Here is a 504,208-nt window from a genome sequence, read left to right on the forward strand (position 1 = left end):
TTGTGAACCTCATGCACTTGGTATTTAGTCAAGTAGAAGAATTTTTTTCTGCAGCCACATATGGAGGATGCCACCTATTCATGTAATCGATGGCACAATGGGAAAACAAACGTGTCAAATGTCGATTAATTTGATATAGATGTAATTAATCTTGCATCTGGTAAGCAAAAGAAAAATATGACAAAGTTGGAGTTCAAAAACTATTGCAACACTTGGAGCATTAACCTCGGGCATTTTTGTAGACGGTGCTTCCTTCTATTTTTTGGGTGGAGGAGATGAAGGTAGAGTTGCCTTATTCTTTTTTATGGAAGAGGATGAAGGTGGTCACCTTTTTTTTCTTTGGAGGGGATGAAGGTAGAGTTCCCTTCAATTTTAGTGTGTGTAGGGGATGGAGGAGTCAAGCTAGAGGAATGTATGGATTCAAGAGAGGGAGGAGCTCTTGTGGATTGATGATTTGAAATTCGTCTTCTTTTTCAGCGGGATAGGGTTCCTCCTTCCCACATGTCTTCATGGTGCTTTTGTTTTGTAGCTGAGAAGAGCCACCAACAATAAGAAGTAGAGCAGGATAGAACTAAATCAGGCTACTAGCATTGAATCAAATGAATCAAAAGGCAAGTGTGAGATTCATTCAAATAGGGACCCAGTACCATTTACTAAGTGTGCTAGTAAGACAACCTTGCAACTATTGTAAAAAATTGCTAGGTAGTGTACCACCTAAACATGTTTACACCCGTCTAGAAAGTCTTTAGAGATATAGGGTTAAATGGCCATCGGGAACCTTCGAAAGTCCTTTGGTAGAACTACATTGGATGCTATGGTGAAGTAATGAACATTGAAGTGACAATAATCTTTGTAGTGAAGGGAGAAATGTTGGGGATCTAGAGGTCATTATCATTAGCTTTTTAGAAAACCATTGGAGATATAGGGTAAATGGCCATCTAGCACCATCCAAATTCCTGTGGATGCTACGTGAAGTCATGGACATTACAGTGGCAAAAATCTTTGTAGTGAGGGAGAAATGTTTGGGATTTGGAGAATTATGAGTTTTCCGAACAATCTTTATAGGATAGAGGGTTAATCGTCGCCATGCAGTATCTTTGAAATTCCTTTGGTGGAACTAATATGTTAGTGATAAGTTTATATTAGATGCCATCTAAAGGATTGAATGTTCTAGGGGAAATGGTCTATGTTATGAAGGGGAATAAATTGAAGAATTGAGCATCTAACTTGATGATACGAGTGGTGGGAAAGAAGCCTTTATGAAAAGCTAACCACAACGGGTGGGGTCTTCATTAAGTTTATTACAATTTTTTAAGGCTTCTCTATTGGACCTAACAAGCCTTTATGATAAGCTAACCAGTTTCATTTTATTTTATTTTGGGCTTTTATGTTGCCCTAAGACTTGGGAATAGGATGATTAATTGATTCCTACCCTTGGTGGTTGTTTGTTGGTGGACTTATTTTGAATATCTTACTCGATGATAGGCCTCTATGATGAGCTAACCACAACGAGTGGGGTCTTTTATAAGGGTCTTGCCCTAATTACATTTTATCATAGTGTTTTTGGGCTTGTTTGTTGGCACTATGCCTTTGGAACATGATCATTAAATTGCTATCCATTGGTGGTTGTTTGTGGTCTCTTATAAACTTTGGAATAAGATCATTAAATTACTACTATGGTGGGCTATTTTAAAGGGCCTTTTGGTGATCTTGTGTCAAAATGCAAAAATGATGCCAATAGTAAATGGATAAACCACTTCTACAAAATAGATATAAAAGTTAGTAAAAAGTACGACTGATCACAAAATGACTAGGGATTATCCATGCTAAAGAATCATCAAATGGATGTGAATTAATTGTATGGCACTAGCCCAACCAGAGGCTATTTGGGACATTAAAGTTTGAGTTTAGATTAAAAGTCCCATCAATAATTAAGCCATATAATTAATTCCATCAATTGGATAAAAAGTAAAAAAAAAGAAAAACATATAAGGAAAAAATATTTGAGACATCTAAGTTGAAAAATGCAACAATTAGGGTTTGTGAAAATTTTGACCAAAATTAAGAATTTTTAATAATATTGAGTTTGACAACATAATATTGAAAAAAGATGTCGAATCTTGAGGCAGTTCAGGTTCCGAGATCGGGGCCCACTTACCTGCCACCATCCAAACAAAGTAGGTGTTAGAACATCATAGTTATGTTTAGGTAGACAGGTAATTCTTGTTGTTCCCAGCTTATTATCGCTTTACCTAGGAATATAGACAACCATATGGATTCTTAGATAATTAAAAAAAGTTTAAGTCACAAGTGAAGTTTAAATCACAAGCGGAGTAAGGAGTGAATGAGTGCATGGGTTGAGAAGGGATTGGAGGAGGTATGGGAGAATTAGTGGCCTTGCTGTGTGAGCCGGCTAAAAAGAGTGTAAAGTGGAGATTTCATAGGGGGTACATAAAGGAATTATTCATAGTTGGGGAAGTATACATGTGTGTGTGTGTAAAGAAATAAGTGTTTGTGTATGTGAGATACATTTACTAATCAAAATTATTGTATGTGTGTGTGTGTGTGCGTGTGTGTGTGTGTGGCCCACCACCCCCAACCCAGAGGGTAAGACCACATGGTGGGGAGTAAGCCCACCATGTGGAACTTACTCCCCACCTACTGATAATAAGTGAGCAAAAGTGGATCTATATGATAATTGTCAAAATGAAAAAATGATGCCAATATCAAATGCGTAAACCATTTCAGCAAAATAGATATAAAAGTTAGAAAAAAATAAGATGGATCACAAAATGACTAGGGATTATCCAATGAATGTGAATTAACTATATGGCACTAGCCTGACCAAGGGCTAGTTGGGACATTAAAGTGTGTGTTTAGATTAAGAATTCCCATGAATAATTGAGCCATACAATTAATTCGATCAATTGGATAAAAAGTAGAAAAAGGGAAACATATAAGGAAAAAATGTTTGGGACATCTAATTTGAAAAATGCAACAACTAGATTTTGTAAAAATTTTGACCAAAAATTAAAAATTTACTAATATTGAGTTTGAAAAACATAATATTGAAAAAAGATGTCGAATCCTCAGGCAGCCCAAGTTTCGAGGTCGGTGTCCACTAACCTACCACCATCCAAACAAACTAGGTGTTAAAACATCATAGTTACATTTGGATAGACAAGTAATGCATGTTTTCCCCAGCTTGTTATCACTTTACCTATGAATATAGACAACCATATGGATTCTTAGATAATAAAAAAAAGTTTAAGTCACAAGTGGAGTAAGGAGTAAATGAGTGCATGGGTTGAGAAGGGATTAGAGGAGGTATGGGACAATTAGTGGCTTTAGTGTATGTAGTGGGTTAATAAGAGAGTGTAAAGGGGAGATTTCATGAGGGGTACATAAAAGAATAATTCATAGGTGGGACGTATAAATGTGTGTGTGTGTGTGTAAAGAAATAAGTTTTTGTGTGTGTGAGATACATTTACTAATCAAAAGTTTTTTTTGTGTGTGTGTGTGTGTATAAAGAAATAAGTGTTTGTGTGTGTGAATACATTTACTAATCAAATTTATTTATTTATGTATTTTTATTTTTATTTTTTATGTATATGTGGCCCACCCCCAACCTAAAGGGTAAGACCACATGGTGGGGAGTAAGCCCACCACGTGGAACTTACTCCCCACCTACTGATAATAATTGAATAAAAGTGGATTTGTATGATAAGTGTCAAAATGAAAAAATAATTCCAATAGTAAATGTGTAAACCATTTATGCAAAATAGATATAAAAGTTAGTAAAAAATAAGGTGGATCACAACATGACAGGATTATCCATGCTAAAGAATTATCCAATGGATGTGAATTAATTGTATGGCACTAGCTTGACCACGTAGTTGGGAAATCAAAGTGTGTGTTTAGATTAAAAAGTCCCATCAATGATTGAGCCATACAATTAATTCCATCAATTGGATAAAAAGATAGAAAAGGGAAACATATAAGGAAAAAATGTTTGAGACATCTAAGTTGAAAAAAGCAACTAGAGTTTGAAAAAATTTTGATCAAAATTAAGAATTTTTAATAATATTGAGTTTAATAAACATAATATTAAAAAAAGATGTTGAACCCTTAAGCAGTCCAGGTTCTGATGTCGGGGTCCACTTACTTGCCACCATCCAAACAAACTAGGGGTTAGAACATCATAGTTGCATTTGGGTAGATAGGTAATGCCTATTTTTCCCGGCTTGCTATTGCTTTACCTAGGAATATAGACAACCATATGGATTCTTAGATAATTAAAAAAACAATTTAGCCACAAGTGAAGTTTAAGTCACAAGTGGAGTAAGGAGAGAATGAGTGCATGGGTTAAGAAGGGATTAGAGGAGGTATGGGATGATTCGTGGGCTTGGTATGTGGGGTGGTTAAAAAGAAAGTGTAAAAGGGAAGATTTCACTGGGGTACATAAAAGAATAATTCATAGTTAGGGAAGTATTCATGTGTGTGTGTGTGTGTGAGAGAGAGAGAGAGAGAGAGAGATACTCACACTAGGTGAGCCAATAGGTCATCACCTAGTGTGACGGCCGATTGTCTATCCAAAAGGCATAGGAGTTTGTGTAAATTCCATTTATAGTCCAAGATAATGTTCTTGATTTTGGGTGAAGCCATTATCACGGCAAAGATCCATGAAGTTTCTAAAGTGTAGGAAAGCATTATATTCATCATAATGTGAATATAGAACCGAAAGGATAAAGGTGATACAAATTTGTAAGATGGGTTGAGAGGTCGATTGCTATGAAAATAATGAGAGAAATAGTGGGAAAGTTTAGAAGTTTTTATTCTAGACAAAGGTTGATGAAAGTTCTCCAAGAAAAGGAAAAGAAATTGAATTTTTGTTATTGAGGAAGATAGTGGAATTGGGAGCTTGTAGATGGGGAGTTGACCTATAATTTCCCATAGATGGGTAGGTGCTATAATTTCCCAACATCAAATCCCTAGCTCCTCTCTTGGCAATGCCTTCAATGGTTTATATTTTCAAGATCCTAAGAGATCATGGAGATGATCATAGGGACCATTGTGAAAACAATCAACTGGTGGACTTCTTGTCTTCAAACCATCACATAATTTGAAGAGAATAAACACCCTAATGGACAACCTTAATAAAAAAAGGCAATACTACAATGATAAATCTTCATCAAGCTACTTATATATGGCTCAAATTCAAAATGAAAAGACCATTTTACATATTTCCATTGGTGTTAATAGAGGATTATCCTTGTCCTTAACATTATTTAGCTTGTTTATTGATGAAGTTGATGAGCAATTAAGGGCAAATAGTGGAGTAGGGGCCTAGATTATATGCTCCATTCTTGGGATGTAAACTGCATAGTCAGGTCCAAAAAAAGTTGTGTCAATTATTGCATTAAATGTAGGGTGATGAATATATCCTATTTCATCATGGGGCCTACAGAAAACGGAGGGAAAAATTTGAACCTCCAAAAAGACTTCTTTTCTCGGTCTATGGGGCCCAGCTCTTACTAGCATTGAGAGTGGACAAGACAGCTACCGCTGGTGTGATATGGGAATCTCCAAGTCTCAAGTTTTGGGGTACATGAAATTAGATCATGCTAACGGTAACTCTAAGAGGTTCCAAAGGCAGGCAACATTCTTCATCATAGCTAACTCAAATGCAAGGCAATGAAAATGCCAGGAGAGTTGCTAGGTAGCATTGATTTTGGGAAGGGATATGATGATACTTTGTTGTGTTATGTAGGATATTAATTTCCATTAAATTTGGGACATGTTAGATATAACTTCATAAAATCCTAAGTCATGAAATTAATACATTACAAGTTCAAGCATAAATAATAGTTGTGAAGTTAATGCATTAAATATTCAAGCCTAAAGAAGCATTAATCAAGACCTAATGCACCGTACCACTTACCCTCATTCCATAGACTTGCCAACGTAAGGCCAAAATTTTCATTCTTAAGAATATGTGGAAAGACCTTACGTTTGGCCCACTTTTGGCAAAAAAATTTCATTCTAAAGAATAGGTGGAGTGAAATTGTGTTTGATAAATACAAATCAATGCTCAAGTTTGGACATAAATAAAGGTATCCTTTTGAAGATATTGGAACACATGAGAGAAATAATATTGAAGATACATGAATTTTTAGACATACTATTAAAGACAAATGAACATATAATGGATGAAATCCTATTGATGATACATGAATTTTCAATAGAACTGTCATTCAAAAGATTCGATGGATTGAATGTAGCTTTAATACATTATCCATTTTACAAGGGTGTTTGAGTTTGAGGCTTGAAACATAAGAATGAATCTGTGTTGAAGCCTAGTGGTTTCTTAAGGATATGTGAAACTTATAGTAAAAGTGCTTATAATGGAAGGGATTATATCAAGATCCTATTAAGGACATGTGAACATATAGTAGAATAATTCTACATAAAATAAATGGATCAAAATTAATGGCTCAAAAGCAAAAAAGGATGATGGTGCAACCTAGGAGCTACTCTACGGCACTATGGCAGCAATCTTAGTAGTTACTATCAAAGGTAGTGTAACTTTTTTATCAAGGAAAGAGACACAAACCACTCCACATGACCTAAATCTATATGACCTAGGTTGCACCGACTTGTTTCTTTCATGGATAAAAAGTGACCCTTAGGTGATGCTATAGCACTCCCTTTTTTGGTCCATTATTATAGCACAATTAGGGCCTTTTGATCTAATACTAGCTACCCATCAAATATTTGTTGTAGATGTTAGGGGTAATTACCAAACTACTAGTGGTAGTTTTGTCACTACCATTAGTAATTTTATAGAGTATTCCTTAATGGTAGTTCTCCTACTACTACATACAATATTACCAATAGTAGTCCCAATCCCAATGATAGTACACATAATATTATTACGACCATCCAACTTTAATCATCATTATATCTATGAATGCATATATATAGGTCTATCTATATCTATACTTATTTATTCCTCATCCAATACGTTTGCATTTCTTTTTGGTGCTTTGCTTACTTTGAAACTAAAGATAATGTGATTTCATTATTGTTTGCATTCTTGTCAAACATGAAGAGCTGAAATGCATAAGAGTTGGGAGGCACATTATAATTTCTGTGCAGATTTGAGCCATTGAATAGCCTATTGATTCTGATTGTTTTCTTTTTTATTAAATCCTTAATTTGGTTATTTCACACCGAACATTGCCATATCAATTCATTTTTTTTTTTGTTCTAGTAATGTCCTATCGCAACATCGTCTAGGGTCGATCATATAAGATAAATGGGTGCTCACATTTAATATATTTTTGAGAGTTAGAGGATAGTGACTGTAGACTACAAAATCATCACTTTGAATAAATTTGGCAAGATTCTTCTGATAGAAGGAATAATTTCTATTGCATTAATGATGAAAGAAAATTATCGAAAGGACAATACAAGGCTCAAAATCACACTGGTGCTACTAGGCTTATTAGTCGTAGGCTAGTAGTAGTACTAGTGTATTTACTAAGTAGTGTGCATGCCTCTCCTCATTAAAAGTCATAGTCTTCAAAAATATATAATACATAAGTCAAAATATTCTAATTAGTTTTATCATCCTAATGCTGAAACTGACTTAAATTCATAGTCTTCAAAAAGGTATAATAAATAAGTCAAAATATTCCAATTAGTTTTATTGTCCTCGTGTTGAAACTGACTTTCTCTTCCTTCGTCTCCTATGAGCTTCAAACCTTTAATCCATTAATCTCTCAAATAGTAAGACTCGTCTTATATTAAGAGGCGATGATATCTAAAGTGATCTACAAATACTAAGAATGGTCTTATATTAAGAGGTGATGATATCTCAAGTGTTATACAAATTGTAAGAATGGTTTTGTATTAAGAGGTGATGATATCTCAAGTGTTCTACAAATAGTAAGAATGGTTCAAGTGTTCTACAAAAGTATTAGGTACCTCTTAGTGGCTGAAGGGAAGGAGTGATGATATCTCAAGTGTTCTACAAATAGTAAGAATGGTCTTGTATTAAGAGGTGATGATATCTCAAGTGTTCTACAAATAGTAATAATGGTTTTGTATTAGGAGGTGATGATATCTCAAGTGTTCTATAAAACTATTAGATACCTCTTAGTGGTTGAAGGGAAGGGGTTGAAAGTATGGGCAAAATCTATAGGAACTACAGGATGGTTGCAAGAACAATTTTGAATGTCATAAATGACACTTGGGTTTTTCAACATACGGGTGAACTATTTTTAAACATTCACTTCTTTCATGGTTGATAACACTTTTAATAAGAAGAACCATTTTGAATGTCATAAGTATTAATGCAATCCCATGCTATGAAGTCTACAGACAGTTTTTTTTCCCAGCATATGGGTGAAGTGATGTTTACGTTACTAAGTTCAACATATCAAGAAACGCATTTGTTTTGATTATTGAAGGAGTTTGATAATAAGACCCATTTCAAATGGAAAATAATTGTTGTATCAGTAATGGAATCCGCCGCTTTGGAGTGGAAATTCGGTTTCTTTCAAACCCACATACTATTGTTGCATAATGTGAGTATGACTCCAATTGGAAGTTAAGGTAGACTATAATTCGCAATGTTGGTATAGTTACACATAGTAACATAAGTTTTATTTTCGAGAATCTTCCCAAATAGTGGTTTCAACAAAGCTATGTTGAGTACCTCGATAAGGAAATTGTCAAAAAGCTAGCTCGCTCGCTTTTCCTTGCTTGCTTTATCGACTGCCTCTACGAGTATGATGCTTGCTAATTTGGTTTCTCATATTGATGGGTATCCTGATGGAGATTATTTTCTATCAAATATCATCATACTTATTTCATCATGCATTGATATTTAAATATTAATGCATAGACTAACTTGCTTATTAGATGAATCAAATTTTCCTTCGACATGTTGCTACTTCAGTTGTCCTTGGTCCATTGGGTTCTTATTGAATGCTATTTTTTTACAATTGTTGTTTCTCTTATTGTTGGCAATCTCTCTGCCTTCTTTTGCTTCTAATCCTTTGTCCTTTGTTTGCATGATCCAAACTTTTGTCAATGTTTCTTGGATCTTTTGATTATTCTTCTCAAGAATCTACTTGCCAATTATGTATGTCTTGCCTTTTTGGTGAAAGGATTTCATACATGAAATAATGATCATTGTGACAACCGGTATGACTATTGAATGTACTATACAGTTTCATGTTGACTTTATGAATATGTATATCTTACCTCCTTATATGAAGATTTTCATATGTGAAATGGTGGTCCTGATTGTTAATTTTACTATTGAGTGTATTATACATTTCATGTTGACTTCCTTATCATTGTTGCACTGCTTCTTGTGGTCTTCCTTCATGTTTTACTTCATGTCATTTTGCTTGACCTCACTGCATGTCCTTTCATTTTGCTAAGTAGATGATCGTGATCTCATATTACATCTAGATTGCATTGGCCTTCTTCATTGTTATATTCTTCCATGCATACTTTTTGTGACATATGTCATGTGTTGGATTTAATTGTTTCTCTACATTATCCTTTCCAATGTCTATCGATTGTCCAATGTTATCATCACCTATGTTGTGATTTTCATTACATTTTGCTCATCCAAATGGTCTTGGATTATCCTTTTGGTTTCCTTTCTCTATCTTTTAATTTCTTTTGTTGATAGAATTGGCCAACTTGGAGGAACTTGATCATAAGCTACAATATGTATTGGCATATCATCATTTGATGATGTCTTCATGTATTGGCTAAACTTTCTTCATGTCTTAGTGTTTGCAATGGTATCTCATTTGACCATGATTCCCAACTTTGTTGGTTATGTGATAGGGGATTACTCAATCTACTAGTGTATTTTGCTAAAGTCCTATCCATGCTATTAATAGTGGGTTTCACTTACGGAATCTTATCCAATTTGGTAGCGGTCCTCACTTTGGAGGCATATTCAATTTGTTAGTGCCATATTCATGGTGACTCATCTCTTGTGGCTTACATGTTTTCATGTTGTTGCAGTTGCTCAAAGTCCTTTTACCCATTTGGTTGATCTATGATGATACTTGTTGATTGAATCGTCTATTCAATAAATTTCAAGATAGTGGTTGCTTCTTTTCTTGAAGTTTTATTTCCAATATGCAAGAGTTTATTGAGAATTTCATCGATCTATGGTAACTCATCTCTTTGGACTTCCACATTTTCATGTTGTTGGAGTTGCCCAAAGAACTTTTACCCATTTGGTCGATATATAGTGATACTTGCGGAATGAGCCTTATCTATTCAATAGATTTCAAGATAGTGGTTGCTTCTTTTCTTGAACTTTTATTTCCAATATACAAGAGGTTATTGAAAATTTTTTGTTGAAGGTCAGGTTGGCTATCAATCTTCTTTCTTCAATTTTGCAATGTTGCTAACTTTTAAATTTTCTGTGTGCATTTGGTACTTGTTGTTTGTAGTAGATAGCTTTTTGGATTGTTGCATGCCATCTTTGTCTTGTAGACTACTTCTCTATATAGCAGACCACTCCCCTTGATTTGTTGAAACTATATTATGGCTTGTGTCTTATATCTTGTCTTCCTTGCAATTTGCCATTGGTAGGCATGTTGTCTTATGTTTGGATATTACCAAGTTCTCATAGATGTAGCTAACACGCTTGTTTCTATGATGTTTTCATGATAAGGTCACTTTGTTCTTGTTGATGTTGCCACTTTGTTGATGCAAATATCTTATTTAGACAATGTTGTCTTGCTGTATACTTGCTCGAAGCACATGTATGTTGTTCACTATTGTTGGTATGGAATGCGATTGGTTGACTTTTGCTAATTCTTTGATTGCCACTTATTGACTTTTGTTAACTATTTGAATTCCACTTATTGGATTTAACTGTTGCAATTCAGCCCCCTTTGATGTTGTTGCTTATTTCTCATTCGCCTTCCGAACAAATTTTTGGAACTTTCCATCCTTATAGCCCTTATTCTGCCTTGGATGCTTTTTCATCCTTGGGCACTCCAAAATCCTCAACAAGGGATTTCTTCTTTCCTTCCTTGGATTTACCCTACCTGAATCACCTTTCACAATATAAAACCCATGACTGATGTCCTCTTCACTTTCTATTCCATACTCCTTAGAGAAGTCTCCTCTTTGATCTCCCAATCACCCAAGATTTGCATACAACATTTTCACTTCTGATTCTCAAGGTCTTTTAAGTTGTATCTAGATTTATTGTTTTCTCTCTTTTTCCCTCGCCTTTCTTCTCATTTTTTCTCTTGTTTTCTTGTGCGATGACATAACAGAATTCCTATTGCCCCCCATTATTTATGTCTTTAAAAAGCCCATCAATTTCATATTGTCCTTCCTTTTTTTCATGAATGTACCATGAAGTAGCAAAACCAAACAGGACTCCTTCAATTTTTTCCTTCAAAGGTGTGTATAAATTTGTCTTATCTTCTCAAGCCACCATCAGAGTTATCAACGATTTTAATATTTGATGAAAAACCATGTAGGTTTCCATAAACCTTTACATTCCAAGGTCTATATGGATTTGGCTAGTATCTTCTTTAACCACGATGGGGTTATAGTTTTTTTTTAAATTATTTTGATCTTTTACTTAATGAATTATCAGGGAATAGAAAAAACCCAAATATGTTTCCTTTAATATTTACCTTCAAAGTGTGTGTGGATTTGGCTTATCATCTTCAGCCACTATGAGGTTATCGATATTTTTAATTTCCATAGGCTCTCCTTTCATAAAAAATTGAACAATTTTAAAGTAGAATTATATAGAAGAAACATATTTCAAACATGACTAGTTATGAAATATAGTATGCATGATTGTATGCATGTGTGTATGTGTAAAGAGCCCTCTCTCTCTCTCTCTCTCTCTCTCTCTCTCTCTCTCTCTCTCTCTCCAACACACACACACACACACACACATTATTAAAACCCTTGATGACCTTGAACTTCCTTATTTTTTCAATACCATTCCCTTTCTCATGTGCACTTACAAAGTACTCAAACATAGCTTTTGTTGGCTCACCAATGCTCATAGTTGCAAACTTCCATCACTTACTGACCTCATCTCATTTTGCCTTTAAGTATTAAAAGCTATGATCTCACTTGAAGGAGAGGAACCTCCATTGCACCTACAAGCAGTTTCCAACATCAACACTAACTTGCGTTTGGGAATTGACTCCGATCTTAACTTCCTCATTAACATCCCCACTGAAATCTAGTCTAGCCTTGTGTCCTCGCTTAATTACATTTGTAAACTAGCCTAAAATGTTGGCTTCAAAGGTTTCTACCTAAAAAATAGTCACTCTTATCTCACTCAAAATGAACGTGTCAAAAAATTCTTCCTCTTTGACACCTTTCTTAGTTACAGTCACTTACTTCTTGATATTTGTGTTATCCATGTTGGATCCCAATGCTTGACTCAAACTAAAGGCATCCCCATGAGGTTTTCTTGGTCCCCTCTCTCATGCTTTTGGGTTCAAGTTCATCAAACAACTTGTCCAAATGGCTAGAAATATCTTCTTCCACTATCGCTCCACACCTTTCAATACATTGATGATATATTTTTCATTAACCAACTTCTCACTTGTAAATTCTTGATTCCTCTCAAACTGTAAACAATAATGATCCCTTTATATCTATCGCCTACAAATTGTTTCTCTCAAATGTGGTCTCACCCCTTCTTTTATCCATTCTAAAGAAAAACTCATGGGCATTTTGATTGCCATGTGGGTAGTAGTGAGAGAAAGTAGATTATCTGGCAAAGAAGGCACCTCTTGGAGGGCAAATCTGAGGCACAATTTCCCAGAGGCTATCCATGACTAGAGAAGGTAGATGTATGCAAGAAATCTAGCAAGGAAACATGATGCTGACTTGGTGATGTCATTAGTAGGTGTACAGCTGTCCATAGTTATCTATATGAAATGGTTAGGAGCATATTAAATCTGGGGATTGGAGGGGACCCAGGCATGTGTGGATTTGCTATTGTTGCAAGAGGGCACATCCTGGGCAAAGGCAAAGAACAATTTAGGGCAACACGTGGTGCGAGAGGCATCAACACACGGTCGATGGGGCTTGAGAGGCATTGACTTGCCACAATATGTGGCATGGAATGCATGTAGACATGGTCAGTGGGTTATGTCACCACATCACCAATTTTTACAAGACTAGATGCCAAGTAGAGATCCCAACCTTTAGACCTAATGGAGCGGGTTGCTAGCCCATCATAGGTGGGTCAAGTTACTCGTCTCTTCAATACAACCAACTTACACTCCTCTTACACTCAACATAACCATATTACAAGAGGGTCCTTAAGTCACTTCACACCTACACTTTCAAGAAACCACCTCATCATCTATATACCCACACTCCGCACTATATCCATATAGTCTATACATTAGCTTGTAGGATGTCATTAAATAGGGTAATAATGTTAAGGTGATGGTATGTCTATACAATATAGCTAGCTAAGAAAAATTGGGTGGTGAAAGCTGAGTGGTGATCATGGGTTTGCATCTAGTTAATGTCTCTTTGTAAGGGATCATATGTGCAAACATAGGAGCCTAATTCCTTGGGCTTCACAACGTGCATCACTTCCTCATCTTGAGGGAAATTTTGGGATTGAATGATGACACGGACTAAGCTTGGAAGTTAAGCAAAATTGGGTGGGATCCTAGGATTTGCAACTCAGAAGGTTATTCAAGCTCTAGGCCATTGGGTTGGAGACCAAGACAAAAATCAAACATGGGTGATAATGGTCATTTTGGCAGTGGATTATGGAGGTGAGTGTATTCGGGGGAAGTGAAGAGGTGAGGTCAATGTGATAGTTAATATTTTATGCTCGTGATGCATCAAAGTGCATTTTATAGAGTCTGTGAGACCGTGTGTGGTGTGAGTGAAGGTGGCAATTTGATGGGCAAAACAATCTGAATTCCTTTTGCTCCTAGTCTTTGAGTGTAGAGTCTCCAGGATCTAGAGTGTTCCTCAGTTGATCAAGCTCTTGTTGGAGGGAGAGGCTGTGTTTCCTCTCTTCATTTAGTTGGTCCTAAGGGAGCAGAGTTGGGTCTCATGGAATTTCCATTATCAAGATGTACCTTCCTTAGCCCTTTGAGCTCATTCCTATGTCGATTGGAGGCTCGAATCATTATTGTTGAGCTACTCCGTGAAGACTTGGACCAAATACTAACTCGATGTGAGCTTAGATTACACCTTGGTGATTTGGGTTGCAAGTCCTCCCCCTACTTTTTGTACATTTTTGCCCACTCCAGTGAGAGTTGCCTTGCCACCTAGGCAAAGAGGTTATGTGCCTGTTGAGCTTGAAGTTGGGCTTGTTGGACTACACCTGAGAGCCTTTCTTGTGCTTCTTTTCACCTTTAGTATATGCTTTGGAAAATGTGAGGAACCCCGAAGGAAGAGGCCATGAGTCTTTCATCCATTGTGTCGCTTGTGCAACTTGTTCCTCTAGCATTTGGTTGTAGCCTTCTATGGAAGTGTAGGCTGGGGTAGAACAAAATTAAAGGGCTTCAATGAAGGGGAAGGTGAGGAGCTTGTAAGGGAGCATGGTTCCCCTTGAGTTTGCAGTGAGACCTAGGGGCTATTATCTAAGGAGTGGCATTCTAAGTGCCGGTCTAAAGAATGTTGGGCCCGAGTTGATATCGATTGTCGTGTTGTCGCTATGTTCATTGTCAACATTGATGGGCTCTTTGTTCTTTTGGGCTTCCTGCTCCCTTTTGGCTCAAGATTCCATCTGTAAATTGATGTTGTAGAAAAGTCATATCCCCTGGGCAGTTGTTTGAACATGTAGTAAAGCACTAGCATATAGATCATAGGGTTGCTAAGTTGGTTGCAGTGGTGCTCTAAGTCCTCGTCCATCTGCATGAAAAGTAGTCCTCCCAACTTGTGATTTGGAATTGGGCCAGGTGGGTGAGCATGTGGGGACAATTATTTGGTGGTGATCAATGTATTTGAACTACATAAGCAACTGCACCACCTTGGTAGGCTTGTCCAGCTAGGGGTCCAAGATGTCTGTGAAGTTATTTATACGACCCAAAGTTTTCTCTTGTCATATCTATAGATGGGGGTGAGCACATCATCCACCTTCTTCTTCATGATAAACTTATTGCCAATCACCGCGCGAAAGGGACTCCTTTGTTATCCTGAAGCACATAGCCCCTAATGTTGGTGCCATATGTTGCAAGAAATGCCCCTAGTTTGTTGCGATAAATGCCATATGTTGCAAAAAATTCCCCCGATAGCTTCATGTCGATGTGGCATGGGAGTTCGTCGGCCACAGGCTTGACACCCATCAAAAGCAGATGGAGCTGGACCTCAGATGAAGAAACCTCAAGGGATCCTTGTGCTCTCTTGCAGGATGGTTAGGTGGATGGGTTTGTGGATGTTTCTATCTCCTCTTGTAGTACTTCATCCTGCATTCTGATGGACACGGAGGGAGTGGCATGAGCTTGAGATTGAGGAGTGGGCATGAGGCCAAGTGCATTTTCTATCTCCTAGAAGTCATCGCCTCTGCTGGGTTCAGTTGGAAGATAGGAGATAATCTAGTGATCAGGGAGTCTATGGATGAGGATGAATCCAAGCTCATAGATAATCATCCTCCTCAAAGAATGTGTGTAGATATTGGAGCTACGGGGCTTTGGATCATCAATAAATTCTAGGTTGTGGTCTTTCATCGCGAACATGCTCCACAATTTCTTTCTTCTGAATCACTCATGCTCAACTCTTCTTGTTGGCTCTATTAGTCCTTCTTCTACATGCCTAACCCACCTCACACAACAATTCTCTTGCACACTCTCCTTTAGAGACAATCTAGATTGAAGCCTCTAGTTCATTGAAGCACTGATGTAGACGAAACAGAATGTGCTCTTTTTAACAGAGATACGGGGGCTTGGTCCCTGGATGTAAATTGTAGCGTGCATTTATGCATTCTTTTGTAAGTGTTTTAGAGGTCAAGAAGGCAGTTGGGAGCTAGAGGGACAGGTGTAAATTTTGACAAAGCTTGTGCTTTTTTGGTATGGCACCTATCGGGGGTAGGCCCTGGCTTTATAGAAATGGCTATCCCCCTAATCGGTAGGGTAGCTCATGCCATTGGGTTGGTGGGATAGGGTTCGATAACACCAAGTGACCCCATACCACGGAGTCGGTAGAAAAGTCATTAGGGGGATAAATTTGTGCGTACACATGGCCAGGGGGATGGATGAGTATGGCACCCGATCAAAGGGATACCATCAGGGGGTATATCGGAGTCAAGGGGATGGCAAGGTTTTCACGAGCCGATGGGATAGGGGGCTATCCCTTTGGGTCAGTCGTTGCATTGGTGATAGAGAAGGCTATCCCTCTGACCTAGCTATTGGACCTATTTTTGGCATTTTTGGGACCCTTTTAGCATGTTCCTAAATAATGCTTGGGTAAAGGACAACCTATAGCAGTGATGCCTATTCGATAGGTCTAGACAAAATGAACTCATGTGAGGTTACCATGCTCTAATGCAATTGGTACTAGCCTTATTCACCTGGTTCTACCCTTGATTTGAGTGGGTGCCTAACAATACCATTGAACTAGCATGCATATGGCAATTGTGAGTGGCATGCCTACTGTATAGACTCACCTTGACCCAGACTTCAATGCTCTTGCACTTTTCTCTTCATGAATCAAGCTAATCTTGGGAGAGATTGGCATCAAGCAAATGCATATTTCATTGACAACCAGGTGAAGCATGCATTGAGCTTGTTAACGACTCAGGATGTCAACATTGGAGGTGAGTTACTATGTGATGGGGGAGTTGGAGCGCTGGTGCCCTCCTCACGATGGTCCTTCTTGGACTCAAAGCACACAAGTTGTGGTGATACCTCCTTTGTAGAAGCAAGTTCTTGTGGTACTGTGGCCTATTGTGTGTTGGTGGAATCAAGGCTAGTAGGAAGTGTTGGCATTGCCCCTGACATGGTAACTTTGGGTCCATGGGGCAGGCCTTGGTGGAGGTTCTTATGTGACTTCCCCTTTTTAAGGGGTCATGTTTCTTTAATATTTGTTATCTTCTTCTTAGCTTCCTTGCATAGAAGTACAATTGAGGTCCTCCATAGGTGAGAATGGCTATGCGTCAGTACTAGTCAGTCTGGAAATTTGTTTGCCACTGCCACCCTCTTCCTAGTATCACCTATTCCTCGATCGAGCTTGCAGGTTAAAATGCTTACACAACATGTTCATTCATTGAGGTGTTGATCATTATGTACCATGGGATGCATAGACATTCCCCATTTAGGGCACATACTTCTTTGGGATTGGTAACAAGAGGTACCTTTGGCATCCGCTCCCATACCTCCTGTGATAAGAAGATACGGCTCACGTCAAGGTCGATGAGTGTATCGCAAGTCTGAATCGTCATGTTCTCCACCTGAAACCTTAAAAGTCACCCTAGCGGGATCTACTATTATATCTTCAAAATCCTCTACCATTTCTAGGGTAGCCTTATCGATGGCCATTTTCTTCCTTTGCCTTAATTTAGCATTATGAACCTTGGCCTCTTCAATGGCCTAGAGTTTCATTCTTTCAACTTTGGCCTTGAGTTCCTTTCTCAATGGATGGCCTGAAGGGCCTACAAGGTGAGATAATCATAGTATCTTTTAGTTTGCTATCGTTGAGGTAGCCATCCATCTCAACTCCATCTAGTGTTAACTATTCTACATGCACCTTGTGGAATAATCTCTAAGCTTCTCAAGCTCTGCTAAGCACTCGGCTAGGGTGTTTTTGGTAAGCCTTTCCCTAACTGCAATGCATAAGCTAGGTACCACATACTCGATCGACATAACTCATCCACACAGAAGGCTAAGCAAAGGGGGTATAATTGGCTACCACTTCATATGATGTGTGATACGTCCATAGCACTGCAATGAGCTTGTGTTCCCAGTTTGTGTGGCTGCCTTCAACTATGTAGGTGATCACTATGCAGCAAGTTTTGTTAGAGCTTTTGGCTAAGCCATTTGCTCATGTGTAATAAGGCATGGATTTCCAATGGATTACTAGAAACTAGTTAGTGGAAAATTTTATAGTTTTGCTAAAGAAGTGGGTTCCACCGATGAGCTCCAAGGGACATCCAACTCTTGTGGTTATATGTTTATACAAAAACTTGTCTATGGACCTTGAATCATCCTTTTTTGTGCCACCCATTTGGTAAAATAGTCAATGACCAGCATTATATATTTGCCTCCTGTTCCCTTAGTTGCTGGGCTTATCGAGCCAATGAAATCTATGCCCCATTTTTTGAATAGTTCGTCATTAAAAATACTAGTGAGGGGCATCATGACTACCTTATGGGGGATTTCAGCTCTATAGCAGGGATCACAATGTTTGACGAACTTGGCCAAATCTCCAAAGAGTGTAGGCCACTAGAGACCTACTTGCATCACTCTTTGTGTTGTAGTTTCTACGAAAAAGTGACCACCAAGTATGCCTAAATGTGCCTCTTCTAGCACATCTATGTACTCATCCTCCCTCACACACCTATGCATAATGCCATCCTTTCCCATGCAGTAAAGTTGGCCTACAATCAATTGGTATGATGCGCATCCTTGATGAGCTTACGGGCCCTTTCTTTGTTGAGGGGCCTCAGTGGTTGGGAACCCATTAGCAAGGAAGTGCCCTATCTCCACTGCCCATTGCAGAATTATATTAATTAGGAACAAAGGGGCATCAAGGAAGTCATCTTCCATTCCAGTTGGGGGTTCACCGTTAGGTATTCTAGAGAGGTGGTCAACCGAGACGTGGGTCTTAACACAGTATTAGATAAAGTGGGACGAAAGTTGCATTTTGGGAATTTCGAAATTGGGTGGATTTCATTAAAATTGGGAAAGGCTTCATTAAATTTGGGAAAATTTCCATTGATTGTGGGAATTTTACCAATATTGAATAAGCTAATATTTGGAATTCCAATGATTATGAAAAACTTCATTGGTTGTGAAACAGTTCATTGCGTATAAAAATCGGAACAAAGCATTTGTGGCAGAGTTTGAAAATCATGTATTTGGTGGTGTTAATAAACACCGTCTAGGGACAACATGTATATTTTACTTGAGGTGTTAATAAACACCAGTTGGTGGTGTTAACAAACACCATGCATAGTGACTTCCACTAGAAACAAAGCAGTTGTTGATGAAGGTCAGCTTCTGAAAATTGTCATATTAATAATATGCAAATACCCATTGACAAGATAACAACAATTGAGAAACATCACATGAGAACACACCTTACAATGGAAGTTTGGGAGATTAAGAGGGAGAAAATCGACACCATTTTCTATGCTCTGATACCAATAAACTCTCCTGTGCTTTGATACATACGCTCTGTGGAATCTTGATCTTCTTGGGTCTATTTATGGATTTTGATGTCCATGACCAGACAATTGCATCAATACACTCCCATACCTGTGGATCCAACCTATTCTCTGCCCAATACTTGTTCCAGCAATCAACATAGGCATCTGCATCACTGAGCCCCTTTCTCTTAACTAATGGTGCCCAATACTGAATTAATAATTTCTTGAAATTAGGAGAAGCAGCATCCATCTCGGCACTTGATATGGCAACCCCAAGCCATATGGGGTATATAGGATCTGATGGCCTCACCAAGACGAAGTCACCTTGCTTAACATCCACCATTGGTCTAAACTCTTCCCTCGGCTTACCTTTTAGAGGCCCACAATAGTGATCATTCCATTCCTCATAGCCTTGGAAATCATTAATGCAAGCATCTATATCATCCTCCTCATCAGGAGATTGTGTTCTTGGCCAAAACTCTCTGTACACTCCTATCTCTGAGATGTTTTCCTGTTCGAGCTCACCGATCATGGTTTTCCAATAGTCTATCACTGGCCTAATGTAGGACTCATAGGATGCATTCTTTCCACTTGCACATTTCTCCCAAAACTTAATGTAATCCTTTATCCCTGATATTACTTGCAAGTGATCTCTCACAAATGCAGCCATTGGCAGTATATCCGGACAACCTGTTGGCAACAATGATCGACCCTCACTATCTTTCTTCCATAGCTCGATTCCCCCTTCAATGGGCATCCAATTCGGTGATTTTGGATGCACCTTGTACTGCATCATTGGTATGTCACCTTGCATGTAAAATCGAAATTGTAATGGCTTTGCATGTCCAACTAGCATTTCTTGCCCATCACATAGGTAGCCATCTACATAATCCTTGAAGTTAGGAACCCGTGTAAGAACAAATGGTGCCGGTGAAGATGATGTACATTTTTTGAATGTATCCATCAGATGCGGGAAAGTGAATGTTTGTCCCACCCGCAAGCTCTCAGAAAACCTGCTGAACATTGCATCAATGTCCTCACGTGTGTGCCCTACCATCAAGAAGCCCAATTGAACTGTCTTGAAAATGCCCCTTGCTACAAGAAGAGAAAGGTATGCAAACAAGTATCTATTTTTGTTCTCAGACCCATAATTATCTAGTTGGAGTAGCAAGTTCTCTGGCAACTTTTGGAATGGTGGCTCAATAGCAACACTCCCCTCTAAAGAGGGTGGGTTTTCTCTTGTATTTGATGGAAAAATATTCACACATGTGTCTGTAGCCCTTGCAATGGAAGTTGGCATGGCCTCCATGATAGACTTCGCCCCACTTTTCGATACAGTTTCTAGATTGCATTTGTGATCGTGACATCTACATTTTCAGACAAGCTAGCTCCACTTGTGGAAACATGTGCACCTTTAGAACTGTAAGGGGAGTCCAAAGTGTTTCTTGAACATAGAGCATTCAAAAGGCGAGCATTGCTTCTAGGAATCCCATTGGTAGCAAGGTCTCCAAGGTCATGCATATCCATCCTCTCGAGGTTGCGCAAACAAATTGAGAGCGATCCAATATTCAGGTTGGGATCAGATGGCCACAAACCATTGAGGGTGAAGTGTCCATAATGACCGTTTCCATGCCCATGGGTAATCATTCCAATGAGTGAAACCTGTAATTGCCATGCAGAATCGGTGTCCTTGGACCTCACCCGAAGTCTTGGAATTGCTGTCTTTTTTTGGTCCATCTTATCATGGATTATGCATACATACTTTTTTGGATCCATCTCGGAGTACCTACGCCATGCATAGTATAAGTTCCTACAACTTTGTTGCTGTATCATATGCATCTTTCTCTCTTCCATCAGCGAATTGCACTCATCTTGACTTTTTGTGGCTGCCAATTGAGCCTTGATCCGGCTGCATAAGCTACATTTAGAGAATTCACTCTTCTTAGCAAGGGCTACATTTTTTAAGTCTGATTTGTGGATGTGGATAGGCTCTGATAACCACGTTGATTAAGTGAAGTGTTGACCTCACGTAGGACGTCTATCTTCTTATACACTTCAGGTATCACTTGCTGTGTCTCTCTAGAACCATCCTGCATGGTTCTACTCGTGAGGCATATGCTCTGTGCTATTATCCACAAAGTGTTGAATGAGAGCCCTTCCCATACCTATGTGCTCCCTGCTCCTCCTCACAATCCCTGAATTGCCATGCACATATCACTGCACACCACTCTCAAATTGCTCCCTGTATCGATAAAATGATGTCCTTGGAATTCCATGCATCTCATACCATGCTCTACAACAGACATCCCGACCGTTTATCCTGAAGTTGTAGCATATCCTCCCTGTGTAGTCATGATGCCAAGCCGTTGACAACACATCGTATATAAAGTTTGTACGAGACTCCAAGGAGCTGCCCCAAAAGTTCTTCCTTAGATTCATTAAGAGATCTCGCTCTGCATGTTGGCAACACCTACTCCCACAACAATCGATGGAAGAAACCTGCTGCACCGAATCTAGTGACATTTTGTACATTGCTGTTGGAGGCTCTCTTTGTTTAGGCACCCTGTTAATGAAAGTGTACCTTCTTTTCTTTGATGTTGGATCGTCCCTTTTCAACATTTGATCATTGACCAACTCATTTATACCAGCAACGTGGTCCATGGGCACATATTGTTGCAATGGGCTTCCATCAAGTAAGGTAATCTGCTTGATGGGCCACTTTACTAGGCTGAGAGAGCCGACATCTTGCATAGAAGACCCTGAGTCACTTCCTCTAATTTGTTCTTTCTTTTCAATACCCACACCAATGCAATCGTTACCCAATAGGTCAAAGTTTATAGAGTCTCCCGGGAAAACATATAAGATCACACCTTCCCCCACGGTCTTTGTTTTGCTCTCATCCCATAAGACAACCTTTTTCTCTTTCCAAGATTCACGAATGAAATTGTTAGTTTCCAATGAAGAAATTGGCATTGCCTCAACATAAGGTCGCTCAGGCTCACTTGGTGCAGCTTCTTCAGTTACCGCATCATCTAAAGAATCACCAACATGTTTTAGAGAGCCCTTAGGCCACTTGACAACGCTCCAAATTGCCTCACCAACAAGCACTGCATCCATAGTGGGAAATGGCAAGAGCATTTCACTATTGATAGACTTCTCCACTATCACCGATACATTTTCTGTCCCAATCTTCATACCACTACAGTAGGCCTCCGGATCTATTGCACACACTCCACCAATTCCAACCACTTCATTCCCCACCATCATCATGACCTTTTCCCCGCTTCTGATAGCCATCCTCTGTCATTACGATTACGGAGAATTAATTATGAACAAATTACAACCAAAGAATTTCATAAGACCATCAAACATGTCCTAGATGTGAAGAATGGCATTGGTGCAAATCTTTATAAAGCATGAATGAGTCTATACAAAATTTTCATGAAAGCATGAATTATTTCCCTAAAAATTTTAGCAATTTGATAAAACTTTTTCTAAAGCATGAATTATTTTCACCATCGTCATGACCTGATTCATGCATCTGATAGTAGCCATCCCCTCTCATTACGATGACAGGAAATTGATTATGAACAAACTACAACCAAAGGATTTCATAAGACCAACAAAGTTGTCCTTGTAGCGGGGGGAGAATGGCACCAGTGCCATTCTCCATGTGAATTTGGCAATGGGAGAATGGCACTGGAGAATACGAAAATGGAGAATGGCACTAGTGCCATTCTCCCAATGGAATGTCCCAATGGAATGTCCTAACATTTTGGCTTTGTAATAGGAAAATGGAGAATGGCACTAGGAATAGGAAAATGGAGAATGGCATTAGTGCCATTCTCCCATTGGAAAATAGAGAATGGCACTAGTGCCATTCTCCTAATGGAATGTCCCAATGGAATGTCCTAATTTTTTGGCTTTGTAATAGGAAAATGGAGACTGGCACTAGTGCCATTCTCCCAATGGAATGTCCTAATTCAAAATTTTGGCTTCACAGAAGGTAGAAGGGCACCAATGCCATTCCACCATTGGAATTATTGGAATGTCAATCCATAGGTTTAGTGCCATTCTCCCAATGGAATGTCCCAATGGAATGTCCTAACATTTTGGCTTTGTAATAGGAAAATGGAGAATGGCACTAGGAAATAGGAAAATGGAGAATGGCACTAGTGCCATTCTCCCATTGGAAAATGGAGAATGGCACTAGTGCCATTCTCCCAATGGAATGTCCCAATGGAATGTCCTAATTTTCTGGCTTTGTAATAGGAAAATGGAGACTGGCACTAGTGCCATTCTCCCATTGGAAAATGGAGAATGGCACTAGTGCCATTCTCCCAATGGAATGTCCTAATTCAAAATTTTGGCTTCACAGAAGGTAGAAGGGCACCAATGCCATTCCACCATTGGAATTATTGGAATGTCAATCTATAGGTTTAGTGCCATTCTCCATTGTAATATGAAAATGGAGAATGGCACTAGGAATATGAAAATAAAGAATGGCACTAGTGCCATTCTCCCAATGGAATGTCCTAATTTTCTGGCTTTGTAATAGGAAAATGGAGAATGGCACTAGTGCCATTCTCCCATTGGAAAATGGAGAATGGCACTAGTGCCATTCTCCCAATGGAATGTCCTAATGACAAATTTTGGCTTCACAAAAGGTAGAAGGGCACCAATGCCATTCCACCATTGGAATGTCAATCTATAGGTTTAGTGCCATTCTCCATTGTAATCGGAAAATGGAGAATGGCACTAGGAATAGGAAAATGGAGAATGGCACTAGTGCCATTCTCCCAATGGAATGTCCCAATGTAATGACCTAATTTTTTGGCTTTGTAATAGGAAAATGGAGAATGGCACTAGTGCCATTCTCCCAATGGGGAAGGGGGGGTGGGGGGGGAGGGGAAGGGGGGGAGGGGAGATTGGGCAATGGGCAATGGGGAACTATAATCTAGTCATTCTTGTCTTGCTGATGGGCACCATCTATCAATGAAACTCGTCCCAATAATTGATTTGCAATTGAATTCACTCTTTGATGAAATATACATCAATTTCATTGATATATTTGATTATATTTAAATATGATAATATATATATTCTGTATGTTTTTTGTGTGTTTACTATATTTGTATTTTATTAATTATGTATTCTCCATTTTTAATGTTGAGTATTCCTAACTTTTAGTTATGAAGTTAATATAGGAGTAGATGAAAAATAATTGATTTGTGTGTGAAATTTATGTTTGATAGGATTTGTGTGTGGAATTCCCGTCTATGAGAGAGAGAGAGAGAGGCAGAGGTTTGTGAATTTGCACAAAGTCTACGACTTCTACATCACTATGAGTATGTCTAGACAACATTGACTATATTTTTATGTGTTGCTCTTGAAACTTGCATTCTAAACTCCAATGAGAACTTATTTCTTGGATCTCGCACCTCCCAATGCAAGAGTACCTCCCCACATCTGCACTAAAGACACAAATGGAGGTTGTGTTCTAGCGTCTCAATCTCGGAACATGAAGTTGCAATATTGTTATGTTTCTTGATTTTGATGGCGATTGGGAGATTCTTTTATCATTAATGAGAATTGTTTTAGCCACAGAGTGCCTGATTGGACCCTCCTAATCTCCATAAGGCATACCAATTTGACTTAGACATGAGAACAAAGTCTACTAGAGGCTAAATCCCATTAAGCCAAGTAGTGGTACGTATGGTAAGATCTCCTCACATTGGTATAGGAAGATGCTTCATCCTAGTACAAATGGAATATCTCTCTTTATTCTACTTCCCATTGCTCATTCGGGGTCTGGTAGAGTAAGTAAGAATGTCATCTGAACTAAAAGCAACCATTTGCTAAGAACCTCTCTCTCTCTCTCTCTCTCTCTCTCTCTCTCTCTCTCTCTCCCCCCCTCTCTGCATGCGTGTGTGAGCATGTGCATGCCCGCGTGTGCGTGTGTGTGTTCCACGCACATGCACATAGGTGTGTGTGTGTGCTTGGGTGTGTATATATGTTTACATGTGTGCATCCATGCATGTCCGTGTCGATGGTGTGTGTGTGTATGTTTCCATTCTCTAAATTAACATAATTCGTAAAGAATTTATATGTAAGGTTTTCGTTCCCTATAATATCTTGCAGAATGGGATGGCATTGACCAAAAATAGATTTTTGGTTGGCACAATCAAATGCTGATACTCTCCATCTTCGTCTACTTTTTTAGTAGATAGGTTACATACAATTTATTAACACTTTCTTTTAACTAAGCATTCATTAAAGCCATAATTAATATTCTTATGCTCTTGAAAAGACTGTAGTTCTTGTAAAGCCTATTACAAGAGGCTTCTAGAGCCTTGTGTGGTTCTTGTAAAGCCTATTACAAGAGGCTTCTAGAGCCTTGTGTGGTTTATTAAACGTTTTTTTAAACTAAATGCAAAAGGTTAATCTAACGAAGGTAAAAAATTAAAAGCCCCTAGTACCTTCATCTCGTTGCCCTAGGTTGATTGCCTTGCATGCTGTGCTGCTTTCGAGCCCATCATTATCTCATTTGTACTTTCGCTTTTCCGAATTCCTAACTTTAGCTTTGTCTTTTGTCTTTTCTGCTGGCCGCCCTCGCTTTTCTTCTTGCTGCTCGCCGCTCGACTCGCCATCTCTTTTCTTTCATCTCTAGCTTCGTCCGCTCGACTCGCCCTCTCTTTTCTTCTTGCCTTCGTCCGCTCGCCTCTAGCTTTAGAAGATACTCTTATCCTAATCTACTAAAACCCACTCTCATCTCTCAAAATCCTATCGCTCATCACTCCCAGCCTATCGTCGTTCTACTCAAACTCCTATCTCTCCTATGCTCGCTGCTCGACTCGCTGCCTATCGTTCACCTACTCACTCTTTAGCAAGCCTCTCTACTCTTTGCCTTTCCAACGATTGAAGGGATTCTCTTCCAACGAAGCACGGCTCGCTGTTATTCACTCTCTTTGCTTTTCGAAGGATTTCACACTTCCAAAAATCTCTGAAGGATTCGCTTTTCCAAAGAATGTAAGCATGAAGGATTCGCTTTTCCAAAGAATGAAGGGATTCGCACTTCCAAAGATCTAAACGTATGGTAAGCTTTCAAAACTTAAGCTTTCTGAGATGATTAACAAAAGCTTTCAAAACTTTAACTTTCGTAAGCTTTCGTACGTACGCTTTGCTCGAATTTAACTATGGAAAGCTTAATAAAATATAGGAATTGGCTATGGCGAATTCAAAGCAAAAAATCCGTGAATACCGAACTGATTGAGCGTCAGTTGTGTTGTTTGCTTCCAGCTCCATCAACTTCGCAGCTCCGGTGGAGTTCAGCCTTCTTGCCTCAAGAATCTCCGTGCGAGCTGTGGTGAGTAAAACTCTCAGACTCTGAGACTCCTCTCCAATCCGCTTTGGAATGAATAGAAAGTGAATGAGGGAAAGGCATCAATTGAAATGAGAGAAAAGGTCTTGATTTGAAACTACTAAATAATTCAAATTTTGAAATATAGGTCTTCCCGCCATTGTGCCCTTTTGAATTTTGGATATATAGAGTGGCACTTATGCCATTCTCTCCAATATTAAATTTAAATTCAAATTCATATTGATAATTTTAATTTCAATTTGTATTTCAAATTGAAATTATTCTTTTGAAATTGTATTTCAAAACCTAAATTCTAGTTTTTAAATTTTGATTTCAAGTTAAACTTCAATCTCAATTTTGATTTTCATGATTGAATGGCAAATTTAGAGATTGAATTTCTAATTTTAAATGGAGAATGGCACCAGTGCCATTCTCCAAGACCTCATAAGAAGTCCATGAGAGTGGCACCAGTGCCATTCTCTCCAATATTAAATTTAAATTCAAATTCAAATTATTCTGTTTGAAATTGTATTTCAAAACCGAAATTTATATTAGGACATTGCAATGGGAGAATGGCACTAGTGCCATTCTCCCAATGGAATGTCCTAAGTTTTTAGCTTTGTAATAGGAAAATGGAGACTGGCAATAGTGCCATTCTCCAATTGGAAAATGGAGAATGGCACCAGTGCCATTCTCCCATTGGAAAATGGAGAATGGCACCAGTGCCATTCTCCCAATGGAATGTCCTAATTCAAAATTTTGGCTTCACAAAGGTAGAAGGCACCAATGCCATTCTCCCATTGGAATTAGTGGAGTATCAATCTATAGGTTTAGTGCCATTCTCCATTGTAATAGGAAAATGGAGAATGGCACTAGGAATAGGAAAATGGAGAATGGCACTAGTTCCCTTTTGAATTTGGATATATAGAGTGGCACATATGCCATTCTCTCCAATATTAAATTTAAATTCAAATTCAAATTATTCTGTTTGAAATTGTATTTCAAAACCGAAATTTATATTAGGACATTGCAATGGGAGAATGGCACTGGAGAATAGGAAAATGGAGAATGGCACTAGTGCCATTCTCCCAATGGAATGTCCTAAGTTTTTAGCTTTGTAATAGGAAATTGGAGAATGGCACTAGTTCCATTCTCCAATTGGAAAATGGAGAATGGCACTAGTGCCATTCTCCCATTGGAAAATGGAGAATGGCACCAGTGCCATTCTCCCAATGGAATGTCCTAATTCAAAATTTTGGCTTCACAAAGGTAGAAGGCACCAATGCCATTCTCCCATTGGAATTAGTGGAGTATCAATCTATAGGTTTAGTGCCATTCTCCATTGTAATAGGAAAATGGAGAATGGCACTAGGAATAGGAAAATGGAGAATGGCACTAGTGCCATTCTCCCAATGGAATGTCCTAATTCCAAATTTTGGATTCACAATGGAATGTCCTAATTCAAAGTTTGTACAAGTGCCACTCTCCCATTGGAAAATGGAGAATGGCACTAGTGCCATTCTCCCAATGGAATGTCCTAATTCAAAATTTTGGATTCACAATGGAATGTCCTAATTCAAAATTGGTACTAGTGCCATTCTCCCATGGAAAATGGAGAATGGCACTAGTGCCATTCTCCTAATGGAAGTTGAGAATGGCAGTGGTGGAAATCTCATACCATGACCTAAAAACATGCACAAGGAATCCTAAACTCACATCTGCATTGGCACTTTTGCCATTATCCTACTGCAGCCAATAAAATTAGTGGAATGTCAATCTATAAGTTCAGTCTGTCTAGACTACAACTAGCGGAGAATGGCAGTGGTGCCAATCTCATGCTTGCAACTACATGATGACACTGAGATCATCAAACTCACATGTGGAATGGAATAGGACACCACTCTCCTATGATCACTGGAATACCCCCCCTAGAATAGTAGGGTAAACATTTGTACAAGTGGAGAATGGCAGTGGTGCCAATCTCTTATTAGACCCTAAGAAATGGCATTGAGAAGCCTAAACTCACATGTGCAGAGATCATATGGAATTGTGCCAATCTCTGTGGGGAATGCCACCAGTGGAGAATGGCAGTGGTGCCAATCTCATACCATGACCTGAAAACATGCACAAGGAATCCTGAACTCACATGTGCATTCTTCTATGGAGTGATGACTGTCTCCGCTGTTTAAAGATCAAATGGAATTGTGTCAATCTCTGAGATCATCATCACTCACATGTGGAATGGAATAGGACACCACTCTCCTATGATCACTGGAATGCCCCTCCTAGAATAGTAGGGTAGACATTTGTACAAGTGGAGAATGGCAGTGGTGCCAATCTCTTGTTAGGCCCTAATAAATGGCATTGAGAAACCTAAACTCACATGTGCATTCTTCTATGTGGTGGTCACTCTCTCCGCTGTGTAGAGATCATATGGAATTGTGTTAATCTCTGTGGAGAATGCCAACAGTGGAGAATGGTACTGGTTCCAATCTCATACCATGACCTACAAACATGCACAAGGAATCCTAAACTCACATGTGCATTCTTCTATGTAGAGATCACTGTCTCCGCTGTGTAGAGATCATATGGAATTGTGTCAATCTCTGAGTTCATCATCACTCACATGTGGATTGGAATCGGACACCACTCTCCTATGATCACTGGAATACCCCTCCTAGTATAGTAGGGTAAACATTTGTACAAGTGAAGAATGGTAGTGGTGCCAATCTCTTATTAGGCCCTAAGAAATGTCATAAAGAAGCCTAAACTCACATGTGCAGAGATCATATGGAATTGTGCCAATCTCTGTGGAGAATGCCACCAGTGGAGAATGGCAGTGGTGCCGATCTCATACCATGACTTGAAAACATGCACAAGGAATCCTAAACTCACATGTGCATTGGCACTTTTGCCATTATCCTACTGCCATTCTCCCCTAGTGGTAATGTTCATCCTTCTATGTAGTGATCACTCTCTCTGCTGTGCAGGGATCATATGGATTTGTGCCAATCTATGTGGAGAATGCCACCAGTGGAGAATGGCAGTGGTGCCAATCTCATACCATGACCTGAAAACATGCACAAGGAATCCTAAACTCACATGTGCATTGGCACTTTTGCCATTATCCTACTGCCATTCTCCGCTAGTGGTAATGTGCATCCTTCAATGTAGTGGAATATCAATCTATATGTTCAGTTTGTCTAGATTACCACTAGCGGAGAATGGCAGTGATGCAAATCTCATGCTTGCAACTACACTATGACACTGAGATCATCAAACTCACATGTGGAATGGAATAGGACACCACTCTCCTATGATCACTGGAATACCCCTCCTAGAATAGTAGGGTAAACATTTGTAAAAGTGGAGAATGGCAGTGGTGCCAGTCTCTTATTAGGACCTAAGAAATGGCATTGAGAAGCCTAAATTCACATGTGCAGAGATCACATAGAATTGTGTCAATCTATGTGGATAATGCCACCAGTGGAGAATGGCAGTGGTGCCAATCTCACATGTGCATTTGCACTTTTGCCATTATCCTACTGCCATTCTCCGCTAGTGGTAATGTGCATTCTTCTATGTGGTTGAATGTCAGTCTATAGGTTAGGTTTGTCTAGACAACCACTAGTGGAAAATGGCAGTGATGCCAAACTCATGGTGGCACCTACATAATGACACTGAGATCATCAGACTCACATGTGGGTTGGAATCGGACACCACTCTCCTATGATGATTGGAATACCCCTCCTAGAATAGTAGTGTAAACATTTGTGTAAGTGGAGAATGGGAGTGGTGCCAATCTCCTATTAGGGCCTAAGGAATGGCATTGAGAAGCCTAAAATCACATGTGCATCCTTCTATGTAGTCATCACTGTCTCCGCTATGTAGAGATCATATGGAATTGTGTCAATCTCTTTGGAGAATGCCACATGTTGAGAATGACAGTGGTGCCAATCTAATACCATGACCTGAAAACATGCACAAGGAATCCTAAACTCACATCTGCATTGGCACTTTTGCCATTATCCTACTGCAGCCAATAAAATTAGTGGAATGTCAATCTATAGGTTCAGTCTGTCTAGACTACTACTAGCGGAGAATGGCAATGGTGCCAATCTCATGCTTGCAACTACATGATGACACTGAGATCATCAAGCTCACATGTGGAATGGAATAGGACACCACTCTCCTATGATCATTGGAATACCCCTCCTAGAATAGTAGGCTAAACATTTGTACAATTGGAGAATGGCAGTGGCGCTAGTCTCTTATTAGGCCCGAAGAAATGGCATTGAGAAGCCTAAACTCACATGTGCAGAGATCATATGGAATTGTGCCAATCTCTGTGGGGAATGCCACCAGTGGAGAATGGCAGTGGTGCCAATCTCATACCATGACCTGCAAACATGCACAAGGAATCCTATACTCACATGTGCATTCTTCTATGGAGTGATCACTGTCTCCGCTGTGTAGAGATCATATGGAATTGTGTCAATCTCTGAGTTCATCAAACTCACATGTGGAATGGAATAGGGCACCACTCTCCTATGATCACTGGAATACCCCTCCTAGAATAGTAGGGTAGACATTTGTACAAGTGAAGAATGGCAGTGGTGCCAATCTCTTACTAGGCCCTAAGAAATGGCATTGAGAAGCCTAAACTCAGATGTGCATTCTTCTATGTAGTGATTTTTGTCTCCGCTGTGTAGAGATCATATGGAATTGTGTCAATCTCTGTGGAGAATGCCACCAGTGGAGAATGGCAGTGTTGCCAATCTCATACCATGACCTGAAAACATGCACAAGGAATCCTAAACTCACATGTGCATTCTTCTGTGTAGTGATCACTGTCTCCGCTGTGTAGAGACCATATGGAATTGTGTCAATCTCTGAGATCATCAGAGTCACATGTGGATTCTTCTACAAGTGGAGTCTGTCTAGACTACTACTAGCGGAGAATGGCAGTGGTGCCAATCTCACATGTGCATTCTTCTATGTATGATCACTGTCTCCGCTGTGTAGAGTTCATATGGAATTTCAATCTATAGGTTTAGTTTGGCTAGATATTCACTAGCGGGAATGGCAATGATGCCAAACTCATGCTGGCCCTAAGAAATGGCATTGAGAAGTCTAATCTCACATGTGCATTCTTCTATGTAGTGATCACTGTCTCCGCTCACATGTGGATCAGAATCAGACACCATGATCATTGGAATACCCCTCCTAGAATAGTAGGGTAAACATCTGTACAAGTGGAGAATGGCAGTGGTGCCAATCTCTTATTAGGCCTTAAGAAATGGCATTGAGAAGCCTGTGTCAATCTCTGTGGAGAATGCCACCAGTGGAGAATGGCAGTGGTGCCAATCTCATACCATGACCTGAAAACATGCACAAGGAATGCTAAACTCACATGTGCATTCTTCTATGTAGTGATCACTGTCTCCGCTGTGGAGAATGGCAGTGGTGCCAATCTCATACCATGACCTGCAAACATGCACGAGGAATCCTATACTCACATGTGCATTCTTCTATGGAGTGATCACTGTCTCCGCTGTGTAGAGATCATATGGAATTGTGTCAATCTCTGAGTTCATCAAACTCACATGTGGAATGGAATAGGACACCACTCTCCTATGATCACTGGAATGCCCCTCCTAGAAAAGTAGGGTAGACATTTGTACAAGTGGAGAATGGCAGTGGTGCCAATCTCTTGTTAGGCCCTAAGAAATGGCATTGAGAAGCCTAAACTCACATGTGCATTCTTCTATGTAGTGATCACTGTCTCCGCTGTGCAGAGATCATATGGAATTGTGTCAATGTCTGTGGAGAATGCCACCAGTGGAGAATGGCTGTGGTCCCAATCTCATACCATGACCTGCAAACATGCACAAGGAATCCTATACTCACATGTGCATTCTTCTATGGAGTGATCACTGTCTCCGCTGTGTAGAGATCATATGGAATTGTGTCAATCTCTGAGTTCATCAAACTCACATGTGGAATGGAATAGGACACCACTCTCCTATGATCACTAGAATACCCCTCCTAGAATAGTAGGGTAGACATTTGTACAAGTGAAGAATGGCAGTGGTGCCAATCTCTTACTAGGCCCTAAGAAATGGCATTGAGAAGCCTAAACTCAGATGTGCATTCTTCTATGTAGTGATTTTTGTCTCCGCTGTGCAGAGATCATATGGAATTGTGTCAATCTCTGTGGAGAATGCCACCAGTGGAGAATGGCAGTGTTGCCAAGCTCATACCATGACTTGAAAACATGCACAAGGAATCCTAAACTCACATGTGCATTCTTCTGTGTAGTGATCACTGTCTTCGCTGTGTAGAGACCATATGGAATTGTGTCAATCTCTGAGATCATCAGAGTCACATGTGGATTCTTCTACAAGTGGAGTCTGTTTAGACTACTACTAGCGGAGAATGGCAGTGGTGCCAATCTCACATGTGCATTCTTCTATGTAGTGATCACTGTCTCCGCTGTGTAGAGTTCATATGGAATTTCAATCTATAGGTTTAGTTTGGCTAGATATTCACTAGCGGAGAATGGCAGTGATGCCAAACTCATGCTGGCCCTAAGACATGGCATTGAGAAGTCTAATCTCACATGTGCATTCTTCTATGTAGTGATCACTGTCTCCGCTCACATGTGGATCGGAATCAGACACCATGATCATGGGAATACCCCTCTTAGAATAGTAGGGTAAACATCTGTACAAGTGGAGAATGGCAGTGGTGCCAATCTCTTATTAGGCCTTAAGAAATGGCATTGAGAAGCCTGTGTCAATCTCTGTGGAGAATGGCAGTGGTGCCAATCTCATACCATGACCTGAAAACATGCACAAGGAATGCTAAACTCACATGTGCATTCTTCTATGTACTGATCACTATCTCCACTGTGGAGAATGCCACCAGTGGAGAATGGCAGTGGTGCCAATCTCATACCATGACTTGCAAACATACACAAGGAATCCTATACTCACATGTGCATTCTTCTATGGAGTGATCACTGTCTCTGCTGTGTAGAGATCATATGGAATTGTGTCAATCTCTGAGTTCATCAAACTCACATGTGGAATGGAATAGGACACCACTCTCCTATGATCACTGGAATGCCCCTCCTAGAATAGTAGGGTAGACATTTGTACAAGTGGAGAATGGCAGTGGTGCCAATCTCTTGTTAGGCCCTAAGAAATGGCATTGAGAAGCCTAAACTCACATGTGCATTCTTCTATGTAGCGATCACTGTCTCCGCTGTGCAGAGATCATATGGAATTGTGTCAATGTCTGTGGAGAATGCCACCAGTGGAGAATGGAAGTGGTGCCAATCTCATACCATGACTTGCAAACATGCACAAGGAATCCTATACTCACATGTGCATTCTTCTATGGAGTGATCACTGTCTCCGCTGTGTAGAGATCATATGGAATTGTGTCAATCTCTGAGTTCATCAAACTCACATGTGGAATGGAATAGGACACCACTCTCCTATGATCACTGGAATACCCCTCCTAGAATAGTAGGGTAGACATTTGTACAAGTGAAGAATGGCAGTGGTGCCAATCTCTTACTAGGCCCTAAGAAATGGCATTGAGAAGCCTAAACTCAGATGTGCATTCTTCTATGTAGTGATTTTTGTCTCCGCTGTGCAGAGATCATATGGAATTGTGTCAATCTCTGTGGAGAATGCCACCAGTGGAGAATGGCAGTGTTGCCAATCTCATACCATGACCTGAAAACATGCACAAGGAATCCTAAACTCACATGTGCATTCTCTGTGTAGTGATCACTGTCTCCGCTGTGTAGACACCATATGGAATTGTGTCAATCTCTGAGATCATCAGAGTCACATGTGGATTCTTCTACAAGTGGAGTCTCTCTAGACTACTACTAGCGGAGAATGGCAGTGGTGCCAATCTCACATGTGCATTCTTCTATGTAGTGATCACTGTCTCCGCTGTGTAGAGTTCATATGGAATTTCAATCTATAGGTTTAGTTTGGCTAGATATTCACTAGCGGAAATGGCAGTGATGCCAAACTCATGCTGGCCCTAAGAAATGGCATTGAGAAGCCTAAACTCACATGTGCATTCTTCTATGTAGTGATCACTGTCTCCGCTCACATGTAGATCGGAATCAGATATCGGAATCAGACACCATGATCATTGGAATACCCCTCCTAGAATAGTAGGGTAAACATCTGTACAAGTGGAGAATGGCAATGGTGCCAATCTCTTATTAGGCCTTAAGAAATTGCATTGAGAAGCCTGTGTCAATCTCTGTGGAGAATGCCACCAGTGGAGAATGGCAGTGGTGCCAATCTCATACCATGACCTAAAAACATGCACAAGGAATGCTAAACTCACATGTGCATTCTTCTATGTAGTGATCACTGTCTCCGCTGTGGAGAATGCCACCAGTGGAGAATGGCAGTGGTGCCAATCTCATACCATGAACTGCAAACATGCAAAAGGAATCCTATACTCACATGTGCATTCTTCTATGGAGTGATCACTGTCTCCGCTGTGTAGAGATCATATGGAATTGTGTCAATCTCTGAGTTCATCAAACTCACATGTGGAATGGAATAGGACACCACTCTCCTATGATCACTGGAATGCCCCTCCTAGAATAGTAGGGTAGACATTTGTACAAGTGGAGAATGGCAGTGGTGCCAATCTCTTGTTAGGCCCTAAGAAATGGCATTGAGAAGCCTAAACTCACATGTGCATTCTTCTATGTAGTGATCACTATCTCCGCTATGCAGAGATCATATGGAATTGTGTCAATGTCTGTGGAGAATGCCACCAGTGGAGAATGGTAGTGGTGCCAATCTCATACCATGACCTGCAAACATGCACAAGGAATCCTATACTCACATGTGCATTCTTCTATGGAGTGATCACTGTCTCCGCTGTGTAGAGATCATATGGAATTGTGTCAATCTCCAAGTTCATCAAACTCACATGTGGAATGGAATAGGACACCACTCTCCTATGATCACTGGAATACCCCTCCTAGAATAGTAGGGTAGACATTTGTACAAGTGAAGAATGGCAGTGGTGCCAATCTCTTACTAGGCCCTAAGAAATGGCATTGAGAAGCCTAAACTCAGATGTGCATTCTTCTATGTAGTGATTTTTGTCTCCGCTGTGCAGAGATCATATGGAATTGTGTCAATCTCTGTGGAGAATGGTAGTGTTGCCAATCTCATACCATGACCTAAAAACATGCACAAGGAATCCTAAACTCACATGTGCATTCTTCTGTGTAGTGATCACTGTCTCCGATGTGTAGAGACCATATGGAATTGTGTCAATCTCTGAGATCATCAGAGTCACATGTGGATTCTTCTACAAGTGGAGTCTGTCTAGACTACTACTAGCGGAGAATGGCAGTGGTGCCAATCTTACATGTGCATTCTTCTATGTAGTGATCATTGTCTCCGCTGTGTAGAGTTCAAATGGAATTTCAATCTATAGGTTTAGTTTGGCTAGATATTCACTAGCGGAGAATGGCAGTGATGCCAAACTGATGCTGGCCCTAAGAAATGGCATTGAGAAGCCTAAACTCACATGTGCATTCTTCTATGTAGTGATCACTGTCTCCGCTCACATGTGGATCGGAATCAGACACCACTCTCTTATGATCATTGGAATACCCCTCCTAGAATAGTAGGGTAAACATCTGTACAAGTGGAGAATGGCAGTGTTGCCAATCTCTTATTAGGCCTTAAGAAATGGCATTGAGAAGCCTGTGTCAATCTCTGTGGAGAATGCCACCAGTGGAGAATGGCGGTGGTGCCAACTCATACCATGACCTGAAAACATGCACAAGGAATGCTAAACTCACATGTGCATTCTTCTATGTAGTGATAACCATCTCCGCTGTGGAGAATGCCACCAGTGGAGAATGGCAGTGGTGCCAATATCATACCATGACCTGCAAACATGCACAAGGAATCCTATACTCACATGTGCATTCTTCTATGGAGTGATCACTGTCTCCGCTGTGTAGAGATCATATGGAATTATGTCAATCTCTGAGTTCATCAAACTCACATGTGGAATGGAATAGGACACCACTCTCCTATGATCACTGGAATGCCCCTCCTAGAATAGTAGGGTAGACATTTGTACAAGTGAAGAATGGCAGTGGTGCCAATCTCTTACTAGGCCCTAAGAAATGGCATTGAGAAGCGTAAACTCAAATGTGCATTCTTCTATGTAGTGATTTTTGTCTCTGCTGTGCAGAGATCATATGGAATTGTGTCAATCTCTGTGGAGAATGCCACCAGTGGAGAATGGCAGTGTTGCCAATCTCATACCATGACCTGAAAACATGCACAAGGAATCCTAAACTCACATGTGTATTCTTCTATGAAGTGATCACTATCTCCGCTGTGTAGAGACCATATGGAATTGTGTCAATCTCTGAGATCATCAGAGTCACATATGGATTCTTCTACAAGTGGAGTCTGTCTAGACTTCTACTAGCGGAGAATGGCAGTGGTGCCAATCTCATGCTGGCCCTAAGAAATGGCATTGAGAAGCCTAAACTCACATGTGCATTCTTCTATGTAGTGATCACTGTCTCCGCTCACATGTGGATCAGAATCAGACACCATGATCATTGGAATACCCCTCCTAGAATAGTAGGGTAAACATCTGTACAAGTGGAGAATGGTAGTGGTGCCAATCTCTTATTAGGCCTTAAGAAATGGCATTGAGAAGCCTGTGTCAATCTCTGTGGAGAATGGTAGTGGTGCCAATCTCATACCATGACCTGAAAACATGCACAAGGAATGCTAAACTCACATGTGCATTCTTCTATGTAGTGATCACTATCTCCGCTGTGGAGAATGCCACCAGTGGAGAATGGCAGTGGTGCCAATATCATACCATGACCTGCAAACATGCACAAGGAATCCTATACTCACATGTGCATTCTTCTATGGAGTGATCACTGTCTCCGCTGTGTAGAGATCATATGGAATTATGTCAATCTCTGAGTTCATCAAACTCACATGTGGAATGGAATAGGACACCACTCTCCTATGATCACTGGAATACCCCTCCTAGAATAGTAGGGTAGACATTTGTACAAGTGAAGAATGGCAGTGGTGCCAATCTCTTACTAGGCCCTAAGAAATGGCATTGAGAAGCCTAAACTCAGATGTGCATTCTTCTATGTAGTGATTTTTGTCTCCGCTGTGCAGAGATCATATGGAATTGTGTCAATCTCTGTGGAGAATGCCACCAGTGGAGAATGGCAGTGTTGCCAATCTCATACCATGACCTGAAAACATGCACAAGGAATCCTAAACTCACATGTGTATTCTTCTATGAAGTGATCACTATCTCCGCTGTGTAGAGACCATATGGAATTGTGTCAATCTCTGAGATCATCAGAGTCACATATCGATTCTTCTACAAGTGGAGTCTGTCTAGACTTCTACTAGCGGAGAATGGCAGTGGTGCCAATCTCACATGTGCATTCTTCTATGTAGTGATCACTGTCTCCGCTGTGTAGAGTTCATATGGAATTTCAATCTATAGGTTTAGTTTGGCTAGATATTCACTAGCGGAGAATGGCAGTGATGCCAAACTCATGCTGGCCCTAAGAATTGGCATTGAGAAGCCTAAACTCACATGTGCATTCTTCTATGTAGTGATCACTGTCTCCGCTCACATGTGGATATCGGAATCAGACACCACTCTCCTATGATCATTGGAATACCCCTCCTAGAATAGTAGGGTAAACATCTGTACAAGTGGAGAATGGCAGTGGTGCCAATCTCTTATTAGGCCTTAAGAAATGGCATTGAGAAGCCTGTGTCAATCTCTATGGAGAATGCCACCAGTGGAGAATGGCAGTGGTGCCAATCTCATACCATGACCTGAAAACATGCACAAGGAATGCTAAACCCACATGTGCATTCTTCTATGTAGTGATCACTGTCTCCGCTGTGTAGAGATCATATGGAATTGTGTCAATCTATGTGGAGATTGATATTGTGTATATTTGCTTGTTGTGTTGGTATAGTTTTTCATAATGCATATATAAGTTGCTTCGCCTTGGTTATTTTGTTAATAGAAGTTGCATTGTGGTTGTAATATTTCCTACTACAGTTATGATTTTCTATTATACATTTCATTGTGTCCTTGGTTCTTTTATTAACAGAACATTGCAAGAATGGCTAGCAAGGGAAAGCGAAAGGTTCGAGAGGTGTCAGTTTATGATGGAGTTAGTTCTGGAAGAGGATGGTTTTTGGATATATACAATTACGAACTCCAAAAACTTCATAAAGTGCATTGTTTTGTGAACATCCAAGGAAAAACTTTTGAAGATGTTGGACAAGTTCAAGAGATGGAGGATACCGAGAAAGACAACGTTCCTTGTCTCCAAATTCATACATTGGGAGGCAATGTGTATCAATTGGATCCTGCTTGTTTTGATCATGCGAGGATGAATGCTACTGGGGAGGACACGATGATATCTAGGGGTTGGATTAATGAGCCAGAAAATTATACCAACCAACATATATTAGAAAGCTTTGATTTGGTAACAAAAGTTATAAAGCAAGATTTAAAAAAGAGTAGAAAAGTTTCGAAAAGAACCAAGAAAAGTGATGTTGTTGGATCAAGCTCTCAAGTGTCTCAGAACACATTGAAAGAGAAGGCTAGAGAGACCGGTGAGGAGGAAACAACAGGTGAGAAGGAAATAAGGTCAGATGGAAAAACAAGCATTGGGGATAAACTGGATGCTAAAGACAAAGAGAAAACTTTAGGAGGAACACAGGGAGGTACGGGAATAGTCACTGATGGAATTGGAAGTGGAGGTGATGCAACGGGGAGTGGTGAGACACATATAACAGGACATGGTGAGAAATCATCTGAAGCAAATATCATCCTGTATAAGAAAATCCAGCCAGATGTTGACTTTAAGGCACTACAAAGAAATTGGAAAGGAAGGACACAAGTATGACAGGCTTGATGGAGTACGTAGAGTACTTCCCATTTGGTTTGGAGTTTGAGGTGTTGATCCCAGTGATGAATTGCTTTAGAGCACCAAGCCAATATGTGTACAGGACATTGACCCTCAACTATGTCAGTGACTTGGTCAAGAGTTTTGCAATGAATGCACGACCTCCTGCAACATGTGCATATCTTATGCCTTACCACATTGGCACAAATACTCCGATGTGCAAGGAAGAGATAAAGGTGGAAAAGTTAAAGGAGTATAATTATTGGATTCTCGTAGGGTAGCATTCAATTTATGCTGCAAGAATATTTATAACTAAAGCACATGGAGAAGCCTTCAATCAACGAAAAGGTTTCTATACACGGAGGAAGGCGAGAATTGTTGTCAATGCACCAGTTGAAGCAAGTTGTAAGATATCATCAATGGCCAACATGGAGGCACAGACCGTTTTGAAAAATCAACCATATATCGATATCTTACAACACCTAAGGGCACAGTGGATTGCATTCAGACGACCAAAGAAACCAACCCAAGGCCTTGTCAAAGGGCATAAAGATCGACAAAGTTGGGATGTGAGTAATAAACTTTGTTTTGTATGCATTTTTTATTTCAAGAATGTTTATGGCTTTGTAAAAGAAATGATAGTAGTGTCAATTCCCTGATGTGAGAATGGCACTAGTGCTATTCTTCTAGTTACCAAGTCATGCTTTTGACATGGTAATGGGAGAATCGCACTAGTGTCATTATTATCTCTATTACATGATTTGGATTAGAAGAATGTCTAAGATGATTTTGATTTTTTTATACAGAATTTTGTAGGAGTTGCAAGCGTATCGATGGGCGCAAACTTTGCTACCAAGGACACACACATGGTCACATACGATGATGACATCTACGAACAATGGATTAGGATTTTGACATTGGTGAAGGAGGGTGATCTTGAGGGTCGAAATCCCACAATAACATATATGAGGTGTCTGCTAGGATTGGAAGACGAAGATGTACGTGCACTTCAAGCAGAGATTGTGTCTAAAGAAATAGTCTTGGTCAAGTCAAGCAAAGAGAAGGACTCCATTGAAATGTCTCAACGGGCAATGGAGATTAAGCATGATAGAGCCCTGAAAGAAGCGCTCATCAAGGAGTTCAACTCACGTCACCCTTCGCCCCAACATCAAACATGGGATGCCCTTGCAACTTACTTCAAAATTTATTCAATTGTTTATTAAAGCTTCAAGGGTTCATGTGAGTCATGGGTCAAAGAGAAGCTGCAAGTTGGCAAGTCCACACTTGATTTCCCAAAAGCCGCGTCAATCTATGTTGATTGGGTGATTAGTTCAATAGAGGGTAACAAGTCTACATCGCAATCTTGTTTTCCTTGGACAATTATTCAAGTGAACATGGAGATGGAGGGGGAGAGCTTTCTAACACGTCACTCCAAGGGACAACTTCCAATCAGCTTGTGTGTGCTTGACACCTCAGAGGGATCTGCCAAAGGCATGTATTGGGATAAGGCTGCCTTCAAGAAGTTGCTCTGTGGCTTGATGGAGACCGTTGCCACTCCATCACAGTATGTATTGCTATCATTTATGACAATGACAGAGATGGTAAATCTCAAGGAAGCAATGATAGAGGCTCGATTTTGGCATAGAAGGTTTGTGGGTGTTATCCATGAATCAGATAGTGCACAAAAGGGTTTGTCTGAGACCTTCTGTTTTTTATCATTTGTCAGCTCACATGATGGGTTTGATGGATTTGAGCACATGTTAGAAATCACAAGGCCATACACAATAATTGAGGACAATATTCTTTATTCTAATGAGGGCGATGAGTATGGAAAAGAGGCGGTTGTGAAGCATGGCATCATCAAGGAGTGCATCAGGTGCTATTGTAGTAGGGAACATGAAGTTGTTGTTGACGTCTTTACTAATGGATGTGTGGCATTACAAGCATTGTCAAGCAAAAGAAAAGTGATCTCGCTGGTGAAGACATCCCAACAGGCGACAGAGGTCAAGGCTATGTGTGTGGCACATGCATCAAATAATCCCCATATTAAGATTTGGTCTAGCATTGAGAGGCCTCTTGAGACACATAGAGCTGATTCACCTATCGATGAAGGAATTAAAGAGGGTGAGCATCACACTGAAGACTTGCGACCTTTAACTGAAGCAAATCTTGAAGCTATCCCAAAGATTACATTGGAAGATTTGGAGCAAGGTCTTTAGCTACTCATTTATGCCTTGTGTATTCAGTTTCCAAATAATATGACTTTTATGGATTTTCTCGATTGCACATACTCTCATCATATTAAAGATATTAAACATTAGGTATGATAAAATTGTGTGGAAATGGTACTAGTGTCATTCTCCCTATGTCAGGTTATACGTAAGAGGTACTATTAACATTTTATGTGACCTCATATGGAGAATGGAACTAGTGCCATTCTCTCTTTGTGGTTATGTAGAAATGGTAATACTGTTATGTTCCTTTCTTGAATCTATGTTAGTTGAAAGCATTACAGAGATTAAAAATTGTATAATATTAACTATGCTACCAAAGTTTTGATTTGGGTGCTTTCTACAAATCTATTGGTCCAAAGTAATACAGTATCTATGCTTTCAGATCATGCATTGTACATTTCTTTTGGGACATGGGGGAGGCACTAGTAGTATTCTCTCCTCCCAATGAGGGTATAGAGAAAGGCACTAGTGGCATTCTCCATAACCTTATATGTAAAATGGCACTAGCACCACCCCAAGAGAAGAATGGCAGTATTGCCATTCTCTCTATGAGTTCAGAGAGAAAGGTTGCACTATTTGCATTCTCAATTGACCTTTACAGAGATTGGCACTTTTGCCATTCCCCAAAAATACAATGGAATCAGTGAACGACAATGGATAATGTTCATACTTTATTGTTATTTATTAGTTTCATATGCTTTTGTGCTTCGACATTGTTGAATACACTCTAAAGAATCAAAATATTTCTATATTCCTCAACTTCCACAGGGACCAATGATGCATGGAAGGATGTGGAGACATCAAATGTAGAGGACAACATACCACCAGTTATGGGGACTATCAATTACGCGATGGATGCAGGAGGTATAGAAGAAAACATAACCCCAAAAATGGAGAAAATTGCAAGGAATATCACGAATCCTATACTCTTAGAAGAGAACATGGATGAACGTACTGTCTCAACATTGGGGACAAAACTAGATAATCTTATTGTTGTTGCAAACATGCATGAAATCATAGCACCTGACAATTTGGATGAGTCAGAAGCCAGCAACTTCAAGGAGAATTTGGATCTATATCCACATACAATTTCTTTGGATATGTTACGATTAACAATCATATTAGACTTGAATGGCCTGTTATTAAGTTGCTACCTATTCAAGTCTCCAATACATCCGTCTATTATGCATGGCAAAAATAGTTATATGGTTATTCGTCCTAGGTGCATAGAATTTCTTAAAATCTTGCTACAAAGATTTAATGTAGGTATCTGGTCAACTGCGATGGAGCATAACGTACTTGATATGGTAGGAAAGCTGCAAAATTATGCAAATGAGAGCCTCCCTTTCTTTGTTATATGGTCTCAGCAAGGATGCTACGCTTACAGTAAGACAAGGATAAATAGGCCTGACAAGGTTGGTGTTGAGGCAATGTTCAAACCCTTAGCAAAAATCTCAAAGGCATTTGGATGTGATGCTAGAAGGACAATTCTTGTTGATGACTCCCCATACAAGGCTTGCATTAGCCCTCCATCAAATTGCATATTTCCTTCAACGTTTGATGTACAAGACAAGGATGATAATATTCTACTGAGAGAGTTGATGCCGTACTTACTACAACTCGATGAGACTAGAGATGTGCGCAGCATGATTGAGACAAATCGGTATGGACAATTACCTGTGATGGAGGGGCATAAGGATTTCAACCTTGTCCAGAAAGTAATTGATGAATGGAGGGAGGAAAATCATGCATGGTCAAGAATGGAATATAAAACAAGAAATCTTCCTCTTGCAGATCAACTAAGAGAGATGGATATAGGTGGTAGGGCAACCCATGGTGGTGATGGCCAGGTGCCTAAACTCAATGCATCCCAAATAAGACTTTTAAGGAACGCTCCGCAACTCTCTAGCATGAATGCTATGCAAGTTTCTCAATTGGCTATAGACCTAGGGTACAAAGGTCGCTATATCAAGAAATACATTGCTAAGGGCTACATAACCCGACTACAAAATGCGTATTTTTCATGAAGGTACATATGTCAAAGTGTTTTTTGATTTTATCTCAATATATATAACTGTTGTTGTAGCTAATTGAATTTTTCTTTTGTGATGTAGATAGATATACGTTCAAATCAAGCTTGAGTAGGTACATACCAGAACGAGATCCATTTGGACCACCAAAGTTACCTGTCCCTATCAACGAAGTGTTCTGGATAAAAAATGTGGCTTTCGAGGTGCATGAGTCAACCATTACAGGAGCTGGCTTGGGCTTGTTTGTGCATGGCTCCATCAAGAGAGGGACTACTATTCTCCATTATGGAGGTGACAAGTACTCCTACAGAGACTGGAAGGAATTATGTAGAGTTCATCCAAGGCTAAAGAAGTACTCGATCCAAGAGGACCCTACTGTCCCTATGAAGGATATGGTGCATATTGTTGGTGATGTTCAATATGGCAATGTGGCAGGATTTATTAACAGCAATAGAAATACCAATGTAAAGCCAAATGTTTGTTATGTATTTTCCCCTGATGTTCCACCTTGGTATGACCCCATGATGAACATAGATATTGCAGAATATGGTCACATTTGTATTGAATCCATATATGATATACATGCAGGAGAGGAGCTATTTGCAGACTATGAGTTTTGAATAACAACATTGTATATCTTTATACAATCATTACTTATGGGAATTACTACTTTCTTGCCAACTATGTAAATTGGTGCGTAATTGTTGTGTGTGAATAATATGCAAACATGTTCATAACTACAGTGTCTCTCGTGCCATTCTTTTCGGTGCCATTCTCTTTGGGGCTAGAAATTGAGAGTTTCTTTGGAATCATGATTTATTTCAGGGATTTCAATGGTGTATCAACAAGTTGTTATGTTTCCATCCTAAAGTGTACTTTTTTACTTTGCAATGAGTAATCAACATGACATGTAAAGTTATCATTTTACAATAATGATAGCCAGTCCAAAAATTGAAAGTGCACAATAAATGATTGTCATTGCCACCTAAATTACATCAAATGCTTGTCATTGCCCATTGATTTTCCGTCAACTACATATCTTGCATTCATTCTCCTCAACTACATATCTTGATTTTCCATCAACTGCATATCTTACTAAGTTAAAGAGCCTGTGCGTTTTCATTGCAATACTCATGGTTATTAATTACACTCTACATTTTGTAAACGGTGTTTTGGAGATTTTCAAATGAGAATGCTCACAACAAAAGCGAGTCTCAATATCAATGGAAATTCCAGAATTATGAAGGGGTTTTTGAACATCACTATGGCTCACGAGATGAATCTAACTCAAATGGGTTTCAAAGTTTATTATTTTTTTGATGATAACGTAGTTGGGGAAACGAGCTTCGTGAGTCTACATGTGGGGCCCTGCTTGTGGGATTTCCTCCTGCACAGGTTTTACCTTCCCCAAGACAGTATTTACACTCTAAAGGCACTCCTCCTGGATATCCTCCACTCCTGACAGCAGCTTCTTATCCCTTCTCAGATCCGTGGGCTCTACAACCTACCCCTGTACTTCGTGGGGTGGAATTCAGTTCCTGCAGAGCTCCTCGTTGGACTGCCGCCCGTGGCACTCCTGTACTTTTATTTAAACTTTTTTTGTAAGATCCATCAAAGTGTAAAACAAATGCATCCTCTAGTACTTTTTCTTCATTCATGTCAGTGTTCTTCTCTACATCTTCAACTAAAATAGGTCCTTCCTTAAAGGTGAGTGTTAGAATTATTGTTATAATTTAGCAGTGACCAATGTAATGTAATAAGTAGGTTAGGGGCACTTTTCCCTCAGAGGTTTTTTTCCCTAACCACAGTTAGTTCACTAACTACGATTAGTGAAGGATAAGGTTTTGTCACTTGGACAAAACCTATCACTCTATTCAGTTGTAATACACTCATCTAATTGCAACTATCGCCCCCTTGCATGGATTTTTAAAACTCTAGCTAGGCTTCGATGCACATTGCCCTCATGGCTTTTAAGTCAAACTCTGCTTGAGCCCTAGCATAGCTTCAATTAATTTTCTATATACAATTGATCCTTGTAGTGTCTTGATGGTCAATGATAACCCCTCAACTATGTTCTTTAGCTTGTTCTTCTTGCTTGCATCTCCTGTCAGAGCATTCTCTTCCATTTGCAAGGTAGCCTGAGCATTGTCCAATTGTGCCATAAAACTATTTACCAATACTCCAGCTCCATCATCACAATGCATGTCTGCTTTGTGTGTTTGAAGTACCTTTGTCCCCTCATTTTGTTCTGACATTGTTGATGAATACCTCTTTTCAAAACCTAGATTAGCAAACTATCCAAATCTGTAAGAGGGAGTGAAGCAAACATTTTTTCTTTGACCTTTGCAAATGAGACCCCATGGGTGTATTACCTACCTCGGCATGCACAATCTTCTCCATTTGAAGAGAGTTTCAAGGTGCCTATTGCCCACCTGTCGCTTTAACATCATCTTCGTTGAGAGCACTCTCAACTGCTATCAGAGCCCGGGTGATCTAACTTAGCATCCATGAATGCCTGGAAGCTCAGCAGCTCTATGGGAGGAAGGAGAAGCTCTGTGGGAAGCTTTATGGGTGATTTTACTTGCATCCGAGTGCACAGAGACCTTGAAGGAACCTTTGGAAAAGTCACTTTGGTTTTGTGAAGTGGTTTTGAGAGCCTGTTAAGTGTTTTCAAAGAAAAAGTCATTTTTTAAAGCTTTTCCATGTTTCGTTCAATGACAAAGACCCTGTATTGACTTGTAGAGGTAACCATTGCTTGCTTTTGGAGTCCATTTCACTTCAGGAGCTTGGAAACACCTTCATTCTTGAATTTGGGATCATTTCGTTGGATTTCTGACTCACTGTGTCAGTTTCAACATTTTTTTGCCCGAGTGTTGGAATTGCTTACATGGAAAGAAGTAGAAGATCCAAGAGCATATGTGTAGTAGAATATGCTATGTAATGTAAAGGATAAAGAGTCCACATATGTCATGGAGCATTGGCCCCCGATTTGGAGTCGCATCACAATTTAAAGAAAAGTCTTATATTTTGTTGATACTTTTTGCAATGACTTTTTAATCCAATAGCTACAAGTCATTTAACTCTACTAGCTTCCAATTGTCATAAATTATGTTCTCATCTTTGTGCGGATTTTTTTGTTCTCCTACTCACATTGTGTATCATACCATATAGATTTTTAGTAGTTTGTTAGGTGGAAGTTGTACATGTAGCTCTAATTAACCATCGGAGTATAACTTTGCAACACTTAAATACATCCACACACATGACAGAAACGTACAACATAGAAGCAATTCATATTGTGTTTTCAATTCAAATGTGAAAACAAAATCTCACCTTACATAGAAATAAATTTCAATAAAATTAGTCTCTCTTTTGATACTATAAAGCATGTACCTACAAAAATGACAAATTATCATTTAAATAGGAGATTAAATAGCAGTATACATACATACATATATACATGCATGCATGCATGCATACATACATGCATACATACATACATGCATGCATGCATACATACATATGTACGTACACACATACATGTATGTGTATGCATGTATGTATGTATGTATGTACGTACGTATGTATGCATGCATGCATGTATGTATGTATGTATGCGCGTATGCATGTATGTATATGTATGCATGCATGTATGTATGTATGTATGTATGTGTACACACATGCACAAACACAAACACACACACACACACACGCGTGCACATTTCTTAAAGATAGCCTACTGATTTTGCTAATGAACAAAATCAAAGACAATTCTATGAAAACAAAGCTCAATACCAAGTTCCTATCTCTCAATATTCAATATTCAAAACATTTGGACAATAATGAATATATTTGGTGGTTTGATACAAGTGCAAGCAATCATAGATCTCATTAAAAAAATGGATTTTAGAACAACACCCTAATAAGATGCTAAAGAAAATGTAATCATGGGTGAGAATACCCCACACAAGATTGAAGGAATCAAAGATATTCCAATCCATAGTGATGAATGTATTGGACAAAGCATCCTATGCTTTGTTGTTGCAACAATGGCTCATAGTCTCTTATCAATTGGCCAAGTATGTTTGAAAGAGACATGGAACAAGTTTGGTTGCATAGTTTGAGAATTGTGCAATCTAAACAAAATTATTGTAAAGGGTGTAAAATTTGGAAACTTTCCCATGTAGAGAGCCTTAACAACTTCTCATCATGATGCTTACTTAAGCACTTCATGAAAATTTTCATAAAGTTCACATAAAAGTTTCAGAAAAAATAGAATCCCAGACTTTTTGTAAACTTTAAGCAAGAGCTACGGAAACACTGGGATCAGTAATCTCCCATTCACTACCCATGCGGAGATGTTGAGTTTGTTGATAAGAATAGTAAGTGGGAGGATTATTGGAAGATGGAAGTACTTGGGAAATCAGAGGGGACAACATTTGTGGTTACTTGGGGCCCAAAATTTGCACGCAAGGTGTGCACTATTTTTCCATGTCAATGGCACTCTCATACCAATTCATGTTCACCTATAAACCTAGAGCTAGCAAGCTAGCTCCATCATGGCATGAGAACCAGTTGGTCCTCCACTTTGTAGCCTCCTACCCTACATCACATGGGACGTACATGAACATTTTGAAAAATGTCTCTCTCTTCCTACTTCTACAACCATGCAAGTAGTAAGAAAAAAATATAAAGTGTGCACTTTACACATCCATGGTAGTGCATAGATATTCCAAAACTACAAATCATGATGACACTATTTTTTCTCCTTCTTCTTTGTTTGTTGAGGACACATACTTTCTTCTTCTTTGTTGATTTGTTGAGGACATACATTGAACTCTTTCTTCTTCTTTGTCATATTATTGAAAGATAATTCCTTTGCCAATCGAGATGCTTTTTTTGAAGATGATCGGTATCTTTATCAATTTCACATTAACAAACATTAAATGCAAAAATAGATCCAAAATTGTTGGTGAGGAATATGTTTTCCAAAGCAATTCTTTCTTTCAAATGTAGTTTCAATTCGATGACAGAGAAAAGGCTTTGCCTCTCATTCTATCCTATTGCCAATTATCATAACTATAGAATTTCTCTACTGATCTAATGATTTCTAGATTCTTAGTAGCACAGAGTTCCAGCGTGAGAGCTCAACTCCAAACTGCTCATGTGCTAAAACCTACTGCTCTCACTAGTCTTTCTTTGCATTCTAAAATCCCCCTTTTATAGTTTTTTGGGCACAACACATTGGTTGACCGATGCACCAAGATTCATGGATATGGTGGTCTCCTTGAAGAATCGATTGCTCTCAAGTAATTAGGACATGACGTTCATAATTAGAAAAAGCAATGGCTCTTCAAGTATATATTAGCCAAGAATTCTATGTTATTGTTCTTGCGTACATGTGATGGCAATTCATGAACCATTTTTGAAAAGCACAACTTTGCGAGCTTCACAAGCCATTGAGTTTTCATGAGATTCATGAGCCATTGAAGTCATGTGAACTTAATTCCACATTTGTCTTCAACTCGTTGTTTTTTTAGTAGCTCCTTTTGCTTCATTGATTGATCTTCACTGGCTAGTTTTCCAAACTCTGCTAATTACAGTTATTTCTTGCACCGGCCTTCTTTGTTGTTGTAACATGACAGATGTGCTACTCCTCACAGGTGACCTACTCTTCGAGTAGAATTGGTGTGTTGCTCCACATCAGAGTCCTCCTATCTTCAAGCACACATAGTAATTTATGTCAGTTGATGTTCAAGAAATCTATGATGTTGTTTACAGTCCACACCATCCCTGAACTCTACCTCTGATTTGCAATTTTCGAGGAACCTCCCACTAATGAACTCTTACATACCATCTCAGCCATTTGAGGACTCCTAGCAAGGTAATGTGGTGGATACTCAATCCACACTACATTCAGGGGTTGCCTCCACTTATCCCATTGGCAAAGAGGCCTTTGCTAGTTCCTCCAGAATAGTTAGACCCAAACCAGCTAGGTTTGGTATAGCCACACTAGTGCCTTTAGCCCATTGGTTCGCCATTTAATATTCATCCTCCTGTACGCACTTTTGTAAGCCCTCTCCCAATGTTTGAGCATTACCTTCCATATCGAACTACTCTGCAAAATCATCTCTTTAGCCCAACCAGCTTTGCCATTCTTCCTTTAGTGTTGGGTCCCAAGGAGCCTCTTCCCACTACCAATAGGAATAGAGCAAATACAACAAGGAGCAAAGAGTTATTCATTGTCTTTATGAATCTTTGTCCTCGCTCAATCGTGAGTGTTTAGAGCAAGAACTCTAGGGGTTTGGCTTTGAGCTTAGCCTTAATTCTATGGAGCTCTATGTGTTAGTGTGTAAGTTATTGAAGCATGACTTTTTAAACTCGTTCCTTCATTAAGAGTTATCCTTGGAATTCTTTGTTAGAAAGATTGGTATGCTTGTTTCCCTCTACATGGCTTGTTCTGTGCATTTTTGAGAAGATCATTTTTGTGGTTGACATGGGTGGTTGATTATGAGCTTGATTGGTTGGCTTTCTAAATATTGAAGGTTACTACAATTCCTTGCTCATCGCCAATTGCCAAAAAAAGTTGTTATGCCAATTGCCAAAAAAGCTATTCTGACAAAAAATCTATTTTGCCAAAATATATACTGCTCCTTGGATGGTCGCGAGCAAGACGAGAAGTTGAGCTACCTCAAAATACAAGAACCAAAAGGAGGAGAAGAGTCAACAAAACAAATCCTACTGAGGATGTGGATGACACAAAAGACATGAAACAAGATCTTTGGAAGGATTCATGGGTGGTGAGCTTGGTGTATCTACATGGTTCCATGGATGATGAATTCATGAAACCACCAAAGCAAGGAGTTGATCTATGGTCAAAGGTTGTTGTACATCTGGCTGGCATGTATCCGCAATTTGATAAAGATTTTGAGGGTTGTATGAAAAAATGGCAAGGAGTGTACAAGGACTATCAAATTGACAAGGCCAATAATTATGTGTCAGAGGGAATGACCACCAAATCACATGTAAATGGTATGATCTAATTGACGAGTACATGCATGGTAGAGCAAATGTTCAGTGCTATGGACATGCATCAACAATAGAAGAATTAGTAGAGGTAGACAAAGAAGGGCCACCAGCACATTCAGAGAGTGCGTCATGGCAGTAAGTGACATGCCATCAAAGGCATGTAATGGAACCTCATTGTCTTCCACATCTTGCCACAAGAAAGATAATGTCATTAACAACACAGTGAAAGAAGTTAGAGTCCGGAAAAGAAATGCTTATTTTTGTGAAAGAATTGGAAATATGACGATAGTCTACAATGTCTAATTTGTTGCAAACTTGGAGCAGCACAATGGCTAGATATATGGATGTTTTGCTAGCCATTGTGAAGAAGGAGCTTATTAGCATTTTTCACTTGTAGTGGACAATGGTTCTTTGGCTTCTGTTAGGACCAATGCTATACTGGTCTTTATTAAAGCCTTATTGGTCTTTATTGGCTTCTGATAAGCATGTGCTTGGTCTATTTGTTCTTCTATTTCATATGTATGTTGTATGTTTCTATTGAAATTAAAAATAAAATTTTATGTATACATATGAAGATTTTGAGCATTTGGTTTGTTATTGATGTCTTAGTGGTCTTAATTAATGCATATGAAAATTGAGGTGGTCGTTCTTTCTTTCATTCAACTTTGTGTGGCCTTTTATGCACTTATGTTCCCAAATGCTATGTCAAACATAGGATGGTTTACATGAGGTAGTGCAGGTGCATGCTCATAACATGAATTCAATAGTGTGAACCTTGCTTGACGTAAACTGCATTGTCCTGGGAGAAGGCACAAGAACAGAGGATGCTGGCATATGCACGTCTAGAAGGTTTTGTTGAGTAGTTCTTGATGAGCTCTTACTCAAGCCACATGTTCAAAGCACGGATGCTTGTGACCAGGCAGACATTTGTTGAGTCCACACATGAGTAGATGAGATACATGTCTCAAGAAAGTTATTAGTTTGGAAAACTATGTATGCATTGCACTCCATAGGTTGGCCTCAAGATTGAATTTGCAAGTAGTTTCTGATCTTTATGGCATTTCCACAGCATCTGCTCAGTCTATCACATTGAGTTTTGTCATGCTTTGAGGGCATTTGGGTTGCATGATGCATATATCAGGTGGCCATCCATGGATAAAATGAAGAAGTTGGGAGATGCATTTGAGGAATTGCATCGTATTCCATTCATTATTGGGGCAGTGGATGGCAATGATATTCCTATGATAACTCCAAGGGTGTTCCATGTTGATTACTTCAGTCAAAAGGTGTTCCATTACACTCTTCTTCAAATGGTCGTGGTAGCAAATTTCATGGTATGATGTTAGGTGGGTAGGGTCCATTAATGATTGGACACTCTTTCAAAGAAGTACATTATAATGAAGATGTGAAGCAAGGAAGCAGGGAATGTATTCTCACTTAATGAGAGGTGGTGCATATCCCCCAAGACTCTAGATGCTATCTCCATACAAAGGAAGCAAGGAAGGCTTGACTAGAGTGCGATATCATTGGAATTACATTCGATCTAGCTCAAGAATGCTCATTGAAAGTGCTTTTAGTATTCTGAAAGCACGCTTGCATATCCTTTTGAAGTGATGCATCATGCATCTGAACAATGTGCCCAATATGGTCGCAACATGCACGGTTTTGCATAACACGTGTGCATTCCATTGTGATGCATTCGAACACGATTGGGTGATCGAGGCACAAGAGGAGCTACAGTCAGTTTTATTGGCAAGTGCACATGATAACACAAATGTTGCAAATACCATGGTGGAGTTGCAAGCTATGTTAGCAAGGAATATTAGTAAAGTTAGTCGAGGGGTGAATGAAACTGGCACAAGTATTGGATCATCCAAAGGGGATAATTTTTCTTGGGTTTTATATGATTAGCTATGTCTTCAAAGGTAGAGTTGCAACATATGCAAAGCAACCTTGGTTGCACCAAATCAAGTTGGATCTTCATCTCCACGGCTACAATTACTAGCTTTTAAATATTGATTTTGAGGATTGCATCCCAATTTGGTAGAAGAAAAAGTGGAAGAGCACGATTTCTTGCCAATTAGGCAAGAGAAGCGTCAAACTCTCCAACACCATTGAAACCACTACATGGTAGCCTACGCTTTGCAAAGTGCCCCCCCCCTTTTGCCCCTTCCTTTACACAAAAACTATTGAAATTGAAGCGTGCTTGATCGAGTCCCATTTGCATCTAAAGGGGCGAAATCAAAGTTGAGACCATCACAGACGTTGCTACTATTGGGCATTGAGAGGACACATTCAACAAGCAAAACCCCTTGGATTGAATGCCAAGAGGTGAAAGGGGTGCCAAATGATAGTAGGTCAAACGAAAGGGGTGCCGATCGCTAGACAACAAGAGCTGCCTCCAGAGGTGCACAATTTCGTTGAAGTGAGGATTGGGCAGTGTTGTCATTGACCATGCAGCAATCATAGTGTGTAGAGGACATATGATATGGTTCCCATCCTCCAGACTCATCACCCGCCCATTATGTCAATGTAATTTTATGGGTGGGGGTTGAGTATGTAAACACCCTTAGAAATTTCTCGGTTTGTGTGGGCATGATGTATTATGATTACAAATGGTGTGGTTTAGATTTGGATTCCCTTGGCCAACTTTAGTGGGTGTAGGTACAGCTGTATCTTGCATTAAATTTTTTTAAGAGAAAAGTTGAGAAGGTTGCTAAATTTAAATGTGATCCAAAGGACATTTTGCTGAAGGGCAAGAGAGAAATGAACCTTAACAAAGAAGTGGAAAAAATTTCTTATAGTGTAAAAAATAATTGAAAATATCTTAATTAAACAAGTATGCATGACTGCACAAAAGCACTGGCTTTGGCTATGAGGCTCTATAAATTAAGGCTCTATCCAAAAGAAATTTAAAAGCAATTGTCACACCCATGTAGTTGAAAAAGCACATTAAGGTTACTTCAAAGTGGGTAGCTTCTCCTTAACCCCGAGAGACTCGCTTACTATCGCTAATAAGCTGTCTAAGTTTCAGAGTCCTTGGTATGTCTTTATTAATTTATTTATTGCTCACTCACTATTCTTCATAGTTCCTTCTTTTGTCATGGAGCACATAACTACTTCCTACCTTGTAATGAAAATTTCCTAAAGGGAAAAAACGAGTAGAAAAAAATATGAATATGAGACACGACACGGGGTCCATCAGCACCCGATCCTTCTTGCAAATGTCAAGGGTAGTGTTTTATTACTGCCTTGGTGACATGCAAAGATTTGCACCTTTTGGGAATTGAAGCCCAATGAATACATGAATAAGACTATGCTCACAAGAGCTCATAACTCATCCTTGGTTGCAACCTCAATAATATTGGGCCATGGACTACAATCATATGAAATGTCATCCTTCGACCTTGTATCCAACTCGGTTATCTCTACTACTGATTCCTAATCTTTACCTCCCATTGAGAACATGCATCAAAAGAGAGAAATGTTGTAAGAAATCAAATTGAAGCAACATCAAGAATATTAGGGCCGAATAGTATTGCAAAGAAGTCTTGTGAATAGATGGGACACTAGCATATTACCTGAATATCAGTAGTCGTATTCGTATTACAATTTAAGAAATCAATATCTTGCATGCACTAGTCATATAAGTTTCTTTGACTTTTTGCAAGCATGAGAAAATACATTAAAAATAGAAGGTAAAAAATCGACTCTTTGGATGAACGTAGAAGAAGAAGCTTTCTCAGTAAAAAGAATGACATAAAATATGCAAAGAATGAGTATAAACAATAGCTAATACCTGGAATGGCAAGAACCATGGGTTGGATGAGATGGCCGCCATGCATTATCGATATGTAAGTTTACAAGATAACTGGCATAATAGATTTTTTGGCAGTATATAGTATTGTGAACTAGCTTTTTTGGTAGGACATCTTTTTTGGCAGTATATAGTTTTGCGAAATAGCTTTTTTGGCAGAATTGGTTTTTTGGGTAGAACAGCTTGCTTGGTACAATAACCCTTTTTCATTTAAAGAACAACTTTTCTTTCCCCCCTCCCCCCCGCCCCCTTATCCAGTAGATAATAGTCTTTTCATCAGCAAGCATAAAGCCCATTAGGTAGGCATAAAGCCTGTTTGGTAGGCATAAAGCCTGTTTGACATGTAAAAATCCCTTTTGACAGGCTAAGCTCTTTTTTACGAAATAGCTTTCTTGGTGGTATATATTTTTGCAAAATAGTATTCATACTAAGGAAAGATCTAGTGCACAAACCAAGTGTCTAAGATGGTCCTTTGAACTAGCCTCAGGCTTGTTCAAGTGCTCCAATAGGCTTGAGGCCTTTTGCCTAGCCCTTGACTGAGCTAGCTCAATGAGAGGTCCCTGAGCTCCAAGCATCCATGCTAAGACCAAATGAACCAGGTCATTGATGCTCAGTCTCGTAGAACTGTAGCTGCATTCTCCTTGCTGTGAGATGAACCATTCTGAATCAAATCCACCAGCGCATGCAAAGCAGAGGCATTTCCAATCGTCACTCTTCCCTCCTGGTGAGTGGCAAGAATAGCAAGAATGGCTAATGCCACGTCAACCATTCCTGTACTTGAATCCACAAGCAGCTTCATGAGAGGCTCAACTACTCTAGCCCTTATAGCTTTTGGCTTGTTTCCTTGGTATATTGACAGGTTCAAGAGGGTAGTAGCAACATCCTTCTCCCCTCAAAAAGTCCCATCCCGAAGTAGATCTACCAAAGTGGGAATGGCTCAAGAAGCTCCAATAATTTCGTCTACCACAGAATGATTTAACAAAGTTGCAGCTGCATTCTCTGTTGCTTCCATGCTTCCATATTTCAAAAGTTCCACAATAGGAGGAATGACACCAACTTGGATGATCGCCCCCTTATTGCAATCATGAATAGATAAGTCACATCGTGTTGTAGAATCTTGAGTTGCGAGGAGACTCACCAAGAGTGGAATTGCACCAGCCTTAGCAATGCGTACACTGTTCTTAGAGCTCCGTTTAGCAAGCAGTCTTAACTTATACGTAATCACAGAGGGCGTTTTGAGATGGTTAGTAGAATTCACTAGCTTTGTTTGGAATTTTATAGTAGACGAAGGAGTAGGTTGCTTTCAAATACATGCCCACAATTTGGAGGTCGATGAGCCGAGGATGGGGGGGCAAATGTACGTTTTCGAGATTTTTTAGAGCCTTGAGAGAACGGGGAGGTGGGATTTAGCACCAAGGATGGAGGTAACAACGATGGAAAGCATGGAAAGATAAGCTCCTTCAAAGACAAACCAAAGCCAAAGTATGAAGGAAGGGACCTAGAGAGTGGTCGTAGATTGCCAACGGAACTACAGATTGGAGAACGATTGGGGAGAAGCAAGTTTCCGACTTACGAAGATTAATGGCCATGGTCAATGGAGCAAGTTTGTCTTACATGTTTTTGGTACCGTGACATTTTTTTAAAAGGTGAGAGGCTTGTAAAAATAGCATGACACATGGTTTCAAACTTGCGTGCCTAAAAAGCCATGTGACAATTTCTAAAAAGGAATTCACCCATCCAAAAGTAGAGCTTAGGAATTTTAAAAATTCTCCCAAAGAATTGAATGATAAAAAAACTCGCTAATAAATAACCGGTCGAAATGAGGTGGTCAAATTCAAAATGAAAAGGCGTGTTGGGAAAAATTGGGGATTTGAATTGGCAACGGCTATCTAAGGAAGATCCATCCGCGCTTAATTTCTCTCTCTAGTTTCTCTCTCTTCGGGAAACGGCTCCTGGAAATGCTGTGTGCTGCAAATGCACTCTATTTCCTGGACATTCTCTTCTGTGCTGCAAAGGCCCCTTAAGCCCCTTAAGCCACTTAAGGCCCTTCCGGAACCCTTCTTCTGCTCTTCTCCCTCCCCCCTACACTGCTTTCTCTCAACACACAACAGCACGCCTCCCATCCCCTCCCCTCCATCTCCATCTCCATCTCCATCTCCATCTCCATCTCCATGGCCTGGTTCTTTGGTTGCTTCGGTGCAGGGAAGAAAGATCGCAAGCCTTCCAATTCTTCTGCTTCTCCTTTCTCCAAGCACAAGGTATCTCGCCTCCGCTCATTTTCATGAAGCTCCTCCTTGCCCCCACCTTTCACAGCCCAGATTTTCTCTGCCTCTTCCTTACTCTTTGCTGCCGCTTTTGCAGAAACCCTCGCACACCGGCCCTGTGCGCATTCCCGGCTCTTCGGCTTCGGCTCCAGTCAGAGCCCCTGCGCGAGAAGGTGCCCTCCTCTTCGTCTCTCCTTTTCTGAATTAGCCAGGCTTGACTAGCATGGTCGCATGCATCGATTTGTGGCGAATGAATTCCACGTTTCTTGGTGGATGGCAGGAGACAATCGTGAAGATTTATTTACAGTAAGGAACGTGCAGTCCGGATCATCTGGCAGCGCTAGTAAAGGTAACCGAGATTCGCCGTTCCTGCCTCCTCCCGTTTGTAGCAGCGCGCCCGTGCGAAGGGCCGAAGGAATTCTACTCCAAGAACCGGAACGCAACTTTCTCGAACGAGGACTCACTGCAGATAGCACACCAGAAAAGCAAAAGCTGCCTGTGGGAAAGACTTCGACGGATCCTTGGTCTCAGCTTGACGAGCTCGAGGAGGAGCTTGAAGATCTCAGGAAACAGATCGACCGAGAGACGGAGGATGCCAAGAAGATCAGAGACGAGGTATGCCAAGTCGTATCGCTGTGATTTATTAGACTTTGTTCTCTTGATTAGAGAGCTTGTATGAACACTGATAGGGATTTGGATTGTCGCAGGTAACGTTCCTGAAATCTTGCGGCACGCTGCTCCAGACTCCTTCAGAAATCAGCAAAAGGAGCTCACATGCAGAACGACGACAGAGCACACCGGAAAAGGCTCACGGCAGCTGGCATTCGTGGCTTGTGCGATCTTCTTCCCCCACTACAAAGGTTCAATCGGAGACAAGCGAGGATCACGACGGCACGCAAGCTGCATCGACACCTGCTAAGGAGTGCCACGGCCTGTTACACGGCGTGCAAACACCAGTTTTGAAGGGCTTACCGAGAAGGTGAGAGTAGAAGCTGTAACCACGACTTTCGCTCCAAGGTTTTGGATTGAGGAGTGTTAGAAACTTGGGCATGACTGATTCTGTTTACCTTGCTTGCTCTCTCAATTCGAAACTTCGTTTTTTGATCGGACAGGACGCAGATCAACCTGGATTCCTCTCTGCAATCTCTGCCTCAAGCCATCAGCAGAGATGAAGACTCCGACATCCCGCAGCAAGGGAAGACGAAGCACATTGAGCATTTGCCCAAACTCAGCGATATGCACGAATCCACAATGTCTGAGGAGCCCCTCCAAAGAATGGGTATGGTTCCATCCAAAGTTCCCGCTGCACCATCAATGTTGAGTCCGAAGGTCAGCTTCTGCGCCAGTCCCGATAGCCAAGAACTTTTTGACATACCACGCCGCTTGTTGGCGTCCCCCAATCTCTCCTTCAGTTCGATGATTATCGACGTGCAAACGCAGCCGCTCGACACTTCTCAGAGCATGAAGAATTATCAACGGCCTTCGACCCCAGAGAACAGCAGTCCATCGTTCAGCTTTAAGAATCCAGATGCCTCACACACCGAAATTGCAAATAACGTTTCGATTAAGAAAAGAAGGCTCGGAAGTGCAGCAAACTCTCCCGAAGGATCACGGAAGACGAAGGTTGATGCGAACGAGGGCGCTTATATTCCGAAGGCAGACTCGTCTTCTTCTAATCTGAAGCGGTTGAAGAGTGGCTCTGCTGCAGATCCAGCCTTCTACGAAGAAGAGGAAGCCCCAGAACCGGAAGGTCTGCAGGGCTCGAGGCGCCTTTCGCCCATATTTGAATCTGGGAGGCTCATTGAAGACTGTCACAGTATGTGCTCCGACGGAAAAGCCAATGCTCAATCGGAATCGATTTCCCATAGCGGATCAACCACACGCACTCCCGGAGTTTCTCCAACGAAATCTGTGTCATTCACATCTACATACTACGGTAATGGTACTACCGAGGAAGCGTCTTCTGGTGAAGGGTTTTCAGAAAGGAGTGAGTGCAACAGCTCCTCGATTGAAGGAGGCGACGGATCCTGCTTTGACACTTCAGCTCCCCAGTCTTACTCTTCAGGGACAATTGAGGAAAGTGCGAGTGACTTGGCTCCTGAGCATTGCTTTTCCCCTCCCATGAGCCCAACTCAACAAGAAAGGCGCGCTATTGTCAAATTTGGAGGCAGTTTTGTGAGCAACACGGGCAGCTCTGCAGCCAGACATCACAATGGATATTGGGCACCTACGACGCACGGTTCTCGATACAATCACGAGGCACAAGAGAAGAGTGATGATGACTACGACTTGTTCTCGGATGCAGTGTCTCATGTGTCCACAGAGTGCAGTGAAAGAGAGCTTGGAAGGCATACACGCAGAGAGTCCATGGATAGCCTTACTGTGCAAATTGCTCTGCTAGCTCGTATGGCAGATCCGGATCCGTTCATCGAAAAGACTCCCCTCAAGCTCTCTGAATCGCTGGCCACTCCCGAAACTGATGGGAGGGGATTACTATTGCCCAAAAATTCAAGGCTAAGAAGCAAGCCGGCATCTTCGGTGCTAACTCCAGTAGAGAATCGGTCCCAATGGAACCAGCTCAAGGGGAGGAACGACAATCCAGCAATGCAGCCTAGCAAAATCGACACAAAATCATCTTCAGTGAGACAAATACTTGCTGATACTGCTATATCGGATCCCAGGAAAGAGAGTTGGGATGGCAAAAAGCGTACAATGAAATTGCAGGCAGATCGAGAAGAGGAGGGAGATGATGTTGCCACAATACAAGCACATTCCATCCGTGTAGACACAAGCTTGTCACACTGGCTTAAGCCCTGGGATGAGCCAAATGGCAGCAGTTGTATTACATCTGGAGCTGGGTCCTTGAATGCAGCTCCTCCTCAGTCACGAAATCATACCCCCCCACCTGCTTTCATAGTTATGCAAGGGCAACGTTCCCCTGCAGGATCATCTACATATGACAGGCCCATTCTGGGAGCTGCTGCTGCTGCTGCCCATGGTGAACATGAACATCCTTCTTCTGCTGCCAGGAAATGGTGGGATGGCAAGGGCATACCCAATTCCACAACTAAATACAAGGAAGTATGTCCTTCCACCACTACTCCTGCTCGTTTGATCCTGTTTGTTTGACTTCAATGTGGTTTTTTGGGATTGATGGCTCTCCTCCGGCTGAATTGTGCAGGATCAAAAAGTCAGTTGGCACACAACACCGTTTGAAGTGAGGCTGGAGAGAGCTCTGGATAAACAAGGAGCCGTCCTGCAAAAGTAGGTGCTAGATTGAGAGGATAAACATAATGGCGGCTAATATAGGTTGTTTGTGAACATTCTAATACTAAACAGCTAAGATGTAAGCTGCCCGTTTCCTACATGGATGATGGAATCTAAACATTAGGTGAATTGCAGGAAGCTTTTTGGAGGCGGCCCTTAAGTTTGGAGATACATCTTGAGGAAGACTTGCTAGTTTGGCAGATGCATATGCATGCGCCTGGATACTGAGATATATGTACTCTTTTTGCACACAGCCTTATTAATTTGCAATAATCATGTTTGGATTGAATTTTCCATTATGGGGTTTTCAATCGGACATAAATAACGTCCTCTTTCTATTTGAAAGGGAACACATTACTTGGTCTCTTGGGGTTTTCAATTGGACATAAATAACGTCCTATTCTATTTGAAAGGGAACACATTGCTGTTTCAAGTCTCTTCCTTGAGGGGGTAAAAATTGTCTAGAAGGCTAAGGGCTTCTCTAAAACCTCCCCCTTTTCACTAAAAGGATAATTGCTAGTTGAATAAACATTACTTCACATAGCATTCAAAGTAGACTTATGTTTGACCTATGTGTTACTTCTACCAAAAGATAATGCATTCTAAACTTGCTAGATTGCCTTTATCCCCCTATATCTCACCTCTAAAGATTCCATAGTTGGAAATAGTGATCCATCCCCCTTCAAAAAACCCCATCAAAAGGCCCATTAAAATAGCCCACCACAAATAGCAATTTAATGATCTTATTCCAAAGGCAGACAACCACCAATGGATAGCAATTTAATGATCATGTTTCAAAGTCACAGTGCCAACAAAAGCTCAAAAAGACTATGGTAAAATGTAATTAGGGCAAGACCCTTACAAAAGACCCCACTCGTTGTGGTTAGCTTATCATAGAGGCCTATATCATCGAGTTAGATATTCAAAAAAAGTCCACCAAAGGTAGCAATTAAATGATTATATTTCAAAGTATTAGAGCCCACAAATAACCTTAAGGGTAGCAAATAGTTAATCATCCTATTCCAAAGCCAACGAAAAAGCCCCTCAAAAAAGCAATGAAACTTAATTAAGTTCCACCAAATGTGGTTAGCTTATCATAAAGGCTTGTTAGGTCCAACAGAGAAGCCTTTAAAAAATGAAATAAACTTAATGAAGACCCCACCCGTTGTGGTTAACTTATCATAAAGGCTTCTTTTCCACCATTCCTATCATCAAGTTAGATGCTCAATTCTTGAATTTATTCCCCTTCATAACGTAGACCAGTTGCCCCTAGAACATTCAATCCTTTAGATAGCATCCAATATAAACTTATCACTAACCTATTAGTTCCACCAAAGGAATTTCAAAGCCTCTCTCCTCTAAAGATTGTTTAGAAAACTCACGACTTCTCCAAATCCCAAACATTTCTCCCTCACTACAAAGATGACATTGTTACTACTATAATGTCCATGATTTCACATAGTATCCTAAGGAATTTGGATGGTGCTAGATGGCCATTTACCCTATATTTGTAAAGGTTTTCTAGAAAGCTAATGACCTCTAGATCCCCAACATTTCTCCCTTCACTACAAAGATTGTCGCCACTTCTATGTTCATTACTTCACCATAGCATTCAATGTAGTTTTACCAAAGGACTTTGGAAGGTTCTAGATGGCCATTTAACCCCATATCTCTAAAGATTTTCTAGAAGGGTGTAAACATGTTAGGTGTTGCACCTAGCAATTTTTACAATAGTTGCAAGCTTGTCTTACTACCACACTTAGTAAGTGGTAGTTAGCCCCTATTTGAATAAATCTCACACTCGGGCATACCACATGGTGGACTAGTGGCAACTATGTAATACAAGGTATTGCCAAATGGTGCACTGGTCCTTTTGTAGCTACTTGTTGATAGTTTTGGATTCTATATATAGCTATAGATGCCTACTATGACATAGTTACATTCATAATCTTGTTTGGGTTGGTAGGCAGATTTTTGTTTGAGAGCTATCTTGCATGATAGTTTTTCATGATATATCTCACAACCATCATCATGACTGTAGAATCGCAACCACCTAGAACAGAAATTTGTGAGCCAAAACAACCTATAACTGATGAGGGTCCTCCAAGTTGTAAAAGACATGAGTCAATATTTTGTATGTTTTTTTCCAACATGATTGTATATATCAAGATTCTATTGCACCAATTCCTTTCTCTAGTTTTTGGTTGTCTGGAAGAGAAAAAAGCATTGCTCACTAGTGGTGATCAAGATCTGTTTGATATTCTCAAACACATGATAGATAATCTCCCTTTAGGTGGAGGAATTCTTTAGACAAGGCAAATGGGAGTGCTACTTCTAGTGAAATGGAGGGACTAGAAGTGGATGCAGCAAGGATGCTTTCTCTTTCCAAGGGAGATATATTTTTGCGAGCTTTGCATGTGAGCTTTTTCATTTTTTTGTGAGCTTTTTTTGAGTTGTGAATGGAAAAGACATGAAAGTGAACACTTAAAACATACACCTTTGTGAGATTAAGGGTTTTCTTGCAATCTTTATTTGAGCCTCAAAGTAAGAATATTGTGTAGTGAACAAAAAAAAATGGAATTGGGGAACCCTAAAGCTCCTTCGATCGAATTCCCTCTGAAAAAACTTTCTACAGCTCATTGAATTTTTGTTATCCATAAGATTGATCCATGTTGTATACAAAATGATCAAGGAATGACTAATTAATATGACGGGAAAGATAATGAATGCACATGAGTAAAATGTTTAATAATACAACCAATAAATCATTGATCACCTTATAACCATTATGAACACCGTTTATGGATCATCTTCATGTCACCATGAGAAAGAATAAACTTGTGTGATGGAGATCCTAGAGCTCAGCTAGGGATTGTGTTGGCATAGACCTTGGCAACAGCTCTTGGGCTTCTTTTTTTTGTCCTTGTTTAGGATAATCTTCCCCTTCACATGAAACTAATAAGGATGCCTTTTAGTATCAGTGATTATTCTCTTGTTGAAATTATTGATTAATAAGATTGGCTGTCCAAGCTCCCCAAGCACGGCCAAGAGCCCTCAAGTTTTTGGGGGGCTTGGACAACTAGTCTTAATTTGGCCATAACTTGTCAAAATGACTCCAAACATGGTCATGTTTGTAGTCAAAATGATCGGTGTGATATGAATAAAACCATTTCTTGTGCTAGAGTGTCAAAATTCTATATAATTAAAAAATTTTGGTTTAACTTTTCTATTGAACACTTACAATTGGTAGTTTTTTACTAGAACTAGGGGGCGTTATTGGCATAAAGGCTAGCTTCTTGTCCATAGAGGCCTCAAAGAGTACCTTTATAATTATCTTGTGAAATGATTTAGAGAGCCCAAAGAGCTAGGTGGGGCTAGGACACCTTGTTGGCATAAAGACTTTCACTGGTGATTAAAGAGACATGAAAGGTCTTCAATATTAGGATCTATTACATTATTGGTGTGTGTTTTTTGGTTGTACAAGTTTGGAATTCTTGCCTTCAAATACACGATGCTTTTTATGCATGACCAAAAAGATGCTTTGAAGGCATGCTTCTAACTAGTCATTGCATTGGTTTAAAAATGAATGATTTGAAGGTTTTTTTAGAATGCAATTTTGAAATGATTACCTTCAAATAAAAAATGCATTCTTCCAATCATTGCATTGCTTTGAAGATGTGCATGCTTTCAATCAGTCAAATGCTTCTAGTCACTACATTAATTCAAATATTAATGCATGTTTAGAATACTCTGAATATGCAACCACACAAAACCCTCACCTTATTTTCTCCTCTAAATCCATGTCCTAGAACCTTGCCAAATCACCTTCTCTCTCAAGTGATCCATGGATCAAGGGTTGTGTTATAAGTGTTGCTCAACATATGTGAGTCTTATATCATGTGAAGTTTCCCAAGAGTTGTGTTATATAATGTTCTAGAAAATGACCAAAAAAATCAAATCCCCCGAGCTCAGCCTAAGAAAATCTCACAAAAAAATAAAAAAGCTGCAAAAAATAAACACCCTCTTTCCAATAGCCTAGAGGTGTTAGCAGACTTTGTGACAAAGATACTTGGTTGCTCCAATTTGGAAAATATAAGTGAGGGGAGCCTTGTGCTTGCAGAGACCTTCATGCTCCTACAAAAAACATCTAAATAAAAGTTTAATAGAGGTGAATTTAGTTGGCCTTTTCTTTTTCTTGATAGTGATGAAATGAGACGTGTCCATTCACTAATTCACTACTTTTGCAGGAGAAACTATGGGGATAAATGAACCTAGCATAAAGAATGAAGCTAGTCAAGATGTAAGGGAAGGTGCTACTACTTCTAGAGGCAAAATTTGCTTGCCTTCATAGTTGTTTCATTTGAAAGCTAGTGTTATTTGCCTAGTCTGGCTATATTTTCCATTGTAATAACCCACTAATAATCATTTACAATGAAGTTTTGTGCTCTTCCATGTTGTCTTCTCTTCTAGCCAATTATCTAAAGTTATCCTATGTGTTGTAATATAGCCCTTTTCTATTACATAGTTTTTGCACTCCTTACCCTCTACATGGTGAGTATGTATCTTGATTGTTCAAAAACTTGTAAAATAATGGCATGTGTCATAACACAAAAATGTTTTGGACTATTCTTGGAAGTTGCCATGGGGAGCTAGATGCATGGTAGTGTTCTTAGATGCATGCAAGGACAAAGTTTTTGGCTTGGACATGCATCATCAAGGTGGAGATATACTTAGTGCCATCAAAGATACAACTATTGGGTGTGATCCACATGGCACATGAGAGGAAGGCACAACTACATATCAACATAAGAATGAACAAGAAGCAAGGTCCCCAAATTCTTTTGCCTGCACATCACCACCTATTTTTGTGGAAAGATTGTTCATATTGTGAATGCAAATGAAGGAATACAAGAGTAGAGTGTGCCACCTCCTACTATTGTGGAAAAGACTGTTCATGTTGTAGCCCCTAAAGTGCTAGCTCTAGATATGAATGATTTTATTTTGCTAAGGTACACACAACTTAGGTGCATGAAGCCCAATGTGTTATTTCAAGAGATCATTAATTAAATCAAGGTTCATGACATTAAAAAGCAATTTGGCTCTAGCCATGGCTTCACTTACATCATCTAGCCTGATGTAGAGTCGTTTATTGAATCTTGATCCAGGGATTTCATTCTATGTTTATGGTCATCTTGTATGAAATATAGCATTGACCACATGATGGAAGATTGCCTTGAAAACCAGTGTCCAAGTATTCGGAGAGATACCCTCTCACGAGATTTGCATAGAAGAATATTTCACATTAGCGCAAGTGCTGGGCTTGGACCTTCTTGTTGATCACAACAAGCCATTATTCATGAAATGTGTGAAAGCCTTGATTGAGAGGCATCCTAAATGGAGAACCTAGTATGAGGTGTTAGTAGTTGATGATACCAAACAAGTATAAGAATATGATGAATTCCTCGTAATCAATGATTTGTCCAATATTTTTTTACCTAACCAATGATGAGTGGGACCCCCTTCTTCCTCACTAACACTCTGTTGTCATGGTTGCTTACATGGAAAGAAGTAGAAGATCCAAGAGCATATGTGTAGTAGAATATGCTATGTAATGTAAAGGATAAAGAGTCCACATATGTAATAGAGCGTTGGTAGGATTTGATGTCACATCACAATTTAAAGAAGAGTCTTATGTTTTATTGATACTTTTTGCAATGACTTTTCAATACATCCCTCTAGTGACTATGCAATCCAATAGCTACAAGTCATTTAACTACTAGAGCTACCAATTGTCATAAATTATGTTCTCATCTCTGTGTGGATTTTTTGTTCTCCTACTCACACCTATTCTCAAAAACACTCTCAAACCTTATAAATCTTGCGTCACCATCATATACCAACTTCATACCCAGGTCCATCCTCAATATTTCAGATTCAATCACTCAAACCCCTTTAAAAAATAATAATGATGCCAATAGACAACACAAAGACTAAATTTCCAAATAGGTTGTTGTTTCAATCACTTATACACAACCACGTAACAAAATACAGTCTTCAAGAGAATATTCAATACCACATGTTGGAAGAACTAGTAAAAAGGCAGGAGAGATACAAAGCTTCCACCAAAACATAGAGCTGAATTTATGACAGCTAGCAGCTAGTAGTTTAATAATTGGTAGCTACCAACTCTTATAAATTCTAATGCTGCTCTGTTTATGTGGTAGAAATTGAAAGCAACCACTACTATTACATTGTTTCCTCACAAAATTAACCCTCTTCTTTAACCTTGTGGTAGCTGTCGAGTTAAATAAAGGGGTAACTACCATTAAAATATAGAACATAAGTTATACCAATTAGTAGCTAGCTGGTAACTAGTGGTAGCTACCAACTATTTATTGAGATTCTTTGATAGGTACTATGATTATGAGGCAGAAAATGATATTGAGGAGTTGGAAGAGTGATCTGTCTACCATCTAGGACTGGTAGAGTGATCTCTCTACCATCTGGGATGTGGTCGTGGTGACATAATATTGGACAATGGTCTATGTTCTTGTCTTAATTCTTATGTTGTTCTAAGCTAGCAAGACTTTCCGTAGTATGACAAAATCATGACTACTGATGCTTTCTCACATCTATGCATAGCACACTAGGATTGATGAGGACAAGGATCTCAATCAGCTCTTTACTTACCCCTCTTGCACATGTTGAGGTACATTTTACATAGATTATGGTTCCTTTCAAAAGCAGTGCTTGAAATCTAGTATCCTTTTGAAGCTAGGGCTTCAATAGATATTTTGCAAAGCATTCAAATGCTTTTTTTTTACTTGGAAGATTTGCACCATTTGCTAGTATCGCACACCCTTAGCAACTAGACCAATTATGTAAACATAAAACAAATGCACCTCATTGGCAACAATATTGCTCTCTCTATTTATGGTTGCCCCCTTCTCTGTCATTGCTTCTTTTACCCTTCTTTGAGAATTCTTTATACAATTTAATTTTCCATGTCACAAAATTTCCATGTTGATGAGATTGTGAGACATGGCTTGGTGTATTGATTTGTTGCATATGAGAGGTTCCATGGGAGCCTTGGCATTATCAATCTAAAGACAAACCCTACCCTTATCAAGTTTTCTCTATTATCAAAAGTCAATTATGTCCCCAAAGCAACCTTCCATACACCTAGAGAGTTTCCTAGGATGCCTTGAATAGAATGATAAAAAATTTATGTATCCATTACAATATTGTTTTTGCAAAACATACACATTGCTCTGTGATTCCATTATCTTGTTGTTCACCCTTTTCATGCCCTAAACCAAAAAAATTATGTGCCATTTTTGTGCTTGTCATTGTGCCATATCAAGCAACAAAGTAAAAAGGCCTTTTAGCTTTGAATTGTGAGGTTGCTATCACACCCAATGTTCATTGAGTTGAATTCTCCGATCTTTCAACCATCTATAATAGAGCATAAAACAATGTTGAACAAAAAGGGTGTCATTCATTTTATCATCAGATATATAAAAGTGGTAGTATTTGTGGACAACACCTGTAATATGCACATAGGCAATATAGACAAAGATTGTAACCAGTTGGAACGCCACTACATGGATTTCATCTCATTTTGTTCCTTGAAATTGTAGTTTTCTACAAAATCAATGCGACAGATACTCCCATGTCTATAGGGAAGCAAAGATGTTTTGTCTACCATCTATAAACAAAATTATGCTTTATAAACTTTCTCAAGTGCTCCTTAAGCGTCATTAAGAGTTCTCTGCATTGCATGTCTTTGAAAGAAAGAACTTTTCTTTTCTTCTTTTCCCAAAAATTGTGGTTCCAACTTGGACATCCTCAAATATCTTTACTGGAATTGTGCATGCACTAAATGATTCCTCCCTTGGGTAGCATTGCATTTTTCTTGATCCACATTAAGAACCCTTTTCATCAAACAATTAAGTGCATGGTAGTTGGCACCATTAGCCTTTGGGCAAAGGGCAAATTCCAAAATCAAAGTTATGCTTGGGAAAGTTTTCACACATGAGGTTCATCTATCAGTTGAACCAAAAATGTCACATCTATGACTGCACTGTGCTTCATGCATGACAAAAAAGACCTGCCATAGCTAATTTACAACATCTTTTTAAAAAAAAATGTGCACATGTACTGATCATTAAGCTTGCACACAAAGTAAGGTTTCAACTTCTCGAAGGACTTTTGGTTACCTCTGTGTGGCTCTGTTTGAAGGCAAGAAAGAACTCCACCTACATTAAACATATTAGTTTATTAGTAATTGGCAATTTTATTGTAAAACATTAACAGGTAGGTAGCTACAAGTCTATAAGTAACAAGAAAAAGTAGACAAAGGATACCACTCTTCTAGTTGTAGGTATAAGCAAAACAATAGATACTATTAATCTCTTTGTAGCTGGCATATGCATAAAGAGAGTTACCACTCTGCTAGTGGCATCCATAGGCACACATGTCTTAGCAAGTAGGTAGCGACAAGTCCGTTAGTGATAAGCAGAATTAGACAAGGGATACCACTCTTCTAGTTGTAGGTATAAGCAAAATAGCATATACTATTTATCTCTTAGTGGCAAGCATATGCAGAGAGGGAGCTATCACTCTGCTAGTGGCATCCATAAGCACATGGGTCTTAATAGGTACGTAGCTACAAGTTTGTTAGTGACAAGAAAGAGTAGACAAGGGGTACCACTCTTTTAGTTGTAGGTATACTATTAATCTCTTAGTGGCAAACATATGCAAAAAGGGAGCTACCACTTTGCTAGTGGCATCCATAAGCACACAAGTATCTACTAATCTATTAGTTAAATATCTGGTAGCTACCAATTAATCAAACTTTAGTTAATTATCTACTGCATTATCTTCTTGTTCATTATCTGGTACATTATGTGCTAGTTAATTTATTGGTAGCCTTACCAATAGTCAATTGATAGCTACTAGTTAATGTATTGTAGGTGCCATTTAATGGACTAGTAGATACAATTACTAGAATTGACTGGTAGTTTGCCTAATAGTTAGCTGGCAGCAAGTGGTAGCTTCTCTCTATGAGTGGCTACTCTTGTCTAGTGGTGGTAGCAAGTGGTACCTTTCTGAATTATGGCTACTCTTGTTCAGTGGTAGCTAGTGGAAGCTACTAGTTAATTAATTGGCCACCTATGTTCTATGGCAGCAATGGTAGGTACCAATTAACTTAGTGGTGGCTACCATTTTCTACAAGAACTAGACCACTTATACTTAACATAGGTGGTAGCTATTAGTCAATTATTTTATAATTACCACTTAATTAGCTTATAGTTCAGGCTACTGGTAGCAATTGGTAGCTAATTGTAGCAAGTCCTAGTGATTCAGCCAATGTTAGCTACCAGCAGGTAGATAGATATTAAAAAACAAAATAGTCACCAAATAAATAAATTTCTCACAAGTGGTAGCTACCACTCCATTGATTGGCAGCTATCACCTGATCACTAGAAAGCCACCACAAAAGTTGAGAAAAATATACCAAAATGCTAGTGGTGTTTGAAGTTAGAATACTAGTAGCTACCATGTATATCTAGCAGCAAGCTTTTGTTGGAGTAGCCACAAGCAAAATCTAAGGAGTACTAGCAATCACCAGTCTCACAATGGCTAGTAACAGCTCATGGTTATTGCTTGCAACCACTAGAAAATAGTTCTTGGAGGCCACTAAAAGCTTCTTAGCAAGATATGATAGAAAAGTAAGGATTGAACTTAGATTTTTGAAGGAAAACAAAGCCATATGAATTGGCAATAGCACCAACCTGAGGCTGCTCAAGAAAATGCACTAGGTGTTTTGTGTAAGGTTTTATCTTAAGATGCTCTACAACTACCTATGAACGTGAAGCCTACACCTATAGCTCGCAAAGTACTAGGTGCCCAAGAACACTTCCAACAATTTCAACCTTTGCCTCCTTGTCCAAACCTTGTGTAAATCACTTGAAATAGTTGATAACATCAATAGAAATCTTTCTTTGCTTTGCAACATTCAAGCTGATGTAGCTTTCTCTTTGCCTCATACTCCTTAAATAAGAACTTGTTTGCAAGACCCACAGTTAAGTGAGCCACCTGATGGACACATAATGCATAGATTTGTCTTGATATGCATTTTTGTAATGAAATCAGTCCCACTGACATAGTCATTTCTCACAAACTTACAAGTAGGTAAACAACAATAGAGGAAATAGTATGATTAGTACAAAAGAGATACTAGCTATTCTAAAGAAGCCAAGGTCGTTTTATCTCACCCTCTTTGGCAACAATGTCCCAACAAGGCTCATCCCAATATAGGTTCATTTTGATAGCAAAAGAAATATGAGCAAGAGAGAAATGAGAAGTATGTAGGATCTCATTCTCTCTACCTATGTAGGATAGATTTGAGAGAGAGAGAGAGAGAGAGAGAGAGAGAGAGAGAGAGAGAGAGAGAGAGAGAGAGAGAGAATTGAGAGGCAAAGCCAAGAGGTATGCAGGTGTTTGAGAGAGAGAATAATGTGTGTGAGAGAAATACCTCTACACTTATAGGTAGAAGCATAGATAGATAGATAGAGAGATAGAGATAGAGATAGAGATAGAGATAGAGATAGAGATAGAGATAGAGATAGAGATAGATAGATAGATAGATAGATAGATAGATAGATAGATAGAGAGAGAGAGAGAGAGAGAGAGAGAGAGAGAGAGAGAGACGCCATAGGCATCTGAGAGCTGGAGTTACAAATCTGAGAGAGAGAATTTAAAATGCGGATGACAACTTGAGATACAATGAAATTCAACCATGGCAAGGGAGAATTCAAAATTTACATGATAGCTCGCTTCAAACCATGGAAAGGTGGCCACTTGTTCAAAGGTATAGATAGTAGATGCCCTTTAAGAACTAGTTTTCTTTCCCTTTACCAATAGTCAAAGGAGGCTACCACTTTGCTATTGGTGTGTGGACATAGCTATCAAGTCCACCTAGACATCTTACACCTAGAAAGCTAATCACCCTTAGTTCCAAAATGATGCTCCCCATGGACATAAACCTCCCTCCCTTCACTAGAAAAATTATTGTCACTCAACTTTTTGTTACTTCACATAGCATCTAATATCAACTTACTAGTGACCTATTAGTTTTTCCAAAGGATAATGCAAGTCTTGGGCCCATGGACAATCCAAAAAAGATTTCTTATTCCTTGATCCCTTTGACACAGGCCACAGCATGATCCGTCATTCTTGAGATTCAATTTTTTACCGAGTATCAACTTATGGACCATCTTTCCAAGAAGAAATATCAAGCTCCAAAAAAGAGAGAGTATTATTTCTTGAACGTTGTGACATGGAACAAATCCACTTGCATCACTCTTGTTTTTTGTTGAGAGAAGTGGTGAAGGTTTTAGAAAAACATGAGGTAGTTGCTTGCTTTAGGCCAACTCCCCTCATAGAGGAAGATCTACCCTAAGAATGCAAGACATTAACAGAGTGACACAGCTCAAATTAAATAGTAAAGAGGGAAATATAGATTTGAAAGAGTACACAAAGGTACAACTAGAGTACATATAATGGTTTAAAGAAAGTACCAAAATTGCCAAATCATGTACCAACATATTCAACAAAAAATCACTTAGGAAAGGTACCAAAGGTACTTAGTAGTCTTTTGAGTCATATGTTCTAAGCTAATAAACTTTGATAGGGGTGCAATATTGAATCCTTTGTAATAAAAGGTCACTTTCTAGTCTATTATTGTGTCAATATTCTTCAACTCTTCATGTGGTTTAAGTTGTGATTGATTTGGTTTGGAAGCTCTTCTTTTTGTTTCATGCAATCTTTATTTTGGGTTGAGAGAGTTGTGTTCTCAATATCTTGGATTGTTTAAACTATTTCATGCATCAAAATTCTATCATTTGGTATCAAAGCAGGTGTTTTGAGGATCTGTAAGGAAGTTATGAGACCTTAGTCATTAAAGGGGTTTGGTCTTGAAGTTTTAAGTATCGTTCTCCAAAATTTTGGGAGCCTTTAGTCTTGGATAACTGGTCAAAGCCACAATAGGAGGAATCAATTAAGGCATTTGTGAAGATAGCATGCAAGAGAAGATTGACACTTGAAAGTCAGTGATGAGCACTCCTTTTTTAAGTTTAATTGTAGGAACTTTGCATCATGATAGCTGTTAATAGGTTTACATTTTATGAACTAAAGTTCATGGGGTGTAGTTTCAGAAACACAAAAGAAAACGAAGAGCAACGATCCTGATAGAGTTGTTGTTGGGAGCAGAAGAGCAAGAAGGATGTTAACATGTTGGGTAGAGCTTTGGGTCCTAAATTTTTTCATTATATCTTTATTTGTCACTAAGATGAATATTTCAAAAGACCTTCTAAGACAAGAGTTGTTTAGCTTCCATATGGGTGAGAATGAAAGTTTAGGAATGTGTCCTAATTTGATGTAAGATTTGTTAAAATAGTTGGCTCCTTTGGGCTCTAAGGTTGAAGAAGGAGATGATAAAGTGAATTTGCTCTCTAGTTTATCCCTTACATACCCCAAATTGGTATATGTACTTTTGCATAATCTTGAAGATTCTTAATTTTCATGATTTGGTTGCATTACTATTGAGTACTAAAAAAATAATGGCAACATTTTCCCCTAGAGGAGAATCGGCATATACAATAAAGGAGAAGAAGGAAAGCATGAAAGGTAGGAGCATTTAAATATATTTGAGCCTATCATTATTGTGGAAAGGAGGGGCACATTGAAACATTTTTCTTTGCAATTGAATACTTCAAAGGAGAAAGCATGTGTTGTTGAAAATTTTGCATCATGGATTAGGTTGTTGGTCTTGTTGAAGTTGATGTGAATGACTATGATTAGATGAGATTGCTAGCCTTGCTAGTCTGACTAGAGCTGATGCGAATGGCTATGATTGGGCTTTTTAGAACCTGAACAAAACTGCACTATCTCTTAGTGGGTGTGTAGTTTGTTTGGCTCAGTTTTTTTTTTGGGAAATTGATGGTAGAATAATTGAATTATCTTGTTCAAGCCTAGTAGTTTTGTTTTCCACCCCTTTCAATTTTAGGGGGAAATGTAGGCAAACAATTCATGGGGATTGTTTGGCACATTTTGATATCAAGGTTCTTTGCCTTGGTTATGTGTGTGATGATGAAACATTGTTGGCAAAGAGAGATTGGATGAGATATGAATCACTATGGGTAGATGGCTATCTAATGCTATGGAGCTACCTCTTGGTGTATGGTTTCAATGTGGAGGAAGATTCTAGCCTTAGGAGCAAAAAAACTCACAAACTCACTAGGAAAAAACTCGCCAAATAGAATCCCCCCCACATTTAGTTCTTGATAATCAAAGGTCGCTTCCTAGTCTTTTATTGTGTCAATTTTCTTCAGCTCTTCACATGGTTTAAGCTATTATCAATTCCGTTCAGAAGCTCCTTTTTGTTTCATTTAATCTAGATTTGGGTTGAGAGAGTTGTGTTATTAATATATTAGGTTGATTATAAATGTATTGCATGTGTTAGAATTCTATTAGTAGGCTCGTCTTCCAACACATGCCTCTAAGGAGGCTTTAGTAATGACAAAGCACTCTTATAAAGTTTTACTCTGATGTTCACTATAGACAAGGTTCCCTTCCATGAACTCCTTTAGGCCTCCTACCAAGTGTCACTTTGCACCTAAGTTTGTTTGAGACATGAAGACTTTGCACCTACAAGAACTTTTGTAGGGACTTTACATTTTTAGTCCTATTGCACCATACACTACTATCTATCATACATGTTCATTCCTATTGTACAATACATTGTTTGTCCAAGGTCTTTGCTAGTGCCTGCTGATAGCTAGGGTATGAGTTTGAGGCTACTCTATAACTAATACAAGGAGGTATACATCATATCCATGTGGTAGCCAGTCTGTTACCCACATGGTAGCCCTAATTCTAGCACTCTATCCTATCTTGTTATTCTCTCGAATGTCCTCATATGGGAGCTCATAAATGGGTAGGTGACCCTCCTATTCCAACACCCCCTCTTAGCTACCCATTATGTGCCCACACCCACATGTTGAAGCAGATGCTCCATCAACACCCTTGGAGAAGTTGTCTAGAACAATTTGAAGGCACCTTTAAATTTGGTTCTTTGATTCTATAGCTCTTGCTCCATCAGGTGTAATTCCATATATACAAGACATCCTAAAACATAGTTCCAATTGTTGGGGTAAAGGCCAATGGCCTAGTATATACCCCTTTGTACCATACATACATAATAAGAGCTTACCTTGATCTGGGTGAGTTAGCACCCACAATTTTCGGTGTTTTTCCTTTCTTTGTTGCTCTCCGATAAGACCTCCTCTCTATCAACTGGTGTCAGAGCTTAGTTGAGCGAAGCCAACAAGGAGACTATAGCATTTCGGTGTTACTGTGCCAAGAGCTCGAACTCGTTGCGTGGAGTCTCCTACTGTCCGTGGGTTGCCCCTGGGAGCCATATTTTGACATATACTAGCTCGTTTTTACTGTTTCAGCCATATATATAAGGTTGCCTCGACTATTCAGGGAAGAAGGAATATTATCCATCTATGGTAAAAAACGACCTGCTGCTCTATAATTCCAGCTACTGGAAGTTGCTTTTTTGGGGCCCGAAAGCAAAAACGTCTTTTGCTTGTGGCAAACTCTAGTTGATCAAAGGCGGCTGGTATGTTTAGATTTTACTTGGGTTTATGCTTTCAAGTTGATGCATATCAAGCCAAAGGTTAGCTAAAAGTGATTGCTTACAATTGATGCATTTTGAGCCTTTGTTTAGTTGAGAAAGTGAGCAGAAGTGAGCAGTGTTTTTCTGAAATTCTTGGGATTATTTTTTGTGAGTGCAACACTCTTTCCACTAGGGAATTTTTTGGACAACAATTTTCAGAATTATTAGGCTATTTCATTGGAGTTTATGCCTCAAATGCTTCAAGAAAAGTTGGTGATTGGCAGTTTGTAGTCTTGTGACAACAGTAAAAAAGTGAGCAGGTGGCTGTTTTCAGAAGTGAATATCAAAAAATCCATGAGGAATTGTCTTCTGAGTTGAATTAAGAAGTTTTAGTTTTTTGAACAATCTACAATCTTGTTTTTGAAAGCGTTTCAATTCGAGATTTAGAGAAAAAGCTATGATCCCAGTATGCCCATGATTTACAGTTTTGACGGTTTATGACAGCAGCTAGAAAAAGTGAGCAGGGGGCTGCTTTCAGCAGTGAATATCAAAAAGTACATAATGAATTTGGACTTGTAGTAAACTAAAAGTTTGTAGATATATTGGTTTTCTACAACTTTGGTGTTTATAGCAAAGGCAACCGAGTTATGGTTGGGAAGATATTGATAGTTAAAAACAGGCCAAAACTGTTGCAGACTATTATTACAGCAGTAAAAGTTTGCAGGTGGTGGCATCCAACAGTAGATATAAGGAAATCTGTAAGGATTTTGGACTCTCTATAAACTGAGAAGTTGTAGAGTTTTCTACAAGCTACATTTCTTCTGTTTACCTTTTTTGCATCGGAGCTACCATGCAAAAGCTATTGGCTAGTTTTTGGGATGCCCTGAGGTCACTTACAGTAGAACATGTATTTGTGATAGTGACAGTGTGGTTGTTGTCATTGCAGTCGATATTTTTTGGGCTTGAGTTTGGTACATTGGTGCAGTGTATCCTGGTTGTTCTGTCATCCATTGTGATGGCTTTGGCATTTGAGAATGCATTGTTTAACATTGAGAAGTTGGATGGCACAAACTTCTCCTATTGGAAGGAGCAAATCTACAATGTTCTGGTGCAGAAGAAGCAACTAAAGCCTATAAAATGCAAAGGCATAAAGCCAAAGGATTGGGAAGATGATGAAGAGTGGAAGGAATTAGATGAGCTTGCATGCTCCACGATCATGCTCACACTTTTCAATGTGAAAGATACTGTAGGTGGTGCCTATGATGTGTGGACAAAGCTGCATGATCTTTATGAGAAGCAGAGTGCCGCTTGTCAAGTGTATTGGCTGAAGAAACTCATAGATCTTCGCATGGAAGAAGGGACTTCAATGTCTAGCCATTTAAATGAGTTTAACACAATTTTTAGTCAACTTTCAGCTCATAAAATTGCCTTTGATGACTCAGTTAAGGCAATGTTCTTATTAGTCACCCTTCCTGAAAGTTGGGACACTTTTAGGACTGCTATAAGCAATTTAGCTCGTGTAGGAGGCCTGACAAGCAGTGATGTTGAGAGTAGCCTTCTCACTGAGGAGGTAAATAGAAAGAACAATGCTAGAACTAAAAGTTCAAGTGCTCTCAATGTGAGAGGGAGGTCATATTCTAGGGGGAAATACCATGACATAAATACAAGCAAGTCTAGAAGGGAAATCCCATGCCAAAAAGGATTTGGAATGCTTCTATTGTGGGAGGAAAGGCCATTTCAAAAAGGATTGCTACAAATGGAAGAACGATAAAGGCAAAGGCAAAGCTAATGTGCAGCCCAAGAAGGAAGAGAAACCTTCTTGTGACTAGTGATGATGCATTGTCACAGAATTGGATACTAGACTCAGGAGCATTTTTCCATGTCACTCCACATAGGGAGTGGTTTACCATTTATGATGCATGAAGGAAAGGAACCGTGAGACTTGGAAATGATTATCCATGTGACATTGTTGGAGTGGGAGATATCCACTTGTCTCTTCCTAATGGTTCTACATTTGTCCTCAAGAATGTTAGGCATGTTTCAAATTTGAAAAAGAGCTTAATAAGTACGGGACAGCTTGATGATGATGACTATCATGTGTTTTTTGGCAACAATACATGGAAAATTAGCAAAGGTTCACTTGTGATTGCTAGAGGTTCCAAGCATGGAATGTTGTACTCAATGCATGTGTCAGGCATAAGAGATAATGTAATCAATGTGACCGAGTAGCCATCCTCTCTTTGTGGCATCATCGGTTGGGACACATAAGCATGACAGGAATGAAGATACTTTTTGGTTTGCAGTATGTTCTCGTGTTCAATTTTCAGATTTTAGCATGTGTGAGCATTGCATGTATGGGAAGTAAACACGGTTTTCACATAAAAAATCTTTGGGCAAGAAGAGGCTTGAACCATTGGAGTTGGTTCACAGTGATGTGTGTGGACCTATGCCTATTGTCTCATTGGGTGGTGCTTCTTACTTTGCTACTTTCATTGATGATGCTACACGAAAAGTAGAAGAGTGATGTCTTTGATGCATTTCAAAAGTTCTTAGCATTTGTTGAAAATTAGTCGGGCAAGAAGCTCAAATGCTTGCGCATTGATAATGGAGGAGAATATACCTCTCATGCATTTAAGAATTTTTGTGAGCTACGTGGCATCAAGAGGGAGTTGACTACTCTTGAGAATCCTTCTCAGAATGGGGTTGCTGAGAAGATGAATAGAACTACTCAAGAAAGGAATATAAGAATGCTTTCTAATGCCGGTCTAGCTCATGGCTTTTGGGCTGAGTCTATCAAGACAGCAGTACATCTTATCAATAGATCGCCTAGCAAGACACTAGATGGGAAAGTGCCAGAAGAGGCTTGGTTAGGCAAGCCACCATCATATGGGCATCTTCGTGTATTTGGCTGTGAAGCTTATGTTCATATCCCTAAGGAAAAATGCAGCAAGCTTGATTCAAAGTCAAGGAAGTGCATTTTTCTTGGATATGGTGATTCAGGCGAGATGGGATACCGATTGTGGGATCCAAGGGCCAAGAAGATAGTATGCAGCCATGATATTATCTTTAATGAGGACAAGATGCACAAGAAGCCAGAAAAGATTGTTGAGATACGCAGAGTGGTGTTTCAAGAGAATGGACAACCACCATATGAGAGGCATACACAACCTGTTCCACGTGATGCAGGGCATGGACAGCCCATAGATCGTGAGGTGGGAGAGCCACATCTAGGTGGACAACCTCAGGTTATGCAAGAAAATCAGTTGGGACAGCAAGATGCTCATGGTGAGCAAGTGTTGAGATGTTCCACTAGAGTCTCACGACCTCCACAAAGATATGCTCCATCGCTAGATTATGTCATGTTGACAGATTGTGGTGAGCCTTCATGCTTTGAGGATGCTATGTCTAGGAATGACAAGCATAAGTGGGAGAAGGCTATGCAGTCAGGGTCTTTGATGAAGAATGCTACTTGGGATTTGGTTTATTTGCCCAAAGGAAAGCATGCATTGCCATGCAAATGGGTTTACAAGCTGAAGATGTCTCCAGTAGATGCATTGCCTAAGTATAAGGCAAGGTTGGTAGCAAGGGTTTTAAGCAGGAGAAGGGTATTGAATTTGATGAGATCTTTTCCCCAGTGGTGAAGATGACTACCCTTCGTATAGTGCTTGCATTGGTTGCCAAAGAGGACATGGAGCTTGTCCAAATGGATGTAAAAACAACTTTTCTACATGGAGATCTTCATGAGAACATCTATATGCAACAGCCAGAGGGGTTTGTTGTGCAGGGCAAAGAACGGATGGTATGCAAGCTTCAGAAAAGTCTTTATGGACTGAAGCAGGCTCCTAGGGAGTGGTACCATAAGTTTGATGATTTATGCGATCCCAAGGGTACACACAGAGTGAGATAGATTATTGCCTCTACACAAAGAAGGCATCAGATGGCAGCCTTCCTATTTTGATTTTATATGTTGATGACATGCTTATTGCTGGGAAATCTACTTTGGATGTGGATGCCTTGAAGAAAAGGTTGCACGAGACCTTTGACATGAAGGATTTGGGTGATGCATCACATATTTGGCATGAGGATTGTTCGGGATAGGAACAAGAAACTCCTTCATTTGTCACAGAAAGAGTACATTAGCAAGGTACTTGAGCGTTTCAATATGGAGAGAGGGAAGTCCATAAGTACTCCGTTGCCTCCATATGTGAAACTCAGCCAAGCAGACAATCCTAAGTCAGATGAGGAGCGGGCTGAAATGGCAAAGATACCTTATGCATCCGCAGTAGGAAGCTTGATGTATGCCATGGTTGCTACACGTCAAGATATTGCTTTTGCAGTGGGAGTTGTTAGCAGGTATATGGCAAATCCTGGCAAGAAGTACTAGGAGACAGTGAAAGATATCATGAGATACTTGAATGGTACAAAGAACATGTGCATTTTCTTTCGGAGGAAGGACACATCTATTGTTGGATATGCAGATGCTGATTTTGCACGGACTGTAGACACCAGGAGGTCTACTACAGGATATGTTTTCTCATTCACTGGAGGTGCAGTTTCATGGGTCTCTCGTTTGTAGCCATGTACGGCTTTGTCTACCACTGAGGCAGAGTATGTTGCAGCCACTGAGGCATGCAAGGAAGCTATATGGTTTACTCGTCTAGTGGAAGACGAGCATTGCAGGAGAGGTTCCAGTTTTGCATTGTGATGGTCAGAGTGTCATCCAGTTGGCACGAAATTATGTCTTCCATGCGAAGACAAAGCATATTGATGTGAAGTATCACTTCATCAGAGAGGTGATTAAGGACAAGCACATCCAGCTTGTTAAGGTTCACACAGATGAGAACCCTGTAGATCTTCTTACAAAGAGTCTTTCCTCATAGCGGTTTGCACATTGCAGAGTATTGATGGGTGTCGGATGACATTAGGATGCCCATCTTCTCCCTTAAAGGCGCATTGGCCTTTAAGGTTGTTGGGGTAAAGGCCAATGGCCTAGTATATACCCCTTTGTACCATACATACATAATAAGAGCTTACCTTGATTTGGGTGAGTTAGCACCCACAATTTTCGATGTTCTCCCTTTCTTTGTTGCTCTCCGATAAGACCTCCTCTCCATCACCAACCATGCAACACCAACTAATACAACAAGAGGTGTACATCCTACCCATGTTGTAACTAGTCTATTGCCCACATGGCACCTCTCATTCTAGTCTACTAACCACATGACACCTCTCATTCAATTGCCGTTCTTGGGATTTTGGGCTGTTCCGGAGGCGTGTGCGGTGTCAGAATCACCAAATTCTACACAGAAAAGTGTTGCTCTTATATGAACATTGAATATAAAGCATGTGAAAGAATATATTTATTCCTTTTCACACTGACATTTCTCACGCAAGTATCCATATTTTCTTGCTTTTGTAGAGAGAGAAAAGAGAAAATAGTGAATTTCTTACAGGGCCCCAAAATGAGCTCCCTTTTTTCCTAATGTCTTTGGAACAATTCAAAGAAATATTTGAATTAGGTTTGTTGATTGCAAAACTTTTGCCCGATCAAAGGTCTAGCTCCATACAAGCAAGCTATCTTGAATAAAAGTTCCATCCATGTAGCACAAACCATCTCTAGTACCTCTAGTACCACCAATCTCGATTACAAAAAAGTCATCTACTTCAATCCATCTAGGTACTAAGAATAGGTCCACCTACTTGTTTACCTCATGAATTGGGAACAATCTAAATATTTTCAGGCACCAATTCTCCTAGGTCTATTTTCCCCATTTGATGAATTAATACCATCCATAAATTGATCCATTAAGCACTTTCTAATCTCTAGCATGCATGCACATGCTTCTTGGTCCTTTGGACCATGAATCTCCACCTGAAATGTCTTGACCATTCCATTAGTTATTGATTCATTTATGCTGGTGAAGCCTCACAATCATTGGTGCTTGTCATTGTTCCAAACTCCTTAGAGTCTAAACCAACAACCTCTATGCAGTCGTGTAAGTAGGAACTGAATGCGTATACAACAAGTAACTCCCTCTTTGTCCATAGAAGGATTTCACCCTCCATTATCCTAGCAATAACTAAGAAATATTGTACAAATAGTCACCCTAAAGCAAACTATCAAAGTATTCAATAAAGTAAGTAGGTATGACATTGCTTATTGTTGAAGTAAGCTAAGCACCTCTTGAAGTACCCTCCATCACATGCACCTGTTCATTTTGAGCTACCCATGGTCACCTCAAAGGGCCCATCTTCACCTTCAACTCTGCTACTACTAGCCACGTCCTCAAACCCTCTGAATGAGCAACATTTTCCATTGTTTGCCTTAAAGTCCAGTGTTTTCATAGCACCCCTCGTGTTATGTTACATAAAGATGGATCACCTAAGATCAATTGAATTCCCAAATTATGAAAACAAATAGTGGTTTAATAAAACTCGCCCCGCCCATTTCAGATCTCAAAATCTGTGTCCATTGAATCCTCTGAGCTGCCCTCATCGATGTCCGTATCCAGTTAGTGAGACGAGTCACACGAGATAACCAAGGAAAAAACACCCCATGATCAATATCTCGGATGAACATTGTCACTTCTAGGTTTGCAAATCTCACCCCAAGGATGTTAGGGGCCACTGTATAGACAAAGCAGTCAACCTAAAGTTATTTGTTCCATCTTATGGGGAGCTAAGAATTAAAGGGTGGGTAAAGCTCCTATAGGGAATTTTTAGGGTGACCTTAGCTTATAGAATCTTCATGTTAAATAGAGATTTAACCTAAATATTTAATGAACTAAAATATCAATTGGGTGATGGGAAAATAATGATGAGGATATGGAGGGTGGGTTCTCCTAATGCCTTTTAGCTTTCTTCTCTATAAGATAGTCCATAAGTAAACCTAGGTAAAAGCATAAACAACTATTGAGGACATAAATTCCACTAGAGAAAATTTGTATATGTAAGAATGATAGAAATGGTTAGGTCCCTCATATAATCACTTTGGAACTTAGGACCATTATTTGATGTGATAGACTTAGGTAGTCCATGTAATCTGAAGATTTCTCTAATGAATAACTCATCAATTTCTATGACAGTGACTTTCTTCGTACATGGGATGAAATGTGCTTGCTTACTCAGTCATTGTTTTTGGGAATTTTGACAAAACATTCATGGTAATACTTAATTTTCTAGCAGGTTAAGCACTATTGGACTAAAGTAGTTACTCAATCCTCGCCAATAGAAATCTCTCTTGATAATATCAATGATTCCTCTAATACCTCTATGTCCTACATAGGGACTAGAATACATCCCCTCAAAGACTAGGGATCTAAAAGTGGATGGCACACAAATGAAACGTCCTCTAAGAAGAAGGTATACATCAAGAATTGCATATCCCTCTAAAGCGTCACCTTGTCCTTGAAGTAGTGCATCATAAGTAGTCCCAAATTCTTTGTCACTAAGAGATTCCTCTCTCACTATTGGGTTATAATTCACTCTAGGTCTATGACTAAGTGCATCAGCAGTTATATTCTCCTTACCAGGCTGGTATTCCAATTTAGGCTATCCAAAGCCTTGGAAATATTTAGCCCATTGATTTGTCAAGATGAAACTATAGGTTGGGAAAATACTTTGATGATCCATTTTAATCTTAAATTCAGATCCATAAAGATAGTGTCACCATACCTTCAAGGCATGGACTATGGCTAATAATTCCTTCTCATATAAACTATACTTAAGTTTAGCCCCCAACTTTCAAAGGCTATGGTATGTCCCTCTTGCATGAGTCCTAGTCTAACAGATGTACCACTAGCGGCGTATATGCAACAAAGAAAGACTTCTCAAAATTTGGCAACACTAACACAAGGTTAGACATTAGAGTGACCTTTAAATTCTCAAAGGCACCCAAATGACTATCACCCCAATGATACATAGATTGCTCCTTAAGAAGGTCTATAAGTGACGATGCAATCTTGGAGAAGTTCAAGATGAACCTTCTATAATAACTACATAAACGAAGAAAAGATCTTAGTTCACGTACGTTCATAAGGACAACACATTCCTTTATAACTTTCATCTTAGCTAGATCAACCTTAATTCCATTTCATCGATGACAAGACTCTTAAAGAACTCACTCTTTTTTATATTCAAGAAGAGATGGTTCTCATGGAACAATTCGATAACTTTTGCAGGGTGTTGCTTGTGTTCTTCTTCAGTTTGGCTATAAACCAAAATATCATCAAAGAACACAATCACAGGGTTAAAAACCAAAATATCATCAAAGAACACAATCACAAACTTGCTTGTGTATGGTTAAAGAACTCTCCTCATTAGTCTACACAAGGTAGTGGGTGCATTAGTCAACCCAAAGGACATAACCACAAAAAATTATGTCTTCTTTGTGTGCTAAAGGCCGTCTTTTGAATGCCTTTCTCCTTCATCCTAGCTTGATGTTATCTTGACTTCAAATCCAATTTGCTAAGTATCTTGGTACCTTTCAACAAGGAGTCTAACAAACCATCTATGTATAGGATACCTATTCATAATGTCAACTTATTAAAGTCTCTATAATCAATACACATCCTAAAGCTTCCATCCTTCTTTTTCACTAAAGGATTGAGCTCCAAAAGGTGAACTACTCAGTCTAATCAGTTCTTGAAGAGACATGGTAGCCAACCAGGAACGGAATGGAAATATGGAAAGCATAATGAAAGGCAATATGGAAAGAAAAGAAAGTACAAGTGCAAGGCAATAACCAAAATACTCACAATGTATTGATAGCTTGATGTTGACTGATATAATAGACAACAGACTAGTACAACACTATATAGTGTGACACTAGACTCTAGAAAGCCATAGTGTATATGGGATAGCTCCCAATATGACACGTGGCATGTCTAGGACTTAGTAGACTATAAAACACACCTAGACCACTTAAAGCACTCATTTTAGACTCACTTTGGCTTCATATTCCAATACCCCTCCATGAAGACAAGGTGAGACCCTACTGGAATGGAACCAAGAACAGAACATGATAATGACGGTCTAAGACGAGGGACTATTGGAATGGAACCAAGAACAGAACATGACAATGACGGTCATCAAACTGTGCACCCTATGCAACTCAGAGGCTAAAGTCTGAGTGTGTTCAAAGGTTGATCTAAGCACTCTCATGGCTTGAGACTCAACATGCTCAGAGGCTCACGTTATAACATGGCTACATGACCAACTCATAGGTCTAGGAATACACCAACATCCTGGAACTCTGCCAAGCCTGATAAACAAATAGACCTATCAAAGCCAATATATGGCTCCCACAATACATTCCCCTCTAAACCTATCAAAGCTAATACATGGCTTCCACAGTACATCCCCCCTTGGCTTCATAACAGGACATGTTAGGAAGCCACACACCAAAATAGAAAAAGCAATACATCTTTTTAAGAGGATATCCAAGGCAGAGGACCTTTAGAATCAATAAAAACCAACCACTCAATACATATCATTTTAGGGAGACTACCCAAGACAGAGGACCCCAAAATAACATCAAGCATGTAGAAATAAAAAAATAGATTTCTTATGATAAGAGATGTCCTTCAAGTAGCCACTGCACATGTGTGCACATCCCTACGAGTTGATGACGTGCTAGGTAGAAATGCCCCAAAATATGTCGGTGAAGTCCATGGAGTAGCTACAGAGCACTCACATGATGACTCTCAAAATGCCGGAAGGAGAGTCACCAATGGTGAAGTAGAAGCCTTAGGTACCACGACCAATCGGAAAGTCAATCAATGCGAAGTACCTCAGGGACCGATCGAATAAGCAATGTTGAAGAAGTCACTTATTGATGTAGAGTGGTCTACATCAAGCTCGATGTAATGCACTAATCAGAGAGATCACTTGTCGGAGTAGTATCGGAGAACTCACATCTAGCTCGAGAAGTCTTCACCAAAGTTTGGAGTAGTCACGTGAAGGAGTCACCGCGATGTAATGTCAAGAGCTAACATCAAGTGAACACCAACTTTAGAGGTGTTAACATAAGGTCAGAGACATATAATCTATCAAGGCAAGCTTCTCTCCTGTACTCTCTGACTTGAAGTCTCCCATCAAGAAGGCATTCCCGTCTAGACCCTCTATTGATTGCCAAGCAGAGCACGGTCCAGTGCATTAGTAGGTGCATATACTGAGATTACCAAGAAGGAAAAACCATTCCACTGACACTTAAGTGCAATCCATCTGTGATGAGTGTCGGTAACAATGCTACTGACCATATGTTCATAATTTGAAAGGATTCCAATGACTATGCCTCCCTTTCCAGCCTCATGATCCGTGAAGAACCACTTTCTTCTTTCGTCTATAGATTTTCATATAAATTCAAGATCCAATTTTGTACACTTAACCTCTTGCAAAGATAAAAAGGTAGGAGACAGGAGATGCTCTTTCAACCACCTAGCGATCAGACCTGACCTCCTCTAGAAGGGTCACTTAGTCCATATACATTGAGTGTGAGGAAAGACATTGATTTATTTAACATGCTTCTTTTGCCTCTTTTTGGCGTTGGGGTTAGGGATCTTAAGAACTACAATAGGATTTTTAGAATGAGATACTATTCTTTTAGAATGAAGCTGAGCCACAGCTTTCCCTTTGGCAACAATATTCTTCTCTATGCTAGGGTAGGGAGGAAGTTCTTTATGAGTTTGCCTCCTCAAAAACCATATCATCACTCTTCAGAATATCATCCTTGAAGTCCTTGGACCAGCCCTCCCCCATGTCGCTCTTTGGTTTTTCTATAACCATATCCTGTGGTGACACAACCTCAGGAGTGTTAAAAGTGTTGTTGATCGGAAGAGCAAGAACATCCTGGTGAACAAATTTGCTAATACCAACATGCGCGTTGTCTTTAATAGCCTCTTTTCAAGCCAACTTCTGAAAGGAATCAGAAGTACCTTGCTCATTGGGGAGGTATCTTTGGTGATTCCATTTCTACCTACCTTCTGCGTAGAACTAGAAGAGCCTTGGTCAGTGGGGAGATGCTCTTTGGTATCCACTTCTCCCGAGTAGCAGACACCGGTGGGTTTGTTGGAGTTTTAGCTTTAGACTTCTTGAGGGGACAATTTTCAACTGTGTGACTTGAAAGACCACACAGAACACATGAATTTGAAAGGTTTTTGTAGATCAAGGGTTGTTCCCTTACAACGTCTCCTCTTCTATTGCGCAGTAATAACGATGTCTCTAGGAGGTCTTTAGCAAGGTCTAGCTGCACACCAAACTTGAGGATTTCCCCTCAGGTTAATAATCAACGCTTAAAACATTTCCCAAAGACTCGCAAAGCGATGCCGCTTGGTTGAAAATAGAAAAGGGTAAGTTAGGGAGTTCGACCCACAAAGGTAACTCGGTGATCGGAGGATTGAAAAAGGGAGACCACCTCTCCAAATAGAGAGGCTGGTTCCTTATGGTCCAAGGACCATGCTTGAATGACCTTAGAATTGGATTTTGGGCTATCAAACAGGAAGATTAAGTATCCCCTACGCAGAAAGCACACATTGACAATGCCAATCCCCTTCTTCACCCAGCTATTATGAAACCAGGTGAGCTATCGGATGACGTGGGCCGTGAAGAAACCCAACAAGTGCATGCGCAAACAAGAATCTTCAGCCTCCTCAAGGTCATCTTTGTCAATGAATGCTGAAACAATTTTACCTGTTTGATCAACTTTCTCCACTCCTAGAGTTGTTTCGCTCGACGCATGAGCCTCTCGTGCGTTTGCAGGTGCATCTCCTCCTCTATTGGAGTCAAAGGAGCCTGATGGTAGAATGTCGGGTGAGAAAGCCGATTTTCCAGCTCTTCAGGGCCAGCATGCTCACTGGAGCTCATCTTTTGCAGTAGCACCTTCTGTCCGGCAGTAGCTGCCAAACGAGGGCGCCTTGGATACAGAAAAAACCTCTCTTTGTTTGTTGTAGATCCCCCACGTAAGAGGCACGGATTCAAGTCCTTGGCCTATCTGGCTCTCTAGAAATGCTTAGACGAGTTAAATATTACGACCACTTCTCTGCAACCCCTCTTCCGCATCTACCTGCGATCGACGAGGGGCCTGCCAAAGCTTGAGGAGCCACGTCCACTGGTTTCTCCTTCACCTCTGTCTTGGGGAACAGACAAGAATCAAGAGAAGTGGGCACCATGAGTGTCGCCTTTTAGCGGAGTGGGAGACAAAATCTGTAGCTGTTAAGAGCGCTGGACGAGCGGAGAAAATTTGGAGACATCAGAAAAATCGACATTGGTTCTCTCCCAACTGAGAGGGACGTAGGGAAGACAGAAGCCATCATTTTGTGGAGTAGCAGTCACATTGAATGCAGGGTTCACATGCAAGAGATCTGGGAGAGCGAGTTGGAGAGGACGGGCTGTCCCGTCAGAGTCTATCTCCATCTCCCTCACCTCCTAGCTGGTATTACTGTTGTTCTCGACTATGCGACGTGTATTGCAATTAAGGCACTCATTGTGATGTATAAAATCATCTCAACAAAGTTCTTTTTTTGGGGGGGTCTGCATATTCGAGGGAAGTATACATTATTGAGTGTTTTGGTAGATCCCATTAGTATAATATAGAAGCAAGGCATTGTCGCATCATGAAAGTGATACGATTGTGAAGGTTGGTAAGATGCATAATTGATTTAGTATAGAGGCTATCTCGAAGATGGGCACTCTGGTCACGAAGCTTTTTTTTTTTGTGTTTGGATTATTAGAGGGAAGTATAAATTATAGAATGGTCTGACCAGTAGGCGTAGTATGTTCCGTGTGTGTTGTTCCTGATCGGTGCCTTCGCCCACATGTGGTCAAGAGTGGATCCATAGATTGTTGTTGGTTCGGTAATCAATTGAATCATATTGTTTTCTTGCATTAAATTTACTAATTTGGTTTTGTTGTGGTTATCTAAGTTATAGTCAATATTGAAGTCGCCTACAGTGTATTTTTCTATGTCTATTGGAATGCTTTTATATAGTTCTTACAGCATATTTATAAGGGTGCTTGTTTTTGCATGCGGCGGTTTGTAAATGTTTATGATAATGATTTTTTGTTTTGTTTGCGTTTGCAGAGTAGTGACAAGGCATTCGCATGCGTCATTGTAAATTTTTTGTGATTGAATGGGTTGGTACTCTTTTGTGAAATATGTGGTTAGACCTTGCCCTTCTGTCGAGTTAGTGTTGTTGAACCTTGGCAATTCAATGTTTTCAGAGTTGTTGTTCTTGGTCTCTTGCAAGCAAAGTATAGAGGCTTTCATAATCACAAATGTGTTTACAATGTTTGATTTGTGTCGATGAAAAGAGCATGTGTTCAAGCTTTGCAATGTCTGTTTGTTGTTTTGCTGAATTGTGTTTATACCCTCTTCAAAAACCCATGGCCTTTATGCTTGTTATTTGGGCTCTTGATACGCGAGAGAGCTGTGTAAATGAGGCCATGTGCTCATACATTTGAAGGATCAAATGCTAGTGCATCCATGGTGAGTCCTTGTGCACGATGGATTGTTCTGGCCGATGGTGGTTGTACTGGGAATTGCTTTCTGGATGTGCTTCTTGCCTATTTGAAACTCTCTTGTTATTTGCATTATTGGTGTCCAGGTTTGTTCACACTCATTCTATTGGTTTCAGGATTTGCGGCATTGTTTGCAATGTTTCAAAGACGTACTCATTGTGCTTATCTTTTTCTATGTTGCTGTAGAGCAGTATCTGCGCTTGTTTGCTTCCCAACACGGATTTTGTTTAGTAGTTGAAGAAAAGGTCCTTGTTCTTGTCGCATTGGTTGTTGCAACTCATAGTATAGGAATTCTGCCTCCCACCATGAACCCAATAGTGCTGTCCCTCTTGAATGCTGCAAGAAAACCCAACTATCTCTTACTGGACTAACCTAGCATAGATCGCCCACACTAGCAAGATGTCAACACCTCCGAAATGCTCATTGTGATTGTGTTTTATTTCACGCATGCGCATATCCGTTGCTATAAATGTGTTCAAGCCCACCAAAGAGATCTCATCTATTACTAGAAGCTCCACATTTTTGTATCGGGCGGTAAGTGCTTGTAACTTTTCTGCTGATAAGCTAGTGTATGCGATCGTTAATAGTGGTAGGTGTAATGCGGCATGTAGCGTGCTTCCGTTAATCCCCCTTGCTGCTTTCCCTGTGTATGCCAAAAGAAGGACACGAGCCATGTCCGCATCCGTCGTGTTGTTGTGAAGATATGTTCGTTGCAACGCTTGCACTACGAGTAGTGCTATAAAAGTTTTCCCTGACCCGACGTTGCCGGAGAGGAACAGCCTGATTTTTTTGTCTAGATACAGCCTTTTTTTCAGCATGATGTTGTCTATGTTTTTCCTTTGGTCGTTGTTCGTGTGTTGCAACATGTCGTAGTATACCTCATTTTGTAGCAGTTGGCTGTTTTGATGTTGCACAGCTGGTAGCTTTGCTTTCATGTTTCTTTCTGTCATCTCTTTCGCAAGGTCAAATTTTTGTTGTTTTGATGTGGAAGTGGAACTGGATGTTGTCGCAATTGTTTTGCTAGTCATTTGTTGGTTGAAGTGGTGGGGTACGAAAGTATTTTGTTGAAGATGGCTTCGTTTGCATCAATTGTTTCCTTGTTTGCAGTGTATCTGTCGTGCCATGTTTTGGTTTGCTCGTTGATTGTGTGCTCTTCGTTTGCGAAGGGTAAGTATAGCAAGCAAAGCTCTCTATAATGTTCTTCTGGTTTTTGTGTTTTTGCTGTAGTTGTTGAATCTTATTACTTTATGCCTTTTCCTTGCATGTACAACTCCTTTCTGTATTGTGAACGCACTTGCGAAGTATGCCAAGCATTTGTCACTGAATCTGTTACTTCTCCTACGGTAGTGTGTTATAATATTGTCAAAGAATATGTCAGTACTTGTCGGCACCAGTTTTAGCAGTTTCGATCTTCGTTTTAGCAACATAGTCCTTTCATTTTGTGTGCTTGTGTTGATGTAGGAAAATTCTATGGTCATGCTACTGAGAGGCAGTGACAAGCATATGTACACTGCATGTTGTCAGCTTATATGTTGTGTGAATACTATTACTGATAGCTGCTTTAACTGCCTCCTTTGTCTCTTTGTCAATTTTGGTTATGGAGGATGTGCAGTACGATGCTGCTTCGTGTGGGTTTTAGCACGAACTAGATATCTGTGTTTGCTTCCTAGAGTTTTGAAATGGTGGGGTTAAAATTGTTTGTGTACAGATCTTTTGGTTGCCTTAAAAAATCGTTGGTTCAGATATGCTTGATCTGAGAGCAAGAATATAATCCTCTTCTTGCATTTTTATACACTCTAAGAACATGTTGTAGGTTAGTCCTAGTGGTTCTTGTTCTAGTAGTATGGATGACAATGCTTTAAAAGCAACTCTATGTTTTGTCTTCTACAATTCTTTTCCAAGTGGTACTAGTATTTTTGTTTTCCTCATTGGAGGACGTGGGAAGCCAAAACGGCATGTCTTGCTCTTCTTTGTGCATGTCTTCCTGTGCTGATGGTGTTGGATATCTTGAAGTGGTATTGTAAGTTGAGAGCTGTTTGTAGTTATGTAATTGTCTATGTAATATTGTACTTCTTCGATGGTTGAGTGCCCATACGTCGGTCCTTCTTCTATCGATAGTAAACCATGATCGTGTTGGCTTCCACGGTTTTGGAATTGAGTAATAACGAAGAAGAAATCATTGATTTTGCCGAGGATGTCCTTGTCTTGTCGCAACAGAGTTTTAAGCGCTTGGAATTTGTGTGCGTAGTACCTTGCTGTTGTGACCGGGTCGAGAGCCTGGGCAAGCCTGCATTGTTCTTTGGCATTGTCCCCTCGTTGTTGACACCGCCTACGGCTTGCAGCTTTTGCAAGCATTGTAGCAATGGCAGCCATTGTTTCTCTACTACCAAGAACGTGACAAAGAAGGTGGGTGCCCCAAGTTATCTCAGCATTGCAAAAGCGTTTTTTTAAAGATTTTGCTTGTAGTCTGCTGATGTGCGCAAGGCGGTGAAGTCGCAATAGCCTATTTTTGAGTGCGGTAGATGTTCCTGTCGAGTAAGGCTGTTCTTGCTTGCAGGCACATTCCTTGGATCTGTCCTTTTCGCATCCTCACCCAGTTCGAGCCAATAACTTGCTTGACAAGCACTTTCATTGTCTTGAAGAACAAATTTTTGATTGAGAGTGCGAAGCGGCGGTCTTTATGCTTTAGCTCCCACTTCACAATGTCTTAGTATGTTCGTGCATGTGTTGTCTCGTACGTCCTTTTTTCCCCGTAAAAGTGTCGGGAAAGAAAGTTCTTTGCAATGCTTGTCATAGAAAAGGCTTGGAGGGCTAAATCCTTCGGACGGTGCCATGGATAATATTTTGTCATTGAAATCAACAACTTTGTTGTGAAGTGTATATCCCATGTACAAGTGTGTCAATTGGATTGTCCTCGTCATTGCTTTCGGTGGCGAAATTGCAATTTATTTGGTTGTTGGGTGTGCTGGTCTCGTTTGCTTCTTGCAACTGTGTGATATGTTGAAGCCATACCTCGTTTAATTGCATGTTGTTCTCCTTGTACAAAGGTGTTTCCAACATTTCTTGTAGTGCCTTTATTGTCGTTATTGGGCGGACCAACCCGGTAATAAAGTTATGTTTGTATTGCATTTTCCTTTTTATCGCCACCATAACTGTTGCGTTGTCATCAATGAAACGCGGCAAGATTTGTTGGACTCTTTCAATGTCTGCGAATACGTTGACAACACTACCGTGGAGTCCTAGTTGGCCTTCGTATGTCAACTCATGGATTTGAGCAAATGGGATTCTGATTGAGATTAGTCTTTGCTCAACTTTGTTTAGGCTTGGAGTGTGGCGTGTTGGAGTTGACAATGGCATACTTGCTTCTAAGCATTTAGGCATGCTGTGTCTTGCCAAGTGTTTGTGACATAATGAGCATAGGGAGATATTCTCAAAAGGAAGATTGTCATCTTGTAGCGGCTTCTCTTTCATTAATTCTTCATGTTGTTTTGTGGCTACTCTTAGTTTGTTCTGGAATGTCAAGCATCCACAACAACCACACTCATAGCATGGAGTGTTGTTTATTTTTTTCTGGTAATTTTGTTTGGGCTCTAAATGAAGGAATTGTTGCGTCTGTGAATTGTTGCCCCATTCTTCTTTTGCCTTTTTTCATTTCTTGTGTAGTTCGGTGATTGGGAATGGAGCTCTGTGTTTGAGCGGGCACTTGGCCTAGCATTGATGTTGCTGTGCATTGGGCTGACCAAATCCTGCACACTTTGTTGCGAATTGCAATGGTGCTAAATTTGTTTCCTTGTTGTTGATTGTTGTAGACGGTTGCTATTACCATAGCTGCCTTGTGTTTGTTTTTGTTCATAATTTGCAACAACTGTTTTTGTTGTCCAGATTTTGTAACTCCTTTTAGTGCTTACTGAGAGAAGTGGTGAAATGGTGTGTGGTTCCACATATTTATTTAGCAAGAGCCCTTTGCATGCCTTTCTTGAAGGAAGGCCAACATGAAAGAGGGGGCCAATATTTCCATCAGTCGATACCCAAACTTGAAAGGAGTCATTAAACCTAATGTGGAAGAAATGTAAAACTTCAGAGAGCAGCTCATTCGAATTCACAATGTCTCGCAAAGGGGTTTGAACATCCAACCTGGCCACTGGCGTAGCTTCGGTAAGCATGAAAGTGGCATGGTAATCATGGGTCTCTATGTGTACGTTGAGATTGGATTTCATATATTGTGTTAGCATTTGCAATAAGACATTGTACTCATATGTCGGGTAGAAGCTAGTTATGCAAGAAATGATATCAGTGTTGTTCGGGTAAGAATTGTTGAAGTTGTTGTCCAACTTAAAATTACACTCGTCAAGTGTTGCCATCGCAAAGTTTTTAATTATTTTTCCACAAATACAAGGTAGCGTTTTTTACAAAAACAAAGAAGAGTGTGAACAACAAAGTATATGCAAAGAAAGAACCAGTTGTATTTACATTGTATTTACATTGCAAGCAAGAGAAGCTTAGCTTTTTGTGTTAGCCTTATTTGAAAGGGGAAATATGTACAAACAGGGAAATGATCTGGCTCATCAAGCGCTTCTCAAAGGAGCATGCAAAGCTTACATGCTCGGTGTGAAAGCAATGACGAAACCGGCACTGTTCACAGTGAACTCTCCAGATGGTTTTTGGTCAAAGAGCAGGTTTCGTGTTGCGACAATGCTATGACTATGGTATTTCGTGAAAGGGCCCTGGGAACCATCGCGATCAATAACACAGCCTTTCAAGCATGGCACTTGCACGATTGGGTGAGGGCTGGCGCATGTGTAGCAAAACCGGCGAGCGCTATCCCTGCTAACTCGAGGGCTACCGCAGCTGTTGCACTGGTATTCGACTAGCGGGTTGTTTAGGCCAACAAAGTGAAGGACTCCTACAACCTGTATGAAAAATGGATTATAGTAGATGCAATCTTGCTCGTACACAACTAAGACTGCCCGTTGCAGACATACGTTTTTCCCATAACCAAGCTAGGAGACTTGACGTACAAAGCTGTCATGCAATGTCTTTCGTAGGTTGCCCTCTGGTACAGCACCTGGAATGGTAAAATCAAATATGCCTACAGCGTGTCGGGCTCGCATGAAAGATATATTTTTAGCTATGTACATCACAATGCCCTCATCAATGAATTCTTCTACCAGGCGGTGTATGTCTTCGTTCAGCCACAAATGTTAACTGTTTCAGGGGAGCGAAGAATATGTTACTTGCTTTTTTGGACTCGCTAAAGTTTAGAGGAGCTTCAAATTTTAATTTGCAAAGAAGCAACCCACCATAGCACGATCTTCAAGGTTTGGACCATCCGCGATAATAATTTGGTCTATTGGTGGGCCATCCAAATCAACTTTGACTATCACAAAAGCAATGGTGTCCATCACAGCCACAAAAGAGGCCCTGGTTGTCCTCAAACGGTTCTCCTTTCAGTATAGTCATTGTAGCATCTACTCTTAGTGAAAGGAATGAAGTCCTTCCTTCGCCGGCCACTCTTTTTGCGATCGTGGGGCCCTTGATTCGGTAAAACTGGTCCACTTGCAAGACGTCTTTCAAGTGTAAGACATGAGTGTGAGGGACGTGGAGAGTGATAGTCTCACAGCAGTCTGAAGTCCACTCACATGAAAACAGGATAAGCGGCATCCTTCGCCTTGAAGGTCCCGTACTTTGCAAGGACTTTACCGTGGAAAGCAAACCTATAGGGAATGTACTCTGACAGTGTGCTTATAGGCTGGACAGGTAGGTGGTTGGTAAGAGTGAGAGGTGCGTCCAGAAAGCCGACCACATTTGATGTGTGCGGTTCAAGAACGTTATCACTCCCAGGCTCAAGCTTCGCCACTTCTTTATTCTTTGGGCCTTTACAAAGAGTTGCAGAGCTTGTTGGAATAAACAGGAAATGGGGATTGTTCAGTGGGATATCAATTATCAGTGGGAACATGTAGATAGCTTGATGTTGACTGATATTTTAGACGATAGACAAGTACAACACTATATAGTGTGCCACTAGAGTCTAGAAGGTCACAATGTCTATGGGATGTCTCCCAACATGACACGTGGCATGTCTAGGACTCACTAGACTATAAAACCACACCTAGACCACCTAGAACACTCATTTTAGACTCACTTTGGCTTCATATTCCAACAGATTGCGATGGCTCTCGAGTTGTGTTGCTTCCAAATCTTGCATGTTGGAGGCTCCGTTGATGTAGCAAGATCTTCATCATCTTCAATGGCATCCTAAACATTCTCCTTCATGAGACGGAGTTGGACCTTTGTTTGCCATGTGGGGAATCCTTCCCCCGTGAATTTTTCCATGAGCAAGGAACTTGTCAATATTGAACCCATTGTGGATGAGCTGGGAATGCGAGCAAAGAGAGCTGCAGTGTGTCCCTTTGACGGGCAGCTGGCGTCGAATGGCGTGTCCCTTTGACGGGCAGCTGGTGTAGAATGGTGTTTGGCAATGTGCAGGCGCAAGAGAATGGCGGGCTGTTCAGGGGGAAGCTAAGAGGATGGCAGGCTGTTCAGGGGCGAAGCTGGAGCATAGGCGACAGCAACGTGGTTGAGAATTGCAGGCTGCTTGCTGCGGGCAGTGGCAAAGGTGTGGTGCCTAGGAGCTGAGCTGAGCGGGTATTTGCAGCAGGGAGTTACAAGCTGAGAACTCTAGCCGAGTTTGCTTGATAAAGCCATTGTTGGTGAGGCTCGGGTGGAGGAGTTGAGCTAAAAATTGGAATACAGAAGGCAGTCCTCCAAGGGCAATGGGGCTTCGATGTCCTCAACCTCTTGGAAGTTAGCCTAGCTTGGATACCATATGAAGATGCAAGACATGGAATGGAAAGGAAAGTAGAAAATCAAGACTAGGAAAACATAATGGAAATGAAAGAATGCTAGAAAAAAATGTACAACCAAAGTAAAGTACTTACATGATCAAGAAAGGCTTGAGGCTTGATTGATTTGACATGAGAAAGTACAATGCCTTTATAGGATAGGCACACACTTTTTTTTTTGTGAAACCAATATATTATGAAACATTCATTTACATCACGGCAGTGCTCAAGAAAAGAGCCAAAGCCCTATCCATCAGAAGCAGTAAAAGAAAAGCTGAATACAAGAAACATCCAAATCTTCCTCATGTACTGCATCATATAAAGACTGCTGCAATGAGGCTCGGAAGAACTCATAAGGATGCTGAAGGGGAGAATTCAGATATGCTTGATTTCGCTGCAGCCAGAGGGTCCATAAGGCCCAGTATCTGATCCATTGGAAGAAAAGAGAATATTGCGTCAAAGAAGCTGATAGTTTGCCATACATTCAGAAAAACCTGTAGAACCTGTGTGCAGGAAATCTGAGAGAGAAGAAATAGGAGATCTTGTCTAGAAGGTCTCTGGAATATGAACAAAACCACAATAGATGCGGAATACTCTCAGGAATATGATGACATCTTGGACAAAGAGGTGAAGCAATCCTTCTTTGAGCCAATTTCACTCCCACCAACAATGCATCTCCATAGAAAGAGTCTCTGCTTCAATGGCATTTTCAACTTCCATATCACTTGCAATTTTTCTTTCCACCAGGCTAATGATTTATTCAAATGCCATAGAGAATTAGCATGATGAGCAATCCAAGGAGGAGGTAATATCAATCGATAAGTCTGTATAGAAGTCAATAAATGCAAAGGCCGAGAGGATATTCTTGGACTTGAAGACTGAAGGTGCCAATCTTGAATCATGTCTCTTACATTCAATGTTGGAATCGGGACCAAAGGGAGTAAGAGATCAGCAATAGCTTTCCAAATAGGTCTGTGATGCATCCCAAGATTGTATTGCCGACATGCTGTTGGAAAAGAGAGAATATGTCCTTGCGTATCCACCACATCATCAATGAAACGGATGCCTAATTTCATAAGATTGTAAGCTCTAATTGGTTGTTGTACAGCAAGGGGAGAGGAAAACACAGCACTCCAATGAATGCTTTCCATTTTGAGTGAGAAAGCTATAGAAGCAGGATGGGGAGACCATTTGACGTGAGAGAGTACTTGCTTCCAATCCTGAATCAAGGAAGTAGAAAATGGACAACCAGGGATTTTACCTTGAAATTTGCCAAGTACTACTTCCGATGGATCAACTAGCCAATGTCCATAAGCATTTGTGCACATCTGACCACACAAAATTGCCAACATGATAGACCAAGGCTGCTCTTGTTGAAAAAATGTCTTGAGCATAGTGATCTTTCTTGCCAACACATGAAATTTAATGTTTATTATATTCAAACCACCATGCATTCTTGGTGAGCAAAGCAATTTCATTTTGAGCAACCTTAAAGCTTTTTTATGAAGCTTAGTTTTCCAAAAAATCTCCATGGCTTGAGACATAAAGGAAGTGAGGTCTCGAGATGACCAATGTAATAGAGGAAGGTAGAACAGGACAAACACTAGAACAATGGATTGGACAATTCGAAGCCATACATGCAGAGGCCAAGTGGAGATCTTCCAATATTCTAATTTGTCGTGAATTTTGTTGGACACCCATGATATTTGATGCTTATTTCTGATTTTCCAGCCAATGGGATAGCCCAAATGTCTTACTATGTTTTCCGGAGAAATAATCTGGCCGGGCCACAGGATAGCATGCGAGTCACAATGCTTGAGAGGCAAGAGTTTTGATTTCTGAAAATTAATTTTAAGACCAGCTGCCAATCCAAAATCTGAAAGGGTATCCATCAAGAGACGAAGCTCCAAAGGACTGTTCTTTGGCATGAAGAATGAATCATCTGCATAAGCCTGTGCAATGAAGGGTCGTGAACTAGAAATCTGAAGCCCCACTAACTGTCCAGTATCAACCAGATGATCCATATAAAGAAGTAAAGGATGTGAAGCAATGGTATAGAGCAAAGCACTGAGAGGGCATCCCTGTCGAACTGATCGTTCCAGAGTCCAAGACTCAGACAAATGATTCCCTATAAAGCATTGTGCAGTGGAATCTGAGTAAAGCCAATATATGACATTAACTAGCTTTGGCCCAAAACCAAGTTTAAACATGATTTGAGAGACATAATCCCACTATACCGTATCAAATGCCTTCGCCACATCCACCTGCATGACCAAAACATCTTGAGCTGAATATTTCGCATATTCCATTGCGATGAGAGTATTAGAGATATTGTCATGAATATGCCGTCTTGGAACAAAACCATATTGCCTGGGATGAAGTCCATCATGAAGGATATCCTTTATCCGATGTACCAACATTTTGGCAATAAGTTTGTATATAACCGGCGTCAAAGTGATGGGCCTCCAGTCATCCATTGTCTCACATAGAGGTTTTTTGGGCACAAGCTTAACCAGACCATGCTTCCAAGCTGAGGGAAGATGTTGATGCTGCCAGGCTACATTAATGAACTTCAAAATTGGACCCTTCAATTCAGCCCAGAAGGCTACAAAAAATTCAACCGTCAAACCATCCCAGCCAGGGGATTTATGTTTACCCAAATGCTTGAGGGCTTCATCCAATTTAATATCTGAGAAAGACATTTCCAGCATTGTAGCTTTTTGCAATGAAACAATAGGAGAAACAAGCTCTGTAAATCTGTTCCAAGCCAATGCAACCTGAGGTGTAGAAGGAGAGGGCTGAGAAAATAATCTCTGTGTCCAAATAGTCCATAGAACCCAAAAACGAGCCCAGTGAAAGAAAAGGAGGAATGGAGACATCTGAGATGAGAAGCATCCAAACATCCAGAAGAGTTTCCCGAATCTGATAGAGGGAAACCAAAGCCGCAGCAAATGAGAGACATGAGTGATCAATATGTGAGAGTGCGGGCAAGACCATAACAAATGGGGAACTGTCTCTCGGTGATGAGAGCAACGGGGGTAGGAAGGGGAAGCAATGCGATGTGCTGCCAATTTCACCCCAATGGAAAAAGCTCCCACTATACATCTCCAAAAGAAAAGCCTCTGTTTCAATGGCAATTTAGCTTTCCAAAATTTTTTGAGTTGTGATTGCCACCAAGATAAAGGCCTATCCAAATTCCAAATAGTGTTGGCATGCTTATCAATCCATGGCGGTGGAAGAAGAAATCTATAAACCATCGAGGAGGCCAGATTATGCATTGAAAGTGAACAGGTAGTAGGAGATAAGGAAGTCAGATTCCAATCCAGTAATCTGTCCTGTACAAACAGTGGAGGAACAGGAACAAATGGCTGCAACTTAGTTGTAAGTATTCTCCAAATGGGCCTATGATGCAGACCCAAGGGGAATGTCCTGCAAGCTTGTGGAAATGAAAGCACATAACCGTGTTGATCCACAACATCTCCGACAAATCTTATGCCCAATTTCATAAGATTATATGCTTTAATAGGAGCCTGTAAGGCAAGAGGCGAGTCAAACACCTTGCTCCAATGGATGCTTTCCAAGCGAAGAGAATTACCATGATGGGAAGAAGCACCTGACCATTTAGCATAAGAGAGAATTCTCTTCCAATCATGAATTTTTAAGCAGTAGAAACAGGACAACCAGGAATTTTCCCCTGAAATGAGGTCATGACTGCTTTCGAGTGATCTGTAATCCAATGCCCATATGCATGGGACGTCATGTTTGCACACATAGCTGCTAGCATAATAGCCCATGGCTGTTTTTGCTGTAAAAAATCAGCAATCATAGTGCTCTTTCTTGCCAACATATGAAACTGAAGATTGAGAATATTCAGTCCCCCATGAGTCTTAGGAGAACAGACAGACTGCATGGGAAGTAGTCGCAAAGCCTTTTTGTGAGATTTGCTTTTCCAAAATATCTCCATAGCCTGGGACATATAGGAAGCCAAATGCTTAAAAGACCAGGGAAGAAGAGGCAGATAAAATTGCACATATGCCATAATGATAGACTGTACTATCCGAAGTCGAACCTGTAGAGGCCAAGTGGACAAATGCCAGTATTCCAGCTTCTTGTTTATCTTTTGAAGCACCCATTTGAGCTGTTGTTGAGGGGTGATATTCCAGCCAATGGGATACCCTAAATGCCTCACAATAGTATGGGAAGAGATAATGTGACCTGGCCAGAGAAGTGCGTGCCAATCAGCTTCTTTCAATGCTAGAAGATTTGATTTCAGAAAGTTAATATGTAGTCCAGCAGCTATGCCAAAATCGTTCAGAGTATGCATCAAATGAGAGAGATCATTTTGAGAATTCCTGGGCATGAAATATGAATCATCAGCATGTGCCTGCGCAAGAAACGGCTGTGCCCCTGGAATTTGCAAGCCATGAAGCTGTTCTGTATCTGCAAGATGATCCATATGCAACAATAACAGATGAGTAGCAATGGCATACAATAGCGAACTAAGAGGGCAACCCTGTCTCACTGAGCGGATCATAGTCCATGTTCTTGACAACCCACCACCAAGCAAACACTGTGCGGTGACATGCGAATAGAGCCAGTAAATAATATGGACCAGCCGAGGGCCAAATCCCAATTTATGCATAGTATGAGAAATAAAATCCCAATGGACAGTATCAAATGCTTTCGCAATGTCCACTTGCAAAATGAGAACATCTTGTTTAGAATATTTGGCATACTCAATTGCAAGCAAAGCATTGGAGATGTTGTCAGTAATCTATCTTCTGGGAACAAACCCATACTGCCTGGGATGAAGTCCTGCTTGCAAGATAAATTGAATCCTGAGAACAATCATTTTGGCAATGAGTTTGTAAATGACTGGCATAAGAGATATGGGCCGCCAATCAGCCATTATCTCACACAACCTTTTTTTGGGGATCAATTTGACAAGACCATGTTTCCAAGAAGGAGGAAGAGATTGTTCTGCCCAAGCATGATTGATCATAAGAAGCAGCGTGTTCTTGAGATCACCCCAAAATGCACGGAAAAATTCAATAGTCAATCCATCCCAACCAGGAGAGCTGCCTTTACGTAAATGACTCAAAGCATCATCCAGTTCATTAAGCATAAAGGGCTGCTCCAATTCATGAGCCTGTTCCGGAGACAATATAGGCTGAACATGCATAAGAAATTGAGACCTAGCTGCATTCACTTGCATTGAATGATCAGGCTGAGGAGAAAAGAGATGCTGGAAATGACTAGAACATTGCAATTCCAATTCTGATTTGGAGGTAGTCCAGGTGCCATCATCTTGCTTGATCCTACAAATATCCTCCTTTCGCCTATCCGCATGCAGGCTTTTGAAGAAGGCTTTGGAGGAGCAGCCCTTATCCAAAAGGGGTTTCATGCGAGCTCGGATTTGCCACTTTTTTAATTTGCGAAGATTGTTTTGATGGATGATATGAACCGCATAAGCACAAGAATCCTGTTCAGAGGAGGTGAGCTGTCTATAAGAGCTGATTACATCCATTTGTTGCTTGTGAGATTGAGCCCATTTCAGCTTAAGCCTGAGGTCTCCCATGTAACTCCGTCCGTAATCTTGAATGACAGCCTGCAAACGATGGGCAAGACTGATCCAAGCGAAATCCATGTCCTCCTGAGCATGTAAGAGGAGGGGGTGGACAGCCACTCTCACCATGTTCTGAAATTGTTGATGAAGCAAATAAGCACTATTAACATGGAGTAGGCGACGAACAAAAAAAGGCATATCATCTGTCAAACGTGCTATAGATAATGTCAAGCATACTGGAAAGTGATCAGATAACAAAAGGGAATGATCAACCCATAGTGCACATGTGAAACTAGCATACTGCTGAGCATGCAACAAATACCATCTGTCAAGTTGAGCCCAGTAATGAGTAAAGGCATTGTGACGGTATGTATAGCCCATATCTCTATCCCTTGTTGAGAGCCATAAATCTTCTGCATGCAAGAAAGAAAGCATATCCTCCCAATGTCGAAGCTTAGTGGGGATCATGTGAGAACGATGAGTGGTGTTGTCTTGAATGGCAGGCGAGTTATTGAAGTCTCCACACAAAAAGGCATTAGACAACCATGGATATTGTTTGAGGGAGGCCCACATTCGAGCTCTTGTCGCAGAAGTTTGAGAGGCATAGACAGATGCTATTTCATAAAGATCAGCATGATAGGTGCATCTGATCACCATCCAGCGACCCTGGGAGTCATTGTAAGCAACCGTGGGCTGCATATCATGTTTCACCAGCATGCATACCCCCGAAAAGTGCATTGTACCAGCATAAAATATGTCATAACCAGCGAAGTGGCCTTGCTGGCCAGCCAAGAAGTGTTGGTTGTGTTCCTGCAAAGAAATTACATCGGGATGCATTCTATGTACATAATGCCAAAAAAGTCTCCACTTATTGACATTACAAAGACCTTGAACATTGTATGTAATACAAGTGATTGAAGTAGACATAGAAGATATGTACAGTCGAACCAAAAAGCATAATAAAGTAGAAGTTGTCAGGCCTCAGCCATGACATCAAGGTCCACCTGGCCTCCTGGATCATTAGCTCTACAATCCTCATCATTGTCACATACAGGGATGCCCTTCTTGAGCACATCAACCCACAGTTGAGAGGTGAGGCTATCAGCAGGGGTAGAGGCCTGACCAGGGGTGGAAGTAGAGGCATCCCAATGCCGAGATTGTAACGGTTGTGGCTTGAGCGCAAATACCTTTTTGGGTTGCTGCCAGGCACCTTGGGGAGAGGCAGGAGATTCTGAAATTTTGCCCTTTCCCTTATCCTTTTGCTTGGCTGAAACCTGAACCACATTTTCTTTGGGAGGGACAGATTTAGATGCCACATCACCCAATTTGCTAGGCATAGCCTTAGGCCCCGGACCATAAGTTGGAGGGGAAGTATTTTCTGAAGCAATAGCTGTAGGTGGGAGCTGATGCAGGACTGCAGGGCATTGTGAGGCTAGGTGGCCAAACTTATGACATGTGAAACAAGCACCTTTAAATACTCCCCATTTCAAATCAAAATATTTTTCGCCCAAGGGAACATCCTCCACCTCTACCGCAATGGAAGGAGGGGTTGGGTGATCTGTATCCCAAAGAACACAAAACTGATTTCGATTACCCGAAGGACAGGATGGGCATACAACTTGCCCCAAGGTAGCTGCCAGACTTGGTAACTCAGCCCTCATATAATCCAGAAAATCCACTACCTCAACCCATATAGGGCAGTGATGATGAATGAGACCGTGATAATCCTGTACACACACACACACACACACACACACACACACACACACACACACACGGGATAGGCACACACACACTCTAAGTGTCAAATGTATATGGGATAAGTCCCATAGTGACACGTGGCATTCTAGGATATAAAGTAGTATAGTACTACTCTAGAACTCAATAGAAACACACTAAAAGTCACTCAAATTGACTCCATTTCCTAACAAATAATATGTGGATGACTTGAGACCTATGACCGGATATCATGCAGCTACCAATTGGCCAAGTAGTGGACCAACAATGTGTGTTCTAGTGTGAGTTCTAGTCCAGTGTGTCGTATGGATGCCATGTGTCATATTGGGAGTTATCCCATATGCATAGGTGTTCATATGTGTATGTGTGCTCTTATATAAGAGCTGTACTTGTCTAGTGTCAAATACATTAAGTATCAAGCTACAAGCTCTTTGGTCTACATGTGAGTACTCTCATTTTTGTTCATTGCTCTAGTCATTTCATTTTCATTTCATTATGTCTCCTTTTGAGTATCACTTCCTCTCTCCCTAGCCTACCCTCTCTCTCTCCCTCTTTCTGCCATGTTCCTTCATGTGGTATCAGAGTCTCCGTTCCTACCTTCCTCTTCTTCTTACTCTATCTAGAGGATGAGAGAAGCCCGCAAATGGAAGATCCCCTCTCCTCTAAGGTAGAGCCTCCCTTCCCTTAGCCTCGCCATGGTTCCTCGCCCCATCAAGTACTCCAGTGTCCTAGTGATTGCTCCCGGTCCTCGTTTGTGAGTTCAGCTCACTCCCGCATCAGTTTGTGGTTCTCCCTCAGCATTGGCGGACATTCCTCGTTAGTTGGTCGCCAAAAACTTGTTTTGGAGCAGTCCAATGGCTGTTTTTTGACCTTTTGAGTTCGATTTTGACGTTTTTTGACATTTTGGCAGTGCCCAAACATAAACGACCCTCTCCCGCACCATTTCGAGAAATTTTTTTCCTATTTTTTGTCCGTATGGACTCTGTAGGCAGATGCGCGACAATGTCAAGAGTCCATACAACTTGTCAGAAGGCGATTCCGAGCAGTTTTAGGCTACTTTTTGACACTTTTTGCTCAGATTTGAACTCCCGTGACATCCACCAGTAATTTGAGCTTCCCGAGCTTACCCACAAGTCATTTCGACTGTACCGACACTCCGGTACATTGACTTGAGGGTTTCGACAGTGGGAAGACTCTTTTCACACCTCATCATCTCTGACATTGCGATATTGCGGTGTTTGATTGTCCCGAACAGTCAAATATCATTTCTCTTATCTTCGTACACTTCGGTGACTGCTTCGATTGGTACGCCATCTCTGCTACTCATTGCCTCTCCAAATGCGCATGAGCCACTGAGTTGAGCTGCCCTCACTTTGCTCCCGATTCACGGGTGCCCTCGATTTGTTGGTGCTCACAAATCTAATTTGACCTGCCCACGATTTGCATCTTCAACTGGGCAGCTTCCTTGAGCACTTTCACTCATTTTTTTGAGCCTCTTCTGCACATTCGGTGTGTCCTATGGATGCCACGTGTCATATTGGGCGCTATCCCATATGCATAGGTGTTCATATGTGTGTGCCCTCTATATAAGAGCTGGACTTGTCTAGTATCAAATTAATCAAGTATCAAGCTACAAGCTCTTTGGTCTACATGTGAGTACTCTCATTTTTGTTCATTGCTCTAGTCATTTCATTTCCATTTCATTATGTCTCCTTTTGAGTATCACTTCCTCTCTCCCTAGCCTACCCTCTCTCTCTCCATCTTTCCACCATGTTCCTCGTAATCTAGTGGCCTGATAGGATGAACATTCAATATTGCCAATCATTCAAGGGAAAAAGAACACGAATATTATTTGAAATGCTAACAAAAGCGGAAGGATCTCACATAATGTCCAAAAACAAAGAGTTTAATCGACATGTTCCTAGCTCATTTTCTGGCTAACATAATAAGCCAGCTCGGGAAAAGTGAGCTTTCTTCTCTGCAAGATAATTTTTATGACACAACGAAGACTTTGGAGATAGTGTAGCAGCATGGGCTGCAATTACAAGTTTTGACGAGGCAGTGTGACCCTCTTACAATCACCCAATTTCAGACATAATTATTGCATTTTCCTTAAGGCCTGAATATGTGGATCATCAAGCAGGGCAGCCAATGATAAGCAAGCAAGCAGCACCAACAAATCACTTGCTGCTAAAGTGGACTCATGTTTATTTTCTATTTTCTAGAAATTTAAATGGAACTATCAGCAATGCCATGGAAGTTTATCTGATGACACAATCTTGACAAAGTATTAACAAAAATACTATAAAAGACATAATATGTACAAGAAAATTATGGAAAGGAGTTATCAAAGAAATTAGAAACACAAAAGATTATTAATCCACATGCAATACCGTCACAAATGCATTACAAGATAACAAAGAGGAAAATCAAATCTATCAAGAGCTCCAAGGTATAGAAAATATAAGCCTGCATCAAGATAAAATAGTACCCAGTTGATGCTTATATTGGCTCCATTCCACCTCTAATACTGGATAAATATGTAATTTTTTGTTACAAAAAGTTCTACTGATCATTTAATGAAAATGTCAGGGTTACCACTTGAAATGCTACACTGTTTATGCCGGACTCTGAGGAATCCAAATGTCCCTGCACCAGGAGAGGATCCTTCAAATACAAATGGTAGATGGCCAGTATCAGCCTTGTATTGTTGCTGGATCTACAAAATGCCAACCGTAAGAGTAGAGCATAAGTTATGTTTTAGAAAATGAGTGGACACCGAATGTTAAAATATTTTTTTAAAACAACAAAACATTCAAAAAGTAAGGTGCACAACTGAATGCCTAGAAGAGGCAATGCCTTTTATGGTCAAAGCTGAGATTTTTGCAAATGAGATTTATGCCAAGATTCCCAAGGGGTTAGAGGTCCTCTATCTCTAGTGTACATAGAGCTTATATTGTGCATCTATCACCCTCCTTGGCACAGTACAAAATCTTGGCCAAGGAAGTACACCTCAGACTCCAACCACTCCTTCCTAACCTCATTCGTGACAATCAGACCAGCTTTGTATAGGGCAGGAGCATCTTTGACCATGTCTTCTCATTTTAGCAAGCAATTGAATGGGCCAAGAAAAGCCACTAGCCTTGGCCATTCTTTTGTTTGACTTTGAGAAGGCATATGATAGAGTGGACTAAATCTCCTTCGAGGGAATCTTACATCGCATCGGTTTCTCCAAACGGTGGATCCTAGGACTCCCTTCACCTTTTCACTCAACTCAGAGCCAAGTTCTCACACAAATGGAAGAGAGGACAAATTTTCCATTTCTAAATCCATCTTATGGGGCTGCCTGCTTGCCCCTACCCACATGCCCCATTTCTCTCTCTCTTTGTGGTGGAGATGGTCGCATAAACTATGGCTATATGCAAGTATGTCATCAAGAAACATGATGACAAACTTCCCAGATACGAACAAAACATATGGTTCATCATCCATTGGAAAGTAGCGGGCATATTCGAGAGTCCAAATGGTAGGACCGAGAACTCATAATGCCTCAACCATATACAAAACCCCATCTTAGGAACATTCTCTTCTACGGATCTCAAGATACCTTGTCATAGATCCAGCTTGGTCAAGCATGTCACACCAACAAACGATCTATGAGGTCATCCATCCGGAATAAATGATATTTTGTTTCTATGGTCACTTTATTCAGGATCATCTTGTCGAGTCGGGTGAAAGGAAAGCTCGCCTCTTACAATGACTAAGTAGTTGTGAGATCTGTTGCATCTCGCATGCTATCAAATGTCCCAAAGCCTTCTCCCATGTAAGTTGAGCTCTTATCTCTCAGCAATCCTCATCATACCACAAGTTATGAGGCATGTTATCAAATGAAGGGCTGGGTGTAGATCCCATCGTGCATGGAATGATTTAGAGGAGTCATGCATGGATCACTGATATCAAAGGGTCAAAGAATGGGCAAAGTCAGGCATCATCTAAATCCAATAGCTCACAGAAGAGATATCTCTCATACACTGCATCGAGGACGTGTCACGTGATCAAAGTGGAATTGGATGTGATTGGTGGCAGGGGAATCAAGACCTAGTCGTGTGTGACAACAGAAAGAAAAAATGATAGGTATGAGTGGTTTGCTTTAAATGGGGGAGGAGAGAGTCACGTGTGATATGAAGGCTAGGGAAACCATCAAGTAATCCGCCGTACTTGTTCCCCTTCCAAGTGGGAAACAAGTAAGGTCTACATCCACACGAGACACCAATTTCAAGGATAATCTTGATACTAAGTGTCAATTCTTGAAACATATCTACACCTTTCTACACTACATTTTTGGATCATTATTGTATCCTATTTTCATTCATTTTGATCACATATTTACTGACCACACGTGCGAGTTTTCTTTGTGTGAGTTCTTGTGATAGGACATCACACATCACGCATGGTTATTCACAGTTCAGAGTGAAGGATTCGGAACACATGAAGGAACCAGGAACAGGGAGAGAGATAGTCAGTCACATGATGGAGACGGGATGAGGCACAATGCACAAGATTGAGATTGAGTGATTCATAAGCAAGTACAAGAGCCTCATTTATAGGTTGGGAAACCTCATCTTCTCACACCCCTAACACTAGGAGGTGGCACTAATTGCTCACTTACTAGACACATTCACACCCACAAAACTGTAGGACACACTCTTTTTTTTTTAAAGTGAAAACTTTGATTGATTATATTACAAGAATAGTCACCTCAAAAAAGAGGCGTTAGAAAATACATCAACTGAAGATCTCAATATAAGCCAAATATACATCCTGATCTATCTAGCGAGTCTGCAAGCAATCAAAGAAAGATTGCTGCAAAGAATGCTTAAAGTAAGCAAACAAATAAAAATTGAGATCACTAAAGACTTCACAATTGCGGTCTGTCCATAAAGTCCAAAGTGCCCAATAGCGAGCCCAAACAAAGAAAAGATGAAACTCCGGTCGGTGTGGATGAAAGCCAAAGAGCCAGAAAAATTTCCCGAAGAGAAGAGTTGGGAATCTCGCTCGTAGCCGCTGTCGAAGAGAATCCAAAAACTACCGAGAAGACCGGCAAATGCCAGAATAAATGAGGCAGAGTCTCCTGAGAGGTTAGACACTGATGACATAAAGCAGGAGTAATGTGCCTATGGGCTAGCAACTGTCCAGATGGAAAAATTCTCAGAAGCACTCGCCATTAAAAACTATGTTACCGAAGTGGAAGCTTGTATGCCCAAAGTTCCCGCAGTCTTTTCCTCCACCACTTAGCTGGCCGATTCAATCGCCAAATAGAATTACCCTTTCCTGAAACCTAGGGTTTAGGCAAAAGGATTTTGTATAATGCAGGCACAGTAATCTGAGATAGCCTCAAAGGATGAGAGGAGGACCCAAGGGAAGTCAGAGTCCAATCCTCTAATCTATCTTGAAGTTCCAAAGGGGGAATTGGAGCCAAAGGTGAAAGCATACAAGTGATTTGCTGCCACAAAGTACGATAATGAGAACCCAAACCATACTGTGTGGCTGCCAGAGAAAAGGGAAGCATAGAGCCATCATCATGAATAACATCACCAACAGTATTGATCCCTTTAAAAGAAATAAAGTAAGAACGGCGAGGCTTCTGTAAAGCAAGCGAAGACTGAAAATTTTTTGACCAGTGAATGCTTTCAGCCCGCAAAGAATTACCCATCAAAGACTGTCGACCATGCCATTCCAAGTGAGACAGAATATGCTTCCAGTCAAGAAGCAATTTGGAGACCATAGGGCAGCCATGCAAAGTGCCATCAATGCACCCAAACAAGAAATCCCACTGAGTGGGTTGTCAATGACCAAAAGTAGGAGTACTGATATGTGTGAGCAGTGATTGAATCATGAGAGCCCAGGGCTGATCACCTTTCAAAAATTGCAGCAACATTTTCCCCCTGTGAGCAAGGATGTGCACCTACATATTAGTGATATTCAAACCGCCATGCATCTTAAAGGAACAAATTCGATGCATCGAAAGAAGTCTGAGACTTTTTCTGCCATGTTTAGAACGCCAAAAGATCTCCATAATGGCAGACATAAAGGAATCAAGTCTGCCGTGGTGAACATGATCAAAGGCATATATGCAACAAGCATGGACTGCACTATTCGGAGGCGAATATGTAAAGGCTAGGTTGCCAATTTCCAATATTCAAGCTTTTGCTGGAGCTTGATTAGAACCCAATCAATATTGGGTTGAATATTCAAGCTTGAATATTGGGTTCTAATCAAGCTCCGGAAAAAGCTTGAATATTGGAAATTGGCAACCTAGCCTTTACATATTCGCCTCCGAATAGTGCAGTCCATGCTTGTTGCATATATTCAACAATCCGGAAAAAGCTTGAATATTGGAAATTGGCAACCTAGCCTTTACATATTCGGAGTTGAATATATGCAACAAGCATGGACTGCACCATTCGGAGGCGAATATGTAAAAACTAGGTTGCCAATTTCCAATATTCAAGCTTTTTCCGGAGCTTGATTAGAACCCAATCAATTTGCTATCACCGAGTAAGTCCCCACCCCAAAGGATAACCAAGGTGTCGAACCGTGGGATGGTCTTCCCTGGCCATAAGAGACTGTGCCAGTCTTGAAGATGCAATGGAAGCAGCTTAGACTTTTGAAAGTTAACATGAAGGCCAGCTGCCAAACCATAAACTGAAAGAGCTTGCATCAAAGCCAAAAGATCAGGTGGAGTATTCCTTGCAGTAAAGAAAGAATCATCAGCATAAGCCTAAGCAACCATGCTGCGATTTTCATCCAGTTCCAAACCATGGAGATAACCTGTAGCCACTAGATGACCAATGTATTGCAGCATAGGATGAGTAGCAATAGCATACAGTAAGGCACTAAGGGGACAGCCCTCATGAACCGAACTACGAAGAGCCCATTCTTCCGAGATGTCTCCAGAAAGAATACAAGCAGCATTGCTATCCCAATAGAGCCAATAAATAAACTGCTGCATTTTTATTCCAAAGCCCAAGGATTGCATTGTTTGCGAGATGAACTCCCATTGAATTGTGTCAAAAGCTTTGGCAATGTCAATTTGTAAGAGTAAAACATCCTGTTGTGTGTACTTGGCATATTCAATCCCAACATAAGCAATGGCAATATTGTCCATGATGTGCCTACGAGGAACGAAGCCATATTGAGAAGGATGCAGCCCATCATGCAGATAGCCTTTGACACGGTCAACAAGCATTTTAGCTATGACCTTGTAAATGACCGGCATAAGCATGATTGGTCTCCAATCAGTGATAAAATAAAAAATCTGCTTCTTAGGAAGGAGCTTTACCAGCCCCTTTTTCCATGATAGGGGCATTTGCTAATTTTTCCAAGCTGAACTAGCCATTTGCAGGAGAGGGGATTTGAGGCTATCCCAAAAAGCAAGAAAGAATTCAACAATGAGGCCATCCCAACCTGGAGATTTCCATCTACCACAGGATTTAACTACATCTAAAAATTCCCGTTCAGTGAAGGGAAGTTCCAACTCCAAGGCCTGAGCTTGAGAAAGAATTGGATGGACATGCTGTAAAAGAAGCTAACGTGCAGACAAAATCTCACGAGAAGAAAAGTCCACATTTCCAAAATGGGAATAGAAGTGTTGCATACAAAAATCAGCAAGTTCAGAGCGAGATGATGACCAAGAACCATGAGGCATCCAGGCCCGACAAATATGTTGGAATATGAAGCCAAAGTGAGTCTAAAATGAGTGTTCTAGGTGGTCTAGGTGTGTTTTATAGTCTAGTGAGTCCTAGACATGCCACGTGTCATATTGGGAGTTATCCCATATACACTATGGCTTTCTAGAGTCTAGTGTCACACTATATAGTGTTGTACTAGTCTATTGTCTATTATATAAGTCAACATCAAGCTATCAATACATTATAAGTCTTTTGGTTATTGCCTTGCACTTGTACTTTCTTTCCTTTCCATATTGCCTTTCATTATGCTTTCCATATTTCCATTCCGTTCCTAGCTAGCTACCATGTCTCTTCAAAATATTTGCAGCCTGTCGTTTGTAATGCAAACTTTTGAAAATTTACTTCAAAGAGCAGCCTTTATCCAAAAAAGCCCTTTGTTGAGATCGGGTTTCCTATTTAGCAAGCTTTCTTCTATCATTTGATTGGAGGTAGAATTTGGCTTGACATAAGTGCACGCTTTCATCAGAAGACAAAGGCCGAAGGTGACTAAGCTTAGTCAGAGTCTGGCAAGTGAGTTTAGCATGTACAACAGTCTCCCGTGTGGCTCGCATAAATGATTTACCATAATCCCAAATCACAGCTTGCATTCGAGCAACAAAAGCCTGTCATGCATAATCCAGATCAAAAAGCATCTGAGAAGAGAGAGGCTGAATCGCATCAGCCATAGCTTTAAAATCAGCATGTTCCAGATAACTGATATTCACCAACAAAAGCCATTTGCAAGGCAATTTGCCATCAGGAAAGTCATGCATGGATAGCCTCAACCAAAGAGGTGCATGATTAGAATACATGAAGGCATGATTAACCCAAAGTTGACAAGTAAAGGCATCACAATGTTGCAGATCAATCTGATACCATCTGTCCAGGCGTGCGTGATAGGAAGATTGAGCATTGTGTTGAAATGTATGGCCTGGGAATGTGGGCTGTAATTCCTTTTAGAGATCCACCAAACGCAGCTGAACCAAAAAGTCAGACCATGCCTGCTGTTCAGAAGCCAACATATGAGTGTGGCCCAAAGTATTATCTCCCGGTTGCAGAGCATTGTTGAATCACCACAGATGAATGCATAATGTCTCCACGGATAATTATGCACGGCATCCCAAATCAACGCTTGACCTTTGGAAGATTGAGGAGCATAAACCGATGCAAATTCAAAAATTTATCCTTGAATCAAGCATTGCATAATAATCCATCTACCATGGCGATCATTGAGAGCCACAACGGGTTGAAGATCATGCCTCACCAAAAAAGATAGACTTTCACACTTGACCAATGTTGAGTAAGTGGCCTCAAATGTGGTCAATTTTGCTTAATGCAGCAAAATTTCCAAAGAATTGTACGATTTAGAGATGAATGTTTACTAAATTCACGAAAGCCCCAATTTTTCACATGCTAGATGCTTCGATTTTGTTTACAGAGAATGAAATTGAGAAAATCCCCAAAAAGTGAGGAGCTAGTGCATCAAATTTGTCCTCACTATCGATTTTGTAGAGGAGAAAGGGAGATTTCAGAAAATAAGAAGCTGAAGGTAATCAGCTGCAGGTCGTTGCAAGTAGAGAATGCTTCAGGAAAGGGTCAACTTGTCAAGAGCAACATTTTCTCAGAAATGACATGCTAGAGGAGACGACTAACTGGGGATGATAGAGTAGCCATGATATCTGAATTTTGTCGCCCGGGTGTTCACAAGATCATCGCCTATTTTCTTCTCATCGCCAGAGGCAGTATGCTTGAATCCGTTGACATTTATTTTGAAGCATCACAACTATCTATGAATTGGCCCCTTGAAACAACGTTCAAATGGTATCAATCGGCTAAACAACATTCATCCCAGGTGCAAGAAAAAACGATGGGAGATCCTCCTCCAAATGACCACATAGATCTGAACGGTGGCAGAATCCTCCAAGTGCAAGTTCAGGAGTGATGGTGTATCATCAATAGCAGGCAACAGCATGTTGCACGACTCTCAACCCCCAAGGCAAGTCTTCATGTGATCTCCAGCAGGTCAGAAACATTTTGCAATTGCTTCATAGTCGATGGCTGTCGATTTTTGATTCAGCTCGTGACTATCAGACCAGATCTATGCGAGATAGAAGCGGCATAGATCTCCAGCAACAATAGCATCTGTCTTCAAGAAGCAGGCAGTTTCACTGTCATGGAGGAAGAGACCAGCAAGAGGAGCAGAATCGTTCTCCTCCAAGAATGTGGATGGGCAACGTGAAGGGGAGCTAGGGAAAGCCTCGGCTCTGATACCACAGGAAGGAACCAGGAACACATGAAGGAACCAGGAACAGGGAGAGAGAGAGGCAATCACATGATGGAAATAGGATGAGGCACAATGCACAAGATTGAGATTGAGTGATTCATAAGCAAGTACAAGAGCCTCATTTATAGGCTGGGCAGCCTGATCTTCTCACACCCCTAACAGTAGGAGGTGGCACTAATTGCTCACCTACTAGACACATTCACACCCACACGACTGTAGGACACCCTAGGACTCTAGGACACACTAACACTTGACTTCATGTTCTAACAGAGAGGTCTTACATGGCTGATCACCATGTATGCTATATTTAGTATAGCTTCAATCACCTTCAATGTGACCACATTATGTACTATGCTAGCACATGACACTGTCAGTGTGTTCGTGACACCTTCAGCGTGTCTAAGTTACCTCCAACGTGACTCTATCACCTTTAGTGTGATTTGTCATCTTCAGGATGGATCCATGATAGTCTCATCCAGTTACAAGATGCTGGAAAGTAGTGCATGAGGTGGACTTCACATCCATGAAGTTAGAAGTCGTTTCACTTTTCCTATAGGACCACCCTCCACCTGATATTAAGTTATTAACATGCCGTACGAGTTTGATGATGCTTCGCACATCCACAAGGGTTTTCCAACACGCGATGGGTCTTTAGTACCCATGGTATATTTTTGACACCTTCAGATTGACTCTGGGGGTGAGCCTTGGTGTGTTGGGCAATGTGCTTAGCTTAATGAGGGCAGATCAAGATCATGTAGTGTTTAACCATGACGCGGATGTGATCTTCAGAACCCTAATATTTGAGTGTTAAGTTTAGCACCTTGATCACTCACATGAACCATTATATAGAGCACGTCTCAAGGTCTAAAGAATGGATTCAGTTTGGGTAAATTCTGAGTTGTCCAGGTCCCGTTATGAGCCTAACAAACCTAGGATGCGCATTTGTTCCAAGCCTATCAATTTAATTAATTGTGTGCATGGGTAGAAGGGTCATGGGGCAAAAAAATTAAAGAGACCAAATCAAAGGATTAAAATACTTCGTTAAAACTATTCTAACCTAGAATAACCATCAAATACTACAATTAGAAAATAAGATATTAGAACTCGTTTTTTCAGTTTTTCATAGCTTTTTCAGCCTGCTTTTTGTGCTTTCTCAGATGTCTATAGCTTTTTGCTTTCACTCAAGGTCTATAAGAGTTTGGGATTAGTTCTAATAAGTAAATATGCACTCTCTTGCAAATTTGCATCCTCTCCTTGCTGCTCTCTTTGCAAATTCGCCCTCTTTTTGATCCAGGCTTTGGCGGCTCCAAAAAATGAATTTCAGCTCCAGTCTTTAGCTGCTCAAAAAAACAATTTTGATACAAGAAGTGTTGCTGCTCCAAACAAATGTCAGCCTGCAGCTCCAAAACGAATCTCAGCCTCCCCTTCTCCCACCCTTACCCTGCCTTGCTTCAGCTTCTTTTTTGCAGCCCCACCTGCAGCAAGGAGTGTCGGATAGAGCTTCACCGTGTTCAAGTTGTCCTCCTCACCTCAATTGGCGAATGGATACACATTCAGTCAATCCTCTCGTCTGCTTTCACCAGCCGCGAAAACAATTATTTTCTCAAAAGATGAGTTGAAGTAGCTAAAAAAGGATGTGGAGATAGAAAGTTCCACCTTGCTCTTCACTCACATCCATGGGTCCCGTCCTTTCAGATCGCAAGCCAGGAACTAGATGCTTGTGACCTTACTAGAAGACCTCGCTCCTCACCTCTGTCAAAAGTACGCTTACTTAGTCGAGGCTTCTTCCGGGTGGTTTTTGATTCTCTTGAGACCACAGCTTCGGTGCTTGAGGCTAATCCCTTGGTGCTAGCCTCCAAAAGGATCTTTCTATCACCTTTCATTCTGGGTTTTGATCCTATTGAGGAGGACAGTTGGGTCACAACTTTTTATCCAACTACCCGGCTTTTCTCAGGTGTACCATCGGCACCTTGCTACTATTGGAGCCTCCTTTGGAGTGGTCACAAAGATCCCGCCCCTTCCAGGCATGCCTTCTTCTTCAACGGAGGCGGCTAAGGCCAATGGGGTGCCTAGAGTTAGGGTCATTGTCTTTCTCTATAATCGAAAGGATGACATTGAAAGCATCGCTTATAATAAGATAATCAGCCAGTTGGGGATTTGTTTCTGCACCATGACATTGAAAGTATCTCTTATAAATAAATAATCAGCTAGCTTGTGGGCAAGTTCATGTGCATATTCAGCGGTATTTGCCTGACATAATGTTTGTATTCCACCTATGCAGGATGCAGATGTCATTCTGGAATATCCATGGCACCTTGAGCACAATTCTAAGGTGGACAATAAAGCTTGCCTACAGGAGACTAGGAATGGAGACGATTAAAGTTGTGTAGTGGAGTGTACTTTTGAGTCACATTCAGGTCTCAAAATCTGTTGAAGACTCAGTTTGTAATATTAGGCATTTGTTTATGTGGAAATTAAAACAAGCCTTTCTGAACCAAAACTTTAATAGTTACAAAGTCATATTAAGGCCACCTCTTGTGCAAGATCGTGTGCTCTTACTAAAAATGTGAATATTGAATATTATTTTTTCACATTAGCTTTCTTTATTTTTAGAAAGTATTGACAAACAAGTAACAGAACCATTTCTTTTTGGGGGAAAGAGTGTAACAAGACCTTGTATATCTGTTCAGTGGTCTGCATGCTGGTCCGTCCTAGAATACACACAGTCCCTCCACAACCACCCCCTGTTATTTTCCCACCGAATAGCATACTCTTATCTCCATCTTGAATATTATAATGTTGTGCTTGTTGCACAAGCTGTATCAGGCGGTCTGTGCCGGCTGATCCCAGTCCACAGTTGGAATAACTATTGTGTGACTGCATAAATCAATCATAAGCAGGAATTCAAAGATCAAATTTATCATTTATATTTTGGATTCTTCCTTTTTTTGTTCATTGTTTTCGACAACTGACTCGGAACATCAAGAGGTATCATAAATAATAGTGTTATGGGTAATGGAACATCTTTGCAACAAAAACTGACATAGAGAATGCCTTTTTTGGAGGTATTTGGAGGAATCGAAGAGTTTTTTGGGTCAGTTACAAGAATCTCCTTGTGCATAAAGGCTGTGAGATTTTTTGGGGATTTAGCATATCTTTTGAAAAGGACTACACAAACCAAATTCTGACACAAGATTAGTGCAAGTATGTTTGCACAGATGAAGACTATGAGTCCGACAGAATTGACACATGCAAAACTGGGAACCCTGACGGAATTCAGAAAGCAACACATAAAACAAGTGGAGGTCAGTTTGGAAGAAGATAAGGCAAGTAGCTTTTGGCAATTGTGTTGGCACATGTTTGTGGTAAGTTCCTACAGAACAAGACAGAGATTTAAAAAATTTGCAAAAGAGGGTACATGGCATTCCGAAGTGAAAATAGTGGGAATGTTCCAGTCTATGTGATGTTATATTTTGCAAGAAACCACAGAAACATTACCAAACAATCATGCTCTGACCCCCATGCCTATAAACCAGGAGAAGAAAATTTTATATCTTGGCAATACGTAGAATCAGTACAGCCTAAAAATTTTAGCCTAGAGACTAAGGACAAGTAGCCAAATGTGGAGCCAAACACTTCCACCGAAGCAAAGCTTTAAGGGTAAAAGTCCATCAAAGTTAAATGCTTTCTAACATGTCTTTCTAAAATTCTCACTTGTAAACACACCTACACATTTTCCCATGGAAACTATTACTAGATTTTCTACTTTTCAGCTGATGCTTATTTAAAATCTATCTTCTAAGGTCCTAAAACACCACTTCACTCTTTGCTACTCAACACCAGCAGTGTCCCACCTTGATTGCCATAAATTGTCTGAAGGGGAGGTCCGCTCACTTTTGGAGGTGTTACCGGAGGCCTAAGGCCACTGATGTGAGAAGTGTGGAGTGGGTGGTACGACACTACAGTGCATAAGGATCGCATGTGGTGAGACAGAAGGTGCGGGGAGTGCTGTGATTCGAAACAGGAAGAACTAGCTCTAAGAGGAGACAAGGAAAGAATGACAGACAATGCAAGACACAGTAGACATAGAGGGCACAGTGCGAACTAGATGCATAACATAGAATGAAAATGGAACCTTGTACACCAATCTGCCTCAGAGATGAAGCAGAGATCACTCGTCCAAGAGAGCAATACAACATAGCAATACAACAGGCAAGCTCATAGCTCTAGCCTCCCCTTCTACCTCTATCAAACCCTGTACAATGCTGAATAAATCCCCATCCTCTTATCTCTTCTCTTCACATTCGTCATTCCCTAACGGGAAAATCTCCCTCCTTCCCCCTATTGGCTGTCCTCTCATCCTTAGCCATCCCGCCGCTCCGTCTCTTCATGTCTTCTGTAACAACAACCAGCTTGCGTTGAGTTAGTGTGTTGTAACTATGTGCGCCACTTGTACGCCACCCTGTCTCTGACAAGGAGCCGGCGCATGAAGCATGTGTGCCACTATCAGTTTGGCAGGAGAAGAATTTGCTTTGCAAGTTTATGGTTAGGAGACTTTATGCCAGGACGGGAACGTTGGAATGAGTTCTTTATTTGATGCATAGTTCCTATTTCCGCTCCTCAAGTAGTTGTTGGATGGACAGCACCAGGTGGATCTTTATGTCCACACACCTCAAGTTGCCTTCCACCACTCTTATGGCTGCCATCGTGAAAGGTTGGGGAGTTTCAGGATTAATCTTCTAAGGATCCCCTCTCCTAAAGATATTGATAGGCAGCCTATCGTGTGAAATGACTTTAGACCTCTCGGTGCTTCCCGTTACATGCAGTGGTTCAAATGAAAGACAGACCTCACTAAACCTTCCAAATGAACACAGAATCAGATGGTTAGTCACCTTAGATGAAGCCTTACCCTTGGAATGGGTCCTTAAAAATGAGACCTCACCATCGCATAAGATGGATGGGGAGTTTTTTTAGGACAAGTATCCCACTTCAAGTCATAGGTCTGCAGCAAGATCCAACCAAGAGGAGATATGCATCTAAGGAAGCCCAGATGGAGAGAGCCAAGCCACTAAGCCCTAGGTAATGAAGAAAGGGGACGGTACTTAGAGGTCTCACAATTCCCTTTCAGACAACCCTGGCCTATTTGCTATCCCATAAACAAGATTAAATAGACTCCTCAGCAAAGAGGCAATGCGAGCAAGTAGAGGGTATTCAAATCATGGACCTCCACCGATTTAGTGCAATCCCTCCATGAATAGAAAGCCAAAAGAAAAGAGTAAACTTTCTATTCCTGACAGACTTCCAAAGCCGTATGCTCTGCAAAATCTGAAACCCCTCCCAGTGAGAGGCTCTGGCTTTCAACCTTACACTAAGATGAAACCTCCTAGTGGAAGAGAGGGAGGCTTTTCTCTTGGCTTCCTACATCAATCTACTCCCATTTCCTGGGATCCCACTGCAAGTAGTTTATGGGGACACTTCAGAAAGCAAGACCATGTCCTCCGGACGAGAGTCGCGGGCTGGAGTCTAAATACCATCTAGAAGCCAATAAACACTGGTTTGTGTTTCCCACCATCCTGACAACATGCTCAAAACATGCATTTGCAAGAATATCCTCATCTATGTATCTAGATACCCTACCCTCAAGTGCACATCAAAGACTAAGGCCCCATCTTATATCTAGATGAATCCACGAACATGCCCAAACTCATCCTCTAAAAACACAACATAGTGCAGTTTCAAGCTCATGACAAACTCTCATTAAGTTGAAAATCATAAACTCCATCATGCATAGTAGGGGCTAGCTGCTATGACATCCAAATTGATGTCATCAATGCCCAACGGTGGGTGTAGACCATAGTATAAACATATGCTCTCACACATACAAATCCACACACCCCCACATACTTTGGCATCCATTTATACAAAGGGTTTTTGTACCAAGTTTTTGTTGGCACTCCGGATGTGAAGGGTAGACTCAGCCACCACATTCTCTTCATTTCAATCTACGATTACTTTTGCGTTGACATTATTTGGTTCAACCATGCTCTCTGAATGCTATTCCCGCTTCTCTATATAGACCTGCACATGCCTTGGTGGACACATGTTGGGATATCATAGCGAGCATTTCAGTCTAGCATATATGGAGATCCTAATGCACAGAGGCACCCCGGTCCACCCATCTCACACCTTGGCTAGCATTTGGATAAACACTAAACACAATTCAATGATCATTTGGTTGAGTATGCAGGGGTCTTGTGGAGCTGCCTCTGCCAAGAGGACTATCTTTCTCATAGAGTGGAGAGGCTATCCCTTCATTTCGTAGTTGGCTACAAGTTTGAGGTGGCAATTTCAGCCTCAATTCTTGACCGGGCTATTTTGATGAGTTGGACTTGACCCTCTTAGATTTTTGTTCATGCTATCCATGGTGTACTTTTGCCTTGAGCACTTGGTCTTGGGGCATTTTTCATACTTAATTGATTATTTTTCATCCAAAATAAAATCGCATGGAGACTCAATTGGTGCTGATATAATACCTGATACATAAGCTCTCCCAATGATCGGAGCTGCTCATCGGAAATAGCAGCAGTCAACAAAAGTGCGAAAGCCTAGCAAAACAGAAACCAATGGTCAGTAATAATGAGTTATGGCACATCCATATCTTTTTTCAGTGATGAAAAAGAAACATGGCCTAGTTATTCAAATTTTAAAAGAAATCTAAAGTACACTATAAAATTTAAAGGGTACGCAAAAGAGGCAGTAAGCAAATTCCATGAGAGAAAACACGAGCATAATTCTACATTCTTCGTAACTAGAAGGGTAAAGAAACATACTACATATTTGAAATTATCAAAGTGTTCCAAGGATTTAATTGCAGAGACCGGGAAGCCTCTTGTGCACTAGATTTCATAAAAAGACATCTCTTGATGTGAGATGAGAATGGCAACCTTTGAGACAGCAAAGTGAGAGGAGTGAGATTTTCTAACATCTCTATTGGCTTGGCATAAACCTAGCCTAATGAATGATTTTGTAGCCTGGGAAATGGACTTAAATTCCGTTTGAACATACATCTTCATGTATCTTGAAACAATGGCATCTTCCAATTTGGTGAATCAAATGGCCTCCTATCCTTTAAGGCACAACAGTTTATCAAAGGCGCACCTATCCAAAATTTGGGTTGAAGTGGACATACTTGAAAGGACACTTCGTCCAATGTACCATGAATTCCAAGGAAGATGACTTGGATTCCTCAGAATTTCACACCAGCCAATTTGATTCTGCCAGATGGATGCCGTTTTAAAATTTAGCATGAAATTCGTTCGCTAGAGTTTGCCCTTTATATCATCTCACCATGTTGAGTAAACACCGGTTCAAACTATGATTGCTTCCATCCAAGAACACATACATTGCTGCACATTCTTAGGGAGAAATTTGCAGCTCATAAAGTTCGAAGGCTGTCTATGCTCTAAAGGCCGATTTTCAAGAAAGGGAGAAAATGCTAACCTTGTAATTCCAAACAAATTTGAAAGCCCTCTAGGTGTCTCAAAGGGACGAAGTGTCCTAACGAGCCTACAAGGCCATACCAGGGCTACACTAGCAACAAACCCCCCTCCATGGTATGGCTGAAGTGTCTTGGATACATCTCAAGAATACCTGAAAACTAAATAATGATTGCATATGTTCATTCGTGATGGATATAGCAACCTATGATCGTACAGGGAGAGCAGAGTCACGTGACAAAAGGTAGTACTAAGTTTAAAGCTTGCCAAAAAGCTTCAAAACTTGGGTTGTGGTAGAGCCTTCATGAAGAGATCCGCTAAGTTATCCTCCGTTGGAACATAGGAAAACTATAGATCTCCAGCTAATACTCACTCTCAAACATAGTGATAGATGGGATCTGGTAGAAATAAAGATCTGCAAATAGCTTATGGAGCCAAACACAGTCCACTGTAGCTGTAGAGGCTGCCCTGTCTCAGTCTCAGTCTCACAACTAGAAGTAGTGATAGATGGGGTCTGGTAGACATAAAGATCTGCAAATAGCTTACGGAGCCAAACGCAGTCCACTGTAGCTGTAGAGACTGCCCTAATCTCAGTCTCACAACTAGAAGTAGCAACTGAAGGCTGCCTCTTGCTAAACCAAGAAATGCATGAAGAGCCAAAGCATGAAATAGTTGCCACTAAGAGATACCCGTGTGTTGTAACAACCAGCCCAATCACTATCATAAAAGCATGCATAACCAATGAAGACTTATCATCATATAACAGTCCCAAATGTAATAGGGCCTCAATTTCAATCTGGGGGTCCCTAATGACAGACCTCCCCTCTGCAACTGCCTGTTCAATAGCATGATCATCAAGTTGTGGCAAATCACGCTAAACATGGGCATCATGAGGAGGGGTGAGCTCCTAGAAGCTCAGAGATTTGAGCCCCACAAGAGCTGATATAAAACTGTGGACAGTTTTCTGTTGTTTAATGGCATCCCTCCCCTCTACAACTGTCTGTTCAATAGCATGATCATCAAGCTGTGGCAAATCAGGCTAAACATAGGCATCATGTAAGATCTTTTGCTCAATTTCTGCTCAATATAAGTTGTTGTTAATTTTTATATAACCTATTATTGGATGTACAGAAGACTGTTCTCGGCAGTCTAGCCGAGGCAAAGTTGCATGCTCAGCAAAAAACATCTCGATTGACAGTAATCTTCCCTGTGCTAGGCTGGTACAACCTATAGCCTTTCTTTGTGAGATGTAGCCAATGAATATGCACCTCAATACTTTTTCCTCCATCTTGTGTCTCGACTGAGAGGAAACATGTGCATATGCCAAACACCAAAATACCCGCATGTGTGATATCATAGGCTCCGGGCTTGCCCACGCTTCATAGAGAGTGGTTGTGTTCAATGCCCATGCTCTATTGAGCACATAGTTGGCACACATGATTGCATCCAACCAAAACTTGGGCAAAGACTTGCCATTTGGCAAGCATCTGGCCATTTCCATCAAAGTTTGATTCTTCCGCTCTACAACTCGATTTTGCTACGAAGTGTATGGCACTGTGCATTGATGTGTAATGCCCCAGGCTTCTAAAAAACCAAAAAATTTGTTACTCACCCCCCCGTCAATGTAGAGGGTCCAGAGTTGTGTCCACTCTCATTTTCAGCCATGGCAAGGAAGCTAACTTCAAATCTCCCTCCTTTTTATTTCTTCTTATTCTTCTTCTTTTTGCTACTTAACGCAAGTACCCACGTAACCATTTGAGCCTCCCAATGTAATATCAATTTTAACTTAGAGGCCTTTCCTAGAATCCAAGATTTTTTAGGAGTTTGTATGGTGTATTATCAAACTCCTTTAGATTTGATGAATCAGACAAATAAAGCTCCAAGTAGCACCACAACCTTATTGGGCTCAAAAAAAACTTCCAAGCAAAGCACTTAATGAAATGTTACCATAAAATGAATTTCAAAAGAGCTTCTATGCTAAGAAGCAAGCTAAAATGTCATGCACAACTTCATACGTCCAAACATGGTATATCAAAGACATACTCTGATGAGAATTCAATAAAAGTCAAAACATGGTATGTCAAAGACGTAGTCTGATGAGAATCAAAAAAGCATGGGACTTAAGGAGGAGCATGATAATACACCATACTTACTCTATTAACACTAACACCACTAGGTTCTTACATCAATTCGTACTAACACCTTCTTTCTACTAACTTACGTCTTAGATTTTTGTTTTTATTTTTCTTGTTTTCCTTTAAAAGGTCACAAGTACTCAACTCTCATCCATCCACCCAACGTCTAGCCATTGCAATCACTCATGCCATGCCGTGCCAATTCCAGCGGAGTCCGGTGTTGGAACCAACACATCACCAAACAAAATATCCCATCCTACCAACATTGTTGACTTTGGTATTCACTTGTTGATTGCACACATTGGAATACAAGCTCTCTTTCTCCTCTATGGAGTTGTCTCTTGTTCCCTCATAGTGCCTTTTGTGAATGCCATGTTCTCTTCTTCTCTTCCCTTCTTCTCCCCCTTCTCCACTCCCCTCTCCCCTACCTTTTGTGAATGCCAGGAGTCGCTAGAGTGACACTAGTGGATGGCACTTGCATGCATTTCTCTCTACCCAGACTAGCTTGGAGGAGTATTCCATCAACGTTCCTGTAAGAACCCCATGACACGTGAGTCACCGTCAGACTACATATCTTGCCAAGATAGGAACCTTGGAAGGATTCATGTATTAGATGCATACAATCGTGCACTCCTTGCACTGGTGGAGATTGGAATGATAGCATCAGATGGATCTTTATATCAGCCCATCTCAAAGTTCCTTCCTCTTCTCTTCTAACTATGATCCTAAAAGCTTGGGCCAGATTCAAAAGCACTCTGCCCCCTTCACTAAGAGATTGACAGGTAGCCCGTCATGTGGAATGATTGTATACTTGATGAGCATGGGAGACCACTAGGCACCTTTCACTATATGCAGTGGTCCTCTTGGGAGAGAGGTCCTGCTTCCTCTGTTGGTTCTTGTACGATATTCAAATGCCTTTGCAGATTCCAGTTAGTAAGTCACCTCAAAGGGAGTGAAAGGATCCAACACATTGATGCAGCCATATCCTTGGATTGGGTTCTTCAGGGTGACAAACTTCACTCTAGTGACACACGGCTAGGAGGCTTTTCCAGATGTTCAAGTTGTGGGATTACAAGGATTAGATGGTGATGCCTTGGCTTTTGATGGAAATCCCTCAAGAATATAAAAATCACTCTTTTCTTTTCTCTCTCTTTCATAGAGGGTTGTAGTGAACCAGTGGAGGTCGAGGTTCGGGACAGATTCCTCTTGTCCTCGTTGCCTTTTAGCTGATGATTATATTTAGCATTTCCTATGGGACTGGACAGGGGAGGATCGTTTGGAAGGGAGAACTAGACTTTTGAGCACATATATGCGTTCTCCTTTCTTCATGACTTAGGGCTCGGTAGCATGGCTCTCTCTTTCGGGGCCTCAAGTATTTTACAAGAGACAGACTCTTATTGGGCTCTTTCGATTTGATGACATTGTAAGAGATTACAAAGATATGGTGTTGTAAGCATAAAGTCAACCCTATGGTTGACCACTAGTACTTGTACTATATATACCAAGTACTTGTATTGTTTCATTTGAACATTTCTATTGGAGCTTTCTTGTGTGTGCACTCTTGCTCACTTGTATTCACAACTTGTCTCCACTTTTTTCCTACATTTGGTATCAGAGCGCTTCCGTCTGTAGAGCCCATTCCCGCGCTTGCTTCCAAACTCCGGCAAGCTTGGTGCTCCAGTGTGCGTTCCTGGTTCTCACATTCAGCTCTCCAGCTTTCGTTTGAGGTAGATCCAACAGTTCTGTGGCTGTTTTTTGACCTTTTGAGGTTCGATTTCAACGTTTTTCGAAATTTCTGAGCTGCCCACATACAAACAAACCTGTCCCGCACCATTTCATGCCGGGGGAAAAAATCATGTTTTTTTGTCCGTACAGTTGTACGGACATCCGTAGGTCTGTCCGTACAGTTGCGCGACAGTGCTAGGAGTCCGTGCGACTTGTCAGAAGGTGATTTCGAGTAGTTTTCGGCTATTTTTTGGCGTTTTTGCTCAGATGTGGATCCTTTTCAGGTCTAGCCTCTCCCGGGTGTGTTCGAGCAGCTCCAAGCATATCCATACTTCTCCAGGCTCTTCTCTACACATGTATTGTGTTCAGAACTACTCCCGATAACTTCATTTAGCTCCAAGAAGCTCACTTTTGCTCCTTTGTCATCTCCAACTTGCCCACACAGTCAGTGGACTGTTTTGCAAGTGGTCAAGGTGCGCTTTCAGTAAGTGTTTTGAGCTGTGTGTTTCGCTTCGGGACTGTTTTTGCAACCCATACTCTTGCACACTCAGGCAAATCCCAAACAAATGCTTGCTGCAAATACAAAGTACGACTGGTTGCTTTGAAATGCCACTGACTGCACAATGCAATCACAGCAAAAATGGCATAAACCAATCACTGCACTCTGTTGCAATTTGAAGTGCAATCCCAAACTGAAAATGCACAACCCAAATCTAAAATAGCGCACCCACGAGTGCTTAAATGCATCCACTGGAGCTCAAAGGCATCCACAATTGTAAAGTAACTCCAAATGCACCCAACAATGCAGAGTATCTGCAAATGCACTGGCACATTTGCAGCCAATTGCACTTTTGGGACTTGCAGTTCTTTTTGCACGTACATTTGCAGCTTGTGGGTATCCCATTTTGCATCATGTCGACTCTTTCTGACACTTTTGGCAATTTGTCCAAGGGTGACAAGCTGGATGGACCAAACTATGCCTTGTGGTCATTCATGCTTAAGAACATCTTGGTTGGTAAGGGCTTCTGGGATATTGTTAGTGGGGATGAGTTGAGGCCAGCAGGCTCATCTACATCCAACACAGCTTCTTCAGGTCAGACTATAGGCAGACAGCAGAATGCTACAGCCCCTCCTGCTAGTCCTGTAGCATCAACAGAGAAGTAGAAGAAGTTTGACCGCCGCAGTGCCCAAGCGATGTTTTTGATTGTCACAAATGTGAAGAGGCCCATTATGACGACTATCAAGTTGTGCAAGGATGCAAAGGCAGCATGGCAAATATTGGCAAACATGTATCATGTTAAGAATGAGGCAAGGGCCATTGCCTTGACAAATCAGCTCAAGGATCTCGAGATGTAAGAAGGCCAGGCATCACTGATCATATTGCCAGGATCACTAATCTACGTGATCAGCTCGCAAGTATAGATGAGGAAATAGAAGACAAGAAGCTCGTCTCTATTACTCTCAATAGCTTAGCGCCCTCATATGGCACATGCGTCACTTCATTGACCATTGTTCTTAGGGCAGCCCCACTCTCGTTCGAAGAGTTGGTTGGGCTTTTGTTGCAGGAAGAGGAGAGATGCTCAAATTTTGCCAAAGCCTCTCGTCAGGGTGAGCAAGCGCTTGCCATGGGTGGAAAGGGCAAATTTCAGAAAAAGTTTGAGCCAAAACACAGCCATAAAACTCAACCCAAGGAGGGGAATGCAAGCAGTTCAAGCAAAAATCTGAAAAAGGGTAAATGCAACTATTGCAAGAAGCTAGGACATTACATCGCAGAGTGTCAGAAAAGGATTGCCAATGAAAATAAAAGGCAAAGAGACAGCTCTAGCAGTAATTTTGTTGCCCCCATTGAAACTCGTGCTTCAGATGCACATGGTAAAGCTCATCTTGCCCAAGGTGATAGAGATTTTGTGTTTGCTGCATTTAGTGAGAAGATAAATGCCAGGGGGGATTTTAATGCTGAAAATCAATCAAGGGATGCTTCCCTTGTTGCAAGTGAGACATGGTATATCGACAGTGGTGCTACTAAGCACATGACTCCTCGCCAGGAGTGGTTTGAGAGCATCACACCTGTTCATGACAGACAGGTTACATGTGCCAATGATGCTTCTCAAGACATCATCGGAGTTGGGGACATTCCCATTCAGCTTCATAATGGGAAAGTTAAGTATATCCGAGATGTTTGGTATGTTCCAGATTTGAGGCAAAATCTGATTTCAGTTTCAAACATTGCCCATGATCAACATATGTTAGTCAAATTTCAGCATAACCAATGCAGGATCAAGGATCCAAAGAAAGGGTATGAGGTTGTAGCAACAGGCACATATGACAGAGGCTTATACAAGCTTGATGCTCAGCCTTATGATCATAAGGTAATGGGCTGTAGCAAACACTTTCCAAGTTGATTTATGGCATGCCAGGTTTGGACACGTCCATCACAGGGCATTGTCCTACTTGTACAACAATAATATGACTTAGGGAATGCCATGAAGTGTATGAGGGGTGTGCACTTGGCAAATTGCATCGCTTGCCATTCAGTAAACAAGGCAAAAATTGGGTCAAGGCAACCAGAGTGTTGCAGATAGTGCACAGTGATGCATGTGGCCCCATGACTATTCCCACACATAGAGCAACAAAGTACTTTGTGACCTTTGTAGATGACTTCTCCAAGTTCATACCGCTTTTTCTCATGAAGGAAAAATATGAGGTGTTCTATTGGTTTCAAGAGATCAAAGCTATGGGAATCAAACCAATTCTAGAATTGGAACACTCAACTCAGATAGAGGGGGAGAGTACGTGCCACATGCATTCCAGGTATTTTTGAAGTAGCATGGGATTAAACATCACTTGACATGCCCTTACACACCATAGCATAATCTAATCCGTGAGAGGAAGAATCGTACTCTCATGGAGATGACAAGATGCATGCTGAAATTCAAGAGAGTCTCAAAGGCTTTTTGGGGAGAAGCAATGGTGACAACTACTTATATTCAAAACAGATGCCCTACCAAAGCTTTGGTTAATGTGACTCCATTTGAGGCTTTGTATGGCTTTAAGCCAAAGGTTAGTCATTTCAGAGTTTTTGGCTCAGTGGCATATGCTTTGGTTCCAGATGCACATCGGACAAAGCTTTATGCAACAACCCCTTCGAATACTTTGTCTGTGACATAGAAATCCCATCATGGGTCTGCCAAAACTCAATGCCAAGACAATAATGCAATAGGCCCAAATATGTCATGTCAAAGTTGTGACATAAAGAGAATTACACTACTGTAATTTGCTGCAAATCACTGCCAGTGAGTATGATGTCATCCACATATAGTACCAACATGACCAATTCTGATTTTTGCTGCAGAACATACAGATTTGGCTCTGTATGAGTGTTTACGAAGCCGTGGGACAGCAAAAACTGATGTATCTTCTGATACCACGCACGAGGTGCTTGCTTCAGCCCATATAGAGCCTTCCTGAGCTTGCATACCTTGTGCACTTGTCCCTTCACCTCAAAATCTTGGGGCTGATGTACATAGACCTCCTCTTTAAGATCTCCATTGAGAAAAGCGGTCTTGGCATCCATCTAGTACATTGACCAACCATAAAACGCAGCAAGAGAGATGACAGAACGAATGGTGGTCATCTTGGCCACTGGAGCAAAAGTCTCCTCATAATCTATCCCCTCCTCTTGTGCATACCCCTTGGCAACCAAACGGGCTTTGTATTTCTCAACTGTGCCATCTGAATGGTATTTCACCTTATAAATCCATTTCATGCCAACCACATTTTTCCCAATGGGCGCATCAACCAAGTCCCATGTGACATTCTTCTCAAAGGATTTAATCTTAGCTTCCATAGATTTCTGCCATGCTGAATTATGCTGAGCATCCTTGAAGCTCTGAGACTCATTTTCAGCTTCCATCACTGAGGTCATCAAAGCAAAATTGACATTTTTCTAATTTTTCTGAGTGCTGGCTCTAGTTTTCCCCAAAGTAGGCTGATCCTTAGCATCTTGAATGGTCAACCTTGCCCAACGTGGAATAGATTTCTCTGTTGTATCACTCGGGGCTGCATCAACATCTTTAGTGGCCTCATGACGTTGATAATGCCTCCAAACATGAGGCTGTCTATTCTCATTAATTGGCTGCAAATCTGAAACATTTGAGGGAGAGCCATCCTCAACATGTGGCAAGCCATTTGAACTATGAGAAGTAGAAGGGGAAGCATTAAGAGACTCCATCTCATCAGCCTTAAACTGGATGATGTCCAAAGAGGTGTCATCGTATGGTGGCAAGTCTGCACTAGGGGGCTGCATGCACTTATTCTCAGCAAAGAGAACATCTCTGCTGATTATTACCTTCCTGGTAGCGGGATTATAAAGCCTAAATCCCCTGCTTTCAGTGCTATACCCCACGAAAATGCATTTGACACTCTTGTCATATTAAAATGGAGAACTGTAAGCCTGTGGCTACTCCATTGGAAAAGGGACTCAAGCTGAGTAAGCATGATACTGCTGAAAAGTTTGATGGCACTTTGTACAGGCAGTTGGTTGGCAGTTTGATATATCTATGCTCCACACAGCCTGATATTGCCTACGCCACAAGGCTTGTGAGCCAGTTCATGTATTGTCCCACGATCACACATTGGAATGCAGCAAAGAGGGTTCTCAGATATGTCCATGGCACTCTCTCTCTTGGCTTGCATTATGCTTCAGATTGTGATCTTGAGCTGAGTGGTTTCACCGACTTAGATTGGTCAGGGGACATTGACGACAGACGGTCCACTACTGGCTATTGCTTCTCATTGGGTTCAGCCTGTATCTCATGGCTCAGTAAGAAGCAAGAGCGAGTCTCTCTTTCCTCCAATGAAGCAGAGTATAAAGCTGCAAATTCAGCCACTACGGAGTTAATGTGGTTAATAAAGCTTTTGCATGACTTGCATCATGCACAGGATGGCGAAGCAAACTCTATCTTCTATGACAGCCAGAGTTGCATTGCCATAGCCAACAATCCTGTCTTTCATGCTTGCATGAAACACATTGAAAATCACTATCATTATGTACAGGATTGTATTTCTGATGGCTTCACTTATCTCATCTATTGTCCATCTAAGGACAATGTGGCGGATATCTTCACCAAAGCCCTGTCAACAGATCTTATCGACATGGCTTGGGGATCAGAGACATTCTCACAATGTCAAGGGGGGTTGTGAAGTGATTCACAATGACATTGTTTTCATGTACTCCCATAGGTTGCATATCGATTTGGATGAATTTGTGCAACCATGGTACTTTAGGTACTGTAGGGTACACCTGAGACATTTCTATGATACTTTCAGGCATATCTTTGAGGGGGGATTTGTAAGAGATTACAAAGATATGGTGTTGTAGGCATAAAGTCAACCCTATGGTTAACCAGTAGTACTTGGGTACTATATATACCGAGTACTTGTATTGTTCTATTTGAACATTTCTATTGGAGCTTTCTTGTGTATGCACTCTTGCTCACTTGTGTTCATAACCTGTCTCCACTTTGTTCCTACAGGCATTTGGTTGAGTCATGCTATGTGGATGATGTTCATGGCTCTCTGTACAAACATGCACATGCTTTTGTGGATACTATGTGGGAGATTCTAGCGAGCATAGCAACGTGGCATATTTGGAGATCCAATTGTACAAAGGCTTTGGAAGGATCCTAGTTCCACCCAGCTCATACATTGGCTAGGTTCTGGACAAACACGGTACACACTTTGATAGCCATTTGGGCGACTATATAGGGAGCTTCACGAGCAACCTCTACATGGAGGAAGGTTTTCTTGAGGGAGTGGAGTGGCTCCGCTTTCTTCTAAGAAACCCCCACAGGGTTGAGGTGGCACTATCAGCCTCAACCTTGGTAATTTTTTAGGTCCTTTATTACAGGATCTTGATTTTATATTTTGTTTTACACGCATTTATGTACTTCTCCCTTGAGCCTTGCTCTTGGAGTTTCATTCATACTTAATAGAAGTCTCTTTTTTGAAAGAAACAAAAAATAACGCAGGCCTTTTTCTACCATGCATGCTTCAGTAGGTAAACTTTTTTATTCTTGATGTCAAATGCATGTTTGTAATAAACTTGTCCCTTTCTCCCATCATACTCATAGGTCAGTGTTCTCTTATGGTCGTTACTCCTCAGCTTCTTGAGTTCCCATGACACAAACGTTTTTCCCTCGATCTTGACAACGGTTCAATCTCCTTGATCTGATTTGTCAAACTTGGACAAACTATTCATCATCACAGATTCTCAGATACTCAAACTCTCACTACAATCTCTGATAAAATTCACTCAGACTCTCACCGACTACAAGAGAAATTATTGCAAGCGCTTAGAACCGAATTGTTTTGATACCAATTGTGGAAATATCAGAGATCTAAACCGACCTGTAAACTTCAATACAAATTGAAAGCACTTGCTGGCAGCCCGACCAGGCTTGTAGCAGCTTACATTGACACTGATGACGAAAAGATAACTAGCCACAAAGGCCTCTAAAAAGACACCAAAGGACTGTGACACACAGTCGGACAATGATACCAAAAATCCAAGCTCTATAATGTAAATACATTCATGAAATAAGTTGGACAAAGACCAACACACGGATTCAACACCATGTATGGCTCCAACCGAGAGAGAATACACAACCCCCTACTACAAGGGTCACCCAAAGCACCAAGAAATGCCAACAATCAAAATTGGGTTGCCTCTGTTAATGTAGATCAAGCCTTCCACGGATCACAAAGGCAAAGGAAAGGGGGGCATGAATTTCTTTAAGCCCAAAAGTTTAGTACCTTATCTGCTTCTAGCTTGAGGGATGGCAAGGGCTTGGATCCAAGCCTTTGGAGATCTCTTCAAAGGGTTGGATTGCCTCGTAAAAGGGCTGCAATGGGCATTTTTCCTTCTGTAGATAGGAATGAGGCTAATCCTATGATGTCACGACGCCCACTGATAGGTTCCCTGTGCCAATCGATTCCGGCTCTTCGAAGCCATAGAAGGACATTTTGTCTTATTTTTTTAACCGTTGTAGGGCTGGGTCCTCTTCGAACATACAATGCATTAGGTTAGATCCCTCTGTTGAAGTGCATGTCACAGCTTCTTCTTCTACCCTCTTAGGCACTTGCAAGGCCTTAGAAGCTCGATAGGTTGTTTGATAATTGGGATGGATTATATCTGCTCCCTCACTTGACTTGAGTCTTTGCTCTTGGCACTCGCGCACCAAGTTCTATGCCTCTAGGAACTGTTGCTTTAACATGATGGGGTTGGATATTCACCCTTGCCCTAGGATGCAGTGACTTGACCTTGGGCCTTTACCGTTTTTCCAAATGTCTCAAGAGATTGATTTCTTGGGCTGCCAACCAGAGGGGTTCCACCAGAGGAAGATGAGGTGGCTGGGGTTGCCGTATCTTCATCCGCAAATGATGACCTTATTATGTCCCTTCCCAATCTTCATAGCACCCTTGGTACTTGTGCCGATTTAGTTGCCTCCCCAAGCTGTGATGTGCTAGTTTGGCATGTTTGCAAAGCTCTTTATTAAGGGCTTTGACCTGCAACCTCATGATTACGTTGATCGATACTGACGACACTCGGCCTCTCTCAATGCTCAACAGGTTAGGCTTGTGGACTTTTTCTTTTTTCTTTTTTCTTTTTTTCAAAGAAAGGAACCTTCTATTAATGCTTGAAAGACTTCATACAAAACAACAGCCCCGAAGGTGCTGAGTATGAAAAAACCCAAGAAAAGGCTGAAAGAAAAACTGGCCTATTCCAAAGAAACCCAGCTCACTGCCTAGGGGATCTCTGGTACTGGGGCTAACAGCCAAGTGGGGGGAGTATACAACCAGCAAATCCTTCACGGAGTGAAGATGTAGAAGACTCATGCAGGCCAAGCCTTGTAGAATCGAGCACGCCTCTCAATAGTCGCTCTAGAGCCTGCAGTCCCTCGCTCCCATGTGCAGCATAGAGTGTAGATGATATCCTTCCAGATGGCGACCATGGTAGCCGAGGATGGAGCCGAATGCTCACATCACGACACTGTAACAAGACACCCAAATGTTCCACGCAGTGATACTGGCTACCACCTCCCAAACGCTGTCCTCCGGAGGAAATAGGGAAGCAAGGCTATCAAGAGGGACTGCCTCATGGAGGAGCAATGAATGCTCTGACCCTGTATCCAATAGGCTGGGGAGATCTCATCAATCGAGAACGCGTGTCCTCCCTTAGTCAACCAAGCCACCATCCCCCAGGTGTAGTCCCTCTGAAGACTCTGCATATGGGTCATGATCCTGAGGCTCCCATCCAGATCCTCGCTGCTGTGCAACAGCTCCAAAGGCAATGCAGAAGCGTCTCCAGGAAACCACTAGAGCAACAATGGCACTGCACCTCCACTCACATCTGCTCCAACCACGGTCTGATGGGCAAGCCTCCGTGGTGGGCGGCCAGCCAGAAGAAGTAGAATATCTTCCTCGGCCGCAAACTAGACCATAACCGCGTCCAAAACTTGGAACGGACATCCCGGGGCACTCTTTGGGTTACCCAATGCCGCTCCCTCAAGGAGGTCCACCTCAAAGAGTCCATTTGAAGCCTCCTGCCGATCCGTGTGGTATAGGAAAAGAAGGGTATCTCATCCATCTGCTTGGCAAGGCCGCCCCTGGAGGGCTAGAACCACTCTTCCGGATCCCACTAGACCTCCCTCAAGGGTCTACCCTCTCACAGCCAGAGGCGCCATGTGGGGGCATCTTGCTCTGAGATACTGGGAGGGTCAATGTGCCACTCCTTCCCCAAACGTCCCACCACTCTGATCATCTACTAGTGAATCCCATCAAGACTCCCATCCATCTCAGGGTCTCTCTCAGTGAGCGGATGAAGTAGGCCTCCATGTCTTACAATGAAGAAGCCGGGGTGCGTGCTGTGCCTCGTTGCATCATCATCCTCATAGGGACACCAGTCTGAGAAAATTGCCCCAACCAAATGCTGTCCCTCCAAACGCAGATTCCCTCCCACCAGGTTTCAAGGATGGCTAGGTCGATCTCTCTCATCCACTGCCGTGCCCCTTGCAGATGCGCTATGGTGCCAAGCCTCGCCTCTGCCTCCATGGGTAATCTACTCCATCTGCCAAAAGACCCGGCCAGACCATTGTCCCACTGTGCCCAACCAATGTGCGTCCGCTGTCCAAGCATACGTACCCTCCTGATCTAGGATCTCTGGGTGCCACATAAGGGGCTGACGCTCAAACTCCTCTCTGCATCTACGAATGAGGCCCTCTGCTAGTCTCTGCCAGACCCTGTGAAGGCTCCTCATCAAGGGGGAACCCTTCCCTATAAGGAGGGCCTCTGAGAAGATCCACCTGTGTGAAGGCTGCCACCACTATACTCCGATGTGTGGGGTGTTCCTGAGATGCCGCCCTCGCTGTAAGAGGAGCTTCCAAGGCTCTGCACCTAGGGTGAGGCCGCGAACAACCAACTTGTCCCAAAGGGCTCTGCTCTGCATCTCCGGATCTATGATACCCAAGCCTCCCAGTGCCTGCGGCATGATCACCGCGTCTGCCAAGCGACCTGGGCTCTAGTGTTCCGCCTGCCGTCCAATCCTGCCCAAAGGAAGTTCTGAACCAACCGTCAGAGGTGCCCAATGCATCCTCTGTGAAAGCACTAGTAGGAGGCGATATACTAGGCCGTGGCAAGAGGGACCTGGTTTGCCACTAAGGCGCGCCTTGCTAGAGAGAGCTTGGTTGAGCTTCAAGAGTGAAGCTTACGCCGAACACTCTCAAGGACTGGGGCGATTTGCTGCTCAGCTATAATGTCAATACCAACCTGACAACCGAGGTATCTTGCTGTCTGACCCCGCGGTATCCTGACATCATGGTACCTACCCAAATCTCGATAGAGCCGCCTATGTGCAGTGCCCAGTCCCCAACGTAAAAACGGTCTAGTCTCTCAAGCAGTCCATTGTGTCTCCTCTATCCGAAAGAGAAGAGGAGGCTGCCAGGTATCCTGCTGAAATCTGGCTCTTGCCACGGGTCGCCACCTTGCTGTCCACTTCAGCTTCTAAGAAATTCTGGGGACTAGGTGGCTGCCCATGGACAACCACCCCTTCCACCTCTCCCCTTGCCAAACTAGGTTGTCAGAGACCCTTTAAAAGGAAGACAACCATTCCTTCCACCTCTCCCCTTGCCAAACCAGGTTGTCAGAGACCCTTTAAAAGGAAGACAACCATTCCTAGAGATCATTCTTGCCCTCTACACCCCTCCTCTTGGTTTTCCCCCTCTAGGCTGCTGCCCTCCTTCTCCAGCAAGTCCACCCTCCTTCCTTAATCTCCACAGCTCTCCATCCCATGCTTTTGTTGGAATTTTAGCTCCTATCACATTTCCTCCTCCTCCTTCAGTTACTTGCTTCCTTGACAATGTGCTCCTGCTGTTTGTCACACAACTTGAGGAAAAGTGCTTCTACAGTTGTTTGTCGCACAACTTGAGGAAAAGTGTTTCTACAGCTGTTTTTGAAGGTTTTGGGGTAAAACTCAGTTTCCCTCATCCCCGAGTCAATTCTCTTTGCTATTTTCACTATCGCTAATTGTTCCAACTTTTTATTTTCTTTTGATCTATAGTTTTCTTGCTCGTTGTAGTGAATCCTCTGCAAGTACCTTTATTTATTTTATTTTTCCATGAAAAAGACTTCTATAACGTATGAAAAATACCCACGTGAGCAAGCTCAAAGCGATACCTTTAATTTTTTTACTATTAGGATCAGTTTTGTTTCTAAGTTACTCAGGTCACCTTTTTTTTTTCCCCCCAAAAAAGAGACTTCTATTAAGTAAGAAAGAAACCCGTAGAGCAAGCTCTGTGCGGAAATACATTGCTAAGCATGTAATAAAAAACACCTCAGAGGAATGAGGTAGAAAGAAACCAAGGTTGAGGCTGAAAATGCCATCTCAACCCTGTAGAAGTCTCAGCAAAGAAGGGAAAGTCTCTCCAATCTCTGAGAAAAGTAACTCTCCTGGAGGAGGCTGCTCGAGATAATCCCTGCATGGTCGCCCAAATGGCCATAAGAGTGTGTATCGTATCTGTCCAGGTACTGGCCAAGATCTGAGCCCCCTCCAGGTGGAGCAAGTAATAGGCATGTCATCTGTGTCCACCCAATCCAAGGGCAAGGCTGCATCAATCTGTTGGACTCTCCCTGCACTCCCTCTGAGATTAAGAACCATCTGGTCCTGTTGGTCTGCAGGAAGCTTCCTGAAGGCTTTCCATGCTCCCACTGTAGATGCAGGGCCCCTCTCCCCGAGGAGACTAGCTTCCCCTGGGCCGAAACACTGCTGCTGAGGGCAGGAAACTCAATAGGTGAAAGGATTCCCACACCTGCTGAAAGGGAGGCCCTGTCAGAAGGAATCCCAATGATCGGGACCCCTAAGGTGGAGGGCACAAACTCATCATCATCAATGAAAGTTGCCAAATCTGCCAGTGCCAAAAAAGAATTCCTGATAAGCAAGTCTGGCCGAGGAGTGCAAAGAAGACCTGCACTCGTGGAAGATGGAGGAGAAGGACCTGCCAGGCCTCTATCAGCAGAACTGGAGCTGGGGGTTGAGAAGGCATGTGGCTGGGGTGAAGAGGAATCAGGAGCCCTCATCTGCGCCTGCACTTTCTCGGTTGTCCTGACTGTGGGAGGAACAGTCTGCAGGGAAGAAGTACTTGTAGCCCCCTCGTGGTAAAAAACCAAGGGGTCAGAAACCAAAGTGACTGGGGCTGGTGGATCTAATGGCCCCTCCTGATGTGAAACTGTAGTGTCTGGGGCTGCAGCAACATCCACCTCTGGAGTCTGGAAGGCGTCTGTCTGAAGAGGATCAAAAGTCTCCTCCTGAGGTAAGGGAGCCGTTCTGCTAGCTCTCCATCGTGGTACTGGGTGTGCTGCGGGCATTGGGCGCCCTGCTGCCCCTGGTGGTCCTGAGGTGCGCGAAGCAGGGCGCCCTGTTGCTCTTAGTGGTCGTGGAGTGCGTGGTACGGGGTGCTGGGGAGGTGCAGTCGTGGTAGTACGTGAAGGAGCCGCACCAAAAGACCTCTTGGGTCTTTTTCTCTTCCTTGGGCAGTCTCTAGCAAAGTGCCCAAGAGTCCTGCAAATCTTGCACTGGTCCTGTCTCCCTGAAATCTCAACTCTCTGTCGAAAGAGAGAGCTGTCTGGACGCTGAAGCATAATGTGGTCATCTGAGATGTTAGGGTCAGAGACAATGACCCTAACACGAGGCATCCCGTCTGCACTGATTGCCTCTACCGAGGAAGAAGGCATGCCAGGAAGGGAGGGGATCTTAGTGACCACTCCGAATGTGGCTCCGATAGTGGCAAGCAGTCGATGGTAGACCTGAGGAAGACCATGAAATCTAATGAACAGTGATGTGATCTGCCTGTCCTCCTCAACCGGATCGAAGCCCAAGGTGTAGGGTAAAAGAAAGATCCTCCTCAAACCCAAAGCCAGGGGATTAGCTTTGAGAACAAGGGCTGTGGACTCGTGGGAGTCGAAAACCACTTGGAAGAATCCACGTCCCAAAAGTCGAATATCCCTGAGGTGTGGGGCGAGGTCTCCTGGTAACACCGCCAGCATCCAGTCTCTAGCCTGTGATCTGGAAGGGTGTGACCCAAAGATGTGGACGAAAAGTGATGTGGAGCCCTCTAATTCCACATCTTTCTTGAGCTGCTACAACTCGTCTTCTGAAAAAATGACGATTCTCGCGGCCGGTGGAAGTGGATGGAGATTGGCTGAATGGGGATCCATTCGCCAATCGATGTGAAAAGGCCAATTCCAACACTGAAAAAGCTCTGTTCGAGAAACTATTGCCCAGGACGCCCTGAACGCGGGCGTTGGAAGAAGGAGAAAGAGAGGGTAGGAGAGAGGGGAAGGGAAGGAGAGGATAGACTGAAGGGGGAGATGGAGGTAGGCTGAGGGGGAGGCGTGGGGTGCTGAGTTAGGAAGGAAGGGGGCGGGGAGGGAGAGGGAGGAGGTTTTTTTTTTTTTTTTTTAAAACTCTTTTTCTTTTTTTGGGGGGGGTCTCCTTGGGGGGGAGGATAGGAGGGAGGGAAAGGGAGGGCGGGGGAGAGGAAGGAGGGGGAGAGGAAAGGAGGGCGGGTTAGGAGGGAGGGAAAGGGAGGGCGGGGGAGAGGAAAGGATGGGGGAGGGGGAGAGCAGCGGGGGGGGAGAGGGAGGGGGGCAGGGGAGGAGAAGGGGGCGGGGGGGCTGGCGGGGGAGAGGGAGGGCGGAGGAGAACGGGGCAGCAGGGAGGGGGGCAGCGGGGGGGGAGAGGGATGACGGGGGAGGGGGCGGGGGAGGAGAAGGGGGGCGGGGGGGCTGACGGGTGGGGGAGAGGTAGGGCGGTGAGGGAGAGGTAGGGGCAGCAGGGAGGGAGAGGTAGGGGGCAGCGGGGGGGGGAGAGGGAGGGCGGGGAGGAGGAAGGGGAGAGGGAGGGTGAGGGAGGAGGGAGAGGGGGCTGGCGAGAGGGGAGGGAGAGGAGGAGCAGCGAAGGGGGGAGAGGGGGGGCAGCGAGGGAGAGGGAGAGGGAGAGGGGGCTGGCTGAGAGAGGGAGAGGGGGGGGCAGTAGCTCATGGGGAGGAGCAGCAGCTCATGAAATTCCAACCATGACAGTCCTTAGGTCACCTTTGGGACTGATTTGTTGAGAATTTCATATTTTGTGAAGCACTATTGTCCATTCTTAATCTGCCTCTCTATTTTCCTCCTCCAAGCCTTTACACTACGGAGCTGCTCCCTTTCTCTTAGGGCAGCTCCTACTTTAGTTCTTATATCCTCTTCAGCAGTCACTGTTTTCTCCTCCGATAAACTAATTACCTCTATCTTGCTCTGCCTTATATCTTCTCCTTCTTTTTAGCACTGCCTTGTATGAGAGAGTCACAGGTAGAGTCAGGACACGGGCGGGGCTGTCGGCGGAAGTACGCAGTACGATAGGGGTGAAGCAGGGGTGTCCTTTGTCTCCGACACTCTTTGGTCTCTATATCGATGAGTTAGAGATGTACATACAGACGATGGGTGGTACAGGTTCTTTACTGGCAGGATCCACGATACCGATTCTCCTCTATGCAGATGACGTGGTTCTTATTTCTTCCTCCCAGCAGGGTTTACAGGCACATCTCCATGCACTCCACAGCTTTTGTCAGGACAGAGGGTTGTCTGTAAACCTTGGGAAGACCAAAGTCATGGTCTTCAACACGTCATACCAGGTTTATAGGAGAGGCGAGTTCTCTTTCACATTTGATGGGCAGGAGGTGGAGCTAGTTAGGGAGTATACATATTTATGTGCCACATTTAGAGGTCCAGTCTTCACCATGACGCATGCAGCACGAGATACGATCAGTAGAGGGTATGCCGCCTTGGCTCTTCTCGAGAGGCAGTGTGCACAGTCACATTTTCAGCATCCCGACACGAAGTCCTTACTTTTCGATACGCTGGTGAGACCTGCAGTCATGTATGCTAGCCCCTTTTGGGCAGGAGATCTCAGGGTTGCAGATTGGAGACGAGTAGAGAGGTTACAAATCATCATGTTCTCTAGATTGATCAGAGCGAAGCCCACGGTACCGCATCAGATTACGTTCGCAGAGTTCGGAGCTACACCCCTAGCGCTAGATGCAGCATTTCAGTCAGTTACGTATTTGCATAGGATCAGGGCGCTCGGAGACTCAGCAGCAGGCAGAGCACGATTACCGTGGCTAGCACTGACATCCTCGCAGATGTTAGCGGAGAGAGGTCATACTTTTTGTTGGTACCACACACTCTCCACATGGCTCACCTCGCTGGGCTTGGATATGGATAGGCTGCCACCATTTCGATACAGCATAGATGCCCCTCGCCTCCCTCTCACTCGACATGAGCTCAGTCAGGTTATCAGGGCAGATTTGTTGCAGCTATACACGTTTCGCACTTGGGTTCATCCCACGGAGCTTCCTACGAAGATGGCCACATATCGTGACCATTTTCTCAGGTTTTCAGAGGATGGCTTCATCATATCCCCTGGATATATCAGCGTTCATATGTCGCACTCACTCAGGATTGCCTTGGGCCAGCTCAGGGTATCTTCCCACAGATTAGACGTTGAGGCCGGCAGGATGCGTCGTACAGCTACCGGACATAGACCCAGGCGAGAGACTAGGATATGCCCTTGTTGCACTATGGGGGAGGTGGAGACTGAGGAGCACTTTGTTTGCAGATGCCCTTTATATTATGAGATCCGTGGCAGATTTCACTGTTTATTTGGGCACGGATTTGGACCTCTCTCTCGGATTATGGAGTATGAGGATCAGTATTGCTTAGCGTTGTTCATCAGGGAGATCACCAGATACAGAGAGAGATTCCTCAGAGAGCACCGTCGCATCCCTGCCAGAGACCTGGTTATTCATGAGGAGCAGGACGAGGCGCAGGACCATGAGCACAGAGATAGCCCATCTTGCCAGAGAGCATCGATGGTTCCACCCCGAGGATGTACATATGACATGATCCGGCAGCACCGCAGGATGATCTTACACAGAGGCCGTACCCGTCGCTTTATTTCTAGACGACGGAGGATGATGGCAGATTTTCGGAGGAGATTGCTCCATGGAGACTTGGCACCGCCAGCAGCCCATTTGACACTTGCCCAGATCTTCACATATCGTGACCATTTTCTCAGGATTTCAGAGGATGGCTTCATCATATCCCCAGGATATATCGGCGTTCATATGTCGCACTCACTCAGGATTGCCTTGGGCCAGCTCAGGGTATCTTCCCACAGATTAGACGTTGAGGCCGGCAGGATGCGTCGTACAGCTACCGGACATAGACCTAGGCGAGAGACTAGGATATGCCCTTGTTGCACTATGGGCAAGGTGGAGACTGAGGAGCACTTTGTTTGCAGATGCCCTTTATATTATGAGATCCGTGGCAGATTTCACTGTTTATTTGGGCACGGATTTGGACCTCTCTCTCGGATTATGGAGTATGAGGATCAGTATTGCTTAGCGTTGTTCATCAGGGAGATCACCAGATACAGAGAGAGATTCCTCAGAGAGCACCGTCGCATCCCTGCCAGAGACCTGGTTATTCATGAGGAGCAGGACGAGGCGTAGGATCATGAGCACAGAGATAGCCCATCTTGCCAGAGAGCACCGATGGTTCCACCCCGAGGATGTACATATGACATGATCCGGCAGCACTGCAGGATGATCTTACACAGAGGCCGTACCCGTCGCTTTATTTCTAGACGACGGAGGATGATGGCAGATTTTCGGAGGAGATTGCTCCATGGAGACTTGGCACCGCCAGCAGCCCATTTGACACTTGCCCAGATCTTCACACTCATAGCAGGAGGCATGGTCGATGGCCATGACTTCCATCATTTCTTTGGATCACAGACCCCTTAGGGAAGACGATGTTCCTCATATTTCATATTTTACATTTTGTATCTAGGCAATTTTGGTACTCTATTTCATTTCATTTTATATCTAGGATTTTTGTAGCCATTTTTGGCATCTTAGCGGTATTACGATGAGGCCACCTAGTTGGCGCATCGTTGATGATGTATTTTCCTTTCGGATGATTTTGTGTCCCATAGGCCATGTATGGCCTTCCGTGGACCTTTAATAAAATTTCTTTCTTTCTTTCTTTCTCTTTCTCTCTCTCTCTCTCTGAGCTTGCAAATCATTCGAACTTTCCTATACACGGGCTTCCATCACAGGTGTCGCTGTAGGAACAAAGTGGAGACAGGTTGTGAACACAAGTGAGAAAGAGTGCACACACAAGAAAGCTCCAATAGAAATGTTCAAATGAAACAATACAAGTACTTGGTATAAATAGTACCCAAGTACTACTAGTCAGCCATAGGGTTGACTTTATGCCTACAACACACAAGAAAGCTCCAATAGAAATGTTCAAATGAAACAATACAAGTACTTGGTATATATAGTACCCAAGTACTACTGGTCAACCATAAGGTTGACTTTATGTCTACAACACCATATCTTTGTAATCTCTTACAAATACCCCCTCAAAGATATGGCTGAAAGTACCCTGGAAACATCTCAGGTGTACCCTGCAGTACCTAAAGTACCATGGTTGCACAAATTCATCCAGATGGATATGCAACCTATGGGAGTACATGAAAACAATGTCATTGTGAATTACTTCACAACCCCCCTTGACATTGTGAGAATGTCTCTGATCCCCAAGCCATGTCGATGTCGTAAGAAAAGATCTGTTGACAGGGCTTTGGTGAAGATATCCGCCACATTGTCCTCAGATGGACAATAGATGAGATTAGTGAAGCCATCAAAAATACAATCCCGTACATAATGATAAAGTGCATGATGCAAGTCATGCAAAAGCTTCCTTAACCATATTAACTTCGTAGTGGCTGAATTTGCAGCTTTGTACTTTGCTTCACTGGAGGAAAGAGAGACTCGCTCTTGCTTCTTACTGAGCCATGAGATACAAGCTGAACCCAATGAGAAGCAATAGCCAGTAGTGGACCGTTTGTCGTCAATGTCCCCTGATCAATCTGAGTCGGTGAAACCACTCAGCTTTAGATCACAATCTGAAGCATAATGCAAGCCAAGAGAGAGAGTGCCATGGACATATCTGAGAAACCTCTTTGCTGCATTCCAATGTGTGATCGTGGGACAATGCATGAATTGGCTCAAAAGCCCTCATGCTTACTCAACTTGAGTCCCTTTTCCAATAGAGTAGCCACAGGCTTACAATTCTCCCTTGAATACCACCCGGAGTTGGTTGGAATTCGCATCCTCAGTGGGTGCATCTCGAGGTGCCACTTGTCGTGGGGCCGGAGCGGGTGAATAATTGGAGCCTCCATGATCCGAACTGCTAGAGGAAGTGGTAGAATGAGCTGTAGGATGATCCCGGTCCTCGTCAAAGCTCACTGTAATGTTGGGGCCCACGGGAGGAGCAGATGGAGCAGGGACAGCACAAGTGCCCGATTCAACAGATGCTGATGGAGAAGCAACAACAAGAGAATTTGGGGTAGCAGCTCCACCGGGTGCAGTGGGACTTGTAGAAGAATTTGGGGCAGCAGATGCACCTGGCGGTGTGGGAGTAGATGGAGCGGGGATAGCACAAGTGCCTGATGCAACAGATACTAATGTAGAAGCACCAGCAGGAGAATTTGGGGTAGCAGCTCCACCAGGTGCCGTGGGACCTGTAGGAGAATTTGTAGCGGTCCTCCTGGGGAGCAATCCAGATGTAGGGGGACTTATGGAGCTGCGTGCTGGAGTACTCTGCGGCACTAGAGAGGGATGTGAAGGGGACCCTTGAGAAGTCATCTTTGCATAAAAGGGTTTGAAGAGCTGGCATAGAGGAGGAGAGGAGGAAGAGAACGCCGGACGGAGGAGAGGATAAAGGAAGCTGGTACTTGATGTGCCTGTCTGGCATAGAGGAGGAGAGGAGGAAGAGAACGCCGGACGGAGGAGAGGATAAAGGAAGCTGCTTGGAGTGAATGCGAGAGAGGCAGTGATTGTGAAGGAAGGGGGGTGATTGCGCAGGAGGGGGGCTGTTGGCCCAGGGGCTGACTGCGCAGGAGGGGGAGCTGTTTGCACAGGGGCCGATTGCTGAGGAGGGGGGGATTGCTGAGGAGGGGGGAGCTGTTTGCAAGGGGAGGAGGGGGTAACTGTTTGCAAGGGAAGGAGGAGGGAGCTTGCAAGGGGGGCTGATTGCAGAGGAGGGAGGGAGAGCTGTGTGCGCAAGGAGGGGGGAGAGTTGTAGGGAGATATTGCGCAAGGGAGGTAGGGAGCTCTAGGAGGGACTGCTCAAGGGGGGTAGCTGTAGGAGAGATGGCGCAGGGGATAGGGAGGTGTAGGGAGAGATTGCGCAAGGGGGTAGGGGCTGTAGGGAGAGAGGCGCAAGGGGGTAGGGGACTGTAGGGAGAGAGGTGCAGGGGGGTAGGGGGCTGTAGGAAGTGACTGCACAGGGGGTAGGGGGCTGAGGGATTGTGCAGAAGGGGGGGGGGGGGCTGGAGGAGATTGCGCAGAGGGGGGGTGGCTGGAGGAGATTTCGCAGAGGGGGGTGCTGAGGGATTGCACAGTAGGGGGTGGGCTGAGGGAGTAGATGGCATAGAGGAGGCTGGTGGAGGAGCAGGACGAGCAAAGGAGGAAGGGCAGCCGGAGGAGCAGCAAGGGTTAGCAAGGTGGAAGAGGAGACAGCGAGGAGGGAGCAGTTTGGAGGAGGAAGGGGCACCCAAGGAGGTGTGCGATGGAAGGAGTGAGGGTAGAGGATAGGTTGAGCAGCCAAAGTAGCAAAAAAGCAACTGTGGTACAAATAGCGGAGCTTGGTAAAAATAACGGAGGAGAAGCGCTCACGAGGGGAGGGGAGGGATCTAGAGAGAGGTGGAAAGAGGGAAGAGAGGGGGTTGAAGTTAGAGAGAGGTGATGGGTGGAGAGAGAAAGGCTTTGTAGGAGATTGGTGGTGGGATGGAGAGAGAGTGTGCTGGTTAGAGAGAGGAGGGTTCAAGTCACCACCAAAGCTAGAGTACATGGGTGTACCTTTTGCATCATCCACCAAGCCTAGAGTATACCCAACCTCCTTGTCCATCCTTTACCGAAGCTAGAGGACACCGAGACTCCTTGTCCCTTCACCACCAAAGCTAGAGGAAACCTAGCCTCCTTGTTCCCTTCACCACTAAAGCTAGAGGACACCCAGCCTCCTTGTTCACTTCACCACCGAAGCTAGAGGACACCAAGCCTTCTTGTTCACTTCACCACCCAGGAGAGAGAAAGTTGTTTTGAATCACAGGAGAGAGAGAAGGTTGTTTGCACCACAGAGAGAGACGAGGTCTTATTGCACCAGGAGAGAGAATGGCCTGAATGGCCTTATGTACCACAAGAGAGAGAAGGTGCACCAGGAGAGAGAAGGTCCTTTGCAAGGCAGGAGAAAGGTCTTTGTACCACAAGGAGAGAGAAGGTGTTTCTACAGGTAGGAGAGAGAAGGTCCTTCTGCGGTAGAAGAGAGAAGGTCCTTTGTACCACCAAGTGAGAGAAGGTGTTCTATAGGTAGGAGAGAGAGGTCCTTCTGCAACAAGAGAGAGAAGGTCCTTTGTATCATTAGGAGAGAGAAGGTGTTTCTACAGATAAGAGAGAGAAGGTCCTTTTGCAATAGGAGAGAGAAGGTCCTTTGTACCACCAGGAGAGAGAAGGTTCTTTTGCAAGGCAGGAGAGAGAAGGTCCTTTGTACCACCAAGAGAGAGAAGGTGTTTCTACAGGTAGGAGAGAGAAGGTCCTTCTGCAGCAAGAGAGAGAAGGTTTTTTTGCAAGACAGAAGAGAGAAGGTCCTTTGTACCACCAGGAGAGAGAAGGTGTTTCTATAGGTAGGAGAGAGAAGGTCCTTCTGCAGTAGGAGAGAGGAGGTCCTTTGTACCACCAGGAGAGAGAAGGTGGTTGTGCATCGGGGGAGAGCAGTGGGTTGTTCTCCAGTAGAGATAAGAGGGTTGTTCACCAGGAGAGAGAAGGTGTTTGTGCACAGGAGAGAGAAGGTGATTGTGCACTAGGAGAGAGAAGGGGGTTGTTCTCCAGGAGAGAGAAAGAAAGGGGATAAGAAGGAACAACGCTAATAACAGATAACAGAGAAAGTGGTAGACAAGAACACAACGCAAACAAATGTGTATCATAGAAGGAAGAGATCCTCATACACTAGCTTCTCTGAACAAAGATCAGAGATGACTCATCCACAACAATGCAACAATAGCAATACACCATAACAATGCAACAGGCGAGCTCGTAGCTCTAGCCTCTCTCCTTCTCACTCTCAATCCCCGTATAATGATGAATGAATCCTCATACCCCCCATCTCCCCTCTTCACCCTCGCCTTTCGGATGCGAAATCCCCTCCCTCTCTCCTATTGGTTGTCCCCTCATCCTTAGCCATTCCGCCACTGAGCCTCTTCATGTCTCCTGCAACAACGGCCAGCTTGCGCCGAGTTGATGCATTGTAACTACTCCATGTCTACCACTATAGCCACCCTGTATCTGACAAGGCACCGCCAGATGAACCTCTATCCCACCAATGACTCAGGTGTGCATAGGTTGGCAGAGCGTGACTGCGTGACATGAAGACCCTTGACGCATGACCATGTGCTTGGGTGATATGTCCTCCTGATGACTATGCCCCCATGTGACTATGCCATCCTGGTGACCATGTACTTGTGTCATCTTGCAACCATGTCATCGCCATGACTTGTGTCATCCTTGTGACCATGTCATCCCTGACTTGTGTCATCCTTGTGACCATGTCATCCCTTGACTTGCACTAAGTGCTGGTCATAGCTGGTCCTGCATGATTTCGGTATAACAGATATCCACCTCAGCTAGAGATACTTCCAAAAAAGTATTCTCTAGATTGGTGGCATAAGCTTGAGCAAGGCACACTCTAATGGATCTCATATTCCTCTTGAAGAAGGAAGATATCACTCGGATGTGACTGGCATGTAAGTGAAATTGATTTTTTATGTGTTTTTAATGTATTGACATTTCATTGTAAAACTTGCATTCACAAGATTTTGACTTTACCTTTGTACTATTACGAGCACATGTCTATGGTCATCTATGGATCTACGTAGGGTCATCCTTTCGCATGAAGAGGATTATTACCAAAAAATTACCATGGACTCTTGATCTCGTTGCATCGTTGAAACAATAAAGTCATTCAAGCGCAAGAGAAAATTAACCTGTGATGAGCTGAATCATGTTGGAATATTAGAGCAAATAATTGAGGTGAACTATACAAGATTGCGCTTTGTACTTCCTCTTCTCCAGAGTCCTGATCTAACCACCAAGGATCTTGTTGGTCTAGATCGATGAGAGTTTCGATAAAGTTGCTTGCTCTTGCCACTGCTCCAATGGGTTCACTTTGTGCTCGCCACTTCGCCAACTTTCGTGTCATCTTGCAACCATGTCATCGCTGACTTGTGTCATCCTTGTGGCCATGTCATCCCCTGACTTGTGTCATCCTTGTGACCATGTCATCCCCTGACTTGTGTCATCCCCTCACTGAGTGTGACCATGTCATCCCCTGACTTGTGTCATCCTTGTGACCATGTCATCCCCTGACTTGTGTCATCCCCTCACTAAGTGTTGGACATAGCTGGTCCAACATGATGTCGGTATAACACTCTTCATCTTCAAAGAATTGCAGCTCTGATTATGCACCTTCTAGCAAAAAAAATGCCGCATATGAAGAGGGATCATGTGGGGATAGTCATTCAGCACACACGTCAACTTCTCAAAAATGCAAGGTGGTTTTCAAGCTGTTTGTGGACCAATGTCTGTAATGAATTAGAATCTCCAACTATCCTCAAATTCCTGATCTCTACCCTTCTAGGATCTCCGGTTGTTTACTAGGCCATCCTACAGCCTTGAGATGTAGTAAGCGCCCCCATTGCCTCTACATTGGGCATTTCTTTCCCTATCCTATTCTTTTCCTACTCTAGGCTGACTAACTATATGCCTAGGACATATCCTAGGTGCTCTCTTAGTTGGTGGGTACTTCCAATAGAAGGGGTGGAAGATTGGATCTGACCACATGAGTGGTCACACCTTATTAGATGTGCCCTTTCAATTCTCTCTAAGACATAGGGTAATCCTTAGACCTTAGGTACTAGAGTTTCTAAGATTCCTCGACCCCTCTCCCTACACTTTAATGATTCTAATCCCTTTTTACCCCTAGGTAATAACTTAACATAACCTTTTTCCTCCCTATCTCACTCGATATGAATCCCATTTTAGAGCCGTCTGAACCAACATTCTTATCTTGGGTAATCCCATTGATTAACATACTAATTTGGAAAATGTCATGACAATGTCCATCTTTTTTGAGTTTTGTCTTACATGCCAAAAGGTTAAGTGCGACATACAAAAGACTTCGGGAATCCTGATGCCACTTCTGATACCACAAAGGCCATGGCATAGTATTGCTATGGAATATGTCTAACTTATGCCATGCTTCAAAAGGCTCTTGCAACGATGTCTTCACCAACAACCACTTCTGCTGGAGTGGTGACTCCCTTTGCTCTCGCCGACTCAACTCTGCTAGTCAAGCTGCTACCTCATCTGTTATGCATAGCTCCGGGTTCCTAGCAAATCTTTCTTCCACATCTATCCCACTCGGGGGTATCTTTACTCCGGCCATGCCTTTACCTGCCATGAAGGTTTCATCTCCCTTTCCATCCACACCTGTGCTACCTTTTCCACCACCTCCTTCCTTCCCTACTGCCTACTCATCCATGACTCCAACTCTATCCCTCTCTTTCCCAAATGCTCTCCCATCCTCTTTAACCCCCACATCTTCTATGTTCTCACCCTTTCCCTCTACAACACCGAGGCCCTCTGCTTATGTAGTACCATCTGTGTACACTTCCCCTATGGCGACCTCAGTAGTGACTTCCCCATTGTGGTCCTCCGCAGGATGTGTTGTCGGTGTGGTCTCCTCCTCTGGAGCACCCACACTCATTATGGCTCCATCGAGACTCCCTCCAACTCTTGCATCTGCTTCAGCCTCTAGGGTTGGGATGGCTGTTCTCAGTCCTGCAGACAAAGCTAGACTTCTCGATCTACTCAACAAGGTCCACGTGAAGACTTAAAAGTTCAAAGGCCACCTCCATGAGGATGCGGAATCTCATGTGAGGAAATTTCTCGCAGCATGTAGAGCTAAAGGTGTGGAGAATGAGCATGCATTCCTTCACATCTTCCCCTCGTCATTGGAGGATGCCGCAGATGTATGGTACAATCAATTTCCCCCTGACCACTTCCAGACATGGACAGACCTAAGGGAGGAATTCTTACGCACTTTCAAGTTGGAAAAATTCGAACATATGAGGAGTTATCCATGGAGCTTGGCGAAAGTATCTCGGAGATGTACACAAGGATGAGGGTCCTGGACACGAAGATATAAAGGCATCTATGACAGCCTCCTTGGCTCTATTGTCTTGTTGCTTCCAAGGTTTGAATATATCTTTGGGAAAATGGGTCCTCATCAACCTCCTCATGTATCTTGTGACCTTGTTCCCATCATCGTCCTGTATAACTTCCCCAATACTGTTCACCCAGTAGGATAGGTCCTCAGGCAAAACAAAGTCCAGAGGATGCATGGTTGATGGCATAACAGAGCTAGAGTAAGGGGTGGATCGAGCGCTAAAGGAGTGAGGAGTAGGGGAGAGAGTGGTCTCTTGGGTGCTACGGCCTATGAGTGGGGAGGAAAAGGGACCATATTGGTACTACATCTCATGAAGAAGGGGAGACCTGGAGTGGTGGGAGTGTGCGGACTTATCTACACCTCCCGTGCCACCCCTGGGGCACCAACTCAATGTGTTATATGTTACTACCCTCGTCCAAAATCTAGGGTATGGGGGGAGAAGATTCATATATAATATGCATGGATTTCCTTTTTAAAAATCAAATATGCAAGGGAAAAATATGAAAATTTCATGTCCCCCCTCCCACAAAATATAAGGTATATACCTTGAAAAATATGCAAGATTTTAAGATTTATACATATTTTTCATAATATGTGAGGCCTAAGGGGGGGGTGTCTTTCGGATGAGGGGGGATTTTTTGGATGAGGGGGGGTAAACCACCCAACGATGCCATCATGAAGGGGTGGTTTTTGAAGGCTTTACTTTCCACCATTGCTATAAGGCTGGTTGACAAACTCCCTGAGCATGCCTCACTACAAGACTTCCTAATGGAAGCGATTAAGATGGAACGGTCCCAGTTAAGTTTCGCCTCAACACACACACAGACCGCCCAACTTCCGAGAGAAGAGGGCTCACAAGCTTGGCATCAACCTAAGAAGGAGTTAGAAGAAATCAAAAGATAGAACAAGGGGGGATGGATAGTCACCCTTTGAAGCTCATATAAGAATTTGTCTCTGGTGCACCGACTGCAAGGGTTCTGGCCATGGCTACTGGGAATGTCCATCAAAGCGTAAGGTACCCACACTCTGACCTCCTTTTGCACATTTTGTGAAATTCATGGACATGATGCCTCCGAGTGTAGGTATCTCAAGGGGTTGAGGAAGCTTCTACTAGAGTATCCAACTAGTGGGAACCTTTGGTGGCTACAGTCAACAGAGCTGTACCGACCACTTTGGGGCCAATACCCTTAGTTTCAGCCCCTGTGAAGGCACTTGAACCACCTACAACTCGCTTGAACAGTGTCTTGGGGCGAAGGAGGCAGAGTGGGCAGCCAGCAAGAAGCCTTTGGAGGACATTCATTCAGCCTAGCAGGCTGAGATCCAGAGGGAGCTTGCAGCCCTACAGGACAGATACACCACCTCACTGACAAAGGACAAGCATACTACTGACCAACAGGTGGAGGTGTTGCAGAGTCAGATCTCTTGTATGGAACATTCGAGGAAGCAGATTCTCGAGGAGAAGGACCATCTCCAAGTTTCAAATTCAAGGTTGTAGGACGATTTCCATGGGCTGCAAACTGAAAACTCTGCACTCAAATCTAAATATGATCATTACAGGTATGGGTACCAAGGTTACAAATCCAAGTACAAAGACATCCGCAGCCTCATGGACACTGTCGAGGAGGAGGCGACGAAGACCAACCCCGGGACATCCACACACCCGCCACACCCCCCTCCCCCTCCTTGACCTTCATCCAGTAAGCAGTAGCTCCTGGATCTTTCACTTTGGCATTTCTTTTTCCCAACTCCGTGCATTTGGATTCTGCAGTTCTCATGTAAATAAAGGAATTTTAGAGTTGTATGGCGATGAGCCAATTTTATTTCAGTTTTGGAGTTGTATGGCCATGAGCCAGTTTTATTTCAATTTTGGAGTTGTATGGCCATGAGCCAGTTTTATTTCAGTTTTGGAGTTGTAAGGCCATAAGCCATCTCTTCTTCAGTTTTAGGGATGTTAGACTCAAGGTAACTTTCTTGTGAACAATTTATACTTGTAGTTTTCTAATACAAAACCTCAGTCATTCACCGGGCCGGTGAATGATAGTGACGGGGGAATTGTTGTACTTTGGTCTCGATCACGGACTCCCACCAAGAGTCACACCTAGGTCACATCATGGTCACCTGAGCAGCATGCCAAGGTGGTTAGACCTTGGTCACACCTAGTCGCACCGTGTTAACATGTGTTCACATCTTGGTCACTCTGAAGCGACCACCAGTACATGACTTCTCTTGATGTATCAGTCATTTGGTGTAACTCTCATGAGTGTATGATTCATTCCTTCTAATGAACTATGCTTCTTCCCATCTCTGCTCTCTCCTCTAAGATCTCTTCCCGTTGTGTTCTCCTCTCCTCCTCTCCGTTCACTTGGTATAACGGACCCTATGTCATGTGGTTGGAGTTATGTTTTGTTCATGTCGAGGGTTGGCTTTTGTGATTTTGTTCCGCTTTGGTCTTCTTCTTGCTCACATCAATCTTGCACTTGAACCGCTCGCACATCATCGACACCATCGACGACTGGCACTCGCCCCACGCACCATTTGTGACACCCATGGTACATCCTACTTGCTTCTCGCACCAGTGGACCTAGGCCTCCAAATACTCCTGGAATTGTTAGGAAACCTCCCCCCCCGCCAACCCGCTCAGACAAGACACAAGCTTTTCATACTAGTAAAATTAAAATCATCCACTTGTTCGACTTCATGGTCTCCTTGGAGTCACTCTCTAATTTAAAGAGACTACCTTCAACTTCTTCATCCTTTGAACTCCAATTCCAGGAGATTAAAGACTAGAAGTAGTCCAGACATATTTTTGGTTCATCTCCTCTCTTTTTTTTTTTTTTTGGGGGCAAAAAAGAGACTTCTATTAAGTAAGAAAGAAACTCGCTAGAGCAAGCTCTGTGCGGAAATACAACATGCTAAGCATGTAATAAAAAACACCTCAGAGAAATGAGGTAGAAAGAAACCAAGGCTGAGGCTGAAAATGCCAACTCAACCATGTAGAAGTCTCAACAAAGAAGGGAGAGTCTCTCCAATCTCTGAGAAAAGTAACTCTCCTGGAGGAGGCTGCTCGATATGATCCCTGCATGGTCTCCCAACTGGCCATCAGAGTGTGTACCGTATCTGTCCAAGTACTGGCCAAGATCTGAGAAGGATGAACCTAAGAACCCTCCAAAGCCTCAGTGCATCTGGCTCTCCAAATGTGCCATGCTACAATGCTAGCTAAGACCTCCCATGGAGAGTCGACCGAGGAATGAGCAGTCCTGAAGAGAGTGGCCGGAACATCCTCTAGAGAGCATGACTCCACAAGGTGTCATCAGATGTGAAGAGCCAAAGAGGAGTCAAGTCTCTCAAAAAAGTCCTGGGGCCCTAAAAGAGTAAGCCAAGCCAATGATCCCTAGGTCATATAGAAAGGTAGGTGAACAAAAGTGCTGAAAAGTCTTGCAATCCCCTTCCATATGATTCTCGCATGTCTGCAATCCCAAAGGTAGTGTTGTATTGTCTCCAAAGCAGAAAGGCAACGAGGGCAAGAAGGGTCAGCTCCGAACCTGGATCTCCAATGGTTTACTGATATCCCACCATGAATAGAAAGCCAAAAGAAGAGAGTGATTTTTCTATTCCGGTGGGATTTCCAGAGCCTCTGCCAAAAAGTTCTCTGCAAGTCAGCCGAAATTTGAAAGTTCTTCCAATGATGAGCTCTGGTAGGCCTCAAACCCCTACAGCTGAGCTGGAATTTTCTGGCATTACTAATCGTGTAACGAAAGAAGGGGATGCCCTTCTCTCGGTGCCCTTCATCTATCCATTCCCATTCCCCAGGGTCCCACTGCAAAAACCTAATTGGGACACCTCCATAGAGCCACAGCCTCCAGAGCAACTTCGCAGCCCAAATATCTAAGGGAGACGCAAGCCAAAATCAATACCCCAATCCGGGTGTCATCATCGCAAATCCAAAAACCATTGGATTTATGCCAATTAATGTGTGCACTTGCAGCTGTGCAAAATAAATCCAAGGCTGTTCGGAAGGAAGTGAGCGTCCTAGGGGAGGCATCCAAATAAACAGCCGTGTCATCTACCAACTCACTATCCAGGAGCTCTTCTTCCCAGCGGATAGGAAGCCTCAGCCCATAAATATCAGCTTGAGTTCTAATGTAGATACTCATAGCTTCTGCCACAAACAAAAAAAGAAAAGGGGCAAGAGGGCATCCCTGGCGGACTGATCTGGAAATCTGAAACCTGTCCCCTCTTACCCCCCCCAATGAGCACCCGCTGATCTGTAAAGAGAGGATACTCCTCTAATCCATGCATCTGAAAAACCAAGGCGAGATAGAGTACCCTCTAAAAAATCCCAGTTTACTCTGTCGTAAGCTTTCTCAAAGTCCAAGAGTAGAATGGCCAATCTCTGGCGGCTCTGCATGGCCCATTCTGAGGCCTCCCAAAATGAGAAAATATTATAAAAAATACTTCTGCCATGCACAAACCCTGTTTGCGTGTCATGAATCAAATCTGGAAGAAAAACTTGTAGCCGCAGACTGATGGCTTTCGCCAAAATCTTGTAAAAGGTGCCCAATAGAGTGATGGGTCTCCATTGAGACACAAGATTCCTATTAACCCCCTTTGGGATGAGATGAGTGAGACCATCTGTAAGTGAGTCCGGCATCTCACCAGAGTCCCACATGCCCTACAGGGCTGATGTAATGTGATCACCAATCTGCTCCCAAAAAGCAATAAAAAAGGAAGGGGTAAGTCCATCCGAACCTGGGCACTTGCCCTTGTAAAGGGCAAGTAAAGCAGTCTTAAATTCTACATTGGTGAAAGGTGCATCCAAAGAAACATACATCTCATCCTTTACCAATACAGGGATACACTCCCAAATAACCTCTCTGGCATCATCTATAGCTTGTGTGCCCGGATCTGCAGTAAGAAGGGATGCAAAAAAATCTGAAGCTACACGCATGACAACATCAGGATCTGACTGTAACACCCCGTCTAAGTCAACAAGCTGCGAGACACTATCTCTACTATATCTGGACCCATGAGTAGAGAAAAAGTGTTTGTTGACCCTGCCACCCATCTAAATCCAAAAGGATTCCCGAGCATGAAAGGCATATTCTGCTCTCTGATCCAACAATGTCTGCATATGAGCCCTTGCTACAGCAAGGCGCTCCTGAATCCAAACATCTGTGGGCCTCTTCTGCTCTTCCCTTTGAAGGGATGCTAACTGCTGGCGTATACCAATCTCACGTTTGAGAATATCACGTCTTCTCATTCTTTGAAGATTGATTTCCTCAATCCATTAACAGGGGCGCCTTGGAAGCTCCTCTTACAGAGAGGGCTTCTCAAGAACACCCCACACAACAGAGGACAGTGGCAGCCCTCACACAGGTGGATCTTCTCAGAGGCTCCTCTTACAGGAAAGGTTCCCCTTTTGATGCGGAGCCTTCACAGGGTTTGGCAGAGGCTAGCAGGGGGCCTCATTTGTGCTCCGCCCAGATGCAGAGAGGAGTATGAGCATCAACCCCTTATGTGGCACCCAGAGATCCAAGATCAAGAGGGTCGTATGCTTGGACAGCACATGCACATTGGTTGGGCATAGTGGGACAGTGGCCCGGCCCGGTCTTTTGGCAGATGGAGCAGATTACCCATGGAGTCAGAGGCGAGGCTTGGCGCCGTAGCGCATCTGCGAGGGGCAGGGCAGCAGGGATGAGAGAGATTGACCTAGCCATCCTTGAGTCCTGGTGGGAGGGACTTCATGCTTGGAGGGACAACACTTGGCTAGGGCAGTTTTCTCAGACTGGTGTCCCTTTGAGGATGATGATGCAGCGAGGCAGCACGCACCCCGGCTTCTACCATGTAGGATCGGGAGGCCTACTCCATCCGCTCAGGGAGAGGGACCCTAAGATGGATGGGAGTCTTGATGGGATTCATTGGTAGATGATTAGAGTGGTGGGACGTTTGAGGAAGGAGTGGCACATTGACTCTTCTAGTATTTTGGAGCAGGATGCCCCCAGATGGCGCCTCTGGCTGTGGGAGGGTAGACCCTTGAGGGAGGTCCAATGGGATCCAGGAGAGTGGTTCTGGCCCTCTAGGGGCGGCCTTGCCGAGCAGATGGAGGAGATGCCCTTCTTTTCATATACCACACGGATTGGCAAGAAGCTTCAGATGGACTCTTTGAGGTGGGCCCCCTCCAGGGAGCGACATTGGGTGACCTAGAGAGTGTCCCAGAATGTCCGTTCTAGGTTTCGGACATGGCTATGGTCCAGTTTGCAACCGAGGAAGATATCCTACTTCTACTGGTTGGCCGCCCATGGAGGCTTACCCATCGGACCATGGTTGGAGAAGATGCGAGTGGAGGGGCAGTGCCATTGTTGCTCTGGTGGTTTCTTGGAGACGATTCCGCATTGCCTGTGGAGTTGTCGCAGAGTAGCGAGGATCTGGATGGGAGACCTCCGGATCATGACCCGCATGCAGAGTCTTCAGAGGGACTACACATGGGGGATGGTGGCCTGGTTGAGGGAGGGAGGACATGTGTTCCAGATCGATGCGGTTTCCCGAGCCTACCGGATACAGGGTCGGAGCATACAGAGGATAAAGCTCCATGAGGCAGTCCCTCCGGATAGCCTAGCTCCCCTCTCTCCTCCGGAGGACAGATTTTGGGAGGTGGTAGCCAGCATCACTGTGTGGAACATTTGGGTGGCTTGCTGCAGTCTCGTGATGAGTGAGCACCAGGTTCCACCCTCGGCTACCATGGTTGCCATCTGGCAGGATATCATCTATACTCTATGCTTCACCTGGGAGCGTGGGACTCCAGGCTCTAGAGCGACTATTGAGCGGCGAGCTTGTTTCTGCAAGGCTTGGCTTGCAAAAGTCTTCTACATCTTCACTCCGCAAGGGATTCGCTGGTTGTATAGTCCCCCCACTTGGCTGTTAGCCCTAGTACCAGAGATTCCCTAGGCAGTGAACTCGGTTTCTATGGAACAGGCCGGTTTTTCTTTCAGCCTTTTCCCGGTTTTTCTTTCAGCCTTTTCCTGGTTTTTCTCCATACTCAGCACCTCCGGGGCTGCTGTTTTGTATGAAGTTTTTCAAGCATTAATAAAAGGTTCCTTTCTTTGAAAACAAATAAAAACAAATAAAATAAAATACATTAATAAGGGCTAGAAGACTATATACTTCTACTTCCATAGACATCTTGTACATGGCGTTGTACAGGTTATGTGCTCATAAGTGTAAATACATATGCATGTATCAATATCTAAAACCAGAAATTTTAGCAAATATAACAAGCTGATTTATTTCATTCTTAAACGTCCAACCATCTACTATTTGAGCCGTATGTTTTGGAGTCCTATTCAAACTATGTAGGCAGGTCTATTGATAACATTTTCATTATTTAGAATGAATTCCAGGGACCCAGCCTGGATATATACGAATGTCTAGCATTGCTCAAGATTAGCCTTGCAGGCTCCCAAGCCCATTTTGAACACTAGACAAAATTGAGCTGAGTAAAGCGATTAGCTTCACCCTTGAACAGTTATCAACAAGTCATATGTATCACATATGAAACAATCACGTAGGGATTTGTGAAAGTTCAAGTTTCTAAGCAGAAGTTCAGATTGGGAGTACAATTACAGGTCGACGCTACTCCATAATATAGATCAGAAAACCATGACAATTTCTCAATGCCATCGGCTTTACTTAGGCCTCCATATATGGCAGGCCAAAAACCTTGGTGTACGGCCTCCCACACCAGTGCCCTTATACACACTAAACACCCCATATGGCCATTAACTAATTTTTTCACCTAACAATTGTTGGAGTTAGTGAGTGTTCATCCTCTTGAGGTTATCTACAAAGTTAGGGTAGTTGGTATGGTTAGACGTGGTGTAGGTCCATGTGGCTTCCTTGCATTCAAAAGACTACGTAGGTGGAGGAAACAACGAGCCATCCTCATTCTCATATTCTCCAGGTGGTTCCATGAGGGTCGACCTCGGTTTCAAGGAGGACATGCGACTCTTGGCTTCCTCACAAAAACAAAAGCCTCTGGTGTATGCCCTCCCATAACAGTGCCCTTATACACACTAAATACCCCTTTTTTTTTTTTTGGGCATGAAAAGCTCAAGAGCCAAAAAGAAAGGATTGGGGCTGATAGTGCCATCTCAATCCGGTAGAAACCTCGGAGAAAAAGGGAGAACCCCTCCAAACTCAAAGAAATACAATCCTCCTAGAAGAGGCTGCCTGTGAAGGGCCCTGCATGCTAGCCCATATGGCTATCAAAGTGTGAACCGTGTCACTCCAAATACCCGTGAACACCTGTGATGGGTGTATCTGGGTGCCATCCAAGGCCTCTGTGCATCTGGCAGGCCTCTGTGCATCTGGCTCTCCAAATGTGCCAAGAGGAAATGCTACCCAAAATCTCCCAAGAGGTGTCCACTAAAGCATGTGAAGCTCTGAAGGGAGTAACTGGTACATCCTGAAGAGAGCATGGCTCTATCACCTGCCGGTGCATCGAGAGTGCCCAAGAAGAAGGCTCACCCACATAAAACACCTGGGGCCTAGTAAGGGATAACCATGCGACCGAGCCCCAAGTCATGAAGAAAGGGGAAGTATGAAAAATGCTGAGTATCCGAGCAACCCCTTTCTAAACAGTCCTCGCCTGACTGCAGTCCCAAAGGCAATGTTGCACTGACTCCTCTGCAGAATGACAGCGAGGGCAAGTGGGATCAGCCCCAAATCATGATCTCCATAGGTTCACTGCAGTCCCTCCATGAATAGAAAGCCAAATGAAAAGAGCGAGGTTGAAGGAGGAGGCAGGTTGAAGAAGGGGGGAGCTGGAAGGGGGGAGAGGGAGGGCAGCAAGGGAGAGAAGGGAAAGGGACAACAGGGGTGTGAAGAGGAGAAAGAAAGAAAGAAAGAAATTTTATTAAAGGTCCACGGAAGGCCATACATGGCCTATGGGACACAAAATCATCCGAAAGGAAAATACATCATCAACGATGCGCCAACTAGGTGGCCTCATCGTAATACCGCTAAGATGCCAAAAATGGCTACAAAAATCCTAGATACAAAATGAAATGAAATAGAGTACCAAAATTGCCTAGATACAAAATGTAAAATGTGGAATATGAGGAACATCGTCTTCCCTAAGGGGTCTGTGATCCAAAGAAATGATGGAAGTCATGGCCATCGACCATGCCTCCTGCCATGAGTGTGAAGATCTGGGCAAGTGTCAAATGGGCTGCTGGCGGTGCCAAGTCTCCATGGAGCAATCTCCTCCGAAAATCTGCCATCATCCTCCGTCGTCTAGAAATAAAGCGACGGGTACGGCCTCTGTGTAAGATCATCCTGCGGTGCTGCCGGATCATGTCATATGTACATCCTCGGGGTGGAACCATCGGTGCTCTCTGGCAAGATGGGCTATCTCTGTGCTCATGGTCCTGCGCCTCGTCCTGCTCCTCATGAATAACCAGGTCTCTGGTAGGGATGCGACGGTGCTCTCTGAGGAATCTCTCTCTGTATCTGGTGATCTCCCTGATGAACAACGCTAAGCAATACTGATCCTCATACTCCATAATCCGAGAGAGAGGTCCAAATCCGTGCCCAAATAAACAGTGAAATCTGCCACGGATCTCATAATATAAAGGGCATCTGCAAACAAAGTGCTCCTCAGTCTCCACCTCCCCCATAGTGCAACAAGGGCATATCCTAGTCTCTCGCCTGGATCTATGTCTGGTAGCTGTACGACGCATCCTGCCGGCCTCAACGTCTAATCTGTGGGAAGATACCCTGAGCTGGCCCAAGGCAATCCTGAGTGAGTGCGACATATGAACGCCGATATATCCTGGGGATATGATGAAGCCATCCTCTGAAATCCTGAGAAAATGGTCACGATATGTGGCCATCTTCGTAGGCTGCCATCAGTAAAAAACCATGCGATAGTACTGATTTTGCTTTTCTAACCCATCCATCATTTGCTGTGTTAGAAGAAATGAAAATTCCAGCCTTCTAGACTTAAGATGAAGACAACATGGTATTGTTGTTACGTTCCTCATTCTGAAAGAAAATATTTGAAGATAGGTCGCAAAGAATTTCATGACACATGGAGCCTGTCATATAGTGTAATCAAAAACATTTTGAGGTAGTTTTGAATCTCATATCGAATTCATGCGAAAACAGACATAATAAGCAAAAAACAAAAGGACAATAACATTAAAGCTCCATATATAATTCTCCCAGGCTACAATTCAACATACCTTGACTCGAAAATTCTCGTAGACAGCATGAGATGCTGGTGCCTTTACTGGATACATGCGACTTGCCTCGATTTTTGTCACACCATCTTTGTGGCTGTCGTACATCTTTAAAAACTCTTCTCCTTTCATACTTTCAGGAAGGAACTTTGAATAAACGGATTCATACCTGAAAACCAATGTTATGTGCAGCTATTTACTTTGGTGCAAGAACTTGATTTATGAATCATGGGACAAAAACATATGGGGGGGGTTTTCACTCTTCACCTGTAAGACAATAAGTTACATAAGTGTTGAAGGCGTGCTTCTTCCAAAAGTAAAGAAGCATTATATTCCTCAAATTGAGCATCATTCTTGTCTATGATACTGTTTTGCGCTGAAGTCAATGTAGATAGTCCAGATGCTAGTTTCATTGCGGTCGATGTTATTATTGTCCGCCCCATAAAGCTTCCTACTCTTACAGAGCCATAATCTGTCCCACCCACACTGCACAAGGATGCAATGGATGTAGAATCAATACTACTTTTTTATGATAAGAGAACATCCCAAATGTCTTCCCCACAAAAGGTTTTGAGGATGTAATATTATTTAAAAAAAAATTAAGCTCCATTCAAAACAAACTATACAAGAGGTGGGAAAGTGAGAACTCTATCCTTGGCTTCTACAATATGAACAAAGAGCCATGCAGGTGGTTTGTAATGCCATGTCATCCCATATGGAGTAACACATAAGAAGAAGGAACATTCCCAGGTCCTCATGAATGCAACTAGTCTCTCACGAGCTGCTGCAGATATCCCAATGCCGCTCTCCTCATTCAAATTTAATAGAAGTAATTTTTTGCCAAAAAAAAACAAAATATGGGGACTAATCTGAATTTTTCTTATTCTTTCCATCCCCAGATAGATGGTCAAAGTGAAGTAGCAAATTCAACAATGTTAAATCTGAAGATGCAAGACATGGAATGGAAAGGAAAGTAGAAAAACAAGACTAGGCAAACATAATGGAAATGAAAGAATGCTAGAAAGAAATGTACAACCAAGCAAAGTACTTACATGATCAAGAAAGGCTTGAGGCTTGATAATTTGACATGAGAAAGTACAATGCCTTTATAGGATAGGCACACACACTCTAAGTGTCAAATGTATATGGGATAAGTCCCATAGTGACACGTGGCACTCTAGGATATAAAGTAGTATAGTACTACTCTAGAACACACTAAAAGTCACTCAAATTGACTCCATTTCCTAACACCCCCCCATAGAGGAAAGGTGAGAGACTATTGGAATGGAACCAAGAACAAAACATGATGGTCATCAAAAGCTGTGCATGCCGGTCTAGAACTAGACATGGCTCCCACACAATCTCAGAGGCAAGTGAGCATGGCTCAGAGGCTAGTGAGCATAACATAGAAATCTCGTCTAGCATGGCTCAGAGGCTCATCATGCATGGATGTATGATCAACTCAGAGGTCTAGGAGACCAATTCACCAACAAATAGACCTATCAAAGCTAAAACATATGGTTCCCACAGTACATCCCCTCCTGGCTCCAAAGACTAATGAGGAACATGGAGCCACACACCAAAATAGAAAAGAAATACATCATTTTAGGAGGACTATCCAAGGCAAAGTACCTTTATTGACTTAACACACATGATTTATTGCATTCATTTTTGGGAAACACCCCCAGGGCAGAGTACCCAAATATATCATGCTTAGAAAGCAAAATCATGATCTCCATCATCCTCTAAATGCTGGAGACAGCAGACAGTAAGAGCATGATCCTGTGTCGGCTGGTCATCTTTGTCTGCATCATCACTAGTGGCGGATGCCACCCAACTGGCATGATCCTTCAATTGTTGTTGAGCAAGCTTCTGGTAGCACTTGTCCTCCGTATGACCGAGCTTGTTGCAATATGTGCACTTGAACGGCTTGAATGTGTTTCCTCGTGCTGGTGGAGTCAATGGCCTACATTTCCATTTGCTGGTGGAGGCAAGAGCTTGTGTAGTATCTGATAAAGTAAGATGGAGATTCTTTGTTGCGGCGATCCTTTTCAAGCAGAAGAGACACCATATCTTCGAATGTAGTCGATGCAATGCGAAGTACTTCAAGGGCATTCTCAAAGCGAGAAATCCTTTCCATACTTGTCATGAGGACAGCCATTTTGTCCTCCTCGTCTGGGCAACACTTCAAGTTGGAGAGTTGTTGAACTAAAGACTGAATTTTTTCTATATGTGCACTCAATGTATCAGACTTGATCACACCCCTGGAGCTCGAGCTGCTGCTCCTCCCCGCTCCCTTGCTGCACCCTCTCCCTCAGCCCGTCCCTCCCTCTCTCCCTTGCCCTCAGCCCCTCCCTCTCCCTCAGCCACCCCCTCCCCTGCCTGCTCCCTCGACCCCTCCCTGCTGCTCCGCCCCCTCCCTGCCTTCTCCCTCACCCCCTCTCTGCCTCTCCGCCCTCTCCCTACCTCTCAGCCTGCCCCCCTGCTCCCCCGCCCCCTCCCTGCCTCTCTGCCCCCTCCCTGCCTGCTGCTCCCCCGCCCCCTCCCTGCCTCTCAGCCTGCCCCCTGCTCCCCCGCCCCCTCCCTGCCTCTCCGCCCCCTCTCTGCCCCTCAGCCCGCCCCCTCCTCCCCCTCTCCTCCCCCTTCCCTTCACTCCCCGCTCCCTCTCCTCCCCCTCTCAGCCTGTCTCGCCCCCTCCCTGCCCCTCCCTCTCCTTCCTCTCCCTCTCCTTCCTCTACCTCTCCCTCTCCTTCCTCTCCTCTCCCTCTCAGCCCTCCCCCTCCCTGCCTGCCCCCTTCCAGCTCCTCCTTCCTCTCCCTCCCTCTCAGCCTGCCCCTTTCCCTTTCAGTCTCCCGCAGCTTTTTTTGGAGCGGAAGGAGCCCTTAATTTGTTAGAGTCGGCCTCCTCACCTCAATTGGCGATGGATACTCCGTCAGCCAATCCTACTCCACCTCCACCGGCCGCGAAAACTATTACCTTTTCTAAAGACGAGTTGCAGCAGCTCAAGAAGGATGTAGAGATTGAATGCTCTACCACGTTGCTAGCACGCATCTTCGGGTCTCATCCCTCCAGATCCCAAGCCAGAGACTGGATGCTTGCGGCTCTCCCCCCAGACCTCACTCCACGATTGTTAGATGTCCGTCTTCTGGGACGAGGTTTTTTCCAGGTTGTTTTTGACACTCCGGAGGCTGCGAGCACTGTGCTCAAGGCTGAGTTTTTACACCTGGGACACATGAAGATTTTCTTTGAAGCCTTTCATATTGGTTTCGACCCAGTGGAGGCAGATAAGAAAATCTTCTCGCTCTTCATCAGATTCCCCGGCTTCCCCAGGTTTACCATCGACTTCTTTCTGTTATTGGGGAGAATTTTGGCGCAGTTGCTGAGATCCCACCCCTCCCTGGGTTGCCATTGACTGCAGCAGAGCCAACCAAGGCTGATGGGGTGTCTGGGGGGGGTTTCCTAACACTTCCGGAAGTATTACCGGAGGCCTAGGGCCACTGGTGCGAGAAGCGAGTAGGACGTGCCGTAAGTGTCACTGATGGTACATAGGTGAGTGCTTGTCGATGGTGTCAACTATGTGCAAGCGGTACAAGTGCTGAAGTGATGTGAGCAAGAAGAAGACCAAAGCGGAACAACATCATGAAAGCCATCCCTCGACATGAACAGCAAGGAACTTCAACCACATGACACAGGTCCGTTGTACCAGGTGAAGGGAGAGAAGAGGAGGAGAACACAACGAAAAGAGATTTTAGAGTAGCGAGCAGAGATGGGAAGTAGCATAACTCATTAGAAAGCAAGATGACTGATACACTCCCAGAAGATACACACGAGGCGAGCTCTTGACTCTAGCCTCTCACTCCTTCACCCCCGCCTCTCGCCCTGCCAGAATGTCCCTCTCCTTTCCCCTTTCCCCCTCTTCACCTTCTCCTCCTCTGCTCCACCCCCCGCTACCAATCTCCACACCTTCTTCCTATTGGATGCCTTCTTGCACCCTTAGCCATTCCACCGTTTGTGGGCCGCTCTGTCCTTGATGGCTTCCGCAACACTCCAGCCTGTCCTGGGTCAGTGAATCCCGTGCTCCATGTGTTCTCCTGCGCTCCTGACACTAGTTGGTTGAGAGGGTTGGTGCACCACGTATGCCTCTTAACTGTTGGACTGCTTCCCATGTGCACCAACAGGTGTATCCCGCGTACCATTGTGCCAATACTTCCCCCTGATTGACTTTGACCATGGTGAGTCGAGGTTGAGGCTTGGCACTCTTCAGTCATGTATTGCTTCCGTCATGTCCATGTCAAGTCATGTCATGTCCAAGTCATGTCCATGTCAAGTCATGTCATGTCCAAGTCATGTCCATGTCAAGTCCAAGATGTGAACACATGTGAACACGCTGCGACTAGGTATGACCAAGGTCTAACAACTTGGCATGTTGCTGAGGTGACCATGACGTGACCCAAGTGTGACTCTTGGTGGGTCGCCATAAACTTTGAGTACAACAGATCCCCCGCCACTATCATTCACCGTCCCGGTGAATGACCTAGGATCTTGTGAGAGAAAGTTAAGTGTAAATTACAAATAAGAAAGTGACCTTGGGGTTGACATCCCAAAACTGAAAAGAAAGGGCTCGTGGCCTTACAACTGTAAAACTGAAAAAAAGAAACTGGCTCATGGCCATACAACTCCAAATTCCTTATTTACATGAGAATCCAAATGTACAGAGTTCGCAAAAAGAAATGCCGAACTAAAAGATCCAGGAGCTACTGCTTGCTAGATGAAAGTCAGGGAGGAGGAGGGGGTGGGTGTGGTGGGTGTGCTGATGGTCCGGGGCTGGTCCTTTCCTCTTCCTCGACTGTGTCCATGGGGTTGCGGATGTCCTCGTATTTGGATTTATACCTGTGGTAGCCAGACCTGTAATGTTCACATCGAGATTTGAGAGTAGCATTTTCATCTTGCAGCCCATGGAAGTTGTCCTGCAACTTGGAATGTGAAACTTGGAGATGGTCTTTCGCCTCGCGATTTTGCTTCATTTGACTCCGCACCACCTCCACCTGTTGATCCACAGTAAGCTTATCCGCAGCCAGTGAGGTGTATCTGTCCTGTAGGGCGGCAAGCTCCCGCTGAATTTGAGCCTGTTGGGCTGAATGGTGGTCCTCCAAAACTTTCTTGGTGGCTGTCCACTCTGCCTCCTTTGCTACAAGACTTTGCTGAAACTCGTCGTGCTGAGTTTTCCATGCAGCTTCCCTTGCCTGTAGAATTGCTCCCCACTCCGCTTTTTTCATTTGCAATGTTGTATCCCATTCTTTATGCATGCTGGCTACCTGCTTCTCATGTTCCAAGCGGAGGTGTTGCTTCTGTGACAGAAGCTTGCAAACCTGACCCGTAGTATTAAAGAGGGAGGCACCCATCTGAATGAAGCTGTCATCTATAATGCGCTGAGCCATATGAAGGGACCTTTTAACCCATGCATACCTATTCCGATAGGTCATTCGGTCAGCCATGTCAATAAGTTCGCCATATTCCTCGAAGGCCGCTTTCATCCCCTCTTGCTCTGATGAAGTCGGTCCTGCTAATGAAGTCGGCCCTACCGATGAAGTTGGCCTTGCTGATGAAAGTAGCTCTGCTGATGAAGTCAGCCTAGCTGATGTAGTCGGCCCTGCTGAGGCTGTAGGCATGGGCGAGGTCATGTGCACTGCAGAGGCTGCCTGAGACGTCATGGCGGTATAGAAAGGAATGAAGAGCTTATCTCTGGGTAACCGTGACTTCTTCTCGAGCATGAAGAAGAACAAGAGGTAAAGTGTAAGCTAATGACGAAGTAGGAAAGGAAGCTGATGACGAAGCAGGAAGGGAAGCTGATGACAAAGCAGGAAGGTGAGTGATGACAAGGCAAGAAAGGAAGCAAGAAGGGAAGGGGAGCTGGTGACGAGGTAGGGGAGCTGTTGTCGAGGGCTTGAAGTAGGAAGGGAAGGGGAGCTGGTGACGAGGTAGGGGAGCTATTGTCGAGGGCTTGAAGCAGGAAGGGAAGGGGAGCTGGTGATGAGGTAGGGGGGCTATTATCGAGGTGTTGGCAAGCCCGCTGAGATAGAACGAGATAGTGGGGCAGGTGGTGACAAGAGGGGGAGCTGATGGTGATGAGAAGGGAAGCTGATGGAGAAGCATGGAGGCTAGAAAGGAAGCAGGAAAGGAAGGGGCGTTAATGACGAGGCAAGAAGGAAGTTGGCCAGATGATAACGAGAAGGGGAGTCGATGACGAGGTCCAGAGAGGAAGCTGGCGAGGTGCTAGTGAGGAGGGGAGCTGGCCAGGTGATAACGAGAAGGGGAGAAGGGGAGTCGATGACGAGGTCCAGAGAGGAAGCTGGCGAGGTGCTAGTGAGGAGGGGAGCTGGCCAGGTGATAACGAGAAGGGGAGAAGGGGAGTCGATGACGAGGTCCAGAGAGGAAGCTGGCGAGGTGCTAGTGAGGAGGGGAGCTGGCCAGGTGATAACGAGAAGGGGAGTCGATGACGAGGAAGCTGGCGAGGTGCTAGTGAGGAGGGGAGCTGGCCAGGTGATAACGAGAAGGGAGAAGGAGAATTGCGATGGAGGGAGGCTGCAGGAGAAGGCTGCAGGAGAATTGCGATGGAGGGAAGGCTGCAGGAGAAGGCGCTGGAGGGGAGGCTGCAGGTTGCAGCAGGATGGCGATGGAGGGAGAGCTGTAGGGTGGCGATGGAGGGAGAGCTATAGGGTGGCGATGGAGGGAGAGCCTGCAGGAGAAGGCTGTAGGAGAATTGCGATGGAGGGAGGCTGCAGGAGAAGGAGGGAGGCTGCAGGAGAAGGCGCTGGAGGGGAGGCTGCAGGCTGCAGCAGGATGGCGATGGAGGGAGAGCTGTAGGGTGGCGATGGAGGGAGAGCCTGCAGGAGAAGGCTGTAGGAAAATTGCGATGGAGGGAGGCTGCAGGAGAAGGCGCTGGAGGGGAGGCTGCAGGCTGCAGCAGGAGGATTGCGATGAAGGGAGAGTCTGCAGGAGAAGGCTGTAGGAGATATGCGATGGAGGGAGGCTGCAGGAGAAGGCGCTGGAGGGGAGGCTACAGGCTGCAGCAGGATGGCGATGGAGGGAGAGCTGTAGGGTGGCGATGGAGGGAGAGTTGCAGGAGCAGGCTGCAGGAGAACTGCGATGGAGGGAGGCTGCAGGAGAAGGCGCTGGAGGGGAGGCTGCGGGCTGCAGCAGGAGGATTGCGATGAAGGGAGAGTCTGCAGGAGAAGGCTGTAGGAGATATGCGATGGAGGGAGGCTGCAGGAGAAGGCGCTGGAGGGGAGGCTGCAGGCTGCAGCAGGATGGCGATGGAGGGAGAGCTGTAGGGTGGCGATGGAGGGAGAGCCTGCAGGAGAAGGCTGTAGGAAAATTGCGATGGAGGGAGGCTGCAGGAGAAGGAGGGAGGCTGCAGGAGAAGGCGCTGGAGGGGAGGCTGCGGGCTGCAGCAGGAGGATGGCGATGAAGGGAGAGTCTGCAGGAGAAGGCTGTAGGAGATATGCGATGGAGGGAGGCTGCAGGAGAAGGCGCTGGAGGGGAGGCTGCAGGCTGCAGCAGGATGGCGATGGAGGGAGAGCTGTAGGGTGGCGATGGAGGGAGAGCCTGTCCACAATGTAAGTGTTTTCTTCCTCCTCTATTGCATAAGTATGCATTCGAGGATGATATAAACATAATTATTTCCATAATTCATGGTCATATCTTGCTCCTATGTTACGAGAATTGGAATTATCCCATTAATTTAATCCTTCAATTTTTAGTTTAGTGAGATCTAGCATTTTTTGTCGCACCCCGCATCCTCGAACAAGAAATTACAGCACGCATCAGATTGCGGACACCGCGTACAAGAGTGCAATGAAGTTGAACCAGTAGATGCGAATAGCGCAGAATGGCTCGCAGGCAGGAAAACGTGAGTTGAAGGAAAAAAATCATAGCAAAAGAAGTTATGGAAACTAAGCAGCCTTATGGAAAAGGCTGGTTATGTACCTGACACAAAGTTGGTGCTGCATGATGTGGAGGAAGAGAAGAAGAAAGAATTGCTTTATTGCCACAGTGAGAAGCTGGCCATTGCATTTGGGCTAATCAGCACATCACCTGGGGAAGTTCTATGCATAACCAAGAACCTTAGAGTGTGCAGTGACTGCCACAATGCTGCTAAGTTCATATCCAAAATTGTACTGCGAAACATTGTCATGAGGGATGCAGCAAGGTTCCATCACTTCAAGGATGGCACATGCTCATGTGGGGATTATTGGTAGACCTGTTGGTATTTCCACCAATTTTTTAATATCTTGTCTGAGCTCTTTTATGCTTCAAGGATGGCATGTGCAGATGTGGGAATTATCGGTGAATAGTATTTTCATCACTTTTTATGTGGTTTTTTCCTCAGTAAAGCACATATTTTCCACAGAGAGGTGAACATGGGGAGTTGACATAGGAGTGAACAGGGGTGACCTAGAAGTGAAGAGGGGTGACCTGGAGGTGAACATGGGTGACCTGGAGGTGAACATGGGTGACAGAGAGGTGAACATGGGGAGTTGACATAGGAGTGAACAGGGGTGACCTAGGAGTGAAGAGGGGTGACCTGGAGGTGAACATGGGTGACAGAGAGGTGAACATGGGGAGTTGACAGAGGAGTGAACAGGGGTGACCTAGAGGTGAACAAGGGTGACCTGGAGGTGAACATGGGTGACAGAGAGGTGAACATGGGGATTTGACAGAGGAGTGAACAGGGGTGACCTAGAGGTGAACAAGGGTGACCTGGAGGTGAAAATGGGTGACAGAGAGGTGAACATGGGGAGTTGACATAGGAGTGAACAGGGGTGACCTAGAAGTGAAGAGGGGTGACCTGGAGGTGAGCATGGGTGACCTGGAGGTGAACATGGGAGACAGAGAGGTGAACATGGGGAGTTGACATAGGAGTGAACAGGGGTGACCTAGAAGTGAAGAGGGGTGACCTGGAGGTGAACATGGGTGACCTGGAGGTGAACATGCGTGACAGAGAGGTGAACATGGGGAGTTGACATAGGAGTGAACAGGGGTGACTAGGAGTGAAGAGGGGTGACCTGGAGGTGAACATGGGTGACAGAGAGGTGAACATGGGGATTTTACATAGGAGTGAACAGGGGTGACCTAGGAGTAAAGAGGGGTAACCTGGAGGTGAACATGGGTGACAGAGAGGTGAGCATGGGGATTTGACAGAGGAGTGAACAGGGGTGACCTAGAGGTGAACAGGGGTGACCTAGAGGTGAACATGGGTGACAGAGAAGTGAACATGGGGAATTGACATAGGAGTGAACAGGGGTGACCTGGGAGTGAACAGGGGTGACCTAGGAGTGAACATGGGTGACAGAGAGGTCAACATGGGGATTGGACAGAGGAGTGAAGAGGGGTGACCTAGAGGTGAACAAGGGTGACCTGGAGGTGAACATGGGTGACAGAGTGGTGAACATGTGGAGTTGACAAAGGAGTGAACAGGGGTGACCTAGGTGTGAAGAGGGGTGACCTGGAGGTGAACATGGGTGACAGAGAGGTGAACATGGGGATTGGACAGAGGAGTGAAGAGGGGTGACCTAGAGGTGAACAAGGGTGACAGAAAGAAAGAAAGAAAGAAAGAAATTTTATTAAAGGTCCACGGAAGGCCATACATGGGGATTGGACAGAGGAGTGAAGAGGGGTGACCTAGAGGTGAACAAGGGTGACCTGGAGGTGAACATGGGTGACAGAGAGGTGAACATGGGGAGTTGACATAGGAGTGAAGAGGGGTGACCTAGGAGTGAAGAGGGGTGACCTAGAGGTGAACATCGGTGACAGAGAGGTGAACATGGGGATTGGACAGAGGAGTGAAGAGGGGTGACCTAGAGGTGAACAAGGGTGACCTGGAGGTGAACATGGGTGACAGAGAGGTGAACATGGGGAGTTGACAAAGGAGTGAACAGGGGTGACCTAGGAGTGAAGAGGGGTGACCTAGGAGTGAGCATGGGTGACAAAGAGGTGAACATGGGGAGTTGACATAGGAGTGAACAGGGGTGACCTAGGAGTGAAGAGGGATGACCTGGAGGTGAACATGGGTGACAGAGAGGTGAACATGGGGAGTTGACATAGGAGTGAACAGGAGTTGACATAGGAGTGAACAGGGGTGACCTGGGAGTGAACATGGGTGACAGAGAGGTGAACATGGGGAGTTGACATAGGAGTGAACAGGGGTGACCTAGGAGTGAAGAGGGGTGACCTGGAGGTGAATATGGGTGACAGAGAGGTGAACATGGGGAGTTGACATAGGAGTGAACAGGGGTGACCTAGGAGTGAAGAGGGGTGACCTGGAGGTGAACATGGGTGACAGAGAGGTGAACATGGGGAGTTGACATAGGAGTGAACAGGGGTGACCTAGGAGTGAAGAGGGGTGACCTGGAGGTGAACATGGGTGACAGAGAAGTGAACATGGGGAATTGACATAGGAGTGAAGAGGGGTGACCTAGAGGTGAACAAGGGTGACCTGGAGGTGAACATGGGTGACAGAGAGGTGAACATGGGGAGTTGACATAGGAGTTGACATAGGAGTGAACAGGGGTGACCTGGGAGTGAACATGGGTGACAGAGAGGTGAACATGGGGAGTTGACATAGGAGTGAACAGGGGTGACCTAGGAGTGAAGAGGGGTGACCTGGAGGTGAACATGGGTGACAGAGAGGTGAACATGGGGAATTGACATAGGAGTGAAGAGGGGTGACCTAGAGGTGAACAAGGGTGACCTGGAGGTGAACATGGGGAGTTGACATAGGAGTGAACAGGAGTTGACATAGGAGTGAACAGGGGTGACCTGGGAGTGAACATGGGTGACAGAGAGGTGAACATGGGGAGTTGACATAGGAGTGAACAGGGGTGACCTAGGAGTGAAGAGGGGTGACCTGGAGGTGAACATGGGTGATAGAGAGGTGAACATGGGGAGTTGACATAGGAGTGAACAGGGGTGACCTAGGAGTGAAGAGGGGTGACCTGGTGGTGAACATGGGTGACAGAGAGGTGAACCTGAGTGTCAGAGAGGTGAAGAAGGATTAAGTAGGAGGGTGTGTCAGAGAAGGCAAGGGCTATCTCCGTCTTGCCAGAGAAGGAAAACTCAGTTTTTATTGGTCTCTCACCAAAGAGTGCAACGGGGTAGAGAGTAGAAGCTTGACAGGGTTAGGAAAGGGAATACATTGTTGTGGTTTGAATAAATAGAAATTCAACTAATAGGAATGGAAATCCTTATCCAAAGAGAGAGAGTCAATGAGGATGATACTTCTTTACCCGTGAGCCATTTACAGGTGCTGGTAACTTCTTGCCCTCCAAGGTGGCCAAATAAACCCCTCCACTGGGAATAATCCTTGTGATAAAGAAGGGCCCTGTCCAACCACTGACAAATTTGGGTTTATGCTTCAGGAACTTACTAGAATATAACAAGACCAAGCTGCCAACTTGGAATTCCCTCTTCCTGAGATTTCTGTCATGCCATGCCTTCTGCCTTCTTTGCCAGACTTCCTGAGCCAGGATCGCTTCACGATGATGTTCATCCAAGGCTTCAAGATCCCATAATATCTCAAGTGTGCATGCCTCCAAGTTATCATCCATCTCTGCCATGACCCTAGTGGTCCTCATGTGGAACTCATAGGGCATAACCGCCTCCAAGCCGTAAACTAGCTGGAAGGGTGAATATCCAGTGCTAGCCTTGTATGCGGTTCTGTAAGCAAAAAGAGCAGTTGGTAGTAGAATATCCCAATCTGCCAAGGAATGAAGGCATAACCGAGCCACAATATGAGACATGGTCCGATTGGAGCTCTCGGCCAAACCATTGGCTCGAGGGTAGTATGAACTAGAGCTCTTGTGAACAATTTGCAGTTGGGTGATGAGGTCAGCGATGACATCATTGAGAAAGTGGGTACCTCTGTCACTCATCAATTCCACAGGACATCCAAACCTAGAAATGATTTGATCATACAAGAATGAGGCCACAACTTGAGCAGTGCAGGTCTTCGCAGCCTTAGCCTCCACCAATTTAGTGCCATAATCAGTAGCAATCAGAGCATACTTGTTCTCTCTTTGAGTTGCAGGAGAGATGGGTCCAACAAAATCCAATCCCCATCTATAGAAGGGGGGTACAGGACTGGATGGCTGAAGGGGAAGGTACTCCCGTCGGGTAGGCTTCGGCCCCCCTCTTTGACATGAGTCACAGCGGTGCACATAAGCATAGCAGTCTTGGAATAGCTTTGGCCACCACAACCCAGAGCGCATTATCTTTCTAGCAGTGGCCTCTGGTGCCATATGACCTCCCCCCATTCTTGAGTGAGCCTCCTGAAGGATGGCTTGTGTTTCATGAGGGAGCACACACCTCCTCAAAATGTGGTCCTTCCCCAACTTGTACAGCTGACCCGCGATCAGTTTGAAAGGAGCAGCCTGAAGACTCTGCCTCCGCTTTTGTGCTGGAGTTAACCCTTTGGAGAACTCCCCTGTAGACAACAAGTGTACAATGTTTGCATACCATGGGGGAAAGCTATCCACAGCAAACAGGCAGTCATCCTTTGGTACTGTGGCATCGACACGGAAGAGGCCCGCATCTGGAAGGTCATCATAAAGTCCTATGGCTGCTTCACCTGAAGAGATCCTTGACAAGTGGTCTGCTGGTTGATGTAATCGGCCTGCTCTCACTAAGATGTCAAAGTCAAACTCTTGAAATAGAAGAATCCACCTACTCACCCTCCCCCCAAGCGTTGGTTTGTTCAGTAAGTACTTGAGAGCTTGATGATCAGTAATGATGATAAACTTACTGCCCAAGAGATAGTGCCGATACTTTGTCATGGCATAGACCATGCCCAAGCCCTCGCGTTCAGTGGTGCTATAGTTTCTTTCTGCTCCATTGAGTTGTCTGCTTGCAAAGTACACAGGTAGGTCGAGTTTGTGCTCTTCATCTGGTTGGGCCAATATCGCCCCAATGGCCAGCCCACTTGCATCTACATGCACATGAAAAATGACATCCCATTGAGGTTGCCGCAAGATGGGTGCCTTTACTAGACGATCCTTGAGGTTGTCAAACGCCAGTTGTTGAGGTGCCGACCAGTTGAAGGACTGCTCCTGCCGAAGGAGTTCCGTCAACGCCACCGCTATGTCGGCATAGGACCTGATGAATCTTCTATAATAACCCACATGTCCCAAAAAAGACTTGACTTCTCTGGGTGTGCGAGGAATAGGCAAGGTCAATATCACTTCCACCTTTGCTGGGTCTGTGGTCATTCCCTTAGCTGAGACGATGTGGCCAAGGAGGACCCCTCGCAAGGCGAGGAAGAAGCATTTGTCCGGATTCAAGCACAACCTAGCTTCTCTGCACTTATCAAAAACCCACCTCAACTTACTCATGTGATCAGTCTGAATAGCAGGTTCGAGGTGAGAAGCATTCTTACCATTGAACACAGAGAAGTCATCCAAGAATACCTCAAGGAACTTTCCGATGTTCTCTTGGAAGAGTTTGGTGACAAGACGTTGAAACGTGGCCGGTGCATTGCATAGACCAAAAGGCATCATCCGGTAAGCATAAGTTCCCCATTGGGTGACGAAGGTAGTCTTTAACTGATCTTGCTCTCGCACCCCAACCTGGTTATACCCACTGTATCCATCCATGAAGGAGTAGAGAGCATGACCAGCTACGGTTTCTAGCACCCTGTCAGTGAAGGGGAGAGGAAACCTATCCCGACATGTGGCGGTATTCAAACTTCTATAGTCGACACAAACTCGGAGTTTTCCAGTCTCTCTTTTGGGTACCACTACGATGCCACTAAGCCATTCGGAGTAGTCAACAGGGTAGATCAACCCTGCTTGCTCCATCTTTTGAATATCAGCATGGACAGCCTTGCCATAGTTAGGATTCATACGATATGGTCCCCTGATCACCGGCTCTGCTTCCGGATATAGATCGATGCGATGTTCCATGAACTCAGTGGGTACTCCCTTTAAATCCTTATATGACCAGGCAAAGACATCAACATACTCTTGAAAAAAATCAGACAATGCAGCAAGGAGATAGTCATGTTCCCAGACCCAACTGGCTACCTTAAGATGTCGCGGTTGGTCTTCTGTCCCTATGTTCAGATACCTCCAATCCCTGGCATGGTCAACCTGAGGTATGCTTCCTGATGCGGAGTTGTTCGGTTCTTCTACTCCCACTGCTGGGTGCGCAGGAGAATCATCTAGAGAAAAATTCCCCACTACTTCTTCCATCCAAGAGCTCGGATAGGACGGTTGGGTGTGTTCTGGAAATGGTTGAAATGTAGAGGCAACAGTTGGGCCCATTCTCTTCTTTCCTTTTTGTGCTTGCTTGAGCATTCCTCTATATGGTAGTCCAACCACCTCGTATGTAGTGTCATGAACCTCCTGTGTCGTTGGGGAGTCAGCTTCTGACATATATAAGTCCAGTAGAACAAGGTCTGCGACATCTTCTTCTCCCTGTATGCTGTGGGCTTGCCTTGAAGGTCTGAAGTTCCAGACTCCAGTGTGAATGTGGACGGCTCCTTCAAATTGTCCGGCCTCTTGACCCCTCCTAGGTTGGTCAGATTGCATAATGGATTCAATAACCCTTCCAAGAGTCATTTCCGGTACCTCCTGCCTTTGAGTGACATCAGTAAGTAGGTGATCATCCTCTTCTTCTGCAGATCCATGAGTGTATTCTCCAATACCATCATTGTGCTCAGCCAGCCTATGATCTATGTGGTCATCTTCTTCTTCCATAGATTCATAAGTGTTCTCTTCAGGTCCATCATTATGCTCCGCTCGCTCATCATCTTCTTGCATAGGATCCTCTTCCTCCTCTGTTGTGACCCCATGGTCATTTTCTTGGTGTGAGGCATCCATGTCGTGTGCATCCATTGCTTCCATTGCTGCTTCATGGTCTTGTCTTTGAGTCACCCTGGTGGCCTCCCCACCACTTGGTCTGGTACTTGCGGACATCATTCGCTGATACATGTGGGGATTATTAAGAAGGCCAAAAGGCATCCGTTCATACATGAGATCAGCCAAACCAGGTGGGGAAGAGGCTTCCTGGCTCACCTCTTGCGCATTCCGTGGATCCTCTTCTGGACACAACTCCACCATGTTGATGGCTAAGGATCCGAGGGCCCCCATCCAATCCAAGATGACAGCTTCTTCCTCATCTGGTCTAGCATGTTCCAACAAGTACGTCAAGCTCTCACCAACATCTCGTGCCGCTGTTACATCGGTTTCACCTTGGAAGGGTGAGTCCTCCACATAGGCCAACTCTTCTTCCTGTAGGGGCCAATCCCCAAGTGCCCATCGCTCCTCTTCCACCCCTTCTTCTTCTTCAAAATCCTCTTCCCCAAGTTCCACAGGTCGGTGGCGGGCCCTTCCAGTAACCATGTCTATTTCTAAGGATGTGGATCCCAAAGGTAGTCGAACTTCATCACTTGACCAATCTTGAATGGCCTTTGCTGAGCGTAACCATGGTCTACCAAGAAGTAGAGGATAAGTCTGCTCACCCTCCGTCATATTAAGTACAACAAAATTGGACAGGAATGTAACTCCCCCAATCTTCATGTGAACACCTTTTACAGCCCCCATAGGCTTCACCTTGCGTTGATCCGCCATGCGTACTTGGAAATGTACGTCAGTTGTCAATTTCAAACCTAGTTGTTGAAGAGTACCTCTTGGCATGATGTTTACTGCTGCCCCACCATCCAAGAAAACATCTTTCAGCTCCACCCCATTGATCTCCACTGCGAGCTTGGGACTTTGTTCACATGTGAGGGCAGCATAGGCTGAGCAATTGTCTAGTGTTACTCCATCTTGAACTGTTACTGTCTCTGGTGTGGGTACGCCCTGAACAGATCCCCTTTGGCACCCTCCTGGCATGCGATTCAAAAATGTAATAGTCTGATGCTTGATATGTGGAGACAATTGACAGAGTTGTCGTAAGGTGATATTGGGCCTAAAATCCATCAAGTCATCCATCAAAGAATAGGGCTGGACAGTAGCAGCAACCTTTTGTGTCTTCATCCGCCGAGCTTCTGGCCGAGGGTCGAAGCTTACGCGAGGGAAAGGAGGTGCCTCTGGATTCTCAGTCAATATTTCCTGTGGTGACTCTCCCATCACCCATTTCCCCTTTTCTTTGGCACTACTAGGCTTCACCCCTTTTTCCTTCTCTTGCTTCATTGTGCTTCCTGAGTGGAAGGTGGATGGGCCTGCCTGCGACTCTTCACGTTTTTGCCCTGAAGTTGTCACTTCTGTTGCAAACCTCACTATTTTGGACTTGCGGGAAGGAAACTGAGGTGTGACTCCTTCATCTTCAGAACTAGATTGAAGATCTTTGGTGACACTCCTGATCACCTCCTGATACCTTGAAGGCATAGATTGCTCACTTGGAGCTGAGGTAGTTTTAGAGCTATTGATAGGTCTCGATGGCTGTGGGGTCCTTCGGGTCCTTTCTAATCCAGTTACAGGAGAGGACAAGGGCGATGTAGTCTTGTGCCCACTGTCCACCTTGGAGGAAGGAGGTGGGGATGCTCTTCCAGTGACTGAGCTGGTATTAGTTGGTGATGAGGCCTCCGACATTGATGTTGAATCATCCTTACTACTGTCACCCTTCATTTGTGACCTAGTCACAGCTCCCAACACTGCACCAATCAAATGGGGTTTGTCACCCTCCCCCGCCACTACTACGTCAACCATGTTGACTTGCGATGTTAATTCTCTTCTGCCATTGGGACAATCTCTGGTGTAGTGGTCATTTGTGTTGCACTGTGTACAAGAGGGTCCCCCAAATGGTTGTGTACAATCATCTTGGTAATGGCCGTACTCGCCACATCTATAGCACATGATGGGCCTGCGAAAGTTGGTACCTCTGCCTCCACGTCCACCTCGGAACCCACCCCGTCGACCGCGAACATAAGGGGGTCCATATCCACCCCCTGACATAGGTGGTTGATACTGTGCATAGTAGGGCGGAGGGTAGAAGTATGGAGCCCCAAATTCACTAGGAGTAGGAGCTTGGAGCAAAGGAGGATTAGGAGGATTAGGAAGTAGTGGAGGTGGAATGATAGGGTGGGTGGGTGGTTCAGGTGCCTTCACAGGGGCTGAAGCTAGGGGTACTGGCCCTGAAGTGGTCGGTGCAGCTTTGTTGATTGTAGCCACCAGTGGCTCCCCAATTGGATACTCCGGCAGAAGCTTCCTCAACCCCTTAAGATACCTACACTCGGAGGCATCATGTCCATGAATTTCACAAAATGTGCAAAAGGAGGTTGGGGTGGGTACCTTACGCTTCGATGGACATTCCCAGTAGCCATGGCCAGAACCCTTGCAGTCGGTGCACCAGAGACCACTTCTTATCTGAGCTTCAAAGGGTGACGGTCCATCCACTTTTGTTCTGTCTTTCAGACCTTCTTTGATTTCTTCTAATTCCTTCTTGAGTTGCTGCCATGCCTGTGAGCCCTCTTCTCTCGGAAGTTGGGCGGTCTGAGCGGGTGTTGAGGCGAAACTTAACTGGGACCGTTCCATCTTCACCGCTTCCCTCAGAAATTCTTGTAGTGAGGCATGCTCAGGAAGTTTGTCAACCAGCCTTATAGCAATGGTGGAGGGTAAAGCCTTCAAAAACCACCCCTTCATGATGGCGTCATTGGGTGGCACCGACATCTTTGCCGCCAAGACCCTCATCCTTGTGTACATCTCAGAGATGCTCTCTCCAGGCTTCATGGTGTCAGTGGATAACTCTTGGACAATCATGTGTTCGAATTTTTCCAACTTGAAAGTGCGTAAGAATTCCTCCCTTAGGTCTGTCCACATCTGGAAGTGGTCCGGAGGAAATTGACTGTACCATACATCCGCGGCATCCTCCAATGACGAGGGAAAGATGTGAAGGAACGCATGCTCATTCTCCACACCTTTAGCTCTACATGCTGTGAGGAACTTCCTCACATGAGCTTCCGCATCTTCATGGAGGTGGCCTTTGAACTTTTGAGTCTTCACGTGAACCTTGTTGAGTAGCTCGAGAAGTCTAGCTCTGTCTGGAGGACTGAGAACGGCCATCCCCACCCGAGAGGTTGGAGAGGATGCAAGAGTTGGAGGGAGTCCCGATGGGGCTGTAATGAGTGTTGGTGCTCCCGAGGAGGAGACCACCCCGACAACCCCTCCTGTGGAGGACCACAATGGAGAAGTCACTACTGATGTAGTCATAGAGGAAGTGTACCCAGATGGTAGGGCGTAAGTGGGGGGTCTCGGTGTTGCAGAGGGAAAGGGTGAGAACATGGAAGATGTGGGGGTGAAATAGGATGGGAGAGCATTTGGGAAAGAGAGGGACGGAGTTGAAGTCATGGATGAGTAAGCAGAAGGGAAGGAAGAAGGTGGTGGAAAAGGCAACACCGGTGTGGATGGAAAGGGAGATGAAACCATCATGGCAGGTAAAGGCATGGCCGGAGCAAAAGTACCCTCCAATGGAATAGATATAGAAGAGGGATTAGCTAGGAGCCCGGAGCTATGCGTAACAGATGGGGTAGCAGCTTGTCCACAAGAGGTTGAGGCGGGAGCAGATGGAGTCACCACTCCGGTAGAAGAGGTGGTTGATGAAGACATCGTTGCAGGAGGAGGAGAGGGGCTGCCTTGACCTTGATGAGTCCCTGAGGAGTCCTCGTCCTTAGTACCCTCTTCTTTCACCTGCTCTCCGCTTTGCACTTCTTCTCCGGAGTCCGGATCTGACCACCAGGGTTCTTGTTGGTCCAAGTCAATGAGAGTGTCGATGAAGTTACTTGCTCTGGCTACTGCTCCAATGGGCTCACTTTGTGCTCGAGTTGAGGACTTCGCAAACTTACGTCGCACGTAATGCTTCTTGTACCTAGTTTGGTCTGCCGGAAGTCTTTTCTTCACTCTCCTCAAGTACCTCCTAGTTCTCTCACTAGCTCCTTCAAATGTTTCAGAACTACTCGGCATAAGACCTCTCTCTAGGACCCTAGATCACCACTTCACTCGTGCTACTCAACACCAGCAGTGTCCCACCGTGATCGCCATAAACTGTCTGGGGGGGGTTTCCTAACACTTCCGGAAGTATTACCGGAGGCCTAGGGCCACTGGTGCGAGAAGCGAGTAGGACGTGCCGTAAGTGTCACTGATGGTACGTAGGTGAGTGCTTGTCGATGGTGTCAACTATGTGCAAGCGGTACAAGTGCTGAAGTGATGTGAGCAAGAAGAAGACCAAAGCGGAACAACATCATGAAAGCCATCCCTTGACATGAACAGCAAGGAACTTCAACCACATGACACAGGTCCGTTGTACCAGGTGAAGGGAGAGAAGAGGAGGAGAACACAACGAAAAGAGATTTTAGAGTAGCGAGCAGAGATGGGAAGTAGCATAACTCATTAGAAAGCAAGATGACTGATACACTCCCAGAAGATACACACGAGGCGAGCTCTTGACTCTAGCCTCTCACTCCTTCACTCTTGCCTCTCGCCCTGCCAGAATGTCCCTCTCCTTTCCCCTTTCCCCCTCTTCACCTTCTCCTCCTCTACTCCACCCCCCGCTACCAATCTCCACACCTTATTCCTATTGGATGCCTTCTTGCACCCTTAGCCATCCTTAGCCATTCCACCGTTTGTGGGCCGCTCTGTCCTTGATGGCTTCCGCAACACTCCAGCCTGTCCTGGGTCAGTGAATCCCGTGCTCCATGTGTTCTCTTGCGCTCCTGACACTAGTTGGTTGAGAGGGTTGGTGCACCACCTATGCCTCTTAACTATTGGACTGCTTCCCATGTGCACCAACAGGTGTATCCCGCGTACCATTGCGCCAATACTTCCCCCTGATTGACTTTGACCATGGTGAGTCGAGGTTGAGGCTTGGCACTCTTTAGTCATGTATTGCTTCCGTCATGTCCATGTCAAGTCATGTCATGTCCAAGTCATGTCCATGTCAAGTCCAAGATGTGAACACATGTGAACACGCTGCGACTAGGTATGACCAAGGTCTAACAACTTGGCATGTTGCTGAGGTGACCATGACGTGACCCAAGTGTGACTCTTGGTGGGTCGCCATAAACTTTGAGTACAACATGGGGTTCCTAGAGTTAGGGTCCTTTGCAAGGATCCTAACCTCAAGATGGATCATGTTATGATCCAGCGCCCGGATGGTTCCTTTTTTCGCCAGAGAGTAGAGATTTCAGGCAGACGGGACCAGTGCAGGATTTGCAGGACCTCTCGACACTTTGCCAAGGATTGCCCCAGGAAGAAGAAAAGGCCCAAGAAGCCCTCTGGTACAGCTACCGCCCCATGGCCTCGACATGGGGGACAGGGGGTTGGTATAGGTCCAGCACTTGCTCCTCGGCCTCGACAGAGGGGTGGTACAGGTCCAACACCTGCTCCTCGACCTTCGCATGGCGGTCCTCCTCAGTTTGGTGATGGTACAGGTCCAGCACCTGCTCCTCGGCCTCGACAGGGGGGTGTTACAGGTCCTTATCCTGCTCCTCGACCCCCTCCTACCTCAGGAACACGCGACGCTCTCCAGTGGGTTCCGATACGTGTGCAGATCCCTCCTTCAGTTCACGAGGGTACTTTAGTGGACTCTGCTTCACCTCGAGCTGTCTCTCCAGTCTCACCATGCACAGTCCAAGACGCTGAAGCTTCGACCTCCTCCCCAGTTGTAGCTTCTTTCCTAGATCCAGCGGTGCCAGATGCTCTTCTTGAGGCAGGAGAGGTCTCCGCGGCTGGGCAGACACAGGATAGAGAGCATTCCTCACTTCCTCCCTTGGATAGGGGGAAGGGGATTGTTAAACGATTTCTCTATCACAGTCGCTACTGCAGATCACGGGAGTAGCACCTCTTTTGTCCACCCAGCCAAACTGCCAAAACTCAAAGCAAGAGAGAGAACCGTTACGAAATCACGTAATTCCACAATTCTTCATTCTCACAAGCCTTGACAGACCCCAATTCCCTAGATAGATCTAGATGCCACATGTCATCCATATAGGGCCTTTCTAATGCAACATTTCACCCCTCTCTTGGGATGCATTTAATTCCTTGCCCCTAGGCACATTCTTTGCACTAGGCCCCTGGTCTCAGATCTATCTAGTCCGGTGCTATCAGCCCTCACCTAGGACCTTGACATTAATCCCTCCCGATCATTTACATAAAGCGCAAACACATATATTACAAAGATAGATCCTATAAGGGAAATGTCGACTGATTCTTCCGAGGTCATGCTACCTCGGCTAGAGCGTAACATTCCTTCCCTCTTCAGACATCAGCGTCCTCGATGATAAAGTCTGGGAACACTCTCCGCAACTGATATACGGACTCCCAGGTAGCTTCGGATAGAGGCTGACCATGCCATGCAACCAACACCGTGGGTATCTTCCGATTTCGTATTTGCATTGTTCCTCGGTCCAGGATTCTTGTTGGTTTGCGCCTTGCAATATCCTCTATCTCCTGAAACAAAACCACACCTTCGATTAGTGAGTCACCAGTATGTAAAAATTTCTTTAAACGTGAAACATGAAAAACCGGGTGCACCTTACACCCCTGTGGCAATTCTAATTTATAGGCTACACTGCCTATTCTCTTTAGAATTAACCACGGCCCACAGTATCGAGGTGATAACTTAGCACACTCTCCTGAAGTCAACGACTTCGAGTGCGAAGGAATTCTGAGAAAAACTTTTTCTCCTTCTTCAAATACTCTTATAGACCGATTTTCATCCGCATACACCTTGGCTCTATCCATAGCCTGGCGGATATTAGCTCTCGCAAGTGCTAGCATCTCCCGCATCTGAACTACAAAGTTCGCGGCACTAGGCACTTTCTGAGGTACTCCAACTATAGTTGGATTGGCTGGCCTATAACCATAGTTCAGCTCAAACGGACTGAACCCAGTAGATGAATGTTTCCTGTCATTGTAGGCAAACTCCAACAATGGCAACCACTTGTCCCATGTATGTTGCCTCAATGACACATATGCCCTCAGCATATCCTCTAAAGTCTGGTTGACTCTCTCCGTCTGACCATCCGTCTCAGGATGATCCCCACTACTCATTCCCAACTCAGTCCTTAGTGTCTCAAATACCGCTGTCCAAAAGTGACCGGTAAACCTGACATCTCTGTCTGACACTATGGATCTAGGCAATCCATGCAGACGAAATATATGTCTAATAAACAACTCCGCTACTTGCGGGGCACTAATAGACTCTCTAGTCGGAATGAAGTGAGCCATCTTGGTTAGACGATCAACCACCACAAGGATAGAATTATACCCTCCTTGTGTTGCAGGTAGCCCTACAATAAAATCCATGGAAATGCTCTCCCACTTACTTAGTGGTATTTCCAAGGGCTGTAAAAGTCCGGGTGGCTTCACCCGTTCGGCCTTACTTACCTGACACGAGAAACACCGTGTCACATATTCATGAATATGCTTTTTCATCTTTGGCCAAAAGAAATCTCGCTTCACGAGATCATATGTCTTCTCGACACCTGGATGTCCCGCACACGGGCTATCATGGCATTGTCGAATGACTCTCTGCCTGAGATCATTCTGACCAGGTACTACAACCTTGCCATTTCTAACTAGCATACCATCCCTTATGGTATATCTTGCATAAGTTTGGCCTTTTCTGGATGCCAGGTCATCCTTTTCATTTTCCCCGGGTTTTAACACATGAGCTTTAGGCCATAAGCTCTGGACAAACTCGTCCACCTTTTGAGTTTCTTTGATCTCGGTCATTAGAGCACTCTCTAATACCGTGAAACTCAGGTTGTGCATAATGCGAGACAACGCATCAGCTACCTTATTGTCTTTTCCTCTTCGGTACCGAATCGTTAGATTAAATTCCTGCATGAGCTCTGCCCACCTAGCTTGGCGGCCCCTCAAGTCAGGCTGTTTACAGAAATGTTTCAGAGTATCATGATCCACATCCACATAAAACTCTGAACCATATAGATAATGCCTCCATGTTTTCAAAGCATGGATAACTGCATACAACTCCAATTCATGAGTTGGCCAATTCCTTTGAGAGGGAGAAAGCTTCTTGCTTTCAAAGGCTACTGGCCTTCCCTCTTGAAGGAGGACTGCTCCTACCGCAATGCCACTTGCATCGGTTTCTAGGAACAACGGTTTCTGGGGATCAACTATTTTTAACACCGGTCCTGAGACCACAGCTTGTTTTATGGTGTTAAAACTTTCTTGTTGATTATGTCCCCAAATAAAAGGTACTTTATCTGAGGTCAGATCAGTCAATGGCGATACTATTCCGGAATATCCTTTGATATGCCTTCTATAAAACTGGACAAATCCCAAGAATGATCGCAACGCGGTCAGACTCTGAGGGATTGGCCAAGTCAGTATCGCAGCCACTTTCTTTGGATCCATTTCTACCCCCTGTGGAGTAATTATGAACCCTAGATACTCAAGCCTAACCATACACAGTATAGTTTTCTTTTTATTCACATAAAGACTGGCTTTCCTCAAAGTACTGAACACTATCCTTAAGTGTTCACGATGTTCAGTAAGACTTTTACTGAATATCAAAATGTCGTCAATAAAATGTACTACGAACTTTCCGATATACGGTCGTAGTAAGTCGTTCATAAGCATGACGAAGGTCGCTGGAGCATTGGTAAGTCCGAAGGGCATTACCAAAAACTCATAATGACCAAACCTGCTTCTAAAAGCGGTTTTATGCACATCCTCGGCTCTAATCCGGATCTGATGATAGCCGCACTTAAGATCTATCTTGCTGAAAATCACGGCTCCATGTAATGCATCTAGCAAATCATCAATCCGAGCCATCGGATACCTGTGCTTAACAGTGATATTATTCAATGCTCTGTAATCTATACAGAGGCGAAACGTATCATCCTTTTTCCTCTTTAATATCACTGGTGAAGCAAAAGGTGAGAAACTTGGTTGAATCTGCCCCAACTTGAGGTATTCTTCCAGTTGCCTACGCACCTCCGCTTCTTCAGTAAAGCTCATTCTATAGGGAGGTCTATTTACAGGTTCTGCCCCCGGGATCAGTTCAATCTTATGCTGAACTTTCCGTTCTGGAGGTAACCCATAAGGTAGTTCATCCCTAAAACATTCAGAGAACTCCTCTGTTATAAGATTAGCCAGCTTGGCCATCTCATCACTTTGCATAACATCAGTGCTAGCCGAAGACTCATCCACCGACTCTACCGATGCTGTGCAAAGGTATAAAGACTCTACTTGAGCCTTTCTGATTTCCATCACGGAAACCAACGGTCCCTGAGGTATATCTCTTTCACCTCGCAAGACATAAAGCACATCATTCATCTTGAATTGATATACGTGCTTTTTCCAATCAATGGCTGGATTCTTCCTAGAATGCCACGCCATTCCCAGGGCTATATCCGCATGAGCAAGCTTGGTTATTTCAAAATCAAGCTTCTCAGCATAGTCCTGAATCCGAAGCTCCAACTGGGTAACCCTTTGGTCCCATACTTCAGTTGAACTTCCATCAGCCATCCTGACTGTATACGCATAGTCAGATGGACTTGTTTTTAATTTCAGCCTCTTCACGAGCTTGGAGTTAATCACATTGTGAGTTGACGCTGAGTCAAACAACACAATGACATCATGATTGGCCACTTGCCCTTTCATTTTGATTAACTCCGTATCATTGAAGGCTGTATACCCCGTTGCTGCGGGCTTAGATAGGATGTTATCAGGTGCACTCGTCACTAACTTAGTAACAGACACACAGAACAAACAAGGTACTAACCTCTGAGAAGATCCCGCTAGCTGAATCTGCATCTCTTCTGCTCTGGGACTTCCCTGCATCTCCACGTCGCACTCTGAGATCACCATCTCAGCCATCCGACGATCTTTATTACGTGGACAATCTCTCCACTGATGAGGTTGAAGGCAACCAAAGCATAAGCCTTCTCTCCTCGCTTTTTCCCTTTGTTCCGGGTTCAAGGGAGACTTAGACCAAGCCCGGGCTGCCATTGGAGTTACTTTTCTCTTCACTCCAATGGTGGTACTTGGTTTAGGAGTTTCAGCCGGTCTCGCCTGCTTGGCTTGACCACTCGGCTGCGAACCACTCCCTTTACTAGTCCACTTCTTCTTAAACCCAGATTTCTTCGGATACCCATACTGGGTTCCGACCTGTGCAAACCCACTTGGCTTGCTGCCCTTGGCATCCTCGTAGTTCAAGGCTATAGCTATTGCATCATCTAGCGTGTTCGCGTACTTAGCCCGAACTTCCATTTTTATTCGGTCATTCAATCCAAATATGAAATCTTTCACTTGGATTGATTGAGGCAGGGGTTCATCAACCTTCATTACACTCTCTCGAAACTTATCAGTGTATTCTGCCACTGATAAATTTCTCTGACGCAGGTTCCTATATTGATCCCAAGCTCGGGATGCCTCGTCAGGAGGTAAGAAGTGTTTCCTGAACTCTCTTTTAAACCCCTCCCAGGTAGTGGATGCTATACCGTCTTTTTGTTGTTTAATCCACCACCGATCCGCCGCCTCACTAAACATATGGGTGGCCTCGCGGATCTTTTTGATGTCATTTCTGATCTCACAAATGGCGAACGCCTCGTCCCATTTGTGTAACCAGGTCTCAATGACATCGGAGCTACGGTCGTTCATCCGACCAGAATACTTTTCCGGTCTGTAATTGGCAATAATTGGCACTTTAGCCTTCCTAGGCTCGACCGTATGGACACTAGACTCCGGTTCCATTGGAGCCTTTCCCTTCTCCTCTCGAGAAGGTCTGGCAGACATACTCTGTAGTACTCTCCTAAGTTCGGACTGCCCTGCATTGGCTTGTAATTGCTGCGCTAACAACTGTTGCAAGGCATCTTCCAGCAATGCAATTCTGCCAGATAAAGTGTGAGCTACTGGGCGCGATCCCTGCTGGGTCGGCCGGACTCCTGATTCACCAGGGTCCCTCCTAGAAGCTCCTTCTTCTGCTTCCATTTAGTTCAGCAGGTGTTTTGGTTTGGGGCTTTTTTTTAAAAAAAAAAAAAAAAAAAAAAAAAACACCCCTAGAACACCGTAATCACAAGCTGACACAATTCAGGGTACTGACACTCCGAACACAATTCCCTATACTAGGGAACTCCTGCAATCTGACATGCACACTAATTACGTATTTGACACAGGCATATATATTCAATCCCGCCTTTCCCTATACTAGGGAAACTACTGCATTTTACTCTGACAGAAGCCCACAGGCATATCCTCAAGCATAATCTGTCCTTACTACAGCATTAAAGCCTCATACAGGCTGAATCAAGGAGGGAAAAAAACATGAAACTAAGGGGGTTGAAGAGAGCTTCCTGGTCATCCACGAACAACCACACCCTTTTCTTCCAAGCAGTTCGGGTCTCCAAGTCCTGCAACCTCCACGCTCTGTCTGCCTGTGAATAAAAGCCTACTTTGGTGTCGCGCATCCTCCAGACTGTGCTGCCCACGCCAACCTACGGACTACGTGCACACAGGTCGTTCACGAGCTCACGCATCCACCCGTCACTTGCTTGCGGGCGTCGCCGAATCACCACCTACGGAACATCCAGGCTAAGACTACTTGCTGGCAGGCGATTGACGACAGGCCTTCCCACGGCCCCTGCTCCGTCACCACGCTGTCCACCTTCTGATGGATATCACCTATTACGTATCGCCTATTACGTATCGCCTAGCCTGTCCAAGGTCTTACGCTCCAGACCTGTCCCCATTGGACTCTCCGCTGATCAACGTCGACGGGCCTTACTATTCGTTGTATAAGCAGTCGCTTCACGGGCAGCCAACGATCCTTGACAAATCTTTTCTTCCCTACAGCTCTGATACCAAGTGTTAAACGATTTCTCTATCACAGTCGCTACTGCAGATCACGGGAGTAGCACCTCTTTTGTCCACCCAGCCAAACTGCCAAAACTCAAAGCAAGAGAGAGAACCGTTACGAAATCACGTAATTCCACAATTCTTCATTCTCACAAGCCTTGACAGACCCCAATTCCCTAGATAGATCTAGATGCCACATGTCATCCATATAGGGCCTTTCTAATGCAACATTTCACCCCTCTCTTGGGATGCATTTAATTCCTTGCCCCTAGGCACATTCTTTGCACTAGGCCCTTGGTCTCAGATCTATCTAGTCCGGTGCTATCAGCCCTCACCTAGGACCTTGACATTAATCCCTCCCGATCATTTACATAAAGCGCAAACACATATATTACAAAGATAGATCCTATAAGGGAAATGTCGACTGATTCTTCCGAGGTCATGCTACCTCGGCTAGAGCGTAACAGGGATAGCTTACACTATTGATCCTCTTCCCTCACAAGGGATCCTTCGCACTCCGGTGTCTGGCTTGCTCCACAGGAACTCGTTTTCAGCCTTGGCATAGGGTTCAGATTTCCCAGAGGAGTTTGTGCCCGCTACTTTTGGGGAGCCAGTAATTGGGTTTCCTGTTGACAGGGCTTCTTCTTCAGGTGCCAGGATTCTTTCCCCTGTTGATTTTCCACCACTTGGTTACATCCTCCCGTCGATGAGGATTATTAGTTGGAACATACAGGGCCTAGGTGGCGTCCCACATCGCCGCCGTAGACAGCTGATCCGGGATCAGCTTCATCCAGGTGTTACTAGGAGTTCCATTGATATATTATTTATTCAAGAGCACAAGCTGGATTCTAGAGATTGTGCCAAGTCAGGCAAGTTGCTTTCTGGACATACTTTTTGGTCGCCTGCCTTGGGCACCAGGGGGGGCACTTCTATTTCAGTTTCACAGTCGGTTCTCCCCTTAGTTGTTGGGCACGGAGTCATTATTCCCTCTAGAGCTCAGTGGATTATTCTTTTGATTGGAGGGCGTAAGGTTGGTTTCCTTAACCTGTATGCCTCCAACATTAGAGGGGAACGTGTCCTTATGTGGAAGACTTTGCTCTCCTGGGCCCCCATTGTGGATTCATGGGTGATTGGAGGTGACTTTAACATGGTCGAGTTACCGTCAGACAAAAAAGGGGGTAGAGAAGGCAGACTTCACTCTTTGGAGAGAGCAGCTTGGGATGCCTTCCTTTCTCACTTCTGTGGCAGAGATACTTGGTGTGATGATGCCTTTCTTATTCAGCCACAGTCCCTCCTGTTCTCTTGGTCGAACAGGAGGCAACAGATGCCTATTCATGCACGCATTGACAGATTCTATGTAGATGACTGGGCACTAGACAGAGGTGGATCGGTATGCATTGCTGCTAGGGTTTCCACTTCAGACCACTTCCCTGTTGTGCTGGCTATCTCAGAGCCTCACTTGAGAGGCCGGTCTGCCAGCATCAAGATTCTAGATGCCTTTTACACAGAGGAGGACCTTACAGAGGCAGCCCTACAGATATGGTTTGCTCATGTCCAGGGTGGGCAGCCATATCCATCACATGTAGCCGCTGCCCTTTCTGGTATTAGCGACTTCTACTGCTCAAATGCTTGCACCAGGAGACGAGATATTCTCAGACGTGAGATTGGTGTTCGCCAGTAAATGGCAGCTTTGCAGAGGGAAGAGTAGAAACGGCCTTCAAATGCTTGGATTCAGGAGCGCCTTGCTGCAACAAGGGCTCATCTGCAGTTATTGCTTGATCAGAGAGCAGAGTATGCCTTTCATGCACGGGAGTCCTTCTGGATTCAGATGGGTGGTAGAGTCAATAAACACTTTTTCTCTACTCTTGGCCCTAGACATAGTAGAGAGAGTGTATCCCAGCTTATTGACTCACATGGGGTTTTACAGACAGAGCCTGACGATGTCTTACGCATAGCTTCAGATTTCTATGCCACCCTTCTTACTGCTGATCCTGAGACACACGATAGAGAGGATGCTAGACAGGCCATTTGGCAGAGCATCCCTGTGTTGGTGAATCCGGGTATGCATGTTCTACTCGACGCACCTTTCACCAACACAGAGTTCAAGACTGCACTTTCAGCCCTTCACAAGGGCAAGTGCCCAGGTTCAGATGGCCTCACCCCGTCTTTTTTCATTGCATTTTGGGATATGATTGGAGACTATATTACTTCAGCCCTGCAGGCCATTTGGGACTCTGGCGAGATGCCTGGGCCGCTTACAGAGGGTCTCATCACCTTATCCCAAAAGGAGGTAGCAGAAATTTAGTGTCCCAGTGGAGGCCTATCACACTTCTGGGGACTTGTTACAAGATTCTGGCCAAGGCTATCAGACTCCGATTGCAGCCACTTCTCCCTGATCTCATTCATGACACTCAGACGGGATTTGTGCATGGCAGAAGCAATTTTGACAACATTTTTTCTTTCTGGGAAGCTTCAGAGTGGGCCATGCAGAGTGGCCAGAATCTTGCCATTCTACTTTTGGATTTTGAAAAAGCTTATGACAGAGTAGATTGGGGTTTTTTGGAGGGCACCCTTCTACGCTTTGGCTTTACTGATGCTTGGATCAGAGGTGTTTCCTCTTTGTACAGATCAGCCCACAGCCAGGTACTTATTGGTGGGGTAAGGGGTGAGAGATTTCAGATTTCGAGATCAGTCCGTCAGGGATGCCCCCTTGCTCCTTTCCTTTTTTTGTTCGTGGCCAAAGCTATGAGTATCTATGTTAGATCTCAAGCTGACATCTTTGGGCTGAGACTTCCCATCAGAAGGGAAGAGGAGCTACTTGACAGTGAGTTGGCTGATGACACAGCAATTTACTTGGATGCCACTCCACAGACGCTCACTTCTTTTAGGACAGCATTGGATTTATTTTGCTTTGCGGCAGGGGCGCAAATAAATTGGCATAAATCCAATGGCTTTTGGATCAGTGATGAGGACACTCTAGTTTGGGGGCTTGACATAGGATTCACTTGGGTTCAGAGGGGTGTGCCTATCAGGTATTTGGGCTGCCAGGTCGGCTTGGATATTTCTACCACGCAGCAATTTGCTCCCGTTTTGGAGAGCATCAGAAGGAAGCTTCTTTTTTGGAGCTCAGCCAAGCTGGATCTTGCCTCTAGAGTTGTGGTGGTCAACCAGGTCCTCTTGGCCACAGCCTGGTTTGTTTGTTCATGTTGGTGCCGTTCTAGGGACTGCATTATTCAGCTCAGAAGACCGATCAGAAACTTTCTCTGAAGTGGGCTTGATGGCACAGCAGATGCCTTAGCCAGGGTGGCTTGGGAGACCCTCATCCTCCCTACACAGGAAGGGGGTCTCAATATTATTGATCCAGATTTACAGTGCAGAGCTTTACTTTGCAAGATGGTGGTGCAGGGACTTATGCCAGGGCAGGAACCGTGGAAGGACTTTCTTATCAGCAGCATACAGAGGTGCACACCTTCTTCAGGAGGAGACTGGATGAGCAGTGTTAGATGGATCTTCACCACAGCACACCTCAGGTCACCTTCGTCCCCTCTCATGGTTGCCATTCTAAAAGCTTGGGCCAGTTTCAGAAGCACTCTTCGGAGGATTCCTCCTTCCTCTCGGGAAGAGATTGATAGGCAACCCATCATGTGAAATGACAGTATTTTAGATGATCATGGCAGACCACTGGGTGCCTCACTCTACATGCAGTGGTCCAGGTGGGAGAGGGGACCTGCATCTTCTATGGGGTCTTGGAAAGCTTTCCGCAGGCTTCCAGAGGAGACCAAATCAAGGTTGACAGGACATCTCAGAGGGAGTGCAGGGAGGATCTTGCAGATTGAGGCAGCCCTTCCAGAGATTTGGGTAGACACAGATGATATGCCACTCACTTCCTCCACTTGGGCAGGTACTTTTTCGAGAGGCGGGGTTCCGCTTCAGGTTTTGGCCTTTCGAGATGCACAGGAGGATGCTTTGGTTTTTAGTGTTCAGGATGGTGGCAGATTACTCAGGTCCACAGAGGACATCTTGCTTGAGTCTGCTTTTCAGCCTATCAGGGTGGTAGGCCTTTTGATGCAGGGATCAGATTCAGAGTGGTTCCTAGACCCAGACCCCCGGCTACTCTCCACCAGGTCTTGGAGGCTCTGGCTCTATGGGGGAGTTCCCATCAGGTATTTGCAGTGGGACCCCGGAGAGTGGGAGTGGATTGACGCAGGGCATCGAGAGAAGAGCATCCCCTTCTTTCGTTACACGGTCAGTAATGCCAGGAGATTTCAGCTCAGTAGTAGAGGTTGGAGACCCTCCAGAGTTCCTCATTGGGAGACTTTTGGTATTACTGCGGATCAGCAGAGGTGCTTTTGGAGAAGACTCTGGAAATCCCACAGGAATAGAAAGATCACTATCTTCTTTTGGCTTTCTACCCATGGAGGAATTGCAGTGAACCTTTGGAGGTCCAGGTTCGGAGCCGACCCTACATGCCCTCGATGCCTTTCTGCTTCGGAGTCTATTCAGCATTGCTTATGGGATTGCAGAGAGGCGAGGATGATTTGGATGGGGGTAGCCAGGATTTTCAGTCACTTTGCCCATTCACCATTTTTTATGACATGGGGCTCGGTGGCTTGGCTTTCTCTTACAGGACCTCATGTTTTCTACGAGGGAGTTGACTCCTCTCGGGCCATTTCGGTTCGACGTCATCGGATTGAGTCCTGTTCATTGGATGTGGTACCACACCTTCCTTTTACAGCTGTACATGCCTCTGTGGATACTTCTTGGGAGATTCTAGCGAGCATAGCATCCTGGCATATCTGGAGAGCCAGATGCACAGAGGCTTTGGAGGGTACTCAGGTTCATCCCTTGCACACATTGGCTAGTATCTCGACAGACATCGTACATACTTTGATGGCTGTATGGACGGGTATGCAGGGGGACTCCCGTGCAGCCTCAGCTAGGAGGGCTTCTTTCTTCAGGGAATGGAAGGATTCTAGTTTCTTCTCTGAAACTACTACAGGGTTGAGGTGGCACTTTCAGCCTCAGCCTTGGTTGTTTCCACCTCACTCTGAGGGGGTTTTTTATTTATCCTCATGATTTCATGATGTATTCCGCTTTGAGCTTGCTCTCGCGGGTTTTTTCTCTTACTTAATAGAAGTCTTTTTCTTGGGGGAAAAAAAAAAATGTATCAGACTTGAAATCGAGATGAGCTGCTGCTCCTCCCTGTGAGCTACTGCCCCCCCCTCTCCCTCTCTCAGCCAGCCCCCTCTCCCTCTCCCTCTCCCTCGCTGCCCCCCCTCTCCCCCCTTCACTGCTCCTCCTCTCCCTCCCCTCTCGCCAGCCCCCTCTCCCTCCTCCCTCACCCTCCCTCTCCCCTTCCTCCTCCCCGCCCTCCCTCTCCCCCCCCCGCTGCCCCCTACGTCTCCCTCCCTGCTGCCCCTACCTCTCCCTCCCCGCCCTACCTCTCCCCCACCCGTCAGCCCCCCCGCCCCCCTTCTCCTCCCCCGTTCCCTCCCCGATCATCCCTCCCCCCCCCCCCGCTGCCCCCCTCCCTGCTGCCCCCTTCTCCTCCGCCCTCCCTCTCCCCCACCAGCCCCCCCGCCCCCTTCTCCTCCCCCGCCCCCCTCCCTCGCCCTCCCTCTCCCCCGCCCCATTGCTCTCCCCCTCCCCCATCCTTTCCTCTCCCCGGCCCTCCCTTTCCCTCCCTCCTAACCCGCCCTCCTTTCCTCTCCCCCTCCCCCTCCTTCCTCTCCCCCGCCCTCCCTTTCCCTCCCTCCTATCCCCCCCTGAAGGAGACCCCGCCCCCCCCCCCCCCCCCCCAAAAAAAAAAACCTCCTCCCTCTCCCTCCCCGCCCCCTTCCTTCCTAACTCAGCTCCCCACGCCTCCCCCTCAGCCTACCTCCGTCTCCCCCTTCACTCTATCCTCTCCTTCCCTTCCCCTCTCTCCTACCCTCTCTTTCTTCTTCTTCCTGCGCCCGCGTTCAGGGCGTCCTAGGCAGTAGTTTCACGGACGGAGCTTTTTCAGTGTTGGAATCGGCCTTTTCACATTGATTGGCGAATGGATCCCCATTCAGCCAATCTCTGTCCACCTCCACTGGCCGCGAGAACCGTCATTTTTTCAGAAGACGAGTTGCACTCTAGAAAGATGTGGAATTAGAGGGCTCCACATAACTTTTCGCTCGCATCTTTGGGTCACACCCTTCCAGATCACAAGCTAGGGACTAGATGCTGGCGGCGTTACCAGGAGACCTCGCCCCACACCTCAGGGATATTCGACTTTTGGGACGTGGATTCTTCCAAGTGGTTTTCGACTCCCACGAGTCCACGGCCCTTGTTCTCAAAGCTAATCCCCTGGCTTTGGGTTCGAGGAGGATCTTTCTTTTACCCTACACCTTGGGCTTCGATCCGGTCGAGGAGGACAAGCAGGTCACATCACTGTTCATTAGATTTCCTAGTCTTCCTCAAGTCTACCATCAACTGCTTGCCACTATCGGAGCCACATTTGAAGTGGTCACTGAGATCCCCTTCCTTCCTGGCATGCCTTCTTCCTTGGCAGAGGCAGTCAATGCAGACGGGGTGCCTCATGTTAGGGTATTCTCTCTGACCCTAACATCTTAGATGACCACATTATGCTTCAGCGTCCAGACGGCTCTCTCTTTCGATAGAGAGTCGAGATTTCAGGTAGACAGGACCAGTGTAGGATTTGCAGGACCCTTGGGCACTTTGCTAGAGACTGCCCAAGGAAGAGAAAAAGACCCAAGAGGTCTTTTGGTGCGGCTCCTTCACGTACTACCACGACTGCCCCTAGCACCCTGTACCATGCACTCCAGGACCACCAAGAGCAACAGGGCGCCCTGCTTTGCGCACCCCAGGACCGCCAGGGACAGCAGGGCACCCAATGCCCGCAGCACACCCAGTACCACGATGGAGAGCTATCAGAGCGGCTCCCTTACCTCAGGAGGAGACTTTTGATCCTGTTCAAACAGACGCCTTCCAGACTCCAGAGGTGGATGTTGCTGCAGCCCCAGACACTACAGTTCCACATCAGGAAGGGCCTTTAGATCCACCAGCCCCAGTCACTTTGGTTTCTGACTCCTTGGTTTCTGACCACGAGGGGCTACAGGTACTTCTTTCCCGTAGACTGTTCCTGCCACAGTCAGGACAATCGAGAAAGTGCAGGTGCAAATGAGGGCTCCTGATTCCTCTTCACCCCAGCTACATGCCTCCTCAACCCCCAGCTGCAATTCTGCTGATTTAGCCCTGAAACTGAACCTTATGACTCTGCAGAATCAAATATAACGTGGAAGAACCCTCGTCCAAGCATACGAACATCGGTGAGGTGCCCTGCGAGCTCTCCAAGTTAAGCCAAAAGCATCCAATCCCTAGCCTGTAGCCTGGAAGGGTGGGAACCGTGGATGCAAGCAAAGAGTGAGGTGGCATACTGATGCTCTGAATCTGTCTTGAGCTGCTGAAGCTCGTCTTTGGAAAAGGTAGTTGTAGCCAGTGGAAGCGGTCGAGGATTGGCTGAATGGAAACCCATTTGTCAATCAAGGTGGAATGGCTGACACGAACACGAAGATGCTCTGTCCATCCGACAACTTGTTGCCAGAGAGAGAAAATCTCTCTCTTGTTCCTAGAGGGGTTGAAGAGGAGGGGAGGGGTGGGGGGGAGGGTCAGCAAGGGGGCGTAGGGTAGGGAAGGAGGAGAGGGGGAGGGAAGGAGGGAAGGGGGAGGGAAGGATAGAGGTGGTGAGGCTGAGCCTGAGAAGGGGTAGCGGGAGGGAGGGAGGGGCAGAAGGTAGGGGTAGGGGAGGGGAAGGGAAGCGGGGTAGGAGGAGCAGGGGGAAAGGAAGGAGGGGCAGCGGGGGGTAGGGAGAGAGGGGAGAGGGCAGCGGGGTAGGGAGGAAGGGGCGGGTAGGGGAAGCAGGGGGTAAGGAGGGAGGGACAGTGGGGGGGTAGGGAGAGGCAGGGAAAGCAGCAGGGGTAGTGAGGGAGAGGTAGCGGGGTAGGGAGGGAGAGGTAGCGTGGGTAGGGAGGGAGAGGTAGGCAGCACTAGAGGGAGGGAGGGGAGCGGGAGAGGCAGCGGGGGGGACAGCAGCGGGAGAGGGAGGGAAGGGAGCGGGAGAGGCAGCAAGTGAGGGGCCAGCATCCCGAGCGGAGGGGCTGGTAGGGAGAGGAGAAGGGAGGGAAAGGGAAGGGCTGGGGGAGGGCAGAGGGGTGCAGGACGCAAGGCCCTTGCCAAAAATAGCTAGGTGGCAGGATGCACAAGGCGATGGATTTTCAAAATCCCGCTAGGTTTAAATATTTGAATGTACGTGGCTAGAGAGGTCCAAAAGTGAGAGAGAGGATGGAAGGGTGGTGCGGAGTGACCTTCAACCGCGACATCAGCCCCACTCAGTTGCAGGACCTCCGCCTCTACCTCCAAGTCCGCAATCTCCATGGCCATCACATTCGCACATACGAGGACACACACACCACCCATTTTTGGAAGTTTCGCTCATACCTAACCCGAATCACTCCCCACCAATTGGACCGCTACGCAGTGCTCCAGACGGTCATCTCCACCCACCTCCTCTAACGCGGCTGATCCGAGGGTGGCTCAGCAACAGGAAGGGGGGCATGTTAACATCCACAGAGTACAGTCGCAAAAATGCATGGTAATGAGTGATTAGAGGTGATTAGGCTTCACGATTTACTTCAACGGTCATAGATTGTCTTCGAATGCCATGACTTCTGCAAAAGTTCATGAATGCTGAAGACATGTATTCACCTCCTCTATCTGATCTCATGACTTTGATCTTTCTGCTTGTCTGGTTTTCTACCATGGCTTTGAATTCTTGAAATCTGGAAAACACTTCAGATTTCTCTTTCAGAAAGTAGACTCAACAATATCTGCTGTAGTCGTCGATGAAAGTCAAGTAGTAAAGTGAACATTGATGCTGCGGGTCTGGGCATAATTCCATACATCTGTATGTATCAAATCAAGAATACCTCGTGCACGAGAGGTACTTCTCTACAATTGCCACTAGGTTGATTGCAAGTCTCATGTTGATTGCAAGGAGACTCCACAACTAACGGCTACCTAGCCTCTACAACAAGCTCAATTCGAGTCGCATGGCTCTTAGTCTAGCAAAGCAGTTGCTAGACGGCCGCAACAGAACGCTCTTCACTCCGAGCTTTGGAGCGTCTCCATCAATGCGGCTGGGCTGTACAACGAGCACCAAGCTCTCTCGACTTCCTCGGCAAAGCTCCATGCATGCCTCTACCTTCGACTCACAGGCCTCTTCAACTCAACGAGTGCGCAGCCTCAAGCTCCAACGGCTCCACGAGCTCTGCTTTCAGCACGGACTGCTCATCAACGAACCAAGCTCCTGAGAGCTTCAGTGGCTCTACGCGGCTCTACCTTTCGTCCATCTCCAACCTTAAAGCAAACGGGCCTCCACAAGTGGTGATAGGGTGAACAAGGGGTAAACATGGGGTGAGCAAGGGATGACCTAGGTGTCAACAAAGGGTGACCTAGGGGTGAACATGGGTGATAGAGGGGTGAACAAGGATGACATAAAGGTGAACATGGGGTGAGAGGGGTGACCTAGGTGTGAACAAGGGGCGACCTAGGGGTGAACATGGGTGACAGAGGGGTGAACAAGGTGTGACAAAGGGGTGAACAAGGTGTGGCAAGGGGTGACATAGGCGTGAACATGGGGTGACTTAGGGGTGACATAGGGGTGAGTGAACAAGGGCTGAACTAGAAGTGAACAAGGGAGGTGAACATGGGTGAACAAGGAGTGACCTAGGTGTGTACAAGGGGTGACCTAGGGGTGAACATGGGGTGAACAAGGGGTGACAAGGGGTGAACAAGGGGTGACATAGGGATGAACATGGGGTGACCTAGGGGTGACACATGGGTGAACATGGGGTGACCTAGGGGTGAACAAGGGGTGACATAGGTGTGACCTAGGGGTGAACATGGGTGACGGAGGGGTGAACAAGGTGTGACAAAGGGGTGAACAAGGGATGAACAAGGGGTGACAGAGGGGTGACCTAGTGGTGAACAAGGGGTGACATAGGCGTGAACCTGGGGTGACCTAGGGGTGACATAGGTGTGAACAAGGGGTGACAGAGAGGTGAACATGGGGTGAACAAGGGGTGAACATGGGGTGACATAGGGGTGAACATGGGGTGAACAAGGGGTGACCTAGGGGTGACATAGGGGTGAACAAGGGGTGACCTAGGGTTGGACATGGGTGTGAAGATCGGGTGACATAGGGGTGGAACAGGGGTGAACAAGGGCTGAACTAGGAGTGAACAAGAGGGTGAACAAGAGGTGACAAAGAGGTGAACATGGGTGAACAAGGAGTGACCTAGGTGTGAACAAGGGGTGACCTAGGGTGAACATGGGGTGAACAAGGGGTGACACAGGGGTGAACATGGGGTGACCTAGGGATGAACAAGGGGTGACATAGGTGTGACCTAGGGGTGAACAAGGTGTGACAGAGAGGTGAACAAGGGGTGAACAAGGGGTGACATAGGGGTGAACATGGGGTGACCTAGGGGTGACATAGGTGTGAACAAGGGGTGACAAGAAGGGTGACAGGGGTGAACATGGGTGACAGAGGGTTGAACAAGGTGTGACAGAGGGGTGAACAAGGTGTGAACAAGGGGTGAACAAGGGGTGACAAAGGATTGACCTAGGGGTGAACAAGGGGTGATATAGGTGTGAACAAGGGGTGACAGAGACGTGAACATGGGGTGAACAAGGAGTGAACATGGTGTGAACAAGGGGTGATACCACATCTTCCTTTTACAGATGTACATGCCTCTGTGGATACTTCTTGGGGGATTTTAGCGAGCATAGCATCCTGGCATATCTGAAGAGCCAAATGCACAGAGGCTATGGAGGGTACTCGGGTTCATCCCTCGCACACTTTGGCTAGTATCTGGACAGACACCGTACATACTTTGATGGCCATATGGATGAGTATACAGGGAGACTCACGTGCAGCCTCAGCTAGGAGGGCTTCTTTCTTCAGGGAATGGAAGGATTCTCCTTTCTTCTCTGAGACTCCTACAGGGTTGAGGTGGCACTTTCAGCCTCAGCCTTGGTTGTTTTCCACCTCACTTTGAGGGGGTTTTATTTATCCTCATGATTTCATGATGTTGTATTTCCGTTCAGAGCTTGCTCTAGCGAGTTTCTTTCTTACTTAATAGAAGTCTCTTTTTGCAAAAAAAAAAGAAAAAAAAAGTATCAGACTCGAAAACTAGTCTAGACCCTCAAAATTTAGAAGTGAGTTATCCTAGACTGCTGCTGCTCCCCGCTCCTCCTGCTGCCCTCCCTTCAACTCCCCTCCTTGCTGCCTCCTCCCTCCCCTCCCTCCCTACGTGCTGCCCCTTCCCTTCCCCTCTCCTCCCCTCCCCTTCCCCCCCCCGCGCTGCTGCTGTAGCCCCTCCCCCCCATGTTGCTGCCTGCGCTGCCCCCCCCCGTGCTGCTGCCTACGCTGCCCACCCCCCGTGCTGCTGCTCCCATGCCCCCGCCCCCCCCCCCCCCCCCGCGCTCCTACTTGCACCTCCCCCCCCCCTGCTTGTCTACTCCCCCCCTTCCCTCCCCTCCTCTCCCCCCCCCCCCCCCTTCTCTCCTCCCCTCCCTCTCTCCTCTTCACTCCTCCCCTCTCCCTCCTGCTGTCCCCTTCCCTTCTCTCCCCTCCCCCTTGCTGCCCTCCCTCTCCCCCCTTCCAGCTCCCCGTTCTTCTACCTCCCTCCTCCTTCAACCTACCCCCTTCTTCTTCTGACTTGCTCTCTCTCCCCTCTCCCTCCTTCCTTCACCCTCTCCCTTCAGGTGTACCCCCGTTTTTTTGGGGGTCTCTTGGGCATCAGGAAACCAGACGGAGTTTTTTTTGTAATTGAGTCGGCCTTCCCCACCTCCATTGACAAATGGGCGCCCATTCAGTCAATCCGTTACCACACACACCGGCCGTGAGAACCGTCACATTTTCAAAAAACGAGCTGCAGCAGTTGCAAAAGGACTTGGAGCATGAGTGTTCCATGATTCTCTTCGCACGCATCTTTGGTTCACACCCCTCCAGATCACACGCTAGAGATTGGATGCTTGCGGCGCTTCCCCAAGAGCTCGCCCCCCACCTTAAGGATGTTCGTTTGTTGGGACGAGGTTTCTTTCAGGTGTGCCTAGATTCCTTGGACGTCACGAGAGACTTGCTACAGGCTGGGTTTCTATTTCTAGGCTATATGAGGATCTTTTTGTTTTCCTTTCAACTGGGCTTTGACCCAGTTGAAGAGGACAAGCAGGGAGTTTCTGTTTTCATCAGGTTCCCTGGTCTCCCTTCAGTTTATCACCGGCTTCTTTCAATTATTAGCAAGAGGTTTGGTGTAGTAGCAGAGATCCCCCCTCTTCCTGGCGAGCCCTCTTCGGCCGCTGAGGCGGTCAGGATGGATGGGGTACCCAGGGTTAGGGTCATTGTCCAGGACCCTATTATTTCAGATGACCACATCACGCTACAGCGACCCGATGGGTCATTCTTCCGCCAGATATTTGAGGTTGCAGGTCGGCAAGACCAGTGCAGGATTTGCAGATCCTTGGGGCACTTCGCCAAAGATAGCCCAAAGAAGAAAAAGAGGCCAGAAAGTAACCAGCTCGTACTAGCTTACGACAGAGAGCAGGACCAAGACCTACTGCTCCACAGGCACCACCTCAGACATGGGCTCCCCCTCCTCCTTGGGTTGCTCGAGTCCCTCCTACACCCCGCACCACCTCTGGCCCACGGTGGGTTAGGCCCTCTACTTCAGATCCTACTTCCATCGCTTCGGAGGCTATCTCCTTGGAGCCTCGAGAGGCTAACACCTTGGAGCCTAGTGTTCAAGAGCCTTCTCCCACTCCAACCTAGGATCAGGTTGTACCTCCCTCAGTAGCTAGGTTGTTGGCACCTCGTCCGCAGCACTTCATCAGGACCCAGTATAGGTGCCTCCTTTTGTGGATAGAGGGAAGGGGGTCTTACATTCTCTCCCTGCTTCGGTAGGTATCCTTCGGACCCCCTTCCCAAGACTAGCTCATCGGAACTCCTTTTCCGCTCCTGAGGACCTCTTTGACCTCCCAAATGATGATTTTGTACCTTCCACTTTCGAAGAGCCAGTTATTAGCATCCCTATTGAGAGATCTCTCTCTCTCTCACTTGTGGACTTTCCTCCCCTTGGACCTCGTGTGTATGGCAGGAGGTCAGCTCTGATGGAGGGTTCTTTTTCCACCACCAGGTTGGGTAAGGTATTCCAACCTGCTTCCTCCCGCCGATGAGGATAGCCAGTTGGAATATATAGGGATTGGGTGGCATCCCTCATCGCCGTCGCAGACAGCTGATCAGGAATCAGCTCCATCTAGGTGTGTCAGGTGGTTCCTTAGACATTATTTTTCTTCAGGAACACAAACTGGATGCCAGAGATTGCTCCAAGTCAGGTAAGCTGCTTTCAGCCTGGACTTTTTAAATGACTTGGACATGACTAAAACAGTACATGACTTGGACATGACTGGAGTAGTACATGACTTGGACATGACTGGAACAACACATGATTGGAGCAGTACATGACTTGGACATGACTGGAACAATACATGACTTGGATATGATGGGAGCAATACATGACTTGAGGAGTACCAAGCCATGACCAACCTTGGTCAAAGCTGACCAGAGTGAAGTACTGGCGCACTCGACTGTAGCAGCAGTTAAGAGAGTGCATAGGTGGTATACATGTTGGTGTACATGGGAAGCAGTCCAGCAGTTAAGAGGTACAGGTGGTGCACCAACCCTCGCCACCAACTAGTGTTAAGTGCACATGGAATTGACAGGAGTACACATGGAGTACTTTGACTCATTGACTAAGAAGAGGTTGGAGAGTTGCAAAAGCCATCAAAGGAGGAAGCGGCGGAATGGCTAAGGATACAGGAAGACAACCACTAGGAGGGAGGGAAGGGGATTTCCAGCGAGGAGGAGCAGATGAGGGGAAGGTGAAAAGGAGAAAAAGGGGAGGAAGGGAGCATTGGAGGGGGTGCACTCCAGCATAGGCGCAGAGGGCGTGAGTGAGAGAGAGAGAGAGGCTAGAGTCGAGAGCTCGCCTAGTGTGTATCTTCTCCTGGTGTATCAGTCATTTGGTATAACTCTCATGAGTGCATGATTCATTCCTTCTCATGAACTATGCTTCTTCCCATCTCTGCTCGCACCTCTAAAATCTCTTCCCATTGTGGTCTCCTCCCCTCCTCTCCCTTCACCTGGTATAACAAACCCTATGTCATGTGGTTGGAATTCTGTTCCGTTCATGTCAAGGGTTGGCTCTTGTGATTTCTTGCCGCTTTAGTCTTCCTGCTGCTCACATCACTCCTACACTTGTACCGCACACACATTGTTGACACCATTGACCAGCACTCACCCCACACACCATCTGTGACACCCATGGCACGTCGTGCTTGCTTCTCGCACCGTGGCCCTAGGCCTCTGGTAATACTTCCGGAAGTGGTAGGGACCCCCCCCCCCCCCCCCCCCCCCCCCCCCGACAGCAAGCAACATAGGAGTCCTGCAGCACTAACTCTGGCAGCTTTGAGCTCAAATCATCATCACAAACATCTCAGATCCATGAAAAGATAGACATATTATCTCACAAAACACTCAAAAGAAAGCATTGAGACAAGGAGCTACACATGTTACAGTGGTTCTCAACAGTGCGCAAAAATCTACAGACGTATGATTTTAAATAAGGACATAAAAGATTGGAGATCAGGTTAATATATACCTATGCCTAATGCCAGAATCAATTCCCCAAAAGCGCAAGTGACTAGGGATATTAATATGCTCTTTCACTTCTGCAGGCTGTTTCACAACACAATAAAGGATATTTAAATTATGAAAGTTCGACCATGAAGGTAAAATATAATGATTATGGAACATTTCTGGAAAAATAAAGCCAGTACCTGGCACACCATAGCAAGCAGCTTGTATGCCTCACCACAAGCAGATGCCATTTGATCCATCACGCCACAAGGAGCTCCCACAATATGGTTCTCCACCTAAAAAGAACAATTCATTCCTTGAAGAAAATTAAAGTCTAAGGCTGATCTCATTGTGATTTATCTAATTTTAATATCTTTGTTGTTGAAATTCAGTAGTCTAACCAACCTTTTGACAAAGAACTGCAACTTCTCTGGATGAAATCTTCAAATCTGGAACCAAGAAACTCCAATTACAGTAGAAATTAAGCACAAAATGAATACCAGGATGGTGATGTGATATCTTTAATAGCCATTGTTACTTTGTGCATGCTTCCACAGAATTACAAAAACTGACCATAAGCAGCAACAATGGCAGACATTGTTGCGACCTCCAAAGCAGCAGAAGAAGAAACACCCTTCCCTTCCGGTACTGCAGAAGAGACCTGCAGAGTACATTAAATCTTCACAGAGATATCCCATTCCACAAACCAAAATTAATACTCCATAAAAGTCTTCAGAATCCGTAGTTTTAACATAAAATAAAAACCTGACAGTAAGGTGTGAATTAAGACTCTTACTCTCAGAAAAGTGCAGGTGTGAGAGCAATTCAATGTTAGTTTTGTTTGCTACAATGATGGTGGAAATAGTTCAGATGACAAACATTCTCAAAGACACCACTTGTCTTTAGGTTACCAGTATGTTCATGCCATCTTGAAAGCGCAGTCCTTTCTCATGCATCAGCACCAAAATAGTTCCTGCAACATATGCTGCCCACCTTTCATGGCGAGAGTCTTGAATTCAGACTTATTTATAGCACAATGAGGTTTTCAATATTAGCAGCAACATTGCAATAAAGTGCCAATAACTCTGGTATAGTATTGCAAGATAACAAATACTGCGTACTTTTGTGAAGGATCTTTTTCAAAGAAAGCCCTGGCTTTATCATAAGTGATGGGATTTCCCTCAGGATCTAAAAAATCAGCAATGTCCATGTCAAAGGTTGGTGCCCTGTTGCTTAACTCTGAACCCAATGATACCTGTATTCATGGAAAGGAGAATACTGGCTACAGGATTTGCATGATGAACAAGGTTAAAACATGGAAACAACATCCAATGTAAACGACACTTTGGATCATTGCAATGAATTAGAGTGCATGTCTTCTCAAAACCGATAATGCAAAACTCTGATAAAATATTAGGTCACTTAAAAAAATTTACAGCAAATCATATTTATCCTACTTGTAACTTTTTTTTCAAACTTCTTCAACATTGCACACACCGAGCAGCTAGAGCAAAGGAAGAAATCAAAACACAGCACACCATCCCTAGCTTGTGTCTTGGTTGGGCACCATTTCCCCCTTTACTGGTGTCCCTCCCCTTCCTTGGCTACTTCATCCTTTAGTGCACTATACCGATTGCAATATCATTATGTTGAACGAGAGAATCTCCTTGAGTAAGCTTGGGGGCACTGGCCTCTTATCCTTGTGGCTATTAAAGGGAGTCTAATGGGTTCAACAGTGATAGCTGTCTCAGGTGGGGGCTCGTACTTTTTGGAAGTACTCACGCGGGCGCACGTTGAGAGGCGACGCAGGGCCCTGTTTCCAGACGGAGAAGTTGACGTGGCTTCTGTAACGAGGTGTAGGTGATGACTTGCCCCAGCTGACGTGGCAGTGTGGAGCTAATGCTGATGTGGCAACACATGCAGGGTGATGACATGGTAGGACACGTGGCGGCCAGGTGGCAGACCTGGGTCAGTGCAACCCCTGTCAACATTAACTACAGTTAGTCAACCATGGTTTGGTTGACCTTTGGTTAAGGGTCCAGTCAGTTTGATCTAACCAGACCAACCTGGTTAAGAGAACTAAATCACTCTGTTAGACTCTAGTCTAGTTGACCAGACTGGCCCAGCTAAACAGATTCCAGTCTGGTTCAGTTACTTCAGAATCTAGCCAATCTGGTTAGAGGTCTAGTCACATACTAACCAGACCAGAACCAGTCAGTCTGGTTAGTGTAACCAGCCGGTTACCCATCCAGTTACTGTCAAAAAAGAAGAAGAAGAAGAAGACAGTTTTTCCTGTCAGTTTTCACCTGTCAAAAGGTACACTGTCAGTACTTTATCTGTCAGAAAAGCAACAGAAAAAGCAAAAAAATCAGAGATTTTGCACAACTAAAGAAATGCATGCCTTTGTGCTCAGAAAAGGGAATCGATGCATTCTCAGTGCTTTTTGCAGCAGCCAGGAAAGGGGCAATACAGTTGTTGATGCTTTGGCAACCTTGTGGGTTTATGCTTTGAGTTGACAGCCCATTACTGGTACAAGTTGTGAATGCAATACACCTCTTGCTGAGGTATTTCTTTTGGGAAAGCAAAGGTTGAGTGCATCAGTTGCTTACACTGTGTGTGTGAGAGAGTTGCAATTCTCAGATTTTGGTTGCAGAAATGGCTTCACAGCAGCATGCCCAATCATCCCATGAGGGAATGGCAGAGTCTGACCAGGTGCATCAGGCAAAGGCTATACAGATAAATAAAGAGAATGCCTACAGAGAGTTGATTACTTAGTTGGGAGAGACAACAAGCGACCCCTTGTTTCACAGGATGGTACAACCTCTCTTTGAGGAAAAACCAGAGAAGCCTCCCTCTGGAGTAGATCAGGAAGAAGTGGTGGGCAAAAAGAGATCTTTGAGTTCTACTCCTCTTTCCACAGATGATACATTGGGAAAGAGTAAGAAGTCTCGCCATAAGGACAGCAAAAAGAAGTTTCGCTGCTGCTGCTCCCCACTGCTCCTGCTCCCCTCCTTGCTGCCCCCTCCCTCCCCTCCTTGCTTCTCCTCCCTCCCCTCCCCTCCCCTCTTTGCTGCCCCCTCCCTCCCCTCCCTCCCCTCCCCCCCAACTCCCCTCCCTCGCTGCTCCAGCCCCCCCCTGCGCTGCCTCCTCCCCCGCGGCTGCCTCTTCCCACCCCTCCCTCCTACCTGCTGCTCCCCCCACCTCCTCCCTCCCCTCCTTGCTTCTCCTCCCTCCCCTCCCCCCTACCCCCCGCCTTCCCCCCCGACTCCCCTCCCTCACTGCTGCAGCCCCCCCCCACGCTGCTGCAGCCTCCCCCCGCGCGCTGCCTCCTCCCTCCCCTCCCCCCTACCTGCTGCTCCCCCCGCCCTCCCCCCCCCCCCCCCCCCCCCCCCCGGCGCTCTTTCTTTGCCTCCCCCCACCCCCCTCCTCCACTCCTCCTCTCCTCTATCCCCCCCTCCTCTCCCTCTCCCTCCTCTCCTCTTGCTGCCCCCCCTATTTGCTGACTCCTCCTCTGCTCATCCTCTCTCTCACTCCTTCCTTTCACCCTCTTCCCTCATCTGGAGTACCCTTTTATCCTTTAGGGGTCTCCTGGGCTACAGGAAAGCGGACGGAGTTCTTGCTTGTGTTTGAATCGGCCTTTTCCACCTCGATTGACGAATGGGTTCCCACTCAGTCAATCCGTTACCGCCCACACCGGCCACGAGAACCGTCACTTTCTCAAAAGGTGAGCTACAACAATTGCAAAAGGATTTCGAGCATGAGTGTTCCACGACTCTCTTCGCATGCATCCATGGCTCCCACCCCTCCAGGTCACAAGCTCGAGATTGGATTCTTGCAACGCTTCCTCAGGAGCTCGCCCCCCACCTTAAGGATGTTTGTTTGTTGGGACGAGGTTTCTTTCAAGTGTGCCTAGATTCCCCGGATGTCACGAGAGACTTGCTACAGGCAGGGTTTCTATTCCTAGCCTACAGGAGGATTTTTTTTGTTTCCCTTTCAACTGGGCTTTGACCCAGTTAAAGAGGACAAGCAGGGAGCTTCTGTTTTCATCAAGTTCCCTGGTCTCCCCTCAGTTTATCACCGGCTTCTTTCAGTTATTGGCGAGAGGTTTGGTGTGGTAGCAGCCTTGCGAGCCCTCTTCGGCTGCTGAGGCGGTCAAGATGGCTGCAGAGGTGCACACCTTCTTCAGGAGGAGACTGGATGAGCAATGTTAGGTGGATCTTCACCACAGCACACCTCAGATCACCTTCGTCCCCTCTCATGGTTGCCATTCTGAAAGCTTGGGCCAGTTTCAGAAGCACTCTTCGGAGGATTCCTCCTTCCTCTCGGGAAGAGATTGATAGGCAACCCATCATGTGGAATGACAGTATTTTAGATGATCATGGCAGACCACTGGGTGTCTCACTCTACATGCAGTGGTCCAGGTGGGAGAGGGGACCTGCATCATCTATGGGGTCTTGGAAAGCTTTCCGCAGGCTTCCAGAGGAGACCAAATCAAGGTTGACAGGACTTCTCAGAGGGAGTGCAGGGAGGATCTTGCAGATTGAGGCAGCCCTTCCAGAGGTTTGGGTAGACACAAATGATATGCCACTCACTTCCTCCACTTAAGCAGGTACTTTTACGAGAGGCGGTGTTCCGCTTCAGGTTTTGGCCTTTCGAGATGCACAGGAGGATGCTTTGTTGGGATATCTCAAGGTGTATGCCTCAGGCACACCTTATGTTTCTATGTGTGAGTGCTAGAGGCACAGTTAGGTGCCCACAAGCACAGTTAGGTGGTGGAAGAGCCACATAGGATGATTGAGAGAATCTAGGAGCAGATTGAGGAGATGATTGTGGAGCTCTGAAGTCATCAGTGATGTCAGTGAGCATGTATGAGGTGCCTACTTAAGGACCTCACTCTTCTTCATTCTACAAGCAAGTAATGCAAGTATTCTGAGTTTGTGTCCACTCTTTGCTTTCCTTTCAGCTTTCCAACATGGTATCAGAGCCCTTTGATCCCCCTTGAGCCCATTTCTGCCACATCATCATCTTCTTCTTCTCCATTTTCCTCTTTCTTCCCAAAATCTTTGAGAGCTTTGTTCTCCACCTACAAACGACCATTGCCCAAACCCTCTGAGTTGGAAACTCCTCTAGTATGGGTGAGCTTCCACCTGCAAGCAATTGAAAAAAAAACGTCTGTGGTGGCTGCCATTCTCCAAACAGCGAATTTCTTCTGTTGCCCAATACTCCCTGCCTGCTCCGCCATTGCCTAAGCCCTCTTAGGAGTAGATGGGCGACCTCAAGACGAAGATTTTGAGCCATTTTTCAGGTCATTTGGTTCAGTAACGAGGGAGAAATCGTCAAAACTCAGGTTCAGCCTGTAGCAACTCTCCCGGGCAAAAGTGCGCACCATTTCGTCCAACCTCTGTGCTGGACCCTCTCTGGTATATGAGCTTTCTTTTGCTTCAGAAAGCCCTCTTTTCCTGGCTTTGAAGAGTGAGCTACAAGCCCTCCAAGTTCAGCCTTTTGGTTTTGACAGTTTTGGACAAGTTTTTGAAGATGATGCTACATAAAATGCTACTCTAGCATTTCTGGTTTTTTGAAACTTTCAATAACTTCAGTACAAGTGTGGCTTCAGTTTTGTTTTGAATTGCTAGACCTGGTTTTGATTGGAAAGTATTCATTTTAGCCACTTCTATGAAGCATGTAAGCAGAAGCATCATTGATTGAATATTAGTCACTAGTCTTTGCTACATCAAGTGCTCATATTTTGGAAGTCTTTCAGTTATTTTTTGCCTTGTAAGAGAGATAAACACTGCCCAATATCTGGGTTAGACCCTCTCATGGCTACCCTATTGAATGTAGAGAAGTTCAATGGAAAGGGCTTCCACACATGGCAGATGAAGGTGAAATTTGCATTGATGAGAGAGAACTTATGGGGACTTGTCAAACCTACTCCTACCGCTTCTTCTACGGCCTCCAATGCTGGAGAATCCTCAACTCCGACACGACCGGTAAGGGATCCAGCTAGAGAAGAAAAAGCATATGGTATCATTGCTCTTGCTTTAGGAGATGATTATATTCACCACATCTCTGATTTAGAGTCTCCTTCAGAAGCTTGGCAGAAGCTTGACATGATTTTTGGTGCTAGCTCTCACATCTCTAAACTATCACTTAAAATCTCTTTCTTTGAATTGAAGATGGCTAGTGGTACTACTTTAGCAGCTCATGTCAACTATATGCGGAGTCTTATGACTCAATTATTCTATCAACTCTCCTATTACTCCAGATGATGCTATGGCAGTGTTACTTAAGAGTATGCCTGAAGATTATGATCACATAGTTACCACTTTGAAAAATCTTCCTAATCCTAATCTTGAAGGTATTATCTCTGCTCTCCAAGAAGAAGAAAGGCATATGGAGCTCAGGAAAGGCAATGACACTGTTTATGCTGTAAAAGTCCAGAAGGGCAAGTATACCCCTTGCAATCACTGTGGAAAGACAAATCACCTTTCAAAGGACTGCTTTAAAATTAATCCATGCAAGCACTGTGGCAAGAACAACCATAATGAGAAGTTTTGCAGAGCCAAAGCAAAAACAGAAAATGCAAATCTACTTTCAGTTAATGAGCCTCCACAAGATGAGGCATCCTTTGAAGATTATGCATTTTAAAACATCTCTATGTATGCTCCAGATCTCTCTTTTTATGTCAAGGTACTCAGCCTGGATAGTCCTCTAAAATGAATGAAAATAAACTATTGTGTTTTGTGTGTTTTGTAAACACCTCTGGTCACCTTATGATGTAGGCCATGTGTATGTTTTACTCCATGGTACCTCCTGCAGACATTGTGTGCATGTACATGCAGGGGAGATAACCATTGGAAGGTCTTTCTATATCCCTTTTGTTTACCTTACACCCATGGGAACCCTGGCTAGCATGAGAACCTAGCCATAGATTTATCCTTGACCACCATGAGATGGCATGAGAAACTATGAGACTAGATGTATCCTTGACATAGCCTGAGGCATTCCCTTGAGGGGGGGTTTGTTGGGATATCTCAAGGTGTATGCCTCAGGCACACCTTATGTTTCTATGTGTGAGTGCTAGAGGCACAGTTAGGTGCCCACAAGCACAGTTAGGTGGTGGAAGAGCCACATAGGATGATTGAGAGAATCTAGGAGCAGATTGAGGAGATGATTGTGGAGCTCTGAAGTCATCAGTGATGTCAGTGAGCATGTATGAGGTGCCTACTAAAGGACCTCACTCTTCTTCATTCTACAAGCAAGTAATGCAAGTATTCTGAGTTTGTGTCCACTCTTTGCTTTCCTTTCAGCTTTCCAACATGCTTTAGTTTTTAGTGTCCAGGATGGTGGCAAATTGCTCAGGTCCACAGAGGACATCTTGCTTGAGTCTGCTTTTCAGCCTATCAGGGTTGTAGGTCTTTTGGTGCAGGGATCAGATTCAGAGTGGTTCCTAGACCCAGACCCCCGGCTACTCTCCACCGGGTCTTGGAGGCTCTGGCTCTATGGGGGAGTTCCCATCAGGTATTTGCAGTGGGACCCCGGAGAGTGGGAGTGGATTGACGCAGGGCATCGAGAGCAGAGCATCCCCTTCTTTCATTACACGATCAATAATGCCAGGAGATATCAGCTCAGTAGTAGAGGTTGGAGACCTTCCAGAGTTCCTCATTGGGAGACATTTGATATCACTGCGGATCTGCAGAGGTGCTTCTCGAGGAGACTCTGGGAATCCCACAGGAATAGAAAGATCACTATCTTCTTTTGGCTTTCTATCCATGGTGGGATTGCAGTGAATCTTTGGAGGTCCAGGTTTGGAGCCGACCCTACTTGCCCTCGATGCCTCTCTGCTTCGGAGACTATTCAACATTGCTTATGGGATTGTAGACAGGCGAGGATGATTTTTTTTTTTTTCCAAGAAAAAGACTTCTATTAAGTAAGAAAAAAAACCCGCGAGAGCAAGCTCAAAGCGGAATACATCATGAAATCATGAGGATAAATAAAAAATCCCTCAGAGTGAGGTGGAAGACAACCAAGGCTGAGGCTGAAAGTGCCATCTCAACCCTGTAGTAGTTTCAGAGAAGAAAGGAGAATCCTTCCATTCCCTGAAGAAAGAAGCCCTCCTAGCTGAGGCTGCACGGGAGTCCCCCTGCATACCCGTCCATACGGCCATCAAAGTATGTACGATGTCTGTCCAGATACTAGCCAATGTGTGCGAGGGATGAACCTGAGTACCCTCCATAGCCTCTGTGCATCTGGCTCTCCAGATATGCCAGGCTGCTATGCTCGCTAGAATCTCCCAAGAAGTATCCACAGAGGCATGTACATCTGTAAAAGGAAGGTGTGGTACCACATCCAACGAACAGAACTCAATCCGATGACGTCGAACCGAAATGGCCCGAGGGGAGTCAACTCCCTCATGGAAAACCTGAGGTCCTGTAAGAGAAAGCCAAGCCACCGAGCCCCATGTCATAAAAAGTGGGGAATGGGTAAAGTGACTGAAAATCCTGGCTACCCCCTTCCAAATCAACCTCGCCTGTCTGCAATCCCATAAGCAATGTTGAATAGACTCCGAAGCAGAAAGGCATCGAGGGCATGTAGGGTCGGCTCCGAATCTGGATCTCCAAAGGTTCACTGCAATCCCTCCATGGATAGAAAGCCAAAAGAAGATAGTGATCTTTCTATTCCTGTGGGACTTCCAGAGCCTCCTCCAAAAGCACCTCTGCTGATCCGCAGTAATACCAAAAGTCTCCCAATGAGAAACTCTGGAGGGTCTCCAACCTCTACTACTGAGCTGAAATCTCCTGGCATTACTGACCGTGTAACGAAAGAAGGGGATGCTCTTCTCTCGATGCCCTGCGTCAATCCACTCCCACTCTCCGGGGTCCCACTGTAAATACCTGATGGGAACTCCCCCATAGAGCCAGAGCCTCCAAGACCCGGTGGAGAGTAGTCGGGGGTCTGGGTCTAGGAACCACTCTGAATCTGATCCCTGCATCAAAAGACCTACAACCCTGATAGGCTGAAAAGCAGACTCAAGCAAGATGTCCTCTGTGGACCAGAGCAATCTGCCACCATCGTGGACACTAAAAACCAAAGCATCCTCCTGTGCATCTCGGAAGGCCAAAACCTGAAGCGGAACCCCGTCTCTCGAAAAAGTACCTGCCCAAGTAGAGGAAGTGAGTGGCATATCATCTGTGTCTACCCAAACCTCTGGAAGGGCTGCCTCAATCTGCAAGATCCTCCCTGCACTCCCTCTGAGATGTCCTGTCAACCTTGATTTGGTTTCCTCTGGAAGCCTGCGGAAAGCTTTCCAAGACCCCATAGAAGAAGCAGGTCCCCTCTCCCACCTGGACCACCGCATGTAGAGTGAGGCACCCAGTGGCCTGCCAAGATCATCTAAAATACTGTCATTCCACATGATGGGTTGCCTATCAATCTCTTCTCGAGAGGAGGAGGAATCCTCCGAAGAGTGCTTCTGAAACTGGCCCAAGCTTTCAGAATGGCAACCATGAGAGGGGACGAAGGTGACCTGAAGTGTGCTGTGGTGAAGATCCATCTAACACTGCTCATCCAGTCTCCTCCTGAAGAAGGTGTGCACCTTTGTATGCTGCTGATAAGAAAGTCCTTCCACGGTTCCTGCCCTGGCATAAGTCCTCGCACCACCATCTTGCAAAGTAAAGCTTTGCACTGTAAATCTGGATCAATAATATTGAGACCCCCATCCTGTGTAGGGAGGATGAGGGTCTCCCAAGCCACCCTGGCTAAGGCATCTGCTGTGCCATCAAGCCCACTCCAGAGAAAGTTCCTGATCGGTCTTCTGAGCTGAATGATGCAGTCCCTAGAACGGCACCAACATGAACAAACAAACCAGGCTGTGGCCAAGAGGACCTGGTTGACCACCACAACTCTAGAGGCAAGATCCAGCTTGGCTGAGCTCCAAAAAAGAAGCTTCCTTCTGATGCTCTCCAAAACGGGAGCAAACTGCTGCGTGGTGGCAGCCCAAATACCTGATAGGCACACCCCTCTGGACCCAAGTGAATCCTATGTCAAGCCCCCAAACTGGAGTGTCCTCATCACTGATCCAAAAGCCATTGGATTTATGCCAATTTATATGCGCCCCTGCCGCCAAGCAAAATAAATCCAATGCTGTCCTGAAAGAAGTGAGCGTCTGTGGAGTGGCATCCAAGTAAATTGCTGTGTCATCAGCCAACTCACTGTCAAGTAGCTCCTCTTCCCTTCTGATGGGAAGTCTCAGCCCAAAGATGTCAGCTTGAGATCTAACATAGATACTCATAGCTTCGGCCACGAACAAAAAAAGGAAAGGAGCAAGGGGGCATCCCTGACGGACTGATCTCGAAATCTGAAATCTCTCACCCCTTACCGCACCAATAAGTACCTGGCTGTGGGCTGATCTGTACAAAGAGGAAACACCTCTGATCCAAGCATCAGTAAAGCCAAAGCGTAGAAGGGTGCCCTCCAAAAAACCCCAATCTACTCTATCATAAGCTTTTGCAAAATCCAAAAGTAGAATGGCAAGATTCTGGCCACTCTGCATGGCCCACTCTGAAGCTTCCCAGAAAGAAAAAATGTTATAAAAAATGCTTCTGCCATGCACAAATCCCGTCTGAGTGTCATGAATGAGATCAGGGAGAAGCGGCTGCAATCGGAGGCTGATAGCCTTGGCCAGAATCTTGTAACAAGTCCCCACAAGTGTGATAGGCCTCCACTAGGACACTAAATTTCTGCTACCTCCTTTTGGATAAGGTGGATGAGACCCTCTGTAAGCGACCCAGGCATCTCGCCAGAGTCCCAAATGGCCTGCAGGGCTGAAGTAATATAGTCTCCAATCATATCCCAAAATGCAATGAAAAAAGACGGGGTGAGGCCATCTGAACCTGGGCACTTGCCCTTGTGAAGGGCTGAAAGTGCAGTCTTGAACTCTGTGTTGGTGAAAGGTGCGTCGAGTAGAACATGCATACCCGGATTCACCAACACAGGGATACTCTGCCAAATAGCCTGTCTAGCATCCTCTCTATCGTGTGTCTCAGGATCAGCAGTAAGAAGGGTGGCATAGAAATCTGAAGCTATGCGTAAGACATCATCAGGCTCTATCTATAAAACCCCATGCGAGTCAATAAGCTGGGATACACTCTCTCTACTATGTCTAGGGCCAAGAGTAGAGAAAAAGTGTTTATTGACTCTACCACCCATCTGAATCCAGAAGGACTCCCGTGCATGAAAGGCATACTCTGCTCTCTGATCAAGCAATTACTGCAGATGAGCCCTTGCTGCAACAAGGCGCTCCTGTATCCAAGCATCTGAAGGCCGTTTCTGCTCTTCCCTCTGCAAAGCTGCCAACTGCTGGCGAACACCAATCTCACGTCTGAGAATATCTCGTCTCCTGGTACAAGCAACTGAGCGGTAGAAGTCGCTAATACCAGAAAGGGCAGCGGCTACATGTGATGGATATGGCTGCCCACCCTGGACATGAGCAAACCATATCTGCAAGGCTGCCTCTGTAAGGTCCTCCTCTGTGTAAAAGGCATCTGGAATCCTGATGCTGGCAGACCGGCCTCTCAAGTGAGGCTCTGAGATAGCCAGCACAACAGGGAAGTGGTCTGAAGTGGAAACCCCAGCAGCAATGCATACCGATCCACCTCTGTCTAGTGCCCAGTCATCTACATAGAATCTGTCAATGCGTGCATGAATAGGCATTTGTTGCCTCCTGTTTGACCAAGAGAACATGAGGGACTGTGGCTGAATAAGAAAGGCATCATCACACCAAGTATCTCTGCCACAGAAATGGAAAAGGAAGGCATCCCAAGCTGCTCTCTCCAAAGAGTGAAGTCCGCCTTCTCTACCCCCTTTTTTGTCTGACGGTAACTCGACCATGTTAAAGTCACCTCCAATCACCCATGAATCCACAATGGGGGCCCAGGAGAGCAAAGTCTTCCACATAAGGACACGTTCCCCTCTAATGTTGGAGGCATATAGGTTAAGGAAACCAACCTTACGCCCTCCAATCAAAAGAATAATCCACTGAGCTCTAGAGGGAATAATGACTCCATGCCCAACAACTAAGGGGAGAACCGATTGCGAAACTGAAATAGAAGTGCCCCCCCTGGTGCCCAAGGCAGGCGACCAAAAAGTATGGCCAGAAAGCAACTTGCCTGACTTGGCACAATCTCTAGAATCCAGCTTGTGCTCTTGAATAAATAATATATCAATGGAACCCCCAGTAACACCTGGATGAAGCTGATCCCGGATTAACTGTCTACGACGGCGATGTGGGACGCCACCTAGGCCCTGTATGTTCCAACTAATAATCCTCATCGACGGGAGGATGTAGAGTGGAACACCTTACCCGACCTAGTGGCGGAAACAAACCCCTCAACAGGGGAAGAGCTCCTGCTCGAGGGGGGAGGGATGGAACCAAGTGGTGGAAAATCAACAGGGGAAAGAATCCTGGCACCTGAAGAAGAAGCCCTGTCAACAGGAAACCCAATCACTGGCTTCCCAAAAGTAGCGGGCACAAACTCCTCCTCTGGGAAATCTGAACCCTCTGCCAAGGCTGAAAACGAGTTCCTGTGGAGCAAGCCAGACACCGGAGTGCAAAGGATCCCTTGTGAGGGAAGAGGATCAATAGTGTAAGCTATCCCCTTCCTCCTATCCAAGGGAGGAAGTGAGGAAAGCTCTATATCCTATGTCTGCCCAACCGCAGAGACCTCTCCTGCCTCAAGAAGAGTATCTGGCACCGCTGGATCTAAGGAAGAAGCTGCAACCGGGGAGGAGGTCGAAGCTTCAGCGTCTCGGACTGTGCATGGTGAGACTGGAGGGACAGCTCGAGGTGAAGCAGAGTCCACTAAGGTACCCTCGTGAACTGAAGGAGGGATCTGCACACGTACCGAAACCCACTGTAGAGCATCGTGTGTACCTGAGGTAGGTGGGGGTCGAGGAGCAAGTGAAGGACCTGTACCACCCCCCTGTCGAGGCCGAGGAGCAGGTGTTGGACCTGTACCACCACCAATCTAAGGAGGACTGCCATGCGAAGGCCGAGGAGCAGGAGCTAGCGAGGATGATTTTTTTTTTTTTCCATGAAAAAGACTTCTATTAAGTAAGAACAAAAACCCGCGAGAGCAAGCTCAAAGCGGAATACATCATGAAATCATGAGGATAATAAAAAACCCCCTCAGAGTGAGGTGGAAAGAAACCAAGGCTGAGGCTGAAAGTGCCATCTCAACCCTGTAGTAGATTCAGAGAAGAAAGGAGAATCCTTCCATTCCCTGAAGAAAGAAGCCCTCCTAGCTGAGGCTGCACGGGAGTCCCCCTGCATACCCGTCCATACGGCCATCAGAGTGTGTACGATGTCTGTCCAGATACTAGCCAATGTGTGCGAGGGATGAACCTGAGTACCCTCCATAGCCTCTGTGCATCTGGATCTCCAGATATGCCAGGCTGCTATGCTCGCTATAACCTCCCAAGAAGTATCCACAGAGGCATGTACAGCTGTAAAAGGACGGTGTGTAACCACATCCAACGAGCAGAGCTCAACCCGATGATGTCGAACTGAAATGGCCCGGGAGGAGTCAAGTCCCTCATAGAAAACCTGAGGTCCTGTAAGAGAAAGCCAAGCCACCGAGCCCCAAGTCATAAAGAGTGGGGAATGGGCAAAGTGACTGAAGATCCTGGCTATCCCCATCCAAATCAATCTCGCCTGTCTGCAATCCCATAAGCAATGCTGAATAGACTCCGAAGCAGAAAGGCAACGAGGGCAAGTAGGGTCGGCTCCGAATCTGGACCTCCAAAGGTTCACTGCAATCCCTCCATGAATAGAAAGCCAAAAGAAGATAGTGATCTTTCTATTCCTGTGGGATTTCCAGAGCCTCCTCCAGAAGTACCTCTACTGATCCGCAGTAATACCAAAAGTCTCCCAATGAGGAACTCTGGAGGGTCTCCAACCTCTACTACTGAGCTGAAATCTCCTGGCATTACTGACCGTGTAACGAAAGAAGGGGATGGTCTTCTCTCGATGCCCCGCGTCAATCCACTCCCACTCTCCGGGGTCCCACTGTAAATACCTGATGGGAACTCCTCCATAGAGCCAAAGTCTCCAAGACCCGGTGGAGAGTAACTGGGGGTCAGGGTCTAAGAACCACTCTGAATCTGATCCCTGCATCAAAAGGCCTACGACCCTGATAGGCTGAAAAGCAGACTCAAGCAATATATCATCTGTAGATCTGAGCAATCTGCCACCATCCTGGACACTGAAAACCAAAGCATCCTCCTGTGCACCTCGGAAGGCTAAGACCTGAAGTGGAACCCCGCCTCTCGAGAAAGTACCTGCCCAAGTGGAGGTAGTGAGAGGCATATCATCTGTGTCTATCCAAGCCTCTGGAAGGGCTGACTCAATCTGCAAGATCCTCCCTGCACTCCCTCTGAGATGTCCTATCAACCCTGACTTGGTTTCCTCTGGAAGCCTACGGAAGGCTTTCCAAGATCCCAAAGAAGAAGCAGGTCCCCTCTCCCACCTGGCCCACTGCATGTAGAGTGAGGCACCCAGTGGTCTGCCACGATCATCTAAAATACTGTCGTTCCACATGATGGGCTGCCTATCAATCTCTTCCCGGGAGGAAGGAGGAATCCTCCGAAGAGAGCTTCTGAAACTAGCCCAAGCTTTCAGAATGGCAACCATGAGAGGGGATGAAGGTGATCTGAGGTGTGCTGAGGTGAAAATCCATCTAACACTGCTCATCCAGTCTCCTCCTGAGGAAGGTGTGCACCTCTGTATGCTGCTGATAAGAAAGTCCTTCCACGGTTCCTGTCCTGGCATAAGTCCTCGCACCACTATCTTGCAAAGTAAGGCTCTGCACTGTAAATCTGGATCAATAATATTGAGACCCCCATCCTGTGTAGGGAGGATGAGGGTCTCCCAAGCCACCCTGGCTAAGGCATCTGCTGTGCCATCAAGCCCACTCCAGAGAAAGTTCCTGATCGGTCTTCTGAGCTGAATGATGCAGTCCCTAGAACGGCACCAACATGAACAAATAAACCAGGCCGTGGCCAAAAGGACCTGGTTGACCACCACAACTCTAGAGGCAAGATCCAGCTTGGCTGAGCTCCAAAAGAGAAGCTTCCTTCTGATGCTCTCCAACACGGGAGCAAACTGCTGCGTGGTAGAAATACCCAAGCCGACCTGGCAGCCCAAATACCTGATAGGCACACCCCTCTGAACCCAAGTGAACCCTATGTCAAGTCCCCAAACTGGAGTGTCCTCATCACTGATCCAAAAGCCATTGGATTTATGCCAATTTATCTGCGCCCCTGCCGCCAAGCAAAATAAATCCAATGCTGTCCTGAAAGAAGTCAATGTCTGTGGAGAGGCATCCAAATAAATCGCTGTGTCATCAGCCAACTCACTGTCAAGCAGCTCCTCTTCTCTTCTGATAGGAAGTCTCAGCCCAAAGATGTCAGCTTGAGATCTAACATAGATGCTCATAGCTTCGGCCACGAATAAAAAAAGGAAAGGAGCAAGGGGGCATCCCTGACGGACTGATCTCGAAATCTGAAATCTCTCACCCCTTACCCCACCAATAAGTACCTGGCTATGGGCTGATCTGTACAAAGAGGAAACACCTCTGATCCAAACATCAGTGAATCCAAAGCGTAGTAGGGTGCCCTCCAAAAAACTCCAATCTACTCTGTCATAAGCTTTTTCAAAATCCAACAGTAGAATGGCAAGATTCTGGCCACTCTGCACGGCCCACTCTGAAGCTTCCCAGAAAGAAAAAATGTTATAAAAAATACTTCTGCCATGCACAAATCCCGTCTGAGTGTCGTGGATAAGATCAGGGAGAAGTGGCTGCAATCGGAGGCTGATAGCCTTGGCCAGAATCTTGTAACAAGTCCCCAGAAGTGTGATAGGCCTCCACTGGGACAATAAATTTCTGCTACCTCCTTTTGGGATAAGGTGGATGAGGCCCTCTGTAAGCGATTCAGGCATCTCGCCAGAGTCCCAAATGGCCTGCATGGCTGAAGTAATATAGTCTCCAATCATATCCCAAAATGCAATGAAAAAAGACGGAGTGAGGCCATCTAAACCTGGGCACTTGCCCTTGTGAAGGGCTGAAAGTGCAGTCCTGAACTCTGTGTTGGTGAAAGGTGCGTCAAGTAGAACATGCAAATCCGGATTCACCAACACTGGGATACTCTGCCAAATAGCCTGTCTAGCATCCTCTATATCGTGTGTCTCAGGATCAGCAGTAAGGAGGGTGGCATAGAAATCTGAAGCTATGCGTAAGACGTCATCTGGCTCTGTCTGTAAAACCCCATGTGAGTCAATAAGCTGAGATACACTCTCTCTACTATGTCTAGGGCCAAGAGTAGAGAAGAAGTGTTTATTGACTCTACCACCCATCTGAATCCAGAAGGACTCCCGTGCATGAAAGGTAGCGAGGATGATTTGGATGGGGGTAGCCAGGATTTTCAGTCACTTTGCCCACTCCCCATTTTTTATGACATGGGGCTCAGTGGCTTGGCTTTCTCTTACAGGACCTCAGGTATTCTATGAGAGATTTGACTCCTCTCGGGCCATTTCGGTTTGACGTCATCGGACTGAGTCCTGTTCGTTGGATGTGGTACCACACCTTCCTTTTACAGCTGTACATGCCTCTGTGGATACTTATTGGGAGATTCTAGCGAGCATAGCATCCTGGCATATCTGGAGAGCCAGATGCACAAAGGCTTTGGAGGGTACTCAGGTTCATCCCTCGCACACATTGGCTAGTATCTGGACAGACACCGTACATACTTTGATGGCCGTATGGACGGGTATGCAGGGAGACTCCCGTGCAGCCTCAGCTAGGAGGGCTTCTTTCTTCAGGGAATGGAAGGATGCTCCTTTCTTCTCTGAGACTACTACAGGGTTGAGGTGGCACTTTCAGCCTCAGCCTTGGTTGTTTTCCACCTCACTCTGAGGGGGTTTTTAATTTATCCTTATGATTTCCGCTTTGAGCTTGCTCTCGCGGGTTTTTTCTCTTACTTAATAGAAGTCTCTTTCTTGGGAAAAAAAAAAAAGATGGATGGGGTACCCAGGGTTAGGATCATTGTCCAGGACCCTAATATTTCATATGACCACATCATGCTACAGCGACCCGATGGGTCCTTCTTCCGCCAGAGATTTGAGGTTGCAGGTTGGCAGGACCAGTGCAGGATTTGCAGATTCTCGGGGCACTTTGCCAGAGATTGCCCAAGAAGAAAAAGAGGCCCAAAAAGCAACCAGCTTGTACTAGCTTACGACAGAGAGCAGGAGCAAGACCTACCGCTCCACAAGCACCGCCTCAGACACGGGCTCTCCCTCCTCCTAGGGCTACACGAGTCCCTCCTACACCCCGCACCACCTCTAACCCATGGTGGGTTCCGATCGCGGTTAGGCCCTCTACTTCAGATCACACATCCACTGCTTCGGAGGCTACCCCCTTGGAGCCTCAGGAGGAGACTAGTGTTCAGGAGCCTTGTTCGACTCCACCCCAGGATCAGGCTGTACCTGCCTCAGTAGCCCAGGTTGTTGGCACCTCATCCGCAGCACTTCTTGATCAGGACTCAGTACAGGTTTCTCCTTCTGTGGATAGAGGGAAGGGGGTCTTTCATTCTCTCCCTGCTTCGGTAGGAATCCTTCATACCCCCTCCCCAAGACTAGCTCAGTGGAACTTCTTTTCCGCTCTGGAGGACCCCTCTGACCTCCCAGATGATGATTTTGTACCTTCGACTTTCGAAGAGCCAGTTATCGGCATCCCTTTTGAGAGGTCTTTCTCTCTCTGACCTGTGGACTTTCCTCCCCTTGGAACTCGTGTGTATGGCAGGAGGTCAGCTCCGGTGGAGGGTTCTTTTTCCGCCACCAGGTTGGGTAAGGTATTCCAACCCGCTTCCTCCCGCCGATGAGGATAGCCAGTTGGAATATACAGGGATTGAGCGGCATCCCTCATCGCCATCGTAGACACCTGATCAGGAATCAGCTCCATCAAGGTGTTTTAGGTGGTTCCCTAGACATGCTTTTTCTTCAGGAACACAAACTGGATGTCAGAGATTGCTCCAAGTCAGGTAAGCTGCTTTCAGGCCGGACTTTTTTGCTTCCTGCCTTGGGAACCAGAGGAGGTACATGCATATGAACTTCAGACTCTATTCTCCCTTTGATCATTGGACACGGTACCATAACGCCCTCCAAGGCCCAGTGGGTTCTACTTCTGATTGACGGATGTAAGGTTGGTTTCCTCAACCTCTATGCTCCGAACAACAGAGGGGACCGTGTTCTGTTTTGGAAAGAGTTGCTCTCGTGGGCTTCATTGCAGATTCGTGGATTATTGGAGGTGACTTCAACATGGTTGATGCACCTTCTGATAAGCAAGGGGGCAGAGAAGGTGGTATTCATTCCCTCGAGAGAGCAGCTTGGGATGCCTTCTTGTTCAGATTCAGTGGCAGAGATGTTTGGTCAGATGATGCATTTCATTTTCAGTCTCAGTCACTTTTGTTTTCATGGTTGAACCATAGGGTGTAGATGCCTATTCATGCCCAGATTGATAGATTCTATGTGGATGACTGGGCTCTTGATAGAGGGGAGACAGTTTGCATTGCACCTGGTGTTTCCACTTCCGACCATTTTCCGGTAGTTTTGTCCATCTCAGAGCCCCATCTGAGAGGATGGTCTCACAGTATCAAGATCCCCGATGCCTTATACACGGATGAGATCCTCACAGAGGCAGTCTTGGAGATCTGGGTTTCTCACATGCAGGGGGGGTGGCCGGTCCTTCACATGTGGCCACAGCACTTGCCAGTATCAGCGACTTTTATCACTCCATTGCTAGTGCTCGGCGAGGTGAGGTACTCAAGCAAGAGATTGGTATCCGCCGGCAGTTGGCAGCCTTGCAGAGGGAGGAGCAGAAACGACCATCAAATGCTTGGGTACAGGAGCGCCTTGCTGCGACAAGGGCTCACTTGTAGACATTGCTTGATCAGAGAGCAGAGTATGCCTTCCATGCACTGGAGTCCTTTTGGATACAGATGGGAGGGAGAGTCAATAAACACTTTTTCTCTAAACTTGGTCCCAGACATAGTAGAAAGAGTGTCAGGCAGCTTAATGACTCTGACGGCGTTCTGCAGTCTCATCCGGATACCGTCATGCACTTAGCGACAGCTTTCTATGCCTCCCTTCTTTCCATAGATCTTGACACATAGGCCAGAGATGTGGCTAGAGATGAGATTTGGCAGAGTTTACCTGTGTTGGTCACACCAGAGATGATATGCTCACTTGATGCACGCTTTACCAACACAGAATTCAAGAGTGCTCTCTCCGCCCTTCATAAGGCAAATGCCCTGGTTCCGATGGTCTTTCTCCTTTTTTTACAGCCTTTTGGGATATGATAGGTGATCATATTACTTCAGCCCTGCAGGGCATTTTGGACTCGGGTGAGATGCATGACTCACTGACCGAGGGACTCATACACCTTATCCCGAAAAGGTGGCAACATGAATTTTGTATCCCATTGGAGACCCATCACTCTTTTGGGCACTCTATACAAAATCTTGGCCAAGGCGATCAGCGTCCGGTTGCAGCCCCTTCTTCCAGACCTCATCCATGATACTCAGACACGCTTTGTGCATTCTACTCCTGGACTTTGAGAAAGCCTATGACAGAGTAGATTGGGGTTTTCTTGAGGGCACTCTTCTACGGTTTGGATTTTTAGATGCATGGATTAGAGGGGTGGCCTCCCTCACAGCAGTTTGCCCCAGTACTAGAAAGTATAAGGAAAAAGCTCCTTTTTTGGAGCTCAGCCAAACTCGACCTTGCCTCTAGAGTTGTGGTAGTGAGCCAGGTTCTCTTGGCCACTGCCTGGTTTGTGTGTTCTTGCTGGTGCCGGTCTAGGGATTGCATCACTCAGCTCATTAGACCAGTCAGGAATTTTTTATGGAGTGGACTTGATGGCATGGCAAATGTTGTAGCGAGGGTGGCCTGGGAGACCATTATTCTCCCTACTTGGGAAGGGGGCCTTAATATTATTGACCCGGACTTGCAGTGCAGGGCATTGCTTTGTAAGGTGGTGGTGAGGGGACTCATGCCTGGGCAGGAACCTTGAAAGGATTTCTTTTTTGGACGCATTCAGGCTTGCACACCTACCTTAGGAGATGATTGGGTGGACAGCCCTCACTAGATTTTTACTTCCGCCTCTCTCAAGTCTCCTGCCTCTCCTCTCATGACTGCCATCCTCAAAGCTTGGGGGAGCTTCAGGAACACTCTTCGAAGAGATTGATAGGCAGCCGATCATTTGGAACGATAGTATACTTGATGAGCATGGCAGACCTCTAGGCACTTCCCATTATATGCAGTGGTCTGGATGGGAGAGAGGCCCCGCCTACACAGTAGGCACTTGGAAGGCTTTTATCAGGCTACCCGAGGATGAGAGGCTACAGTCCGTGAGTCACCTCAGAGGGGTAGCACACAGGATTCAGCAGATACATGTAGCCATCCCGGTGGATTGGACAGTTGAGATGCCTATTACTTCCACCACTTGGATGGGAGCTTTTTCGAGGACAGCAATTCCTCTACAGGTGATCGCTCTTCGAGGTCTCGGGGAAGATGCTCTGGTCTTTGACGTTGGGGATGGAGGTATACTCTCTAGATCCACAAATGATATTCTTCTAAAGGTTGCTGCAGGCTGCCAGGAAAAGTGAGGCGCAACTGGAAGAAGGGCTGCCGGGAGAGATGCGATCAAAGAGAGGGTGCTGCTGGGAGTGATGCGATCCAACAAGAGGGTGCGAGATGGGCTGCAAGGAGAGCTGCGCTGCACCTGGTTGGTGCGATCCAAGGAGAGGCTCTTGCTAGGGAGCTGCCAAGAGATTTCGTTGATGGAGGGAGCTGCTGCAGGAAAATTCGTTGATGGAGGGGCTGCTATCGTTGATGGAGGGGCTGCTGCAGGAGAATTTGCTGATGGAGGGGAGGGGGGCTGCTATCGTTGATGGAGGGGCTGCTGCAGGAGAATTCGGTGATGGAGGGGAGGGGGGGGCTGCTATCGTTGATGGAGGGTGGCTGCAGGAGAATTCGCTGATGGAGGGGAGGGGGAGCTGCTATCGTTGATGGAGGGGGGCTGCAGGAGAATTCGCTGATGGAGGGGAGGGGGGGCTGCTATCGTTGATGGAGGGGGGCTGCAGGAGAATTCGCTGATGGAGGGGAGGGGGGCTGCTATCGTTGATGGAGGGGGGCTGCAGGAGAATTCGCTGATGGAGGGGAGGGGGGGCTGCTATCGTTGATGGAGGGGGGCTGCAGGAGAATTCACTGATGGAGGAGAGGGGGGGCTGCTATCGTTGATGGAGGGGGACTGCAGGAGAATTCGCTGATGGAGAGGAGGGGGGCTGCTATCGTTGATGGAGGGGGGGCTGCAGGAGAATTCGCTGATGGAGGGAAGGGAGCTGCGTATGGTTTCGTTGGAGGGGGGGGACAGCCACAAATACACAACCAAAGAGAGCCTAAATTTCGCTGATGGAGAGGAGGGGGGCTGCTATCGTTGATGGAGGGGGGGCTGCAGGAGAATTCGCTGATGGAGGGAAGGGAGCTGCGTATGGTTTCGTTGGAGGGGGGGGACAGCCACAAATACACAACCAAAGAGAGCCAAATTTAGGAAGGTAAGCCAAAAATAGCATGAGTGGGCTGTAAGATGCGATGGATGAGCTGATCCCAAGGATCTATGCTGAGTTTAGCCAAGTGCTAAATATAGCACTCGTTAGAATTGAGAGGTGAGATGAAGGACCTACGCTCAATTTGGCGGCTAAATATAGCCCTGGTGGGAGGTGGGAGGTGAGAGAAAAAGCGGTGTGGGCAAGAAGCAATATTTGAATGAAAAAGGTGGGAGGCAATATTTGAATGAAAAAGGCGGTAAAATCTGAATTTGAATTATATTTTCTCCTGTATAGGCCAGTGGACGAGTGTGTCATAGGGGTGAATGAGGGTGAAGGAGGGATGAACCAAGGGTGAACCAAGGATGAACAAGGGGTGACATTGGTGTGCACATGGGTGACTGAGGGGTGAACAAGGAGCGACAAGGAGTGACCTAGGGTGAACAGGGGAGAAACAAGGGGTGACATAGGGAGGAACATGGGTGACAGAGAGTGAACTTGGGGAGGTGACATAGGAATGAACAAGGGTGAACTAGGAGTGAACGGGGGTGACCTGGAGGTGAACATGCTTGACCTAGAGGCGAACATGGGTGACAGAGAGGTGAACATGGCGAGATGAAATAGGAGTGAATAGGGGTGACCTAGAGGTGAACATGGGTGACCTAGAGGTGAACATGGGGAGGTGACATAGGAGTGAACAGGGGTGACCTAGGAGTGAACAGGGGTGACTTGGAGGTGAACATGGGTGACCTAGAGGTGAACATGGGGAGGTGACATAGGAGTGAACATGGTGACCTAGGAGTGAACAAACCTGACTTGGAGGTGAACATGGGTGACCTAGAGGTGAACATGGGGAGGTGACAGGAGAGTGAACAGGGGTGACCTAGGAGTGAACAGGGGTGACTTGGAGGTGAACATGGGTGACTTGGAGGTGAACATGGGTGACCTAGAGGTGAACATGGGGAGGTGACATAGGAGTGAACAGGGTGACCTAGGAGTGAACAGGGGAGACTTGGAGATGAACATGGGTGACCTAGAGGTGAACCTGGGGAGGTGTCATAGGAGTGAACAAGGGTGACCTAGGAGTGAACAGGGGTGACATGGAGTTGAACATGGGTGACAAAGAGGTGAACATGGGGAGGTGACATAGAAGTGAACAGGGGTGACCTAGGAGTGAACAGGGTGACTTGGAGGTGAACATGGGTGACAGAGAGGTGAACATGGGGAGATGACATAGGAGTGAACAGGGGTGACCTAGGAGTGAACAGGGGTGACCTGGAGGTGAACATGGGTGACAGAGAGGTGAACATGGGGAGGTGACCTAGGAGTGAACAGGGGTGACCTAGGAGTGAACAGGGGTGACTTGGAGGTAAACATGGGTGACCTAGAGGTGAACATGGGGAGGTGACATAGGAGTGAACAGGGGTGACCTGGAGGTGAACATGGGTGACAGAGAGGTGAACATGGGGAGCTGACATAGAAGTGAACAGGGGTGACCTAGGAGTGAACAAAGGTGACTTGGAGGTAAACATGGGTGACCTAGAGGTGAACATGGGGAGGTGACATAGGAGTGAACAGGGGTGACCTACAGGTGAACAGGGGTGACCTATAGGTGAACATGGGTGACAGAGAGGTGAACATGGGGAGCTGACATAGAAGTGAACAGGGGTGACCTAGGAGTGAACAGGGGTGACCTGGAGGTGAACATGGGTGACAGAGAGGTGAACATGGGGAGGTGACATAGGAGTGAACAGGGTGACCTAGGAGTGAGCAGGGGTGACTTTGAGGTAAACATGGGTGACAGAGAGGTGAACATGGGGAGCTGACATAGAAGTGAACAGGGGTGACCTAGGAGTGACCAGGGGTGACCTGGAGGTGAACATGGGTGACAGAGAGGTGAACATGGGGAGGTGACATAGGAGTGAACAAGGGTGACCTAGGAGTGAACAGGGGTGACTTGGAGGTGAACATGGGTGACAGAGAGGTGAACATGGGGAGCTGACATAGAAGTGAACAGGGGTAACCTAGGAGTGAACCACGGTGACTTGGAGGTGAACATGGGTGACCTAGAGGTGAACAGGGGTGACCTAGAGGTGAACATGACAGAGAGGTGAACATGGGGAGCTGACATAGAAGTGAACAGGGGTGACCTAGGAGTGAACAGGGGTGACTTGGAGGTGAACAGGGGTGACAGAGAGGTGAACATGGGGAGCTGACAAAGAAGTGAACAGGGGTGATGAACAGGGGTGACCTAGGAGTGAACAGGGGTGACTTGGAGGTGAACATGGGTGACCTACAGGTGAACATGCGGAGGTGACATTGAACTGAACAGGGGTGACCTAGGAGTGAACATGGGTGACTTGGAGGTGAACATGGGTAACCTAGAGGTGAACATGGGGAGGTGACATAGGAGTGAACAAGGGTGACCTAGAGGTGAACATGGGGAGGTGACATAGGAGTGAACAGGGGTGACCTAGAGGTGAACAGGGGTGACCTAGACGTGAACATGGGGAGGTGACATAGGAGTGAAGAGGGGTGACCTAGGAGTGAACAGGGGTGACTTGGAGGTGGACATGGGTGACCTAGAGGTGAACATGGGGAGGTGACATAGGAGTGAACAGGGGTGACCTAGGAGTGAACAGGGGTGACTTGGAGGTAAACATGGGTGACCTAGAGGTGAACATGGGGAGGTGACATAGGAGTGAACAGGGGTGACCTAGGAGTGAACATGAGGTGAACATGGGTGATAGAGAGGTGAACATGGGGTGACTTCGAGGTGAACATGGGTGACTTCGAGGTGAACATGGGGAGCTGACATAGAAGTGAACAGGGGTGACCTAGGAGTGAACAGGGCTGACTTGGAGGTGAACATGGGTGACAGAGAGGTGAACATGGGGAGGTGACATAGAAGTGAACAGGGGTGACCTAGCAGTGAACAGGGTGACTTGGAGGTGAACATGGGTGACAGAGAGGTGAACATGGGGAGGTGACATAGGAGTGAACAGGGGTGACCTAGAGGTGAACATGAGGGGGTGACATAGGAGTGAACAGGGGTGGGTGACCTAGAGGTGAACATGGGGAGGTGACATAGGAGTGAAGAGGGGTGACCTAGGAGTGAACAGGGGTGACTTGGAGGTGAACATGGGTGACCTAGAGGTGAACATGGGGAGGTGACATAGGAGTGAACAGGGGTGACCTAGGAGTGAACAGGGGTGACTTGGAGGTCAACATGGGTGACCTAGAGGTGAACATGGGGAGGTGACATAGGAGTGAACAGGGGTGACCTAGGAGTGAACAGGGGTGACTTGGTGAACAGGGGTGACCTAGAGGTGAACATGGGTGACAGAGAGGTGAACATGGGGACCTGACATAGAAGTGAAAAGGGGCGACCTAGGAGTGAACAGGGGTGACTTCGAGGTGAACATGGGTGACCTAGAGGTGAACATGGGGAGGTGACATAGGAGTGAACAGGGGTGACCTAGAGGTGAACAGGGGTGACCTAGAGGTGAACATGGGTGACAGAGAGGTGAACATGGGGAGCTGACATAAAAGTGAACAGGGGTGACCTAGGAGTGAACAGGGGTGACCTGAAGGTGAACATGGGTGACAGAGAGGTGAACATGGGGAGGTGACATTGAAGTGAACAGGGGTGACCTAGGAGTGAACAGGGGTGACTTGGAGGTGAACATGGCTGACCTAGAGGTGAACATGGGGAGGTGACATAGGAGTGAATAGGGGTGACCTAGGAGTGAACAGGGGTGACTTGGAGGTGAACATGGGTGACCTAGAGGTGAACATGGGGAGGTGACATAGGAGTGAACAGGGGTGACCTAGGAGTGAACAGGGGTGACTTGGAGGTGAACATGGGTGACCTAGAGGTGAACATGGGGAGGTGACATAGGAGTGAACAGGGGTGACCTAGGAGTGAACTGGGGTGACTTGGAGGTGAACATGGGTGACCTAGGAGTGAACAGGGGTGACTTGGAGGTGAACATGGGTGACCTAGAGGTGAGCATGGGGAGGTGACATAGGAGTGAACAGGAGTGACCTAGTAGTAACAGGGGTGACCTAGAGGTGAACATGGGTGACAGAGAGGTGAACATGGGGAGGTGACATTGAAGTGAATAGGGGTGACCTAGGAGTGACCAGGGGTGACTTGGAGGTGAACATGGGTGACCTAGAGGTGAACATGGGGAGGTGACATAGGAGTGAACAGGGGTGACCAGGGGTGACTTGGAGGTGAACATGGGTGACCTAGAGGTGAACATGGGGAGGTGACATAGGAGTGAACAGGGGTGACCTAGGAGTGAACAGGGGTGACCTGGAGGTGAACATGGGTGATAGAGAGGTGAACATGGGGAGGTGACATTGAAGTGAACAGGGTGACCTGGAGGTGAACATGGGTGAACAGAGGTTCAACCTGAGTGACAGGGGTGAAGAGGGATTAAGGAGAAGTGTGTGCCAGAGAAGGCAAGGGCTGTTTCCGTCTTGCCAGAGAAGGAGAAACTCAGTTTTTATTGATCTCCCACCAAAGAGTGCAACAGGGCAGAGAGTAGAAGCTTGACAGGGTTAGGAAAGGGAATACATTGTTGTTTTTTTTTTTTTAATAAATAAAAATTCAACTAATAGGAATGGAAATCCTTATCCAAAGAGAGAGAGTCAATGTGGATGATACTTCTTTACCCGTGAGCCATTTATAGGTGCTGGTAACTTCTTGCCCTCCAAGGTGGCCAAATAAACCCCTCCACTGGGAATAATCCTTGTGATGAAGAAGGGCCCTGTCCAGCCACTGACAAATTTGGGTTTATGCTTCAGGAACTTACTGGAATATAACAAGACCAAGCTGCCAACTTGGAATTCCCTCTTCCTGAGATTTCTGTCATGCCATGCTTTCTGCCTTCTTTGCCAGACTTCCTGAGCAAGGATCGCTTCACGACGATGTTCATCCAAGGCTTCAAGATCCCATAATCTCTCAAGTGTGCATGCCTTCAACCTATCATCCATCTTTGCCATGACCCTAGTGGTCTTCATGTGGAACTCATAGGGCATAACCGCCTCCAAGCCGTAAACTAGCTGGAATGGTGAATATCTAGTGCTAGCCTTGTATGCTGTTCTGTAAGCAAAAAGAGCGGCTGGTAGTAGAATATCCCAATCTGCCAAGGAATGAAGGCATAACCGAGCCACAATATGAGACATGGTCCGATTGGAGCTCTCGGCCAAACCATTGGCTCGAGGGTAGTATGAACTAGAGGTCTTGTGAACAATTTGCAGTTGGGTGACGAGGTCAGTAATGACATCATTGAGAAAGTGGGTACCTCTGTCATGCATCAATCCCACAGGACATCCAAACCTAGAAATGATTTGATCATACAAGAATGAGGCCACAACCTAAGCAGTGCAGGTCTTCGCTGCCTTAGCCTCCACCCATTTTAGTGCCATAATCAGTAGCAATCAGAGCATACTTGTTCCCTCTTCGAGTTGCAGGAGAGATGGGTCCAACAAAATCCAATCCCCATCTATAGAAGGGTGGTACAGGGCTGGATGGCTGAAGGGGAAGGTACTCCAGTCTGGTAGGCTTCGGCCCCCCTCTTTGACATGAGTTGCAGCGGCGCACATAAGCATAGCAGTCTTGGAATAGCTTTGGCCACCACAACCCAGAGCGCATTATCTTTCTAGTAGTGGCCTCTGGTGCCATATGACCTCCCCCCATTCCTGAGTGAGCCTCCTGAAGGATGGCTTGTGTTTCATAAGGGAGCACGCACCTCCTTAAAATGTGGTCCTTCCCCAACTTGTACAGTTGACCCGCGATCAGTTTGAAAGGAGCAGCCTGAACAATCTGCCTCTGCTTTTGTGCGGGAGTTAACCCTTTGGGGAACTCCCCGGTAGCCAACAAGTGTACAATGTTTGCATACCATGGGGGAAAGCAGTCCACAGCAAACAGGCAGTCATCTTTTGGTACTGTGGCACCGACACGGAAGAGGCCCGCATCTGGAAGGTCATCATCAACTCCTATGGCTGCTTCACCTGAAGAGATCCTTGACAAGTGGTCTGCTGGTTGATGCAATCGTCCTGCTCTCACTAGGATGTCAAAGTCAAACTCTTGAAATAGAAGAATCCACCTGCTCACTCTCCCCCCAAGCGTTGGTTTGTTCAGTAAGTACTTGAGAGCTTGATGATCAGTAATGATGATAAAGTTACTGCCCAAGAGATAGTGCTGATACTTTGTCATGGCATAGACCATCCCTAAGCCCTCGCGTTCAGTGGTGCGATAGTTTCTTTCTGCTCCATTGAGTTGTCTGCTTGCGAAGTACACAAGTAGGTCGAGTTTGTGCTCTTCATCTGGTTGGGCCAATATCGCCCCAATCGCCAACCCACTTGCATCTACATGCACATGAAAAATGACATCCCATTGAGGTTGCCGCAAGATGGGTGCCTTTACTAGACGATCCTTGAGGTTGTCAAATGCCAGTTGTTGAGGTGCCGACCAGTTGAAGGACTGCTCCTGCCGAAGGAATTCCGTCAATGCCACCGCTATGTGGGCATAGGACCTGATGAATCTTCTATAATAACCCACATGTCCCAAAAAAGGCTTGACTTCTCCGGGTGTGCGAGGAATAGGCAAGGTCAATATCACTTTCACCTTTGCTGGGTCCGTGGTCATTCCCTTAGCCGAGACGATGTGGCCAAGGAGAACCCCTCGCAAGGCGAGGAAGAAACATTTGTCTGGATTCAAGCACAACCTAGCTTCTTTGCACTTATCAAAAACCCACCTCAACTTACTCATGTGATCAGTCTGAATAGCAGGTTCGAGGTGAGAAGCATTCTTACCATTGAACACAGAGAAGTCATCCAAGAATACCTCAAGGAACTTTCCGATGTTCTCTTGGAAGAATTTGGTGACAAGACGTTGAAACGTGGCCGGTGCATTGCATAGACCAAAAGGCATCATCCGGTAAGCATAAGTTCCCCATTGGGTGACAAAGGTAGTCTTTAACTGATCTTGCTCTCGCACCCGAACCTGGTTATACCCATTGTATCCATCCATGAAGGAGTAGAGAGCATGACCAGCTACGGTTTCTAGCACCCTGTCAGTGAAGGGGAGAGGAAACCTATCCCGACGTGAGGCGGTATTCAAACTCCTATAGTCGACACAAACTTGAAGTTTGCCAGTCTCTCTTTTGGGCACCACTACGATGCCACTAAGCCATTCGGAGTAGTCAACAGGGTCGATCAACCCTGCTTGCTCCATCTTTTGAATATCACCATGGACAGCCTTGCCATAGTTAGGATTCATGCGATATGGTCCCTTGATCACCGGCTCTGCTTCCGGATAAAGATCGATGCGATGTTCCATGAACTCAGTGGGTACTCCCTTTAAATCCTTATATGACCAGGCAAAGACATCGACATACTCTTGAAAAAAATCAGACAATGCAGCAAGGAGATAGTCATGTTCCCAGACCCAATTGGCTACCTTAAGATGCTGTGGTTGGCCCTCTGTCCCAATGTTAAGATACCTCCAATCCCTGGCATGGTCAACCTGAGGTATGCTTCCTAATGTGGAGTTGTTCGGTTCTTCTGCTCCCACTGCTGGGTGCGCAGGAGAATCATCCAGAGAAAAATCCCCTAGAGATCAGCCAAACCAAGTGGTGGAGAGGCTTCCTGGCTCACCTCTTGCGCATTCCGTGAAGTACCAAGATGGGCTTCAAGATCCTCTTCTGGACACAACTCCACCATGTTGATGGCTAAGGATCCCAGGGCCCCCATCCAATCCAAGATGATAGCTTCTTCCTCATTTGGTTCAGCATGTTCCAACAAGTACGTCAAGCTCTCACCATCATCTCGTGCTTGTGTTACATAGGTTTCACCTTGGAAGGGTGAGTCCTCCACATAGGCCAACTCTTCTTTTTGTAGGGGCCAATCCCCAAGTGCCCATCGCTCCTCTTCCACCCCTTCTTCTTCTTCAAAATCCTCTTCCCCAAGTTCTACAGGTCGGTGACGAGCCCCTCTAGTAACCATGTCTATTTCTAAGGATGTGGATCCCAAAGGCAGTTGAACTTCATCACTTGACCAATCTTGAATAGCCTTTGCTGAGCGTAACCATGGTCTACCGAGAAGTAGAGGATAAGTCTGCTCACCCTCCGTCATATTAAGTACAATAAAATTGGACAGGAATGTAACTCCCCCAATCTTCATGTGAACACCTTGACAGCCCCCATAGGCTTCACCTTGCGTTGATCCGCCATGCGTACTTGAAAATGTACGTCAGTTGTCAATTTCAAACCCAGTTGTTGAAGAGTACCTCTTGGCATGATGTTCACTACTGCCCCACCATCCAAGAAAACATCTTTCAGCTAAACCCCATTGATCTCCACTGCAAGCTTGGGACTTTGTTCACATGTGAGGGCAGCATAGGCCGAGCAATTGTCTAGTGTTACTCCATCTTGAACTGTTACTGTCTCTCGTGTGGACCCGCCCTAAACAGATCCCCTTTGGTGCCCTCCTAGCATGTGATTCAAAAATGCAATAGTCTGATGCTTGATATGTGGAGACAATTGATAGAGTTTTCGTAAGGTGATATTGGGCCTAAAATCCATCAAGTCATCCATCAAAGAATAGGGCTGGACAGTAGCAGTAGCCTTTTGTGCCTTCATCCGCCGAGCTTCTAGCCGAGGGTCGAAGCTCATGCCAGGGAGAGGAGGTGTCTCTGGATTCTCAATCAATATTTCCTGTGGTGACTCTCCCATCACCCCTTTCCCCTTTTCTTGGGCACTACTAGGCTTCACCCCTTTTTCCTTCTCTTGCTTCATTGTGCTTCCTAAGTGGAAAGTGGATGGCCCTGCCTGCGACTCCTCACATTTTTGCCCTAAAGTTGTCACTTCCGTTGCAAACCTTACTATTCTGGACTTGCGGGAAGGGAACTGAGGTGTGACGCCTTCATCTTCAGAACTAGATTGAAGATCTTTGGTGACACTCCTGACCACCTCCTGGTACCTTTAAGGCATAGATTGCTCACTTGGAGCTGAGGTAGTTTTAGAGCTAGTGATAGGTCTTGATGGCTGTGGGGCCCTTCGGGTCCTTTCTTATCCAGTTACAGGAGAGGACAAGGGTAATGCATTCCTGTGCCCACTGTCCACCTTGGAGGAAGGAGGTGGGGATGCTCCTCTAGTGACTGAGCTGGTATTAATTGGTGATGAGGCCTCCGATATTGATGTTGAGTCATCCTTACTACTGTCACCCTTCATTTGTGACCTAGTCACAGCTCCCAACATTGCACCAATCAAATGGGGTTTGTCACCCTCCCCCGCCACTACTACATCAACCATGTTGACTTGCGATGTTGATTCCCTTCTGCCATTGGGACAATCTCTGGTGTAGTGGTCATTTGTGTTGCACTGTGTACAAGAGGGTCCCCCGAATGGTTGTGTACAATCATCTTGGTAATGGCCGTACTCGCCACATCTATAGCACATGATGGGCCTGTGAAAGTTGGTACCTCTGCCTCCACGTCCACCTTGGAACCCACCCCGTCGACCGCGGATATAAGGGGGTCCATATCCACCCCCTGACATAGGTGGTTGATACTGTGCATAGTAGGGCGGAGGATAGAAGTATGGAACCCCAAATTCACTAGGAGTAGGAGCTTGGAGCAAAGGAGGATTAGGAAGTAGTGGAGGTGGAATGATAGGATGGGTGGGTGGTTCAAGTGCCTTCACAGGGGCTGAAGCTAGGGGTACTGGCCCTGAAGTGGCCGGTGCAGCTTTGTTGATTGTAGCCACCAGTGGTTCTCCAATTGGATACTCCGGTAGAAGCTTCCTCAACCCCTTAAGATACCTGCACTCGGAGGCATTATGTCCATGAATTTCACAAAATGTGCAAAAGGAGGTCGGGGTGGGTACCTTACGCTTCGATGGACATTCCCAATAGCCATGGCCAGAGTCCTTGCAGTCGGTGCACCAAAGACCACTTCTTATCTGAGCTTCAAAGGGTGACGGTCCATCCACTTTTATTCTGTCTTTCAGACCTTCTTTGATTTCTTCTAATTCCTTCTTGAGTTGCTGCCATGCCTGTGAGCCCTCTTCTCTCGGAAGTTGGGTGGTCTGGGCGGGTGTTGAGGCAAAACTTAACTGTGACCGTTCCATCTTCACCGCTTCCCTCAGAAATTCTTGTAGTGAGGCATGCTCACGGAGTTTGTCAACCAGCCTCATAGCAATGGTGGAGGGTAAAGCCTTCAAAAACCACCCCTTCATGACGGCGTCATTGGGTGACACCAACATCTTTGCTGCCAAGACCCTCATCCTTGTGTACATCTCAGAGATGCTTTCTCCAGGCTTCATGGTGTTAGTGGATAACTCTTGGACAATCATGTGTTCGAATTTTTCCAACTTGAAAGTGCGTAAGAATTCCTCCCTTAGGTCTGTCCACGTCTGGAACTGGTCCGGAGGGAATTGACTGTACCATACATCCGCGGCATCCTCCAATGACGAGGGAAAGATGTGAAGGAATGCATGCTCATTCTCCACACCTTTAGCTCTACATGCTGTGAGGAACTTCCTCACATGAGCTTCCGCATCCTCATGGAGGTGGCCTTTGAACTTTTGAGTCTTCACGTGGACCTTGTTGAGTAGCTCGAGAAGTCTAGCTCTGTTTGGAGGACTGAGAACGGCCATCCCCACCCGAGAGGTTGGAGAGGATGCAAGAGTTGGAGGGAGTCCCGATGGGGCCGTAATGAGTGTTGGTGCTCCCAAGGAGGAGACCACCCCGACAACTCCTCCTGTGGAGGACCACAATGGGGAAGTCACTACTGATGTAGTCATAGAGGAAGTGTACCCAGATGGTAGGGCGTAAGTGGGGGGTCTCAGTGTTGCAGAGGGAAAGGGTGAGAACATGGAAGATGTGGGGGTGAAAGAGGATGGGAGAGCATTTGGGAAAGAGAGGGACGGAGTTGAAGTCATGGATGAGTAGGCAGAAGGGAAGGAAGGAGTGGTGGAAAAGGCAACACCGGTGTGGATGGAAAGGGAGATGAAACCATCATGGCACGTAAAGGCATGGCCGGAGCAAAAGTACCCCCCAATGGGATAGATGTAGAAGAAGGATTAGCTAGGAGCCCGGAGCTATGCATAACAGATGAGGTAGCAACTTGTCCACAAGAGGTTGAGGCGGGAGCAGATGGAGTCACCACTCCGGTAGAAGAGGTGGTTGATGAAGGCATCGTTGCAAGAGGAGGAGAGGGGCTGCCTTGACCTTGATGAGTCCCTGAGGAGCCTTCGTCCTTAGTACCCTCTTCTTTCACCTGTTCTCCGCTTTGTACTTTTCTCCGGAGTCCGGATCTGACCACCAGGGTTCCTGTTGATCCAAGTCAATGAGAGTGTCGATGAAGTTACTTGCTCTGGCTACTGCTCCAATGGGCTCACTTTGTGCTCGAGTTGAGGACTTCGCAAACTTACGTCGCACGTAATGCTTCTTGTACCTAGTTTGGTCTGCCGGAAGTCTTTTCTCCACTCTCCTCAAGTACCTCCTAGTTCTCTCGCTAGCTCCTTCAAATGTTTTAGAACTACTCGGCATAAGACCTCTCTCTAGGACCCTAGATCACCACTTCACTCGTGCTACTCAACACCAGCAGTGTCCCACCGTGATCGCCATAAACTGTCTGAAGGGGGGGGGGGGGGGGGGGGTCCTAACACTTCCGGAAGTATTACCGGAGGCCTAGGGCCACTGGTGCGAGAAGCGAGTAAGACATGCCACAAGTGTCACTGATGGTACGTAGGCGAGTGCTAGTCGATGGTGTCAACTATGTGCAAGCGGTAGATGGTGTCAACTATGTGCAAGCGGTACAAGTGTTGAAGTGATGTGAGCAAGAAGAAGACCAAAGCGGAACAACATCATGAAAGCCAACCCTCGACATAAATGGCAAAGAACTTCAACCACATGACACAGGTCTGTTGTACTAGGTGAAGGGAGAGGAGGGGAGGAGAACACAACGGAAAGAGATTTTAGAGTAGCGAGCAGAGATGGGGAGTAGCATAACTCATTAAAAAGCAAGATGACTGATACACCCGGAGAAGATACACACGAGGCGAGCTCTTGACTCTAGCCTCTCACTCCTTCACTCACGCCTCTCGCCCCTGCCAGAATGTCCTTCCCCCTTTCCCCTTTTCCCCTCTTCACCTTCTCCTCCTCTGCTCCACCCCCCTTGCCAATCTCCTCTCCTTCTTCCTATTGGATGTCTTCTTGCATCCTAAGCCATCCTTAGCCCTTCCACCATTTGTGGGCCGCTCTGCCCTTGATGGCTTGTGCAACACTCCAGCCTGTTCTGCGTCAGTGAATCCGGTGCTCCATGTGTTTTCCTGTCTATTCATGCGCTCCTGACACTAGTTGGTTGCGAGAATTGGTGCACCACCTATACCTCTTAACTGTTGGACTGCTTCCCCTGTGCATCAAGGAGTACCGCCTGTGCGCCTGTGCACTCTACTGGACTACTTCCCATGTGCAACAACAGGTGTACCCGTGTAGGTTTGGCACTCTTCAGTCATGTATTGCTTCCGTCATACCCAAGTCATGTCCAAGTCATGTCAAGTCATGTCCAAGTCAAGTCATGTCCAAGTCATGTCCAAGTCATGTCCATGTCAAGTCATGTCCAAGTCATGTCCATGTCAAGTCAGGTCCAAGTCATGTCCAAGTCATGTCCATGTCAAGTCAGTTCCAGAGTGACCAAGATGTGAACATGAGTGAACACGATGCGACTAGGTATGACCAAGGTCTAACAACTTGGCATGTTGCTGAGGTGACCATGATGTGACCCAGGTGTGACTCTTGGTGGGAGTCCCGGAGACTTTGAGTACAACAACAGGGCTGCCTCTGTAAGGTCCTCCTCTATGTACAAGGCATCTAGAATCCTGATGCTGGCAGACCGGCCTCTCAAGTGAGGCTCTAAGATAGCCAGCACAACAGGAAAGTGGTTTGAAGTGGAAACCCAAGCAAAAATGCATACCGACCCACCTCTGTCTAGTGCCCAATCATTCACATACAATATGTCAATGCGTGCATGAATAGGCATCTGCTGCCTCCTGTTCGACCAAGAGAACAGGAGAGACTGTGGCTGAATAAGAAAGGCATCGTCCAACCAAGTATCTCTAAACACAAAAGTAAAAAAGGAAGGCATCCCAAGCTGCTCTCTCCAAAGAGTGAAGTCCTTCTCTACCCTCCTTTTTTGTCTGAAGGTAACTCAACCATGTTAAAGTCACCTCCAATCACCCATGAATCCGCAATGGGGGCCCAGGAGAGCAAATCCTTCCACATAAAGACACGTTCACCTCTAATGTTGGAGGCATACAGGTTAAGGAAACCAACCTTACGCCCTCCAATCAAGAGAATAATCCACTGAGCTCTAGAGGGAATAATGACTCCGTGTCCAACAACCAAGGGGAGAACCGACTGCAAAATTGAAATAGAAGTGCCCTCCCTGGTGCCCAATGCAAGCGACCGGAAAGTATGGCCAAAAAGCAACTTGCTTGACTTGGCACAATCTCTAGAATCCAGTTTGTGCTCCTGAATAAATAAGATATCAATGGTACCCCCAGTAACACCTCAATGAAGCTGATCCTGGATCAGCTGTCTACGGCGGCGATGTGGGATGCCACCTAGGCCCTGTATGTTCCAACTAATAATCCTCATCGACGGGAGGATGTAGAGTGGAACACCTTACCCGACCTAGTGGCGGAAACAAACCCTTCAACAGGGGAAGACCTCCTGCTCGAGGAGCGAGGAATGGAACCAAGTGGCGGAAAATCAACAAGGGAAAGAACCCTGCCACCTGAAGAAGAAGCCTTGCCAACAGGAAACCCAATCACTGGCTCACCAAAAGTAGAAGGCACAAACTCCTCCTCTGTGAAATCTGAATCATCTGCCAGAGCTGAAAATGAGTTCCTGTGAAGCAAGCCAGACACCGGAGTGTGAAGGATCCCTTCTGAGGAAGAGGATCAATAGTGTAAACCATCCCCTTCCCCCTATCCAAGGGAGGAAGTGAGGACTGCTCTCGATCCTGTGTCTGCCCAGCCGCGGAGACCTCTACTGCCTCAAGGAGAGCGTTTGGTACCGTTGGTTCTAGGGGAGAAGCTGCAAGCAGGGAGGAGGCGAAGCTTCAGCGTCTCGGACTGTGCGAGGTGAGACTTGAGGGACAACCCGAGGTGAAGCAGAGTCCACTAGTGTACCCTCGTGAACTGAAGGAGGGATCTGCACACGAACCGGAATCCACTGAAATGCATTGGGTGTCCCTGAGGTAGAAGGTCGCGAGGCAACTTAGGTAGAAGGTGGTGGTACCAAAGGAGCGCTCAGTGGAGGAGCACTCTGGCGAGTAGGAGCTAAACCACCATCCTAAGGAGGACCGCCAAGTGGAGGTCGAGGAGCAGGTGATGGACCTGTACCACCCCCCTGTCGAGGCTGAGGAGCAGGTGCTGGACCTGTACCACCACCATCTTGAGGAGGACCGCCATGCGGAGGTCGAGGAGCAGGTGCTGGACCTCTACCACCCCCCTGTCGAGGCCGAGGAGCAGGTGCTGGACCTGTACCACCCCCCTGTCGAGGCCATGGGGGAGGTAGCTGTACCAGAGGGCTTCTTGGGTCTTTTCTTCTTCCTGGGGAAATCCCTGGCAAAGTGTCCAATGGTCCTGCATATCCTGCACTGGTCCTGCCTGCCTGTAATCTCTACTCTCTGACAAAAAAAGGAACCATCCGGGCGTTGGATCATAACATGGTCAATCGTGAGGTTAGGATCCTTACAAAGGACCCTAACTCTAGGTACCCCATCAGCCTTGGTTACCTCTGCTGCAGTAAATGGCAACCTAGGGAGGGGTGGGATCTCAGCAACCGCGCCAAAATGCTCCCCAATAACAGAAAGAAGTCGATGGTAAACCTGGGGAAGCCCGGGAAATCTGATGAAGAGCGAAAAGATTTCCTTATCTGCCTCCACTGGGTCGAAACCAATATCATAGGCGTCAAAGAAGATCTTCATGTGTCCCAGGTGTAAAAACTCAGCTTTGAGCACAGTGCTCGTAGCTCTGGAGTGTCAGAAACAACTTGGAAAAAACCTCGTCCCAGAAGACGAACATCTAACAATCGTGGAGTGAGGTCTGGGGGGAGAGCCACAAGCATCCAGTCTCTAGCTTGGGATCTAGAAGGGTGAGACCCAAAGATGTGTGCTAGCAACGTGGTAGAGCATTCAATCTCTACGTCCTTCTTGAGCTGCTGCAACTCGTCTTTAGAAAAAGTAATAGTTTTCGCGGCCGGTGGAGGTGGAGTAGGATTGGCTGATGGAATATCCATCACCAATCGAGGTGAGGAGGCCGACTCTGACATTTTTGGACTCCTTCCGCTCCAAAAAACGTTGCGGGAGAATGGAGAGGGGGGAGACAAGAAGAAGGAATAAAGGTGGGGGTAGGGAGCGGGGTAGAAGGAGGGCTGAGGCAGAAGCGGGGGAAGGGAGTAGGGTAGGGGGAGGGAGGAGGCAGGGGGAAGGGTAGAGGCGGGGGAGAGGGGAGCGGGGTAGAGGGAGCGGGGGAGAGGTAGAGGCGGGGCAAGGGTAGAGGCGGGGGTGGGGGATCGGGGTAGAGGGAGCGGGGGAGTAGGGAAGAGGGAGCGGGGGAGCAGGGAAGAGGAGGAGCGGGCTGATAGGGAGCGGGGTAGAGGGAGTGAGGGAGAGGGCAAGGAGGAGCGGGCTGAGAGGGGAGGGGGCGGGCTGAGAGGGAGAGGAGGGGGAGGGGGCAGCGGGCTGAGTGGTGAGGGGGCGGGCTGAGGGGGCAGTGTGCTGAGAGGTGAGGGGGCGGGCTGAGAGGGAGAGAAGGGGGAGGAGGGAAGAGGCTGAGTGCGGGGGAGGGGGAGCGGCTGAGGCAGAGGGAGGGGGCTGAGGAGCGGGCTGAGAGGGGTAGAGGGAGCAGGGAGTGGGGTAGAGGGAGTGGGGGAGCAGGGCAGGGAGGAGCGGGCTCTGCATTATCCCACCATTGATGCAAACTGGGTGGAAAGTCATTATTCGGCTGAGTATCCTGGCCTTACAAATGAGTAACCCCACCTAGGTGGTGTTGATTGAGGACAACTATTTTGGCGACGGACGAAATGTAACACACCTACACACCTACACTTCTCTCCACTACATTTATGAACCATTATTGGATATACAAGTTTCAAATATTCTATGTTTACTAACCACATGTGTGAGTTTTCTTTGTGTGAGTTCTTGAGTAGCATTTGAGCATTGCTCAAATACTATTGCTTTCCAACACTGGCTACCGTATGTGGTTTACGATGTCGACGTTACATCCCCGTTGGTTATTCTCTACAAATCTTGTGCACATCGCTATTTACAGTTCGAAGCATGCTCTTACTATGGCTGGTCACGATGTATGCTATCTTTAGTATAGCTTCTGTCAACTTTACAGTGACCACGTTATTTACAGTGCTAGCACATGACACCTTCAGTGTGTCCACGACCCCTTCAGCATGCCTATGTCACCGCTAGTGTGACTCTATCACCTTCAAAGTGATCTATCACCTTTATTGTGATAGTACACATGAAGCTATATTTTGAGTGAGCTCCTTATATAAGTGGAGTGCAATACATGTGAAGTGATGCCAAATAAAGGTTTGTGATTTGAGACAGAGATAGGGTATGGAGTGTTGGGGAGAGAGGTGTACCTCAATCCTCCTTGTATACTAATTTCGCTGTCAATTATGCAGTGTGCACTGCATTTAGAGGGATTCAAGAAGCCATTACTAGAGTTTTCAAGACCCCATCCCAAAAGGGTGTGTGTGTGTGTGTTTGTGTAGGCGGGGGGGGGGGGTTGCATGTGTGTGCATGCATGCGTGTGTGGGTGGGTGGGTGCGTGTGGGGTGTGTGTGTGTGTGTGTGTGTGAGAGAGAGAGAGAGAGAGAGAGAGAGAGAGAATGAATTGGATGAAGCCCTTTAGCATTTGGGTAAACATAAATCCCCTGGCTAGGATGGTCTGACGGTTGAATTTTTCGAAGCTTTTTGGCCAGAAATGAAGGGTCCAATTCTGCAGTTTATTAATGCAGCATGGCAGCACCAACATCTTCCCTCAGCTTGGAAGCATGGTCTGGTTAAGCTTGTGCCCAAAAAGATTCTTTGTGAGACTATGGATGACTGGAGACCAATTACTTTGATGCCGGTGATATACAAACTGATTGCCAAAATGTTGGTACATCGGATAAAGGATATCCTTCATGATGGACTTCATCCCAGGCAATATGGTTTTGTTCCAAGACGGCACATACATGACAATATCACTAACACTCTTATCGCAATGGAATATGCTAAATATTCAGATCAAGATGTGTTGGTCATGCAGGTGGATGTGGCGAAGGCGTTTGATACAGTACAGTGGGATTATGTCTCTCAAATCATGCAAAAACTTGGTTTTGGGCCAAAGCTATCTAATGTCATATATTGGCTTTATTCAAATTCTACTGCACAATGCTTTATAGGGAAACATTTGTCTGAGTCTTGGACTCTCGAACGTTCGGTTCGACAAGGATGTCCTCTCAGTGCCTTGCTTTATGCCATCGCTTCACATCCTTTGCTTCTTTATATGGATCACATGGTTGATACTGGACAGCTAGAGGGGCTTCAGATTTCTGGTTCACGACCCTTCATAGCGCAGGCCTATGCAGATGATTCATTCTTCATGCTAAAGAACAGTCCATTGGAGATTCGCCTCTTGATGGATACCCTTTCAGATTTTGGGTTGGCAGCTGGTCTTAAAATTAATTTTCAGAAATCAAAACTCTTGCCTCTCAAGCTTTGTGATTGGCATGCTATTCTGTGGCCAGGCCAGATTATTCAACCGGAAAATATAGTAAGACATTTGGGTTATCCTATTGGCTGGAAAATCAGTAATAAGCAACAAATGTTGTGGGTGTTCAACAAAATTCAGGACAAGTTACAATATTGGAAGATTTCCACATGGCCTCTGCATGTATGGCTTCGAATTGTCCAGTCTATTGTTCTAGCTTATGTCCAGTTCTACCTTCCTCTATTACATTGGTCATCTCGAGATCTCTCATCTTTTATGTCTCAAGCCATGGAGATTTTTTGGAAAACCAAGCTTCATAAAAAAGCTTTATGGTTGCTCAAAATGGACTTGCTTTGCTCACCCAGAATGCATGGTGGTTTGAATATAATAAACATCAAATATCATGTGTTGGCAAGAAAGATCACTATGCTCAAAACATTCTTTCAACAAGAGCAGTCTTGGTCTATTATGCTAGCAATTTTGTGTGGTCAGATGCGCACACATGCTTATGGACATTGGATAGTAGATCCATCGGAAGTAGTACTTGGAAAATTTCAAGGTAAAATCCCTGGTTGTCCATTTTCTAATTCCTTGATTCAGGATTGGAAGCAAGTACTCTCTCACATCAAATGGTCTCCTCATCCTGCTTCTCTAGCATCATCACTCAGATTGGAGAGTATTCATTGGAGTGCTGTGTTTTCCTCTCCCCTTGCTGTTCAACAACCCATCAGAGCTTACAATCTTATGAAAATGGGTATCCGGTTCATTGATGACGTTGTAGATATGCAAGGAAATATTCTCCTTTTTCCAGCAGCATGTAGATAATACAACCTGGCAATGCATCATAGACCTATTTGGAAAGCTATTGCTGATCTCCTACTTCCTCTGGTTCCGATTCCAACATTGAATGGCAGTGACAGGCTTCAAGATTGGCACCTTCAGTCTTCAAGTCCAAGCATTTCTTCTAAGCCTTTGCAGTCATTGACATCTATACAGGCTTATAGATTAATATTACCTCCTCCTTGGATTGCCCATCATGCTAATTCTTTATGGCATCTGAACAAATCATTAGCCTGGTGGAAAGGAAGATTGCAAATGATATGGAAGTTGAAAATGCCATTGAAGCAAAGACTATTCCTATGGAGATGTATTGTTGGTATTCTCCCAGTGGGAGTGAAATTGGCTAAACGACGAATAGCTTCACCTCTCTGTCCAAGATGTCACCTTGCATCGGAGAGTATTCCGCATTTATTGTGGTTTTGTTCATATTCCAGAGACCTTCTAGATAGAATCTCCTATTTTTTATCTCTCAGATTTCCAGCACACAGGTTCTACAGGTTTTTCTGGATGTATGGCAAACTATCAGCTTCTTTGTCACAGTATTCTCTCTTCTTCCACTGGATCAGATACTGGGCCTTATGGACCCTCTGGCTGCAGCGCATCCAAGCATATCTGAATTCTCCTCTTCAGCATCCTTATGAGTTTTTCAGAGCCTCATTAAGGCAATCTTTATATGATGCCTTACATGAGGAAGATTTGGATGTTTCTTGTATTCAACTTTTCTTTTACTGTTTCTGATGGATAGGGCTGTAGCTCTATTTTGAGCACGGCTTGGATGTAAATGAATGTTTTATAATATAAGTATCTTGGTTTTACAAAAAAAAAAAAGTGTGTGTGTGTGAGAGAGAGAGAAGAGCTGCGGAACTTACCAGGATCCGGTGCTCGCCGTACCTTCTGCGACATCCCGTACCACCTGTACGGCTACCCGTACAGAACGTACGGCCGTTTCTGTACAGGCTCTACCCTGCTCGCAGCGCTTTCCTACAGGCCCGTAACTTTATCACGTTTCCCTAGGTGTTTCGTCTCATCCACGTGAGGTCTACGCCGCTTTGTCTCTTTCATCCTCCTCAATTACCTTGTGCAGCCCCGTCCGTACAGCTGTACGGTAGCCGTACAGCGTCCGTACGCTTGTACGTTTCCCGTACACCTGCGTCACTCCTGGTTCCCCTCTGCAATTTCCCGTACACAGCCCGTACCTTTTTCTTACAGTTATTTTTCCGTACGATGGTCCCCTCCGTACAGTTCTTGTACTTCCTGTCGTAAAAATCCTTAAAGTCTTTTGGGCCCCGCTGTCTTCTCTACCAGTCTAGTGTTCCAGCCTAACTTTTACAATTCCCTCTGATATCTCCTCCCCAACTATACTCTTCTTTATCTTCGCTAGTGGATTTCCTGTGAATATTTCTTTGGGACTGGTTTTTTTGGCTTTCACTACTCTTTTACAGGTACTTTCATTCTCAAGCTCCCTTTCTTTCAAAGTCATGGCAGAGTATTCATATGAAAAAACGTTTCAAAAGGAGCGTTCGGTTCCCTGTAAGAAGCAAAAGCAGGTTGAGGGTCAGAATGACCCGATGCATGAGACTCTTGAGGCTCAATTGGTATATGATGTAATGCATGAAGGATTTGCAGATACGCGAAAAGAGTGGAAAGACTCGGTTCCTTCAGTCGGCCTCATGGTTGAGGTCGATGAAATTGTCGATCCAGTCAGGGAATATGCCAAGAATGCAGTCATTTTATTTTTTCCAGGCCGGCGGATGCCCCCTGCTGCAGAGATAGGCAACTGGCTGACACGCACATTGGCTGGCGCTTTTGTTCATAAAGTACACTATGCAGCCAGGGGCTTTTTTGAGGTCATCATGGTGGATGAGATCCATAGACAAATGCTTTTGGAACACTCACCTCTTTTTTATGGGCAGCAAATGGTGCATGTCTTGCCATGGTCTCCCACAAGGGATTTTCAGGCTTTAATCCGACACAGATGCCCGGTTTGGTTGAAGTTGTTGATTTCCCCCAATGTATGGCCTCGCTTTGCCTAAAATTGCAGCATCTTTAGGTTAAGTGGTTTGCCCACCACAGCCAAATGGCAACTCAAACGGATTTTGCATTCTCTGGGATACTGAAAATCCCACACCGGACTCTTATTCAGTCACGGTGAATAATGTGAACATGGGAAGTGCTTTTTATAAACTCAAATGGGGTTTATTTGCAAGGGCCTCTTTTGAATGCAAAAAGTTTGGACACATGGCTTCACAGTGTCCAATGAATCCACATAAAATGCCTCGTGCCACTTTGTCAGTTTCTATGCCCACTAAAGATGTTCCTACTCCAGTGGTCAACAAAAATAAAAGCAGTAGACAGCCTGCTGGGAGTCAGGATAAAGGCAAAGCTCCAGTGGCTCCCAATGGGAATCTCACATCACATTCACCTCCTGTCATTCAATCCTCGACCAAAGGACAGCAACCTTCAACTGATGGCTGGCAGAGTCCAAGAAAAGTTATTTCTGCTAGAAGAATTCCACCCCCCCGCACTTGGACTGGTGCCTCTTCTAGCGGGAATACCCCATAGATAAACACAGGAATTGGGATTACATGGGCTGCAGTAACAGCCAGCAGAACACTCTTCCCTGAAGAAGAGGTTGCTGCGTTGCTGTCTACTTCTCAGGCGGCTACTTCTTCTCAGGCGCGAGGTCTCGACCCTGAGATACAAATGCAAGGCTGACCTCATAAATTTTGCTGCTGTACATAGTTGTTACATTACTATAAATACCTGTATATATGACTGCTCACATCAAATGTTTCACACTCAATGTCCAGGGCATGTGTGACAGTAGGAAATGGAAATCTGTGTGGCTGTACATCAACAGATTTCAGCCTGACATAGTGGCTTTACAAGAACACAACCAGCATATGTATGCAGGCAAGACAGGACACTACTGTGGATATGATATTTTTTATGCTGGGGAGCACTCTTTCTCAGGGGTTGTCTTTTTGATCAAACATGAGCTTCAACCAGCCATTGCATTAAATGACAACAAAGGCAGATGGCTTGTTCTCCAATGCTTTATTAGAGAAGAGGTGTTTGAATTTGCTTCAGTTTACGCACCTCAGTCCTCTAGAGAAAGAACTGCAATTTGGGATGCCATGCAACAATATCCGTGGAGATATCATGCCTACATATGTGGTGATTTCAATAATGCTCCACAACAGGGAGACAACACCTCCAGACACGATCATATGTTATCTTCTGAAAGGCATGCATGGTCTCAACTACTTCTACATCTGGATCTGGTTGACCTTTGGAAGGAATTGCAGCCTTTGTCACCGGGCTACACTTTTCAACATAATGCTCTTTCAGCCTATCAGGCACGTCTGGATCGATGGTATAGTGTTGCGCCCCAACAAAATGGGGAGTTCACATGCAAAATGTGGATTGACTATGCCTTTGTGCATTCAGACCATGCACCACTATGGTTACAGTTATCTTTTCATAACATGCCAGATGATAGATTGCCACACAGGAGACATCTCATCATCAACAATAGTTATTTGCTACATGCTGATTTCAAGGCAATGGTTACTGAAGCAGCTCATTGTCTTCCCTCTAGCAGCCATCTAAATGTTGATGATGCCTGGGATACTTTTATTTCTAAAATGCAAGTGGTGATTAGAGTTTATGGCAAGTCTTACATGAAGACTCTGAGGGAAACCATTGCTCAAGCCAAATCTACTTGTCAAGACCTCACTGAACTCAATCATCACCGTTCTTTGTCCTTGCATGAGCAAACAACACTATGCCAGGCCAGACATTGTCTTAAACTAAATGATCAAAGGAAACTGGCAAAATGGGAGACTAGAGCAAGACAAAGAGCCTTTACAGATAAAGGTTGCTCTTCCAAAGAATTTTTCAAAAGTTTACATCAGAAGAGAATCAAAACAGAAATTTGCAGAGTGCTTATGCCCGATGGATCATGGACTACCTCACGGTCACAGCTTGCTTTCTTTTGTGTGCATCATTTCTCACAGCAATTTGGCTCTGCAGCTCCTCTCTCGCAACAGATTTTACATGCACAAAATTTACTGTTGCAACATGTTTCTCCTATCATTTCCCCTCCTAAAGCTTTGGAATTGGAGGAACCTTTTACTGAAAGGGAACTGTCAGATGCGATCAAATCATGTGGCAGATGGAAATCCCCTGGATGGGATGGTTTAACAGTAGAGTTTTTTCTAGCCTACTGGCCTATTTTGAAGCATTCATTTCTATATATGGTGAATGCTGCGTGGCAAAATCAGAAAATGCCAGATACATGGAAGAGAGGTCTTGTTAAGCTCCTTCCCAAAAAACAAAATTGTGAGTCTTTGGCAGATTGGAGACCTATCACTCTTATGCCCGTAATTTACAAAGTCACCACCAAAATGGTTGTCGATTGGCTAAAGGGGATTTTACATGATGGGTTGCATCCTGCTCAATATGGCTTTGTCCCGCGCAGGCACATCACTGATAACATTGCTAATGCCTACATTGGAATTGAATATGCTAAATATACACAGCAGGATGTTTTGTTACTGCAAATTGATATTGCCAAAGCCTTTGATACTGTTCAGTGGGATTTTATTTCATCGACTATGCAAGCATTGGGTTTTGGCACAAAAATGTAGCAGCTCATCACTTGGCTATATCAAGATAGTGAAGCTGCCTGTATACTCTCAGGAGATATTTCCCCATCCTGGACTCTTGCTTGCTCTGTCAGGCAAGGATGTCCCCTGAGTGCTTTACTTTTTGCTATAGCCACCCATCCACTGCTTCAATATTTGGATCACCTTTTGGACACTGATCAGTTGCACGGTTTGGAGATTCTTGGTAGTCGCAGCATGATTGCTCAGGCATATGCTGATGATTCATTCTTTACTCCAAAAAATACTTGGGCTGATTTGTCCATGATTATGCATGCTCTTACTACATATGGTTTGGCTGCTGGCCTTCGGGTCAATTTTCAGAAATCGAAATTGCTGCCTTTACATGCACAGGAATGGCACAACCTTCTGTGGCCTGGAGAAATTGTCCCCGCTTCTCATTTTATTCGACATCTTGGTTATCCTCTAGGCTGGGGACTCACCCGCTCACAACAAACTGATTGGGTGCTAGCAAAGTTAAGGGCAAAACTTTGAATATTGGAAGCTTGCAACTTGGCCATTACATGTTCGCCTGCGAATCACACAATCCATTTTGATAGCATACATACAATTTTATCTGCCTCTCACCATGTTCACTAAGGCAGATCTGGTTTCATTTATGTCAGCTATCATGGAAATTTTCTGGCGTTCAAAACATGGCAAGAAAAGTCTCAGATTACTCTCTATGCATCGTCTCTGTTCTCCCAAGATGCACGGAGGTCTGAACATTCTTGATATTCAAATGCATTTACTTGCTCACAGAGGGAAAATGATGATACAGTTTCTGCAAGGAGATCAGCCTTGGGCTTTCATGATTCGCTCTCTCTTATTACATCTTCATACATCTGCCTTTGGGCATTGGCAGCTTACTCAGTGGGATTTTTTATTTGGCTCTATCCAAGGCAAGATCAGAGGATGCCCTTTTGTCTCTCGTCTGCTTCTTGATTGGAAACATATTCTATCCCATTTGGAATGGCATGGCAGGGACTCTCTCTCGGGCAACTCTTTGAGGGTAGAGAATATTTTTTGGTCTAAAGTTTTCCACCCCCCTTTGGCCATACAAGAACCCCGACGTTCTTATTTTCTCTCCTTCAAAGGCATTTCATCTGTGGCGGATGTACTTCGGGATGATGGCACAATCTTATCTTTTTCTATGGCTGCTCGCAAATATGGCTTGGGAGCTCATTATCGCCCTTTATGGCATCGAATATCAGCAATGCTCCAACCGTACTTGCCGGTACCCCATTTGGAACTTCAGAATCGGCTTGAGGATTGGATCTTACGCTCTCCTTCCTTATATGCCCGTCCTCTGAAGCTCTCACATATCACAGTGTCATCACTGTATAAAGTGTTATTACCTCCGCCTTGGATTTCCCACAAAGCAAATACTGTTTGGCATATAGATCGCCCAATGAAGTGGTGGAGAAAAAGGCTGCGTCTCCTTTGGCATTACAAAGTCCCTCTACGACAACAGCTTTTCCTATGGCGAGTTCTTCTTGGCATTTTTCCATCCGGACAGTTACTCGCACACAGACATATAGCTTCAGCTGTTTGTCACCGATGTCAGCACTCTACTGAATCAGTGTTTCATATCTTTTGGTCCTGTCCAAACACTTCTGATCTCATTGCTCTCATAAGACAGAGGCTTCGACAGCGATTTCCTACTGTTACTTTTGGCAGATTTTTCTGGTTGTTTGGCTTTCATCCAGAAAGACAGGGATTTGATTTATTTTTTGTATGCGCTATTGGACACTATGGACTTTATGGATGGACAGAAATCATAGAGTCTTTGGTGATCCACTATTTTCATCTTTTCTTTTTTTCAAACGATCTCTGCAACAATCATTTTATGATTGTCTTCAGACTCGTTTGATTGATCAGGATGTATATACAGCTTATACTGAGATCTTCAGTTGAGTAGTAGTTACTTCGTTTTTTTGAAGTAACTATGAATGTAATTATTCTACAGCAATAAAAGATTTCTTCCCACCAAAAAAAAAAAAAAAAGTGGGTGGGTGCGTGCACATGGCCACTACGGCCTTTTGGGCCGATGTACATTGTAACCCTACTATTCTATTCCCATTCCACCTTCTTGATGGAAAGTGAACATGTGTTTTGATGATTCAAGAAGGTGGAGCTCGCTCCCTGCTGATCATGATTGAGAAATATATGCTCTGAAAAGTGTGGAATTGAATTCCACGATTAGGGATGGGAAGAATCCCTGGAGCAAAGAGGTAAGCTACTCATTCACACATGTATATAAGGATAAGATCTTCTTACTTGCGATGGGAAAATAAATAAAAAGGCACAATGGAAAGAGAAACTATCCAGGCATTTCAGCTTGAAGCCACAAATTTATCCAATGGAATGGCTGTGGTTACTATGCACAAAAAAAACAGGCAAGCATCTGTCTCTTCTTTGATTAAATAAACGGCAAACACCTTTTTTCATTTTCTTCTCTTTCATTTCCTTATATAGATCATTAAACTATGCTAGGAGAAAAAAGTACACTCTGTGATAAAAGAAGTACTGTAAAATTTTAATTCTCTGATTACTTTATAGATGGAGGGAACACTAACTATTTCTACCACGCAAAATCACAAAATGGACTAATCATGTCCCCGGCCACTGCATTTTTAAGAAACATAAGGGTTCACTATTACTATTCAGACAGAATAACACTTGACTATTGTTTGTGACTATTCAGACAGAACAACACTTGACTATTGTTTGTGATGATAAGGGAGCAAAACCATACAATTTGGATCACAGGTTTTGATCCATGTCCCTTTCGTGCTATAGCATGCTTCCAAAGGCGCTGTTCTTCTGGATGGCTGAGTTGAATAGCCACATGACAGGCTTCTCGTATTGGCATCTGCACAAGAGAACACCCGTTGAAATTATGCTTGAAACCACAGAAATCATTAGAACCGCAAAACATAAGAGCAAAAAGGGTGGTAACTCCTATGTAGAGGAATCTGGCATGCTGTTAATGGTCTTTCTGAATGCCACAACCTGGAGTAAGGCAAGATGGCTTATTTTACCCTGCACTTCTAATTTCTGTTAGGGAAAAGGCTTGTATGAATGGTTGAGAGATCTCCCATACGAGTGCAGCTAAGGAAGGGTCTTCGGAAAGTATTTAAAACTTACAATATATCATGCTTTAATAATTTCCATATAGGAAACTTAAACCAAAATTAAGTTACATCATGCAAAACATAATATTGGTAATAGAAAAATGTTAAACATATATTTTGCATGAATAAGACGAGAGAAACAACAAAAAAAAATCTCTCTCATGTTCTTCGTATATACATACTTTGTTTTTTAATAAATAGATAACCTTGGTCTTATTGTGCACATTAATTATAAATAGCATTGTGTTTTAGGATATGGAGATAAAGACACAAGAGTGCCTTGAGGCAAGACACAATGGTTTTAATTTGTGTCTGAAACACAAAGAAACCACAATAGACAAGTGCTAAGCCTCAAAGGTGACTATTTGGGAAAAAGGCGACTATTTGGGAAAAAGGCAAGTGTTTCTATTCATGAAAGAGACTTCTATTAAGTATGAGAAAAGCTCCAAGAGCAATGAGCTTAGATCCTGAGAAGACAGGACTGAGGCTGAAAGTGCCATCTCAATCCTGCACTAACTTGTGAAAAGAAGGGAAAACCTCTCTATTCCCTAAGGAAAGTAGTCCTCCTGGTAGTAGCAGCCCTTGAGGAACGCATACCTGGCCAGATGGTTATAAGAGACTGTGTACCATGTTTGTCTAAATACTGGCCAAAATCTGAGGGGTGGACCTGGGAGCAAGCAAGTGCCTCTGTGCATCTGGATCTTTAGATATGCCAGGTTGAAATGCTCGCTATGATTTCCCACCAATTGTCCAATGAAGCATGTGTAGATCTGGATTCTGTATGGAGAGAAAGTAAAACAGAATCCAGAGAGCATGAGTGACGTCAAACCGAGAAAATCCAAGAAGATCCATGACTCTCAGAGAAAATCTGGGGCCCTGGCACAGAGAGCCAAGTCCCTCAATCCCCTTCCAAATAGCCCTAGCCTATTCTGCAATCCCAAGGCAATGCTGAGTGGACTCCTTTGCTGAGAAGCAGCACATGTAAGGAGGCATACAAAACCATAGCTGCAATCCCCCCATGAATATATCTATTCCTAAGAGACTTCCAGAGCCTTCTTCAAAAAGATTTCTGCACATATGCTGAAATCTGAAACTCCTCCCAATGAGAGGCACTACAAGGCTTCCAGCCTGTATTGCTCATCTGGAATCTCCTGGAATTGCTAGCAGGGTACTGAAGAGAGGGAGGCTGTTCAAAAAATTCCCTGCATCAATCCATTCCCACTCGGCAGGGATATTTCCATAGACACGCACCCCCCCAGTCAAATCTTATGGGCACGCATTCTTAGACATAGGCAGGATACATGATCTTGTCATTAATAATGGCCTCACGTGGATTCACGTATTTTCCACACAGGGATTTTGGGGCGGGGAGGGGGGGGGAGGGGGTTCTCAGCACGGTGGACTACCTCATGGGATCCCCTACCTTCACCTCGCATGTTAGTGACTTCTCTGTTTGGCCACCACCTCCAGGAGGAGTAGACCACACCTATCTTGTTTTTACAATGTCCATCCCCCACCTTACGACGCACACCATGACACCAGCCACGCACACTACATATCACGACATACACTTTGATCATAGCCTTTCACTGAATTACTTCGCATGCTCTTCTACTTTACTCACATATATTGAGGATATAGGCTTCACTTATGAAGCCGCTCTGATCAGTCAGTCTCCACATGAGACTGCCGTACACATTTTCACACATGCCACCCATCCCCTTCGCTTGGTAGCTTGCAATAGCTGGTACGATTATGAGTGTAAGGCTATACGCCCTCAATATAGATTCAAGACTAAGCATCACCTTTCGAGTGGGGCAAAGACGATACACAAGTATCATCGTCTGGTCCATTGAAAGAAGTTTGCAAGAACAAGAAGTTAATAAACATTCTATTTAGCAACAGCTCTAAGGGAATCTGGCGGAAGTTTCTTGAGTGACGAGCCCCCTCTCCTCTCATAGACACCACACTATGGCACTCCTACTCACACACACACTGTATGACATTCCTTACCATTCATCACTTGACCTCTCACAATTACCCCATCCTACCTCTTGCACAGTTTTTTTTTTTTTTTTCCAAGAAAGAGACTTCTATTAAGTAAGAGAAAAAACCCGCGAGAGCAAGCTCAAAGCGGAATACATCATGAAATCATGAGGATAAATAAAAACCCCCTCAGAGTGAGGTGGAAAACAACCAAGGCTGAGGCTGAAAGTGCCACCTCAACCCTGTAGTAGTCTCAGAGAAGAAAGGAGAATCCTTCCATTCCCTGAAGAAAGAAGCCCTCCTAGCTGAGGCTGCATGGGAGTCTCCCTGCATACCCATCCATACGGCCATCAAAGTATGTACGGTGTCTGTCCAGATACTAGCCAATGTGTGCGAGGGATGAACCTGAGTACCCTCCAAAGCCTCTGTGCATCTGGCTCTCCAGATATGCCAGGATGCTATGCTCGCTAGAATCTCCCAAGAAGTATCCATAGAGGCATGTACAGCTGTAAAAGGAAGGTGTGGTACCACATCCAACGAACAGGACTCAGTCCAATGACGTCGAACCGAAATGGCCCGAGAGGAGTCAAATCTCTCATAGAAAACTTGAGGTCCTGTAAGAGAAAGCCAAGCCACTGAGCCCCATGTCATAAAAAATGGGGAGTGGGCAAAGTGACTGAAAATCCTAGCTACCCCTATCCAAATCATCCTCGCCTGTCTGCAATCCCCCTCTTGCACAGTTTTCACAACCAGTGGTGTGAAACATCGAAATGGCCAAGTGAAGGATTGAGGGGTGTACATTGCATACGCAATAAGTACTATGGCCTCGATCTAAAAGTTGTTTAACAAAGCGGTTTGCATCGGTTTTCTTGTTCAACCAAGTGAAGTAGAAGTACTTGGTGTATATAGTCCAAGTACTAGAGTACACTAAAATTCCAAAATAGACCAAGTCCTAGTCTCTCCTACACCACCATATCATTGTATATATCTCTATAAATCCCCCCTCAATGATATGGCTGAAATGCTCTGGAATGATGTCAGAAGAACCTGAAGTACCTGAAGTATCATGGTTGCACAAATTCATCCACACGTGGATATAGCAAACCTATGGGAGTAAAAAGGAAAACAATGTCATTTTACAACCCCCCTTGACATTGTTTGAATGTCTCGTATCCCCAAGCCATGTCGATGTCGTGTGAAAAGAGGCACTGCCAGGATTTTAGTGAAGATATCTACCGCATTGTCCTCAATGGAACATATGTGAGATCAATGAAGCCATCTGTGATACAATCCCGCACATAATGATAGTGATTTTCTATGTCTTTCATGCGAGCATGAAATACATGATAGTTTTCAATAGCAATGCAACGCTGGCTATCATAGAACATTCGAGTTGCATCACACCATCCTGAGCATGATGCAAGTCATGCAGAAGCTTCCTTAACCACATACATTTCATAGTGGCTGAATTTGCAGCTTTGTATTCTCCTTCACTGGAGGAGAGAGACACGCGGTCTTGCTTGTTACTAAGCCATGAGATGCAAGTTGAGCCCAATGAGAAGCAATAACCAGATGTGGATCTGCGATCATCGATGTCCCCTAACCAATCTAAGTCGGTGAAGCCACTCAGAGAAATGTCACCATCTGAAGCATAATGCAGCCCATAGGAGAGTGTATTCTGTACATATATGAGAACCCTCTTCACTGCATTCCAATGCGTGACTGTGGGACAATGCATAAACTGGCTAAGAACCACTGAGGCATAGGCAATGTCTGGATGTGTGGAGCATAAGTAGATCAAACTGCCCAGCAACTGCTTGTACAATGTGCCATCAAACTTTTTAGTTGTATCATGCTTACTCAGCTCGATTCCCTTTTCCAATGGAGTGGCCACAGGTTCATACAGTTCTCCATCTTCAATTTCTGAAACAAACCCCTTTAAATATTTTGTATGTGACATAGAAATCCCCTCTTGGGTTTGCCGAAATTCAATGCCAAGACAGTAGTGTAAGAAGCCTAAATCTGTCATGTCAAAAGTTTGACACAAGACCGACTGCACTGCTGCAAATTACTGTTGGGATATCTCAAGGTGTATGCCTCAGGCACACCTTGGTTTCTATGTGTGAGTGCTAGAGGCACAGTTAGGTGCCCATAAGCACAGTTAGGTGGTGGTAGAAGCCACATAGGATGATTGAGAGAATCTAGAAGCAGATGGAGGAGATGATTGTGGAGCTCTGAAGTCATCAGTGATGTCAGTGAGCATGTAAGAGATGCCTACATAAGGAACTCACTCTTCTTCATTCTATATGCAAGTATTCTAAGTTTGTGTTCACTCTATTCTTTCCTTTCAGTTTACCAACATGGTATCAGAGCCCTTTGATCCCCCTTGATCCCATTTCTGCCACATCATCATCTTCTTCTCCATCTTCTTCTTCACCATCTCTTCCCCTTCTTCCCAAATTTTGCTAAAGCCTGTTCTCCTCCGTTTCTCTGCCATTCTCCAAGCCCTTCATGCTGGAGATACATCTCGAAGGGGCGAACCTTTGGCTGCAAGGAATTAACGTATCTTCATTGCTGCAAGTCGCCATTTCACGCAGATCGTCGAACCTGTCTTCCACGATTTCTCTGAGGCTACTCCATGCTTCTCAGAGGGAGCTTCTCCATACCTTGAGCTATCCTGTGCTGAAATCTGAGCAGCAATGGCTGCATATTCAAGGTGAAAACAGAGAAAAACCAGTCGAAATTGAAGAAGCAAGCTATGGCGCTCTGACGCGGATTTGCGCCCCTCCTCCTCAGTGGACCTTCTGTGGTATATGAGCTTTCTTTTGCCTCAGGAAGCCCCTTTTTCTTTGCTTTGGAGAGTGAGATACAAGCCCTCCAAGTTCAGTCCTTTGTTTTTGACAGTTTTGACAAGGTTTTGGAAGTGATGCTACATTAGATGCTACTTTAGCATTTCTGAGTTTTTGAAGTTTTGAATAGCATCAGTACAACTGTGGCTTCAGCTTTGCTTTGAGATGCTATACCTGGTTTTGATTGGAAAGCTTTCATTTAGCCACCTCTGTGAAGCATGTAAGAAAAAGCATCATTGATTGAAATTTGGTCACAAGTCTTTGCTACATTAAATGCTTATATTTTGAAGCTTTTCAGTTGTTATTCTAGCCTTGTAAGAGAGAAGACACTGGCCAATTCTTGGGTTACACCCTCTCATGGCTTGCCTATGCAAAATATGTGAAAGGCCAAATCATAAAGCAATGTCTTGTTATGCTACAAAGGAAGAGAATGCCAACATGGCTTCCTTGTTGAAGATTGCCAAGATAATGGTTGCCAAAAAGGAAGCAACTTCAAAGACAGAAAATGCCAATCTACTTTCAGTTGATGTGCCTCCACAAGATGAGGCATCCTTTGAAGATTATGCTTTTTAAATCATCTCTATGTATGCTCCAGATCTCTCTTTTTATGTTGATTCAAGGTACTCAGCCTGGATAGTCCTCCAAAATGAATGAAATAAACTATTGTGTTTTGTAAACACCTCTGGTCACCATATGATGTAGGCCATGTGTATGTGTTTTCTCCATGGTACCTCCTGCAGACATTGTGTGCATGTACATGCAGGGGAGATAACCATTGGAAGGTCTTTTATATCCCTTTTGTTTACCTTACACCCATGGGAACCCTTGCTAGCTTGAGATCCTAGCCATTGATAGATCCATGACCACCATGAGATGGCATGAGACACCTTGTGCTAGCTGTATCCTTGACATAGCCTGAGGCATTCCCTTGAGGGGGGGTGGTTTGTTGGGATATCTCAAGGTGTATGCCTCAGGCACACCTTGGTTTCTATGTGTGAGTGCTAGAGGCACAGTTAGGTACCCATAAGCACAGTTAGGTGGTGGTAGAAGCCACATAGGATGATTGAGAGAATCTAGGAGCAGATTGAGGAGATGATTGTGGAGCTCTGAAGTCATCAGTGATGTCAGTGAGCATGTAAGAGATGCCTACATAAGGACCTCACTCTTCTTCATTCTATATGCAAGTATTCTGAGTTTGTGTTCACTCTATTCTTTCCTTTCAGTTTACCAACATGGTATCAGAGCCCTTTGATCCCCCTTGATCCCATTTCTGCCACATCATCATCTTCTTCTCCATCTTCTTCTTCACCATCTCTTCCCCTTCTTCCCAAATTTTGCTAAAGCCTGTTCTCCTCCGTTTCTCTGCCATTCTCCAAGCCCTTCCTGCTGGAGATACATCTTGAAGGGGTGAACCTTTGGCTGCAAGGAATTAACGTATCTTCGTCGCTGCAAGTCGCCATTTCACACAGATCGTCGAACCTGTCTTCCATGATTTCTGTGAGACTGCTCCATGCTTCTCTAATTCCTTTCACAGGGAGCTTCTCCATACCTTGAGCTATCCTGTGCTGAAATCTGAGCAGCAATGGCTGCATATTCAAGGTGAAAACAGAGAAAAACCAGTCGAAATTGAAGAAGCAAGCTATGGCGCTCTGACGCAGATTTGCGCCCCTCCTCCTCAGTGGACCTTCTGTGGTATATGAGCTTTCTTTTGCCTCAGGAAGCCCCTTTTTCTTTGCTTTGGAGAGTGAGATACAAGCCCTCCAAGTTCAGTCCTTTGTTTTTGACAGTTTTGACAAGGTTTTGAAAGTGATGCTACATTAGATGCTACTTTAGCATTTCTGAGTTTTTGAAGTTTTGAATAGCATCAGTACAACTGTGGCTTCAGCTTTGCTTTGAGATGCTATACCTGGTTTTGATTGGAAAGCTTTCATTTAGCCACCTCTGTGAAGCATGTAAGAAAAAGCATCATTGATTGAAATTTGGTCACAAGTCTTTGCTACATTAAATGCTTATATTTTGAAGCTTTTCAGTTGTTATTCTAGCCTTGTAAGAGAGAAGACACTGGCCAATTCTTGGGTTACACCCTCTCATGGCTTGCCTATGCAAAATATGTGAAAGGCCAAATCATAAAGCAATGTCTTGTTATGCTACAAAGGAAGAGAATGCCAACATGGCTTCCTTGTTGAAGATTGCCAAGATAATGGTTGCCAAAAAGGAAGCAACTTCAAAGACAGAAAATGCCAATCTACTTTCAGTTGACGTGCCTCCACAAGATGAGGCATCCTTTGAAGATTATGCTTTTTAAATCATCTCTATGTATGCTCCAGATCTCTCTTTTTATGTTGAGTCAAGGTACTCAACCTGGATAGTCCTCCAAAATGAATGAAATAAACTATTGTGTTTTGTAAACACCTCTGGTCACCATATGATGTAGGCCATGTGTATGTGTTTTCTCCATGGTACCTCCTGCAGACATTGTGTACATGTACATGCACGAGAGATAACCATTGGAAGGTCTTTTGTATCCCTTTTGTTTATTTTACACCCATGGGAACCCTTGCTAGCTTGAGATCCTAGCCATTGATAGATCCATGACCACCATGAGATGGCATGAGACACCTTGTGCTAGCTGTATCCTTGACATAGCCTGAGGCATTCCCTTGAGGGGGGGTTTGTTGGGATATCTCAAGGTGTATGCCTCAGGCACACCTTGGTTTCTATGTGTGAGTGCTAGAGGCACAGTTAGGTGCCCATAAGCACACTTAGGTGGTGGTAGAAGCCACATAGGATGATTGAGAGAATCTAGGAGCAGATTGAGGAGATGATTGTGGAGCTCTGAAGTCATCAGTGATGTCAGTGAGCATGTAAGATGTGCCTACATAAGGATCTCACTCTTCTTCGTTCTATATGCAAGTATTCTGAGTTTGTGTTCACTCTATTCTTTCCTTTCAGTTTACCAACAATTACTACCACTGAGTATGATGTCATCCACATAAAGAACAAACACGACAAATCTGATTTTTGTTGTAGAACATATAAATTTGGCTTTGTATGAGTTTTGACAAAGCCCTGGGACATTAAGAAGAGATGTATCTTATCATACCATGCACAAGGCGCTTGCTTCAACCCATACAAGGATTTCTTGAGCTTGCATACGTTGTGTTCTTGTCCCTGAACAACAAAACCCTGGGGCTGATGCACATAGACCTCCTCCTTGAGATCCCGATTGAGGAAGGCGGTCTTGACATCCATCTGGTACAGAGACCAACTATAAAATGCAACAAGAGAGATGACAGAGCAAATGGTAGTCATCTTGGCCATCGGAGCAAAAGTCTCCTCATAATCTATCCCCTCTTCTTGTGCATACCCCTTGGCAACTAAACAGGCTTTGTACTTCTCAACTGTACCATCTGCATGATACTTTATTTTGTAGATCCATTTGCTGCCAACCACATTCTTGCCAATGGGGGTGCATCGACCAAGTCCCATGCAACATTCTTTGAATGGATCTAATCTCAGCTTTCATGGTTTTCTGCCATGCCGGATTGCCCTTAGCATCCTCAAAGCGTTGAGGCTCAGTTTCAGTTTCCATTAGCTGGGTCATGAGAGAAAAATTCACCTGCTTCTTACCATTCTGAGTGTTGGCCCTGGTTCTCCCCTATATAGGCTGATCTTTAGCATTTGCAAGTGTCAACCTAGCCCGAACTGAATTTTCAACGGTCCCACTGGGAATAGCATCTGGAGTAACATCCTTTGTATGGCGCTGATAATGCTTCCAAATATTGGGCTATCCCTCCCCATGAGCTAGCCGCAAGAAAATCACAATTGACTCAAACAATCCAATGACAGACACTACAACCGTGAGACAGGACATCAAAACGACCTCAACAAAGTTTTATTTGACCACTCGAGATCTGTTCACCACTTCAAAAGGCATATTCATCATAGCCAAACTTGTCCACTCTGCATAACCTTGCAAAGGGTTCATGTCTTACCCCACTGCATGGGCCGACTCCTTTGCCTTCGCACCTTCCATTTCTTTTTCTCCGTGTCTTCTCTCTAGACCTATCTTCACTATGAGACCCACGATGTAGGCCTGCCTGAGCAGGGGACACACTTCATTGGCCAGATTAGAGAGGCAATGCTTCCGCTCACACTTTCAGGATCTACGGACCAAGGGATTGTTGTTTGACTACTTGGTTCGTCCAGCGGGGGAACGTATGGCAGCCCTTGTTGGGGACCGGATCTGTCAGATATAGAGTGGGCTCGTGTAAAGTGGCTACATGTTCTCCTACTATCGCGAATGATTCCTGGTAAGCCATCGGCCCCTCACCAAATCATTCAAGCTGAGTTTGGGTCATCCCCACTACAGCTGGATGCAGTATTTCAGGTTATCACCTACTTATTCCAAGTTAGGGAATACGGGGATTGAACTTTTGGGTGCGGCAGTGAAGAGACATGGCGGTAGGAGAATGCCAAGCTAATAGGAACGGAATGGAAATATGGAAAGCATATGGAAAGGCAAAATGGAAAGAAAATGAAACAACAAGTGCTAGGCAACGATAACCAACATACTCACATGTAGATAGCTTGATGTTAACTGACATAATAGACAATAGACAAGTACAACACTATATAGTGTGACATTAGACTCTAGAAAGCCATAGTGTATATGGGATAACTCCTAATATGACACGTGGCATGTCTAGGACTCACTAGACTATAAAACAAACCTAGACACCTAGAATACTCATTTTTTTTTCCCCCAAGAAAGAGACTTCTATTAAGTAAGAAAAAACTCGCGAGAGCAAGCTCAAAGCGGAATACATCATGAAATCATGAGGATAAATAAAACCCCCTCAAAGTGAGGTGGAAAACAACCAAGGCTGAGGCTGAAAGTGCCACCTCAACCCTGTAGGAGTCTCAGAGAAGAAAGGAGAATCCTTCCATTCCCTAAAGAAAGAAGCCCTCCTAGCTGAGGCTGCAAGGGAGTCTCCCTGCATACTCGTCCATACGGCCATCAAAGTATGTACAGTGTCTGTCCAGATACTAGCCAATGTGTGCGAGGGATGAACCTGAGTAGCTCTCTAGATATGTCAGGATGCTATGCTCGCTAGAATCTCCCAAGAAGTATCCACAGCTGTAAAAGGAAGGCATGGTACCACATCCAACGAACATGACTCAATCTGATGATGTCGAACCAAAATGGCCTAAAAGGAGTCAAGTCTCTCATAGAATACCTAAGGCCCTGTAAGAGAAAGCCAAGCCATTGAGCCCCATGTCATAAAGAATGGGGAGTGGGCAAAGTGACTGAAAATCCTGGCTTACCCCATCCAAATCATCCTCGCGTGTCTGCAATCCCATAAGCAGTGCTGAATAGTCTCCGAAGCAAAGAGGCAACGAGGGCAAGTAGGGTCGGCTCCGAACCTGGATCTCCAAAGGTTCACTGCAATCCCACCATGAATAGAGAGCCAAAAGAAGAGAGTGATCTTTCTATTCCTGTGGGATTTCCAGAGTCTCCTCCAAAAGCACCTCTGCAGATCCGCAGTGATATCAAATGTCTCCTTATGAGGAACTCTGGAAGGTCTTCAACCTCTACTACTGAGCTGAAATCTCCTTGCATTACTGACCTGTAACAAAAGAAGGAGATGCTCTTCTCTCGATGCCCTGCATCAATCCACTCCTACACTCCAGGGTCCCACTGCAAATACCTAATGCGAACTCCCTCATAGAGCCAAAGCCTCCAAGACCCGGTGGAGAGTAGCTGGGGGTCTGGGTCGAGGAACCACTTTGAACCCTGCACCAAAAGACCTACAACCCTGATAGGCTGAAAAGCAGACTCAAGCAAGATGTCCTCTGTGGACCTGAGCAATCTGCCACCATCCTGCACACTAAAAACTGAAGCATCCTCCTGTGTATCTCGAAAGGCCAAAACCTGAAGCGGAACACCGCCTCTCATAAAAGTACCTGCCCAAGTGGAGCGAGTGGCGAATACTCATTTTTGACTCACTTTGTCTTCATATTCCAACACTTCCCCATGAAGGCAAGGTGAAAGACTACTGGAATGGAACCAAGAACTAAACATGACAATGACAATCATCAAACTGTGCACCCTATGTAACTCAGAAAAGTTTGAGTGTGTTCAGAGGTTGAGGATCCAAGCACTCTCATGGCTTGAGACTCAACATGCTCAGAGGTTCATGTTATAGCATGGCTGCATGACCAGCTCATAGGTCTAAGAATACACCAACATCGTGGAACTCGGTTAGGCCTAATAACAAGACCTATCAAAGCCAATACATATAGCTCCCACAGTACATCCCCCCTTGGCTTCATAACAGGACATGTTAGAAAGCCACACACCAAATAGGAAAATCAATACATCTTTTTAGGAGGACTATCCAAGGCAGAGGATCTTTAGACTCAGTGACAACCAAACACTCAATACGTATTATTTTAGGGGGACTACCCAGGGCAGAGGACCCCAAAATACATCAAGCTGTAGGAATAATAAAAATAGATCTCTTAAGAGTAAGAGATGTCCTCCAAGTAGCCATTGCACATGTGTGCACATCCTTGCGAGACGAAGACAATGTTGATGAAGCACTAGGCAAGAATGCCCCAAAAGATGTGACGGTGAAGTCCATGGGGTAGCTTAATGGAGCACTCACATAGTAACTCTCAAAATGGCTAAGGGAGAGTCATTGATGTCAAAGTAGAGGCCGGAGGTGTCACGAGCACTTCGAGGAGCCAATCAATGTGTACCACGGACAGCACGAGCACTTGGAGAGGTGATCGAAGAAGTCAAGGAGTAACCGGGACTCACATCAAGCTCGAAGCAATGCACCAATCGGAGAAGTCACTATAGTGTAGTGTGTCTAAGTGCTTACATCATGCTTGATAAGTTCTTCATGAGCTAAAGAAAGTCTGGAACTTCTTCATGGCACACAGAAGTAGAAGGACAGCAGCTCCAAGAGAATGACGGGCAGAATACGGGCACCAACTTGCGGGGAGCAGCTCCAGGAGAATGTCGGGAAAAAGGAGCAAATGGCGGGCTGGAGCAAAGGTCAACAATAAAGAGGATGGACAGCTAAAAAGACCCTAGAGGTCTTCTAGTGTGGCTCCTTCACGTACTACCCCGACTGCACCTCCCCAGTGCCCTGTACCACAAACTCCAGGACCACTAGTAGCAGTAGAGCGCCCTGCTTCGCGCACCCCATGACCACCAGGGGTAGCAAGGCGCCCAAAGCCCGCAGCACACCCAGTATCACAATGGAGAGCGATCAGAGTGGCTCCCTTACCTCAGGAGGAGACCTTTGATCTCGTTTAGATAGACGCCATCCAGACTCCAGAGGTAGATGTTGCTGCAGCCCCAGCCACTACAGTTCCACATCAGGAGGGGCCTTTAGATGCACTGGTACCAGCCCCAGTCACTTTGGTTTCTAATCATGAGGGGGCTACGGATACTTCTTGCCCACATACTGTTCCTACCACAGTCAGGACGACCGAGGGAATGCATGCACAGATGAGGACTCCAGATTCCTCTTCAGCCCAGCCACAGGCCTCCTCAGCCCCCAGCTCCAGTTCTACTCATAGAGGCTTGACAGGTCCTTCTCCTCCTCCTTCCACGAGTGCAGGTCTTCTTCGCAGTCCTCGGCCAGACCTGCTTCTCAGGAACTCTTTTTCGGCACTGGCAGACTCGGTGACTATCATGGATGAGGAGGAGTTTGTGCCCTCCACCTTAGGGGTTCCGGTCATTGGGATTCCTTTTGATAGGGCCTCCCCTCAGCAGGTGTGGGGATCCTTTCACCTGTTGAGTTTCCTGCCCTCAGCAGGAGTGTTTCGGCCCAGGGGAAGCTGGTCTCCTCTACTAGGTCGGGTAAGACTTTCCACCCAGCATCCTCCTGTCGATGAGGATAGTCAGCTTGAACATATAGGGCCTAGGTGGAGTTCCATACCGTCACCATAGGAAGCTGATCTGGAATCAGCTTCATCGAAGTGTCACTGGAGGTGCTATTGATATCCTTTTTATCCAAGAACACAAGTTGGATGCTAGTGATTGCTCTAAGTCTGGCAAACTTCTTTCAGGACATACCTTCTGGTCGCCTACTATGGGCACAAGGGGAGGTACTTGCATTTCGGTCTCTCCTTGTATTCTACCCTTGGTTGCTGGTCATGGTATTATCTCCCCCTCTAGACCTCAATGGATCATTATTTTGATTGGAAGGCGTAAGATTGGTCTTCTCAATCTGTATGCCCCCAACAACAGAGGGGAGCGAGTCTCCTTTTGGAAGGACTTACTATCTTGGGTCCCCATTGCAGATTCTTGGATCATTGGTGGCGATTTTAACATGGTTGAGTTGCCATTAGACAAAAAGGGAGGTAGACAGGGTGGAATTCATTCTTTGGGGAGGGCAGTGGCAGGGACACTTGGTTTTATGATGCCTTTCATGTTATGCCACAGTCACTCCTGTACTCTTGGTCGAATAGGAGAGTACACATGCCCATCCATGCACGTATTGAAAGATTTTATGTAGACGATTGGGCACTTGAGAGAGGTGGATCTATATGCATTTCTACTAGGGTTACCACCTCAAATCATTTTCGAGTGGTGTTGCAGATTCTTGAGCCTCATCGGAGAGGACGCTCTGCCAGTGTCAGGATTCCGGATGCTTTTTATGCAGAGGAGAGCCTCACGGAGGATATTTTACAGATTTGGGTTTCTCACATAGAGGGTGGAGGTGTCTGCCCATCTCAGGTAGCTGCAGCCTTATCCAAAATTAGTGACTATTATCATACAGTCGTCGCTGATTCCAGGAGACGTGAGATTCTGAGACGTGAAATTAGTATATGCCAACAGTTAGCGTCCCTTCAGAGGGAAGAGCAGAAGAGGCCCATAGATGCTTGGATTCAGGAGCGCCTTGCTGCAGCAAGGGCTCATATACAGATATTGTTGGATCAGATAGCAGAGTATGCCTTTCATGCACGGAAATCCTTTTGGATTCAGATGGGTGGCAGGGTCAACAAACACTTTTTCTCTAATCATGGGCCCAGACATAGTAGAGATAGTGTCTCGCAGCTTGTTGACTCAGATGGGGTGTTACAATCAGATCCTGATGCTGTCATGCGTGTAGCTTCAGATTTTTTTGCATCCCTTTTTACTGCAGATCCGGGCACATAAGCCATAGATGATGCCAGAGAGGTTATTTGGCAGTGTATCCCTGTATTGGTGAAGGATGAGATGTATGTTTCTCTTGATACACCTTATTCAAGACTGCATTACTTGCCCTTCACAAGGGCAAGTGCCTAGGTTTGGATGAACGTACCCCTTCTTTTTTATTACTTCTTGGGAGCAGATTGGTGATCACATTACATCAGCCCTGCAAGGCGTGTGGGACTCTGGTGAGATGCCTGACTCACTTATAGATGGTCTCATTCATCTCATCCCAAAGGGGGGTAATAGGCATCTAGGTCACAATGGAGACCCATCACTCTATTGGGCACTTTTTACAAGATTCTGGGCCAGCTTCAGGAGTACTCTTCGCAGGATTACCCCGTCCACCCGTGAAGAGATTGGAAGGCAGCCTATCATGTGGAACGACAGTATTTTGGATGAGCATGGCAGACCACTTGGAGATGCTCTTTACATGCAGTGGCCCAAATGGGAGAGGGCCCCTGCATCTACTGTGGGAGCATGGAAAGCCTTCAGGAGGCTTCCTGCAGACCAACAGGCCCAGGTGGTTCATAATCTCAGAGGGAGTGCAGGGAGAGTTCAACAGATTGATGCAGCCTTGCCCTTGGATTGCGTGGACACAGATGACATGCCTATTACTTGTTCCACCTGGATGGGGGCATTTTCTAGATTGGGCATTCCTTTGCAGGTGATTGCTTTACGTAACACACATGAGGATGCCCTAGTCTTTGATGTTTCTTCGGGGGGCAGGCTGTCCAAGTCCACAGACGATATATTGTTGGAGGTACCGTTTCAGCCAGTCGTGATAGTGGGCTTCATGGAGCATGGCTCTCTTTCACAGTGGTACTTGGATCCCGACCCTGCTACTCATTGCCTTGGGCTCATGGAGGCTGTGGCTCTATGGCGGTGTCCCAATTAAGTTTTTGCAGTGGGACCCTGGGGAATGGGAGTAAATAGATGAAGGGCACCGAGAGAAGGGCATCCCCTTCTTTCGTTACACGGTCAGTAATGCCAGGAAATTCCAGCTCAGCTGTAGGGGTTGGAGGCCCACTAGAGCTCCCCATTGGGAGAATTTTCAGATTTCTGCAAACTTGCAGAAATTTTTTTGGTAGAGGCTCTCGAAATCCCACCGGAATAGAAAAATCACTCTCTTCTTTTGGCTTTCAATTCATGGTGGGATAGCAGTGAACCATTGGAGATCTAGGTTCGGGGGTGACCCTACTTGCCCTTGTTGCTTTTTTGCTTCGGAGATAGTACAGCACTGCCTTTGGGATTGCAGACAGGCGAGAATCATATGGAAGGGGATTTCAAGACTTTTCAGCACTTTTGTTCGCCTCCCCTTCTATATGACCTGGGGATTAGTGGCTTGGCTCACTCTTTCAGGGCCCCAAGTTTTCTTTGAGAGACATGACTCGTCTTGGGCTCTTCACATCCAACAACACCTTGTGGAGTCATGCTCTTTAGAGGATGTTCCGGCCACTCTCTTCAGGGCTGCTCATTCCTTGGTTGACTCTCCATGGGAGGTTTTAGCTAGCATTGCAGCATGGCACATTTGGAGATCCAGATGCACTGAGGCTATGGAGGGTTCTCAGGTTCACACTTCTCAGACCTTGGCTAGTACTTGGATAGATACGGTACACACTCTAATGGCCATATGGGCAACCATGCAGGGACCCTCTCGAGTAACCTCCTCCAGGAGAGTTACTTTTCTCAGGGATTGGAGAGACTCTCCCTTCCTTGCTGAGACTTCTACAGGGTTGAGTTGGCATTTTTAGCCTCAGCCTTGGTTTCTCTCTACCTCATTCTTCTGAGGTGTTTTTTATTACATGCGTAGCATGTTGTATTTCCGCATAGAGCTTGCTCTAGCGAGTTTCTTTCTTACTTAATAGAAGTCTCTTTTTTGCAAAAAAAAAAGGGGGGGGAGACTCGATAGGAGCACAGCTTTACTATCATTATCTTCAATATGCTCGTCCAGATCCAGACGTTGTCTCAAGATTGATCGCATCTTAACGTTATTAGCAATCTTAATACTAAACAAACTCCTGATTCAATGTAGGCTAGGGCAAGCAATGGAAGCTCCAGAAAACAAGGAATGGAGGCAAAAACGAGCTGATGTAATGAATTATTGCAATCTCAATGAGAGACACCCAATATAACAAAACCCTAGGACAGGGTGTCCTAACTGGACTAATTATCCTAAATGTACCATGTGTCCTAACTACCTATAACTAGGCCTACAAGGCTCATACCAAGGAATGAGTGACACCTATGGATAGCACATAGAATGGCCTACAAACCCCCCTCCAGGGTATGGGCTGAAGTATCCTAGACACGTTCAGGAATATCACCTGCTGTTGATAATCTCTCTTTGACATAGTGATAGTGAATCTCAATATGCTTTATGCGGGCTAGATCATTTCTGTCCGTGGGACAGGTAATAAGCAAGATGGAAAATCGGATTCCATGCAATAGCCAAAGCACTTTGACTATCAGCATTTTGGCATGCATGAAGATCTGCAAGTAGCTTCCAGAAGCAAACACACTACATTGTAGCTGTAAAAGCTGCTTTGTACTCAGCCTCACAGCAAGAAGTAGCAACTGTGGTTTGTAAGAGATTACAAAGATATGGTGTTGTAGGCCTAAAGTCAACCCTATGGTTGACCAGTAGTACTTGGGTACTATATATACCAAGTACTTGTATTGTTTCATTTGGATACTTCTATTGGAGCTTTCTTGTGTGTGCACTCTTTTTTTTTTTTCAAGAAAGAGACTTCTATTAAGTAAGAGAAAAAACCTGCGAGAGCAAGCTCAAAGCGGAATACACCATGAAATCCCCAATGGTCCTGCATATCCTACACTGGTCCTGTGCCTGTAATCTCTACTCTATGGCGAAAAAAGGAACCATCTGGGCGCTGGGATCATAACATGGTCCATCGTGAGGTTAGGATCCTTACAGAGGACCCTAACTCTAGGTACCCCATCATCCTTGGTTGCCTCTTCTGCAGTCAATGGCAACCCAGGGAGGGGTGGGATCTCAGCAACCGCGCCAAAATGCTCCCCAGAGAGTTCAAGTTCTGACTTAATCAATGAAGAAGAAGAGACAGGGTGTAGCTCTGAGGAGTCCAGCTCAGAGGGTGAGGTGGAAGGAGTCTCCTTTGGTCTTTTTCTTAGTGCTGATTGGGATGAGTCAGGAGGGAAAAAGGTGGTGGTATAAGAGGATGTGGAGCACACTAAACGAGCAAAAAATGCAGAACCCATTAGTCAAAGCTACAAAGTTTACTGGCAAGAAAGGTCAAGACCTTGACAGCCATGTTGGGCAATTTGAGACAAGGTGGACAGCTAGTGGATTTGGACATCTGTCAGATGATACCAAGAAGGAGCAATTTGCAATAACATTCAATGGTAAAGTAATGAATTGGTTTATGCAGTATGGTATTGCACATTTTGCCACTTATGATGAATTAAATATTGCTTTCTTAAGTTGGAAACCTGGGGAAGCCCGGGAAATCTGATGAAGAGCGAAAGATTTCCTTATCTGCCTCCACTGGGTTGAAACCAATATCAAAGGCATAAAAGAAGATCTTCCTGTGTCCCTAGTGTAAAAACTCAGCTTTGAGCACAGTGCTCGCAGCCTCTGGAGTGTCAAAAACAACATGAAAAAAACCTCGTCCCAGAAGACGAACATCTAACAATCGTGGAGTGAGGTCTGGAGGGAGAGCCGCAAGCATCCAGTCTCTGGCTTGGGATCTGGAAGGGTGAGACCTGAAGATGCGTGCTAGCAACGTGGTAGAGCATTAAATCTCTACGTCCTTCTTGAGCTGCTGTAACTCGTCTTTAGAAAAAGTAATAGTTTTCGCGGCCGGTGGGGGTGGAGTAGGATTGGCTGACGGAATATCCATCGCCAATCGAGGTGAGAAGGCCGACTCTGACATTTTTGGGGCTCCTTCCGCTCCAAAAAACGTTGCGGGAGAAGGAAGAGGGAGGAGACCGGAAGAAGGAAAAAAAGCGGGGCTAGGGGGCGGGGTAGAAGGAGGGCTGAGGCAGAAGCGGGGGGAGGGAGCAGGGTAGAGTGAGCGGGGAATCGAGGAAGGGAAAGCCGGCTGAGAGGGGAGGGGGTAGTTGAGCGGGAGAGGGAAGAAGGAGGTAGTAGAGAGGGAGTAGAGACGGGGGGGTAGAGGCGGGGGTAGGGAGCGGATAGAGGGGAGGGGTGTAGAGGCGAGGGGAAGGGTAGAGGCGAGGGAGGGGTAGAGGCGGGGGGAAGGGGTAGAGGCAGGGGAGGGTGTAGAGGTAGGGGGAAGGGGTAGAGGCGGAAGAAGGGTAGGGGGAAGGGTAGAGGCGGGGGAGAGGGGAGCGGGGTAGAGGGAGCGGGGTAGAGGTAGAGGCGGGGGCAAGCGTAGAGGTGGGGGTGAGGGGAGCGGGGGAGTAGGGAAGAGGGAGCGGGGGAGCAGGGTAGAGGAGGAGCGGGCTGAGAGGGGTAGAGGAGGAGCGGGCTGAGAAGGGTAGAGGGAGCGGGGAGCGGGGTAGAGGGAGCGAGAGCGGGTGAGCAGGGTAGGGAGGAGCGGGCTGAGAGGGGAGGGGGCGGGTTGAGCGAGAGAGGAGGGGAGGGGGCAGCGGGCTGAGAGGGAGAGAAGGGGGAGGAGGGGAGAGGCTGAGGGCGGGGGAGGGGGAGCGGCTGAGGCAGAGGGAGGGGGCTGAGGGAGGGGCTGAAGGAGAGGGGGCAGCAAGGGAGCAGGGAGGAGCAGTAGCTCGTTCTTGTTAATCTTTTTCTGTGTGTGTGCACTCTTGCTCACTTGTGTTCACAACCTATCTCCACTTTGTTCCTACATTTGGTATCAGAGCGCTTCCGTCTCTAGAGCCCATTCCCGCGCTTGCTTCCAGACTCCCGCAAGCTTGGTGCTCCAGTGCGCATTCTTGGTTCTCACATTCAGCTCTCCATCTTTTGTTTGAGGTAGCTCAAATAGTCTAGCGGCTGTTTTTTGACCTTTTGAGGTCTGATTTCGACGTTTTTCAAAATTTCAGAGCTGCCCGCATACAAACAAATCTGTCCCGCAGCATTTCAGACCGGGGAATTTTTTTTAATTAAAAACAAAAAAACATTTTCCCCGTACAGTTGCGCGGACCTGTCCGTACAGTTGCGCGATAGCACCACGAGTCCGTACAACTTGTCAGAACCTGATTTTGAGTCCGTACGACTTGTTAGAAGGTGATTCGACCAGTTTTCGGCTGTTTTTCGGCATTTTTGCTCAGATCTGGACTCTTTTCAGCTCCAGCCTTTCCCGGGTGTGTTCCATCAGCTCCAGGGTCTTCTCTACACATGTGTTGTGTTCAGAAGTACTCCCGACAGCTTAATTTAGCTCCAAACAGCTCACTTCAACTCCTTTGCCATGTCCGGCTTGCCCACACAGTCAGTGGACTGTTTTGCAAGTGTTTCGGGCCAAGGTGCACTTTCAGTAAATGTTTTGAGCTGTGTATTTCGCTTCGGGACTCTTTTTGCAGCACATAATCTTGCACTCTCAGGTGCATTTGCAAATACTCTGCATTGTTGGGTGCATTTGCAGTTACTTTACAGTTGTGGATGCCTTTGAGCTCCGATGGATGCATTTGAGCACTGGTGGGTGCGCTATTTCAAATTTGGGTTGTGCATTTTCAGTTTGGGATTGCACTTCAGATTGCAGCAGAGTGCAGTGATTGGTTGATGCCATTTTTAAAGTGATTGCATTGTGCAGTCAGTGGCATTTCAGAGCAGCCAGTCGTACTTTGCATTTGCAGCCAGTATTAGTTTGGGATTTGCAAGTACATTTGCCGCCAGTTGCACTTTTGGGACTTGCAGTTCTTTTTGCAAGTACATTTGCAGCTTGTGGGTATCCCATTTTGCATCATGTCGACTCTTTCAGACAGTTTTGGCAATTTGTCCGACGACGACAAGCTGGATGGACCAAACTATGCCTTGTGGTCATTCATGCTTAAGAACATCTTGGTTGGTAAGGGCTTGTGGGATATTGTTAGTGGGGATGAGGTGAGGCCAGCAGGCTCAACTACATCCAACACAGCTTCTTCGGGTCAGACTACAGGAGGCAGACAACAGACTGCTACAGCCCCTCCTGCTAGTCCCATAGCATTGACGGAGGAGCAAAAGAAGTTTGACCGCCGCAAAGCCCAAGCAATGTTTTTGATTGCCACACATGTGAAGAGGCACATTACGACGACTATCAAGTCGTGCAAGGATGCAAAGGCAACATTGGCAAACATGTATCATGTTAAGAATGAGGCAAGGGCCATTTCCTCGATAAATCAGCTCAATGATCTCGAGATGCAAGAAGGCCAGGCCATCACTAATCATATTGCCAGGATCACTGATCTACGTGATTAGCTTGCAAGTATTGATGAGGAAATAGAAGACAAGAAGCTCGTCTCTATTACTCTCAATAGCTTAGCACCCTCATATGGCACATTCGTCACTTCATTGACCATTGTTCTTAGGGCAGCCCCACTCTCGTTCGATGAGTTAGTTGGGCTTTTGTTGCAGGAAGATGAGAGATGCTAAAATTTTGCCAAACCCTCTCGTCAAGGTGAGCAAGTGCTTGCCATGGGTGGAAAGGGCAAATTTCAGAAAAAGTTTGAGCCAAAACGCAGCCATACAACTCAGCCCAAGGAGGGGAATGCAAGCAATTCAAGCAAAAATCAGAAAAAGGGCAAATGCAATTACTGCAAGAAGCCAGGACATTACATTGCAGAGTGTCAGAAAAGGATTGCCAATGAAAAGAAGAGACAAAGGGACAGCTCTAGCAGTAATTTTGTTGCCCCCACTGAAACTCGTGCTTCAGATGCACATGGTGAAGCTCATCTTGCCCAAGGTGATAGGGATTTTTGTTTGTTTGCTGTATTTAATGAGAAGATGGATGCCAGGGGGACTTTGAATGCTGAAAATCAATCAGGGGATGCTTCCCTTGTTGCAAGTGATACATGGTATATCGATAGTGGTGCTACTAAGCACATGACTCCTCGCCAGGAGTGGTTTGAGAGCATCACACCTGTTCATGGCAGACAGGTTACATGTGCCAATGATGCTTCTCAAGACATCATCGAAGTTGGGCACATTCCCATTTAGCTTGATAATGGGAAAGTTAAGTATATCCGAGATGTTTGGTATGTTCCAGATTTGAGGCAAAATCTGATTTCAGTTTCAAACATTGCCCATGATCAACATATGTTCGTCGAATATCAGGATAACTAATGCGGGATCAAGGATCCAAAGAAAGGGTATGAGGTTGTAGCAACAGGCACATATGACAGAGGCTTATACAAGCTTGATACTCAGCCTTATGATTAGAAGGTATTGGCTGTAGCAAACATTTCCCAGGCTGATTTATGGCATGCCAGGTTTGGACATGCCCATCACAGGACATTGTCCTTCTTGTACAATGATAATATGACTTAGGAAATGCCAAAATTACAGCAACCAGCAAATGAAGTGTGTGAAAGGTGTGCACTTGGCAATTGCATCGCTTGCCATTCAGTAAACGAGGCAAGAATAGGGTCAAGGCAACCAGAGTGTTGCAGATAGTGCACAGTGATGTATGTGGCCCCATGACTATTCCCACGCATTGAGGAGCAAGGTACGTTGTGACCTTTATAGATGACTTCTCCAGTTCACATGGCTTTTTCTCATGAAGGAAAAATCTGAGGTGTTCTATTGGTTTCAGGAGTTCAAAGGTATGGCTGAGAACCAAACCAATTCTAGAATTGGAACACTCAACTCAGATAGAGGGGGAGAGTACATGTCACATGCATTCCAGGGATTTTTGAGGACCTACTCGATAACCGAGCTACTCAAATGCCTTCTCCTCATATGGGGGGGCTTACAAGTAGAGTTAGCTGGTTCCCGCATAGTTACACGAGAGTGGAGCATTGATATCTAATACCCCCCCCTCAATGTCCACCCGCAAGTGAACTTACTTTTTCGGCCCAATGCCAAGTCGATGAAGATGCCTCTCCAGCAAGTCTCTTCCAAGAGCCTTCATGAAAATGTCCGCAGCATTCTCTGTAGTCGGACAGTACACCAAGTCGACCTCTCCATCCATGATGAGCTTGCGTACAAAGTGATATTGAATCTCAATGTGTTTTGTGCGAGCGTGGAACACAGGGTTCATTGCAATTGCCATGCAACTCTGATTGTCACATGATAACTACGTAGGCTTGTTCTGCACTGCACCCATGTCCCCTAAAATCCTCCTCAACCACACTGCCTCACAAGAAGCAAAACATGCTGATTTGTACTCAGCCTCGGTAAAAGAAAGAGCAACTGTAGGTTGCTTCTTGCTGACCCATGACACAGCTCCAGATCCAAGTGAGAAACAGTAGCCTGTCACTGATCTCCTGCTGTCCACGTCTCCTGTCCAATCCGAGTCACAGAATTCGGTCAAGATGTTGCCGTTGGTATAGGTGATGCCATAATCAAGCGTGCCTTTGATGTATTTCAGCACCCGCATCCCTGCCCTCCAATGGTTCTCCCGGGGTTTATTGGAAAACCTGCTTAGTACACCAGTCGCAAAGCTGATGTCCGACCGCGTGTTGCACAAGTAAATCAAACTGCCTACAAGCCTTCTGTACTTCGCTTCGTCCACCAGTGGTGATGAATCCTCGTTTGAGAGCTTCACGTCAACCTCCATAGGAGTGCCAACTGTCTTGCACTCAGCCATGCCAAATGCCTTTAGTATCTCTCCAGCATACTTCAGCTGTGAGATGAAGATCTGTTTTGACTCTTGTCAAACTTCAATCCCCAAACATAAATGCATCAGTCCGAGGTCTATCATTTCAAACTCTCTTCCTAGCAAATGCTTTGTCTGTGAGACCTTCTCTTCATGGTTCCTTGTTATGACAAGGTCATCCACATAAAGGACCACAATCATACACCTGCCTCCTTCTCTGTAGTTATACAAATTTGCATCAGATGGGCTCCTCCTGAACTCGTTTTGCAGAAAGTAGGCATCAATCCGTTGGTACCACGCTCGTGGGGCCTATTTCAGCCCGTAAAGTGCCTTCTTTAGTTTACAGACTTTACCTTCTGAACCGGGGATCACAAAACTTGGTGGTTGTTCCACGTATACCTCCTCCTTGAGATCTCCATTCAGAAAGGCGGATTTTACATCCATCTGAAACACGGGCCAACTTTCCTGTGCTGCTAAAGCCAAAACACTGCGAATTGTGGTAGTCGAGCTGTGGGAGCAAAAGTATCGTGATAATCAAAACCATGTACCTGTGCGAATCCTTTTGCCACGAGCCGAGCCTTGTACTTATCCAACGTGCCGTCGGACTTGTACTTGGTCTTGTACACCCACTTGGTGCCGATTACCTTGCGTTTTGGTGGTCGATCCACAAGGTCCCAAGTGTTGTTCTTCATTATGGAGCCATACTCCGACTGCATAGCCTCCATCCACCTATCATCACCATGTGCCTCTTCAAGACACTTGGGTTCTTCAGCACGGATCACCTCTGTCATCAAAGCGTAGTTGACCAAGTGTTCCTGTGCCCTTCCTTGCTCCTCTAATCTCTTGGACCGGCGATGTTCGGATGGTTCCTCCTCTATGACTGGAGGTCCTCTGCCGTCCAAAAGCTGCTTTACCCCACTTCCAGAATGGCCGTTGCCATTGTGGTTCTACAGGCTCTTCTTCCTCTTCTTTATCTTGAATCCTCCCAAGCACCGTTGGGGGAGTTCGGTCTACTGTTAGTGGTTGTACTGGATGGATATCCGAGTCCTGGTTGTCTGGGAAGGAAGCATCCTCCTCCAATTGATGCGGCTGTTCTGAGAAGATCACATCGCGACTTACTATTACCTTCTTGGTAACAAGATTATAGAGATGGTAACCCTTCGCCTCTTCACTGTACCCCAAGAAAATACAATTCCGGCTCTTCGGTTCCCATTTGGTCCTGTTAGCATCAGGAACATGCACAAAACAGTCACATCCAAAAACTCTGAAATATGCGACTGAAGGTTTCTTACCAGAAAAGGCCTACAGTGGAGTCATCCCGTTCACAGCCTTCGTGTAGCTACGATTCAGAATGTAAACTGCCGTGTTACATGCTTCAACCCAGAAAGTCTTTGGCAAATCTTTCCCTTTCATCATACTCCTATCCATTTCGCAGATGACGTGCATCTTGCGCTCTGCTACTCCATTTTTCTGTGATGTATGTGACGGGGGTTTCTGCCTCTTGATCCCGTGACTTTTGCAATAACTTTCGAATTCACTTGATGTGAACTCACCACCTCTCTCTCAACTTCTTCACCTTCCTCCCCGTTTCTTTCTCGACCATTACATGCCATTCTTTGAACTTACTAAAAGCCTCATCTTTAGTCTTCACGAAGTATATCCATATCCTTCTACTGTAGTCGTCGATCAGCGTCATGAAGTAGTAGGAACCACCTAAAGCTTCCGTCTCCATCTTTTCGCAAAGGTCCGTGTGAACGAGCTCTAGAGGAGCCTTTGCCCTGCTGGCCGCTTTAGGAAAGGGTTGCCGATGCTGCTTGCCCATCATGCAAGCTTCACATACATCGGGAAGATCTGTAATTTCTGGTAGGTCTGCAATCATTCCACTTTTATGCATCTCCTTTAAAGAACTAAGGTTTAGATGACCAAACCTCTCATGCCATATCTTAGTGTTCTTCACATCGGCTCGAGCACTGAAAGCTGAGAGTTCGTAGATGTTGTTGCACCGTGTACCTTTACCAATGACCTTCCCTTGAAGATCCAAAATCTGTGCGCCATTCTTATCGAAGTGAACTTTGAGGTCCCGATCCGTGATCGCAGAAACGGACAACAAGTTCCTCTTGATATCTGGCACATAAAGAACATTGGACAACTGTTTTACAACTCCATCTGACTTGAGAGCAATCGTACCTTTTCCTTTTGCTGGACATTTTGCATCATTGCCGACTGCAACCAGGATGTCATTCCCTACCGGATGTAGAGAGGTATACCAATCCTTCCGACTGGTCATGTGGCGCGATGCACCACTGTCAATAATCCAAGGTTCATCCGCAAGTACATGAACTGCCTCCATGCAAATCTCCTCAATTGCTACGAACATCTCTACTGGTACTTCTTGCGCGCTGTTGCTAGCAGGCTCTAGGCATGGACCAACTTGTGCTAGGAGGGCTCAGGCAATGGTTAAGCAGAAGAGTAGAATTGCCCGTTTTTTCATCTCAGCTTGCTTGAATCAGCTCGGGTGGAATACACCATATCTAGGGAAATGCTCTGGGCCAGAGGAGCGCCCCATAGTGTAGAAACTCCAGCTGGAAGGGCTTGGCAAAAGTCGCAAGGAATGGGGAGAACAAAGCTAAGCAAATTTTGAGAAGGAAGGAGGAAGAAAGCTCAAGAAGAGGTGTTGAAGAAGATGATGAGGTGGCACTACCAAAATGAGTTCTACAAAGCCTACCAGCTCTAATACCAAATGTAGAGACATGTGGGGTAGAAGAGATGCATCATGGCACAAAGAGTGAGAGCACAAGTGAGGCAATATCCATGTATTAGAATGAAGGAATGACCTCCATTTTATCGAAAGAGAGGATGGTGTAGGTACCTCCCCTAAATCAGTGGCAATCAGCCCCTACATCAGTGGGACTGGCCTAAATCAAAGGAACCTCCCATGTGGGGGCCTTTGGCTTACATCATCACTTAGGTCACACACTAGACACATCATAGCTAGATGTGCCTCTACAACACACATTGGTTTTACTCTGCGTTGATCAGCCATGCGTACTTGAAAGTGAACACCACTTGTCAACTTCAACCCCACTTTTTGGAGTGTACCTTTCGGCATAATGTTCACGGCCGCCCCACCATCAAGGAAGACGTCCTTCAGCTCCACTCCATGAATCTCCACAGTGAGCTTGGGACTTTGTTCACAAGTGAGGGCAGCGTAGGCAGAGAAGTGGTCCGGTGTAGACCCATGCTGAGCCGGCAATGTCTCTTGTGTTGGCTCACTCGGAGTAGATCCCTTATGTCGACCTCCTGGGAGGCGGTTAAGAAATGTAATGGTCTAATGCTTGATTTGGGGGGATGACAGACAAAGTTGTCTTAGAGTGATGTTGGGCTTGAAACTCATAAGATCTTCAAACAGGAAGTAGTGTTGGACACTAGTATTAGCCTTGTGCAACCTCATCCTTCTAGCCTATGGCCGAGGGTCTGGCCGAGGGTCAAAGCTTACACGAGGATGCGGATGTACGTCTGAACTGTGAGTCATTGTCTCCCGTGGTTTCTCTTCCATCACCCCTTTCCCTTTTGCCTGTGCAGGACTAGGTCTTTTCCCCATCGCCCCTTCTTTGTTGAGTGCGGTTGGGGAAAAAGTGGAAGAACCTACTTGTGCCTCATTCTCCCTGTGCCGTCTGAGGGTTGTCACTTCTGTTGCAAACCTCACAGTTCTGGACTTGCGGGACGGAAACTGAGGTGTGCTACCTTCATCTTCAAAACTTGTTGAAGATCTCTCGTGACACTCTTTACCACCTCCTTATACCTCAAAGGCATAGAGTGCTCACTTTTCTTCGAGCTGCTGCTCCTCCCCGCTCCCTTGCTGCACCCTCTCCCTCAGCCCGTCCCTCCCTCTCTCCCTTGCCCTCAGCCCCTCCCTCTCCCTCAGCCCCTCCCTCCCTTCTCCTCCTCCCCTTCAGCCCGCCCCCTTCCAGCCCGCTCCCTCTCCTCCCCCTCTCAGCCTGCTCCTCCGCCCCCTCCCTGCCTGGTCCCCCGCCCCCTCCCTGCCTCTCCGCCCCCTCCCTGCCTGCTCCCCCGCCCCCTCCCTGCCTCTCCGCCCCCTCCCTGCCTCTCAGCCCGCCCCCTCCTCTCCCTCTCCTCCCCCTTCCCTTCACCCCCTGCTCCCTCTCCTCCCCCTCTCAGCCTGCTCCTCCGCCCCCTCCCTGCCTGCTTCTCCGCCCCCTCCCTGCCTCTCAGCCCGCCCCTTCCTCTCCCTCTCCTCTCCCTCTCAGCCTGCAGCGCCCCCTCCCTGCCCCTCCCTCTCCTTCCTCTCCCTCTCCTCTCCCTCTCAGCCCGCCCCCTCCCTGCCCCTCAGCCCGCCCCCTTCCTGCCTCTCCTTCCTCTCCCTTTCCTCTCCCTAGTTTGCCCCCTCCCTCCCTCTCAGCCTGCCCCCTCCCCTTCAGCCTCTCCCCTTTACCCCTCCCCTCCTCTCCCCTTCCCCCCGCTCCCTCCTCACCTCCTTTCCCTGTTTTCTACCCCCCTATCTCCCGCAGCTTTTTTTTGGAGCGGAAGGAGCCTCCAAATTGTTAGAGTCGGCCTCCTCACCTCGATTGGCGATGGATACTCCGTCAGCCAATCCTACTCCACCTCCACCGGCCGCGAAAACTATTACCTTTTCTAAAGACGAGTTGCAACAGCTCAAGAAGGATGTAGAGATTGAATGCTCTACCACGTTGCTAGCACGCATCTTCGGGTCTCACCCCTCCAGATCCCCAGCCAGAGACTGGATGCTTGTGGCTCTCCCCCTAGACCTCACTCCACGATTGTTAGATGTTCGTCTTCTGGGACGAGGTTTTTTCCAGGTTGTTTTTGACACTCCAGAGGCTGCGAGCACTGTGCTCAAGGCTGAGTTTTTACACCTGGGACACAAGTAGATCTTCTTTGAAGCCTTTCATATTGGTTTCGACCAAGTGGAGGCAGATAAGGAAATCTTTTTGCTCTTCATCAGATTCCCTGGGCTTCCCCACGTTTACCATCGACTTCTTTCTGTTATTGGGGAGCATTTTGGCGCAATTGCTGAGATCCCACCCCTCCTTGGGTTGCCATTGACTGCAGCAGAGGCAACCAAGGCTGATGGGGTACCTAGAGTTAGGGTCCTCTGTAAGGATCCTAACCTCAAGATGGATCATGTTATGATCCAACGCTCGGATGGTTCCTTTTTTCGCTAGAGAGTAGAGATTTCAGGCAGACAGGACCAGTGCAGGATATGCAGGACCATTGGACACTTTGCCAGGGATTGTGCCCCAGGAAGAAGAAAAGGCCCAAGAAGCCCTTTGGTACAGCTACCGCCCCATGTCCTCGACAGGGGGGATAGGGGGGTGGTACAAGTCCAGCACTTGCTTCTCGGCCTCAACAGAGGGGTGGTACAGGTTCAGCACCTGCTCCTCGACCTTCGCATGGCGGTCCTCCTCAGTATGGTGGTGGTACAGGTCCAACACCTGCTCCTCAGCCTCGACAGGGGGGTGGTACAGGTCCATCACCTACTCCTCAACCCCCACCTACTCAGGGGCACGCGACGCTCTCCAGTGGGTTCCGGCACGTGTGCAGATCCCTCCTTCAGTTCACGAGGGTACATTAGTGGACTCTGCTTCACCTCGAGCTATCCCTCCAGCCTCACCTCGCACAGTTCGAGATACTGAAGCTTCGAACCCCTCCCCGGTTGCAGCTTCTTCCCTAGATCCAGTGGTGCCAGACGCTCTTCTTAAGGCAGTAGAGGTCTCCGCGGCTGGGGCAGACACTGGATAGAGAGCAGTCCTCACTTCCTCCGTTGGATAGGGGGAAGGGGATGGTTTACACTATTGATCCTCTTCCCTCAGAAGGGATCCTTCGCACTACGGTGTCTGGCTTGCTTCACAGGAACTCGTTTTCAGCCCTGGCAGATGGTTCAGATTTCCCAGAGGAGGAGTTTGTGCTTGCTACTTTTGGGGAGCCAGTGATTGGGTTCTTTCCCCTGTTGATTTTTTGTGACTTGGTTCCATCCCTCCCTCCTCGAGCAGGAGGTCTTCCCCTGTTGAGGGGTTTGTTTCCGCCACTAGGTCGGGTAAGGTGTTCCACTCTACATCCTCCCGTCGATGAGGATTATTAGTTGGAACATACAGGGCCTAGGTGGCGTCCCACATCGCTGCCGTAGACAGCTGATCCGGGATCAGCTTCATCCAGTGTTACTGGGGGTCCCATTGATATCTTATTTATTCAAGAGCACAAGCTGGATTCTAGAGATTGTGCCAAGTCAGGCAAGTTGCTTTCTGGCCATACTTTTTGGTCGCCTGCCTTGGGCACCAGGGGGGGCACTTCTATTTCCATTTCGCAGTCGGTTCTCCCCTTAGTTGTTGGACACGGAGTCATTATTACCTCTAGAGCTCAGTGGATTATTCTTTTGATTGGAGGGCGTAAGGTTGGTTTCCTTAACCTGTATGCCTCCAACATTAGAGGGGAACGTGTCCTTATGTGGAAGACTTTGCTCTCTTGGGCCCCCATTGTGGATTCATGGGTGATTGGAGGTGACTTTAACATGGTCGAGTTACCGTCAGACAAAAAAGGGGGTAGAGAAGGCGGACTTCACTCTTTGGAGAGAGCAGCTTGGGATGCCTTCCTTTTTCACTTCTGTGGCAGAGATACTTGGTGGGATGATGCCTTTCTTATTCAGCCACAATCCCTCCTGTTCTCTTGGTCGAACAGGAGGCAGCAGATGCCTATTCATGCACTCATTAACAGATTCTATGTAGATGACTGGGCACTAGACAGAGGTCGATTGGTATGCATTGCTGCTGGGGTTTCCACTTCAGACCACTTTCCTGTTGTGCTGGCTATCTCAGAGCCTCACTTGAGAGGCCGGTCTGCCAGCATCAGGATTCCAGATGCCTTTTACACAGAGGAGGACCTTACAGAGGCAGCCCTGCAGATATGGGTTTCTCATGTCTAGGGTGGGCAGCCATATCCATCACATGTAGCCGCTGCCCTTTCTAGCATTAGCGACTTCTACCGCTCAGTTGCTTGTACCACGAGACGATATATTCTCAGACGTGAGATTGGTGTTCGCCAGCAGTTGGCAGCTTTGCAGAGGGAAGAGCAGAAACGGCCTCCTTCAGATGCTTGGATTCAGGAGCGCCTAGCTGCAGCAAGGGCTCATCAGCAGTTATTGCTTGATCAGAGAGCAGAGTATGCCTTTCATGCACGGGAGTCCTTCTGGATTCAGATGGGTGGTAGAGTCAATAAACACTTTTTCTCTACTCTTGGCCCTAGACATAGTAGAGAGAGTGTATCCCAGCTTATTGACTCACATGGGGTTTTACAGACAGAGCCTGATGATGTCTTACGCATAGCTTCATATTTCTATGCCACCCTTCCTACTGTTGATCCTGAGACACATGATAGAGAGGATGCTAGACAGGCTATTTGGCAGGGCATCCCTGTGTTGGTGAATCCGGGTATGCATGTTCTACTCGATGCACCTTTCACCAACACAGAGTTCAGGACTGCACTTTCAGCCCTTTACAAGGGCAAGTGCCCAGGTTCGGATGGCCTCACCCCGTCTTTTTTCATTGCGTTTTGGGATATGATTGGAGACTATATTACTTCAGACCTGCAGGCCATTTGGGACTCTGGCGAGATGCCTGGGTCGCTTACAGAGGGTCTCATCCACCTTATCCCAAAAGGAGGTTGCAGAAATTTAGTGTCCCAGTGGAGGCCTATCACACTTCTGGGAACTTGTTACAAGATTCTGGCCAAGGCTATCATCCTCCGATTGCAGCCCCTTCTCCCTGATCTTATTCATGACACTCAAACGGGATTTGTGCATGGCAGAAGCATTTTTTATAACATTTTCTCTTTCTGGGAAGCTTCAGAGTGGGCCATGCAGAGTGGCCAGAATCTTGCCATTCTACTTTTGGATTTTGAGAAAGCTTATGACAGAGTAGATTGGGGTTTTTTTGAGGGCACCCTTCTACGCTTTGGCTTTACTGATGCTTGGATCAGAGGTGTTTCCTCTTTGTACAGATCAGCCCACAGCCAGGTACTTATTGGTGGGGTAAGGGGTGAGAGATTTCAGATTTCGAGATCAGTCCGTCAGGGATGCCCCCTTGCTCCTTTCCTTTTTTTGTTCGTGGTCGAAGCTATGAGTATCTATGTTAGATCTCAAGTTGACATCTTTGGGCTGAGACTTCCCATCAGAAGGGAAGAGGAGCTACTTGACAGTGAGTTGGCAGATGACACAGCAGTTTACTTTGATGCCACTCCACAGACGCTCACTTCTTTCAGGACAGCATTGGATTTATTTTGCTTGGCGGCAGGGGCGCAGATAAATTGGCATAAATCCAATGGCTTTTGGATCAGTGATGAGGACACTCCAGTTTGGGGGCTTGACATAGGATTCACTTGGGTTCAGAGGGGTGAGCCTATTAGGTATTTGGGCTGCCAGGTTGGCTTGGATATTTCTACCACGCAGCAGTTTGCTCCCGTTTTGGAGAGCATCAGAAGGAAGCTTCTTTTTTGGAGCTCAGCCAAGCTGGATCTTGCCTCTAGAGTTGTGGTGGTCAACCAGGTCCTCTTGGCCACGGCCTGGTTTGTTTGTTCATGCTGGTGCCGTTCTAGGGACTGCATCATTCAGCTCAGAAGACTGATCAGAAACTTTCTCTGGAGTGGGCTTGATGGCACAGCAGATGCCTTAGCCAGGGTGGCTTGGGAGACCCTCATCCTCCCTACACAGGAAGGGGATCTCAATATTATTGATCTAGATTTACAGTGCAGAGCTTTACTTTGCAAGATGGTGGTGCGGGGACTTATGCCAGGGCAGGAAACGTGGAAGGACTTTCTTATCAGCAGCATACAGAGGTGCACACCTTCTTCAGGAGGAGACTGGATGAGCAGTGTTAGGTGGATCTTCACCACAGCACACCTCAGATCACCTTCGTCCCCTCTCATGGTTGCCATTCTGAAAGCTTGGGCCAGTTTCAGAAGCACTCTTCGGAGGATTCCTCCTTCCTCTCGGGAAGAGATTGATAGGCAACCCATCATGTGGAATGACATTATTTTAGATGATCATGGCAGACCACGGGGTGCCTCACTCTACATGCAGTGGTCCAGGTGGAAGAGGGGACCTGCATCATCTATGGGGTCTTGGAAAGCTTTCCGCAGGCTTCCAGAGGAGACCAAATGAAGGTTGACAGGACATCTCAGAGGGAGTGCAGGGAGGATCTTGCAGATTGAGGCAGCCCTTCCAGAGGTTTGGGTAGACACAGATGATATGCCACTCACTTCCTCCACTTGGGCAGGTACTTTTACGAGAGGCGGTGTTCCGCTTCAGGTTTTGGCCTTTCGAGATGTACAGGAGGATGCTTTGGTTTTTAGTGTCGAGGATGGTGGCAGATTGCTCAGGTCCACAGAGGACATCTTGCTTGAGTCTGCTTTTCAACCTATCAGGGTTGTAGGTCTTTTGGTGCAGGGATCACATTCAGAGTGGTTCCTAGACCCAGACCCCCGACTACTCTCCACCGGGTCTTGGAGGCTCTGGCTCTATGGGGGAGTTCCCATCAGGTATTTGCAGTGGGACCCCAGAGAGTGGCAGTGGATTGATGCAGGGCATCGAGAGAAGAGCATCCCCTTCTTTCGTTACACGGTCAGTAATGCCAGGAGATATCAGCTCAGTAGTAGAGGTTCGAGACGTTCCAGAGTTCCTCATTGGGAGACATTTGATATCACTGCGGATCTGCAGAGGTGCTTATGGAGGAGAATCTGGAAATCTTACAGGAATAGAAAGATCACTATCTTCTTTTGGCTTTCTATCCATGGTGGGATTGCAGTGAACCTTTGGAGGTCCACGTTTGGAGCCGACCCTACTTGCCCTCGATGCCTCTCTGCTTCGGAGACTATTCAGCATTGCTCATGGGATTGCAGACAGGCGAGGATGATTTGGATGGGGGTAGCCAGGATTTTCAGTCACTTTGCCCACTCCCCATTTTTTATGACATGGGGCTCAGTGGCTTGGCTTTCTCTTACAGGACGTTAGGTTTTCTATGAGAGATTTGACTCCTCTCGGGCCATTTCCGTTCGACGTGTGGCTCAGATGCTCGTGCAAGAGGGGGAGGAGGAGGTACTAGTGCTGGGCTAGAAGTTATGGGTACCGTTCTGTTGACTACAGCAACTAAAGGTTCCCCCAAGGTATACTCTGGAAGAAGCTTCCTTAATCCTTTGAGGTACCTACACTCAGAGGCATCATGTCCATGGATCTTCTACTTGCAATAAGGCCTCTAGGTGTCTCAGCATCTTCATTAAATAAAGACGGATGCAAACCTGGTCATGGAATTGGATCAACCGGAAGAGTGGCCCAAAACTGTGCCCTCCTAAAAGAGACTATGATACCGTTCTCAAATCTCATAGTCTTTGTGATCTAAGTAACCACTCTCGGTGCCTAACTATCTCATGAATGTAAGCAGCCAAACATCTTTGGTGTGGAAAAGAGAGATAGCAGGATAGCATCCCGGAGCTTTCTCTGAAGAGACAAAAGTAGCGCCCACATATCTCATAGTACATTGGGAATCTGAAAATGAAATGCTCTTTTGACTCGATCTCATGGTGCATATGCGCCTCTCCCTAGGTATTCCCTCAGCTCAGATACTTTCGATGCGAGGTCGATGCGAAGAGACCCAAAACTACCCAATAGGGATCCTCAGTGAATGAGGAAGATGAATCCGAGTATATCCTGGAGGATGAATAAAGCCCTCCTCCGAAATGCATAGGTAGTGATCTTTGTAGAAGCTAAGCTTCACTAGGAGTTCTCTTAGTTCCAACCAGGTCCAAAATGTGTATAGCTGCAGGAGGTCCTTGTATGGCCTTGGTTAACCTCGTGATATCCAAGTGGGAGAAATGACGCATCAATGCTCTATAAGAAGGGAGGAAGTATATCCATGTGGAGCCCTAATCTCTCAAACCACGTGTCTACACAGGCATACCAACATCTTTGGTCACCCGCAGCTACTAGGGCCATGTATTGTTGGAATATGAAGCCAAAGTGAGTCAAAAATGAGTGTTCTAGGTGTCTAGGTGTGTTTTATAGTCTAGTGAGTCCTAGACATGCCACGTGTCATTTTGAGAGTTATCCCATATACACTATGGCTTTCTAGAGTCTAGTGTCACACTATATAGTGTTGTACTTGTCTATTGTCTATCACATCAGTCAACATCAAGCTCTTTTGATATCATGTGAGTACTTGTCCATTGCTTTCATTTTCTTTCCATTTCATTTCCATCATGGTTGTTATCTTTCCTTTCCATTCCTAGTGTTAGCTTGCTTCTCTCCCTACCACTATGATCTTTCATGTGGTATGCCATGTTCCTAGCCCTGCTCTCTCTTTCCCTTTTCCTTCCAAGAGGTCGAGGTGAGGGAGGCCAATGAAGCTACTCTACCTCATCCTCCTTGGAAGGCTGCCCTCTTCTCTCCTTCCTTGAGCACTCTCCTCTTCTACCCAAGCCTCATCATGCTGTCCTCTTCTCTCCATCTTCTGCCCTGGGTAGTCCCCCTAAAATTATATGTATTGAGTGTTTGGTTTTCATTAGTCTAAAGGTCCTCTGCCTTGGATAGTCCTCCTAAAAAGATGTATTGGTTTTCCTATTTTGGTGTGTGGCTTCCTAACATGTCCTGTTATGAAGCCAAGGGGGGATACTGTGGGAGCCGTATGTATTGGCTTTGATAGGTCTCATTATCAGGCCTGGCTGAGTTCCAAGATGTTGGTGTATTCCTAGACATATGAGCTGGTCATGTAGCCATGCTATAATGTGAGCCTCTGAGCATGTTGAGTCTCAAGCCATGAGAGTTCTTGGATCAACCACTGAACATGCTCAGACTTTAGCCTCTGAGTTACATAGGGTGCACAGTTTGATGACTGTCATTGTCATGTTCTGTTCTTGGTTCCATTCCAGTAGTCTCTCACCTTGCCTTCATGGGGGGGTGTTGGAATATGAAGCCAAAGTGAGTCTAAAATGAGTGTTCTAGGTGTGTTTTATAGTCTAGTGAGTCCTAGACATGCCATGTGTCATATTGGGAGTTATCCCATATACACTATGGCTTTCTAGAGTCTAGTTTCACACTATATAGTGTTGTACTTATCTATTGTCTATCACATCAGTCAACATCAAGCTCTTTTGGTATCATGTGAGTACTTGTCCATTGCTTTCATTTTCTTTCCATTTCATTTTCATTATGCTTGTTATCTTTCCTTTCCATTCCTAGTATTAGCTTGCTTCTCTCCCTACCACTATGATCTTTCATGGATGAGGATAATGCTAACCATGGTAGTCTCTGAAGTCTTGAATTGCAGTCTCTGTAACCTTTGACACACCATAGGTATGTGATGACCTAGAATGCTGCATCGTAGTGGGGATGATATGGATGATCTGATGGGGAGCCAACGGCTTACTCTGAATCATCTATGATAGCACAAGGGTCACCCTATGGATCAGCGGGAAGAAACGGCGTGGAGCGGTAGAGCCAGAGACATAGAGCCCACACACAACAACGCAGAGGCTGACCAGGCCATACATAATGGAGGTCCACCCCCTCCCAACTTTATTTAGAGGGGACCACCCTAGCCGACGAGGTGTCACTCTTGATATGGCCCACTAGATACAGAGATCACGGAGACCACGCCCCCCCTCCCCCCAACGAGAGACGACTCGAAAGACTCAGATACGTGACATCTTTGCGGCCCACTCTGGAGAGCCACCATGGCACTAAGATACGTTTTCCCAGCACTATTTTTGAGTACTTTAGTTTTTTAGTTTTTGAGATTTTTAATATAACACTCAGTAAGGACCTTAGTGCGCCCTTAGCCTCAGCACACGGTGACTTACATGAGTTATCTTTTTTTATTGTACTCTGTCTAATAGGCTCACGAAGCCTCCTGAAGATGTTAATACATCTCTCTTTCTCTCCTTCTATGATGCCCAAATGCAAACACCGCCGGATATGTCCTCCATGCCTAGGCCTACCACTTGTCATTTGTTCACAACACAGAATGCACTTCGCCGATTACACAATCGCGGTCCACCCGCCCTCCACCCGCTGGCTCCACCCCTTGCAATAGCTGGTATGATGACGAGTGTAAAGCATTACGCCGCACACTCCGACTCACGACCCAGCGAAACGCTAGGGCCGACCCACATCTCACCAGGGATTATTGTCGACTAGTCCGTCACAAGAAGCTAGCCTTCCTGCGCCAGAATGAGGATACGCTACTGAACATTCTGTTTAGTAGCAACTCCAAGGATTTCTGGAGGAAATTCCTAGAACGCCGATCCCCCTCCCCCCTCACAGACACTTCCCTCTGGCACTCCTACACACGTACACTCTATGATATCCCTGATCAGCCTCCTCCCGACCTCTCAACCACCCCCCGCCCCACTTCTTGCACCCTCTTCACAACCCAGGGAGTCACACACACAGCGCTTAAGCTTCACAACGGCCGAGCTAAGGATCATGAGGGCCTATGCACAGAGTTTGTTGCCTATGGCATCAAAACTCTAGCCCCCATCCTGGCAACGCTGTTCAATGAAGCTGTCTGCCACGGGTTCCCCAGAGCCTGGACCCTGAACACTATCACACCCATCCACAAAGCAAGAGATCCCATGGATCCAGGGAATTACAAGACCATCATGATTGGACATGTTATTGTTGGAAAGCTGAAAGGAAAGCAAAGAGTGGACACAAACTCAGAATACTTGCTTATTTGCTTGTAGAATGAAGAAGAGTGAGGTCCTTAAGTAGGCACCTCATACATGCTCACTAACATCACTGATGACCTCAGAGCTCCACAATCATCTCCTCAATCTGCTCCTAGATTCTCTCAATCATCCTATGTGGCTCTTCCACCACCTAACTGTGCTTGTGGGCACCTAACTGTGCCTCTAGCACTCACACATAGAAACATAAGGTGTGCCTGAGGCATACACCTTGAGATATCCCAACAAACCCCCCCTCAAGGAAATGCCTCAGGCTATGTCAAGGATACATCTAGTCTCATAGTTTCTCATGCCATCTCATGGTGGTCAAGGATAAATCTATGGCTAGGTTCTCATGCTAGCAAGGGTTCCCTTAGGTGTAAGGTAAACAAAAGGGATACAAAAAGACCTTCCAATGGTTATCTCCCCTGCATGTACATGCACACAATGTCTGCAGGAGGTACCATGGAACAAAACATACACATGGCCTACATCATAAGGTGACCAGAGGTGTTTACAAAACACACAAAACACAATAGTTTATTTTCATTCATTTTGGAGGACTATCCAGGCTGAGTACCTTGACATAAAAAGAGAGATCTGGAGCATACATACAGATGTTTAAAATGCATAATCTTCATGGGATGCCTCATCTTGTGGAGGCAAAATATCCATGTCAAGGCAAGGTCTTACCACATGGGCAGTGTCTAGTGCCTTATAAGATGGTACTATGATAGAACAAGTGGATCTGAAAGTCATATCCTTCAAGAGAACAATTATCTTGTCATCTCCATAGTTGTGTAGAGAAGCGTATCTTAGGTATCTGACCTTCATCTTTTTCTTGTACTTGGAGTCAAATAAAAGTGCCATGAGAGGGTAGATCTCTGTAGTTGCTTCCTTTTTGGCAACCATTGTTTTGGCAATCTTCAACAAGGAAGTCAGGTTGGCATTTTCATCCTTTGTAGCATAACAAGACATTGCTTTATGTTTTGGCTTTTCACATATTTTGCATAAGCAAGCCATGAGAGGCTCTAACCCAGGTATTGGGAAGTGTCTTCTCTCTTACAGGGCTTAGAATAACAACTAAAATGCTTCAAAATATAAGCACTTAATGTAGCAAAGTCTTGTGACCAAATTTCAAACAATGATGCTTTCACTTACATGCTTCATAGAAGTGGCTAAAATGAATACTTTCCAATCAAAACCAGGTCTAGTAAATCAAAACAAAACTGAAGCCACACTTGTACTGAAGTTATTGAAAGCTTCAAAAAACCAGAAATGCTAGAGTAGCATTTTATGTAGCATCATCTTCAAAAACTTGTCCAAAACTGTCAAAACTGAAAAGCTGAACTTGGAGGGCTTGTAGCTCACTCTTCAAAGCAAGGAAAAGAGGGCTTTCTGAAGCAAAAGAAAGCTCATATACCAGAGAGGGTCCAGCACAGAGGTTGGACAAAATGGTGCGCACTTTTGCCCGGGAGAGTTGCTACAGGCTGAAACTGAGCTTTGACAATTTCTCCCTCGTTACTGAACCAAATGACCTGAAAAATGGCTCAAAATCTTCGTCTTGAGGTCGCCCATCTACTCCTAAGAGGGCTTAGGCAATGGCGGAGTAGGCAGGGAGTATTGAGCAACACAAGAAATTCGCTGTTTGGAGAATGGCAGCCACCACAGACGTTTTTTTTTCAATTGCTTGCAGGTGGAAGTTCGCCCATACTAGAGGAGTTTCCAGCTCAAAGGGTTTGGGCAATGGTCGTTTGTAGGTGGAGAACCAAGATCTCAAAGAGAGGAAAATTACCTCAAAAAGAGAAGGAAAGAGAGAAGGAAAAAGAGAGAAAAGGTGAGGATAAAAGAGAGAAAAAGAGAGAAGGAAAGAGAGGAGAAAAGAGAGGAGAGAAAGAGAGAAAAATAGAGAAGGAAAGAGATGAGAAAGGAGATGAAAAGAGAAGGAAAGAGAAGAGAAAAAGAGAACGCAATCCCTTATTTCCTCACGAATGTAGTCCCTTTCTTCAATCATGCTTTACCTTTCCATCATTCATGCAATCCCTCTCTTCAATCATGCAATCCTTTTCCATCATTGGGAAGAAAGAGGAAAATGGAGAAGAAGAAGATGATGATGTGGCAGAAATGGGCTCAAGGGGGATCAAAGGGCTCTGATACCATGTTGGAAAGCTGAAAGGAAAGCAAAGAGTGGACACAAACTCAGAATACTTGCTTATTTGCTTGTAGAATGAAGAAGAGTGAGGTCCCTAAGTAGGCACCTCATACATGTTCACTGACATCACTGATGACCTCAGAGCTCCACAATCATCTCCTCAATCTGCTCCTAGATTCTCTCAATCATCCTATGTGGCTCTTCCACCACCTAACTGTGCTTGTGGGCACCTAACTGTGCCTCTAGCACTCACACATAGAAACATAAGGTGTGCCTGAGGCATACACCTTGAGATATCCCAACAGTTATGTCCAAGATCTATGCATCAGTGTTAGATGGCGAGGTCAGTGCTCGCGCAGAGGTACAGGGGCTCAAGGCATCCGGACAGGCCGATTTCAGGACGGATCACTCGACTTACGATCACATTTTTACACTTAGAGGGATCATTGAGGAGGCCAGACACAGGAGATAGAGAGTATATTGTTGCTTTGTGGATTTCCGCAAGGCATTTGACACCGTTCCCCGCGCCCGACTCGTCATACGCCTTCAAGAGTTAGGCTACGACTCGGAGGTTATCTGGGCAGTAGTAGCTCTCTATGAGCGGGTGATGGGCCAGGCCAGGATTGGGACCAGCTGAGCCCTAGAGATCACGAGCACTATCGGAGTCAAACAAGGATGTCCCTTGTCACCGACTCTATTTGGCCTCTACATCGACGAGCTCGAGACCACCATCAAGACACTCGGAGGTGCAGGCTGCTCTCTTGCGGAGGCTGTCATCCAGATTCTCCTATACGCAGACGATGTAGTACTACTATCCTCTTCTGCTACTGGTCTTCAGCGACACCTGGATGGACTTCAGGTCTTCTGTGATACACATGACTTGAAGGTCAACCTTGGGAAAACCAAGGTGATGATCTTCAACACTTCCAGACCCGCTATGCACCGAGAGCAGTTCCTCTTCGCCGGTGACCCTGTTGAGATAGTTGACTCTTACACATACTTGGGCATTGTCTTCTCAGGCCCGATCTTCACGATGCGCCCGGCCATGTGGGCCAGGATCAGCCGGGGCTATGCCGCTCTTGCCAGGCTGGAGCGATAGTGCTACCACTCCCACTTCCAGGACCCGCGGACCAAGTCTCTTCTTTCTGATTCTTTGGTCCGCCCAGCAGGCATGTACGGTAACCCGTGGTGGGGAGCCGACCTTTCAGACACAGAGTGGGCTCGAGTCGAGTGCCTACAGATACTGATGTTTGCTCGGATGATCCGCAGCAAACCATCGGTACCACACCAGATCATTCTAGCAGAGTTCGGTGCCTCACCCCTACAGCTCGATGCGGCTTTCCAGGCTATCACTTATCTACACAGAGTCAGGGATTTCAGCTCCTCCTCCGACGGTCGCCTCCTCTATGGCCTTATCCGTTGATGGGGACCAGCGATGCTGGTATAGTCGTCTTTTCAGTTGGATCACCCGACTGGGCCTCGACTTAGACCAGTTGCTCCTTTTTCAGTACAGCCTCGACGCTCCACCGTCTCCCCTCTCCCCCACTGACCAAGAGGTCAACCGGCTCATTCGAGCGGATCTGCTCTAGATCCACACCTGGCAGACATGGTTTCTTCACCCCGAGCTTTCTGTGAAGCTCGACTTCTACCGCCGACACTGCCTCCAGATCTCACAGGAGGGCTTCATCACACCTCTGGGTTACACACAGCTTCATCTACCACATGCGCTCCGGATCTCCCTCGGTCAGTGTAGGGTTTCGTCACACCAATTACAGATCGAGAGCGGACGCGCAGAGGGTATCCCACGAGAGGGCCGCCTTTGCCCACTTTGCGACTTGCAGGAGATCGAGTCGGAGGAGCACTTTGCTTTCAGATGTCCTATCTATTATGCCATTCGAGGCCGGTACCACTGCCTCTTCCGCGACGGATTCGGCCCCCTCCCACACATGCTGCAGTTCCCGAATCAGCGATGCCTAGCCACTTTCTTACATGAGATGACTCGCCACCGAGATACCTCTCTCCGAGCACGGCGACACGCGCAACACACATAGCGTGAGGACACCCAGCGGCCCATCACTGATTTCTTCCAGTCACAGGATACCTCTCCTCAATCTAGCCAACGACCCGGACGTGAGTGAAAGCCAGAGCCACGACAGCTGCGCCAGTGGACAGACTCACACATCCGAGTCCATGACATCTCGTCTCTGCTCTCTGCCCGCCCCATCGAGGTTACCGTTGCCCTCATCCACAGGGCCACCCGCCGCCCCCAACGACCGAGCTCGATTAGGCCGCGTGACGTCAGAGGCCAATCATCTATCGCAGGGTTTTTTCCGGCCTCCCATTTGACGGCCCCTCTATGATTGGTCTCTGACGATCACCACCTGCACATATATATTGTATCTCCCCCCTCTGCCCCATTTTTGGTGCCCCCCCCCTTCTTTTTTGTATCATCTGGAGGTAGACACATATTTTTTTGTATCAGGACTAGACACACCGTCCTTCATAACCTCTTTTTTTGTAGAAACGGTTGGCTGGCCCGTTTTGAGACCGCCACCGTTATGCTCATTGTATCACTTATCTTTAGTCTCATAGACCTTCACGGTCTCCCGAAGACTTTAATAAACTTTCTTTCTTTCTTTCTTTCTTTCTTCATTTGCAGATGCCCGCTATATTATGAGCTCAGAGGTAGATTCCACTGTCTCTTCACGGATGGCTTTGGACCTCTCTCACGAGTGATGGACTACGAGGATCAGCATTGCCTAGCTCTTTATGTCAGGGAGGCCACTATGCTTCGACGAGACTACCTCAGAGACCATCAGCACAGACCGGAGCGTGATAGAGCCCAGCCTGATAGAGCTCAGGCACACGCTATACCAGAGGACAGAGACCAGGAGGAGCACGAGGAGGTCAGAGCTCACACAGGACACATGCCTCCACTCTGTGGATGTACATATGAGATGGTTTGTAGATGCCGCAGGATCTTGTTACATAGGGGACGTACTCGCCGCTTCATCTCCAGACGATCCAGGATGATGGCAGCTTTTTGGAGGAGACTTACTCATGGAGATCTCGCCCCACCAGCCGCTCACCTCACCTTTGCTCAGATTTGTACTCTCATAGCAGGAGGCAGAGTCGATGGACAGGATTTCCAGTATTATTTTGGTTCTCAGACTCCGTGACACCTGGACTTGTATCTTTGCATTGGCATATTGTACTCATCCCCCCATTTTGCACCCAGGGGCGGTTTCCTTGTATCTAGTTTACTTTGTATTTAGGCTCAGATTTGACATTATGTACTTTCACTTGCATTGTATTGCGTAGCACTTAGATGATATTCGACGATGCCTCTTCTTTGTGGCACGTTGATTTTGTGCTATCTTGTATGCAGAGTTCTTGATGTCCCATGGGCCCATTTTGGCCTTTAGTGGACAATAATACACTTTCTTTCTTTCTTTCTTTCTTTCTCTCTCTCTCTCTCTCTGTGTCTCTCTTTCTTTCTGGGAGAGGTGGAGTCAGAGGAGCACTTCATTTGCAGATGCCCGCTATATTATGAGCTCAGAGGTAGATTCCACTGTCTCTTCACGGATGGCTTTGGACCTCTCTCACGAGTGATGGACTACGAGGATCAGCATTGCCTAGCTCTTTATGTCAGGGAGGCCACTATGCTTCGACGAGACTACCTCAGAGACCATCAGCACAGACCGGAGCGTGATAGAGCCCAGCCTGATAGAGCTCAGGCACACGCTATACCAGAGGACAGAGACCAGGAGGAGCACGCGGAGGTCAGAGCTCACACAGGACACATGCCTCCACCCTGTGGATGTACATATGAGATGGTTTGTAGACGCCGCAGGATCTTGTTACATAGGGGACGTACTCGTCGCTTCATCTCCAGACGATCCAGGATGATGGTAGCTTTTCGGAGGAGACTTACTCAGGGAGATCTCGCCCCACCAGCCGCTCACCTCACCTTTGCTCAGATTTGTACTCTCATAGCAGGAGGCAGAGTCGATGGACAGGATTTCCAGTATTATTTTGGTTCTCAGACTCCGTGACACCTGGACTTGTATCTTTGCATTGGCATATTGTACTCATCCCCCCATTTTGCACCCAGGGGCGGTTTCCTTGCATCTAGTTTACTTTGTATTTAGGCTCAGATTTGACATTATGTACTTTCACTTGCATTGTATTGCGTAGCACTTAGATGATATTCGACGATGCCTCTTCTTTGTGGCACGTTGATTTTGTGCTATCTTGTATGCAGAGTTCTTGATGTCCCATGGGCCCATTTTGGCCTTTAGTGGACAATAATACATGGACAATAATACACTTTCTTTCTTTCTTTCTTTCTCCCTCTGTGTGCATGAGGAGTGCATGCTCCTCCTTCCTCTTTAGGTGACATATGAGACCCTACATACTTGTGAGTGACGAGGAATGATGTCATTCTGCTTTTTATAGTAGTATTTAACCATATGACCCATTTTACCACAGTAGTAGCATTCAACATTGTTGTTTGCATTTTGGCCTCTCTTCCATCCACCACGACCTCTTTGGCTCCCGTTCCTCTAAAGTTACCATGTACTAACCTAACTACGGTTAGTTTAACCTTTTTTTTCTGGGGGGGACGTCCATGGGCAACGACTAAGGGTGGGGTGGCGGGTTCAAAAATGTAGGAGGGGGCGAGAGTTCCACGGTTGGAAGGGGGAGTAGGTGTTAGAAGCCTTAAGGCCTTGAGCCCTTAAGTTCTAGTGGCCAAGGCCCCATGGCCAGGCTAGCGGGTGCCACCATTGCGCAAGCGGGGCAGAGTACACCACGGGTGGGAGGAGGCACGCGAGGTGGAAGTTGGCTGCAGGCGAGGCAGGACTGAAGAAGGAGCATGCACGCCACAAATTTTGTCGCCTGACACACGCCCGTTTTTTATTGTAGTATGCTACGCGTCTCTGGCTGTGGGAGGGCCAGCCACTCAAGGACATTCGGTGGGACCCTAGATAGTGGTTTTGGCCAGTCCGGGTGGGACATTCAGACAAGAAGTAGGAGGTGCCCTTTTGGCAAACACATCCAGTTGGAGGTAGTGGCCTGGACCCCCTCAAGAGAGTGACATTGGATGGAGCAGAATGTTGTCTGATAGGGGGAGGAGCTCCTAGATTCGGAGTTTGCAGATGATACAACCTCTATGTTGATGTTTCTACAGCTAGTCTAGAGAGGATTCTACGTCTAGGTGACTTCAATTGCTTACGTGGAACAGACATGTAGGCCTACCGACTTTGAGGCTGATCCTCTCAGAGTACCAGAGATAGATCTGATAGAGCTTGGGATAGCAAGACGCTCAGAGAATACATCACACATCATTGGATATGACCAACAATTACTAGATATGGGAGCTACTCACAATCTGATCATATACAACAGTCTTCTCAGATGGCCATTATTGGGAGGGCTCACCTGCTTCCCGCACGAAGGGGGCAACGAGTGCAATAGATTACTTATTAGGATCCAAGGCTTTTGTGTCACATGTACTTGATCTCACTATCCCTCCCCTCCCCGGCAGGCGCTTACCATTCCTATCTGAATTTCAGCGTCATGGCCTCCATGCTAGCCACAGGATGGGATCCACTAGGCCCCACTCGAGTCCAGGTGCACTTTGACAATGCCCTCAATGCAGTATACATGAGTCACCTATCACGTGAGCTACCAGATTCTCCACCGGAGACTACACAGACCTCGCCCGGGCCTTAGACACTCTAGAATCAAATGTTCAGGATGCAGCGATCAGCAGAACCTTCCCACGACTCGACCTGCATGTCGCTTCCCAACTGGGAAGATGCCCCAGAACCCAAGGTTTGATGACGAGTGTCAAGAGATGAGATCCCACCTTATATGTGAGGAAGCCCTGAGGCACCTTCAGAGAATTGAGGCACAGTAGATATTGCGCCGCATGATCCGGTGTGGAAAGACAAGCTTTCCTCTCACATCGGATGGAGGAGATGATCAAATCTTTTCGAGGGGGAGACCCCACGTTTGCATGGGGGCTCCACTTTGAGGTCAATTCAGCCATCCCCATCACCAACCCAAGGGTTGGCACACATATGTGACCTCGCTCTATGACGTCTCGCTACAGGCACCGCCGGACTTGTCCTCACCACGTCCTCCTTGTTCACTTCGGAGAATGTGCGGCCGCGCTAAGCTGGCGCCACAGCTGGAAAGCCTTGGATCATGAGAGGTTGAGGGCGGAATATTTTGCACACGGGAAAGAGATATTGGCTCTGATCCTTGCACAAATGTTTAATCATGCAGTATGCCATGACTTCCCTCCTGCTTGGAGCACCACTACTGTTGTACCGATTCACAATGCAGGTGACCCTATTGATACAAGGAACTACCAATGACTCATGATAGGCCACACACTCGCTAAGATATATGGATCGGTACTAGAGCGGGAGATCAGATCATATACAGAGGCACATGGGCAACACGCATTGGGACAGGCTAGTTTCTGGCTGCAACATTCCACTCTCGACAATATCTTCACCTTGCGTGTGGCCATTGAGGCGGCAAGATCTAGATCTTAGAAAGTCTATGCTTGCTTCGTAGACTTTTGAAAGGCTTTTGACACAATCCCATGAGCTCGCCTAATCCGGAGGTTTTATAAAGGAGATGCAAATACCAAGAGTCGTGATCTAGGGTGTGATGAGTCTATATGAGTCAATTAGGAGGTCTATCAGATCAAATTTGGACTCTTATCTTCCATTGGAGCTGCTTTCGGGATGGTCATTGAGATCCCCCCCTTACTAGGATGCCTTCTTTGGCAGCAGAGGCAGCTAGATCGGACAGGGTACCACGTGTTAGGGTCATTGTCTTTGACCCTAACCTTACGGATGACCACATCATGCTCTAGCGTCCAGATGGCTCCTTCAGGCAAAGAGTTGAGATCGTTGGAAAAAGTCTTGCTCTATCTAGAGGATGAGAGAAGCCTGCAAATGGAAGCTTCCCTCTCCTCTAAGGTAGAGCCTCCCTTCCCTTAGCCTCGCCATGGCTCCTTGCCATCAAGTACTCCGCGGTGCTCGTTTGTGAGTTCAGCTCACTCCCGCATCAGTTCGTGGTTCTCCCTTAGCATTGGTGGACATTCCTCGTCAATTGGTCGCCAGAAACTTGTTTTGGAGTAGTCTAGCGGCTGTTTTATAACCTTTTGAGGTCCGATTTCTACGTTTTTTGAAATTTTGGCACGTCCCAAATATAAACGACCCTGTCCCGCCGCACCTTTTCAAGGGAAAAAAAATCGACTTTTTTGTCTGTACGTCTGTACAGACGTCCGTACAAACCTCTGTAGGCGGATGTGCGACAGTGCCACGAGTCCATACAACTTGTCAGAAGGAGATTCGGAGCAGTTTTAGGCTATCTTTTGGAATTTTTTGCTCAGATTTGGACTCCTATGACCTCCAACAGTGATTTGGGCAGCTTCCTTGAGCACTTTCGCTCATTTTTTTAGCCTCCTTTGCGCATTCGGTGACTCTCTGATCGGCACATTGAGAGTCATGACGTGATCTCTCTTGGTAGCTACTCCTATGGCCTTCATCGACACATCATTCGAGGGCATTCTCGCCTAGTTCTTCACCAACATACGTCTTTGCATCAAGATGTGCACACTCTTGTGGGGTAACTACTTCGGGCACACGGGTTCTCTGCCCTTTGCTATGCATAAAATGAATGAAATATATCTTTACTACTCTCTTGTTTGAGTAAAGGGTACTCTGCCCTAGGTTGTCCCCCAAAATGAATGCAAATAAATCATGTGTGTTGAAGTCAAAGGTTCTCTGCCTTGGATAGTCCTCCTAAAAAGATGTATTTTCCTATTTTGGTGTGTGGTTTCCTAACATGTCCTGTTATGAAGCCAAGGGGGGATGTACTATGGGAGCCATGTATTGTATTCAATAGGTTTAAAGGGGGATGTATTGTGGGAGCCATGTATTGGCTTTGATAGGTCTATTTGTTTACGAGGCCTAGCATAGTTCTAGGATGTTGGTGTATTCCTAGACCTATGAGCTGGTCATGTAGCCATGCTATAACGTGAGCCTCTGAGCATGTTGAGTCTCACGCCATGAGAGTGCTTGGATCAACCTCTGAACACGCTCAGCAGACTTTAGCCTCTAAGTTACATAGGGTGCACAGTTTCATGACTATCATTATCATGTTCCGTTCTTGGTTCTATTCCAATAGTCCCTCACCTTAGACCATCATTGTCATGTTCTATTCTTGGTTCCATTCCAATAGTCTCTCACCTTGCCTTCATGGGGGGGTGTTGGAATATGAAGCCAAAGTGAGTTAAAAATGAGTGTACTAGGTGCCTAGTAGGTGTTTTATAGTGTAGTGAGTCCTATGGATGCCACGTGTCATATTGGGAGTGGAGTTATCCCATATGCATAGGTGTTCATATGTGTGTGTGTGCTCTTATATAAGAGCTGTACTTGTCTAGTGTCAAATCAATCAAGTATCAAGCTACAAGCTCTTTGGTATACATGTGAGTACTCTCATTTTTGTTCATTGCTCTAGTCATTTCATTTCCATTTCATTATGTCTCCTTTTGAGTATCAGACACATCTTGGGAGATTCTGGCTAGCATTGCAGCTTGGCATATTTGGAGGGCCAGATGTACGGAGGCGATGGAGGGTTCACAAGTTCACCCGTCCTAGTCTATGGCCAGGGATTGATACTATACACACACTTATGGCCATCTGGGCGAGCATGCAGGGATCCTCCAGAGCAGCTACAACTAGGGGAGATACGTTTTTCAGAGTTTGGAGAGGATCTCCGTTCTGCTCTGAGTCTTCTCATTGGTTGAGGTGGCATTTTCAGCCTCCACTTTGGATTTTTGTTAGCTCTTTTTGAGCTGCTTTTTCTTTCATGCATGTCATGATGTACTCCCGCATTTGAGCTTGCTCCTGCGGCTTTCATTCATACTTAATGAAGTGATCTTTTTGGGGAAAACAAATGAGAGCATGATCAGAGTGAAGCAAGGATGCCCCCTCTCTCTGACACTCTTTGGGCTCTACATTGATAAGATCATGACTTTCATCGACCGCCTAGAAGGAGAGGAATCCTTACTTGCAAATTTGATGATACAGATCTTGCTATACGTGGATGGCACAGTCCTCATATCCTCTTCTGTAGCAGGCCTACAACGACATCTCGAGGCCCTAGAGGTGTTTTGTAGGGAGAGATACTTGACGGTCAATCTTGGCAAGACCAAGGTTATGACCTTCAATATCTCATGAGCGGTACTTCAGTGACACAACTTCACTTGAGAGCAGCGAGTTTGCAGGCTATGCACATTGGCAGCAATGGAGATGGAGAAGCACTTCCTATGCATTTGCCCTGAGATCCGAGGACGCTATCATTGCTTCTTTTAGGAGGGAGATGGGTTCTGACCACTCTCTCGTTTGATCCATTTCCACGACCAGGTGTGCGTTGGTCACATTCTAATGGAGATGCGGCGACACAAAGAGACATTGATACACCAGATTAGACAGTAGGAGGTGACAGTACCACAGAACACCGACCGGGCACAAAGATATGTCACCGACTTCTATTCCTTCGAGTCAGCCCCATGACATACTAGGGTAGAGGAAGAGATAGCCGACATGAGGGCAGCATGGATCAGCGGGAGGAGACGACGCAAAGCGACGAAGCCTATAGACGATGCAAAACGGCGAAGCCTACGACGCAGAGGGTGACCAAAGCACACGCGATAGAGGTCCATCCCATCGCTGCTCTACTTAGATGATACCAATCCACCCGAGGTGTCACCCTTGATATGGCTCATTAGATATAGAGATCTCAGAGACCGTGCCCCCCGCCACCACGGCAAGAGACAGCTCGATAACTATAGATACGCGACATCTTCGTGTCTCACCGGAGGGCCACCACGACCCCTAGATATGTCGCGGGAGCTTTCACACTGCTTGCTTGAGGCTCTTGAGAGTTTCAAAGAGTTTTTGAGACTTAGCTTAGCTTAGCACCCTGCAAGGCCTTAGCGAGCCCTTTTCTTCAGCCCATAGCGACTTGTATGAGTTATTATGCTGATTGTACTTTGTCTCTTAGGCCCACGAGGCCTCTCAAAGATGTTAATACAACTTTCTTTCTTTCTTTCTCTCTCTCTCACCCTTTCAGCTTGTTATATCAAGTTTCTCACAATCTCATAGACCCACTGGTCTTCCAAAAACTTTAATAAACTTTCTTTCTTTCTTTCTCTCACACATGAATTTGCCTTGGTCTGCCTTATGCTGTCCCTACATGTGCATATCCTGCCTTGTAGACTGCTGTGAGAGGAGTAACAATGCTAGTTGGATTGCTTACATTGCACTTCTTGCTTGCGTGTAATGCTTAGGAAAATGCTGCTAGCAACATCCACTTGTGGGTTGGGTTTAAGGACCAATGGAACTGATTCTGTAGTATAATGGGCCCCACATCACATGTTGGACACTATTCATGCATCTACAAAAGTGGGTGGAAGGACAATGGCTGCAAGGGAGAACACATATAAGAATTTTTAATAATTGGCCATTATGATATACTTTATAACATCTTACAACTCATCTACATCTTGTCAAACATGCTTTCAAAATAATACAGAAATTAACAGTTATTGAATTAGTGATGTTGCACACTCACCTGCAAAACTAAGCTTCCAGAATAGTCCCCAATCCCCCCCATAACATCTAGCCTTCCTGGAGCACGAGTCACAAAGATATCACCCTACAAATGATGAGACATATTAGCAAGATATCCTTCGTTTCCTATAAAACCCCAATGCCACAAGCTTGGAATAACTTACATAGACTTCATTGCTAGCAAATGTGACCCAAATTTTTAAGCATCATCGGGAAAGATTAAAATCCAAATAAGCTTCACACGAAGTGTAAATGAGCTTTGTTTCCAAACATATGACATGCAAATGATCTTTGTTTTCAAACATATTACAGTATTCTTTCAAACTAGAAAATGTTAAAAAAGCAGCTGTACAAAATACGAGGATACCCAAAAATGTTCCATCCCAATCTTGCAATATAGACAATCCGCCAGGTATGCTGTTTTGGAGAGCTTCCATCATTGCAAATCTCAGAAGCAACCCATGAAACATTCTTAGTACTGACACAAAATTCCGATTACTGAGAAAAGAGGTACCTCCCAATCAAACAATCCTGCTGCTGCAAGCCACTCTCGTGTTGCTAGCATCTCTGCTTTACTTGTAGCATTGTTTCTCATTTCAGCTAGTTTTGAAAGGCTCTTTAGAAAAAGAGCTGTATCGGGAAGGCCATGGCCATGTCCAGAAAGAATTTCAAAGTTTTCACTACATCACAATTAAAAGTCATGGAAAAAGTCTTGAGAAACAGCAAAGAATTAGTGTTTTTCAACTTCAGAGTTCCACACAAGTAGACTTACATCTTTGTTATAGAAGAGTTTTTTTGAGGTAAAAGAGTGCCTAGTTGATTTTGAGAAGCTGCCGAGCGAAGGTTCAACTCATTTTCCGCATGTGTATACCAATTTGGAATGCTTAATTCCCGTCCAGGTATCCTTTGCATCTGATACCCAAATACAATAGCATCTTGAAGCCTTCTTGCACCACTTTGCTGCATACCATGCACAGCAAAAACATTATCAGAAAACAAATGACTTGCTTAAGGTATTAGCATTATAGATAAATGCTTTTGTATATTTCTATAACTCAACGTTTGTCATCTGAATCAGTTTCTAGGCAAAAAGGAGGACTCTCTCTGAGAGACCTGCTCTGACCGGCCATAACAACTCTCCGGGGTCCCACTGTATCTCATTGAGAGGGCATCCTTCCCATAACCATAGTCTCTAGAGCGGGGGGCATCTAGGTCTATGATGCAAGCAGGGTTGATCGACCACTCCTTGCCCAAACGTCCCACTACTCTGACCCTTTGCCAACCCACCTAGCCTAACACCCCGTCCATCTCCTAATCCCCTGTGATCCAGGGTTGCAGTAGTCTACCCGATCCCACATCATAGAACCGCACACTCGTGTCCTTCAAGTCTAGTTTCTACATCCGTAACACCCATGGGTTCACCTTTTGCTCCGGTCATGTCCCTACACTCTACACTGCCATTTCCATTATCTCTACCCATTCCTGCTACTACTTATCCATCATACACCCCTTCCTTCTCCTTCCCAATTGCCTCTGCATCCTCATTGTCCCCCACGTTCCCTATGTCTTCACCATCTACTTTTGCAACGATAGTGCCTGCAGCATTCGTAGTACCATCTATCTCCACTATGGCTACATCAGTAGTAACTGCACCAGGTCTTGCTTGGAGTGTTGTCTCATCAGCCGCTCCACCATATGTCTCCATGGTACCCATATTGAGTACTGCTCTGTCGGGAGGCGCTTCAGCTCTTCCACCCGCTTCAGCTCCCGGGGTGAGTGCGGTGGTTCTCAATCCTGGAGAAAAAGCCACACTTCTTGGGTTACTCAACAAAGTCCAGACTCAGAAGTTCAAAGGTCACCTACATGAGGATGCGTAAGCTCAATGTGATGAAATTTCTCACCGGATGCAAAGCCAAAGATGTGGAGAATGAGCATGCCTAAAAGGCAGCGAGGGCAAAAAGGGTCAGCTCCGAACTTGGATCTCCAATGGTTCACTCCTATCCCACCATGAATAGAAAGCCAAAAGAAGAGAGTGATTTTTCTATTCCGGTGGGATTTCCAGAGCCTCTGCCAAAAAGTTCTCCGCAAGTCAGCAGAAATCTGAAAGTTCTCCCAATGATGAGCTCTGGTAGGCTTCCAACCCCTACAGCTGAGTTGGAATTTCCTGGCATTACTGACCGTGTAACGAAAGAAGGGGATGCCCTTCTCTCGGTGCCCTTCCTCTATCCATTCCCATTCCCCAGGGTCCCACTGCAAAAACTTAATTGGGACACCTCCATAGAGCCACAGCCTCCATGAGCCAAGGGCGAGGAGAAGCGGGTCAGGATCCAAGTACCACTGTGAAAGAGAGCCATGCTCCATGAAGCCCACTATCTTGACTGGCTGAAACGGTACCTCCAACAAGATATCGTCTGTGGATCTGGACAGCCTGCCCCCCGAAGAAACATCAAATACTAAGGCATCCTAATGTGGGTCAAGAAAAGCAATCACCTGTAACGGAACTCCCAATCTGGAAAATGCCCCCATCTAGGTGGAGCAAGTAAGAGGCATGTCATCTATGTCCACCCAATCCAAGGGCAAGGCTGCATCAATCTAATGGACTCTCCCTGCACTCCCTTTGAGATTAAGAACCATCTGGGCCTGTTGGTCTGCAGGAAGCTTCCTGAAGGCTTTCCATGCTCCCACTGTAGATGTAGGGCCCCTTTCCCATCTTGGCCACTGCATGTAAGGAGAAGCTCCAAGTGGTCTGCCAAGCTCATCCAAAATCCTGTCATTCCACATGATAGGCTGCCTTTCAATCTCTTCATGGGTGGATGGGGGAATCCTGCGAAGAGTACTCCTGAAGCTGGCCCATGCTTTCAGGATAGCAACCATAAGAGGGGAAGAGGGAGACCTGAGGTGGGCTGTGGTGAAAACCCATCTAGTACTGTGTGTCCAATCCTCCCCTGAAGTGGGCGTGCGAGACTGTATGCATCTGATAAAAAAATCCTTCCAAGGCTCTTGTCATGGCATAAGCCCTCTCACAACGAACTTGCAGAGTAAAGCTCTGCACTGTAGATCTGGGTCGATGATATTCAAACCCCCTTCTCTTGTAGGAAGAATCAAGGTCTCCCAAGCCACCCTGGCTGTAACATCAGTTGTGCCATCTAGACCACTCCATAAAAAGTTTTGTACAGGCCTCTTAAGCTGAGTGATACAATCCCTAGAGTGGCACCAACAAGAGCATACAAACCATGCTGTGGCTAGAAGAACCTGGTTAACCACCACCACCCTGGAGGCCAAGTCAAGTTTGGCTGAGCTCCAGAAAAGGAGCTTTCTTCTTATGCTTTCCAACACCGGAGCAAACTGTTGTGAGGGAGAGATGCCCACCCCAACCTGGCAGCCCAAATATCTGACGGAGAAGCCCCTCTGTACCCAAGTGAAGCCAATATCATTACCCCAATCCGGGGTGTCATCCTCGCAAATCCAAAAACCACTGGATTTATGCCAATTAATGTGTGCACCTGCAGCCGTGCAAAACAAATCCAAGGCTGTCCGGAAGGAAGTGAGTGTCCTGGGGGAGGCATGATACTCATAGCTTCCGCCACAAACAGAAAAAGAAACGGGGCAAGAGGACATCCCTGGCGGACAGATCTGGAAATCTGAAACCTGTCCCCTCTTACCCCTCCAATGAGCAACTAGCTATGGGCTGATCTGTAGAGAGAGGATACTCCTCGCCTCTATCAGCAGAATTGGAGCTGGGGGTTGAGGAGGCATGTGGTTGGGGTGAAGAGGAATCAGGAGCCCTCATCTGCGCCTGCACTTTCTCGGTTGTCCTGACTGTGGCAGGAACAGTCTGCGAGGAAGAAGTACCTGTAGTCCCCTCGTGGTCAGAAACCAAGGGGTCAGAGACCAAAGTGACTCGGGCTGGTGGATCTAAAGGCCCTCCTGATGTGGAACTGTAGTGTCTGGGGCTGCAAGAACATCCACCTCTGGAGTCTGGAAGGCGTCTGTCTGAACAGAATCAAAAGTCTCCTCCTGAGGTAAGGGAGCTGCTCTGATAGCTCTCCATCGTCGTACTGGGTGTGCTGCGGGCATTGGGCGCCCTGCTGCCCCTCGTGGTCCTGGGGTGCGCGAAGCAGGGCACCCTGTTGCTCTTGGTGGTCCTGGAGTGCGTGGTACATGGTGCAGTCGTGGTAGTACGTGAAGAAGCCGCACCAGAAGACCTCTTGGGTCTTTTTCTCTTCCTTGGGCAATCTCTAGCAAAGTGCCCAAGGGTCCTGCAAATCCTGCACTGGTCCTGTCTACCTGAAATCTCGACTCTCTGTCAAAAGAGAGAGCCATCTGGACACTGAAGCATAATGTGGTCATCTAAGATGTTAGGGTCAGAGACAATGACCCTAACACGAGGCACCCCGTCTGCACTGACTGCCTCTGCCGAGGAAGAAGGCATGCTAGGAAGGGAGGGGATCTCCGTGACCACTCCGAATGTGGCTCCAATAGTGGCAAGCAGTCGATGGTAGACCTGAGGAAGACCAGGAAACCTAATGAACAGTGATGTGACCTGCCTGTCCTCCTCAACCGGATCGAAGCCCAAGGTGTAGGACAAAAGAAAGATCCTCCTCGAACCCAAAGCCAGGGGATTAGCTTTGAGAACAAGGGTTGTGGACTCGTGGGAGTCCAAAACCACTTGGAAGAATCCACGTCCCAAAAGTCAAATATCCCTGAGGTGAGGGGCGAGGTCTCCTGGTAACGCCGCCACCCTCCAGTCTCTAGCCTGTGATCTGGAAGGGTGTGACCCAAAGATGCGGGCGAAAAGTGATGTGGAGCCCTCTAATTCCACATCTTTCTTGAGCTGTTGCAGCTCGTCTTCTGAAAAAATGACGGTTCTCGCGGCCGGTGGAGGTGGACGGAGATTGGCTAAAAGGGGATCCATTCGCCAATCGATGTGAAAAGGCCGATTCCAACACTGAAAAAGCTCCGTCCGTGAAACTACTGCCCAGGACGCCTTGAACGCAGGCGCAGGAAGAAGGAGAAAGAGAGGGTAGGAGAGAGGGGAAGGGAAGGGAAAGAGAGGGGCAGGAAGAAGGAGAAAGAGAGGGGAGACGGAGGTAGGCTGAGGGGGAGGCGTGGGGAGCTGAGTTAGAAAGGAAGGGGGCGGGGAGGGAGAGGGAGGCGGTTTTTTTTTTTTTTTTCCAGGGGGGGTCACCTTGGGGGGGAGAGCAGCGGGGGGGGGGGAGAGCGTGGGGGAGGGAGGGGGGCAGGGGAGGAGAAGGGGGCGGGGGGGCTGGCGGGGGAGAGGGAGGGCGGAGGAGAAGGGGGCAGCGGGGAGGGGGAGAGCAGCGGGGGGGAGAGGGAGGGCGAGGGAGGGGGGCGGGGGAGGAGAAGGGGGCGGGGGGGCTGGCGGGGGAGAGGGAGGGCGGAGGAGAAGGGGGCAGCGGGGAGGGGGGCAGCGGGGGAGGGGAGAGGAGAAAGGGGCAGCAGGTGGGGGCTGGCGAGGGAGAGGGATGACAGGGGAGGGGACGGGGGAGGAGAAGGGGGGCGGGGGGGCTGACGGGTGGGGGAGAGGTTGGGCGGGGAGGGAGAGGTAGGGGGTAGCGGGGGGGGGGGGGAGAGGGAGGGCGGGGAGGAGGAAGGGGAGAGGGAGGGTGAGGGAGGAGGGAGAGGGGGCTGGCGAGAGGGGACGGAGAGGAGGAGCAGCGAGGGGGGGAGAGGGTAGCGAGGGAGAGGGAGAGGGAGAGGGGGCTGGCTGAGAGAGGGAGAGGGGGGGGCAGAAGCTCACGGGGAGGAGCAGCAGCTCGATCTCACTGGCATTGAATCACAACATTCAGCTCGATCTCACTGGCATTGAATCACAAAATTTTTCCAGTCTAAAATTTGAAAAGTGCCAAACTCAAATGGGCGAGGATGATTTGGATGGGGGTAGCCAGGATTTTCAGTCACTTTGCCCAGTCCCCATTTTTTATGACATGGGGCTGAGTGGCTTGGCTTTCTCTTACAGGGCCTCAGGTATTCTATGAGAGATTTGACTCCTCTCGGGCCATTTCGGTTCGATGTCATCAGACTGAGTCCTGTTCGTTGGATGTGGCACCACACCTTCCTTTTACAGCTGTACATGCCTCTGTGGATACTTCTTGGGAGATTCTAGCGAGCATAGCATCCTGGCATATCTGGAGAGCCAGATGCACAGAGGCTTTGGAGGGTACTCAGGTTCATCCCTCGCACACATTGGCTAGTATCTGGACAGACACCGTACATACTCTGATGGCCGTATGGATGGGTATGCAGGGAGACTCCCATGCAGCCTCAGCTAGGAGGGCTTCTTTCTTTAGGGAATGGAAGGATTCTCCTTTCTTCTCTGAGACTAGTACAGGGTTGAGGTGGCACTTTCAGCCTCAGCCTTGGTTGTTTTCCACCTGAGTCTGAGGGGGTTTTTTATTTATCCTCATGATTTCAGGATGTATTCCGCTTTGAGCTTGCTCTCGCGGGTTTTTTCTCTTACTTAATAGAAGTCTCTTTCTTGGGGGAAAAAAAAAAAACACCGCAATGTCGCAATATCGGAGATGACAAGGTGTGAAAAGAGTCTTCCCCGCTGTCGGAAGCCTCAAGTCAATGTACCAGAGTGTCGTTACAATCGAAATGACTTGTGGGTAAGCTCGGGAAGCTCAAATCACTGATGGAGGTCACGGGAGTCCAAATCTGAGCAAAAAATGCCAAAAAATAGCCTAAAACTGCTCGGAATCGCCTTCTAACAAGTTGTACGGACTCCTGGCACTGTCGCGCATCCGCCTTCAGAAGTTTGTACGGGCGTCCGTACAGCTGTACAGACAAAAAAGGCAAAAAAAAAATCTCCTCAAAATGGTGCGGGACAAGGTCGTTAATGTTTGGACAGTGCCAAAATGTCAAAAAACAGCCGCTGAACTGCTCCAAAACAAGTTTCTAGCGACCGACAAGGAATGTCCACCAATGCTGAGGGAGAACCATGAACTAATGAAAGAGTGAGCTGAACTCACAAATGAGGACCAAGAGCAATCACTAGGACACCGGAGTACTTGATGGCGAGGAACCATGGCGAGGCTAAGGAAAGGGAGGCTCTACTTTAGAGAAGAGGGGAGCTTCCATTTGCGGGCTTCTCTCATCCTCTAGATAGAGCAAGAAGAAGGTAGGAAGGGAGGCTCTCATACCACATGAAGGCACATGGTGGAGAGGGTAGGCTAGGGAGAGAGGAAGTGATACTGAAAGAGAGACATACTGAAATGGAAATGAAATGACTAGAGCAATGAACCAAAATGAAAGTACTCACATGTAGACCAAAGAGCTTGTAGCTTGTTACTTGATTGATTTGATACTAGACAAGTACAACTCTTATATAGAGCGCACACACACATATGAACACCTATGCATATGGGATAACTCCCAATGTGAAACATGGCATCCATAGGACATACTAGACTAGAACTCACACTAGAACACACCAAACTCACTCAACTTGGCTTCATATTCTAACACCACTAACAGGGAGTGTTCATGCTCGATTGTTTGAAACAACTTGGCAAAGGTCCAACCTTATACATTTTGCGACAATTTGTATTGATGAGGTGTATGGAAAGTAAGCCTTGGAGAAGGCAGCAGCCAGCCGGCTACCCTCAGTGATGCAAAGATAACAAGATTACAGAGAAAAGCATCATGTATATCCACTGCTCTTATTGTTTAAGTTCCCCACAGTCTGGATTTAGTCATTTCTGATTCTTTCTATGGCCAGAGCGAAGGTGGTTCTTGGCCCCATGAATAGTGTGGCATTGCAATTAGCATTATCAGAGGTTCCCCAGTTGTACAGCAGTGATGTTTGAAGAACAAAAGAAGTGAAAGATGATTGAAGCTGAACTTTCATGAGGACAGCAATCACGATGCCATCCTTGATAATGCAAAGAAGAAGTTTATGTATCTCATTATTGAGCTCCAAAATGGGACTTTACTTACTTTCTGAGCAGAATCAAGCTTTCCCAGTGCCGTCTCCACTAAGATTTCTGCAACGACCTGCTCAAAGGAAAAACGAAAAAGGTCAAATCTAGAATTGTGGTCAAGTCTAACGTTTTAATAAATTCGACACACTAGTTTAACATAAATTACTGAAAAAAGAGTTTCTGTGTTGGCATCTGGATGAATTATCTTCATTGTCAGCATTGTGAATTACCATTTTTCGCTGTGGCTGTATGCTTCGATACTCTTGCAGAGAGGATGATGGGGAGCTTAAGTTTTAAAATATAAATTTGCTCTCCATCAAGAATATACATGTCATCCCAACGAGTGCAAGGGCTGGGCTGGAAAAGCAAGGAAGAGGTATGAAACTCAAAGTGTGACAAGTACATGAAGATAAGAAACACCTTTAAATGGACTCCGTACTAACACTCCACCAAGATCCTCTCGTTTTGAGGCCCCTTGGGCTTCTTGGTTGCCCCTCCCTTGCAGATCTTTCTTAGCCCCTAGGGGTTTTCTTTACCACTTGTAATCCCCCTCCGTTTTCATCTCTCTTTCCTCTCCCAGCCTAGGCCTACCTTCCCTCACCCCTTTCAGCCTTTCCTCTGTCACACCACCTCTTCTCCCCCCCACCCTTCCCAGGCCCCCACCCCTCCCATTTCTTATCTTACCCCACCACCCACCCTATCCTCATTTCTTCTCTTCTCAAGCATACATAAAAAAATTTTCCCCTTTCGGGGGCCACCGTATTGTTTTCCTCACAAGAGGGGCTTAATAATGATATATATATATATATATATATATTTTCAAAGAAAGGAACCTTCTATTAATGCTTGAAAGATTTCATACAAGACAACAGCCCCGAAGGTGTTGAGTATGAAAAACCGGAAAAGGCTGAAAGAAAAACCGGCCTTTCCCAGAGAAGCCCAGCTCACTGCCTAGGGGATCTCTGGAACTGCGGCTAACAGCCAAGCCGGGGGACTGTACAGCCAGCGAATCCCTTGCAGAGTGAAGATGTAGAAAACACCTGCATGCCAAGCCTTGCAGAAACGAGCACGCCTCTCAATAGTCGCCCTGGAGCCTAGAGTCCCACGCTCCTAGGTGGACCGTAGAGTGTAAATGATATCCTGCCAAATGGCAACCAAGGTAGCCAAGGGTGGAACCGGGTGCTCTCGCATCACAAGACTGCAGCAAGCCACCCAAATGTTCCAAGCCGTGATGCTGGCTACCACCTCCCAAACATTGTCTTCCCTAGTAGGAGGAGCTAGGGCGTCAGAGGGGGCTGCCTTGTGGAGTGCAATCCTATGAATGCTCTGACCCTGTATCCGGTAGGCTGGGGAGATCTCATCAATCTGAAACGCGTGTCCTCCCTCTGTCAACCAAGCCACCATCCCCCAAGTGTAGTCTCTGTGAAGACTCTGCATACGTGTCATGATCCTGAGCGCTCTCATCCAGATCCTCGCTACGGTTACGACAGCTCCATAGGTAGTGTGGGATAGTCTCCAGGACACCATCTAAGCAGCAATGGCACTGCCCCTCCACTCGCATCTGCTCCAACCACGGGCTGATGGGCAAGCCTCCATGGGCTACCAGCCAAAAGAAGTATGAAATCTTCCTCGGCTGCAAGCTGGACCATAACCGCATCCAAAACTTGGAGCGAACATCTCGGGGAACTCTCTAGGTCACCCAGTGTCTCTCCCTCGAGGGAGTCCATCTCGACGAGTCCATCTGAAATCTACTGCCAATCTCTACAGCTGTCCTTTCCGCAACCGTACCCATGTGGACTACAAGACATGCCACACCATCACTTTCATTGTCTTGAAGAACAAGTTCTCGATCGACATTGCAAAGTGCCGATCCTTGTTACGCAACTCCCATTTGATTATGTCCTGGTAATTTGTTATGGCAGGTACCTTGTAGTCGCAAGGGCAGCCAAAAAAAAGTGTTGGGAAAGCAAGTTCTTCACAGTGCTCATCTTCGAAGAGGCTAAGTGGCTCTTGGCACTGTCGCGCATCTGCCTGTACAGATACGTATGAACGTGCGGACGTCCGTACAACTGCACGTACAAAAAAATCGTTTTTTTTGTTTCTCAAAATGGTGTGGGACAGGGTCATTTATGTTTGGGCAGTGCCAAAATGTCAAAAAACGTCAAAATCGGACCTCAGAAGGTCAAAAAACAGCCGTTGGACTGCTCCAAAACAAGTTTTTGGCGACCAACTGACGAGGAATGTCCGCCAATGCTGAGGGAGAACCACGAACTGATGCGAGAGTGAGCTGAACTCACAAACAAGGACCAGGAGCAATCACTAGGGCACCGGAGTACTTGATGGCGAGGAACCATGGCGAGGCTAAGGGAAGGGAGGCTTTACCTTAGAGGAGAGGGGAGCTTCCATTTGGGGGCTTCTCTCATCCTCTAGATAGAGCAAGAAGAAGGGGAAGGTAGGAAGGGAGACTTTGATACCAAATGAAGGAACATGGTGGAAAAAGAGAGAGAGAGAGAGGGTAGGCTAGGGAGAGAGGAAGTGATACTCAAAAGGAGACATAATGAAATGGAAATGAAATGACTAGAGCAATGAACAAAATTGAGAGTACTCACATGTAGACCAAAGAGCTTGTAGCTTGATACTTGATTGATTTGACACCAGACAAGTACAACTCTTATATAAGAGCACACACACACACATGAACACCTATGCATATGGGATAACTCCCAATATGACACGTGGCATCCATAGGACTCACTAGACTATAAAACACACTAGAACACACATTTTTGACTTACTTTGGCTTCATATTCCAACAAAGAGGACTCAACATTGGTAAAGGGGATGGCTAGTGTATGAGATGTGTAAATTCTATTAAAGATGTCTTCCGTCTTTTTGTTGCTTGTCCTCATGCCAAAAAAGTATGGAAATTTATTCAGATGGAATGTGGTGAGCCTGTTAACTGGAAAGCTATTCTTCTAGAGGTTAAGTGCAGATATTTCCAGACACAAGCGCTCTTGTTTTATTGCATATGATCAAGCAAAGCTACCCCCCTTTCTTCATAGAAGATATGCAACAACAGGGGATCCCCTTCCTTCTTCCCCAGGCTCAGCGCCTCAGCATCTTCATGCCTCTACAAGCAAAGCTCCCTCTACTAATGCTGTTGCTGATCCCATTCACTCTACCTCTACTATTGGTTGCCTCTCCATCAAATCCCCCTCTGTGGCTGTGGACTCATCAAAACAGCCTCAAGATGCTTCTCCTGGCGTTACTCAGCTTGTTGCTTTTACCCAGGTGTCCTCTATGTCTATTGACCCTCTCCAAACCACTCCTAGGCAAGCGATGATGTAATGAAAACATATACAAGTCTAAGAATATAGAATGAATAGGTAATGGAACTTCAAAGAATAAAAAGAACCAAGCCCAATAGTACAAATGGATTCCAAGAATAGAACATGCTAAGTATGTAATAAAAAAACACCTCATAAGAATGAGGTAGAAAGAAACCAAGGCTGAGGCCGAAAATGCCAACTCAACCCTGTAGAAGTCTTAGCAAGGAAGGGAGAGTCTCTCCAATCCCTGAGAAAAGTAACTCTCCTGGAGGAGGCTGCTCGAGAGGATCCCTGCATGGTCGCCCATATGGCCATCAAAGTGTGTACTATACCTGTCCAAGTACTGGCCAAGATCTGAGAAGGGTGAACTTGAGAACCCTCCATAGCCTCAGTGCACCTGGCTCTCCAAATGTGCCATGCTGCAATGCTAGCTAAAACCTCCCATGGAGAGTAAACCAAGGAATGAGCAGCCCTGAAGAGAGTGACCGGAACATCCTCTAAAGAGCACGACTCCACAAGGTGTCATCGGATGTGTAGAGCCCAAGACGAGTCATGTCTCTCGAAGAAAACCAAGGGCCCTGAAAGAGTGAGCCAAGCCACTAATCCCCAGGTCATATAGAAGGGGAGGCAAACAAAAGTGCTGAAAAGTCTTGCAATCCCCTTCCATATGATTCTCGCCTGTCTGCAATTCCAAAGGCAGTGCTGTACTATCTCCGAAGCAGAAAGGCAACGAGAGCAAGTAGGGTCAGCCCCAAACCTGGATCTCCAATGATTCACTGCTATCCCACCATGAATAGAAGAGAGTGGATTTTCTATTCCGGTGGGATTTCCAGAGCCTCTGCCAAAAAATTTTCTGCAAGTCTGCAGAAATCTAATAATTCTCCCAATGAGGAGCTCTGGTGGGCCTCCAACCCCTACAGCTGAGCTGGAATTTCATGGCATTACTGACCGTGTAACGAAAGAAGGGGATGCCCTTCTCTCCGTGCCCTTCATCTATCCACTCCCATTCCCCAGGGTTCCACTACAAAAACTCAATTGGGACAGCTCCATGGAGCCACAACCTCCATGAGCCCAGGGCAATGAGTAGCGGGTCAGGATCCAAGTACCACTGTGAAAGAGAGCCATGCTCCATGAAGCCCACTATCCTGACTTGCTGAAACGGTACTTCCAACAATATATCGTCTGTGGACTTGGACAGCCCGCCCCCCGAAGAAACATCAAAGACTAGGCATCCTCATGTGTGTTACGTAAAGCAATCACCTACAAAGGAATGGCCGATCTGGAAAATGCCCCCATCTAGGTGGAACAAGTAATAGGCATGTCATCTGTGTCCACCCAATCAAGGCTGCATCAATCTGTTGAACTCTCCTTGCACTCCCTCTGAGATTATGAACCACCTGGGCCTGCCGGTCTGCAGCAAGCCTCCTAAAGGCTTTCCATGCTCCCACAGTAGATGTAGGGCCCCTCTCCCATCTGGGCCATTGCATGTAAAGAGAAGCTCCAAGTGGTCTGCCATGCTCATCCAAAATACTGTCGTTCCACATGATAGGCTGTCTTTCAATCTTTTCATGGGTGGATGGGGGAATCCTGCGAAGAGTACTCCTGAAGCTGGCCCATGCTTTCAGGATAGCAACCATAAGAGGGGAAGAAGGAGATCTGAGGTGGCCTGTGGTGAAAACCCATCTGGTACTGTGTATCCAATCATCTCCTGAAGTGGGTGTGCGAGACTATGCATCTGATAAAAAAGTCCTTCCAAGGCTCTTGCCCTGGCATAAGTCCTCTCACAACGACCTTGTAGAGTAAGGCTCTGCAGTGTAGATCTGGGTCAATGATATTCAAACCCCCTTCTCTTATAGGAAGAATCAAGGTCTCCCAAGCCACCCTGGCTGTAACATCAGTTGTGCCATCTAGACCACTCCATTAAAAGTTTCGTGCGGGCCTCTTGAGCTGAGTGATAGAATCCCTAGAGTGGCACCAACAAGAGCATACAAATCATGCTGTGGCTAGAAGAACCTGATTAACCACCACCACTCTGGATGCCAAGTCAAGTTTGGCTGAGCTCCAGAAAAGGAGCTTTCTTTTGATGCTCTCCAACACTGGAGCAAACTGTTGTGAAGGAGAGATGCCCACCCTAACCTGGCAGCCCAAATATCTGACGGAGACACCCCTCTGTACCCAAGTGAAACCAATATCATTACCCCAATCCGGGGTGTCATCATCGCAAATCCAAAAACCATTCGATTTATGCCAATTAATGTGTGCACCTACAACCGTGCAAAATAAATCCAAGGCTGTCTGGAAGGAAGGGAGTGTCTTGGGGGAGACATCCAAAAAAACAGCCGTGTCATCTGCCAACTCACTATCCAGAAGCTCTTCTTCCCGGCGGAGAGGAAGCCTCAGCCCATAAATATCAGCTTGAGATCTAAGGTAGATACTCATAGCTTCCGCCACAAACAGAAAAAGAAAAGGGGCAAGAGGACATCCCTGGCGGACTGATCTACCAATCTGAAATCTGTCCCCTCTTACCCCCCCCAATAAGCACCTGGCTATGGGCTGATCTGTAGAGAGAGAATACTCCTCTAATCCATGCATCTGAAAAACCAAAGCGAGATAGAGTACCCTCTAAAAATCCCAGTCTACTCTGTCGTAGGCTTTCTCAAAGTCCAAGAGTAGAATGGCCAACCTCTGGCAGCTTTGTATTGCCCATTCTGAGGCCTCCCAAAATGAGAAAATATTATCGAAAATACTTCTACCGCATTCTGATGGCTTTCGCCAGAATCTTGTAAAAAGTGCCCAATAGAGTGGTGGGTCTCCATTGTGACACTAAATTTCTATTACCCCCCTTTGGGACGAGATGAACGAGACCATATATAAGTGAGTCAGGAATCTCACCAGAGTCCCACACGCCCTGCAGGGCTGATGTAATGTGATCACCAATCTGCTCCCAAAAGGTAATAAAAAAAGGAAGGGGTAAGTCCATCCGAACCTGGGCACTTGCCCTTGTGAAGGGCAAGTAATGCAGTCTTGAATTCTGCATTGGTGAAAGGTGTATCAAGAGAAACATACATCTCATCCTTCACCAATACAGGGATACACTGCCAAATAACCTCTCTGGCATCATCTATGGCCTGTGTGCCCGGATCTGCAGTAAAAAGGGATGCAAAAAAATCTGAAGCTACACGCATGACGGCATCAGGATCCTGACTGTAACACCCCATCTGAGTCAACAAGCTGCAAGACACTATCTCTACTATGTCTGGGCCCACGAGTAGAGAAAAAGTGTTTGTTGACCCTTCCACCCATCTGAATCCAAAAGAATTCCCATGCATGAAAGGCATACTCTGCTCTCTGATCCAACAATATCTGTATATGAGCCCTTGCCATAGCAAGGCGCTCCTGAATCCAAGCATCTGTGGGCCTTTTCTGCTCTTCCCTCTGAAGGGACGCTAACTGCTAGCGTATATCAATCTCACGTCTGAGAATCTCACATCTCCTGGAATCAACGACTGTATGATAATAGTCACTAATTCCGGATAAGGCTGCAGCTCCCTGAGATGGGCGGACAACTCCACCCTGTATGTGAGAAACCCAAATCTGTAAAATATCCTCCATGAGGCTCTCCTCTGCATAAAAAGCATCCGGAATCCTGACATTGGCAGAGCGTCCTCTCTGATGAGGCTCAAGAATCTGCAACACCACTGGAAAATTATCTGAGGTGGTAACCCCTGTCGAAATGCATACAGATCCGCCTCTGTCAAGTGCCCAATCATCTACATAAAATTTGTCAATATGTGCATGGATAGGCATGTGTACTCTCCTATTCGACCAAGAGTACAGGAGTGATTGTAGCATAACATGGAAGGCATCATCAAACCAAGTGTCCCTGCCACTGTACTGAAAGAGAAAGGCATCCCAAGCTGCCCTCTCCAAAGAATGAATTCCACCCTGTTTGCCTCCTTTTTTGTTTGATGGCAATTCAACCATGTTGAAATCGCCACCAATGATCCAAGAATCTGCAATGGGGGCCCAATATAGTAACTCCTTCCAAAAGGAGACTTGATCCCCTCTATTGTTGGGGGCATACAAATTGAGAAGACCAATCTTACGCCCTCCAATCAAAATAATGATCCATTGAGCTCTAGAGGGGGAGATAATACCATGACCGGCAACCAAGGGTAGAATAGAAGGAGAGACTAAAATGCAAGTACCTCCCCTTGTGCCCATAGCAGGCAACCAGAAGGTATGTCCTGAAAGAAGTTTGCCAGACTTGGAGCAATCACTGGCATCCAACTTGTGTTCCTGGATAAAAAGGATATCAATAGCACCTCTAGTGACACCTGGATAAAGCTGATTCCGGATCAGCTGCCTACGGCGACGATGTGGAACTCCGCCTAGGCCCTATATGTTCCAGCTGACTATCCTCATCGACAGGAGAATGTTGGGTGGAAAGGCTTACCCGACCTAGTAGAGGAGACCAGCTTCGAAATACTCCTGCTGAGGGCAAGAAACTCAACAGGTGAAAGGATCCCCACACCTGCTGAGGGGGAGGCCCTATCAAAAGGAATCCCAATGACCGAGACCCCTAAGGTGGAGGGCACAAACTCCTCATCATCCATGAAAGTCGCCGAGTCTGCCAGTGCTGCTGCAAAAGAGTTCCTGAGAAGCAAGTCTGGCCAAGGAATGCGAAGAAGACCTGCACTCGTGGAAGATGGAGGAGAAGGACTTGCTAGGCCTCTATCAGGAAAACTGGAGCTGGGGGCTGAGGAGGCCTGTGGCTGGGCTGAAGAGGAATCTGGAGTCCTGATTTTTGCATGCAATCCCTCGGTCGTCTTGATTGTGGCAGGAACAGTCTGTGGGGAAGAAGTATCGGTAGCCCCTCATGATCAGAAACCAAAGTGACTGGGGTTGGTACAGGTGCATCTAAAGGCCCCTCCTGATGTGGGACTGTAGTGTCTGGGGCTGCAGCAACATCTACCTCTGGAGTCTGGATGGCCTCTGTCTGAACCAGATCAAAGGTCTCCTCCTGAGGTAAGGGCCGTTGTGATCACTCTCCATCATGGTACTGGGTCTGTTTTGGGCTTTGGGCGCCCTGGTGCACCTGGTGGTCCTGGGGTGTGCGAAGCAGGGCACCCTGCTGTTCCTGGTAGTCCTAGAGTGCGTGGTACAGGGCGCTAGGGAGGTGCAGTTTGGGTAGTATATGTGAAGAAGCCGGACCAGAAGACCTCTTGGGTCTTTTTCTCTTCCTTAGGCAATCTCTAGCAAAGTTCCCAAGGGTCCTGTAAATCCTGCACTGGTCCTGTCTACCTGCAATCTCGACTCTCTGTCGAAAGAGAGAGCCATCTGGGCGGTGAAGCATGATGTGGTCATCTGAGATGTTAGGATCAGAGACAATGACCCTAACTCGAGGCACCTCGTCTGCTCTGACTGCCTCTGCCGAGGAAGAAGGCATGCCAGGAAGGGGGGGGATCTCAGTGACCACTCCAAATGTGGCGCCGGTAGTAGCAAGAAGTCGATGGTAGACCTGAGGAAGACCAAGAAATCTAATGAATAGTGATGTGACCTGACTGTCCTCCTCGACCGGATGGAAGCCCAAGGTGTAGGGCAAAAGAAAAATCCTCCTCGAACCCAAAGTCAGAGGATTACCTTTGAGAATCTCCTGGTAACGCCGCCAGCATCTAGTCTCTAGCTTGTGATCTGGAAGGGTGTGACCCAAAGATGCGGGCGAAAAGTGATGTGGAGCCCTCTCCTCCCTCGCCATTTTCTTTCACCTCGCAATCACCTGCAACCCTTGCCTCCTCACTTCTGCCTCCTCCCTCCCCCTCCCACCTCTCCATCCTCTCCTACATTATCCCTCTGCACCTACAAGACTTGCTACAACTCCCTCTCCATCTCAAGGTAAGAATTCCTGTCTTCCCCTCTATTTCAAGTTTGTTTGGTTTCTTTGTCTTTCTTTCTACCTCTTCTCTTGTTTCCCTTCCTCTACTTTCACTTTCCCTTCCTTTCTCTAAATTTTCTCTCCTCCTTTCCTTTCCTTTTTTTTCTCTAAAGGAAGAAATAATATGTGAAAAACAATCATGAAAGACAAGAGTATGAAAGCTCTACCTATTGTTTTTGTGCTTTCTCCTTTTGTAGGCTTCTCTTTATGTCCTTAATCTGTATCCTTTGGAATGTTGCTTCTCCAAACTCCTCCTTTCACTAATTAGTTTTCTTAAAATGGTATATTTTCTCTCTTTTATAGGGCAATAAACACAAAACACCTCCTCTTCCGAGCAGGATCATCTGATGCTAGGACACGTACTTTTTAGGAGGAACGTGCTTCCTCTCTTTTCCTGTTTTTCTTTTCGTGAATGTATTGTCCTCTTTCTCTTATTTTTACATCCTCTTTCTCCCCTCTATTTTTCTAATGGTTTTGTTAATGAAATGGGTCCCTCTGTTAGATACGATCTCAATGGGAACACCAAATATGGTTACAATATTGTGATACAAAAAATGTGCAACTGTTCTAGCTTTGCATGTCTTCAATGCTACAACCTCAACCCATTTAGTGCAATAATCAGTAGCACCAAGAATATATTGATTACCTGAGAATTTGGCTGCAAGTTTGATTGGTCAAATAAAGTCCAATCCCCACTTTTGAAAAAGTCCCAATGGAAGAATGGGCTGATGTGGCATTCTGTCACACTATCCATTGGTCTGTCATCCCTTTGACATGACAAGCATGATTTGGCATAATTGTGTGCATCTTTTAATACTGTGGGCCACCATAATCCAGCTTGCAAGATTTTCTTGCCCGTGATATCACCTGAGAAGTGGCCTCCTACTAGCCCTCCATGTGCGCCTGCTAACACAGCTTTTTACTCATGGTCTTGGACACACCTTGTGATGACTTGGTCAATACCTCTTTTTTACAACACTCCAGCAATGATAAGGAAAGGTCTGCTTTGCAATACTAACTTTTTTCTTTGATCCCTATTCAATGTTGGTGCGGCATGTCCTATCATCCACATGGGTACGGTTGCGGAAAGGGAAACTTCAGGGAAGACAGCTTGAGGCGAGGACTGCAATAGTCGACACAACCATCGAAAAACTGCTGCAATCCAGAATAAGATTCCATGACTTTGTCCGCCTTAGAACATTTGCCGACTACAAGGCACGGCTCAAGAGAAACCTGTTTTTCATGGTGCGGCAACTTGGACTACCAACATTCTTTGTCACTTTTTCTACACCTCAGAAACGATGGGAGCCTCTTCAACGGTGTCTTCATGACTTGAAGAGAAGGAGCAACCCCGGCGGTGATGACCAAGACGTTGTCGATGAGCAGGAGTTCACCAAGTCAGACTCTGTGACGACAACACAATACTACGTGCACAAGTTCAGAGCTTTCAAAACATTATTGCACAATGACGAGACCATTCTTGGACCTATATTGGATTTCTTCTTTGTGTCAGAGTTCCAACACAGAGGAAGCCAACATGACCATGGCTTGCTATGGGTGGGCGATGCACCCGACTGTAACAACAGTGACAACACCACCATAGAACAATTCATCAAGAAGCACATCACGAAAAACTCGCTTTTGGTCAAAAGGACTTGCAAGCGCATAAGCACAGGGAGACCTGTTGGAGGACAAAAAAGAAATGTAGGTTTAGATTCCCAAGACCACCCATGCGGCAAACGAAGATATTGAGGCCCCTTCCCAACGAGCTGGACAACACCGTCCAAAAAAAAAAAAAAAACGAAATTGAAGGCGGCTTTGGGAGATGCATCAAACAATACACTCATGACAAATGGTTTCGAATACCGATGTCTGAGACAGAATACGAACTCGCTATTAGAAGCAGGCTCGCCCAAGCCAAAGTTTTCATCAAAAGAGACCCACAAGACATACGTATGCCTGGCATCATTTGTAAGCAACTACACCATCACAAAAGGAATCACCAAGAAAAGAAAAAGAGAGAGAATAATTCGGTGTCAACAATTACAACTTGGTGAAAGACCCAGAAAACCATCACAGGGAGCTTTGCCTGTTGTACTTGCCATTTCAAAAGAAAGAACACGCCTTGGATGACAAAACCCAAAGTTGGAGAGATATGTACAACCAATACCAACATCTTATTGACAATCATCGAAATTTGTTCAATAAATTCAAAGGTGTTCCAAAAACAGAAGATGTCAGAACAAGCACAACTCTCAGCAGCACAAGCAGAAACAAGATAAGCATTTCGGGAGAGCATTATGACCTTGGCCTTGACATGGACTCTTGCTAGAAGGCTTCAAACAACAACATGCATTGTGAATGCAATCAGGTGGCTCTAGCAAATGAAAGGTACTACGAGCAACTAAGGGAAATGAACACTGAGCAAAGAGTCATATTGGAAGAGGTCATGTTAAGGAAAAGAACAACACCAAATGAGCAAGTTCCGCTCTCTAATCTTCAAGATCCTTTCGCATCTTTTCTAGCTCCTTGTCCAATATTGATTTGCCGAAGGTCTTGCTACTGGCCTACACTGGGAAGGCAGTGAGGGCAATTGGTGGAAGCACCCTGCATACCGCACTGCATCTGCCATTGTTGACTGGAGCATACACGGGCTTGTCTGCAAAGAAGCTGCAAATACTGGCAACACAATACAACGACGTCGAGGCAATTTTGATAGACAAGATATCTTTGGTTGGAGCAAACATGTTCCACACGCCAAACATGCGAATGAGGGAGATAAAGCACAACCATGGCAAGCCATTCGACGGAGTGGACGTCATCCTATGTGGCGACCTTTGCCAGGCAATCACAGTGAAGGACTCCTGGATTTTTGCCGAGCAAGCAACAATTACATCGATGCTAGGGTCATTCTTTTTTTTCATTTCAAGAAAATTACTTCACTATGTATGAATGAAAACCGCGAGAGCAAGCTCAAATGCGGGAGTACATCATGCAATGCATGAGGAAAAAGCAAATCAAAGTGAGCTAATAAAGAACCAAGGCAGAGGCTGAAAATGCCATCTCAACCCTGAAGGAAACTCAGAGAAGAAAGGAGATCCCTGTTGGAATATGAAGCCAAAGTGAGTAAAAATGAGTGTACTAGTGGTTTTATAGTCTAGTGAGTCCTAGACATGCCACGTGTCATATTGGGAGATATCCCATAGACATTGTGACTTTCTAGAGTCTAGTGGCACACTATATATTATTGCACTTGTCTATTTTCTGATATATCAGTCAACATCAAGCTATCAATACATTGTGAGTATTTTGGTTATTGCCTTGCACTTGTACTTCCCTTCCTTTCCATTTTGCCTTTCATTATTGCTTTCCATATTTCCATTCCGTTCCTAGCTAGCTACCATGTCTCTTCATATGGTATAAGAGCCTTCCTTCCTAGCCCTTCCTTTCCTCCTTGCTTCTCCATGAGATAGAGGGTGACCGGAAAGAGAAGTTGCCCTCTCTTCTCTTGGAGGAGCTCCCCTTTCCTACTCTCCATTGAAGGCTTCATCAACATTGGGATTCTCCTCCAACGTTGTCTTCTCCAACTTGAGCTTCTGCCACCTCTCTTCCCTTTCCTTGGTGGTGAGATCTTCTCCTTCCTTCAGCTACAAAGACGTCCTAGAGTGGTGCTGTTTCTGTTGCTCTCTTTGTGACCTGCGGACAATGTGACGCTTCTATCTAGATCTGAAAGCAGAATCACGACTTTGTGTCTTCAAAAAAGTTATAGAGGACCTTGAGTATTATAATTTTCGTTTTTACATCATTACAATCCGAGTTTTCTATGAAAAGATATAGCTCCTGCAAAAAGTGACGAAAATTATTCCTGCGCACGGATTTTGTTCTTGGGTTCATGGGATGATAGTTTCCAGCCTACTGTCACTATCTTGATCTCCACCTCCATCTTTTTCTGCTCCAGTTGGTGCCCATGAAGCTAAGCTACAGCTGCCCATGCAGCTGCTCCTGCTGCTCATGCCTCCTATTGCCCACGAAGCTCTATCTTCTCGCCATTCGAGCTGTCACATTGCACACCTCATCCGCCTTCGATAACGGTGTGTAGACTCCACACTAATTTGCAGCAAGAAGATAAAGAAAAATGATCTTGATGTGAGGTACGGTTACTTCCCGGCTTCTTCGATTACTTCTCTGATTGCCCGTGGTGCTAGGCTTGCACATTCAGTGACTCCACTAGTCCTCGTAGCACCTCCGGCCTCTACATCGATTTTTAGGTGACTCTCAACACATATTTTGGGACATCCATGCCTAGTATTTCATCGACATTGTCATCGACTCGCAGGGATGTGCACACGCGTGCAGTGGCTACTTAGAGGACATCTCTTACTCCTAAGAGATCTATTTTTATTATTCCTACACCTTGATGTATTTTGGGGTCCGCTACCCTGGGTAGTCCCCCTAAAATGATATGTATTGTGTTTGGTTGTCATTGAGTCTAAAGGTCCTCTGCCTTGGATAGTCCTTCTAAAAAGATATATTGGTTATCCTATTTTGGTGTGTGGCTTCCTAATATGTCTTGTTATGAAGCCAAGGGGGGATGTACTGTGGGAGCCATGTATTGCCTTTGATAGGTTTAGAGGGGGATGTATTGTGGGAGCCATGTATTGGCTTTGATAGGTCTCGTTATCAAGCGTGGCTGAGTTCCATGATGTTGGTGTATTCCTAGACCTATGAGCTGGTCATGTAGCCATGCTATAATGTGAGCCTCTGAGCATGTTGAGTCTCAAGCCATGAGAGTGCTTGAATCAACCTCTGAACACGCTCATACTTTACCTCTGAGTTACATAGGGTGCACAGTTTGATGACCGTCATTGTCATGTTTTGTTCTTGGTTCCATTCCAATAGTCCCTCACCTTAGACTGTCATTGTCATGTTCTGTTCTTGGTTCCATTCCAGTAGTCTCTCACCTTGTCTTCATGAGGGGGGGTGTTGGAATATGAAGCCAAAGTGAGTCAAAAATAAGTGTACTAGTGGTTTTATAGTCTAGTGAGTCCTAGACATGCCACGTGTCATATTGGGAGATATCCCATTGACATTGTGACTTTCTAGAGTCTAGTGGCATACTATATATTATTGTACTTGTCTATTGTCTAATATATCAGTCAACATCAAGCTATCAATACATTGTGAGTATTTTGGTTATTGCCTTGCACTAGTACTTTCCTTCCTTTCCATTTTGCCTTTCATTATGCTTTCCATATTTCCATTCCGTTCCTAGCTAGCTACCATGTCTCTTCAATCCCTTTCAAACTAACTCTCCTGGCAGTGTCTGCTCTGGAGGATCCCTGCATGCTCGCCCAAATGGCCATCAGAGTGTGTACAATGTTAGTCCAAATATTAACCACAGTCTGGGAAGGGTGAACCTGGATACCCTCCGTCGCCTCTGTACACTTGGCTCTGCAAGTATGCCAAGCTGCAATGCTAGCCAAAATCTTCCAAGACGTGTCTATTGAGGCATGAGCAGCTCTGAAAGGAGTGAGGGAAACATCCTGGAGGGAACAAGACTCCACTGAGTGTCGCCGTACAATGAAAGTTGGAGCTGGATCATGTCCCTCGAAAAACACTTGTGGGCCAGTAAGAGATAACCAAGCCACTGAACCCCACATCATACAGAAAGGTGCTGTATGAAAGATGCTGAAAATCCTAGCAACACCTTTCCAGATCGACCTTGCCTGTTTGCACTCCCAAAGGAAATGTTGTACTGACTCAACTGCCATGTGACAACAAGGACAAGTAGGGTCAGCCCCGAACCTGGATCTTCACAGGTTCACTACAATCCCTCCATGAATAGAAAGCCAAAATAAAAGAGTGATCTTTCTATTCTTGAGGGATTTCCAGAACCTACGCCAAAAGTTCTTCTGCACAGCTGCGGAAATCTGAAAACTATCCCAATGTGGCGCACTGGAGGGCCTCCAACCTCTACTGCTGAGCTAAAACCTTCGGGCTTTTCTAATTGTGTAGCGAAAGAAGGGACAGCTCTTCTCTCGGTGCCCCTCATCAATCCATTCCCACTCCCCTGGGTCCCACTTCAAGAACCTAATAGGGGAACCACCATACAGCCAGAGTCTCCAAGACCCCAGCGCAAGAAGAATATGATCAGGGTCAAGATACCACTGTGAATCCCTGTCCCACTCCATGAATCCTGACAGGCTGAAATGCAACCTCCAAAAGAATATCATCAGAAGATCTGATAAGTCTGCCTCCCGACTGAACATCAAAGACAACGGTATCCTCATGTGCAACATTTAATGCAATGATCTGTAACGGAATGCCCGTCCCTAAGAACGCTCCCCACCAAGTGGACTCTGTAAGCGGCATGTCATTTGTGTCAATCCACTCTGGCGGAATGGCTGCCTGTATCTGCTGTATCCTGAGTGCACTCCCTCTGAGGTGGCCAACTACTAAAAATATCTGATCCTCTAGAAGTCTCATAAAGGCCTGCCAACCACCTACAATAGAGGCAGGTCCCCTCTCCCATCTAGACCACTGCATATAATGTGACACTAGCCCCAAGCTTTCAGAATAGCAGCCATGAGAGGGGAAGGGGGAGATTTGAGATGGGCTGAAGTAAAGATCCATCTGCTATTGTGCAACCAATCTCCCCCATGAGAAGGGCTGCAAGACTGAATGCTGCGTGAGAAAAAATCCTTCTAGGGCTCCTGTCCAGGCATCAATCCACATACTACAAACTTGCAGAGCAAGGCCATACACTGCAAGCTCGAGTCAATAATATTGAGACCCCCTTCTCTTGTGGGGAGAATGAGGGTCTCCCAAGCCACCCTGGCTAGAACATCTGAGGTGCCATCTAAACTGCTCCATAGGAAGTTCTTGATAGGTCTCATGAGCTGAGCGATACAACCTCTAGATCTGCACCAACATGAGATAACAAACCAAGCAGTGGCCAACAATACCTAGTTCACAACCACAACTCTAGATGCAAGGTCAAATCTGGCTGAACTCCAAAAGATGAGTTTCCTCCTGATACTCTCCAACACGGGAGCGAACTGCTATGCCATAGAGATGCCCAACCCAACCTGGCATCCCAGATATGAGACGGAGACCCCCCTCTGAATCCAAGTAAACCCTATGTCAATCCCCCAGACTGGAGTGTTCTCATCAATGATCCAAAAGCCAGTGGATTTGTTCCAATTAATGTGTGCACCTGCCGCAATGCAAAACAAATCCAATGTTGTCCTGAATGAATTTAGTGTCTGTGGAGTAGCATCCAAAAATACAGCCGTGTCATCTGCCAACTCACTGCCTAAGAGCTCATCCTCCAGAAAGCCCCAGTCTACCCTGTCATAAGCTTTCTCAAAGTCCAAGAGTAGAATGGCCAGCCTGTGGCCATTATGCATGGCCCAATCCGAAGCCTCCCAAAATAAGAAGATGTTATTAAAGATGCTCCTGCCATGCACAAAACCCGTCTGCGTATCATGGATAAGATCTGGTAGAAAGGGCTGCAGACAAAGGTTGATAGCTTTAGCTAGGATTTTGTACAAGGTACCCAATAAGGTAATCGGTCTCCACTGAGACACTAAATTCGTGCAACCCCCTTTCGGAATCTGAGGCCCTCTGTAAGTGAGTCTGGCATCTCACCCGAGTCCCAGCATAGAAATCGGTGGCAACCTGCAAGATAGACTCTGGATGTGTCTGAAGAACTCTGCCTAAGTCAACAAGCTGTGAGACACTCTCCCTACTATGTCTGGGGCCAAGAGTAGAGAAGAACTGCTTGTTGACCCTACCTCCCTTCTGTGTCAAAAATGACTCTGTGGCATGAAAGGCATACTCTGCTCTCTGATCTAAAAGTGACTGCTGCTGCTGAGCCCTTGCTGCAACAAGGTGCTCCTGAATCCAAGCATCTGTAGGCCTCTTCTGCTCATCGCTCTGAAGAGCAGCCAACTGCTGGCGGATACCTATCTCACGCCAACTGCTGGCTCTCACCCCTTCTTATACGAGCAACTGAAAGATAAAAGTCACTGATATCAGAGAGGACTATGGCGGCTAAGTCTGAAGAAGAAAGCTGCCCATCCTGCAAATGAGATAACCAAGTCCTCAACACTGTCTCTGTAAGGCCCTCCTCTGCATAGAAAGAATCTGGAATCCTAAGACTGGCAGAGCGGCGCCTCACATGGGGATCTGAGACCATCAAAACCACTGGAAAATGATCCGAAGTGGACACCCCAGCTGCAATGCAAACAGTACCACCTCTGTCAAGAGCCCAATCATCCACATAAAATCTGTCAATCCATGCATGTATAGGCATCTACAATCTCCTGTTTGACGAAGAAAACAGGAGAGAATGTGGCTGAGTGTGAAAAGCATCATCATGCCAAGCATCTATGCCACTGTACTGAAAAAGGAAGGCACCACCCCTTTTGTCTGAGGGCATTTCAACCATGTTGAAATCGCCCCCTATAATCCAAGCATCTGCTATATGTGACCAAGAGAGCAGTTCCTTCCAAAAAAGAACACGACCCCCTCTAGAATTGGGTGCATAAAGGTTTAAGATACCAACTTTATGCCCACCAATCAAAAGTATAATCCACTGAGCTCTGGAAGGGACTATGATCCTGTGTCCAATCACCAAGGGGAGTATAGAAGAAGAAACGGAAATGCAAGTACCTCCCCTGGGGTGCCCAAGGCGGGTGACCAAAAAGTGTGGCCTAAAAGAAGCTTACCCGACTTGGAATAATCCCTAGCATCCAATTTGTGTTCCTGAATCATCAGAATGTCCCCCAGTAACATCTGGATGAAGTTGGTTACAAATCAGCTGCCTGCGGCAGCGGTGAGGTACACCCCCTAGGCCCTGGATGTTCCAATTGACAATCCTCATATGCGAGAGAAGGAGGCCGGATGGAAGATCCTACCCGACCTGGTAGCGAAGAAAACCCTCTCCTGCGAAAAATTCCTCCTATCAAGAGGAGGAAAGTCAACTGACTGGGAAAAGCACACACCCCCCTGCTGAGAGGGAAACTCTGGCCACGGATGTCTGGAAGATGTGCTCCCCCAGCGTGGAGGGTACAAACTCCTCCTCTACCTCAAACTCAGCCAAGTTTGCCAGAACTGAAAATGAATTCCTACGAAGTACCTCTGGCGCAGGAGTGCGAAGGAGTACCTCTGGTGCAGGAGTGCGAAGGAGCCCTGCGGAAGGAGGAGTGGAACCAATAACCCCCTTACCTTTGTCAGGTGTAGATAGATGTGCAAGAGAAGAAGGGGAGTGCCACTGCATGATCTCGGCATGAAACTACATGACCTCAGCCACAACTTTGGCATTGTTTTCAAGTAAAGCACGGGTCTCTGCAGAAAGGTTCTCCCTAGGTGAGCGCTCCTATATCTGAACAGGGTCAGGAGCAGTCTCATCTGCACATGGAACCAAGACAGGGATGTCTCCTGCCTGAAGAGATGGGTCCACGGCCCCGTCAATGGTAGCCTGAGGTACCGGCTCACCAACTCTGACAGGCAGCCAACGGGGGACGACCGAAGCAGGACGTGCTGACTGTCCTATCCGCGCTGTAGAAATACCAGGACAAGAGGCTAATGATCCTGGATGTGAAGCCGGTCTAGCAGCGCGTGAAGCAGTAGGAGTTGGTCGTGAGGAAGGTCCAAGTCAGGTGAAGCTATGAGGTGCACCCGTGGACCTTTTAGGTCTTTTCTTTTTCCTTGGGCAATCTCTGGCAAAGTGCCCAAGGGTCCTGCAAATCCTCCACTGATCCTGTCTTCCTGCAATCTCGACTCTTTGTCTGAAGAAGGAGCCATCTGGATGCTGAAGCATAATGTGGTCATCCAAGATGTTAGGGTTGGAGACAATGACCCTAATACGCGGTACCCCATCGAACATGACTGCCTTTGCTACTAAAGTAGGCATCTCAAGGAGAGGAGGGATCTCAGTAACCACTCCAAAGGCGGCTTCAATGTAATGTAGCAGTCGATGATACACCTGAGGAAGGCCTGGAAATCTGATAAGAGTAACATCGTCCGGCTGTCTTCCTCGACAGGATCAAACCCTAGTGAAAAAGGGATAAGAAAAATCCTCCTGGAGCCCAGTGCTAGCGGACTAGCCTGAAGCACTGTACGTGCTACCTCCGAGGAGCCAAAAACAATTTGGAAGAAACCTCGCCCAAGCAGACGAACATTTGAGAAGTGCCTTGCGAGGTCTCCAGGTAGAGCGGCGAGCATCTAGTCCTTGGCCTCTAACTTGGAAGGGTGGGACCCATGGATGCGAGCAAAGAGCGAAGTCGAGTTCTCCTGCTCTGTATCTTTTTTGAGCTGCTGCAACTCGTCTTTTGAGAAAATGATGGTTTTTGCAACATGTGGAAGTGGGCGAGGATTGGCTGAAGGCAGAGCCATCGTCAATCAGCGTGGAAAGGCCGATACGAACACAGTTGAACTCCGTCCGACTAAAATTCTGCAAGGAAGGAGAAGGAAGAGGCTGAAGGGAGGAGACAGGAAGGGATAGAGCTGGGGTAGGCAGGGAGAAGCTGAGGGGAGGAGAAGGGCTGAAAAAGGGAGGAGGGGTGAGGATAGGGGCAGGGGAAAGGAGGTGGAAGAGGGGCTGAAGGGGGCGGAGGTAGAGAAGAGGAGAAGGGGCTGAGGGTAGAGGAGAGGGTAGGAGGGTGTAGGGGCTGAGGGAGGGGGGGCTGTAGAGGGCAGAGTAGAGGCGGGGTGAGGGGGCTGTAGAGGGTGGAGTAGAGGCGGGGTAGGGGCGGGGGTAGGGACTGAGAGTAGAGGCAGGGGTAGGGGCTGAGAGAGAGGGGGCTGGAAGGGCGGAGAGACGGGGGTAGGGGCGGAGGAAGGGGCGGGGGGGGAGGAAGAAAGGGCAGGGAAAGGCAGGGGAGGAGGCGGGGAAAGGGGGTGGGGAAGAGAGGGGAGGGAGGGGGCTGAGGGGAGGGAGGAGAGAGGGGTGGGGAAGGGAGGTAGAGCAGCAGCAAGGAAGGCGGGGAGCAGCAGCAGCTTACTGTATAGTGTGACAGGCTTCTTCCAATCTGCTGGGGTCATTCTGGAGACGCGAGATCAAATACTTCGAGCTGGAACAACCAATGCGCCAAGAAAACACGGCGTTCTTGGCGGTACTCAACAGAATAAGGACTGGAACACAGACAGAAGAAGACATCCAAAGACTCAATATTTGCCACCTTCAAATAAGAATGAGATCCCACACTTGTTTTACAGTAACAAAGCAAAGGACAATCACAACATCAAAGTATTTGAAAGCCTGGAGGGCATTCCACACACACTCAAAGCGAGTGATATCAGGCACAAGACTTGCAGCAAAACAATAGCAATACCGACAGACACCAGGAAATCAGCAGGCCTGCACAAAGAATTACTGCTCAAACCAGGAATGATCATAGAAATATGCTCGGGAAACCTTGACATCAACGATGGTATCGTGAATGGCACAGACAACGTTTTCTAGGACTCTGACATGTCGCAAAGACCATCTACTGTCTGGATAGAAATAACTGATAAAAAAGCGGGCAGTAGAGCGCATTACGAATACAAAAACAATGACTCTAAGAGTGGCCTACATCATGGACTCCAATTCAATGTGTCGCCCAGGAGGTCCAGGTCGACAACAACCATCTAAACACAATTACTAGGAAACAATTATCGATCCAGCCTGCAGCTGGATGTACAATTCATCGTTCACAAGGGTTGACACTGGATTCACTCGCCCTTGACCCATAAGGAATTGCGACACACGGCCTTGTATACACAGCAATTTCAAGAGTTCGTGACCCAAGAAGTATGTACTTCCTGGTGAAAAACTGCTGCTGCTCCCTGCTCCTCCTGCTGCCTCCTCCCTCCCCTCCCTCCCTACCTGCTACCCCTTCCCTTCCCCTCTCCTCCCCTCCCCTTCCCCTGCTGCTGCCCTCCCCTCGACTCCCCTCCTTGCTGCATCCTCCCTCCCCTCCCTCCCTACCTGCTACCCCTTCCCTTCCCCTCTCCTCCCCTCCCCTTCCCCTGCTGCTGCGCTACCCCCTCCCGTGCTGCTGCTCCCGCACCCCCCCACGCTGCTGCTGCGCTGCCCCCCCGCGCTACCGCTGCGCTACCCTCCCCCCCCCACACTGCTTCTGTTGGGCTTTACGTAAATGATCAGAAAGGAATTAAAGTCAAGGTCCTTGGTGAGGGTGATATGGCACTAGACTAGGTGGATATAAGGCTAAAGGGTCTGAATGCATTAAATGCAAATGATTCAATGTTATCCCAAGAGAGGGGTAAATGATGCATTTAGGAGGTACCTTAGAATGAAGACATGTGGCATACTAGATCCATCTAGGGAATTTTGGGGCTTGGTGGAATTTGTAAGTAGGAGCCTTCACGTAGCGAAAGATATAGAGAGCTTACTACCACCAAGGTTGGCTGGGAGGACAATCCTTGTGCCTACGCCCGTGATTGATAAGACAATTGTATCTAATAAAAACGAAACAGAATGTCTTTATGGATTACATGAAAAATGTGTCGATGCAAATGTATATTCGTAGTCCAGATCAAAGCTTAGAGATTGGTACATGCTCCCCAACTTCACGTTGCAAGGCATGTTGCAACTTGCTCAGGGGGGGTATGTTGGGATATGTGTGGGATTACTAGTCATATGGTGCCCCCCCCGGGCGCTGCTGCCTACACTGCCCCCTCCCCCCGCCCCCCCCGCTGCTGCTCCCGCGCCCCCCCCCCCCGCACTGCTGCTGCTTGGACCTCCCCCCGCCCCCCCTTCCCTCTCCTCCTCTCCCCCCCTCCTTCTCTCCTCCCCTCCTTCTCTCCTCTTCACACCCCTGCTGTCCCTTTCCCTTCTCTCCCTTGCTGCCCTCCCTCTACCCCCTTCCAGCTCCCCCCTTCTTCAACCTCCCTCCTCCTTCAACCTATCCCTCCTTCTTCAACCTCCCCCCTTCTTCAACCTCCCTCCTCCTTCAACCTATCCCCTACTTCTTCGGACCTAGACAGCTGTAAGGAGGGCAAAGATGGAGGAGAATTGAGAGCCATGGAGGGGCTGGCGAGGCTAGCTAGGGGGAGTGCAACAGCCATGGAGGGCAGCAAGCAGGGAGCCAGCCAATAGGAACTCCAAGGAGTCAGGGATGATGTTATCCAACTGTTGCTTCAATTATGCTCACTAAGAGATGTCAGCTCAATATATGACCACATGGCAACACCATGAGGACTCAGAACTAAAATTCGAAGATTTGACTTGTCTAAGAAAAGGAGCGATAGACTATACAATGACAAAATAGGAGAGGGCACTGGAACACACCCCCTTTTTTTTAAATGTTCAATATGTAAGATAGCAAACAACTAATGGGTCGTTCTTACAAAGCTCATCACAAAGCCACTAGAAAAATTATTTGCTACCATACTGTCATAATCCCTTTGCAATGGAATGAACACCTGGCTTTAGCAAAGTACCTCGCCTCCATTCAAGGGATGTGGATAAGAAGGTGTGATTTTCAATGCTCGTTCTAGATAGGGAGACCAACGTCCAGTCAAAAAATCTCGCCGAATCATTTCGACTCCACACTGATGACACTGTTTCAATTATATAAGAACAAAGAATGCAAGTAAAAAATGCTGATTTAGGATCTCTTTAGCATCTGAATGCCTCTAATATCAAGAAAACATTAAGAAAAAAGAAGAAGCAAACATCTTATTAGCATACATTTATGATCTCTCTCTTTAAAATATGTGAGTGAGTGAATGCAAAAGCAAGTTTATACCCTGCAAATGTGACGTCATTTCTTATGTGGGGTTCATCATTATGTGTTCTCCCATTATTTAATTGACATGATATTTAATTTATGCTATGGTGTGTATTTACTAATTGAGTTCTAAGCTAACTAATTCCTAGTGTGCCTATGCCAATCCATGTACATATAGAAAATAGTACACTTTGAGAAAACGTGAGCCAAAAGATAGCTTCTTTTAACGATCCCTTTCTCTGAAGGTCCCCATAGGAATCACTATCTAGCACATCGTTTGAATCTTCTCCTCGCAAAGGAGTGCACTTATACTAACAACATTTCCACCTTATGTTCATCAATTCAAAACTGAAAATGGAACTAGATTTTAAAATCTATACATAATTCTAGCTTCTATGCAATTCTCATTTAATATCAGGAAAGGATCTACCTCTAGCATGTTCCTCAAAAAGGGTTCTTCATTGAAATAATCTCGGCGTACAAATATAAATGGCACTTTAAAGGCCAATGCTTCGCTAGTCGTCCCATAACCTATCTTCCCTGCATGAGTCAACAATAAATAAACATAGTATAAGAAGACTCGTTAATAATACAAATCCAATCTGTGAAAAGGTATAAAAATGAAAATGACATTATTGTGTTTATGCTACAGAAAGGAAATTGAGACATTGAAAGGACAGTATGGGATTTACAAGCCAGCATTCATTTGTTGCTTGATTCCATGTGAACAGATTAATTGTATAAATTATTGAAGACATGGAATGTTAGCATTGCAGCATGTAGATGATTTCATATATATCTAGATGAATCTAGGAACATGACAAACTCATCCTCTAAAAGCACAATACATAGTGAAGTTTCAATCTCATGATAATCACTCATAAGGTTGAAACCACCAAAAACTCCATCACGCATAACAGGGACTATGACATCCCTACTAATGTCATCAACATCCAACAGTGGATGTAGGCCATAGTATAAACGTATGCTCTCACACATACAAATCCACACATACTTGAGCATCCATGTATCCAAAGGTCTTCATACTATTGAGTTTCTTGGTGGAAGCATGTATAGTATCTCAACTCATGTATGTTTTTGGGTATTGGTCATCCAACTATGTCCGTGACCTTTTGGGCTCAACCTCTATCTCTACCTTCACAAACTCACTCTTCTTTTTGTGTTTAGGAACAATTGATTCTTTGTTAGGAGCTCCATCTCCTCAACGTATTGAGTTTCTGTCAGTACTATGGAGGCGAACGACAGACTCCGCCGAGACAAAGGCTAGCACTAAAGAAGAAGGCTAATCAAAACATCTCTTCATTCAAGCTACAATTGCTTGTGAAGACTATACGATTTCATTTTAGTCTCTCCCAGACAAGCATCTAAGCATCTGTGTATTTGCAAATGCACCTGAGAGTGCAAGAGTATGGACTGCAAAAACAGTCTCAAAGCGAAATACATAGCTCAAAACACTTACTGAAAGCGCACCTTGGTCGGAACCACCTGCAAAACAGTCCATTGACTATGTGGGCAAACTGGAGATGACAAAGGAGCTGAAGTGAGCTGTTTGGAGCTGAATGAAGCTGTCAGGAGTACTTCTGAATACAATACACGTGTAGGGAAGAGCCTGGATTAGTATGGAGATGCTTGGAGCTGTTGGAACACACCCGGAAGAGACTGGAACGGAAAAGAATCCAAATCTAAGCAAAAACGCCGAAAAACAGCCAAAAACTACACGAAATCACAGTACGACTTGTTCCGACAAGTCGTACGGACTCCTAGCATTGTCGCGCAACTATACAGACAGATCCATACAGACGTCCGTACAACTGTAAGGACAAAAAAGCAAAAAAGAAATCGCCTAAAATGGTGCGGGACAGGTTTGTTTGTATGCAGGCAGATCAGAAATTTCGAAAAACGTTGAAATTGGACCTCAAAGGGTCAAAAAACCGCCGCTGGACTATTGGAGCTACCTCAAACGAAAGCTGGAGAGCTGAATGTGAGAACTAGGAACGCACACTGGAGCACCAAGCTTGCGGGAGTTTGGAAGCAAGCGCGGGAATGGGCTCTAGAGACGGAAGCGCTCTGATACCAAATGTAGGAACAAAGTGGAGACAGGTTGTGAACACAAGTGAGCAAGAGTGCACACACAAGAAAGCTCCAATAGATATGTTCAAATGAAACAATACAAGTACTTGGTATATATAGTACCCAAGTACTACTGGTCAACCATAGGGTTGAATTTATGTCTACAACACCATATCTTTGTAATGTCTTACAATCACGTCAACACTACTTGGGAGATTGTAGTGAGCATCACTGCCTAGAACATTTGGAGAGCTAGACGCACAGATGCTATTGATGGCACCCATGTCCACAACAGCTCATACCTTGGCCAATACCGAACGGATATTGTACACTTTGATTAGAAATTTGGCCGACAATGCATGGATCATATAGGTCTGCTTCCGCCAAGAGGATGATTTTTCTCAGAGAGTGGAGGGGTTGCCCTTTCTTTTCTAAGACCTCACAGGCATAATGTGGCATTTCAGCCACACTCTTGGTTCTTATAAGGTTTTAATTTGCTCAAACTTTTTGAGTGGCATTTTTTCATGCTCTACATGATGTATTTATGCCTTGAGTTTTTTCTCTCCACTGTTTCTTTCATACTTGAGCCGATTGGCCACAAAAACCATACATCCATAAAGAAATAGTTAAGTGGTCTGGCTATCTTAGGTGCTAGGGCCTCCCCTTATTCTTTTGGGCAAATGAGTTACTTTCCTTCTTACCACTTATAAAGTTATGAGCTTTGAAATACTTTCCCAATACACATACCAAGGACATCCCTCAAGCAAAAAAGTTTGAAAGTGGCCTTGAGCACACACTAGCTCAACTATTATCCACCACATTTGTTGACCCACATTTCTCCCTTGCCATGGGTCTAGCACTAGGATCAGACTTCATTCAATTGAAGAATGTGTTCTGTCAATGTGATCAAGGTGGCTGGTTTTACTTGCTATGTTCCTAGCTTATCATGTTGGTAGCATGTCAAAGCCATTTTCTTTTAAGTAAGCTTCGAATAGTTAACCCTATGTTGAACCATATGTTATCTTTCCATCTTGGTTCATTCAGTGCTGTTTCTCGTCCTGCCCACTACTCAAACTATACACATGAAGCTGGCCGCCTCTTGCAACCACTAAGAAATATGTTCAAGTTTTAGTGATATGCACATGAGACATAGAGAAGTTCATGTGTAATGTTATTCTTACCAAGCATGCAATCACTGGCAGCAATAAGATCGGGAGTGTAAGCATCACTCTCAACTGCTTTAAAGTTGGAAGGAAACACTTGTCCTGCTGGTGCTGCACATACCTACCAAAAATACTAATCATAGTCTAAGAAGGGAATTATTAAAACATAATCTGAACATAAAAATAATGTGACCGTTTCCAGCTTTTGCCAAACATTGAAAAATAACGAACCATGCACTTCCAGCCAGCAGGTAGATAATCCTCCTTCAATGACCAATTAGCACCCTGCATTAATTAGATGTAGGTCTCAGTATCCCTCTCTATAGAAAGAAGCATAGTGCATATTTCCATGGCAGACTATAAACACGTTGCACTCAGTCAGCTATTTTAGTAGCACATAAAAATCCTTTTAAGGTGTGCAAGGCATCAGATTAAACATATCAATAAAAAAGAGAGGAGAAGTATCAATCCAAAAGAACACAGCATCCTTGATTTATTTTGAGCTCACAAGAACTAGGGGACAGTGCCAAATCACCCTAAAATACCTGGCCCCCAAAGTTGAAGAGAAGAAGCTTTTCATCCTCCCTTAATTTGAGCTGCTTTCTCACCTGTACACAGAATTGGCCTAAGCATCAATGACGTTACGTTTATGCACTGATATACAATAAGAGTAAAAAACCAGTCAACTAGCCCAAGAAAGGATTTTACCTCTTCCCTAGATTTATGTGCCTTCCGCACAACAAGAGGCACATCGATGGCGTCACGAAATGCTGGCACTGTAGAATAAATGATATCCAATCCTTCGTTTAGAAGAAGTAAAAAAACTTCCTCAAATGCAAGAAAAGGTAATGGTATTGCAACACGATCTTTCATTTAGAACATGGCATTAGTGATACCTATGTTAGAATACGAAGCCAAGTTGAGTCAGTTTGGTGTGTTCTAGAGTGTTCTAGTGTGAGTTCTAGTCTAGTGTGTCCTATGGAAGCCACGTGTCACATTGGGAGCTATCCCATATGCATAAGTGTTCATATGTGTGTGTATGCTCTTATATAAGAGCTATACTTGTCTAGTGTGAATCAAGTATCAAGCTACAAGCTCTTTGGTCTACATGTGAGTACTCTTATTTTGTCATTGCTTAGTCATTTCACTTCCAGTTCATTATGTCTCTCTTTGAGTATCACTTTCTCTCTTCCTAGCCTATCCTTTTTCTCTCCCTTGGCCCGCCTCAGGTGGTCTCACATGCTTTCCACATGGGGGAGGTTCTAGCGTTGTTGATTACATCATGGGATCCCTTGCCTTCACATCTCACATCACTGATTTTACCGTAACACCTCTTCCTCCAAGGGCTAATCACACCTACCTATTCTTTAGCATTTCCAGTCCCCGTCGCACAGCACCCTCCACCCCACTGAGTTCTTACTCTACCTATCATGATATACGCTTCGACCGTGATCACTCATCTATTTACTCAAGCCGTTCTTCTCGCCTATATTGACTTCATACCTCTATTAGAGGACCGCGCTGCCTTGATCACCCGCTCACTACACGAAGCTGCCCTCCACGCTTTCCTTCACACCACTCGCTCCACCCGCCCACCACCACTTGGGACCATACCCTGTAATAGTTGGTACGATGATGAGTGTAAGGCTTTATGCCATCAGCTCAGATTCAAAACCAAAAATAGTCTTTCGAATGAACCAGAGACGCTAAGCGAGTATCGCCGACTGGTACGTAGGAAACTGGATTTCGTTCACCGAATCAAGGAGGAACTACTAAACATTTTGTTTGGTAACAACTCTAAGGACTTTTGGCGGAGATTTCTTGAGGGACGGTTCCCCTCACTACTCACTGACACTCAGGTCTGGTATACTTATGCACGCACACTATATGACATCCCAAATCAGCCAATCCCTGACCTCTCACATTTGCCCCGTTTCACTTCATGTACCCTCTTCTTCTTCTTTTTTGGTGAAATCTTTGATTGATTATATTATATGAGTAGCAACCTCAAAATAAGGTGCTACAATTACATCAACTAAAATTTCAGTATATGCCAAAAAGACCTCATGATCTATGCAGCGGGTCTGCAAGCAATCAAAGAAAGATTGCTACAGAGAACGCCTAAAAAAGCCAAACAGAAAGAAAGTAGAATCACCAAAGACTTTACAATTCCTATATGTCCATAAAGTCCATAGTGCCCAGTAGCGAACCTAAACAAAGAAAAGATGAAACTCCGGTCTGGATGGATGAAACCCAAATAATCAAAAGAACTTCCCAAACAGAAGAGATGAGTCTCGCTCGCAGGCGCTGTCAAAGCAGATAAAAAAACTCACGAGAGCACGGACAATGCCAAAACAAGTGAGACACAGTCTCCGAAGAATCAGAACATATGTGGCAAAGTGTAGGAGCAATGTGTCGATGAGCTAATAGCTGTCCAAATGGAAACACTCCCAAAAGAACTCGCCAAAAGAAAACCTGTTGCCGAAGCAGTACTTTATAGGCCCAAAGTTGCTGTAATCTTTTCCTCCACCACGTTTGGTGATGCATTCGCCAAACAGAATCACGTCTCTCTTAACCCAAGGTTGAGGAAAAAGGATTTTATACAATGCAGGTACAGGTATTTTGAGATAGCCTCAAAGGACGAGAAGAGGACCCTGGAGAAGTCAAAGTCCAATCTTCCAGCCGGTCCTGGAGTTCCAAAGGAGGAATTGGAACAAAAGGCGAAAAGCATAGAAGTAATTTGTCGCCACAAAGGACGATAATGAGAGCCCAATCCATATGTAGTGGCTGCTAGAGAAAAGGGGAGCACAGTACCAGCATCATCTATAACATCAGCAACCGAGATGATGCCTTTAAACGAGACAAAGTAGGAACGTCGAGGTTTTTGTAAAGCCAAGGGAGGCTAAAAGACTTTCGACCAGTGAATGCTTTCAGCTCTCAAAGAATTCCCAAGCAAAGATTGCCGTCCATTCCATTCTAGATGAGAAAGAACATGCTTCCAGTCAAGAAGCAAGCGGGAGACAAAAGGGCAGCCAGGCAAAGTGCCATCAGTGCAGCCAAAAAAGAAATCCCAATGATCAAGTTGCCAATGATCAAACGCAGAAATACAGATATGAGTGACCAGAGTCCTAATCATAAGAGCCCAAGGCTGATCACCTTACACAAATTGCAGCAACATTTTCCCCCTGTGGGCAAGAATATTTTGTCATTGCTTAGTCATTTCACTTCCAGTTCATTATGTCTCTCTTTGAGTATCACTTTCTCTCTTCCTAGCCTACCCTTTTTCTCTCCCTTGGCCCCCGCCTCAGGTGGTCTCACATGCTTTCCACATGGGGGAGGTTCCAGCGTTGTTGATTACATCATGGGATCCCCTGCCTTCACATCTCACATCACTGATTTTACTGTAACACCTCTTCCTACAAGGGCTAATCACACCTATCTATTCTTTAGCATTTCCAGTCCCCGTTGCACAGCACCCTCCACCCCACTGAGTTCTTACTCCACCTATCATGATATACGCTTCGACCGTGATCACTCACCTATTTACTCAAGCCGTTCTTCTCGCCTATATTGACTTCATACCTCTATTAGAGGACCGCGCTGCCTTGATCACCCACTCACTACACGAAGCTGCCCTCCACGCTTTACTTCACACCACTCGCTCCACCCGCCCACCACCACCTGGGACTATAACCTGTAATAGTTGGTACGATAATGAGTGTAAGGCTTTATGCCGTCAGCTCAGATTCAAAACCAAAAATAGTCTTTCGAATGAACCAGAGACGCTAAGCGAGTATCACCGACTGGTACGTACAAAGAAACTGGATTTCGTTCACCGAAACAAGGAGGAACTACTAAACATTTTGTTTAGTAACAACTCTAAGGACTTTTGGCAGAGATTTCTTGAGGGACGGTTCCCCTCACAACTCACTGACACTCAGGTCCGGTATACTTACGCACGCACACTATATGACATCCCAAATCAGCCAATCCCTGACCTCTCACATTTGCCCCGTCCCACTTCATATACCCTCTTCTTCCTTTTTCTGGTGAAATCTTTTATTGATTATATTATATGAGTAGCAACCTCAAAATAAGGTGCTCGCTCCTCCCCGCTCCCTTGCTGCACCCTCTCCCTCAGCCTGTCCCTCCCTCTCTCCCTTGCCCTTAGCCCCTCCCTCTCCCTCAGCCCCTCCCTCCCTTCTCCTCCTCAGCTTCAGCCCGCCCCCTTCCAGCCCGCTCCCTCTCCTTTCCTCTCAGCCTGCTCCTCCGCCCCCTCCCTGCCTGCTCCTTTGCCCCCTCCCTGCCTTTCCGCCCCCTCTCTGCCTCTCCTCCCCCTCTCAGCCTGCTCCTCCACCCCCTCCCTGCCTCTCAGCCCGCCCCTTCCTCTCCCTCTCAACTTGCACCACCCCCTCCCTGCCCCTCCCTGCCCATGCAGAGTGGCCAGAATCTTGCCATTCTACTTTTGGATTTTGAGAAAGCTTATGACAGAGTAGATTGGGGTTTTTTGGAGGGCACCCTTCTACGCTTTGGCTTTACTGATGCTTGGATCAGAGGTGTTTCCTCTTTGTACAGATCAGCCCATAGCCAGGTACTTATTGGTGGCGTAAGGGGTGAGAGATTTCAGATTTCAAGATCAGTCCGTCAGGGATGCCCCCTTGCTCCTTTCCTTTTTTTGTTCGTGGCCGAAGCTATGAGTATCTATGTTAGATCTCAAGCTGACATCTTTGGGCTGAGACTTCCCATCAGAAGGGAAGAGGAGCTACTTGACAGTGAGTTGGCTGATGACACAGCAGTTTACTTGGATGCCACTCCACAGACGCTCACTTCTTTCAGGACAGCATTGGATTTATTTTGCTTGGCGGCAGGGACGCATATAAATTGGCATAAATCCAATGGCTTTTGGATCAGTGATGAGGACACTCCAGTTTGGGGGCTTGACATAGGATTCACTTGGGTTCAGAGGGGTGAGCCTATCAGGTATTTGGGCTGCCAGGTCGGCTTGGATATTTCTACCACGCAGCAGTTTGCTCCCGTTTTGGAGAGCATCAGAAGGAAGCTTCTTTTTTGGAGCTCAGCCAAGCTGGATCTTGCCTCTAGAGTTGTGGTGGTCAACCAAGTCCTCTTGGCCACGGCCTGGTTTGTTTGTTCATGCTGGTGCCGTTCTTGGGACTGCATTATTCAGCTCAGAAGACCGATCAGAAACTTTCTCTGGAGTGGGTAGCCAGGGTGGCTTGGGAGACCCTCATCCTCCTTACACAGGTAGGGGGTCTCAATATTATTGATCCAGATTTACAGTGCAGAGCTCTACTTTGCAAGATGGTGGTGCGGGGACTTATGCCAGGGCAGGAACCGTGGAAAGACTTTCTTATCAGCAGCATACAGAGGTGCACACCTTCTTCAGGAGGAGACTGGATGAGCAGTGTTAGGTGGATCTTCACCACAGCACACCTCAGATCACCTTCCTCCCCTCTCATGGTTGCCGGAAGAGATGGTAATCTTGCTCGCAGGCGTTGTCGAAGCAGATAAAAAAAACTCGCGAGAGCACGGATAATGCCAAAACAAGTGAGGCATAGTCTCCAAAGAAGCAGAACATCTGTGGCAAAGTGCAGGAGCAATGTGTCGATGAGCTAATAGTTGTCGAGATGGAAACACTCCCAAAAGAACTCGCCAAAAGAAAACCTGTTGCCGAAGCGGTACTTTATAGGCCCAAAGTTGCTTTAATCATTCCTCCACCACTTGGATGGGCGATGCATTCGCCAAACAGAATCACCTCTCTCTAAAACCCAAGGTTGAGGCAAAAGGATTTTATACAATGCAGGTACAGTAATCTGAGATAGCCTCAAAGGACGAGAAGAGAACCCTAGAGAAGTCAAAGTCCAATCTTCAAGCCGGTCCTAGAGTTTCAAAGGAGGAATCGGAACAAAAGACGAAAGCATAGAAGTAATTTGTCGCCACAAAGGATGATAATGAGAGCCCAATCCATTTGTAGTGGCTGCTAGAGAAAAGGGAAGCACAATACCAGCATCATCTATAACATTAGCAACCGAGGTGATGCCTTTAAACGAGACAAAGCAGGAACGTCGAGGTTCCTGTAAAGCCAAGGGAAGCTGAAAGACTTTCGACCAGTGAATGCTTTTAGCTCTCAAAGAATTCCCAAGCAAAGATTGCCGTCCATTCCATTCTAGATGAGAAAGAACATGCTTCCAGTCAAGAAGCAAGTGGGAAACAAAAGGGCAGCCAGGCAAAGTGCCATCAGTCCCATTGATTGAGTTGCCAATGACCAAATGCAGAAATACTGATATGAGTGACCAGAGTCCTAATCATAAGAGCCCAAGTCTGATCACCTTGTAGAAATTGCAGCAACATTTTTCCCCTGTGGGCAAGAATATGCACATGAATATCCATGATGTTCAATCCACCATGCATCTTGGGAGAACAAATGTGATGCATCGAAAGCAGCCTGAGACTTTTTCTGCAATGTTTGGATCGCCAAAAGATTTCCATAAAGACAGACATGAAAGATGTGAGATCTGCCTTAGTGAACATGATCAATGGCAAGTAAAATTGAATATATGCCACAAGGATGGACTGCACTATTCGAAGACGAACGTGTAAAGGCCAGGTTGCCAGTTTCCAATATTCAAGCTTTTTCCGAAGCTTAGCCAAAACCCAATCAGTTTGTTGTCGGCGAGTGAGTTCCCACCCCAAAGGGTAACCAAGATGACGAACAAACTAAGTGGGTGGAATGATATCCCCGGGCCATAATAGACTATGCCAGTCTTTGGAATGCAAAGGGAGCAGCTTAGACTTCTGAAAATTAACATGAAGACCAGCTGCCAAACCATAAACAGAGAGGGCCTACATCAAGGCACTAAGATCATGGGGCGTATTCTTCAGGGTAAAGAAAGAATCATCAGCATAAGCTTGAGCAACCATGCTGCGATTAGCATCTAATTCCACGCCATGAAGTGATCCTATAGCCACAAGATGATCAATATATTGCAACATAGGATGAGTAGCAATGGCATACAATAATGCACTGAGAGGGCATCCCTGGCGGACTGAACAACGAAGAGTCCACTCATCAGAGATATCCCCAGAAAGAATGCAAGCCGCATTACTATCTCTGTAAAGCCAGTAAATAACCTGCTGCATTTTTTGTCCAAACCCCAAAGCTCGCATAGTTTGTGATATGAAATCCCATTGAACTGTGTGGAAGGCTTTTGCAATATCTACCTACAAGAGTAGAACATCCTGCTGCGTGTATTTGCCATATTCAATCCCAATATAAGCATTGGCAATGTTATCTGTGATATGGCGACGTGGAACAAAGCTATATTGGGAGGGATGCAACCCATCATGCAATATGTAGCCTCTTCACTAAGGGGGGAGTGAAGGACGCCGTAATGAAACTTCATAATGACCGAGTGAAGGATCATGAGGGACTATGCACTGAGTTCATTGCATATGGGATTAACCTCCTAGCCCCGATCTTAGCAAAGCTTTTCAATGAAGAGGTTTGTTTGGGGTTTCCACGCATCTGGGTCATTAAAACTATTTCACCCATCCACAAGGCAAGGGATCCCATGAGCCCAAAGAATTACAGGACCATTATGATTGGACATGTCATGTCCAAGATCTATGCATCAGTGCTTGATTCCGAGGACAACCAATTTGCGGAGTGTCGAGGACTTAGAGCAGCAGGACAGGCTCGGATCCGGCGTGATCATGGAACCATGGATCACATTCTCACGCTCAGATGTATCATCGAGGAGGCGAGGGCATGAAAGCAATAGGGTTTACTCTTGCTTTGTGGATTTCCGCAAAGCATTTGATACAATTATGAGAGCCTGCCTCATCCAGCGCCTACAAGATTTGGGTTATGACCAGGAGATCATTTGCGCTATCATTACACTTTACGAGAGAGTCTCATACAGAGTACGGGCAAGGTCTGGGTGGACAGACGAGATCATGAGCACTATTGGGGTCAAACAAGGGTGTCCTTTATCACCTACCCTATTTGGCCTCTACATAGACGAGAGCTGGAGACAATAATGCAGGCAGGGAGGGGGGGGGATGAATGCTCTCTTGCTGGCACGTTGATCCGGATATTGTTGTACGCAGATGATGTGGCTCTTTTGTCTTCCTCAGCAAAGGGGCTCCAGAGACACCTTGATGCATTACAGTCTTTTGGTGAGTCTCGTGATTTGAAGGTCAACCTGGGTAAAACCAAGGTTATGATCTTCAACACATCTTGAGCCGTCATGACCCAGGAGGAGTTCACATTTTATGGGTCTCCTGTTGAGATAGTTTCTTCATACACTTATCTTAGGGTTGTCTTCTCCGGATCCATCTTCACTATGAGACCGGCGATGCATGCCCATTTAGGTAGAGGATACGCTTCATTGGCGAGACTAGAGAGGCAGTGCTTCCGCTCACACTTTCAGGATCCGCGGACCAAGGGGCTGCTCTTTGACTCCTTGGTCCGCCCAGCGGGGATGTATGGCAGTCCTTGCTGGGGGCTAGACTTGTCGGATATAGAGTGGGCCCATGTAGAGACTACAGGTTCTCATGCTATCACGGATGATCCGGAGTAAGCCATCCGTCCCTCCTCAGATCATTCAAGCTAAGTTTGGATCATCCCCATTATAGCTAGATGTTGCATTTCAAGTCATCACGTATCTATATCGAGTCAGGGAGTATGGGGATTACATTTCCGGGCACAGCAGGCTACCATCGTTAGCATTGTCCTCCTCTATGGCTCTCTCAGTAGGAGGGGTCCAGAGATGCTGGTATGCATGCACAGAGACATGGTTTGAGCGACTAGGGCTGCACATGGATAGACTCCCTCCCTTCTAGTACAGTATGAATGCTCCGTTCTCTCCCCTCTTGTCACACGAGGTCAACCAGGTCATCTCCAAGGATCTCTTACATGAGGTCAACCAGATCATCCCCGAGGGTCTCTTACAGCTACACACATTCCGGACTTGACTGGGACCGAGCGAGCTTCCAGTGAAGCTCAGCTTCTACAGGGATCACTGCCTGCATATCACAGAGGAGGGGTTCATTGACCCAACCCAGAATACACGCAGATCCACTTCACTGAGGATCTCTATTGGGCAGTTGCGGGCTCTTCTCATAGACTTCGTATCAAGAGCGGTAGAGCAGAGGGCCTACTACCTAGGGAGAGGTGCATATGCACATTGTGTGACGTACACGAGGTTGCTGAGACGGAGAAGCATTTCATCCTCAGGTGTCTTGTTTACTATGAGATTCGAGGGCGTTTCTACTGCCTCTTCAGAGATAGCTTTGGGGTTTTGTCTCGGTTCCTCTCCTATCCAGACCAGAGATGCTTGCTGGCTTTCATTCATGAGGCAGTCAGGCACCCCAAGAAGCTTCTTGGATCACAGAGACAGGAGCAGACATCTTCCTTGGTAGATCCATCTCAATGCTCCATCACGGAGTTCTTCCTGCTAGATCACATGGACCCCCACGGGATGAGACCTCAACATGATCGTGACCCAGAGCCAGCGACTCGACAACTCAGACAGAGGGTTGAATGAAAATTACACTTGGGGATATCCCCTCCCTGTTCAGAGTCGGAGCCCGGCCGACAGGGGTTACTGTAGTCCTTGTTAGGTGCAGAGTTATGACCAGGAGACGTCACAAGGCCACACCCGTGAGTGGTTGACAAAACTCTATCGCCACATTCATGCCTCCATTACCTCAGCCACCTTGATGCCCTAACGATGTTGATGATGTTGATGGTGATGATGAGGATGAGATTGATATGTAGTCAACCATTGACATGACTATGCTGTACTTCGTACTTAGTACTACAATTTTGCATTTTCTGCATTCTGCATTGGTGTGGATGCTCGATTTAGTAGCTCCACCCTCACAGTTTGTTTGTACCAAGATTTTTAGTCTCATAGACCCATCAGTCTTCCAAAGACTTTAATAAACTTTCTTTCTTTCTTTCAACCTAACTACAAAATTGGTTTACTATGGAGAGATTAAGAGAAGGACTTCGCAATCACAACTCATTTACATATCTTCCGAATATAGATGTATATGATTTCGCGCAATGTTTTGTAGAGGTCGGTGCCCCACCCTATGTTACCTTCACTGTAGCTTAGTTGCTCACTTGTGAGGCCCCCAAATGAGAAGAAGCCAGCAGCACGTAGTGTAGTTGAAGACGAGATGCATATGCATCTGTATGCAGCCATCCATGATCTTGATGAAATGGGTTCAGAACAGCATATGGCTGCCAAGATCACCTCTATGCATTTAGAAGCATGCAGAGGTAGAATAGCCATTGGAGATGCTGATGTGGCATCCAGGCCACATGGACAGCACAACGATGTGCTGATGTGGCACACAGGACACATGGCAGATGTACGGTGATGATGTGGCACTGTATGCAGGTTACTGACATGGCAAGGAGCATGTGGCATTGTACAGATGCTGCTCATGTGGCAGACAGCCCTGTGGCACTGAATAGCAGCTGCTGATATGTTTGTATGCCGCCCCACTGACATGGCACTGTACCACTGTTGTTGGCATGGAAAATGATGTGGAAGCCAGCTACGGATGTGGCAGGCAGAATGCTGATGTGGCAAGTTGGTCAGGTCGGCTGGCTGGTCGGCCTCAGGTTGGATGGTTGGTTGGGCCATTATTTGCCCTGCCCATTTCATGGGCTATATAAGTATGATTAGAGCTCCCACTTATCTATCAGAGGTAGATTGGTTCTGAGTGGAGAAACTACAAGTTTTACTTCTTGCACGGATGATCTGCAGCAAGTCATCGGTCCCACACCATATCCTTCTAGCAAGTTTAGAGCTATATAAGTATGAGTAGAGCTCCCACTTATCTATCAGAGGTAGACTGGTTCTGAGTGGAGAAACTACAAGTTTTACTTCTTGCACAGATGATCTACAGCAAGTCATCAGTCCCACACCATATCCTTCTAGCAGAGTTTACAGCTAGTCCCTTCCAGCTTGATGCAGCCTTTCACATGGTCACATACCTACCACATCAGGGACTTCGGCACCATGACATCAAGACAAAGCAGGCTAACTTGGATTTTCGGACCTTGTCTATGGCATTAGTGGTGTGGAGTGAGACTAGAGGAGTTGGTACGCGTGGACATGCGGATGTTTTCAAGCCTGGGAAGTCAATATGGATTCTAGAGCAGAGCTGCTGCTCCTCCCCGTGAAGCCCTTCTGCCCCCTCCGTCAGCCCCTCCCTCACCTTCCTCCTCCTCTCCCTCCCCCCCCTCGCTGCCCTCTCCCTCCCTCCCCTCACCGCCCTCTCCCCTCGCTGCCCTCTCCCTCCCCCCCCGCCTGCTGCCCCTGCCTTCCCCACCCCCTCCTCTCCCCCGCCCCCCTCCCTCCCTCTCCCCTGCCCCCTCCTTTACCCCCGCCTGCTCCCCTTTCCCCCCCCGCCTGCTGCCCCTGCCCTCCCTGCCCCTCTCCTCCCCCCCGCCCCCTCCCTCCCCCTCCCCCGCCCCCTCCCTTCCCCTCGCCCGCTCCCCTCTCTCCCGCCGCCTACTGCCCCTGCCCTCCCCGCCCCCTCCCTCCCCCTCCCTTCCCCTCACCCGCTCCCCTCTCCCCCCCCGCCTACTGCCCCTACCCTCCCCGCCCCCTCCTCCCCCCCCTTTAGAAGGAGTTACTATCTTGGGCCCCCATTGCAGATTCTTGGATCATTGGTGGCGATTTCAACATGGTTGAGTTGCCATTAGACAAAAAGGGAGGCAGACAGGGTGGAATTCATTCTTTATAGAGGGCAGCCTGGGATGCCTTTCTCTTTCAGTACAGTGGCAGGGACACTTGGCTTGATGATGCCTTTCATGTTATGCCACAGTCACTCCTATACTCTTGGTCGAACAGGAGAGTACACATGCCCATCCATGCACATATTGATAGATTTTATGTAGACGATTGGGCACATGACAAAGGCGGATCTGTATGCATTTCTACTGGGGTTACTACTTCAGATCATTTATGCAGACGAGAGCCTCACGGAGGATATTTTACAGATTTGGGTTTCTCACATACAAGGTGAAGTTGTCCGCCCATCTCAGGTAGCGGCAGCCTTATCCGAAATTAGTGACTATTATCATACAGTCACTGATTCTAGGAAACGTGAGATTGGTATACGCCAAGAGTTAGCGTCCCTTCAGAGGGAAGAGCAGAAGAGGCCCACAAATGCTTGGATTCAGGAGCGCCTTACTGCAGCAAGGGCTCATATACAGATATTGTTGGATCAGAGAGCAGAGTATGCCTTTCATGCACGGGAATCCTTTTGGATTCAGATGGGTGGTAAGGTCAACAAACACTTTTTCTCTACTCATGGACCTAGACATAGTAGAGATAGTGTCTCGAAGCTTGTTGACTCAAACGGGGTGTGTTGAGAGTTCATGCTCACCATCATGCGCGCATAGCACCATCACGTGATCATATGTGCATAGCACTAACCTTATAGAGTGCTATAAAGGAAACGATTAGATCCCCTAACCCTAATCCAAATGGGTTTGTATATAACATTTTTTCAACTAAATCTAGTGTACAGTTAGTCATTTGTGGTGTGCTCTCTAGCTGTGCCCTCTCTCCTCATCTCCACTCTTCTCCTCTCGCCTCTTCATATTTTGTCATGATATCAGAGCATGGTTCTGCCTTCTGCTGAGGCACCATCCTTCTTGTGAGAGTAATTGAGAGATTGAGAGATCGAGAGCGATTAAGTGTGCATTCTCTTCCGTTGAGAGAAATTATGTCCATTGGAAGAAGATTTCCGTTCATCTCCTTTGAGAGTTCTTTGAGAGATTTCCACCCATTCATTCTCCGAGAGAGAGAGAGAAAGATAGGTATTTGTCTTGAGAGATTTGTGACAACAGACAGGGAGAGATTTCATTGAGGGAGAGAGAGAAACCTACATGTGCAGCCCGTAGCTCCAAAGCTCAACTAAGCCAGCTAGCTCCGACTACATCTACAAGGCAACTCAAGCCTTGCATGCAAATCTGAAGGCAACAACCATTCACAACGAACGGCGAGCGGCTGCCTCCATCTAGCCCTCTCCATCAACCCACGGCCTCCAGCAGCAAACGCCTTGCAGACGAAGACGAAGGTATACGCCCTCGGACCTCTATACAATGACTCATTGAGACACGCTCCCTCTTAGACAACGTCGACGGAATCCTCACCACCAGAATCTCAAAGATTTCGGTTTCTTCAAAAACGCCACATGACAGGCGGCCACGTAAGCCTTATCCTTGCTTCACCACACCTATGGTTACCTTTCTGCCACATGGCAGATAACGTTGTACCAAGGTTGGTTGGCCCTGGTCAACAAGTGGATAGGGTTTGATTAACTCCACCTATGGTTTAGTCATGGTCAGCACTAATTTGACCATGGTCAAGTCTTGCCAACCATGAGTTACCCTTGTGACATGTGGCAGTCTTATCCTCATCTGCTAAGTCAGCAAGTCAAAGTCAAAGTGCCACGTCATCACTTTGACTAGTCAATAGTCCATTGCCACCTCATCACTGCCACATGGCACTGACCTCTGCAGGCACAATCCCCTGCCAGGCACACTGTGCACACACACTGCATGTGACCACACAGTTGCCACCTCAGCACACTGCTCCACACGCACACATCTTGCTAAGCACAGTGCCACATCATAACTGCATGTGACCCACAATGACACATCATCATTGAGCACCATTTGCACTCCTTTTGCCCCTCCACCTAGATCAAGTCGTATCTCTTGATCCAGGAAGAATTTGAGGGCGCTCCAAAAATAAAAGTTGCTCGTTTTTTCGTGCTCTACGCACTCGTCACATCCAAAGATAAAGTTTCTGCAGATGTAAGCTGATGTATTATTTGGTTTGTCAGTAGACGTGACAAGTAGAGAAGTTTTAATTTTTGAGACTTCTTCTTGAATTATAGGATGCTGCATAAAAGGTATTTTTTCACACTTCATCATATTCTTCTTTTCTATGATTCCTCTTAAGAAATTTCTCCCAAAATTTTCAAATTCCCATTGTAGTGCGTGTAACTTATCCTTACAAAAGGGGGCAATTTTGGTGCAAGTTACACTCACATTTTAGCCTCGCCAACAAAACCACTTCACGCACATTTGACTCTACATCGACGCATTTGACCCAACACTTCAAAAGAACAAAAGAAAAGGAATTATTTGCTGTTCTTTCATCGATTGACAGTTGGTATAGATCTAGATCAGAGTAGACTAGATCGCCATAGAGGGGACGCTTTGAATTTTCCCAAGTTGCCAATCTAAGCCATGCCCGAAATTCCCGACTAGTACCTACTCGGAGTCATACGCTCACATACGGTTTCACATCATTACATTACCTAAAACCTTACGTTCATCAGTTTAGTGAGCAGAATTCAGAGAGTACAGAGGCATTGCAGCTTGTTTCAGTGGGCAGATAGCACTTGATTTCACACACACATGCCACCATTGTAAAGCCTATTCGGCTATTTCACGGCATCGTGCACATCATTTCAGCCTTGTAAAGCCTCTTGGCTATTCCCAGCATCATTGCCACAAGCCTTGTAATACAGATCAGATTTTATATATTGCAGTTCTATCTTCACCGACGATACAGAGATTTCACTTGGCATAGTCAGTGTATTTGCAGTTGATTCATATAGAGATTTTCACGACACTTTTGAGTACATTTCTTGCACCATGTCGACTAGCAACCTCAATCTGGAGGCATCTGCTAAGTTAGACAACTCCAATTACGGTACATGGAAATACCGAATGGAGACCATTCTTGTACTTCAGGACAAATGGGAGTATGTCGATGGGTCTGCACCTAGATCATTGGCCGATCCAGCCACCAATAGCTCTACTCCATCTATTGTCACAGCACCAGCAACGGGATCTACAACGGCATCTACAGCTACACAAATAGTTTCCGCACCAGTAGCAGATCTTGCCATTGCCTGAGCTCAAGCAAAATGGGATAAGAAAGACAAGTACGCCTATCACTTGATCAAGTAGAATGTGCAAGATGTCATGCTAGGACAGCTCAACACAGTCAAGACATCGAAAGAAGCATGGGATATGTTCGCAGCTCTCTACGAGTCCAAGAACACATCCAAGATTCTCACCCTGAGAAACCAAATAAACCAAAGTTTCCGCAACAGCAGTGAAATTGTTCATGCTTATGTACTCCGCATAAAAGACTACAACAATCAACTTGCAGCAATAGGAGAGACTATGAACCCCGCAGAAATGGTTCAAGTCATTCTGAATGGACTAGGAGAGGGATACGAGAATCTAGTCCAGAGTATTGCCATTCAACGGCAAATTCCAACACTAGAAGAACTTCAGTCAGTCCTACTTGGTGAAGAACTCAGGACTCAGGCCATTCAAGCACGTAAAGGTCATTCTAATGATCAGGCATTCACAGCTTCAGACAGAAGCAGAGGCAAAGGCAGAGGCAAAGGTAGAGGTAGATCATACCAAAAAAGTGGTCATCATCAGCAACAAAATCAAAGTCAGCATCAGCATCAGCATCATCCTCAGCAACATCAGAATCAACAAAGAGGAAATCATTCCAACCAAGGAAGATTTCAAGGATGAGGAAATGCATCCACCAACGTGTCAAACATTCAATGCAACTACTGTCACAAGTTTGGACACTATGAAAGAGATTGCCGCAAGAAGCAGTACGACCAAGGCGATCAATCTAGCAGTAATCGAGGAAATTCCCAAGGTAGAGGAAATCATCGTGGTGGACATTCTAGTCACAGTCATTTTGCAAATGAACATGGGAATATGTTTCTTGCAAGCGAGGAAATGCATCAGACTGATACAGTGTACTCAAACACTGATTTCAATCCCAAAGAGGATTACAGCTATCAAGTCGACTAAGTGGAACAAGATCCTTGGTACATCGACAACAGTGCATCATCTCACATGACAAATCATCAGGAATGGTTCACAGAAATGAAGCCATTAGAAGGACAGGAAAATGTCATCTATACAGCAGACAATACACCGAATCCGGTTCAAGGGACAGGTGTTATCCCTATGAACAATTTCACTGGTACAAAAGGATTAGTAAAAGATGTGCTCTATGTTCCGAAGCTCAGCAAGAACCTTTTGTCAGTAGGTCAAATGACGGAACACAATTACAAAGTCATCTTCGACGGTGATGAATGTACTATCAGAGATAAATCCAAAAGATGTCAGCTAATAGCAAAAGGTGTCAAGGAAGGACGCTTATACAGAATGCTAGCTATAGTACCAGATAAGCATGCCATGTCAGCTCAACCGCAATAGATGCCACTATCTGCAAAATGGCACAAGAGATATGGTCATGTTAACTTCAAGTACTTGTTAGATCTCAAGAATCAGAATATGGCAATTGGGATTCTGAAGCTACAATTTCTGGTTTGGTTAACAGAGGGAGGACACACATTCCAGATTGATGAGATCTCCCCAGCCTACCGGATACAGGGTCAGACCATTCAGAGGATTGCACTCCACGAGGCAACCTTCCCTGATGCCCTCGCTCCTCCTTCCCCTAGGGAAGACAGTGTTTGGGAGGTGGTAGCTAGCATCACGGTTTGGAACATTTGGGTGGCTCGCTACAGTATCGTGATGGGGGAGCACCCAATTCCACCATCGGCTACCTTGGTTGCCATCTAGCAGGATATCATTTACACTCTACGGTCCACCTGGGACTCCAGGCTCCAGGGAGACTATCGAGAGGCGTGCTCGTTTCTGCAAGGCTTGGCTTGCAGGTGTTTTCTACATTTTCACTCTGCAAGGGATTCACTGGCTGTATAGTCCCCCCACTTGGCTGTTAGCCCCAGTTCCTGAGATCCCCTAGGCAGTGAGTTGGGCTTCTCTAGAATAGGCCGGTTTTTCTTTCAGCCTTTTCTGGGTTTTTTCATACTCAGCACCTTCGGGGCTGTTGTCTTGTATGAAATCTTTCAAACCTCAATGCTAGAATTGGACAGTCGCAATTCCAACCTATTATGCACGATGAATTGGATAAAAAAGCTGCAATTGAAATAGATGCCTTGTGGCACAGGACATCAGAAGATGATACTGCAAATGCACAAGGAAGAGCACTCAGGTGTATGATGAACGGGCTGCATATGCCAATTTTGAATGGGATGCAACGCTTTCCAAGGACCAACAAGATGACATGCTTCTCTGCCACCTGGGGACATAGTGTCCTTGATTATGTCCTGGCCCATATCAATGCTCTACATGATATAGAAACTTTCAGGATAGGAGAGAAGTACCCTGAGTCAGACCATCTCCCACTATGGTTGACTCTTGGTATTCCAACTGAAAGAGAAGTGCAGAAATTTTGCAGCCACCTCAAGAGGCTTCCGTATAGATCAAGACAAGCAGAAAGACTATGCCATCACGCTAGATGCAAAACTGAATGCAATGGCAATCACACCCACATGGGAAGCCCTCAGAAAAGCTGTCCTTGACACTGCAACGCAGGTTTTTGGAGAAATTTCCCAGGACAGAAAGAAGAGACATAAAGGGCTGCCCCACAAGAAATGGTATGATGATGAATGCAAGCAACTACGCAGTGAGCTGAAACATATTTCTGATATTAACCTCTACATACAGAAGGAAAAGCAATACAATGCCCTCATAAGGAAGAAGAAAAGAAATTACATTTTAGAAAGGGAAAAATTTGATTTGCTTACATTCATCAAGAATCCCAGAAAGGGGTGGAAACAGGTTAAGGGCCAGAAGAAAAAGGTCATGAGCAATATCTCTGATGAGGAAATGCTGAGTATGTCACCAAGCTCTATAATCATGCCAATGCCACAGAAATGGGAAATGAAACAATGTCATATGCTTCAGCCAGCCCTTTCACTTTTGAGGATGTCGAAGCAGGGTTGAAAAAGATGGCAAATGGCAAGGCCGCTGACCACATGCACATGTGTGCTGAACTCTTCAAATGGACAGAAGACAGGGCACGACAATGGCTATCCCACATACTGACAAACGCTTTACATCATGGCTTCCCTCCAAATTGGCAAGAGAACTGTATTCAGCCTCTATTCAAAGGAGGAGACAAAAATTCAGTCACCAATTACAGGAATATAATGGTCAGTTCCACACTAGCTAAACTTTTTAGCACAGTGCTTGAGGCAAAAATCAGCAATTGGGCTGAAGAGGCCAAGAAGAGGGCCATTGGCCAAGCAGGCTTCCATAAAGAACATAGAACTGCAGATCACCTGGTCACATTAAGAGTACTCATGGATGAGAGCAGGCTCAAAGGAGAAACTCTTCTGTGTTGCTTTGTAGATTTCAAGAAGGCATTTGATACAGTCCCGAGAGGTGGCCTATGGAAAAGAATGCAAGACCTTGGAGTCCCTCTGGCACTAAGGGGTGGTCATCTTTCATGACACCAGATGCCCCTACTCAGCCATACATCAGTACTCCCATACCTCTTCTCTATCGCAGGAATATTGCCAAATTCCGCACACGGTCACATACCTTGGCAATAGAGACAGGAGCTTGGCTAAATTTGCCGCGACATGTCAGAGTTTGCAGATTCTGTGATTCACAGACAGTAGAGACAGAGGCACATATAGCCCTACACTGCCCCCGATATGCACACATCAGAGATGACTATCAGCAGATACTGGCAGACACCACTCAGATCTCGTCAGTTCTCTCCACTACCTCTCCGGCAAAGTTGGGATCTTTTGTCACTCGTCTTTTTTTGTACCATCAAGAACTTGAAAATTCTTGACCCCTCCACAACGGAGGAGATTTTTGTACTGAGGATTAGGTCCCATGGGTCATTTTTGGCCCCCCGAGGACAATAATAAAATTCTACTTCTACTTCTTCTTCTTCTTCTTCTTCCCTCCTCTCTCTCTCCCCGGCGCAGTCGATCTATTCTTCCACTGGACCAGGCCAGTCCATATTTGAGGATCTCTCAGCGGACATTGCAGATTTTTCACATCGCGGAGAAGTCATCCTTTTAGGAGACTTCAACGCGAGGACCTCAGACAGACAGGGCCTCACTTATGACTTCATGGAGGATCCGGTCATACTCCCAGCATTTCACGATGATAGCCTCTGTCGGACTTCATCAGACTGCACAGTACAGCCCACACATCAGGGACGTCAGTTACTGGAGCTCCTCACCTCGCACAGTATGGTCATTTATAACGGCTTGTCCAGGTGGCCACAGTCTTCCATGCCTACATTCTCTTCTGCTTCTGGGCGTGGTACTAGCGTGATCGACTACATCATAGGTCCCCCGACTCTAGTCCCTTCCATCCATAGCCTTACTGTTAGCCCCTTCATGCCCTCTGCCGACCATGCACTCATCCACTTTACTTTGACTCATGTCTCCCATGACCCACCCCCCCCTCGTTCTCATGACCGCCAACCCTATTATGAGGTTCATTTCGACCACCAGTTCGATGATGTATATAGCCAGAACCTCAGCCGCCTACTCCGTCCTCATCTATTAGACGCTCTACCATCCACGCAGGACCGGTGGGAACTTGTACATACTTCACTCGTTTCTGCCGCTCACATGTCGTTCCCTGCCACATGTCATTCGTCTAGTCCCCCACCGGTTGGTCTTTTCCTTGCAACGGTTGGTATGACGAGGAGTGTAAGGAACTCCGCAAGAAACTTCACCTTGAGACCAAGGAGAAGTCTCCCCTCCTTGCCGAAACCAAGAGAGACTACAAGTGGTTGGTTAGGCGCAAGAAACGCCAATTTCTAGCCCGGAATGAGGAGGAGCTGAGAAGCTTGCTTTTCAGCTGTGACTCCAAGGAATTCTGGAGAAAATTCCTCCGCTCGAAGTCTCAGAGCCCCCTCACAGATCCACGTGTCTGGTCTGCATACACTTCAGCTCTATACGATGTTCCAGATCAGCCAGCCATCGATTTATCCCATTCCCCTAGGCCAGCTTCATCTAGTCTCTTCACACCAGAGAGTGTCCGTGCAGCAGTCCACCGATTGAAGAACGGGAGAGCTAAGGATCATGATGGATTGCAAGCGGAGTATGTAATCCATGGGATTGATGCCTTAGATTTTGTTCTTTCCCGCCTCTTCAATGAGTCTGTTTGTACAGGCCTACCACAGTCCTGGTTAGGCAATACCATAGTACCTATCCACAAGTCGGGGGACCCTATGGAGCCGTCGAATTACAGGACCATCATGATTGGCCACGTTATGGCCAAGATCTATGCATCAGTTTTGGAAAGCCGTATAAATGACCATGCCGAGACGACAGGACTCAGAGCCAGAGGGCAGGCTGGATTTCGCAGGGATCATTCGACACTTGACCACATCCTCACACTCACGGCACTGGTAGAGGAGGCGAAGTCACGAAGGCAACGGCGTTATTGTTGCTTCGTGGACTTCAGGAAGGCATTTGACACAGTTCCGCGATTCAGATTGTTTCAGAGGATTCGTCAGATGGGCTTCAGTGGAGAGATACAGTGGGCTATCATGGCTTTGTATGAGAGGGTCACTGGTCGGGTTCGAACACGTGAGGGGCTCTCAGAGGAGGTATGCAACACGATTGGGGTGAAGCAGGGTTGCCCGCTCTCTCCTACTCTCTTTGGATTATATATTAATGAGCTAGAGATGTTTGTACAGATGGCAGGCGGTGTGGGCTCTACTCTCTCAGGATCCTCCATTCCTATCCTCCTGTATGCGGACGATGTGGTTCTCATTTCCTCTACTGCTCAGGGCCTCCAGGCACATATTGAGGCACTCCACAGGTTTTGCCAAGACAGGGGGTTGACCGTAAACCTTGGCAAGACTAAGGTTATGGTTTTCAACACCTCTGATCGTATTTACAGCGCGGATGAGTTTTGCTTCACTTATGACGGACAGCCCATTGAGCTTGTTAGAGAGTACACTTATTTGGGGGCAGTTTTCAGGGGACCGGTCTTCACCATGACATATGCAGCACGAGATAGGATTAGTAAAGGGTATGCTTCGTTGGCTCATCTTGAGCGTCAGTGTTTTCAGTCCCACTTTCAGCATCCCGATACGAGATCCTTGCTTTTTGATACATTGGTGAGACCAGTTGCGATGTATGCAGCTCCTTTCTGGGCAGGAGACCTCGGCGCTGCAGATCGGAGACGAGTAGAGAGGTTACAGATCATCATGTTCTCTCGGCTCATTAGGGCCAAGGCTACAGTTCCGCATGAGATCGTACTAGCAGAGTTTGGAGCTACTCCCCTTGCATTGGATGCAGCGTTTCAGTCGGTCATGTATTTGCACAGGGTTAGGGAGTTTGGAGACTCAGCAGCAGGCAGAGCTCGGTTGCCATGGTTAGCACTTGCATCTTCTATGGAGTTGGCACGATCTGGGGCCCGATACTGCTGGTACTTCAGACTCACTAGGTGGCTCACATCTCTTGGACTAGACATGGATAGACTGCCTCCCTTCCGATACACCATAGATGCCCCTCATCTCGAGTTGACTCGCCACGAGCTTAGCCAGGTCACGAGAGCAGACTTGCTGCAGCTTCATACGTATCGCACTTGGATTTATCCCACGCAGCTTCCGACGAAGATGGCCACATATCGTGACCACTTCCTTCGGATCTCAGAGGATGGATTTGTCATTCCACCAGGCTATAGAGGTATCCACATGTCCCACTCACTGAGGATTGCCCTTGGCCAGCTTAGAGTCTCTTCGCATCAGCTCGAGATAGAGACTGGTAGGATGCGACACATGGAGGATGGACGGCGACCAGGCCTAGAGACCAGGATCTGCCCTTGTTGCACCATGGGAGAGGTGGAGTCAGAGGAGCACTTCATTTGCAGATGCCCGCTATATTATGAGCTCAGAGGTAGATTCCACTGTCTCTTCACGGATGGCTTTGGACCTCTCTCACGAGTGATGGACTACGAGGATCAGCATTGCCTAGCTCTTTATGTCAGGGAGGCCACTATGCTTCGACGAGACTACCTCAGAGACCATCAGCACAGACCGGAGCGTGATAGAGCCCAGCTTGATAGAGCTCAGGCACACGCTATACCAGAGGACAGAGACCAGGAGGAGCAGGAGGAGGTTAGAGCTCACACAGGACACATGCCTCCACCCTGTGGATGTACATATGAGATGGTTTGTAGACGCCGCAGGATCTTGTTACATAGGGGACGTACTCGCCGCTTCATCTCCAGACGATCCAGGATGATGGCAGCTTTTCGGAGGAGACTTACTCATGGAGATCTCGCCCCACCAGCCGCTCACCTCACCTTTGCTCAGATTTGTACTCTCATAGCAGGAGGCAGAGTCGATGGATAGGATTTCCAGTATTATTTTGGTTCTCAGACTCCGTGACACCTGGACTTGTATCTTTGCATTGGCATATTGTACTCATCCCCCCATTTTGCACCCAGGGGCGGTTTCCTTGCATCTAGTTTACTTTGTATTTAGGCTCAGATTTGACATTATGTACTTTCACTTGCATTGTATTGCGTAGCACTTAGATGATATTCGACGATGCCTCTTCTTTGTGGCACGTTGATTTTGTGCTATCTTGTATGCAGAGTTCTTGATGTCCCATGGGCCCATTTTGGTCTTTAGTGGACAATAATACACTTTCTTTCTTTCTTTCTCTCTCTCTCTCTCTCTCTCTCTCTCTCTCTCTCTCTCTCCTTAGGATCAGGTTATTCTCTCACCCGCTCAGCCCCCCGCTCAGCCCCTCCCTCACCCGCTCAGCCCCCCGCTCAGCCTCTCCGCCTCAGCCCCCCCCTCACCCGCTCAGCCCCTCCGCTCAGCCTCTCCGCCTCAGCCTCGCCGCCTCAGCCTCTCCGCCTCAGCCTCTCTCTCTCTCTCTCTCTCTCTCTCCGCTCAGCTCTCCGCTCAGCCTCTCCGCCTCAGCCCTCACCCGCTCAGCCTCTCTCTCTCTCAGCCCCTCCGCTCAGCCTCTCCGCCTCAGCCTCTCTGCCTCAGCCCTCACCCGCTCAGCCTCTCTCTCTCTCTCAGCCCCTCCGCTCAGCCTCCCCTCCACTGAGCCTCTCCGCCTCAACCACCCCTCACCCGCTCAGCCTCTCTCTCTCTCTCTCTCTCTCTCTCTCATGGCAGGAGGCATGGTCGATGGCCATGACTTCCATCATTTCTTTGGATCACAGACCCCTTAGGGAAGACGATGTTCCTCATATTTCATATTTTACATTTTGTATCTAGGCATTTTTGGTACTCTATTTCATTTCATTTTGTATCTAGGATTTTTGTAGCCATTTTTGGCATCTTAGCGGTATTACGATGAGGCCACCTAGTTGGCGCATCGTTGATGATGTATTTTCCTTTCGGATGATTTTGTGTCCCATAGGCCATGTATGGCCTTCCGTGGACCTTTAATAAAATTTCTTTCTTTCTTTCTTTCTTTCTTTCTCTCTCTCTCTCTCTCTCTCTCTCTCTCTCTCTCTCTCTCTCTCTCTCTCTCATCGCGCATTTTTTGAAATCTCTCTCTCTCTCTCATCGCGCACTCTCTCTCTCTCTCTCTCTCTCTCTCTCATATCGCGCATTGGCAGTGCTCGCCATCTCCCGCTTTTCAATGTTGCCGGTTTCCCGTAATTAAACATGGCCGACACCGTCGAGCATGTTACAGAAGCAGCAACAGCAGCAACATCAATGGCCGCCACGACCGATATGCTGCACTATAGTAGAAGAGGACTTGCATCTTCTTCAAACGACAGCGCAGTGCCCGCACTTGCCGCACTCCCAGTCGCAGGTACACCGGTTTCAGCTCCATTATCTCATCTTCCGCCCAGCGCAGTGCCCGCACTTGCCGCACTCCCAGTCGCAGGTACACCGGTTTCAGCTCCATTATCTCATCTTCCGCCCATAGCTACTTTGTACCCGCATTTTTTTTTTTTTTTTCCCATGAAAAAGACTTCTATTAAGTAAGAACGAAAACCCGCGAGAGCAAGCTCAAAGCGGAATACATCATGAAATCATGAGGATAAATAAAAAAACCCCTCAGAGTGAGGTGGAAAGAAGCCAAGGCTGAGGCTGAAAGTGCCATCTCAACCCTGTGGTAGATTCAGAGAAGAAAGGAGAATCCTTCCATTCCCTGAAGAAAGAAGCCCTCCTAGCTGAGGCTGCACGGGAGTCCCCCTGCATACCCGTCCATACGGCCATCAGAGTGTGTACGATGTCTGTCCAGATACTAGCCAATGTGTGCGAGGGATGAACCTGAGTACCCTCCATAGCCTCTGTGCATCTGGCTCTCCAGATATGCCAGGCTGCTATGCTCGCTAGAATCTCCCAAGAAGTATCCACAGAGGCATGTACAGCTGTAAAAGGACGGTGTGGTACCACATCCAACGAACAGAACTCAACCCGATGACGTCAAACCGAAATGGCCCGAGAGGAGTCAACTCCCTCATAGAAAACCTGAGGTCGTGTAAGAGAAAGCCAAGCCACCGAGCCCCAAGTCATAAAAAGTGGGGAATGGGCAAAGTGACTGAAGATCCTGGCTATCCCCATCCAAATCAATCTCGCCTGTCTGCAATCCCATAAGCAATGCTGATTAGACTCCGAAGCAGAAAGGCAACGAGGGCAAGTAGGGTCGGCTCCGAATCTGGATCTCCAAAGGTTCACTGCAATCCCTCCATGGATAGAAAGCCAAAAGAAGATAGTGATCTTTCTATTCCTGTGGGATTTCCAAAGCCTCCTCCAGAAGTACCTCTGCTGATCCGCAGTAATACCAAAAGTCTCCCAATGAGGAACTCTGGAGGGTCTCCAACCTCTACTACTGAGCTGAAAACTCCTGGCATTACTGACCATGTAACAAAAGAAGGGGATGCTCTTCTCTCGATGCCCCGCGTCAATCCACTCCCACTCTCCGGGTTCCCACTGTAAATACCTGATGGGAACTCCTCCATAGAGCCAGAGCCTCCAAGACCCGATGGAGAGTAGCTGGGGGTCAGGGTCTAAGAACCACTCTGAATCTGATCCCTGCATCAAAAGACCTACAACCCTGATAGGTTGAAAAGCAGACTCAAGCAAGATGTCCTCTGTGGACACGAGCAATCTGCCACCATCCTGGACACTAAAAACCAAAGCATCCTCCTGTGCATCTCGGAAAGCTAAGACCTGAAGCGGAACCCTGCCTGTCGAGAAAGTACCTGCCCAAGTGGAGAAAGTGAGTGGCATATCATCTGTGTCTATCCAAGCCTCTGGAAGGGCTGCCTCAATCTGCAAGATCCTCCCTGCACTCCCTCTGAGATGTCCTGTCAACCTTGATTTGGTTTCCTCTGGAAGCCTATGGAAAGCTTTCCAAGATCCCAAAGAAGAAGCAGGTCCCCTCTCCCATCTGGCCCACTGCATGTAGAGTAAGGCACCCAGTGGCCTGCCAAGATCATCTAAAATACTGTTGTTCCACATGATGGGCTGCCTATCAATCTCGTCCCGGGAGGAAGGAGGAATCCTCTGCAGAGAGCTTCTGAAACTGGCCCAAGCTTTCAGAATGGCAACCATGAGAGGGGACGAAGGTGACCTGAGGTGTGCTGTGGTGAAGATCCATCTAACACTGCTCATCCAGTCTCCTCCTGAGAAAGGTGTGCACCTCTGTATGCTGCTGATAAGAAAGTCCTTCCACGGTTCCTGTCCTGGCATAAGTCCTCGCACCACCATCTTGCAAAATAAAGCTCTGCACTGTAAATCTGGATCAATAATATTGAGACCCCCATCCTGTGTAGGGAGGATGAGGGTCTCCCAAGCCACCCTGGCTAAGGCATCTGCTGTGCCATCAAGCCCACTCCAGAGAAAGTTCCTGATCGGTCTTCTGAGCTGAATGATGCAGTCCCTAGAACGGCACCAACATGAACATATAAACCAGGCTGTGGCCAAGAGGACCTGGTTGACCACCACAACTCTAGAGGCAAGATCCAGCTTGGCTGAGCTCCAAAAGAGAAGCTTCCTTCTGATGCTCTCCAACACGGGAGCAAACTGCTGCGTGGTAGAAATACCCAAGCCGACCTGTCAGCCCAAATACCTGATAGGCACACCCCTCTGAACCCAAGTGAACCCTATGTCAAGCCCCCAAACTCGAGTGTCCTCATCACTGATCCAAAAGCCATTGGATTTATGCCAATTTATCTGCGCCCCTGCCGCCAAGCAAAATAAATCCAATGCTGTCCTGAAAGAAGTGAGCGTCTGTGGAGAGGCATCCAAATAAATCGCTATGTCGTCAGCCAACTCACTGTCAAGTAGCTCCTCTTCTCTTTTTATGGGAAGTCTCAGCCCAAAGATGTCAGCTTGAGATCTAACATAGATACTCATAGCTTCGGCCACGAACAAAAAAAGGAAAGGAGCAAGGGGGCATCCCTTACGGACTGATCTCGAAATCTGAAATCTCTCACCCCTTACCCCACCAATAAGTACCTGGCTATGGGCTGATCTTAACAAAGAGGAAACACCTCTGATCCAAACATCAGTGAATCCAAAGCGTAGAAGGGTGCCCTCCAAAAAACTCCAATCTACTCTGTCATAAGCTTTTTCAAAATCCAATAGTAGAATGGCAAGATTTTGGCCACTCTGCATGGCCCACTCTGAAGCTTCCCAGAAAGAAAAAATGTTATCAAAAATACTTCTGCCATGCACAAAACCTGAGTGTCATGAATAAGATCAGGGAGAAGTGGCTGCAATCGGAGGCTAATAGCCTTGGCCAGAATCTTGTAAGAAGTCCCCAGAAGTGTGATAGGCCTCCACTGGGACAATAAATTTCTGCTACCTCCTTTTGGGATAAGGTGGATGAGACCCTCTGTAAGCGACCCAAGCATCTCGCCAGAGTCCCAAATGGCATGCATGGCTGAAGTAATATAGTCTCCAATCATATCCCAAAATGCAATGAAAAAAGACGGGGTGAGGCCATCTAAACCTGGGCACTTGCCCTTATGAAGGGCTGAAAGTGCAGTCCTGAACTCTGTGTTGGTGAAAGGTGCGTCGAGTAGAACATGCATATCCGGATTCACCAACACAGGGATACTCTGCCAAATAGCATGTCTAGCATCCTCTCTATCGTGTGTCTCAGGATCAGCAGTAAGGAGGGTGGCATAGAAATCTGAAGCTATGCGTAAGACGTCATCAGGCTCTGTCTGTAAAACCCCATGTGAGTCAATAAGCTGGGATACACTCTCTCTACTATGTCTAGGGCCAAGAGTAGAGAAAAAGTGTTTATTGACTCTACCACCCATCTGAATCCAGAAGGACTCCCGTGCATGAAAGGCATACTCTGCTCTCTGATCAAGCAATAACTGCAGATGAGCCCTTGCTGCAGCAAGGCGCTCCTGAATCCAAGCATCTGTGAAGGCCGCTTCTGCTCTTCCCTCTGCAAAGCTGCCAACTGCTGGCGAACACCAATCTCACGTCTAAGAATATCTCGTCTCCTGGTACAAGCAAATGAGCAGTAGAAGTCGCTAATACCAGAAAGGGCAGCAGCTACATGTGATGGATGTGGCTGCCCACCCTGGACATGAGCAAACCATATCTGTAGGGCTGCCTCTGTAAGGTCCTCCTCTGTGTAAAAGGCATCTGGAATCCTGATGCTGGCAGACCGGCCTCTCAAGTGAGGCTCTGAGATAGCCAGCACAACAGGGAAGTGGTCTGAAGTGGAGCCCCCCGCAGCAATGCATACCGATCCACCTCTGTCTAGTGCCCAGTCATCCACATAAAATCTGTCAATGCGTGCATGAATAGGCATCTGTTGCCTCCTGTTCGACCAAGAGAACAGGAGGGACTGTGGCTGAATAAGAAAGGCATCATCACACCAAGTATCTCTACCACAGAAATGGAAAAGGAAGGCATCCCAAGCTGCTCTCTCCAAAGAGTGAAGTCTGCCTTCTCTACCCCCTTTTTTGTCTAACGGTAACTCGACCATGTTAAAGTCACCTCCAATCACCCATGAATCCACAATGAGGGCCCAGGAGAGCAAAGTCTTCCACATAAGGACACGTTCCCCTCTAATGTTGGAGGCATATAGGTTAAGGAAGCCAACCTTACGCCCTCCAATCAAAAGAATAATCCACTGAGCTCTAGAGGGGATAATGACTCCGTGCCCAACAACTAAGGGGAGAACCGACTGCGAAACTGAAATAGAAGTGCCTCCCCTGGTGCCCAAGGCAGGCGACCAAAAAGTATGGCCAGAAAGCAACTTGCCTGACTTGGCACAATCTCTATAATTCAGCTTGTGCTCTTGAATAAATAATATATCAATGGAACCCCCAGTAACACCTGGATGAAGCTGATCCCGGATCAGCTGTCTACGGCGGCGATGTGGGATGCCACCTAGGCCCTGTACGTTCCAACTGATAATCCTCATCGACGGGAGGATGTAGAGTGGAACACCTTACCCGACCTAGTCGCGGAAACAAACCCCTCAACAGGGGAAGACCTCCTGCTCGAGGAGGGAGGGATGGAACCAAGTGGTGGAAAATCAACAGGGGAAAGAATCCTGGCACCTGAAGAAGAAGCCCTGTCAAGAGGAAACCCAACCACTAGCTCCCCAAAAGTAGCGGGCACAAACTCGTCCTCTGGGAAATCTGAACTCTCTGCCAAGGCTGAAAACGAGTTCCTGTGGAGCAAGCCAGACACCGGAGTGCGAAGGATCCCTTGTGAGGGAAGAGGATCAATAGTGTAAGCTATCCCCTTCCCCCTATCCAAGGGAGGAAGTGAGGAATGCTCTCTATCCTGTGTCTGCCCAGCCGCGGAGATCTCTCTTGCCTCAAGAGGAGCATCTGGCACTGCTGGATCTAAGGAAGAAGCTGCAACTGGGGAGGAGGTCGAAGCTTCAGCGTCTCGGACTGTGCATGGTGAGATAGGAGGGACAACTCTAGGTGAAGCAGAGTCTACTAAGGTACCCTCGTGAACTGAAGGAGGGACCTGCACATGTATTGGAACCCACTGTAGAGCGTCGCGTGTGCCTGAGGGAGGTGGGGGTCGAGGAGCAGGTGAAGGACCTGTACCACCCCCCTGTCGAGGCCGAGGAATAGGTGTTGGACCTGTACCACCACCTAACTGAGGAGGACCGCCAAGCGAAGGACGAGAAACAGGAGCTGGACCTGTACCACCCCTCTGTCGAGGTCGAGGGGCAAGTGCTGGGTCTGAACCACCCCCCTGTCCCCCCTGTCGATGCCTTGGGGCGGTAGCTGTACCAGAGGGCTTCTTGGGCCTTTTCTTCTTCCTGGGGCAATCCCTGGCAAAATGTCCTGAGGTCCTGCAAATCCTGCACTGGTCCTGCCTGCCTGAAATCTCTTCTCTCTGGCGAAAAAAGGAACCATCCGGGCGCTGGATCATAACGTGATCCATCTTGAGGTTAGGATCCTTGCAAAGGACCCTAACTCTAGGAACCCCATCAGCCTTGGTTGCCTCTGCTGCAGTCAATGGCAACCCAGGGAGGGGTGGGATCTCAGCAACTGCGCCAAAATGCTCCCCAATAACAGAAAGAAGTTGATGGTAAACCTGGGGAAGCCCGGGGAACCTGATGAAGAGCGAGAAGATTTTCTTATTTGCCTCTACTGGGTCGAAACCAATGTGAAAGGGGTCGAAACCAATGTGAAACCAATGTACCCGCAGTTTTTTTCACCCCTCCCCTCTCAGGTTCCTTCTTCTCCTACCCCTTCTCCACCCTTTTTGCTCTCCCTCTCACAGCCCTCTGTCACTTCTTCCCCTTTTTTGCCTATTTTACCTACTTTGCCAGAGGCTCCCTCCTCCTCATCCTCTCTACAGACTTTACCCATCCCCTCCTCTCCATCCCCGGTACCCGCTTTCTCTCCCCCTTTCCAGCCTTCTCCTTCATCCCCGCTACCCACCTTACCGGTTTCCCCCCTTTCTCCCTCTCTTTCTCCTTCCATGCCTTGCGCTGTTTGTCCTTGCCGCCACATCCTACCAGAGCTTCAACACTTTGAGACCCACCTCCGAGCTGCCCTTCAGATGCTTCACAGGAAGGACGAGACCATTGCTCTACTTACAGCTCAGGTTGCATCTCTTGCTGATCGAGTGACACAGCAGGATCGGGAGATCTTGTCTATTAAGACAGATCTTCAGGTCTTACAGGCGACTCATAGGACTCTTGCTAGAGAGATTCATGGACACACAGAGCGAGTGCAGCAGATCGAGACTCGCGTTCAGCAAAACATAGACACATCTCCCACTACAGCAGTAGCAGCGGTTGAGGAGTGTTTGACCTCCCTTCAGACAGAGGTCCAGAGAGCCACAGAGTGGGTGGATGTCGTCCGCCGTCAGCCATCACAGCCTCAGAGATCCACTGTATCAGCTACATTGGCCGAGTCACAGCAGAGGGCCACAAAGGCCCTCAACATTCGCATTCGTGGTATCTTGCCCTCGGCAACAGAGTCCACGATGACACAGGCTGTGACCTTTGTCTCTCAGACATTGGGAGTACAAGATCATGGCATAGTAGGAGCATATAGAGTTGGGAGGGATCGTACTAGAGAGCAGCCCCTCATTATCAGATTCAAAGATGCCCAGGCACGTCTAGCTGCCCTCAGGAGGAGAGGGACACTCAGAGACCATCCACAGATTTCCATGGACGAGGATCTGACTCAGATACAGGTTGAGGAGCGCAAGGCGCTCATGCCTCAGAGAGATGCAGCCCGAGCTCAGGGCAAGTGGGCAGTGATCAGGGATGGCAGACTCATCACAGGCACCTTTGAGGTGTGCTCCCACAGTGCTTAGAGATGGCAGACCAGCAGATATAGCCCCACCTCCACCTCCTGCTCCCGACCGCTTGACGGGACAGGACCCATGGGACACACCACCCGTCAGATAGTCTACGCATCACAGCCGTATAAATGACCATGTCGAGACGACAGGACTCAGAGCCAGAGGGCAGGCTGGATTTCGTAGGGATCATTCGACACTTGACCACATCCTCACACTCAGGGCACTGGTAGAGGAAGCGAAGTCACGAAGGCAACGGCTTTATTGTTGCTTCGTGGACTTCAGGAAGGCATTTGACACAGTTCCGCGATTCAGATTGTTTCAGAGGATTCGCCAGATGGGCTTCAGTGGAGAGATACAGTGGGCTATCATGGCTTTGTATGAGAGGGTCACTGGTCGGGCTCGGACACGTGAGGGGCTCTCAGAGGAGGTATGCAGCACGATTGGGGTGAAGCAGGGCTGCCCGCTCTCTCCCACTCTCTTTGGATTATATATTGATGAGCTAGAGATGTTTGTACAGATGACAGGTGGTGTGGGCTCTACTCTCTCAGGATCCTCCATTCCTATCCTCCTGTATGCGGACGATGTGGTTCTCATTTCCTCTACTGCTCAGGGCCTCCAGGCACATATTGAGGCACTCCACAGGTTTTGCCAGGACAGGGGGTTGACCGTAAACCTTGGCAAGACCAAGGTTATGGTTTTCAACACCTCTGATCGTATTTACAGCACGGATGAGTTTTACTTCACTTATGACGGACAGCCCATTGAGCTTGTTAGAGAGTACACTTATTTGGGGGCAGTTTTCAGGGGACCGGTCTTCACCATGACATATGCAGCACGAGATAGGATTAGTAAAGGGTATGCTTCGTTGGCTCATCTCGAGCGTCAGTGTTTTCAGTCCCACTTTCAGCATCCCGATACGAAATCCTTGCTTTTTGATACATTGGTGAGACCAGCTGCGATGTATGCAGCTCCTTTCTGGGCAGGAGACCTCGGCGCTGCAGATTGGAGACGAGTAGAGAGGTTACAGATCATCATGTTCTCTCGGCTCATTAGGGCCAAGGCTACAGTTCCGCACGAGATCATACTAGCAGAGTTTGGAGCTACTCCCCTTGCATTGGATGCAGCGTTTCAGTCGGTCATGTATCTGCACAGGGTCAGGGAGTTTGGAGACTCAGCAGCAGGCAGAGCTCGGTTGCCATGGTTAGCACTTGCATCTTCTATGGAGTTGGCACGATCAGGGACCCGATACTGCTGGTACTTCAGACTCACTAGATGGCTCACATCCCTTGGACTAGACATGGATAGACTGCCTCCGTTCCGATACAGCATAGATGCCCCTCATCTCGAGTTGACTCGCCACGAGCTTAGCCAGGTCACGAGAGCAGACTTGCTGCAGCTTCATACGTATCGCACTTGGATTTATCCCACGCAGCTTCCGGTGAAGATGGCCACATATCGTGACCACTTCCTTCGGATCTCAGAGGATGGATTTGTCATTCCACCAGGCTATACATGTATCCACATGTCCCACTCACTGAGGATTGCCCTTGGCCAGCTTAGAGTCTCTTCGCATCAGCTCGAGATAGAGGTTGGTAGGATGCGACGCATGGAGGATGGACGGTGACCAGGCCGAGAGACTAGGATCTGCCCTTGTTGCACCATGGGAGAGGTGGAGTCAGAGGAGCACTTCATTTGCAGATGCCCGCTATATTATGAGCTCAGAGGTAGATTCCACTGTCTCTTCACGGATGGCTTTGGACCTCTCTCACGAGTGATGGACTACGAGGACCAGCATTGCCTAGCTCTTTATGTCAGGGAGGCCACTATGCTTCGACGAGACTACCTCAGAGACCATCAGCACAGACCGGAGCGTGATAGAGCCCAGCCTGATAGAGCTCAGGCACACGCTATACCAGAGGACAGAGACCAGGAGCAGCACGAGGAGGTCAAAGCTCACACAGGACACATGCCTCCACCCTGTGGATGTACATATGAGATGGTTTGTAGACGCCGCAGGATCTTGTTACATAGGGGACGTACTCGCCGCTTCACGATCCAGGATGATGGCAGCTTTTCGAAGGAGACTTACTCATGGAAATCTCACCCCACCAGCCGCTCACCTCACCTTTGCTCAGATTTGTACTCTCATAGCAGGAGGCAGAGTCGATGGACACGATTTCCAGTATTATTTTGGTTCTCAGACTCCGTGACACCTGGACTTGTATCTTTGCATTGGCATATTGTACTCATCCCCCCATTTTGCACCCAGGGGCGGTTTCCTTGCATCTAGTTTACTTTGTATTTAGGCTCAGATTTGACATTATGTACTTTCACTTGCATTGTATTGCGTAGCACTTAGATGATATTCGACGATGCCTCTTCTTTGTGGCACGTTGATTTTGAGCTATCTTGTATGCAAAGTTCTTCATGTCCCATGGGCCCATTTTGGCCTTTAGTGGACAATTATACACTTTCTTTCTTTCTTTCTTTCTCTCTCTCTCTCTCTCACTTTCTTTCTTTCTTTCTTTCTTTCTTTCTCTCTCTCACCGCTCCGCCCCTCTGTGTGCACCTCAGCCGCCCCCCTGCTTCCGCTCCACCTCCCTGCTCGCTGCTCCATCTCCGCCCTCCTTGCAGCTCTTCCACCCGCAGCCACCTTCTGCCTTGCTGTGCCTCCACCCCACATCGTAGACCCGCCTAGCTGCACATCCACCTACAGCCCCGTCCCTCCGCCTTGCTGCGCCTTCCACCCACAACCCTCCCTACCTGCCTCTCCCTCCTGCTCACTCCAGCCTGTGGCCCCTCCCCGCACTACCCCTTCACCATTTTGCTCCAGCCCACGGCCCTCCACTCCTGCTTGCTGCTCGTCCACATCCCCCCCTAATCTAACCCCCCCCCCCCCCCCCGCCTCTAGCCTCAAACACCCCCCATCCACGCAGTTAACACCCCCCACTACCTCTCCATTGATCAGTCCAAAGAAATGGGAAAAGGCGAAGAAGAGATGGACAAAGCTAAGAAAGACGACAACAACAAAAAAACCAACCAACACAACTAAAACTTGAGGATGTGAACACGTGTTACAACCGAAGTGGACTTGGGGTTGACAACAAAGCAAAGGTGGGGCCCACCTCAGCCTTAGTCTCCGCCCCTATTTCAACTTTAGTTCTAGTTTCAATCTCAGCCCCAGCTACATCTTCACCTTTAGCTTCAGCTTCAGCCTCAGTTTCAGCTTCACGTCCAACCTACAACGTCTACATTCCCAACTACAGCTACAACCATTGCCAGTGACATATCCATATCCATGACGTCGGTTGCTTTCCTCCCTTCCTTTCCCGTTACAGCTCTCTCACCGCTTATGACACCTACTTCGGAGGTGTCATACACTGCTCCGCATTACGCCTCGACCTTTATCTCCCCTCTACCTCTCAGTCAGCCTCTCAGTCAGCCTACGCTCCCACATCTTGTGGGGATCGCCTCATCCATGCCACTATCATCTCCATATCGCACCCATCTCACCCAGTCACCACCTAGCCTCCGACCTCATCCTCACACCTTTATGCCACAGCCCTTCCAGTTTCAGCCTAGAGATATTCGAGATCATCTCCATTTGCAGCCCTATATCACTCCATTGTTGACTTCTCGAGCTGCGGAGAAGTCCTCTTGGTTGGGGACTTCAACGCGAGAACACGGGCCCATTAGGTACCACTTTTCGACTTCAGGGATGGTTCCATTCTACTGCCATGATATTGACCTTGAGGGTGCAGGTATACTATGGGTTTCGGCTGACAGACGAGGTCCAATCACATCTTATGGACAAGCCCTATTGGACCTCGACAGGATGCATGATCTCAATATTTATAATGGTCTCATTGGCCCATGATTGAATCATATGCAGGTGGATGGTAAATGCTTACGTTGTGCAGAAAAGTCTTGGAGACGATGCCACATTGTCTTTAGGGCTGCCGACCACATAGAGGATTTGGTTGGGACCCCTCCGTATTGTGGCCCGCAGGATGTAGTGAGACTTCACTGGGGCAATGGTTGTGTGGCTGTTGGAGGGAGGACCTCCATCGACCTAGCCGTCTCCATTTTATGATGGCAAAGCATCCAATTCCCCCGTAGACACTCTGGTTGCCATCTAGCAAGATATCATTTACACCCTACGCACCATACGAGAGTGCGGGACTATAGGTTGTAGAGCGAACCCCACAAGGTAGGAGCATTTCCGCAAGGCTTGGCGTGGCGCAAGTATTCGCTAGTTGTATAAACCTCCTCCTTGGTTGTTACCCCTGTTCCTAGAGATTCCCTAGGCAATGAGCTGAGGTTCTCCGGAGGTAGGGTGGTTTCTTTCTTACAGCTAGTGTGTCATTTCTCTTTTCCCCATGATTAGCGCCCTATCATGGTTTTAATAGAAAGTTCTTCCTCTGGAAATAAACAAGTGGTGCGCCATGGGACATGCATGGCCCTCCACCTGTCCCAACAGGCTACCATGTGTCTTGTGCCACCTCATGGGCTGCCATGTGTCCCATGCCATGTCATGGTGGCCACATTAGCATGCCATGTCAACATGCTACCTCAGTATGCCACGTTCAACCACTCTTTATTTTCTTGACTAATAATTCAGTTTGGGTGATCAATCCTAGTCCGATTTTACCTCTATTTTCACCATTAGATTTCTGATAGTTAGCTCTATTCAAAGGGTTAGAGTAACATTCTCTTTAATAGTTGTTGGATCGGTATGCATTCTATGCATTTGATTGGTCCCATGCTAGGGTACTCGGGTGGGGTGTACTCTTTACATTTCTCATAAAGAGAGATGTCTCCAATTGGGGGACACTAATGCCGGTAACCCCTTCAATGGGGGTCAACCCTCAAATGCTAGACCCTAGCCAACTAGTACCCAACAGAACAATAGGAAAACATATGCATTCTTTTGGCCAACATCCTAATTTAAAGAGCTTAGGATTTCAGAAAACAAAGATATGCAATAAATGAATCACCAAGCAAGTGGATATGTGTTTTGTGAAGAGAAGTAACAACATCTAACATAACTCAAAGGTTGCAACTTTAAAATTAAAAATGGTATATGGTATACAATAAAATTGTGGTGTAAGGTATTTGAATATCGTAAAACTCTCTCTTCTCCACAACAGTTGCACATTGTTGATGTTTACTTACTAGGACAATATCCAGGTAGCCGGACTAGAAATAGTGCATGGGAATAATCTTCTGCAATCTGCACAATAAAGTAGAAATAGAGGATTAAAGGAAATGATGTGAGATCTGCATGGTCTTCATGTACATTGTGATCTAACACAGTGACATGGTAAACTCTTAGTTCTCTACACTATTGTAACATGTGACCACATGATAGCTACCAACATGAAGGCTTATAAAAACAAGGCAAAAGTGACATAATTAATTAGAATACAAGCATTTTCTACTCCTTGTCACTAGTCACGATGAAGCTCTGAAATGTTGCCAAGAGACCAATATACTGGCTGTCTTGGACTTCTGAAGACAAAAGAGAACTTCTAGGATCATCAAAACAGTATGGTGAAATCAGCAAATGCACAAACAAGAATTATGAACAAAAATATTACATGCTAAATTAAGTTCTTCGCATGTTACTCAAACTTACGAAAGATTAAAAGATATCTTTATAAAATATCCTTTGAATGTCCACAATATGCTATGGTGATGCTCTGATAAAAACAATAATATGCATCTCAATTTTTAATCAATAATAATATAACTCACAATCGGAATTTTGTACTTGTATTACTTTCGTTAGCGTTTACAAGAATCGATCGTGTAGAAGATTATCACCATGAATTACCAAAATGTCTTAATTGAGGACAAAAACTATTACAAGATACATGTATCAGGGGTGTCTGATCATGTTGTTGCAATAACCGAGCAGCCAAGTACTTCTTTGTGGCATTGTAGGTTGGGGCACATGAGCCACATTTGAATTTTTCTGACTAAATTAGCCCATTAAAGAAGGGGAAAGAAAGAGCTTGAAAGGCTTGATTTGGTGCATTCGGATGTATGTGATCCCATGCCTACACGGTCATTAGGCGGGGCTGAATACTATGTGACATTCATTGATGATGCAACTAGGAAAGTATGGGCTTGTCTTATGCTATAGCTCGGAAGAGCGATGTGCTATAGCTCGGAAGAGCCTTTGATTGAAAATCAGCCAGGTAGAACGCTTAAATGCCGACAGACTGACAATGGTGGACAGTATCTCTCTCATGACTTTCAGCATTTATGCGATACATATGGGATTAAGAGGGAGCTCAAGTCCCCTCGTACTCTAGAACGAAATCCGGTTGCAGAACAGATGAACCGCACCATTCAGGAAAGGTTGCAATGTATGCTTTCCAATGCAAGTCTTTCTGGTGGTTTTTGGGTTGAGGCAATGAACACTACAATGCATGTGATCAATAGATCACCTGGTAAGAGTTTTTTTTTTCCCCCCAAGAAAAAGACTTCTATTAAGAGAAAAAACCCGCGAGAGCAAGCTCAAAGCGGAAAACATCATGAAATCATAAGGATAAATAAAAAACCCCCTCAGACTGAGGTGGAAAACAACCAAGGCTGAGGCTGAAAGTGCCACCTCAACCCTGTAGTAGTCTCAGAGAAGAAAGGAGAATCCTTCCATTCCCTGAAGAAAGAAGCCCTCCTAGCTGAGGCTGCACGGGAGTCTCCCTGCATACCCGTCCATACGGCCATCAAAGTATGTACGGTGTCTGTCCAAATACTAGCCAATGTGAGCGAGAGATGAACCTGAGTACCCTCCATAGTCTCTATGCATCTGGCTCTCTAGATATGCCAGGATGCTATGCTCGCTAGAATCTCCCAAGAAGTATCCACAGAGGCATGTACAACTGTAAAAGGAAGGTGTGGTACCACATCCAACGAACAGGACTCAATCCGATTACGTCAAACCGAAATGGCCCGAGAGGAGTCAACTCTCTCATAGAAAACCTGAGGTCCTGTAAGAGAAAGCCAAGCCACTGAGCCCCATGTCATAAAAAATGGGGAGTGGGCAAAGTGACTGAAAATCCTGGCTACCCCCATCCAAATCATCCTCGCCTGGTGGTGGTACAGGTCCAACACCTGCTCCTCGGCCTTGACAGGGGGGTGGTACAGGTCCTTTACCTGCTCCTCGACCCCCACCTACCTCAGGTACACGCGACGCTCTACAGTGGGTTCCGGTACGTGTGCAGATCCCTCCTCCTTCAGTTCACGAGGGTACCTTAGTGGACTCTGCTTCACCTCGAGATGTCCCTCCAGTCTCACCATGCACAGTCCGAGACGCTGAAGCTTCGACCTCCTCCCCGGTTGCAGCTTCTTCCTTAGATCCAGCAGTGCCAGATGCTCTTCTTGAGGCACGAGAGGTCTCCGCGGCTGGGCAGACACAGGATAGAGAGCATTCCTCACTTCCTCCCTTGGATAGGGGGAAGGGGATAGCTTACACTATTGATCCTCTTCCCTCACAAGGGATCCTTCGCACTCCGGTGTCTGGCTTGCTCCACAGGAACTCGTTTTCAGCCTTGGCAGAGGGTTCAGATTTCCCAGAGGAGGAGTTTGTGCCCGCTACTTTTGGGGAGCCAGTGATTGGGTTTCCTGTTGACAGGGCTTCTTCTTCAAGTGCCAGGATTCTTTCCCCTGTTGATTTTCCACCACTTGGTTCCATCCCTCCCCCCTCGAGCAGGAGGTCTTCAACTGTTGAGGGGTTTGTTTCCGCCACTAGGTCGGGTAAGGTGTTCCACTCTACATCCTCCCGTCGATGAGGATTATTAGTTGGAACATACAGGGCCTAGGTGGCGTCCCACATCGCCGCCATAGACAGCTGATCCGGGATCAGCTTCATCCAGGTGTTACTGGGGGTTCCATTGAGATATTATTTATTCAAGAGCACAAGCTGGATTCTAGAGATTGTGCCAAGTCAGGCAAGTTGCTTTCTGGCCATACTTTTTGGTCGCCTGCCTTGGGCACCAGGGGGGGCACTTCTATTTCAGTTTCGCAGTCGGTTCTCCCCTTAGTTGTTGGGCATGGAGTCATTATTCCCTCTAGAGCTCAGTGGATTATTCTTTTGATTGGAGGGCGTAAGGTTGGTTTCCTTAACCTATATGCCTCCAACATTAGAGGGGAACGTGTCCTTATGTGGAAGACTTTGCTCTCCTGGGCCCCCATTGTGGATTCATGGGTGATTGGAGGTGACTTTAACATGGTCGAGTTACCGTCAGACAAAAAAGGGGGTAGAGAAGGCGGACTTCACTCTTTGAAGAGAGCAGCTTGGGATGCCTTCCTTTTCCATTTCTGTGGCAGAGATACTTGATGTGATGATGCCTTTCTTATTCAGCCACAGTCCCTCCTGTTCTCTTGGTCGAACAGGAAGCAACAGATGCCTATTCATGCATGCATTGACAGATTCTATGTAGATGACTGGGCACTAGACAGAGGTGGATCGGTATGCATTGCTGCTGGGGTTTCCACTTCAAACCACTTCCCTGTTGTGCTGGCTATCTCAGAGCCTCACTTGAGAGGCCGGTCTGCCAGCATCAGGATTCCAGATGCCTTTTACACAAAGGAGGACCTTACAGAGGCAGCCTTGCAGATATGGTTTGCTCATGTCCAGGGTGGGCAGCCATATCCATCACATGTAGCCGCTGCCCTTTCTGGTATTAGCGACTTCTACCGCTCAGTTGCTTGTACCAGGAGACGAGATATTCTCAGACGTGAGAGTGGTGTTTGCCAGCAGTTGGCAGCTTTGCAGAGGGAAGAGCAGAAACGGCCTTCAGATGCTTGGATACAGGAGCGCCTTTCTGCAGCAAGGGCTCATCTGCAGTTATTGCTTGATCAGAGAGCAGAGTATGCCTTTCATGCACGGGAGTCCTTCTGGATTCAGATGGGTGGTAGAGTCAATAAACACTTTTTCTCTACTCTTGGCCCTAGACATAGTAGAGAGAGTGTATCCCAGCTTATTGACTCACATGGGGTTTTACAGACAGAGCCTGATGATGTCTTACGCATAGCTTCAGATTTCTATGCCACCCTTCTTACTGCTGATCCTGAGACACATGATAGAGAGGATGCTAGACATGCTATTTGGCAGAGTATCCCTGTGTTGGTGAATCCGGGTATGCATGTTCTACTCGACGCACCTTTCACCAACACAGAGTTCAGGACTACACTTTCAGCCCTTCACAAGGGCAAGTGCCCAGGTTCAGATGGCCTCACCCCGTCTTTTTTCATTGCCTTTTGGGATATGATTGGAGACTATATTACTTCAGCCCTGCAGGCCATTTGGGACTCTGGCGAGATGCCTGGGTCGCTTACAGAGGGTCTCATCCACCTTATCCCAAAAGGAGGTAGCAGAAATTTAGTGTCCCAGTGGAGGCCTATCACACTTCTGGGGACTTGTTACAAGATTCTGGCCAAGGCTATCAGCCTCCGATTGCAGCCACTTCTCCCTGATCTCATTCATGACACTCAGACGGGATTTGTGCATGGCAGAAACATTTTTGATAACATTTTTTCTTTCTGGGAAGCTTCAGAGTGGGCCTTGCAGAGTGGCTAGAATCTTGCCATTCTACTTTTGGATTTTTAAAAAGCTTATGACAGAGTAGATTGGGGTTTTTTGGAGGGCACCCTTCTACGCTTTGGCTTTACTGATGCTTGGATCAGAGGTGTTTCCTCTTTGTACAGATCAGCCCACAGCCAGGTACTTATTGGTGGGGTAAGGGGTGAGAGATTTCAGATTTCGAGATCAGTCCGTCAGGGATGCCTCCTTGCTCCTTTCCTTTTTTTGTTCGTGGCCGAAGCTATGAGTATCTATGTTAGATCTCAAGCTGACATCTTTGGGCTGAGACTTCCCATCAGAAGGGAAGAGGAGCTACTTGACAGTGAGTTGGCTGATGACACAGCAATTTACTTGGATGCCACTCCACAGACGCTCACTTCTTTCAGGACAGCATTGGATTTATTTTGCTTGGCGGCAGGGGCGCAGATAAATTGGCATAAATCCAATGGCTTTTGGATCAATGATGAGGACACTCCAGTTTGGGGGCTTGACATAGGATTCACTTGGGTTCAGAGGGGTGTGCCTATCAGGTATTTGGGCTGCCAGGTCGGCTTGGATATTTCTACCACGTAGCAGTTTGCTCCCGTTTTGTAGAGCATCAGAAGGAAGCTTCTTTTTTGGAGCTCAGCCAAGCTGGATCTTGCCTCTAGAGTTGTGGTGGTCAACCAGGTCCTCTTGGCCACAGCCTGGTTTGTTTGTTCATGTTGGTGCCGTTCTAGGGACTGCATCATTCAGCTCAGAAGACCGATCAGGAACTTTCTCTGGAGTGGGCTTGATGGCACAGCAGATGCCTTAGCCAGGGTGGCTTGGGAGACCCTCATCCTCCCTACACAGGATGGGGGTCTCAATATTATTGATCCAGATTTATAGTGCAAAGCTTTACTTTGCAAGATGGTGGTGCGCGGACTTATGCCAGGGCAGGAACCGTGGAAGGACTTTCTTATCAGCAGCATACAGAGGTGCACACCTTCTTCAGGAGGAGACTGGATGAGCAGTGTTAGATGGATCTTCACCACAGCACACCACCTCAGGTCACCTTCGTCCCCTCTCATGGTTGCCATTCTGAAAGCTTGGGCCAGTTTCAGAAGCACTGTTCAGAGGATTCCTCCTTCCTCTCGGGAAGAGATTGATAGGCAACCCATCATGTGGAATGACAGTATTTTAGATGACCTTGGCAGGCCACTGGGTGCCTCACTCTACATGCAGTGGTCCAGGTGGGAGAGGGGACCTGCTTCTTCTATGGGGTCTTGGAAAGCTTTCCGCAAGCTTCTAGAGGAAACAATTCAAGGTTAACAGGACATCTCAGAGGGAGTGCAGGGAGGATCTTGCAGATTGAGGCAGCCCTTCCAGAGGTTTGGGTAGACACAGATGATATGCCACTCACTTCCTCCACTTGGGCAGGTACTTTTTCGAGAGGCGGGGTTCCGCTTCAGGTTTTGGCCTTCCGAGATGCACAGGAGGATGCTTTGGTTTTTAGTGTCCAGGATGGTGGCAGATTGCTCAGGTCCACAGAGGACATCTTGCTTGAGTCTGCTTTTCAGCCTATCAGGGTTATAGGTCTTTTGATGCAGGGATCAGATTTAGAGTGGTTCCTAGACCCAGACCCCCGGCTACTCTCCACCGGGTCTTGGAGGCTCTGGTTCTATGGGGGAGTTCCCATCAGGTATTTACAGTGGGACCCCGGAGAGTGGGAGTGGATTGACGCAGGGCATCGAGAGAAGAGCATCCCCTTCTTTCGTTACACGGTCAGTAATGCCACGAGATTTCAGCTTAGAAGTAGAGGTTGGAGACCCTCCAGAGTTCCTCATTAGGAGACTTTTGGTATTACTGCGGATCAACAGAGGTGCTTCTGGAGGAGGCTCTCGAAGTCCCACAGGAATAGAAAGATCACTATCTTCTTTTGGCTTTCTATCCATGGAGGGATTGCAGTGAACCTTTGGAGATCCAGGTTCCCCTACATGCCCTCGATGCCTTTCTGCTTCGGAGTCTATTCAGCATTGCTTATGGGATTGCAGACAGGCGAGGTTGATTTGGATGGGGGTAGCCAGGATTTTCAGTCACTTTGCCCATTCCCCACTTTTTATGACATGGGCCTCGGTGGCTTGGCTTTCTCTTACAGGACCTCAGGTTTTCTATGAGGGAGTTAACTCCTCTCGGGCCATTTCGGTTCGATGTCATCGGATTGAGTCCTGTTCGTTGGATGTGGTACCAGACCTTCCTTTTACAACTGTACATGCCTCTATGGATACTTCTTGGGAGATTCTAGCGAGCATAGCAGCCTGGCATATCTGGAGAGCCAGATGCACAGAGGCTATGGAGGGTACTCAGGTTCATCCCTCGCACACATTGGCTAGTATCTGGACAGACATCGTACATACTTTGATGGCCGTATGGACGGGTATGCAGGGGGACTCCCGTGCAACCTCAGCTAGGAGGGCTTCTTTCTTCAGGGAATGGAAGGATTCTCCTTTCTTCTCTGAAACTACTACAGGGTTGAGATGGCACTTTCAGCCTCAGCCTTGGTTGTTTTCCACCTCACTCTGAGGGATTTTTATTTATCCTCATGATTTCATGATGTATTCCGCTTTGAGCTTGCTCTCGCGGGTTTTTTTCTTATTAATAGAAGTCTTTTTCTTGGAAAAAATCATCCTCGCCTGTCTGCAATCCCATAGTTTCTTTGCCACATGGAAAGAAAGCATTGCCATGTAAATGGGTCTAGATCTTCTCTCTGGTTGTGAAGATGACAACACTTAGATGATATGGAGCTTATGCAGATGGATGTCAAGACAGCTTTCTTGCATGGGGATTTGCATGAGGAAATTTTCATGGTATAGCCGGAAGGCTTTGAAGAAAAGATTTGGTTGCAAGCTAAAAAAGAGTCTCTATGGCCTTAAGCAAGCACCTAGAGAATGGTATCAGAAGTTTGATGCTTTCATTCAGTCCCAAGGTTTTAGAAGTGAGATTGATCACTGCCTCTATACTAAAAAGGATAAGGATAATAGGCTGATACTCCTGGCACTTTATGTGGATGATATGCTATTGGCTAGCAAGAACACTTATGAGCTCGATGCATTGAAGGTCAAGTTGCACGAGGCCTTTGACATGAAGAATTTGGGACCTGCATGTCATATTCTTGGTATGCGCATCACGCGTGACCGGAGTAGGAAACTCCTTTGGCTTTCACAGAAGGAGTATGTTACAAAAGTGTTACAGTGTTTCGATATGGAGGGGAAGACAGTATATACTTCATTGCCTCCATATGTGAAACTGAGTCAGGCAGATAGTCCCAAATGAGATGAGGAGAGGGTCATGATGGCCAAGGTTTCCTATGCATCAACAATTGGAAGTCTTATGTATGCTATGATAGCTACTAGACCTAGCTACAAGACCGGACTTTGCATTTGCTATGGGAGTTGTTAGCCGATATATGGCTAATCCAAAAAAGAGGCATTGGGAGGCAGTTAAGTGCATCATTAGGTGTAGAAGGGTACCAAGGAGATATGTATCTACTTTGAAAGAGGAGAGATGTGTGTACTTGGGTACACAGATTCAGACTATGCAATGCATGTGGATAGTTGGAGATCCACTTCTGGTTATGTGTTCACCTTTGCAGGTGGTGCAATGTCATGGATGTCTCGCGCACAGAAGTGCATTGCTTTGTCTACCACAGAGGCCGAGTATGTTGCAGCCACAGAGGAATACAAGGAGGCTATATGGCTTGATCGGCTAGTGGAAGATTTGGGGATTCATACAGGTGTACCGACATTGCATAGTGATTCCATGAGTGCTATTCAGCTAGAGGGAGATTTGAGGATTCATACAGGTGTACCGACATTGCATAGTGATTCCATGAGTGCTATTCAACTAGCACGGAATCCAGTCTTTTATGCAAAGACTAAACACAATCAAGTACCATTTCATCAGGGAGGTACTTGAGGACAAGTGCATAGAGCTTGTCAAGGTTCATACAAATGATAACCCTCCAAATATGCTGACGAAGAGTCTACCTAGTTAGCGATTTAAGTAGAGTCCACTAAGAACTATCGTTCTATGAATAAGAATAGTCGCTGCTCAGCTTGTCTGTGTGTAGGGTCGAGCTGGAAGTTGTCCCTTCCATGCATGAATTGATGTTGGTATATTTCCAAAGCATACCGTGTCATGTCTCTCTAACTTTCTGGGTTTATTATTGTCGTGTCATTTTATGCGCATGTGATAATGAAGCTGCAAGTTTTGATTCTCTTCACATACCATGGTCACACCTTGGTTAACCTAATCTACACCTTGTTGACATCTTAGTCAATGGGGCAACACGTCAAGGGTGGTCACACCTGGGCCACACCTTGTTCACATCTTGGTCACTCGAGCAACACGTCAAGGATGATTGGACCTTGGTCACACTCTAGTCACATGAATGGCATAACTGGAGCGCTGCATGAGTTGTAACGGGACTAGAGCAGTGCATGACTAGGACATGACTGGAGCAGAATGGGAGTCGATAGCGAGCATTATTGCTTAGTACGTATGGGCAACTAGGTGCAAGCACCATAGAGCAGCAAACCACATCAGCCTTGGAGACAATGGGCAGCATTTGGCTAGATATCATTCATTCTCTTGGAGGTAGATGGGATAGATTCTAGGGAGATTCGGATCGCGCTAGGCATAGGAGGGGGCCTTTCATCAGTATATGGAAACGGGGCCCTTTCCTTCACAAATGGTTGTATAATATGGCATTATAAACCATAGGAGTGGCTATTCGTTCAACCCTTTGTAGTACGAGGTAGACCCCCAAGAGCGGCTTGCCAAGGGGATATCCTTGTGTTTCTTATATTGTACCCCTCATTGGGGAGTTGTATTTTCCACAGTGTCCCTATCACTAAGGAGTTTATTATGCTCTTTTCTCTATATTTTTTTTTGTTTGTTTGTTCACTTATGAAGGAAAACTATTCTTGCATAGTGTCCTTGTTGAGTTATTCTTGCATAGTGTCCTTATTGTAAACACTGCTAATGCACAAGATCTATCAACAATAAACATGGATTTAGAGATAGAACCATCACCTGCCAAACAATGGAGCGATATTGATGGCCTGTAGCCATTATGTATTCTGCGTATATGAAGTCCCAACTGTGCACCAACATTCTTCGTTGTTAGCTTATAAGAAGCTAAAACATAAGGGGAATCTTTTGTCAAATCAAAATAATCCTTCCCAATAGAAGTACACAGTATATTTGAATATAACATTTCTTGAATATCTTCACATTCAAAGGAGATATATTAGGGAGATTGACATATAAAAGTCAAGCTAAACATTCCTTTGTAATATCCATTGTCAAATTAATTATTATAATCCTTTGCATAAACAATTTTTAAATTGAAAACAAAGCTATTCCATGTAGAGCACAGGTTCATGAATGGTATGCTCAAGTTCATGATAGAGTGGCATAACTTTTGAAAACAAGCGTCCACGTTCTCATACCGAAGGCCCTTGATCCATAAGCTCACCATGCACATTAATTCTTTTGACTTACATTAACTCTCGACATGCTACAAAATACTACAAGATGCATCTCATGAAACCACAAGATCATGAAGAAGCTTATAGAATATCAAAATATGAAAGAGCTAGTTAGACAAAATCTTCTCATGTTGTAAAACTTTTGGCATTCTGCATTCTCACATGATTGCATAGTAGTTCCTAAATTTAATCAACTACTTAGATTTGCAATAAGTAATCGGTCATTATATTTCCTACGTCTATCCATAAATACATTGGTGCAATCCCCCATGATATTGATGGGGATATCTATCTATCGAGCTTCATCTTATATTTGAACAAGCTCGACTTCCTAAGTAGACAATCCATAAATGACTATGGTCGATAATACATCTTCTTCCCCATCTCCCTTTGACATGAACAAAAATCGCTTCTATTAAGTTGAATAAAACTCTCCTTAGGATACAAAGGTGTGTTGACCAAAACAACCTATCAAGGTAACCATCTTAAAAAGGGCAACAAAGATGGAAAGTAGCAACCTCGATCTAGAGGCTAGAAGCCAAGTAGGAGGCAAATGTTGCCAAGATAATGCATCTAGTGCCAAAACCAAACCTTAAATGATGGCTTGCAAGTAGAATTAGATATATTGTCTCAAACTAACCCTAGTTAGTCTATACCTAGCATATTCACCTATGCATAATGGATATTAGCCATGGTAAATCACCCTTATGGCCAAGTGGAGGTCGAGGGAGGTTTAATAAAGCCTCGCTAAATATTGTTGTATGGGTTGTGGCTACATAAATGGCTTAGCTCTTATTATTTGACTATCAATCATTGTGGATCCTAGACTCCTCAAGGTCAGCCATGGAGCATCGCAGCAGCAGCACAGCTCCCCCTATTACAAGACAAGTGTTAAGGAGGAGGCCAGCTATAAGAAGTCAAGGGGAATGGGGGCCACAAATTTAAGCAAGGAACAGCCACTCTTGTGCTTAATGATTGCCAAGTGGCTCCATATTGCTCCTGCAGCCCATACATCTCCTAGAACTTAGATTGGGATTATCTTGGAGCTCTTTATAGTGCACACAGTCTCTTTTGGACTCGTTTGCTACCACCAGTCACCAGCCATATCTCACCAATTCCTATTCATGTGTCAGTCTCTTCATTGGATCTCAAGCAAACATCCTTCGTTTGAGACTCCCCCTCTGACGAGCTGATGGTGTTCCTTTGTTATGCAATATTTCCATGCAGAATGTTTCACATACACATTGGGTAACTATGAGCAGTAGACAACATACACTGAGTGCTATTCTGCCTCTATCTCTTGTGCAATTTACTTCCATGGTTCATTATCTAGTACACTTGTGTTGAGTGAGATTGCAGAGAGTGTGAGAATTCTTTAAGCTTATTCTACGAGCAAAAGATGGAGGCTGGTTGTGGTGCATAGGCAAGTATGGATGTGAGAGTAGAGCTGGGAAGAAGCGCAAATCAAGGAGATGTCGATTGATTGCGCCGCTAAACTATGTCATTGTATTGGAATGCTCGACAGAGTACCCAACTTTACATACTTCTTAAACTCAATAAATTATGAAAACATAGAGTAACCAACTTTTATAAAAGGATGCACTTTATATGTATAAAACTTAAAAGCTTTACTTTGTAGGAACAAGAATGGAGATAGATTGTGAGCACAAGAGAACAAGAAGTAAACACAAGTGCACTCCAACTGAAATAGTGAAGTAATCCCCGATTTGTCATATCAAATGTCTAACATAAGACGGACTTCACTCTGCAATTTTCTGCAAATTACTGCTAGTGAGTATAATGTCATCCACATATAGCACAAGAATGACCAAATCTGTGTTTTCTTGCAGAACATAGAGATTGGGCTCCGTATGTGTATTCACAAAGCCCTGGGACAGCAAAAACTTATGTATCTTATGATACCATGCACGAGGTGCTTGCTTGAGCCCAAATAATGCCTTTTCCAGCTTGCATACCTTGTGCTCTTGTCCCTCCACCACAAAACCTTGGGGCTGCTGCACATAGACCTCCTCTTTGCGATCCCCATTCAGAAAGGCATTCTTGACATCCATCTGAAAGACTGACCACCCAGAATTTGCAGCTAACAAAATGACACACTAAATGGACCACAAAGCATAGTTGGGTCCATCCAACTTATCTGCCTCAGTCATGGTACCAAAATTCTCATTGAGAGACATGACTACAAGTTCAAGACTAAAGGCAAATGTACCTGCAAATAAAATGCAACTAAAAGGCAACTAACTACTATGCAAATAAAATGCAACTGAAAGGCAACTAACTGCTATGCAATCACTGCAATGGCATACACTCACAGTGACTGCTCTGAAATAGCAGAGAATCTGCCCCAAAAATATATGCCTAAACCACAATCACTTCCGAGATACAAAATGCAATCAAGAAATATATTTCTGCCCCAAAAGTAGTCCTCAAAACATAGCCAAACACTGGCTCACAATGCAATGAACTTCTGCACCAAAATAGACCTGAATCTCAGCCAAACAACGGCTCACAATGCAACAGCACTTTCTTGCTCAAATGGCATCCAAAATGTGCATAACCTTCAGCCAACACTGGCAAGGACCAAGAGCTGGAGCTGGAGAACGAGCTGAAGCCGGAGCTGAAAACACCTTTCTTGATGGCAAAATGTACAGACAGCAAGTCCGCACGGTATGGAACTGACTGGCACAAATGGAGAGGCAAAGAGGCCGGCAGCAGTCTATACAACAGTATGGACTGTACGGGCAGCATTCCGTACAACAGTACAGACTGTATGGACAAGGTCGATGCAGGTCCGGGAGGCTGACGGCGAGCTGCAAATTGAGCTGCAACAGTACGGAACTGTACGGAAACAGTCCGCGTGGTAGTACGGACTGGTACGGCTCTGCACGTGTAGCTGATGGCAGGCAGTACGGCTGAAATAGGCAGCAACAGGGAACAGGTACACGAGCAGGCGTGGGAGCTCTCACGAACTGTGGGTGAGCTAAAACGAAGTCACCCAGCAATGGAACCTTCTTCTCTGCAACAAAAGTGCGACGGAGCACGCGGGAGAGCAGGAAGGAGGTGGGTTTGATCGACTAGCTCTGATACCACATGTAGGAACGAGAATGGAGATAGACTGTGAACACAAGAGAACAAGAAGTGAACACAAGTGAACTCCAACTGAAATGTTCAACAAAATGAAGTACTAGTACTTGGTATATATCATCCAAGTACTAACACTTAAAATAGACTAAGTCCTAGTCTATCCTACAATACCATATCATTGTATATTTCTACATACTTTGAAAATCATTAGAATACTTGAACATAAAATTAAGAAGAATATGATGGACAAAAGTAATCACAATATGTATGAGTAGCCAAAATTGATGATTAAATCTTTTCTCTCTACCCTATAAACAAAATGGTGGTTCAATGGATAATGACTCTGCTTAAAACATTTACCCAGAATTTAGTTTGGGCTAGCTCAGAAATCCTTATTGATATTATTTTGGGCTTCTAATGTAGCCCACCCATCGCTAGATGGAGTAGACCAGCCTTCAGAGTATTTGTCCGCATTCAACAATCGGGAAAACTGGTCTTCTATGTTATCCTCACTGTTACTTATCCATCCTGCTGTGGGATGGTTTTGCACTTTATGCGTTAAAGAAGCCTTTAACTCTTCTTGAAGACGGTTCATCTCTCGTATAGTTACTTCAAGTTCTTGAGACTGAAGTTCCGAGACAGCCTCGTCCTCAAGCTCTATTGAAGAATAGTCTAGAGTTGGAGTACGGTTACTCCCTTGTTTTTCCTAGCCATGGAGGATAATTGCAAAAATACATACTTGAGGAAAGGACATATAATGCTGATTCGGAATGCTTGCTATTTACAATCTTGGGTTTTTTTTTTTTCTTTTTGGAACTGATTTTAAGAAGTAAAGTATGTAAAATACGTATCTCCCTGTACTCTATATTTTCATAATTTTTTGAGTTTAAGAAGCAAACTATGTATCTCTTTGATACTTGGTTAAAGTCTAGTTTATGCAACAGTTGGTTCCCCCTAGGTAATCACAACTTGGCTAAATACCTAGATTGGTGGATTCCCTGTTGGAATATGAAACCAAAGTGAGTCAAAAATGAGTGTACTAGGTGTCTAGGGGCGTTTTATGGTGTAGTGAGTCCTAGACATGACACGTGTCATATTGGGAGATATCCCATAGGCATTGTGACTTTCTAGAGTCTAGTGGCACACTATATAGTGTTGTATCATGTTTGTATTTTGGTTACCATTGCCTAGCACTTGTTCTTTCATTTGCTTTCCATTTTGCCTTTCCATTATGCTTTCCATATTTCCATTCCGTTCCTAGTTAGCTTGGCATTCTCTACCTCCATGTCTCTTCATATGGTATCAAAGCCACCTCCAAGAGGTTTGAGGTAAGAGAGTAGCCATGAAGCTGCCTTCCCTCCTCCTCATTGGAAGGTCCTCTCTTCCACTTGGAGGGCTAGCCTCTCTTTCTCTCCTTCCTTGAGCACTCCCTCTTCTTCCTTTGCCTCTCCACCTTGAGCTCCTCTCCTCCTACCCAAGCCTCACCACCGGCATTGGAGCTGATCTACCTCGTCGCTACCCTCTCCATCGTCTTCATTTTCAGCCCGCCATAACTTACCCAAGAGCTGCAGCATTCTTCTCTCCAAAAGTGCGCCACTTTCCTGTCCCATTTCTTGCTCAAAATCTGCCCTAAATCATGCTGATTATGTTCGCCATCTAGCAGCCCACGCTGCTGCTGCTGCCCACGTAGCTCTACTCTCTGCCCGCCATCATCTAGCAGCTCACGCTGCTGCTGCTGCCCATGAAGCTCTGTTCTTGCTTGCCAAATCCGCTGCCAAGATTGCCGCCCACTGCTCGCGATCTGAACAGCAAAAAGAAGCATAATGTGAGCTTGATGTGAGTCCCGGTTACTTCTTGACTTCTTCGATCACCTCTGCGAGTGCTCGTGGTGCCCGTGGTAAACATTGATTGGCTCCTCGAAGTGCTCGTGACACCTCCGGCCTCTACTTCGACATCGGTGACTCTCCCTTAGTCATTTTGAGAATCACCATGTGAGTGCTCCATTGAGCTACCCATGGACTTCACCGACACATCTTTTGGGGCATTCCTACCTAGCGCTTCATTGACATCGTCATCGTCTCGCAGGGATGTGCACACATGTGCATTAGCTACTTGAAGGACATCTCTTATTCCTAAGAGATCTATTTTTATTATTCCTACAGCTTGATGTATTTTGGAGTCCTCTACCCTGGGTAGTCCCCCTAAAATGATATGTAATGAGTGTTTGGTTTTCATTGAGTCTAAAGGTCCTCTACCTTGGAAAGTCCTCCTAAAAATATGTATTGGGTTTCCTATTTTTTTGGTGTGTGGCTTAGGGGGGATGTACTGTGGGAGCCATATGTATTGGCTTTGATAGGTCTCGTTATCAGGCCTGGCTGAGTTCCAGGATGGTGGTGTATTCCTAGACCTATGAGCTGGTCATATAACCATGCTATAATGTGAGCCTCTGAGCATGTTGAGTCTCAAGCCATGAGAGTGCTTGGATCAACCTCTGAACACGCTCAGACTTTAGCCTCTGAGTTACATAGGGTGCACAGTTTGATGACCGTCATTGTCATGTTCTGTTCTTGGTTCCATTCCAGTAGTCTCTCACCTTGCCTTCATGGGGGGGTGTTGGAATATGAAGCCAAAGTGAGTCAAAAATGAGTATACTAGGTGTCTAGGGGGTGTTTTATAGTCTAGTGAGTCCTAGACATGCCACGTGTCATATTGGGAGATATCCCATAGGCATTGTGACTTTCTAGAGTCTAGTGGCACACTATATAGTGTTGTACTTGTCTAGTCTTGATACAACAGTCAACATCAAGCTTTATATCATGTGAGTATTTTGGTTATCATTGCCTAGCACTTGTTCTTTCATTTGCTTTCCATTTTGCCTTTCCATTATGCTTTTCATATTTCGATTCCGTTTCTAGTTAGCTTGGCATTCTCCTACCTCCATGTCTCTTCATTCCCGTGGTATGGGACACAAGAATTATGGCCATGTATGTGATTGATTAGCCATGGACTCGGATGATCGGCTATGAATTTGACAGTTGCATCACTTTAGTGACGACAACTAGAACAATGGATGCATGTATGTGATTAATTAGCCATGGATTCGGCTGATATGCTATGGATTTGGTCAATTATCACTTTAGTGGTAACAACTAGAACAACATGCGATTAGAATAACCCATTGTTCGTGAAATCCTTGGGGAATAAGCCACTTAGTAACTTTGCGGTCTACTCACGTCTTGTGTAGACACAAGGAGAAAGTATCCCAACCAGCCCTCACGTGTCAAGTTTGACACAATGCAAGGGTCTACGTTTCCATATGGGACATTACTCATGTCTAGATAGACATGGAACACTATATTCCAACATTTATTGCTTCTCTGTCTAAGAGCCATTTTGTATACATTAATATACTGTTGACTCTGTGGCAACATGAACTTATGTAGAAAGAGAATGTGATACAACTTTGTGTTACAACTTCTACATGTAGAGAGAGAATGTGTTACAACTTTGTGTTACAACTTTGTGATACGACTTTGGTCCTCCTCCTCCTCCTCCTTCCTCCTCCTCCTCCCTCCTCCTCCTCTCTCCTCTCTCTTCTTTCCCCCATGCTCTTACACCTTCTTCCTCTCCCACTACTATGCTCCCCTAAACCCTGTGGTCCTCAATCCTTAAAACTCCATGATCTACGAGGGAGACGAGTTCTCCACCATGTACTCTACTCTGAACCCTGGAACCTCCTTCTGAACCCTGGAACCTCCTTCTAAACCCTGGAACTCCTTCCAAACCCTGGAACCTCCTTCTAACCCTGGACTCCTTCTAAACCCTGGAACCTCTGGAACCTCTAGAACCTCCTTCTAACCCTGGACTCCTTCTAAACCCTGGAACCTCCTTCTGAACCCTGGAACCTCCTTCTAACCCTTAAACTCCTCCTAAACCCTACAACCCCCAATGAAGGCGAAAGCCTTCATTACCTCAATCATGATGATACACGTTCCTTTTACACATGCATGCACTTTGTTTGCTTACCACACTTAAGCCTACGTCTCTCACCGGAACACGACTCGAGGTCCTAAGCTACACGTATACTACAATCGACAACTCTAATATATCTATAGGTGACAAAAAGCCTCGGAACCCTGCATACTGAGATTACCCAGCTCTTCCTACGAAAGAAGTAGGAAAGAGCAAACATATACAAGTTAGAACCCAAAATGGATTTAATATGACCTTGAAACATGTTTTTAGATCCTACAAGGTCAATTAATGGGGTCCAAGCTAAATTGAGCACCTTGTGGGTATATCCAAAAGATTATTGGAAGAACCTACACTCCGAGAATCCTTTTTCTGACACAAGCCTCTTCAGATTTCCTCTTTCCTCTTGTTGCCTCTCCATCCCCCCCACTGCTGTCCCCCCTCCCTCCCCACCAGGCTCTCCCTCCCTCCCCCTTCCACTACTCTCACCTGCCCCTCCCTTCCCCTTTCCCCTACCCTCCCCAGCCCTTCCCTCCCTGCTATTGTCTCCCCCTCCTCCGCCTCCACCCCCCACTGTTTCCTCCCCCAGCCCCCCCCCTCCCCTTCTTCCTCCCCCCTTCACTTCCCTCCCTGCTGTTGTCTCTCTCCCCTTCCCCTCCCCTCCTGGCTGCTGCCTCTCTCACCCCTCCCCCTCCCTCCCTCATGTTGCCCCTCCCCGTTCGCCTCCCTCCCTCCCTTCTGCAGCCCCTCCCCTCCCCCTTCTCTTGCTGCCTTCCCTTCCTCTTTGCGGCCTCCTCCCCCCCATCCTACCCTCTCCTTCCTCCTAGTTTTTTCTCCCTAGTGACGAACAGATCCTAATTCTATTTAAAGTGCCCATCAATCTTCGATTGGCAAATGGCTACCCTTCGTCCCCTTCTCCTATTTTGAAGGGCTCCTCATAAGAGCTGCTCCTCCTATTTCTGAGCAGCCTCCTTCCTCTGACAGCAGGTACCTCTGCTTGGTCAAGGGCCTAAGGTGGCTCCTGGCTCTACAGTATCCTTCACGCACGGATCTTACAAACACTGGCACCATTATTGATTGGTTCAGAGGAACTCTTTCTCCCCTCTCGCTTGTTGTGGAGACTTGGCAAAGTTTGTGCCCTCCACCTTTGTTCGCCTTGTTCCTCTAGATCATATTGATAGAGAGTCCACTTCACAGGTTTGGGGATTCTTTATTTTGTGGACTTTCCTCCCCTCCACGACTCCAAGAGATCAACTTCATAGGAGGGAGGAGTTTCCGCCACCAAGTCGGCTAAGGATTTCCAATACGCCTTTCATGCACAAGAGTCTCAGATTGGAGGAAGAGTCAATAACAATTCTTCTCTACTCTTTGGCCAGAGACAAGGTAGAGAAGTGTTTCATTGCTCTGACTTTGACGGTGTTTTATAATCAGATCCCGATGTCGTCTTATGTATTGCTTCTAATTTGTATGCCTCCCTTCTCTGTCAAAGAAAAATGAGTCTTTGAATAATCTCTTAGTTTAATTTTCCGCAAGCAATGTTTTATTTACAGTTTGTACTTCTACAATAAATGGTCTGTTAGATACCAATGTATAGATTTTTTAACACACCGGCACCACCGGAGGTGTTCAATGCTATTTCGGGGAATTAGATTACACTCATGATGAATGAGTGGATGGGGCCACATGGACTAGACCTTTGGTACGCCCATGGTACGAAGGTGAACTTTCAGTTGAGCTTCACGCACGAGGAGCCAGTGTGTGGTTTGGCGTGTGTGGTTTGGCGACAGGACTTATCAGATTGCCGTTGGAGGCAAAGGTGGAGCAGGCACACTTCTGGCACCTCCAGAAGTGTGCGGAGCTGTTCGGGGTGAAGTATTGACACGATATCCACACTAGTACAGCGACACACAGATATTGACTACTCGCCCTCTAAACCCCAGGCAAAATCACACAAAGCAGTCTTTCTGGGACAAGCACCCACTCACAGGAGAGCCTTGTTCCTGACTCCCCCGAGAGCTAGTTTGGGATCACGTTCCGCCAGTAGTCTCGCAGAACTTGAGGAGCCTTTCACAGATGAAGACCCATACATATAAACTTATATATACCCATGGAATTGTACAAGATGCCTATATGTATGTATGGGGTCAATGTCTTCCTTGCAAAGGAGTTGCGGTAAGTAAACTCCAAGGGTGAAGGAAAAAATAAGTTGCCTAGTTTATGAAACTTTGGTAGCTTTTTGAGACAAACAATTGGGGTAGTTGAGAGCTTAATGGGAATAGCCTCCAAGTTACCAGAATTAAATTGGTAGAAGTATGTCTTAGACATAACATAGTGATAGTTTTCCATTACATATGTCTTGGACATCATATACAATGATAGTTGTCCATAGCATAGTGGTTGGATATTCCATGTTGGACAAATGGAAGTCAACCAAGACTATGAAGGTGGTTGTTCACCATTATTGGATGATGAGGGCTCCCGATAAAATCAACATGTATTGTTGAATAGTTAAACATAAGCAAGTATACGTTTGATTGAGCAATGAAATACGTAGAAATCTTGGATATAGTGATTTGTGATCCTAGTGATCATTATTTGATCTTGAAGGATACTCAACATTAGTAAGGTTGCCATGTATTTGCCTCACTCCACCCTCATGTGAAAGAGTTAGGAGAATAGACAGTAGTAATTGATTTCAATATATACTCAATTCTAGTAGCTTCACTCGACCCTCGTGTGAAATAGTTGAGAGAATAAGCTAGAAGTAATTGATTTCAATATCCACTCATATAATTCTACATTATACTTTTCATAATAACCAGAGGGTAACTAAAGGATTCCATTGCTCAACAGATAGATCTTTGCAGATATTACCTTCGGAATCCAGTTCATAAACAAAAGTATGGTTAGAGATTCATGAAGGAATGTTGAAACCATAGTTTCATTTTTCTACTCTGATTTATGAGGACATGATTCTATTTAGGGACAACTAAGATTTAATGGTGCTTGGAAGATCTAGGGGTTTAAGACTCCATGAATCTAGGATCCAAGGTTTGAAAATAGTTTAACAACAATGGCAAAAGCCAAAGTTGAGACAAGGGTTACCCTAGTGTTAATATTGACTGACACAATCTAACCAAACGATTTAGTTTGAGACTGGAACTTGCTTGGATGATGTTTAGATCAATTTAGAAAAAGGTAGAGCCTTTATAGAAAAGGAGGCTATTTAGGGCTTCTGTAAACGCTATTTAGGGCATAACTCGGATGCTATAATAGCTGGAGCTAAATACAGAGGCGTCTTGGGGCAGGCAACGTTGGACCTCTTGGCTGGGAGTAGTAGCTTGGTGGAAGGGACATGTAGGATGAGACACGTTCGGCTAGCTTTCTCAATGGTCTAGACCTCAAGGCTTAAGGGCGTGTTGTACTTCGGACCTCAGTCACGGACTCCCCCAAGAGTCACACTAGGGTCACACCTGGGTCACACCGAGGTCACATCATGGTCACCTGAGCAGCATGCCAAGATGGTTAGACCTTGATCACCCCTGGTCGCACCGTGTTCACATCTTGGTCACTTTGGAGCGACTGGAGAAGTACTTGAACATGACCACCATCCGTGTCAACCATAGCACGTAGTGCTTGCTTCTCGCACCAATGGCCCTAGGCCTCCGGTAATACTTCCGGAAGTGTTAGGACCCCCCCCCTTAGACAGGGCGGTTCAAGTGGAGGTGAGCTTATGATTGTTTTTTTTTTGGGGAAAAGTGGACAAAAAATTTTATTAACAGAAAAGTAAAAAGCCGTACAAGAAAAGTCGAAGGGCAGCCTTCATGTACAAAGGCAAATGACAACTACTCCCAAGACTTATTCAGAGCCACTCTTCTCAACTATCGTTCGATATTCTTACTTAAGGTGACGGACTAGAGGTATGAACCTTATATAGAAGAAGTAATTGGCTTCGAAAGCTAATGGGCAAGTGTTTTCCATGCTTGAAAAATGCTTGTAGACAAAGGGGTCCATTTCTGCAAGATGAACTGTAACCAAATATGCTTACAGTGAAGGATCACCTGAAATTGGTGACGCACACACAGCGTACGTCCGCCTCTGCTGCCGCTCGGCACGCAACTGGTACAATGTCAGAAACCTGTTTACAAGCCAGCGATACCGGGTAAGAGCACAAGAACGAAGAAATTTTCATGTTGCTTCAACTCGTGAATTTAAAAGGCCAGCGATCTTTAAGGTGTTCTGTAAAGTACACTAACCACAAGATCGGCTTTAATGCATCGAAGCCATTCCACTTCGGTAGATAAAATTATAGTCCGTGGGATAACTGCGTCTAGCCGGTACTGTTGGAACGAAACACAAATAATGAATGAACAATTCGGATTGGAGAAGCAAGCAATTAACTGAAAGCGACAGTCTTTGTCTGACTTTTTCAAGAGATGCGAATCGATCCACAGTAAGAGCATCCGATTGTACCGCCCCACAATCAAGTAGCACCTGCTAACGACAGAGGAAACAGGTTGCACAAGCAACCAAAGAAACGAAACCAATCATCTTGTTTTCGTCGTCCGGGGAAAAAGTGCCATTTTTTGAAACTACGATCGCCACAGAATTCTTGCTTCAGACAAAGTCCATACCTTCCTCACATGCAATCTAGAAGAAGATATACTACTTCTGAAAACGAACTCAGGAGCTGCCGTGACCAAATACACTTCATGTCCTGCCGAAATAAGATGTCGAACGATCTGCAAGCAATTTGTGTTGAGAGAAAGAGATCGAAAAGTTTGAATTCATGAACACGACAGGTACGTACTTCTACAACACGAGTAGCGTGTCCAAAGCCGTGCCCAGTGACGTAGTAGGCAAATACAAGTGGAGAGTTTGTTGCCATTTTCAAGGCTCGATGCTTTTCTTGTTTCTTTTCTGTCTCTTCTCCTGGCTGGATGATCATTCACGAACGCCTTAGACAAAAAGGTTGCACGTCTGACAGCAACAACCTGAAAATTGGTAGCTGTTCGCAGGCAGGGTGATGGACTACAGCGAATGACGGTAAGTGCTTCGCGTTGGCGCTGTTCCTTCAACAATCTTATACTAACTAAACATCTACAAGATCACTAATCCAAACACAGACTTCCAGCGATTGTACAAATTTTTGAGCGAGCGATCGCGCGAACCTCCCTAACATGATGCAACAAGACACTCCGGCCTTCCAGTCATGGAGGCATATTTATCCCACTTATTATTCGTTATTCGTTACATTTGATAACACAGGCCCTTAAGTACTTAGTACAACATAGATGATATTTTCGAAAAGATCCAGCAAGCCTTTTCTTTCAAAAAAAAAAGGCTAGGGCTCTTTTTAAAATCGTCATCAAGGGCCCTGCCCCACCGGAAGCATTGATAGAGACCATTGATACCGATGAGAGAACGATCTTCCAATAGCCAACGAATTTTCCTAGAAAGAAGAGCGAGCGATTCGATAGTGGAGGTTGTCTTCCACCCAACTATGGCCCTAGACAAAATCTCCAAAAAACTCCAACGTTGTTTCATGTAGAGAAAGCAAGAATGCCATAAGTACTCTCTACATTTATTTAAGTCGACTTACCAAGAGAAATTATGGGGTCTCATGGAGTGTTCATAGCAAACATTTTTCTAACAAATCACAAAACTTGGGGTTTCAAATTTTGAAGGTTTTTCTTGAGAATTTGCCAGTTTTTAAGCTAAAATATAACTAATTGCCTAAAATTTTATAGATTTTCCAAATTTGAGTAAACATTTTTTACACGTGAAATTGAAAATATTGCCGGTTCATTGTATATAGTTTGTAGGTTTTCTATGAACATTGGGACTCTCAAGGTGTGTATGGGTATGCTAGCTAGGTGGGTTCAAGGCCTTAGTTTGTTTATAGAAATTATGTTTTTCAATGGCCCACTTTGGCCTTTGCTATATAAATGATAAATAAGTAGCAAAACTAAATAAGGGCTTCTTTGACACTCCACCACTTGAAATTGTAGTTTCATAAGTTTGAAGAAGAAAATTCTCTTGTGAGAGAAAATGTGATAATCTCCTTATCCATACCCAATTTTCATTATCCTAACATTACAAGAAAATTATTGCCATGTGGATTCAAAATGATGACGGTTATACCATGCTGAATAAAGAATGGTATAGTGTAAGGAACTTTTAATAAAAGAATAAGTTCTGTTGATAAAGTTTTCATTTGATAATTTCCTTAACCTACATGACCAAGACGTTACGAGGGAAGTTTTGGTTACACATCCTTTTATCCCCCTTTGGTCCTACCAACCAATATCAAAATTTGATTCCAATTTTGGATTGAATTGGGCATTGTGAAAAACCTATATCCAGAAGAGATGGATACTAAAAACGTCTTTGATGTTGTGTTTTTATCACATTAGTGCTAAAGACTCAAAGATTATAGAGCCATCAATATATATAAAATTGATAACCATAAAATGCTTTGTGAAATTACCCAAACATATGGCAAGATGAGTGCTAGGATTTTGACAAGGTAAGGCATTGATAGCATAAACAACTGATCAAAAGAGTTTGTTTCAATATCCTCGAAAGATGCAACCCATCACCATCGTTGACATCAACACAATTGTTCCTTCAATAAACCTACCACTTGCTACACAAAGCATATTCTTAGTAAATATCTCTCTCAATATGCTAAAGAAATCATTATTCATGGAGTGCACTTTTTCTAAATGCCTCTAAAAATCCTTGGATTCTCAACACTTTTTCTTGAATGGCCTACAATATTTTAATTGAAAACGTTCAAAATATGTTGCAGAGATTCCTATTCATGGATTGCTCTTTTTCTTTACAGTGAAACATTAAGATCATCTTCTATCTTTTTCATAAATCATTCTAATCCCAAAGATCAAGCAAGGTAGGAGTTGAGTAAGACATGTGGATGTCTTTTCATTATTTTAAGCAATAACCGAGCAGCCAAGCACTTCTTTGTGGCATTGCAGGTTGGGGCACATGAGCCAGAATGGAATGAAACTCTTATGCCGTTTGGGTTATGTACCGCATTTGAGTTTCTCTGATTTTGAAATTTGTGAGCATTGTCTCTATGGGAAGCAGACTAAATCAGCCCATAAAAGAAGGGGAAAGAAAGAGTTTGAAAAGCTTGATTTGGTGCATTCAGACGTATGTGGTCCCATGCCTACACGGTCATTAGGCGGGGCTGAATACTATGTGACATTCAATGATACAACTAGGAAAGTGTGGGCTTATGCTATAGCTCGGAAGAGTGATGTGTTCCAAGTATTTCAGAAATGGCTGGCCTTGGTTGAGAATCAGTCAGGTAGAACGCTTAAATGCCTACGGACTGACAATGGTGGAGAGTGTCTCTCTCATGACTTTTAGGATTCCTGTGATACACGTGGGATTAAGAGGGAGCTCACATCCCCTCATACTCCAGAGCAAAATCCAGTTACAAAAAAGATGAACCGTACCATTCAAGAAATGCATGCTTTCCAATGCAAGTCTTTCTGGTGGTTTTTGGGCTGAGGCAATGAAGACTGCAGTGCATGTGATCAATAGATCACCTAGTAAGAGTTTGGATGGTGGTATTCTTGAAGAGGCATGGAGTGGCAAGAAGCCCTCTTACTCTCATTTGCGTATATTTGGGTGTGAGGCATATGCACATGTGCCAAAAGAGCTTCGAAAGAAGCTAGATCCTAAGTCTAGGAAATGCATCTTTCTAGGTTATGGTGAAAGTGGAGAGATGGGCTATCGTCTCTGGGATCCAGAAGCAAAGAAGATCATACGCAGCCATGATGTGGTCCTCAATGAGAAGAAGATGCATAAGGCACCCATGAGGGATGTGGAAATGAGGAGAATCACTTTCTAGAATGTGAATCCACCTGCATATGTTGATGGACAGCAAGCTGTCCATGCACCAAATGTGCAAGAAATGGTACCACCAAGTACTCCCACAGGTATACAATCAAGGGTAGATGATGGATCATCTATTGGTGGAAATGATGAGCCAAATGTGGCTGATATGTAGGTGGGATAGCAAGCTGAAATGCCCTTGAGAAGATCTTCTAGAGTATCTAGACCGCCTGATAAGTTTGTTCTAGGGGTAGACTATGTGATGCTTACTGATTGCAGGGAGCCTTCTTGCTACAAAGAGGCTATGATGCACGAGGATCAACGCAAGTGGGAGTATGCTATGCAATCAGAGATGAGTTCACTTATGAAGAATAAAACTTGGGACTTGGTTTCTTTGCCACATGGAAAGAAAGCATTGCCATGTAAATGGGTCTACAAAATGAAGGTCACAGGTGATGATGTGCCTAGGTACAAGGCCCGTTTGGTCGCTAAAGGGTTCAAGCAAGAGAAGGGTGTGGACTTTGATGAGATATTCTCTCCAGTTGTAAAGATGACCACACTTAGATGCATGCTTGGACTAGTGGCAGTAGAGGATATGGAGCTTATGCAGATGGATGTCAAGACAGCTTTCTTGCATGGGGATTTGCATGAGGAAATTTACATGGTGCAGCTGGAAAGCTTTGAAGAAAAGGGCAAAGAGCATTTAGTTTGCAAGCTGAAGAAGAGTCTCTATGGTCTTAAGCAAGCGCCTAGAGAATGGTTTCAGAAGTTTGATGCTTTCATTTGGTCCCAGGGTTTTAGAAGGAGTGAAATTGATCACTGCCTCTATACTAAAAGGGCTAAGGATAATAGCCTGATAATCTTGGCACTATATGTGGATGATATGCTATTGGCTAGCAAGAATACTTATGAGCTAGATGCATTAAATGCCAAGTTGCATGAGGCCTTTGATATGAAGGATTTGGGACTTGCAGGTCATATTCTTGGTATGCGCATCACGCGTGATCAGAGTAGGAAACTCCTTTGGCTTCACAAAAAGAGTATGTTACAAAAGTATTGCAACGTTTCAATATGGAGGGGGGGAAGGCAGTGAGTACTCCATTGCCTCCATATGTGAAACTGAGTCATACAGATAGTCCCAAATTAGATGAGGAAAGGGCCATGATGGCCAAGGTTCCTTATGTATCAGTGGTTGGGAGTCTTATGTATGCTATGATAGCTACTAGACCAGACATTGAATTTGCAGTGGGAGTTGTTAGCCGGTATATGGCTAATCCAGGAAAGAGGCATTGGGAGGCAATTAAGTGCATCATGAGGTACATGAAGGGTACCAAGGAGATGTGCATCTGCTTTGGTAAAGGAGACATGCGTGTACTTGGGTACACAGATTCAGACTATGCAGGGCATGTGGATAGTAGGAGATCCACTTCTGGTTATGTGTTCACCTTTGCAGGTGGTGCAGTGTCGTGGATGTCTCGTGCACAGAAGTGCGTTGCTTTGTCTACCACAGAGGCTGAGTATGTTGCAGCTACAGAGGGTTGCAAGGAGGCTATATGGCTTGATCGGCTAGTGGGAGATTTGGGGATTCATACAGGTGTACTGACATTGCACAGTGATTCCATGAGTGCTATTCAGCTAGCACGGAATCCGATCTTTCATGCAAAGACAAAACACATTGAGGTCAGGTACCATTTCATCAGGGAGGTACTTGAGGACAAGCGCATAGAGCTTGTTAAGGTTCATACAAATGATAACCCTGTAGATATCCTGACGAAGAGTCTACCTAGTCAGCAGTTTGAGTATTGTCGTGTATTGATGGGCATTGGATAGTATGCTCACTAGTTGTTCTCCCTTAAAGGCACACTGTCCTTTAAGTGGGAGGTTGTGGGGGTTAAAGGTCACTGTGCCTTTACCTCAGTTATGTACAATACTCAAACACATATATAAATGAATGAAAAAGAAGATTAGGGTGGTTCTGCACCCACCAAAACTTGTGTGGCTCTCTGTTTCTCTCTCTCCTTCTTCCGTTCTTGCTTCCGTTGAGAGCACTCTCATAATGCACTTCTCATTTTCATTAATCAAGTTTTTATAGGCATGTCTCTTGTGTTTATTATATGTATGATCAATCAATAATCATTTTCAACACTTGTCATTTATGATTTTTTTAATAAATATCTTTATTTGTCATGATCAGGGATTTCGTTGATGTTTTCATATTTGTGTTAACTCGTCATTGACGAATGTTAATGCATGTAAATAACATGATCATGTTGGTAATCTAAGAAATTCATTGGTGAATCACATAAATATATCAATAGTAATAGGCATTATATCGACACTGGTGTTCATAATACTAGCGACATAAGATTACATACCAATGAGGTTTTTAATATTTTTGATGTTACATGCATAAATACCATTGGTATTAGTCAGCGGTATTGTTGACCAGCTTCCCACACATTTTTTGCATATAGAAAGCTTGCAAGAGCCATGAGCACTAAGATTGTAGTCCATTAGTTCCTACACTTAGCATGCTGGGGTAAGGTGGACCACAATTGAGTCATGAGAGAGACTACTCCTCATGGTTGCTGATATCTAGTGTGTTGGGGTAAGGGTCAACAACAACAACAAGCCAATCAATGCAAAGGAGATTATGTGAGGTATCAAGATTTCCAAGTGGTTACTTTTTCTCAATTTTTTGGATTGGAACCTAATGCAACTTGCCTTTATATTTTTGTGAGGTTCCAATTACATTTGGAGAGATTGTGTTAATAGGCATCTATGCTCTTAGAGTTTTTGTCGAAAAAGTGATAAGTATGGAGACAAGAAATAAACACGTAGATATTGGAAGCATAATGAGAGAATGAGCTTCAAGGAGGAGGCAAGCTATTACAAATCAAGTTGATAACACACGAGCCTCACTCGTTGGTAAATTGCTACAAAGAGAGTTAAGCCAAGCAACTCTAATTTGATATTTCATTTACTAAGCTTGTGCCTAGACTTGACGATTTTGTGTAGTTTAAGAGACACATCATTGAGGTGACAAGAGAGAAGGAGGACGGAGCTATGTTTGACTACAGAGGTCCATGCTTCTTCTCTCTTGTAATCTTAGTAAGGGGTCTCTGAAATCATATAGTATCATAAATTCTAGGTACAAACTCAGCAAATGGAACATTGAATCTAAGCTGCTTGACCTAATTCATGCATCCTAGTCTCTCTATTAGTGGTATATTCATGTTAGGTGCCAATTTTATTTGAAGAGATTGTATTAATGTATGTTAATGCAATTTGGAGTGTGGACTTTTTGTTTGAAAACAAGATTTGCATGATTATTTGGATTTAGTTGTAGAAGTGGTCGATTGATCTAGCGCATCGGGATAAGGGTCAGCCACAACTGCAAGCCAATGAATGTAAAAGGAGATTGTGTGAGGTAATGAGATTTCCAAGATGTCGTTTTTGCCAAATTTTTTGGATTGGACAGATGGCGCAACTAGACTTTATATCCATGTGAGGTGCCAATTTTATTGGAGAGATTGTATTGATGCATGTTTATGCATTTGGACAAAAACCAAATTTGCATTTGGTGCCACTTTTATTGTGTTTTGTTAATTGTTGTTTGTAATGGCAATGGCCTCCACCAACACTTAGGGTTGCATGCTTACTTCATGCATGATGATGCCACATGAAATGACACCAATGGCAGGAGGAATTCCTGACATATTGGGTCATGTTACAAACCTAGAAGAACAAGAATTGCTACTATCATGGGGCAAAGTCAGAGACCAGCAAGCATTGATTTTATTTGATCTAGGGGCTACTAATAACTTTATATCAGAGGATCTAGACCTAAGGCTGGGATTAAAGACAGAGGAGTTGGGCAGGGCTCCTGGATGCCGACTAGGTAATGCTACAAGACACTTGCAAATCATGGGGAAGTAGATTGAATAGGCTTAAAATTAAACACAAAATGTGATTTTATCACATCGTTGTAATAAATATATGTACAACCCTTTTATTATAGGTTACTAATCCGCAAGCCTTAAGAGTAAGATTCATCTCTTTAATAGGCTACATAGAAAATTCCACATCATAACCAAACACTCGGAGTTCTCGCATTGCATCTTCAAGTGTAAGCCTCTCTGATGGGTTTTTAGCCATTATCCTATCACTAATGCGTATCAAAATTTGACTAAAAAGTGATTGTTTAGGCATGTGAACACCCCAAGTCCAATATTTATGAGCATCAAAGACAAATCGCACCATTCCATTATCAAAACAACCAAGTTGTATCTCCCTTTTCTTGCAAAAACCTACAATTTTGGTGCAAGCCAATGTTTTTGAGCATGGTCTTTCTTGTGTTGCAAAATTTGTTGTTGCCAATCTTCTTATCTCTCATCCTACAATCGCTTCATTTTTTTGAAGTCTTTTTTGCGCTCCTCTAAAATACCTTGTGCAATTCCCCAATTAATGATTCCAACATGACTTGTATCATTTGGATGAAATTGAGCAAGATGCTACCAAGATGCAATTCCATGTGGAACCATTGGGCATGATGCAATTGTGCTAGTCCATCCAAGAGAAAACGGATCATAGAAAAATATAATTCTTTGAAGCACGTCTCCTAATCCAATAATTGCGTCCTCTAGTTTTACTTCTACCTAATCTTCTTTGCTCCTCCTTGCAAAATGTGCATCAATATAATGCCTAAGGACCCTTCATTAAATGCCATTTGGAGGAACAATTGTGATGGCCTCCCACATTGAAGTATGATATGATGGTCCGGGGGGGCTTTTCTCTGGTAGCAGTGATAGCTTTCACGAGAATGGGGTGTACTACTTGCATTTCTATCTCTCTTTGTGCTTCTCATCTCTGAGCACTGGCACTACACTTGTACTACTTGCCAACATACCACCTCTATTGCCAATTGCAAGAAATTGGAACAGTCTAGATGGTCCCATATGTTTTAAATCCAATTTTCTCACCCCAAAAGATCTCTTGCTCTGTGATAAATGTCATAAAAGTCACATTTCCTATGTGACTAACTTGTCGCTACTACAGCCTTTGTGTACCAAGAACCCATCCTTTCAAAACGATAGTGCTTCCCTCTTCATCTTGCTCAACTTGCTCTTCTGCGGGTTCTCCCAACTCCCAATTCTATGGTTCTTCTTGTCTAATTGTAGGACTTTACCTGCTCAGCCCATACTAAGATCATTGACAAATGACATCTTTTAGCGCAAATGTTCCTAGATGGTATATGCACATGGCCATTGTGTGATTCAAGCCAAATAAATGCATCAAACCCCCAATCCACCATGCTAACAAGCTTATGCATTTGGACATCCTATTCTAGCATTGTCTTTGTATGATGTATAATCTTCATCCTGAAATTACATAACCTATCTATGCTCTCTATTATGATCTCCATCTCTCTCATTTGCAAGCTACATATTTGCTCTAATAATTTCTCTCAAAGCACCTGGTTAACTTGTTTATCTTGCTTCAATGTTATGCATGCTTTGCTAAGTGCCAGTAGAATCTTCCATCTTACAGAAAAAACCATTTGAAAGTTTGAAAATCGGATAGAATACTTGCATATACTAAATCTCTGTGTTAGTACAACATGTGGTGTCTCAATTATAGTGCATGAGACAGAATCCATGGTAAAAAAATGACAAAAATCACCTCCCCTTCAAGAGAGTCTAGGGACCTAACTGTAGGAGTGATCCATCTACATCTCATGCCTTGTTAGCATAAGGACCAAGGAATACACCGCAAGCCAAGCCATGGTGTGTGGCTAATGATAGGAGAAGGAAATTACCTCTCAAACCAAAAGTGGTTGAAAATAAATCAACGCGGTTTTTATATGGAAGTGGTGGTATAGGTGCCACTGATAATAATAACAATACTACCAGTAACAAACTTGTTATCAATGGTAAAGAGACTTCTACTGGCTGTACAATGATTAGTACCACCAAGAATAGTAGTAGTATGATTGAGAACATTTGTGCCAAATTTTCATGTCAGTACTACTACTATTAACGAAGGAAGCACATAGGTTACTAGTGGTATCTGATTGGTGTCTTCAACATTTACCATGGTAAGTGTCATTGTACCTATGATATATATTAGGTTTATCACCTTTTAAGTTTTGTCATCATTGCATGCATGATTTAGTGAAAGGATGTCACAAACGTGAATCACATAAAATTTTATGTGCTTATGTAAATATCTAATCCTTGGCCATGACTTATGGTTTAAGTAAGTGAATATTAGTTTTCAATGTGTGCGCATGTGCATGTGTGTGTGTGTGGGGGGGGGGGGTAGCCTACATATTGCTAGCCGATGCTAAAATTTTCTCCATTCAATGCAATGTTTTTTCCAAATAATACATGCTATGATACTTCTTGAGTCGTGAGTAAAAGTTTATTTTCATCAAAGTTGTATTACAATTCTAATATAGCCCTTTCCCTTTCCTAATTCTCTGTTGAAATCTATATATAAATCTATCGATAATTAACGAGAATTGAAAGAGCCCAATATTGTGTTTTACATGTTATGCAAATAAAATTTAGGGTTTGGAATCATTGCTCTTAGAATCTAGAATATACTACCTTTTAGCCCAAAAGTAGTATGACTTATGTATGGAAACAATTTGCCCTATTCCTGAGATCTATTTTTTGATCTATTTTGATTCATGGTCTTGATGTTTGAAGGACCATCAATTCTTGATTTGTAAATAGTACTATTAAAATTCATGATTGTTTGCGTGTATTCCACCACCATTAATGTTTGTTAACACATTTGGTTCTTTGGATTAGTTCTCTATAAAATTGCTATTAGTGCGGTCTAATTCAGGTCATTGTTGTTTAGTTATGCTCCGTATGACATATCAAATTTCCAAAAAAACTGTAACGATACATCAAAGATAAGTGTACTAGGTTTGGTTGCTAGTGATTACTTATGCTCCATCATTATGACAAATCATTGCTATGAAGTCTCCCCTTTTAATGAAAATATGAACATTTAACATTTGAAAAAGAGTTGCTAAACTAGTCGTGCTAGGCATGTCATCAAGAAAGCAACATCCATAATGATAGTTTTTTTAAAAAATGCATGCTTGTTTTGTAAAACAAATTCGTCATTAAACAATGCAACCAATGGTCTATTTTTTTGGGTATGTAGGTGCTTGGCTGGGAATTCTTTCCTCTAAATACAAGCAAATTACAATGAATCTATAATATCTTCCCCATCCTAGTCCCGATCTCCTATTATCTAGCCGCATTTATGTCTCCATTTGCTATTGGACTCCATCTTTAAGTCATCTTTTTATAGTATTTGATTATATATTGCTTTACATTTCTCCTTTTATCATGTATGCTTTACTCTATTCTTTGATATATAAATGAATTACATATTAAACGTTGATGATAGCTTTCATGGTTGTCATGCTAGACATAATTGTTGGAATATGAAGCCAAAGTGAGTCAAAAATGTGTGTTCTAGTGTGTTCTAGTGTGAGTTCTAGTCTACTGTGTCCTATGGATGCCACATGTCATATTGGGAGTTATCCCATATGCATAATTGTTCATATGTGTATGTGTGCTCTTATATAAGACCTGTCTTGTCTAGTGTCAAAAAAATCAAGTATCAAGCTACAAGCTCTTTGGTCTACAAGCTCTTTTTGTTCATTGCTCGCCATTTCATTTCCATTTCATTATGTCTCTTTTTGAGTATCACTTCCTCTCTCCCTAGGCTACCCTCTCTCTCTCCCTCTCTCTACCATGTTCCTTCATGCAGTATCAAAGCCTCCCTTCCTACCTTCCCCTTCTTCTTGCTCTATCTAGAGGATGAGAGAAGCCCGCAAATGGAAGCTCCCCTCTCCTCTAAGGTAGAGCCTCCTTTCCCTTAGCCTTGCCATGGTTCCTCGCCCATCAAGTACTCCGTGGTCCTCGTTTGTGAGTTCAGCTCACTCTCACATCAGTTCGTGGTTCTCCTTGAGCATTGGCGGACATTCCTCGCCAGTTGGTCGCCAGAAACTTGTTTTGGAGCAGTCTAGCGGATGTTTTTTTACCTTTTGAGGTCCAATTTCTACATTTTTTGAAATTTTGGCACTTCCCAAACATAAACGACCTTGTCCTGCACCTTTTTGAGAAAAAAGATCGTATTTTTGTCTGTATAGCTGTACGGACCTCTACAAGGCGAATGCGCGATAGTGCTAGGAGTCCGTACAACTTGGCAGAAAGGCGATTCTGAGCAATTTTAGGCTATTTTTTGGCATTTTTTCCTCAAATTTAGACTCATGTGACCTCTGGCAGTGATTTGGGCAGTTCCATTCGGACCTTTCTCATTTTTTTGAGCCTCTTCTACGCATTCACTGACTCTCCGATCGGCACATTGAGAGTCATGACATGATCTCCCTTGGTATCTGCTCCTATGACCTTCATCGACACATCATTTGAAGAACACATTAGAACATACATTTTCGACTCACTTTGGCTTCATATTCCAACACCCCCCCATGAAGGCAAGGTGAGAGACTAGTGGAATGGAACCAAGAATAGAAATGACAATGATGGTCTAAGGTGAGGGACTATTGGAATGGAACCAAGAATAGAACATGACAATAACGGTCATCAAACTATGCACCCTATGTAACTCACAGAGGCTAAAGTCTAAGCGTGTTCAGAGGTTGATCCAAGCACTCTCATGGATTAAGACTCAACATGCTCAGAGGCTCATGTTATAGCATGGCTACATGACCAGCTCATAGGTCTAGGAATACATCAACATCTTGGAACTTGCCTAGGCCTGATAACGAGACCTATCAAAGCAATACATGGCTCCCATAATACATCCCCCTGTAAACCTATCAAAGCCAATACATGGCTCCCATAGTACATCCTCTTCTGGCTCTAGGGGCTAATGAGAGACATGGAGCCACACACCAAAACAAAATAGGAAATACATCTTTTAAGGAGGACTATCTAAGGCAAAGAACCTTTGACTCAACACACATGATTTATTTGCATTCATTTTGGGGGACAACCTAGGGCATAGTACCCTTGACTCAAACAAGAAAGTAGTAAAGATATATTTCATTCATTTTATGCATAGCAAGGGCAGAGAACCCCTGTGCCTGAAGTAGCTACCGCACAAGAGTGTGCACATCCTGATGCAAAGAGGTATGTCGATGAAGAACCAAGCGAGAATGCCTGAGACGAAACACAACTTTGAAAGTGGAAGATGCCTACGGTGCTAGTTGCATAGCATGAATTTTATGGGAATCCATTTACTAGATATAAAGCTTCCTAATTTTAGTAAAGGTATGGAAATTCACATTGAGTTTAAATGTGACATGACCTTAGATGAAGTGATTGAAAAAGTCCTTAGAGAGATTGTCAAATATTTTAATGTGTGTCAATGTATATGATTTGTGAACTAAACTTTGGTTTAGTGTTAGGGATTTACAATTGAACGAAATGGTCAGTGACTTTGTTTTTCAAGGATCTAGATCATATGAGGGGCAAACCTTTGATTTATACTATTCAAGAAATTGTCTTTGGTAATTTTCTCACACTCTCATAAATTATTATTGAAGGAACATGGTAGAGAGAGGGAGAGAGAGAGGGTAGGCTAGGGAGAGAGGAAGTGATACTCAAAAGGAGACATAATGAAACGGAAATGAAATGACAAGCAATGAACAAAAATGAGAGTACTCACATGTAGACCAAAGAGCTTGTAGCTTGATACTTGATTTTATTGACACTAGACAAGTACAACTCTTATATAAGAGCACACACACACATATGAACACCTATGCATATGGGATAACTCCCAATATGACACGTGGCATCATAGGACACACTAGACTAGAACTCACACTAATCTCATATTCTTGCTAGTCTATATGTTCTTTTTTATTTTCTATCTAAATTCTTTTTGGTTGATGTGGTAAATATGCAAGTAAAATTATCTCAATTAGGATTTCATCCGATGAAATTATCATCCCTCCTAATTTCCTTTTGAATCCTACTTACTTGAAAAATTGGATGTATTGTGCATGCTCCTAGTAACACTAATTGAATAGTCCAAAATACATAGGAGATACTTGGGTTTTGAAACATGCTAGCATTTTCTTCAAACTCCAACTTTCTATGGTGTGGGTTTGCATAATTTATTGCTTTATCTTGAGTCTTTCTATTGCTACCCTTAGCTTTTGAGTCAAGCATTCAATTCATAGCTTCAAGAAAGTCTTTGCCTACTTGAATCTTCTATTTTTGAAGTCCCACTGCAATTGGGTTCTAGGTTGAGATCCATACATCAATAGGAATGGAATACAACCTATTATTGACTGTTTGGCACTACTATATGCAATTTCTAATTGGGTAAATAACGTTTTGAGTTATTTTCCTTTTACTTACATATGTCAAAGCATATCCTGAATGACCTGAATTATAGCAAAATTTCCAAAACATGCCTTGAGGTACTATGCATAAGTTTCCTAAATATTTTTTGGAGCATTAGGAAAACCAAATTCATTACTACAAATTGATAATGTCCATACCTAGTACAAAAAGAGGTCTTGGATACATCATCTTCTCTAATTCAAAATTGGTGATATCCAAAACTTAAATCAATCTTAGTAAAATATTTAGCCTATTCCAATTGAATAAAGAACTCATCAATGTGAGGCATAGCATATTCATTTCTATTGTGATTTTATATAATGCTCGGTAATGTATATAGTACCATCCTTTTTCTTTACCAACAAAATGGTGAAGACCAAGGTGAGATGTTCATTTTCTACCTATTTTTCTACCTCACGACGTTAATTTGACTAATTCTATCATAGGGGATTTACAAATAGGGGTAGATCCAGGATATATATTTATCTTATGATGTCTAGGTGAAACTATTGGTTGAGAAAACAAATGTTTAATACTTTGATTAATTTTGATGTTGGACCCATATAAAATATGTCTCCAAAATTTTAAGCTGTGAATTACTACCAATAACTCATTCTCTAAAGTACTATATTTAATTTATCACCTTGAAGGTTTTGACTCTCAAAGGCAATAAAATGACCTTCTTGCATTCATACGACACCAAAATGGAAGAACTACAATCATTTGTACAAATCACAAATAAACATTTCTCAAAGTCAGGTAGAGTCAATATGCAAGTAGTCCTTAATGCAACCTCCAAATTTTAAAAGCCTTGCTCCAATGATAAACAAATTGTTTCTTGAATAAGTCCTTAACTATTGATGCAATCTTAGAGAAATTTTGATTAAAGATGCAATAATAGCTACACAAACCAACGAAGCACCCTAATGCATGTACATTCTTAGTAACATGCCATTCCTTAATTACCCTTACCTTCTCTGAGTCAACCTTACTTCCCTTACCTTCTCCAATTCAACCTTAATCCTTTTTTCATTAATCACATGACTTAAATACGCAGCCTTTATCTTGAAGAATTTACTCATCTTAGTGTTCAAGAAATGTAGAGTCTCCTTCAAGAGCTTCAGCACTTGGTAAAGATGCTTCTTGTACTCCTGTTCATTGTGGCTATGAAAATAATGGAAGAGCATGACAATGATATTTCCTAAATAGAGTCAAAGAAATCATCTCATTAATTGACAAGAAGTCATGAGTGCATTGGTAAATCCAAAGTACATCATTTAATACTCAAAATGGCTAATCTGTGTCCTAAATGTAGTGTTGTGGATATCTTCCTCCTTTATTCAAACTTGTTGATACCCAAACTTTAAGTCGGGCAAGTCATGTACCTAATATCTATCTTTTAGTATTAACTTGTTGAGGCCATCTTTCTTTTTCACTATAAGAGTTGGGGCCCCAAAGTGTGGATTACTTGGCCAAAGGGTGAACTAATTGGACAAATGAATCCTTTCTCAAAAGCAAATTGCAACTTGCCTTTCCTCTTCTTCTAACTCCTCCTTATTCATCCTATAGTGTGCTCTACAAAGAGGTCTAGATCCTAGAATGAGCTCAATGGTATGATTCTCTAGCATAGACACATGCAAATCATGTGAATAATCCATAGCAAATCTATCATCAAATTGCTTCAAGACCCTCTAGACTTTTACACACTTATTTTGCTATGCTCCAAATTCATTTCCCTTACATAAATCAAACTACGATTCACTACTTTATTCACATTTTATTTTGCACTAGTATTAGATATGAGTTGGATAGCTAGTATATCTTTTTCACCTTTCAAGGTAATGGTTATGTTCTAAAGTACATGTATGCTTTCATACATCCATGACTAGGTCTAAGTTATGCCTCTATGTTTTACCTAAAATCATATTAACATCTTACAACATAGCCACTATAAAGTAACATTGATCCTCATACTGTAGGCATCCTAAAAGGTACATTTATAGCTTGTGATGCACATTGATCCTTCTATACTTAGAAAGCTCCATGAATGTTGATGTCCTTTAGTGGCCATTTCCTAGATTAACTAGGTTAGCTAGGCTATCTAAAACAATATTACTCCCATTGTCGAGTAAATCATAATGTATTGACTACCTACACTACCATACATCTTAAACAAATCATGTGGACCAAAGGTGTAACAAGAAATAAAAACATTTGTTTCAAGTGCGTTTTTTTTTTCTTTACAACCAAATGTCAAACCTTCCCTCTCTTGCTTAAAGAAAAATGCCCATGCCCTAGTAGTGTTTGTTCTTTCCAAGTTCTTCTTCAATTTTGGGCACTCAAAGAATCTATGAGTTATCGCTCTCTTACATCCAGATCACTTTCTTTTAATCTCTCCATTTCTTGCGCACTTTTAGGTAATGGTATCACCTTCCCATGGGTCTACCATCCTGCCACCAATGAGGAAATTATGAACAAGAGAGAGAGAGAAAATCCAAAATTAAGATGAAATCCATCAAGTTGGACCATCATTCATCATCTATAATAGTTAATGGCCAAATTTTGTTGAAGGATTGAAGGCAATCTCGAAGGATCTGAAGGCATGCACCATACAAGGAAATCAAAGGAACAAAGGTGATAGTCAAATGCACATAGTAATAAGAAATGAAAACATCCTTTTAAGAGGCTCTCCACTATCGGGAAACACTCAAGTGGAAATGAGAAAGACAAACTATGCAAAAAAACTCTAACTACAAATCTTTGAACAAGCACATGTCTTCACCAACAAACTACACATGGACACAACAAAGCAGAGTACTCTTGGCCATCTTGTCTTGATTATTTTGCAAACATTGTGAAATGTAGCAAACTAAGTACCTAGAGGATGCATGAGAGAATATGCCATGCAAGGCAAAGACAAGTAGTACTACCATAAGGACTATACATGATGCAAGGACACGGTATGTATTTCCACAATGCCATTGAGTGGGAAGGTTAGCAAGGATCATTTGAAATAAGAAGAGATGAGTGGGGAATTGGAGCTACTATAGATAGAGGCAAGATAAATATAGCATGAGGTATGGGCACAATGAAAGATTCAAGGTAGTCAAGGCCTAGGAGAAGACAAATGAGAAAAGTGTTGTAACAAGATGTTGTTAAGACTCCCAAGTTGTTAGATCCTTAATCAATAATTCAACTACTATGAAGAAGATGGGTTAGAGGAGTTCCATTCATGCCATTAAGGACCCATTGTGTTGGTTGAAGCTCCAGAGGTCAAAGCATAATTAAAGCTAATCCAAAGAACTAAAAGATTGAATCCAATAGCCAGGAAGCTATAGGAAAGTTGAAGAAATGGATCTAGGATTGGAAGTAGAAGAGTGAGCACATAGTTAAGATTGTACCATAGATTTAGAGATAAAGTTTAGGATAGCATTAATGCAATGATGTCATATATGTTGAGGCAAAAGGAATAACGGAAACCTACAAATTCAGGGCACTACTCTTGATTGGGAAATCCCATTGCATTAATTGGGATTTCCTCAAGAAAGAGGAGGTTAGTGATAATAGATTGGAACATGCTATTTAACTAAGAGGGAGCCCAAGATGAAATATAGGTTCTTGATGTGTGCACAAGAAAGCATATTCTTAGGAAGCTAGTGATTCATGTGCATAGTCATTAGATGGGGATCGATTGGTGGGGACATGGATTTGAGTTAGTGGATTTATGAGTCGTCTTATAAGTTTTGGTATGGCTAATTGAAGACTAAGGGTTCCATTCTCACTTGGAGCTTTTACCAAATGCAGGAGAGAGTAGATAAAGAGCATTTAATGGGTGAATATTATTTCATTATATATGGTCAACCTTAGACTAAGGGCTCCAAGCTGATCACTTGGACCAACTAAGGGCTCCAAGTAATTCACATGGATGGACAACCTAAGACTAAGGGTTCCAACTGGTCAATTAAAGCATTGACTAATGTAAAATCAAGTAGTTATAAATAATTTATAGTAAGATAATGGGTGAATATTAATTCATTGCATGTGGTTTCTATAAAATGTAATTTTTAAAAATCCTTACATAGCCAATTATGGGAAAAGACTATCCCAAAGGTCTGTATCAATATCAACCCATTGGATTGTTAAGGAAATCATAGACTTCTCCTTATCTTTGTGCTCTTCATTGGGATACTTAAATGGGCACATCTCTATACAGAGAATCTAACACTCGTTCTCCTATAAATTTTCCCATGTACCATGCCTAATCTTTAACAAGTATTTTCCCATCACTAAAGTCTATTAATGTTCAACTCTTGATAAAAGATTGTGTTAATTGAAATTTCCAAAAATTTCAACCATAAACATGAATAGAACTCATCATAGTGGTATCACTAGTATCTAGAGAATCAGATATCATAATGGTTTCTTTTGTATCTAGAGACTCAAATGTCACTCAATATTCAATTGTGCAGCTTATCCACCTAAGATAAGAATAGTTTCAAGTCAACCAAAACTCTATGTGTTCAAACTAGCACAACGCCTTGGATTAAACTAGGAATTATAAGATTCTTGTTCTCATGACATTCCCATGAATTCATTTCATGGCTCTTAGGTATAGGAATGAGTCCCTATAGATCCTCATTAATTCAACTAGCACTTTCACCCAATTCACATATGTATGAAAAAGGTCTCTCTAGTGGTGGATCACAAAGTTAAATCAATCAAGTCTATTAGACACTTCTACCATCAAATCCCAATGTGAGAGGTCCAAACACCACCGGAGTTGTTGCTCCTCCCCGTGAGCTACTACCCCCCCTCTCCCTCTCTTAGCCAGCCCCCTCTCCCTCTCCCTCTCCCTCTCCCTCTCCCTCGTTGCCCCCCCTCCCCCCCCTTCGCTGCTCCTCCTCTCCCTCCCCTCTCGCCAGCCCCCTCTCCCTCCTCCCTCACCCTCCCTCTCCCCTTCCTCTTCCCTGCCCTCCCTCTCCCCCCTCGACTGCCCCCTACCTCTCCCTCCCTGCTGCCCCTACCTCCCCTCCCTGCCCTACCTCTCCCCCACCCGTCAGCCCCCCCGCCCCCCTTCTCCTCCCCCGCCCCCTCCCCCATCATCCCTCTCCCCCCCACTGCCCCCCTCCCCATTGCCCCTTCTCCTCCGCCCTCCCTCTCCCCCGCTAGCCCCCTCGCCCCCTTCTCCTCCCCTACCCCCCTCCCTCGCCCTCCCTCTCCGCCCCGCTGCTCTCCCCCTCCCCCATCCGTTCCTCTCCCCTGCCCTCCCTTTCCCTCCCTCCTAACCCACCCTCCTTTCCTCTCCCCCTCCCCCTCCTTCCTCTCCCCCACCCTCCCTTTCCCTCCCTCCTATCCCCCCCCCAAGGAGACCCAAAAAAAAAAAAAAAAGAGTTAAAAAAAAAAAAACCTCCTCCCTCTCCCTCCCCGCCCCCTTCCTTCCTAACTCAGCTCCCCACGCCTCCCCCTTAGCCTACCTCCTTGATATTTTAGGCAATTTGCCATGGCTTGCAACAAAAAATATGGTAGTAGTGGATTGCTAATAATGGCCTAGATTATCAGATAAGGGTTTGCTTGCCCACTAATTGCTATTAGACTATTGTTATAAGCACTCTACTATTTTTAAAGTTGTTTTGTTCAGGGGAAGCAACATTGGCTGGATGGCTTCAATCACTACCTAAATTCACTACTAAACTATTCCTCTATTTATGAGGATTGTTATCTAAAAAATCTACCCAAATGTATGACAATTTTTTAATGAAGTGTCATCATCTCTGGAGAAAACTTGGCCTCTATTTTGCACCAAAATTGGTGCAAAATTTGGGCTTTTTATTTCTATGCTTAGTCAGTAATTCTTGGATTGTGTTACCTAGCCAAACTTCAACTTTTCATTGGCTTTCTTCAAATACAGCAAATAGTGTATTATCTTAAAGGTTTGGTGATCAAAATCATTGCCCCCTTCAGTCTATCCTCTCCTTCCATTCCCCTCTCTCCTACCCTCTCTTTCTCCGTCTTCTTGCGCCTGCGTTCAGGGTGTCCTAGGCAGTAGTTTCACGGACGGAGCTTTTTTAGTGTTGGAATTGGCCTTTTCACATCGATTGGCGAATGGATCTCCATTCAGCCAATCTCCATCCACTTCCATCGGTCGCAAGAACCGTCATTTTTTCAAAAGATGAGTTGCAGCAAGTCAAGAAATATGTGGAATTAGAGGGCTCCACATCACTTTTCGCCCACATCTTTGGGTCACACCCTTCCAGATCACAGGCTAGAGACTAGATGCTGGCAGTGTTACTAGGAGACCTCACCCCACACCTCAGGGATATTCGACTTTTGGGTCGTGGATTCTTCCAAGTGGTTTTTGACTCCCATGAGTCCACAGCCCTTGTTCTTAAAGCTAATCCCCTGGGTTTAGGTTTGAGGAGGATCTTTCTTTTACCCTACACCTTGGGCTTTGATCCGATCGAGGAGGACAGGTAGGTCACATCATTGTTTATTAGATTTCCTGGTCTTCCCCAGGTCTACCATCGATTGCTTGCCACTATTGGAGCCACATTCAGAGTGGTCACTGAGATCCCCTCCCTTCTTGGCATGCCTTCTTCCTCGGCAGAGGCAGTCAGTGCAAACGAGGTGCCTCGTGTTAGGGTCATTGTCTCTGACCCTAACATCTCAGATGACCACATTATGCTTCAGCGTCCAGATGGCTCTCTCTTTCGACAGAGAGTCAAGATTTCAGGTAGACACTTTGCTAGAGACTGCCCAAGGAAGAGAAAAAGACCCAAGAGGTCTTCTGGTGCGGCTCCTTCATGTACTACCATGATTGCACCTCCCTAGCACCCTATACCATGCACTCCAGGACCACTAAGAGCAACAGGGCGCCCTGCTTCGCACACCCTAGGACCACCACCAGGGGTAGCAGGGCGCCCAATGCCTGTAGCACACCCAGTACCACGATGGAGAGCTATCAGAGTGGCTCCCTTACCTCAGGAGGAGACTTTTGATCCTGTTCAGACAGACACCTTCCAGACTCCAGAGGTGGATGTTGCTGCAGTCCCAAACACTACAGTTTCACATCAGGAGGGGCCTTTAGATCCACCAGCCCCAATCACTTTGGTTTCTGACCCCTTGGTTTCTGACCACGAGGGAGCTATAGGTACTTCCCTGTAGACTATTCCTACCATAGTCAGGACAACCGAGAAAGTGCAGCTGCAGATGAGGACTCCTGATTCTTCTTCACCCTAGCCACAGGCCTCCTCAACCCCCAACTCCAGTTCTGTTGATAGAGGCCTCGCAGGTCCTTCTCCTCCATCTTCCATGAGTGCAGGTCTTCTTCGCACTCCTCGGCTAGACTTGCTTGTGTTAGGAATCCTTTTTCGGTACTAGCAGATTCGTCGACTTTCATGGATGATGAGGAGTTTGTGCCCTCCACCTTAGGGGTCCCGATCATTGGGATTCCTTCTGATAGGGCCTCCCTTTTAGCAAGTGTGGGGATCCTTTCACCCGTTGAGTTTCCTGCCCTCAGTAGGAGTGTTTCGGCCCAGGGGAACTGGTCTCCTCTACTAGGTTGGGTAAGCCTTTCCATCCAGCATCCTCCTATCGATGAGGATAGTCAGTTGGAACATACAGGGCCTAGGCAGAGTTCCACACCGTCGCTGTAGGCAGTTGATCTAGAACCAGCTTCATTCAGGTGTCACTGGAGGTGCCTTTGATATCCTTTTTGTCCAGGAACACAAGCTGGATGCCAGTGATTGCTCTAAGTCTAGCAAACTGCTTTCAGGACATACCTTCTGGTCACCTGCTATGGGCACAAGGGGAGGTACTTGCATTTCGGTCTTTCTTTATATTCTCCCCTTGGTTGCTAGTCATGGTGTTATCTCCCTTCTAGAGCTCAATGGATCATTATTTTGATTCGAGGGCATAAGATTGGTCTTCTCAATCTTTATGCTCCCAACAACAGAGGGGAGCGGATCTCCTTTTGAAAGGAGTTACTCTCTTGGGCCCCCATTGCAGATTCTTGGATCATTAGTGGCAACTTCAACATGGTTGATTTGCCTTCAGACAAAAAGTGAGGCAGATAGGGTGGAATTCATTCTTTGAGAGGGCAGCTTGAGATGCCTTCCTCTTTCAATTCAGTGGCAAGGACACTTGGTTGGATGATGCCTTTCATATTATGCCACTGTCACTCCTGTACTCTTGGTTGAACAGGAGAATACACATGCCCGTTCATGCACGGATTGACAGATTTTATGTAGATGATTGGGCACTTGACAAAGAAGAATCTGTATGCATTTCTACTGGGGTTTCCACCTCATATCATTTTCCAGTGGTGTTGCAGATTCTTGAGCCTCATCGGACAGGACGCTCTGCTAGTGTCAGGAGTCTGGATGCTTTTTATGCAGAGGAGACCCTTACGGAAGATATTTTATAGATTTGGGTTTCTCACATACAGGGTGGAGCTGTCCACCCATCTCAGGTAGCTGCAACCTTATCCGGAATTAGTGACTATTATCATACAGTCACTGATTCTAGGAGACGTGAGATTCTCAGATGTGAGATTGGTATATGCTAGCAGTTAGCATCCCTTCAGAGAGAAGAGCAGAAGAGGCCAACAGATGCTTGGATTCAGAAGTGCCTTGCTATAGCAAGGGCTCATTTGCAGATATTGTTGGATCAGAGAGCAGAATATGCCTTTCATGCATGGGAATCCTTTTGGATTCAGATGGGTGGCAGGGTCAACAAACCCTTTTTCTCTACTCATGGGCCCAGACATAGTAGAGATAGTGTTTCGCAACTTGTTGACTCAAACGGGGTGTTACAGTCAGATCCTGATGCTGTCATGCGTGTAGCTTCATATTTTTTTGCATCCCTTCTTACTGCAAATCTAGGCACACAGGCCATTGATGATGCGAGAGAGGTTATTTAGTAGTGTATCCCTATATTGGTGAAGGATGAGATGTATGTTTCTCTGGATGCACCTTTCACCAATGCAGAATTCAAGATTACATTACTTGCCCTTCACAAGGGCAAGTGCCCACGTTCAGATGGACTTACCCCCTCCTTTTTTATTACTTTTTGGGAGTAGATTGGTGATCACATTATATCAGCCCTGTAGGGCATGTGGGACTCTGGTGAGATGCCGAACTCACTTACAGATGGTCTCATTCATCCCATCCCAAAGGGGGGTAATAGAAATCTTGTGTCTCAATGGAGACCCATCACTCTATTGGGCACTTTTTACAAGATTCTGGCGAAAGCCATCGGTTTGCGGCTACAGGTTTTTCTTCTAGATTTGATTCCTAACACGCAAACACGGTTTGTGCATGGCAGAAGTATTTTTTATAGTATTTTCTCATTTTGGGAGGCCTCAAAATGGGCCATGCAAAGCCGCCAGAGATTGGCCATTCTACTCTTGGACTTTGAGAAAGCTTACGATAGAGTAGACTGGGATTTTTTAGAGGGTACTCTATCTCGCTTTGGTTTTTCAGATGCATGGATTAGAGGAGTATCCTCTCTCTACAGATCAGCCCATAGCCAGTTGCTAATTGGGGGGGTAAGAGGGGACAGGTTTCAGATTTCCAGATCCGTCTGCCACGGATGTCCTCTTGCCCCATTTTTTTTGTTTGTTTGTGGCGAAAGCTATGAGTATCTACATTAGATCTCAAGCTGATATTTATGGGCTGAGGCTTCCTATCTGCCGGGAAGAAGAGCTCCTGGATAGTGAGTTGGTAGATGACACGGCTGTTTTTTTGGATGCCTCCCCCAGGACACTCATTTCCTTCCAGACAGCCTTGGATTTGTTTTGCATGGCTGCAGGTGCACACATTAATTGGCATAAATCCCGTGGTTTTTGGATTTGCGAGGATGACACCCCAAATTGGGGTAATGATATTGGCTTCACTTGGGTACAGAGGGGCTTCTTCGTCATATATTTGGGCTGCTAGGTTGGGGTGGGCATCTCTCCTTCACAACAGTATGCTCCGGTGTTGGAAAGCATCAGAAGAAAGCTCCTTTTCTGGAGCTCAGCCAAACTTGACTTGGCCTCCAGGGTGGTGGTGGTTAAACAGGTTCTTCTAGCCATAGCATGGTTTGTATGCTCTTGTTGGTGCCACTCTAGGGATTGTATCACTCAGCTTAAGAGGCCTATACGAAACTTTTTATGGAGTGGTCTAGATGGCACAACTGATGTTACAGCCAGGGTGGCATGGGAGACCTTGATTCTTCCTACAAGAGAAGGGGGTTTGAATATCATCAACCCAGATCTACAGTGCAAAGCTTTCTCTGCAAGTTCGTTGTGAGAGGGCTTATGCTAGGGCAAGAGCCTTGGAAGGATTTTTTTATCAGATGTATACAGTCTCGCACGCCCACTTCAGGAGAGGATTGGACACACAGTACTAGATGGGTTTTCACCACAGCCCACCTCAGGACTCCCTCTTCCCCTCTTATGGTTGCTATCTTGAAAGCATGGGCCAGCTTTAGGAGTACTCTTCGTAGGATTCCCCCATCCACCCGTGAAGAGATTGAAAGGCACCCTATCATGTGGAATGACAGGATTTTGGATGAGCTTGCAAACCACTTGGAGCTTCTCCTTACATGCAGTGGCCAAGATGGGAGAGGGGCCCTGGGGCTTACAGTGGGAGCATGGAAAGCCTTGAGGAAGCTTCCTGTAGACCGATAGGCCCAGATGGTTCTTAATATCAGAGGGAGTGCAGGGAGAGTCCAACAGATTGATGCAGCCTTGCCCTTGGATTGGCTGGACACAGATGACATGCCTATTACTTGCTCCACCTGGATGGGGGCATTTTCCAGATTGGGAGTTCCTTTACAGGTGATTGCTTTTCTTGACACACATGAGGATGCCTTAGTTTTTTATGTTTCTTCCGGGGGCAGGCTGTCTAGATCCACAGATGATATCTTGTTGGAGGTACCGTTTCAGCCAGTCAGGATAGTGGGCTTCATGGAGCATGGCTCTCTTTCACAGTGGTACTTGGATCCTGACCCGCTTCGCCTCGCCCTTGGCTCATGGAGGCTGTGGCTCTATGGAGGTGTCCCAATTAAGTTTTTGCAGTGGGACCCTGGGGAATGGGAATGGATAGATGAAGGGCACCAAGAGAAGGGCATCCCCTTCTTTCGTTACACGATCAGTAATGCTAGGAAATTCCAGCTCAACTGTAGGGTTTGGAGGCCCACCAGAGCTCATCATTGGGAGAACTTTCAGATACATGCTGACTTGCAAAAAAAATTTTGGCAGAGACTCTGGAAATCCCACCGAAATAGAAAAATCACTCTCTTCTTTTGGTTTTCTATTCATGGTGGGATAACAGTAAACCATTGGAGATCCAGGTTCGGAGCTGACCCTTGTTGCCCTCGCTGCCTTTCTGCTTTAGAGACAATGCAGCACTGCCTTTGGGATTGCAAACAGGCGAGAATCATATGGAAGGGGATTGCAAGAGTTTTCAGCACTTTTGTTTGCCTACCTTTCTATATGACATGGGGATCAGTGGCTTGGCTTACTCTTTCAGGACCCCCGGTATTTTTTGAGAGACTTGATTCCTCTTGGGCTCTTCACATCCGATGACACCTTGTGGAGTCGTGCTCTCTAGAGGATGTTCTGGCCACTCTTTTCAGGGCTGCTCACTCCTCAGTCAACTCTCCATGGGAGATCCTAGCTAGCATTGCAACATGGCACATTTGGAGAGCCAGATGCACTGAGGCTTTGGAGGGTTCTCAGGTTCACCCTTCTCAGATCTTGGCCAGTACTTGGACAGATACGATACACACTCTGATGGCCATTTGGGCGACCATGCAGGGATTATCTCGAGTAGTCTCCTCCAGGAGAGTTACTTTTGTCAGAGATTGGAGAGACTCTCCCTTCTTTGCTAAGACTTCTACAGGGTTGAGATGGCATTTTCAACCTCAGCCTTGGTTTCTTTCTACCTCATTCCTCTGAGGTGTTTTTTATTACATGCTTAGCATGGTGTATTTCCGCACGAGCTTGCTCTAGCGAGTTTCTTTGTTACTTAATAAAAGTCTCTTTTTTGAAAAAAAAAAATTCTATTAGACACTTTCCTAGAATTGCATATGAAAAATAATCTTTGGTCGTCATTGGAGTGATTATAATTTACACTAGTCATTATGTTTGAAAAAATAGAGATCTTTTATGATCTTTATATCAATGTCTTTGGTTGGTTTAATAATGTTCTTTGCTTGTCTATGCTTTGAACGTATCTAGAGTGGTAAGATTGTTGGAACCATTCATTATAAACTCTTTCTCCATGCCATGATTTTTGGTTACTTGAGGTAATAATCTCATAAGACTAGGGCCTTGGGGGAACTTATAATAGAATTTAGTGTTTAAGATTTTCAAGCCCTTTTGGGCCAAAGTAATTATTTACAAACCCAATGAGGTTAAACCAATTCCAAAGGTGGACATTATGAACCATAAAAATCTAGTCTATCATTCCTAAGGCATATTAACATACCTTAAATAAACCTAGATAATAGGCAGACCCAATAAATATCATGTCATATAGCCATTTCCTCCCAAGACACCTACATAAGGATATTGCTTTGAAGCAATAGTTTACTTGCAAAAGAAGAGTGTGCTTCAATATACTTTTGAAATATAAGTTGGGCCAAGATTTTACATCTCTCATTATTGGCCTTCAATGTGAGGTGATTGTACTACTCTTGTGTCTCTATGCAACTAGTAGACCTTTGCAATAGTTATTTCCTAGTAGACCTTCAAGTGACTATGCTCCTTGGTCTATCCGCTATGCATATCTATCGCATTAGAGTCTTGATTTTGAACTACCTACTTGATTACATACAGTTTACTCCATACTTTAGAACCAAAGTGCAAAGAGCAATAAAAGAATTCAATCCATAAAGACACTCCTCCTGACCAGATCGCCATTAATGTTTTACTTACCTTAATCTGTGTGATCTATTACAATTAAGAGCCCATGCATAAATTCCTAAATTTGTGAACATTAAACTAGGCTATAATGCTAGTTTTGCATAGTTTGTTCCATGCACAATCACCCTTGTGGAAGTTTTCATAGCCCAAGACTATTTGCAATCAATCATTAATACTGATCTACCTCCCCCCACCTATAGACCTTTGTTTCCAAGTTCCCACTCATCTAATTTTCGATTTGAAGGTGGCCACACTAGCTATCCTTGCTCCTCAAATTTTGCCTAGACTCTTCAAACTATGTTGCATAAATCCATGTAGCTTTGCCATAGCTTGCTCATTAGAACTCCATAAGAATACTACCCAAGCATTTGCATGTGGAATGCATAGATGTCAAGCCCCAAAGAAGGATTCCAAAAAGATAGGGAAAAAATAATGCACAAATCAAATATCGTTTGGGCAGCTCCTATGTAGCTCCTAGTTGGACTTCGAATTGATGTTAGTCCTGGTAAAGTGACTATTCATAAGAAATTGTAGCAAGGTATAACCAATTATGATATCTATATCCCTGCAAATTTTGATATCCACTATAGACTATTGTTATGGCCCTCCGAATGCACAAGTCTATAGTTGTGCTAAAGGAGCAATCACTAGTGCCCTTTAGCAATTTTGTGCTCATTAAAGTCTCTGTCCACACAAAAGACTTGCAAAATATCAAGAAATACCATTCAATTCTTTAACAATAGTAAATATCGTGTTTGGATTCCAATCATTTTAAGTATCTCATTTAGACTCAAGGTTCATGAAATTAGACATAGATTGATTAGTTGCATGGTTCATGAAATTATACATAGATTGATTAGTTGCATGCAATTTGTTTTGAATTGTCGTGCCATTATCTTCCCAATGGTCTATTTTCCCCCATGTGCTTGTCTTTTTCTAAGTAGGAGGCCATTGCACTCATGAATAAGTAAATAGTAGAGGCCTCCAGAGTCTACTCTCTATTTAGACCTATAGCACAGTAAATCTACCGCAATTGCAAGCAAACCTACCACAATGGTGGGCAAAATCTTCCTAATTTTTATTGTTCATCCTTAATTGCATATCATTGCTACAACAAGTTCTTAGAATCAACCAAAAAGTTATTAGGCCCAAAAAGCAAGGTGTAGATGTGGGATTGATTGTTATCACTAACATTCTGCACCCTCCCAAGACCCTTTCTCATCTATCTTTTAGGATCCATTGACCCAAAAGAGGATACACTTGATGAGGCATTTTAGGAGGAGATGTCCATCAAGAAAGCATGCATGTATTTCAAGATAGTGCATAGAGTTGCAACGATAAAGAGTGTACAAGTGTATTTCAAGAGAGTGCAAGTACAAAGTATATTTTAACAGAGTGTGCAAAGTTGTCACTATAGCTCTTTAGATGAACAATCTTTTAAATATGGAAATCTTTGAAGTACATCATGCATGAAATGAAATTTTACATCTTTGAAGTACATCATGCATGAAATGAGATTTTACCTCTACTTCATGTGATACAATTGGATCCTACCTTATATTATATGCACTAGTGTGGTGTGGAAGGTATTAACAAGCTCATAAAAGAAGTGAGAGATGTTGGAAAAATGGACACCAAAACTTGAAGTTGATGCAAAGGGTAGCAAGAAGGACCAAAAGAAGAAGAATGTGTTTAGAGGGATAAGCAAGGAGAGTTGATGCCAACTCAATCTATGTCTAAGTATGGGTGATGAGCAAATGTTGACAAAATGCTTACCACATTTGAATTGAGGTGAATGGAAAGCCACCACAAAATAATGATTTTCCAATGTAATTTCCTAAGTCTAAGCATTTGTGTGGACTCTCCTTGTATGAGGAGAAGCAAATGAGGGCCACTGAGTCGATAGACTCTAACCAAAAATTAATAGTATGCATTATTATTTTGGTAAATTTCTTAAGTAAAATGAGATGTGTATTTTGTCTTTCTATTCAATAACCTAAAAAGGATATAAGTGTATCTAGGTGAACAAAGAATAACGATGCTTGTATTCCCACCATCTGGATGTGATAGATTGGGGCCACATTTTGAGTGTCTTATCTTCCATGTGTTCCTGTAATTCTCTATCCATGTCTTCTTGTATTTTTCCATCTATGATTTCTTGTATTTTCAATCCATAATATACTAGTTAGTGAGATCCATCCCATTGTAATATTTGATTTTCATTTAAACAATGGCTAAATCAAATTACAAAGGTAGAGGAAGAACAAGAGAGGACAAATTTCATAGTAAATGGGGAGCATATGCCTATAAAGTGGTGGATACCAAGAGAGGACAACATTCATGACTGAATGGGGAGCATACCAAGAGCATTTAGCCTTACTAAATATAAATTTTTGGTTGAAAAAGACACCACCAACTTTTTGTATATATGGGGTAACAAACTATTATGAATAACTTGATGATTTTCTAACAATATTCCTTGATGATTTCTCAATGTAACATAATAAAGAGTAGCACCTAACTCATTTGAGAAAAGTATTCTAGAAGTGAGGAAGTCCAAAATCCTTTCAAACATGTAGTTTACATGTTTTCAAGACTTTTACTAGGATCTTCAAAAATTAGATTGCATTAGAAAAGGCTAAAATTTCAAAAGACGGAAAAACCAAAAACTCAAAAAGGTGCATCGAATATCATGCAAGGAAAAAATATTTTGTTTGGAACAAAGACAGTTCAAGGGCCTCTGTGACTTTGAAGGAAATGGCAATTAAGACACCAATATTGAGATAGGTAAGATGGGATGTCATTTTTTGTGTGCATATGGATGCATCTAGGTTGGATTTTGGTTTGATCCTCACACAACCTAAGCGGACACTTATTTCCTATATTGTATACAAATAAAATATTCACTCAAGCAAAAGGAATTACATTCTAATTATGTGACAGCCCTTGACATGGTATGTAGTATCCAAAAATTCAGGGATTAATTGTTAACCACTTTTTTAATTTTCTATGTCACCCATCAATCTTTTTTGGTTTTTATAAATCAAAGTAAGATTTATGAGGTGGACGTTGTTGCTACAAGAATTTATTTCAAGATAATCCACAAGGTAGGAGATATTCAAGTATTTATATGAAAAACATTGCAAATACTTTACCAAATGTCGGTTTATTAATTTTAGAAGTAAATGATGGAAAAAAAAGTTATAGCCAAGAACCTAATAAAAGAAATGCATAAAAGAAACTGTGCACTAAGTCACATGAATGACCAAAAAGCCTCTACATCTATCAAGCAATTGCCAAAGTCAACAAAGAAGTTAGTTGATGAGGCAAAAGGCATTATTAAAGGTATGAAGTGTAGAAGACAATAGGCCACCTATAGATGTTATATAGCTTAGATCATGGAGCCATTGACATTTCAAGGTTCAATATACTCAAATAAGTACATGCCATGGAAGAGGATTATAATGGCATTCTAAAATCCTACTTGGGATTTGGTTCAATCTTCCAAGGGAAAGACTATTATAAGCTAAAGATGGTTCTACAATGGCAGTCTTTATGCTAATGGGAGTGTAGCTAGATTGGTTTGGAAAAGAGTGTGCATGATAGGAAGACATCGATGATATTATCCATTAGTCACAACATTAATCTTTGTTTATATAAGATGGATGTCAAATCATTATTCCTTAATGGAGGGGTGCAAGAAGAGGTATACATGAAGTAGCCACAAGACTTAAAAGGGTTTGATCATTTGGTATGCCAACTCTAAAAGCATTGGAAAATCTCAAGCAAATCCCAAAGGCATGGTACAATAAGGTTCATAGAAACTTTAGGCAATGAGGGTTTCAAAACGAGTTAATAAACAAGTTGGTCAAGGACGTGAGGTTAGTCTTTGAAGGTGGTTTAGAGTGCATGAGTTGGCACTCGCAATATATTTTGAGAGTTGAGATTGAGAAAACCAAGGATGTCATATTTGTAAATTTAAACGAGATACATTAACTAAACGTTGGAGAATCTATTTGGAATGATGGATACCATTCTAGTAAGCACACCCATAGAGACAAGCCACATTATGCAAAAGATAGAGAATGATTTGTTCATGGATCCCACACTTTACTGAAGGTTGGTATGCTTGATGACATCAATGCAACCCAATGCGATTGATCATGTGAGCCTATCCATGGCCAAAATATGTGCCCACCATAGGAATGAAGTGGATATATATTCAATACCTTAATGGGACATCATACATTACGCAGAGCCATTCCATAGATGTATGGCCTGTAAGGTTCTATGATGTAGATTGGGAAATAAAAATCAATCTCAACATACACTTTTACAATTAATTCATTGTGTATATCATCTCAAGCAAAGTAGGCAATATTATTTTTAGTAAAGGTCGAATATATTCACCTAAGTAAGTGTCCATGTGAAGCCATGAGATGATTCTTGGAGGCTCTTGGAGTAGTCCAAGATGAGGCAACATATATTTTTGGTAATTACTTGAGTGGCATTGCATTGGATAAAAATCCAAACAATCACAAAAGTCTAAGCATATTGACATATGATGTTGGCATATGTAGCCAAAGTAAGTCAAAAATGAGTGTACTAGTGGTTTTATAGTCTAGTGAGTCCTAGACATGCCACGTGTCATATTGGGAGATATCCCATAGACATTGTGACTTTCTAGAGTCTAGTGGCATACTATATATTGTTGTACTTGTCTATTATCTAATATATCAGTCAACATCAAGCTATTAATACATTGTGAGTATTTTGGTTATTGCCTTGCACTTGTACTTTCCTTCCTTTCCATTTTGCCTTTCATTATGCTTTCCATATTTCCATTCTGTTCCTAGCTAGCTACCATGTCTCTTCATATGGTATCAAAGCCTTCCTTCCTAGCCCTTCCCTTCCTCCTTGCTTCTCCATGAGGTAGAGGGTGGCCAGAAAGAGAAGCTGCCCTCTCTTCTCTTGGAGGAGCTCCCCTTCCCTACTCCTCTCCATTGAAGGCTTCATCAACATTGGGCTTCTCCTCCAACGTTTTCTTCTCCTACTTGAGCTTCTGCCACCTCTCTTCCCTTTCCTTGGTGAGCTCTTCTCCTTCCTTCAGCTACAAAGATGTCCTGGAGTGGTGCTGTTTCTATTGCTCTCTCTGCGACTTTTTGTCTTCAAGAAAGTTGTAGAGGACCTTGAGTACTACAATTTTTGATTTTACATCATTGTGCGCGCGGATTTTGTTCTTGAGTTCACGGGATGATAGTTTCCAACCTACTATCACTATCTTGATCTCCACCTCCATCTTTTTCTGCTCCAGTTGGTGCCCACGAAGCTAAGCTATAGCTGCCCACGCAGCTTCTCCTGCTACCCATGTAGCTATCCTCTCTGCCCGCCATCTAGCTGTCCATGTTGCTTCTAGCTGCCCACATAGCTACTCCTGCTGCTCACGCTTCTCCTATTGCCCACGAAGCTCTATCTTCTCGCCATTCGAGCTGCCACATTGCACACCTCATCTGCCTTCTATAACAGTGTGTAGACTCCACACTAATTTGCAGCAAGAAGATAAAGAAAAATGATCTTAATGTGAGGTACGGTTACTTCCCGGCTTCTTCGATTACTTCTCTGATTGCATGTGGTGCTAGGCTTGCACATTGAGTAACTCTACTAGTCCTTGTGGCACCTCCGACCTCTATCTCAATTTTTAGGTGACTCTCCATCTTCTATCTTGAGAGTCATGCCATGACTGCTCCATGTAGCTATCCCATGGACTTCACCAACCCATATTTTGGGGCATCCATGCCTAGTGCTTCATCGACATCGTCATCGACTCACAGGGATGTGCACACATGTGTAGTGGCTACTTGGAGGACATCTCTTACTCCTAAGAGATCTATTTTTATTATTCCTATAGCTTGATGTATTTTGGAGTCCTCTGCCTTAGGTAGTCCCCCTAAAATAATATGTATTGAGTGTTTGGTTGTCATTGAGTCTAAAGGTCCTCTGCCTTGGATAGTCCTCCTAAAAAGATGTATTGGTTTTCCTATTTTGGTGTGTGGCTTCCTAACATGTCCTATTATGAAGCCAAGAGGGGATGTACTGTGGGAGCCATGTATTGGCTTTTATAGGTTTAGAGGGGGATGTATTGTGGGAGCCATGTATTGGCTTTGATAGGTCTCATTATCAGGCCTAGCCGAGCTCCAGGATTCCTAGACCTATGAGCTAGTCATGTAGCCATGCTATAACGTGAGCCTCTGAGCATGTTGAGTCTCAAGCCATGAGAGTGCTTGGATCAACCTCTGAACACACTCAGATTTTAGCCTTTGAGTTACATAGGGTGCACAGTTTGATGACTATCATTGTCATGTTCTGTTCTTGGTTCCATTCCAATAGTCCCTCACCTTAGAGTGTCATTGTCATGTTTTGTTCTTGGTTCCATTCCAGTAGTCTCTCACCTTGCCTTTAGGGGGGGGTGTTGGAATATGAAGCCAAAGTGAGTAAAAAATGAGTGTACTAGTGGTTTTATAGTCTAGTGAGTCCTAAACATGCCACGTGTCATATTGGGAGATATCCCATAGACATTGTGACTTTCTAGAGTCTAGTGGCACACCATATATTGTTGTACTTGCCTATTATCCAATATATCAGTCAACATCAAGCTATCAATACATTGTGAGTATTTTGGTTATTGCCTTGCACTTGTACTTTCCTTCCTTTCCATTTTGCCTTTCATTATGCTTTCCATATTTCCATTCTGTTCCTAGCTAGCTACCATGTCTCCTCATATGGTACCACTTCATGTGACACCATATGGAGTAAGGGATTGTTAATCCAATCAATTGTTTCTCTTAAGAACATGTAGGGACCTTATTCACAAAATCTCAACCTCAAGGAGTTCAAGAAACTTTGGCAATTCCATAATGACCTCAAAATTTCTAATCTTGAAGCAAATCACTCCACATCTCCTCCATCTTCTTCCTTTGTCTCTTTGATCTTTGAGCTCCAATAGACATTTCTCTTTCTTGCCTACAACTTGGGTGCAAATCATTTTGAGTTTATGGCTATCAAAATCAGATACATCCTTCAATATTATGAAATTTCCTATAATTAGCATTTGTTTTGTTAAGGAAGGGTTCAAACAGTCCGAGTTCATATCCTTGAAATAGTATGTTGCTTCGTTTATGGTGCTTCATATTTTACTCACAATATAAAAGTGATTGACCTCTAGATTGTTTTTCTATTTGTTTTGCCTCATGGGTAGTCTTAAAAGAAATCAATTCTGAATAAACAAAACCTCTTTTCAATTCTGAATAAACAAAACCTCTTTTAGGTATAAATTGCAATCCCCCTCATTATGAGGCATGTAGGAGTGCATGGGTATGATTTCCTTCATATCATTGTTCTAATCTTAGCATTGCTCTTCACTTCACACAGATGTTGAAACTAAATTCATTCAACTCAATGTGACTATCGCCTCTTTATTCCCAATCCAACTCTATGATGCCAAGATTATGTGTATAAATCTTAAATAATATTTTGCATTGCAAATCCATTCTGTGTAGCTTTTTTATGAAGCTTCATAAAGATTTGGTTTAACATGTGATCGATATGATCATGACTATGACCCATTGGTAAAAATCTAAGCTTCACCTTGCAAAAAGCACCTCTCAAGTAGCATAAAGAGATAGGGAAGGACAACTATTTTTTAATTTTCCCTTGCTGTTGCACATATATCATTAGAGGGAGAGAGTCTTTTGTGGTTCAACAATGAAAGATCTAGGACCATTACCATAAATTTTGAATCATTACTAGAATCAAGAGAAGTTGATACACATAAGCATTGAATCTCCATAATATCTCACACATCCAACCACATTATATTGTATGAGACTCCCATCCTTGGGAGCACTTCCGAATTGCTTGTTGAATACTTTAAAAAGACACCCCCCAAAAGCAAGCTTTTAAGCAAATTACAAGAAAATGCACATTTGCTTTTAAATATATAGTTAAATTTAAAAATATCACAATACCATGCATATATTTCTTTCCATGTTTGCTATGTTCTTCTAGGCTCAACTACTCCAACAAGCTAATAGATTCAAGACAAGCGAGAGGTTAGGCTCCTCTTTTCCAATCAAGGTGATGTTTTTCAACATGTAATAGACACACTAGTTATGTACCAAATGCTAGCACACAAGTTTAAAGGCCATGGGTAACCTATCTACTAGTCTCGCATTTAGTATATTAGCCACACTTGTATGATGTGTATATCGGATGCAAGCATTCAAAATATGGTTGCTTGCCATGCACCACATATAGCATCCGCATATAGGCGATGTGGAATCTTCATATGTAGGACGTGCATGGCACATGACCCACATGCAAGATGTATGGGTTGCATACGATGGACATTGGAAGTACAAGATGTTAGCATCCTGAATACATGTCAACAACCTTGCACATCATCCTTTACACATCATGCAAAACACATATAAGGGATGCTAGCATCCTATATATACTTATTTGCTCAATATAAGTATTGATTGTCTATAAACACATGAAGTAGCTCAAAATTTTACAACTTTATCTAAATTAATTGTTGTTCTTGTCTAGTGCACATTTATGAGGAAGCTAGCATCAATAAAGTAAATCTACATTTTGATTGCATGATGCAAATGAGTGTTTGCATTATAATCATGATGTAAAAGCCCATAAACTAGATACCAGCATCTCTTTAGGCACATTATTATTTTGCATTATGTTCTACACTAGTAACAAAATGGAAGTTTTAGATGACCCAATGGGTTTGTTGTTCATTAGTTTGAGGCTGTCATTGAATGCCTTAGCTTCATGTGGAATCACAAGACTTGCCTAACCCCCTATAGCCACCCTATTAAGCAAGGACACCGTTACTGAATAGATCCGACAAATTTTTTGCAACCTTCAATCGCACGTCGACTAATAAAATTCCATAGCAAGTTTGCAATAGAAGAAGAGCTCTCTCTTCCTCCCCATCGAGAGAACTCTGTTCGTCTATCAGGTTCTTCATTTTCATCCACATATTAGTTGCTCACATTGCCATGCCATATTATCAATAACATTCTTCTCATGGAATGCTTTTGCTTGCCACTATGATAGCAGATGCCATGTTATGTTTCCTCCATCCACATCTACTCTTACTCTTTTCATGCATTTCTTGTTTCTTGGACTGTATATTGTATGCTTTGATCTCAATATGCTCGAGACGAGCAGGGGCAGTGGAAAAGAGTGGCGGGGAGAGCAAGAGGGGCCACAGGCCCAAAGTGCAACTGAAGAGATAGGGATGGACGCGGCAGCGAAGGAGTTTGGGCCACATGGGATGAGCCATGAGAGAGGGGATGACCTGGCCAGTATAGGACTGGCTGCAAAGAAATACACATCCTGAAAGGTTTGCAAATTCACCACCTATTTAATCTATTTTCAGATGGTAATATTTTGGTTATTAAAAACCTTCTGAAATGTATATTCAACAACATATGCGAGCATTATAATTATATTACATTTCAGGACCCGCATCCGATTCCGATCTTAGAACACATAATAATCGATTGAATATTTTCTAAAGCTTCTCACTGCCAGTAATCCCATTAAACACCATCAAGATCCCTGAAAAATCTGCCGATCAGCAATACACATAATGATACAGACAACTGCACTCAATGCAAGTGCTGCAGTACAGCAAGAACTGGCAGTCACAGTGTCTGGGTTTCCACTTAGGATTCGACTTGTCCACCTCTCGTGTCAGAGCAACCAATGCAGCCCTTGCCACAAGCAACAAATATTTAAAACCATAGGCAAGCAACAAACACTTCCACTCGGTGTACAGTACCTTCCAAAGGAACTTCCAGAAACACTTTCCACTCGGTGTACAGGACCTTCCACAAGGAACTTCCAGAAAATGAGCAAAATCACCATAATTTAATGCTACCTGTCCTCTGGCCAGTTCCTGATCTTTGATACTTGCTTGAGCTCTTCTGTCTAACAATCACATCATTTTGATTGATTAAATCAAAAAAATTCTCTCTCATTTGGGCCCTGCCATCATCAGGGTACACTAAAGACAAATGTCCTCGCTCCTTGTTCTCCACTTTGCAAGCCTTTGAGCCCTTAGTTGAACTTGGGCCGTTACAAAAGGACTCCTTGCCTTGGCCGTCACATTCAACTGAGACAGTTCTTTCATTAGATTCAAAGACAAACACTTCTCCTGGGTCACCACCAAAATAGCTCCCATCAGGACTGCCCTTTCTGTTGGGACTGTTGAAGGGAGCCATCAAGGCTTCTTGAATGATTTCATTCTCCATGCACTCTTCCTCTCTATAGGCAACAAAAAATGGGTTGGCATTGTCTGCATCAAAATCATCATCAAATGATGATTCTGTGCACATAAACACAGGCCTTAGATCCAAAGCAGCCTCTTGACGCTCCTGTATGGTCCTTAGGATTAAAGTCTTCAAGAGATTCATTACTTGGACAGCATGCAATAACGCAGTCATCGGATCCACCATCTGTTTGAAAGCAGCCAAGAAACTTAACTTTCCTCTTTAGTTTTCTATCCATGGACAACCCTATGTTGGTCATGCTTTGTGCCAAAAGAAAAAAGGACACGTGGACAGCAGCCCAATAATAATATCATGGAATGAACCCTACCTGGGTCATGTTTGGTGCAAACACCATTGCAACATTATGAGCGTTCATTTTATTATATTCTTCCTCCTGCACAACATCTGCCATGAGATTAACAGCCCAATCTAAAAGGGCTGCTTCTGTTGCGGGAAGTTGCTTTACTAGATCTGCACACTCTTCCTCTGAAGAGCATTGCATCACTTCTTCTGGTGCCAAACAATCGAGCACACCTTTTGGCAACTCACGGAACCATGCCTGCTCCAAACCTTAGACAGTTTCGTTAGAAGATTTTATATACCCCCAGTTCAAGCTCAAATAATGGCCTTACCACAGACACAAAAAAGACAAAGGGTTTCCAAATCTTCATCGAGGCTCTGAAGAACGAATAAAGTCCATTTGTTATCGAAGCAGCGTTGTCTAAAAAAAAGTGTCCCATGTGTTACGTGAGAATGCTTACCTTGATGAGACCAGCAAGACAATGCAGATCAACACCATGAGGAACAATGCCTTTGTTCAGTTGTTGTCTGACTTCTTCCTCGTGACTGTTCTCGGCATTTATCCTAAATATGCCCTCAGCCTTCAAAGTTTTACAAAAAGAACAATCAACGATGAGTTCCAACTTCGGCTTGTGGCAGAGAAAAATAATAGTTTAGCATGAACACCTAGCATGTAGACATGTCACCTGCAATCCCCCTTCACGATACAATCTGTCTTGAATAAGTAGCAAAATAGTTGGAACACTGTTTCCCTTTCTATCATATGAACACTGCATAGATTCTGCAGAGACTCCAAACACGCTGGCACTGCAAAATCAAGATAACTTTCAGTTTTGCCTTAAAATGGGAGATGACTACTGTCAAGCTGTGAAGGTCAAAGCAATAGGATTCATGGTTTTCTGGAAAGAACGATTAGAAGACAGATCAAAAGAAAGTCATTCGTCTCTCTTTGGTATCTGCTTTAAGGTGACGCTTGCATTCTTTCCGAGGATCAAGGGTGAAACAAAATACCTTGCACTGGGGGCTCTTCTAGGAATCTCCACCTCAAATTCGATAGGAAGACCGAGAAATCCGTTAAATCTGTCAAACGTGACATGGGTGACATGCCTCACATTCGTAGGACATCCAATTTGCAGACGGATATCCCTTCTTGTTGCTTTGCAAACCAACAAAGAGCGCCTGAGAGCAGCGAGAAGCAGTGCGAGTAATGATAATTGAGCTCTGTCTTGGTCTTGCTGCTTTCGAAGACGTTTGATATCAACTGCACCAAAAGTGTTCCCTACACTCCTCCTGAACTTGCGTTCCTCGTATTCACGGAGGCCATTTACTGCTTCACACCGTCTGCCATCCTCGTCTTCGTCCAACGAGCAAGCAGGAAGAATCAGAGGAGATGACGGAGTGCACTCGTCAGAGCATAAGCTATCCGACCGGTAGCGTCTCACTGTCCCTCCTCCTCCACCGAGATCCGCAACTTGGGGAGGGTAAAACCAACCTGGCAGTGCTTCGGTCATTATGAGATGCACGTTGGATGCACCGAGGGCTTCAGTCTTTGAAAGGAGCGGACAGCCCTGAATCCTGGCTAGTGAGGGATGCTAAGGCGGCAGCACACGGGTTACGCAACCATGTTTAGAAAGGAAATTATCTCGATGAGCATACTGAACGTGGGCAGGGAAGGGCTGAGGTTGGCATGTCTCCGGGACACAGACGAACTGGAAACAATTGTAAGGGTGGATCAACCGCTATGCAAAGCAGATATGGATGCAGATGAAACACGAAGGGTGGAGCACCACGATGGAGCTAGAAGAGAGAGCCCAACTGGTTCACGAGAGGAACGATGATGGGCACTTGAAAACAGGGCATGAGCGACGGAAGAGCAGTTCACATACCTCCAGCGTCGGCTTCATTTGCACCTCTTGTAATCAATCCGCCATACTTCTCGTCAACCAACACACACAGTGGCGATTCAGATCTCTTGACTACCTCACGACGTCCGTAACTGCCTGCAGTGCCCTGCTCTGCTGGGCTGGGCCACGCCCCACTCCCTCTCTTCTGCCAGCAGTCGAGGACCGAGGTCGCCATTCGACTTGATGAAGCCAAGCTCATCAGATCGGATCTAACCAAGTACAGACAGACGCGTGATATTAATTAGTGTTTCTGCATGATTCATGGACGTAGCAGTAGAAATCAGTTCCTAGCCATTGCTTCCTTTCCATAATTCCAAGATGTCCCCCATGATTTACCAACAATTCCAAAAAGCGTCTCTTTCAATCACACAAGTTACAGCCATGCATCTCATCCACCCACGTCTGCACGACTTCACTCCTCTCTCTAACAACAAACCAGGTCATTATTGCTTGCCAAGTTTAGAAATGGCTCCTTGTCAACCTCCTCAATGAAGTGTCTCCTTAAGGAAGTATCTCGGCCGCAAGGTGCACCGAATCTAGCATGTTCCACCTTCAGAATGCTGAAAAATCCTGGCAAGCTCTTGTTTGTTGGTTTTCCCATCATGGTTCTCATCAAAGGTCTGAATGAAATACGCTTTGTAGAGTGTGTCTATCCACTTGTGAGATGGGGCATTTTGAGTGAGAGAGGGGGAGATGGATGGGGCGCATTAATTTACAGGGTCAGGTCATTCGTTCATTTTTAAAAACCTTTTTTTGAATTCTCATATTGGGAATTTGGGGGTGACACATGTAGAGAGAGAGCATCCAAATCTAGGGACAAGGTCAATTATATAATAATAGTGGAAGAGCCGCTCATTGTTGGACAACAACATACAAAAGCTCTTGACATCAAGATTCAAGTGTTCTAGAAACCTCAACAGAGGGTAAAATTTCAACAAATCTAAGAGTGCCTTCCAGTCCGAGGAAGCATCAAAGAGAGAGGGACGGCATTCGCTAACAGCTGTTGTTGTTGCTATTCTGTGTTGCGTTCCATGGGAGTAGAGGCCAAATCCCAGCTACAAGGAGGGGGAAATGTAATCCATGCAAGGGAGGCTAAGAGAAGATGCAACGTTGCAATGGGAGGGAAGCCATGAATGTCGGTGAAGGCAAAGGGATTCCTAGCTGACCTTTGCTTAGATCATGCCACTTCTTTGTTTTGGTTTTACTGAGCTTTATGAAGGTGACACATGTAAGGAGCGTCGAGATCTAGAGAGAGAACAACGTCAATTATATTTAGCATAGATTGGTCAAGGCCAGTATTTGTTTAGTGTTGTGTTTAAGTAGTTTTAGCTTTCCCTTGTTGATCGGGCTACTTGAGGATGGGTAGTGGCTCCTGGCTAGTTGCCAAGCGTAATTCAGTAAGGCACCGTGCCTCCCTAAAATCCTCCCTTTTGCCTCCATCGCTGTAGCTTTTTTTGTTTTCGATTTGAGGAGTGGAATCTTAGTGGTAGCAGGGTCACATTTGTAAGTTGAGCTTAAATGAAAAGCTTGCCTCTCATTCAGCCACATGTGTGCATATTAAATTTGGATTGTTGTATCTTAATTTATGTTCTAGGTTTTGGTCTAACTTCCGCCTCCATTAAAAGCACCCAAAAGCACAGCTTTAATCCACTTCTCTACTTTGGTGAGGAACATTCTGATCTAGTGCATTGGAAGGAATGAGTGGCTCCCCTTCTCCAATAGATAGGTAAAGTTTAATTTGTTTTTTTGTTGGAGCTATGATTTAAGATCCTTTTCTCACTTTATAGTTGGATTGTATGTTAAATCTATGTCTGTGTGTGTGTGTGTGTGTGAGAGAGAGAGAGAGAGAGAGAGAATAGTTGCAAATAATAGTGACTCTAAGCCCAAAGCTTCTACTTGGACCCTTGAAGGCATCAATCTTCTTCTTTGTTTTTTTCCACCATGGTTGCCTCACTCAAGCCTCTTCCCCCATCACCCTTTTTCTCATCAACCCTCCTAGACTGCCTTTTTCACCACCCTCTTCCACTGAAATTCCAGCCCCTCTCCCTTCATCGAGGCCTTCCCCTCATCGTCTCCCAATTAGTGACATTGAATTGCACAAAACGGGAGTTTATTGGGACAAAACACAATTTCTCAGCCAAGCTTTGCCCACCATCAAATAGAAGCCCCATTCTTTGCAATCTCTTAAAAGGTGTGGTAAAGGCATTGAAAGACCTGGTAAATGCATTACAAACCCTTTGGCCAAGAAGTGGTGATCTTGCCATTAACCATACTAGTAATCTCTTTCCGTTGCTTGATGATTACCCTGGAAATTATAGGGATGATTCCAAAATGCCTGAATTAAATCCATGTGAGAATTGGTCCCAACCCACTTCACATGCTAAGAGCTAGTATCATGCTTACAATGGAAATGGGATGCTACATTCTATGAGGATCGACAATGGGGAAGCCTTCCATGCATGTTGTTTCACTCAAACTAATCGCTATGTCCATGAAAAGGTAGCAGGCAGCCTCTTTTCATGAAGCCGCTAGGGGAGCTTAATGGTTTGGTAGGACCTGTGAAGCTCTGTCTCATGTCACTCACTGCAACACTCCTTGGGTGTGCTATATATGGATAGGGGGTTTGGGCTTGCCAATGCAGGGCTTGTGCTCTTCGATTGTAAACTATTAGCAATGTCAGAGGATGACATGCCCTACTAAGTCAAGGTAATTGTTGCTGATGGCGATCTAGACACTAGAGGAAGATTTGACTTCTTTGGGTCTTGAAGACCGTCATGACTACGCACCCCAAGATTGATTCGGTGACAGGAGACATGCTTTCATGTAGTTACAATCAGCTCCAGCAACCTTATCTCAAATTGTTCGCAATTACACTGAATGGGAAGAAGGTAACGATGTTCCAATAACACTCATAGAGCCTATCATGGTTTACTCACAAAGCAGTACACTATGATTTGCTAGCACTAAACCCATCCTCTGCTTTATGGTTTGGGGTTTGTTCTAGGGGAATGCGAACTAGATGGAACCATGTGTGGAAGTGACCGATCGACCATTTGTTTATTCACTTCATACAATTGCGTCCACCTTCCTCACTCAGCCACATGTGTGTTTGAAGCCTAATCAAGAGTCTTCCTCGATTGCCTACTCAATTAGGATCTCGTTAGTTTTCGTCAAGACTATGTTTAGCCCATTGCCCAATGCAATCCCATCAAACAAGCATGGAGTTCTCTAGTGGTTCTCGTGATGATGATCAAATTCGTAGTGGTCACATTTGTTTCCATGTATTGGCATACGTAGGCAAACTTAACTCATATGCAAACAACCCATTTGTTCATACTCATTCTAACTGTTGAGGGTGTGAAATTTCTACTTAGGAGAGAAATCTATGGAGGAATTTTGAGCAGTGGCCTAATATCAACCCAAAATAATCAATAAATATCAAGCCAAAATAATTATTGATAAGTAGTAGATGACAACTTTTTTTGACCTTAAGTTCTTAAGTGCCCCGATCTACCTTTGGTTGTCCATTGCCCTTTATTTCCACCTTTCATACTTTGGACTACTTCAATTACGGAAATTCCATTTATGTTTAGACCTAAAAAGAAAACACATAAAATCGTATTTCTTACTTTATAAAAACTTGTGCATGTTTGCATGCTAGACAAATTTGTCACACATTTTTGTGTTTGAATTCACATCTATGTATTCCAATGTTTGCAAAAAGTGAAACAAATCTACATGGTTGGTGTCTACAAGATATTCATTTCTTCAATTTGAATAAAAGTACGAGAATGATTGCCAATTGACATTCAGGTAATATGTCACTATCTTATGCATCCTATTTTTCACTCAAGGCTTCTTCAAGACATGACATTCTCAGTAATGTGTGGTTGTAACGTTGCAACTGGGACTCTCTACATCTCTGCATACAATAGCCCTGACAAAGTAATGTGTGGTTGTACTCTATCTAAGACATTCACCATAGTAACTTCTTTCAGAGTGCAAAGGCTTTCGACATGGGTGTACCACCCTCTTTCAAAGTGCAAAGGCTTTTGACACAGGTATACCATCCTCTTGGGCTTGAGGTCAGTATTGGCTTCTCAGAAGTATATACTTGCTTTTTTTCCACTATCTTGCCATGAGCATACACTAGTTACCATGTCTAGTGTGTGTGCGACATGCTTCGGTGAATAGAGCATTTGTCCTTGCATGTTTCCATGATCACACTTGGCTACAACTAAAGATAGTTTTTCATGAGACTTGGCACATATTATACATTTTTCAAGTATTTTATATAGTTTTCATGTGAAGCTAAGATACGACTAGTGCCCCTTCCCTTTACTTCCAACTTAGGAGCATTTGCAACGTCAATAATTAATTTCATGAATGAAACCATTTCCCACCACTTGCCATGTACTTTCTAGCACCAAAGTTTATCAACTAGTATGGAACTTGCTAGGTGTCCTCTGTCTTTACAAGTAGTTCGAGTTTTGATTATTCTACTAGGGCATTACCTAAGGTGCTTCTGCTATGCGCTATTGTGTGGTTTTTGCTGGACTTGAGTCTTTGTTAAAGAGGCCTTTGGGAAACATGACATGTAGGGAAGGGCTTCCCTTGAATTAACATTCTATGGGAAAGAAAGCGTGCCACCTCCACCACCACACTGTGTAGTTATAATAATTGTGCTACATATTATTATAGAAATAAATTTAATTGCTTGTTCCTAGGAAATGTGAAAAACTTTGCTCTCTTTCTTTTCGAAGTACATTTACTCAATTTAAAATCTTAGAACATTTACCTTTGTGTCTTGAGGTGCTTCCAATTGGCATAGATATCGTTTTCAAGTATACCCATTATCGCCTCTTGCTTCCCAACTTGCTATTATTTTATTTTGTAGATGCTTCATGGTAGGTATTTTGCTACTATCTTATGCTTTCACCTTTTGCTCCTTTGACTTTCTTCTTAATAATAAAAATCACAATTTTTGAAGAAGGGACTATTCACTCAAATTACAAACAAGGGACTGTTTGCTCGACGACAAGACCGTTCACAATTTTTGAAGAAGAGACCATTCACCCTTTTACAATTCTTACAAAGCATATACTAGCTACACAATTTAACTTTTGTGCTCAATTTATAACACCTCATTGTAAGCCTAGAAAACAATTACTCTGACATCTTGTGATAGGTTTGATAGGCATACATTTAGGTCTCATGGGGTCTTCTCTTCTTCATTGATTTTATGAGAACAAAAAATGCATCTATTATTCATTCTTCTTCCTTCATTTTTTCTCCTCTCGATTCTCTCATCATCTTTGTTTGCTTTCAACGTAGACACTCTAGTTTTCTAGTCTAGCTAGAGGGGCTCTTATGGTAGTTCCCTCAACTCCCCAAGTTGTTTGGATTTCTCTCTTTCCATAGGACAAGCAACAGGTGAAGATGTCACATTGTTGGCCTCATGCCCACCCAAAGCCAAGTTCGTGATTGGATATAAGCGAGTTTGGCCTTCGTGGGGGGACCACATTTGATTCTCCAGCTGAGATCCTCGACATCACCCAAGGCCCTTGTAAAGCAAAGTCCAATTGTCCTCAGTCCACATTTGGTACTCTTCATACTTTAATACCATGGATGCATAGTTGACATCTCATACTCTTCATATTTAATACCATGTAGTCCTCAATCCGTATCTGTTGGTACTCTTCATACTTTAATACCGTGTATGCATAGTTGACAATACGGATTCAACACACCATGTGCCATGTTTCTTAGCGATGCTTTGTTCCAAAGAAGTATTGTTCTATTTTATGCTCTATCGAAAGGGTTTTTGGCACAATGCTAGAATCCCTACCTGGAGGATGAGGGTGAAGAGGAAATTTGTACTACAAGAAAGCAAGCTAAAAAGTGATCATGTGTCCATGGGTGATCCACAGCTCCCTCCTTTGTTGTGTCCATCATACAAAAGACTTGATCCCTCATCATCAGGTCCATTCCTCCTCTCCTATGGACACAAAGCTGAAGCCCAATAGAGGATCTCAAGAAACCCTAATGGCACCAGTAAAACCCCATTTATAGGATGGAGAAATATCCAAAGTGATGGGATAATCATCTGGAACATTCATTAAGGCCCAAACTGTCAACTTTTCTATAGGAGAGGTCTCCCTAGCTGAGGCTTTGGTCTTAGATATTAAGAGAACAGTGAAGACACCTTTGTCAGCCCCATATGAGTCAAGCCTTTATCTTGTGAGGAGGCTGGTTGGGACTGAGATGGTGAGCCACACTTTGGACATGAGGCCTAGGTAGAGATGGACACTAAACAAGTGGGCACAAGGGTGGAATAAGAATAAGTTGCAATAGAAGAGCTTACGGTAGAGGGGTGTGGTGGGGGAAGGGAGGAGGGATGACCAAGGAGTGCATAGTGAGTGTGATCTCACTAGCTTCACTGCCATGGTGGGGGGGGGGGGGGAGGGAAAGGGTAGGTAGATTAGGGAGAAGAAGAAGAGGAGGTGTGGGGGTAAAAGTGGGGTAGGAGGTCTTGACCTTCCCAAGAACTTAGCATATGTCTAAAAAGGTTTTAAAAGCCTTAGGGCCTAGTCCCACTACCAGTGAAGGACTTCTTATAGATTTTGACAAAAATATGTATTCTAATTGGGATTCAAGAGGGTACCATTATATTAAATCTTTTAACAAGTGGACGGTTACTTCTCTAACATAATCCTAGGCCAAAAAAATCAAGTATTCTGCCTTTCCCAAGGAATTCTTCCTTAATCAAGATATGACTATTTATTGGCCATGCAATGGTGTCGAGGTAAGATATTGAGATTGTCACATCAAATCCCTCTCTAGGTTGCTAGAAACCACTGCTCAATTCATTGTCCAAAGTTTGGGTTCCTTTTGGTTTATTCAAGAAGCTTGTAGGAAACATCTCACAATCTTTGTTAATGATCTTATCTAGTTACATGCTATTTATCTCAACTAGAACATGAAAAAAATAGATTTCCCCTTCTAAGGTGATTTTTATTTGCTTGAAATGGGCTTCTAGGCAATGAGAAAGCTGATCTCGTACCTCTAAGATTTGAGCCATTAGAAACTTTGGGTTTGTGGATCCTTTTACTTTCACATCTCATGTATCTTGATCTTCCTTAATGATGCAATACTCTCACTTGCTTCAACCATATGTAGAGATAATTACTTAAGCAAAATGTGATAGCTCAAGAATCTTATTCTTGCACACCTCTTTCTCTACTTAAATACACTTCATACATTTGGAAGATAGAGTCCCTAGCTAAAGGAGATTCCCATGCGTAGTAAGATACCTATGAATTCTCATGGTTAAGATAGCCATGCTCATGGGTGAGTGCCCCTTTGCCAACTTATAGATTATATAAATTCATGTCAACAATATGCAACCAAATATGTTGCCATGAGTATATCAAAGGACCATGCCATGTAGGTAAGGATGTGTTTGATGATGAAAAGAGATGGAATGCCTAAGCCAATGAGCTTAAGATTACACTTATTGAAGGGGATTTGTTATGTATGGATCCATATTATAAGTGATTATTTAAGCATAACTTTTAGCCATTTTAGGAAGGCGAGAGCTTCTTTAAGATTACTTTCATTGAAGAGGATTTGTTATGGATGGATCCATAGTACAAGGGATTGTTTAAGCATCAATTTTAGCTATTTTTAAAAGATGAGAGCTTCTTTAAGCAATAATTTTATGATTCAATTTACAATACCTTTTTCAAATAGCAATTCTAAAAAGGTAAGAAGACCCTCTTGATGAAGTGATGCTACTCAATCAAGACCCTCTTGATGAGATGATGCCAGTGATCTTGATGAGAATCAAGGATATCATGGTTATCTCAAACGATTCGATGAAAAGTCTTTGGTTGAAGAAATCAGGATAACAAATTTGTGCCTAGCCATAGAATCTTGTTATTCATATTGCTATCACCCTCTAAATTTTCCCCTCGTCGTGGTTTTGGAATTTTCCTTAGCTTTGTCAATAATCCAACCTCCATAAGAGTCCAACACTAAGGCAATTACAAGCCTCATTAGGAAAATGGATTAAAAACTAACAAGGCCTATCCCATCACCCTCTAAGAAGTACACCCCCCCAGGCTTTTGTGGTAACTATTCCTCAAGACATGCTCCCACTTAGAGGGATCCCCTATCTATAAAAATCTTCCTTTTTGTACATACCAAGGTGGTCCCCCTTCTCGAAAACTCTCATGCGGATACCACTCTCCCAAAATTTTGAAAATTTTGAAATGTGCCAAAAATGTCTTGAAATCCTTCCTAAAATTTTGATAGGATATATAGGAGATGGTCTTCAAGTATTACTTGATTATTGCAAATGTAGTGACCACAATGGTGCCGAACACCAATTTGTAAAGGTTCTGTTTTCTTTGATGCAAGAAGAATTTGTAAAACTTAAAGATACTATTGGCAATATCCATTAAAAGCTAACATAAGAACAAATAGCATGTTCTTTCTACTCCTAACAAAAAATTTGCAAATTCCAAGTTTAGATACAAAAATATGCTAATGCTAAAGAAAGGATTGAAGAGGTTACTACAAGATTGATTAACGACAAGGTAGATTTGTTGTAAGAAATTTGGTGCCTTAAGCAAGAGCTTGTTACACTAACTAGGAAATTGGAAAAAATAAAAGAACCCCTCTCGATCAAAAGCATAGGAACAAGGTTGTGTGTGTGTGTGTGTGTGTGTGTGTGTGTGTGTGTGTGTGTAGTAGACATTTACAACACCGCTTTCCATAGTGAAGAGTAGACGAATTTGGAGTAGGAAAGAGAAATGTTTAATAGATAAAGTTTGCAATAAACATCACAAAAAATGAAGTAGCATCATTAAAGGATGAACAATTTTTTCTAAAAGAAAAAATGTGAGCAGTAAAGCTTTGATAAGTCGTTGGGCAGCATCACTTTTATTGAAGAGGGGAGTCTACCTACCTACTACCATCCAAGAAGCAAAATAGTGAGAACCAGTTTTAACTTTGGTTGGGAAGACGTGTGTCATCAACACCCCTCTCTTGTTATTGGAGTCACAATAAAAATCGATGCTTAAGCAACACACTTATCAAGCTCAAGTAGCAAAGATAATGAATCTTTGTAAAAAAAGTTTGGTTTAATACAGAGCAATGTTTAGCACTATCAGTCTAAAGTTTAAGAAGTAAGAATAATGCACCTTTGTATTAAAAAAGGGGGCTTAATACAAATTGAAATAAGTGAGAGAGAGAAGGGGTTTAATTAAAAGGAATTGAGAGAGAGAAGGGGTTTCATTAAAAGGAATTTAATGAAATAGGGATGGTTTGAAGGGGTTAAGAAAGGAGGGAAATACAAGGGGGAAATTTAGATATTAATTATTGAAAAGAGGGAATTAGCTATAGCTATACATAAGGGGGGAATATTGAGACAAAGGAAGTAAAAATATATAGAAAAAAAGGGGGGGGGAAACCTTTTAAGTAAGATACTATTGATGTAAAGGTAGGAGAGGGGGAAGATATAATATCATTTGGAGAGGGAAAGGAAAGGGGGGGAAAAGAAAAAAGGGGGGTTTAAATTAAAGGAGAGGGGGGTTAATGGGGGGCAAAAGGAAAGGGGGGTAATTGGGGGGGGGGGGCACAAAAAAGGTTTTAATGTATGAAAGACACAATGAAAAAAAGGGGGTTGGGGGAGGGGGGGTAGGGAAGGGTAAGTGTATGAAAGACAATTAACGAAAAACAAGACCTAAGAACGTATTTAAACGTCCCAACAGTCGGACGGGATGATGACTTTGAAGACCATTTGGCAACGCACAAGGGGCAAACTGGGGAGTGGTACATTCTTTAGTACTGGACGCTGGCGATCATCTCTTAGACTATGTGAGTCCATGCAGTCACGCACACTTACTATCACGCACAAATACGGGCAAAAATAGCAAGGAGCATAGGGTTGACCCTGAGGCAGCTATAGTAATGATAAGTACTACTTAGGCTTTAAAAGCTTTTGAGCACAAGGGTGCTGTGAGACTGTAAGTATGGCTAGCCAGGGTAGGCCCGCGAGGGAGTAATGAAGTGAGCCGCAGGCAGCAAACACAGGTGGCATCAAACGGCCAGAGCAGAGAGATGGAGCAAGTAAGGTAGAAGGAGGGCATTATATAGTGTAGGGGAAGGAAATGGGGGAGCGAGGTAGTTAGATAGTCGGAGATAGTCGAGGGGTCGTGGGTAGTTAGGTTAGGGAGACAGTCGGGGGGTCATGGGTAGTTAGGTTAGGGAATGTAGTTAAGGGAAAATAGGGAAATTTTAAGAAAAAATAGGGGGAAAATTTAAGGAAACTTAAGGGAAAATAAAGAGAGAAATTAAGGCCAAGAGAGATAAAAAATGAAGAAATTGGGAAAATTTAGGAGGAATTTAGGGGGACAAGAATAGGGGGAAATCGGGAGAAGAACTTGGTGAAAACTAATGAAAGTTTAGAAATTTGGGTAAAATAAAAAGAAAAAGAAAAATTAGGACAAAGTTAGAGTAATAAAATACAAAAATAAGGGAAAAATAGGAAGTGTTAGAGAGATAAAAAGGGGGAAACTTAGGGACAAGATAGGGGGATAATTAGGGGAAAATATTAAGAAAATTTTTATGAAAATTAGATTAAAAATAGGAAAAATAAATTAGAAAACTTAGGAAAAAAGGAAAATCAGGGAGGAGGTGTAGGAAAAACTTGGAAAGTTTTTAGAGGATTTTTACAGAGAATTAGGAAAGAACAAGGTAGAAAATTTTAAAAAGGCTTTTAAGGAAAATAAAGAGAGATAAGAAATGATTAAAAATAAGAAAAAAGAAAATATTAGGAAATTTTATTTTTTTAAAAATAGGGGGAAAAAAGGAGGGGAGAATAAGGGAGTTTGAGGGAAAAGAAATTAGGGAAATTAAGGGGGGTTGTCGAGGGGAGCTCTAATGAGCAAGTGGTAAAACCAATGGAGAAAGGGATAATAAGTGTGTGTATGTGTGTGTGTGTTCCTGCACTATATGGTTTTGTTCCTCGCGGGCATATCACTGATAATATTGCAAATGCCTATGTTGAAAAATGCCAAATACACTCAGGAGGATGTCTTGTTCAATGGAATTTGATATCGCAAACCATGCATGCATTGGGTTTTGGAGAGAAATTACAGCAAATTATTTATTGGCTTTATAGTGACAACAAAGCCGCTTGCATACTATCTGGGGATATCTCGGAAGCATGGACTCTCCGCTGTTCGATTCATCAGGGCTATCCGCTTAGTGTGCTTTTATGTGCCATAGCCACACATCCCATGCTTCAATACATGGATCATCTGGTAGCAACTAACATGCTTCATGGCTTGGAAATTCAAGGAAACAGTATCTACGTTGCTTGATGCAGGCATTATCATTATATGGTTTAGCTGTCGGTCTTCATGTAAATTTTTAGAAATCCAAGTAGTTGACATTGCATTCAAAAGACTGGCATAGTGTTTTATGGCTAGGGGAAATTGTTCAACCCACTCACTTGGTTTGTCATATTGGTTATCCTCTAGGTTGGAGGTCTACTCGGGCCACAACAAGCTGACTAGATACTTGAAAAATTGAAGAAAAAGCTTGAATATTGGAAGTTGGCAACTTGGCCTTTGCATGTCCGGTCACGAATTGTCCAACCTATTTTGGTGGCTTACATTCAACTCTACTTGCCTTTGATAATGTTCAGCGAGGCAGATCTTACATTTTTTATGTCCATTGTTCTAGAAACTTTCTGGCGTTCAAAACATGGCAAGAAGAGCTTTGCTCTCAACACAGCATCTATGTTTGTCAAAGATGCATGGAGGACTGAATATTCTAAACATTCAAGTCCATATTCTTGCCCACAAGGGGAAAATGATGCAGCACTTATTGTAGGGTTCTCAACCTTGGGCTACCATGATACGCCATTTGCAGGGTTCTCAGCCTTAGGGAAAATATGATAGCCTTGGCATAGCCTAGACAGTCATATTTCCTCAGTTTGGAAGGAATCCATTCAATTGTGGATGTCCTTCATGATGATGGAACTATCCTTTCTTTTCCTTTTGCTGCTATAAAATTTGATCTTGGAATGCATTATGGTTTCATGTGGCAAACTATTACTAGTATGCTCCAATCTTTTCAACCGGTTTTGCCAGTAAAGCTTGAGGACCGTCTTCAGTATTAGAGTCTTTCTTCACCAGGGTCATCTTGCCATCCTTTGAGGCTCTCTTATTTTACTATCTCTTCTTTATATTAAGTACTTCTGCCTCCGCCATGGGTTTCTTAAAAGGCCAATCAGCTGTGGCAAATGAATCGTCCTGCAAAGTGGTGGCAGAAGAGATTGAGATAGATTTGCAATTCAAAAATTCCCCTCTGACAACAAGTTTTTTTGTGGCAAGTTCTGCTAGGGGTTCTTTCAGCTTGGCAACTTTTGGCACACAAAAATATTGCTCCGACTGTTTGCCATAGATATTTGGCTCCGCGGGAAGCCTGTGCCTCATCTTCTTTGGCGTTGCCCCCATACTCCTAATTTCTTGAGCTTCCTTGGGCAACGTTTGAGAATTCACTTTCCTAATGCTACCTTTGGGAAGTTTTTCTGGCTTTTTGGGATTCATCCATCTAGACAAGAGTTTGATTTGTTTTTCACTTAGGTTTGTTACTGGGCAATCTGAACTCTATGGAAGGATAGAAATCATAGTCTTTGGTGATCCTACATCCTCCACTTTCTCTTTTCTTAGGCACTCTTTGCAGCAATCTCTCTACAAACTCATTATATAGACCCATGATGTATACTTGTCATATAGTGAGATTTTTTGTTGATGTAATTTGGCATATCCCGTTTTTTTTAAGTATCAAAATTTTCACCCAAAAAATATGTGTGTGTGTTTTAAGATTAAACTAGAACCCCTCAAGAAGGTCCAAGATTATATGCACCCCATTGAACATGATATGATTATAAATTAGAGGTATTTATAAAGATTTGACATTGTTGAATCCTTAAAAAACAATTTTATAGGATTCAAAAAAATTTTGTGGTAGAACCTTTACACAAAACCTTAACCAGCAACACTGATACCTGCCACCATCCAAAAAGTTAGTATTACTGGACTTGTTATCGATGTCCAAAGTAAAGTACAAGAGTAAATCACGAAAAAACACACATAGGAAAAATTCCTAAATAAATGCTCACACATTTTGCTTATAGCATAACTTTTTCATATCAATTAACAACATAGAATGTCCATATGTGAGAGAAGGAAGATATATATGTGAATATACCATAATGGAATACAATATGTATAAGAGAATAACTCTAAGCTCTATGTGTGGAGCATCATGTATATCTAAGCGCATGTACATATAAGAGAATGTACGTATTAGAGAATGTACATACGTATAAGTAAATGTACATGTATAAAAGAATAAGCATATAGAGTATAATATCCAATGATATAGAACAAATGTCCATATGTAGGAAGATATACACATGAATATGCCATAACCATAGGTGTGGCATCCAATATGTACAAGAGAGTATATCTTGTGTGGAGCATCATGTACACATGTACATCTAAGCACATGTACATATAAGAGAATCTACATATTTAAGTACACATGTATAAGCAAATGTACATATAAGAGAATGAGAGGCTCTTGTTCAAGATGGACTTGCGCTCGACGAGTCCGTGTTCATGTTCAAAGTCCCCCATTACTTACAAACTTAGTATACGCACTAGGCGCCGAAATATAATGTGTGTAAAGGCTTGTGCCATCAACTACATGCTGCCTTGTTGATGTCCGGTAACAAAAACGTATGCAGACTACCCACGAGATAAATATGCCCCTTATCTATGTTTTGATCGTGCAAGTTGCCCACTAATTTCTCTGAGCCTAATTCTTTTCTCTTGTAGCACCACCTCTCATAAAGCCTTCTTGCATGAGCTGCTTGCAAGCTTTACCACAAGCTCCTATTGAGTTTGTTCACACTAGACCTCCTAGAGACAATGCTTTAGGATTGAGTTGAGTGGGAGTTTTGTGATTATTCTTAGTTATTTTATGAATTTTTACTAGGAATTTCTAAAATTCTTTACCTTTACCTTTAGATGGTTGTTGGCTTTTAAGCTTTTAGCTTGTGTGTGGATGTTGGCTTTTCATTAGCTTGTGTGTGCTTTTTAACCCCCTCCAACATTGCTATAAATCAATTCAAGGGCTCCACTCTCCCTTCATGCTTAAGCTCTTCCTAGAACGATTGCCTTGCCTTTCTCTAGCTACAAGTCTTCAAGTCACTTCAAGCTTTCCTATCACTCATCCAAGTCTCGCGTGTTCGTTTACGAGAGCAAGGCGCTAAAGCCAGTTCACCTGTTAAATGCTGGAGCCGTTGCCTGAAAAAAAATATTTGCTATCCAGAAAGTCGTTTGCCAAAAAAGCACATTCGCCTATAAAAATTTTCATTTTCATGTTGACAGGGCTTTATGCCTGCCGGTGAAGAGATTGTCGTCTATTGGATCTGTTTATAAAAATAAAGCAAAAAAAAACCCCAAAAAGTCGACATCAAAACTTTGCAAGTATTATTCGTAAACCCTTCAAGGAAAAATAACACTGATTTACCTTCCAGTTTTAATTTATAGTTTTTTTTTTAAAGGCATAGGCTTTACAATCAGTGTGAGAGCATGCAAATAACTAAAGAACCTTCGCAAATCCTAACGAATCTTGTGAGTCCTCAAAGCGTTTCTTTTTATTATTTCTTACTAAACAATCGACAGTGTCTAAAGACCCGTAAAACCCACAAGCTGGAGCCAAGTGCTTTCGTGCATACATGCACGCTTGTTTTAGATTAACACGTTCCCACATGGACTATGTTTTTGTGAGTTATCAGTCGAACATGCTCCTACAATTTGTTGCTCTTCATTCAGTCCCTACAAGGTTGCAACATCGCCTGATTTGATTCAATGCACCTCCGTTTGCGCACCGCCTGAGAAATTCACCTCAGCTCCTGATTTTGCTTGTGCAAGTCTGCGTTGATGTAGAAGCATCGTTGATGTTCATGATCACGTCAGTGCTGCTTGTGTTCTTCAACCCTCTTCAAATTGGCTCCTGATTATCGCTGTCACATAGGTCTCTATGAAAACCCGCTTCTTGCGTGGTCAGACGCTGATAACAACAAGGCTTCAACATTTGGGTTGCTTTTGTTTATAGAGGTCTAGAACCTAAGGTATGGGTCAACCTTTAGATTGGTTCTCTTTGTAGATGTCAGTAGATGCAATGTTGCAGAGGCTTTTCGCAACACTTTTGATTATGATCACCCTTGAACTTTCTAAGTCTTAGATGGTGTATATGCTTTCTTCTACTAGAAGATTGCCCAAAGGTGGCCTCTGATACCATGAAAGAAACAGGAAACAGGAGGCCTCCTAAACTGCAATGCCCTCCACACATAGGTAGGAATAGATGCGCACACACAATGGAATTGCTACTGCAGACTCAGTGGCTGGAATGAAAGCATACAACTCAAAATGCAGCAACTAAATTGCAAATGCACGTTCAAACCCAAATAATGCAGACCAATTGAGGTTCTGTGGAGGTGAGAGAAGCTACCTAGTGGCTTCTCAAAGAAGCCAGAAGCTTCAGCCCCATCAACCAAACAGAATGCACGTAACACATGCAATACTTGCATTTAATTGGCTGCCCTAGATTGAGTGAGATGGTGAGTGTGTCTGTGTGACATGTGGCAAGGCCACACGAGATACACCAACCGAATGGTACCATGTGGTAACCATCTCCTTTATCCATGACGGATGTATGTGGGGGCTTGCCACATGATGTGGCCCCTGAAAAATCTCTATCCCCTGTCCATGACAACATGGATGTCCTACCCTAGGACCAAAGGTCTGCCTACCACCCATTTTTATGTTTAACCCAAAAATCACCCCAAGGGTAATTTAGTGAACTAAGTCCATAGTTCATAACTTTCTCCGACAAACTCACCATCGAGAGCATACAGCTGTATGGGGCAGGACTACAGGGCATTGGGGGAGGCAGTGGTAGAGGCTACAGCAGCAGCAATGAGGAAGCTGTGATCCAGGTATACAGGTTTAGATGGGAGGCAGGGCCAAGATCCACAGCAGAGGATGGATGAGACAACTGAAGGGGGGATGAGGATGGCTCGACAGAGACGCTGGGGCAGAGGCAGAGAGCTGGGAGAGAGGAGAGGGGTTGGGGAAGTTCAGCCAGGGGGCTGGAAGTAGAGGTGAGGGGGCTGGGAGAGAGACAAGGGGCTGGAGAGCAGAGGTGATGGGGTTGGTTGGGAGCAGAGGCGGGGGGCTGTGGGTAGAGCGAGTGGCTGGGAGAGAGGTGAGAGGCTGGTGATGAAAGACAAGGGGTCGGAGAGAGGCAGGTGCCTGGGAGCAGAGGCCTGGGGCCGAGGTGGGGGGGAGGGGAGTGGAGGCAAGGGGCTAGGGGCTAGGGAGGCAAGCTGAGGGCTGGGGAGCAGAGGCAAGGGGCTGGGGAGAGGGGCTGTGGAACAGAGGTGCTAGGGAGGGCTGGGCGAGGAGCTGGGGAGCAGAAGGCACAAAACTTGCTTCTTTAGAAGATGACCCTGAGGCAGTGTGAGTGTCAACGAGTAAAAGACAAAAAACCTATGACTTAAAGATAGGTAGGGAAGAGAAATGAAGACCACCTTTGTGTAAAATGATCATCAATGGGAACCAAGGACCTCTGTCAATCAAGCAGAAGGCACCTACTAACCATAACACCTAGCAAGCACCAAAAATACACTAAACTACTCAAATATAATCCAGTAATGAGGATATCTTTTAGAAAATTAAAAAATCAAAGAATAAGACAAATCTTAAACCTCATTCTAAGATAGCCTACAAGAAGTGTCTATAAAATCAGCTCAAAATAACGAGTCAAAGGTCAATACATCAAACCACTATTTTGGAGTTCATTTAAGTATAGCAGCTGGAAAATAACTCCCACATATCATACCATTGAGAATAACCCTCATCATCAACATGCCAGCGATAGATAGAAACAATTTAAGAAGAGTGAATTCAATACCACAGTATTCTTCACTTCTCTGAAAACTTCTTTTGTTGGGTTGATGTATATATGTGTGCATACTTTACATGCACAATAGAGAGAATTGATAGGCCAGATGCGAAAAAGCTTGAGGACCATTATATCAAAAGGCTCCAAATCATTATCAGCACACTTACTTTCAAGCAAGGAATATTTTCCTTAAATTTTATTCTAGTCAATAGAGAATAGGGATTATCTTGCCAAGGTTGGGCATAATGAAGCCCACAACAAAAGGTCCATATTAATCTAAAGCTACTAATGATTACCATTGTAAAGGTACCATTTCAAAGATCGGTGTTGCCATCAAGAATTCCAAACCACGAACTCCTTCAAGTTCAAGACCCTGAGGCTTCAACTTGCGTATGGGATGTCCCTCAACCTTGTTTACAAACTAGAAACTCTTGAAAATGTTCACCAACCACCTTGTGACCACCTTACAACAAAGATAAGAGAGGGTCAGCCATGCAAGAGATGTGATCAAATGTGTCTGCACTCTAAAATTTGTGTGCATGCACATGAGTACAAGAATCACATGGGCATGCAGTGTATGTGTGTATGAGTGTGCATGCAAGTATGCATGCACATGCACCCTTGTAAAAGAGAGAAGCAAATATATATACTTTTGCAAATTGAATGCCCATCCATGGTTGTTGATTATTGTACAACTGTGTTCGCACACATCCACACCTACATAAACATCTTGTATCTCCTGTGATGCCAAGCATTACTTTTCTCTGACATCTGACAGTTCTTTAAGCCACGTGATCCAGAAATCCTAAAGACTTCCGCACACACACGCCCCTAAATACATATGCAATAAGTTATGTGACCTTTTGGATTAAATGAAGGTGGCTTGTGTAATATAGAGCACGGAAATCTCTTCCTATCTTTGACCATGGAATATGTAAGGCAAATATAATTTAGCAGAACCACACTGAAGCATGATATACCCAGCCTTCAATCAAGAGGCACAGTATCTTTTGAATACCACAGGCAGCGCCTGAGAGACTTCGAGATTTCTGTTACTTGGTGAGGGTGCTGAATTATTATACACATTCCTACACATAGTACTACAATGCTCAATGTTGTCCCAACTATCCGCCTCAATCTTCTATCACTAGCATACACACAGACACTGCCTGGCTTCCTTGTTGGCTTCTTTAACCAACCCAAAGGAAGTATACAAGAGCTCGTCGCACGCTGCAAGCCATCCTCCACAATATGAACCTTTTTTTCCAGTAAAGGCACCTCCAATAAGTCCCGTTCATTGACTAGGGGAGACAACAGATTGCCAGACACAACAAACTGACAGTCCATGGAAGGAAAGTGGGACAGCTTCTCTTTATTCACTCCACTCGTTTTTATTTCTTGAAGTTCCTGCAAAAACCCAAGAAAGGCCACGGAAACAAATTCCCCTTAAAAACATTCAGTAAGGAACAAATGTGCATGAAAGCAAAGGGGAGATCAACAAGAAAAACTTGGGACTTGAAAGCAGTTTTCAGTAAGAATAGCTGTAACCTTGCATTGTTCTGAGTTAGATTCGTAGCTAATTCCAGCTCCACATACTGTGACTTCAGGAAGTGATAGGAGAGCTTGTTCTGCCTTACTTTCGCTTAAAAAGGATTCCAATAAAGAAAGATAATATTCACCATCAAGAACATTCTTCAACTCTCTAAAGACCTTCACAACATCCAAGTTGAGCGGATGCCCTCTTCTGAGTCCATCGGAGCCAACACCCATCCCTGTGACACCAGTAATTATAGCTGTGTCAAGATGCCCTCTTCTGACTCTATCAGAGCGAACACCCATCCCTGTGGTCAGACCAGTAGTTATAGCTGTGTCAAGCAATCGCTTGACAACCACTTGCCAATTGTGTCTTACAGAGAAGAGCAACAACCTCTCAAGCCGCTTCATTAAGGCATCCCTAACTTCTTCTCTCTTGATATATTTGTGATGTGTCATGTATCTGAAGACCCATCCCAAGTCAGTAAGCAAATCATGAATGCACTGCTGTGCCAAGGAATCACCTTTGCAATGCTGTGTTACCCTGTCAGGAACTTCATGATTGACTCTCAATGACTCTGAGCTCAATTGAAGGGAGTTAACCTCTGCACAGACTCCTTTATCTGCAACTAAGATGGGTACGAAAGCACTAACGCCATAATCATTTTCTACCTGTAAGAAAAAGAAGACCACCCTCAGGCACTCCATGCTTGCTAAGGTGCTTTGGGATGCAATTTAAAACAAGAAAACAGAAAACAAACCTCGATGTACGCAGGTCCAAAAGTTTTACTGTCTGGAAAGAACACACTAATCTTCCATGCTTCAAGGCTGCCTTCATATATACTAGCTATCCTCTGTGTAGCGTGGCGATGATTGGCTGGCTCACAACCCTTGCATTCCATGTACTGCTCTCCAAAAGATACAAGAAATCTGCAGATAAGATACCCATTAGACCTACAAGTGATGGCTAAGAAACTTTGCATCCCAAGTATTACTCCAAAAGATACAAGAAAGATGCAGATAAAATACCCATAGGACGTACAAGTGAAGGCTCTGGTTTGACTACTACACTCAATTTATCGCTAGAGCCCAACGACCGCTAAAAATCCCATGCTCTAAAGGAACAAACCTTGAATTTGTCCTCCAGAGGTTGAAGCCAAAAACATAAATGTCAGTTGCACATCCAGCCTCCAAACTAAGTGGATATACATCCAGCAAAATTGGAGTCAGCTTCCTTTTACAATCTGCCCTCAGAATCTTACCTACAACAAATTAAAAAAATTTAGGCCCACATGATTCATCATACGCTGATCACACATGCAAAAGAGACATAATTACATTAAGAGCAAATAAAACGTACCATTTCTTATAAATACACTTTTATCATTGAAACGTGCTATGATTGGGCCTGTGCCCCAGAGCTCACATCCTGGCCCAAGGATCACCTTTTGCACATGTCCTATCCAGTCGTCCATAATCTGTATGGGCATCATGTTTCAAATAAGTATCCCATGGCCTGCATGAGTTGTTAGCCCTAGGTTGTTAACAGGGATCGAAAACCATTATATAACGTGATCAGTGTTTGTTAATGACAGGATATGAAAAAGCCATTTCTACCTTATCCCATAATGCTTGCGGCATGGTGATGAAGAATGTAAGAACAACACAGCCAGATCGAATATAACCCTCCAGCTCAACTGGCATGTTTGCCAGCCACTCAAAGATCTGTCAAAGAATCAGCAATTACCTTAGCATTACCATGTGAAAGAACATTTAAGTTTGACTTCTTCTACAGCTCTCTCTCATCAGAAAATTGATTCAATTGCAACTCCAAGAGTCTTTCAGGTCATATTACTTTTGCTTCATTCTACCATTTGTAAATTTCAGCAAAGACAATTGATTCTGCTGCAGAAGAAAGAGCTCATATCAAGCCTACAATACAGTGCTAATCTAATTGATTTGATAAGGAAAGAAACAATATTCTGATGCAGAAGACTACAACGACATAATTGCAATTCTTAACCTGCTGACGCAGCCTTCTAGGAAAGTCAGCTGGGTTCCAATCATAAAGCTTGAATGAAATACGGCCTGTTGTACACTACAAGTTCAAAACCAGATCAAATGTCACAAAACATTGACTTAAGAAAAAGAAGAAAAGAGCTAAGAAGTACTTGCCGACAATGTACATAAATCATAGAGCAACGAAGAAAACAAAAGCTTGTCTAAGACCACAAAGGTTCTAAATTCATGGATATGTAGCTTCTAAAAAAGTTTCAGAGTTGTAGATACAGTACAAAATGTAAGATATTTCAGCTTCAATTTGAAACTTATCAACTTCAAAACTGGAAGCTACAATCCAAAAGGAAAAGACTATAAACAACTTCTTACTGGTGAAATATATCCTGAGCGTCTGTCGTGACAAGTTGAATAAAGAGAGGATCTTGGAAGTTCTGATTTAGATGAATAAGGCTGCTTTGCATTCCTTGGACTAGGAGCCATCACAACCCCTTCCGTGGTGTCATCCATCAGCATTGCCAACCAGGACTGTTCATCTAATCCACTTCTATTTGCGGTAGGAATACTTGCTCCAAGATGCATTCCAATTGCAGATGAAGCATCACTTACATGCCGTTCTTCTATAACTGCATCAGACTCTTTTGCAGAGCCTCCAGCTGAAACATCACCATCTTGGGAAGCACTATTATGACTATGAGCATTCTGTACTCCATGCCCACCAACATAATTTTCTACTGACTGCTGGCAGGATGACAGTAAATTATGCATTTGAACCCTCGTACTTGGGATCTCTTGACCTGCAGTAAAGTGCCCAAAATATTAAATATTCATACAAAAGTGAAATTGTAAACAACTTCCCTAATGGCTACTGCACAAGAAATTGCTCACAAGCGGCAGGATTGGAACTACAGGCAACTCCCACAATACACAAGAAACTGTTCAAAGATGTTCCTCCTTGTTTTACGGCCCCAAAAATAAATCTTCCATGCATGACTACTAGTTGCCAACCCCACATGAATCCCTCCATGGCCATTCTAAGTTTCCTCCACGTTGTCTAAATCATTGATGAGTGCGTCACAGAAATCTCGTCTCTGTGCGAATGCATGATTATGGACATAATGCGTTGTGATGTAAGTAATAGGTCAGCCCATAATAGGCACCATGAGTTTCTTAGAGACTCTTGGTCAGCAGACTCTTGAAAATTTCCACAAGCTCCGTAACAAGAACATATTCTTACAAATCTATGATGCTCTAGAATACTGACAAGCTGAGTGTTACTAAAAACTAAAGGTGCAGAGGGAAAACACTAAAGCAACATGTATACATCTACCAGAGACTTCCTCCTGGACGTGTATTGAAATATCTAGACAAGGTTCATTTGTCATTCGTCTTGTGTTTCTCAAAGAAGGTTTAAAAATCTCCCTCAGATTCTTTCCTTATTTTGTCTTTTACCCCTTATTCAGAATCATGGTTAGATAGTTCATTTTTCTCTTTTCCTCTTGGAAACCCATGTTATACTTTCCTAAACTCAAGTTCTCAACTCATTGTATGCATTCTTCTGTTCTGTATTCTACATCACTCAGTGTACAATATTATAAGTCATTGTTATACCACTCAGATTACAGATCTGCAGCATAGCTTGATGCTGCCACACTAGTCCTGAGTTCTGAGGAATGCAGCTTCATGGCTTTTCAAAGAACTACAAAATCTCTTACTCCGTTTCAGGTTATTTCTTTTATCAGACTGGTCACACGATGGCATAACAAATTGATGAACCAACTTGTTTAACCAATTCTGCCTCATTCCCAAAAGAAGTCATTTCACCTCACTGCATGATTCACCATTGTGTTTTGAGTCTATTTAATCCAGAAATCTTGAGTACAAATTTAACTTCTCTAGATTTCTTGAGTACAGGTTTAGATTCTCCAGATTTTGGTAAAGTTGGGATATGATGATATTAACCTGCTTTATGTGAGGTGCTACCTATTCTACATTCCAATTTCAAATACTCCCTCATAAATGCACTGAGATGCTCTTGCTATTGTAAACACAGAGAAGTTGCAGATTCAATAGCTTTCTCCCCTTTATTTAACAATTTTGCTTGAAAAGACCCAAGCATATTAACTAAGCTAGATGAAGTCAAAGAGGGAAGCAGAAAGGTGAAGAAGGGAAAACTTATATAGATATCATTTCCAGAATATTACAATGCATGATGCGGGTGAATCAATTGATGTCACACTCTATAGTCAGGCTGTTGGATGCCTCATTTATCTCTGCAATACACGACCTGATATTCAGTTTTCAGTTTCTCAGGTGAGCAGGTATATGCACAGCCCAAAGATTATGCATTGGCAGGCTGTAAAACGCATCTTCCGTTACTTGCAAGGTACAAAGTCTTTTGGCTTGATGTTTCCCAGGGGGGGTGACTTGCAGATGCATGCTTACAATGACTCAGAGTGGGCTGGAGACTATGATACTAGGTAGTCCACTAGCGGGAATTGTTTCTTTCTAGCACATGCTTGCATTTCTTGGTTGAGCAAGAAACAGTCTACAGTGGCTACCTCCTCATGTGAAGCTGAGTACAAGGGCAGCTTTCACAGTGACAGTTGAATGTGTTTGGCTGCGTCGTTTATTTGCTGATCTTCATCTTTCATTGGAGGGTCCTTCTCCGATTCTCACTGATAGTCAGAGTGCTATAGCAGTGGCAAAGAATCCTGTGTTTCATGGCACGAAGCACATTGAGGTTCACTATCACTATGTCAGAGAGAAGTTGCATGCAGGAGAGATCAGTATGATCTATGTGTCAACACATGACAATGTTGCAGACATCTTCACCAAACCACTTCCACGTGAAAAGTTTGAGGCATTTCGCAGTGCCCTGAACTTATATCCTTTTGGTGATTGATTATTTCCTTGTACATGACATTGGCACTGCAGGGGAGTGTTAGAATTATTATTATAATTCAGCAGTGACCAATGTAATGTGATAAGTAGGTTAGGGGCACTTTTCCCTCATTTAGAGGTTTTTTCCCCTAACCACAGTTAGTTCACTAACTGTGGTTAGTGAAGGATAAGGTTTTGTCACTTAGATAAAACCCATCCCACTTCTTGTAACAGTCAATTCTTCTATTGAAAACACTATGTTCAGCTCTCTTGCTTCCTGCTCTCTCTCTCTTGATTTCTAACAGAGCCAAAGACGTCACGACCGGCGCTCTCTTCATCATCACTAAGTATTGCTCTGCTTATGTAGTCAGTGAAGGAGAGGAAGGCTCGTATGTGGACAGTGGAGCTTCAAGCACATGTCCTCCTCTGAATCTCACCCTATATCCGATAAGTTGGAGAGACCTCGTCAACTTGGTACGTGTGACCTCCCTTAGTCAACGAGGCCACCATCCCCCCCCAGGTGTAGTCCCTCTTAAGGCTTTGTATGCAGGTCATAATCCTGAGGGCTCCCATCCATATTCTCACTCCACTATGACAGCTCCAAAGGCAATGAGGGATCGTGTATGCAGGTCATAATCCTGAGGGCTCCCATCCATATTCTCACTCCACTATGACAGCTCCAAAGGCAATGAGGGATCGTCTCCATAACTCCAGTAGAGCAACAGTGACACTACCCCTCCACCCGCATCTACTCCAACCACGGGCCTATGGGCAAGGCTCCATGGGCGGCCAGCCAGAAGTAGGAGATCTTCCTCGGCCACAAAACTGGATCATAGGCATGTCCAAAACCTGGAACGGACCTCCTGGCACACCCTCCCGGCCACCCAATGCCTCTCCCTCAAAGGGTTCCATGTCGAAGAGTCCATTTGAAGCCTTCTGCCAATCCGCGTGGTATAGGAAAAAAAGGGCACCTGTCCACTTGCTCGGTGAGGCCAATCCTGGATTCCCGAAGTTTGTTAGCCTGCAGTTCACAAAATGAATGAAGCTTCAGCCGCGGCTCCATGGGAGTGGACATAGGCTTGCAATCATGCATGTTGAATCTGTCCAAGAGCTTTTGAACATACTTGGACTGAGACATAACAATGCCACGTTTCTCTTGAATAAAATGGATCCCCAAAAAGAAATGTAACAAGGCCAAGTCTGACATATTAAATGTAGCTTTCAATTGGGTCTTGAAATCTGCAATTACTTCCTCATTTGATCCGGTGAGCAACATGTCATCTACATAAAGAATGATGACCAGAATATCTTCTTGATGTAGAGGGTGCTCTCAGTTGGACTATTGTGCAGCCCCTTGCTGGTCAGAAAGGCATCAATTTTGGCATACCATGCACGTGGGGCTTGTTTCAGCCCATAAAGCTTTATTCAGCTTGCATACCTGAAGTGCATTTTCTGAAATTTGAAAGCCCGGAGGTTGTTTGACATAAACCTCTTCCAATAAGTCTCCATTAAGGAAAGCTGTTTTAATGTCCAACTGATGAACATGCCATTCAAAATTTGCAGCCATGGCTATAACCGACCTGATGGTTGTCATCCTGGATGTAGGAGCAAAAGTCTCCTTATAATCTATGCCCCTTTTCTGAGCATATCCTTTTGCAAACAGCCTTGCCTTGTACCGATCAATGGACCCATCTGGTTTTCTTTTGACTTTGAAAACCCACTGTGTACCTATGGCATTCTTACCTGATGGCAAATCCACAACATCCCAAGTCTGATTTTTATGAATGGACTGCAACTCATCGTGCATGGCATTCATCCAATGCACATTATCTTTTGCTTCTTCAAATGTGTCAGGCTCCTCCTCATCAAGAAGAGTACCTGCATAAGCTGATTCAACTGAACGAGCTCCCTCCATGTGCCTTACTGCACTACGAGTTCTACCAGGCAATGGAGCTTCAAGCCTACTCTCCCTGAGAGTCTGAAGCAACCAATGCGGGACTGTTTTGGCTGCGTGTATCTCTTGAAGTCTGACAACCTCATCCACACCCTGAGGTTGTAACAATTCAGCTGGGGGCTGAATCTGTACTTGTGGAGCTGGCGGAGGTTGCTGTAAATTCTGATTTTCAGCGGGGGAACCAAATGCTATAAGAAGCATCCCCTCAAACACATCATCTGCAAAGGCCGGAATCTGAAATTCAGTTTTTGTATGTGCAGAATTTCAGAGAATATGACATCTCTACTGACAAAAATCTTGCGTGTAGCAGGATTGTAGAGACGATAGCCTTTGCTTTGTGAACTATATCCCACAAAAATGCATTTTAGTGCCTTATCTGACAACTTGTGTCTGAACTCCACAGGCACGTGGGCATATGCAACACAACCAAAAACTCTGAAGTGGTCCACTAAGGGCTTTCTCCCATGCCATGCCTCATAGGGAGTGATTGTCTTCAAAGCCTTTGTAGAAGCCCGATTTAAAATATAGTTTGCACCATAGTTAGGGGAAACGGAAACGTTTTGGGATTTCTAGGAGGGCTGAAACGGGGAAACGCCACGTCAGCAAGGGAGGGGAGTAGATGATGATGGAGGGCTGAAGCAGGCTGCAGGAGAGAAAGGAGAGGAAAGGAGTGAATGGGGCTGAAGGAGGGCTGGAAAACCTTGAGGATGGAGAGAGTATGAGGCTGAAGGAGTGGAAGGAGCCTGGAGACCAAAATCAAAAGCAAAAAGACAAAAAATGTGATTTTGGAGACCTAGCAGCCTGTGTTGTCTGAAACGGCACGTTTCAGAGCTCTGAAACGCATTTCAGACTGGCTGAAACGTTTCAGCCAGCTGTTTCAGGGTCCTGAAACGCGTTTCAGGAAACGGCGCTTCTCTGAAATGGTGTTTCAGGCCTGGCTGGGCTCTGAAACGCGTTTCAGCGTAACTGTGGTTTGCACACATGAGGCCTTCCAGCCAAAACCTATGAGGCAACTTCTTACTTGTGAGCATGCATCTATCCATTTCCATGGTGGTGCGATTCTTCCGCTCAGCTTTGCCATTCTGTTGAGGTGTAAGCCTCACTGTAAGCTGATGCATAATATCTTTTTCTTTCAGAAATGTCTCAAATTCATGAGACATGTACTCCCCCCCTCGATCTGTGCGAAATGTTTGCACCTTGAGTCCTGTCTCATTTTCAACCATAGCCACAGAGTGTTTGAAATGCATAAACACTTCTGATTTTGACTTGAGACCATAAACCCAAGTATAGTTGGTAAAGTCATCTATGAATGTAACAAAATAGAGATAACCCCCAAAAGCAGGTGTCCTCATGGGACCGCAAACATCACCGTGAATAAGCTGCAATTTTCTTGTAGCTTTCACTGCACCATCCTTTTTGAAGGGAAGCCTATGCATTTTGCCAAGAATGCAACCTTCACATGCATGAGGAGGCGGGGACTCCAAAGGAGGTAATGCATCAACCATATCATGCCTCTGAAGTGTCATTAAGCTACCATAGCTCATGTGCCCGTACCTGGCATGCCACAACTCCGCATTGTGCATTGCAGCAGTGGGAGTGCTAACTGATAATGCAAGTTGGGATCTTTTATCATATAAATCAAGCTGAAAAAGACCCCGATACAAAGTGCCACACAATCTCAAAGCATATTCATTTTCTTTGTCTCTAACTGCGCACTTGTCATCATCAAAAACAACTTGAAATCCTCCTCGATTGAGTGAGGACACTGAAACCAAATTCTTCTTTATACCTGGCACATAGAGTACATCTGAAATTCTGAAATTTGTGCCATCAGTGGATGTGAGAATAATATCTCCAACTCCACATACTGAATGAGAAGAATTATTTGCACATGTGACCTTCTTCTTGGTAGGTGAAGAATACAAAGTTACAAACAGATTTTTCTTGAAAGTGATGTGCTTTGAAGCACCACTATCAAAATACCAAGTATGTAGTGTCTCATCAACACTGAAAGAGCATTCATCCTTTGAAGGATCGTAACTGCAAGTCAAAAAAGCATATGGGTCATCATCATTAGTGGCTGTAGTATTTGAACTACCCACTGAAAAATCTGAAGTGCAAGTCAAAAAGGCATAGTGCTCTTCAACCAAGTTGGCTGCAACATCTCCTCCATCATGGCAATGTGGACCTGATGCATCTGATACAACCATACCGGAATCCCTTTTCTTTTCTTTGGCTATGCGCTTCTTGCACTCTCCAATATAATGACCTGGCTTTTTGCAGTAATGACAGATGCCCTTCTTTTTCTGCTTGTTTGTATCACCCTGTGCCTTACAAGAAGGCTGTCCAGAATCAGCTTTATGCTAATGTGTGGGCTGATGGGCATGTGGCTTATGCTGCCCTTTACCCTTGGGCTTGAACTTAGAGAGCATAGCATGCTCGCCAGCCCAGGTTGCCATATTTTTGCGTGTTTGTTCCTCCTGCAACAGAAGTCCTACCAACTCGTGAAAGGAGAGAGGATTGCTGCCCCCCCTCAATGACAAATTCAGCGAGGTGTGGAAACCAAGATAGGACTCAGGAAGAGAGTTCAGAGTGGTGGAGATCATCTCTGAATCCGGAATGACTTCATCAATGTTCAGCAATTGTTCCCTGAGATCCTGAAGCTTCGTGAGGTGAGAATTCATGGAATCTCCCTCCTCCATATGTGTATGTGAAAGTTCTCACTTCAGAAAGGAAACTCTAGCATCATTTCTTGCTGCAAACATACTCTCCAGTATTACCCAAGCTGCCATACATGTCTTGCATGACCGAATATGAGGTATAATGAACCTCTTGACAGAAAGAGAAATTACTGAAAGAGCTTGTGCATCTCTAGAGTCCCATCTTTTCTGCTCTACTGTGGGAGCTCCTGGAGTGGCTGCTCCAATTACCTGTGCTGTATTTGTACCTCTACCCCTGCCTCCAGCTGGAGTGACAGGTATAGGCATTGTATCTGGTCTTTCTTCATCTCCATTGACATAATCCCAAAGATTTCTACCAACTAAGATATTGCGAACCATGAAACTCCACAAGGAGTAGTTGGTCCATCCAACTTATCCTCCTGTGTGAGAACCCCGAACACCTCATTTGAGTTGTTATGTGCCATTTTTGCCAGATAAACTCAGAAATACAGCAAACTGAACAAGTAGAATGCCTTCCTGGGTGTAAGATGCACAAGTAAATTCTGCAAAGAAGAATATGCCCACAGTGACAAATACTGTCACAGCCTGTCAAAGGCTCAAAATGCACCACAATGCTCTGCTCAATGCCCAAAAATCTGCAAATAGAATCTGCAAAGGTGGCAAAAGTCTGCAATTTGACTCATACTCAGTCCAAAACTGTCTGCAAACTTCCAAAATGCTCTTTTACCTGCAAAATTGCAACCCAAATGCAATAGCCCCAATTTCTTGTGGCAAATTGCATACAAAAGAGGGCAAATGGTCTGAAAGCCCCAAATGTTGCACAAATTGCACTTTCCCTGCAAAAGCCCCAAATTTCACTGCAAAATTGCAGTGTGATTCCAAAAGCCCCAAATTTGTGCAATTCTCTGCAACAAATGCAAAGTCTGTCCACAAATACGGAATGCCCCAAATTCTTGCAAGATCTCAGCCAAACAATGGCTCTCTGCGCAAATGCCTATCAGGAAACACGTTCCAGAGTCCACCTGCAAAGAAAAAATTTGCACAAAGTACGGGCTCCTCAGATTGTACGGAACTGACGTACGAAATCCGTACAATGTACGGCTATACGGTTGCTGCTGCTGCTGTTGTATGGACGACCAACTGTACGGAGTACGAACAATAGTTGTACGGAAGATACGACATCTGTACATCGCTGGCGGAGGTACAAAAATATTAACTGCAGTTGTACGGCGGAACTGTACGACGGTGCGGCGTACGATTGTACGGGCTGGCACAGATGTACGGACAGCGGGAGCTCTGTGAGCTTGTACGGCTGTACGGACCTGACGGCGTTGTACGGCACCTCGAGAGCTGAAGCGTGAGCTGCTGTACAGAATCAGTCCGTACAGATTGTACGAACGGAAGCTGCAAGTAGGGAGCTTGGAGTAGGAAGGTCTTGCGGGCAAGGAGCAGGAAGCAGGGTCTTGCTGCTCTAATACCAAATGTTAGAAATCAAGAGAGTGAGAGAGCAGGAAGCAAGAGAGCTGAACGTAGTGTTTTTAATAGAAGAAGTGACTGTTACAAGAAGTGGGATGGGTTTTGTCTAAGTGACAAAACCTTATCCTTCACTAACCATAGTTAGTGAACTAACTGTGGTTAGGGGGAAAAACCTCTAAATGAGGGCAAAATGCCCCTAACCTACTTATTACATTACATTGGTCACTGCTGAATTATAATAATAATTCTAACAGGCTCCTCCCTGGACTTGGACTCCTTCTTGAGGTCCGCCTTCTTCTTGCCGCACTTTTTAGCAGAATGCCCAAGCTTCTCACAGTAGAAGCACTTCATCTACCTCTTTTTCTCTGCATCCTCGGTCTTGCTTTTGTTCTTGGGGTCTTTGAACTTACCCTTACCATAGTTGCTAGCCGAAACGGAAACGGAAGAAACGGAGTTTCCGGCCCCCGCCAAAACGGAAACGGAAGAAACGGCAATATGATACAATTTATGTATAAATTTTTATTTTTTATACATAATATAATTATCAATAGAGTGCAAATCATACATATTACAATTATCTATACTTGAAGCTTCAAGCATCAATGCATCATTCATGCCTCTATGATTCTGAATTCTTGAATGATGCTTCAATAATCTAAAATCAACATGTCTCATGACTAACAAGTTTGACATTACAAGAATCTGAAATTTAGAAGTTTGAAGTACTTTAAACTTAGCACACAAGTTGAAACTTGAAACTTGAAACTTGAAAGCATCCAATGTCCAGACTCCATAGATGATCATGATTCATGATCCACAAATTTCATGATCATGACTCATGCGTCATGCAAGACTCAAAATAAAAGCACCCATGGATGATATTAAAAAAAGCAGCTGCCACCCGGCACCAAGGTCCAAAGTATACTCAGTAGTAAGTACTGTATCTACTATCATAAAAAAAGAAATAACATAGTCTAGGAATCAAGATGCATCATGCTATAGCCTGCAGGCTGCTTGCATGATGCATCTGAAATGTCATGACTAGAAGTAGGCTAACACTGTAGTCTGTACATTCGTAGCCAAGTGACAAGGACCAAGGTACATCACTGCTGATCATCTGCATCATCCATGGACTCCTCGTCATCGTCATCCTTTGCCTCCTCAAATGAGCTTGAGGCATCTGTGTCACTGTCTGAAGAAGAATCATCAACATCAGGATCAGGACCATCGGGTGCAACTGAAGTACTAGCACCATCTCCAGAGGGTTGAGTGTATGATCGTGTGTGGTGTGCTGGTGTTGACAGCTCCTCATACAACATGGTGTATATGTCCAGCTCCTCCCAATAAGCATCTCTCGGCATTGAGGAGGATGGAGAGGTGAGGAGGAGGATGGACAGGTCACAAGTGAGAAAGGATGGAGAGGTAGAAGGAGGATGGAGAGCTCAGAGGTAAAAGAGGATGGAGAGGGGGAAGGAGCCTGGAGGATCAGAGGTAGAAGTGAAGGAAGATAGAGAGGAGGAGGATGGAGAGGTTACAGGTAAGAGAGGATAGAGAGAAGAAGGATGGAGGGATGGAGAGCAGGCTGCCAAGCTGCAGCTTGCAGGATGGAGAAGATGGAGAGAAGGATGAAGAGGATGGAGAGAGAAGGATGGAGGTCCGAGGAAAACGGGATGGAGAGTCCAAGAGCAAAGGATGGAGGGATGGAGAGAGCTTAGAGAAGGTGGAGAGAGCAGCAAGGATGCACAGAAGGAGTGCAATGGGCGGGAGGCGACGAAAAAAGGAGCCAGGCGGCGAAATCGCGATTTTGGGGGTCTAGGTTAAAAACAGGTTTTACGAAATGGCTTGAAGAAACGCCGTTTCCGTTTCACCGTTTTCGTTTCCTACCAAGAAACGGCCGTTTCTAGCAACTATGACCCTTACTGGCTTGTCCCTCGCCATGAAAGCCTTCTCGTCCGATTGCGTAAACAATTTTTCCGAAGCTCCTCAAAGGTGAGAGGCTTGGTCCTCTATCCTGCAGTGACCGTAGTCACGAAACTCTTAAAGCTTCGAGGTAGCTTGTGTAAGATCAACAGTGCCAGTTGACTTAAATCTACCTTCTGACCAACTGCCGCGAGTTGGTCCCTTACCATCTTGACTTCTGTCAGATAGTCATAAACAATGTCTACCTCATTCATGTCCAAATTGTACAGTTGGTGTTGGAGCATCAGAATTGTCAGTTTCATCTAAATCTTTCAGGATAGCCCACGCCTCTACAGACGTCTCGGCTATTTGGATGTGCGGAAGAACAGAGTCCGCCGTGATCCCAATGATTAATGCTAGGGAATGGGCATCTATCTCTTCCCAATTCTCAAGCTCTTCACCATCCACTGGAATGAGAATCTTCCCCTTGTTGTCCAACAAGTCTTCCGGTTTTGCCTCCACCCCCGTTGTTAGCTTCCACAACTTCCAGGCCACAAGATGGCTCCGGATTTTCATCTTCCAGATCGGGTAGTTCGACCCGTCTAGCTTCCCTGACTCTCCGAAGTTCGGGATTGTAAATGAGAGGAATCTGGAGGAGAAGGAAGGAAGAGAAGGGGCTGAAGAGGCAACAGTAGAATCTTTGTCCTCCATCCTTGCTGTAATAAAGAACAGTAAACTGAATTTACAGTGGAGATCTTGACCACGCAGCAAACCTGAGTGTTGATTGAGTCGCCTTCTTGCAGAGGTACTCCGATCTAGAGCTGTGAACCTAGCTCTGATACCATGTTGGAAATAGAGGATAGAATCACTCACACCTCACTCCCTGACTAGCCATACAACACTCAGAAAAAACTGAAAGAGAGATAGGACAGACACTCAGATATATTCCTCCACAAAAGTGAGTAAACAAAAGCTCAAGGATGAGCGTGTACAAACAGCCCAAGATGCTGTCAATGGCTGAGACTCTTCCTCTCCCTCTGGGCACTTGCCTGTGTGCAAGGCTGTCTGTGCAGGTGATGAGGAATGAGGAGGGAATGAGGGCTTTTTATAGGAGGGGCTAGGCCCCCTCAAACTAGCCAACCAGGGAGCCGGCTCCCTGCCCAATGCACTGACCTGCCAGCCCACCAACCGACCAGGCTGGTCGGCCTTTGCTGGCTGATCTGGCCGGCCCTGCTCATGGGCTGCTGCTGCAGTCTCCAACGCCGCCCGTGTGCTGGTCCAGGAGGCGCATTGGATCCTGCACCATCAACATGCTGCTGCATCGGTTCCCTGCCAGGTAGGTGTGCTGCCTTTTTCCTTCCCCTACCCCCTATGGTCTTCTGCCCCCTTGTCCGCTCAAATTGGTGGCTCACTGGTGGGGCAGTGACCTTCTAACATGGTGATGGGTGAGCATCCGGTTCCACCCACGGCTACCTTGGTCGCCTTCTGGCTGGATATCATTTACACCCTGCGCTCTACTTGGGCTCTAGGGCGGCCATCGCAAGGCATGCATGTTTCTTCCCGCAGGAGTTTTATACATATCCACTCCGCGAGGGATTCGTTGGTTGTATAGACCCCCCATCTGACTGTTAGCCCCTGTAGCAGAGATTCCCTAGGCAGTGAGATGGGTTTCTCTGGACAGGCTGGTTTTCTTCTTTCATCCTTTATCGGTTTTTTCCATACTCAGCACCTTCGGGGCTGTTGTTTTGTATGAAATTTTTCAAGCATTAATAGAAGGTTCCTTTCTTAGCAAAAAAAACAATTAAACTTCAGGAATCATCTGTTGCAATTTTAAAAGGTCTCTTCACAAACAAATTCCAAAACTCTACATTCAAGACGAAATATGAACTGCATGTACCACACCTTCGGTTGAAGGATTATGTGCCAGTCCACATATGATAGAACTTTCCGCAACTTTCCCAGAAGATGCATCCTTTGTGTTAGACAAATGGAATAGGGAAACTGCATCTTCTGTTGATGCAGCATTTGCATGACTCAGTCGTTCAACTTCAATGTTACAATTTTCAGGTGAATCATCAACCAAATCCTTTAATGCACCCCCAGTTGACGAAATGGATTTTGCCTCTCCAGGGTTTGGAGCAGCTGCAGCATTCCAATGGATTATTTACGTCAGAACTTCTGATTCAACCAAATTCGACACTGAAAAAGCCATTAAAAACGAGACAAACATTATTTGACAAGACCATCAATCACTTTTCTGCAATTTCAACATTTACAGAGACAGACGTATAGGCATCCCAGCAGACAACAAAGTTGTAGACATTCTGTAGCCAAGTCCACAAGAAAGTCCATCCCTCGTGGGTAATGCATCGAAGAACCATAGGACATCAACCATGTTCCCACATTTAGCATACATGTCAAATATAAAAGGAGACAAAATCCAACATAAATTCGTCACAAAAACTTCATCACATGCATCTCACTAAGAGTTTAGTGATGGCATCTCTTGAAATGAACACCATAAGGATATTGTGCCGGAAAATAACAGGCTCAAGCTTCCACAGCAAACACCCTTTATAAAAATTCAAACATCGTGCAAAATACGTTCATTTCAATGAAACAGGAAAATCACAAGGGGTCAACACCACACAAGAAAACTGATCACACACCTACACACACACAAACAAATGCGTGCACACACTTTTTTCCCTCTGAAATCCATATTTGTTTATGTTACAAGAAGCAGTTCCCAAAGAGGAAACATGCCAATACTCTCAAGAAGTGGTAGTGGTAGAACTGGATCTTAGTAGGGAACTCTTGGCCCCCCCCTAGGTCCGTGATGTTAGAGGGTATCCTACAGCGGAAGACTAATATAGCGTCCCAGGAATTACAGAGGGTGTCCTGCAGCGGAAGACTGATAGAGGGTATCCTGCAGTGAAGGACTGAGGGCATGCTGCAGCGGAAGACTGATAGAGGGCATCCTGCAGTGGAAGACTGAGGGTATCCTGCAGCGGAAGACTGATAGAGCGTCCTAGAATTACACACGGAAGTGTTTAACTATGGAATCCAAAACTTCTTATGTTTACTTCACAACCATGTGTCAGTGTCGGTGTCGGTGTGGGGGTGTGCAAGCCAGTAAATAGACAATGCTTCACAAGAGAGATATAGAATCCACAAAAGGTATATTTCCGTCCAACAATAGGACACAATAAACAAGAGAGATCTAGAGTCCCACCAAACAGTGGTCCTCTGATCTTACCAAAAGTTCTCCTACTATCTCCTTGGCACGTCTAGAACCCCGAGCCCGCGTGCTCCTCGCTGAGCTTCTGTAGACTTAGTCTCCATGGTGTGATCTCTCCACCCTTACTGCCTGGGATGTCAGCCTAGGTGGGCAGCCTTCCAAGCTTTGTCTGCAGCCCTTCAGCACTTCTTTCTCCTCCCGAATGTAGGCCCAAAGGAGGCTGTTCTGCTGCTCAAATCTGCTTGTTGTTGGCTGCTCCAGACGATATGGAATGAGGCCCAAGTGCAGAGGGCTGAAAGCCCCTCGGGCCTCGATATAGCCAACTGGGTAGAGGGATTTGGGCCGACCCAAACAGCCCCCCCACCCGACTTCTAGGTCTGTGAATACTCCCTGGTAGGGGTACGTATGTAGAGGGTTGGCTGGCCCTGCCTGGCCACGTGGCAGGCTGCCACTAGCCCTAGGCAGGCCTGCCCATACCGGACCTATTTCTGGCCTATTTGCTGGCCCAAAACTGCCCCAAACAGCCGCCTCTGCTGTTCTGCCTCCTATGAGGCTATTTCCAGCCAACGAACCCTCTGCACATGCCTCCATACATGCTGCTGCAGGTGTCCGTACTGCTGTACCAGCCATCCGTTCCAGATGTAACTGTCCTTTTCTTTGCTGCATACCCTGCGTTTTCTACCGACCTTGTTACGCTCTAGCCGAGGTAGCATGACCTCGGAAATGTTACGCTCTAGCCGAGGTGGCATGACCTCGGAAGAATCAGTCGACATTTCCCTTAAAGGATCTATCTTTGTGATATATGTGTTTGCGCTTCATGTAAATGATCGGGAGGGATTTAATGTCAAGGTCCCAGGTGAGGGCTGATAGCACCAGACTAGATAGATCTAAGACCAAGGGCCTAGTGCTAAGATTGTGCCTAGGGGCAAGGAATTAAATGCATCCCAAGAGAGGGGTGAAATGTTGCATTAGGAAGGCCCTATATAGATGGCATGTGGCATCTAGATCTATCTAGGGAATTGGGGTTTGCTGAGGCTAGAGAGAGAAGAGAAGAGAATGATTCAGGTGATTTTGTAACGTAGATCTCTGTTTGGCTCGTTAGCCTTAGCGAAATATGGCTGGGAGGAAATAAATGGTGCTACTCCCGTGATCGAAGGAGAGAACAAATAGAGAGAGTGTGTGATAATTGGTATCAGAGCCAGAGTTAGAGGAAGAGAGGGGATTCGTGGTCTACGATGAAACGGAAGACCTGAGGAGCAGACGGCGAAGTAGTACGTGACGGGTCTCTGATCTTTGGTAGCGGTTAGCAGGCGTGGAGCGCAGGCACGTGATATGATACGTGGACTGTTCGTGAGGCTTGATCGACGTTGGTCTACGCAATAAAACAGTTAACCTCCAGGTTTTGAGTCGTTGCTGGAACGAGGGATCCCGTGAGGCGGGTTGACGTAAATAGGTTTGCTGCCCGTGGTCTGCGACGCAGTGAAGGCTTAACAGGACGACTCTTCTATTTGTGACCTCCATGCGATGGACGTAATTGACGAATTACGGATTATGAACTACGACGACGTGATGACGACGTGTCTGCGCGTAGTCCTCCCGCACTGATCATAGTATTTGATCGGGCCTGACAGAGGTTCGTGTGACGAAGGTCTTCGACATGTTACGTGGCTGTTGTTCGTTGGTCGTTGGTAGAAGGTGTCTCTGCTGTGACGAGGTGGCCTTGTTGAAGGCTATTGGGTGCATAGAGAAGCCTGTGTAGGTCGGTTTGTAATAGCTGTCGACCTGCTTCCCTGGCGCCCTTGCGGTCAAAGCCCTCCAACGCAACGCAGGCAGCTCGTAAGCTGAGATTGGATTGTGAGGCAGAGACTTATCATTTCGATCAGAGAGCAGGCTTTGGCGACTCGAATTGTGATGTGGAGCTGAGACAGATTCCCTCATACAGATTTAGACCAGGGAGCACTTTACCCATTTTCCCTTTTGTTTCTGTCATTTCTGTTTTGTTAGAAACAGATTCAGTTTGTGGGTTGCAGTGTGCATAAAGGGATAGCTAGTCCATATATAGACTTGTGGTTTATAGCAGGGACAGATTATGCCTGTGCATATGCCTGTGTGCTTCAGTCAGAGTTAGTTGCAGGAATTTCCCTAGTATAGGGAAAAGCGCTATTTAGTTATGTAGGTGTCAAATGCCTAGTCAGTGTACATGTGGGATTGCAGGTATTCCCTAGTATAGGGAATTGTATCAGAGTGTCAGTACACTGAATTGTGTCAGCTTGTGAATACAGTGTTCTAGAGGTGTTTTTTTTTTTTTTAAAAACCCCCCAAAACAAAACACCTATTGAACTGAATGGAAGCAGAAGAAGGGGCTTCCAGAAGGGACCCTGGTGAGTCAAGAGTCCGGCCGACCCAGCAGGGATCGCGCCCAGTAGCTCACACTTTATCTGGCAGGATTGCATTGCTGGAAGATGCCTTGCAACAGTTGTTAGCGCAGCAATTACAAGCCAACGCAGGGCAATCTGAACTTAGGAGAGCGTTACAGAGTATGTCTACCAGACCTTCTCGAGAAGAGAAGGGAAAGGCTCCAATGGAACTGGAGTCTAGTGTCCATACGGTCGAGCCTAGGAAAGCTAAAGTGCCAAATATTGCGAATTACAGACCGGAAAAGTATTCTGGTCGGATGAACGACCGTAGCTCCGATGTCATTGAGACCTAGTTACACAAATGGGACGAGGCGTTCGCCATTTGTGAGATCAGAAATGACATCAAAAAGATCCGCGAGGCCACCCACATGTTTAGTGAGGCAGCGGATCGGTGGTGGATTAAACAACAAAAAGATGGCATAGCATCCACTACCTGGGAGGGGTTTAAAAGAGAGTTCAGGAAACACTTCTTACCTCCTGACGAAGCATCCCGAGCTTGGGATCAATATAGGAACCTTCGTCAAAGAAATTTATCAGTGGCAGAATACACTGATAAGTTTCGAGAGAGTGTAATGAAGGTTGATGAACCCCTGCCTCAATCAATCCAAGTGAAAGATTTCATATTTGGATTGAATGATCGAATAAAAATGGAAGTTCGGGCTAAGTACGCGAACACGCTAGATGATGCAATAGCTATAGCCCTGAACTACGAGGATGCCAAGGGCAGCAAGCCAAGTGGGTTTGCGCAGGTCGGAACCCAGTATGGATATCCGAAGAAATCAGGGTTTAAGAAGAAGTGGGCTAGTAGAGGGAGTGGTTCGCAGCCGAGTGGTCAAGCCAAGCAGGCGAGACCGGCTGAAACTCCTAAACCAAGTACCACCATTGGAGTGAAGAGGAAAGTAACCCCAATGGCAGCCCGGGCTTGGTCTAAATCTCCCTTGAACCCAGAACAGCGGAAAAAAGCGAGGAGAGAAGGCTTGTGCTTTGGTTGCCTTCAACCTCATCAGTGGAGGGATTGTCCACGTAATAAAGATCGTCGGATGGCTGAGATGGTGATCTCAGAGTGCGACGTGGAGATGCAGGGAAGTCCCAGAGCGAAAGAGATGCAGATTCAGCTAGCGGGATCTTCTCAGAGGTTAGTACCTTGTTTGTTATGTGTATCTGTTGCTAAGTTAGTGACGAGTGCACCTGATAACATCCTATCTAAGCCCGCAGCAACGGGGTATACTGCCTTTAATGATACAGAGTTAATTAAAATGAAAGGGCAAGTGGCCAGTCATGATGTCATTGTGTTGTTTGACTCTGTTTGACTCGGCGTCAACTCACAATGTGATTAACTCCAAGCTCGTGAAGAGGCTGAAATTAAAGACAAGTCCATCTGACTATGCGTATACAGTCAGGATGGCTGATGGAAGTTCAACTGAAGTATGGGACCAAAGGGTTACCCAGTTGGAACTTCGTATTCAGGACTATGCTGAGAAGCTTGATTTTGAAATGACCAAGCTTGCTCATGCGGATATAGCCCTGGGTATGGCGTGGCATTCTAGGAAGAATCCAGCCATTGATTGGAAAAAGCACGTATATCAATTCAAGATGAATGATGTGCTTTATGTCTTGCGAGGTGAAAAAGATATACCTCAGGGACCGTTGGTTTCCGTAATGGAAATAAAAAAGGCTCAAGTAGAGTTTTTATTCCTTTGCACACCATCGGTAGAGCCGGTGGATGAGTCTTTGGCTAGCACTGATGTTACGCAAAGTGGTGAGATGGCCAAGCTGGCTAATCTTATAACAGAGGAGTTCTCTGAATGTTTTAGGGATGAACTACCTTATGGGTTACCTCCAAAGCGGAAAGTTCAACATAAGATTGAACTAATCCCGGGGGCAGAACCTGTAAATAGACCTCCCTATAGAATGAGTTTTACTGAAGAAGCGGAGGTGCGTAGGCAAATGGAAGAATACCTCAAGTTGGGGCAGATTCAACCAAGTTTCTCACCTTTTGCTTCACCAGTGATATTAAAGAGGAAAAAGGATGATACGTTTCGCCTCTGTATAGATTACAGAGCATTGAATAATATCACTGTTAAGCACAGGTATCCGATGGCTCGGATTGATGATTTGCTAGATGCATTACATGGAGCCGTGATTTTCAGCAAGATAGATCTTAAGTGCGGCTATCATCAGATCCGGATTAGAGCCGAGGATGTGCATAAAACTGCTTTCAGGAGCAGGTTTGGTCATTATGAGTTTTTGGTAATGCCTTTCGGACTTACCAATGCTCCAGCGACCTTCGTCATGCTTATGAACGATTTACTATGTCCGTATATCGGAAAGTTCGTAGTACATTTCATAGACGATATCCTAATATTCAGTAAGAGTGTTACTGAACATCGTGAACACTTAAGGATAGTGTTCAGTACTTTGAGGAAAGCCAGTCTTTATGTGAATAAAAAGAAAACTATACTGTGTATGGTTAGGCTTGAGTATTTAGGGTTCATAATTACTCCACAGGGGGTAGAAATGGATCCGAAGAAAGTGGCTGCGATACTGACTTGGCCAATCCCTCAGAGTCTGACCGCGTTGCGATCATTCTTGGGATTTGTCCAGTTTTATAGAAGGCATATCAAAGGATATTCCGGAATAGTATCGCCATTGACTGATCTGACCTCAGATAAAGTACCTTTTGTTTGGGGACAGAATCAACAGGAAAGTTTTAACACCATAAAACAAGCTGTGGTCTCAGGACCGGTGTTAAAAATAGTTGATCCCCAGAAACCGTTGTTCCTAGAAACCGATGCAAGTGGCATTGCAGTAGGAGCAGTCCTCCTTCAAGAGGGAAGGCCAGTAGCCTTTGAAAGCAAGAAGCTTTCTCCCTCTCAAAGGAATTGGCCAACTCATGAATTGGAGTTGTATGCAGTTATCCATGCTTTGAAAACATGGAGGCATTATTTGTATGGTTCAGAGTTTTATGTGGATGTGGATCATGATACTATGAAACATTTTTGTAAACAGCCTGACTTGAGGGGCCGCCAAGCTAGGTGGGCAGAGCTCATGCAGGAGTTTAATTTAACGATTCGGTACCGAAGAGGAAAAGACAATAAGGTTGCTGATGCGTTGTCTCGCATTATGCACAACCTGAGTTTCACGGTATTAGAGAGTGCTCTAATGACCGAGATCAGAGAAACTCAAAAGGTGGACGAGTTTGTCCAGAGCTTATGGCCTAAGGCTCATGTGTTAAAACCCGGGGAAAATGAAAAGGATGACCTGGCATCCAGAAAAGGCCAAACTTATGCAAGATATACCATAAGGGATGGTATGCTAGTTAGAAATGGCAAGGTTGTAGTACCTGGTCAGAATGATCTCAGGCAGAGAGTCATTCGACAATGCCATGATAGCCCGTGTGCGGGACATCCAGGGGTCGAGAAGACATATGATCTCGTGAAGCGAGATTTCTTTTGGCCAAGGATGAAAAAGCATATTCATGAGTATGTGACACGGTGTTTCTCGTGTCAGGTAAGTAAGGCCGAGCGGGTGAAGCCACCCGGACTTTTACAGCCCTTGGAAATACCACTAAGTAAGTGGAAGAGCATTTCCATGGACTTTATTGTAGGGCTACCTGCAACACAAGGAGGATATAATTCTATCCTTGTGGTGGTTGATCGTCTAACCAAGATGGCTCACTTCATTCCGACTAGAGAGTCTGTTAGTGCCCCGCAAGTGGCGGATTTGTTCATTAGACATATATTCCGTCTGCATGGATTACCTAGATCCATAGTGTCAGACCGAGATGTCAGATTTACCGGTCATTTTTGGACAGCGGTATTCGAGACACTGAGGACTGAGTTAGGAATGAGTAGTGGGATCATCCTGAGACGGATGGTCAGACGGAGAGAGTCAACCAAACTTTAGAAGATATGCTGAGGGCATATGTGTCATTGAGGCAACATACATGGGACAAGTGGTTGCCATTGTTGGAGTTTGCCTACAATGATAGGAAACATTCCTCTACTGGGTTCAGTCCGTTTGAGCTGAACTATGGTTATAGGCCAGCTAATCCAACTATAGTTGGAGTACCTCAGAAAGTGCCTAGTGCCGCGAACTTTATAGTTCAGATGCGGGAGATGCTAGCACTTGCGAGAGCTAATATCCGACAGGCTATGGATAGAGCCAAGGTGTATGCGGATGAAAATCGGTCTATAAGAGTATTTGAAGAAGGAGAAAAAGTTTTTCTCAGAATTCCTTCGCACTCGAAGTCGTTGACTTTAGGAGAGTGTGCTAAGTTATCACCTCGATACTGTGGGCCGTGGTTAATTCTAAAGAGAATAGGCAGTGTAGCCTATAAATTAGAATTGCCACAGGGGTGTAAGGTGCACCCGGTTTTTCATGTTTCACGCTTAAAGAAATTTTTACATACAGGTGACTCACTAATCGAAGGTGTGGTTTTGTTTCAGGAGATAGAGGATATTGCAAGGTGCAAACCAACAAGAATCCTGGACCGAGGAACAATGCAAATACGAAATCAAAAGATACCCACGGTGTTGGTTGCATGGCATGGTCAGCCTCTATCCGAAGCTACCTGGGAATCCGTATATCAGTTGCAGAGAGTGTTCCCAGACTTTATCATCGAGGACGCTGATGTCTGAAGAGGGAAGGAATGTTACGCTCTAGCCAAGGTAGCATGACCTCGGAAATGTTACGCTCTAGCCGAGGCAGCATGACCTCGGAAGAATCAGTCGACATTTCCCTTAAAGGATCTATCTTTGTGATATATGTGTTTGCGCTTCATGTAAATGATCGGGAGGGATTTAATGTCAAGGTCCTAGGTGAGGGCTGATAGCACCAGACTAGATAGATCTAAGACCAAGGGCCTAGTGCTAAGATTGTGCCTAGGGGCAAGGAGGCATTTAACATCCCAAGAGAGGGGTGAAATGTTGCATTAGGAAGGCCCTATATAGATGACATGTGGCATCTAGATCTATCTAGGGAATTGGGGTTTGCTGAGGCTAGAGAGAGAAGAGAAGAGAATGATTCAGGTGATTTTGTAACGTAGATCTCTGTCTGGCTCGTTAGCCTTAGCGAAATATGGCTGGGAGGAAATAAATGGTGCTACTCCCGTGATCGAAGGAGAGAACAAATAGAGAGAGTGTGTGATAGACCTCTAGTCGCAGGCAGCCACATGGCACATTGATACTAGTTCTGTGTTTTGCCCTATGGTTCACCCCCCTGATGCACTCCTCATTTGGGCACTTACAGATGGGGAGCTGACCACACCTATTCCAACACCCCCTCTCACTGACACATCTTGGCCCAATCCCAATACGTAGATGAAGATGCTCCAGTAGCTCCCATGTCGTAGCCCTCTGGAACACTCTGGTGTCGTCATTGCTTTCTGGCTTTTCATCTAGTGGCTCTTGCTCCACCAAGTCGTTCCATATAAGCACACCATCCTGGTACACAGGTCCATCTTTGGTAGCACCTGACAGCACCACCTCCTTCTGTAACATACCCGCCTTCAAATTTGTCACTCCGAGTACCAGTAACCTCCCACTGTTCCCCTCGCGATGGGTGAACAGCCTGAAGTCCTCCAAGCACGATGCCCTCAGGGTCTGTTTCAACCTGTCCTCCATCGGGCAACATCTACAACCAAATAACATACTTAGGAAATCAAATGGCAAGCATACATCCAAATGACCTGGACCATAAGTATCCATGTGTAGTCCTGTAATATCCCCCTCTAAGTCACAGCATCCATATGACTATGAGTCCATAGGTCCTGTCGAAGAATCCCCCTCCGTGTCAACAACACCAGCCAAGAAACCAGATGATTCCAGGCACTCATCACCATCCATCACCTTCACAAAAGTTTCTAACACCTCTTCTGACCATCTCTCAATGTCAGACATCCTGACCGTAACACCGGGGTCTACATACTTTACCTCAACAACACCGGGAGATGTCACCAAGAAAAGGTCCTCTGTGAGCAACACATTGGCGTTTGACTCCCCTGACTCTGAGTTAGTCCCCCTTCTTCTTCTAATCAGCCTTCTTCTTTCTGCAATCCTTAGCAAAAAATCATGCCTAATCACAATAGAAGCATTTCTTCTATTTCTTCCTCTTCTTCTTGTTTTCTTCATCTGAACAGTCTGCTCCGTCATCAGACTTGTCCTTCTTGGGCTTCCCTTTGCTAGGCCTACCCTTACCCTTGCCTTTGCTCTTGTCCTAAGCTACCAATGCTTTATCATCCGTTCCATCATATTTCTTCTCCCAAGCTTCTTGCTGCAAAAGCAATGCAACAGCTCCTCAAACGTCACTCGCGGGGCCCTTTGCCCTGCAATCATCGTAGTCACAAAACTACTGTAGCTCCTGGGGAGCAATCCCAGCAAATAGCCTAGCCATCCTGGTCGAACTTGTCCTTTAACCAACTGCCGCCAAATGATCCCGTACCACCTTCATCTTGGTGATGTGATCCTGTACTGAATCCCCCTCATCCACCGTAGAGCTCTGTTTCAAGATCCAAAACCCTCGCTTCATTATTGAGCTCATACATTTTCCTCAAAATGGTCCAGTCCGTCTGTGGGTGAGGAAGTACCGCATCTGTTGTGATGCCCACAGTGATAGCCAATGCCTCCGCATCTCGTATGTGCCAAGCCCCACTAGAATAGCATCTACCGATACAATCACTGTTGGAGTAGTCATTGTCACAGTGGGTTGAGGCATCAACTCTCTGCCCGTTACATTCTCCCAAAACTACCTCAACACTGAATGGCTCTTGACCTTCATCTTCCACAATGGGTAGTTGGTCCCATCAAGCCTGGCCGTGTCACCAACTTTAGGGATCTAGTAATTTTTAGCCATGACAATGAACTGACAAGAGATAGAAGTGTGCCGTACACCTATCTGGGCAGAGGGGGGTGGAACACTCCGTATGGGGGGGTGTAGCAGCAACTAGCAGAGGTTGAAGGTGTGTAGCGGTAGCCCTCAGTGCAGCAAGGAGGAGTAGGCAGTAGGACAGCAGGCAGCGCCGCGGACAGCAAGGGGGCAGGGCGGACAGAATGAAGCTGTCACATGCACCAGGGTCAAGCCCAAGTGGCAATGACAACTGGCTGCCTAGTCAGCAAATTGTAGCATATCTGGAAAGCTTTGGGGGTTCCCAAGGGCAGCACACAGTGTGGACAGAGGGCAAGAGGGGCACCCTGCATACGCAGCCCCAAGGCCTTCCTGAAATGGCCCAAGGGCTTGGTTTTATAGGCAAGGGCCAGCAGCTTGGTCGGCCAAAACCAACCAGCTAGTCAGTTGTGCTAGCCAAAGATTGGCTGGTTCCCAGCCCTATTCACTCAGAACTGGGTCTTGGTGGGGAGCTCTTAGTCCCCCCCTCAAGTCGGAATGTATGAAGTTAGAGGAGGCCTAACTGTATGATACGGTTGATCTCATCTCGTGGGATCGACTCAGGAGGTGCATCCATGCTGTATTGAAAGGGGGGAAGCATGTCCATCTGGGTATCATGCCTGGCAAGCCATGCAGATATGCGTGATTACCATGTGTTTGCCCCGCTCTCTGCTAGCCGTTCGGATGACTCTAGGGCCAGCATCAGAAGTCTCCAGTGAGGTAAGTCCTAGACTTTGCGGATAAATGTCACTATCTGAAAGATGGCATAAACCTGGAGAGGTGTCATGGCGAGCTCTGCCTGCACTATCTCATGCGGGACTGAGAGCTTATACCGAATCATCCTGGACCCCATCGTCACCTGTAGCCGCTCAAGCTCCTCCACTCTATCCTTGGGAGATCGCATGAAGGGTGTTGCATACATGACAGTCGGTCGCACCAGTGTGTCAAAAAGCCAGCCCTTCGTCGGTGGATCTTGGAAGTGCGCCTGGAAGCACTGTCGCTCTAGTCTAGCCAAAGTGCTACACCCCCGTGTGAGTCATGCCTGGACTGCATGGATCATCGTGAAGATGGGCCTGTGAAGACTGCTCCCAAATATGTGTACGACTACACTATCTCCACTGGCTTGCCACGATAAGTGAAACTAAGTCTACGAAGCACTATTCATGAGGTGTTGAAGACCATAACCTTGGTTTTTCCAAGGTTGACCGCCAGGTCTCTCTCTCTGCAGAACACCTCCAAGGCCTCGAGATCTCCCTGCAGCCCCTCTGCTAAAGAGGATATAAGGACTATATCATCAGCGTATAATAGTATCTGTATGAGGAGGTCACCCAGTAATGAACCCTCGCCCCCCAGGCGATCTATGAAGGATGTGATCTCATCGATGTAAAGTCCAAAGAGAGTCGGTGAGAGAGGGCAGCTCTGCTTCACCCCAATTGTGCTCTCGACCCAATCCGAAAGACCGCGTGGAGCACGGTGAACCCTACCTCTGACTGACTCATATAGGCTCATCACACCGCAGATCAGCTTCTCTAGAATCTGCATCTCCTGTAGTCTCCTGATCATACGGGATCGTGGGACAATGTCGAAAGTCTACGAAACATCTGTAGACTTTCTGATGTCTGGACCTCGCCTCCTCAATGACAGCCCTCAAAGTCAAAATGTGGTCTAGAGTAGAGTGTTGCCACCTGAATTCTGCCTATCCTAGTGCTCACTGCCCACGTGCCTCTGTATGATTGCCGATCTCCCTCTCTAGTACCAATCTACAGATCTTAGCCAACGTGTGGCCAATCATGAGGGTACGATAGTTCCCAGTGTCCATGAGGTCTCCTGCTTTCTGTATTGGTACAATAATGGTGGTACTCCATGCTGGTGCGAAGCCGTGACAAACTGCATGGTTGAACATCTATGCAAGAATTGGGGCTAGAACCTCTTGCCTATGTGCGAAATGCACTGTCTGTAGGCCCTCATGATCTTGTGCTTTTCGGTTATGGAGCCGGCGAAGTGCAGCCCGTACATTCTACAAAGTAAACAGATGGCAGGTAGTGGGCTTGGACATAGAGGACATGTCTGGCGGTGTCTGCCTCGGAACATCGTATAAGGAGCATGCATAAGTGTGCCATACTCCCAGATCAGTAATGGGAATGGGTGGCTTCCCCTTCGAAAGAAGTCCCCATCCAGAGGTCGGGTCTCCTGCTCGAAATAATCTGATGATCTCATCCATCCTGTGTCTCTTGCGGCGTGTCAGCCGTTGAAAGATGCGTTGTGCCTCATATGACGTCATCTAACCCAACTCTCGCTCCCGTGTGAGGTGGGCTCGCATCTCTCTACACTCATCATCAAACCAAGCGTTTTGAGGCATCTTCCCATCTCGTACCTATGCAAATCAGGTCGTAGGAAAGAATCCGGTGGCAACTGTGAAGAACCACTTTTCGAGAATGCAAATGTGTGCAATGCATGCAGAATTTGAATGCCGATTGATCCTCCAATAGGAAAGAGCGCCCTCATGAGAGTACTTGTTCCTATTTCGACCTACATGCAAGGTGAGAGAGAGATGGCGGATGAATGCAAGGTGAATGAAGAATGCTACGTGAGATTCACAATGAAAGGGTGATACCCTTTCATTAATGTCCCTTGAGATCACTCAAGTTCCATCTTCCCATTTACACCTACCCTTAGCCCCATGACCCATGCATCTACCATTCAATGCACCTTAATGCACCCTTCCCTTCCTATTGCCCCTAGGACCTAGACACGTGTGTGCACATTTTTATTAATAGAATAAGTGTCACATGCCCAAATTCGATGCCGTCTGAAGCAGTGGCTCCAGCTCAACTAGTCCTTTCTACTGAGATGATCCACCGCCATAACAAATCGATTGGTGTCCATCATAAATACATATACATGTTACACCATTGGCTTATAATATATAATAATGTTTTAATGTCTACTAATCACAGGTGACGGATTAGTGATTTCTCTTGTCATGACACTCCCTCTTGCTTAAATGGGCAGAAGTCCTCTTCTGGATCCTTTCTTGTCTATTTCTCTTACATACGCTTTTCTCTTTTACTTCTGCATCTGCATCTCCTCTTCATAATCTGCAAATAGTCTTCTCTTGATAGTACACAATCTCTTTTGAATCAGAACTGAAATCCCATCTTCAAGTTCTGGTTTCTCTGGATGCTGAATATTCAAAATGTAGAAGTACCACTGCAGTGCCTCTTCAGTATCTCTTCATGCTCAGAATCCTCTTCTGAATACTTAGCTGCTGAAATCTCTTTATAGTAACCTGCTCAATAAGCTGAAACATATTCTCAACAAACTAGTCAGTATTAAAACGATTCTCTCACCCAAATATTTCATTGAACCAAGTGGACCTTGGCTATAGATGATTTTGTGATGAAGAGCTTCTTAATCTATAGAGACTATAGATCATCACTCTCTTCTTCCAACTCTTCTATTTCAGCACTATTCATCCCATAAGATGCTCTACACGGAGGAGAAAATTCTTTATTCTCCGTCTATACTCTACAATGAATATGCCTACTCTCTATTCAGTTCACACATCCATACACCAGTGTTGGCTGAATGGATAGCATTTACTCTTGGTGTTCTATGTTCACCGTAGAGTCTTGGGCTGAGGAGGTAGAAGCCTCACCCTCCTGCTTCAATGCTTTGCCTTTCTCTTTTACAGAATTGGTTTTGGCAATTTTGGCTAATAGAGTAGGATATTTATGCCATGGATGCCCTGGCTAATGTTTCTTACATCCGAAACATTTACCCTCCTTAATTAGTTGTTTCTTCTCATCGTCAGTCATAGAAGGAAATGGTATCCATCCAGGACGTGATTGGATGTTAACATTTTGTACAATAGCTTTCTCCTTTCCTTTGTTGAAAGGTTTACAAGGATTCAATTTCCTCTCAGCAATCTCAACCAATTTAGTGAGGTCTTTCAAGGTGGTTGGGTTGAGACTGTTCAATCATATGGCTAAGCTGAGAAACCAGCTTATCAACAGGGGACTCATGTCTCCCTCTTGCACTTGGATTATAATCCATGTTTATGGGATTTTGAGTTAAAGGCATAAACTCAGTGCCTTGCTCTTGAATGGACTCATTTCTCCCTTCGTTTCTAAAGGAAAACTCCCTATCAAGAGATTCTTGAAGGAGAGATGAAGCTAATTCTATACGTGGGTTATCATACTCAATAGGTGTGTAACTCTCATCTACATTATCCTCTTCAGGAGGAGCATTCTTTCCTTTAAGTAATACAAGAGAGAAAATGGCTTGCTGTAATTTCAGAAAAGGGGTTTATTTTACAGCAAAAGTCAAGTGTTGTAGAGTTGGTGGTACTTATCCGACTCCCGCTTCACTTGTGTCAAAAAACCACTTCAAATGACCTCTTCTTGCTTCTCGTTTAACCTTTCTTCCATGTTTTTATGCTGTAAACTGGTACACTCCGTTTGGGCTACTTGTTTCGAGTGGATCGGTGCTCTAGATACCATTATAGGGGGTACTTGATGGGTGGATCACCCCCTTAAATTCTTGTTCCAATCCAACTTTCCATTGGGGAGAATGGGAGGGGTCTCTTTTCCTCACGATTTAAGGGTTTTAAGGGTCTATTCGCACGGGGGGGGGGGGGGGGGGGGTCACCTCGTTAGAACACCCCGGACCAAAAAAATCAGAGAGCCCTTACCTCAGGACCTCCAAAATGCAGGATTCAACGCTCTGAACTGCCTTGCTCCCAAAGCTCAGAGTTTGCTGCCTCTCTCCTCTAGAGCTCCCACTCAACCCGGCCTTTGTTCAAAGGTGGCCGAATGGCTGATTCACATGCGGCCTCCCTCGATGCTAGCCATCCGCCGCCTTGTGGCGTGCCCCCTTCCCCCGTCCGGACGTTTTTGCACGTGCCCTTCTTGTGTGCCTCACTTCTTCTGCGCCTTTCGTACGATCCTTCTTGACGCATCACCGCCTTATACGGCTCCCTTCGTCGCTCGCTGTCGCACTCTTCCTGTAAGGACTCTCCACGCATGTGAAGTTTGCCGACCTCATGTGCTTCTCAGACAACTTAGATTGCGTCAAAAGGTAACGCAAAGACCAATGATCCGGCTTGCAGCCCGTGACTTTGTTTCGTACTCTTTCGCCCTCTTTCTTGGTCCACTCTTTCTGTCCCGTTCATGGATTGTCACTGCTCTGATACCAAATGTGAAGAACCAGACTTTTCGAGAATGCAAATGTGTGCAATGCATGCAGAATTTGAATGCCCATTGGCCCTCCAATAGGGAAGAGCGCCCTCGTGAGAGTACTTGTTTCTATTTCGACCTACATGCAAGGTGGGAGAGAGATGGCGGATGAATGCAAGGTGAATGAAGAATGCTACGTGAGATTCACAATGAAAGGGTGATACCCTTTCATTAGTTTCCCTTGAGATCACTCGAGTTCCATCTTCCCATTTACACCCACCCTTAGCCTATGACCCATGCATCTACCATTCAATGCACCTTAATGCACCCTCCCCTTCCTATTGCCCCTAGGACCTAGACACGTGTGTACACATTTTTATTAATAGAATAAGTGTCACATGCCCAAATTCGATGCCTTCTGAAGCAGTGACTCCAGCTCGACTAGTCCTATCTACTGAGATGATCCACCGCCATAACAAATCGGTCGGTGTTCATCATAAATACATATATATGTTACACCATTGGCGTATAATATATAATAATGTTTGAATGTCTACTAATCACGGATTAGTGATTTCTCGTCATGACAGTAGCGTCCTGTATCACTGTGGCAAGGGTGTCTGAGGTGTGGGCGAGGTCTAAATCATCCTCCAATAGGGAGCACTGGAGGGGTGTAGAGGTGGGTTGTGGCTAGGGGAACAGCCCCTTGGTCTGTTTGTAGGGGCTTAGGCTAGACGGAGGCTAGCAGAAGCCCTGAGCCTATTTTTGGGTTTCACACGGGCCGTAGAAGGGCAAAGAGGCAGCGCAGGGGCTGAGAGCAGCTCTGTGGTCTGTTCAAGGGGGGAGGGGCTCTGGAGGATGGCCCTGCATTATGGCGCAGTGGCAGCAGCAGCCCACGAAGGGACTAGGTGGCCCAACACAGCCCACAGGGCTGGAGAGCCAGGCGAAACAGCGGTAGCTGTCTGTGTGGCTTCAACAGCAGCCGGGGGGGGGGGGGGGAGGGAGAGAGAGAGAGAGAGAGAGAGAGAGAGAGAGAGAGTAACGTCTTTAGGAGACCTCGCGGGTCTATGAGACAAGATACAAGATATATGTAACCCATACAAGCCACTGTGGGCTGAAGCAAAGGGCACACTAAGGCCCTTGCTGAGTGCTAGCTAAATGATAAGAATGCAACTAGTACAAAACATAGCAGAAAAAAGAGGGCAATCAGCTACTCAGAACCAGAGCTCCAAGTACATGTGGAGAGAGAGACTGAGTTGGCTGATTTGGCAGGGTCCACATTTCCTATAAATAGGCAGCTATTTTTTATCATCTCTAGAAGCATCAGAAGGCCTAGCAGATTGTGTAGAGCATGGCAGATCATCTCTTCTGTAGATCTCAGTAGGAGCAACCATTCTTGACTGCAATTTTACCCAGCACCTTTGGCTAGATGTACTTGGCTCTTTTGTGAGCACCTTTCCCACAATTTGTCAGCCCTGAAGTAAGGAGGCCCTCCCATGAAAGGGACGACCCCCATTTCAGGAAGGCGACTTCTGTGTTCAGTACAGAAAAGGACGATCTCCCCTTCTAAGCCTTTCACATCGTCATCATGGCTATTCAATATCCAATCCCAAGTTTGGGGAAGCAGGCAAGCTTAATGGTTCAAATTATCCCCTCTATAAGATGAAACTGCGGAGCCACCTTGTGGTGAGGCTGATTTGGGAGATCATGACTGGAGTGGACGTGATGCCCCAGCCTACTACAAGTGTGGCTGGGGTTGTAACACGAGCAGATCCAGTAGTGAGAGATTGGGTAACGCGTGATGCGGTGGCCCTGCCATCATCGTTGGCACCACTATGGTTTTGTTCTCCAGCATATTCAGCTTGCGGACACTTCCTTTGGTGCATGGACCATCCCCAAAGACATGTATGAAGTGAACAATGCTGCGAGGATCCTCGATTTTGAAACAAAGCTCTACAACATGCATATTGATAAGGGGGGATTCAGTTCAACAGCATGTCACCAAGATGAAGGCAATAAGAGCCTACAACATGCACATTGATAAAGGGGGAATTCAGTTCAAGAGATGAAGGTGATAAGAGATCAACTCTCCGCAATTGGTTAAAAGGCAGATTCAGCCGAATGGGTAGGCTGTTCCTTGGCATGCTCTCAAGAAACTACAAGGATTTCGTCACGACCATGATTGTAGGGCAGCACCGGTCAGCACCAATCATCTTTTGAAGAACTAGTGCCCCTTCTCCCGAAGAACAAAAGGAATTCAACGGATCGAGTGACAAGGCCTTCCTTGCAAAAGGCAAATACAGAAAGGGTAAGCCTGAAAAGGTAAGCCCAAAGACAACAATGACTCAAAAGGGGGCAAGTCAGATGACAGTGGAGACAAGAAGAAGAGGACTCGGGATCGGAAATGTATTATGTTTCTACTGTGAGAAGCTAGGCCACATAGCGCGAGACTACCGGAAGAAGAAGGCAGATCAAAAGCGAAAGGAAGGGGACAAGACGAAGGAGGAGTAAAAGTCGAATCAGTAAATATGGCAAAGGAGGAGCTCTTTCTAGTCACTGGGCCCTGCTCAGCTCACACAGTGAGCAAGGACAATGATGGCTCGTATGCAAATAGCGGAGCCTCCAAATACATGTCCAAGAACAAGAATTGGTTTAAGGAACTACAGCCTGCACGTCCAGATTCACATGTGACCGTTGGGGACAGCAGGAAGTGCTCAGTTGAAGGAATCGCATGCACACCGTTCACCATGGAAACATACTCACTAATGTTCTTTACGTTACAAATCTCTGCAATAATCTTCTATCTGTCGACCAGATCACAAAGAACAAGATGAAGGCTGAGTTTGATGATGGAAGAGAGCTGATCCGTTCAAAGGAAACGGGAAAAGTGCTGGCAAGAGGAACAGAGGAGTATGGACTCTACAAGATCAGGGCTTAGATGGCCCAAGCCGATACAGGTAATTCAAAGTTGTGGCACGAAAGGTTCGGGCATGTGAACTATGGAACTCTTTCAGAAATGCAAAGAGCTGGACTTGTGGATGGATTTCCACATATTGCAAGCTGTGCTGAATTCTACCAAGCTTGCATGAAGGGCAAGGAACAATGGGAGGCATTCCCAAAGGCTACACATCGAGCCAAATTTCCACTTGAGCTGGCACACTCTGACATATGAGCTGTGCTGAATTCTACCAAGCTTGCATGGAGGGCAAGGAACATTGGGAGGCATTCCCAAAGGCTACACATCGAGCCAAATTTCCACTTGAGCTGGCACACTCTGACATATGTTGGAAAGATGTCCACGACATTCTCAAGCCTTCACCAAGTTCCATGAGTGGAAGGCCCAGGTCGAGAAAGAGTTGGGGAGAAGATCAAAACCTTCAGAGTCAACCAAGGATGAGAGTTTACCTTAGAGGCTCTCGACACCTACCGCAGGAACCAAGTTCCAAGAGTGGAAGGCCCAAGTTGAGAAAGAAGCAGGATAGAATATCAAAACCTTCAGAATCAACCGAGGGGGAGAGTTTACCTTAGACGCTCAAGACACCTACTGCAAGATCAAAAGACAACTGACTACAAAACACACTTCCCAGCAGAACAAGGTAGCAAAAGGAAGAACCAGACAATCACTGAAATGGGCTTACATATGCTAAGAGGGAGGAAGCCTCATAGATATTTTTGGGGTGAGGCAGTTCACACTGCTGTCCACATCCCGAATAGAACAAAGACCAAAGCGGTGGATGGGAAGACTCCATATGAAGCATATTTTGGTAAGAAGCATGTTATTTCTCATTTGAGGAAATTTGGTTCTGATGCATATGTGCATGTAAACAAAGCAGACGTGATTAAATGGACCCCAAGAGCAAGAGGTGTATCTTATGAAGAATCAAAGGCATATCGTATGTACAACCCAAAAACAAGAAGGTGGTGGTGAGTAGGGATGTGGCGTTCCAAGAGTCAAAGCCACAAGCAACTGCACCAGAAGCTCCACTTGTTCCCCAAAGACCAAGACTTGCTATCATGCAAGAAAAGGAACAAAGAATCAAAAAATGAAGAATCAGAGACAGTCTTATGACAGCTGTGCGCGTGTGTAAGCATGTGTGTGTGTGTGTGTGTGTGTGTGTGTGTGTGTGAGAGAGAGAGAGAGAGAGAGAGAAAGGTAGACTCCAGGGACAGCTGTGCGCGTGTGTAAGCATGTGTGTGTGTGTATGTGTGTGTGTGTGTGTGTGTGGATCTACTTCCCAGTGCATTCTCGGAAGTCATCTATCTCGGTCATGGATATTGGGTAGATCAGTTCGACAGGGCTGCCCCCTTAGTGCTCTTTTCTATGCCATTGCGACTCATCCTCTATTGATGTATCTTGATCATCTTACAAACACAGGACAGATGACTGGTCTTAAAATCCCTGGGGCTGCATCTTTTTTGGCACAGGCATACGCTGATGATTCCTTCTTTATGCCACAGAATTCTCCTCGGGAAATCAGCATGCTTATGACCACATTATCTTTGTATGGATTAACAGCGGGATTGCATGTTAACTTTGACAAATCCAAATTGCTTCCCCTGAAACAATGTGACTGGCATTCTATTCTCTGGCCTGGTCAGATAGTGCATTCCAAAGATGTAGTCAGGCATTTGGGATATCCTATAGGATGGCATATCAGAAAACAGCAGCTAAAATGGATATTCCAAAGACTTCAACACAAATTGCAATATTGGAAAATTTCTACTTGGCCACTTCATGTCAGGCTCAGAATAGTCCAGTCCATTGTTATGTCTTATGTTCAGTTCTTTTTGCCTTTGCTACATTGGTCCTCCAGAGATATCTCAGCTTTTATGTCTCAAGCTATGGAGCTGTTATGGAAGACAAAAACTGCAGTGAAAGCATTGAGACTTCTGAAGATGGAAATGGTATGTTCCCCTAGGATGCATGGAGGACTTAATGTATTAAATATCAGATATCATGTACTTGCAAGGAAGGCGACTATGCTTCATACCTTTTTCTGTCAAAAGCAGCCATGGACTTGTATGATAGCATCCATGTGTGTCAACATGAGGACAACTGCTTATGGCCATTGGACTACTGATCATTGGGAGGTTGTCATTGGGAGATTTGTCGGGAAGATTCCTGGATGCCCTTTTTCTACTGCTCTGATATTGGACTGGAAACAAGTGCTTTCTAAAGTCAAATGGGCTCCTGATAATCATTTAGGGGCAAACTCAATGAGGCAAGAAAGTATTCATTGGAGTGCCATTTTTGACATCCCACTTGCTTTACAAGAACCGGTTCGGGCATATAATCTCATGAAATTGGGAATTAGATACATCAATGATGTGGTAGATGATCACGGCCATGTCTTATCTTTTCCTCGGGCCACTGCCCTTTATGCTTTGGGAATGCATCATAGATTGATATGGAAGAAAATTGCTGATCTCTTGCATCCATTTCTACCTATTCCCCCTGTGGCTGACACAGACAGGCTAATGGATTGGCAATTGTTCCCCTTTGCTACATGCTCTCGTCCTATACCTCTGCCTGTTTTGACCTCCATCAAAGTTTACAAGCTTCTTCAACCTGCCCCTTGGATTCATTAATATGCTAATACTCTATGGCATATCAGGCAGCCTCTTTCATGGTGGCGGAAGAACCTCCGACTATTATGGAGGTGTAAAATGCCTTTGAAACAAAGACTCTTTCTTTGGAGATGCATGACCAGCACATTGTCAGTGGGAATCACACTTGCCAAACGTCACATTGCATCACCCACCTGTTTACGGTGTCACGCTCCTTCAGAGACTGTCCCTCATTTGCTTTGGTATTGCTCGTCTACTCGCAATCTCCTTGGGAAAATTTCAGATCTTCTTCGCCTCCGTTTCCCGAGTCATATATTTGGGAAACATTTTTGGCTATTTGGCAGATTTAGAAGGCCTTTATCTCAATACTCTCTCTTTCTCTCATGGGTGAGATATTGGGCGTGGGTGAGATATTGGGCGCTTTGGACAATCTGGGAAGAGCACAATTTGGCATACTTGGGCCGCCAGTTTCAAAAGTCATATGAATCTTTTAGAGCCTCATTGCGGCATTCTTTATATGATGCCTGCTATGAGGGTGATCTGCATGCATCTTGCATTGAGCTTTTCTTTTTATGCTTCTGATGTGTGGGATACTCTCCATTTTTTGGAGATTTTCCCTCTTGTAAAGTTATGACAATATAAATACACTGCACTGGATTTTACAAAAAAAAAAAGTGTGTGAGTTTTTAAAAAAAAGTGTGTGTGTGAGAGAGAGAGAAAGGTAGACTCCAGGGATAGGCAATAGCAACTGTAAATAGATCCAGGGATACAACCACAGCTAAGGGGGGCTGTTCAAAGAGAGAGAATGCTCCAAGAGAGGCCCCTGTGTGAGACAATCAGTGGAGAATGGGGCAAGCCTTTTATAGGCCCTCCAACTACTCACATGGCTGGCCATTGGACCAACCAACAATCGGCCTACTAACAAGATGGACCCTGACGAAGGAAAGGTGGTACCTGAAGACGTTGGAGGATTCACTAGTTACAAGAGCACGTCGGGGGTCTCAAAGAAAAACCCCTGCCATGAACTATGCTTTGATGGTTCAGATATAGACGATTGTGGAACCAAGAACCTTTGAAGAAGCAAAGGTAGTGCAAGAGTGGCAAGCTGCTATGAAAGCAGAGATGGATGCCATTTTGAAGAACCACACTTAGGACCTGGTTAATAGACCCCGGAAGAGGAAGATTATAGGACCAAGTGCGTTTACCGCGCCAAGTACAAAATCAGATGGCACTTTGGACAAGTACAAGGAAAGACTTGTGATCAAAGGCTATGCACAGGCAGATGGAGTTTACCAAGAGACATTTGCTCCTACAGCCAGGATGACGACCATTCAGATGGTCATAGCTTTGGCAGCCCACCATCAATGGCCTATTTTTTAGATGGGCATGAAGTCTGCCTTTCTCAATAGTGAGCTTTAGGAAGAAGTGTATGTTGAGCAGCCGGAAGGGTTCCAACATCCAGGTGATGAAAATAAGGTATGCAAACACTTTACGGGTTGAAATAGGCCCCGAGGGCATGGTAATAGAGGAGAGATGACTACTTCCATGAGATATACCTTCATAAGACTAGAATATATCCAATCTCACAAATTAATTAAAAAATGTATAGATGACTACTTCCATGAGATTTTATTATCTCTTAGTCCATGTATTCTAACCTCTATCTCTTCACTGAAGGAGGTAAGACCATGATCATTATCCTTTATGAGGCTGGATTAATTATCACATGCGATCACAGGAGGAAGGTCTAGAAACTTAAAGGACTCTTGATGCAGGAGTTCGAAATGGAGATTTGGGACTTCTTCATTATTTCCTTGGCATAGAAGTCCCGCAAAAGAATGATTGCAAAGAAGCACTGACTCCAATGGGGGTCGGGACAAAGATAAGCAATGAGAACACGTCTTAGTTAGTTGATGCAGCAGTCTACCAGAGAATGGTTGGTAGTTTGTTGCATTAACTAATACCAGGCCTGATAAGTTTTTATGCTCTGTCAATTCTCAACCAAATCAAGGGAGGATCTCGTGAAGCTTGGATTCAGGCTTCTCAGGTACTTCAAAGGCAGAACCAGCTATGGAATCATGTATGCTCCTCCAGTAGCAAGCTTGGAGGATTCTGTGATTTTTATAGGGCTAGAGATTGAGATACACAGCGCTCAACTTCAGGTTACTGCTTCATGTTGCAGAGGTTGCCATATCTTGGCTAAGCAAGAAGCAGCCTACAGTTGCCCCGTCTAACATGGAGGTAGAATACAGGGCAGCTTATTTGGCGGCATGCAATTCCGTTTGGCTCAGATGGATACTGAGGACATGGGAGTTCTTCAAGAGGAGATGACGGTGATCATGTGCGACGACATGAGATTGCAAAGAACCAGGTGTTCCATGATATCAAGGTTCAATATCACTTCATTCGAAAGCTGATCCAAGAGGAAATCGTCGAGCTGCCGTATCACTTCATTCGAGAGCTGATTCAGGAGGAGATCGTGGAGCTGCACTGACACATGACTGTCTGTGTGGCATAGGGCAGGAGAAGTGGCAGCAAAACAGTAAGTATAGTCCACTGCCAGGACTCATCGACAGGCCGGGCGGTAGGCACCTGAAACAGCAACAAGATCTAGCAGAAACAGGTCGGGCAGATCCAGCAGACCAGCCAGGTGTTTCCAACAGACTGAGTCGGCTGATTTGGCAGGGTCCAGGCCCCCTACATTTCCTATAAATAAGCAGCCATTTTTTGTCATCAATATGCAGCTACTGAAGCCTCTGAAGGCCCTGCAGATTGTGAGAGTGTTCATCTCTTCTGTAGATCTATGCAGCTACTGAGCCTCTGAAGGCCATGCAGATTGTGAGAGTGTCCATCTCTTCTGTAGATCTCAGTAGGAGCAGCCACCCTCGACTACGATTTTACCCCTTTGCCTGGATGTACTTGGCTCTTTTGTGAGCAGTTTTCCCACGATTTGTGGATAAGTATACTGAGTTCTATTTCTTGTCTACATGGTGTAATATGTGTGAGAGTTTCAGTGAGTGTTTGCTGCTGTTCCTGAGGGAGATTAGTGTGTGTATTCCGCCGTGTTAGGGTTTCTGTCCAAATCTAACATGAGGTACTTTCCCATGTCATGATACCTCGTAAGCCCAACCCAGTAACTTTGGTTTATTACATAAGTCTATTTCGTAGCTTCAAATTTCCATGTCCCAATTCACATAGACAAACCCTGCAGTAGAACGTGTACATACCATTTATGGAAGCCCTCACATCACCATGATCCTTCTCACTTGCAAGCACAGAAATTGACTTCTCTTCGCCCATGTCCAAAGGTCTTCGTCTTCTTCTCTTATTGTGTCTTTCTAGCTTCCTTCGACAACTCCGCTTACCTTCATCAAAATCTGATAGACGATGAAACCTGGAAAGAAAACAGTTACATTTATCAATTTCTCACTGAATATCAATTAGAACTTCCCACTGATTAATGCCCCTGGAAAGAGTGAACGTCTGATTAAGGAAGAGAACGTATGCATGTATCAAAATATTTTATATGTGTATTCATGTACACATTCACCCTTGCGCAGAGATCCAATAATGCACTTTACAGCTATAATGAGCATTCTTAACATATACCGTGTAGCTCAAAATCCATCTTGACTGATGAGAATTCAAATAAACTCTCAATAGTGTACATAACTACCAGCTTTCCAGTCCCATCCACACCTCAGATCATTACAAACCTTGACATTGGCACTTGGCACCAGCACTCTATACAACTGTTCGTGTTCAAATTCACAAATGCACACAATCCTAAATATGCTGCTGTGGGTAATACATACCGTGTAGCTCAATATCCAGAATGCTCGTAGATTAGAACTTAGGATGTTTAGATTACGCTCTCAAGTATGTACATTCCTGTGGGGGCTAAAAGAGTATGCGAACCTCGAAATTATATTACGTGAGACTTTTCCCATTTTAAGGAACGCAAAATACTAACTTGCCACATTGTTGACAGTATCGATGCGGTTGATCTTTGAGAATGACCTTCGGCGAGTTTGCGCATCCAAGACAAACTCTGTGCCGCTGATGATAACCCTTTAAATGACTTATATCTCCACCACAGCTGGGAACCTGGCAACGCGCTGTCGTTTTCGATTTTTTCTTGCTAGGATCTTCGGTTTCACCATCCTCTAGTTCGTCGATTTCTGGGCAAGAACATGGGATGCGACCGGCCAAAAAGTTCGGACAACCTAATCGCGGGTCTCTTTTCTTTTTCTTCGAGACATCGGGAGAATTGTCAAAAGAAGGTTCCGAAAGAAGGGGAGTTTGATGATCGTGCTCACTCCTAGTGCTCACTAATGGCTCATCCTCAGAAAGGCTGCTGGGTCCACTCCTCAACTCAACTGATCCTGCACTTGCGTCTGGCGGCCCAGATGCAAAACTCAAGTCAACTTCATGAAGTGGCGCTTGAGTAAGCCTAGACTCGGAGAGATCGGTCTGCCAAGTTTCGATGTTGGGGTCGTGCTCAAGAAGCGGAGGATCAGACAACGAAAGAACAGTTTCCCACTCCCATCCTTCCAATGCGTCGTGGCAATTCGCCATGGAGCGGGGAGCTTTAAACCTGCGGCTGCGCAGGAAACATCTCGGAGATCTGAATGTTGCTGGCGCTGGCAATTTAGGTTGGGAGACACCAACCGAGAGGGATTTGTGAGGAAGAAAGGTGCTTGCATAATCTCGAGAAGGAAGGATGATGAGCAGAGAAAGCAGAGGTGGGAGGAGAATGAGAGAAGAGAAGAAGAAGGGAAGGAGGGGGGGGACCAGGAGGGAGGGGACAGGGCCAGCTCTGGTTTGATGGCTTGTGTCACAGTCTTGGGTCATGGCTAATAATGTAATAAGCTGTAAAAAACCAGTTGTACGCTTCTGACCCTGCACGTGAACATGTCCTCACTGCCTCACATCATCTCTCCAAAAGTTGAAAAGTACATATCGTCATTCACTTTGTTCAATCTTGTAATATTCTCCCCAACTCTTTTTCCCTTCGCACACTCCCGAATCCCCACAAGCCCAAAAATGTGAGACCGGAAAACTTTGTTCGCATGAGTTTTTTTCCTAACGTGACTTTCAGGTAAAACCTACAGGATGACTGGCTACAACAGGTCAAACTCGGAGATGCACTCGTGCAAAGATTTGCAACTTTGAAATGGGAGGTGCCATTTCTAGCACCTGGGGATGCTTTTGAGCACCCTCTCCATTCTACGCATGGCGAGAATGGAAGAGCTACCGACTGTGCATCACTTGGAGCTGTGTGCACTAAGCCTTAGCCTTTCTAACAATCATCATGTGTTGAGAACGTCACGGCGGTGACAGCCCAATGGTAGGATTGCCTTGCCTACCTAGGCACCTAGGCGACGGACCTCAAGTCGTATTGCATAGGCATAGAGCGGGTGCCCCTTGGTAGCACCAGTAGGTGGGCAAGTAGGTGTGTGCGTTTATTTTATTTTATTTTTACAAACAACAATAATACTTAGCGAGAGCCACAACAATCGAGTGGTAGGGCGCCTACCTCTACCACTTGGCGTTGGCTCACATACAAGCCCCACTATGTGCAGCGTAGGCCCAAGGCAGATGCCCCTCAATATGGCCAAACAGGTGGGTGAGTGGGTGGGTACGTTTTTTTTCAACAAAACAATCAAGTATCTCTCATAATTGGATTTCTCTTGCCTTTGAAACTTTCCTACGGTGAATTCAATTTCCACCACACAATCCATCATCATACTCCCCTTAGCTTTACATGCCATGATTTTCCCAACTAAACTCCGTCTTACTTTACCAATTACCATAAGGCATGTAATACTCCAACTAGCACAAGGTTGTTTGTATGTTATAGTTTGAAAATTTGAATCCTAGTAATAACATCATTCTTTTTTGGGGGTGCATGCATGTATGCACGTGCACACACATGAGTGTGTTTCCTAGCTTTTAACAAGATGATTCACCAAGCATGGCAAGTATTAATTTATTCTTTTCAAGAAAAAGCCAATCTAGTGTCACTTCGTGATAATTCTAATAATGGGAAGTTAGTTTTCCTATAGCGAGTTTGATGGTTTTTTCCCGTTGATAAGTTCCATCAATAACATGCATAAATGAATGAACTCTCTATAATGTAGAATTCTTAGAAGCAGCACATGTCTTTAAAATATAATGAATATACAATATATCCCTATATATTTTGTTCAATTATAGAAGCTAATTCGATGTACATGTCATATACATATATGACATAAGACTTGCATCCATCAAAATTACGATCCATGTAGATAATTGTAATACCTTGTTTCAAAATGCATTTTTGCTTTTTCAAATTTGTGATTGTGCCACCAAGGCATAGCCAGGGGTTTGTTGATCCCATGCACTCCTGCACATGCATACTCTCTCTCTCTCTCTCTCTCTCTCTCTCTCTCTCTCTCTCTCTCGCTCTCTCTCTCTCAACCACACACATGCACACACACACACACTATGACCCCATTGGCAAAATATTGCTTAGTTAAGCATTGTTTCCAAAATATATTCAAATAAATGCACCTTGTTTCCATAATAAGAGCCATGTCACATCACAGGTGTAAGTGGTGCACAATTTCTTTTGATGACCATGTATGGGAGATATCATCCCCACAAAACCAAAAGAACTACACCTTTTGGACCCTAACAGTGCTCCATTATCCCTTAAAACATGGTGTTTGGTTTTGCACATTTTGAAGCTCATTAAATACATTTTCGAAGTTGCGGCTAATACTAAGAGTGATGCTTGACAATACAACTTGCTTCCCCTCTTAGCCACCTATGGATAGCATAAAAGAATAACATCTATTTGCTCATGCAACAAGTTGCCAACATTAGATACATGTCATTCACCTTGAATGTTGAAGGAAGATGGTGGCCTCTTTAGACTATCAAAGAATTTCAATGCTCTACTATTAGGCATGGCATGGCCACTTCTAGAATGCACCACATAATTGTAATAGTCATGTTGCCATGCTATTATTGATTCTTGATCCTTCACATATACTTTACATATGTCTTATACTTTCAAGATGACTAAGGAGACATGGTCTATGCCAACAATAGCAAACCGAGATGAAGCATATAGGATACCCTCCTTAGACAAAGGCCACAAATACACATTGGAGAGGGGACCATCATGATGACTCATGATATGTAGGGAATCCCATTGGTTGTTCCAATCGGCAACTCCATTAGATAGGCATCATATTTTTGGGTAGTTGGTTCTCTACAAAGATTCTCCTAGAGAGATCTACTAAACTATTTTGGCTTGTTTTATTCTCATAGTGAAGCAAATTACCATCTACTTTGGGTAGGCTTAATAATTCCCTTAGTTCTCAAAGACACAATAATCTGGATAGTTCCCTTAGTGCTCGTAGTACACAAATACACAATAATATGGCTTGATACTTTGCTTAGAGCTCCTAGTAGGCTTGATAGCTCCCTTCGTTCTCCTAGTATGAAAATACCCAACAATATGGATAACTTCACACACACTATTTAATTTAAGCGAGAAGGGCACACCAAAGGAGGTTTAGTATTATCACAATGGAGACTATGTCGAATTCCAACATATTGCTAATAGAACAGAGGCTCAAAGATTTAGATAATTTTCATTTTCATGCATTCTAAGGTGATCTAACGTCCCCAACCAGGCAAAGCTATCGAAAATCCCTTTGAAAGGAAGTATTAATGCACATTTATGTGAACTATGTTCTATACATTCAAGTTTTCAAGGTAGAGATCTACGTAGAGCTATGTTAGTAACGTTATGCAACACATCGTTGAAGACTTGAAGTGGGAGTGAGATTTCTATGGGCATTCCACCTTAATGACAAGGAAAGGGAGTGGGGAAGCAGAAAAAGAAGAGTGTGGAAGCCTGCAAGCATTCAAATAGCTCACGAGAACCATTGTATTGAAATAGGAAAATTCCAACATTTTGATGAAGAGTAAGAAGTTCCTAATAAGCATTGCGCTCACATAGGAGAAGCATTGATGGGATATTGGGGCTGTTTTTAATACAAAGTCATGACACAAACATGGACCATCTCAAAGGATATCATAGGCAAAACCTACATTATGAAGTTCTCCATTCAAAATAAGCATAGTTGGAGGAGGGTTTCTACTTTTGAATGCCAACAAAGCCTCTCAATTGTCACTACATTATATTAATGACATGATGATAAGAAGTAGGAGGACACTCATAGCTCCTTCATTCAGGGTTGCTACGATATCCTTATTATCATCAATCCTATTTGCTATTGTTCCACCAATCACACCCTATATTTACATTCATCACCAATGATCCTAGCACCAGGATTGCAAGTTGTAAGAGCCGATGATAGTGCTCACTGCATTAAAGGCTAGCTTTTACATTGCCGATCATCGCAACACATTAAGCTAACATTAAACTTACTAACAACTTCTAAGTGACCACGGAGACAATGAATCGATCAAACTACTGGCTCAAGAGTGAAACGTGACCCTTCAATTGAGGGCTCACTGGGTTGTTGCACAGAGTTAAAGGGGGTTGAGGGGCTCACTGCATCTTTTTCACATTTATAGTGCCTTGCTAATTGGCCTAAACGCCCAAGGAGATCAACCATGCTAATGTGGTGCTCAATAGTTGAATCGACGCCATAGTCTTTGCTGATGGCCTCAAAGTACTTATGGCCATTATCCAATAGACCTATGTGATTGCATATAGTAAGAACAGTGAGGAATGTGGCTCCGAGTGGATTTATGCCTTCCTCTCTCATTCTTTCAAGCATATGGAAAACATTTTCACTTTCTCCTAGCTAGGCATATCCTGCAATTAGTGCATTCCATGAGAACTTGTCCCAAGTTGACAGATTATTGAATGCTTCTTGAGCTTCTGCAAGCGAGCCACATCCAGCATACATATCCAGCAAGGTGTTGCCAATGATAAGATCCATTTCCAACCCCCTTTTTGGCTACCTATGTGTGTATCTCTTTGCCCTTGTGTATGGCTCCTATGCTACCACAAGCTTTCAGGTCCCCTGTTGTGCTCTTTGAGTATGTTTCCACTGTAAGCTTTGAAGCTAGCCTCATTTGGCATTCATGATTGTGTAGTCAAAGAAAGAACGTGCTAGGAGATCCTACATCAATCCATTGTCGCTCCCCAAGATCCCATTCTATGTATTGGACCATAAAGCAAAAGACGCATGGATAACCCCCATGACGAGCATTGAGTGAGGAGCCATGAAACGTTCAACATCATTCAAGCTGACCACTTTGACTATGTGATGAAATTTATCAATCAACTCTTGCTTAGTCAATTTGATTTATCTACAACCCTATACAATCTTGTAAAGAAATGACTCTTCTCTATGATCCCTCTACAAGCACTCTTTCTGAGTCAATTTGATTTATCTCCAACCCTCTACAATCTTGTAAAGAAAGGACTATGCCTAAGAATACACCTCACCAGTGAGCTTGTGCACCTTTAATTTGATCTACTCCTTGTAGCCATTCAATGGGCATATGCTTTTGTCACAAAATCATGGTCAGCGTGTGGATTTGTTCATTTGATCATGTTATTACAATTCACATTTGTACTGGGCATGCGGGGTTGATTGTTGTCATTTCCAGGTAACACATGTTGCAAAGAATGTATGAGACGTCGATGAAAAGTAAGTAAACACATGTTGCAAAGAATGTATGAGACGTCAATGAAAAGTAAGTAAACACATTGCTCAAAATGAATGGAAAAAGAGAAGACAATGGAATGAAGGTACTCAAGAGGAGAACAATAAAATATTTATTGTAGCAAGTTATCAACGGAAGTACAACTAGCAACTAGCTCTTCGGTTCAACACTATGCACCCACTACTTGCATTAGCAACAATAATAACACTAAATACCTCTTATGTTAACTCCCTTAGATACAATCCCCTTTGACAAGTTGTGTGGTGGGTACCACCAAACCATATTTAAATTTGTTTACACCTACCCATTAGAAGGGTAGGTGCCATAAAGTTCAGTGCCAAAATGCTCTGCATAGGTGGTGCCCATCACTCAGCTCAATGGGCTCCAAGAATGGTCATCTAGTTTCAATTAAGATAAACTTCATTGGAGCAAATGATCACCCCTTGCTTTGCCTAAACCTTGCCTTTCTTTTGCACATTGGCACCCTTCATTGCTTAGATTTGGCTTCATTATTATTTTTTGTTTGGCCTTGTCTCTTGCTATTGGTTCAAGGGGTTCAACAGAATTTGTGACTTAGCCATGTCCTCATGCTTGAATCTCTCATTGTTGTCCCATGTACCTCTGTTTCATGTTGTGTTGCATCTTGGCACTAGAGGTTCTCCAGAATCAGTGAAGTAATTAGATTTGTGTTGCTTTAACTTCTAAGATGCAAGGCACCTTTCCTTTGTGATCTTCAAATAGGTGATGACATTCAACTAAATCTACAAACTTGCTTCTTTGTCTAATAGTGTATTTCAATGGTTGGCCACCATCTCTTTTATTTTATATGCTTTGTAAATTTGCAAGAATACAACTCTGTTCCATGCTTGCTTGATGTTTGGAGGAAACCTAAAGGATATTGGTGGCACCAACTCCCTCATCTACACTTCATAGTGCCTAGAATGATGTGTTGCAAGAGCAACGTTTGTTATCAGGTTCTCATAGTGATGGGTATAGGGGGTTGGCCAACTTCTTAGGGCTCAACCCTAGTGAGATTGACTACCTCAATTCGTCCATGTTCTCACAACCCCTTGATTCTTTATTTCTCCAAAAGTAGCTACTATACTCATTGTGTTACCTTTGTTTTCTCTTTTCCCCACCTTGGCTATGCCGTATGCTCTTGGACTTTGTCTCAATGGGGGCATCCTTAACCATGGAAATCATTAGGTTCATTTGTAATGGATGCTTGTTGGAGAACCTAGCCTTCCATGAGCTTGGTCTTGGATATTGCAACCTTGTCTAAACTTGGGTCAAATGAGGCTTTCAATATCTAGATGTGGGCCTTGCAGTTTACATTCTCTTTTTCAACCCAATCTAGGTTTGTCATTACAAATTTGGTACAATGCTTCATTTGTCAATAAGCATGCTTTAGAAATTTAGTTTCATATTTGAATGTCTTTACTTTGTGCTTTGCTGCATCTTCCTAGTGTATCACTTGGGCTTTCTCCTCGATGGCCCTTAACCCTTCCAGTTGGCATCAATTTTGTTTGGTTTAGATGTCCACACGCATTGCTCAAATTACTTTGTCCTCCTCTTTATCCTAATGTGCTCATAATTTCACTATTCTAGGAGCTTGACGTTCTTGTGAATGTGGCAAAAGACATTGATGGACTATCACATGACATAAACATATTTGTAACAACATTTTTTGGCATCATCTTTAATTAAATATTTAGCATCGATTCATTGCATACCATATGTCAACTTGGAAGTATTTTGATGAGGAGCCACTTTTTCCAACCCACTCTTCAATCATCATTGGGTTCTTTCCTTTGTCCTCCTTGGTCATTTCCTATGTATGTGTCATCAAGAAGTAAAATAATCCACAATGCTTTGGTAGTAATCAAAACACCAAATGCAATACTAGAAGGGAAATTTACTTGATTTGAAACAAAAATGAAAAATCCATGGCATACGACCCAACCAAGAGGTGAGATCTAGAAGCAACTTGTCCATCTTTTAGGTATTTCTTGTCAACAAGGCCTATCACTATGTTTTCCTCCTAGATAAGAAGGATGTCAAAATCAATCCATGAGTGATAAAAGGATAGTTCTAGTGTCTAATGACCACCACTTTTTGTCATAGTGCATGCACTTAGTTTGAGCATCTTTAAAAGCTCTGGATTAGTCATCTTCATTGTCTAGTTTACATATTTTTGATACGGACTTGGGGATGTACATAGCAGGGCATGCATGGTGTTTATAATCAACATGCCTTTAAAATAGTTTAATTGAGAAGGTGGCTAGCTATTACATGAGAGAAGTCAGTGACTATTAGTAATGGTAGATTTTTGCTATGTTTTTAGAGAAAAAATTGGTTGATTATTATTCTAAGTCTACGGGCTAACTGTTAAGCTAGCAGATTTCTAATAAGCATCGTGGGAACTGCAATGTTGGCTTGGAAATATGACACGTTTGAAATGACATATTTGGGACACTATTTATAATTTTATGTGGCTTATTTGGGTCCCAGCATGAACTTAAGAGCTCCTAGGTTCTTTTGGATGAATTTTGTAGAGTGACATGGATAGAGCATGGATAACAACTATGCAAGGGTTGCGAAGCCTACCTTCCCATGGAAACCTAATTGTTGTTGTTTTCTTTAGATGGTGGTAGGTGAGTCCCAGCACTTCTCTGCTAGATTCTCTGACGACGCTTAGGATGGCTCGGGTGATGGGGCATAGACAAATAACTGTTATGCGTGTTCTCGCCATTGCGACAAGAGATAAACTTATAGGATGCCTTGATCCCAGTGGAAGGCCCATAGAAAAATTCCTTTGCTATTGGTTTAACATGAAGACAAAAAACAATTTTTACTACCAATAACTTTATAGTTTTGGGGTGATTTCAAAGAAATAGAATGATGAGTTAGAGATATGAATTATAGGACCCCTGCCCAACATTTTTTATGTAAACAAAAAACACTTTTGAAGGACATATAAAACTCTGCAATTGATATTCAAACAACTACTTGCATTAACAAGAGACATGATCATTGAGCATAAGTAGATTGGATTGCAATTATAAAAGCCATGTTCCCCTTGGTGATTAAATAATATGAAAGGCTTTGAGATGGTGGTTTCTACTTTGAATTGATTATAACTAGATGCCTCTACAGCTTGGTGATCTTGTTTATGCAATGAAAAAGATATAGATAAAAAATGGATTGGTGGTTTTGAACTTTGAGTTTGTGGATTCAACGGTAGTTAGGAAAAACACACACTAGTCACACCCTTTGGAGATGACAAAAATATCTAGCCGATGGTGAACTTGAATGGTTTTTTGGTTGCAGCATCTTTCTTCTTGGCATCAAGATTTAAGGGGGCTTGGTTATATGGAACCCCTTCCTGCCCCATCATTGTGTTGCCAAGCTGTCTTGTTTATGTTCAACAAGAAAGTCCATGAGACTATCATAGCCTTGGACACACAAGAATTAAGTGACCACCTGGAATCCATTAAGCTGTTATTGATGCAGCTATCATTCAATGACTCGTGTCGTATACTAGTCTTGGGAAAGGGCAACATTGAGAAGACCTTATCCCTTCATAAAAGTTAGAACAATTAACGGAGGAAGATGATACGGCCCTAATGGGCTATGCTGAAAAATCACATGAGACAATGAGAAATCTGTTTGTGTACCCCAACTTACCACCTCCATCGGGTCCATTGTCACAAGATAATTTGGGATTGAAATGCTTTTTCGCTTCCTGAGACAACTTCCAATGTCTTATAGCATAGCTTTTGAGACATGGAGGGGTTGTCAAATGAAGAGAGAGAAGCAATATTTGGACCAGCTTATGACTACCACAATCACCCCTAAGAAAAACTCTTCACATACCTACACAAACCCCTTTTTCCCACCATGGGTATTGGAACCGGAGCTGATGGCTTATGATAATAAAACTTGGGAATGCATGACATGAACCTATTAGCACCGTTTGCTCCAGATACTTGGCTGTTTTTGGTAGACCTAGTAGGAAATGACAGAAACATCAAGGTTGAAGCAAAGAGAGCAGCACATAATTTTCAAATTAGCATAGTACATAACTACCCACTGGCAAGTTTCTTTCCCATGTCAGCATTTGCCACGGGGAGATGTGCATCACCTGTAGGGGTCTTTGGAAGATGCAAAAGCAGGATTTCAAAAACTGAGAGGACACCCAAATACTTAAATGATATCTTCAATGTTGGATGGCCTTACTTGAAATGCAAATGTGTGGAGGAGTGCATTGATTGTAAAGCCCAGCCATTGTGCTTTGACCATTGCCAATAACCTCCCTTCCTTGTCTCCCAAATGCCCCTTGAATTTTGCATTCAACTCCTTTTTACTTTTTATGAAGACCAACGATATGATGTAATTATGCAAATCATCACTCAGTTTCTACTAGATGAGCGAGTTGGTTCTGATGGTGGTCAAGAATCTGGAAAAGAATCTGCAGGCCCCTTTACTCCCGCAGCCATCCCTTGGTGTCATATCCTATGGGGAACTAATGTTGAGGTCACCACCAGAAGCACAACCATTGAGATCATTTGGACTTGCAAAGAGAGCTAGGCTTGTTGGCCGCACGGGGATGAAACATGGACAGGTACGCAACACTCCATATGCTCAGAGAACACACGGAGCTGGCAGATTTATTGATTGGCAACCATCCTCATAAAGTTCAGTCCATTTGGACAACCCGGAATCACAGGTAAAAACTATAAAAGCTTTAAGAGGAGGCAAGACAATCTCATACACGAGCACAAAGAATGGTAACCTCCCTGTGCGCCATTTGTTATATGATGACAAGGATTGATGACTAAAAGGTATATTTGTTTTTTTCCAGAGAAGCTTATCCTTGATGCCACATGGGAGATTCACATTAGAATGTAACATAAGTGTCCCAAGCTTATTTATTCATGTGTTGTTTGATAATCCTTTATTTGAAATGTTATCCATAAAAGAATTGTTCACATAATTTTTCAATGAGTGGGACTGCAAGTAGGAAATTGCTGAATTATCCTTTGCTTGGAAATTTCATAAACCATTATCAACAATACTTTGCAAACCTGAACTAACATTCATGGAAGGTATTAATGATAGTTGCAATTGTCATTCGAAGGATCTTGTTGATTTCAAAAATGAGAAATGGAGTCATGTAGTGACACTTGATATCATGATTGTAAAAGTGAAGGCTCTACGAAAAGAAATCCAGAAGGGGTTAAACCATATTTTTAGATGAAGCTATAGCATCGAGGGGGCATTACAAGTATTACAAGAGGTATGGTACAAACTAGAATCTCTTTGTACAACCAGTACGATTTCCTTTGGATTTTTGGAACAACACTTTGTTAACTTCAGCAGGGATAAGATATACGACGTAGCTCTAAAAAGGATTAAGAACTACAAGGAGATCCCTTTAACCATGGAGTGTGTAGATGTCATTGAGGACATTGAATGTTTTAAATCATGCCTACTTACTACTTCTACTTATAAGTCATCAAACACACTAGCTTTTATATGTAGGAGCTTTTTATTTAACCAAGCAAGGGAAAGATTGAGAATCAATGACTTCCAACTGGCGAAGGACCCACTTATTGTCGATCGACTGGCCAGAGAGATAAATCACTTTGACTTACACTTCTCACTACATTCATTAACATTACCTTATTTAATGGCCACCTACAAAGCCCACAAAGAGGCATTCCGATGTATCACAAATGCCCATTCATGTGTATTCTCGAAAATGGCTTCAACTATGACGTTGATCTTACAAGGGTGTATGGACCTAATTATGAGATTCGCTAGTGATCTCTAAAAAGAAATTTGGAACAGCATAGGGATCCTTACTTGCACATTTTGGATCGTGAATTCCATTTATGAAGTCAAGCTTAACTTACCCAACAAGATTCATTCGGTGTTCATAGCTGACATTGGGAAGTGTTATGAGAATATCCCATTACAGGGGGAATGGGACCTCAAGGATGTCATGAAACAAGTAATCACATGCACATTTGAAAAACAAAACCAACAATACATTTGCATTCACCTTGATAGGAAGCGGGGTACATGGTCGGACAAGAAGACTGGAGATGGGATCTGCCTTAACACTAGAAAAGTGCATTGAATTGAATGATTGGCTATTGGGAAACATGCATATCCGACTTGGAGGAGAAGTCTTTAAACAAATAGCGGGTATTCCGATGGGATTTTTGTGCTCTTATGGTGCAATTTATACCTTTTCTGGTTTGAATTTAAAGCAATACTCCGTATCTAGAAGCTAGACCAATGGGACCTACTCATGAATTTTAGGAATGTTTATAGGTTCATGGATGTTTTACTTATGATAAATGCGGAGTCGCCTACTTCATTCTTTGACCCGGTGCATAGAGGGATGGTGACCCATGGTGGATCTACCCCCTACAATTCTTGGAAATAAAAGAAACAACGGACATGAAATCCTTGGACCTGGATGGGCGAATGGTTGGCAGGAGAGGCAATTTTCTTAACATGACTATTACAGTCACTCAACAAGCTAATGGGAATGCAGTTACAACTAAATATGACAAGAAAAGTTCCCTTCCATGTCCGGTGTGTACGTACATTTGGGCTAATGGGAATAGACCAAAGTCCTTTGCGGAAAAAGTAATCCTCCGAGAAGTGATGCCCATTCTATACACGGAGAAACATGAAGTTAACACCTTCTTACAATCGAAGGTTTTACTTGAAACCTTTGGGAAGAATGGATTTGATGAAAGAAAGAGTCGGAGGATAGTTGGGAGGTTCTTGAACCAACCCTTCCCAGGTTGCGGCCTCGACATAAAAAGGATCATGAGATGGATCGGTAAGTAATACCATTATTGACTATGTCTAGAGAATAATCGATGCTGACATACTTTTAGGTAGTAGTCTAACCCACTCCCATGTGAGGGGTGGACTACTGCCCCCACTAAGAGTGTGTGTCAGATCTGCGGGTTTTTGGTCGTGGGGAACACACACACACACCCTTCCCATCCCCTTGGAGAGTCAAAATGGGAAGAGGGTGTAAAACATGGGACATGGATATTTTGTGTGGGATAACCATGTACCTAGGTAAGATATGTTTTACTAATCATAAAAGCGGAGATTTATAAAGGAAGGAGGAAAAAGGGAGATATATCTGACGGTAAACAGATATGAGATACACCCTAGTTAACAAACACCTTGATAATGAGTCGAAAATAGGGTCGTTTGTTTATTTTTTTAAATGACGATATATGTTATGGTACTATAGATTATCATGAGCAATTGGGCTGCCCAAGCATGGCAGAGCCGGTCACCCCTCAGTGATCATTAAATGGACCCGCTACTTTTACCATGGGAATGACTTGAGGACATGTGGTCTAAAAATGGTAAAAAAGGGAGGGACTAATCCTATCAAGAATTAGTTTCGATGTGAGGAAAAGCGAAATATTCTAGCTATGAATATCGAAAGCATATACACAATTTGCCAAGGGGTGGGGAGCAGATCACATGTGCTTAGGGAATGATGAACCCCTACCAACTAGTGTATGCCCTAACTACACAGTTGGTAGTGGGACTTATTAATTTACATGGAATATTAGAAACACACCTACATGCGAAAAAAAGAGAAAATTGACCATTATTGATAACATAGTACATATCAATGGGGCGAACTAGCATTGGACTGATGGGCAATCGACCCCATTGACTCTTTAGGACTAGTAAAATTTACACCATACCTTGGGACTAAAAGAGGAGGTATAGGGAGTAACCCTTGAACCGGTGAGAAAACCCTTCACTTAGTGAGATGGAGTAACCCTTGACTGAGTGAGAAAACCCTTCACTCAGTGAGATGAAGAAAAAGACCACAATGTAACCAGGGATTGTGCGGGACTGTTTGGTCTTGCAAAGTACTGCATGGATTCAAGAAGAAGTACGAAGGTGGCAAGAACCATTGGAGACAATTAGTACCCCATTAACAGCCCTGGCACACCCAACAAGCACGCCACAACCAATTGGGATTGGCACCAAAACCATGGAGACATTTGAGGAGTCCCACTAAGCTCTTTTCATCACGTGTAAAACATAAGGACCTCAGCTCAGAGACCAAGAAGGCATTGGATGCTACTATACTACCCTTGCTTTCAAGTGGCAAGGGGCCTGACGATTGACGGTGCACTGAAGGTCTCGAAACATTTTGGGGAGTAGTGACTATACTTGAAACCCAACACAACACAATGGCCATCGAACAAGTTAGCCTTTGTATAGGACCGCTATGGAAAACGAAGAAGTCCATAAACGGATAGTAGAGTTCTCGGAGAATCGTTACAAGGAGAGCTTACTTCGTCCAACGGAGTGCACGCATAGCATGTTGATGTTCACCTCCCACCACTGAACGCTCTAGCTCCAAGTCTTTTCTGCATGCCAACTTGAGTGACAGAAGAACCGCCTTCCATCCTTTGAATGCTCAACATGCAAGCTGAAGTAGACCATTTCCTGACTCAGGCCTCTCAAGAACTTGCATTCTTCCTTTCGTGCATATTGTGCGAATAGAGTCGAAACCTTTACGTACTACCTACAGTGTTGATTATGAAGTAGCATATGGTGAAAACACCACATGATACTAGCAGTGATCAACTAATCACGTTCGCTGTTGCAATACTAGTTGGTTATTTTATATACTAACGCATTAGCGATCGAAACTTGCAATGTTGCAGAAGTTTTTGCGTATCGTAAATCTTTTACTCCAGTGTCGACTGGAGCTTGCATAGCCTCAAAAAAACGTTTCCCTATATGTGTTACCACAGTGTTGTAATTCATTCTTTGGTGGCATGGAGCGTAAGGGCCTCGTGTGTTTAGCTAGACACGATGATGCTAGCGAGCTATCGAAGCCTTCCCTTTATTTATTTTTTTCTCATCTTGAAGTGCCGCTTGCTGCTTACGGTGGAGCTATAGCCTTCAGAGCTCCATACTATTGATAGTTTATTGTCTGAACGCTTATTAACCGACCAGGGTAATAACTATAGCATACGAGCAAGGTCCTATGCCCAAAATATTATAGACACATATTGTGTCCATATGGCGAAGCACAACGGAGTATAGAGTTGAAAAATCATTGAAAAATGACGTTGGTTACTGGTTTCGGTCATTAGTGTGTGGTTTGGACGTTAGCCATTCGTTTGACAGTAACCCCACCTTTGTTTCTTAACGCATTAGAAGCCAACTCGTAGGGCTATGCAAAATATGATGGAAGTCGTCTTAGTGCTTGAGCATATTCATGCCTTACTGCTGGACCAATTGGGTATGTTTGTAGTGTTCTCAGTGCTACCGGGTACACATCTTTTTTTGCATGAATATGGTCCCTGGTCGATGACCCAACGCTTGCTATGCTGTGTGAGTAGCAGGCTCTACTTCATTCATCTAAGTTGGAACAGTCGGTAGCTTTTTGCCATAAGTGCCAGGAGGAACAATGATAACGAAGCATTATGTTGCTATTTACGTAAATGATGCGTTGACCGTCTAGAGGTCGGCAACCAATTGTGTGTCGTGTACTCTTGACTACCTTACTAAAATGTGTCAGATGTTCTGCGGGGTAAACTTCTCAACAAATCTCCATTTGCGTATTACAAGCAGCACCTCCCATACTCATAGGAATAAATTTAGTACGACTTCGAACCTAGGGCAGGAAGAGTAGTATGCATTGGTGAACTTTAGTACTGTTTATGCAATGAAAAAGATATAGATAAAGAATGGAGTGGTGGTTTTGAACTTTGAGTTTGTGGATTTAGTATTACTAGTTAGGAAACACACACACACACACACACACACACACGCACGCACGCACGCACGCATGTACCCACATACACACGCACATAGACACCCACACACACACACGCATCCACACACACAAGCACACACGCACATGCACACGCACACGCACACGTCCACACGCGCACGCGCACACACACACACACAGAGCTTCATGCACTCTCTGTTTGAACTCAAAATCCTACCCCTTAAATTGATCTACTCCTTGAATGTTTAAATTCTTAGATTCTCGACCCCTACACATTGGAATTCATCAAGGAAACTAGTTCTCCTTTTTAAGATTTTCTCAACCCTATTCCCCTCTAAATCCTAAAAGTACTATTTATCTTTAAATCCTACAATTCCTTCTAACCCTAAACCCCAATGGGAGTCAAATCGCCCTCTAATTCAAGAAACATGTCCCAAAATTTAGCCTAAACTCTGAACAAAATATAACTCAAGGCCTATGCTACATAGTGAGTACATAAGCGATGATGGACATAACACTTGTAGGTAACCAAAACCTTGGTGCATATGAAAGAGAATAAGTGAAAACACCTTGGCACCGTTGTGAAGGAGGTTAGTGTCTAAAGTATAAGTGGATCATGCATATGCATGAGTGAAGAAAAAGAGAACATTGTTCTTGAGGATCCAACAAAGCACCTTCATTACCTGACTATGTAACAAAAGATTGTAAGGTGGCTGTGTATGAGGAGAGTGAGTGCAACATCAAGAAAATTATTTTGTCAATGTGGCTCACCAAGAGAACATGATAATCACCTTTGAAGCTATGCCTATGATATATTATGTAGCACAAATCCTTCATGTTGCAATAGAGGTTTGTTAGCCATCTCTTGTGACTTCACTTTTGGTTCTTTTACTTAGTAACTTTGAATGGAAAGAATTTGTTTTGGCTTCCTCGTATATGATCATTGTAAGGGGGAGAATTGACTATTGCTATGACACCCCATCACATCTCATTCCCCTACATGTAAACAAGAGTGATTTGTAAAAGAATACCTAAATAGGCCACTACATGGGCAAAGCATCCCTCGTGCATAGTTTGTAAACTCCTAAAATCCTTCATGCTAGAAACATTAAGGTATTTGCAATTGGCCAATAAGTTTTGTAAAACTATCTAGCACTTTGATTTGAAAAACTATATAAGATACAATCACTATGTAGTAGTAGACTTGACCCTCTTATACCATCAGGTCCATCGAGGCAAGTAGTTTTTATATTGTTACAATAATTCCAAAGCCAATATTTTAAAAAGTTATGTATAAAATTCACATGGTTAAAAAAGAGTTAAATTTACGATAATCAAGCCTTGATTAAGGTAAAACTAATGTAACATAGAAAGCCTGTACCCGAACTGACATAACTAGATAAACAACATAAAACTAACCTAACCTAAATGAAACTAACCTTCTCCCTCTCCACGCACCGCCCTCACCCCTGCCGCATTTAATTGACGAAAGAAGTTTTGCAAGCGGATAATTCCGAGGTCGCTTTATGCGAGGCAGGCTTAAACGCGAGGAAGGGCGAAGGGGAGGCTAGGGCATGTCGCTAAGGGTCGACCAAGAGGCTGGCAGGGTGGTCGAGGGGGCAGCCAGGATCTGTGTCTCCATGAGGTTATGGAGGGAAGTGCCCTCTTCCTTGTTGTAAAAGCAGAGAAGGAGGGGAGCTGCAACCACAAGCAGGGCTAGCAGCAAGGGAAGAGAATCTGAAGCTGTGATCGGTGATTGTTTGATTGCGGCAGAGCTTGCTTTGGAAGGAGCAGGGGAAGGGGAGAGGCCGGCAGACCGGCCACATAGGAAGGAGAAGGAAGAGCAAGGGGGCT

At 44.8% G+C, this 504,208-nt stretch overlaps 4 protein-coding genes and 1 pseudogene across 6 annotated transcripts; 2 read left to right on the forward strand and 3 right to left on the reverse strand.

The window, feature by feature from the left end:
- Nucleotides 1-56,905: 56,905 nt before the first annotated feature.
- Nucleotides 56,906-60,737, forward strand: LOC147888955 (uncharacterized). Its single transcript, XM_087392525.1, has 7 exons — nt 56,906-57,100; nt 57,204-57,279; nt 57,387-57,721; nt 57,814-58,085; nt 58,219-60,187; nt 60,288-60,370; nt 60,509-60,737. The coding sequence occupies exons 1-7, from the start codon at nt 57,014-57,016 to the stop codon at nt 60,531-60,533; spliced, it is 2,847 nt and encodes a 948-aa protein (XP_087248651.1). The 5' UTR covers nt 56,906-57,013; the 3' UTR covers nt 60,534-60,737.
- A 44,381-nt stretch (nt 60,738-105,118) lies between these two features.
- LOC147888956 (L-arabinokinase-like) lies at nt 105,119-389,520 on the reverse strand. Of its 2 annotated transcripts, XM_087393000.1 has the most exons (29): nt 389,123-389,520; nt 388,947-389,054; nt 388,738-388,806; nt 388,569-388,652; nt 388,374-388,450; nt 376,778-376,844; nt 367,306-367,363; nt 332,135-332,202; nt 331,972-332,034; nt 331,658-331,711; nt 331,445-331,547; nt 328,603-328,712; nt 327,883-328,002; nt 305,183-305,239; nt 297,996-298,183; nt 297,738-297,903; nt 297,225-297,308; nt 247,547-247,663; nt 200,945-201,078; nt 200,735-200,816; nt 200,397-200,484; nt 200,229-200,272; nt 200,024-200,119; nt 199,846-199,922; nt 158,538-158,756; nt 158,274-158,439; nt 119,270-119,341; nt 115,410-115,613; nt 105,119-105,441 (listed from the first exon to the last, which is right to left on the reverse strand). In XM_087393000.1, exons 1-29 carry the CDS (start codon nt 389,258-389,260, stop codon nt 105,295-105,297), a joined length of 3,060 nt encoding a protein of 1,019 aa, XP_087249126.1. In that variant the 5' UTR covers nt 389,261-389,520; the 3' UTR covers nt 105,119-105,294. The 2 variants fall into 2 exon arrangements, with proteins under 2 accessions (XP_087249126.1, XP_087249127.1); XM_087393001.1 differs by lacking the exon at nt 115,410-115,613.
- A 35,373-nt stretch (nt 389,521-424,893) lies between these two features.
- LOC147888957 (rho GTPase-activating protein 2-like) lies at nt 424,894-428,460 on the reverse strand. Of its 2 annotated transcripts, none has more exons than XM_087392287.1 (6): nt 428,387-428,460; nt 427,158-428,259; nt 426,833-426,953; nt 426,608-426,727; nt 426,175-426,405; nt 424,894-426,032 (listed from the first exon to the last, which is right to left on the reverse strand). In XM_087392287.1, the coding sequence occupies exons 2-6, from the start codon at nt 427,655-427,657 to the stop codon at nt 425,436-425,438; spliced, it is 1,569 nt and encodes a 522-aa protein (XP_087248413.1). In that variant the 5' UTR covers nt 427,658-428,259; nt 428,387-428,460; the 3' UTR covers nt 424,894-425,435. The 2 variants fall into 2 exon arrangements, with proteins under 2 accessions (XP_087248413.1, XP_087248414.1); XM_087392288.1 differs by lacking the exon at nt 428,387-428,460 and having other exon boundaries at nt 427,158-427,855; nt 428,033-428,375.
- Nucleotides 428,461-445,738: 17,278 nt separating this feature from the next.
- Nucleotides 445,739-487,667, reverse strand: SPL7 (squamosa promoter binding protein-like 7). The gene is made up of 11 exons (XM_087392427.1): nt 486,806-487,667; nt 486,060-486,226; nt 461,450-461,689; nt 449,027-449,451; nt 448,662-448,736; nt 448,256-448,363; nt 447,999-448,116; nt 447,768-447,900; nt 447,400-447,568; nt 446,654-447,310; nt 445,739-446,512 (listed from the first exon to the last, which is right to left on the reverse strand). Exons 1-11 carry the CDS (start codon nt 487,408-487,410, stop codon nt 446,093-446,095), a joined length of 3,117 nt encoding a protein of 1,038 aa, XP_087248553.1. The 5' UTR covers nt 487,411-487,667; the 3' UTR covers nt 445,739-446,092.
- LOC147888959 (uncharacterized) lies at nt 482,107-483,414 on the forward strand (annotated as a pseudogene).
- Nucleotides 487,668-504,208: the final 16,541 nt, after the last annotated feature.

This window comes from Dipteris shenzhenensis, chromosome 21 (genome assembly GCF_047967505.1).
Source record: "Dipteris shenzhenensis isolate YYH24624 ecotype China chromosome 21, Dip_SZ_1.0, whole genome shotgun sequence".
Classification (NCBI taxonomy): domain Eukaryota; kingdom Viridiplantae; phylum Streptophyta; class Polypodiopsida; order Gleicheniales; family Dipteridaceae; genus Dipteris; species Dipteris shenzhenensis.

Coding starts and splice junctions, on each gene's coding strand:
- SPL7 (XM_087392427.1), bottom strand. CDS start 487,410: ATGGCGAATTGCCACGACGCATTGGAAGGATGGGAGTGGGAAACTGTT. Junction 461,690..486,059: donor TGTGAGGGCTTCCATAAATG/GTATGTACACGT, acceptor GGAATGCTGCAG/CTGCTCCAAACCCTGGAGAG. Junction 447,569..447,767: donor CTCTGGAGGACAAATTCAAG/GTTTGTTCCTTT, acceptor TCTTATCTGCAG/ATTTCTTGTATCTTTTGGAG.
- LOC147888956 (XM_087393000.1), bottom strand. CDS start 389,260: ATGATCATCCAGCCAGGAGAAGAGACAGAAAAGAAACAAGAAAAGCAT. Junction 388,451..388,568: donor GCATTAAAGCCGATCTTGTG/GTTAGTGTACTT, acceptor GCTTGTAAACAG/GTTTCTGACATTGTACCAGT. Junction 297,904..297,995: donor AACTCTTCTATAACAAAGAT/GTAAGTCTACTT, acceptor ATTGTGATGTAG/TGAAAACTTTGAAATTCTTT.
- LOC147888955 (XM_087392525.1), top strand. CDS start 57,014: ATGGCCTGGTTCTTTGGTTGCTTCGGTGCAGGGAAGAAAGATCGCAAG. Junction 57,101..57,203: donor CTCCTTTCTCCAAGCACAAG/GTATCTCGCCTC, acceptor CCGCTTTTGCAG/AAACCCTCGCACACCGGCCC. Junction 57,280..57,386: donor CAGAGCCCCTGCGCGAGAAG/GTGCCCTCCTCT, acceptor GGTGGATGGCAG/GAGACAATCGTGAAGATTTA.
- LOC147888957 (XM_087392287.1), bottom strand. CDS start 427,657: ATGACCGAAGCACTGCCAGGTTGGTTTTACCCTCCCCAAGTTGCGGAT. Junction 426,954..427,157: donor AGAAGAGCCCCCAGTGCAAG/GTATTTTGTTTC, acceptor TTGATTTTGCAG/TGCCAGCGTGTTTGGAGTCT. Junction 426,728..426,832: donor ATCGTGAAGGGGGATTGCAG/GTGACATGTCTA, acceptor AAAACTTTGAAG/GCTGAGGGCATATTTAGGAT.